This window comes from Tachypleus tridentatus, chromosome 13 (assembly GCF_004210375.1).
Source record: "Tachypleus tridentatus isolate NWPU-2018 chromosome 13, ASM421037v1, whole genome shotgun sequence".
Classification (NCBI taxonomy): Eukaryota; Metazoa; Arthropoda; class Merostomata; order Xiphosura; family Limulidae; genus Tachypleus; species Tachypleus tridentatus.
The window spans coordinates 142,862,306-143,336,850 of NC_134837.1; the positions used below are offsets into that span (position 1 = coordinate 142,862,306).

At 32.3% G+C, this 474,545-nt stretch overlaps 6 protein-coding genes and 1 pseudogene across 25 annotated transcripts; 1 reads left to right on the top strand and 6 right to left on the bottom strand.

The window, feature by feature from the left end:
- Window positions 1–2,877: 2,877 nt before the first annotated feature.
- Window positions 2,878–42,869, bottom strand: Alg12 (Alg12 alpha-1,6-mannosyltransferase). 2 transcript variants are annotated; one of them, XM_076474432.1, is made up of 10 exons: window positions 42,761–42,869; window positions 40,190–40,320; window positions 35,544–35,676; window positions 26,927–27,100; window positions 26,374–26,568; window positions 16,191–16,294; window positions 12,745–12,971; window positions 10,169–10,338; window positions 7,668–7,743; window positions 2,878–3,615 (listed from the first exon to the last, which is right to left on the bottom strand). In XM_076474432.1, exons 2-10 carry the CDS (start codon window positions 40,313–40,315, stop codon window positions 3,300–3,302), a joined length of 1,521 nt encoding a protein of 506 aa, XP_076330547.1. In that variant the 5' UTR covers window positions 40,316–40,320; window positions 42,761–42,869; the 3' UTR covers window positions 2,878–3,299. The 2 variants fall into 2 exon arrangements, with proteins under 2 accessions (XP_076330547.1, XP_076330546.1); XM_076474431.1 differs by having other exon boundaries at window positions 42,688–42,802.
- A 10,347-nt stretch (window positions 42,870–53,216) lies between these two features.
- LOC143240563 (reelin-like) lies at window positions 53,217–214,338 on the bottom strand. The gene is made up of 62 exons (XM_076483209.1): window positions 214,205–214,338; window positions 213,164–213,456; window positions 204,996–205,242; window positions 203,577–203,647; window positions 202,711–202,913; window positions 200,433–200,484; window positions 198,126–198,222; window positions 197,505–197,745; window positions 196,785–196,939; window positions 195,439–195,593; window positions 194,608–194,729; window positions 193,506–193,714; window positions 184,203–184,331; window positions 182,246–182,355; window positions 181,350–181,413; window positions 173,689–173,803; window positions 162,103–162,221; window positions 160,493–160,654; window positions 159,326–159,565; window positions 158,609–158,744; window positions 158,187–158,356; window positions 157,538–157,675; window positions 153,897–154,083; window positions 153,329–153,537; window positions 152,179–152,320; window positions 151,709–151,873; window positions 148,997–149,211; window positions 147,189–147,346; window positions 144,404–144,608; window positions 143,301–143,551; window positions 142,678–142,860; window positions 140,383–140,653; window positions 136,665–136,805; window positions 135,955–136,132; window positions 133,340–133,510; window positions 127,552–127,663; window positions 119,906–120,056; window positions 115,098–115,200; window positions 113,194–113,417; window positions 111,897–112,117; window positions 107,645–107,795; window positions 102,259–102,508; window positions 97,769–97,910; window positions 96,835–96,942; window positions 95,198–95,366; window positions 94,280–94,420; window positions 93,589–93,763; window positions 92,207–92,400; window positions 82,248–82,578; window positions 78,895–79,109; window positions 76,078–76,273; window positions 72,856–73,031; window positions 72,232–72,338; window positions 68,803–69,098; window positions 65,552–65,677; window positions 63,961–64,045; window positions 62,852–63,008; window positions 60,804–60,955; window positions 59,726–59,957; window positions 59,262–59,430; window positions 58,072–58,199; window positions 53,217–53,519 (listed from the first exon to the last, which is right to left on the bottom strand). The coding sequence occupies exons 2-62, from the start codon at window positions 213,393–213,395 to the stop codon at window positions 53,501–53,503; spliced, it is 10,173 nt and encodes a 3,390-aa protein (XP_076339324.1). The 5' UTR covers window positions 213,396–213,456; window positions 214,205–214,338; the 3' UTR covers window positions 53,217–53,500.
- Window positions 174,320–175,190, bottom strand: LOC143240564 (uncharacterized; annotated as a pseudogene).
- Window positions 214,339–223,957: 9,619 nt separating the features above from the next.
- On the bottom strand, window positions 223,958–258,781 carry mRpL42 (mitochondrial ribosomal protein L42). Of its 8 annotated transcripts, none has more exons than XM_076478147.1 (7): window positions 258,602–258,781; window positions 243,204–243,279; window positions 238,229–238,313; window positions 236,319–236,381; window positions 232,619–232,651; window positions 225,524–225,645; window positions 223,958–224,096 (listed from the first exon to the last, which is right to left on the bottom strand). In XM_076478147.1, exons 2-7 carry the CDS (start codon window positions 243,251–243,253, stop codon window positions 224,042–224,044), a joined length of 408 nt encoding a protein of 135 aa, XP_076334262.1. In that variant the 5' UTR covers window positions 243,254–243,279; window positions 258,602–258,781; the 3' UTR covers window positions 223,958–224,041. The 8 variants fall into 8 exon arrangements, with proteins under 8 accessions (XP_076334262.1, XP_076334261.1, XP_076334263.1 ...); XM_076478146.1 differs by having other exon boundaries at window positions 258,589–258,781; XM_076478148.1 differs by lacking the exon at window positions 258,602–258,781 and adding an exon at window positions 258,408–258,486.
- A 911-nt stretch (window positions 258,782–259,692) lies between these two features.
- LOC143240565 (acylamino-acid-releasing enzyme-like) lies at window positions 259,693–328,856 on the top strand. Of its 6 annotated transcripts, none has more exons than XR_013021818.1 (24): window positions 259,693–259,987; window positions 265,912–266,144; window positions 272,318–272,408; window positions 275,037–275,112; window positions 279,320–279,459; window positions 285,307–285,444; window positions 288,093–288,184; window positions 291,098–291,138; window positions 291,435–291,556; window positions 292,171–292,228; window positions 297,109–297,209; window positions 297,461–297,512; window positions 298,566–298,654; window positions 303,539–303,680; window positions 304,172–304,261; window positions 316,708–316,788; window positions 316,869–316,957; window positions 317,551–317,661; window positions 318,761–318,809; window positions 319,545–319,575; window positions 319,806–319,914; window positions 323,725–323,831; window positions 327,952–328,067; window positions 328,431–328,856. XR_013021818.1 is itself a non-coding variant. In XM_076483210.1 (23 exons), exons 1-23 carry the CDS (start codon window positions 259,976–259,978, stop codon window positions 328,546–328,548), a joined length of 2,172 nt encoding a protein of 723 aa, XP_076339325.1. In that variant the 5' UTR covers window positions 259,693–259,975; the 3' UTR covers window positions 328,549–328,856. The 6 variants fall into 6 exon arrangements, 4 of the variants coding, with proteins under 4 accessions (XP_076339325.1, XP_076339326.1, XP_076339327.1 ...); XR_013021819.1 differs by having other exon boundaries at window positions 327,955–328,067; XM_076483210.1 differs by lacking the exon at window positions 327,952–328,067.
- A 2-nt stretch (window positions 328,857–328,858) lies between these two features.
- LOC143240566 (uncharacterized) lies at window positions 328,859–401,156 on the bottom strand. Of its 3 annotated transcripts, XM_076483215.1 has the most exons (15): window positions 400,952–401,156; window positions 400,086–400,161; window positions 387,851–388,014; window positions 384,307–384,378; window positions 377,721–377,895; window positions 375,822–375,888; window positions 366,364–366,460; window positions 366,043–366,236; window positions 363,559–363,666; window positions 359,585–359,649; window positions 358,983–359,048; window positions 347,916–348,257; window positions 344,141–344,299; window positions 343,524–343,609; window positions 328,859–331,446 (listed from the first exon to the last, which is right to left on the bottom strand). In XM_076483215.1, exons 1-15 carry the CDS (start codon window positions 401,009–401,011, stop codon window positions 331,441–331,443), a joined length of 1,737 nt encoding a protein of 578 aa, XP_076339330.1. In that variant the 5' UTR covers window positions 401,012–401,156; the 3' UTR covers window positions 328,859–331,440. The 3 variants fall into 3 exon arrangements, with proteins under 3 accessions (XP_076339330.1, XP_076339331.1, XP_076339332.1); XM_076483216.1 differs by lacking the exons at window positions 400,086–400,161; window positions 400,952–401,156 and adding an exon at window positions 389,722–389,860; XM_076483217.1 differs by lacking the exons at window positions 400,086–400,161; window positions 400,952–401,156 and adding an exon at window positions 389,646–389,772.
- A 13,708-nt stretch (window positions 401,157–414,864) lies between these two features.
- Window positions 414,865–474,111, bottom strand: LOC143240567 (protein SET-like). 5 transcript variants are annotated; one of them, XM_076483218.1, is made up of 8 exons: window positions 473,695–474,111; window positions 469,047–469,236; window positions 466,335–466,513; window positions 459,910–460,004; window positions 444,186–444,268; window positions 424,874–424,909; window positions 415,793–415,833; window positions 414,865–415,057 (listed from the first exon to the last, which is right to left on the bottom strand). In XM_076483218.1, the coding sequence occupies exons 1-7, from the start codon at window positions 473,959–473,961 to the stop codon at window positions 415,793–415,795; spliced, it is 891 nt and encodes a 296-aa protein (XP_076339333.1). In that variant the 5' UTR covers window positions 473,962–474,111; the 3' UTR covers window positions 414,865–415,057. The 5 variants fall into 5 exon arrangements, 3 of the variants coding, with proteins under 3 accessions (XP_076339333.1, XP_076339334.1, XP_076339335.1); XM_076483219.1 differs by having other exon boundaries at window positions 415,793–415,830; window positions 473,695–474,101; XR_013021821.1 differs by lacking the exon at window positions 444,186–444,268 and having other exon boundaries at window positions 415,793–415,830; window positions 473,695–474,101.
- Between the last annotated feature and the right edge of the window lie 434 nt (window positions 474,112–474,545).

Below are 474,545 nucleotides of genomic sequence, written 5' to 3' on the forward strand. Positions count from 1 at the left end.
CTCCAACTCGTTTATACTGAGATGTACAGTAAAAAACAAGTTCGCTAAATTAATGTTGAAAAATATCATATTAATATCTTACACTTTAGCATCCTAATATATTTATATACTATTTTGATGACGTAACTCACATAAATTGTTGTAGACACGTGAGCATGCGTAGATATCAATAACTCTGGAAAACCGTCCTTAAGCCTAGTTTCTGAAAAAAACTCCAACTCGTTTATACTGAGATGTACAGTAAAAAACATGTTCACTAAATTAATGTTGAAAAATATCATATTAATATCTTACACTTTAGCATCCTAATATATTTATATACTATTTTGATGACGTAACTCACAAATTGTTGTAGACACGTGAGCATGCATAGATATCAACAACACTGGAAAACCATCCTCAAGCCAAGTTTCTGATAAAACCTCTACTCGTTTATATTGAGATGTACTGTAAAAAAAAAGTTCGCTGAATTAATGTAAAAAATATCATATTAATACCTTACACTTTGGCATCCTAATATATTTATATACCATTTTGATGACATAACTCACATAAATTGTTGTAGACACGTGAGCATGCGTAGATATCAATAACTCTGGAAAACCGTCTTTAAGCCTAGTTTCTGAAAAAACTCCAACTCGTTTATACTGAGATGTACAATAAAAAACATGTTCGCTAAATTAATGTTGAAAAATATCATATTAATATCTTACACTTTAGCATCCTAATATATTTATATACTATTTTGATGACGTAACTCACATAAATTGTTGTAGACACGTGAGCATGCGTAGATATCAATAACTCTGGAAAACCATCCTCAAGCCAAGTTTCTGATAAAACCTCTACTCGTTTATATTGAGATGTACTGTAAAAAAAAAGTTCGCTGAATTAATGTAAAAAATATCATATTAATATCTTACACTTTAGCATCCTAATATATTTATATACTATTTTGATGACGTAACTCACATAAATTGTTGTAGACACGTGAGCATGCGTAGATATCAATAACTCTGAAAACCGTCTTTAAGCCTAGTTTCTGAAAACTCCAAAAAACTCCAACAGTAAAAAAAAAGTTCGCTAAATTTGTTGAAAATACATTTAATATCTTACACTTTAGCATCCTAATATATTTATATACTATTTTGATGACGTACTCATCATAAAGTTTGTTTCAGTTAGAAACCTATAATAAAAACCATTAAAGAAGAAATTTGTAGGCAAATCTCTTTGGAAGTTTATATTTTTAGGTTTCAGTTTCGGTTTCAACCGTACTTTTTTTCAATACATTTTTCTGCTAAATTAATGTTGAAAATATCATATTAATATCTTACACTTTAGCATCCTAATATATTTATATACTATTTTGATGCCGTACTTTGTTTCTAGAGATTTCTTTTTGGTTTCAGTTTCGGTTTCAACCGTACTTATGACAACAAATTATAATATAAAAACATGAATGTTTAGTCTAAATAGCTTAAATCTCAACATAACACATATCTTGTTTTTATTATATTAACCTTCTAGTTGCACCAAGCTAACAATACAGAAATTACAATGATGCTGTGCATATGCTCTCATGTTACCTATCCAATAATGCAAAATTGGCCTTTAGTTCTTACAAAGTGGTGTGTCTTAGGTGGGTTGTAGTGAACTATTATTTTGTAAAGTATGGAGTCAAATTTAATTTATTATAGATTACATATGTATATAGGTTATTAATAGTTACAAACAAGTTCTTAAATTTATTTATCTTAAATCAACAAGTAAAGCAAACAATTATCTCTTCTTACAACCTTTGTAATTGGTTTATGCTTGTTCTAGTTTGCTAAGCCTTAAGACATTTTGCATGTGGGAAATATAAAACAAATATTTTTTTTGGATTTTTATATTTATATATACATATATATACACACACACATTTGAATAACCAAAAAAATCATATATTACTGTATTGATACTACAGAATTCCATTATATTTTTATCAAATTCAGTAACTAAGTTGTGTTGTGGTCTAAAAAAATATGAAATTTTGAGCAGAATACAGAGATAACCTCTTGAAATCTTGTTTTGAAGGACAAAATTGCATCCTAACACGTGAAAATGGCTGAGAAACCACAAGAATGACATACTAAGATTTCAATTGGTCATTCCCATGTCCAATATACAAGTAAGTATTTATAAGGGTATGTTTCACTGTGTTTGATTCAGCACATGAGCAATATCTCAGGAAATAGAAAAGACAGGAGTTTGTTATTTTATATTCTAGCTTGCTAATGTTAATTTGAGTCCCTAATTCCTACAAAACTTGTAGATTTTGTATTTGGAATCACAAACATCTAATTTGAACCAATGCTGCATTTAACATAGCACGTGACACACAAAAATTGATGTTTAAGTTTTTTTTATATTTAATTTTAAATTTAAAAAATTGAATAATGTATAATACTGAAAATTGAATTATAATCTAGTTTGATACCAATCTTGTTGACATAAATTCAAATAATTGTAGTTCAATAAAATTTTGAATGCAAGTTAATAAACACAAATGGCATGGCCTTTGACCTATGACCTGTAAAGAGATGGTTGAAACCTTTTTTCAGAACCAGAAGAAACTCGTAAGTCTTGTACTTTTAATGGCTTTGAAAGTTTTAAACTTATAACAACATGTAAATATAAAATTGACATTTCTGAAAAGAAAAAAAAAGATATTTATCATTTTTATGTTCATAAATTTGAATAATTATATTTTCAGATAACACTAAGTACATAAACACCGAAGTTCATTTTTCTTAATTGCTGACTACTGAATTAGATTGAGCACATCCTTTAAATAGGATTGACAAAGTAAAAAAAGATTAAACATTCGTACAGTTTGTAAGAGCACATCTTTTTCTTTATTCTACAAGTAAGCATTTTAATATATAATACAAGGCAAGTGAGAATATTAGTGAAAAGTGGGAGAAAAAAATGTTACACAACTAATTAACAAAATATATACATTTGTTCTGATCATGTGTTTTTTTTTAACAAGGTTCATGAAAACTCCCTAAAATGCACGCATGAGCATTATATGATGTGTAAAAAATAAATACTCAATATACCACTTCACACTTTGATCATCTGTTTGTTGTTATCTTGTGAACACAGTCAATTTTTCATCACTAAACTAACTGTATCACTAAATATTGGTGTTAACTCTGACATTATCCAACATTTGCAAAATTTAAAAGATCACTACATAAAACAAAATCAATACTTTATTATATTAATTCCTAGATAATCACTTTCAACAATCATCTAGCAAAACTTGACTTGATCTGACTATACTCCTTACTAATGTCCTCTAGTTTTTTTGTCTCAATAATAACTTTAGTTGGAGTAGTTCGATGATGCAAAAGTAAAATGCGAGGTTTGGTTCGAACCTTGATGGGGGGAAAAGTAGTGTAATCAACCTTAAAATATGCATAAGCAGGAATAGAATCCACAATGTCATGACTATCCTGATATGAAACCACAGAACTACTAAAAGCTGATCGACCTTCTATCAACAAGTAAGTGTAAGACATCATCTCCGAACCCCCTGGTGTCATGTTTTCAGTCTTATCATACCTGAGGAAATAAAACGTATTTGTATTGTACAAGATAAATTGATTACAATGAATGAATTTTAAACATACAAAAAATAATATTTGTAGTTCATCTCCTTTCCATCTTCCACTATTAATACGAATTGAATGATTGCTTTATAAAAACTATCAAGGAGAAAAATGAGTTCTAATGGAGGAATGGCAAGATCAGTAACCACAAGTCACTACCACAGTTTAAACTCAAGTAATAGCTCATTGAAATAAATAGATAGATAAAACATATTTACACCAATCTGAGTTCAAGGGGTTAACATAGATAAAAAGGCAAATGTTTATGTCTTGCTTGGAGAGCATGCTGTTATTTTAAATATTTTTGAATATGCAAATAAGATTATTATAAAGGTAATTTTTGTACATTTCACCACTTCAATTATAAGATAATTGTCTATTAGTTATAACTCTACTTCAAATTTTGATTTATTTAGAATATTATTTTTGAGAAAAAAGTTTGGTTTAAATGCACTTTTCAGAAAAGCAGTAGGAATTTCCTCGTCATTCATGATAATGCTAAATCCATGGTTGTAATGTTCCAAATAGGTTTTAACAGAAAAACATTTTCATACAGTACTTCATGCTGTATAGAAACACCTATGTAATACAAACTCAGAATGTTTACAAAGAGAGGAGTCAAATGTAATGGATGATAGGAGATAAAATTAAATTTATTTTTAAAGTAAACAAAGTAAATATATAAATATCTTTCATACTTGAATATGTGACATGGAAATAAAGTAAAACCATGAAACTAAATCAGGTGGTATTTTCACCACATAAGCTGGCATAAATCAAGAAAATATGTCAAAGTTGAAAATTGCCATGGATATGAAAGGAATTGTAAAATTTAAAAAACAAAACAAAAAAAACTGCAGTGCCCCATAAGGTGGTGTTCAGCAAATTCTTAGAACTACAAATGTTATAAAAAAATCCAGGATCTATATTTAAAACATAACATAAAAAATTTGTATACTATTGTTAGGTGGGAGTTAAAAATTTTCAATAGAAACTGGTAATGTGTGACCACTTTTTTCTTTGAAATTATGTTAGTGTTAAATGTACTTCTGTCCAGAAAACAGTTATATTAAAAAGAAAAAAGGATACTGTGATAAACAATAATACCTGGATTTTCTTGCTATATCATTATCTTTCTGGTATTTTTACATTAAGCTGATTTTTGCAATGACTATCAAGTATCGATTTTATAATTGGAAAACCAGAAGGCTAAATCACAAAGTAATACTGAATTTAAATAAACTGAATAATTTTAAGTTAAAAATTAACTATATACAGGACTCGTGAATTAATTCACTGATTTTCTTCAATCAAGATGTCTTTCCATCAACCAACTCACTTCAGATCCTGCATAGTACCTGTTTAACTCTAATGTTTCTCATTTAATGGGAAATGTCAGGTTTACCTTAAGCAGTTGACTTGTTATTTTTATTTAACATGAGAGAGGCAAAAAAACTCTAGGTATCATCTAGCCCACCACTGAAGGGCAATGCAGCATTATATGAGAAGAACAAGTTGTATCTGTACCAAACAACAAATAAACAAAACCAGTAAGAATGACATCAGCCTAACAATTTTCTGGGCCATTTAAAGTATGGAACAGAAAGCTGATATAAAGTTGTGTTTAGTTTCTGAACCTTTAAACTATTAAGGAAAAATACTTTAATTTTAGATTTCCTTGTTATTCTTGGATACTCTCATTCACTTTATATTCATAACTTTAGTCTGAAAAAAATTAATTTTGCATTTTAATTCCAAGGCATAACAAACCATTAATTGTTTTTACTTATTTCAATTATATTAGTAATTATTTACAATAACAATTATAAACAGATAGATTTTTAAAGCTTAATCAGAACATTTAAAATTTATGGTATCTAAATCCTCTTGAAAATAAAGTACAGTAGATAGTAGTTTTCAATAAACAAGACAGGTTCAATAACTATCAGTAGTGGTTTAGTTCTTAATAATTAGCATTTTTTATTTGTTCAGTGTAGGATAAAGCAACTGATGTTGAATATATAAAAAACTACTGTAAGTACAAAATTCTGATTTAATATCACAATGACACTGTTAAGAATCACCCATAACAAATACTAACCAAATAACACTTGTTTGAAGCTCTGCTGTATCCCTAAAGTATTACCATTTTTATGAATGCTGGGGTCAAAGTGCATATTATAACCTTCTTGCAATGTTACATTTAAATTTTAATTAAACAACTTTATTATGCATACACTCTAATAAACCTGGCATCAAAACAGTTTATAATTAAAATTGTAATTAGTCTGGAACAAAGTACACAATTACACTATATTGCTAAGTCATAATCTAAACGTATAGTCTCTAATTGTAACAAGTTTGGAACAAATTACACAATTACAGTATACTGCTGAGTCATAATATGAACTTATAGTCTCTAATCTTCTTGTTTTACTGAAATATAAACCTAAATATTCAAATACACATGTCACACCAACCTCCTCCCTCACCCTGTATTTCAAAAGATGTAAAAACTTCTTTTTGACATTTGCTATTGGTATTTACAATCAAATAGCAAGAAAATATTTTAATTTACTTGTTTGTCTATAGCACTAGTTCATTCTGAAGGACAATATTTATATTCAGTGTAAGATTCTCTGTTTGTTATCACCAGAACACTTTAACCAGCAAACAGAATTATTTTAACTAAGTTGCATATTTAAAACATAAAAAATCACTATTTTTAAGCAAACAAGCCTACATAAAGAATGGTTCAGTTTTGCTGAAACTTCAAGAAAAAGACCCCACACTTAATTACTATGTTTCTTGTTTTTTTATGTACATTTTTTATTGTTATGAAAGTAATTCGTAATAGCACATACACATTGCCAGGTGATGTGGAATGCATAATAGTAATTTGACCAGCTATGCTGGTACTTTAATTCCATGTTTACATAAAACTGCCCCACTAATGAAAAATTGCTTCATTGATACTCTAAACACAACTGTAAAACAACAAATATAATTGACTCCAGGTTTGAAAAGTATCAGCTTTAGCAGTAAATATGAATAGTATGTATCTGTTATAATAGATGTCCTAGAAAAAAAAAGTAATGAGTAATTTAGACTTCATACTTTAACATTTCACTCTACCTTACTGATTTTGCGAAAGTAGAGAAAATAAGAGATAAAATGTAATGTTTTATTAAAAGAACTTTTGAATTTAATTTAGCAGGGTTTACAGGTTATGTAAATGAGATCTGTGGATGAAAAGTATTTTTATCCTTAACATAAAAATCATTTATACTCAAAATAGTTATATACTGAAACAGAATGACTCGTTAAATTCGGACAAATATATCATAGAAAGATTTTATTTTAAAAAACTGATTTGTGGTCCACACCATAATTGTAATGTCTGCTAAAATCATACTAAATTTTGTGAAAATAGTATTAGTAAATTTGCAATTACAGAATAAAAAATGCTATTTGCAACTTCAGAGAAATCAATGCCAGTCACACAGTATTAAATTTCAGTAAATTTTCCTTGAAATTTAAATGCTACTTTCACCAGATATAATCAGTAATTTCAAAACCATTTCTTGCTGCAAACTCTTATTCCTACTCCAAAATCATCATGCATGTTGAAAATTAGTAAAATGCAGGTCAAAATTAAAACCTGATAACAATCAATTACTTATCCATGATGATGAGAAAACTCACTTGTAGAAAAAATTATATATTTAAAAATGGCTGGTATGGGGAGAGAAGGCACTAGAGAATGACCAAAGAAGGTCGAAATGTTGTTCGCTCCTCTATTGCCTTCTGTACCAATACCAACCATTTTTAAATATATAATCAAATATTTAACAAATTTCTAGGTTGTAAAGCAAAATATTCAGTAGAACACAAAAACTTGTCATTAGTGCACAAATGAAAGTCCATGATATAAAACAAAAACTACAGCTACTAATATACAAGAGATATGTTACTGAACATTCGAGTATTTGTTATTACACTTACTTCCAAAAAGGGTTGACTTGGGCAAATCGAGACACACCAGTCTGAGCAGTAAAAACATCTAAATGAACTGAGACATCTAGATAAAAAGAGTAAAGAACAAATTTTATATGCCAGATGTGAATACCTGTTTACTTTCCTTTGTTGTGAATTAAAGCATATGTTTTGTAAACAAGCTTAAAAGTTTGAGTTGTTAAAAACTGTGCTTACTAGCAACATTTAGCTGAAATGTGGCATGTGATTGGACTCAAGTTCAAATCTAAGGAAACAATATATCCAAAGTGAGTTAAAAAAGGTGTACAACTGTAAAGTGACTTTTGCCTCACCATATATACATACACATCTGAGAATAAACATCATAGAATTTCTGTTTATTATGGCAGAAAAACAAAAATTATGCATTGTCTGACAAACATAAATTATTCAATCGTATTTAAAATAAACAGCTTAAAACAAAAGCAATTAAAAAAATATAATTAGTGCATCTCCACCATCAACATCAATTGAATACTTACTGTATGAAATAAGAATAAGCTTATTTTTATACTTTAAAATTATGTAATAACTACCTGAAATGCTGCTCAACCTCTACAACAAAATTTACAAATAGTTAAGTCTTAACTATGAGCAATAGGAAACAATCTAAAAGAACCTTGTATTGCCACTCTGCCATAAGTCATCAGATGGGTACTTTTGTTGCTAACAGACACAACATGCAAAAAGTAAGAAACAAAGTCAAGAATTGTAAATGTGACAATAGTGGCTTGACTTTAATATTAAAGTCAAGAAAAATCATCCTTTGATTATGCACATGGCCATGTAAGTGCACTGAACATAGGGCCTTGATACTAAAACCTGTAATAAATGTGCAAGTAAAGACAGCTTAAGCAATAATATCCTTCATAATATGTTGGATTTCATTTTACTAACATGGCTATACATAAAGAATTATTACATACAGAAAAACATAAGTGAAGAGATAAAAGTACTATTATTTTTATGCACTTTGCTAAATGTTCTTTGATGGTGATATTTGTTTATCCGTATATATTTTCAGTTAGTCCTGGTATGTTTCTAAATAATAATGTTTTAAGTTCAGACAAAATATTCTATTTAGTTAACACTCTTCTATTTCTTCTCATCCTTTAATACAATACTGAAGGAATTTTCTATGCCATAATTATATTTTTCAATATGCCCAATCTATGTATATAAAAAATTTTCAGTTTGGCTTATCAATTATCCTGATGATGCCTTAAAACCTCAGAAATGGTCATTTAATAATTCAATAATGGATCTATAGTTATAAACATTATTATTAAACTACATTTTAGACCAATGTATACTTGAATAATGTTCTAAACTTTTAGTGATGAATAAATAAACTTTCATGCAATGTCTTCACCAGAATATGGAACATTCATCAATAAAACTTTGAAACACAGTTCCTAATTTAGGAACTCCCTGAATGCATGTAATAACAATATTTGATTAGTTGGATTTTGCCTGCTATTGTACACTTGTATGCTACAAAAGCAAGAAATATAGATCATAGGTACACAAATATGACATTTTCATTTTTTACTGAATGATAATATACTATAGCAAAAACTGTTTTTGATTACAGACTTACCATATTGCATTAGATTGGCTCAAACAGTTTTGGAAAATAATGTTCCTTGAAAATTAATAAAAAAATGTTAATCATACCCTTGTTTAACTTAAACTTAGCATTTACTATTCCTGTATTTGTACAATTAAAGAAATTCCTTACCCTGATCAAATGAAACAATAACCTCACTTAAAGCATTTTTTGCTGCAAAAGTAATTAAGTCTTGGTATTGGTCAAAAACTAATGTTCACACATTATATTTGCAATTTATTAAAAGTAAAGGATTTTAACATATGCTAAGAAGTTATTAACTGATGGCAGGAAAAGCCATAATACTAATCCACTCATGCCACAAATGGAAATAAGAGCTATAATCTATAATCAAACAACAAACACTATCACGTGAGCATGAAAGCACATTATATTACAATAATATAAAGTCAGCAAACAATGATTCACGAACATAATGAAGTGATTTATTTTTGAAGAAGACAGATCAATGTTCTGTTAAAATATGTAATATGTTCCCCCAACATGAGTCATTTCATTATATTTATACATCACTGTTTGCAAACTTGTTAACAAACATTATTATAAAGCTTCTTAGATTTTTACTTTCTGCCAGAAATGAGATGAAAAATATAAATGCAAGAAGAGTATGTAACATTTGTTTCTTAAATACAGAAAAATGACCAAACCTTAAAAAACAAAATCAACCACTCACTTGTACAACTATTTACTTTAATTATTTGTATGTATTTAAAATGAGTAGAAGAAATTATTATATTAAACATAAACAATGGAAGACAACACCCCTAAAGAATGGCCAATAATAATGAGATCTGTTTGTGAAAATGTCATATTCATATTCCTCATTATAACAACCACTCACCTGTTCTGTCGCCCTCTAGCTGATGTAACCTTGCCAAAGCAAATCCTCCAGGATAATTGTGATAAGATATATACAGCAGGAGCCCAGAAGTAACAAGATTAAAAACTAAGTGGAAGCAAACACAGAGGACTAGCAGCACTCGAAACAATGATTTCAGGCGAGTGTTCCATCTACCAAGTTATTTGTACAAATACATATTTATAAAGATAATCAAAAATATTTTACATTACCATAAGTTTCATGCTGTTTTTTAATTGCATAATTACAGTTACATGTTAGAAAAAAGCCCAGTGAATAAATTTTTCACTTATTAATTATAGTAATTTAAAAAAAGTGATTAATAGAGAACATTCTGCCACTAAAAATTTTTAACATGTTATAAGTTGTCATTAAAAGGTGTGTAGCCTCCGACTGGTGTCCATGTGCTATCTATATATAAATTCAGCTTTTAATGAAACAACAGTCAGGTAAGCAATAGATGAAATCAAAAACATTTTGGAAATATTGTAAATTCTAAATAGTGAAATATTAAGCTAAAATACACACAAATACCAACCATTTCAATATTATAAAATCTAACAGAAGAGCACAATAATAAAACTTAAAACTGACAACTTCATTGGTGAAATAAAATGCCAATGTTTGTACCTTATGTTATTCAATAAAACACTCAACATTCGTGTTCTTCATTTCATTTACTATGACAAACTTTAACACTTTCTAGAAAATCAGATTTGTTCATCCAACAATGCCTGCAGTCAGTTGCATCTCTCTCTCTCTCTCTCCAACATGGAACCAGGGTTTGCAATAATACTGATGGTACCAGCTGTACACAAGCATCTCTAATCATGTGACTTCAGAAGTTAGAAACTAAACTTTTCTTCCCAATGTGTTCTCATGAGAAATCTTTTTTTTTTTTTACATCAAACCAAACTGTCAAGTATCTGCAAGCCCACATGAGAAGAAACTATAGCAATGAATCAGTTGAAATTTATGCTTTTATATTGGTTATAAATTTAATAGTAGTTGGCTTCAGAAAAATCTGTTAGCAAACTGTAATCTAGAGCATGTCAGAGGCAGGCATGGAAATTGGTTTCTAGATTTTTCATTGATTGTTCTTTAGCCCCATAACATTGAAGAATATATAGTTTCAGAATATTGATGAGGAAATTACAGAGAATATTTTAAGTTAAATTTTGCAATTTTCTAGGGTGTGGCAAAAAAATCCAGAAGAGGAGATAGCTCAAGAACAAATTATCATCCTAGAGGAATTTGAGGTTGTTTTTAAATATTTCTTTAGAGAATTAAAACTTGTATAATATTAAAACTTGACTTACTATCTATTGTTTGATGTCAAGTTTGTTCTATACCATGATAATTAAATAGTTTAATTAAATTTTGAATGTAACTCACTAAAACATTTTGACGTGCACACTAACCTGCCCATATGCTAAGGGGTAATAATCATGCACACACCTACCTAACATGCAATTAGTCATGAAGGAAAATTCAAGTTCTCTTCCAGCAAATAAGGAGTCACCTGTTTCACACATTTCATGTTACTGTTAATTTTCATGATGAGATTCACTTATCAATTAAAATATGAACTCAAAACTGTGACATCAAGCATTTACTGATACTAACAGTACAGGAAACACCACCCAAAATTAATAATTAATGTTTTATTATATTTTACAAAAAATGCAGTAATAGTTAGAAAACATTCTAATGGTAATATTAATAACTGATCTGTTATAAAAACAAGAGAAAAACTATAAAACAAAGAACCTAATAGCCATGCATTACTGAATGAAGCAAGTTAGTATATTTCCATTTTATTAGTCACATTTTCTAAAAATTCTTTTTTGAGAAACCAAGACACAATGATGTAGGCTGTTGTCAATAAAAAGGTGATGTGGATTAGACCTTCAATGACTTTTCCAGAACCAGTTGATGAAAGTAAAAACACTGATTTTTCAGAATTTAACAGTACTGAAACTTTTGGTTTTTCAAAATTCCTTGATTTTCCAGAATTCATGACCTGACAAGACTTGTCCTTGTTTTCCTGTGTTTCTCAATCTGCTCCTCTTGTAAGTTGTAATTCCAATCAAACATATGTACTATTGGTTGTTTTAAATTATCCTTTGTTAAGTACATTTTATTTATTTAACCTTTATTTTAGTCTACATTACAATACAATAGCCTGCCACTAGTTGATTAACCTTTCTCCTGTTTGGTTTTCAGAAAATAGTTTTATTATTACTTTGAATTGAACACAATATCTTGTTTCTTTCATTCCACAATTAGAATATCACTACATATTTGGTTTTTAAATCTTTAACTTTATTAGAAATCAGGTAACTTAAGCCAAATTACAATCAAAAAACAGTTTAACATTCAAGTATACACACATATAACTATTTCTTATTTTACTTAACATAACTACAGCATGTTAATATTATGCTTTTCTAAGACTCAGGTCCAGTGAACGAAACTTTTAGAATCTACATACACGTAACTCATCTTTGATTCAGTTAGTTAATTAATATTAACAATTACAACAAATCAAAACTTACAAATATGCACATCCTCTGGCTGCTGCTGTATTCAGGAGAGGAAAAGTATACATGATGAATCTTAATTCTTTATGAGGCAGGAAAGAATAACAAGTTACAAAGCCAAGAGCTGGGAAAACCAAAATCCATATTCTTCTGTCGACCATTAAACCAAGTGGAAGAAGAAATAATGAAAAACTCATAGCTCTGGGAATTGCAGAATAAAAATACCACAACCAAGGTGATGTCTTTTAATAAGTCAAGGATTTATGGTCTTACATACATAATATTTTAAATTTTATATATGTATATACAATATAACAGCTGAAATTAGTATCTACTGAATACTGATCAAATTAGGAATTCATTGTTCAAGTGCCAAATTCAAACCCAAACAGAACATTCACATTTTGTGTTCACATTTCTGCTCTTCACACAATGTTATACATTTAAACTCAATACAATTACTTTAAATACTCAGGAATGTTCCACAAAACATTTAACACTAAATAAACATTTCTCTTCATTACAATATTAATGGAATACTGTATTGACCCAATTATAGTGTGATCTCAAATACAAGTTGATCCCCATTTTCAAAAAGAATAGAAAAGTAAAAAACTGTCATAACATTTTTTTTTTCTTAGGCCTTAAAATATTGTAACTGAGCATCCACAGGTGGATTAGTTGCAAGAATTACTGATGACCTTGAGTGAATGTATGGTGTGCATGTTTAGAGGGATACTATTTGGACATCTTGAAATGTGGCAGGCAAGAATAGGAGGAAAGGGCCTGTGGTTGGCTATGATTATAAGGCAACTATGAATTTTATAGCCTAATTATTAATAAAAAATATCACCTCATAATTGGGCCAATACAATAATTAATTTTATACACAATACTGCATCAATGCAATTCAATTATCTACATATAAAACTTTTCCTTCCAAATTATAATTATACTGTATGGACCCTATGAAATTTTGCTCTTTTCTATTAATACATGGATCTTTTATATTTATAAACATACCTGCTTCACAAGTAATGATGAATGAAATCTTTCATGATTATACCTTCTCACAATAGTTTTCCTTAACTATATACATTATTTGTTGAAAAATAATTTTTCAACAGGGGGTAAAATAAAAGCAAAAACGTCAACTTGAACAAACAAATTCCATAAGTTTGGGACTGTAAACATGTGGAATATATCAAATGAAATTAAAAAATGCACTCTATACTGATTCTACAATGATTCAGTTCTTAGAAAGTGACAGTAATAACATTAAAAAGTTTAATATAAATGGTTCTTAAACAACAATAGCGGCTATAAACAATGAATTATAATAAATTTCTGTAAAAAAATATACACATTATCAAAACTGTCTGTCAGAGCATTTATCTGACTCCTGTTTATGGTGACCTCTACCTGCACTGCATTTGAAAAGCTGCAGCATAGATAAATCTCAACATTCACTTTTGAAATGACAGGAGAACAGGAATGAATAATGTTGATGCCAAATTTTATTTACTGTATGTTACTGTTGAGTAGCTCTTAGCATAACTGAAGTGCTAAACAATTACTTTTTGTAATAGGTAGTATAAGTAGCTCTAAGCTTTGGCTTAGAAACCAAGAGAACACAATTAACCTTTTAAAAGTTAATGAAATAATTTAAATTGATAGATTAACTTCATCAAAAAGAGGTAAAACTGAATTTTAAATGGTTGTTGTATATTGAATATTACAATCAAAACATTTATCATGAACACTAAAACTAGTTTACAATCTGTAACTTCCTGTTTAAAAATATACATGTGATAGCCATTAACACATGCAAACCTGCATGTTAATTAGAAATGTTTTGTGTCAGTTAGTTCTGAAGTAGTTCTAGAAACATTTCTAAATTTATTAACAAATCTGACATGGTGATATGTAGAACCAAAACAGTATTGCATTATGATCAAAACATCAAAATGTGTTACCTGTTAGTTAAATTATATCAATTTCAAACAAAACAACTTCATGTGATCTTCTGAGCACACTAATGAATCTATATTATTATAAATTAGTTATAAGCAATCTCCTTATCAGCACCATCCTAGTTCTGATTATTTGATTAAGGTACAGCTTGAATACAAATTACTACAAAACAGTAACATGAGCATAGCATCCCACTACTCCAGCAAATAGTCACACCAGCCACATATTACATGGCATACTGATGCTGTGCAACTGGACAGCTATAACAAAGACTTTCAAAGATTCACAAAATCAAGAATTCAACAGGGTATAGTTCTGAAACCAACAGGGAAGGCAGCTAGTCATCACCAACCACTGCCAACTGTTGGGCTACTCTTTTACCAATGAACAGTCGGATTGACCATCCCCTTATAATGCACCTGCTGCTGAGAGGATGAACATGTTTGGTGAGACAAGGATTTGAAACCTCAATCCTCATAATTATAAGTCAAGCTCCTTAACAATCTGGCCATGCCAGGCCTTTCTGTAATGCAGTTGGCTATTGTAGACAGAATATTTGGTAGAATTCATGAAACAGTTATATGGGAGAAAAATAATCTAGATTCTGTGCTGTTGATACATTCTAAGTTCCATATGAAAAGAAAAATCTAAATTTTTTATCACCCTGGTTCTAAACCAAAATTATTTACAATGACAACTGGTTTTCTATGTATATTTTTAAATGTTTCTAAAATACACTTTCTAAACACAAACTGTACAGTTATCAAAAACAAACAAGCATTTATTTATTAAAAACAAAGATTGCAGTTAATTCTAAATACATGAAAATCCATAATCGCAAAAATTTAGCAATGAGGTTAAAAACAACAAAATCACCAAAAATTTAAAAAGATAAAATTAATATTTTGAATTAGACAACTGACGATAAAAGGTTCAAATTTTATATTTTTCTTAAAATTATAGGAAGAAAGTTTATTTTACTGTAAACTAATTACAGAATATCAAGATGGAGTCACTTTATTTAGAAAGTATATAACCCAACTGATGTTTAAAGAATAGTCTAACACTTTCATAGGTGACTTTCAAATTATCTCTTACAGAGAAATTTGCAGTCATTTCTTTTAAAACTAAAATTAATGATAACACTAGTTTATTCCTTATTATGAAAGTTTCTAAAAGTATATCTTACACAAGTCTCTAGATACACAATCCTTATCCTTACTTCGATGTTATCATATCAATTCTCACGACCAAGTTCTTACAGAAATTGGCCTATAATAATTTTCTATTGGTATTTTTTTCATGATACCATCTAGCAGTAAGTTTGAGGTCCTATGACTCTAAAATTTGGGTTTCAATACCTATGGTGGGCAGAGCATAGATATCCCATTATGTTGCTTTGCTCTCAACAACAAACAAAAATTGTTTATATTGTGATGCTTGACAAATTAAGGACAAAAGGTTTATATGTGCAAAACAAAGGATACACCCCATTCAGAGCTCTTATTTAGTACAATGTTATACCACAAAACTTCTCCTTCAGGCCATACCCATCGTTGCCAAAAGTATGAATCAACTGATACAGTCAATGCTACATAAAAATATTAATACATGTATAGTAACACTTTCTTCACCATTAAGGTACAGGAATGAATGTTATATAAATACAATTTTCCACAATAAATACAAAATTTAAATCAGATTTAACATATTCAATACATAACATTAACTATGTAAACAACTTGGCAACTTTTTTACCACTATCAGATAAGATCTGACACCTTAGACAATACAAATATTTAAATATATATAAACTGATACAATCTACTTGTGTGATTTATCAGTAAAATATTTAAGTCAAACTGAAAAATTTATTTTTAGCTCCTTAAATTTAGAGTTGGGCAATTTAATTGTTGAGTGAAAATTGTTTTATTACAATTAACTGAGATTATACTTAAGTAAAGCATCATAATCAACTACTCAACACTTGGATTGTAAATTTATTACAATCAAACTTCCTCACACTACATCTGTTATCGAAAAGTTACTATGGCTATCTGTCACTGTCACTATGAGAGATCCTGATAAGAAAGAACACTAGTCGGCCACACCTCTCATTGAAATTATCATTTTTTTAATATCATTAAACTACTAATTATAGGGATGGCAACTGTCTGGAAACACCTGCTGCCAATCTTTTTCTTTATTTGTAGGTACCACTGTTTAAGGAGCACAGTACTGACTGATTGTAGGGACTCTCAATTAATCAGTTAGCAAATACCACTAACTACCCAGATGGTCAATTTATCCAGCTATATTAATCTATGTCAATATATCAACCAGTGATACTCAAATAATAACATTAATATTTCACAAGCTGTGTGATTTTCTTACCACACTACAGACGATGGGTGGGCAACTTCATGGCCAGTGGATAGCACAATTGTGGCCAGCTCCAGTTTATGAAACAACATTTTCCATCATTTACTTTTATCACAAATTTGGTTATCAGCAACTGCATTGCCTCACATCATTGCTAGTGTTGCATGCTTCATCACTGCCACAGACACCACCCATTTTGTAACATCAGTCAGGTTTAAATGTTTGTTATCAAGCTTGTGTTGTTTTGCATGCACTTGCAAACATTTTTCATTGTGCAAATTTCAATGGTTTAAATACATTTTGTTTTTAATCCCACAATATGGATAAGCAGATAATTTAAAAATGAAAGAATCCAGATGATGGTGAACACTTTGAAAATAAAGACGATTTAATTGATTCTGGCATTACTGCCAAAAAGAAAATGGCACGTGACTTGAAAAACATGAAACTAGAATTTAATGTAAGTTGGGAGTTTAAATTTGCAGTGATTGAAACAAATAATAAGCCAGTGTGTTTTTTGTGTTACAAAGTTTTTAAAAATAATAAAATATACAACCAAAAGCAACACTTTAACAATTTTCACGATGAACTTGATGTAAAATTTCCAGTTGATAACAAAAATCGTGCGAATGAAATTAACTGTCTAAAAGCACAACTTTATGAACAAAAGAGAGGCCTAAAAATATTTTTATCATCAATAGAACTAGTTACATTAGCTATCTCTAAAGTAGCTTGGATTCTAGCCCAAAAAAATAAATTATTTTCTGATGCTGAACTAGTAAAAGAAATATTGATTGTGGTCATTGAAACTATTTTTGAATCATAATTCTCCAACAATAGATAATATACTTTAAAAGGTAAATAATTTATAATTAAGTTGAAGAACGATTGTTCACAGAATGCTTGAGTTAGCAAAAGACAGAAAATCAGTTGCTTGAACAACTAAGAGAGTGTTTGTATTTTTCTTTAGCACTAAATGAGTCAACAGATGTTAGTGACACTGCACAGTTGATATTTTGGGTTCAATACATAACTTTAGATCAGTGTTCTTAACTTTGTTGGAGGTCCTGAACCCGGAAGTTTCATACTTGCATTCACTGAACCCTTTGTAATTGGAAAAATAAAATATGATTTTTTCAAATTCAAAACATAAGTAGATATTTTATTAGTGCACAAAATGAACCATACATCAGTTGCACACAATATCACTGTGTTCAAAGAACAAAACAAGCAAAACATGAATTTCACACAAAAACAAAAACAAAACTCAATGAATATTTACTGCAAATCAATGTGACTTTTGCTGTTGCCTTTCAGAGACAAGTTCAGAAATGCACAGCTTCACCTTGGCAAGTGACATTCTCATATCATTTTTGCAACAAAGTCTGTTCCTTTTCTTCGTTTTATGTCTACCATCCTCGAAAAGGATTGCTCTCAAAGAAACGTTGTAACAAACGTTATGAGTATCTCAAGGGCTTTCTTAGCAATAAGAGGGTACATTACGATTTGGTGACACCAAAACATTGAAAGCATTGTTGTTCTGAAAAGTTGTTGTTGAACCTGGCTCTGCTGAAGTTCAATGATTTAGTCGAGGTATTTCTGTCCCAACACTAAACGTGAACGGCTGTCTCACCCATGCTGAATATGACTCTCTGGTGGGGAAGTATCTGTTGAGAGACTTGGCGAGCTCATCTAAGTGCATGGCAATTGCTTGCTTCAGTTCCCTGGGTACAGAAATGTCTCCGTTTCAGACACATCTTTGATCTTACTTACACAGTCGTCCAGCAGGGGAAAGTTTGCGAAGTTATCATTCTCTGTTCATCGTTTCCATAACGGAAGTGTTTTTTTGAAAAGCCTTCAGGTTTTCTTCCGCTTCAATGATGTTGACTCCACTGCCCTGCATCTATTGATTGAGAGCATTGAAGATATCGGCCATGTACGCCAAAATGAGAATGAACTCAGATTTTTCAAAGCAATCTGCATGACAATGTTGGTGCTCTCACAAAAACAGGACTAATTCCACACACATGGCAAAAACATGATTCAACACCTTTCCCCGGTATAACCACCGAACGTTAGAATGGTACAGAAGTACCTCAAATTCAAAGCCCATTTCATTACACAGCTCTTTGAAGATGCAGTGCTTCAAGGCACTATTTTGCATAAAGTTCACACATTCCACTACCATTTTTAATACTTCTGCCAGTTTTGAAGGCAAGGTTTTTGTTGCCAATGCATGCCTGTGCAGAACACAATGCATTAGAATGATGTGTGGTGCATCAGATTTCACCAGCACACCAAAACCAGTTTCGTTCCAGCATGACTGGAGCTCCATCCGAACAAATTGCAGAAACCATATTCCACGAAAAATCCTTGTCTCTGAAGAAGTCATCCACAAGTTTCTTCACGTCAGCTGCCTTAGTTGTTTTTGTAAGAGGCTTACGAAATAAAAAAATCTTCTTTAATCTCGTCATTCTTCACATAGTGCATGAATACAACAAGCTGTCTTAGACTGGAAACGTCGGTGGTCTTGTCAAGTTGAAGGCTGAATTTTGCTGAGCTTGAAATCAGATCTGCAACTACTTGAGCCAAGATGTCATCATTTATGTCATCTATTCTGCTGCTGATGGTGTCATTTGAAAGAGGATTTTGGGATAACTTATTTTCAGCAGCTTTTCCCAGCATGATTTCACCATCTTCAACGCAGCTGGTTTTATGAGTGCTTCACCAATGATGTGTGGTTTGCCCTGCTTTGCGATCAAGTACGCAACTTCATACGATGCTGTAAGGATCGGTTTGTCAATGGGTACAAAGCCGAAAACAGGCAAAGTAGCCTTTCCATCAAACCTGGCTCTCTTTCCCTTGAATTCAGCAAGCATTGTGTTCTTGTATTTCGCATCTCCATGCAGTTTTAGTGAGTGTTCTCTTAGTTTTGCCAGTGTTAGACTAGAATTGCTCAACTTGGCATTGCAAATCATGCATTGAGGACGCTGACTCCCATCATGTTCCATTATACACGTGAATCCATATTGTATGTATTCGTCCAACCACTTTCTGTTTTTGCTCGACATAGTTAGTATGAAGGGATTAAAATATTAGAGAAAAAAATCACAAATGATGCACGATTACTACAGTCACAAGTCGACTGCTAAGCGTACAAAGTTCCCTGCAGCACAGATATTAAGGTGAAGTGATGTGATGTGATCAGCCGCAGCCAAGGAAGGCCAAGTAGAGCATGACATCACGAATCATACGAGTGTGGTGAATGGAACGGACACACTGTGTCTTTAATTTCTGCCAAACTCCTGAGACTGACTCACCGAACCCCTGGGGTTCAATTGAACCCAGGTTAAGAACCACTGCTTTAGATCTTCAAGTGAGGGAAGAAGTGGATTACAATATCAAACATGTGGAAAAAACATCTTTGAAAAATTTCTTGAAATGTCAAAAAATTCAATCTGAATTCTGAAAAACTGATTTCTGTCACAACAGACTGTGCTCCTGCCATGACTGGGGCAAAATTAGGATTTGTTTCTTTCTTTGAAGTAGCATTTAATTGAAAATAATGTGAAGTCTATGCTGCCATCTTTCCATTGCATTTTGCATCACGATAATTTATGTGCTCAGATGTCAAAAAGTGATGAATCGAAAAATTTGATAGACATTGTTGTAAAAATTGTGAATTAATTAGAAGTGGAAGCTCTCTCATCCATCAGAAGTTTGTTGAGTCTTTGAAGAAAAGCAGTGACCATATTTTTGATGAATCACATTTTTGATGAACAATCACAAAAGAATGATTTGACATATTTTGCAAAGTTGAATAGTTTTCTAGAAAGTAATAAGGGCTGTAATTTTTTTGATGCTAAAGATGATCTCTATGTAAACTGGATCAAAAATTTGAAATTGATATTTGAATTTTTGCATGATCCATTTCAATTTGACTTTGGATAAGTGTGGATTTGAAGATGAGATGCTTACCCTGCAAAATATAGAATACATAAAAGGTAAACAAAAATTTTCCATCAGAGAGATGTGGCTCACTATTCTGATGAGTCTTCCAACATTAAAGATAGCAATTTCAAAATTATTTTCCACATTTGGATCCACATGGGTGTGTCAATCAACACTTTCTATGCTAGATTTTCTGAAGTCCAGATACAGATCTTGCCTTACTGACATAAATTTAGTAGAAGCAGAGCTAAGATGCTTGTTGAGCACAGATATTAAGCCAAATTTCACGAAACTTGTTGATTAAAACCCCTATCAATTTTTACATTGAATCTTAGTTGAAATGAAATTATTTTGATTAAACTAATATCTTTCTTTTTTTTTTTAATAGTGTGGCCAACGTTGTTTTCATCAGCTACAGTTGTGGCCACTATGAAAAATAAGTTGCCCACCCCCACTGTAAACTATTAATAAACAGTCTTACTTCAAAATACATTGTCAGTAATTACTGGAAAAAAGATTACTCTGTAATCAAACTGCAGCTCTTAAAAGGCAAAATCCCTTATATAAATAGCTTTACTTCTCTATACATCAAATATTTGATTTAAAGACTGGTGAAAGACTAACAATATACAAACTACTGACAAAATATAAAATAAATGAACTATGATCCTAACATAACAGCAACTATTTCTACCCTAAACATGCTAGGTTGAAAATTATTATTGCTATATCCTTTAAGCACTGTTAGATCTTTTATGCTTCAAGTTGTTGCATGCAGTGGCTAGAACTGGGTGATATATATAGTTACCCACAAGCAGCAATTACACTGATTTGTGTTATGCAATTTCATCAGTTAATAAATATTATGATTAATGTCACAAAAATAATCAACCCAATGAAAATTAGTGTTTCTGATTATTACTGTTTTTAATTATGTTAAAGTATAATTAAATCAACTGATCAAAATATAGCCATTATGTTTGTGGTCAGTACAAACCTACATAATGGGTTATCTGTGCTTTAGTTACTGTAGGCATCAAAACCTGATTTTACCAATTCAAGGTTTCATTTCAAATTTGTTCAGCTAGGTGTTTCAGGGAAGAGAGAGTCTAGTGATTTAAGGATCTCAGGTTCAATCTGCATTGCCATCAAATTTACTCACCCTGTCTTTGTTATGGCAGAGGTTTGATTGTTTGTTTTTGGAATTTCACACAAAGCTACATGAGGGTTATTTGCACTAGTGATCCCTAATTTAGCAATGTAAGACTAAAGGAAAGGCAGCTTGTAACCACCACCTACTGCCAACCCTTGGACTACTCTTTTACCAATGAATAGTGGAATTTATCTCCACATGGCTGAAAGGGCGAGTGTGTTTGGTGCAACAGGGATTCGAACCTGCAACCCTCAGATTACGAGTTGAATGCCTTAAGCCACATGGCCATGCCAAGTTTATATGGCAAAGTAACTAAGGCTATCTGTTACTGTCACCAACTTGAAACTGCAGATTAGGGAAGAGACAGCTGGTTGGAAACATGTCATACCATATGTAAAACTACTAACCACCCAGCTCTAGTGATGACTAAACTACTTAAGTATGAGGAAAACATCTGTTAATCATTAGCATCAGAATCAGAGTTGATTCTCAAGAATGTACCACTTTTTTTTCTCTAAATTCTACAATGATAATATGATTCATTATGAGAATACAGTAATCATGGTCTGGACAAGATGATATACTACATGCTTTTCATAGAAAGATATTTTGAAATATATGACCAATATTTTTGAAAGTAGTCAAGCATATAAACACAGGTAACTCTGTTTCATCAATATCATTAGACCATTCCTAATTCACCTCATGAATAAAAACGACAAAGGTCACCTGCATTATAAAATTACTAGGATTACTGATCTCTGGAATTGTGGCCAAATCAGCATGGAGTTATTAATGCTTAAGACATGTACTCAAAGTTTGATTGGAATGAAAAGAAGAATACACAAATTGTGATAAAAGAATGTTAATATTTTACAATGTAGACTTCATGGAATCACTAGCAAGTTTCATTGTTTATATTTACATATATGACAATTATTTTTGAACACATTATGGCAAATGACTTCTGTCCATGCTGGTCATATTAGGTTCAGCTAAAAGCAAAATTGTTAGAGTTGCTGAAACAAACCACTTCCAGTCAATACCAGGAAAATATTTAACAAAATACTAAGGGAAAATGACAATAGATGTACAAGTTAGTTATTTTATTTAGAACTTTAGAACAGCTAACTATGGTAATCTTTCCATTCAATTACAGAGTGAAAACCATCAAGTTAGTTATGTTTTGAGATATGAAATCAGCTATGGTATGCAATTAGCATAAAAAGCCACTAATTTGGTGTCAGAATGTTTAACAGATCAAGGTGAACTCACATCGCATTAAAATTCCAGTGTATAACTTACACAAGAGACAAAAAAAATGCACACATTCCAACTCTAATGAAAGTTTTTTATAAAAATGTAACCAGTTAATGCAATAATTTTTGTCTTGCATAACCCAAATGTTATGTACTTTTAGAAACAAATTTAAATTTTGATTGTTCTTCCTACTATTTATAGTAAAATCATCATTATTTAATGTAGTTATCTATACTAAGAATTAGAAAAGTTTGCAGATAATATGATTTTCATTTTGAGCATAAAAACACTATAAATTATCTTATAGTTTTCAAATTTTACTTGCATAATCTCCAGAGCCTCCTAAATGAATACCAATTTTTTTTTAAATAAATTTTTATATTTTATTTTCTATTTTCTATGTTATATCATTAACTCTTGATATTATCATCAATGTATAGTACAATGAAATAATTAATACCTTTAAACATTTATAGTTTGTTCTATAATCTTTTTTTCTCATATGTATATCACATCTTTATCTTTTCACTAAATTTATCTTTAATTTTCCTTTCTGTCTTTTATTTTTGATGCAGGTATGCCATACTGTTCCTTCCAATGTGACCTGTGATTGTAACAATTATTACAGAACAAAGGTCTACCACAAACACTTTCACTAATGCTTGCACATGCAAATGACACCTTCTTGCTTAGATATTTCCACAAATCAAATTAAATGTATACAACTATAAAATTTTCAAATGTGCATTTATAACCACAAATAATATATAAATAATTAAAATATAAACATAAAACCTAAATGCAATCTAACTGGTTAGCAAATTAATATATAAAAGGCAAGAAACACTTGCCAAATGCTAGATACACTTCAAGAGAACAACAGACCATGCTTTTCTATTTCATGCTAAAGCACATTCAACAAAAGAACTTTTTTAGGCTGTAGAAGAACAGTGGCAAATCTCTTCGTTTTGTTAGTAGAAGTATGTCATTCAACTTCAAACACAGTTTTGACTTTGTAAGTGGGTGTGGCTAACTTTAAGCTTATAAATATTAGAATGTAAAACCCCCATCTTGACATTCTTGGAGAACTATCAGATGCTGAAGAAAGACAAGTGTAACCTCAATTTGACCAACCATTCATTCATTCGTGTGTGCAATCATGTGTGCTGACAGTCTTTATTCTGTTCTCACAGTACTATATAATAGACTTGTGACCACAAGCAAATCACGAGAGCAAAACCCGCAGTTTTCAATCATTCCTTTTGAAATAAGGGAAGGAAACTTAGATAATATAAAACTTTAAAGTTAAAATGTACTTGTAATTTCATCAAAATACTTTAATAATAAAGTGATTTTATTAAATTTTTAATGTAACTCAGTAAATATGTAAATAATAGGTTTAAAAATGACACTGACATAGGGTTAACTGGTGAGACAAAGTCCACCAGATTTGTGTATAAAACAAAGATCCAATTGAAAAATAAAAGTGATCACAGGAAGTTATCAGAAAAAAAATTAACAATGCAAAATTATACACTGCAAGCTGGATTTTTTTTAATAATGGAAAAAAAAAATTAGTGGGATTTTTAACACAAGCAACAATGACTTATATTTAATATATATTTTCATTGCTTATAATAAATATTTTATGTATCTGTTTTAAGTCTTTTTGGTTGAAAGCCTATGAGAAAACAATAAAATTTCTCTGTAAGTACATTTCAGACAAAAGTAAATCTTCATCCAACTAATGTACCTTTTCCATTTATGTTTTGTGAACCTAACTTGGAAAACCAAAACATAAGTAAAACTATCATATAAATTTTACCTGAAGCATATCACATCTACAGAAATAGTTTAACATTATTTTTACATCTGTATGTGCAATTACTTGTCAGTGGTATTTTACTCATTTGTCCAGATGATTTGTCAGTACTTTTATGTGTATGTATACATATATATTTGTGTGCATCTCTTTGTGAGTATTCTTAGGTTTTTGAAATGTGCAGATAGTTGATCAGTAATCTTACAGATTATGTGCACATTGTTAGCTAGCAATTTTGTACCCGAACGTAGATGTGTTTAATGAATATATCTGAATGTCCAGATTGTTACTTCATTACTCTTATTTATGTTTATGTTGTTAATGTTTTTTTTATTATCATTATTTAGGAAAGAAATTGCAAGATGGGTAGCTACTCAATTAAGTTCACATCATAATAATTATACTGTGAAACAATTTTAATGAATTCAGCAACCTTATGAAATTTATGATAAAATAATAAAATTTACTTATCTGTAAGAAAGGTGCCTTATGTTTATCTCATCAAAGCATAATATCAATAGATACTACAGTTAAATAAGTCAATATGGGAAAATATCCACCATCACATTTCTACAGTATTTAGGTAACAAGCACATAACATTACAAAAAACATTTCTGATTATACATGCATAATAAAAATGAAGAAATATTATCTATTACGATATTTTAATAACCCTCAAATTTTAAAAGCAACACTTGCTCATGCTCCATGATAAAATTGTAGACAGTATGTAACTAGTCTATAGTTAATTTTGTGTGTATTCTAATGTACCTCGATACTTACATGTACTCATAACAGTTCTATATCCAAAAATGTTTACTTCTGCGAGACATTTTATCATTAATAATTATTTGCATGTTACACAAGTCTGTATAATTAATTATAGAGTTTGTAAATACCTTTTATTATACATAATTTGAAAAATAACTTTTTAAAGTCTCAGTTGCAGTATGTTCAAAATATATTCTTATCCACAATTTGACCATCAATCTAATACATTATTTTAATAGCATCTATTGAACTGCAAGTACTAGTAATAAAAATACTAAAAAAATTTAAAATTGGGAAGAAGCCTAGAAAAGAATAATAATAAACCAATACCTAACATTACCAATCCAGATGATATTCCATATTTCAACAAATCTTTAATTTTTAACCTCCTGGCAGTCAGCTCAGCCAATAAAATAAATCCCAGCAAGATGGCCACTTCTCCTCGAAATATTATAACTGCAGCAGCAGTAGTAACAATCAGATGAAAATGTTTTTGTCTAATCCAATAACCATAGGCTAGTAATGCTAACATAAAAAAAATATACATGTTAATAAGGTTTTAAATACATTTTTATATCAAAAATTATCAAAGTTACTGCTAAATTACATGGAGCATAATGTCTAAATGAAAAGCAATGTTCAGTTAAAAAAGAAATGTTTAAACTCATGACCATACTATGTACTTTATATAGATAATAAAGTGTCTTGCATAATTCTATACATAGACTAGCACACAAAAAGTATGTTTGGAAATGCCTTACATAATTATATACACAAATTAGCATTTAAAAAATATATTTGTACAAACATCAAAACTAATGATAATATTTCACTAAAAATACAAGACTACTTTATTATTACTTAACAAAACATGACAGCTTACTTAGTATAAGAGCAAAGGTGTTAGGCAAGGGTCTTGACAAGTAATACATGAAGTGAAACTGTGATGCTGTGATTAAAATCAGCCAGGTGGTCATAACTTTCCCAAATTCCTTTTCTATTGCCAGACGATAAGTTTGGAAGGCAAATATAACAGTTGTTCCCAGTACAGCTCGAACTATGAAGAAATTACAAAGTTGAAAAGAAGATGCCACAAAATAGAAAATATCCATTTTCAATTTAAACACAGTTAAACCTCAAATCACTGATTTGTTCTTATACTGTTCACTGTTAGCAAGTTCATATATTGCATCAGATTGAGTAATTTTATTTTCTGCACATTACAACACTCAGAATAAATAATGAACAAAAGAAAATATGGGTGAAATAACTCATCTGTTTTGCATATATATATATATATATATTACTGTTCACTGTTAGCAAGTTCATATATTGCATCAGATTAAGTAATTTTATTTTCTGCACATTATAACACTCAGAATAAATAATGAACAAAAGAAAATATGGGTGAAATAACTCATTATCTGTTTTGCATATATATATATGTAGTTGCAATAGCAGCTATTAACATTAATACAATACTGCAGGTATTTCTGCTTAAACTTTTTTTATTGACTTACATATTATTAGGGGCACAAACAGTTTAGAAATATAAATTTCAAAAACAAGGAAGTAATTCTGGGGTTATAATTTTATAATGTATTTTTTATGTTCTGATAAAAAATAAAAGCAAAGACTTGAAAGAAAATCACATATTAAACAGGGTATTTTTTTTAAATTAAACATTTTTTTTATTAATTTTTCAACTAAAACATAACAAATATCCATCAACTTGCATCCCATTACACTGGCTCTGAATACAAGTGAGGACTGATCCTGGTGTCAAGGAAGTTTCCACATGTTAATTAACTCCATTAATTATGAAAATAAATATACACCTGAAAGAAGCATGTATATGTTTAAATTTGATTATTGTTGCTACCCAGGGATGTCCAACTATGTGATATTGGTGGATCCCATAATGTTTCAAGTCTGTTTCATGGGTAATAGCGATCAATGGAAAACAAACCATTGCTTGTAAACATTTGGAAGTATTATGTGCCAGAGTAATTAGTATAACAATAGGTAACACACATTAAGCAAATAACCTCAAGGTCAAACGCATTAAATCAAGCTTTATTTTTTGGTCCATAGTTTATTTATTAATTTTTCATTTTTGCAGGTGGTTAGTAGGTTGGCCAGAATTATCTCACAGGTCACAAAACAAATACAAACTTACTATTACCTCAGTAAAATCAGAAATATTTTGTAAGATAACCTCTAGAATGATTAAAAAATAAATAAAGAGATAAGCTCTAAATGATATTATGTTGGAAAACATAAATGTCTGTGTCTGAAAGTAGTTCCACATTGACAGACCCATGTCTAACATTCATTAGTGTTATGCAATTAGTGGTTTTTGCTAATTGATTAATCAATAGCACCATTAATTATTTACATTCATTTAACTGGTTTATACAGTGTTCTTTGAGCCATAAAACATAGTATATACAAACAAAAGAAAATATTGGTGGGACATGGATTGAGCAAAGACTAAGAACAGAAACAGAAAGGCAAGGTTGAGAAAGATGAGAAACTAAAGGAAATTCTAAAGAAATAGTCAAGAATACTACCAAACAAAGAAGGCTGACTAAGTGTGATTAGTTGGGCATCACAATCCAACAAGTCCCAAGAACAGATGAACTATGAAAAAGGTATAGAGCAAAAATATGGGCTAAAGAATGTGTGTGTTTTCTTACAGCAAAGCCACATTGGGCTATCTGCTGAGCTCACCGAGGGGAAGCAAACCCCTCATTTTAGCGTTGTAAATCCGTAAACATACCGCTTCACTCTTCCTCCTGCAGGTAAAAGAGATTCCAATGACTAAAAACTAAGAAATAGAAATTAAGAATGGATATAAACCAGGACAAACAGTCAAATGCAAAGGATAAGGCATGTGAGTATGAGTGTGCAATTGTTCAAGAAATAAGTCCAATGTAATATCAAGCAAAGGAAAGAAGACAAAATAATCTTGAGTATGGGTTTCATGTAACAAGGAACAGGAGGAATCACATGAAACTGGGGAAAGAAAATAACATATCTGTAAATTACAATCATGTCAGGAAAAATTAAAAAGGTGAGGATATTTAATCCATAGATAATGAAGTACCTAGAAAAAAACCCTGCTGAGGGAGATGGATGGTCAAATTTGTCATAACCTCTTCATGTTCAAATTAAGAAGGAACATCAGCTGACTGGATAAAGAAGTTACAGGATGAATGAAAAACCCATAGTTCCTTGATCAATTGCCATCATATCATTCAGAGACAACAAGCCTCCCATAGCTACAGGTGTCATGTTAATAACATCGTCACCATCACAGAACAAAGTTGACTTTAGTGTGGCTTAATAATCTATAATGGGAATTATCACTTGTTTTTCAGTAGTTAAAGAAACAAGTTGAACTTGAATGAAATTTAAGTTTTGTAAACAATCACAACTCTGACATATTTGATTATTAATTTAAAAAATATGGCCAGCTGAAACAATGATGTTGAAAATAATGAAGTTATTTCAAGCACAAGTACTTAAGGGAAGTTACTGTTCAAAGAAGATGTATTGCTCTGTTATTAGTGGAGGACTATCATCATGCTCTAGCACAGTTCATGTAAGACACATGATTTTTAGGTGAGAGTTAGCTCAAGACTAGTGGCAACTGAGTAGGGGATCAAATTAGTGTGTGTGAAAAAGTATCATTTCAGAATTGCCCAGCTCTTATGGTTATAAATAATACAAAATATTAAGTATGAGTTCTCCATGTTCCATTAGAAATAAACATGGGTGAGAAATAAATATAAGGAAGAACACTGCAGAGTGTGTGTGTAATTAGGTATGGGTATCCAATGAAAAACAATGCAATGAGTTACGACAATAAAAGACAACAAGAATAAGTCAGATGGAAGGGCAGGATTACAGCTAGTACTGTAATGATTTTGTAAAAGTTGCAGAAATGGCCAGGTCAAGTATACAGACACTGTTGAAGAAGTCTTACAGAAAACCTCATAACAGTGGTAAGGACTGGGCAGAGGCAGATGGATTTTACACATTTCATAATCCCAACTTAATGTAGATTTTGTGACAAAGAATTTTTGAGATTAGTGACAGAGTTGGAAATTAAAGTTAAAAGATAAAACATATACAACAGAACCTCTGGGTAGACTGGAGAATGAATAAACCAGGACAAAAGAGACAATTACACAAAAAGGATGAGGCATGTGAGTATAGATGTCCAACTGTTCAAGATCAGTAATACAGCTGGAAGCTACAGTACAATTACAATCAAGATGAGAGACAACTCTGAGGTCATAAAATAGAAGGATGAGAAGAAAAAATTCAGAAAAATGTCAATAGCTCAAAATTACACTGGAGAAAGAAAAAATACTTGCAAAATCATTTGAAGAAGGAAAGTATGGTAAGCCTTGAATTGAGACAACAATATATATGAGACAGGCACGGCCTTGACAGCACCAAACAAGTCAAACTTAGATGCAGTATCAGCAAGCTCAATCCCATGAATGTCATCATGACTAAGTATCCAGAGAAAATTACTTGAAACAGAAAACAGACGAAAATTAACCAGTCTTTGTTCATTATCAACGAGAACAAGGTGAAAACTAACAAACAGTCCAAAATGGAGCTCTGGATTAGGGTGTAAACCTTGTTAGTGGCAAAATGCACATAAAAGGTTCCAGTAAGTGAAATGGTCAAATGATTTGCTGTGGTCCACTTCAACAAATGTCTGAGGGCAGACTGAAGCTGCCACTCGTTAAACCTCATGTTTGACGACTGACATGAGATAAAGAAGTCATCAACATAGAGGCTATTTACAACTGTAGAAGGAAATTATTGAGTAACAGCATTGATTTGCACACTGAAAAGCACAACACTCAATACAAAGTCAGGAGGGACTGTAATTACCTGTGTACAAGAATGAAAAAAGGTTGGTCCCACATGCATTTGAAATTGCTTATCATGTACAAACTTGTGAATAAAAATGGAAAAATGGTAAAACAACCCTTGTGAATGGAGGTCCTGCAAAATTCTGTACCTCCAAGTACTGTCATAAGACATTCTCTCACAAGAAAGATTTCCCTGATCAGGGTTTCAAGTTGAATCAGGTGGTACATGGTGAAGTGTGGTTCACAGAATTCACATCTGGTGTGCAAGAGGTTGTTTGATTCAAAGAATCAAAAAAGATAAGCATTAACAATCCTCTCTAAGACAGCTAGTCAAAACAACTGTACAATAAAGGTAGGACAATAGCCTTGTACAAACCATAAAAAAAAGTTCTCCTTCCATATCCAGTTAAAAACAACCAGATAAAGAGCAACAGAGGCAGGAGAGAGATGGCAAAACATCTTATGGTGAATAAAATCAGGTCCAACCAATGTACTGTTAAATCAATGAAGAATGAACTGAAGTTTCATCAGTAAAAAAAAAGGCAATTATCATAGAGAAAACCAGCTGAAAAGAAAGAGGTGATTATTCTGCCTGAAACTTGATGGCCAAGACAGTAGAGAAAGAAATGGAAGTGCTGTAAAGATAAGCAAAGTACTTCCCACAAGTACCAGCAATGCTCTGTACACCAGCAACTTCCTGGACATCAAAGAGAAAGACAGAAAGAGCATGGGAATTATTTCTGCCATTGACCAACCAATTCTTGTCCCATATGACAATGAAGTTGGTGGGAGAAGAAATGATGGCTTTAAACTAAATTCAAAATTCCTTTTAGCTTTGACATCAGACATGCTGAGCATGGACACAAACCCACTGGAGAGTACTAATGAGGTTGGATACCTATAAAAGGTACCCTGGGCCCATTTTTGAGCCTTACATGCCTGCTAACAGGTGAGGATACTATGGGAAACTAGTTGAAGTTTCAAGCAAAGTATGAATAGCTGCTTGAATGACACAATCAGTTACTGCCTCCATGCAATCGTTAATAGGTAGAAGACTAATGACAGCAGAAAAGAGTTCTGAGAAAGAGGTTAAGGAGAGCTAGTCATCCTGGTCCAACTTTTACCATAGCACTTGAAACAAATGGCATGGACTACAGCCAATCTCCATCAAAATGACAGGAAAATAATTACTGTCCCATGGGTCACCACCAATCCTTTCAGAAAAATTTTAAAAAAATGAAGGGAAAAAGACAGAGATCAGTAACAGCAAAAGACCAACATGGAGCAAGTGAAAGAACCATTACTGGAGAGAAACAGGTTGTGATCTGAGAGCGTAAGTTTCACAGAACAAACCCTCCCATCAATGTCAGCACCACCCCAAAGGGAATTGTGTTCTTATCTTAAAGATGAAAAAGGGAGATGGCAACAGTTCTATAAGAGTATTCAGGTTTAATTGATAATAAATCTCACTAAGAGACAGGTAGAGCAAACAAACAGTGATGGTATGACACAAGGGGATGTGGAAGGTTACAGCCTCCAAGGGTGTATCACATGGCACAGATAAGGTGGGTACATACTGGTCAATCAGCAATGCCATACTACCTTAAACTTATCCATCACATGACCTGCCATTCTGATGTAAAGAAAAATGCAGAAAGATGATAGTATCAACAGATTTCAGGATTGTTTCTTGTGATGAGGGACATACAGGATGATAAGAATCAATCAAGGTTTTACAGTCATCCAAATAATATTGAAAACCTCAACATTTCCATTTTATTGAAGTGTCCATTATTATTTAGGTGGAGGAGAAATGGGTGGAGAGTCTTTATGCTTGTCACCACACCATTTTCTTTGAAATTTGCCATGGATCAACTGGGTAGATCTGTCAGGACAAGCAGATTCTAAAAAGTGAAGACATTAAATAATAATTATTCTGCATCTTGGGGCCAAAAAAAAATGAACCCAAGCTTTCACTAGAAACCAGAACCTAGAGATATGTACTCAAACAGACACAGAATGCAACAGGGGAGAAAGACAGGATAGACATTGACTTGTCTAGTCTTTTATCCACAAAGGTCAACAGACTCTTGGCATGTTGTGAGAAAGACTCTGCTAGAAGCATAGAAGGATCTTGCTGCAGTCTCACAGTAGTAGAATGTAGTGCAGCAGCATATGTTTGAGATGGAGTGAAGGAGAACAACTTCCAATCCTCTGGATGGGAAATATTGTTTATAATATGTTCATGTTGTACCTCTTTCTCCTCCACCAACTTAGGACAAAATTAAAAATAAAAGGGATGGGAACAATCACAAGTAACATAGTAAGGATCCAGTTGACACTCATAGGCATCATGGTCTTTGCCACCACAATGAGCACACAACAAAGAACCACAACAAGATACCTTTGAATGTCTACTGACTTTAGAAGCATTTGAGAGGGTGAGAAATATGTAGTCTCACCTTAGAGTTAAGATATCCTCACTTGACAGAGGCAGGTGGATATAGTAATGTAAAAATCAAAATCAGAACACTAGTCAGCAGCATAATTCCATCCTTGTGAGTGAAGATGCATCGAACAGCAGAAACTCCGTGGCTGGTGAAACCAGTGAAGATCTCTGATTCAGGTGTGTTCTTTAAATCCCTCTTTATGATAACTCCTCATGAGGAGTTCAAAGTAACATGAGTACCTCAATAGGTATGACTCCAAGAGGAGTTTACTGTGGTATTGTGTAGATGTTTCTATCAGGATGTCTCCAACAGGAATGTAAAATTATAAAATGAGGTACAGAAATATACTTTGATGGTGACCGTGGAACACTCCCTTACATGGTTGCCTACCAATTAACTGTTGTTTTACAAGTTTATTTTTATTTACAGTTGGAGATCCATAAGAAAAAAGTTCAGTGCTCATTAACCCTATCCACTATGAAGTTCTAAGATGGGATGCATTACAATGCCAAACAAGGACACTGTATTAAAGCCATGGCTTTATAAGCACTATACCCAAACACCAGAATCAGACACAACACCCACTGAGAATACTTCATACTGGTACTCAGTTGATCCTAGCCCAACCCGTTCATGCACATCAAACATGTGCGAGTGGATGTTCATATCCAAAATGAAGTAAACTGAAAATGCATAACCTTCCCTGGGAAGTCCCTCCCCTCACCAAGTACAGAAATCCACAACATTTATAATACCTTTCTGCTAATTCAAATTTAGCAGTTGTCACATGTCAGATGTTTGCTCTAATAAGCAAGATAAAGGGATTACAACTGAATGTCAGCTGACTCAGTTGGAAATAAATGTTTTAAAAAGAATGTTTAAGCCTTTAGTTTTTTTTTATTTATGCATTATTTGTTGTAGCATAAAAAAATAGGTGACTAGAGGAAACGAAGTGAATGCAGATAGACAGAACAAAAGTAATGTTGCACAAATGAAAAAATGAAGTTGATCAATGTAATCAGTAATTTAAAATATACAAAAAAAAAGTTTGAACATAAGCAATGCCCCAAAAACAACCTATAAATAAGTGGATTACTGCAGGGCTACAGCATTATGACAATTATGCAATAAGTTAGTACATAATTAATTCACGTAGACAAATGTGTGTGGGGGGGGGGAGAAACAGTGTTCAGGCTTGTGGCACACAATGTACAACTCTTATTGCATGGTAGTAACTTTCATTTATGGGGAGTTCTTCCACTTATATCAACATATTTTATGCTTTAACTAAAGTAGAATACACCTTTAATCAGGCATATCCATGTGATTTTTTTCTAAGTTGTAATGCAAGTGTTCAGCATATACTTATGGTATCTTTATAAACCACACACATTAAAGTTATAAACTTATGCTAAACCTTTTGCTTAAGTAAAGGTTACAAAATTACAAATACTGTTCCATGGAAGATTATATCAGCTTTGACCTATTTCTGTGTTTGAACTCTTGTTAAGTCCATTTCAAGGATGATTCAGATATCATCCAGTTAATATGAGATTAAAGTTTTCTCCATATATATGTTTATTTGGAATTACTGTTGAAGCAGGTAATGTACAGGATTATGGGATACCACACTAGTAGCTTGGTCCAGCTTACAAGTGTGGCATTTCATTATTCTTGACCTGTGAGAAATAATACAGTAAATACAGAGACCAGTTAGTTCAGTCAAAGACATGTTCAGGCTTTGCTGTATGAATAAGAATAGTTGTTTTATTTGTACCTTTGTGTACTTGTGTTTCCTTTACTGTTTGACTTTATTGCAACAACTCTGTAAACATTATTTCTATAAACACATCTATTTACAGATTTTTTCTTTTTTCATTCTTTACTGTAAATATATCATGCTCTTCAAATATATTTTTTTATGTAAAAAAGACAAAAACGTTCTTACATGTACATATAATAACTATACCAAAAATAAAACATGTAATTCCTATGCATAAATGAAACTGAAGCAAAGACCCATACTTTAAAATGGCTAGTTAGACTGAGAGTTCATAAATGTCAGAATACTCAACCTAATTACTAGCCTCCAGAACACCACCAATGTTCAATTAATCAATTCATTTAATATATTTAGAAACTCTGAACTCACCAACATACTGTGATAGAAATTTGCTTGCTCCAAAAACACTGTTGATAACTACGAATGGTGCTGATAAAACTGTTACAAATATAGGTCCCAAGAATGTTCGAGGAACAACCCCTGGAAATTCTAGGTGATCATACTAATTGTGGGTAGAGAAAAAATATACTTATCAGACATGCAACTTTTTTAAAATTTCTAATGACATACATACTTTAGGAAAAAGCTCTCTTTTTTTCAACATTTTGTAAAAGAAACAAACTAATAACAGAAAAATGGTTTAAAATGCATGCTACATGATTAAAACTGCATTGAAATGCAAATATGGAAACAGTTCAATGCAACTATAAAATGACATTTATTTTTTCCAAACAAAAATATGCATAAGTATAATTACTTGCACCTCACTCATTACTTGCCATGTTAGCATTGACATTTTCCTCACCTGAAAATGTATTTCAAATAGATACTCACCTCTCAACAGAACAAATAGCTAATACCTTGCACCATTTCATAAATGTGTTTTGCACATCCACTAAGCCACTGAATGAAACTTCCACCTCTACACGTGATAATGTGTATTGCACAACTCTTTGCAGCATTTAACATTAACTACAACCCTCCATCAACAGGATATCAACACATCTTTTGTGCATATTACTGCATGTGAGGAAAGTGTTAACTTCGGAAATAATACTCATTTTTCCTCATAACAGAGATAAAGAGAAAAACATAGCTAAAGAAATTAAAATGGTGAGTTCCTTTCTGAGATTAAAGCAATGAAAAGTAAAAATTCCTTGAGTATGTTATACTTTATGGTTGGGGTGCCTAAGTGGAGCATTATTTGGTGGGTTTCCTGCAAAGTGAGTTTGTAAGTGGACAGAGTGTAAGAGCCAAGTTCCTACAGGGCCAAAGCTAAGTTCAAGAAACAACTGATTACCAAATACATGACAGCTGGCCTATTTGGAAGGAGTATCCCAAGAAGGGGCCACAATGAGGTACTCTCCGAAAAACTACAGCATGAATAAAAGATCCGAAATAAAATTCCCCAATATAATACTGGAGGAGTTTAACTTCAGAAAATAACAAATCCTCACAAAGTAAAATCCTGAAACAAAGAAGAAAATGAACAGAGCAATAGGTTAAAAAAAAAAGGGGGAAAGCTTGAAGAACAGGTTATTGCAACGTTCCACAATAAAGCTATCAAGTAGCAATGCAAAACCTCAGAAGTCTAAAGAGAACAGCATGCTGGTGAGATGAGCAAGTAAAATAAAACAACTGAAGGTAAAAAAAAAAAGGTAAAATAGGAGAAAAAGAAAATCTTTAACCCTTCCATGATGGGCTTGGTATAATATAGAAGTTTAGTATTTATACTATAATGTTTGATGCAGTAAGTATACCTTCACAAAATTTGGTACACTTTCAGTAAAGAATGTGCACAAAAAATTTGATTTTTTTACTAAGTATTTATTCTAAAGATTTGCTTGTGAAAAGAATGTCTGTTTCATTTCTAATTTGAATCTAAAGTAATTTTCATGTTATGATTAAAAACTACTATTTGTCCCTAAATTCTCAAATATTATCTGTGTAATCTCTTAAAACATCAAATACATTTTAAGTGTTTGTTTTCAGTAAAATTGTATATATTGTTAGGACTATATCCTAACAAGATGGAGTCATTAATTTGACTGGCTTCATAACCACCTTAAAAAAATTGGGAAATAAATATAAATTATACTTTTTACATTCTAGAATTACTACAAATTATAACAAGAAAACAAGTGTCTAGTATAAATAGTTTAAATGTTATAACGTAATACATTAAAATATATTTATTACTGTTACAATACCTTCAATCGCACCTGGCTAACATTGCAAAAGTTGTATTGATGCAGTGCACATGCACTAATGTTATTATATCCAATAATATGAAATTAACCTTTAGTCTTTACAAAGTGACCTGTCTTGGCTGCATTTTAGTGGAATAACATTTTGTACAATACAGTTATATTTCAATTATTATAAATTGTATATGTATATAGAATATTACTTTTTGCAAACAAGTTCTCAAACTTATTGTTCTTGAATCATTGAAGAGTAAATAAACAAACAAAGCAAGCAATTCCCTCTAGTTAAAACTTTTGTACTCAACTGCTGCTTGTTGTAGCTCATTAAACCTTAAGAAATTTCATATGGAAAAGATGTGAAACCAATTAAAATTTATAGTTTTTAAATTTATATTTGAAATAAACAAAAATAATAAATGACTATATTAATACCATAGAATTCCACTATAATTTACTAATAGTAACCAAAATATATTTTTTCTAAAAGATATGTAATTTTGAAAAGATTAAAAGGCACAACCTACCTGCTTAAAATATTGGCTCAAAAGAACAAGATGGCTTTCTAGCACATTAAAATGGCTTAGACAACCACTAAGTGGACATTCTAATATTTTTATTGGTTATTCACATAACATATACTGAAGTATAAGGAACTGTTTCCACAAATGGAAAAAGGCAAATGGGGTCCACTTTGTTTGATTCAGTACATCTCAGCAAATAGAAAAGATACGAGGTTCTTATTTCATATTCTAGCTTTTCAATATTGGTAATTCGAATTCCTAATTCATTCCAAACTATGAACTTTGTACTTGGACGTCAAGTAAACATATAATTTGAACCAATGCTCCATTAAACATATAACATAAATAAATCTATATCTAGGTATATTCTTTTAATATTTACTTTCAAATTAAGAAAATAACTAACATATAATACTAAAACTTGAATTATAATCTACAATTTTATACCAAACTTACTGAAACAATTTCATAAATAGTTCAATAAAATTTTGTATATAAGTCAACAACTGTGATGACATTGGATTTGCTCCATTGTGACAGAGTTAGAGAAGTTCAACAGGCAAGAAAACTGGAAAATCTGAAGACTTCCAAACACAGAACTGCAGAAAAAGTCTTAAGTGTAAAAACTTGACAATTTAGAGAATCAAGATAAAGTAAAGACAGAATTTACAACAATGAAACAGCTAGGTGAAGAAATAGAGGGTGGGACCAAGTAAGTCATGCACATAAAAAATGCACCTGAGAATCAGCAAGAAACAACTGGAGTAAGAGAACAAATGACACATGCCTGAGTTATCAGAGTAGCAACAAACAAAAGTGAATGTTACATTTTATTAGATATAGAAGAACCAGAAACAAAGACAGTTTGTGAGAAGACCTAGTTAGAGTTACCAAAATATAACAGTCTCAAACTTTACAGAAAGCAGAGGCTTATGCTTGAGATGAAGACAGAAGAAAAGCAACTACCATATGATGTACAATGACAAGAACATTGCTTACCAACAGAAAAAATCTAGTACACATTGAAGAAAAATAATTCCTATACAACAGAGGCTGAACCTCAGGAAGTTTCGAAAACATAAATATGAGAAGGTGGATTTAACAAGATCCATGAAACTAAATTCACATAAAATATTATTATTCATTTTAATTTATGAATTTTTTGGATTTTTTGTCAATAGACCTGGTATGGCAATGATACTTACTTCATTTTTGTATAGATAAAACAGAGACTAATTATCAGCTTCTCTTGATACCCTAATACTGGTCAAATGACAATGGAGTATATTCCTGCAAAACAAACCACATCACAAACTCTGGAACGTGTTCTGAAGTCTCACAGTATGATTAAGAAATGAAATCAAAGTAATATAAAGAAATACAATAATTTGTATTGGAAGTTCTGACTTGTATAAATTTTAAGATTTGCATCTTCCATCCTCAAAATCAAGAAAACGTTAACTGTTAATAAAAAGTTGAAAATAATAAAACACAATAATTCACACTTTTAATATATAAAAAAAAAATAACTGAACACTGCAGTGCCAAAGAAAATGAGTTTTTGATGTGCACAAAGAGCTCAAAAGACCACTATGCATGGAGAAGTAGTGTCACCATCCTACTGGTGGACTTTTTCTAACACTAATTAGATAATAGACAGTAATATTAAACATTGTGACAAGGTGAGGTGCAAATTTTGTTCAAAGGCTTGGTACAGTCTCAAGAGAATTTCTGACAGTGGCACAAGTTATTAGCTATTTGTTCCATAGAAAGGTGAGTAGTGTTTCTGAAATTAAATTTCTTTTAAAAATAATTCCTTTTTATATTTTATAGACCTTTATGTTTTCAGATTGTAAAATGAATTATGTAAAATAACTATTTATGCATTTATTCTCAACATTTGCAAATGAACATGTAACATTATGTTTTTTTTAATTAATTTTAAAATTGCTGATACTATTGTATACCTACTTTTAAGAAAATTTCCTTAGTAACATTTTGGTTATACAATGTATCCTATATATGTACTTGTGGCAGTGAAAGAGATAAAAACAAACTAAATAAAAGTTAAGTTGCTGAAAATTCTTTTTAATTTAGATTTTACATTGTTTAGTGCATATTTACCTATGCATGCATGTATGTATACATAAATGAAATAAGCGAATTAAGATAGCAGGAAAAAAACCAATGAAATTAGCACAGCTGTATTCTTAACCCCACAATTATAGATACATTTAGCCAAACTGCAAAAGAGAAACTTAAACCACAAATAATAAACTACACTTACTTGAGATATGTTAAACCTATGGTAGAGGAGATCATGCATTGCTTGCAAATTAAAACTTTCTTCTACTTTAGTAAATGGACATACCACCAGGTGAATAGAAGCTATTATCACCAAGATCCACTCCATGATGTCTTGGTAGTTAGGAAAAAAAATGCAGTTTTCGATTAGTCACATCAATAACTGATCTATTTATGATGGAGTGTTCTTACTTGACACAAACTTATTTTCAATTAATTGATGATTAACACAGTCTCTATTTTCTAAGAGCACAATTTCTTTAACCTAGTTTCACACTAACAGTATATATCATGTTTTGTTTGCTTATGTTTTTCGTATAATACACTAAGCTTGTAAACAAAGTGCATATACATATATAGTTTTGTAGAAGCTCTGAGTAAAATTTGAAAGCAGATTTTGCAAACATATTTAGACTAACACCTTTGATAATTTCTTTAATGTGAAAAACTGAAATCTTAAATTATTTGTATAATGTGATAGAAGTACCCAACTGAATGAATATTTTTTAAGCCTTATTAAAAGACATAAATTTTTGCCTCTAAAACAGTTACCAGTCTGGTGATCACGATGTTTTACTCCGAGTTTCCAACTCGTTCTTCGTGCATGTGTTTATAGTTGCCCAAGTAGATGATTTATATCAGAGCTACCTAACTTCAAACTAGTAAGAACTGGATTGTTAATTGATAATCTAGGATAAAACATCCTATATTCATAGTTGAATGTTAAAACGCCTAATACCTGTCCACCATTCACAAGCTGTCACTTGTTTCGACAGATAGGAAGATATTCAAGTAACATTAAAACACTTTAAAACAAGAAATAAGTGATACTTTACAAATTTATGTTCTAACAGTTTCTTACAATACTTGCAGGCCAGATGCAGCCCTCCAGCCAAATTTATATTATAAATTCAAACTCCATAATTTACTGATCATTACATATACAAAATTATTGGTGCATCATCATGCAATTGGTTATTACAAGAAAATAAATATTTACTCAAATACTTGAGCATGAAAGTGAGACAAGTGGTTATTTTTAAAGTTTGTGGATGTGTAACCTCGATGGACTAAAAGATCCTTTGTTATCCTTAAATTATAATATGTATAATGTCCTCTAACCCTAAACACATTCTTTTGTCTTCAATGATACAATTAGCATTTGGTCCTGCACTTGTTTCTCTGTTATTGTTTTATAAGTTTTCCATTTTCTAAATTAATACTTATTAATTATTATTACTGCCATTTTCATAAAATCACACTCTAACCAAAGGATAACATTTTAGCTTGTTGATACAAATTACATGTGAATATTAAAAAGAAGAAAAGATAGAGTGAGATATTTGTTAAACTTTGTAACTTCTAATATTTTAAAATAAATGTTTGAATATTATGGTATGAAATGCTACAAATAGTAGATCTTATGGTTATATCCAAAAAAATCAGTAAAAAAAAAAAGATATTGGAACCTTGAAAATATTTAAATGTAATGTAATATTACTATTAATATTTTAACAAGTCTACAGAATTTTTTCCAGGGGTTCAAAACCAATGAACAATGACCCCTCCTTCAAAGTTCTGGTATTACAATCAAAAGAATAGGCAAGCTCTAACAGTTAGATTTGATGAGTTTAATAAGATTTGAATTTAAGTAATACTGCAAATTTGTGACAATATATACCCCATAATTGCAAATTTTTATTGGTCGTGAACACACTGTCTCATTAAATATCTGCAAGCTGCATCAGTCTCTTTGATAATCTGCTGCAGGTATTACCAACAGGTGGCAACCAGTTGATCCCAATGACACTGTTTCTGGGTGCAGATGTCAGCAAGACCTTGTTGGTATCTTTGATAACCTGAGAGAGAACTGCCATGTCCAATATAAAAGAAGCCGCCACGGTAGCGACGATTTTTTTAAATTATTTAATTACAGGGTAGATATCTAGAGATTTTAAGCAAAATTGATGACTGACCTGGTAACTTTTATTAGAATTGAAAAATAATTGTAATAAGTAGTGTAAAATAAATAAAACACTTGTAAATTTATATACAAATATTGAATTAATAAAAACAAGATTGTTTTTCATTTTACCCTGCTAACGAATATGAATATAATTAGTAACAATTGTGTAGTTACATTGCGACTTTATCAAACAATTAAAAAGCATCTTTCATCTTATTTTGGATACACTTTCATAGTTTATAGAATGGAATGTTTTACAGTAAGTGTCAATAACAAACACTTATAATATACTAAATCTAGAATTAAATAATGCTTTATTATCACTGTTTATATTGATTACAATTTACACAGATAAATACTATATTACGACTAATACTAATAATAGTATCAACATCCATTTCGCTTTTCTAATCAGTACCAGTATTAGTAGGATTTCAAAACTAGTGTCTGTTTACTGTCAATATTACAAAAGTGGATGTTAAGATTAACAAACACATTGAAAATGAAATACTTACACGTTAAATACCAATACTGGGTTCCAATATAACCCCCACAGCTTACAATAATTACATCCCAAACTACACTTACCACAACAAATCTTAAGCTTCCGATTTTGTTTCACTATAAAGGTTGCCGTTAGAGAGCACTTTGGTAAATATATATTTATTTATTAAAATTTTCAAGTATTCGTCTATGAAAATATATTTATTTGTTTGCAATTAAGCACAAAGCTTTGTTTGTTTGGGAATTTCGCACAAAGCTACTCGAGGGCTATCTGTGCTAGCCGTCCCTAATTTAGCAGTGTAAGGCTAGAGGGAAGGCAGCTAGTCATCACCACCCACTGCCAACTCTTGGGCTACTCTTTTACCAACGAAATAGTGGGATTGACTGTCACATTATACACCCCCACGGCTGGGAGGGCGAGCATGTTTTAGCGCGACGCGGGCGCGAACCCGCGACCCTCGGATTACGAGTCGCACGCCTTACGCGCTTGGCCATGCCAGGCAGCAAAAAGCTACATAATGACTTATATGTTCTCCTCCCACTACTGCTATCGAAACCCTGATACTACTATGGAGTAAAATAATACAAATAACTGTTTACACATAGAAATAAAAGATACACAATTAAATAAAAACTTATTAGTATCACAGCTTGTCAAACAATTTATTTTTAATCGAAAATATCTCTCTCTATCCGCCATGGCCAAGCGTGTTAAGGCGTTCGACTCGTAATCCGAGGGTCGCGGGTTCAAATTTCGGTCGCACCAAAAACATGCTCGCCCCTTTCAGCCGTGGGGACGTTATAATGTGACGGTCAATCCCACTATTCGTTGGTAAAAGAGTAGCTCAAGAGTTGGCGGTGGGTGGTGATGACTAGCTGCCTTCCCTCTAGTCTTACACTGCTAAATTAGGGACGGCTAGCGTAGATAGCCCTCGAGTAGCTTTGCGCGAAATTCAAAACAAACAAACTCTTTCTATCCATCTATCTGTACTGTTGTAAATAGTAAGGTACACTACATGGCCAAAAATATGTGAACACCCGACCATCACACCCATATGTGCTTGTTGAACATCTCATTCCAAACCCATGGGCATTAATATGGAGTTGGTCTCCACTCTGTTGCTATAACACCCTCCGCTCTTCTGGGAAGGCTATTCACTAGATTTTGGAATATGGCTGCGGGAGTCGCTCCTATTCAGCCACAAAAGCATTAGTGAGGGCAGGCACTGATGTCGGGCGAGAAGGCCTGACTCGCAGTCGGCGTTCCAATTCATCCCAAAGGTGTTCGATGGGGTTCAGGTTAGGACTCTGTGCAGGCCAGTCAAGTTCTTCCACACCAACCTCGACGACCATGTCTTTATGGACCTCGCTTTGTGCACATGGGTATTTTCATGCTGAAACAAAAAAGGGCCTTCCCCAAACTGTTGCCACAAAATTGGAAGCACACAATTCTCTAGAATATCACTCTATGCTGTAGCATTAAGATTTCCTTTCACTGGAACTAAAAAGCCTAGCTCAAACCATGAAAAACAACCCAGACCATTATTCCTCCTCCACAAAACTTTACAGTTGGCACCATGCATTCAGGCATGTAGCCTTGTCATCCACCAAACCCAGATTTGTCTGTCAAACTGCCAGATAGTGAAGCCTGATTCATTACACCAGAGAATGCATTTCCACTGCTTCAGAGTCCAATAGCGGTGTACTTTACAATGGTAATTGGCATTGTGCATGGTGATCTTAGACTTGTGTGCGGCTGCTAGGCCATGAAAATCCATTTCATGAAGCTCACGATGAGCAGTTCTTGTGCTGACGTTGCTTCTAGAGGCAGTTTGGAATTCAGTAGTGAGAGTTGCAACTGTGGACAGACAATTTTTATGCACTACGCGTTCCACCACTCGGCGGTCCCATTCTGTGAGCTTGTGTGGTCAAACGCTTCATGGCTGAGCTGTTGTAGCTCCTAAACGTTTCCACTTTACAATAACAGCACTTATAGTTGACCGTAGCAGCTCTAGCAGGACAGAAATTTGACGAACTGACTTGTTGGAAAGGTGGCATCCTATAACAGTGCCACCTTGAAAGTCACTAAGCTCTTCACTGCCAATGGCTGTATGCTTAATTGTATGCACCTATTAGCAATAGGTGTAGCTGAACTAGTCGAACCCACTAATTAGAAGGTGTGTCCACATACTTTTGACCATGTAGTGTACATCACGATGACGAGAAACTCACTTGAAATAAATATGTATTCTAAAAACAGCTGGTATGGGTATTAAAACTTTAATTAAACTAAAGTACAAAACAACATTTTGACCTTCTTAGGTCATTTTCAGTTCAGTAAATTCTCTTTGTTAACCTGAGGATGATTTAAGAAGATCGAAACATTGTTCTGTACTTTATTTTAGTTAAAGTTTTAATACCCATACCAGCCATCTGGAGAATACAATAAGATATCTCGAGAAAACATCAGTTAAATTAACAACTTAATGCCATAATCTTTGAGTTTATTGCAAGCAAGAAGTTTCATTAGGTTGACCTGATATCTACTGATAATTGTTATAATTTATCAGGTTGACCTGAGATCTTCAGATGATTAATACGATTACTTTACGCCAATCACCTATTAACTAACAAAATCAACAAACAAATGCCACAACGGAACTGCAAGACATTGTGTTTTATACGTTTTTCTACCTTTTTATTTCAATATAGTGTTTTTTGGTAATTTTTCTGTCATTCTGATTTGTGAAATTCTCACACATCCCATTGTTTAAAAAGTTGTTAAATTACTTTCATTGTAATTGCTTTTGTTCTTTGTAATTCTATTGAAATAACTCTTGGTCTATCCATAGCAGATGTGGTTGTAAAGCTGCACGTGGGTAGTACTATTCACTTTGAGTAAGTCCGGCATTATAGAGTTATTTAAGTAATATTATATTTGTTTTCTCTGGTATATGATATCGACTGACATTGTTTGGAAAAAACAGTTTACAATCCAGTGAGGTTGACTGTTTATCATACCAAGCACGTATTCATATATATTGTACTTGCGTTATAAAATAAAGTTTGTTCATCCTGGCTTACATTATTTCTAGTGTCTTTATTTCATATTCAACAACTCAAGTCCCCCGCTAGTACATCAGTAAATCTACGGGTTTACAACGCTAAAATCAGGGGTTCGGTAGAATCAGCAGATAGCCCGATGTCGCTTTGCTATAAGAAAGCACACATGCGCACACTGCCACACACTTGACAACTCCAGAAATGTCAGGAGAATTCAGAACTACTCTGTTATAAATAATTGTAGAATATCCTCTTATTCACATTATCTATGTTGTCATTCTTAAGTGGCCAGGCATGGCCAGCTGGTTAAGGCGCTCGACTCGTAATCTGAGGGTCGCGGGTTCGAATCTCCATCATACCCAACATGCTCGCCTCCTCAGCCGTGAGGGCGTTATAAGTGACGGTCACACCCACTATTCGTTGGTAAAAAAGTAGCCCAAGAGTCGACGGTGGGTGGTGATGACTAGCTGCCTTCCCTCTAGTCTTACACTGCTAAATTAGGGACGGCGAGCGCAGATAGCCCTCGTGTAGCTTTGCGCGAATATCAAAATAAACAAACAAACACACAGTTGAAAAGATATTTAACCTACTAATGTTAACTATTCCTGATAATAAATGTTACCTATTGAAGCAATGAACATACTAAACCATATGTATGCATTCTGACGCTTCCTTTCATATGTAACACTGAAGTATTAACTTTAAAAAATGGGCGCCATTTATAATGTTTTCCCATGTATCATTCATTAATCTAAAGCGTGGAAACTCAATTTTAAAATCACGTGTTTTGTAGAATGGTCCAAAATGAACTTTCCTATTTGAAAACTTAATAATTCAGTAACTAAAGAAATGCAGCTATGGAGGTTCTCAGCACGTCTAATCGACAATTTAGTTCATGTTCGCTGCACGTATATATCCACTAATACAGTGTTGCTGACATCCGCTATCCTTTTCTTTATCTCCGCAGTATTTGCTATAGTGTACAATATACGATGTCCTTAACACACTCTCCACTTATTCTCGTTATTACGCTGCATCACATTCATTGACTTTGTTTATACAGGTGAAACGACGCATAGTTGTCATTTTACAGAGTAAGTACTCTTGAAATTTTAATGTGTATATGTAACATAAAACTGTTGCTATGTAAAAACTTCAAAACTGAATTCAAATATTGTGAATACACTATTGACAGAGCTTGTTTAAACTATATAGAAATGCAATTTTCAAGGGATTGGCATTATCACAGCTGTTTACTTACCACCTATCACCTAACAGTGTTAATTTAAATTTTTACTATAGAGTTATCATTTCAAAATTTTATTATTAGGCTACAGGTTGCACAGGTTATGCAAAAATATCTTGATTTACACTTCACTAGAGTCATTACATCAAATATTACAATCACTTTACTCTTACACTGCTAAATTAGGGACGGGTACCGCAGATAGCCCACCATTAGCTTTACGCGAAATTCAAAACATACAAACACAATAACAAAGATATTTAAGTACATGGTATTCGAAAATTGTATCAACAAAATTGTGTTTCATACCTTCACAAATGTTAATAAATTTGTCAATATAATTTCAAAATATATTTACAAGAAAAATAAATAAATAAACCCGATGTCTTGGCTTTCGCCTTTCTCGAGGTTTTATGACGCTATAACTATTGAGAAAGGCTGAAGTGGAGACGATATGTTTGAACAAAATTTTGCTATTGTTATTTTTCTGAAGATATTTTTTTTTCGGTAAACGTGGTTTCAGTCTTCCACTTTACTTTGATTTCAAAACATCCTGTATCGCAACACCATGACAAAATTGTGTATTCTTACACAAAACAGGGAAACTTTGAAAAGTATTTCCACATCAGTTTTCTGTCTACTGGATACTGTTGGTTGGTTGGTTTTGAAATTTCGCACAAAGCTACTTGAGGGCTATCTGCACTAGCCGTCACTAATTTAGCTTTGTTTTGTTTGTTTGTTTTGGAACTTTGCACAAAGCTACTCGAGGGCTATCTATGCTAGCCGTCCCTAATGTAGCAGTGTAAGACTAGAGGGAAGGCAGCTAGTCATCACCACCCACCGCCAACTCTTGGGCTACTCTTTTACCAACGAATAGTGGGATTGACCGTCACATTATACGCCCCCACGGCTGGGAGGGCGAGCATGTTTAGCGCGACGCGGGCGCGAACCCGCGACACTCGGATTACAAAGCGCACGCCTTAACGCGCTAGGCCATGCCAGGCCCCACTAATTTAGCAGTGTAAGACAAGAGAGAAGGCAGCTAGTCATCACCACCCACTGCCAACTTTTGGGCTACTCTTTTATCAATGAATAGTGGAATTGACCGTCATATTATAACGCCCTCACGCCTTAACACGCTTGGCCATGCGGGGCCACTGGATACTGAGACGTGCGTTTACCAATAAATTCAACGTTGCAGTCACGCTGGTGTTCATCTGAGTTGAGAGATTTCACTCAAGGATGTAAACGGTAATTTACCGTTTCCGAAGTCCAGCGTAAATATACACGGGGGAACATTCCATATTACATTCATGGCGTGGAGTTCCGTGTGAAATTCCAGCACAAAAGTAGTTCTAAGAAAATCCGAGCAGCACATTTTTTCACGTTCTAAAAATAGACATGAAATTAAAAAAAACTAGTACAACTTATAGGTATCAAAGCTAATGGGGATCCAGTACTACCTGCACTTGCCATTCATGACAGAGTAGAGGAAAGAGAACTTGTCAACACCATCTGTCGCCAGCTCTTTTGCTACTCCTTAATAATGAATAGCAGAATCGAATCCCTGTTACACCAATCATGCTCGCCCTTTCAGCCGTGGGGCGTTATTACCTGCAGTGAATCCCACTATTCATTGGTAAAAAAGTAATCCAAGAGTTGGCGGTGGGTGGTGATTACTAGCTGCCTTCCCTCTAGTCTTACACTGCTAAATTAGGGACGGCTAGCGTAGATAGCCCTCGAGTAGCTTTGCGCGAAATTCAAAACATACAAAACAAAACAAACTATATAATCACAATATATATATATATGTGTGTGTGTGTATTAAACAATAAAAAAAAATGCCACCAACAAACTTGACATTCTGCTGATAGAATAAAATAATCACTGTATACCAGCCACAATACATGGACATTGCCCTGAAAAGGATCAAAATAATATTCAGTTCTACAGTAATAAATACCAATCCGTCAAGAACATAAGTACGGGGAGAAGGAAGAGGTACAGAGAACCTGACCCTCCAAGGTATGAACTTTCTTACCCAAACACCGACAGACATTCGAACATATATAATCACAAACAAACAATTATTATTATAATCAGTTTTCTGAGAATTTTCAAAATATTAGAAAGCTTGGGTTACGGATAACAATAATATAAACCTCTGGAATGATAAAAAATATACATCAAAATGTTATCCACTTATTTTCCTAATATAACATTATACACATATAATATTTATATAACATCTTGAACGAACATTTTTCTGAACAAGGGGACTTCAAAAGTAATAAATAAATCACAATATGAATTATATATTTTTGCTGAAGAATGTGTGTTATTACTATGTTGATGTAGATGTTCTATTTGTTACAAGGAATTTTGGCACGATAAAATTGACTAGCGCACGCCTTAATGTCTAACTTTATAGACATTAAGTATAATGTCTGAAAGTTTCCTCAGTCCTAAAACTGGTATGACGTGATGAAAACATGTCGTCTGTAATTTTTGAGAACTTAGTGAGGAGATTATTGGATAGCTAGCTAGCAAGAAATTCAGGCAGTGAGCCCTTTATATACGAGTTAGTCAGTCAGTAACCTGAAGAGAATAAACCAGAGAATTAATCAAGCAATGACTGAGTTAGCATAGTCATTTCTGTGCATTACTAATCACCTGACTGTTAAGTTTTATTTGTGAATTCGGGGCCTGGCATGGCCAAGCGCGTAAGGCGTGCGACTCGTAATCCGAGGGTCGCGGGTTCGCGCCCGCGTCGCGCTAAATATGCTCGCCCTCCCAGCCGTGGGGGTGTATAATGTGACGGTCAATCCCACTATTCGTTGGTAAAAGAGTAGCCCAAGAGTTGGTGGTGATGACTAGCTGCCTTCCCTGCTAAATTAGGGACGGCTAGCACAGATAGCCCTCGAGTAGCTTTGTGCGAAATTCCAAAAAACAAACAATATTTGTGAATTCACACCATCAAGGAACGTAACCTCTAAAACTTTTAGATTAGAAATGAAGAAATAAATAACTTATCTAAAAATACTTGGTGAATGTATAGTTTAGTGTATTGTTTCTATTTTCGTGTACTATAATGGTTCAAAAGATTTTACAATTTAGAAAATGCAGAGTTAAAAGATATATTTTAATATTTTCATTGATGCTTGCTAGAGAAAGCTAAAGGCAATGATAATGTAAAAATCTAGCAATTTTATAGATTATAAAACAAGTAAGGATACATGACAACTACAAAATTCAGTGAAGGCAAAAGCATTTAATGAAGTCATTCTGTGTTAAGTGAGTCTTTTACTTAAGTATTAGTCAAATTGCTCAGTGTCAGAAGTGTAGCTCAGTGTTTGTAGTGAGAGTTAACATGACTATTCTGCTGTTAAGTTTCACAATTGATTAGCTATAGAATTTTCAAATAAGTTATGCTTATAGTAATTTTTGAGGTTGTGTAAATCAAATGAGGTCTACTAATGAACATAGCTATACCAAACTTTATTTAAAAAATTAATTAAATTGTTATTCTTACACAGGTAGATATGGCAATATTTTTTTTAACCAAAGAACCCGTACAATGATAAAACACTTTAATGCTGTAATTTGTTTGTTAAAGCGAGATACTGGTCATAATGACATAAAAATCCAGAAACGTATTTAGCTAGACAGACTAGTTTGGCATTATTTTTACCGAATAATGTAAAAGAGCCCATAAAACAACATAGTAAGCTATATTTTTAATGAGATTCTATACAGCTCTAAGTATCAGGCTGTTGAATATGAAATGTTGGATTTTTAAATGAAAATGTTTAAGTTATTTAATCAAAATAAGCTCTTTTAGACTCAATAAGCTTCTGCTAATGGTTATAAGTTTATAAATGCCATCTTTAAAAATTGGATGTCCTTTAATTCAGTGAAGTCTTCAAAGGTGCTTTCACTTGACTTTCGGTTTGCAAATGTTTTTTTCATTTAATAAAATGTTCAAATGTTGAAGAAAGTGATAATCTGTAAAAGAAAAATCTGGTGAATATAGTAGATGAGGTAAAGCTTCATACTGGAGTTAATTTAGTTTTTGGACAGTAAGAAGTTGAACATGAGGTTGAGCATTGTCGTGAAGTAGTATGGGTCCACTGCAATTGATTGTTGTTGGATGTTTTCATGACAATTTTTGATGCACAATTTAAAGTTCACAACATTTCTATGCTGTGATTGTTTCTCATGGTTTAAAAATGAAAAATGGATCATATCTGGTGATGACCACCAAACACTGAGCATGAGCTTCTCAGGATAAAGAGTTGGTTTTGGTGCTTCTTCATACTCTAGTCACTGTTTTGATCATTATCATCTATGGAGAAATGGGTCATTTTTGTTGCAAGTAAGGAGTAAGGAACAAATATAAACTTGTCTTGTTCGATGGTTTTCAATCAAATCATGATGTTACCACTTATCAAGCTTTTTATCCTTAGCAATTGCTTCAAGATTTCAGGAAATTGTTGAATAATGAACATTAAGTTTGCCAGCAAGTTCTCTTATGGTTTGGTGGTTATTTGATTTTCAGTTCTTTCTCATTAATGGCTATTTGAGGTTGGCCCTGAGACTCATTTTCAAGGCTTGTGTCACTAGAGCAAAATCTCCCAATAGCAGTCACATTAGCTGCACCATCACCAAATGCATGATTGATGTTATGAACTGTTGTTGTTGCATTGTGACCAAGTTTGAACTCGTACAAGGAAATTAAAGTGATATCAGTTTTATTCATGGTAACAAAAATTAATATAAATATGATTTAGTTTTTGAAGTAAGAAAGTAAAATGAGCTTGAAATGAACCAGACAATATACTACATTATTCTGACAAATTTATGACAGTGCTTCTCCTTCAGCCACTAAAAATCAAGATTCAAATTTGCATATGAAATGTTGTATTTCATATATACATATATGATACATATATACATTTTGTCATCTAGATGTCCATTGATATATAGTGGTTGAGTGCTTTTTCTGCAGTTAAGCAGCAACTTCTCAAGTATCATGAGAAACATCATGTGGTACTTATTCCCCACACTTTAAGCTGTGATTGCACAATAAGAGTGGCACACAATCCTTTAGCATAGTAGGTAGTGGTTTCCTGTTGTATGATTGCCTTCCCTGTAGTCAGTAATCCAAAATTAGAGGTAGTGGCACATAAAATTAGAAGCTTTGTCATATGTATGAAATATGAAACAGAAAATACTTATGTCTCACAAACTATAACTGTTTGAAACATGTGCATAAACAGTTTATGACATATATATAAAAAGGTAATTGCCATTCTGTATTTTCTTACATAATTAAATAAATATATGAAGCCGGATGTTTTCAAACTGTGAAATATGATCACTTGGTGGTGATGAAAGAGTTGAGATGTAACAAATTTCTTTGTTGTTGTTTTTTAACTTTATTTCATACAATAAAATAATATAGAACAATGTAGATCAAATACAAATATATTAGGATAAAGTTGTTGCTTCTAAGTGATATTTTTACTACTAAATATCTACAAATTTCTGAGCAAGCATTTAATCTGAAATGCATTATGAAGGTTGTGATTGTGGTAATCAACAGCACAGTTGTTCCAGACTGAAATAGAATTATCTCATTTCATTATAATTAACAAAAATCTGTACATTAACTAATATTTGACTGAGTGACTTATCATCACATTAAAACCATTTTTAATTATTCATTATAAATTTTACTGAAATTAGTAAATTGTAAAATATTCTGAAGAAAGGTTATTGTAAGTGATAATACTCCTCAGAATATTTTTTGTTTCTAACTTGGGAAATAAGAGAACTTCATCAAAATATATCTTTATTACAACTATCCCAGTCATTATCGTCAATTGATTAGTTAACTGTAAAATTCAAATGACAATATTATCTCTGAAATTATGATGTAAATTTTTTGTATACAGCTTACTAATATTTTATATAGTTCTCAGTTTAAATTTATCCTGAAAAGTTTTAGTGAAAAAAGTATTTTAAAGAAAAGGTAACATGATCCTAGACTTTTAATTTTAATATTATGAGATAATAACTTGAATGAGCCGATCGTTGTTAGATAATGTTTTATCTAGATGGTATCAGTACATTTTCCTTGTCTTCTGACTTAAAGTTAATTTGTAACCAAGTACTTTGTTATTGCACAAATGTAAGGTAGTGGCTCATAACATATCAAAAATCTTGCTCTTATGGTAAAAAATTTTATTGAGTTTTTACTTTCATAAAATATCATCAGATACATAAAATAAAAACACACTAAAGGACACTAATTTTAATATCATACTTTTAGCTACATTGCAGATGTGTGCCTTACATTTTCTTTATACATATTCAGGGTTTACTTCAAGGAATTGTTAATCTTCAATTTTAGGATGACTGCAAGAAAAATCATCATACTTATATTCTAAATGTTAACATTGGTTTTTAAATCGGGATCCCACATTATGTCTCTGCTGTAGAAGATGATATTGTCAATCATTTGGTGAAGCTCTGTGGCAAAAAGAAACAGAAAATGATATAATTCAAGAAAAAGCTACAGAACAACTTGTTTTTTTTTCCAATATACATTGTTTAACCCTTACTAATTCACATTCAAAATTTGGAAAATGATAAAAGAGTAACTAAAATCTTGAAATGTGAATGATGACACTATGTAACAAAATTTTTACTTTTTCTTGTTCCTGGGCAGAAAGTGTTATTTCCCAATTGCTTACGCCTAAAGTAAATGGAAAAGACCTATTTTTTCTCTTTAAACTTTGCTTTTGTGATCTGGGAGTATATAATGAAAATATGATGGGAAACTATATTTAGGAGTTACTGAGTAGGAGTCACTTTACTACGTTAAAGTGATTTACATTACAGTCACAAATCCTGAAAAACTGCTCACTTCTAAACATTTATCTTCATTTTTGTATAACTTTAGTATAAATACATGTAAATCTTGATTCATATGTTGTTTTATTCAGGCCTTATGTAAATGAAAATGTGCAAATTTGCCCATTTTTACATAGAAAATAGGTTAATTTCTAAATTTAATTATCCAGGTCACAAAAGCAAAGTTTGAAGGGAATAGTGGACATTATCTCTTCTTTTACAACATAAGCAATTGAGAAATAACACATACAATCCAGGAACAAAATTTGTGTTACATAGTGTAATTAGATCTAATAACAATTTGATAGAAACAATAAAAAAGGGCTAACAACTGATCTGAATGTTCAAGTGCTCTTTATGTTATTCAGCTAAAGTCCAGTAAATTTGTTTCATATTTCTAGCACAAACTGTTACTTATTTAATAAAAAATATTATATTGTTTTTCTGAAAACATTAACAGAAGCAACTACCAGTATAAGCAGTCTTCAAAATAAATTTTATAAAAACAATTACTACAAATTAACCTCTGCAGTTTTGAAATATGTGCTAAATAAATAAAAGCTTACCAAAACATATTGAAGAATACAAATGAAAGTACTATCCAATTTTAGAGCATATTACTTTAAAATTTGTTTCTTTTTTACATTCTCAATACCATATAGTTAAAGTAATAATGTAATAGATGCACAATTCACTTTTCCATATATTTCATATAAAAAAAAAAAAGTGAATCTATTCAACTTGCTCATTCAACCCTGAGTTTTGAAAGAAGTCAAGGATGATGTGTAAGCTACTTGCCACAATATCTTACAAGTCCTTAAATAGTGGACAAGTGCCAACAGACTAGAAATTGGTTATATCCCAGTAATTATAGGCCTATTAGTCTTACATCAGTTGTTGGAAAAGTTTTGGCAAGTCTGATATTAGATACTTTGCAAAGTTATTTAAAAAAATTTAGAATTTTATTGGATAGTCAACATGCTTTGAAAATGTTACTGCACAGGTAGATGAGAGTAAGGGTGTAGATTTGGTGAATCTAGATTTTCAGAAAGCATTTGACAAAGTGTAAAGTGTAAAAACAATTATTGCTATAGGTGTGGGGGGATAAGTTAACTATCCAGATAAAAGAGTGACTTGATGGAAGAAAGCAGAGGGTTGTTATAAATGGAGTTCAGTCAAACTGGAGTAATGTTGCAAGTGATGTATCTCAGGGCTCAGTCTTAGGATTACTTCTCTTTTTTATTTAAATTAATGACACCGATGAAGGAATAGTCAACAAATTACTTAAATTTGCCAGTAATATCAAGTCTTGGATGTTGTTGGCTGTAAAGCATGCTGCTGCTGCTTTACAAAAGATTTAGATCATTTAGTGAGTTTGGCAAATAAATGACAGATGGGTTTTAATTATAATAAATGCAAGATATTGTACATGAGTTATTATAATTTTACTTATAAGTACAATTTGGATGGGAATAACTTTAAGAGTAAAAGAAAAGGATCTTGGTGTAATGGTTAATCAGTCTCTTAAGCCATCCCAGCAGTATGTTGTTGCTAGTGGCAGGGGCAAATAGGATTTTAGGTTATATCTACAAAAATATAGAATACAAGTCTAAGTATGTAATAATTTCATTGTTTAGGTCACTGGTTAGACCATATTTGGAGTCTTGGGGCCCTTACCCTAGGAAATACATTGAATTGTTGGTAAGAGTTCAGAGGAGGGATACTAGAATGGTTCGTGGGATGGAGAGGTTGTCATATGAGAGGTTAAGATCCTTAAAATTATTTTATATTGAAAAAAGAAGAGTTAGAGGGGATCCAACTGAAGTATTTGAGATTGTAAAAGGAATTGATAATGTTTATGCATCAACATTTTTCATACTTAACAGCAATAATTATGGAACTAGGGGACACAAACATAGATTTAGACAAGGTAGAAGCCATCTTCAGATAAGACAATTCGAGGCAGTAAATTTTAGTAAGTTTAAATGACAATTTGATAGATATATGAATGATAAAGACTGGCTTTAAATTTTTTAACAGTTTTAGTTTGGCTTAGAGAATGGGACAGCCGAGATGGATGAACAGGCCTCTTGTTGTCCCTAAATATTATGTTATATATCAGGATTTGTTCAAAGAATCTATTTCATAGAATAACTGTATTAGTTATTCTGGATTCTGCATTGAAACATAGTTATAACCATGACAACAAATTATTAAATATGGTAAAAACTCTGCTGTGAATGAATATTGAATACACATAAGGAAAGCTGAAAGAAGATCATGAAATAACCCAGATCTATCTTGGGCACTAGGAAGAAGCACTGTACCATTGCCACAACCTGTGATGCAGTTAAAAGTTGCAAGACTGCTGACATTCTCTAAACATTACACAACACATGGTTATCTGAGGACATCAGATAATTTCTCACACAGTGGATAACCTGCAGAGACAGATTTACTGGCTACATGCCCAGAAGATGTAGAATGTTGGTGTAAAAACTGCATTTTCTGTGTAACTGAGAGAAAGAAAAGTCTGTGTCAGGGTAAACTACCTCATTTTGTTGGTTTTCTATTCCACAAATAATCTCCAATATCATGAGACTTGCATTATAAAATCAAACACAACACTTGTTAGAATTATTGCACTATGAGGGCTGAAGCATATTCACTGACAGATACATTGAATCAAACAGTTACTAACAAATACACTGACCAGTGAGTATATGGCTTCAGAGCACTAAAATAGATACTTAATAGTCAACAATCAAACTTTATGCCATTTGTTTACTGAGTAGTGTAAGGTGTGGCAAAGATTTGAATTCCACATTACATTCTCATTATTAGAGTTTGACTTAAGTGGAACATTCACACCGTGAACAATATAATAAGTTTAGGTCAAATTGACTTGAATTATCACCTGTCATATGTTAATAAGGTAAATTTCGTTATTTTTAATGTTGCTTTCATTAACAGTATTGATTACAATGTTCAATATATCTACTTTTATTAATGTTTTACTATTATACTTTTGTCATAGAGATTATTCAACTGATAAAACAATGCATTATAATCATTACGAGTAAGAATTTAAGAGCAGGTGCATTTTTATTTTTCACCTAAGTAGGTAGCTTACTGTGGGTGAAAGTAAAGAGTAGTGACTGAGTATCATGTAACATTGCAGCATTATACCAGCTGTTCTCAAAACTTGTTGATGTTTGGAAGAGAAATAATGGTCCTAGTAGATTTTGTGTATGAAACCCCACCTGCCACAGAGTTGCAAGAATGTCTTTGTTTTGTTGTTTAGTTTTTAAAATTTTGCACAAAGCTATGCTAGAGCTATTTGCACTAGTCATTCCTAATTTAGAAGTGTAAGACTAGAGGGAAGGGAGCTAGTCATCACCACTCACTGCCAACTCTTGGGCTACTCTTTTGCCAGCAAATAGTGGGATTGACCATCACATTATAATGCCCCCACAGCTGAAAGGATGAGCCTGTTTGGTGCGATGGAGATTCGAACCCGTGACCCTCAGATTAACAGTTGAATGTCTTAATTCACCTGGCCATGCCAGGCCCACAAGAATATCTACTCTAATACTTGGAGCAGAAAAAATTTACATTCATTGACACACACAAGTTTGCACATCAAAAAATACAATAGTGAAGAGAAAGAAAAGGTGATACAATGCTGATAGAAAATCAATTTCAGTAAGGAGATTTAGGTATGGCACTGATATACATGAATGATACATAAACCAATCAAATCTGGTTGAACTGGATCTTATCATGAGCTCAAGCAACTCAAAATTCAGGGGTTGTTTAGCATGCCAAAGCACAAATAACACACTGATAAACTTTCTCATCTCATGTTGGCTGACTGTTTTAATTATGTGTTGTATGTATGCTTCTTATATTTTTGAATTTTGCATTCAAAGGGTCATATTATTACACAATTATGAAAATCTCTTTTCATATGTATACATACTTATACGTACATGTTTGATTTGAGGTATTTTTTATAATACAATAATTAAGTTGCAACAACCCTTCTGTTTTTCAAAATGTTTAAGAAAAAGTTTTAGCACTAAACTTACAAACTTATTGTCTTACATCACAATCTTTGCATAATTTCTGAGTTAAAGAACAAACTTATCTATAAAATACAACTCACTGAACAATCTCTATGTTATCAAGAACCCATTGATCTGTTCCTGGCCCATCATGTACAGGCTGCCACCAGCGAATTTTAGTTCCATACACTCGAGCTTCTTCTGGAATGGTGTATACAAGACGTCTTGGCTGTTTGGAAGATGTAGTTATTGATTTGTTTTGGTTATGGTTTTTCACAAATCTGATAACAGTTTTATAAAATATCCATAAATATTCTGTATTTTTGCCATTTCTGAATAAATAAGGTTAATGTTTGTTTTAAACTTTTGGAAATTGTACAATTTTTGGTCATTTTGTCTTAAGATTCATATATCTTGCTTTATATGCACACAAAGTATCAAGCAAAAGCTACAAGTAAATATTTGCACGGAAAGTTCTTTGTTCAGCTTAGTTTGAGCCCAGTCTTTCTACCTGTATGTATTTAAACAAATTTTCAAGTGTTTTGAATAAATATGGAATTATACCTGAAAGGATAATTTATTAAAACAAAAAATAAGTTTTGATAAAAGGAAGTTAAGTTTTAAGATATATGCAAAAAACAAACAAAAAATATTATATTCCAAGAATAAGAAATATATATATAAGATGGATCATATAAAACCTTTAGGGTATAAGGAGCCAGTTTTGTTACAATATTACAGCCTTCAAAAATTATAATGTTATCTTGGTGTGGATTTGAATTCTATAATTGGTACATACTTCAAATTTAGTACAAGATAAATAGAAAAGTTACCTGTAGCATAATTTTTAATAACCATTTACCATTGTATTATTGAAGAACAACAAATAACTTTAGATCACTTGAAAGTAGTAATACTTTGTTTTTCTTTTAGCTAATTTGGATATTTCTACAGATGGGTCAAAGCTGGTTTAAAATAGACCATATTTAATATGTACTATTAACAAATAATTAAAATATTTTTATTAATTTGTAGGAAAGAAATGAACAGAGATCTTCACATAGTGCTGATTACATGTCTAGGATGTGGTGTTTAAGGTTTCAATGACACAAGAAATGAAACTGATGATACATTCTTCTTGGACAGAATGCAAGTACAGTAATCTTTTGTGACAGCTGGATTGACTGAGGCAGTTGCAATAAAATGTTTTAATACAATCATGTGATGCATCAACAAGTGAACTGAAAGTAAAAAAACAAAACAAAAATAAAAACATGTTGAAAATGAATACCTGAAGAAAATCAGGAGGAAGATGATATGCAATAACCTGCCAGTTGACCCCATTGTCTACACTATATTGTAGAAGTACTCCTTTGTCTGTTGCAGTGTGAGATTTAAGGTTAATGTGACATGATGATGTTTCTTCAGCGCTCCCAATACGTAACACAAACATGATCTTACTGAGTAAAAAAGCAAGTTCATATCAATAAGATTTTAATCAAACTTTCCACTTGAATACTAAATTTGTAAACTTTCTAAAATAAATACAAAACCAGTTTTTTTCTATGAATAAATATATATTACAATACAATAGTTTATTATGTTCATTTATATAAGTGGTTCATTTACATTAGTAGTTTTAGATAAGTAAGACACTCAAACACTTCTGTTTGACCTTTTGGATTTGATTTATACCTGGTTTAATATTAAAAAATAATTTTAGGCATGTCTAATTTCTCAGAATTTTATTTTTACCTAGTTGAAGCTGTGTCAAGTTCTCGAGTCACAGCCTGACGTATTCCACACCCATCAAAGTACAAGTGATGGCCATGGCCATGAGGAGCTAGAGGACCACATTCTTTTCCTAGTCTTCCCCCATCAATGTAAAGCCAAACATCTAATTTCAAACCTTCCTCAAAGTCATCCATGAGAGAAGATGGAAACCCATGAGCTCCAAAGGCAGCTTTGATTGGCTGACAATCTTCACCTGCAAAAAAACCCAGTAATGTCAACAAATCAACATGAATTCACACATACATTTACTGTTTAACAGCTGTCTTAAATATGTAAGCATTTTTTTATAAATTCAAAATGCTCTCAGGAAACATAACTTCATCACAACAAATTTGAATATGTGTTAAAAAGTAAAAATTTAAAGAATAGACTTCATTCACAGATCATTCAGAAATTTTAAAGTAGGAATGTGTGGTAATTTTAAGGTGTATTCTTACTAATTAATAAAATAAGCAGAGATAACAAAAAATTAACCTTCTTCAAAAGGTTTTCTTTATTACACCAAGTTTTCTAACAATGTAATTATTGTCTAACAGTTTTTTTTATTAAAAATATATCATATGTTTTTATAGTTATTATTATTTGAATCTTGGTAATTTTTTAGTATTTTCTTCAATGTAAATAATGTTTTGCACTGAGTAACAATGAAGCAGCTCAAAGCTGGAATGTTTCACTTTTCTATCTTTGATTATTTGGTTATCTATTTTTTTGCATCTATAGCAAACTAGGACTTCCACCATGTTAGGAAAATGCTTTATCAACTGAGCTAAGGAATTAACCTTTTACTGAGGCATTTTTTAACAATTCACACTATTATAAAACCCAGAAAATATTTAAAGAAATAACAATAAAGCAATAATAAAGAACAGTATTATCAAGAATGTTTTAAAGTTAGACAAATATCATCAAATTATGTAATTACTAGATGTATACAAACAGTGATTACAAAACAGCAGATAACAAGGATAATATTAAAGTTTTTCATTACTAAATAAAAAGGATATAAAGATTAAAAAATGGTTAGTGATTATCCAGTTACCTGAAAACCCATCATCACATACACAGCTACCGTCTACACAAGATCCACGACCATTACACAAATTTGGACACTTTTCACCAATATACACGTCATCAATGGCCCACTCAGGTGATGGCCGGCTTGCGGATAAAATCCAACGGAACTGTGTAGAGCTAAAGAAGATGAAAGATACTGCATTTATGATGTATAATACACTGGATTATCATAAAAACTAGCATTATGCAAGAATAAAAATATATTTGATTCTTGATAAATTAATCTACAGCTTATCACATCTTTTATACAGTAGCTTTCAAAGTTATCATTATCCTTTTAAGAGAGAATTACTAATAAACCGTCAACACTGCTTATATCTTTTAAGTAAGACTAATAGATGATCTTTTCACCTTACAAAAATCTTGAATTTTAATACATTAAGTATAATCATGAGTGCACATTTAAACTGGTCACGATGGTGTGCATTTTCAAATCATAAGAAGAAAATAATTTTACATCAGTATCTATAAATTCATTTGGTGACTAATTATTCAATATACATGTAACATTAAAATCCACTAAAATTACATGAAATATATGTAGTAGATAATCTTCTCTAATATATATTATTCAACACAAATTTATAAATAAATGATTAATGTGAAAAGTAACAGAACATAAACTTGGAATATTCATAAATGATAAATAATTGTAACAAGATTGGAAATTATTTGTGATAATAATCTTAATTTGTGAGGTCTTCTTGGTATTCATGCAAAGATAGAACATGTGGGTTTTCAAATGACCAACTTTTGCAGAAAGGAAATGATAAAATGAGTGAATCTTGATCACTGATTTTTGAAATGAGTTTTAACTTTACTAAGAACTGCAACTGAATCAATTATGGGAATAAATAAGCACTAAATAATGTACCTTTTGATTACTGATATTAAGGTTATACTTATCTTAATTGATGCATAAACCTTCACATTAATAATTAAATTCATAATATGTGTATAATAAGTAATAAGTGTACTTCTTTCATAATTTCAATTGCACTGATGAGCTTCTTGTATCCATAAATTATTAAACAGCCTCTTAAATGTTATTTGCAGTATGTTGATAATTATGTCTTTCATAATATAATGAAGATAAAATCTATGCAAAGCACATCTTAAAATGCTTGTGATAGAGGCAATTCCTCAAACATTTATTAAACTTAGGCAAGTTAAGGGTGAAGTACTTCTAGATTTTTCTAGTCTTACTATAACATTTTGTGGCATATGATTACAGAGACAATAAGCAGTATATTTTATCTGATTAATCAGTGTCTCCATTACTCAATTATATTTGATTAGTTGATTAGTCTAGTGTTCCTTAAACCATGTACATACAAGTAAGCAAGTAAAAAAAGAAAAATATCTGACAATAGGTAGTGCCAGCCAGTTGCCTTCCCTCTTAGTCATCACTTCAGAACTAGTGACAGTAGCAAATAGGTTTGCCATAACAAAGCAGATTTGGTGACAATGAAAATTAACCCAAAATCTTCAAACCATAAGGCCCCTCCCCAATCACCAAGGCTAAACAAACTTGAAGTAAAAAAAAAGCTTCAGGAGGAAAACTGTGCAAAGAATAGAAAGCACATTATAGGCTTTATGCTTAATAACAAAGAAACAGAATAACAGTGCTTCAATTACTTAGGTAGTTGAAATGCTCAAAAATATTATTAATCAGAAACCCTAACTTAGGTCAGTTGATCACTATAATCAGATTGAAAATTAATCCATTGTTGGAATAATTGAAACAGTAACAAGTGGAAAGTTCTTTTAATTAACTTATTTAATCATAATTTCAGTCACTCAGTTCGTCTAAAGGACACTGATAAATGTAATCACTGCTCATAGGTAATAGATTAAATTACCCAGCTCAACACTCAGCACTCTAAAATAGATAATATTTTACCAGCCTAAACCTTATATACTCTTGCATATCCTTTACTAATCATAACAAACTATGGGTAGGAAAACAAAATATGATAATAATTTATTACTTGGTTGATTACAGTACTTTACCTAGAGAAAGTTTTATCAGGCAGCAGAAGACTGACTCTTGTCCATTTACTATGGGTATTAGCAGAGTATTGACTAGCACTGTGATAAGAATATGGCAGACATTCTGGGTCTAAGGAATTACTTGGCAGGCATACTTTATTAATCAAATCCCAAGAACCTGCAATAAAATGGTCAGTTCCTAAGTTGTCATTCTCAGAATAATTCAATTAAATATATGTATGTATATATATATATATAATTTTGTAAAAACTAACATTCAAACAAATCACTCAGTTTTAGTGAATGTCATAATCTGCAAATTAGCACAGTGCTTAACAATGTCAATGTGTAACAGTGAAAAAAGTACACTTCAAGTTTTCATCTTGATATCTTGGCTACTAACAGTGAGTCTTTACTAAACTTTAATTGTTTTTGAGAAGCTATGGTATGAAATGTACAACATTTATACTAACAGTCTGAATGAAAATATTGATAGTTGAAGATATTTCCCTTTATCATAAAGTAAGTAAAATAACAAGTTCATGATTCCTAGTTAAGACATCTTGACTGATAACCCAGTTCCTCAAAAGTACTTCTAGTTATTAAACAGAACTATCAGAAATCATTTCAAAAGAATTATAGTGATATACACTATCTTCTTAATATTGTTACCACCAGAAAACAACAGGAATATCATATTTTATAAAGTTTTTTTTTTATTTTGCACATTAAAATATATTATTATTATTTTGGTTTAATAAATTTAGAAAACAAACGACAGTGAAATGGCTAACAAGAATAAGAATATATAATGTTTTGTAATAAATTATGTGGAAGCAAGTTAGTTTAGTTAGAATTTTGTTAGACTATAACTACTCAAAATGAAATACAGTAGTCAAAGATAATTATAATTTGGAATATGCTTCATTATGTTCAAAAGTCTTAATATCTATACATATTAACTGCTTAAGTCTTGTATGTTCAGCATAACTTTGTAGCAGTGTTCATCTTGAGGTTCTGTGTTGTCATCAATAGAAAAATTACAAAATACATTACCACAGTATTATATTTAACTAGTTCAAAAGATAACCATTGTTTTGTATTGTTAAAAAATAAACAAATAAATTTACCAAAACCAATATCTTTCCTGTATTCCAGCCTTACTGTCTGGTTCACACTACATGTAAACTGAGGTTGTGTACAGCCTACAATTATCTGGAATATGATATAAAACTTATCAGATTTAATATAACAGTAAAACATAGAAGTCATTGTTAAAATTAGTATAAATTTATTGCTGACAAAGTTAAAAGGTTGAGTTAATTCTGTAGCTTGTAACTAAATGTAAAATAAAATAAAAGAGCTTTCAAACATCTTTGTAACCAACATTTACCTTGAAAGTAGCACAACTTTATTTGGATATACATATGTTAATGCCCCTCTAGAACTGACAGTTATCTGAAATGTAGCATAAACTATGAGGTATGATGCAACTAACGGTTATGTTAAGCTTATAACTGGATTAAGATATTTCTTTTTATACAGACTACAACAAAATAATAAAATATATAATGAATGTCATAAAATTAATAGCTTACAATTACAATGCATTACTTTTAAAGTGAGTACATAAACATAAATCTAGCTTTGTTTTACCAAATTAAATAAAATAAGGCTTTGGATCTTCTTACAGGTTGCACTCATTAAACATTCAAAACAAAACTACACATTTTAGATAAATGCACAATTTACATTCACATGAAATGTGACAGAAAATATCTATATAGTTTTTGGCTTAGAGGGTTGAGTATGCTATATTAAACAATTCTGAATATGAAAGTCAGCTAGGCATGCAACAACCACAACCAACATATAGTTGTGGTGAAATTGCAGATATCAGAACTGTTTTAACACTGTTTGGTATTTCGTAGGTAGCATAATGCCACTGATATTTTTACAATTTTTGGAAGAGTAAGCAAAAGCTCTTATCCAAATAAAATATTTATATAGTCAGCTCACAAAAACACATTCAGATCATGGATTTAGAATATCTATAGAACAGAACTTAATGGCATTGAAAAAGATAATTATATGAATCAACTTGTGTCACAAAAACCATACAGAAAGAAACCTACAGCAAGTTGGACCCCAAAAGTGATAAGCAAAGTATAGGATTTTGTAACAACTGAGAATCCATGAACACAAAGGTTACTGCAAAAGTTGTCCATGTGACCTAGGCTACAAGATGCAGCCTAATGAAGAACAATATCTGTCTGAAAAAGTTATGCAAGTCACATATTCATAAATTGTCAGATGTAATGCTTATGAATTTCTATATACCTAGACTGTTGAAATAAGCTCTTCAAGACCATTGTTCTCACACACTACATGAAATACGGAAAACCTAAGGAAGATGTGGTGTGTTTTGGACATGACAGTCTTTCAACAGTGAAAACTACATAGCAGAACTACTGTAAAAAATGCACAGTCATCAAACAGAGTATGGCTAAACATAATAACATAAACTATAATAATATTCTGAGTCTCCAAAATTATTTTAATATGACATACTCAACTTATGTATTGCTATTTTAAGTTTAACACAAAACATGTCAGATCCAGAAAACTTTTATCCTAAAAAAGGCCGAGTAAAATCATTAGTAACTAGACATAACACAATAAAAATTAATTCCATGAATAAAATACATTTTTAGAGCAAACCTTAAACTGTATCATGTATCCTTCTCCAACAATGAGTTCACATGTGGTTAGACTTCTTTCTCCTTCACCAGTATTATTCATCCAAACTAAAGATAAGCTGTTGTGTCTACAATAGTTTTTCTTGATCTATAAAGAGAAGGTGAAAATAATGAGTAACCTAACATCTTTCAAGTATTTTGTTTAAGAAAAGATGTAAACAGAAAAAGAATGGACTGTCAGCTGAAGTAAACTCAACCTGACTGAGAGTTCTCTAACGTGTCATTTTGTTTATCTATAGTTCGAAATTTGAAGCATTTGAAAAACCTTCCTGAAGAGGTATTCTTAATTGAGACAAATGGTTTTTATGAAATAAGTAGGCCATATTAATAAAACAACAAGATTCTTCAATTGTTTTGTTTTTAATTCTGATCAAATCAACAAAAAATCTCAAAGTATTTTGTACTTTGTCCAAAACTTTGTATAAAATTTACAATTAATTATATATTTATCCTAAAATAAATGCAATTACAACCAGCCGTTCATGCTGCACCATATAAACACATCTTAGTTAGGCTTCTATACCTTTGGGTTACTCAAACATGCTAGTTGTATATAAAACCTTATGTCTGTAAAGTTATGTAATATATTTAAATTGTTCCATGAAATTGATTATGATAATATAAACTGGATAGAAGAAAAAAAATGTAATTTATATAAACAAAAGATCCAATAAAGCAAAATAATGGAAAACTTCTTGTTCTAGTAAATGACAAAATGTTTTATTTAACCTTTTCACTACTGATTGAAGGCTACATCATTGTGTTTGCTGACTTGTGTTCACATTTTTATTGAACAACTATTTTAGGAATTTATTCAAATAAGTTTGGAATCAAATTATATATTATAATTCAAACTTTAATATTATATATGAGTTAATTTCTTAATTTAAAAGTAAATATTATAAGAACACATCTAAATGTAGATAATTTAGACTCACTAAAATCTACATTTAGATGTGTTCTTATAATATTATACACAAGTTAATTTCTTAATTTAAAAGTAAATATTATAAGAACACATCTAAATGTAGATTTTAGTGAGTCACATGGAATGTTGAATACAGCACTGTTTAAATTTAGATGTTTGTGATGTCAAAATACTAAGTTTACAATTTTGTACAAACAAGGAACTCAACTTGCTAATATTATCAAGCTAGAATATAAAATAAGAACCTCATATATTTTTATTTTGCTGAGATATGACTTGTGTACAGAAACATTTACAGTGACCCCATCCACCTCTTTCCATTTTTGAAAACAGTCGCTCATATACACTTACTTTAATATATGACATGTGAACCACCAATAAACAGTGTAGAATGTCACCAAAGTGGGTTTCTCAGCCATTTTAATCTGTGAAAAGGCTTCAACGTTTGTTCAATCCATAATTTCAAGCAGGTAAGTTGTATCTACAGTGTGTTCAAAGTTTCATATTTTTTAAAATCTAAATACATTTTAGTTACTAAAAAAATATAGTGGAAGTCTATGGTATCAGTATAGTTATTTATGATTTTTTTGTTATTCAACTGTGTATGTAAAACCTAAAAAAAAAATTGATATCCTCCATGTGCGAAATTTTAAAAGGCTTAACAGCCGATGTTCAGCAACAACCAAGTACAAAGGTCATAGCAAGAAGAGATAATTGTTTTCTTTACTTCTTGATTTATTGTTCCATGTTTTAAAAAAAATAAGATTAATAATTTATTTCTAAACAGTAATTTATATACATATATATAATATATAATAACGAAAATGTGACTATATATCACAAAATACTAGTCCACTAAAACACAACTAAGACAGGGAAGACTAAAGGTTAGTTTATATTACTGGATATATGAGTGCATGTGCACCATGTCAATGCAAGTTATGTAATGTTAAATAGGCATGACTGGAAGGTCATTATTATATAAAATAGTAAATGTGTGTAAATATATAGCATTATGAGACTTAAGATACTTAAAATAAGCATTTGTATTTTCATTTTATAATATGTTGTCATTCTAGCATGAAAAAAAAAAATTAATATTTATTTCCTAATTTTTTTATGATGGTTGTGATGTTAGTCAAGTGACAGATCCCACATAGTTAGAGTATTGAAAATAACAAAATATAAAGTCTTACTGAAAACAAAAATTTCTAGGAAGTTCTAGATATTATGCAAATAATATTTGAGATTTTTTTGGACAAAGAATAGTTTTTTAATCATAAAATGAAATTCCTTTGCACTCAGACTAGTAACAAAAAATACTCTATTCTCACAAACAATTAGTAAAAATAATCTTAAATTAAAAAATCTGATTACAAAATAATTGTAATCTTTACTAAAAATCTACCAAATTTTATGAAGATGCACATGCTGTATTAAAAGTTATAGTGCAAATACTTAACATGTGCAAACATGTAGATGAACTCATGTATATTACACTAACCCCGAAGTGAAAGGATTAGACAGAGCAGCATCGAACTTCAACTATCACAACAGAAAGCTATTTAAAAATATAACTTTAATTATTTACTGTTTCAAAACCACATACTATCCAGGCACCTTAAAAAGTACTATTAACTAGTCATAAGAGATATTAATTTCCTTTAGAAGTTGTACAACTTTCTTAGGTGAGAACGTTAAAATACTACAGGTCAAAGACCCTATCTGAAAAGTCTTTAGAAATTGAAGCACAAGTTGATTACAAAAACCATTCCTGACTAAAGTGAGTTGCAGGTGTTATCGTCAGACAGACATAATAGGCACCACTGGCAAAGCACTTAAGGCAAGAGGCATATGAAAAGAGTAACATAAATAAATACTATGAGTTATTGCACAAAACACTTTAAATGACAGTCATCAAAAAGTAATATAAACTGAGATGAGTCAGTGAAGATATGACTCTTCTGCACTTTAATAGGTTAGATAATATGGTGGTTTAAAGAATAGCTATCAACTTCTAATATCCAATAATTTTGCTAAGGAATATTATGTAGCAATAAATTTATAATAAAGTAGCATTTCTTGTGGACAATCAGTTATTTCTTTACATTGGGTGATTTCACATTTTAAAATAATGCTGTCTGTAACAATATTTTTTAAATCATGTGGTGTTTAAAATCTTAGTTTATAATAATTTTATATTATGTATATAAATCATTTTAACTTAGATTAAAATCCAGTTAATGAAAATACCAATAATAATGTACATAAAAAATTTACTTTACCTGCCCACTGGGATAAAACCACCAATTTATTGGTTGAGGACTGTGTTTCTTTTCAAAGTCTTCCTGTAACACAGAAGGGTTGATTTGAGACCCTCCAATATAAACATCATCAAGTGCCCAGCTTGGACCCAAAAAGTGATTAGAAGACCCTTCTGCTAAAGTGGACATATCAACAGCTTGCCACCAACGAAAACGTGTACTAGTAGTTCTTGCTTCAGGTGGAAGAAGAAGGTAATCATAAAGCGGATGTGAATAGAGGGCATAGTGTAACTCATGAAGTAGTGACCATTTGATACCTGGGAATATACACAATTATGTGTTAAAAACTAAGTTCATTATGAAGTGAACATGAACTGAAACAGATTCCTTCCCCAATGTGTGGACATCAGTAAAAAGAATGACAGCTGTACTTCAACAGCTGAAAACATACTTGCGTAACAGTATTTTTGTGTGTGTTTGTGCAGTCTTTTCACACAACTCTTATCTTTATATAGAGATAAAAAAAATAATCTTTATGTAAATATTTTTCTATGTAATCACAAACAATGTGCACGTTTCTGTGTGACATACAACAATGATAATTATTATCTTAAAGTTGTGAATGGAAATAACAGTAAATATACCAGAAATAAAGTTTTTTATATGTGTTAGTACCAAGTTATTAATTACTTTATATACAGTAAACCCTCACCTGTTCGCGGTTCCCCATTCGCGGCCCCGCATATTCGCAGGTTAGGCTCTTAACCCTATCGCATCGTATGCCGGTATACCGGGCTAGCGTCATAACGTCATAAAAACGAATGCTTGGTAAACCAGGTTTTTGTAGGTCATAGAGACTAAAAGCGCTTTTCGAGGGTATGTCTGTATTTACTCTCTCAAGCAGTTTTATCGATTGACGTCTTTATCGAACAATTATTACTGAATTGTACTGTACTGTATTATTATTACCTGAACTGTGCGTACTGTATTTATCTAAGTTTGCCTTTAAATTTGTTCCACTTTCTGTCAATTCTAATACATGTGTTGTACGCATAGAAAATGACTTTACGGTACAGTAATACAGTATGGGTAACTATACTATGCGGTGTTACTGTCCTCCTGTACTTACGTTTCTTTTTGATTAAAATATTGTTGCAGTACAAAATTAAAATGTGTTTACATTATCATTACTACATTAGTGAAATACATGACTGCATGCAATATTACTACATTATTACTGTATTAATGAGTAAGAGTGTCTTTAGAAAGTGCCTGGGAAGCATTTAGTACCGTATATAATCTCATACATAGAAGTTTTAAAACTGCATCCAATATTCGCGGTTTTTCACTATTCGCGGGGAGTAAAGAACGTAACCCCCGCGAATAGCAAGGGAATACTGTATATACTTGCATATAGTTTTAAATATTCATTAAATAATTGATTGTGCATCAGAGATTTATGAGTCACCACTCACAAAACTGACAAAACAGAGAGGCACGGAGACTGGATAATCTCTTGTAGTCGATGTTTTACAGAAAATATTTATCAAAAATGATGTAATGATAATACCCGTATCAAATATTAATACTGATAATTACTTTGGTATTGCTAGTGTCTCTTCAGCTGACAATATTATGCAAATAAGAATAATTAAACAATTTTGAAGAGCATAATCCCTTAAAGTATGAACACCCACTTTTACATATGCATCTCATTTTATTAAGCCCTAATCACACAGTAATTAAAGTATTACATAGTAGCAAAGCCCAGCTTTCTTTTATTTTACTCTCAACAAAGAAAATACACATTTATCTATAGATTTACAAATACTTATTTTACCAACCTTCTTTATATCTCTTACCACATATTTTAATTATTCTAGTACTTACATGTCATCATTACTGGAGAAATGAGCATGCATGAATAGTTATGTGGTAATGTTCACCCAGTATCAATACACTGGAAACTAACCTCCTCCATAACATTCAATCTTGTTATATTTTAAGAATTAGTATATTTTATATTTTATGCTGTAGGTAGGATTTACCCATGGAAACAGGATAGATCCAGGTTGTGTCCAATACACCTGTACCATTAGCTAAAGACAAGGGTTTGAGGCCATTAGCAAATAAACTTATGTGAAAAATATTTTTCATATTTCTCTAATAAAATAACTTTACGTTATGATGTTAAATGCATAAGGTGATGAATAAAATAATGTGATAACTGTTTACTTTTTTTTATAATTCTTATATAGGTTGGGTCTCTCCTGTCTCGTCTGCTCTGTACATGCTTTAATATGTTGTGATATTAAGCTTAGGTTACTTTACTAAGTTAGTTTAAGTTTTCCAATGATTATTTGTATATTGGAAAACACAGACACAACCAATGTGATATATCAATACACAATGCATTTCTAAGTTATTGTAATATTTACTCTAAATTTATCATTTATTCTGCATATTTACAGGTTTTACATAACACATGGCCAAGAAAATTAATTTAATTTTAGCTGCTTTTGTACCTGAGGCTAGGCAGGTATTATTTAAAAAAAAAACTGTTCTGCCTGATGGAAAAACTGCTCAATACTGCATCTTGTGCAAAAATGTTGACTGCAGTGTTTTTAGCAGTAGTTCAAGTGATATATATTACAGCCTTCATCTACATTGGAATAGCACTAACCAGTCCATTGGTAGTACTAGTCACTCTGGTTGTGAAGTAAGGAATGTTAGATTTAAACAATTTATCACAGGATTTTGTAAAGTAAGACACTAAGAGTATTTGTCAAATTCTAAACCAGGCACACAAATACACTGCATTTGTGTTTTGTGTTAAATAAAATTTGTGCATTTTGTATTTCATTTTGTTTTTCACCTAATTATTCCATTTTACATTTCATCATAAACACCTTGATCTAATCTCTGTTATCAAGCAAACTTTTATGACATAGCTTGACAGTTAATTCAGTTTCATGTGAATAGTCCACACTATTTACATTAAAGACTCTTCTCATTAGTCTTATACAAAGAGCTATAAAACAAGTATGTAAAAAGCATTAGTAAGTTATAACATAACTTTGATACTAATCACTCAGTAAGAAACTAATTAACTGTAAAATAGGCATTATTCATTCTTGAAATAAGTGCAAGTTTCACTTTAAATCTGTAGTTGTTGTAGCTGTTAGAGTACTAATAAATATGATAAAGAAATAATACATTTATAATTATGTCTACAAAATATAACATTTAAAACAGTTTTGCACATGGACTGCAATTTTGTTGTTTTTTTAAACAAAAACACATTCATTTAAGGCAGTTTGAAAATCTGAGATGTTACATATATTAAGATTTGCATTATATAAATTTGTATAACCAAGAAAAACAATGATTATTAAACCTGCATTTAATGACAATTGGAGCATACATTTTAATATTTTCATCACTTCTTACCTCCATCAACAGAATATTGTAAAAAAATGCTTTGATTTCGATGTGTTGCTGAAAAACACATGAAGCTTTCTCTTTCACCACCAATTAGAGCTGTATATTGGATAAACCTGGAAATATACCAAAAAAATTTTTTTATGAAAAAACTCGACCATCATAACACAAATCACATACAAAAATGTATTTCAAAATTAATTATTTAGCCATATCTCTGCCCTGTTCATCATGTGATTCACAGGGCATAATACTGTAGTCTCCATATCATATATGATATGCAGCTAATGCTTGTGAACATGACAATAGGAACTGGTTGTTTTAGTTCAATGTGCAGGATTAAAAGAGAGTTTCATATAAACATCACATGTGGTAATCAAAGGGTCAATTAATGATGATAGATCAAGTTACTTTCACTTAAGATAAAACATACACCTATAGTAATTATAATTTTTTTTTTTACTTCTTTATATTTTCATTCAATAACATTAGAAGGATATGATTCACTCAAACCTACTCAAAGGGTAGGTTGTCAATTATGAATATCCATAAATACCATTAAATGACCTGAAATGGGGAAAGGTTTAAAATACTGTTTTTTTCATGGAATCTAACAGTTAAATTATAACCAACCTAGAGTCTAGCAAATCAAGATCAACTGTCTCCAAAGTTTTCAGTGTCCAGCCATTGAATACTACAGCAAAGCCCTCTACTAATGGCTTACAAGGTGTATCAAGCTTTCCTCCATGTATGTACATCCAAAAGGCAGTATTGATATTGTAATCTGTGAAGGTATCTTTCAGGTAAGGCTAAAGAAAAATCAGAACATTTATAATTAATGATGAAAGTGTAGTAATGAAAAACAGTTGTACAGGTTTTAGCCATTTATTGTAAATTATAGTTTTACAGTCATTTTAAACAAATGTGATTTTGATGTCTTTTACATCTCTGTTTTCTTATTATTGCCTATAATTAAATTCAATGAGAAATGCTATACATTTGCTGTTAAAATAAGTTTTTAACACATTATTGTATACAGTGCATTGCAAAAGTATTCACTCCTCTGCAAAGTTTCCACACTTTGTTATTGTCTGAGCTTGCAATTATGAAATTTTAAAATGAGACTTTATATTCAGAATCTATGCAATTTACTCTGCACTGAGAAAGCTAAAAAACACTGATGTTATGTAAGTAAGTTGGATTTTCAAAGAAAGTTAGAATACTCTCAAATGCATAATTTGTCAACCCTTTTGGTACAGCAAAACTAAATCAGTTCAGATGCAAAGATTAGTTTGAAATATCACAAAATCAGTGTAATGGTCTCTGTCTTTGTGTAATCAAAGTGGTTTAACTTAACTTCAGAGTGGGTAAATCTGTTCAAGTCACAACTCACATACTGATATGAAAAACCAATCACGAAGACCAAGGAGCTTTCCAAACAAGTCAAGGATAAGAAGGTAGAGAAGCACATATTAGGAGAAGGTTACAATAAAATTTCAAAGCCACTGATTGATTATCCTTTAGAGTATGGTGAATTCTATCCTTAAGAAGTGGAATGTTTTTCTCCATACCATCAAGTCACTACCCACATCAGGTTACCTTTCCAAACCAAGCAGGAAACTGGTTATGGATGCTAATGTGAAGCCAACAATGACTTTGAAAGATTTACAAAGTTTTATGTCTGAGATGATATTCAATTTTCATATATCTACAACATCTCACTTCCTACACAAAGATGGCCTGTATGTGTGAGTGGAAAGAATGAAGCCATTACTGAAGAAGAATCATCTTAAATCTCAAGTAAAGTTTGTGACAAAGCATGTAAATGATACTGCAGACATGTTGCAGAAGGTTTTGTAGTCAAACGAGACAAATATTGAGTTTTTATCTAAATTTAAAGCATTACAACTAGCACAAGCCCAACACTGCACATCACCCAATCAACACGATCTCAACTGTCAAACATGGCAGCATCATGTTATGAGGATGCTTCTCATAAGCAGGATTGGGATGCTTGTTAGGACTAAGGGAAAAAATGGATGGTGCAACGTATAGGTAAATCCTACAGGAAAACCTGCTTGAGTCAGCCAAGAATCTAAATTTGGGTAAAAAAAAATCACATTTCATCAGGACAATGACTGAAAACACAAGGCCAAAGCAACTTTGGAGTGGTTTCAAAAAAAGAAAGTGAATGCCCTGGAATGTCCCAGTCAAAGTCCTAAACTAAATCCAATTGAAAATGTATGGTGAGATGTGAAAATTGCAATCCATAAATGATCTCCAACAAAATTATCAAAATTGGAGTAATTTTGCAAGGAAGAATGGGCAAAAATTACAGCATCCCATTGGGCAAAGCTGGTAGAAACCCAATCCAAAAAAACTCACAGCAGTAACTGCTTCCACCAAGTACTGATTCAGGGGACTGAATACTTATGTAATTAGCACATTTCAATTTATATGTTTTCTTTGCATGTTTTGCTGACATTAAACCCCCTTCACTGAACCACAGTTTACAACTAGTGACAGCAAGGGGTCCATAGAGCTCTAAGCCAGGAAATTTTTAAGAATGGATTCCACCAAGGTGTTACAGGCATTTTTGTTACTGTGCTATGGCAGTTTTACTGGCCACAATCAAGTCAAGACATTAAGTGGTGGTGTTAACACACTGTCTGTTACTATTAAGAAAACCTGGTAATCTCAAGCAGAGAATAGTTTGTTCTCATTCACAAAGAATAACCATGGGGACCAAAGATGATAAATAGTATATACTAATTGTTATCAATTACTTTAAGTGGGATGAAGCTTATTCATTAGTTGCTATTTCAGTACAGTCCGTTGCTGTTGTGTTTATTGAACACTAGATAACTAAATTAAACATATCTGAAAATATTCTCATGGATCAAGAAGCTAATTTCAATAACTGACTACATATAAGTTGTCTAAACTGTCATTGTGGTGACAGTTTGGAAGAGTGGCTAATAGAAACTATGAACAGGCTTGTTGTGAAGTGTTTAACTTACAGAGCTAACTGGGATGCATGTTTGCCATATCTCACGGTGGCCTATCATGCAAAAGAACAAAGACTGGATGGTTGTTCACCAAAAATGTTCGTGTTTAGTTGGAAGATACTGCTCCCTGTGGATGTGAAGTATGGCCCACCCCTACCATAGATGTGGCATGTTTCCACAACCATTTAGAGTACTTAAGGACTGCACTAATCAATGTGCACAATTTTACATGCCAACAGCTTGGAAAAATTATGTATGGCAAAAGAACTGTTACAAAAAACAATGAAAAAATGAAAGTTCAGTACAAAGACCAAGTAAAGCCTTGAAACAGTTCAGCTATGCATGGACAGGTCCTTATTTAGAACTTCAACAGACCATCATCTTATCACTGGAACTTTGTCAGGGCTAAAGTACAATAACTTTAGTACTAGCCCTGATGAGGTTGTAATGGTGAAATGCAGGCTGCAATAAAAGATTTTTTCAATAATTATCTGGAAAATTAGATGTGTTTTTTCTAACTTTATTGTCAAAATGTCTAAACCCGTCCAGTATGCACTACAAATCTTGAAAAAGAACAAAATTTTTAATATGATATTTTTAACCACTTTAGCTATCTTGTTCAAAAATATCCAATGTGTAATTTTCTTTGTTGTTGCTAAACCATAAAGGAGAGTGAGTATACAGAACATTAGTTGTCAGGAAACTTTCTAGATGTCTCCAACAACTCTACTGTTCCTAAGACTCCCAAACCTAATTTGATGTTTAAATAGAAGTTCAAGTAAATTATAATATTACCCGTGAGAAATATTCTAAGACAATAACATTGAAACTGATAATATACACTGACCAAGTTTCCATGAGATTTTTCACAAAATTTGCCACTGTAACCTTTGTCACATTTACAGTGCTGGCCTTTGTGACATGACCCATGACCATGGCAGTTATGGGGGCAAGCAGCTCCTATATATACATTACTAACAGCCCAAAGCTGTGAAACTGATGTTTCTCCTAAGGTTTTTTGCCTCCAACGAAAACGAGTCCATCTAAAAGCATAAAATAACAAAACAATCTTCAACTAAAAATTTCTATTTCTTTCACACAATTCACATGTACTCAAACTAAAACTGATAATTCTAAACCATCATAAGAAGATTACACAAATCAAATATAGTTAATTGATTAACCAAACAACTCTTGATAATTCCTCACAATTTCAATCATTCAATATTTGAATAGATTGATGTTTTGCTTCAGTTAGATATTAATGTGTTTTATAGCAATGTGATAATAGGAAAAGTTTATTAAAGTCCTAACAACTATGTGAATGACACACTTGTGCATTAAATACTCTCTAACTCTATCACTATGGGCTAAAACAAATTGACCGAGTTTGTGACCTAAAATTAACCTTTATAGATTCCATACTATAACTTCTGGCACGTTTTGTGTATCTTCACAAAATTTCATTCATAAACTTTCAGTAATCATTAAGACTCACTTGCAGACCCCCCCCAAAAAAACAGAATTTTTATTGCAGCATTTTTACAAAGTATTTCTCTATTAATACATGGAGTCAAAGTGTTGACTGCTCCAAATGCAAAGTGATTTTCATGTTAAGATTAAAAATACTTTTCTTCATCTAAAAAATCTCACATTTTGTTTGTGTGATCTCTAAAACCTCCTAAATAAATTCAATTTTTTTTTCAGTGAAACTTTATATTTTATATTTTATTCTCTCTACCCTAACACTACATTAAGTTGGTAAATTTGACCAAATTTATAACCACCAAGAAAAAAACAAATTTGAAAAATTTAAATTGCCTTTTTTCTTTCTAGAAAGATTTTAAATTGTAAACTAGATTTGTTTGTCCTAAATAGTTTTAAACTTGTAACAGTATGCAACTGCTTATACTTAAATTTTATTGCCCTTTGAACCATAACTAACTGTTATTTCAACAACAAAATTTGTAAATCACTTGGCAAATGAACAGTTTATATTACTCTATCAAATTGCATATGGCACAAGCTACTCATCAGCATACTTTGATATTTAACCCTAATGTTTTTATACTAATAGTATCACCATGCTAAATATTTTTTTTATTTAATTAAATAATGCATTAAAGAAAACAGAACAATCACATGCAAAAGCAATGTCCCATAATTGTCCCAAATTTTCTGGCTTACTTACTGTACAACAAGAGCTATTAGAACTATTTTGCTTCCACTTTCAAATTTTATTCCTACAGGAAACAAATCAAAGAGCTCAACTGAATTTTTTAATGGCTCTTGAAAACAATGTAATATAATACATCATTTAATATATTAAAACCTTGACTTTCTATTAGTAATAAATAGTGTGGTATTAAACATTACAGAAAACTATTGACAATTTTGGAAAGAGAGGATGTGACAAAAGGACTTTAATTTTCTATTTTATGTCTTTGTAACTAAATGACAAAGAAGAATTTAAATATTATGCTTTAAGTGATGACAACATTATAACCAGTAATTAACATTAAATTTTGCACTTCTTGGAGGGGCAGTAACTAAATTAGAGAAGAGAGGACATTCAGGATTTTCTGATATTGCCATATAAAATTTAAAACTTATATACTATTTTGTATGCAAAATTTATTCATATATGATGATGATAAATTAGTTTCATTAGATTTTGAATGCAACTCACTAAAACCGCATGACATGAAAAGAAAAAGATGCTCATACAAAAAGTGTTTACAAATTAACAGCAATTTTAATTTACACTGTCTAAATGACTTACCACTGAGTCAGGTATACTAGAAATCATTCAGTGTGCCTTAAACCTACATATGAGGCAGACATGAAGATTAAGTGAACTGAATAATTGCAGTTCCTCATGATCTTGAATTTAATTCTAGGTTTTCTTTCAAAGCTCATAGGAATCTATAATTTACATTCTGTGGGTAATATTCTACAGCATATTTAGTAGTGCAGTCCTTCTATGTAACTAATTTAATTTTTTAACCACCAAACTCTTTGTTGAGAGAAATTTCCCACAAACCAAGAAAAAAAGAGAAACCACAGAAATTGCTAGCAAAAATTCCACTGTGAGAAAATAAAAATAACCATAAGATGATGAAAAATATTTTTAATGTCAACCAGAAGTCCAATATAAACGTTGGTGTTCTTGTAGTGTTTAATTGTAAAAACAATTATGAACATCATTTTTGAACTGCATAACAAGAATATTTTTCAACACATAACATATACATTTCAAAATATGTGATTTTGAATAATTAATTTTTGTGTTTTTTGTGCCAAAAAATAATGTGTGTCTGGTACATTACAAGGGTTACAAATGAAATAAAGATGTTATGTCAGTATCATTTGATCTACAGTTCATGGGAAGTCATGTGGTTTTTATCTTGGTACATAACAATACAAACTTTTTTGACAACAATGATGGGTCAACTACTCTACAAGTTCCTTACATAGATAATAACATCATTGATCAGAGTGCTGAACATGTGAATGAAGAACACACAGCAACTTATTATTGAGCATCAACATTTAAAAAAAGAAATAAATTAAAGTATTAAGCATCAGAATCACTGCTAATAATAAATATGCCATTAACAAAACTAGCTGATGAAATGTTCTGAAAATCCACTTAACTGGCTACCTTGAGAATACAATAGTGTCCAGAGGAATAACAACTCGTTTCCATGGTTCAGGTGCATAGAAGACTGTTGCTTGACGTGCTTCTCCTGAACATCCAGGGGTTGAAGGTAAACACTGCTCTACTAGGTGACCCCAGGTTTGGCCATAGTCTGTTGAAAACTCCAGATGTAAAGGAGCCACCAAGTCATTCCAGGAAACATTACAACTAATAGCAAACTACAAATAAGTAAAGACAGTAAATAATAAGATTCTTTCTTAGCTTGAAAACTGCTTTTTTTTAGAGGTTAATATATTTTTAAGTTAATATATATATATATACATATGTACTTAAAAATATATTACCGTATATATATGCACAGTAAAATTACATCCAAATGAAGCTAAACAAACAAAATCATGAGGAAGGACTGCATTAAAAACAGCAAATCTCAGCCTCTGATTAATTATATTATAACCATACTTTTTTAAACTTAAAAAAATTTATGGTCACAATATATATATAGCCAAAACACAAATAAGATTCATGTGTTGACATGAATAACAAAACACTAAAATATCAGACCATTATATTTTTTATATCCTTTATTAATCACTTTGATTTTTTATAAGCTCCTTGAATTATACATAATACACTCCTTGAATAAATTAAACATACCAAAAATGTTCAAAAATAAATAAAATCAGTTAAAGTTTATCTAATATATTTTCCAGTAGCTCAGCAATAAGTAAGAGAGTTATTAACATAAAAAAATGGGTTTTGATACCTGTGGTGATAACTCAGCATAGATATTGCTTTGTGTAGTTTTGCTTATTGTTAAACATATCTTTATTTTTTCATTTTTCTTGGTTTGAATTTAAAATATTTATTTTAGATAGAATTTAATATATAACATTTTTATCACTGACTAACATTTTTATTTTCATCCACATAAGCTTTATGTCTCACATATGTGAGACACATTTATTAAAAGTGTGTACATTTACTTAAAGTGCTATTCTTAGGATGGCATCAATCATATGTTGTATTTTGAATGTCTGATTAACTTGTTTTGTTTAACTAATGTGATATTCAGAAACATTGTATCTCACTCTCTTATGCACGTGCAAATACAGTTAACAAAAGCTCCATATTTCTGGAGTTCTAGATTAGAAGTTACTAAATTTGGGCTAGCTCATGTACTAACTCAGTCCTAGGTCACTGTAGTATGAGCCAGTCAAAGATGTTATTTGCTGTTTCATGGGATATTTGTAATGTACTAAATGACATGTAACAAGTAAGGTTACTTAGTGGAAATACTTATGGAATTTATCAATCAAAGTTTGTGACTGATTAGTTAGAGAGAGGATATAAAATGTGAAATTAGTTTTATGCCTTTAACTAGGTATCATTTCAACTTCAAAAGAGTCAAGATGAGTTGTGAATTCTTGTTTGTGTATTTCCTAAAGACTGTTTCAGCTCCTGATAATGTATGTTCTATCTCTCTCTATATTACTTGAACCTGTACTTTCAAATTCAGATTATCTATTTTACTTTTATTTAAATACAGTTCTTCTAGCTATTCAGTTTTAACCAACTATGAGTATAGTAGGCTACTCCCACTGATTAATTTTCTTTCTCAAACCATCATTCCATTTTTATTAATAAAGTATTTGTTTTGTCTATCTTCATACTGAGTACTGTCTTGTTCGTTCAACTACACTTATTCCACACCAGAAGTAGATAAATGGGTTGAACAATGAACAGTTATATATACAGTAAAATAGTTTGAAAACTATGGTTTTTGAAAGCCAAAGGTTTGGAAAGCATCAGAAACAAACTGTGATAACAATCTCATAAATTTCAAATGTTGTTTTTTTCCACATTCCTTGCAATTTGTTCATTTTGGATTCAAAATTAGAGGTATGTAAAAAACTAGCATTTCATATATAATTTTTATCCCCCATAAATCATTTTACAAGAAGCCTTTCATCCAGTACCTGAACTCAGGTAAGATGAATGATAAGAGACAAATGTTTTTCTTAAATGCTATATACACAAACACACACATGCATACATATATATATGTACGGCTCATGGAGAATTTGCAAACATTCAATAGTGCAATTACAACAGAGGTAGGTTTGCTTGAGAAATGTGAAATATACTTTTTCAGGAAGAATATTCACAGAGTGAGATTTTTAAATTACTTATAATCAAATGGCATAACATTTCAGAAAAAGTAGCCTTTAAACTCTTACATAGGATAAAAGACAACAACAAAAAACTCATTCATAAGAGTATCTACAACAGTAAGTTTCTCTGCACCAAACTGCAAACCAAACTGAAGCAACACCATCATCTGCAAAATCAGGATGTAGCTATGAAGAAAAATTCACAGGCTCCAAAAGCCATTGCAGTGAAGCTGAGCATAATTATTTGTAGTACTAACAAAAACTGAAATATAGATCAGAAGTTAATGAATGTTCATAACCAAGTGTTCACTAGAATTTTAGATGAAAAAATTGCAATTACATCAATCCTATTTTACCAAATGTACATGTCAAGTTTCCTGATGAAGCTGTACTGGACTTTTGTTTCTCTGATCAGCTAACAGTTTTGGAAGTCAGCACTTATATACAATGGTCAGTTGGTGGAAAGTGTATGTATGATTTCTCTAGCAGACTTTTCCATCCATCATAGAAACTTGTTGCAAAGGAAATTACAGTACTGACCAAATATGTTTAACCATGAGCATAAAACAGAATGACTGATGAGAAAGAATTTAATTCCAAGCAAAACATGGGGCTTGGAATATTGTTCTTACAAAATGTGATCAAGCTCAGTAAGCCTGTAAAATTTGATCCCAGTGTGCAAAAGAATAGTCTTGGTGACTTGGTTCCTTCATGAAAAGCATGATTTTGTGGAATACATAACTGAAAACCTATATTGTGTAATCTTTATAAAATCATACTGTTATTATCATACATGTTTGGAGTTTGTGAAAAGAGAGACGTACTTCAGTTTTTTTACTCTCTTAAACTGTTAAAATATCTAGTTGATGGTCCTGTGAAAGATCTTTTATAGTTACAACAAACTACAGTTATGACTACAAACATTTGAACTGCAGGACTTTTAAAATGAGTATAACACAACAAGATATGAAGCTATCTTATGACATACAGGTCAGATCATTGTTTAATAAGAGACAATTTTGCAGTTAAGCTTGGATTTTAAAATATTTATAACAGTAAAGAGTTACTTTTACTGGTTAGCTGTTACATCAAGTCACAATTATAAAACTAACCAAACTAAAATTGTGATACATTGTTTAAAAATAGAATACAAACATATGAAAACAGCATGCTGGTACTTACTTTAAACTCCAAAATATGACCAGGTTCAACATGAAGATCAATAGTTTCCAATATAGCACTTTCTGTGGTTGTGGATTTACCAACAATAACTTGCTGGTTGCTCCCACAGTAGTGACCAGGAGTGAGATTATTATAAGTCAGCCAGTGGTGCTCAGATAAAAAAGCCCCATCCCCCAAATCAGTAAATACAGATGGTGCATTCACTTCACCTCCAATATAAACACTGTCAATAGCCCAATCATTGTGGGCTCGTCCCTGATGAGTGGGTTGCCACCAGCGAATACGAACACTGTTCTTCTGCATCTCAGCAGGAACAGAAATAGCTATGTAACTAAAAAATAAATATTTTATATAAATTGATAATGATATTGGAGAGATAAAAATAATAAGAAAATTATAAAACTAAATACTGAATATAATATAAAATGAAAAAGTACTCAGTTATATGAGAACATCATACAATAAAATATTTTAACAATCTAATCTTTCTTGTTGTAGAATGGAAAAATAACATTTTATTTTTTGTTATTACAAAAATGTTATCAGAGAAACAAATAAATCAATCACAAGTTAAATATTAAATGCAACTACAACATACATTTACATGAAGGGAGAATGATTGTAATTTTTAGCAAATGAGGAGCTCTTTATATGAAATAATAAAACAAAACAATAAGTGTATGGTGAATTAAAAGGAGGAGGGCCTAGTCGTCCAAAATGTATGTTAGATGTGCAAAACTGTTCACTTTAAGTTTAATACAAGCATGTTATTTAGTTTATACAGTGTAAATGTTAAAGTAAGTTATTTTTAGAAGCAATAAGTTATTGTAATTTTGCTCACATAACTGTTTATGAATTATTTGTTATACAGTTCAATTGTTGTGAACTGATGTCATGTTACTCAAACCTGAATTTTTCTCTTTGCTTTAAGTGAGTATTGTTAAATCATGACGTCTTATAGTTTGTAGAAAGTTCAAGGCCTCGTTTGCATTAACCTGATTGCCTATATATACACATAGGCAATCAGGTTAACACAAACTAGTTTGTGGAAGTGAAAGTGATAAAAAAGTGAAGTTGGACTGTGTGATTGTGAGTTTAACCATAAACAGTATATAATGTAAATTTCTAAAGTGAATGTAACACAACTTGTACTGTAATAACAGGAACAGAGGAGAATAACTTGTGTTGTCAAAGGGTGTTCCAAAGTGATTAAACCCAACTATTGGCTTTGACAAAAAGAAGACAACTGTTTAAAGCTCTAAGTACAATTGTGATAATTAACAGTTATAGTGGTGATTTTAAAGTGAGTAACACAACCTTGTATTATAATAATAAAGAACAGGAAAATAATTTGCCTTGTCAAAGAGTGCTCTAAAGTAAAGTGATCCTGTCTGTGTAGACTTTGATGAAAAAAGACAATTATTTAAAGTTCTGGATATGGCTATAATAACCAATAGTGTAATGAATATGTGTACATATGTTTAACTTGTTTTGAATAATTTACACAATAAATCAATAAAAATCTTGTATAGATTAAAAATCTACAGTTCCTTCCATTATTTAAGTCTTGTAGACTATTTATTAATGTAATTAGTGAAAATGTGTTTAACTTCATTTTCTGTTATTAAAATTAATCACAACTGTTAAAGAAAATATTACAAATTATGCCAGCCATAAAACATGCTAATATAAATCATGCAGTGTCTTTTGGTAGGCATTCTCAAAGCAATTAGCAAATGTAAAATCAGGTCTAATGTGCAGGCCCTTTGCTAAACACTTCAATAGCAGCTTAAGATATGAATCTAAGAAAATTGTAATTTTTGGTGCATATGTCTACTTTGAAGTTTTATATCCATTGTAAACTATTATTCAGATACAATGCATAACTTTTATTTTGTATGGAGAAGCCTCTTCATTATTTCTTTATTTATACTATAAGATCTATAAAAGTGTTAAGATATCTATAAAAGTTTTAGATGATTTATTTGTGCAATCTTAATTTACAAGTTAAGCTTATTAGATCTGTTTTTTCTGGCTTATTACCTATTCATATGCAGTTTTCAACTTATTCAAAGCACATCTTAAAGATCTATTATTTATTTGAATTTTAATGTAACTGTTTCCTGGAACTTGTTTATTTTCAAGCAACTTTTATGTTTGATGGGCTTCCAACCTGGTAATAATTACTGCAGTCAAAAATGTCGACACTCTAATATATAACTAATAAAATATAGAGAATCTGTATCTAGACTGAAAGCATATTTGTATAATTTGTCAGTAGATAACTTAGCACATATACTTTATTTCTATTGATAATGTATGCCAATCTATATTAACTCAATTTTAATATATACACATATATGAATTATAGGTGGCATAAGCCTATAAATAATTGATAATATGTAACTGTGTATGTGTAATATCTAAAATTTTCTTCATATGTCACCTACAAGCTTGGAAGTGGAAAATAATTGCATAATAATTCATTGGTATCTTGTTTTTCAGAAGCAGTACTCAACTGGTGAAAGTGGCTGCTCATTAGCCTCATCCAAAGATTATGCAAACAAAATAGCTCTAAATCCAGTTCCAAATAATATATGTAATAGGATTCCTCACAGTGACTTTGGATATACAGTTAGTCTCTTAAAACCTGGAGGGATGTTAAGAGAAGACAATGTAAGATATTTCTTCAAGAACACTGAAGAAACCATCATATAAACCACGAAGGAGTTTGGCGTGCTGTATCTGTATTATTTAAAATGCTGGACACTACAGGCAGACAGAGAAGACTGTAGACATAAAATTGGTCACTTTGTTATGATCCCTTAAAGGATTATTCAGATTTAAATGGGAAATGTTGTGACTTCCTCAGACATAGTCAAACTCAGTTTCATCTAAATTGTGCACAAATCATTTTAAAATATCTTAAAATTCCATATGAAAATATTTATAAGAAAGTTAGCATTAAAAGAATGGAACAAGTACAAAAAATTGTTCCCTTCTTTCATCTCCTATTGAAATGTTAAAACTATGCATTGTACAAACATTCCATTACAAGGTCACTGGGATGAAGACAAAGTTGTGTTTGAAAATGAAACCATTATTAACTTTCTCAACACAGGATCAGTCAATTTGACCCACCACATGACCTCTTTGTACTCATTTAAAGTCTTAAATAGATTTAATACTTGTAACTTTCAGTATACTGTGTATATCTTCACAAAATGTGGCTGTCTTACATTTAACATTATAAACCTTTAATATACAAAACAAAAACATATCTTTAGTGAAGTATTTTTAATAAACTAAAACAAAGATTTGTCTATGAATATATAATTTGTTTTGAGCAGTCATTGTGAAAAGTAATTTTCATGTTAAGATTAAAAATACATTTTCTCATCTCAAAAATCTCAAATTTTCTTTATGTAATGCATGAAACCTCCTAATTACACTACAAATGTGTTTTTCAGTAAAACTTTACATTTTATGTGTTATTTTCCCTACCCTGTCTTAATATGAAATGAGTCAATTTGATTAACCTCACATCCACCAAAAAATTTCTAAATAAATCAAAATTACTCTTTGTTTTTAGAAAAAATTCAAATTGGTACATGAAATTACATTTGTTCATCCTTAGTAGTTTTAAGCTTGTAACAGTATACATCTACTTACAACTAAATTTTATTGTTTTACTGCCCTTCTGATTGTCTTTTGAACTATGTATAACCAATATCTACACCATTATAACTTGTAAACCACCTGGAGAAAGTGCATCTCATGTTACCTTGTCAAATTACATTACCCATGTACAACTATCAGTTGGTCACATGTATGCTTCATGAAACATTTTTATTATATTATTGTTTATTTTAACTAATCTAATCTTAACCAGCAGAAATAAACCCACATTTTTAGATTTAATTACTTGTATAATAATAAATGTTTGTTTGTTTTTTGTGTTTTGTGCAAAGCTAATAATAAATAAAGAACAAACATGAAAAACAACAAACAAAGTACTTACCCTCACTTTTTTTTCTTTCTGTCAACTGTCAGGAAAGTTTAACCCTACTTTCATTTATACTAATGGTAGTAATACACTAAATAATTTTTATTTAATTAAATAATGCACAAAAGAACAGAGACTAATAGCATGCAAAAAAGTAGACAATTTTCCCTAACTCTCGCTTTGTTTTTGGCTTCCTAAATGTGCAACAAGAACTGTTACAACTTCATCCAACTTAGTTATTAACTTTCTCACAGGAATGAAGCTTGCACTCTGAGTGAAATTAATGTTTGTTTGTTCAAAACACAACATTATACAATGCATCATTTGATGGATGAAAACCTTTACTTCCTACTAGTTATAGGTAATGCATAATTAAACATAATAGTGAACTATTAATAAAGGTAATTTGATAAAATTTTGAATGTAAGACACTAAAATCCATAAAATATTTTGTTCAAGGCTTGGTTCATGCAATGAAATTTATAAATGACACAACAATTATCCTTGAGAATATGAAACATGTCAGTCAGAGATATTTCAACAAACTATTTACAAGAGTTTCTGAATTATCTGAGACTGAACTTATTCACACCCACTCAGATATGGTAAGCTACTACAAAATGGGGATCCTTTTACACTGGCAGTTGCAAAATGTTCTGTTTTTTTCTCACTTGGCTCAGAACAATAATGTGAAGTGGAAATGTTTACTTGGAAACAACACTGGAACAGCTCTACTGATGAAAAACCAGAAACTGCCATTGCTGCTCTAAATGCTTGTAAGGAAACTATAATTCCTAATACACTGATGCTACTAACTATACTCACAACACTAGTAGCATCAGTATGCAAGCCTGAATAAAAATCTCCCATCCTGAATTGAACCCCAACTGCAAATGAAGTGGCATAACAGAACAAAAATTAGAAACATATTTTCTCATAGGCTTACCATAATGAGTTCCTAACTCATATAATATTATCAGCAATTTTCCAACTCTTCACCAGAAAAAAATGAAATTCATTTTGCAGTTGTTGTTTTGATAGTCTTAATCTTTAATAAAATATATTCTTCTTCAGCTTCCTTGTTTCTTAAGGTTTTTTTTCAGTGGGACCAATGTATTTTAAAGTGTTAGTAAATCCACTCCTAAGTCAATATTTTAGTTTGATCAGGTATTTATGTTTTGAGCATCCTCAAGTGCATGGCCAACATGTTAACTGTGGGTTCACCCCTTGAATCAGTGACAACTTGCTTTAAAGCAATAGCTCCTTTAGGGTTTTATCATTAATAAATTGGGATAACATAAAATTCCTTCATATTGCATTCAAAATAATTTTTGAACATAAATACAATTTCTAGAGACTTTATTATGTTTTTAATGTCAGTACTTATTACTGCATACTACATTTACTGGAAAAAATTTAAACTGATTTTTTATTCAAGTTCATGGTTATAAGAAAATGCCTATATATACACACTCCTTCACAATTAACTACTTCATATAAAAATAATAAAAACTATTCAGGGGCTTAAGAACTTTATTCATTTCTTAAACATGTGTATAATAGGGGCTAGGAAAGTGACTGTGACCACACACACAAAAAATAAATCATTTTTATACCATTGTTGTTTAAAAACTTTATATATTAATTTAAATATATAACCTGATTATATCATTTATGAAAACCAATGAATATGTAACATCAACACATATAATTTTAAAAAATTGTGATATTTGATCCCTCAAGAAAAAAATGGATTGTGTTATTGTCCCAAAAGCATCTTTATGAATTGCTTCTCAAAGTTCTAGAAAATATAAAATCAAAATATCATACTAACATAAACGTCCTTGAACATATAACATAGAATGGTTGGTTGGTTGATTGTTCAGCATTTATTAGTGCAAAGTAACTAGGTTATCCACACCAAACATGTTTACCAGTAAAAAATTACAAATAAAAGTAGAATTATTAAAATATGTAAAAAGGAATCATGTTAAAAGTAAACAAATTTCAATTTTCAAAATAAAAACTTACATAGAGTTAAAAAAGACCCATGACTTTTAAAAATTTAAAACCACAACTGAGGTGAACAGTGTCACCATTGCCAATGACACTGTCCAACATCAAGGGTGAACCCACAGTAAAAATACATCTAAAATTTTGTCATCACTGATGGTTGTATCAATCACACAACAGTAAAACATGCTGGTGCATAAAAGAACATGATGAGTTAAAAAACTGTGACCAACGTGTAGCCTAGCCACAACAACTTCCTCCTTCTGATCCTTATGGAAGCAAGATGGCCAAAGAGCAACAGAAGGTTTGACCTAAAAAAGCTTGTTATCACATTGCTCACTCCAAGTTAACTGCCAACTGGTGTGGAGCTGAGTTTTGAATACAGGACCATGTATGGGACAAGGATGGCTGTGATAGCACCAGAGCCAACATACTTAGCTGTTGTCTCAATTAACTCATTCCTGCAAACACCAATGTGGCCTGGCATCCAGAAGAAATGGATGATAAAGAGAAATGGGCCAGTTGGTTTTGAATATCAATGAGAACAGGGTGAGAACTTATGTGAAGCAATTCCAGGGCCAGTATAGAACTAAGTGAATTGATATAAATAGTACAGTTCATGTATTGCATAGTTTCTATGTGATCCAGGGCAAGAGAAATGGCATACATTTCAACAGTGAACAGTGGGATGATCCTATGTGTAACCATCAAACCACAACAAAACATGGCAGTGCCCACAGAGTCACCTGCTTTTGAACCAACTGTATAAATGGGAATGGAAGGATGATTCGAAAGATGTTTGGCAAATAGAAGACAGTACTTCCAAATGGGTATATCCACCTTATTCAGATGACTCAAAGAAAGGTAACATTTGGGGATGGTAATAAGCCATAGTGGGATGGGCTGACCAGTGGAGACAGCAATGTCATCCAAGGACAGACCCAATTCAGTCGAATGTGCCTAGATACAAAGGTCAAAAGGAACAATGGCAGACTGTCTAATCTCAAAAAGCACAGCCCACCAAAAACACAACTCCAGGTGGGATGTTGTGCTAAGGATCAAAGTTTCGAAGCATACAGTAAAGACAATTGCAAATGGCAGAGGTATAGAGGAGGTTCATGAGACTCAGTGTACAAACTATGGATTGGAGAAGTGCAGAAAGACCCCGATGGTGTACAGAGTTCAACAACTTCAAGACAGGTCCTGTCAGAGCCATAGACCAGTTTTGATTGAATAAGGGCATTAAAGATTTTTAGCGTAGAACATCAATCCACTCCCCATGAGGTGGAAGAGAGGACATAGAGGACGTTCAGTGCCCTTGTACATTTGACACATAGCTGCTTGATGTGTAGAATAAAGGTTAGCTTACTGTCAAAGAAAAACCACATGAACTTTACCTGAGGAACCATGGCAAGCACAACTTCTCTGAGACAGAGCTCGAGATCAGAGTGAATACCCCATAGGCAACAGAAGTGCATGCAGACAGTTATAGAGAAAGAAAAAGTAAAACTGTTTCCTGTGGTACACTTGACTAAATTACCAGGCCCAGAATGTAGCTGCTGCTTAATATAACTAATGCTCAATGACTGACATGAGATGTGAAAGTCATAGACATAGAGACTGTTTGCAAATGTAGGTGAGGTTATCTACTGATGACATTAATCTTAATAATGAAAAGTGTGACACTAAAGGCACAGCCCCGAGGGTCTCCAAGTTCCTGTGGGAAAAAAAACGAGAAAGTGTCAAATCCACATGGGCTTGGAATCACCAGTCCATTAAAAAATGTTTAATAAAAAGGGCCACGCAATCCATATGAGTGGAGGTCTCACAGAATATCATACCTCCATGTAGTATCATCATAAGCCTTCTCAAGGTAAAAAAAAATACAGAAGAAGGATATTGTAATTTGAGAAAGGCTTCCATGATTGATGTTTCAAGTCAAATCAGGTGGTCCACAGTGGAGTGCTGTCATTGGAACCCACACTGGGTGAGCAAAAGAAGGTGGTTTGATTTGAGGAACCAAAAAAGATGAGCATTAACCATTCTTTCTTAGATCTTCCAGAGACTGCTTGTCAAAGCAATTGGATAGTAGTTTGAAGGAATCTTGGAATCCTTCATAGGCTTGGAAAAACAGAGGACAATAGTATGGTGCCAAACATCAGGAAAAATACTCTCCTGCCACATCCAGTTAAAAACAAGAAGAGGAATAGCCAGAGAGGCAGGAGAGAAATGGCACAGCATCTTGTAGTGAATATCATCAGGTCTGACTGATGCACTGCCAGAACAACGAAGATCAAGCTTGAGTTCCACCACTGTAAAGTCAGAGAGATGATCAGCTTGAAAGGAAAGAAGCAATAGCTCTGCCCGAGTCTTGATGGATAAGAAGGTGGGGGATGAGTTGGAAGTGCTAGAGGCACGACAAAAACTTTCACTGAGAGTACCAATGATGCTCTAGGCATCAGCAACATTGGAGAGCAAGATTAAAATGGAGGCAGAAGTATACTGCCCATTGATCTTCCAAATCTTGTCCCATATGACTTTGGAACTGATGGTACAAGAGATGCTAGTTGTGAATTTAATTCAAGATTCCTTCTGGCTTTGACATTTTACTTGCTGAGCATATGCATGGGTCCACTGGAAAACAATGTGGTTTTAAAGTGTGGGATACATATGAAAAGTATCCCAGGTCCCTTTTTGTGTTTCCCATGCCATGGAAAATGTACAAGGTTTTAGGAATAGATTGAGAAACTTAGACAATACAATCAGTTACTGCTGCCACACATTCATCTATCAATAACTTACAGATGATGGCAGGATCAAGCTCCAAAAGAGCAGTGAAAGAGGACCAGTTGGTCTGGTCCAGCTTCCACCACAGAATGTGAGTCAGAGGGCATCAACCATGGCCAGTTCCCTAAAAAATTTATAAGAAAATGATCACTGCCCCATGGGTCACTATCAAACCCACAAGAGAAATGAAAGAAAAGTGAAGGATAGCAGACAGAGAGACCAATAGCAATAAAAAATGACTAGGTGCATGAAAATAGGTATAAGTACCACTATTGAAGAGAGAAAGGGTTATCATCTGAGAGCATATGCTCTACAGAATGACCCCTCCCCTCAATATTAGCACTGCCCTAGAGGGAATTATGTCCATTAAAGTCCCCTAAGATTAAAAAGGGAGACAGCAACTGTTCAGTAAAAGTATCAAGTACCCACTAACCTCACACACCATGAAGCCCTACAAAGGGATACACTACACTACTAAACAAGGACACTGCAGTGACATCATGGCTTCCTGAGCATTATACCCAAACACCAGCATCAATCACAATGTCCAGAACACCTATTGAGAACTTCCAACACGTACTCAGTTGACCCTAGCCCAAGTAGACCAGCTGATTGACACTGGGAGGGCCACTAATTTAATGTCTAAATGTCTAAACTAATGTCTAAATAGACAGAATAGACTGTCTATTTACAGAAATTCAAGGCTAAAGTGGTGTGTTAGGGTTGGACCTCTCAACCACCAGGATCCTTTCCTCCTTTCACGGGTCACCATGCACAGAACAGAACCTTCTCTGGAAGGTCTCCTAACCATGATCCACACCAAGGGATAGTAGAGAAAGAGTTTGAAAGACAGACATAAATAATACAGTTAAAGTTTTCTAGGCTTATTACCAGTTAAAGTTGATAATAAGGTTGATAATATAGATGAAAACACTAAATCGCTGCTAATACAAGATTAATGGAAGGGGACAAAGTTAGATTTTGGTTATAAAAGTTTTACCTTTTGCAGATTTGTGTTTATTTCTGCTTGATTTTAGATGCACAATTAGAAACATAAAAAAATTACAATTTTGATACAAAATAGGAATCAATATAATGGTAACTTAAATTACAAATATAATATTTTAAGCAGGAAGTAACTCATAAAGCTTACTTTGGTGTCATGTGATACTCATAAAAAATCTCCTTCAGCATAACCCATGTAACTCCACCATTTGTGGAATACTGGAGAAAAACACTCTGATCTCGACTCTTTGGTGAAGTAATACAACCGTAACGGAAATAAAATTGAACAACTACAGCTTTGCGAAGGTCAAGATCTTTAGTGATTAACTGTCTTGTGCAGTGCTATAATCAAAAAACACTTATTATTATTCATCTTTCTTTTGATCTGTTCACAAATATTACATGTCAAAAAAATGTCTTAAGAGTGAATATTATTTTCATGTCAATAACAAAAACATTCACTGTGTATAACATTAATTATTTCTTTTATCACATGTAGACATATAATGTACTACTGAATTTTGAGGAAAATATAAATACATTTTGGTGAAAAATCATTTTAAGTTTATTTTTTATTAATATATGACTACATGCAATAGAAGAAGTATATTTTCAGTTTATAGGCAAAATAAAACATTCAAGAGCTCATTTTGTTTTGATGTTTTTTGATATTACTAGTAGACTATTTCCAGGTTCTTTTGTAACATTATCCAACAATTTTATTGCATTACATTTTTAAAACACTCATACACCCTTAAAATGTGCTATGGAATTTTGAACAGTTGGTTTTTATAGGGTAAACTACATGTATGCATAAATCTTTACACTACATTCGTATATAAATAACTCTAACAGAGGTTTTGGTTCACTGAAATATTAAAATTATGTATTTTATTTTGTGAATAACATTATCTTCATTGAATTCTTTTAGACTCATTCTTATCTTTTTAATCATAAAATAAATTGTACAAAATAAACATCCTAAAAACTCATCATGTAAGTTGTAAGTAGATGTAATTCAACAATCAAAAAGTTTCTTGTTTCATGTGCTGGACATTAAGTATTTAGCCATTTTTGGCATAAAAGACTATAAAAGTATAAGAGGTTCTTACATTTCAATCTGAGATAATGTTAAAGTATTTAATCTTGTCTAGCACAGTATTCATGAAAACTTCAAGCAATAATATTGACCTACATCGTCAAAATATTATATGTTAAATTTATTTCCTGAAATATAACTATGGTTGATGATAAACAGAGATCTATCATAAGTTCTATATTTTTACTAGAAATTACAATATAATTAAAAAAAACATGGAAAAATAAATTCATTGACTTTGAGCATTAAATGTTAATTGAATTTTTAATATTGTTCTGATTCACAAACAAACCTCATGCAAAATTATTAAAAGTTAAATACAATATCTCAGTAAACAATCACTTAGGCTTGGTTTAAAAATACAATTAGTTTGTTTATTGTAAATCAAAATTTATTTCAGCAAGCTGGTTCAATATACATTCAACACTTACTCCATAAAAATGCAATGCCATCCCAGAACCCACAGGACCACACAAGTCTGACACTACACTTCCACTAACCCTGAACCAGTTGGAAGATGGATTAAGTGTAAATGTGTCACGTAGTTCAGTAGGAAGAGGGGACTTTGGAAAATTACAGATATTACCTGACCAACCATCATCACACCTAGTGTAAAGAAGAAGGGAAAATTATCTTGGTAAATTAGCAATCTATTAAAAATATCAAGTGAATTATTTATGATATTTTTATAAGAAAATGTCTGAACAATAATTTAAAGAATAAATAAAATTAGATTTATATCCCAGACTTAAAATCCTTTAGAGCTGTTTAGAGAAAACTTGTACATTTAAAATGTTACATATCATTATTCAAATATATATATCATAAACATGACACAGGTAGTAAAAAATAAAACAAAAACAAACCATGTAATTATCTATTCAACAGAATATCATACTTTATTGAGAATAATTTCCTGGTAGAAGAAGTAACACATTATTTTATATAGAAAACTCCATAAAAGTTAAGTACAATGAACATCTTGTACAAGTTTTTCATTGGGAAGTCAGGTTCATCAAGTCTGTAAAATTACGTTGAATTAACAAATTACATTATTAAAGAAATACTTCACAGAAGCATATGGCCTTGAATTTTCATGTTTATAAAATATGGTAAACTTACTTGCAAGCCCCAAATGTACATTTTCCATGTCCTGAACACATGTTGCCACATTCATCTCCTATATAAACCTGGCCCACTGCCCATGATTCAGAACTCTTAAATGGTGTATGTTGAATCCAGCGAAATCGTGTGTTGTGTGATCTACAATCAAATTATTTTACCAATAAAATTACATTTCAAAAAGTAAAAAAAAATTATATTAAAGCAGTTAGTAGTAAGAAGTATACATAACCACAGAGTTCAGGATTTTGAATATTAATCTCCTGTATGAAACTGAAACTTACACAACTGCATAAAAAATAATGAAAACAATTTTTTAATAACCTAGTGAGTTTATAAAAACATGGAAGAGCATATATACATATATCCACTGTTGTGGAACACACACATCCAAATACAGATGTTTCTTGACAATTTTAGGAATAACCATGACTGTAATAAAAATATCTTTCTAACTATGTAATTACATGAAATATGAAAAAGCAAAGTTTTAAACTGTAAAAAACATTAACATTTTGTACATTTAACTTATATGTGGCTGACAAAGACAAATATTTGACCCTTTACCTCTAAATTAAAGAAATTTTTTGTAAGTTACAATTTTTCTTCATAAATTAACATGGATGAGAATACTAATGTAACAGTGTTAATTTTTTGCTTTATGCTAACACAGTCTTTCTCACAACAATCACCCCAAAAATACTAGTTTCTAATGCATAGAAAAAAGAGAGGACAAAAAAAAAACTAACAAAGAGTAATAATAAATTAAAAACTCAAAAGTGTAGGAAAACCATTACAGAAAACAGTTAAGTTGGGAAAGCTGATTGAAAATTTTACAGTGTATCTATTTAGAGTTTGACCTTTAAGTTACACAGTTTAAAAGAAACATAAGTATATTATACCATTGCACTTTTATACCTTGTATAGTATGGAAGAAGAATTGTTATTCTTTCTAAGGCATAATAAAAATCAGCAGTAAAAACACTTCCTTCATAGTAATCAGGACAGTTTCCACTAGATGGCAAGCAAGGTTTCAGCACAAGTGCCCAATTTTTTCCCATGTCAGTGCTATATTCTAAGGCTACCTCTGAAATCAATGATATACAGTTGAACTGAATTAACAAAATATATTTCTTTATATAAGTTCAAACTAATATAAGATGTCCTTGATTCAGATGGCATGTTTTTTATTATTATTTTAAAGCATTTGCAAAAAGTATATTACTTAGGGAGGAAATTGTAAAAAAATCATTTCACATAATTTTTGAAATTTACTGAGCTGCAGGCATGAATCATTTGAAAATACAAAAACTTGAAAATATCTAAATACACGAAGTGCTCTTTTATTTATCAGAACACAAAATCTCTAAACACATTAAAGAATAACACTTGAGAAATATACTTAACAACAAAAGTAATTAAATACATACTCTGACTTTGGTTCAACTGAAATTGGCCTTATTGAAGAATGATTTAGTACACTGGCATCACATTAAACATATTGCCATACAGTTTGTTTAAATTTAACATAAAACCTCTTTAATATTTCCTGTCATGTACTGCTGATTAAATAAAATATTTAGTTAGAGAAACAATATTTTAAACAGAAAATTGTGATCTTCATCATAATAATGTTATTTATGATAATGGCATTCCTCATACTACACTGCAAAACATGTAAGCTTGAAACATACCCAAAACAAATAAATTGAATTACAACATTTTTTATATCACAACATATACCTATACTTATAATTTCACAGGTTACTGAAATGTCTTTGTAGAGCACAATGTATGTATGAAGTAAACTGTTTAAAATGACTATCTTTGCAATGTGGTACATAATCATGCAGTCTCATTAGTAAGAGTATTTAATAATGTAAATACACTAGAAAACAATTTTGGGGTGCAAGCACTCTGTTTTTCCAGCTCTATTTTCAAAATAAAACTTTTTTAAACTTCTAAAAAGACTCTTGAAAGTTTTAAACACAGTTAACTTTAATCACTCTGTCAATATTGTATATTTGGTGATACATAACAAATTAAATATTTATTTTAATTATATGAAGCTCCATAACTTATCATAATACCCTATTTGGGGAGTTTTATAAAAAAAAAAAAAAAGTGCCCTCTGAGTTTTATACTACAAAAATTTAAATTATAATGTATTCTATCAGAAGGATAGTAATACATTTATTAGACTTTAACACTTTTTTCAGTAATTTTAGATAGAACACAATGATATATGAACACCACTGAAATTCTTTCCATAATCTTTCTGCAGTGAAGAAGAGGCCAACAACAAAAATGCAGTGTTAACAGGTACTCACTCTTCAGTGAAAAAGAAACAGTTAATATTAGCTATAAAACAATAAATCAAATGTACTTGTAATTCTGAAAAGCAGGTTTTGGTTTTGTGTTTTTTGCATATTAAACTTGAAATACCAACTAGTAAAAAAACCTGAGCACAGAAAAAGACAACTTTTATTTTAATAAAATGTGTAAAAAAGATTTAAAAAACAACAACAACATCTAACATTGAAGTTAATCCCTACCATAACAAGACGTGGTCTCTTTGCACCCCATTGCCAGTTCAAACTGTATATAGCTAGATTCTGTGACCAGAAGATCTGTTGTAATTGCAAACCGCTTGTCATCAGGACCTAAGTTTTAAAACTAGTTAAAGATCTAAACCTTATGGGACAAATAAATAAACATGCTTAAATACTAAAACTATTTCCTATATGTTATTTATATTTAAAAAATGAATACATAGAACTGCTTTAGAGCAAATAAAACTTTTTCAATATTAAATTGTGCAACAACATAAAACTTACATTGATGATTATTATTGCTAATAAAAAAATAAACATGGAAGAAAGTAAAATAGTGTGCAAAATTACAATAATGTGAGTATTAAAATTCTCCCACATACTTGTATGTTCTAAGCTGTTCCTTAACTTTAATATTTTGTCAATAATATTATATTCATTCACAGAATAGAGGCTACTGCTGTCTTTCAATACAAATTTTATGGGAGCATGTCATGGGTGTGTGAAAGACTTTTTAATAAAAAATATTTATATTTGAAAAAGGTTGTTTGATTCTAAAATAGATTCTACATGAAAAATAAAAATAATTAAATCCTCAACATTTTCAAAGTTTCTCCACAAGTCAATCAAATTCATTTTACAATAAAAAAATAAATACAGGTTAATTAAAAAAAGACTCTCTAGTAGCTAATTTTCTTTTGTATTTTGTCATGTAGCAACACACTAACAAAAATATGATTTCTCTAGTTGTTTTGTGTAACATTTACTAAAACTATAACCACAATGAAAAGACAATATACAGCTTAAAAACACTTTTTAAATATAATCTGTTTTCCTTCTTTTTCCTGAAAATTTCTTTAAATCGCTTTTTTGTTTAGCACAGAAAAATGTTTTGCATTCAAAATATTTTTTAGTTCTTAAGAAAAAGAATTGTCACCATCAAAATGAAGAGCATTGTCAAGACGTCCACAAACAGGTTCTAGTTTGGCCCCAGGAGTTAATATCCAGTTTGCCTCATGAGTTGCAGTGAAGTCATCATTTAGTGTTGGAAGGCCATTTACATCACCCCCAATATAGATCTCAAAATATTGGAATGAAACATTTAGTAGTTTCTTGACATTATCATGTTTCTTAAATCTAGTATGTCTACAATAAACCCAATAAAATTTTTACACAAAATATGTTAGCAATTAAGTTATTACATTCCAAAAATGTTAATAAACAATGATTTTCCTTGAAACAAAAACAGTGTTTTTATTTTATATCATTTTATTACTAAAATTTATTCTGCCATTAAAATTCAAAACAATTCATATTGAAAACCACTATGTTGACTAAACCAAAGAAAACTAACAGTCCTGCCAAATTTAATCAAATGTATACAACAATCTGTAAAAAGTTTTAACATCTGATGATATAATACAGAAGTAACAATATTTTCTGTTATTTTTAGAAAGTTATGCTGGAAATTTTACTTCTATTAACCATATTTCCTCATCCAGGAAATTGTTAATTAAAACACTTGGATACAAAATATCACAACTAATTTAACAAAAGAAGTAGTTTATCATCATCAGCCATCACAAGATTTGTAATCATTGTTTAAACCACACAACTGCTGATGGCCAATTAGACTGTATAACAGATTGTGATATTGTAGCAGTGAACTTTAGGATATACATTTGACTTTTATATTTACTAGTCAATAACTGAGACTAAAAACCATCCTGTTCAAAATCCACTAGAGATTCTAGTCATGTTGGAGAGAAAAAAAGTTCCTTCATCAATTAATGAAAGGTGTTACTATTTTTCCAAAAAGAACTTATGATGATATTACTTTTTAAAAATGATGTTTGATTTATGAAAATAAATGTCTATAATTCAAGCATCATTAACAAATAGCTTTTAATAATGTAACTTTGTCAAAAAGAAGTACAGAATTTGTCAAACTATGAAGACCACTTATGTCAAAATATGTAAAAATTTATGAACAATAGCTCTTTTCCAATCATAAGATTAAAGGGTAGAAAAATTTAGGTAATAATGTTTTAACAATTTTTCATTGTTAAAATTTAGCAAAGAAAATTAGCAAGTTAATAGATAAAAGTGAAATTACCAACAATATCTGCAATATTCATGCTTACATGACAGAATAAGCTGGGTTTTGTTAAAAACAAACTATTCTCTAAATTAGCACAGATAAAAAAATGTTAATTTACACCAAGTTAATGTTAAGAATATTGAGATAAGTGCTGGTACCTGTAGTTAGGTTATTTTTTTTTTATACAAGTGTAGTCAATGAATAAACACAAACCAACAGGTTATGGGCCCAGGAATGCTCTAATAGAGCTTAAACAGATGAAACTCTTTTAAAATTGTTAGTACAAGTAATCCAGGAGATACTGAGGATTACTGTGGAACAGTTTTGGATGACAATTTTTGTTGGATGTCACAAGATTTACATGGATAATTTATCATAAGCGCTGTGTGATTCATTTCCTTTGTCTGGAAGCCATTGTGAAATACGAAGATAAACTGTAAGAAAAATATTGATTGACACTCTATTTTCTCAAGTCATATAAAGGGAGAAATAGATCTAAATCAAAGAAAGGAATATTACAGTTGTGGTAGAAATAGTTTGACAATGGAATATAAAATATCAATTGGTAAGTTGGGAGAAAATAATTAGACTACGTAAAAATTTCAAATGGAACATTTATTGAGAGGAAAAGGCCTATGAGACAATGTGACTGAAACAGAGGTATTGGCAGAGACAGCCAATGATCAAACAAGGGCAGCTTTCAACAGGAAAAGGGAAAGAACATTTTCAACAATTGTTCTGAATATTCAAGGTGCACAACTCTATCTTGTCACCTCATGCACAACTCCTAAGGAAGCATGGAATGTACTGCATGCTCACTTTGATAGGAACACACCAGCCAATAAACTATTCCTGAAAAATAAGTATTTTCGATGTAAGATGAAAGAAAGCATGACAGTCCAGGAATATTTGAAACAAATGAAGGAATTAACAGATCAGCTTGCTGTGGTTGGGGCAAATTCTGGTGCATCTAGGCATATGACACACCAGAGGAACATACTATCACAAGTTTAGCACACCTCAGTAAGTTAGGATTGGTGATGGAAGAACTGTTGAAGCTCTTGGAGTTGAAAACTGTAAACTAGAAATGACATTTAAAGTCAGTAATTCAAAGCATGTCACAATGCAGAGTGTCCTTCATATACCAAAATTAGCTAGCAATCTATTTTCATTAGGAGCTGCTACTGAAAAAGGAAATATTGTGCAGTTTGGAGTAAATCGCTGTTACATCAGGACAACTCCATGGCATGGGTACAAGAAAGAATGATGGTCTATACCAACTGGACTATAAGACCAATGTTATTGAGAATGCCTCAGTAGCTTCAAACAGCAGCATGAATGGCTTGGATACATGGCATCAACGACTAGGGCATGTCAGTGTTTCACAGTTACAGAAGCTTGTCAGGAGTGGAATCAAATTCCAGAAGTCTGATGAAGCCAGTTTCTGTGAGGGATGCACTGAAGGTAAAATGCAAAGGAAGCCATTTAAGTCAGTGGAAGAAATCAGATCAAAGGGAAGACTACAACTGGTACACAGTGATGTCTGTTGTCCTATGCAAACTCCATCTATTGGAGATAGCAAGTACTTTGTTACATTTATTGATGATTACTCAAGATGCTGCACAGTGTATTTCTTGAAACAGAAGTCAGAAGTCTTTGAGAAATTCACGGAATTTGAGAAGTTGTTCTCAAATGAATCTGGAGAGTGCATTAAAACCCTGTGCACAGATAATGGCAGAAAATATATGTGAAATGAGTTCCAGCAATATTTGAAGTCAAGAGGCATTCATCATGAAGTGTCAGTAGCATATTGTCCAGAGCAAAATGGTGTTGCTGAGAGAAGAAACAGAACTCTTGTGGAATCAGCAAGAAGCATGCTGTCACATGCTAAGTTACCAAGAATGTACTGGGCAGAAGCTGTAGCTACTGCAGCGTATGTGGGTAACAGAGTATCCACATTGGCAATAAAAGATGGTAGTACACCATATGAGAGATGGTATGGGAAGAAACCAGATGTAGAACACATGAAAGTGTTCGGATGTCTTGCATATGCACATGTGCCAGATGCGTCAAGACAGAAATTAAACATGAAATCTGTGAAGGTACGTTTCATTGGATATGATAACTGCACCAAGGGATATCGACTGTATGATGAAAAATCCAGGAAGATTTTCATACGGCGAGATGTTATCTTTAATGAAACATAATTTGCTCAAGAGCCTGTGACAAATGAGTATATTTCATCATGTGGACCAAGAAACAGAAGTTAAAGCTAAAGCTGAATGACCAACAAGAAACAGGAAACCCCATCTGCTATGGATATGACGAGTATGCTGATATGGCAGCAGCAAATGAATCAGTGTGTCACACTGCAAACCTATGCAGTATGTTAGAGCCAAGCATATTAAGTGAAGCAATGTCAAGTGACAATGCAAAGGAGTGGAAGTCAGCTACAGATCTGGAATTTGAGTCTTTACAAGAAAATGACATCTGGGAACTGGTGGAGTTACCAGTTGGAAGAAAACCTGTAGGTTCTAAGTGGGTATTCAATGTTAAGTATGGAAATACTGAAATTTAAGAGAGGTTCAAGAGTAGACTGGTGGTCAAAGGTTACTCGCAGAATTATGGTCTGGATTATGAGGAAACCTTCTCCCCAGTGGTGTGCCAAGCATCAATTCGCTCCTTGATTGCATTTGCTGTGCAGAACAACTTGAAAATTCACCAGATGGATGTCATAACTGCATTTCTGAATGGAAATCTGGATGAAGATATAAACATGGAACAATCGGAAGGCTACGCTGTTCCAGGGAAGGAAAACCTTGTGTGAAAACTGAAAAAAATCACTGTATAAATTACAACAGTTACCATGCTGTTGGAACAAATCATTTCATGAACAGATGATGGAACTGGAATTTGTTTAGAGTTCAGCAGATCCATGTGTTTACATAAGGAAGGGTGAAAAGATTATTGACAGTAATTGTAAGTTTGTGTAAAACTTAAAATTAAGTGGGAGTGTTAAGAATATTGAGATAAGTGCTGCCACCTGTACTTAGGTGTGTTTTTTGTACATGTGTACTCAATGAATAAACACATATCAACAGTTAACTTTTTCTGTCACATCATTATAATATTCCTTTATTGATTGGTAATATGTAATAACTAAAACTCAAGCAAATTTCTTAGAGCATACTTTTCAGTGACTGACAGCTGTGAAGGTTATAAAGTATTTTCCATTAATTCACCATGAAAATGAAACAGACTAAATCAGCTGGAACCCCCTTAAATCTATACATTAGTAAGTATTTATATTCATAATAGCAACTCACTTGATCAATAGCCCAATCTTCAAGAAATATTCCATTAATTGAAGGTTGCCACCAACGTAATCTTGTTGTGTTGGTACGAGCATGAGGAGGTAATTCAAGAGCTACATAATGTTCCTTATTTCCAAAACTAAACTCCTCAAGCAGCCACCAATTCACACCTCCATCCACAGAAAACTGTAAGAGTACTGGTTGAGCAGTAGGTGAAGGAGGTACAGATTCACAGCCCAGTTTTATATAGAACTGAACAGAACTAAAGATCAGAAAATATGTTAGGTATCTAATTATTATAATGTTAAATCTAAATACACTTAAGGTTACATCTAGAAAAAGTTTATTCTCTACAGTAATAATTTTCAAACAAAACTGAAAACTTTAAGACAAATATTTAAAATAGGTATTCTTTTTTACAAAAAAACAAGAACCTATCTGGCCTAAAACATATTTAATTGCACAAAACATAAATGACAGTCCCACCAGTAGGAGGAGAACACAATCACCTTGCACAATAGCTCCCCCTAAGTGCTTGTACTTGAAATAACGTCATTTTCAGATGAAGCAAAAAGAGCATCTGTCATAAATACATTGTCAGCCAAGAAATATTTAAGCTTCTAAGATGGCACCTTACCTTTCACACAGAATAACTAGCACCCCAAAGTGGTCAAGGGGCTGGTGCAAACATTAAACCTAGATGAGATCCTTTAGAAGGCACCTGAAGAGAAAGCTCATGGAGTGTAATACCTAATGGCAGGAGCTCCTGAAAGGTACACCTGTGAAAGACAACATCTTCTTTCAACCAAGATATACTCTTCACCCAGAAGGAAAGAAAGGGAAAGGCAAAAGAACCCCAAGTGTCACAGGGATGGACAGAATTGTTTGGATGGATAGAAGAGCATTGGCACATAAGTGGTTGGCATGCCAAGGAATTTCGTGAGTGCCTGACTTTGAGTCAAATGAACAGGGGTGATGAACTCATTCTACTGCAGGAAGAAGGCATACTAGTTGTTTGAGGAGTGAGTCACATTACACAGACAATGCCACCACCATCCTACTTCCCACCATATTATACTGTACACAATCAGTGAGAAACTCTATGAGATACATCACCCTAATTGCTTGGAACTGGTAAGTGGCTAAGGTATCTCATGCTCCACTTGAAGAAGGGAAAGGAGAATTTGTGTTGGCGAGATGAGAAAAGTGCTCAGAATTCCATTTGAGTGACTGCAAAACACTATTTTGAAAAGTTCGCAAACATGAGCTAAAGAAGTTAGCATTAACTTTATTGTTGGAATGGTACTATCTAGATTAGAAATTTGAATAATACCACAAGGATATATGTCTAGCAGTCTTGTGGAACACCCAACCTTGACAGTGGGCACCAGTAGAGCCAGAGCAAACGGCATGAGCTCTTTTCATTATTCCTGGCCCAATGCAATTTTGGAGAATAAGCATACTTTGGGTGTCATCACCAATCCCCTTACAAATGCTGTAAAAGGGAAAAGGGTAATATAAAAGAAATGTACTTACCCCTCTCAAAAACAGTGTGTAGTTTTAATGAAGAGCAGCAACTGGAGTGAGTTAAAATTCTGCAGGAGATGAAACAGCCAAATGAAGAATATAATGGGAGTTGAACATGTGTTGATTCATCCACCTCCCAATCAAAAGGATTTTGTACAAGGGCTGTAAATGAGATGCAAGAGTTAAACAGTTGAGGAATATGATTTGATAAAATGTGAAATAATGAACACCCACCTGAGCACCCAAAGTTTTAGGAAGAAAGGTCACGTTTTGGTAGAGGATGAAGTAAGTATGGTGAAAGAGAATGTGGGAAACATTATAGTACACATATATGATCAATGTAGATCACAAGTGAAAAGAAAATATGTCTTCAGATAGAGATTGTATAAGGAACATGAAGTCAACAGATCAAAAGCAGCACTTGTGAGAGAGTGTAAAACCATCAAGGCATAGGAGTAAAACAAACGGGTTGGTGAAAAAAGAAGGATTGGATTAAACAGAACAGAAGAATAGAGAAAAACAGAAAGGAATAGAAAAGGCAAAATGTAATGTATAAAGGCATCTGATAACCAGCAATAGTGGAAACCTACACTTTATGGTGGATCAATTATGTAAAAAAAGAATGAAAAATGGATCACAAAATGGTCTGCAGGAATAGAGTATATAATGGACCAGTACTGTAAAACTTGCTACTTCTATTGACATACAAACAGAGCTGAAAGATGATAAGAAAAGGGTTACACAGTCAGAAAGTTTAGTCTTATGGTCAATAGACCAAACAATTTCAATACATGAAGATAATGGAACTGTAATTGAAGCAAGAGAGAAGGGGAATAGGAGAGGTTAAATAAGCTGACCTGGATGTTAAATGATGAAGTAGAGAAAATCAAGGTCGTGCCAGCCAAAGAGATGTCACCAAGAGGATCCGACCAGGAGCACTGCACATCAAAGGAAGGGCACTAGGGAGAAGATGAAGAGGACAGACATAAAGGAAAAGGTGAGATCATCCTGGCTAAGAGCATCAACCACCAGGACCAAAGAATGATGAACTGGAGACTGGAAGAGGGGAAGTTTGGTGTTGAGAGGAATGACAAAGACATTAATGAGATACATGTCCAACTGAAAGTAAACCCAATGAAAAGTCTACAGATGGAAAGACCACTTCATGGGTAGAACCCTAAGTTCAGTTATGTGAAGCGATCTGCAAAACAAAGAAACATTTAGAGGACAGGGTAATAGGAATGTGCAAAAGAATGTCTGAAATGTTGACCTTAACAGTCTAAATGGGTAGAACCCTACGTTCAGTTAAGTGAAGCAATCTGCAAAACAAAGAAACATTTAGAGGACAGGGTAATAGGAATGTGCAAAAGAATGTCTGAAATGTTGACCTTAACAGTCTAAATGGAAAGAATAATTTGAGAGAAAAGAAACCTTCCATGTGGAAGCAAGGAATAATATGAAACTTGTAGCAAAATAACAGGTTCATGACCTAATGTCAATCCTCAGTTTTCTTGGAGACCACAAAGAAACTAAAATAATAATCCGGTATATGGTTAAACATCCTCTTAATGATATTCTTGGCCAAGGGATCTGAGACCACATATTCAAGATATAAAAGATAAAGGAGAAAACAGAAGGAAGGAAAAGGAGGAGAAAGTGAAGAGATAGGCTGTGGATAAGAACCTGAAAACCCTTACACAAAGCAATAACACTTACACCAGGAAGTAGGAGGAGTGGAAATAGAAGAAGGCCAGGAAACTGGAATGGGTAGAAGTGGATTCAGTAGAACTAGGAACACGAACAGAAAGGCAAGGTACAAAAAAATTAGAAATAATAATATATAATGAGAATTGATGCCAAGCTGACCTAACTGGGGTCTCCCAGGAGTCAGAAACACTCCAAAGAACTTTGGGCAAAAAAATAGAGCACAAGGAAAATAAGCATAAGGAAAGTATACCTTAACTAATAACATCCTGTCCCAACAAGTCCCAACAGCAGAAGGATAAAATACAGAGAGATAGAGTAGAAGATTTGGGAGCCAATGAGGTAACAAGGAAGAGAAAAATACTCTTCAGAAAACTCATCTGGAGCACAATGAAATGCCACAGACTTAAGATGAATTGATAAGAAGTAACTGAATCAAGATGGAAGAAGAAGATGAAAAAATGACACTAGAAAAAGAATCAGAAGTTAAGGGGTACATCTTTAAATCAGATAAAATAAATACAAAAGACTGCAAATTGAGGAATGGAAACAATGAATGGCAGTAAACCAGGACAAAAGAGCCAAGAAGATGAGAAGGACAGGGCACTTTAGTACAGATGTACAATTGTTCAAAAAATTATTCTGCATGGACCCAAATATGTCAGGTGAAGGAGTGAAAACGAAGTGTTCTTAAGTGTGAGTTTCATGTTGTAAAACACAGGAGAAGTCAAATGATAAAGAAGAAAAAAAAAGAATATACTTGCAAAATCATGTCAATGAAATGATTAGAACTGTAAGGATTGTCCTCCACATGAAAAACTGTACCTACATGGAAATAGCCAGGCAAATTATCATTCTGATCATGTTCAAATAGGGGAGAAGGAATCTCAGCCAATTGGACTAGAAATGGAAGCTAAGTGGGTATGAAGGAACCCACAACACACTGAACAATAGTTGTCGTATGCTTAACAGACAATGAACCCCCAGTAGCCAAAATAAACACAGGTCCCACATTAAGAACACTGTCACTATCACAGGATGAAACATAGGTTACCATCACTTGAAAACTGATGTGGGTAAGCAAGGAAATTCTTTTTTCTCTGTATAGGGAAAATGAAAAAAATAGGTTAAACTCCAATAAAATGTAGTTTTGTAAACTATGGCGCATCTCACATAATTCATTAATGAGTGTAAAAACACATTTGTTTCAGACAATGCTGAGGAAAAAAATGAAGTTATTTTGATTGCAAGTACTTGGGAGGAGAGGTTACTATGCAAGAAGTTTGTGTTGCCTTTCTGTGTGGAGGCCTATCATCACATGATTATGTCATCACAGATGATATAGAAGGATCATGCTACTCTGTGTGAAGAAGTGAGGTACCAGCTGAGAATTAATAATGTTTCTGAGCAGTTTGTATCATCTATCCATGATCAATTTCACTGCAAAAAACAAAACAAACCAGTCTTCAATGCTTTATCAATTACATACCTAATGGATGATATCATTTCAATAATAATCAACAATTAATGTTTGCATTTCTAAACAAATACTTTTAACTTTACACAAAAGAAAGTTCTATAGCATTACTCAATTTCGTATCTGATTATTTGCAAAAAAAATTATGGGTTTAACAACAATGAAAACATTGGTTTGGGAAAAACTGGCATTCTGAACAAACTATTCTTTTGATAAGCATTAACATACAACCAGCCTTTGCAACTACAAAATTATTATTTTTTGTATCACCCTTTACCCTAAAATTGCTCGTGAAGTCTGAATTCGCAAGTTTCTAAACAGGATCCCTGATGAATTAAGTTAAAAAAGAAATATAAACAAATATACTATCTACACTGCAATTAATGTAACTAGTTACTGTTGAGGTCAACTCATGTACCTTACAAAAAATGAGTGATTTTGAACTAATTTTTTTGAGGTTAGTTCTTTACATTTAGTGTTGTAACACTAAAAACATAAAACTACTACTTATGATGCAACACATAGACACAGTCAGGAATGTAAAATATAAAAACAAGTTGGTTTGGGAGTTAATACAGTTAGGCCCTGGAACAGATTTTAATCCAGAAAGTTTTCTACATAGAGGTAGAATCAATTTCATCTAACTTTTTAGCACATTTTTTTTCATAGTATTTCAAATTGGTTCTATACCTGACAACAGACAAGTCCAGATCCAGAGTTACCAACATCCTCTCTCCTTGTTGTGAGAAGTAAAGACTTGAACCTGTGATAAGGACACCACATCCAGAAGACACTTCTGCACCACTCCATCTTTCCCATAGTTTTGGATCAACTGAATCACCTGTAGAAATTAAACATACAATCTAACAATATTATAATCAAAGATACAGCATAGCATCCATAAACATTTCTAAGCATAAGTATTTTTGCCAAAATAAAAACTGGTTTTTCTTCCTCAGTCATAAAATATTCCTGTCTACAAATGCAAAAATAACTTATAAGTAACTTTACTAAATAAAATAATCAAAATATTGTTATTCAAGTATAAATGTCAAGTTTTTGATCCTTTAGTTCACCTGTTAGAATACAATTACAAATCTGAATAAATATTAATTACACAGAGTTACTGAAGCAGGCATTTGATTTGCATTAATCAATATTCAAAGTTTGGAATTAACTAAATCAACTGTAATTAATTAAATTTTAACAAATGAAACGTAAAAATATACAGTGTTTGAATGAAATCCAACAAATAGACAGTTTCATTAAAAAAACCTTAATAGTTTTAAAAACCAACATGCTGCATTACATTCAAATGAATGAGAATCAGCACTGTAACCCTGAACATTTTGTAAAAAGCAGCAATCAAATGGATCCACACCTAACAAACAGTGGGCTGACAGGACCAGATTTACCTGTGATGCAGCCCTGGGGCACTTAACTTGTAGGAAATTCATTATTACAGTGAGTTTAATTTTTTTTTTAATGTCTGTATCTAGGTTGATTTTTTTTAGAATTACTACAAAATTCTGTTAAGATAACTATATTAGAAACTGTTAATTAAGGTACCAATAAACTTCAGTAACAGAACTTCTATATTTTGAAACTGAGAACATTATATCCTTGCAGATTAAACCAAGAAATTAATAACTCTTCTGTCATGAAATTGAGTAATAGTTACTGTGTCATTAAGTTTTCTATATATATACCTTTTTTCATAAAACAAACTAAAATAGATTGATGTTTTAGAATTTTGCAGTAATTTAGCTATTTTAGTGTTAATGAATATAAACTATATTTTTAAAAGATTTATCAGCTTAAACTTCCTAAAATAAGAGTATTAATTAATATAATTAAAGTTTGGTTTTCCAAATAATCATGCAAAACATTTACTCATAGACATTATAAAATAGATTAAAAGTTAATGATTCATGAAAGACTGAAAAAGAAAAACTGCAAATAGACTTCATATTTAATAATTAATTTTAAACAAAGTATTCAATGACTTGTAGGTTTCTAAAATTATTCATCAATCCATAAGAAATATATTTCCTTGTAAAAACTTAAAGCCTTCCATTAGTCACAAACACATTGGTCCATTATTATAAGTTTTTAACTAATTTAAATGTAGATGAAGTTAATAATTTATCTTGTATGTGTGAAAATAGTTTATTTATTGATACTTTTCAAAAACATATTATTGGTAACTTGGAAATTATAAAAGATAAATTATTGTGTGAATTACTTAAAAACAATCTAAACTTGCCAAAAAATTTAAAAAAAGCATTGTAAAATCTATTGAAAACAGTATTGATGAATACATTTTGAAACTTTATTATATCTTATTCAACTAAGTGGTTTTCAGAATGGAAAATTTATGTACTTAGAAAAATAAGATTTAAATTATCCAGCATAAAAATTAAAGAATTAACGTACAGATTTATCATTTCATCAGCTGAAAAATAAGATTCAAGAATTACGAGAAAAATATTGTATAGTTCCCAATGATAAATCTAGTTCTAATTTTGGATTCATTTGTAAAAGGTTTTAATAATTATGATAAACAAAATCAATAGCACACAAAATTTAAACTTATTAAACAAAGATACAATAATTAATAATTTTATTGAAGCTTATAAATACACTTTATTATAAACCCAATTCTTCTGTAGATTTATCTTTTCTATATGCTATTTCTAAAATCCATAAATCTGCAATTAAATTTGATAAAATTAGAAATGTAGATATTAAGTAAGAAGTTTTGGAAAATAAAAAATAATCAACCTATTTTGTTTTATAAATTTCTTAATATGAGACTATCAAATGGAGATTAAGACAAATAGATAATGTATCCCCACTGTAATATGGGTCCTATTTCCACAGACACCCTCAAAAAATTTCTTAATATGAGACTATCAAATGGAGATTAAGACAAATAGATAATGTATCACCACTGTAATATGGGTCCTACTTCCACAGACACCCTTAAAACTCAGGGCACAACCTATAGACTGTGTCCTGGGATCCTTTTAATTTATGGAGTATTTTTAATTTAATTTTTGTTTGGGCTTAATGCATGTATATATATATGAGCACCCATATCTCACTCTCCTAATTTATATTTTTTTTCCTTTTCTTATTTCATTTTATTTCATTGTTCAATTATTTTTTATATGATATTCGTGAATGGAGGTTAAATATGATAAATGACGTATCCCCACCATAACATGGGTCCTGCTTCCACAGTCACCTCTAAAACCAAGGGTACATTTTATATCCCACATTATAGTCTGTACCATAGGAATCTTTTCTATTGATGGAGCATTTTTTATTTGTGTTTCAGCTTGTTTTGTTTATAGCAATCTTCTTCTTCTTCTTTACTTTGCAGAGTAGTCACCTTCCCACAACTGTCTGCAGGCAGTAAAGAGTGATATAGTTATGGGACAATGTGGGCTTGAGCACTTCACTCTCCTAACTTCTATTTCTATTCTTTTGCTCATTTTATTTTAATTCATCATTTAATTATTCTTTATAAGAAACTGTTTAATTATTCTTTATAAGAAACTGGTGAACAGAGATTAAGATTAATAGATGGTATATCCCCACTGAAATATGTGTCCTACTTCTGCAATCATCTCTAAAACCTAGGGTACATTTTATATTCCACATTATAGCTTATACCCTGTGGGTATTTTCATTTTTGTTTCAGTTTATTTTTGTTTATAACACAGTTCTTCCTTTTAACTTTGTTTTATTTTACTTAACTTTTCAATATTAATATTATCTATCTATGTATATAATAAGGAAGCCTGTCTTGATGGCTTCTAAAAGGTAGATCTGTGTGTGTTAGTCGACCAACTGACCATTTATAAAATGATGCATGCACACGTTTAAAGAATGAAGATGATGAGAAGAAGCTTGTGCCATTCTGTAGAAGACAAATACTAAGCCAAAAGGCAGAGCCCTGAAGTGTAGAACCTGACCTTTGTACACAAAATGCAGAAATAAGTGGGATAACTCCACTATGAGAATGTAGAGATATGCATCAGTAACAATGAACTTGATCATCCATGGACCTTGTGAAAAATGCCATCATAGGCTAAGAAAGGACTCCATAATAAACCAACAAGGAACTAAGAACTGGTTAAGGCAAGTAAGACTGATGATTAGACACTAATCTTCTGTCTTCTTGGGTCCAACAAATAAATGGGAATATTATCTCAAAAGAAGGGGGTGAACTCCCTCTACTGCCCCCTTGGCTAACAATTCCCTCCTAGCCTGGGAACAAAGATCCATTCTCTGTGTACCTCTGTGTGCCATACATGGCTCAGGTTTTGAAGAATAATGAAGGTAGAGATGTAAACTGAATGGCCAAACCTGACACCAGAACCTAGAGATGTCATGAAACTGTGGTGAAGGAAGTTTAGAAAATAATGTAATTGTGCTCTTACATTTCCCACCAGCACAGTAGAGATGTAAACTGAATGGCCAAACCTGACACCAGAACCTAGAGATGTCATGAAACTGTGGTGAAGGAAGTTTAGAAAATAATGTAATTGTGCTCTTACATTTCCCACCATCACAGTACAGTCACTAGTGGCATTGGTGCCAGTCTACCTGAACAGAAGAGCCTCAAGAATAAGTAGAGAATCTATTGTGAAAACCAACAGATCAGAGAATTGAAGTCAATAGTTAGCTCAACCCTAACTAACATATTATATAAGCAATGAAAGACTAATGGGTAATGCTGAGAACTAATTCTATGCTATAAAATATAAAGTATATAAATATTTATGTTAAAAGTAAAGTTAAATTTCACAAATGCTTCCTAATTCATACCAAGTTTATAAAAAACATAACTAATGTATAATTTAGATTTACAAGCATATCATTTGCTACTTATAAGAAAAAAAGATTTATTTATCAAAATAAATATCAATACCTGCAAATACTTCCTTCAGAAAGCTGGGGTTTGGTTTGGAAGCATGACAGAAATCTCCATCATAGTTGTCATCGCAGATACACATAATGCCATTAAGACAGGAGCCATGGCCAAGGCAATGTAGGGGACAGGCTGGTCCAATGTAAACATTATCTACAGACCAATATGGAGGTGCTTCTCTAAGAGAGTAATATCCTTGATACCAGCGGAAACGTACTATGCTAAAAAAGTGGGACATATTTATCATTTTAGGCATTAAATTTAACTGCAACAAGACAATCACCTTGAACTTGATGTTTCATCAATATTCTTATCTGGTTAATATCATTATCCTACATGATAAAGTGACAGCATGAACACAGCATACCCTTAAATTCCCATCTTTTGTCATGAACTTAACCTCCACCATAACAACCCACTGTAAATCTTTCATCTTGTCCCACTAGTGAGCTTTCTTCTTTCAACAATTTAGATCCTTGAAATCATATATTATATCATTGATATATGTTAATTCTCATACTGATACTAATTTCTACAAGTGTTAAAGGTGAAAGTGGAATTTCAAGTCTTTTTCTCACCTATAGGATAAAAGTGAATAATCTTGCTAGATTACCACCAACCCAAAACATGCAGTTTCCTCTGTCATCTGAGAAGTAACAATACTACTGTCCTACTGGTTGTGAATGATTTTGGTTAGATCTCTACTTACCTTTCTATATGTCATGAAGAATTAAGAAATTAATCAAAAATTACAACTTACTGAATCATAAAGACATAAAATATTCTTCATAAGGTTCATCAGTATTATAAAGAAAAAATAATTAAACTATAATTACAGTAATACTAAATGAACAAATTTAGTTGTCAAATAGCTGTATATGCAAAATTATTTCTTTTCACATAGAATAGAATCTATTGTAAGGATTATAACCTATCTCAAATGATCACAGTTATAATAAATTAGCAGTTAATTTTTAGACAATCTGGAAACTATGTTTACATGCAGAGTCTTCAAGAGCATTATAGTACACTGAATAATCATTAAATTATGCCTGATGAAAATTATTTTTAAAAAATTATTAGTCATTTATTATTTTTCACTCACAAGTTTGACCATTTATCTTTATTTTTTTAATTTTTATAATGCTATAACTATGTTTACTTTTTATGCTTTATCCATAAACAACATTTTCTATCCTTCAGGAAGATATTAACCCAGTTCCAATCACCATACATACATGTTCAAAAAATAGACGATAGTCATGAAAAATGCAACTTATGCCAGCACTGTACTTACCCACATATCTGTAAACCTTTCAGGGGGATAATGACTCGTTGCCAACCAGGATGAGGGTTACTATAATATATAGTTGGAGTCTCTACTTGGTGAAGACAGTCAGAACTGTAACTGTAAGGAACACAAGGGCTTTTTACAAGTTCCCAAGTCCGGCCACGAGTCACAGAATATTCAAGTTGAACAGGATAATCTGCTAATGAAATGGTGCCGCAACCAACTTTTATCTATACAATTAAAGAGAGTAATTTGAATTTATTTTAAGTATTAACATATATAATTTGTGAACATTCATTTTTTAAGATATTTAACAAGCTATAATGCAAAAAATAATAATTAATGAAAATAAAATTTGGTTCAAAATGAGATATTTGCATCTAGTCAACCACTACATCATCACAGAACATAATTAGACACCCATAGAAACCTGTGTGAAAGGACATTACTTTAGTATCTATTAAAATTTGTTGAATCTAATAATGACAATATATGATGCACAAAATCATGCTCTACATTTTTTTAAGGAAAACTAATAAAAATAAGCATATGACAAGTTGTGCACAAGTTTCTAAATAGTTTCTCCCTGATGAATGTTAAAATGACTAAAATATGACAAAAAGTTATACAGCAAATAAATACATGTATCTAACAAACTTTATAATACACTTACCCCATGAAACAGTAGACAATGACCATGTTTAGTAACACCTAAGACTAAATTTGGGCCTGGCATGGCCAAGTGCGTAAGGCATGTGACTCATAATCCAAGGGTCATGGGTTCATGCCCGCGTCGCGCCAAACATGCTCACCTCCCAGCTGTGGGAGCGTTATAATGTGACGGTCAATCCCACTATTCGTTGGAAAAAAGTAGCCCAAGAGCTGGCGGTGGGTGGTGATGACTAGCTGCCTTCCCTCTAGTCTTACACTGCTAAATTAGGGACGGCTCGGTGCAGTGGGCTAACAACCTACTCACTTAAATACTTGTTGAAGAATCCGCAAGTGATTGCGGCTCTATGTTCCTAAATGGAATCTAATGGTGATAACTAACTAATTAACTGAGACTAAATTTAGCACCATACTTATTCCAGATTTTGTGTATTCAAATTAAAACTTTAGAAAAATTAAAATAAATTGTGTATGTGAAATATATACTATAGAAGACTGAGATACATATAGTATTAATATACCACATACCTGCAGTTTGGCTTTAATACAAAACTTAAAAGTGCAATGCTATTTCACGTTCATAAGTGCATAAATTAGTAATTAAGAAATAAGAAAAAAAAGTAGTTTTATACATTTAAATACATTTAGTTCATTGTGATTTGACGTATTTTTGCAACAATAACATCATACTGTAAGAAATATCAATCTTTCTTAGACCATCACATTACCAAATAGTTATTATGTAACACAATACTTAAATTTCGTATTCTATAACTGTCAACATTTGTTCCTTAATTTCTATTATAACAAAATAATTAAAAATTGTAAACTTCAAAAGGGGAATAGGAACATTAAAAAATATATAGAAACAAGTTCAATCAAAATGCAAAGATTATATTTTCAAGCCTACAGCTAGGGACTAAAAAAAGTAAGCAAACTACACTATAAATAGTGTCAACACTATATTTTCAAGTTACACTTATCAATTTTAGCCAAAACAGAGATTTATAACTTAAGAAAATAATGTAGATACTACTGCCACCCGAGTTTGTTTACTTCTTTTAGTTCGTTTGTGCATTCCTTCTTTGTTTAATCTCTTTACCTGCTTTCTAATAAACAAAGAGAAAAAAAATTATTCATATCATGATGCTTCATTATCTAGCTATCTAAACACTCATCACTTTCAACACATTTCTTCCTAAAGATTTATAATCTATACATTAATTATTTAACTCACTTACATCAAACTGTATCACTGTGTCTTGTGTGACTTCCATGTCTCTACTGTACAATGCCTGTTCTCCTTCATTTGATCCAAACACCAGAGATTTTCGTTGTTCTTTCCTGAGGAAATAGAATTTGGAATTAATTAAAGCAAAACTTATTGAAATGTTAGAGGTCTGACTAAAATATGACAAAAATAAGAAACCCTATGGTCTAAATGTTTTCAGAAGATAGACCGTTCTTCATCAAAACAAACTGGAAATACGTAAATTAAGTATAGTCTGAGAACAGGTGCAGCGACGTCATGGTTACACAAAGTAGCCATTAAAAAAAACCTACAACTGTTCTGATTAGCTTTCAAAAACGTTGTAACAGGTATGACTAATTTCTGTTGTACATTAGAGGAATAAATTGGAATATGAAAATATTAGAGAGAAGTTTCCTTAAAAACTGAGCTTAAAAAGAAAATTATAATGGATATTGGTAAAGTAAATAAAGATATGTAAATTAATTTTCAAGTCATTTGGGTCAGTATTACATACCTGTGATTGTAATTTTTACACTATACAAAGTAAGTGGCATTGTGTGTTGTGAAAATAATTTCTTTAGTAATTCCAAAATATTTTTAGTCATATTGTTCATGTAATAGTGAATTAAAAACCATCAAAGAATGGGTGTCACCCATATATTAAAACCTGTGAATCTAGGGAAATTACCAAACAATTTTCTTATTTCTATGGATTCACAGGTTTCAATATATGAGTGACACATTCTGTGATGGGTTTTAATTCACTTTTACATGAATAAAGATAAGTTTAAGATTTCTGCTCTTTCAGAAAGAGAGAACAAAAATGTAAGGGAATGTCTGTCTCAGGAAATCATTCAGGTTCAATAGCTGGAAATGTTTTTCAGAATAGGTGAAACATTTCTGAGTTTAAAGTGAATAGGCAATAACAACAAAAATTCGGTTTCCTTTTTTAATATTACACTATTTAAGGTTTGTTTTTCAATAAGTGCTGTTAGCTTTTTCAATCTGTGTGTTAATTTTGTTATCCTTATAAACTCTTTTAATATGATTTGCCTCAGATTCTTAGTGTTTCTTCTATACCAGGTTTCAAAACTAAAACTGAAAGAGGAATGAGAGAAGTTTTTTGGATTACTGTTTTTAATACCATTCATCCTTGTGGAATAAACCAAAGCCCTTCAATCAATGATCTTTGCTCTTAATCAGTTCTTTGTTTGATTGGACAGATACACTTTATAAACATATTTTTATAGCATATTTTTATTTTATCTATAACCATTATAGTTTCTCTTTTAACTTGACTTTTTTGTAAACAAAAGCTAACCTCTTTATATCAAACATCCTCATTTCTTTATTTGTTCTTGTTGTATTATGAAAACAGAAATTACACCTACAATAATCCTTTAGAAGCTAATTAAAACAAGACAAAATTGGGCTGTCATGGTTAGCTACTTTGCATAATTATGATTTCATTCCACCTTTTACTTAAGTTAGTCCTTTCCAGTTTGCTCATAAAGAAAAATATTGATTTCAAATTTTTTCAAATTCTTCCAATTTTGAATAAAGTTAATGAAATAATTACATTTGTACTGCTATGATAAAACCTCAAGACACTCAGTTTCTAATTTAAACTATCTTTCCCTGTGTCCTATAATGTTTATTCTATCATTATCTTAAATTCAAATATTAAGAAACTGATCCCATAATTTTGAAATAAGTACATTATTGGGATCTGAAATATTGACTACAACAGAGACACAATACTTAATAAATTAAAACAAAATTATATATGTATAAAATAATTTAAAACTATTAAACAGATACAGGAATATTTTGCAACTTGACTAAAGATGTATGTTTTTCATTAAAGTACAAGATATAAATCTGTGCAATTGTTAGGAATCTGTAGAATACCTATTATGATGTAGTTTATCATTATCCATATACTCCCATATCTGGAGTGACTTTTAAATAATCCTTTATTTTAAATGCATAGTGTTTTTAATGGACTTTTATTCACAAATGTGAATTTAAATGTATATAGGATTTGAATAATAAGTATCATTAATACCAATAATTTATTATTTTAAATTATTAAAATAATCTGTTTAAAATACTAAAAATATATATGAAGCCTAATCTATCATGTGATTCACCATTTGTCATTGAGTTATACTGAGTTTAGAGAACTTGAAATAAAATTCTTCAAAATCTTTGTTTTTCTTTTAAGAATTCTAAGCTGTTCCAGTTTAAAGTTTTTAAAGGCACTTAAATCTTGCTTTGTCAGAAACCTACTTTTTTCAAGACAACAAACTGCATAAACTGTGTACATACAGGCACCTGTAAATGTGCAACAATTTATGGGCTACCTTAATACTTTTATTTACATGTGCAATGAAGTGTATTAAGGAGATATTATTACATTGTTCACTTCTAAAACATTAATGCATGCCCACAGATATCAGGAGACTTGTGTTTGTCATCATTCTTTATAAATTCTTGATGATGAGAAACCCACTTGAAGTAAAAATGAATCTCAGAATGGCTGGTATGGTTATTAACACTTTTATTGATAAGGAGAGAACAATGTTTTGATCTTCCTAGGTCATCTTCAGGTAAAGAAAGAGAGAGTTTGCAAGTGACTGTAGCCAGGCACATGTCTTAGGGACAAGAACATAAATGGGTATGGGATTATAGAATGTGTTGCAGTTGGATGTTACATTATTAATTAGTATAGGTATAAAGGTATTCCTTTATATTGGTTTAATTTGGTTTTAGTTGCTGTGTATGTAGGGCTTCTTTAACTTTGTGTTTGTATATATTTGTTTCCCTACTCAGTATCTGGGTGTTTTCTATGGTTATTTTGTGTTTATTTGATTTGCAGCGTTCAAAAACATGTGGTGTTTTTTTTGCATTCTTTGAATCTATTTTCCATTTTTCTGCTTGTTTTTCCAAAATAGAAGTCATGGCAGTTGTTGCATTGTATATTTTATAAATCATGTTGGTGTTGTGTTTGTCAGTGTAGTTTTTACATAATATGGACTTTAGTTTTGTACCTGGTTTTTGAATAAAATTTAGTGTCTACTGGAATGTTGTGTTTTGTTACAAGTTTTTTCCAAATGTTGGTTATTTTTTTGCTGATTTCGGGAACATATGGTATGCAGCAGTATAAAATTTTGTAGTTTGTTGTATCTTGGAATTTACTGTAGTTTTTTTTGTTGGTCTAGGTTTGTGTGTATAATTTTTTCCACAGTTTGTTGAGGAAATTTGTTGATGTTGATGAAGTGTTGTTTTATTTTGTTGATTTCACTGTTAATTTTATCGGGTGAGCATAGTTTTGTGGCTGTGTTTATTTAGTTTCTCAATATATTGAGTTTTTTGTTGTTTTTTTTCATGTGCTGGGGAATGTGTAATCCAATGTGGATGATTTTTCTGTAGATTTCTGTTTTGAATTGTGTATCAGTCCTAGTGATCTTGAGGTTGAGAAATGCTATTTGGTTAGTTTTTCCCTGTTCACAAGTGAACTTAATGTTGGGGTGTACCAAGTTCACGTGATTGAAAAAAACTAAGTGTGTGTTCTGTAGATGTGAATCCTGCAATTGTATCATCAACATACCTGTACCAGTATAGTAGTGGGTGTAAGGCTGAATTGATCACTTAAGATTCAATCTGTGTCATAAAAATGTTGGCTAAAATTAGTGACATGGGATTCCCCATTTATTTGAAGGTAGTTTTGGTTACTGAACATAAAGTTAGTTTTGGTGGTAGTGAATTTTATAAGGATTGATAATTGGTTACTGGGGATGTGTATCAATAAGTTGGGGTCTTGGATATAAAGTTCTAAGGCAATCTTGTAGGCTTCAGTTGTGAGGACTTCTGTGAATAGGAAGATTACATCAAACCTGGCCATTAAGGCTTTATGGTTTAGTTGATTAAGAATATATTTAAAGTTAAAAGAGTCTTTGAAAAAGCAGCCAGCTAATGATGTCACATATTTAGAAAATGCCATAACTATATATTTACCGAGGTTGTATTTAAACATTTATACTCTCATCCTTAAGACATGTCCGGCAATGGACAGTTGCAAACTCGCTCTTTCTTAACCTGAAGATGACCTCGGAAAGTCGAAATGTTGTTCTCTCCTTATCAATAAAAGTGTTAATACCCATACCAGCTGTTCTGAGATAAATTCTTCATAAATGTTGTTCTAACACAATACTATATATTAATTTTTAGTTACAAATATTTATACAATGATAAATTTGTCCTTTGGATTTAAGTTTTTTGTTCATTACTTCTTTGGTTTATTTGCACAAATGTAGTACAATTATTTACACAACAATAAATTTAGAAATATATTTACATGTATGTGTATGTAAAAGCTTTAGTTCTGGTAAAGCAAAAGTAATAAATAAAGACAATTGAATTTTAAATTTTGACTTCAAATGGGTTTTAAATAGTTATTCCTCCTTTTGGTTTTTTCAAATTTTTTTCATGCATTCATTAAACTGTATTAAAATGTAGTTTTACCTTTGGTTTTTTTCTTACTCTTTAAAGTGAACACAATTTTTTACGTAAATTTATATGTAGATATTTATTCTCAGACTTATATCTTATGTTGTCTAACAAAACTTGAAAAGTATATGTTTAATTACACACTAAAAGTAAGCAATAAAGTTTACCTAGTTTGCAATTTAATGGTACTTTTTTAAACAAAGAATGAAGTTGAGCTATAATTTTTGTCTAATTTTGTTTGTGTTTTTCAACACTTTTCAAACGTTTATGCAAAATATGGATTACTCTGAACAGAAAGAGTCTATTCTGCCTCCAGGCCATGTTAACCAGGCATCATGCTGTGGCTCGATATCAAGAGGGTCATACAAAATGTTTGGATTGATAGTCATGCCTCCAATAATGAAATCATCAATAACCCATTCTGACTTTCCAAAACCTGATAAAAAAAACAAATATTCATTGATAATGCTATAAAATTTAATATTCTACATAAAAACAGTATACTTTAAATTATTTAATCTAAATTTTTATCCCAGATTACAAGAGGAATGCAAACAGTATTTTTAACCTAAAATTACTTATGGACATCACCTGTTCTACAACTACCTTTTTCCTGAACCTTTTTATGCACCAAATTATTTGTGGGCCCATCAATTCATCGGTTACAAGGTCCATAAAAACATAAATCAAACAAACAAAAAATATCATCATTATCAAAATCAATTACACTAAGATATCTGGTGTTTCTTACATACAAAATGGTAGATTTTTACAAAATGTTCTGGTCTGTTCTTTACAGTAAGTATTGTAATAAGCAAAAACATAAATTTACTCAATATATTACAGTAAATGTTTACAAATGGAAACATAATAAAAAAAAAGAAACAGTCTTGAGCTTCTTAGCATGCAACAGCTTCTTAGGGACAAAAATAGAAAAAAAAAGGGGGAGAAACAGAGAATAGTGTACATGTAAATATCACATGGCAAATTAAAGAATGCATGACCCAGATACTGTTGGCTTCCAAAAACTAAATAAAGCATAATTTCTATCTCCTGCAACAAGTGTTTTTCAGATACAATCAAGAGTTTAAATTACATTTTGAACAAAATCACTGACCTTTTTTTATTTTTTAATGTGATATTACAAGAATAAACTGAATCTGAATGGAACCTTATGTATAGTTGGGCTAAGATTCGAGTACAGCTTTTCCCGATTTTGTGCCACTAATCAGAAGGAGAGAAGACAGCAGAAACTGAAATCACAAGGGCCTTGTTAAATCAAATGATGTGACTTTAACTTTTATAATGCACCCACAGATTAAAACATGTCTAGTAACATCACATCTTGAACTTTGGACCTCTTAATCCACAGTAAACACCAGGTCAATCTATGCCCCAACAGTGACAGAACAAGCACACTATTTTCTGATCTTTGCAGCAATGAAAGGTTATGAGCTTAGTTCTTAGAAAGACATTTGTAGTAATTTGTTACAAGTAATTTTGGTTTGGTTTGTTTTGAATTTCGCACAAAGCTACTTGACGGCTATCTGCACTAGCCGTCACTAATTTAGCAGTGTAAGACAAGAGAGAAGGCGGCTAGTCATCACCACCCACTGCCAACTTTTGGGCTACTCTTTTACCAATGAATAGTGGGATTGACTGTCACATTATAATGCACCATGGCTGAAAAGGCGAGCATGTTTGGTGTGATGGGGATTCAAACCCAGACCCTCAGATTATGAGTTGAGTGCCTTAACTACCTGGCCATACATGGCTAATTGCAACTAGAATGAAAAAGAAAGATTGTATGTGAAGACGAAGGAAAAACAAGTTTTATTGGCAACTGAAACAGAGGAATGAGTTATACGATGGTTGACTGTTAAATACCAATACTGCATTATGATGACCTAAAGAAGAATGAGCTACAGGCAAATAAAAGAAACTGTATTTAAACAAAAAATACAAGTAAACTATACTTAAAAGTCAACTAAACAAAAGTTACAATTTTCCTATACTGAAAATATATTTCGAATATGTACTCTATCAATCTGAGAATTGTCATTCTGCACAAAAAAAGATAGAATAAACTCATGTCAGGACTTGTATTGATTGGTTCACTCAATTTCCAAACCTCAAAACTGAGAACCAATGTCCAAGAGAAAGTAACATGAGGGCTCATAATAAAAAGAGTGAAAACTACATGTGTGATGGCTCAATTCCAGTGTGAACTGAATATGAAACAGGAGGCCTCATCACCAAGCAAGGTAATGGATCATCTGTACTATTTGTGTAAAATAATAATAGAAGACCACATTAACCTGTCTAGTAATGAATCAATTCCATTGTGTTGTAAATGGTATAAAGAGGCCATGTCATTGTGGACAGTGATGGATCAACACTAGCAGCTGTAGAAATTATAATAGAAGACCATGCTTTCAAGGAAGGTGAAAGATATACTCCATTAGTTGTGAAAAATAATAGTAGGAGACCATGTAAACCTGTCAGAGAATGGATCAATTCCATGGCAGTATAAATAGTACATGGAGGTTACATCATCTTATAAAATGACAAATAAACTCCAGTGGTTGTGTAAGTAATATTGAAAGGGTAGATCATCCTGTAAAGAGATGGATCAACTTCACGTATTGTGATCAGGAGGTCACGTCCACCAGCAGGGGGATGAATCAACTTCTATGGAGGCCTCATTGCATCTACATTAGTAGAACACCACAATCCTGGTTTCAGCTGAATGATATAGCCAACTTTTTCATGGAACTTATAAGGAGGGTGTTGGAGCAGGCCAAGTGGACCAAAAGGTAGACACAATTCACAATGGTGGAAGGGAAAAGATCACGAATAAGAGAAATTATTGGTCATACTCATGATGGTAGATGTACATACAATATTACAATATAGAGTTCTGGAAAGACAGAAAGGTCTATTGGGGTATGGATGAGGGTAAAGTTGGAGATAAAAGAATTCAAATAGGTGAAAAGGAGGAAAAAAAAACTCTCAAGCCAGCATAGTCTTAAAAAGAAAGGAACAATCATGACAAAAGAGAAAATAAGTAGGGTGATAATGGATACCTGAAATGAAAACAGCAAACATATCAGACTAGCAATATCTGCAGGCCATAAGAAGAATGAAATGGGTTGTAATAGACAGATAAAACAAGGAGCACAAGGAAAGTGATTCAAATGGAGGTAAAGTTAGGTCACGAAGGACCACATCAAGAAGAGCAGGATACCTGGGAATCATCTGAATCTTGTAAAAATGCATGAGCACAGTGAGAAGAGGGAAAGTAAAATCCATACATTATATAGAAAAGTGAAAAATATGGGAAAGGGCCACCTGCTGTCTGAAAATCAATGAGACTAAAGACCCACAATCAAAGAGTTAGATGAGAAATTCTACCACCCGAGCTACTGCTTGCTTGCCAATGGACTAACAGAAGAAGAGTTTTCAGTTAGGCTGGTACACTTCTATGGAAATAGCCAACAAGGAGGCAACTCTGTGTGAAGCTGGATCTTCTCACCAAGGACTGGACAAAAGTCAGACATGAAGTTACAGGATGGGGAGATTCAGATACAGAATGGAGGATCAAAAGTAATGATGAAAGGAGGAAAACAGTGGAAGAGGGGCAGGTGGTGAAAGGAGCTGACACTGTAAATTTGGAAACTAAGGTTGTGCTGACTAACAGGGTGGAATCAGGAGGACTGACAAGGAATAGAATGTAACAGAGCAGTCAGATGGGAAGGTATATAAAAAGGTATTTATGATATCAATCCTGGTTGAAGGTATCAACAACCAGAGCCTGTGACTGCAGTACAGGTGACCAAAAGATGGGCAACTTGGTATTGAAGGCACATGTATCCAATTGAGGAAAATCCCACAGAAGGCAAAGGTCCCTGAAATGAGTGAATCTAATAATGACTCCATGGGATAGATTCAGTGTGAATGTGAAATATGATCCACAATTAGAGTGAAACTACCCACCACAAGACATGCAATAAGATGAATGTAACATACATGGGCACAGTAGAGAAGATCCAATGTTAAAAAAAAAAGAAGATATTTTTGGGCCTAGTTATCCCCCTTGGTGACTGATAAGAGCCACTACCATAGAACTGTATGAATGAACCATGAACAGACAGTAACAAGTGAGAGAAAGGAATGATGTAATGCCTGAAGAACTGCTTGAAGTTTAAGAACACTAATGGTTTTATCTGCAGACCAATGGCCAGAAGTTTTGTGCTGATTAATACAAGTGCCAAATCATTGAAAAGAAGCATACCCAGACATAGGGAAATAAGTGGCATGTCCACTGACATATAGGCTTTGTCTAGACACTACTGCAAATCATCTCTCAGGAAAGGAGAAAGGGAAATGTTGTGGAAAGAGGATTTCATGCAAAGTTCCATCATCCATGAAATGTTCACTGCAGGAATCTCACATGGGCACAACCAAGAGGGACAAATGCAGTCATGAAGGATCACATTCCCAAAAGCAACAGAAATTTATGAGAACCAAATGACTAAGTTGAGGGAGAACAGTGAACTAAAATTAAATGGAATGTAGACATAAAGGAGAAGGTATAGCACAACTGATGCTGGTGTCAAAAATACTTGCCCAAATGCACTAGATATTGGATGGGTTGAAGGGTTGTCTTCTCCACTATGATCAACTAGCCCACTTAAGCTGCCACACAGAAAAGATAATGAGTGTGAGGGGTTGACTCCAGCTTAAAGTGAACAAGAAAGAGCCAGTTATCTAATTAATGATGAAATTACATTTCCAGAGTATTAAAATGATGTGTAAAAGCCTGAACAATGCAACAAAACATGTATGGAACTGAGGAAAGTCTGGAGGGGAGTGTCCAAAATTGGTAAACTACCCAAAGATGAATGAACTGAAATAAAGTCAAGGTTAAAGTGCAATCAGGATGTGGAGATAGGCCATGGAAATATCCATTTTTGTCCACAGTCCTGGGAAAAACAGCCATTTCAGGATGAGATAGGGCTCCATTGTGAACTTGGAGAGTGCAACGAAAAAGTTAAGATGTGATAAATAAATTACTAACCTCCAATCCCTGGTTTTATTGGGAATCATACAAAATGTGAATAAAAAACCTAGTAGAATTGCAAACAAGTTCGATATCCCATTACAAAGATAAATCTTGAACAGATGCTTGTATGTCAATGGATCTTGAGAAGGAGAAAAGGGAACAGGGTGAGAAGAAAGGGAGGTTTGGAAAAAAAACTTGATAGCAAAACTCTCTGAAAGAACCTGTGTCACCCATTGATTTTTGACAAAAAGAAGCTAGCTAGGAAGAAAATACAACAGTTGAGTTCATACTGGACCTGAACCAACCAGGTTGTCACATGTACTGTTGGCAATGGGTGGTACATTATCACTGACCTCTATGAGAAGAAGTACCTGGATTTGAAGTAAAAAAAGTAATGGGTGTGAGAATGAAGGACAGGATACAGGAAAAGGTAATGTGGAAAGCTCTGATAAAGACAAATGAGCCACTAAATTTGTGAAGGTGGACTGCTGGCAGGCTGAGGTTACCTGTAGCTTGATATTGTCAGGGACAGTAATAAAGGCATAATGATTAGAAAAAAGAAGCAAGATGTAAGATCCTGAGATAAGTGGAGGGTAAATTGACACAAAACAAAAATGAATCCCTACCTATAAGGCCCTAACAATAAAGAAACCACAAAAGTAATGCTACAGTTGAGGATGATATATGAACTAATGTGCAGGAGAGAAGGTGAAGGATATCAGTAGAAAATCCCTCAAGGATTTTGTAGAGAGCCTCTGAGAACAGATGTATGAAAGAAAGACATCTGAGAAGGGTGGTAAGGGTCAGACAAAAGGGAAAATATCTTGCAGTGTTAGATTAACAACAGATTAAAGAGCCACCCCTCAAAGAAGTAATAAGGAACCCAACAATTGTTGATCCAAAAATGGATAGTCCACCCAAGTTAAAAAATGGGGCATTGAATAAAGGCTCCTATGGAGCACAGCATGCTGATTTATTTGTTTAATGAGGAAAAAAAGTGGTCTACGTGTTCTCAAATATCAGAAGAGGGAAAAATTCCAGAAATGGTTAAGAATAAGATCATATAGAAGGAAGAACAAGGGGAGTAAGAAACAGGAAAAAAGAGACAAAACACCCCAAACCTGAAATACAAAACCCATGAAGGCTGAAATGAATCTTCGGGCTGGAATTGGGAAGGAATAGCAAACTCAGGAGAAGGAAAAAGATTTCAAAATCCTTGTCAGTCTGAATAATGTCAGCAAAAATTAAATTATGCATTATGTGAGAAAAACTAAGCAGAAAATCAAACATCTGTACTCACAAACTGCTAAGTTGCCAAGCTGGTAGAGAAGTGTAGAGGGAATAAAATATGTCACATAAGCATGCTATGCTATTACTGGTTAAATAGATGCATGATAATTTGCATGAGACATATGTTGGAATATACTAATTCAAACAAGGGGGAGGTGCAAGCATAAATAAAATGTTTACATATAAAAGGTAGCATTAAACAAGAATAGTTAACCTTTTGAGAAGAGGTAAGTACCATATCAGAAATGGTTCAGCTGTTTAACTAAAGGATGAACATTATTACAAGAGTAATCTAAAAATACTACAGGCAAGACTTCACTGTAATTTGGATCACAAGCATCTGGAGCTATCTCTGATCCATATGAAAATCATAAAATCATACCATATACAAAAGATAAAGGAGTATATGATACAACTAATTAATGAAAGAATACACACATTCTTGGACCAAATCCAGCTACAGAAACAGCTGCATTAGGAAGAAAATGACATTCCAAGTTACAACTCTGTACTTGCAATAGGAAGGTGAAATATATGGTATTACGTGAATAAAACAAAAATATGAAACAGTGAAAACTTTAGTTTCAATGAAAGAACACAAAAAGTCTGTACTATAACCTGTAACAATTATTTCAGAAGTTCAACAAATCTGGCCAATAACATAAGCTAAATGTTATGCATGATAAACTGAAAACTTTACATTTTCTATATCTCTGCTTTAGATTCGTCGGATGTGAATTCCAGTTTAATTTTAGATAAAAATACCACAGCTATAGAAACAAACATTTCTTCAATCAAACAATTCAAAATTTGTAAATTCCAATATCATAAACTGTATTTATATAAAAGTAAATATTCTTGGTTTCAATAATCTAATTTAGAAATTACTATGGTTAAAAGAAAATTAGTAAATACACAGTTAGTTGCTCAATGACCACTAGGAGATAAGCAGCCAAGACTTTGAAGAATGAGGTTTGTTTAAAAGTGCCAAAACTGCTCTAACAAGACATATTCTTACTACAACTGATCAGTCACAAAAAATGACTTATTAAACTTTTAATTCAAGTGACAGTTATTAATTACAGTGATAACTAGGATTAACACTGGCTTTGAACAACATGCTGTAATAAATTTTTATTTATAAAACAAAAAATGAAATTCACTGTGAAATCTTGCTCCTAGTCTATATAGAAATTATTAGGTCCTATATTGCTCATTGTGTGAAGACAGCAATTAGAAAGTTTAGGTGAATGGTCATTTTAAATGCAACATATAATGTCAAACTAGTATATTATGGCTATTCAGTTCTTGGTCCTCATAAGAACACTTCACTTAAATAAATGATGTTAACATGCATGTTGACTCATAATATTGCACCTGCAATTTAACAAACCAGTACAATAAAGTACACAGAATGATGCTGTAACATCATACTAAATACAAACTATACTGAAATGTGATATCTATTGCCTAAATCCTAAACCATTTATGTACATTTAGGTTGTAATATGATATGGTTTGTAAATAGAATTTAAACTGGCATTTCTTTCCTTATGTAAATAAATTATACATTAACCTTCATGTCGAGGCTGCCACAATCTCAGTCTTGTGGAATTAGTGTGCACACCAGGATCTTCCAGAGGGATAACAAAGAAAGTTGGTCCAGTTTCAGTAATAAAATGAATTTCCTACATGAGAAAAAAAAACCAAAATATTAAAGCATGAAATAACAACATTTTATGCCATTATTTATAAACTAAATCATAATGCATATATTTAGTGATGTACTTGTCAGTTTACAAAAAATAATGTTACAAGTTTATTTCCCTTTACACTAACTGATACACAAACCTGATAAGAACTACAGAGGATTGCACATGTTACATTAAAATGATTTTGAATGTGCAAATTGACAAATCACACAACAGTCAGAGCAAATATAAAATTACAATGGAATGGAATGCATGAAAGTTACATTTTAGTACTTGTTTAGCATTACATAGGCTGTGTGGCACCACCTTAAATTTGATAACTTTTGGGAATGTTATGTAGCAGCTCATTTTTGACATAATGTACTCATACACTCAGATCATAAAGATGCGAGTAGATTAAAAATTTAGAATTTCAAAAACAGAGATATCCTTTGTACTTAATAAGATTAGGAAACAAAGGAATATGGACCAACTTGAGGCACCAGAGCATCCAGAAAGAGATCTACACCATGTGGGAATATTATTTAGATGATACTGTGTGAGTATTAAAGTAAATTATTTTATAAATACAGTTACTGCAAGTATGCTTACATAACAGTATATGAATTAGTTTTTATGTAGTTCAACTGTTTTGAATTAACGTCATGTTACTCACACCTTCTGAATTTTTCTTGTTGCTTTAAGTGAGTCTTGTTACATCATAATGTCTCATAATTTGTAGAAAGTCCGAGGCCTCAGTCACACAATATACATATAAGCAACCAAGTTAGTGTATGTAAGTTGATAAAAGTTGGTTGGTTAGTTGTTTTGGTGTTTTATGGTACAAAGCAACTGGGCTATCTGTGCCAAACATCTGGTAAAAAGTTAAAATTAAAGTAAAATTATTAAAATTCATAAAAGGAAATTAAGGTAAAACAAAGTTTAATTTTTAATTAAAAACATAAATATCATTAAATGCAATTTTTACGTCTAGTCTACAGCAGTAAGAGAAAAACTACAGTAACACAAGTTGTAAAGGACTTTCTGTAGTATAACTGCAACTATCATAACTCACCAGGATAACTAATGGGTAAGTTCAAAAATCAGCATTAATCACCTGAAGTTGGCCTTTCTGGTCATGGTTTTGAGTTATTTGATGTTATGGCCATTTTCTAATTTCAAATTGAACTAGATGTACTTTGATTCTTAAAAGGGAATCACATTTAAAGAAAGGTCTAATGTATAAATTTAAAAAAATTTAAAGAGCATTAAAAAGATTAATGGCCTTTAAAAAACTAAAAACATTTCTAAGGTGGACAGTCACTACTGCCAATAACACTGCCTAACATTACAGATAAAACTTGGGAAAAAACATGTTTAAAATGGTGCCATCATTGAGAGTCATAACGACGGCAAGACATTAAAATCTGGCTTATTCTGACCTGAGTGTTATACAGACAACATATTGGTGCATCAGTCCCAGATAAAAGAAAGAGATGAGTTAAAAAACTGTGACCAATGCATAGTATAATTAAAACAACTTCCTCTTTCTAATCCTTACCAAAGCAAGAAGGCAATTTCCAATAGAGGGTTTTATTTTGAAAAGCTTGTTTTCATGTTGCTCACTCCAAGTGGACTACCAATTGGCATGGAGCTGAGCCTTGAATATAGTCTACATATGGAACAGGCAGAGCAGTGACAGTGCCAGAGTGGACATATTTAGCTATGGTGTCAGCGAGCCCGTTTCCACAAATACCAATGTGATCTGCTATCCAGAAAAACTGGATAGAAGTATATGTTAAAGAGAAATGGGCCAGTCAGTTTTGAATATTTGCAAGAACAAGGTAAGAATTAACGTGAAGTGATTCCAGGGCCATTAGAGAACTAAACGAGTCAGCATAAATAGTGCAATTTGAGTACTGCTTAGCTTCTATGTGATCTAGGGCAATAGAAATGGCATACAGTTTGGCAGTGAACACAGAAGCTGTAGAAGGGATTCTGCATGCAACCACCAATCCACAATAAACCATGGCAGACTCACCTGAACCAAGTGGATAGCAGTTTGAAGGATCTTGGGATCCTTCCCAGGCTTAGAGAAAGGTAAGACAATAGCCTGGTGCCAGGCATCAGGAAAAAATTCTCCTGCCAGATCCAGTTAAAAACAATCAGAATAATAACAAGAGAAGCAAGAGATAGATGGCACAGCATTTTGTAGTGTACATCATCAGGTCTGACTAATGTACTGCCAGACCAATGAAGGGCCAGTTTAAGTTCCACCAGTGTAAAGAGATAATTATAGTCATAGAGACAATCAGCTTGAAAGGAAAGAGGTGATCAGTCTGCCCGAGTCTTGATGGCAAAGAAGGTGGAGGATGACGCAGAAGTGCCAGATACCCGGAAAAAAGCTTTCACATAGAGTATCAGCAATGCTCTGGGTATCAGCTACTTCCTGGCCATCAGAGAAAAAGATTGCCCACTGATCTTATGAATGTTGTTTCATATGACTTTGGAACTGGTGATAGAAGATATGCTGATTGTGAACTAGATCCAAGATTCCTTCTGGCTGAGCATGTGTACGGGCCTGCTGGAAAGTGATGTGGTCCGAGAGTGTGGGATACCTACAAAAAGTATCCCAGGCCTGTTTTTGAGCCTACCATGCCATGTGGCAGGTACAATTCCACCATGAATGAGGATATTGTGGAAAACATGTGTCGAGGTTTTAGGAATACACTGAGCAGCTGCCTGTATAATACAGTCAGTCACTGCTGCCACAAAGTCATTTATTGATGGCCTACAGATGATGGCAGGATCAACTTCTGCAAGAGCAGTGAAAGAGGACCACTTTGCTTGAGCCAGCTTCCACCGGGGCACATGGGTTTGGCATTGACCACGGCCAGTCTCTCTCAAAATTAGAGGAAAATGATCACTGCCTCGTGGATTATTGTCAGCCCTCCATGAAAAATGGGAGAATAATGAAGGGGAGCAAACTGAGAGATCAATAGCAATAAAGGACTTACTAGGTGCATAAAACTAAGTAGAAGAACCTGTATTGAAAAGAGAAAAGTTGTGATCAGAGAGTATACGCTCTACAGAGTGACCCCTCCAATCAATATCAGCACTTCCCCAGATGGGATGATGTCCATTAAAGTCCCCCATAATTAAACAGGGAGACAGCAACTGTTCAATGAAAGCATCAAGGTATGATTGATCATAGGTTTCTCCATGCAACAGGTAGAGTAAACAAACAGTGATGGTACGACCCAAGGAAACATGGATGGTTATGGCCTCCAAGGGTGTGTCGAGTGGCAAAGACAGGGTGGGCACATGCTGGTCAACCTACAATGTCACCCTTCCATGCATTCATCCATCATACAGTCTGTCATTTCTGTACAAAGCAAACTGCTGAAATATTACTGTATCAGCAGGTTTCAGAAATGTTTCTTCTACAAAAAGACATACAGGATGGTAGGAAGCAATCAGTGCTTTGATGTCATCCTGATTAGAATGTAAAACTCAATAGTTCCATTGTATCAGGTGGCCATTTATATTTATGTGAAGGCAAATTGAGTGGAGTGCCCTTCTGTTTATAACCATGTCTTTTTTCTTTACTGTCTTTATTCAAGGGATGTCAACCTCCACGAATCCTGCCCTGGGTTTATTGGGCAGGTCTTTGTTGTTGGAAGAGGATTTCAGCAACTGAGGACATGAACAAGTGATAGTTTTGCATCTTGGGGTGGGAGAAGAAGATGTACCCGTGGAAAAGTCCGTACCTGGAACAAAAGGAAGTGGATCTTGGGGTTTGTTGGAATGAATGTCAGGGGCAGAGATGGGTGTTGACATTGATTCATCAACTTTTTAACTATAGAGGTCAAAAGACTTTTTGTATGGTTTGAGAATGATTCTTTTGGAGCCACAGAGAGATCTGTCTGCACTTCCACTATAGTAATGAAATGAAGTGCAGCAGCATACATCCAAGATGAAGTGGTAGACAGCAACTTTCGAGCCTCAGAGTAATTAATGTTTTGAATCATCTTCAAACGTTGCACCTCCTTTTTCTTCCAACCATTTAGGGCAAGAATGAAAGTAGCACAGGTGAAAGCCATTGCAATTGATGCAATAATGGTCTGTTTCACACTCATAAACATTGTAGTCCTTGCCACTGCAACTAGCAAGGAACCATGACATGATGTCTTCAAGTGACTGAACCACTGACACTGGAAACATCTGAGAGGGTTTGAAATGTATGGTCATATCCTGCAATTAAGATAACCTGCCTTGATGGTGGCAGCTGGAAGCAGCAGTGTAAATGTTAGAATGAGGACATTGGTCAGTATCATAATTCCATCTTTGAGAGTGGAGATATGCCTCACTGCAGAAACTCCTTGGGTGGAGAAACCAGCAAGAATCTATGACATGTGGATGTTTCCACCAATATGTCACCAGATCGAAGCTTCTTTACTGACTTTGGAGAGCCAGCAAGTCCCTCTAGTCCCTTCTGAATGAAAAGGGAGATATTTGCCCTAAAGGTGTGTCTAAAAGAGAGCATAGTATAAGAAAATGAGGTACAACAGGTGTTAGAGATGTTGAAGATTGCTGCTCAGAATCCTTAAGATGTGATCGTTTACCTATGGACTATTTTTTTCACTATTTAAGTTTTTATTTGGAGGATCCATCATAAAAAAAGGAATATTTTGGTGCCCACTGACCCCACCCACCATGGAGCACTACAGGGGATGCACTACAGTGTCAAACAAGGACACTGCAGCAATGCCAGTGTTTTGTGAACATTATATACCCAAACACCAGCATCAGATACAATGTCCACAAAACCTGCTGAGAACATCCAACAGTGATTGACCCAAGGGGGGCCACCCAAGGCTACCCATCTACAGGAATTCAAAGCCAAAATGGTGTGTTAGGGTTGGATGCCTCAAACACGTAGGTGGATGTTTAGATCCCAGAGAAGGTAAACTTAAAGAACAGAACATTCCCTGGGAGGTCCCCTCACTACATACAAGAATCCACACCAAGGGATTGAGAAAATTAAAAGTGAAAGTGAAGTTAGACTGCATGTGAGTTTAGCTGTAAGGAGTGATTTTTAAAGTGCATTTCACAGCTTGTATTGTACTGACAGAGATATATGAGAATAATCTGTCTTATCAAAGTATTCTGCAGTTATTAAACCCACCAGTGGGGATTTTAGTAAAAAAAGAGACAATTATTTAAAGATCTGGATACAACTGTGATAATCAATGGTGTAATGAATTTTGTTTACATATGTTTGACTCATTTTTAATATATTTTAAAACATGGAGATTGTGTGTTGTTCATTCATTGTTAAAACTTATTGCCAACAAGTTACAGACCTCTAATAAAACCTGACATGTGGCTATCAAACAAAGTATGACCTGATGTGGCAACATGGACTGTAAAAACATGATAAGACTCTAAATCATCCTAATATATTTAACCTCTGTATAGCAACTACAAATATTATTTTTCAGAGAAATAAAATAAAAAGGAAAATAAATAACTGAACTTAATGTGAAGGATATCTAATTAAATAACATATGTAGTTGATGATAAACAAAACATATGAGATGTAAGGGTAGATTTCTGTGGTCTTTACAAGTTAATATTAGTTCTCAAAAAAAGCAAGTTCAGTATACTAACCTTCAGCAAATGCCATGTAATTCCTCCATTGTTAGAGTACTGTAGAAGAAGACCATGAGCTCTAGTAATTTCAGAAGGAAGAGCACCACGACAACCAAACCTCACAGTGAACTGAACAAACTGTACTGTTGTTAGATCCAGGTCAGATGTAACAATCATTCTTAAGCTGTCCTGTATACATAACAATATTAACTGGTCACAGACTAAACAACTCACTAGAGTCTTATTGTTACAAAATATGTAAAATCAATTTATTATTTACAAAATATAATTTACAAATGTACAAACCTAGAAGTGTTTGTAAACACCAATTCTAATCAATAGTAAAAAAATATTCCTTTTATGTGATGCATTACAAAGATAATTCAAGCACACAGTTACTTGATCTTTGCAATAACTGACATTAAATATTTATGGTATGAAATATAAGACAAGGGATGGGGTAAGTGAAATAAAAACAACTGAGTGAATACAAACAAAACAATGATTACTAGGCAGGACTATTATAAAACTACCAAAATGAGATTAAAGTTGAAAAAGTAATCTGTATTCAAAAAAAATTGGATGAAGAAAAACTGTCTTTAAATATCATATAAAATCAAATCATACTTTGTTTGAAATTTAATAAAAAGTAAACATGCATGATCAGCAGTTATTAAGGTGAGTAACCATAAAATAAGGACAACACTTCACAGACAAGTACTGGTTCTTCCAAATCAGAAACATATTTGTTTGAAATGGTAAAACTGCATTTAGAGTTCATATACTCTCTCTCTCTCTCTCTGTACTGACCAATCAGAAAATTAGATCACAAATATGTGGAAGTACTCTCTCTCTGTACTGACTAATCAGTAAATTAGATCACAAATATGTGGAAGTACTCTCTCTCTGTACTGACCAATCAGAAAATTAGATCACAAATATGTGAAAGTACTCTCTACTTTATGTTATACTCATACAGAAATCCTACTTGCACAACAAAATGTATAACACAGTACAACCATTCTGTAAAACAGCATATAATTTCCATCTTAAGACGCTGCTACAAAAGGTCAGATCTAAGATTAAATTTAGCACATTATCTTGATCACATTTAATACATTTTGAGTAACAGTCTTAAAACATTCTATAAGTCTATAAATAGGAAATATACATTACAAGAGAGTGAAATATACATTAGTAGCACATCATATATGCAAAAGGTATTTCTGTTACAGAACTTTCGTGATATTAAAAAAATCTATAGAATTAAAACAAAAAAGAATTCTTAATAGCTGTGGCACTTCAAATTCTTTCAGGCAGGATTAGAGTAAATTAATCTATGAGACCTTTGATTCACTTTTTATTAGCTATATATATATATTTTTGCCAGAAATACCAAGTGTGAGGCACATGTATACATAATAAAATTTGGTACATATCAGGATCTCTATCAGCTTACCCTCAAATTTTAAGCAGGATTAGAATAAATTTAATCTGTGAGGGTTTGACCTCCAGAGACAAAAACTGTAATTAGATCTCAAATCAGTCAAAAGATGACAAAGCTATGAGATAAAAGTTTGTACTTGAAAAAACACACAAAATACAATAAAAAAACTCTGAGCTGTTATATGAACCATTGATCCACAGCTACAAAGGAATGAACACAACAATCATGATATGTTAAGCACATTCAGAAGATATACATTCTACAAGTTCTCAGGTTGTTAAATTGAATGTGCCATGTTATATCACCTAAAAGTCACTTGTATATGACCAATTACACACAAATTTTAGTTGTTATTCAACAACACCAATACAGCTATTACTTCAGTGATATGTTACAATAAAAAAGTGGTAAAATAATGGAAATTCTCAGACCAAAACCTAATTTTAAGAAGAGTGTCCTGCCATTAATTCCAAGTAGCTAACTGCTAATCCTGTACCATGTAAATAAGCACTTGTCTAAGAAAAAGCATCACATAGAGTAAAGTGAACAATCATATTTAATAAAAACTGTGTGGATTAAGAAAAAAGCAAACCTTATAAAATCTCTTTCTCTCTCTCTCTTTTTTTGATTTAACTAATAAAAATACTCAATAAAACATCAGTTATATATCCTGGGTTAACAAAATATATCCTATAAAAATCGGTTTTTTATAATTAATAAATCAAATAATAAGTAACTTACAGAATATTCAAACATATATCACTGGCCAGTAACATATACCCTACAGTTAGCTCTGCATCATTGAGTAACCAAGCATACTATATTAAATGCAGTTATAAATCAATGATTAATCAAACATGTTCTAGGAAGAGTCACTAACCAAACTGATATTTCTATAAAAAAGTCAGCTTGATATTACAGACTAACTAATTGTACCCAACAAAAATGTCAATTTTGTTAGTAAATTAAATGTCCCTATAAGAAAGTCAATTAAATATTGAAGTTCAACTAAATATACCTTATAAAATGTCAGTTATACATCACTGACCAAATAAACATACCCTACAAAAAAGTCAGTTCTGTAAAACTAATAAAAAATCTAATTAAAATGTCAGTTTTATATCACTGAACAATCACAAAATGGCATTTAAAAAATCATTTCTATATAATTAACCAACCCAATTACCTTATAGAATGCCAGGGCTGTACCACTGACCACAACACCACATCTGGTGCTAATTTCTGCTCCATACATTTCAGGCCAAAGTGTTGAGTTAAGTAATGGATAATCAAAGGTATCTTTCAGATCACATTGTCTTGGATAACTTGGAACACAGTATGGAATTTTAAATCCTGGATCACAGCTGAAATTGAGAAAAAAATCCACAAAAAACAGTTCTTACTGTATATTAATACTTGATGTCAAGTGTGTATAATAAATAAAGTCTTCAAACTAATAATAAAGTTTCAAATCTAAACATTCTATAAATTTTAAATAAAGCTATGAAAGATAATTAATGCTTCAGTGAAAATTAATTACTAAACATATTCCATTATCATTTAAAAATCTAATTGCTTGAATAAAATGTTTAATATTTTTAATGAACAAAAATTAAATAATTATTTTATACACTCTAAAGACAGAAAATAAATTACTGTTCAAAAGTTAAATATTGATATATTTGATCTATCTATAACAACAAAAAAATTAAAGAAGTAAAGTTAAAAAAGAAGTGTACTTTGTTACCAGAACCTATCAGAATAAGAAATATGTCATGAACCAATTATATGAAGAGGGTTCCAACAACAAAAAATAAAAATTCATTTCTTTTTACAAAATGTATAGAAAAGTAATAAATCTGTACTAAGGGCATTTTAAACACAAATAATGCTTACACACAATGTCCATGATTACAATACCCATGACCAGAACACATCCAAGGACAGCCATCACCCAAGTAAACATTATCAATAGCCCATTTTTGCCCAGTGGGTTTGTCAGAGGCTTCTTTCCAACGAAATCTAGTGGTAGGTGATCTATGAAAGGACAAAACTGAGAAGTATTTACTTCACATTCAAAGCAAACACAAATAATAATTACTTACAAGATTAACATATTCATGATCTAGATTCTAAAGGAGCATTTCAAAGAAAAAATTGAAAACTAGCCATATTTCTTCATACATGTTGACATATTTTAAATGCTTCAGTTTCACTAACATTTTACAGCCAAGAAACATATACAATGAAGTGAATCAATATCACAGTTCTATCAATCAAACTAATGAATAACATGCAAAACAATGTAGAAATGACAAGAAAGTTTACAAGTATCTTCTATTCAAATTTTGCATTGTGTGCATGCAATCATTTTACTGAAATATAGTATTGTATGTCTACAGTCTTAATAGTGTAAACTTTTTTATGTGAGAGCAGCATATTACTATGCACATTTTATAGAATTAATAAAAAGTATATTTCACAAAATTTAATGAAAATTATCAAAAAGAAACTTTACTCTACAGTGTGTTTTTCTTCATTCTTCCTCAAGACCATGTCTGCAGGGCATAGGGGTAAACGTGTCACTTGACCCCCACTTTGGTGAAAACCATATGCCCTTGGAGGAAGATTGAAGAAAAAAGGAAAAGAAAAAAAGAAAAAGGGAAGGAAAAAAAAGGAAAAAATGGGAGGAAAAGGGAAGAAATATGGATCAGACAGAGAGACAGAAAAATCACTGTAAGAATATTAAGATTAAGATTTGACTTTTGTTTCTTCTTCACTCATTTCCTTACCATCAGAGCATGAGCATATGCATGTCAGTAAACAATTAAACAGTGGATCAAGTGAGATAATGCAATGACCAATGTAATTCTGTATCCATTTTTTTTCTTTTTTGTCTCATTATGGTTGAATAATGAATAAATAGTATAATTTGTTTCTGTTTTTCTAATTAATATTTATAAGATATATATATATAAAATATGTGAACATAATAAAATTTTCTGTTTTTATAATTAATATTTATCTTGTGATAGTTTTTTAGAATAAAAAGAATTTTTTCTTAATTTTTGTATTTTAATTTGATAACAAAAAATAATTTTTAATGGTAGTATTAAATGTTTATTTTGATTTAAAATGTATTTATATTTTGTGAATAATTAAATTATATTTATGACATTACATTTTGGTCATTTTTTTGCATATTTTAGCCTGACCAGGGCATGTGGCCATTTTAATAATCAGGGTACTACTGTTTACATTTTTTTATTCTTAATAACAAAGATATGATATTACGTTTTTGAAAGGGTCAGGGTACTGACCTCACAGTAGGGAAACCTGCACTGTAGGCCTGCTCAAGACAATGCATGTTGCTACACATTTTTTGGCCATTTGTTTAAAAAATCAAAATAACAGTATCTATACTATCCTACTTATACATGACTCAAAAACTTTAATGTAGCAAACATACTAGTAAAGTATGGTATATGTTATATATCACATAGTCATATCTGCCTGCTACTATACCCATAAATCAAATATTTAAATTAAAAGTCTAAAAAATGAAAAATTTAGATACACATTGGATCAGTAATGATGATTATTTCAAGTTTTCTATATGTAGTTTGTTTTGTGATAATAATAATTTCTACTGAATAAACAGAGTAAATAGCAGATCTGAATCTTGATGGATATAGTAGTAATGGTCACTAGACTTAAAAATAGAGAAAGCAGAATTCAGAACATCATAAACTTTTCACTAATTAATCCTTTCATTTACAGACTTCTCTTCTCTGAATAGGCTTAAATATGGCTGTTCCCAGTCTCTGGCACAAAAACATTATTTTTCTTAAATCAGTATCACTTTACAATTAACATTGAGTTTTCTGAGCTGCTTAAGGTGGTTTATCAGCTAAATTCCTAATGTTTTGAGTTACAACAATAATAATTAAAAAAATTGTTATCTATGTTATCTTTGGATGCTTTAACTATTGAACTGTTAAAAGGATACATGAAGTCAATTAGCTTTTTACAATGTTTAAACACCAAATTACTTTGTTGGTTACATGATAACTGCAAATAAATATACCATAAACACTACAATTAATCCCACTAATTACTGCTGAGATCTTCTATATATTCTACAGAGGAAATGACTGGCTTCATCCACTATTTTTTGGTTTGTTCTTTACATTGAATGTTGTAACAAAGTTACTTAATAAATGCACATGGACCCTACTGGTGGTGAACAGTATCAAAAACCTAATTTGACAGTTAAGCTGTATAGATATGTTGTTCTAAAAATGTTTCTTATATGCACATTCATAGAACAAATAAAATTTCTGTGTATTGTTATTACAATGGCTATTTTCCTTTAACACATTCAGCTAGCTAACCTAGTGAATTGATTTAATGACATGGAGATGATCTGATTTAAGTGTAGTTAGCACTATGTATTCTGTTTATTTTCCTAATATTCATATATATAGATGCTATCAGATGCTGAGATGGAAGTATAAAACATTTAGCAATTCAGACAATGTCAAAAAATATCAAAATAAACACTATATTAACACAGTATTGAGAATCAATATTATCTTAATGTACTGCATGTGAAATTTATTACTTATTCATTGTATGTGAAGAATACGAGGTCTGTTCAAAAAATACGCAGACTGACGTCATAAAACAAAATGTACTTTATTTAGAAGTTACAGGTCTGGGACCCCTTCAAAGTACTCTCCTCCCCAACGCACACACGTATCCCAACGGTGTTTCCACTTGTTGAAACAGTCCTGGTACGCTTCTTTTGTAATGTCCTCCAGCTCCTTCGTCGCATTTGCCTTAATCTCGGGAATTGTCTCAAATCTTCTTCCTTTCAAGGGTCTTTGAGTTTGGGGAACAAGAAAAGATCGCAAGGAGCAAGATCAGGTGAGTAGGGGTGGTGGGGAAGAACAGTGATCGAGTGTTTGGCCCAAAACTCACAAGTTCTGAGGGCCAAATTTCGCAGCAACGCGGTGCATCTTCAATTGTTCGGTCAAAATCTCGTAACAAGATCCAACTGATATCCCACACTCTTCAGCAAGCTCCCTGACAGTCAGACGTCGATTTGCCCACACCAGGGTGTTGATTTTGTCGACGTGTGGGTTGTCTGTTGACGTGGAAGGACGTCCAGGACGCTCATCATCTTCAATGGACTGTCGACCATCCTTAAAACGTTCATGCCACTTGAAACATGCTGTACGTTTCATAGCAACATCGCCATAAGCCGTGTTAAGCATAGCAAAAGTTTCAGTTGCAGATTTTCCAAGTTTAACACAAAATTTCACAGCAAGTCGTTGCTCCTTCAGGTCATTCATTCTGAAATCCGCCAAACGAAAAAATCGCACTTCACTTAAAACCACGTAGCTAATACACAAATGAAGATATCTGCAATTGGGAAATGGCATCGTAATCAGCTGATCTGTGCGAACCTAGCGACATCAAGCGGATTCCCCTGGAACCAACTGGAGCCGCGCAATTGAAACAGTCCGCATATTTTTTGAACAGCCCTCGTAGTACAGTTATTGATACATATGAAAGACAACATAATTTCTGAAACTAACGCATAACATACATAGCTCGGTGAGGGAGGTGAACAGTCAGTCTTGTCCAGTTTCCATACTGCTCTGAGAGCAGTGTACTACTTTGATGGTAGCTGCTACATCCTACATCAGATGGAACACATTCCTCTGCTACTAGTGACCATGTACGTCCTCTGTCTAATGAATATTCTAAGGCAACTGCATAAGGTGATGAATAACGATTACATGCCAAAGCCAAATCAAACTGGAGGAATGTGGCAGGAGTTATGTCAAAATCCCAGGTTTCAGCATAACGATTGTCAACTGTTAAAATATAAAAAATAAATATATATTTCGCAGCTTATACTATTGTACAAATATGTGTAAAAATTAATAAATTCAACATGCATTAAATAAATGTTGTACACACCCCACACACACTCATAAAGAGGTTTGAGTAGTTATATTAAAAGTATTTTAAATATGCAAATCAACAAGTCATGTAACAACTTTAGTTATATAATGTCATGTATCAGACCTAAATTTTGTCACAGTATTTTGTTGCCACCAAAACTGATGCATTTAGGTTGTTGATTTAGAATTTACATGACAGGGATATCCCTAATCCATAAAGGAATTGAAAAACAAAAGAATATAGATCAACTTAGGGTCCCAGGACCATCCAGAAAGCAACCTACAATAACTTCTATCCCAAATGCAGTAAGCAAAGTGTGATGTCTCTTAACAGGTAAGGAACCACAAATGCAAACATCAATAACAAAACCCATACATTTTTTCCAAACAATAGTACTTAACATATTGAAGAAAGATATTCATTTGTAAAAGAGGACACTCCTCCTGCACAACCACTATATACATGAAGCAGCTAGAGAATGAAATAGGAATTCATGCTGAGATTAAGAAAACACTTGTATTCATTTTCACACAGATGTATTAAAAAATAAAGCCAATATTTAATAGAAGATCATCCCCAGTCTAAATATACAACAAAAGTAGTTTTACTTAATAACTTTATTATTCAAAAATAAAATAAAATACTGTAAGACTAGGAACAGTGTTAAACATTTAACACATTTTGATGTCTTACTAATGATGCAGGTGAATATGATGTGATGAAAGATGTCCAAGATACTGTTAAGAACATCATACATTTTCTGAATCATATGCTTGTTACACAATTAAATTAGTCATTAAAAATCTGTTTCATAATAAATAAATATATTAAAATACAAATATTTTAATCTGCAAGATACTCATAATGCTATAACACCAGTGCTTTTAAAAGGTGGACCTTTCTTTTCCTGAGTTAAACTGGTAGAATAAATCATTGCTCTTCTTATAAAGCAGATCCAAATGCAAAGAACTTTTGAGTTTATTCTTTTCTGTTTCTCAATTTTTAAAAAGCAGTTTAAACCATTTTAGCTCCAAGACATGAGCCAGCCAAAATATATATGCTATTTTCTCAAACCAGTACTGGGTATAACATAAATCTATGAAATGGTATATTATCATGGGTGAAAAAATATAACTTAAATGGCTTTAATAGTGTTCATAATTCTTGAAAAGATAAAAAAGCTTATGAATCTGATGACTATATGTCATAATAGTCATTAATTACTTGTATAACTGACAATGTTTTTGAATAATTGGCAATGTTTGTAGGTTACTCTTATGAAAATCTTACAATGTTTACTAACACCAACTCTGGGAAAATAAACCATGACAATGACTTCTAATAATTGAAACAATGTGACATATTGTACAAACAATGGAATAGTATGAAACCACAATAACACAGCATAGCAGAATATATTATTTAAGAGAAGTATATTCTCTTTATTATTTTATTCAAAAATTGAATTCTCCTTCTATGTCTTAATCCCATATCAGGAGATACTATAACCAATTTCATCTTTTTCTCCACAATGATATAATACTTAATCCTTAATCCCAACTAATTTGTGGTCAACCAATGATCTTGTAAGCCAAAAACTCTTACGCACAGCCCATACAACAACCATGTAGGTTGAGAATGTTCAGTAATGGGGATTTGAACTCACAACCTTCAGATTAAGAGTTGAGTGCCCTATCCACTTTGCCATGACAGGCTCTAAGTATTATAACCAGTTATACAAATTAAATGCTAGAATCTTCAGACATATTTCTGATAATTTAATCAGTTGAAAAACGTTTTTGAATAATGGTGATTATAATTATTTCATGAAGAAACACAATCATTCTATATGGTCATCAATAGATGATCAATCATCTCTTTAATATCTCATAAAATTTTACAATGAAGCTTAATTCACAGAGGAAACACTTACTGAAGTCACTTGAAAAAATGAGAGCAGTATCTTTAGCTTCACAGGCAGAGTCAGGAACTCCATGCTTTGTGACAAACCAGCTGTCTTTCTGCATGGGTGAGAAACCATCCTGAAATCCTGTTTTACGACTTTGGTGTGCATGAATGAGAACATTATCTACAGCCCATTCTGCTTGAGGTTTACCTGAAAAAAATAAACTAAAGTGTAAGCTATATGTTGTTTTTTAAGGAAAAACAACCACACATTTGAAAAGTAAATCCAAAATAGATCACAATTATAAGACAGCACATTTTAACCTGTTTAAGAACATAAAAACCATTATTTAGTATAAGCCAATTTTATTAATGTTCAATATGAAGGATACATAAATGATTATCACTTCTTTAAATGTATAAAAAACAATCAATGCAGAGATAGAGAAAAAGAGTAAACTATCTTCTATGTATATAAGTTTATTGTTTTGCTAAAAATACATCAGTATAAATATTTTTCTCTTAAGAAAAATACCAAGTCTAAATGTTATTTTTTTATACTGGATTTTACTTGCTCTATGGATAATGTTATAACTTTAGAAATATTAAAACTGCAATCAATCATTCAAACAAGTAAAAGAAGTAACTAACTTCCTTGTGTGTTTCTTAATGGTTGATGCCATCTGAAACTTGTTGCAGGGAACTTAGCAGCCTCAGGTAAGTCTACTACTACTGTAGAACTTGTGTGACTAAACACCTGATGATCAAGTTCTCGAAGCAAATGCCAAGACAGACCATGGTTCACAGAATATTCAAGATATACATTTTCTCTACGATGATGAGGAGCTCGGCAGCTAGGTAGATTTTTGTCACTTCCAATTTGAATAACAAAATGCACAGTGCTATACAGAAAGTTAAAATATAAAAAATTATTTCAGTTTATTCTTACACTATTGAATAAATTATAACATGAAGTAAAAGATAAGCTAAACCTGCCTTATGTAACCAAACTTATTTTTGTTTGAGAGGCTTAACACAACAAGCCACACAGAGTAAACAGTAAGTTTTCATAAGGAAAATACTACAAAACTGTCAATATGACACCTTATTAAAACTTGTCCAACCAAAACTACATAATAGTTACTTTTCTTTTTGATTTCAAAAATGTTGGCCATTCAACTTCTTTAAATTACTTTTTTCCCTTAAAAAATACATGACAAGGTATTGGTTTTATTTATTTATTTCAAGATTATCTAGCTAAGTAAACAATTGTTACATCTATGAAAATACAAGCACCATGTGTTGTTAAAGCTACATTCTGCACATGCAGTAAATTTAATGATGTTCAAGATTCACAAATGAAGAAGAATAATGGTAAAATACTAGATATTATGTTCTAAACCATGTGCTGTTAAAGCTACATTCTATATAGGTATTAGGTTTATTGTTATTCAGAATTCACATACAAGGTAAAATACTCATAATTATGTATAAACAGGAGTACCTTATAACCAGTGATGCCTAGAAAACCCACTTGTAGAGAAAAATATATATGTAAAAATGGCTCATTCAGGTTGAGAAAATATTTTATGCAGAGGAGCAAACAACGTTTCGACCTTCTTCGATATTTTGTGTAGAGGAGCGAACAATGTTTCGACCTTCTTTGATGACTGAAAAGGTCAAAACGTTGTTTGCTCCTCTACGTAAAATATTTTCTAAACCCAAACGAGCCGTTTTTACATATACAGGAGTACCTTATACTTCGTGTGTCTAAGTCTATTGTTCTTGCTTCTCTTGCTACATTTCCACTAAAGTACAATGACTGATCCAGAGATAGAGTTCCACATCCTGTGCCCAACTTTCCACCATGAATTTCTTCCCAGGCTTTACTAAATCCACCAGAATCAAACCTATCTGATATTCCTGGCTCATTTTGATTAGCAGCAGTGCAGTTGATACCTAAATGATTGAAAAACTGCATTTTTTTGGCAAGAAAATACTAATTTCTCCATTCTCTTTGGACAGGAAATCCTTTGAATGAGAAAATACCTTTGTACTATTGATAATACTGTTTCAAATTATACCTAGTATCTTGGAATAACATAACTGTAGTCTAATAGATGATTGAGTTAACTCTCTCAACACCAGCTTGTACGATTTGACTGACCACATGACCTCAATGTACTCATTTAAAGTTTTTATAGAAATGATATTTCTAATATTCAATATTTGGCAATTTTTCAAGTAATATTATATGTCTTTCACACATAAAAAAATCATACCTTTAGTGAATTATTTTTAATAAACTAAAATAAAGATTTATCCATAAATATATTGAATATTTGTTTTGAATAAGTCTGTGTGCAAAGTAAGTTTCACGTTAAGGTTACAAACACTTTTACTGATCTCAAATTTCTTTTATGTAATCAACAGAACTTCTTAAATACATTTCAAACATATTTTTCCAGTAAAACTTTATATTTTACATGTTATTTTATCTGCCCTCTCTCAAAATGGGATCAGTCAATTTGACTGACCTTGTAACCACTAAAAACATTGAAATAAATTTAAATTACCCTTTTTTTTTTCTAAAGTTACTTCAAATTGTAATTTAAAACTATCATACATTCGTTTATCCTAAGTAGTTTTAAAATCATAACACTATACATTTATTTATATTTAAATTGCATTATTGCCCTATGAACAGTGTTTAACTATTATCCTTGTCAATATTAGTCATAATTTGCTTGGGTCATGTTATGTTATGCTATCAAATTACATTACCCATGAGAAACTATAAGCTGCTTGCATGCATGCCTCATGAAACATTTATATCATATTATTATTATTAATTTTGCTTAATCTAATTAAGATTAGGGATCTTTTTACACTTGAGTTGCTTTTATAAAAAAAAAAAAAAACATGAAAAGAAAGAAATAAAATACTTACCCAAACTTCTGTTTTACCTGCTGTTGATTATTGATGAAATCTAAGTCTATTTTGATATACTAATGGTAGTAATGCAGTAAACAGGTAGTTTCCTCCAACAATCACAGTTTTTCTGGCTTTCTAACTATGAGACAAGAGTTGTTACAAATTCACCAAAGCTAGCCACTGTGATTCCAGTGAGAACCAATGTTGTATTATAAGTGAAATTGGCACTTATTTGGTAACAGAGCTATCAAATAGAAAATCAAACACTACTGCCACACCCACCTGTTTCATCCTCTTTTTTAGATTTGTTAATAGTTCTCTTAAGTTTAATTACACATTCCTAATCTATAATTAACAGAAAGTCAAGGTTTTCATCCATCAATTGACATTTTGTTCTGAATAGATGAAAACCTTGACTTTCTATTAATTATAGATAATGAATGTATAATTAAATTTAAGAGAGAACTATTAACAAATTCTAAAAAAGAGGATGTAACAGATGGGTGTGGCAGTATGGTTTTGATTTTCTATTTGATAGCTCTGTTACCAAAAACAATGAAAGCTATAAAACATATGGTTGGTTTGAGCAAGGACAATTTTATAGTGAGTAATTTACCTTCACTTTTGTATTTTTCCAAGAGGTGGTAAATAAAATAAAGGAGTCAAGATGCCTCAAAAAAATGTCACACCAGGGGAGATTTGGGATTTTTTAATACTGCCTTGTAGAATTGAGAAGTTAAAACTTACGTACTATTAAAATTTGGATTATTAGTTAACATAGTAATTGATGTAACATACACAAAAACAAGTGAAATAAAACTGCAAATGTAAGACACTAAAAGTTTATTTCACGTACAGAAAAGGATACTCAGAGTGAAAGAGGGTTAAAATTACTATATGATGGGTATAGATGGCATAATGGGTAAAATACACTTGGTACTAAAACATTACGATGACAACTGAAACCAGTGTAATTATTGTCTGTTTCATGGTAACATTTCAAAATTAAACTATATCCTAAATTAAATAACTGTATAATTACTTTTGCTTAACCCTGTACAAAATCCTTACTAACTTTTGCAATGTGGACTCCTAAGTATAGCATTTTCACAAATTCAAGATGCCTTGATAAGGTCATACTCTTATTTAAAATTAAATTTCAAATGCACAAATCTAATGCAATATCATATCTCATTACAAAAAATTCATTAATACATATTTTTAATAACACTTTGAACATCACAACTTGTAAAATATTTGTTTATAAAGTTCTTTTTTAAAACAGTGTCTCAAAAGCAGATACATTTTTAATGTATTACAATCAAAACAATTATAAATATTTTACATTTTAATGGAGTAAAGCTAATTATATAATTTCATTTAGACAATTTTTTGATAAAGAAATATTTATGTTGAACTACTTAAATAAAAAATCCAGCAGATATATACCTGTCCAACAATGTAGAGACTCAAACAGTTCACTTGTCTAAGTTAGGCACTTGAGATATTAAAATACTGTACACTTTTGATTAGATTCTTTTATTTTGACTTATTCTAGAAATTTACAGCTTTTTTTTGTATTTGAGATAATAAAAATTGCAGTACCTTTATAGTGTGTATCACATATGCATTTTCCATTATTGCAGTGTCCATGACCTAGGCAGTGACTAGGACATGGTGAGCCCACATAAATTTCATCAAGAGCAAACACTGGTGGATTTTTTATCCCATCTAACAGTTGGATCCATCTCAGCAAGGTTTGGCTGTAAGTAAAATGATATAGATTACCTCAAGAAAAGATATCTGAAAACTATATACTTTTCAAGAATAACTATCATATGCAACATAGTAATCTGGTTATCATCATTATTCTATGAACCACATTGAAAGCATGAAAAACAGTAAATCCATTTCTTTAAAATCAAAAATATTCTTACTGGCAAATTTCACAATACATTATATGATTGGGAATTTAGTCAATGAAACATATTTTTAAGTAGCACAATAAGTTTGTTAAATACTGTAAACAAAACGTTTGTATATTCTATCACACGTTGAAATTCAAAAGGAAATTATTGCTGGTCAGTCCTCTCACTGCACGTGTGAGATGGTCTAAGAACATAAAGAAAAACTAATTAATATTTCCAAAAATTAAAATAACACTATGAAAAATGTGTTAATTTTTTTGTGAATATGCAGTAATTTGCTACTTTCCAACAGACTATTTCAATGTACAGACACAATGTGAAACTTCCAAACTCATATCTTTGGAGATACTTAATGAAAGTCAAAATATATGCCTGATCAAAAAATTCATGAAGACCTGTACTCTTCATTTATAATTTCAAAATACACGAGATATTAAATAGAAGACAAGCCATGCCTAAAAGTAGAGAGCAAAGGAAATCATTCTACATGTAAATAAATACTACAGTTGCAATAAAGTTGAAATAATAAGGTACAGTTGCTAAGTAAGTCCATCTCAGTTGATGACAATTAAACCTTCAAGCTGGCCAAGATACTGTGAAAAATAAATGAAAAAAATTATTGAAAAACTCAAAATTAATATATATTATGGTTAAGAAATACATTTTAAGTTATCAAATCATGTTTTGTATTTTTAAATAATGGAAAATTCAGAATATTTTTATCTTTAAAAAAATGTTGAGCCTTTGAACTTAATAGAGTGATTCTGAAAAACAATTTTAGTGACATAGTTTTCCATTGCCTTTATCACTCACACTTAAATATGATGAATTTGTACATGGAACTATGTGCTTAAGCCAGATACAATTCTGGATAGCTTTAACAGTTCTCTTTGGAATGAAGTGTTTGTTTGTTGCTAAGCACAAAACTACACAATGGGCAATGTGTGTTGTGCCCACAATGTGTACTGAAACCCAACTTCCAGCATCAAAAGTCCTTACTTACTGCTGAGCCACTGCAGTTTTGTTTGGAAACAAACTAGACTAATTTTCTCATTAAGTGATATATAGCTACATAAAGTAACATCTCATATTACTTATAACTGGGATTATTAGAGTAAGATTGCTATAAAATTGCAGTGTCTGTAAAATCATATCAAAAGATTTACTTGCCTAAAGTGAGCTATTACCTTTATCACTATGGTATGTATTCCTAGCACTAGTAGTATTCTACAAAGTATAAAAATCAAAACGTATTTCAAAGATATGATGATATTATAGGTTTTTTTTCTTTTGTTTTTTTTTCCTGAAGTGAACTAACATCTTTATCACTATGATAAGTCTTCACTAACATTCCTGGCACCAGATGGGTGCTGTGAACTACATGGATAAAAATTTGTTTTTGATAAACATTTAATGAAACTGCAACAGATATCCAGATGAAGTACAATTACTACATTTGTAATACCTATCATCATTCAGACTTACTTGGTGCTCATCTTGTAAGACACAGGAACAACCACACGAGTCCAATGACCATGAAGACCACTGTAGTAGATACTAGCATCATGGAATGGACCACTACAGCCAATATCAGGAAAGCAAGAATCCTGAGCAAGGTTCCAAGTGACTCCAGAGTCATGGGAATATTGTAATTGAACAGAACCAACCCATCTAAATTCTTTCAAACATCCAACACTTATCTAATAATGAAAATATAGTGTTGACAGTTGCTGACAAAGACTTTCATTAAATTCAGAGTAAAAAGATATGATTACCATGGTCACAAATAACAACACTCCCTAGTAAAACACTTCTTTTATAAGAAAATTTATATTCCATTTACACCATTGGATATACCCTGCTGGCCAAAATCTTAAAGGCCAATGAACATAAAGAAAAAATATGCATTTTGCATTGTTAAACTCAACCACTTATTTGAGTAGAGCTTTGCAAGATGAAAATAAGAAAAGGGAAAATAAAAATAAAGAACTTTTTCAGCATTCAATATGGAAAATCTGAACACTATGAAATTAGCCTAGAAGCTAGCTGGTCAAAAGTTTAAGACCATACTGAAACAAAACGTTAATCGATAAACACATAACAAAATTTAGTCATTTGTGTTCAAGCGTTAGCATCGTCAACATCTCCCACTGACATCTCCTGGGATACATTGGGTAAAAACATGGCAAAGGCTAAAAAGTTGACGGAGTTTTAACGTGGCAGAATTGTCGAGCTCCAAAAGCAAGGTCTCTCTCAACGTGCCATTGCTGGTGAGATTGGGCATAGTAAAACTGCTGTTGCAAATTTCTTAAAAGACCCTGAGTGACATGGAATGAGAATTTCAAGTGGTCAGCCTAAGAAAATTTTGCCAGCATTGAGAAGGAGGATTCGATAAGTTGTCCAGCAAGACACTAGCCAATCATCAAACCAGAATGAGGGCCTTCATGTCACAGAATGCAGCTCAAGAACAATAAGATGGCATCTACGAGAGAAAGGCTTTAAAAAATCATAAACGTCTTCAAAGGCCACACCTCTTTCCACACCATGAAACAACTCGGTTAAACTTTGCTGAGAAACATCAAACATGAGACGTAGAAAAATGGATGAAAGTTTTGTTCTCTAATGAGAAAAAATTTAACCTGAATGGTCCAGATGGCTTCCAATGTTACTGGCACGATAAGGATATTCCACCAAAGACATTTTCTACACGACACAGTGGAGGTGGTTCCATTATGATCTGGGGTGCTTTCTCCTTCCATGGAACATTGGAGCTTCAGGTTATACAGGGGCATCAAACAGCAGCTGGCTACACTGGAATGTTGGAGAGAGCATCCTTATTGACTGAAGGCCCTCGCTTGTGTGGAAATGACTGGATCTTTCAGCAGGACAATGCTGCAATCCACAATGCCCACAGGACAAAGAACATTTTCATGGTGAGTAACGTGATTCTTTTGGACCATCCAGCGTGTTCATCTGAACTGAACCCCATCGAAAATGTTTGGGGGTGGATGGCAAAAGAAGTCAATAGAAATGGACGTCAATTCCAAACAGTGCATGATCTTTGTGAATTTATCTTCACCACTTGAAATAACATTCCAGCCAGCCTTCTGCAAATGCTTATACTGACCATACCAAAGTGAATGTTTGAAGTTGTTTGCAATGACAGCTGTGCAACTCACTACTCAGACCTCTTGTCGGGCATTTCCTACCCTGTTTAGGACTTTTTTTTGGTATGGTCTTAAACTTTTGACCAACTAGTATTTAGGATAATTTTGTAGTGTTCACATTTTCCCTATTAAATGCTAAAAAGTTTTTTATTTTTATTTTCTCTTTTCTTATTTTCATCTTTTGAAGCTCTACTCAAATAAGTGGTCGAGTCTAACAATGCAAAATGCACACTTTTCTTTATGTTCATTGGCCTTAAGATTTTGGCCAGCAGTGTACATGAACTTCAACATAAAAGTAATAAAGTTGAACTTCAAGTAAACAATTTAAATTAAATAGTTTTGTTGAATAAAGACAGGATTAATCATTCAAACATTAATAAGGATACACAGGTGTAATACATAATTAAATGCATAAAGATTTTAGTTAATAAAATTTTAATAAATAAAAATAGAATGGACACAGACTATAAAACTAGTGATTAAAATATATATCTATCAAAAGAACACAATAAAACTATAAAAAAGTCTCTAAATGCTTTTGAAGGATGAGTTCTTCTCTTGACAATCCAAAAACATTAAACATTTACAAAACCAAAATACTGCAGATAAAAAATAAACAAAAGTAAAAATATCATAATAATGTCAAAAATTTAAACTTGATTTTATATCTGAACTTTTACTGAAATCTCAAGAATTATAACAAACGTAAAAAAAAACCTGTTCCAAATGACACATACAAAATTATTCCAACTGTATAAAATACAATTGTAGAGGATTACATTTCAAAAGTCTCCAATCTTTTGTCTTTAGACTTTCAAAACAGTGTTCTCTACATTTGTGTTTTTTACACCAGGCTGTTGTCATCCATTCCAGTTTACTCACCATGAATATTCTGCCTAAGTAATCTGTCAAATAATACAAAAAATACTTTAAACATTTTATTGTTCAGCTGTGTTCTTTTTTAATAAAGACCTTCTGATTTATTAAAACTTTCCTTTAAACCTGATGCTTGCAGAACAAAGAAACATACTTTAAACTGTATAACATCAGATTCTAGAAGGTTTAAAGGTCGGCTGACAGCAAAACGGTGGTTTTCTTTTCCATCAAAAACCCAAACACTCTTTGTAGAGTTACAAAATGGTTTTTCAGAATACTCAGTTAATGCTGACCACTGGCCTTCACTTTTAGAAGAATCCTGAAATGCCCAAAATTAGTATAATTAGAATTAGTATCATAAGCTTAGCTTTATTACATTTTTTACAATAAACATTCTACAAATGAATGAGAAATATATTCAAATTTTAGTTATTCCAAATTTTTTCCAAAAGCAATATTTTTTGAATTAATATGCATTTTATTTATCATTCAAAGACAAAAATTTGCTATTTTTAAACTCCTAATCACATGATAAAAACATTATGGAAGATAATAATAATACAAAGTACAAAGTAATGTACTTTTATTCCCTAACCATCAAAAACTGATTTTACCTACACTGACCTGATATTTGACCTTGTCATTGTTCAAATACAGATCATCCAATGCCCATTGATCCTGACCATCACCAGAGTGTTGGGGTTGCCACCATCGTAGTCTTGTGCTGTGTGTCTTTGCCTTCAATGGAAGAGAAATATGCTCCATTCTAATTTAAAATGATATAATAATGTTGGTTAGAATGTATAACTCATAAAAATAGAGAGAAAATGATTTTGATAGAAGTATCAATGACAATAACATACACTTAATTACTATTTCATATTAATATAAAACTCAACACTAAATGAATAACTTTTAATGCATGATATTTTGAATATGAATGTATTTTACGTAACACACAAGATAAATGGCCAGGTCAAAGACCTTAACATTCAAGAACAGCTGTCCCTAACTTAGAACTACTGATCAGAGGATGGGCAATCAGAGAAAAGCACCCTTTACCTACATGGATACCTCATATTTTCAGCACTCAGATTATAGGGTACTGTCTTTTTGTGTTAACTTATTTCTTGAACCTATGTTTTCACATTGCATTGCTTATAGATATTTTTATGCAAATACTTTTGTATTCAGAGATAATACTTGTATTAATACATGTAGTGTATGAAATACCAGGGAATAAAATTACATGAAAGTTGAACTGAAACAAAATTTTATTAAATGTTAGAAATCAATTTATTTTTAAGCAATAATAAGTTATTGAATATCTGTTGTTTTTTTTTCTAATGAACTGCATCTTTAAAAATTATATTGGTCATATTTGATCTTAATGACATCTATTTCTTGGACATAAAACGTTTTTTTCTATACATTCAAAAATGACACACACAACAGTATATAGAATGTATAAAACTTTAATAAACTTTAATTTAAACATCAGTAAAATTGTTATAATTATAAACCTTTCTAATCGGTAATAGACTACTGAATTTTTTCTACTTAACTGTACCTTTGAAAGATCAAAGTAAAATTTTTGCATTTTTCATCACATCCTGTATTTTACTCCTTTCTACAGTTATTTTTTAGAGGTAAATTATATTCTAAATGAAACAAAATCATAATCATAGAAATGTTAAAGGAATTTTCCAATATTCAAAACTGAACACTCTGAAATTCGTTTAACTGAGAAAAACATTTTATAAAAAAAAATTACTTTGCAGATCTATAGTTTTCAGAGTAGAGTTCTCGTAGAATATCCCAGGTTATTCCTGCATCATTGGAAAATTGAAGAAGGACACTCTCATTTCTGCCAGTAGCATTGTTACAAAAAACAGGATCACCCCCACCAACTCGAATAAAAAACTGGATGAAATTCATGTCTTCTGTATCCATGTCAGCAGTTATCAATTGGCGTACCCCATCCTGATAAAAACAAACTTCAGTTCTAGACAACTAACTTTACAAAATTTCAAACATAAAAGTGTTATTATTTACTTCAATGTTTATTTGAAAAAATTAAAATACAAATGAACGAAAATTAGAAGAATATTTTTAAAAAAGTTGCAAATATGGCATATTTTAATTAAACCAATGTTTATGGGGGATGTAAAATCCTTGATGTTACTTCACACAAAAAATATATTTTAGCATTTTTACTGCCTATTATTAAAGAGAAGTATATACAAGTTCTTACTTTTAATTAATTTTCATGTTTTATATATATATATCTGGCATAACTTGAAAGTAGATTCAAGATACAAAGTTATCAAACAAATACCCACTTGATAAAAATACAGAGATGAACCAGAAGTGATAATGCCACATCCTTCATCACCCCAAGATACGGTTCCACCACTTATTTCAAAACCTTCTTCCTCTAATTTTTCAACAGATTCAAAGTCTTTCTTTTGAACAGCTTTTAGTTTTTCTTTAGGCAAACAGTTTGGACCATAAAAACCCTTATCACATCTGAGCAATAAAAACACAGTTTTTCCAATTAAAGAAGTGTTTCATAAAATTATAAAATAAACGACACATTTTAAGGAAACTCTCATATTAATAAATTTAGAATATATCTGACAGAATTATTCTTTAAAAAATGAAACACTGTCTTATAAAATATCTTTTTTTTATATAATATATTTCTACATCTTCATAAAAACACCTGCTCTGTGAAACTGAGCTTCTACTTAAGATGAGGATAACCTATTTTCTTCAATTAGATACATTATGAACATAATTTATCACTTGAAAACCCAGATTTACAGAACTTTAAATACATATAAATGTTAAAAAGGGTTAACCTTGAACTATCATACACTGTAATGTGTGAATTTCATTCTTTATAATTGGTGTCAGTACACTCTCTGAATAGTAACAAGAATTAGTCTTTAATTACTTTGCATCTTACAAAATTTAAAATGTTTCAGCATATTGGAAACCTGAAGATACCATAAAACCCAACAGAAAACTTTATTCAGGTTCTCTAAACCATATCAGAAAGTTCTTATGGTCTCATCATTGGTACCAAATCACCCATTTCATTTTTGCAGCCATTCAGGCACATCCAAGCTTCATGCAAGGATTTTTTTTTTCTCACCAATTTTCTCTCTTTCAGTAATGGACATAACAAGCAGCTTATGCATTTGCTTCTTCTCAAAAGTGAGACCTTTTTTAATTATTTTGTGAACAGTTGACTGAGATATATGCAACTTGTTAGCAGTCACTTTCTGGATTAGGGAGGTTTCCTCATCAACTAGTCTGTGAACTTTTGCATGAAATTAAGCTTTAATTTTGAACTATGTGGATTTATTCAGATGGTATACACCATATTACCAACTGCATAGCTAATGCACAAGTGAATGACTGTGCTGAAATGTTAGTCAATGGATAAACTTAAGCTCATCTAGAGATGTAACTGATAATGAACAGTGCGCACCAATAAACCTTACCAGTTTCTCAGAGAAAACCACATAAAACATCATTATTACCTACAATGGATAGATTACAACTTTCTACCTGAATTTGCTCAGCATAACTGACTTTATCTCTGAACACTATACAATGTTTACCCTACCTCTGAGATGTCATGATTGCAGCCATACAAACTTCTTCCACAGTTTAAACAAAGAGAAGAAAACGTCCTAGTGTTTTCAGTCTTTGCATAATCCAAAGCATGGATAATCTCTTGTCTCATAGACCTCAGAATAACTAACTGCATCAGGCTCCATGCTCAACTGCTATGCAAGTGCCAGATTATTTACATCTGCCTGTATTCATTTATTTGTGAAAGATATACATCACCTTACTCTACAGCAAGCTGTCCTCAAATGAGAACCGAGTCTTTCAATTGCTCTTCCTGAAACTTCCAGTTTATCACTTGTGGTGTTTATTCCTTAATGTATGGCTTAATATCACTGCAGAAACAATGATTCTGATTACTATGCTGTATCAATGATCAGCACATTCCATAAACATATTCTTCACTCTTTCAAGAGACAAGCTGTCTGCATTACACTACTGCTGATCTGAATGATGTTGTACAACAAACTTCTACTGTAAAACTTTTGAAATCTAGCATGCAGTCATACCTTATAGGAATTTTAAAGTTCATATGCTGCTTCAGTAACACATATGCTCCACACTAATAGTGACTTTTCTACAATAAGGGTAATGGTGATAATGCTTGACAAATACTAAAACTGCAAGCAATTCATGAAAACAAGAAACCCACTTGAAGTAAAAATGAATTCTAAAGATTTCTGGTATAAGTATTAAAACTTTAATTAAAATATAGTACAAAACAATTTTTTACCTTCCTAGGTCATCTTTTGAAAGATATTAATTCTATAAACAACCTAAAACAAGACAATGACAACAAAATTCTGAAAGAAGATGAAGGCTATGCAATAGTTATGATGAATGCAAATGTGTACATCCACAAAATAAATAACTTATTATCAAATACAAACAAATTTAAGCCAATACACACAAATTCAACAAAAAAACACACAAACCAACTAAACAAAATGTGACTACAAATTAAAAAAAACCAACACAATATCAGAAAACCTTTAATCCCACCTGTACAAGAACAACTCACACACACCACAACTATACGGCATTCCCAAACCTCACATACCCAACTGTCCACAATGACCCATAATGTCGACCTACAAATCATTCAACTACAACCTTGGTAAATACACAGCATGAGAATTTTCTAAATATGTAACATCAGCAAGCTCCTTTTTCAACGACTCCTTTAACTTTAAATCTATTCTTGGTCAACTAATGGCCAGCTTTGATGTAATCTCCCTCTTCACAAGAAGCCCCAACTATCAAAGCCTGTAAAATAGCTTTAGAACTTTATATCCAAGACCCCAGCCCATTAATACAAATCCCAGCAATAAATTAGCAATCTTTGTAGAATTAATTACCATCAAAACTAACTTTATGGTATGGGCAATCCTGTGTTATTTTTAACCAATATTTCCGTGAGGCAGACTCAATCTCAAGTGATCAATTCAGCCTTATACCCACTAGTATAATGATACAGGTATGTTGATGATACAATTGCTAGATTCATATCTAAAGAATACATACTTAGTTTTCTTTAATCACATTAACTCCATACATCCCAACATTAAGTTTACCTGTGAACATGAGAAAATTAACTAAATAGCATTTATCAACCTCAAGATCACAAGAAACGACACACAATTCAAAACAGAAATCCACAGAAAAATCACCCATGCTGAATTGTACGTTCACTGGGACTCAGCATATGAAACAAAACAAAAACTCAACATATTAAGAAACCAAATAAACACAGCCACAAAACTATGTTCACCTGATAAAATTTAATGATGAAATCAATAAAATAAATCAACACTTCATCAATATCAACAACTTCCCCTTCAAAAACCACTGAAAAAATTATACACTCATACACACACCTATCCAACAGCACAGTCAACAAAAAACAAAACAAACAATAATAAATTCATATTCAGAGAAACAACAAGCTATAAAACCTTACACTGCTGGATACCACATATTCCCAATATTAGTGAAAAAAATAACATTTAATTTTTTGCTCTTTGAAGGGATGGTGAAAAAAGTAGAGAAGACACGATAGCAAGAGAAAGTATATCGTGTGTCATATTAGGGGAAATTCAGAATTTTTTAAATATTTCCTTGGAGAATTAGGAGCTTAAAACTTATATGCTATTAAAATATGGATTATTAGCTTAAATATTATGCTATACTAACTGGTATAAGTAAAAACTTGTTTAAAAAAAAATTTAAATGTAAAACACTAAAACTTTATGTCATGCATAATAAAGGATACATGGAATAAAAAGGTTAACAAACATCCTGTAAATTCATATCACATCTCCCATTATTGTCTCATACTTACTGACAGACTCCCTGCATACATCTTCCATGTCCACTACACATATCTGGGCATTGAGGACCTATATATAAGTTATCTACTGCCCAGGAGTCTTGATCATCAAATTCTGACTGACGTAACTGAAACCTTGTTGCACTGGACCTAAATTGAATATTAAAAATTAATTTAAGTTTTAAAATAAAAATAAATGGAAGAAATTTCAAACTTATAAGTTTAAGTTTATAACTTCTAAAAAAACTTAATTTTCCAAAATTCTTGGATAACAATAATAAAATTAAATAAATATAACTGTACAGAAAACAAAACGTATGGGTAAACTTCTGAGATGATCATATATTGTATTTTAATAATTTTTCAAAATTTAGGTGGAATATACTATTTCCATATGTACAAACATTGATATTACTTAATATGCTTTACTCTAAACAGTCTTCACATTCTTTTCTATTTATTATTATGAAGAAACAGCTTTTCTGAAAAAAAAACTCATTTTTGGATAAAATTCACATATTTGAATGTGATATAAGTTTGAAAAATAATAAGAATATAAAACAAATGGTCAGAAAGTCTTTATATAAATAAATAGCTTCTATGTTTATATAAAGTTAATATAAGGATTGTTTGTTTACTTCAAGATTAAATATTCACTTGCCAGGTTAAAGAAGGAAGGCTGATTGTTACACGTTTCCACTTTTTATACTCAGAAGCATCATAAACAGTCCCTTGAGTGTAAATACCATTACATCTACCAGTGGAAGGAAGACAAGGCTTGTATACAGGGTGCCATGTCATTCCATGATTGGTGGAATGTTCCAAATAAACCTAGAACACAAGATTTAAACTATTAAAATTTTGAACTTCATTTCAATATAACATTAAAGTCTTTGATTAATCCAAGTTAACTATAGCAGAACAATATAAGTGTAATTTATTTTTACTCTAAAAATATCAAGATATTTTATAAATTGAGTATTGTAAGCAGTGTAAAATACAAATTTCATAAACTTAAAAGGTAGTTTTAATTATCTTTCAGTAAAGACTGCCACTTTATAATGTCTTAGAATACTCCTATACCTTATTATCTTTTCCAAGGCTATAAGCGTCTCCACATCCTAACACCAAATCAAATTGAAGCATATAGGCAGGGCCAATGTGCAGAGACTTTGTTTCCAAAGTGCGAGTAGAACCAAAGGGGACTTCTGCAGTAAAACTAGGTTAACAAAAAATTAACACATTTGAACTTCCTGATTGTTCAATGAAACTGTAATCCTAATACATATAACCATAACCTAATTATCTATGTAACATCACACAGGTTTGCTTGAACCTTTCATTACTACTGTTATGAATTTCTTACAATTAATAATTATATTTATAACACAATGTTGTATGGCTTTAAAAATATGTAAATATGTATGTACTATATAAAATGAGATGTAATAACAAAGTAAAACATAAATAATTTAAATATCATATTTTATCACAGTTCTGCAAATGTATTTTAAATAATGATTAAGTTGCAAATAATTACTTACTTCAGAAATTTCATTTTAACAACTTATTAAAACAACTTAAGCAATTTTATTAGCATCAGATGATGGCCAGTGGTCAAGACTACTTTAAGTTAATCAACTATGCTGGAAGAATTAAAAACTGTATGATAAACTCAAAGTTTTAGAGAGCAACTGTTTTCCAGCAAAACTTAAAACAATAAAGATTAAATAGTATGAATCAAATTATGAGATGTTCTCATTAATACAAATAAAAGAATGTTTTTCTTTAAAAATTAACCTAAGTGCATCTCCATCTGGTCTGCAATAGCGATCTATGTTTCCATAGTTGTAGCGGATTGAATCGTTAATGGCGTGGAAATCACTGAAATTAAGACTAATTGTGTTAGACATCTGAGCTGACACTGACAGATCATCAACAGCCCACATGTCCTGCAATTCTCCTGAGTGGTAAGGTTGCCATAGCCGGAATTGGCAATTTTGATGTAGAGCTTTATCTGGCAGAGGAATGGACAGGTGTCTGATAAAAAACAAAACAAAAAACATATATACAATATACATATTTTCTGTTTCATGTGTACATATGTATTTTGTATACATAGAGCAAAGAAAGTGCAATAATAAAATAAAAAGGCACAAGCTCCAGATTGAGTGTTTATTTCAATAATGATATTGCTTTCACAACACAAGTTTCTTCTTAACTAAAAATAGATAAGCATACTAGGGACAGTTTGTTACCTGAAATGATGTCTGGATACAAAGGACTAATCAAGGTTAATCAAATGCTATCTCTGAAATTACCAGTATCACATAAAATCTGTCAATACAGTGGTGTAGTGCACAACAACATTGCTCCAGAAACATTGTTTTCCTTATAGTTTCATCTAACTTTTAAAACTGAAAACATCGTGCTTTAATACACACTCTGTCATACAATTATGCAAATTTATGCACAAGAATGTTCTTGATTTGACCTTTATATCATAACAAATATCTAAACAATGTATGTGAGCAGATTTTTGACACCTCACACTTACTTTTGATTCACCTTGTATATATATATATAAAATCATAAAATTTTAGGGAATAAAGTACCTACTATTTCCAAAATATAGTTTAATCTCAAGATACAAGTAAATTTTTTATTTAGATTTTACTGAAAAATGGTAAGTTAACTTTTTTACATAGCTAATCAATATCAATTTCCCATCAAAGCACACAATACACACAGACCTGAACAAAAAAAAGCAATCCAGCAACAAATAGTCAATTTCAACTGAGTGGACCCTGCTTAGCAAAGCATCAGTTAGTGAAACTGATATAATATAATACATTACAGTTCTGAGCCCCTGTGGATGGTCAGAATTAATTAATTTAAGAGGTTATTATTGAGTCTATAATTATTATTTTAACCATTTACAAATGCTAGATAACAAGGACCACTAACTTAGGCTCCTGGAACTTTATATGCTTCAATATCTTTAGCACATGCCAAGAAAGGGAACCGTCACATGAATAATGTACATAGACAGCTTCAGATAGGTGATTAGGACTGGGACAGGCACTTGCATGAGACTGACTTCCAACTCTGATGGTAAACTGAATAAACCTAAAAATAAAAGTGTAAAAACAGACTCTACTATAAATTATGACAATGTTTATTTTATACTTTGACAGTTACATTGTATTAAAATGAAACATGTTTAACACACTGAAGGTAAAATCTTTTCAGACTGAAACTATTTTGAACAAGCAGAAAACAGAATTCAGAATAACTGCCATTAATTCACAATTAATTAACTCTAATTAACAACATATGAACAGTATTTTATGTACGAGTATCTAACTGGCACTTCATCCTTCTTCAATATAACTTTTTCAATAAATTATGGAATTCACGTTTAAAATTCTTTTCATTTATATTTTACACACAGCATTAATTTTAATTATTTATTATACAAAACAATTCAGTTAACTTACTAAATTTAAATATCTTATTCAAATAATCAATTTAGAAACCAGCTTATACACGAAGATGAGGCAAAAAACATATTGCTGTAAGTTTTACTTTCAGAAATGTATTTGTTGTGTATTTGGGAGAATAATGTTTCTAACTACCATTTCAACCTTTACTACTAAGCTTTTAAAGATTTCTTAAGCATTTAAATTGTACTAGTTCTAAATGGCAACCTATAAAGATATTGTCCATAAATCACTTTTATTTAAAATCTGTGATGTTAGTTTGCTCTCACTTTTATCTGAAACATTCAGAACCAAAACAAAATACAATTGTTGTGTAGTCTTAAACACACACAGTTTATTGAATATGTAACAAGTGAGTTTAAAGATATATTTTCAACTAAAATCACTTGTAGCCTACTATTCTTTCAAAAATATGACCATAAAATTTAATGTATGACTAAAGTTTCTGTCATAATAAAACTTCAATAGCTAAATAACATAATGTATGTTATGAAACAAAGAAACATTTTAGGTCTTGCTGTAATTTAACTTAACAATAAAGGAACTCTCTTAAATCCCTTATTTATTGCTTGTAAGTCACAAAAACAGTTCAAGGATAAAATAAGATAGTTAGTTAGTAAAAACTGTCCAAAGATAAGATAAACTAATCCTGGAATGACTTTTCAGAAAATGGTTAGCAATAATCATACTTGCAATCATTTATAATAATATAAGAAAAAAAATGAGTAAACTGAAAGTGTAATGAAACTTCACAAAAAAATTGTATCTAATTTACAATAATTCAATCCCAATGAGTCAAAAACATATTTTGTGTAAAAAGTGCAATATAATGGAATACAGCTTGCATTTTGTTTAATGTAGAAAATCTCAGCAGAGCAGTTATCATAAAACAAATTTTATCTGCAAAATATGCACCTTCTATATGGTTATTTATCGAAAGCAGTATATGTAAATAAGATATTCTGATAATGAAGCTAGTAGTCAACTTTTAATCTTGTTTCTGTTATGCTTCTATTTTTAAATAAATTAAAACCATCTGTAGTCATTTTGCTGTTCTGAACATTAACAACACACCTGCTACCTGTGGTGTTTAGTTCACGTGTTAGCAATCCCCGTGCTCCATCCTGGTTGAATACAACAGCTTTTCCTCCACCTAAAGCTCCACATTGGAATCCCAGTTCAGCTCCATGAATCTGCAAAGATAATGTAAAGTTGTTACATTTGCTTGAAAGTTTTATGGTAGAAATCCACATAAGCTACTTCTGCCAAATTAAACTTTTTTATATACTGTTAATTTAAAAATAAAAAATAAATGTATCAGATATTTTTTGTTAAAAAGTTAATAAATTATATAGTTAAAAAAGGCCTATGGCATGTATAGAAATTAAAAACATGACCAGAATAGACAGCATCATCATTACCAATGACACTGTATATTGTTAAAGAGACAACAAGAGTAAAACATATCTTAAATGGTCACTGATGTATGTCATGATGATTGCACGACTGTGCAATTTAACTTGTGTGTCATACTACTTAGATAATGAGGAATCATTCCTTTGCATAAGATAAATTATGACTAATAAAACTGCACCTAGATTAGGGCCTTGCAAGGAGGACCTCCTTCTTTGAAACTGTTTCTGCACAAACTAGATTGTCAAAGACAGGTGAGCAGGTCTCATGTAGAAAAACTTATTAATACATTACTCATCCCAATAACAGCTTGCTAATTTTAATGAAGCCTTGCCTTGATAACAGGCTGGTAATCTATATAAAGTATAAAACAAACCATTTACATTGCCACTGAAGTCTGATTTGACCACAGTTTTAGTGAACTCTTTCCTCTGGATACTGGCATGGCCAGGAATCTAGAAAACTGGACAAAAAGCAAACAGTAGAGAGAAATGGGCCATTTTTTCTAAATAACCTAGAAATACAGTGAGAAATGTTATGAAACAATTCCAAGACCTTAAAAGTGCTGAGTCATTTGAGACAGATAGTTCAGTTACCGTATTTCTTAGGTTCTTTACAATCTTGAGTAAGTAAGATTGCATACAACTCATTGTTGAACACAGTATCTATAGAGGAGGATCCTATGGGTAACCACAGAACTGCAGCAAATGATGGCAGAGTTCAAAGAAACATCTTATTTTAAGCATTTCATAAAAATTGGAATGGATGCTTCAAAAAGTGTTCATTAAATCTATAATGATGATGCTATTTTTAAAATCCTTTCTGCACATGTTGTTGAGTTAAATTAAAAATTTAATAAAACCACTTAACAATCAATGAATTTTAATGAAATTATTTTTAGGAAGTATTATTAATTCAAATTTTTATATCATCTCAGTGTTTACACTTTTATTTTGAAACAAACCTCCAAAACAATAATTGAACCTACATTTTTTTGTACTGGTATCATCATGGTAGCAATTATCTACTTTCACAACTGGTATAGAAGAAACTGCTAATCATGTAATTTAGATATATTAATCAATTAGCCAGTGTAACTACAACTTATTCAGTTTGTTTATGAACAACTCAAACACATTTAAATAACTTTTATCCTGAAGCAAACTATTGTAAAAATTTCTCAGGTTAAGATAAGCCATGCTCACTTTCAAATTAGAAGCTGTGTTACTAAGCAACAGTTTTAAAATGAATGACATACTTATAGCAAATAGAAATAGTAGATTTTGCATAATATTTCATGAAAACTATTTTCTACCAAACATAATTTCAATGTAGAGTACAAAGGCATACAATTCCTAAGTATATTGTTGGATATTGTTGTTCCCAGCACTTGCCTGTTTTACTTTCCTTATACATGTATATATATATATATATATATTCATTTGATATACAATTAAAATGCATTTAGGATTTACTTTTATACTTTAGTTAATCAGGTATAAAATTTGTTTTAAGTTCATATTCAAAAGAATTTATAACTTTTTAAATTTATTCAATGCTTTGCTTCACTCAACCAGCTTTCATAATGCTAGTGAATGTAACCATCATTTTGTCGGTGGTTCAACTGTCTCTGCCAGTTATAATATTATATCATCCATAAGCACCTGTTGGTGCATGCCAACATAAGTAATCACAGATTAAGAAAATGAAAGGAAAATAAAACATTAAAAATAAACAGTAAGACAAAATGTGAAAGTATGCATATGACCCAAAGAAGAAAATTTAAGATTATTTAATGAAAAGATAAAAGTTTGAAGATATTTTAATTTCTTAATTTTTAACATTTCATAGCACTCAACATTGATAATAACAGTTAGAGTTAATGATGTTGTTGAGAAAACAGAAAATAAAATATAAACAGCTTTAAAAATTTTGTTATTCATTTTGGAAGTTCTGGCAATTATGCAAGTGAAATGTGAAAACTGCAAAATATTAAATAGTATTTTTATACTTAACATGAAAATCTCGTAGCATGTGAATTACTCAGGATCACGCAAGCTACATCATATAATAAATTTTTGGAAGACATATTGTACAGAGTTAATCTGTGATGATTAGAAAACCCACTTGTAAAGAAAAATATATATGTAAAAACGGCTGTTTTGGGTTGAGAAAATTTTTATGTAGAGGAGAGAACAACATTTCGACCTTCTTCGATCATTGTCAGGTTCACAAAGAAAGAAAGAGGTAACTGACCGATAGCTGACCACATGTTTGAAGGCAGTTGTGTAACTGAGTGTAGGAATGTAGAGGGCATGCTTAAATGTTTTAATATAGGTATAAAGGTGTTCTTTTGTGTTGGTTTATTTGGGGCTTGAGTTGTTGTATAAGTAAGGCTTCTTTCGTTTTGCATTTATGTTTGTTTCTTCATTTAGTATTTGGGTGTTTTCTATGGTTATGTTGTTTATTTGATTTGCAGTGTTTGCAAACGTGTGAAGGTGACTTTTTGTGTTCTTTGATTCTGGTTTCCATTTTTCTACTTGTTTCTCCAATGTAGAAGTCGTGGCAGTTATTACATTGTATTTTTATAAATAATGTTGGTGTGATGTTTGCCAGTGTAGTTTTTACACAGTATAGACCTTAGTTTGTGCCTGGTTTTTGAATAAATTTGGTTATTTTTCTGCTGATGTCGGGAATATATGGTATGCAGCAGTATATGGTTTTGTGATTTTTTAATTTATGGGATATATTTACTTTTGTTAGTTGATTTTGCTTTTTGGCTAGGTGTGTGCGTATAATGTTTTCTATGGTTTGTGGAGGAAACTTATTGATGTTGATGAAGTGTTGTTTTATTTTGTCTAATTCTTTGTTAATTTTATCTGTGTTTATTTGGTTTATTAGTATGTTGAATTTTTATTTTGTTTTATGTGCAGTGTTCCAAGGAATGTATAGTCCAGTATGGGTGATTTTTCAGTGAATTTCTGTTTTAAATTGTGTATCGGTTCTTGTAATTTTGAGGTTAAGAAATGATATGTGATTGCTTTCTTCCTGTTAATGTTGGGATGTATAGAGTTAATGTAATTGAAAAAATTAAGTGTGTGTTCTGTAGATGTGATGTAAACGACACGATTGTGGGATTTTTTCAATCACATTAACTCAATACATCCCAACATTAACTTCACATGTGAACAGGAAGAAAGCAAAAAAGAGGGTAAAACACAATGGAAAGTCTGGAGGAACAACAATACTTGAGACAGTGCAATGAGTGACTGTGAAATCCTATTTTGAAAAGCAAACCATATGGATTTATTCAATACAAGATATGGCAGAATTGGGCAGCTGCCCCCTCATGTTTTACCCACACAGTCCACAGAGATGCCAACTATTTCAAATGACTGAGTGTAATGATTGTAGACAGAGCCCTTTATCATTTGTGGCTACTAGGCCTGACCAATGTCTCTAAGCTGTTTATTATTATATTATTATTATAACTATTATTATTTATTACTGCTATAGATTGCTCATTTACGACTGTGTTTTGTGTATTTAATAAATAAATTTTAAAAAATTCTTTTGAAGTTGTCTTATTTAGTTCAGAGTAACAAACATACTGTTAAAACAACATTGAACATGCACAAACAGTAAGCAGAAAAAGCCTTTGGGTAAGGACTAGTTTATATCATGTTTATGACACTTATTGTAATAGTTTTGCAGCTGTTGCAGCCTTTGCTTTCATGAGAATGTCTCTGGATGGTTGGGAGTTATAACAACATTGTCCATTTGACTGCATATACATCTTGTGTGTTATAATACAGTTCAAAACTGACTGAAGTTTCTTTTGTTTTTAGTCACTAAACTAAATATCCTTTCACTGTCAGCATTGAAATGGAAGATTTTAAGAATTCCAAGCATAATCCTACAGAGAATGTCATACTTCTGGTTGCCATTTCCATCCTTAACTGTAGACAGCTGAACCCAAAACTTGTCAACATTCAACTAAAGGACAGTTTCTGAAAAAGTATCAATTTGATAGTTCAAATATTGTCCTTCCAACTTGTCAATAGTGTCGTGCTCATGTGTATTGACAAGGACAGGATACCTGTCTGTGAAGAAGCGTAGAGAAGAGAAATCTTTGCTGACTTTCAGTTTTGGATCAGCAACCTCTGCGTGAATCACAAGTTCATCATTTAGAGGGAAATGTTGCATCATGTAATTTGTAGCTGCAATACGAGGTCTGTTCAAAAAATACACAAACTGTTTGAATTGCACGGCTCCAGTTGGTTCCAGGAGAATCCTCTTGGTGTCGCTAGGTTTGCACAGATCAGCTGATTACGACGCCATTTCCCGATTGCAGATATCTTCATTTGTGTATTAGCTACGTGGTTTTAAGTGAAGTGCGATTTTTTCGTTTGGCGGATTTCAGAATGAATGACCTGAAGGAGCAACGACTTACTGTGAAATTTTGTGTTAAACTTGGAAAATCTGCGACTGAAACTTTTGCTATGCTTAACACGGCTTACGGCGATGTTGCTATGAAGCATACGGCATGTTTCAAGTGGCATGAACGTTTTACGGATGGTCAACAGTCCATTGAAGATGATGAGCATCCTGGACGTCCTTCCACGTGAACAGACGACCCACACGTTGACAAAATCAACACCCTGGTGCGGGCAAATCGACGTATGACTGTCAGGGGCTTGCTGAAGACTGTGGGATATCAGTTGGATCTTGTTACGAGATTTTGACCGAAAAATTGAAGATGCACCACGTTGCTGCGAAATTTGTGCCTCAGAACTCGTGAGTTTATGGCCAAACACTCAATCACTGTTCTTCCCCACCCCCCCTACTCATCTGATCTTGCTCCTTGCGATTTTTCTTGTACCCCAAACTCAAGAGACCTTTGAAAGGAAGAAGATTTGAGACGATTCCCGAGATTAAGGCAAATGCGACGAAGGAGCTGGAGGACATTACAAAAGAAGCGTACCAGGACTGTTTCAACAAGTGGAAACACCGTTGGGATACGTGTGTTCGTTGGGGAGGAGAGTACTTTGAAGGGGTCCCAGACCTGTAACTTCTAAATAAAGTACATTTTGTTTTATGACGTCAGTCCGCGTATTTTTTGAACAGCCCTCGTATAGTATTTCTTGACACTGGTGTAGAATCTGATCAGGTCCAGGTCCTTTTCATATTTAACAATGTATTCCTTGGCTGCATTTCCAACAGAAACTGCCTCATCAGATTTGTGTAAGGATTCATTGTTATAGTCAAGTTCAGTGATGTTGCCTTCAAGATATTCTGGCTTGATGTATCTGATGTATGTATTTTTAACTTGTGTAATCAGAGTTTTATGCATAATGTGCATGCAAGGTTCTTCTCTTTGCAACATCAAATTGGCTTGCTCAAATAGAGGAATTGCAGACTGAAGAAAAAGACAAAATAACAAGTTCATTTTGTTGTCCAAGAAAACTGTTAACTTATCTAACTTGCTCTGCTCATCACTTCTCTTGGTTACTTCCTTGCTAGCTTTTGTTTTCTTCTCTTTTTTCATTTATTGTCTCTTATTTAGTTCAATGTCAGACTGCCTAAACATATATTGAGTTATATCAAATGTTTCTTTGTCTGCTTTTGGATACTGTTGTTTTGTGTCCCTGTGTGGTTGGGAGGGTGTCTTGATTGTGTCCCTGTGTGGCTGAGAGAATATCCTGATTGTTAAGTCTTGCTGCCTCACTGATCTGCACTTTTGGATCCTTTTGAATCTAGTTTTTCCTTTTCACAGTGAAAATACTTCTTCAATGGCTTCCACATGTCCAATATTCTGTTGAGGCACAACCCAAATGATAGCCATCTTGTGTTAACAAATTGTAGAATTTTTCTTGTTTCTTTGTCATACAATCCTTGAAACTCTTTGAAATGTTGTTTTCTGCTAGTACTTTTGTCCAGAAAATATATCAATATATCAGTAACTGGGCAGGGTAGTTCTCTGGAAGCTTTCTGGGCAGCAATATTCATGAGGTGACAGGCACAGCCCACGAAGTAAATGCTAGGCTGTCGTCTTGAGATGTGTCCCATCACACCTTTACCTATACCAGACATAACCGAGGCACTGTCTGAAGAAATACTAAGACAGTTTTCCCATGGAATTTTCCTCTTTGTCAGTTTGTGGTCCAAAAGCTTGAAAATATTCTCTCCCGTTGAAGCTTCTTTCCATTCCACCATTGTCAAAAGAGAACAAACAATTTTTCCAAGCAAAGGGTCAAGACATCGTACAACCACTGGATACAGTTTGAGTCATCCATGTCTGTGGATCCATCTGTGACTAAACTGTAAACACTGTTAGTGAGTATGCTTGAAATCATTTTGTCATCTCCACAACCCAACATTTGTACAATGGCTGTAGTTTTGGTTCTGGCACAGCCATATTTTTTCGCTATATGAGAGTCTGGGAACATTTTTTTGAATAGATGTCCTGCATGATCGGCTACAGCTAGGGGTAAATTCTGAGCAATGACGAATTGTGTGAACATCACTTCTGAATTTATGGTTTCATATTTTGAATTCTTACTCATAAATGTCGTTATCTGCATTGTTTTTGTCTTCACTTCAGCCTTTTGTTGGTGAGATGCCAATTTTGTATGTCTGGTACAATTGTTTATCATGCCATGTACCACAGAAAAATTGATGTCACAAACTGCACAAAATGCATGACTGTCACTGACTTTTGATGCAATGACCAGATATTTTGCACTATACTCTTTCCTAAATTTTTTATTCACAGTTTTAGTCCATTTAGATTTGCCAGAAACAAGACAATCTGGTGAACGAGGCCTCTTTTTTTCCATCTTGTGAACGATCGCATTGGTGTTTCTATGCTGCTTAGAAAACAAGAAATACCCATCTATGTGAGCGCAGATTGGCTGACAAGCACTGGTGACATAACTATGAATTCCCCCATGTACCCAGTATGGAGAAACACTGCACTCAAACTAGACGTCAGAGATACAAATATTTTTTTATTATTTCAAGCACAAACATGATTATCGCAAGTAGCTATTTGGACTATGTCTTTTATTTATTATCAAAATTCATTTGTATCTCACTAGAAATTTCCTTTTAACCCCTTTCGAGCCCTAGGGGAAAAATTTATCACTTTATTATATAGGCCTATATAATACATAATAATTTGGGAGTTGCAACAAGTCGTAATATTTGTCTGTATGAGCATATAGTCGTAATGTATACACTAAAATCATAATGATCATGCTCAAATCTTAATGGTTGGCATCTCTGAGTCGCATGGGGGAGTACAATCTGGGACAGGCAAACTTATGAAACAATTCTATCATAAGGACAAACTTAAAAGTGATCTTGTGGAACACTCCATCTCTGTACTGTGCACTGTGTGGTTACGGAATTATAACATACAAGTCAACACGGCTTGACAGTGTGGATTTGAACAGTTAAAGAAATACCTTGTCAAGCACCACTGACCACAGAGTGGGATTCAAACAAAGAGCATTAATAAAAGGGAAGATGGCCCCTGAAAAGGAAAAATAAGAAAAAATAACATACCCAGTCAAAGCCTCTTTGAATTCTGATATTCTATAATTGCTGGAGGCAGAAGACAATAACCAAAAGAAGAAGGATACAGCATATTGATGCAAATAGTGAGAGATGAACATCTCATGGGTAGTCCACATGCCTCCAAAGGACAATAAAGATGAAATGCTAATGAAAATTTAAGGTGTTAAATTGGGTGAGAAGACACTTTGAACAAAGTACAGGAGGAAGATGATAAAGAGAAAGAAGGCAATCAAATGAAGAATAGAAACCAACTGACAAAAGGGGGAGGAGAAAGAACACAGAAACAGAGAACAGTTGCCAAGGAACAAAGAGAAGGAAACAAATACCACATAAAAAAGTAATGCAGACATATAACAGAGAAGAGCACATACAATGCATAGAATCATATTCAGAAATGGGAATATCAAATGGAAGAAAGGGAAAGAGGCTAAACAGAGGAGTTACCATCATAGATAACCCAACTGTTAGGGAGGAAAAACGACTCATAGAACTGAACAAGGAGTGTCAAGAATGAAAAAATTTACCAAGAAAAAAAGGAAAATTTGAGGACAGATAAATATGTAGATTCAGTTCTGGCTTAAAAACTGGTAGCCAGAGCAAGAATATGAGGAACTGGAAACCAAAGCCAAGGCAATTTTTGGTTTACAGATGTAGCAAAAGCTTCAATGTGAGGAATACCCCACTGAAATCAAGACCACTGGAAGAGGAAAGGATAGACATAATTCTGTCACATAAATGGACAAGAATCTAATCCATGACAAAAGCAAAAGCACCTGGAACATGACGTGCAGTGATAGGAATATCAAGCATATAAGCCCAAAAAGAAGATCCAACAGACGAATACAGAAGGATAGAGAATAAATGCTGCCCTGGTGAATGAGATAAGTAACTACTGAAGAAAAGTTGGAATGAATCATTACCAGACAATTTCTGGCTTAGTGGAGGAAATGAATCAAAAAACAACCTACAGTGAGAATTTCCAGGATGTTGATAGGAGAAGACCTCTTGGGTACAAACCAAAAATCCCACATATTCCAGTTGATCAAGCCTGGTCCACCATTCCCAAATGGATTCATCCATGAGATGTGAAAAACTAGATGAGAAGGAGGAAGCAAGACACCCACCAATGTGTAAGTCATATCTAACCACCAATGCTGATTGAAGAGAAGGGAAGGAGGAAAGATAATAAGAATTGACAAAGAATCCCTGCAAAATTCAAACAAAGTTGAAGAGGATAAGGGAAGGCCTGATTGAAATGTGTGTAAAAAAGAAAAACACTCAAATGGACAAGATACTGAAGTGATCACAGTAAGAACTTCTAAAATTTAAGTGTGGACCAAAGAAAGAGGAATGCATAAACTGAAACCATATCAGTGATAGAAGAATGCTTTGAATGCCAATCAAAACATACAGGGTCAAAGCAAGTCTATAGTGCAGTGAGCTAAAGAAAGAAATCACCTCATGAAGAATAAACTGAAGAGAGTGTCATGAGTGATGAAATATCAAGATATTCAAATAAGCACTTGTGACAATCCTATTTGCCATTGATAAACCTAGAGATAAAGCATTCCTAATAGATGAAAAACGACTCCAAAGTGAGGTTGGGCAGGTTGAAAATTAGAATGATGCAGGATAAACCTAGTACAGGTTGCCAGTCTCTTTTTGCATGAGGATAACAAGCATACTGGAATAAAAACCTGGAGAAAGATTAAGAATAGATACAATAACCAGCAGAGAAAGAACCTCTTGCATTGCCTTAGATAAAACCCCAAGCAACAGGGAAGGAAAAGAGTGCTAGAGACAAAGGAGGTGAGGAAAGACAAATCCCTCTGATAAAATTCAATGAGCTCATGAAACTGTTACGAAAGATTGCCAAAGGTAATAAAATAATATCGACAAGTTCTCACTAGACCAGAATCTTCTCATTAGCTGATGATACTGTTGGGGACATGCAAATAAATGCTTAATAAAATAATGAGATGAAGAATCCCACAAAGAGGAACAGGGACAGGAAAAGAATAAGGGTGTGTCATGGCTCCAACCCCGACAAACATGCAACTAAAAATAGAAAGGGTCTGGTGTTGAGTCACAGATAACAGATGAGATTCCAGTCTCAGATACATGATTGAAAACATATTACCAAAGAAAATACAGAAATTTTGAAAGGAAAGAAGAGGCAAAATTACCAGAACAAGATTGCACTGTGACCCCCCCCCCCAAAAAAAAAATGCAATTTCAGTAAAACCATGTGTGTAAAGTGAGGGGCTAAAATGACAAACAAGCTAACATGGATGTAATATGGAATCACAAAATTGGATAAAACATGTCTGAGAAATCATATTAACAAATGTCATACTAGGTCTAATTGATTTTGCTGGACATGTAGGAAAAAACATGGCAAATTTAGTGATGTAAAAATACTATCAAAACCTTAATTGGCCTGAAAAGGTTGGTTCATTCAGGATGATTAGTGAGGTAATTCAGGAGAAGAAGATTGGCCCGTATGATGAACAATTTTGTAATGAAATGATAACAGAAGAAATCTAACAGCCTGTGAAAATAGTACTAAAGGTATAACACCCAAAATTGGAACATTAACCACAGAATTCATTCTAGAAACACATAAATCAAGCAACACAAATATGAAAATGTGAGAAAAAAAATTAAAGGCTGAGAAATTAAGTTAAATTACTTCTTCAAATGTAAAGAAAAAAGTAATGAAAAAATCACATTTCTGAAACTAAACTATTAAAATGATGATTCACAAGAATAACACCAAAAGAACATAAGTAACTGTGGGAACATAAGTAATGCCAAATTAGAAGCAATTGTTTGGAAGGAATTAAAGTGGAAATTGAATTCATCATGACAGTATATCACACTCTTATTGGTGAAGGGTTGAAGCATGATGATTTACATGAGAGACACATTGGAATTAGTTAATTCCAAATGAGGGAAGATAGCTTGTGGTATGCTTACAAAAATGTTTTTGCACATGGAGTGAAGCACTAAATGATTAGAACTGTTTATGGGAGAGGAGGTAATAAATTGTATTGGAATGATGATTTGTTAACTTTTCAATGTACATTTGTTAATTTTATATAAATAAGCCATGCAATTATTTAAGCTATATTTCATATCAAATTGTTTCCAGTTTTATATGTACCCAGTTTTACACAATTTTTTTTTGGCAGAAGCACACCTCCAGACTTCCATAGCATTAGTATAATTTGTATAATGTGTTGGTTTTTGTTCTCAAAAATTAGAACCCCCTTTTAAACATCCTGTGGATAAACTTGAAACTAACTCTAGGTTTTGAAAAATAAAATTGTTAATTTACAAATTTCAAAAACATATCCAAATAGTCAATATTGTGTAAGAAATTCTGTAATAACAATAAAACAGATCTCACATCTGTGTAAAGATTTGATAGAAGTTGTCTTATTTAGAACTAGTTAAGATCAAGAAATAAACTGTTCTTTTAAATAATCTTTGAAAGATTATTCACAAGGTATAGAAAATACTGAAATAAAAATATATTTTATTTTTCTTGAAGTATATACGTACCTCTCTATCCATGAATGATCAGAAAATACAGTTACATAGCACTTCACTGATTAAAAAAACTTCTTGTACTGTAATATAAGTACATATTTTTTTAAATACCTTTATTACATTCACTGTAGGTTTTAAGGTTGGAGTAGAAAATGTCTCAGAAAATTCAGTGGGATATTGTACTGCTGGAATTTCACAATTACTTCCAGAAAATCCAAAGTCACACCTGAAAAGGTTGCCAAATAACGTTACAAAGCTAATTTATGTAAGATATCCATAATTAATAAATAAAAGGTAAATCACAAAAGGAAAACCAAACATTTTGTTCATATATTCTATAAACTTCAATACCTCCACTTCAAAATTTAGACAACACTTGAAGCAAGCATCTTTCTGAAGAAACGTTTTATTTTGGGTCACCAATACAACTGAATCTACATATACAGTTTATTAGGAATCCATGGATCCTTTGACTTTTGATCAAACAGTGCATTCTAATCATTATAGGTGGAAGTATAAAAGAAGTAAATTTAGTTATCTGCTAGCTTGATTTTCAGTTTCATTCTTAACATATACCTTGCTCTCACTGGAATGCTACATTGTAAAACACAAGCTTTACGATAAGGAAGGAAATTACACTTATCACTGTTGATATGTGTTTATTCATTAACTACACATGTACAAAAAAAAACACCTAACTACAGGTGGCAGCACTTATTTCAATATTCTTAACACTCCCACTTAATTTTAAGTTTTACACAAAATTACAATTACTGTCAATAATCTTAGAGTTATTCTAAATGTTTTCCAATTACTTTCAATTTATCATTATAATCGTCACTTTATCTGGTTCATTTATCCATTGGTGCCAGCTCAACAATATCTCTGAACCCTTCAAATGCATTTCTTGCAAGTGATTTTGTAAGAATGTCAGCAGTCATACTGTTTGTGGGACAATATTCCAGTTTTACTGATCCATTCTGCACATATTCATGAATGAGGTGGTAACGAATATCAATATGTTTTGTTCTTGCATGACCTACTGGATTCTGTGCCATTGCGATTGTTCCTTGGTTATCTTCCATGATACGAACAGGGTCATCAACTTCGGAACCTATTTCTTGCAGTAGTCTTCTTAACCATACTGTTTCCTGTGTTGCAAGACTCAAGGCTATATACTCTGCCTCTGAGGTGGACAAGGCCACCATGGACTGCTTTTTGCTAATCCAACTTACAGCTGCTCCTGCTTGAATGAAGATATTTCCTGATGTGGACTTCCTATCATCCAGGTCTCCAGCAAAATCTGCATCTGAGTAACCAGTAATGACGTCTTCTGGTGCTTTTTCAAACTTGAGACTAAGATCAACTGTTCCTTTCAAGTAACGTAGAATTCTCTTTGCTGCTATCAAAGGTGCTGTGTTGGGCTGAGCACAATATTTCGATATTGCTCCCACTGCATATGCAATATCTGGTCTTGTTCCCATTGCAGCATACAGAAGGCTGCCTACCAACGACTGGTACAAACTGCAGTCAACCTGAGTGCTAACACCATCATCCTTTTGCAGTTTCACATTTACATCCGATGGAGTTACAACTGCCTTACACTCAGTCATTCAAAATTTCACCAGCATAGTTTAGATATACTGTCTTTGATTTAACCATACACAGCCATTCTTTTCATCCTGAACAATACTGAGTCCAAGGATGTAATGGAGCTTTCCAAGGTCTTTCATGCAGAATTTTTTATTCAGTGCTTCCTTTATAGTGATTATTTCGTCATCACTATCAGTAACCATAATAATATCATCCACATATGCTGCAACTATTGTTAGATTTTCACCCTTCCGTATGTAAACACATGGATCTGATGAACTCTGAACAAATTCCAGTTCCATCATCTGTTCATGAAATGATTTGTTCCAACAGCGTGATGACTGTTTTAATCCATACAGTGATTTTTTCAGTTTGCACACAAGGTTTTCCTTCCATGGAACAGCATAGTCTTCTGGTTCTTCCATGTATATATCTTCATCAAGATTTCCATTCAGAAATGCAGTTATAACATCCATCTGGTGATTTTTCAAGTTGTTCTGCACAGCAAATGCAATCAAGGAGCGAATTGATGCATAGCGCACCACTGGGGAGAAGGTTTCCTCGTAATCCAGACCATAATTCTGCGAGTAACCTTTGGCCACCAGTCTACTCTTGAACCTCTCTTCATTTCCAGTATTTCCATACTTAACATTGAATACCCACTTACAACCTATAGGTTTTCTTTCAACTGGTAATTCCACCAGATCCCAGGTGCCATTTTCTTGTAAAGACTCAAATTCCAGATCTGTGGCTGACTTCCACTCCTTTGCATTGTCACTTGACATTGCTTCACTTAATGTGCTTGGCTCTAACATACTGCATAAGTTTGCAGTGTGACACTCTGATTCATTTGCTGCTGCCATATCAGCATACTCATCATATCCATAGAAGATGGGGGTTTCCCGTTTCTTGCTGGTCATTCAGCTTTATGGTCATGCAGCTTGGTCCACTTGATGAAATATACTCATTTGTCACAGGCTCTTGACCAAATTCTGTTTCATTAAAGATAGCATCTCGCCGTATGAAAATCTTCCTGGATTTTTCATCATACAGTCGATATTCCTACGTGCAGTTATCATATCCAATGAAACGTACCTTCATAGACTTCATGTCTAATTTCTGTCTTGGCGCATCTGGCACATGTGCATATGTAAGACATCCGAACACTTTCATGTGTTCTACATCTGGTTTCTTCCCATACCATCTCTCATATGGCATACTATCATCTTTTACTGCTGATGTGGATACTCTGTTACCCACATATGCTGCAGTAGCTACAGCTTCCACCCAGTACATTCTTGGTGACTTTTGTAAGATATCCATCTTTAATGAATAAAAGGTAAATCACAAAAGGGAAACCAAACATTTTGTTCATATATTCTATAAACTTCAATACCTCCATTTCAAAATTTAGACCACACTTGAAGTAAGCATCTTTCTGAAGAAACTTTTTATTTTGGGTCACCAAACAACTGAATCTACATATACAGTTTATTAGGAATCCATGGATCCTTTGATTTTTGTTCAAACAGAGCATTCTAATCATTATAAGTGGAAGTATAAAAGAAGTAAATTTAGTTATCTGCTAGCTTGATTTTCAGTTTCATTCTTAACACATACCTTGCTGTCACTGAAATGCTGCATTATAAAACACAAGAATTACGATAAGGTAACTTAGCATGTGACAGCATGCTTCTTGCTGATTCCACAATAGTTCTGTTCCTTCTCTTAGCAACACCATTTTGTTCTGGACAATAAGCTACTGACATCTCATGATGAATGCCTCTTGACTTCAAATATTGCTGGAACTCATTTGACATATATTCTCCGCCATTATCTGTGCGCAGGGTTTTTATGCACTCTCAAGATTCATTTGAGAACAACTTGTCAAATTCTATGAATTTCTCAAAGACTTCTGTTTCAAGAAATACACTGTACAGCATCTTGAGTAATCATCAATAAATGTAACAAAGTACTTGCTATCTCCAATAGATGGAGCTTGCATAAGACAACAGACATCACTGTGTACCAGTTGTAGTCTTCCCTTTGATCTGATTTCTCCCACTGACTTAAATGGCTTCCTTTGCATTTTACCTTCAGTGCATCCCTCACAGAAACTGGCTTCATCAGACTTCTGGAATTTGATTTCACTCCTGACAAGCTTCTGTAACTGTAAAACACTGACATGCCCTAGTCGTTGATGCCATATATCCAAGCCATTCATGCTGCTGTTTGAGGCCACTGAGGCATTCTCAATAACATTGGTCTTATAGTCCAGTTGGTATAGACCATCATTCTTTCTTGTACCCATGCCATGGAGTTGTCCTGATGTAACAGCGATTAACTCCAAACTGCACAATATTTCCTTTTTCAGTAGCAGCTCCTAATGAAAATAGATTGCTAGCTAATTTTGGTATATGAAGGACACTCTGCATTGTGACATGCTTTGAATTACTGACTTTAAATGTCATTTCTAGTTTACAGTTTCCAACTCCAAGAGCTTCAACAGTTCTTCCATCACCAATCCTAACTTGCTGAGGTGTGCTAAACTTGTGATAATTTGATAATATGTATCTCTGGTGTGTCATATGCCTAGATGCACCAGAATCCACCAACCATTCCACATTTCCTATTCCTTTATCCTGGTTTGTTACAAAGGCAACACCATTGTTTCCATCAGTATAATCTTCTGCCACATTTATATCCACATTCTTAGCTTTGTGGACCATTTCCTTCAGTGTTGGACAATTGCATTTTATATGTCTCTCTCTGCCACACTTTTAACACTTGAAGCTGTTACCCCTTTTCTTTATTTCTTGTGTTCCATGTTGTTTGAAGTTGCTGCAAGTGGCTAATGCAGTTGATGATGTTTCATTCAATGTGGTCTTTTTCTTCTTTTGTTTTTCATTAATCAGTGCCTGTTGCACAAATTCTAATAAGATATCATCAATTTTGGTTTCCAGGACTGTTATAATTGTATCATAGCTAGCTGGCAAACTACCAAGTAAGGTAAGAATCTCATCTTCTTCTGCTATTTCCACTCCAACCGCAGCAAGCTGATCCGTTAATTCCTTCATTTGTTTCAAATGTTCCTGGACCATCATGCTTTCTTTCATCTCACATTGAAAATACTTCTTTTTCAGGAATAGTTTATTGGCTAGTGTGTTCCTATCAATGTGAGCATGCAGTACATTCCATGTTTCCTTAGGAGTTGTGTATGAGGTGACAAGATAGAGCTGTGCACCTTGAATATTCAGAACAATTGTTGACATCTGCCCTTGTTTGATCATTGGCTGTCTCTGCTAATACCTCTGTTTCAGTCACATGGTCCCATAGGCCTTTTCCTCTCAATAAATGTTCCATTTGAAATTTCTAAGTGGCCAAATTATTTTCTCCCAACTTATCAACTGATATTTCACTTCCATTGTCAAACTATTTCAACCACAACTGTGATATTCCTCTCTTTGATTTAGATCTATTTCTCCCTTTGTATGACTTGAGAAAATAGAGTGTCAATCAATATTTTACTGACAGTTTATCTTGGTTTTTCACAATGGCTTCCAAACAAAGGAAACGAATGACCCAGCACTTGTGATAAAGTATCCATATAAATCCTGTGCCATCCAACAAAAACTGTCATCCAAAACTGTTCTACAGTAATCCTCAGTATCTCCTGGATTACTTGTACTAACAATTTTAAAACAGTTTCATCTGTTTAAGCACTATTAGAGCATTCCCGGGCACATAACCTGTTGATATGTTTATTCATTGACTACACAAGTACAAAAAAAACAAGAAACCTAACTACAGGTGGGAGCACTTATCTCAATATTCTTAACAATCACTGCAAACAAAAAAAGCATGATCAGTAATATAAAAAGGAAAGTTAGAAGATTATTATGGAAGCAATATGAAAACACAATGATGGAAGAGAAAAACAGTACTGATGATATGAAAGTTCCATTGTCTTCAGAAGACATAGCTTGTTAAACTGAGATTAATATATTTTTCGCTTTATAAATATTCACTGGTTAAGATGACCAACTATAAAAAGACAGAAATCATACCACAGGCTGACTGATGATGGATCAATAGCTACTAATGTTTGATTCATTGATTCTTCCATAGGAAGTTTTTCTTTATAACTTGTTGAGAGTTGTAGCAAAAGAGTGCCTCTTGAAACAAATTCATGAAGAAACAACACTGTGTGTTAAGTTGGCTTGATTTAGTGCAGAGTTACATAATGGGCTAACTGGGTTAAGTATGCTATATTAAAACAGTTCTAAATGAGTAAGTCATGTGACAAATAGAACCAATATATAGTCATAATTGAATGGTTTTACATTATTTGACATTTTGTAGGTTGTGTGATATAATAGAAAACTGATCACTTTTGAGAAGGATATGTAATAGCCTTCTTGGATGGAAAACATTCATACACTCAGGTCATAAAGATGTGTTCAGATCAGGGAATTAAAACTTCAAAGATAGTGTTACTCCTTGTTCATAATAGCATTGGTAACAAAGGAATATTGATCAGCTTGGGATACCAGATCTTCCAGAAAAAAATCTGCACCAAGATGTACTCCAACCACAGTACATAAGGTCAAAGTTTTATAGCAAATGATAATCCAAGAACATGAAGGTTAGTGCAGTAGCTATTCATATGACATAGGTAACAGTATGCAATATGACTAAGAAGGATCTCCATCTGAAAACAAGGCCAACAGATAAGACTTCTAGACATACGTTCAATTCAACTTCTATCAGCAGTGGAATAAAATCCGTATTCAAGCTATTCCACATAAAGGCTTACCAATTATAGTTTCTCTGGATTTCTGTGAAATCAGACTGTTGTAACAGACATTGGGAAACCACAGTCCTGATATATTAGATGGGTTATGCAAGACCTGCATGAAGGAGTGGTGTGCATAAATGACAGCTTCGCATAGGTATCTTTTATAATGAAAACTATGTTAAATTGTTATCGTCAAGATGCAAAGTTATCAAACAAAGCATGACTTAATGGAGTGACATGGGCTTTAAAAACACAGTGATGATCTTGAATAATTTCAATTTTATATATTAAAACTTCTTGAACAAGGAAATACTAAATCTGGTAAAGGGAGACTGCAAACTGAGACAGGTTTTGTAAACTTGAAAAGAAGTAAAAATAATGTGAAAGTTATTAATGTGACAGACCGTATGGTAAGATAAAAGGCAATGTAAACTATCAAAGGAAATAACAAGTAAAAGTTTCATCCACTAATGAAATAAAGTCTATAAAATGAAGAGAGTACAGACTCATTATGTGTAAATCTAAGTCTCAAAATGATGCATCCTTCTTATTATTTACAGGTTTTGTAAAAACCAACAAGATTTTAGTAGGAACCAACCTAAGATTTACTTTATGCTAAATATGAGGAAATCTCTTCCAATGGATAAAGTGGCTTGGAAAAAAAAAAAACACACTAGATATTTGGTACTAGTCACCAAATGTTGTAGCTTATACAACATGAAATTTAGAAATAAGCATAAGAAAATATATAAATGATGAGGAATAAAAATACACTGTACCCATAAAGGAGAATGACATCACAGAAACTGTTCACATTCTTGACACCTTATTCATTTCCATACAACTTTAAAAATCATACATGAAAAGTGGATACTTGCAAAAAGAGACATTAAAAAAATGTAGAAAACATAGAATGGATATTAGCAGAAAGAGGTCTATGAAATAAATGTGAAAAGACGTCAACTAGAGTATGTCATGCATTCTTGACAGTTTTCGTTTAATCAAGCAATGCTCCTACAAATGTTGAAACATCAGCAAAATATTTCCAAACTAGATTACCATGTTTTGTCTACTTTGATAAAATGATAGCCCATGTAAAAACATTTAATGATGACTAGAAGGTTCCTACCAAACTAGAAACATAAATCTTAAAACTTAAACCAAAGACATGCAAACAGTCTTATGAGCAAGTGTACTTTCTGTGGTAGTGGGAAAATGATGGTTACAGATCTAATAGTGTTATTGAGTACAGAACCTTGTAATGTTAAGAACTCAGATTCATTAAATTCACAAAGCGTCTTCATATGTAACTGTACTGTATTTTCTGAAGGCATAACAAGCTTCTAGTTTGATAATTGCAACCAAAAGATATATTACTTACATACAGCCAGTCTTGGAACATTTTCCATGCCCTAGACATCCATTTGGACAGTAACCTATGAACACTGTAAAAAATAATAGTGTGTAACAACTGTGTTTACTTTATGTTGGTGTATTTTGTAAACTTGTGAATGAAAGCAAAAGAAAATATATTACATCAACTGTGCTAAATCTTCTGTCTTTAGTGTTTATGAAACCTTTTGCATAACACCAGCACCCATCAGGCCATCTATCATATAAAAGACATAGTAGAGGCCTAGGTGCTATTCGCATATGAATATTGGTTTTCGTGAAAACCAATTAATTTACAAATCAGATTTTCATGGAAGAATTAATAACACATTGTTTATTTTATCTGAGTATTTTCTTACACTGAGTATTTTTATTATTTTAATTGAACTAACTTTACTGTCATTTTCAAGAACTGGAAAACTAATTAGAAGTAGGTCAACTACCTACAGCATCAACAAAAGAAAACTGCATAAATAATTTTAAGAAACCAAGAGTGACATTAAAGAAAAATTTAAGATGTCAACCACACTACAGCTACCACTACCAGTGCCAGTGAAGCCTTTTGATTAACATCACATTTGTAACAACACACAAGAACACCGATCAATGTTTCAAGAAAATTTCCTTTTAGTGTATTCACTCTGAATTTCTAGTAATTTAAAACAGTGAACTTTCCACTTAAGTAAATATTAACAATTAACATTGTGTTTTTACACAATATTTTCATAATTTTTCAATTTTCAGATCACATTTTATGATCTGATAATAAGAAGATTTTCAATGCTTCAAAGATAAACAAAATCATATTTACAATACAATGACAGCTTTTCTTCACTTTAAACAAGTAAAGCATTTTAAAGATATAACTGTAAGAACAATACTAACCATTATCGACTGCCCAGTTTGAATTTTCAAATTTTCCCATTTGACGAACACAAAATCTTACTGTATTTCCTAAAGCAGGATAAGGCAGTGGAAAGGTGACACGAGTCCAGCTGAATAAAAGAAACAACAATTTCTTGAATAACACAAGCAGTAAAATATGCATTATTGGTTATTTTAAAAATAAAATGGTTGTCAATAACTTTCAATATCAACAATACATATGATAAAATAAAATTATCCAGTTACAATGAGAAAATATAATAATGACTCTTGAAACTAATAATAAAGACTTGACACATTTTGATAGCTACCTAAATAACGTATTGTCCTTACTGTGGTTTAGGTATGTGTGTGTATGACAGTTACCAGATAAATAAGGCAATAAAACCCTTCAGTTGTATGTGGAATGTCAACAAAATAATTTTTAATACAACAAGCTTCATTAATTTTGGAAAAAATTATATACATTTGTACATGTTATGTACACACAACTGTTTCATTTAAATTTAATACAAGAATACTGTTTAATTTATATCATGTGAGTGCTATAGTAACTTTTACTTAAGTAACTTTTTATGAATAATTTATTGTATAGTTCAATTATTATGATTTGATTTAATATTACTCAAACGAATGAATTTTTCTCATTGCTTTAAATAATTTGTTCATAGTACGTAGAAGGTTCTAGGTCTCTGTCAGGCAATATATAGCCAACCAAGTAAGTGATAGTAAGGAAGTTAGTGAAAGTAAAGTTAAACTGCATGTGAGTTTCGCCATAACAGGCAATTTCTAAAGTGAGCTTCACAGCTTATATTGTAATAACAGTGACAGAGGAGAATAATTTGTCTTGTTAAAGGGTTATTTTAAAATTACTGAACCCACCTGTGTGGACTTTGATGAAAAATAGACAATTATTTAGAGCTCTGGATACAACTGTTATAGTGGAGATTTTGAAGTGAGTATCACAGTCTTCTACTGTAATAATAGAAAAAGAGGAAAATAATTTGTCTTTTCAAAGAATGTTCTAAAGTAATTGAACCCACCTGTGAGGACTTTGATGAAAAAGAGACAATTATTTCAAGTATTGGATACAACTGTGATAATCAAGAGTGTAACGAAATTCTGTATACATGTTTCACTTGTATGTCTATATTATTTTAAAAGAAGTGGATTGTGTGCTGTTTGTTTTTTGTTGAAATTTACTGCCAACAAGTCAGGCACCTATGTAACGAATCTGGCCCTGTACAAAATCTGACAGTACAAAACTTTTGAAGGTATACCTACTTCATTAACAAAGGTGGTGTGTTTATGTTCTAAATAACATTTTTTCTAATATCCTTCTGACTCCCAGCTATAAGTGTGATTGAAATTTCCAAAAAAAAAACAATTTTATCATCAAGATTTTCTTACTATTTAAAGAAATGTTTAATATAATGCACTTTATTTTCATCAAATATCTGTTATTAACTTCTAGAGATGCTTTCATGTGTAACTGAATGATTAAATTCACAGATATGTCAAATTATTCTTATGAATATTACTTTTACTTAAAGTATTGTTTAATTAGAAACATATGAAAGTCAATTCAGTGAATAGCATATTAAATTTCTAAACTAAAAAAGAATTTAAGAGGGAAATTAAATATACTTTGTTTTTCTTTGTCAAATAGATTATAAACACAGTTCATATATAGTGTCTTATCTTAATCATATACAGTAACCAGCTCCTGAGTTTGTACAACTATAATTATACAAACTTAGATGTCTTTCTCCAAAAATATATGTACCCACTTCCATTGATAACACATGTACGTTTTGAAAATTATTGCACAGGCCCCTGTTAACTATCTTTTCTTGGCCAAAGATTTAGGATCTGCTATCTCCTTTTAACTCCAGTGTATCAAAAGTAAACACTAATTCAACACAAATGACTAATCTGAAAGAAACACACAACTTACCCCAACAGTTCAGAAGTTATAAAATGAGATTTGATGGCAGAATGGGCTCCAGTACAGCTTGGCTGAAGACAATATTCATGGACTGGGTACCATAAATGTCCATGGTCATTTGTAAATTCAACCGAAACACTTGAAATACAAATATATTCACAAATTAGGTAAATTCCGTCACGCAAAATGAAAAATTTATTGTGTATACGTGTGCACACACACACACACGTGTATATACATTCTGAGGCCTTTCTTCACCTTAAAAAATGCACAAGAAAATAATTTTATTATTACACATTAAATAAGCAGAATTATACTTGTGAAAACTGGAAAGTGTAAATTAGTACAAGATGGTTGATGCATGCAGATAATAATATTAACTCTGATGGAAAAGAATTAGTATATTTAATTGTTAAATGCAGCCAGTTTGTTTGACTAACAACATATCTTCACGTGTATTTCAATAACTTAATTCTTGCAAGAACTGCTATTTTTGTTTGCCTGTTTTTGTTATTTTATCTGATTTAAATATAATACTATACTGTGCAGTTTCTATAGTATCTAAGCTTTCTTCTCCACTTAATCAGTTTATGAAAAAAGAATAAACATTGTGGTCAAAACAAATATATCTACATTTATTTATCACTGTACTATTATCAAGTATGACATAAGTATGAACTGGATTGTTTTTCATAAATCATACTCCCTGTTATGTTATTATTTTGAAACACAAAATTTAGTTTTAAATTAAAGGTGTTTTAAAATATATACAATTCACAAAAAGTATGTATTTATAAGTTGTGGTTTATACGATGAAAACTTCAAACAACGAGCATCTTGATTCTTAGAGAAAAGTTAGTTCAGAAACAAATATAATTCTTTAAAATCAGAAAAATATACTCTACACTTTGAAAAGTATGTCTCACTGCAATGACATAATTTTATATATTTTATATTAATTTCTTTTCTGATGCTGCAACTGGTCTTGTAATCAGCATAAAGTAAGTTTCATGCATGGTGACTTTTGTGGTGCCTATGTGATAATATAGTATTAACCCAATTTAATCTCCTTCCTTCTACAAGTGAATAAATTTATTTGGCAAATATTCTGTAATTTCAGTGGTGGATTCACTTGATTTGGAAAGGCTTAACTCTTTTCATGTCAATTCTTGTATTTGAAGAGTTCATCCCTGAACAAGTGAATTTGCCTGACAGCTAAAAGAAAACATGTATAACTCAGGTTACTGTAAATGTGTTTACACAGGTATATTCATTTTGTAATTTATTACTCATGGGTAAATAAAACACGTTTGATTATTAAGAAGTAAAACTTATCATTTGGTAAAACTTAATTTCAGTACAATTCCATTCTTTTTTCTTGTGCATTTCCTTCTTCATAAAGCAAAAAAATATATATCTTTAATCAACTCTTTCAGCATAGGCTTAGTCCCTGGGACTGATCTTGGAACCATTTCATGCTTGATATACTTTTCACATTACAATTTTTAAATTAGTAAGTGTATGTTCACAAAAATGGCAGATTACCAGTAAACATTACAATACTTTCATACACAAAACATTAGACTGTTTTTTTATTAAGTCTTAAGGTTTGTTGAGCAATGTTTTTCTTGTGCCTTTTTTTTATTGCCTATTGCCTATTCAACATGTGAAGTAATTTTCATTTAATGATTAAAGTATATACTTTGAATACACAAGAATATTTTCCAATTTCACATTCAAAATTTGTATACCATACAGACAGTCAACAAATGTTCCTTAAGAAATACTTTATATTTTATTTGTTATTTTTACTAATTAATCTCTGTAAGGATTTGGTCAAGTTAACCAATCTTGTCACTGCAATCTTAAGAAATAAATATAAATTATGCCTTTTTCAACTTAGAATGCCTAAAATTTTAACATGAAAACATAAATATTTATAATAAATTGTTAAAATCTCATAATATTATACATTTTCACATATTTTCCATTTTTTTTACATTGATATTCCAGTCATGCCTGGCTAACATCACACAAGTTATTATGATATAGTGCATGTGCACTCACATCACTGCATCCAATAATATGAAAGTGACCTCTAGTTTTTATGAAGGAACCTATCTTGGCTGTGTTTTAGTAGATTAGTATTTTGTAACATACAATAACATTTTAATTATTACACATTACATGTGTGTATAGATTATTACTATTTACAAATAAATTATTAAGCTTATTTTTCTTAAAATATAAAACAGTAAATAAAGAAGTAAACAAACAATTATATTTTCTTGTTACAATCTTTGTACCTGGTTGCTGCTTGTCATGTGTTGCTAAGCCTTTTAAAATTTCACACACGAAGAATAAGAAACAAAGTAATACAGCTGAGTAACTACAAAAATCATAAATTACTATATCAATACCACAAAATTCAATTATAATTTATCAAGCTTAGTAACTAAAATGTATTTTGATATAAACAAATATGAAATTTTAAGTAGACAAAAGACTCCACAAACCTCCTTAAAATCTTGTTTCAAAGAACAAAATGATGTTGTAACACTTGTAAATAGCTGAGCTTTTGATTAGTTATTCACTTTATCTTCAGAAGTGCTTATAACATAACATAATGTTTAATGACAACAAGGGACCTTTTGGTCCATTCTGGCTATTTCATCCTATAAGACAAATTAAAACCATTAAATAAAAACAAAATTAAGGCCAACCCTTATCATTTATATATCTAACAAGCTTTCTTTTCAACTCCCTCAAATTTACTGCCTTCACAACATCTGAATACAGCCTATTCCATTGGCCAACCACCACACTATTTGAAAATATAAAATTTCTTAGGTGAAGAAGGTTTCTACCTTGCTTAAATCTGTGGTTTTGTCCCCTATTTTTATAATTTTCACTGTTAAGTATGAAAAATGTTGGTCCATCAACATTATCAACTCCTTTAACAATCTTAAACACTTTAGTTATATCCCTCTCTAACTCTTCTTTTTTTTTCCAAAAGTTATTTTTGTTTGTTGAATTTTGCACAAAACTACACCAGGAATATCTGTGCTAGCTGTCCATAATTTAGCAGTATGAGACTAGAGGGAAAGTAGCTAGTCATTACCACCCACTGCCAATTCTTGGGCAACTCTTTCATCAACAGATAGTGGGACTGACCATCGCTTATAATGCCCCCATGGCTGAAAGGATGAGCATGTTTGGTGAGATTGGGATTCGAAATTCTGACCCTCAGATTGCAGGTCATGTTCCCTAAACCAACTGGCCATGCTGGGCCACTTTTCAAGAAAAAACAATTTAAAAGATTTTAATCTCTCCTCATATGACAACCACTCCATCTCAGGTACCATTTTGGTAACCCTCCTCTAAACTCTTTTCAACAATTCAATGTGTCCAAACTCTTATAAACTCTTTAGACCTGTATTTAATACTATTTCTGTAGATAAAACTAAATTCCTCTTTGCCCTAACTCTAGCAACAGCTTAAAGGACTGATCAACCATTACACCAAGATCCATTTCTTTCATGACATACTTAACCTCCAAATCAGACTTATAATTAGAATTATGATAACCTACATGGAATATCATGCATTTATCATAATAAAAAAAACCATCTGCTGTTTCTTTCTCTAACTTAATAAATGATCTATAAATCCTTTTGTGAAGCAACATCCACTTCAAAGCCAGCAACATTTAAGTAGTTTATTGATCACTCCTTCACATATGTCATTAACGTAAATCAAAAAAATAACAGCCCTAAGAGTGAACTCAGAGTCACTTGCAACAGGGACAGCAGAGAGCTAAGTGAGTTGGTAAAAATAACACATTTCACATACTGCACAGCTTCTATGTAATCCAGGGCAAGAGAAATACAGTACAATTGAGCAGTGAAAAGAGAAGAGAGGATCCTGTGTACAGCCACTGAATCACAACAAACCATGACAGAGCCCAAAGAGTCTCCTGTTTTCAAACCATCTGAATAAATGGGAATGGAAGGATGGTTCAAAATATGTTCTGCAAATAGAAGATGGTACTTCCAATCAGAAGTATCTGCCTTCTTCAGATGACTCAAAGAAGGTTGTATTTGGGAACCATGATGAGATGGGCTGACCTGTGAAGACAGCAATGTCATTCAAGGATAGACCCAATTCAACCAGCTGCTCCTGGATACGAAGGCAAAAAGGAATAATGGCAGACCGTCTATTTTAAAAAAGCATGGCCTACTGAGGAAGAAAGACTCAACACCAGGTGGGATGATGTGGTAAGAATCAAAGTTTAGAAGCTCACAATAAAGAAAGTTACAACTCACAATAAAGAAAGTTACAAACAGCAGAGGTATAGAAGAGGTTTGTGAGACTCAGAGTACAAACTATGTGCTAGAGAAGTGTGGAAAACCCCCAGATGGTGAATGGGGTGCAACATCTTCAAGGCTGAGGTCCTGACAGAACCATAAACCACAGGCCCATAGTCCAGTTTTGATTGAATGAGGTCACAATAGATCTTTAGCATAAAACATAAAATCTGATCCCCAAGAGGCAGAAGAGAGAACAAAGAGGATGCCCTTGTTCACTTGATGCATAGCTGTCTGATGTGTGGAACGAAAGTCAGCTTATGGTCAAAGATAAGCCCAAAGAACTTTGCCTCAAGGACAACAGGAAGCACAAATTCTCTGACACAGAGTTCAGGATCAGGGCAAATGCCCAAATTGACAACAGAGGTGCACGTAAAGAGAGTGAAAAGGTAAAACTGTTTGTTACAGTTAACTTCAGTAAATGACTGACAGCAGTCTGAAGCTGCCACTCAATAAACTTCATGCTCAACAACTGACACAAGTTGTGAAATTCATCAACATAGAGCCCATTTGCAACAGCAGAAGGGAGTTGTCCAACAATGGCATTAATCTTCACACAGAAATGTGTGACACTAAAGACACAGCCCTGAGGGACTCCAAGTTCCTGTGGAAAAATGTTTGAAAGTATCAAATCCATAATGATTTAGAATCACTAGTCCTTTAAAAAGTTTCTAATAAAAATAGGTGAATAGCTACGACTCTGTTGGAGGCACTCATACTGTCACAGAGGAAGAGAGTGCAGCAGCACATATCCAAGATGAAGTGGGAGACAATAACGTTCAAACCTCTGGGTAGGAGATATTGTTCAGTCTTTAAATGTTGCATCTCTTTCTACTCCAACCATTCAGGGCAAAATCGAAAGTACAAAGGGTATGAACCACTATAGTTAACACAATATGTTTCCAATTTGCACTCATATGTACCATGGTCTTTGCCACCACAGTGAGCACATGTTAAAGATCCACAACAAGATGTCTTCAAGTGCCTGAACCACTGACACTGGAACTATCTGAGGGGATTTAGAATATATGTCATACCTTACTTTTCAGATAACTTGTCTTGACAGTGGAAGATGGGCATGGTGATGTAAACATCATAATCAGAACATTTGTAGGCAGCATAATTCTGTCTTTGCAAGTGGAGATTCGCTACACCACAGAAATGCCTTAATTGGAAAAATCAGTGAAGATCTCCAAATCAGGATTGTTCTTTAGGTCCTTCTCAACTATAACTTTTCTTGAGAAATTCAAAATAGCATGGGGAGTAATCTCAATGAGTATATCCCCCATGTCCTTCAATTTCAAGAAGAGTTTTGTGTGTTGTGGCAAAAATGTTTCCACTAAAATGTCTATGAGTGCAACTTCCTTACTGATTTGGGGAGCCAACAAACCACTCTAATCCATTTAGAATGAATAAGGGAGACATCTGCCCTAAGGATTTCTCAGATAATGAATGCATAATAGGAAATCAAAACATGGAATCAAACTGTGTGAAAGAGTTGTCCATGCATAGTCATTTTCTGATAAAATGTTGTTTTTTTCAGTTTTTCACTTTTGTTTTACATGTCCATAATTAATAGAATACATTTTAGTGCTCATTGTCCCCACCTACCATGGAACACACTGCAATGCTAAGCAAGGACACCGCAGCAATGCCAGGGTTTCGTAAACACTATACCCAAACACCAACATCAGACATAATGTCAACAACAACACATACTGAGTACATCCAACACTGATACTCAGTTGACCCTAGCCCAAAGTCCTCCCATCTACAGAAATTCAAGGCCAAATTAATGTGTTATGGTTGGACCCCTCAAACATCAGGATCCTCTCCCCCCTTCATGAGTCGCCACACATGGCAAACATGTAGGTGGATGTTCAGATCTCAGAGGAGGTTAACTGAAAGTAAAGATCTCTGGGAGGTCCCCTCAACACATACAGGAATCCACCTTGAGTGGGGATGAATGAAAGGAGTTAACAGGGAGGTGATTCCATGTGTGAAGCCAGATCTTATTGCCAAATTCCAGATCAAAAACCAGATGTAATGATAAAGGAAGGAGAGACTTGAATGTAAAAAGGGGGATCGAGTTTGATGCAAAAGAGAGGGAAATAGAAGGAATAGGTCAAGTGGTAAGAGGAGTAGACATTGGAGTTTCAGAAATCAAGGTTGTATGGCAAATAGAGTGCAATCAGGCAGACCTGACAAGGAGTGGAGTGTAACATAGAAATCACCCAATGAAGCAATCAGATGGGAGGGTACCCAGAAAAGTATGTCTGAGACAAATTCTGGCAGAAGACATCAGCAACCAGAGCCTATAGGTGAGGTACAAGTAACCAAAAGAAAGACAACGATGTATTGCAGCTCATAAAAAATGCATCCAATCAGAAAGAACTCCCTCAAAAGGCAAAAGTCCTTGAAAATGAGTGGATCAAATGATCACTCTGTGGAAGATATTTTGTCCAAGTGTGAAAAATGATCTGCAATTGGATTGAAAGCACCTGGCACATAACATGGAATAAGACAAATTTGATATGCAAGGGCCTAGTATACAAGATCTCAAGTCCAAAAACAGGTATTTCTGGTGACCAAACAAGAGGGCATGATGTACTGAAAGGTTCATTTAATGTAGACATAAAGGAGAAAGTAGAGTGTGAATGATGTTGGTGTCAAATAAGACTCCCAAAAGTGGTGGTTCAAAGTAAGGATTTTTCTAGTGCTGCTACAGAAAGGAGACAGGGAGTGAATGTCAGTAGTTACCTACTATTTGAAATGAGATAAAAGAAACCATACATTCAATGCAAAAAATACCTAAGTCAAGGCAAATCCAAAGGGCATAGCCAAACATGATAAACCACCCTGAGATTGACAAACTAAAGAGAAGGTTAAAACTGAATAGCTAAAATGATGTGGAGATAGGTAATAGAAACATCCACCACATGCGAACTTCCATCTCTAGGTGAAAAAAAAAAAGACTCCATGATGAACTTGGGGAATGCAAAGAAGCAGATGAGGTGAGAAATTGATGACCAGCTGTCAATTACCAGTTATCTTTGGGACAACAACAAAACAAAAACTGGATAATGAAACATTATAGGAAAACCCTTAACATCTATTACCTGTCAATGAAGAGAAGCAAGTGAAGTATAAACACCAACTGTCAAGCTACCACAGGGCCTAAATTCCAAGTACTCCATCGAGGAAACTGATGAAAGAAAGTACCCAAGATTTTTTAATAGGGAAGGATTGGAAGGAATGAGTAACATATGAGGTTCCAACAGAGACAAATGAGCTACAGAATTTGAAAAGGTAGACTGCTATCAGACTGACATCTCTTATGGCTTGATATTTTTAAGGGCTAAAGCAAAGAGATGAAGCCCCAGAAATGGAGAAAGACGTAAAACCCTGAGATTTATGAAGGATAAAATGATCAAACTAATACTGAATTCCTAATGAAAAGGTCCCAACAACAAAGAAAACACCTTTGCAAGGTCACATTTGAGGATGAGATATGAGTTAAAGTGGAGGATAGATTATGAAGGGTATTGGTAAAATTCCTCAGGATATCTACAAACATATCCTGAAAGCTGATGCAAAGCAAAAATATACTGGAGAATGATATGTGTAAAGCTAACAGTAGATTCAGAATCTGCTCCCTAAAGAGGTGAAAAAATAAAAATAAAAAAATTACTGATCAAAACATGTATAACCTGCTAAATGGTAAGAAAGGGCAAACTGATCAAAAGTACTTGGAGGAAGCAAAAATCTAATCTCCTAGCAGAAATACGAGGTTAACAGAACAGCAATAACCCCAATATCAGTGGAGGAAGGAAAACTAAAGGTGGAAAACAGTACATGTATAATGGAGGATGAGATAAAAAAGAAAGTGGTGATAGGATTAAAACAGCCTGACTGAAATTATGAAAAGACTGAATTAGGCCTAGGAGTATCCCTAGGTTAGAAACAGAAATGATTGGCAAACTCTAGAGGCAGAAGAATGCAGACAAAAACCTCACTAGCCAGCAAAGGCTCATCAGTGTCATTAAGAGTCATGGAAAAGTCTGGATTGCATAACAATCAAGCTTCAAAAGCATAACAGTATATAAATCCATTGTTGGGTCACCTGCATTTGAAGCCAATGAAAAACATTAGTGATAATGTGAACTTCTGAATGCATTACAAAGAAATGTTTTACAAAACTCAAGTGCAGAAATAAAGTGACATTAATTAATTAATAATTATGAAAAAATAGGTTAGTTGAACAAATCAAATGAAGTTTAAATTAGCCACTTCATGAGGAAAACAAAGCCAAACATACAGCAATAAATAAAAATGCACATTCACACTCAAACACTGCCAAACAAGAAGTGAAGATTCACAGAGAAGTGTAGGGGTGTTACATGCACCACATTAAGATATTATGCAACTATCTGTTGATGGATGAAGCACGATGATTTGTATGAGAGACATATTGGAATATTCTAATTCCAAAAAGAGGGGAGCGCAAAGTTGTGGCATAAGTAAAGAAAACGTTTATACATAAAGGTCAGCATTGAGGAAGAATAGCTAATCTTGGATACGGCATCTATGGATTCCTGTGTGATCAGACTAATGAAGTAAGCATGAAGGAACAAGAATCCTAGTATACTGGATCAATTATGGAAAGCTATATAGAGAAGGGGAATCCTCTGAGCATGTTAGCGTTACAGCACAGATACTTCCAATAGAAAATATGCTGTAGGGCTATTGTGAAGATGCACAGTCATCAGATGGAACAGGATCAGGGCTGGTGATTGGCTGTAAGGTAATGCTAAGACTCCAAAATCATTTTAATATAATGAACACAATCTCTGTATAGCAACAAATTCAATACAAAATGTTAAAATTAAGTAGCATAAAATAAATTATCATAATAATGTAACATTAAATATTTTAGTTATCTAACCTGTTATCAGAAAAATTCTTTCCACACTGAAGATTCATTTTCATTTGAAAAACATGAGTAGTGTTGGATGGTAGCCATGGTAACAGTAGAACAGAGTCAATAGCCCAGACCTCATGAATCTTTTTCCTTTGACCTTTCTGGGCCCAACAAAAACGAATTTTTTCTGACTGAGCCTCCGTAGGAATAACCAAAGATACTAGTATTGGGAGCTGTATCAAAATATTCATATAATTTGTTGAAGATCAGTGAATATGATGTGATAACTTCAACTTTGTTTACAATAAAAGATTATTTGTTCAATTTGAAAATATCTGTTGTAACAAAAACTTATAAAAATTTATCATATAAATATTTTCATACTCTATAAATTCCTAGTAAAACTATGTTAGCAATGAATTAGAAAATTATGTTAATGTCAACATGTAATAAAACTGTGGAAGAATTTGTACAAGAAACATAAATAGGCTGTATTAGAGAAAAAATGAGTCTTTAGTTAGATTGATTTCAATATGAAGACAACTTTGAATACTTAACATGAAAATTCCATTAATGCAGTGTGGTGGTTATAATTACTTAATACTGGATCCTCATAAAATATATGAGAAGAAAATTGCACCCACCAAAAGTCTATAGATTGAATAGCTAGATTTAAAGCTTCAAACTACCATTATTTTGTAAATAATTTACAAAAGAATAATTCAATAATAATATGTATTACATAATCCAAAATATGATATCTGAGTGTGCTAAGATTGCTTTATATTTTAAAAAACCAGTAATGTAAAGATCATTTCAAATCTTTTATGCACTAACATTAACAGAATGATTAATTTACTACAAAATTTCATACAAATTTAATTACATAAATGTGGCCTGTGCCATCTCGTGGAAGTAATTTACATAATTCATGAATAATGAAATCTTCTTGCTCAATACTAAGTAGAAAAATTTTCTAACACTCACTCCATATAATTTTAAAAGCAACTTTGTTGTTATTGTTTTTTCACTAAAACAATGCTCTGCTCTAGAAAACATAATACAGTAACTTTTAACACTATGCTTTTTCAGCTTAATATAAAAATCAAACATCAATAGCTCTAACCTCTCCAGAAACATGAATAGCATCAGTAAGAGGAAAAGAATTTCCATCAGTATTCTCTGCAAATACAATGACTGGAGCATGGTGAGCTACTGCTCCAGAAATGGGTTTACAATTTTTACCTCCTGAAAGATGAAAAAGAATTATTCATTAGTATTTTAGGAGATTTTCTTCTAGTAAAATGACCTTTTCAAGGAAAAGTTCAAAAAATATAAGGAATTTATCCATCTTATTGATTTAAATAACAGGTTTCACTTTTACAATTGTAAAGTACCCACAGATGAATGCATAATATCCTAAAAATCATGAAGTCTCAAATCTTGTGATCCACAGCCTAATATCCTGATCGTTATACCACATCCAGCATGGAAAAAGTACAAATTGTTTATCACTCATATCAAAGATATAAAATTTTTATCAGTATACCAGTCTATATAATTTTTAATAAATAGAAAAATATCTCTTCATATTCATTCATTTTTATATGGATTTTAACAGCCACTTCCGGAAAACAGAAGTTCATAATGTTTTCATATATACTATTTAGTGTACCAAATATTTTACAATGCACATAGACAGTATAATCAAAGTTGTTCAGAAAATACAATTTAAAACTTTCTTGAAATACTAATTTTTTTCACTGTAACCCTCCAAAAGCTAAAATAATCTTTTCTGTACTTTTGTTAATTTTTTTCTTATTTTGGTTTTTACATTTTCTTTACAATGATAATAGACTAATATTCATTAACACCTTTTTTGATACAATTTTAATAAATTATTTAACATAGTAACTTTACTTTAATGCAACAATAGCATGTATTAAGCTGTAATTACCATGAAAAAAATAGAATCTTAAATTTCCAACCAATGATGTGTCTAAGTATGGTGTACATGCTTTTGCATGGCCTTTGGTACCATAGAACACCAAGGCTTTTTTGTGATGTATAACACCACAGTGTTGACTGACCTCACTGTTGATGAGTTCCCACCTGGTCAAAGAAGGGATTCAAAAAGTTAAATTCCGATATCTTATAAGAACATTAAAACAGGTGTAATGTAATACAAAAAACAGGTGTAAACAAATTAACTGAACACTTATTTCAATATATTATTATTAATACTCAACCCACACATTTTCAAATTATCTGATTTTCAATACTTGTTCTAACATACTTTAGAATAAGTTGGATGTCCAGTGGAAACTAATATTAAAGAAAACTATAACATGAATTAATAGAGGCAACAACCTGTTAATAAACTCTGAGAATCATAACTTGAAATTTATAAAAGGATTTGTTTTTGTTGTTTTTTTTACTTTCAGGCAAAGCTGTACAAGGGCTATCTGCTCTAGCTGTCTATAATTTTGCAGTGTAAGACTAGAGAGAAGGCAGTTAGTCATCACCACCTACTGCCAACTCTTGGACTACTTTTACCAATGCATAGTGGGATTGACTGTCACATTATAATGCCCCCATGCCTGAAAGGGTGAGTATGTTTGGTGTGACAGGGATTCAAACCCACAGCCCTCAGATTATGAGTCGAGTGCCTTAACCACCTGGCCATGCTGGGCCTGCTATAAAAGGAAATTACAGACAATAGTCACTACCATACTTTAGTATTAGTTCTATAAAACAGTTATTATTAAAACATATATCTGCTGACTTTCAAGATCTCAATTCATAAATACAATTCATTATCACGCAACTCCAGAGCAGTCAGTGTTTATATGATGTATTTTTTCATTCAGTATTTATACATGTAAATGGTCTTTTTTTTGCAAGTGATACACCAGAAAGGCTGAAGTCTAATATAAGGATTATTATTTCTCTCTTTCTATTTATTTTGTTCACAGGGGAGTTGAGATGTTATTTTTGGACTACTTGTATATCTCTTTAATTTTAGTACCATATCATGCAGATATATTTTTTAACAAGCTTACATATTTAAACTTCACAAAAAACACAGTACTGCACAGATTCTGTTATTTCTACATTACTCTTTGATAAATTAAGAATATCAACTGCTAAAGGAAAAATACATAATACCATAAACTAAAGCTTCAAAAGATAATTAGAAATAAACAAATCAATAGCAATAAATCTTGGCATTTAGTTATACCATAGTGAACATATAGAACTTAAAAAGTTAAAAATATCTTCTATTTTATCATTTAAACATACTTTTTATTTAGATGATCACCATCAAAATTTTCTGACATGATTATATCTTCTTTCATAATTTCAAAATCTAATGCTAAATCTTGACTTGTGATATATCGATGCTTGTGCTTATGCCCATGAAACACAACAGCATTTCCATCTGATTGGCATTTTCTCTGTAAAATAAATTTCCAACTAATATGCGATTGAAAAAGATTAGATTTACAAAATAAATCCCTTATACAATCAATTGCTTGTGTAAGAATTGCGAGTTATATTTTTGATTAAAAAATAAATACATAATCAACTAAAACCTACAAACATTTATGTAATTTTGCTCAGCTTCCTTAAATTACTGTAATGCTAATTGTGCAAAATTGAAGTTTTCTCGATATACTTAAAACAACTAAAGTGTTACCAAAACTGATACTTAATCATTGCACACTCATTTTCTTTATTCTATGGCATTAAACCATTAGTATAATAGCAAAAAAATTATTTACACTACAGCTGATTCCTCAATAATGAAAAGTCTTTGTATATACTGCAGGAATATTCATTATTTGGAGCATAGTATTATCAACTTATCATCCAGGCTTTTATATTTCCCTAAAATTTGATGTGGTTGTGTTGTTTACAAATATTTTGCACAAAAATTAAGCATACAAAATAAAAGCAATAAATTAAACAATGACTTTTTCAAATGAACACACACTACAGCTATAAATTTCAAAAACATACCTGTACATGCCCTCCTGGAAAAAATAGCCAGTGTCCTGGATCTATAGGATCAAAATCTTCTTCTAAGTATTTTGGTCTATCTGCTGCATTACTGATGACCAGATTATCAACAGCCCAACACCCCTGTACATTACTGCCAGGTAATGCTGAAAGTTGTTGCCAGCGGAAACATACATCATTTGTCCTGGCTTCTGATGGTAAACAGATAATATTGACAGTTGTTTTTCTCTGACTGGTTGGGCTAGATAAAAAAAAAAAAAAATCGAAATTAATTTCGTCAAAATATAAACACTATGTAAATATTACACAAATCTTTTCCAAATAGGCTAAATATATGTTTCACAGATATAGCTATATAAAACCTGTTTTTTTCTTTAAAGATGTTCAGTTGAAACAAACACAAATTAGTACTTTTACAATATAATCATTTATGATTCTAACTCATTATAAAACTATTGAAAAGTTCAAATTACACAACAAAAATGAACTTCTCTAATGTTTTCAAATTTTCAAATATTTTGAAATTATTATCAACATTATTTTCTTGTTGTTTCATATCTTTTAAGCAAATAAATGAACTTATGAAAAAAAAGCACAAACTGTTAGTTTCTTCAAACCTACTGGATAGTCTCTAAAGTCCTCCAATCAGAACATCCATTTAAACCATATGATACAACAATAGGGGGATCTTTGTCAGAGGTGCTACAGTTACCTGAACCTGTAAGAAAATATTAATAAAGATATAGTTTTAATTACCATTAAAAATTTAGAATTCTTACATTTTATATAGAATTAAAAATAATATATCAATTTGTAATTATTCTTCAGATGTGTTATATTCACTTACAAATCTGGTTATGCAAACTGCAAGCTACTAGTCATCATTTTTCAACAGTGAAATTATATTTTCCCAGACCAAACATATAATAGTTTCAGTAAATATATTTGAAAGACAAAACTTATAAAACTATCAGTATTCACATATAAAGAACTAAAAAGTCAGATAAAAATTATTATAATATCTTAACAAAGCATTTATGTAAATTTTTTTCTCTTAATAAACTAAATGATTCTAAATTTTAAATATTAATTTGCACACAATTAATGTTCAAAAATATGGCAATACAAAATTTACTAAAATTTTTCATTCATTTCTTAACTCTTCGTGTGGATAACATCAAACAGTTAGATGCTATATAGAAATAAATCTAATGGCACATAACTAGAATATTTAATAACACAATCATTTCTCCTTAATTAATATGTTTTATCAGTTATGGATGAATGTAATGGATTCATGTGAAGAAAAAAGTGAATGTGCAGTTAATTAAATAAAGTTCCTAACATTTGTAAGTTTTTGGTTGAGAGTTTTATTTTCTGTACTGGTAACAATATTAATAAATTAGGCTACTTTTTACATACCACTTACAAAAATTAATTATAAAAATACATAGTTAGACGGTTCAGTTTCACTGCTTGGCAACAGTAAAATTCCATTATTAAAACTAAAAGCATAGTCTTAAAGCATAACTTTTTCAGAGCTTAAGTTAAGCAACGTTAGCTTGAAATTAACTATTCATCTGTGTGTTTTATGTTGCTGTTAAGCACAAATCTACACAATGGATTAGCTGTGCTGTGTACTGAAAACTAGTTTTTCACATCAAATCCTTCAGACTTAACACTAAATCACTGGAATGTATGTTTTCCTAATTCCTTTAAGGTTGCTTATTTTGGTTCATTTAAGTAAATACAAATATAAAATAGGTCTATACAGTAGTCAATGTAATTAAAATGGAAGATATTTCAAAACATTCCAATATTAGAATTATTTTTACATTTAAATGATTTTACACTAATAGCAAGAAAAAAAGATGGCCAAAAAGAAAATAAGATATTTACCATCTTTATTATTAATTTTAAATAACCAACTATCAATACAGTAAGTTCCTATAAGTACAATACCAATCCAACACTAATTGTACATGTGTTACACGTACAAAGTAACCATTCATGATGTCACTGTACAGATATGCATGCATGCAGGATGGGTTCAAGGAGGTTCAGCCAAATCCCCCTATTTCTGTAATGTAAGCAAACTACACTAATTTAGTTATAGCACAGCTGCTTATGGTACTTAAAGTTTCTACATAGTCAACATTTTTCTGATGAAGCATAAGCATTTTTTGGCTTAAATTACTCAAATGCTCCCACAGCCCCATAGTATTAACATGCTTTGCATGCTGATTGTGTTGGCTTTTAATCTCATAAATTAGAATCCCTTTTCAAAGATTCTGCATACAAGCCTAACAGACTTTCAAATTTGTCTCATACTCTTGCTACATGTGAAGTATGCTATACTAGTCTGAAGAAGTTGAGACAAGGACAGCTCAACTTTAATTATGTAGCCCTTCCTCTGTTGGTATCAAGCAGAAAAATTCATTGCACAATTACCTGTTTTTTACTATCTTTAAGAAATTTAGTTTTTTCAAGAGTAATCAAGCTAAGGATTAATAGCATTAAAAGAACATCAAATTTTACTGTAGAAATGTTTTCTCATCAAATTTTTTTACTTATTTATTCATATATTATTGTTATTATTCTCGACTATTGGATGATATGTTAATAGTTTTCATTAAAATTTATAAACAAAATTGAAGTTAATTTACCTAAAAAACACTTGCTCTTATCTAATGAATCTAAAAGCACCCATAGTATAGTAAGCTTTACCTAATATTACATAAAAATAAGTTATTTCCTCTCTACTGCAAATGAAATCTTAAAATATCAAGAAAGGTTTTGACTTTTCATCCTTTCCCACACACACTCTTAGATGTGTAACATTTCATCAAATTATTTCAGTACTTTTGAACAGCAAGAGCAGAGATTATCATAAAGAAGCTTCAAGTATTCATGACACACTTTACATACCTAGTGAAAATTGCAGAGTTGTTGCAGTAGTTGTGTTTAGTCCAACAGTGACCTGTACATAAAAATATATATACATACAAAAGCTGACATTTAAAAATGCTCTCTAAGGTAATTAATTACACTTTCCAAACAACATAACTGAAACAAATCAGCTGTCTATATGATAAAATAAAACAAAATGAGTCCTTGTTTCTCAAGATCCTGATTGGTAAATTAACAGCCTGTCATAATAAAAAATATATTAAATTCTACTGATTAACCTCCATCAGTACATCTGAGGTCCCCAATAATAAATATTTTTTAATATTTTTTCATTGATCAGTTATATTTTTATTTATTTTTATGTAACTGTCACATTACAATACTCTGATGCAAAAATAGTAAAACTTTTGATATTTTGTAGTCGAAAAATTTTTGTGAATAAAAAGTTGCATGGGGTCCTTGTGGACCTCAAATAATAAACAGATTTGGAACTCTGTATCTTCATTAGGAATTGTGTGTATGGATTCACAGAGGTTATCCATTGTGATAAACAGTGATTATGTATTTAGATCTCTCCTGAAGTTAAGTAATGCACATAACCTACTTCAGAGGTGTCTCCAGAATCCCTGTGAAATGCAGAAAGACATCAAATCTACCTTTGAAGATCTAGGATTACTTGACACAAGACAGCATGTTGGTCAAAGTAATCCAACAACAAAAATCCAAGTACAATTTGGTGTTTTTTATTATATATTTGAAAAATCTGTTTTTTAATTAAGTATTTTACTAGTTTTAATTGTGAGATGTCCATTAGAAAAGAGGTTGCCCGATATTATTGAAATATATGTCAATTATGACAATTTTTATCTAAATATGAGAAAATGCATACAAGTAAATTTCACATCTTGTAATAATAAATCACATATTATATACTTATTGCACTCAGTCTTGCTTACAGTTTATCTGCACAATGCTATGAGAAGCCAGTATGCTAACTTTTCAACTTTTCTAAATTATAGCTTCAACATTATGATAATTAAATATACGAGGGCTGTTCAAAAAATGCGCGGACTGACGTCATAAAACAAAATGTACTTTATTTAGAAGTTAAAGGTCTGGGACTCCTTCAAAGTACTCTCCTCCCCAACGCACACACTTATCCCAACGGTGTTTCCACTTGTTGAAACAGTCCTGGTACGCTTCTTTTGTAATGTCCTCCAGCTCCGTCGCATTTGCCTTAATCTCGGGAATCGTCTCAAATCTTCTTCCTTTCAAGGGTCTTTTGAGTTTGGAGAACAAGAAACAATTGCAAGGAGCAAGGTCAGGTGAGTAGGGGGGGTGGGGAAGAACAGTGATCGAGTGTTTGACCAAAAACTCACAAGTTCTGAGGGCTGAATTTTGCAGCAACGTGGTGCGTCTTCAATTTTTCGGTCAAAATCTCGTAACAAGATCCAACTGATATCCCACTCTTCAGCAAGCTCCCTGACAGTCAGACATCGAATTGCCCGCACAAGGGTGTTGATTTTGTCGACGTGTGGGTCATCAGTTGACGTGAAAGGACGTCCAGGACGCTCATCATCTTCAATGGACTGTCAACCATCCTTAAAACGTTCATGCTACTTGAAACATGCCGTACGCTTCATAGCAATATCACCGTAAGCCGTGTTAAGCATAGCAAAAGTTTCAGTTGCAGATTTTCCAAGTTTAACACAAAATTTCACAGTAAGTCGTTGCTCCTTCAGGTCATTCATTCTGAAATCCGCCAAACGAAAAAATCGCACTTCACTTAAAACCGCGTAGCTAATACACAAATGAAGATATCTGCAATCGGGAAATGGCGTCATAATCAGTTGATCTGTGCATACCTAGCGACACCAAGCGGATTCCCCTGGAACTAACTGGAGCTGCGCAATTCAAACAGTCCGTGTATTTTTTGAACAGACCTCGTATACAGGGTCTGTAAGTACCTCAGGTGTACTGAAAGGTGGAAATTTGAACATGTACTGATGAAGGTTAAGAAGTAAAAATACAGTTTAAAAGTAATTTTTTCCCTCTTTCTTTTAAAAACCTAAATGCTACCTCATTTTCACTAAATATAAAGGTATGCACATTGTACTTTTCATATGGTAAATGTCAGTTAGTATCTTACATATACAATAAACCAAGTAAAATTGTGAAAGCTGCTTAGCTATGCTAGTTCTTTAATAACACTCATGAATATTTGGAAAATTTCATTCAAAGAAACTACAGACATTCAATTCTTAAAAAAAGAATTCTGTGTACATAAAACACACACCATTTTTCTCTCTTTGCTTGATTGACAGAATGTTGCTGCTTTTCCATGTAATATTGTACCGCAGTGTTCACCAACCTCTACACTGGACACATCTGACCAGTGATTAGGATTTAAATCAATGTCTGTAGATTCAAAATCTTCTCTTAACACAATGCCTGGTTTATGTAGAGCAGCCAGTTTTCGAGGTTGTATCTTGTCACCCTCTAACATTATAAATGATACAATCACTAGAAGTAATAGAAATTGACCAACAGATATATTTATGATATCCAACAAGGAGACTGAAGACCCAATGGTCCACTAAAATGCAAACATTTCTTAAATAAATAGGTAAATATATATATTTATATCTTAATAAACAGACAAACAGAAATACAGACTGACAGATATGTAGTGAAGCATATGTTAACAAATGCTGAGTAGAGAAATATATAAAATATTTAATTCAGTGGTACAGTCCTCAGTTTAAGAATTAAAAAAAGATTAACCATACTTACACAAAAATCAACTCTACACATTAAAATTACATAAATCAGAATAACTTCATACACACCAGAATGCCTAAATTAGCAAATCACTCAGTGTCTTTCATAAAGAACCTGTGTAAATTATCATTTTCTAACTTACTAACTATATGCTCCATTATAAAAGAAATTGACTTACAAAATGAAAACACATTCTCTTAAAAACATGCAGAAAATATTTTTTTTTCTTTTTAAATAAAGAATTATAGGTCATTAGAAATCTATTCTGACAATAATTAAGCAAGGTCAAAAAGATGCATAATACAGAAATATACTGTATGCTTCATAAGTTGTGCTGTGAACCTTTAATTTATTACAGTTAATTAATATCATTATTCTTACCTCCTTTTTCACATATCTGCAAGGCTAATATGTCTTTAAACATAACATTCTGCCCTAAAGTAGCTGTTGCCCTAGAAAAAAGAATATATGTAAAATTAAAAACATCTTTCACAAACAATCAATTATGAAAAAATTTGGAAAAATCACATGTTACTCACAATATTTTTTCATAGTTTTACAAAACTGCTTTGATACTTTTGTAGCTGCTTGTAATATCACATTAATTTAAGATGAATGCTCCAATAAAAACATAAAATCATCCTTTTACAAAAAATGTACAACATAATTTTCATAGTTTTTATCACAATTACCTAAACTAAATTTTCCTTGCATAACTGTTAAAATTATGATATTGGTATTACTTCCATTAGAAATTTTCATTTAAATAAAATTATTGTCCATTTGAAACTTAGAGAGCTGGTAATATTTAATTTTTGAATTGATTAAATTTTCAAATTTTCACAGATATATATATATTTTTATATTGTTGTTGTTATTATTGATGCAAAGCTACATAATTTGTTCTGTTCACTGAGAGGAATCAAACCCACAATTTTTGTTTTGTAAGTCCAAAAATTTAGTGATCATCCACTGGAGGACATCATTTTATATCAAAATACACTAAAATAAGGAGATAATTATTTTTTTAGGTTCATAAGAATAAGAAAACAAAGACATGGTTTCCTATTCTTTCAGGTTCTTAAAATAGTAAAACATCCAATAATTTATTGACAAAATATTTACTATGTATTCCCTTCAATGAACAAGTCAGAATCTACAGTTAGCTTACCTCACTCGTAACAACTACAAATAACTTTAAGAAATTCTGACAGTTTAAAATTGCACATACAGTAAATTAGAAAGAATATGTTATCAAAAACTTTGTTTTATAGATAAATTTTAAAACAATATAAGAAAAGGCTCAATAAACCAACAATGTTAATTCAGTAAAATATGTATGTTTCTGGCACAAAGTAAAAGTAAAGCAATAAAAGTTTGACCTGTAGAACACTGTTTACTATACTAACAAAAAAAATCTCACCAATACCTGCACACTATATTCTGAGAAACAACAAATAAAAATTCGGCATTTTTGATAAATCTAAAACAATTATAAATATATTTGTAATATAAAAATACAGCATATATTAAAACATACTAATTACATAGATGTTGACCATACATTTAGACTTTAAAAATACTTTTCCTTTGACTAAATTTTCAGATAACAATATTCTTTGGGGTGGGGTAGGGTCTAATAATTATGTTATTCTCAAAGGTTAACAACCCTGATTGTGTGTTTTCCTGTTGATTTTTCACTGATAAATTACCATTACTATTAACAGACAATCTGTTTAAGACTTCTTATTTTCAATGTAATTAAACACTGCAGGCAATTACTTTCAGTGCATTACATACATAAAGTTAACACAGCCTGTTCCAGTTGGTGGTGCCATCCAGTGAAAGGTAAGAGACTTAGATGGCCGGTGAGATAAATGGGAGTGAACAACAGAACATATCATGCTTTCTCCTACTGCATGTGGGAACTGAGGGCCCATTCCCATGGTCTTAAGAAGTGGAGAAGTTTTTTTGGCAGCTTCTTCAGGAAGGGTGTAGATACCAGTCATCAAAAATCCATCAAAGTTTGCACTGGATGAAACAGTCACTAAATGAAACAGTAAAAAAGTGTTGTTACATATGTAGGGTTCACCAAATAACCCAATACATGATATGCTCAACAAAATACACAAAACAAGAATAATCTGACACTTACCATGTAGATTAAACTCTAAATTTAATAAACTAGAGAACAACACTAAAACAAAAAAATAAATCAGCCTCTACAGCATTAATCAAACGTGCCATCCAATTCATTAATATTCTACACAAAATATGTACAATGAATTAAATTTAGTAAACAACACACTAAACATGTCTGTAATATCTTGCAACAAATTGTTAAAACAGTATTACTTATGAAGTAAAAGAAAATGTGAACAAAATTATGAATTTAAAAATGTGACATTGGAAGAAAACTGCAAATATAAAAAACCTTCCTTATAAAACAAAATTTTACAGACACAATGTGCAGTAATTTTGAAGAACATTAATTCACACAAAAAAACTATTTTAAATGCAACAGTACAGGACATGTTTTGAAAAAAAAGTGTCATATTATAAAACAGTACCAAATTAAGAGTTTGATCTAATTATGTTAATCAGTAAAATAAAAATTTATAAAAAATATTACTTTTTACAATTGTCTAATAAAAAATAAAATTGGAAATTGCAAACAAAATTCTAAATGATGTAATATAAGTAAGTTATATTTATTTAAGATACAGAAAGTAAATTAAAACATATTCTAATACAGTTGGTAAAAAATGAAAAATATATACTAATATATTACAAATGGAAAAAAAAAACTCACAAAAATTAATAAGTCAATTTAAGTGTTTGAACATAAAATAAATACCTTTAAAGAAACATAAAAATACATTAAGTCCACTATACAGGATGTCCCAAAATAACGTTTACACTCTTTGTCTGTGTATAGCTAAACCGTTTCTTTTGTTTCAGATTTGACTTGTGTCCAAGGATGGCGGATAATCAGCTTACAATCGAGCACAAAATATTCATTCTCAAAACTTTTTAAAAAGTCAAAAACAAAGCTGAAGTGCAAAGACGTTTTACTAGAAAGTTCCATATGGATGCGCCATCTCGCCCCAGCATTTCACGCATCATTGCCAAGTTTGATTAACATGGAACTCTCCACCATATGAGAAAGGGTCGCTCCAGTCAAAAAAGATCATCAACAAGCCCAACAAGAGAGCAAGAGGTCATTAATACAGTTCTGAATTCTCTAAAAAAGTCAGTGCGCCAACTGTCTCGTGAAACAGGTATCCCTAAATCCAGCGTTCATAGCATTGTGAAGCATTCCCAATTCAAAAGTTTCATCCCATCGCTTGTTCACGCTCTGAATGAAGATGATCCTGATCGAAGAGTTGAGTTTTGTGAATGGTATCTTGCTAGAAGTGCAGGCGATGATGAATTTTCACTCAAAATTGTTTGGAGTGATGAAGCAACGTTTAAGCTGAATGGCTCAATAAATCGACACAACTGCACCTACTGAGCAACAGAAAATCGACATGTTACAGAGGAACATCACTTGAATTTGCCTGGAGTGACTGTGTGGTGTGGTCTGTCTGCTAGGGGACTCATCGGACCATTCTTTTTCCATGACACCGTAACAGGATTGAATTATCTCAACATGCTACAAGAGTTTGCCATGCCACGCACCCAAGAACAATTTGGAAAAGAAGATTGTTTCTTCCAGCAGGATGACGCTCCTCCCCACTTCCATTGCGACGTGAGAGCTTTACTGGATGCATCTATGCCAGACAGATGGATTGGACGAAGAGGAGATGTAGAATTTCCTGCTAGATCACCAGATTTGACACCCATGGATTTCTTTTTGTGGGGGTTTATGAAAGACAAAGTTTACAGCACAAAAAGGGCAACAATTGACGAATTGAGAGTTGCAATTGAAGAACAATTTGCTTTAATACCAGATGAGATGGTGTTTGATGTGTGCACTTCCATTTCTTCCCGTTATGAGATGTGTCTGGAGCAGAATGGATTTCAGTTTGAACACCTGAAGTGAAGCAAGCAAATTGTGACATTTTACAAATTCAAACAAGGAGAGTTTTCCTTGGGAAGAATTTTATTTGTTATTTTTTCTCTTGATTTCAGGATTAAATCTTTAAATAAATCCTTTGGCAATCATATGTATCTTGTTTCATTGTTAAAATCAATAAACAAGGCAAGTTATAATGATCCAAAGAGTGTAAACGTTATTTTGGGACACCCTGTATATTTTCAAGCTCAAAATTCCTAATCAAGAAGATTTAAGTTAAGAGTTATGTACTGGAACTTGTCAACAAAGTGAAATATATTTATCTGTGAAGTCAATAAATAGATATCTTCTGACAAATACAACTTAAATTAACTTTAAAATGTGGGGGATGTAGGTTAAGTCCTTAAAATAAATGAAGAATGTCCTTCTAAACAGGCTTTGGTTTAAGTCACAGCCTTTGGTAAACTTATAAGTCAGATCACTTGTTTCATTTTCAGAAGTGAATTTCTGTAGTTGTAACCCTTTCACTGTAGCTGGTATGTGTATTTCCCAGAACACTGGGAAATATATGTACCTATCGCAGTGAATGTGTTGAATGAATTATCTTTACTTATTCTGTTGTTCATTTTTTTTTTTACATTTTAGACAAAAGTTTTACATAATTTTGACCATTTGCTAAGAATGGTATTCTGTATTATACACATTGTATGTATAGCAAAAATGCTGTTACACTTATATATGTCAGGTTACAGGCACAAGTAACTTGGTACTTTTTTGTTTACGTGTTGATAGTACTTGCAAAGCAACTTTGTAAGGAAAAATAGTACACAGTAATCTTTACTAAATTATATCACATATAGTGGTTTTTAAATCATCTGTGTATTGTCATAGAAAAGTTATTTTTTCATGCTGCATCTTATTTTTATTTAGAAATGAAAGGAGAGTCTTATAATATTTTAACTTCTAATTTAGGTCCTTGATTTAACTGATGGGACAATGTTCATGAGTGTTTGCTAAAGGGTATTACTCATGCTATCTGCATGTCCTTGAAATAAAATTTAAGAAGAATATAGTTTAATGCTTTCAATTTTTACTCCAAAATGTTTACCTTTTTTCTACCCATTCAACTCTTAAATGAGTTTAGAAACATTGTTCTTTACCTTTTGCTAGGTTACAAGCATTTTAATTATTTATTTAGGCCAAAGGAATGTGGCAAGGGATTTCTTATTCTGCCTTCATTTCTAACAGAATCGACAAACACAAGTAACAAAAATAAATCCATGAGCATTTCCTCTTGAAAGTGTGTAGAACATATATTCTAAGTTAAAGTAACTGGAACAAAGATGTGAATTCACTGATCCTTTAATGAAATGAAAATAATGATGTTATTTTACAAAGTTTTGTACATTCTGCTTGTTTTTCAAATATAGCTCTGATGATAGCTTGAAAAGGAACATTGGTAGCAAGGAAAATTAAACCAAAGTGGCAAACACCTCAGAATAAATTACCTAAGATAGGGAAGAAACATCCATGGGTTCACCATTAGTCTGAACAAAAGCATTACAAGAAACAATCCTGGACCAATCACTTTGGATTCACTTTGTAAACATGCACATTTGTAATTAACTGTAAGGTGGAAAACACTTTTCTGGGTCATTCCATGTCAAATCATCCAGATTTTGGAACATTTTCCAGGTGACCCCTCAGAATGCCTTAAAAAATTCACATGTGCTCATCTACCTATATAATGAAAAATTGCCAAAGATTAGATCAATATCTCTAATAGTTTCTGATTTACAGCCCTGTAAACTTTAATTCATATTTTGTCATTTGTGGTGAATTCAATTTTGGGCAACTTTGGCTGCTTAAAGCTGCAAAAGTTATGGTGGTAGAAGGCTGAAATTTGTTACACTGACTTAATTAATTTCACAGAATTCAGAAATGGTCTCAAATCAAGTTTACTCCTCTTAGGATTTGCATAGTGAGGCTGTAAAATCACCTGAAAACCCAAAATCATAAAAACATTGGTTTATTTAACAAGCCATAGCTCTAAGACTTAATATGATACAAAGCTGAATTTTGTTTTCAAATTTCCTATAACATATCAGTTGATATATCAGCAATTGTTGTAATTAAACGTCTATTAGATCTCCTGTAAAAAAATTTACTTGGTGCAACTTTCTTTGATTTAGCTAAAAATAGCCCTACTTCAGGCCAGTTTGACCATGTCACCAGTTATTCAGCCTTTTCAGATTTTTAGCATATATTTTTACATCTCTGAATATGATCTACAAAAAAAACTAGGATGGTGTTCAACTTACTTTTTGAGTTATAAGTTTTTATGTATCCTCTGACCATATGTTGTTTACTTGAAAAAAAACTTCAATTCAGATGTGTTACTGTGTGCAAATATATCCACACAATTGTGAAATAATTGATGAATCCCATTGAAATATTCTCATCAGCCTTTATCATATATTCTTACATCTCTGAACGTGATGTTCAAAAAATCTAGGTTGTGAAAAATAATAAATTTTCAAATTTTAAGTGTCTCTGATATGTACCATTCGGCAAAGGACCACATTCAGGGCATTCAGCACTTTCTTGCCAAACAGGAATCAGTCCTGCAGAATTGTGTAAAGTGTGTTCCACTTGAGCGCTATGAAAAATGCAAAACCGTGGCAGGTATTAGGTCACATCATAGCTTTATTCCCCACTCTACCAACAAATTGTATATGAGAAGGCTATCAGATGATGATGTGTACACAGTTGTAACTGTTGGTAGTAACAGTGAAAGTGATGCTGCAGCAGCTGAAATAGGGTCTAATGATAGCAATGACAATTATCAGCCAGGGAAATATGTGGCATGCATATACGTATGTGGGAAACATAAAAGAGAGATCAGATGAACATTCTGAGAACAAACTGTTCTCATGACCTGCAAGGTCATGTAAAGATGAAAGCTAGATTCCTCTCCAACATATTCTTTGTCTGATAAGTGTACCTACCGTGCAAGGCAGTAGTGCTTGCCACTATGTTCTAAGTCAAAGTGATATCAACATAATCAAACTCAAATTTCAGAAGTTTATTCCTGATGTCTGAACAAAGCAATGTTTATTTGATGTTGTTAGGGCTAATTTATTGCCAAAGCAGTTTTTGAAACATTTCATTGTCACGATTATTGCAGTTTGGTGTGACTATAATCTTTCTCAGTTATCCTCTGTTGTAGCACTGTGCTTTTTGTGTCTGATTTACCTTTGTATTTATTATATTATGAATCTTAAACTCAGCCATATCTGCATGACTGTAATGCATACACAATATATTTGCATTGCCATGTGATGTAACTAGTTAAGAAAATAAACTTGTTCAGAAATGAATTAATTCTTTCTTGTTTCTTACAACTTCATTACTTAACATTGTGAAAGGCTGGTTAGATAATTTCAGTGGGATTCATAAAATTCCTACTGGTATTTTTCAAAATTGTATGGATATATTTGCACACAATAACACACCTAAACTGAAGTTTTTAAAATAAAAAAAGTATGGTCAGAGGATACTTTAAAAAATTATAACAGAAAAGGTAGGTTGAACACCATCCTGATTTTTTTTGTAGATCATATTCAGAGATGTAAAAATATATGCTAAAAATCTGAAAAGGCTGAATAACTGGTGACATGGTCAAACGATGGCCTGAAGTAGGGCTATTTTTAGCTAAATCATAAAATGATTGCTGATTTATCAACTGATATGTTATAGGAAATTTGAAAACAAAATTCAGCTTTGTATCATATGAAGTCATAGAGCTATGGCTTATTAAATAAACCAATGTTTTTATGATTTTGGGTTTTCAGGTGAATTTACAGCCTCACTATGCAAATCCTAAGAGGGGTAAACTTAGTTTGAGACAATTTTTGAATTCTGTGAAATTAATTCAGTCAGTGTAACATATTTCAGCCTTCTATCACCATTACTCTTGCAGCTTTAAGCAGCCAAAGTTGCCCGAAAATGAATTCACCACAAATGACAAAATATTAATTAAAGTTTACAGGGCTGTAAATCAGAAACTATTAGAGATAATGATCTAATCTTTGGTGATGTTTCAATATATGGGTAGATGAGCACATATGAATTTTTTCAAGGCATTCTGTGGGGGTCAAATGCAGCCACCCTGGATGATTTAACATGGAATGACTCTTCTGTGTCCCTCTGTAAGCTGAATAAAAATATTAAAGTATTTCTCTTGCAATTAAAACTCAAAGCAATGGAGTTGTAATTGGTAAAATTCAAGCAACAGCTGGTTAACTTAGATAACTGAAACTCTTAATTTGCAAAGATCATGTTCAAAACTAGTTATTATGATATCAGAGAACCAATCATAAATCCTAATTTCATCCCTCATTTATCTAATATTATGTGAAAAGAATTCAAAATAATAGTTATGAAACATCTATTTGACTAATTTTAAATCTCTTTCATAAATGTGAATCTATATGTATTCAAAAACCTGATAGATATACAAACATGTTTTTTTCTTGATGTATCATGATACACACACACACACGTGTGTTAGTATATATATCTATTTCCATTTTTTATTTTCAGTATTTCAGAATTACTACACTCAAATTAAGCATTGCATTAAAATATGGCACCATGTTGTCTGCAGTATCTGAAAAACGCCATTATCACCCTTCCAACAGTTCCGTTTGGGGTTCTGTCTCCTTGTTGTCTGACAGGAAATGCTCAATGCAATGGAAAAGGCTAATTTCCTGAAGCCTTAATTTCTTTTTATTACATTCAAAGTCTATTTTAGTAGTAAGTACATAGTTCATTCAGTAAAAATCCCTTCAATGCAAACTGTTAATAAAATAACTGACACTGCAAAAAACACATTTCTACACTATATAAAGACTTTTAGACACAAAAAGATTCTTTCTATGAAATTAATTAAAATATCACTTTTCAATATCAGTTTTCTACTTTTTAATAAAACTAATGTTACAAACAAATTAAGAATAATTATGAGAAATATTTTACACTGATTTTTTATGTGTTGCCAATGATAAGAATCATTGAAAAGATAACACTATCATTTTTGTTGCATTTTTTGTGTTCATAAAGAACACTTAAAGTAATAATTCACCATATATTTGTGCAGCTGAAACTATTTACTGCATCAGCTATTGAATGCCAATACTTGGGAATCTATATTTATTTTCTCACTTAATATACCATATGGCCATTACCAAGAATCAGAACTGTGATCATTCTGATCTTAGTACTTCATTCTTGGGTTTAAGCATTTAGTTCAAGCTTGTTAACAGTGAAATTTTCTTTAAAACTTGTCTTTCTTTGATTAACGATTTAAACATCCTTGTGTATTGTGCTTGATCATCAAACATTATGCACTACTGTGTTAACCACTTTAAACATTTTGCATGAAGTTTGAATGTTTGGAAATCATTGACCATATACATTTGCTTACCCTTCACAACAAATAATAAAAAAAATGGCTCATTATGTGATGACCCATGTCAATCCAGATTATAATCTGTCTTGATTTCATTGACTTCACTGTCAGATCTCTACACTTCTATTTAAATATGGACAGTTTAGTTATCACGGCTACAAAATGTATTAATGTTGATCACCATACCATGTTTTTAAGGTCAATAAACCATTGTATTTAACTTTATGCACTGAAACTCAAACAGAAAGTATTGTAAAATGATAAGATAAAATAAGTATTAAACATTATTAGCTGATTTACTCAGATACTTCACCACACAGTTAAGTCTTAACAGTATTTCAGTATCTGATATATTACAGTATATTTAAAGCAAAAATACAGAGAAGCACTCCAAATAAGAAACTGAAATTATTTTCATTCATGTTTGAAATTTTTATAACATTACATTTAAATCAAATATTCAATTTACATTCTCACCTTCATATACTTTACTGGGTTCATAAAATTCTGGATTCCCTGATATTTTGACAGAAAGAGCTACATCACCCTCAGCTATTCCTGACTGATCTGTATTTCCATGGTATTGACACATAAAAAAAAATGGAGAAGACATGGGTAGAAATCCAAAACTAGCCAAAGTCCAGTTGGCAAGAAATGCAACTAAAATCATCCACAGAAACAAGAAGCACTGAATCCATCTTAATGCCATCTGTTGGTCACGTGTAAGAACCAAGCTCCTACAAAACTGGTTCACTGACTTAACAGATTTGCTGAAAAATATTTTACAAATATAAACAACTTTATTATTACTGAGGTATATTTAATCAAAGTAAAAGACTCCAGACTTTTTTTTGATGAACTATTAAAATAGTTTTTACAGATGTGTATGTTTATTAGTATATGTATAAATACAAATTTTTTTTAGTATTAAATTAATGATCTCAGATATTTTAAAGAAACAGTCTAAAAAAGCACATTTATCCTGATCTGTCTGTGTATTCAGTGTTAAACTTTTCTCTTGAATAGTTTTATTCAAATTATAAAAAAGTACTGTAGAAATAAGACAAAGTGTGAAAAACAATCATGAATGTAACAACATGAAAAGTATATAGTCTATATGTTTTAACATGGAAATGAACAGCTTCAAGTAAACAATAACCATCATATTGAGTAATCAGTACATTACAATGACAAAGAATAGAACAAGATAATTTTAGAAAGGCAATGGTATATCACAGACAAAAGAGAATAATATTTAAACATTAGACTAATAGCTATGACAAACCTGAGAAAGTTAATGTAGTTTCACTTCGTTTTTCCATTCCTTCAAAATAATACTAAGTGGGTTTATCTAGTAACTTACATTTGTTTCAATAACCCTAGTTAGGAATGTGTAGACAACACTTATATAATTGAATTGTGGGAGGGAACTTGTTAAATCTAAACAATAAGTAAGCATAATCTTTTTCTTTCATTTATACAAACAGAAAAAGAAAATACACATAAAATACTACATACCGTTTACAAAGTACTCAATCGTATTCTTGAAGTTAGATTGTTTATGTTTCTGAGTTGGTTTTCTTTACTTTCATACATTAAACTAAGAGCTGGAAGTTAACTGTCTTTGTCAATTCCCTTCTGTTACAAACAGGAAACAATCAGAAGTGAAACAGGAAGGGGAGGCATGCTGATTGATTAATATCCAAGTACATGTTTCTTACTAATAATCAGATATCAACTTTAATGATTTTTGGGCTGTGTCTTTGTAAGAGAGACAGTTTCAGTGTGTGTGTGTGTGTGTGTGTGTGTGTGTGTGTGAAAGAGAGAGAGTGAATGTTGGAAAGAAAGCTCAACTTGTGCCAAAAATACAAAGTTTTCATACAAAATGGAGAAATGATAAAAATATATATTTTAAATTTGCATAAATTATACAGCATTATAAAAAGATTTTCTGAACTTTTTCTTTACTAATTTGCATGTGACTAGAATTCATTATATTTTTAGTGAAAAATGTGTATTTTACATTACTATTTACACATTATGAAATTTCAACATAGAAAATAAACTCTAACAAAACTATGTCAATGACACTTTTTAATAATAAACCTAACTTATTACAAAAATATAATACTAGGTTTTCAAAATTATTCTTTTCACTGACAGTATCTAAATACTGTGATATTCTGCTTTCCTCAAACAACATAGCCACAGCAGTGTAAAATCTTATAGCATATAAAAATACAATTAATTTTCTACATCCTTATATTAATAAAGAATTTTTAAAATTACCAGTTATCCTGGTATGTGCAATTTTCACATAACACATGGTAAACAATCATTGTGTGTATTTTGTTCTACCTGCTTTCATTCCTATGTCATTCTCCTAAGGTAACACCTCATCTGTCCAAGGGATTTTGGCTCTAACACTGTATGTTGTGCAAGAATGTGAACAGCAGTGTCCTTTAATAGGTCTTGTGATATATTAAAATCAAAATCTCCCTTACCTATGAATGAGAACACCATTAGCTCTGATTACTCTGGGTAAATCTGATGTTATCTGTTAAGTAAGAAAGAGTAAATTTAAACAGTCTGGTATAAGGTCTTGATCAACACAGTTTTAAAGAGAAAACAACTTACCATCCAGCAAAAGCAATCATCTTTCAGCCAAGAAGATACATAATCTATATTTATGTTATAATTCTGTTCATTTGTCTTTTACAATATATACAGCCTTTTTGTTTCATTCTTATAAACTCAGTTATTCAGAACAACTTAGAGCTACTGCAAAACAAACATTTTGCTGAATTTCCCATTATTCAGCAGATCTACTTCATCACCCAAACTAAGAAATCAATAAGCTAATATTTTGTTCCAAATATAAGTTGCCACATGCTTACTTGATTTAAAAGAATAGCATATTATGATATTTATTTCCATTAAAATCCACATCAGGAAAAAATAATAACATTATGGTATTTCCCAAGAAAAGAATAAATACTAATAAATTAACATCATGATAAGTTTTATTAAATGTTTATAGACTAACCAAAGGACTTAAATTTTACACTGAATGTGAAACTGTTGTAAATGTGTGTGTGTCTGTGTACATGTTAGCTTTACAGAGAACATTACATTTCCTTGGTTGTATTTTTTTCTTAATAATTGAACTCTTAAAGTTTGTAAGAAAGAATGTCTCACAAATCATATTCCTTCAGGCTGATAAAATTGAAAGCTCATTGAGAAACAGACACACAATGCTGGAGACATTACACTATGTAACACAAATTTTGTTCCTGAACAGTATGTGTTATTTCATAATTGCGTATGTTGTAAAAGTACAGAAAATGGCCATTATTCCCTTCAAACTTTGCTTTTGTGGTCCAGATAATGAAATTTAGAAATTAATCTATTTTCTATGTAAAAATGGGCAAGTTTGCACATTTTCATTTACATAAGGTCTGAATAAAACAACATATAAATCAAAATGTACATGTATTTATACAAAAGTTATAAAAAAATGAATAAAAATGTTTATAAGTAAGTAGTTTTCGAGATTTGCGACTGTAATGTAAATCACTTTCACATATCAGCCCCCAAATATAGTTTTGGCATTCAACTTTTTTAGACCAAAATCTCTGATCAAGTCATTGAGGTCTCTTTGGTTGGGGTAGTATGGGTTTCTCTCACCAGCTGCACCTCTGAAATTGTAATTTGGATCTTCAACATTTGCTGATTTGCTGTTCTCTTCTGAGGATGGCCACACGGAGCTCAGGGAAGTGTGGCATTGGGGTGATGGATGATGGAAGGTCAGGATACATGATAGCAAATGCATTCTTGCCAGCCTGATGTTTGGAAGGGTCCACCTTGCAGAAGTAGCAATTGCTTGAGTGGTCAGTGGGTTCATGCCAAATTCTTGGAATAATGAACTTTATAGCTCTTTTCTCCTCTGTACCATCCTGCAAAAGAACAAAATAAAATTGTCATTATGAAGAATAAATTTATTTTATCCACAACTAATGTGTAAGAGGTTCATGCAAAATATTTTATATGTTATATTTTTTCTATACTGTTGGAAATTAAAAAATAAAATAAAAAATATTAAAATTTAAAAGGTCTAAAATTTGTACAGTATAAAATCTTACTATTCAAGCATGCAAAAATTGACCATCTTACCTTCTAGAATTTGTTTGCAATGCTCACAGGTAAAATGAGGTGCCCAGGGTTTGCCTTGATCTCCAATAGGCAAGCCAAAATATATCTTGTAGGCTTCACACATTTTAGCAGATGCTCTTGTCTTGATAAATTGGCCACATACATAGAAGGATGCATCTGGAGAATGCTTGCAGCTTCTTGATGCCATCTCTGATAAAATCAGATAGGTCTATATGTTCACTTAGGCAGCTAGAACTAAACTGAAGTGGTGAGCCCCTGTATATATATATTACTTTGGAAAGTTCTACAACATTCTAGAAAGTTCTTGAATTTTTGTGTAAGTTTGAGAAAATTCTCTACCAGCTACTCAACACTGAATCTACCTGAAATGTTCTGGAAAAATAGTAAATTTGAAAATTTCATTACCCAGGTCACAAAAGCAAAGTTTGAAGAGAAAAATTGGTCTTTTTCATTTACTTTAGGTATAAGCAATTGGGAAATAACACTTTCTGCCCAGGAACAAGAAATAGTAAAAATTTTGTTACATAATGTTATTTATGTGCAATTTAAAAAAAGAAAACAAAATTTTTTTGACAGTAGAAATAAATGCAAAGTTTTTCTCATTTCTACAATCAAACAAAAAGATCTTCAAAGATAATTTCACACAGCTGTTTGAAAAGGTATGGTTATGAGCAACCTTCATACTATGAAACAGACAAAAATGTTACATGACTGTTACACATTATTTCCAATGAACAACCAAAGTAGTAAATAATAAGCAAATCTACATTTTAGAAATAATGTTAAAAACAATACCAAAAATATGGGTCAGTCTGGAGGAAAATGTGGTTATTAAAATTTCTTTGTTACATGTGCACTCTGTGGTATTCTTAAAGTTTCACTGTACAAGTATGCCAAATGAGAGTTTTGAACAAAATATTATCACAGAAAAATACTGATTAAATATCAGCTGATATTAAGCTAGGAAACAATAAGCATTGGTGGGGTCTGAACAAGGTATCTCTTTTTGGAATATGACACATAAAGAAAGGTAACTTGAAACAAGATTAACTTAACAGTTTCCTTGACCCCTTTTCATGTACAAAACTGGCACATATTCATGTCTAAGAATGAATTTATAATAATTAATAACACTAAAGAAAAGAAGGGCCCTAAGATATTTCCCTATATTACACAAGTACAGAATAAAATGGTTCTGTTAAAAGAGACATCCTAAAACACACTTGCAATTTTATGCATTGTTTACAAAACAACCTATTCAGATTCTCACATTACAAAACATAAGATCTTGAGACTAAGCACCATAAAGAAAGTGTCTGAAGTAGATACAATACACTGTGGATACCAACATCAGAGGATTTAGTAAATAATCAGCAACACTTATAACTCTTAAATTAAATATTTGTACAAACTATAAAATATTATATTGCACAGAATCAACCATATCTAATTGTGTGTGTGTATATAATCCCTAGGCAATTTTATTCAAATCTGGAAGTAAGGCATATTGGTTGAAATAATGTTGCTTTTGTTTTGAATCAGGAAATGTTCTGAATGAATGAATATTTACTACCTCTCACAAAATCCTGGCATGCTAAGTCAATAGCAAAATTTCTTAGACTCTAGTTTCAGTGAAGAATAACATAATAATCTTGACAGAACTTCTATGAGAGAGTTCTACAACCATTTCTAAAAATTAAAATGAGATCAAAAGGCCAAGCCTCATTTTGATCAGAATCACTACATTCAAATTAACCTTCAGATTTAAAATTAACAAAGTTAACTGCACTAACAGCAAGTGTAATGTTGCTAGAAATAATAGTCTGTCATCACCTTCACTTTATACCTTTCAACAAAACAAACATTTTAGACAAGACTTAGTAGAGCAATAAGAAAAACTGTTGATACCTCTACCTACAGTATTTGGATCCCCTTGCAAAATGGAAGAAGCATTTCTTACAAACCATTGATTTCACACTGCCAAATGTCACCAAGAAAAGCATGAGATTTTCCATTAATGTCCTTCACAAAAAACTTATGCACAATATTAGATACAGCTTTACAATCATGACAGTAAGTTCATTTCATCTGCTAGGAAGATACTGTTTCAAACAAGACAACCTTAAAACATCTATCACAAAACTTTAGTCAAGAAATTTAATCAATTTACAAATATTACTTTTTCTTCATCTAATCAGACCAATATAACACCCAAACACCAGAAACAGGTATTATAGATTTTGCAAAAAAAGTGTTACTACCATTAATTCATATGAATTTATTGTTACAATGGGTTAGTACAGTGGCATATTTAGGTAGGGACTAGAGGAGGCTCAGCCCAGGGTCCATTGATAATTTTATTCTTTGTAAAATTACATGGGATGTAGAATCCACAAAATCTTAAATCTACCACTGGGCAAGTATTCAACAAATAGTTGTTTTTTTATTCAGAAACAAAATCTATGATTTGTTGTACTTTTCAAGCTGTTCAAACTCAATACAAAAATATTTGTTTTCATTTTCAAAAGTAAAATGTTTAAAAAATCTTCTGACACTTTAATTTGGTACTTTAATGCACCAAATAACTATATTACAGTAAGCTTGAAGCTTATTTCAAGAAAAAAACTATATGCTTATTTTAAATAAAATTGCGAAGGTGTAACAGTTATATGTTGGAGTTTCTGAGAGAAGTTTTGAGGATAACCAAGTTTATATTTATTATACACTATGTACAATATCTCAAAGAAAAATTCTTATCTTACACAAAAATTTACTGTTCTCTGCTTTACCAACCAAGAAATAGGTAAAATACATCTTAAACAAAAGTTTACCAATTTAAAATAACAGGCTGTGTTGCATTGTTGAAATTTAACACACACTACTTTCCAAGTGTTAATACATTATCTAAATTTTCTTGTTTACACTATCTTTCCAGGTATACAAATATTTTGATAAACTACAATTATATACTGTTACAGATAAATACTAAAGGTCAAAAATAAGTTATTTTTCTTTCCTTAATACAACAAGCCAAGTTTTTATTTAAAAAAAATCTAAAATATTTACATCTTACAAATTATAGGAATTTAAATAATTATAGCTGGTTGTACAAGAAGCTCTTGCTTTAAAGTAAGTGTCAAACTTTCCTAACTCTTCCCCTTCTCCCACATTGAGGCATTTCTTACTAACAGTGACCACCTTTAGTATCACATCATACATTACTGGTCTAGAAATACATCCAGTCTCAGTAAAGTAAGGTGACAAATGGTTCATCAGGAAGTTAGACAAACTTTTGTATTCACATCAATTTCATCTGTGTGTGTGTGTGTACATATACACATACTGTACATTTCTCGTTCCATGCAATAAACTAAGAAACGTAGGTAATAAATTTACTTTTATTTTTGACTGCCAGTTCTCCTTAAATATAAAATTATTATTTTCAGAGAAGTCTTTCAATGATGTTGCAATGCAATTAAAAATGATAAATGTGTGAAGGACAATGAGAACAATCATGGTTTAATTTTAACAGTTTTCTAAAATGAAAGAGGGTGACTAGTAAAAGTAAGTGTTGACTGCACAGCATTCCATTCCTCTAATTTCATGTAACTCACTTGGGAGCAAAATCTTTCATGACTTCATTCTATACATACAATTTTTCTTTCACTTTAAATTAATTTTACTTTGTCTACTGTGGACTTCAAATCAAAGCTGTGTAAAAATGATGTTTCAGGTCTCTATTTTGTCTCTCACAAGTCACTGCTTAGGAGACCTTTTATTCAAAATCTCTTCTTTAAAAATCTGTAATGGGCAAATGACATGTCAAAACAATCATCTGTAACCGAAGTAATTTCATCACAAATATTACAGCTACTGAATTCCACTGTTCCACCATTAAAACCATTGCTTTTAATTTCAAATGCTGTTTTTTGTTAAGCATAAAGCTATCAGTGCTCACTTTCTAGTATCATCAGTTTGGAAACATACCACTGTGCTACTGAGGGGAAGTATACTGCAAATATACATAACATTTGTCTCTCATCACCCAACCAAGCTGAGGAGTCTTGGAACAGAACAAATGATCTCCTGAGCAGTAATTTGTAGGAGACAAAAGATTTCAAATGCAGTATGAATGAGAAAAACAAAATCTACAGTCTAAGAGATTTTTGTCACAATTAATAGGTATACTGAATTCTAATAGTTCACTATCTTTCAGCATTTAAGTGATAACATTCAAATATAAATAACATTTCAATATGTGATTTTTTATAAGAACATAAATACCTTATATATCTAATAATTTTCAGTAATAAATCATATTATTATTGTCTAGTACTTCATCCTTAAATGTTTATTTTAATGTTGATTAAAAAAAATTGTAGTTACGTGTGCAAATACTGCTCGAAATTTGCTAGGAATCAACTTTTTAAAGCGTGAAAATATCAAATCACATGACTATTAAACACTTTATTTTTTAATATTTTCTCAAACATGAATCAAGACTGAACATACTTTTTTCTTTTTTTTTCAGTGTCTTTAGATATCTGGAGATGGAAGACCATACACTTCAAAATAGAACATCTTAAATACATAAGCAATTTAAAATTGGTAAAAGTGAAATAAGCCAATGTCCTTCTTAAAGCACTCACAACTTCCTGGTACTGTCCTTACACTTTTCTGATCAAACTCTGGATAGAGAACTGTAGCAAGAAGTCTTCCTACACAAGCATACTTCTAAGTTCACAGAGAATTTCATGCTAAACAAAACAGCAAGCTGGAAGGAATTCCAGGCATGCTCAATTGCATTTAGGTTTGAAGAATGAGTAGTCCAGTCCAAATAAGGTAATATCCCTCTGAATGAATTCTCCATGACAAAAGGACAATGTGGACAGCAATGTATTCCACTAGAATCAAGCACTATCAATGATGGCAATGTACAGATTCATATAAATGTTTATGATCTCAACCCAGTACTGCCCAGTTATTTAAGAACTGTTCTGGAGTATATGAATATTTTTTTTTTCATTTAAACTGATGTCATTCTAGACTATGATGAATCTGTATCAACTGGACAGTCCAAAATAGGTAGGCTTAAGCCCAAACTTTGTGTGTAAATATAATCCTAGAGCAGGTTTTCTGTGACCAATAATAAAAGTATTCCACTATATTATAGACAATTGAGATCAATATGATAATTCCAAATGTATTCTGAAGATTAAAACAGAGTTTCTCTAGGTATGTAATAGGCCTTAGAAAATATGTTCAAGATGCAATCTTGTCCTGGGTCTATCTATCTTTTCACTACCTCCACACCATTTCTTTACATTTCTATTGGTTCTGCCCTTTCCAAGCAAACAAAAACAACTATGAATCATATCTAAAGTAGCATCAACAAAGTTTTGGGGTACTCAGCTTGCAGCACAACAAGGTCAAGTTATAATTCTGGCAAACTTAAGTCTTCTGAAACAGGCTTGAACCATACTGGTGCAAAATGTGAGTGTTAAAAAAAGTATTAAAGAAAGAAAAAAAAAGATGCTAAAATGACCACATGGTTTAGTGCATTCCATCTGGTAAAAATCCCTTTACTGGAAGAGTCTGTAGCTCATGAGTGATAGCAAACAATAAATGATCATGAATGAAAATATTCATTCACTGAGTTGTAACTAATTTACTCAAAGCTGATTTTAAAAAAAAGTTTGTTTGTAATTTTGTGCAAAGTTATACAAGGGCTATCTTTTTTAGCCATCCCCAATTCAGCAGTGTAAGACTACAGGGAAGGCAGTTATTCATCACCACCCATCACCAACTCTTGGACTACTCTTTTTACCAACAAATAATGGAATTGACCAACACATAATAATGCCCCACAGCTGAAAAGGCAAGCATGTTTGGTGTGATGAAGAAAAAAGAGAAGTCTAGCCAAACAGAAGATTTTAAATATGAGTAACTTTTATATACACTAACATTAACCTTTCACGGTTACAAACCTATATTTATTGGTGAACTTCTACATTTGCAAGAAAAATATGTTCCCAAGAGAATTTAGTGACTGGAAAAATTTTACAATCTGCTTGTGTATAGAATTTCCATAATTTAATGTTATAATTGGTGATAGTACTTAAATGACACCTGTTAGACAAAGTAACTAAAATCAACAATGGCCTATCCTAGAAGAACTAATGTTTCACAAAGTATTTAATTTTTTAAGAGGTTTTATGTCTTATAAGCAAGATATGATACCAAACATATCTTCATATCTCATTCAAACAAGATAAAAACAAAATAGCTTTTTAACTATTTACTTGAAATTGCATTATTGAAGTATATTTGAGCTGCAATTACATCTCACAAAATTTCAAATATTTTGAATAAAGTATTTAAAGTTATGGAATGAAGAAAATTATTATTAATAGCAACCTTAAAGTGTAGTATACTGTTGGATATATATGAGTTGGGTATAATAATTTGTCTTGTCAAAGGGAGTTCTAAAGTAACTGAACCCACTTGTACGAACTTTGATGAAAAGGAAACAATTATTTAAAGTTTGAAAAACAATTGTAGTAAATAACAGGGTATAGTAAGTGAATTATTCACTGATACCATTGCAATAAGATTAGATTAAAATAATTCATCTTGCCAATTGAATTCTAAATTAATTGAATCAGCCTGGGTGGACTTTTGATAAAAAGAGAAAATTATTTAAAGTTTCAGATAAAAACTGTGATATCTTACAGTGTAAAGAATTTTTGTACATAAGTATTACTTGTTTCAATACATTATTTTAAAACAAGTGTGCTGCCTGTTTACTGTTGACATTTATTGCCAACAAGTCACAAACACTTGCTATAAAAAAATCCTTGGTCTACTAATATTTAAAACACTGACATATGGCATATGAAAATACTTCCATATCATATTTGTAATGAAAAAACTGAACCTTAAAACTCCATGTGCAATATTTTGAAAAAATCAGTAAAGCATTAAATACAGTTTCAAGTGTAACATAACATTTTCCTTAAAAGTTTGGTTTTATGTATACATAAATAAATTATTTGATTTTTTCTTTCATTTCTGAAACTTCTAATTAATCAAGCCAACTAAACTTCTACTAACTTTTATTTTTATTATGCAAGATACATCACTATTAAATTTCTGGCACCTACATATACAAACTACTTTCAACTAAATTCCTTCTCGATCACATGGAGGATTGGGTTTTCTATACTTCTTTTCAGGCCTGTAAGTAAATAACAAGATGTAAAACATTAGTATTTCCAAACCAAAGATAAGGTCTTTCTATACTATAAGGTCTTTACTATCTGTGATTCAATCAAATCATTCATGCCTAATAATTATATCTGCAACATAAAAAATAAAAAAATTAATGCTCATGAAACTACAGCTTTATTGATTTTGTGAAAATATTTTTTTGGTTTAACTTCTGCGTCTTTTAATGTACTTTGGAATAGCGATTTTAGCTAAAGATCACTAAAGTGCTTTGAATCTGAGCTAAATTAATTCTGATGCTGTGAAACACTTGACACAACTAGTTAGTTTTTGTGAATCATCAAATATATATTAATATCAATTAACATCGAATTTACAGAGCAGAGTAAGGTCATAACAGAACTATGAAAAGGGGGATACTGAGTGTATGGAATATTAACACATTTGTCTGCATATCACAAATTCAATCACTATCTATGGTCTTATTTACTCAGCTTCATGATTAACTTAGGTAAGAACCTTTAGTGCCATTACCATGATAATGATGTAACTAGTGATGTTTGAAGAAGTAATTACATGAAAGTAATTAAGAACCTTTAAAAGTGCCAACTTTATTTACAGTTATATTTCTGTAGCTTTAAGTAATAAGTTGGAGACAGAAGACAAAATGTTAGATGTAATATCGAAACAGCATAACCACATGGCTGTACACACTTGACATGTGTTGGTGTGGCATAATGGATACTCATTCTCAAAAGGTTGTGTCCTCATGAGTAAGCAAATCAACACCCTTTGCACTTTACTTTCAGAGTACAAGACAGTAAGACTAAGAATGAATTCCATGTTCAATTCATTTTTATGGTCTTCATCTGACCTAGCTTCAGATTTTTTGAACGTATTATTGTCTTTACTAGTGTATTTTTCACATCTTTATTGATTATGTGTTTATCTTCTCTATGATTTAAGAATAACTACACATTATTTCAGAAAAATTATAAGAAACATGGCTATGCTAACTATCTAACAACAATCCAACAAAAATGTGAGTATTAATGAGGGCAGTGTATCTTTACAAATTAAGTTTATTTCATATCCATGGCTCAAGAGTATTGACATGTCCATGTAGTAAAATTCTGACAGAGACCTGCATAGATTAACTGAAAGCAACACAAAGCAAACCTCTATACTAGACTGACTAGAAATGACAATTATTTATCCTCTAGTGATCCAACACGAAAGTGAAAACAAAAATGGTTTCACAACCACATATGCATTTTCACACTGAGTATTTTAATGTCCCTAATAGCATTTCTACTGAAAACTATCTACTGGAGGAAAACTAACACTGCTTAAACAGTTTCTACCCCAGATTGATACTACCTTAAGTGATAACCTTTTAACAAGTCTTTGATACGTTAAAATATTTTAAACTCTTACGTTTTTGACCAACGGTGTTTTGTTGTGTACGTTAATTTCTGGAGTTCCTTATCTGTTGGCCCATCAGGTTGAAAACGGTTCTTTTCTTCAAGTTGATATTGTATTTTCAATACAGAATCTCCCTGAAAAGAAAACAATAAACTTTATAAAAATATCAGGCAGTAGATAGTCCTTTGTAAGGATACAGGGTTCTCAAAAACTGGTGTTTTTCATTTCCTAGAAATTAACCACCAGTTACCCAAAACAATAAAGAAATGCTTCTGCTTTTCATTGTCCACAATAACATTCTAGTTGTATTTTCAGCTCTTCAAAACAATTAGTAGTTTAAAGCTAAGTCTACTAACTTACTTATTTTAACTTGTTTTACAAGGGCTTTACTGCTATCTTAAAATATGTGTAAATATACAAACCCTGTCAGAAAACAATGTCGAAATCGACTGTTATGTGCAAATACCACATATATTTCTTTTCTGAATCTTCCATGGTATGTATTTCACATTCACAAAATTTAACTTTTTCTAAAGCTCAGTTTAGAACCTATCTACTGTAGTCAAGGTGTCTCTTCCTGCAGAAGGGTTTAGTTTTAAAGGTGTTCAGAAAGTCACTGTGCAGTTTTATAATAATATATTATTATATCTCAGATTTTGATCCCAATATGGTTTTAACAACTGAAGAACATATATGGCTCTTTGAACATGTATTCCGAGTAGGTGGAAGATACACAGATGTGGTGCGACAGCGATTTTTTGAAAAATTCCCAGGTACACCTGTTTCACATCGCAATGCAGTTAGTAACCTTGTTGATAAGTTTTGGGAAATAGAATCAGTGGCCAGCAAAGCTATTGGAGGAGAAACTGATGGATATTTCTGACAGTGTGATGCAGAGTCCATCAAAATCATTATGAAAGTTAGCTCAGCAGCATGATATTGGTCATGGAACTGCTCATAAGACCATCAGAAAGAAATTAAAGATCTTCCCATACAAAATAATGGCAGTACAAGAACTGGAAGCAACTGATAATGAAAACTGAATATGCTATTGCAGATGGTTTAACCGATTTATCAAAAATAAATACAGCTAATGTGTTGGATGTGACCTTTTTCATCAACGAAGCATGGTTCCATCTCTCGGGTTACATTAATTCACAAAATTCAAGATTGTGGTCATCCGATAATCCTCATAGTTTGCACGAAACACCCCTACATAATTTCAAGGTTGGTGTGTGGGTTGCAATTTCCAGACATAGAATTGTTGGCCCTATTTTCTTTATAAACACAATAAACAGCGAACGCTATTGTTCTGAGATTTTTCACACCTTCATCAGTCAGATGGCAAGTGATGAAATCAATTACTCATGGTTTCAACAGGATGGTGCTACTGCCCACACATCTCACAGATCTATGCGGTTATTAAAGGAATGTTTTGGAGACCACATTATTTCCAAAGAAGTGTGGCCCCCACACTCACCAGATATTATTCCACCAGACTTTTATATATGGGGAGCAGCAGCGTATTGAGATCACTCACACACGCTGGACGACGTGAAAGCAGCAATAACAGCATTCATTTGGTCTATTTCAAGCCAGCAACTGACAGCGGTGTTTAGACAAAAAATAAGAAGGATCCAAGCCTGTATTGATGCCAACAGGGATCACTTTCAACATTGTTTATAAGTGTCATTCATATTTACCTCCTGTATTCTATATTGAAACATGTCTGTTAATAAATATATAAGTGCACAGTGACTTTCTGAATACCCTGTAGAAACCACTTACTGTTATATGGAGAGCTGTAGTTATACCCTGTATTAAATTGTGCATATGGAATGCTCAAAAGAGATGTCTTTGGGTACTTGAGATCCAATGTTTGACTGAATACATAAAGACTGTGAAATGAGAGGGCAATTTTATCACTTTCAACCAAATTCACTTTTAACTTTAAAGAATTTAGATTTGTTGTGGAAGTCCCAACTTTGCATTTCCTGGCAATCATTCTCTTTAAATGTCTTTTTATCTTAGTTTACCAATGCCAGATATTAAAGTTATGTTTGACAATAGTATAAATAAATACTGTGTTGCTGGACTTGGAATTCTTCTACAATAGGTATCTGGAACTTTTTGGCAGTATATAAATGAACAGCATGCTCTCCACTTGTTTTTAGAACAATATATATCTTTTTAAAATTAGTTAAACACATGCACAACAAATTCTTTACACTATAGAGAACACACTGATATCATAAACACTATATGATTCTCTTCTTGTCAAAGGTCCACTTTGGCTTATTCAATTACTTTAGAATTTCAGTGGACAAACTAAACTACATTTCCATATTTCTATTGTATCAGTATTCTACGTATACATCACTCACAATTGTGATGTGAATTACCACAGTCATGCACTGTTCTTTCAGTAACTGTTTCGTCATCTTTCTTCAAAACATCCACTGTTCCTTTTGTCAAAAGTGCACCCAAGCTGACTCAATTACTTTAGAACCAGTTTTTGATGGAATATATTATTATTATCTCCTTTTCTACTGTTGATCTTACTTTAATATATTAATTGTTAGGTTTATCAATTATACTGAAGTTACTTTCACACTTAATTTTTTATTTAATTGTAACATTACTCTCTTCTGTTATTGTCTTTATGTCTTATGTTTCCCACTCATCTCATACTATTTATACATTTATTGCTAAATTGTCTGCTGGATATATTCTCAACATCAATGAATTACAAACACAACTTCCAATAATCATCTGCCTTTAACTCTCTTATAATTAAAAGAAAAACTAAACTTAAAATATTCATTCACAAAATAAACTAATTATCAATATCTTCACTATACAGTCTTTCACATCATGACAGTCAATCAATTTGAGCTTAATTTTAAGTAAAGGTTATTTTCATTTTCTTTTGTTTAAAGTGTTGTACCATTTATTTTTTTGTGTCTTAATACAGTTTATGTAACATTTTCAATATCAACCACATCATAATGCAACAGTTATTAATAATATGATCATTCCTTTTTTGAGTGCAGCAAGTAAAAGTTTATTTGTGTTTAACTTCATACTGTCTTAACTATTTAATTCAACTGCAATGACTCACTACAACTGCCCTTTTATGAATCTATCATTTTTGTAAAGATAAGGTAACTGTGTGGTTGACTAATCCATAGAATACCAAACTGCTAAGCCACATCACAAATTATAGCATCAATTACTCAATGCTTCTTTACTATATTTAGGCTTACAGTACTGTAATTCAAGGAGCAATTTTAACTATACATATACCCTAGAATCATTATTCTTTTTTGTTCAATTTATTTTGTTGTTCACATTTCTCCAAAGGATAGACATGTCAATATAAAGATTTTGAAAGGAGTACATTCAATATTCTACTGGATTAAATATCAAGTCTGCAAAAGAGGGCTGCAAAACATGCAACTTGCTTTACCTAAAGAAAGCACTCAAGCCAGAACAGAACAAATAATTATGATACCATAGATCTGAAGCAGTGCATAACTCTATTGCAATGGGCTTATATATTTTGCATGATCTTATAACTATAGTAGTACACACATTACAACAATGAAATTACCAATGTATCTTGACAATATTTTGCAAACTTTCAATAAACACTAAAAGTCTTTTATAAATATAAAATTATAATTTTTAGTTAAGTATTTCTACAAAAACATTGTTAGTAATTATATGGTTTTAGAATGTTGACTGTTCTAAGTGTAAAGATTTTTTTCATGTTAAGGTTGAAAATACTTTTCTTTACCTTAAAATCTTTTAATTTCATTTCTTCAATTCTTAAAACTTCCTCAATAATTATCAAATATTTTTCAATAAAAACTTTATATTTTATCTGTTGTTTTCTATATCTAAACTTTAGAGTCTAGACAGAGTTGGTCGATTTGACTTGCATTGCAATTATGAAATAATTCTAAGTTACCCTTTTTTTATTTCTGGAATGACTGTAAATTGTAACAAGAATCCAAAACTGTTTATCCTAAACAACTTAAAGCTTTTAATAGTATACATTCATTTCTACTTATTGTTTTATTGCCCTATGAACCATGTCTAACTCACACCATACATCTTATAAAATCACTCGGTAAACATGTAGTTCACATTTTCCTGTCAAATTATGCAACACATGAGCTACTTGAAAGCATACATCATGAATTTATATATATATAAAATATCATTTTCGGTTTCCCCATTTTTCCTTATCTAATAAGTTTATATATTTTTTTACATTTCAATTGTTTTTATAATAATAAATAAAGAATGCACATGAAAATAATGAAATTAAGCACTTAACTTGGTTTTTCTTTGCTGTTGATTGCCTATGAAACTTAAGCCTACATTTTTCTATACTAATGGTATTAACACACTAAATTTTTATTTAATCAAATACTGCACCTAAGCACACAGAATAATAGCACATAAAAAGTAGCTAATGTCCTATGACTATCATAAATTTTCTGGCTTAGTAACAATGTGATAAGAGGAATTAAAAATTTAAGCTCTTTGATGCATTTCCAGTTGAAATAAAGTTTGAACTGGAAGCAACATAAACAGTTCTCTATATTGAAACCAATGTAATACAATACATCATTTGATAAATTAAAACTTTGGCTTTCTAACTTTTACAAATAATATAGTATTAAACATCAGAGAAAATATTTGACAATTTCTGAAAGAGAGGATGTGACAGGTGGGTGTGGTGAAAGGGGTCTGATTTACTAGTTTTTGATTCTGTAACAGAATAAAACTGAATGCTATGAAATTATGTTTTGCCTAAGTAATAATTATACTATAATGAGTAATTTACATAAAATTCTGTACTTCTCAAAAGGGTGGTAAATAAATTAGAGAAGGAAAAAAACCTACAGGGCACATGTCATAATTTTCATACTAAGGGAGATTGAGATTTTTAAAAATATTTCTTTATAAATTAAATTCACATAATATTAAAAGTAGCTTCATTAGCTACATTTTTTATGCTAAGTTTAATCACACACACTGATAATAAAGTAGTTTAATTAAATTTTGAATGTAACTCCATAAATAGTTATGACGTGCACAATGATCTACCTGATGCAAAAGGGTTAAAAAGTGTATACATAGCTATTCTTTGATAGATTGTTTAGGTAGAGTATTCAAGATGAAACTGTAAAATAGACAGCAACTGCCTGTTGTGGAGACACAAGTGTAGAGGATGATGTTTCAAAAGTCTTCTGCCTTTCGCCTTCAAGTCCACTATATTTGTCTTGGTCTACTATCATAATCAATTAACCAAAATGCATGAGGTTAGTCCAATGGACTGACCTTATATTTGAAAAGAAATGTTTATTATACTTTTGAATTTACAATGTACATCTACATAAAGTGTGACAAGTTTTGAGTCAAATGTACAAAGAACCTCCCAGCATGCATTTGTATATTGTTTCAGTATCCTTGTATGATGTATTTGGTATTCACTCTCCACTACTCTGAAGTTTCACTAAATCAGTAACGTGGAGTAAAATGAATACTTAATAACTCTGACATCAAATACATAATGTCTTGTTGAATGGCACTCTGTAAAAGGCTGTCATGTACAATTTAAGGACACACTCTTTCTGGATCAGCATGGAGCCAACATCCTCTATTCTTTTTGTTGGTACACTTAAAATTTTTTATCAAATTGCATGAAATTTGGAACACACTTTCAACATATCTAATACGTGCATGAAAAAGGTATATAACTTGACTCATTATTTTAGTTAATTTTTGGAAATTCTATTTTGAAATGCTATTTTAAACAATATAAAATATACTTCCTTTTGTCTTATTTTTGTCATGTATTAAAATCTTGTACAGACATCCAATAGCATTACTTATTTAAAAAAAATATGCTGGTTCTAGTAACAGCACATTTTCTCCTCTGTCCATACATTCAACAAAAGTAGTTATTGGATAATATGAAAGAAAGGAAGAAAACTATAATTTTAATTTTTTAATAATACTGATCAAAAAACTTGTGTATCTAGTGGGTTCTAACCTGTTTAATATTTAATCAGTTATCTGTACTTGTTATCTACCTTAAACATTGAAGCACTTAAGTAGCCACAAAATATAATGTAAAACACTGACAAATAGTCATCTATCCTTTCTCATAATTTCCTAATTTATATACGTAAGTCATGTTTGACTAGGAGATAGAGAAAACTAGTGTAGTACAAGTCAAATATAGTCTGAAGATTGAATAAACCAAGTCACAAAACAGAAGATGAAATTATTTTATTCCAAATAAATAGCATACAAAATGCCTTCTTCAACTTCAATTTCTGTAATACAATACAATACTTCTGTGTTATTACAGTAACAGTTAAATAAATGTGAACACTAAAGCAGTAATTTACAAACTACTCATGAATAAAGGCTCTTTTGGTTCATTAAAACATTCTTTACATCTAAAATGTGAACATTAAAGCAGTAACTTACAAACTACTCATGGATAAAGACTCTTTTGATTTATTAAAACATCCTTTACATCTCCCTGAATTATCCTCTTTTATTATTTTTTTCCACAATTTTATGAGACATTCACTTAATTTCTCTAATGTCTGAAAAAAATCATTGTTTGGTCAAGTAAAACAATTAGAACATTCTAACTATTAACCAAATTTTCAAGAAATATTTACAAAACATAAAAATTAAATGCTTAATTCACAAAATACCAAATTATGATTTAAGAAACTATAAATAAAATAAAAGCTACAAATGCTATTTTGTAATAGTAAGTGTGCATATTATGAAAATGAACACGCAACATAATAATAACAAAATTTTTGAATATATACAGGAAAATATTGTAAGACAACTTATTATTTGTGTTAATAATAAAGTGAAAACCTATATAAAGTAGAAGAATACAAGAGTCAATTGAAATTAAATTTAAAAACCTTGTACTATTGAGTTTCACTGCAAGATGGTGAGAGCATCTATAGGTAATTTTTTAACTCTAAATTTACTGAATTGTATATCACATTACAATAAAAATGTACATATATATATATATATATATATACAACTCACCTCTTTTAGTTCTTGCTTTAATTGTGGTAGTGGCTAAAATATAAGAAAAAAAATTATTGTCCATCCTCATTATACAAAACAAACATCATTAACACATATTTATTTAAATAAATAAAAAAACAACAGGTTTTTAAACACTACAAGTTGAACAGATATAAAAACCATTGGTTCTTGTTTATTATGTATTTTGGAGACCTTTTAATCTTTTCATCTAAGCAACCCTAATATAAATGAACCATTGTAGGATGATGGCAACACACCAACAAACTTTTGAATAATTTAATTTTTTCACTTAATTTTATGAGTATTAAAAACTCCATTTGCACTCACTGAACAAAACTTTCCATTTTTTAAAACCTGGTACATTCAATTTGTGTTAAGTTATACTTCAAATAGGCATATAATTTTATTGTAATTAAAAAACCAAAACATTGCAGTTTGCATGTCATGTCTTAGAGCCTACGAAATATTTTTAAAATGGCTAATTTTGTATGCAACATGGTTCCTGCAGCTGTCAACTGACCATTTAAAATTAATCCTCAGGAAACTTAAGATACATTTTCTCAAAAAAGTAGACAAAAATAACCCCTAAAAGTTATGTATTTCTCATATAACAACACGGAATGGTACTTTTTGTTATTCTGGTACATATATATATATATATGTTTACTGAGAGCTTGAAAATTTTGTTTTGGCCTGTGACTGTACACAGACTTCTTAAACCTTTCATTGCAAGCTTTCACCCCCATAAGATACCGCAACACACTGAGTATTTGTTGAAAGTGATAAAACACAAAACTTAAAAACAAACAAAAAACACCCTGTGTATTTTCAATCCTTAATTATAATTCATTGTAATATTTACACTCATGTCACTATTTAGTAGTTTTTCAATATTTTTGAAACAATTTTAAAAATGAAGCCACACCACATTCTGGTACCAGAACCTTGCTTCTCTTTACTTATGTTTTTTTTTCACTGTATTTAAACAAACATAAGACACTCTTTGTGGGTTCTTTATGTTTGCTGTTGGTGACAACTTCTTACAAAAATGTCTTTCTTTAAGTCCAAATATGGTTCACCATGACACATTTTTTTGTGCAAGTTCCTTGAAACGTACTTTTCCATGATCTGTCACACTACTAAAAATATTGTTTTTCACAATGCATTTTTTGCCACATTTCACTAAGTTCAATTTGTAGGCAATCAGTAAAATGATGTACAAAATATGAAAGAAAATTTTCTTTTATCATTTCATGAATTTTTTATGCACTTAACACAAACAATCTTTACATCAGCTATGTCAATAAAACACACGCTTTCACTGGTTTCATTATTTTCTGCTAACGTTTCCTGTCCTTTTTTCCACTGACATCCATTCATCCTTCATGCATAGTTGACAACAGGCACACGACTCGCTTGTTATACCACTTTATCACCAGTATATTGTTTAAGTTTATAAAATACATTCATTTGACTTCATTTCAGAAGAAAGAACTGTCATATGTTCTCTATTTTGCCTCACTGTCCCACATGAATCAGTTTCATTTGCTTAACAAATATTTGTACAGATCAGGTGTTACATACCATTTATTGGTATACAGTGTACAACCTTGGCCAATATTTTTTGTTTCATCAGTTTTATTACCATATGCTGGATAAATCTAGTTGGAAATTCTTTGATATGTCTAATGATTTTCCTGTATACCCTATCATATCCAAAATACACCGAGTTGTAATCACACAACACAAAAAGTATCATTCCAAAATGATATACTTTAGATGAAATATACTGACAAAATCATAAGAGACTTTTGAACCAAAAATTCATCAGTTACCAGTTTCTAAAATGACTTGAACACTACTGTATATTTGTCTTTCAGATATGAAAGAACATTCTTTATCTTCAATAATTTGTACTTTTCATCTTAATTTTTACTGTCTGCAATATAAAAAAACTGCATAAACAACTGAACGCAGTTTCTCCTTTTGTACTGGCCAAATATTTCTGGATGAAGTACTGGATCCAACAATCAATATTCTTTCAGTAAAAGAAAAAAACATAGTTCACTGAGATCTGCATCATTCCATTTATACATTCTTAAAGCAGAGGACATAGCAATTTTTTTCAGCTCAATTGACTCTTCACTCCACTGTCCTGTTGTATTCCAAAACTTGAAGCATCAAAAACAGGTAAATGAGATAAATGTATCAACTGAGCATACATAGCAAGGGAGAGGAAGCCATGAGGAAGTGTCTTTACTAGTACTGTGGGATATAAAAGGCTGTTTAGTGTGGGTAGTATCATTAATTAATTCATTTTTTGTTTGTAATTCATTGATGTCAAAGATTTCGAATATTGTAGTTGTTATCCATTAATTTTGAGGCCATGGAGAGTTCTAGAAGGATTAGGTCATAAACAAATAAATAGCTGTGACTAGATGAGCAGAAACAGAGTAAAAGTAAAGTCACATGAAAAAGAAGTTGGAACAGTGAAAAGTTAGGAAATTTAACTTTAACCATCATGGAAATAAAGAGCTTATCATTTGATATGTTAGAGTGAGATTCACAGTTTGAAAGAGAGAAGGAGAATAATCTGTCTGATCCAAGAGTGTTCTAAACTAATTAAACCTGTCTGTGTGGACTTTGGCAAAAGGCAGGTAATTATTGGAAGTTCAGGATACAATTGCAGTAACTCACACAACGGTGTACATGAATTATAGGCCAAATTATCCATTGCTGAAGTTAAATAGTTTGTAATGGTCCCAACTGATAAGCATTATATCAATCACAGTTATAGCTTCCAAGGTTTATAGCACAACAAAACCAACCACTAACATATACTGTCTCTTGGCATGTTGCACTGGTTATATTTATAGAATTGAGGAGAGTTCCTCAAACCTGCAGCTTATGCAACAATATAAATGACACATTAGTGTTTACACACACACATTGTTGATTCTTACACTCAAGAATCTTCTACAATTATAGTGCATGGACAGGAGTTTTGCAATACAGATTTAACAGTAAAAGTTTCATAGATTTCTAAGAATGTTTCTAACAAACATTGGTATTAAAAGAGATATATGATAGTAAATTTGTCACACTATATGTATGAATGTAAGTATGTATTGTTTAGAAATCAAGTGAAGTGCATGCTGTTTGTTTATTGTCAAATTTATCAAAATCACATCACAAACACCAAATGCAGAATAATCCTTAGGCCAAAACACCCACACTCTTACATTACCATATAAACTACTAAAAAGGTGAATTATATGAAAACTAGCTACCATGCCAAAGCACCAATATAATTTCAAAGAGTGGTGAGAAAAATAAACATATATATTACATGGTGATAGCATTTTCACTGGCTGCTATATCTTGTATACTGATAGCACTGAAATGGTTAAGAGCTTCAGTAACATTTCAAAGCCTCAATATAAAAACATTTTAATACTTATAAGGCTCCACAGGAATCCCATGAATAAGAACCTTTTAAACATAATATTATTTGCTTAGAAATGAAGATATATCATATAGTATAAGTAGTACAGATAAGTAAATTTAAACTTAAAGTGACATGTAAAGCAATGAAGTCTCAGAAATATTGATTTGTTTTAAAAATTAAATTTCTATCTCAGGACGGCTAGCATAAGTATTAACACTTTTACAAATAAACAGAAAACAATGTTTCTACCTTCTTAACAGCCATCCTGAGATACATTTTTACTTCAAGTGGGTTTCTCATCATCACGAAAAACTAAATTTATAGTATAAAAGATTGGTTAGCATCAAACATGTGAAATGGTTGTGTATTACAACTACTGAAATTTATAATGTACCATCTCTTTACTATAAACAATTCACTTTACTCTCAAAAACTATTCATCAGATGAGGAGACCTATATATAACAAATTGACTACATCCTGACGACAAATATCTTTCAGTTCAACATAAACAAAGCTAAGTCCTACTCCTCTTTGAAACAGAAGTGGAAAGTGATCACAACTGAATATCATAATGATTATGAAACTGAAACATGAAATATGATGAAAAGAATTTAACCCCCCCAAAAAGACACAACCTCTATAAACTTCAAAATCCTAATTCTGGAAACAAGTTCCATGCCAAAAACAGATGAGCTTTTGGTAGATTGCATGATAACAAGCACAAGAAGTTTCTTTCACATGACATTACACTCTTTGCCAGCAATATGGACATTCATTAGTCTGGTAAAACTCTAAGAACAGGTAAAATGTGCAATAATTTTCAAAAATGCCCAACACCTGTCCAATTTTTATGTCCTAACAGGGTAGACAGAAAAATAATTACATTTTTACAGAATATCACAACGACAGAAAAACTAACAAAATGACTAAAAAAAAGAAATGTGCTTGAAATCTATCAGCAGGCACCTATTCTTGCCAAAACCATATATGGAGCAATTAAATTACTTTTGAAACTTAGGAGACAAAATATATAAAACCAGAACCCAATAAAACACGTATAAACTATTTTCTGGTATGATGTTTATTTATACTCTACAGCACAGGTTATATACCATATCATATTTCTACAATATTATACCTTCTGGTATATATCTGATTTTAAAATCTAAGATTGCTATTTTTATTAAATTTAACCTACATTTCTAGTTTGTTTACAAGAAATTTCTGCTTTAAGTTTTAACTGTAATGTTATTAAGTTATTATGTGAACTCAAGTTACACAGTTTTTCTGTAACTTTTACATCTTATTCACTGTATATAGTCTAGAGATGGTGGCTACCTAATCTATGAATGAGACCCTGCCAGAGGGCAAGCCAAATCTTCCAATGTAAATAAAACTAGTGAAACTTGTTCTTAGACTAGCATTTACCATACAAGTCTGAAAGGCATTGGCTTGATAGTCGAATAAAATTTTTGGAAATAACTAACTAATGCAATATCAGGCAAGTATGGATCTACCCCCATCTAAAAGTAATGGTCTGGCCTGGTACATTAGAAAAGTAGATTGCTCTAAACCCATCACATACTTAGTTACTTGCTTGTAACTAATACTCATTTTCCAACTAACATATTGGACATGGCCACGTTTGCCCTGCAACTAAAAACTGTAAGCTATAAATGCTTGAACTGCACATGTATAACATTATTAGAAAAAAACCTGCTGACACTCAGCCTCACAAGCAAACATCAATTTACAGAACCCATTCAAAATATAACCATGAAAAGACATACAAAAATAAATTTTAACATAAATACTGAGATTCTTTTTTATCATATATAATTCCAATTGAAACTGCTTATAAAATTTTTAATTTATCTCCTCTTGAAATAGATAAAATTTCAATGTTTATGTTTAAGTTCTTATCATCTTCTGTTACAAAACCTCATACAAATATCAAAAAAGAAATTCGGATGTAATTAGCTTTATTACTGGTGAGCTGTACACCAAATAATATTTTGTGAATTCCTATTAAAATTATTACTAAGAATCAGCTACTTAATCTAAATATTTTCACATATATTATATTTAGGAATTAAATGCAGAAAGGAAACAATGCAATTATCTACCATTTCTAAATATTTAATTTCTTCATCTTACCCTGGTATACTCATAAGGAAATTCTCGTTCTGGATGCCACCCAATAAAGGTAGACTTGTCATCTGTTAACACAACCCAGGAGTCACTACAAAAGAACATGAATAAATATTAAATTTTTAGCTTAGTTTCAGTCCTACAGAAAAGGTCTGAAAAATGTACTCTTAAAAAAAAATGATTATTGGACAGTTTATTGAGATCAACTAATACAGTTTTGCAAAGAACAACATGGAACTTTAAGTTTTAGGAAATTATGTGAATACTAATGAAAGAAAAAGAAATATTTTGATATAGATAACTCTGTACATTTGACACTTAAACACAAATTAATATCTTTATTTCAAAATGCAGTTCAAATATATCTTTTTTTACACTATAACTAATACCTATATTACTGGTTACTTGCCACGATACAAACAGATTTTTCCTAGTTGAGCTTCCTACATTTGCTCTCTATTTAATGGTCAACATTTGTATGGTTTGAAATGCACAAGGAAAGCTGAAATGATTAGTCATATATTTTAAGTCCATTACAGAAAAAAAATCCTTGTACAATTAACAGCAGTGAGTGGTATTTCTCTCTTTCAAGTCTTTATTGAACCTGATAAAACTTATTAGATTAATTTATTTTAATATTTCTGGTGTGAAAAGAAAAGCACACACTTTATGTCAGAAAAATAATTTTAAGATAAAAACATCCATTTCTAATAGTTTTACCATAAATATCAAAAATAGCTCATTTCTGCAAGAAATAGTGACAAGCAATGGTCATATGAAATGAAACATGAACAAGTATTGGACGTATCAAAGTATCAGGGCTTGCCAAACAAAATCAGAATGTGTGTAATGAAGATGGCTTCTGTCTGGATATTCTGTATGGTATGTTCTTATTACAACATTCGTCTCAAGAAATGATGTTATTAAATCAATAAAGTTCTACAAATCAGTTTTCCCTTGTTAATGTTTTTACTTCATATTTGTAGATACCTAGAAATTGAAATATAACATATATAACAAAATTAGCATTATCTCAGTGACAGTGACAAATAGCTTGAACAAACAAACGTTTGTATTTCACCACATTACTAAAAATACTTCAATTCAGAATACTAAAATTAAGATTTGGAAGAAGTTGAATTCAATATTAGTCATATTGCATTGTGATGGTAAACTTTTCATTGTATAGTGCCAAATTCTCCAATCAATAGCAGCCCCTAATACTGATATCACAGCACCAGAATAAGCCTTGAAGAAATGAGTGAACATAAAATACAAATATTAAATGTGATCATACAACAGGCCTCAACAAACCCTGGATGTCAGGTTGCCATGGTTACTAAAATTTTCTTTGTGGCACCTAGTATTTTCTCCCATTTTGTTTGTGCATAGGGCTATGTAAATAGAATTTGAATCTAGAGAATTGTTGGACTATTGGATGACTGGAATTATTGTTGCATTCTTTGAGTTCAAAATCAAATTTTGTGTCTAGGATTTTAGTGGTGAATTCAGAATTTCTGCAGGTTTTATAAGGAATGAAGTGCTGTGGTTGCATAACATGTTACTAATTTTGAGCCATTTTATTTTACTTCTTTCTCTCAATTAAACCAATAAATGTATGTGTATAGACTTACAAGAACCAAAGGCAATTTGTTCAGGCAATACTATCAAACGTTTGTTGATGTCATGTGATTGTTAGCATGCACTGGTTGCTGTGAAAGTAAATAAATATACACCAGTGCCTCAATTTATCTGTGGTGGTCTGGGGAAAAGCAAAAAATGACAGATAACAGAAACAACAAATAATCAATGCACTACTGTATCTCACTAGTTAACCCAATGTTTTATCTAGGAACAATATTTCAATATATTTAAGTTCCTTGTTTCAGATTATAACCTTCCTTGCTGTTATTCAACCACATTATCATGAAAGATAATAAAACTCATCACAATCATAAAGGCCAAATGTCCATCACACTGTTAGTTGGTTATGCTCAATTTCTACAAATTTCATGGGTTTCACAATTACAATCCCACATTTTCTCCCACAATATTTTTTCTTCTGATTGCCCATTCACATTTTAATTAAATTTAATTCCTGATATAACTCCTAAATTTCAGTACTTTTCCTCTTATAGACACCCTATCAATACCTGTAAAAATTAGATAAAAAACTACTGTTATTCCATGCTAGGGAATTATTACTAAAAGACCTTCGTTAAAACAAATTGAAAATACCAATTATCTGTAGGGATGAGCAAGTAACTGGGCAACATCCCAACACATCTTGAACATACATCTATAGTTAAAGGACACTCATTGTGCAGCATAGAACAGCAGAAAACAAGTGAAGTTGAGTGAAATCTTTAATTAATCTTAATGTGTAATTTATGTGTTTTTGTATACATTTTTAATTATTAATGAAATAAAGTTAACCAAGCTACAACTGCTTTGTATTCCTGTCTTACCAGCTACAAACAAAAGAGGCAAAGCTAGACTTGAACCAGCAAACTTACAATTTGATACATGTCAGATCCTGCACTAGAAAACTCCAGATATTATGTAACACCTGAACTTTTACAACTAGAGTTTATTTCTGAGTGACTATTTCTCCAAAACATAATTTACTGTCTAAGATAATCTAGGGAAAGAAAAACATCATTGCTAATAAAAAAATTGTGGATAACGGAGGCACTAGTGTAGCCCCAGTTCCTAGTACAAACAGTTTTGAAGTTTGATTATGCAAACTTGGCTCTTTAGTTTTGGGCTAGCTCCTAGATCCGAAAATATTTGCCAAGGCCTGTCATACAAGGTAAAAAAAAAATTATCAGGTTCAGGAAAACTACACTTTAGAAAAATTATAAACCTGAAAAAATTTTTTGTCTCATCTCAGGAAACAGTTCAGTCTAAAATCTCTTTAACAACAGTAACAACACTGTAAAAAAATCAAAGAATATTATATCTTCAGCTTATTCCACCATGCAGATTTTGTAAAGTTAGAAGAAGATACATTTAGACATCAAATAATTGTGGTACTATGCAACAAAAGATGGCTGACCAAGAGACTGTCAATAAAATGGAGATGTAAATTTGTGCATAATATTCTCACACAGAAAGATTTTTGTATAAGATTACACACTGGAAACATACAGCAATAAATAAAAGATGTCTAATTCTAAACAAAATTAAAAAAAAAGAAATACTAATTAATCTTGTTCAAAACATTATAAGCAGTTTTCTCCACAAAAAGACTCATTCTCACCCATGAAAAGTAGAAGCCCTGTCAAATAATCTAACAAATCATTGAGGCAAAAGTCCCTCCTCCTTAATTAAACCATACTGAAAATCATGACTTATAATACCACCTTTCCAAATTATTTGCTAAATGAGCCTTGCCAATAATAGCTCACAAGAGTAGCCACACAAACAGGTTTGAAATATCTGAATCCTTCTCTTAAAAAATGGAAATCATGAGAAAATTCCCCAATGTCACGACACTTTTAAAAAATAACAAGTAACTAATATCTTTTTTTTTTACATTTTTCTCAAGGTTTATGATAAATATCATTAAGATCAGGAAACTTGGGCTTATGAAAAAGTAAAAATTCTGTCCCACCTTAAAAAATCATTCAGCAAGGAATCTCTTCTACATCAGTAATAACATTGTACAAAGTTTTACAAGTTAGGCTTAACTAGTGATTTTGTATAGAAACAACTACTTTTTGACTTATAATATATATCTATCAACTTTATTACTAGTTTCAAAGCATTACCATAACAGTTTGAGTAATTTATCCACCACTATACCGAGGTTTACACTCAATTTAAATATTTTCTTAGCAAAGCTGGATAAATCACTGTAGAGTTCAGAAAAAGGACACAAAAGAGCAGTACATCAACTTGTATTTTTGTAATAATTATAATAATAAAAACTGTGCTTTGTATTTATCAAGAAAGGTTAATGAAAAGGACTATCTTATAAATGAAATCACTCTCCCTTGGACATTTTTACCAATCAAGAAATAACCACCTAAACATGAAACTATGCATATTATAGCTTATAATGCAATTAATATATTTTCACTACATTTGGCAAGTGTTTAGTTAACATTAGATATCTATTGCACACAAGAAATATTTTTTTTAAAAAGCATTTTATGTATATGAATATATGAAGACTCTGTCTAGACTAAATTCAATGAGGTTTTCTAGTTATGATCAGAAAAACATTTTGTTTATCTTGCAGTTTTTCAGATTTAATTTATCAAATATCTCCAATGAATATTAAGATTAAGCATAACTATATTTTATATTCTTTAACACTATATTAGCTCAGTCCATTTTCTAAGCCTTGCAACCACTACACAACTGCTAAAATTAATGGAAAATGTAGTTTATCTTTGAAAAATACTGAATACCTGAACTTACAAAACTGAATTGTCAATAAGCTAGCTATAAGTAATAACATGTGAATAAAAAAATAATTCAAATAATTTTCATTGAAAACTAGCATAAATAAAAGACAACTTGTAGTTCTTTCATTCTTTTACATGACAAGAAAAGCATAATAAACATATTCATGCTAATAAGAATCATCACACAAGAGCTATTTTGAAAATTGTTTACTTTTACAAGTTTTAAATTTCTGAGTTGTTCTTGCAATAAATATATTTCTTTATTATTATTTATAATTATGTAAAACATATTTGCTCAATAGGCTTCATGAGTCAAACAATTGACACTGCCAAACTTGTAGAAAGCAAAAACAAGAGAGAATTTGAAAAGTTCATCTGTGTGTGTGTGTGTGTCTGACAGAATCACTTAGAACAACTGAAAGAGAGTATGTTACTTAAAAGTAAAAAAATGAAGTCATTAAATAGATTACTTTTCTTAATATCTAAATTTGCTTTATTTAAACTTAAAAGAGTTCAGCTTTTTCCAAAGAGATTTAGTTACAATCTGTTCAACATATGTAACTTACACATTTGATAAAACTGATGAACTTGAGTGTCGATAATGATGATTACACATACTCCAGAAGTGACAGCTTGAAAAATCTGTAAAACAAATATTATAAATAAAAAGCCTACATTAGCATGTAGTTAGTACATAAATATTTAAAATGCACATACATCAACAGGAATTTTCAAGCCTTAGTTTTTCTACGTGCATTTTTCTCTGGCATGATCCATATAACTAACAGTCAAGTCCAACATTTTATAACATATTTGAAACAATCAACTACAGCATATATTCTCAAATATAAAGATGATAATAATAATTAATTCTTAATTTTTATTACTCAGTTGAAAATTATGAGCCATAATATTATTTACAAGACACCAATTCAAATCAAACATCTATACACGGAAGCACAAAATTTACACTACCAAATACATCAATTACCCTACCAAAATCAATAGCAGTTATGCAATAACACACAATCATATGACACTCAGTTGTATTAATTTTGTCCTGTGGCTTTTGTAATATATGCCTGCCTAGTGAATTATTCTGAAGACCCAATTATACATATTATGGTCTGAGCACATTTAAATTTAAAAAGAACAAAATAATGGGTGGCACACATTGCAAGAAACTAACATTTTTATTTTTCTTAATTTAGCACCAATATCTGATTACATAATTCATATGTAGTTGAAATAGATTTCTTCAAAAGAACCTTTGTTGGTTCACTTTGTTGATTCCTGATCTACCATTTGGTTCTCTATGGCCATCAAACCTCAAGCATTAATTTTGAGATTTCTCCAAAAATTCTTATTTTATTTGTTCTTTGCAATGATACATGAAGAGATCAGTCAAACAGTAGCCACGTCAGTTCCTCTAAAGTGCTGTCTAAAAAAATAAAAATACAGAAGCCTCACCTTCATAGCTGAAAATTTACTAAATATTTGAAGCAATTGTATTTTAAGTAAGCATTTACCTCTTCCATTACAGTTCTTTGTATTTGTATTATGTCAAATTTCCATATCTTAATAAAAGTGAACACATTCCAAGAAAGGTTTGGCATATCCTGTAAATTATCTGTATTGAAATGATTTCACATCACAACAGACACAAATATACATCAATATTATTTATAAAATACAATGGAACAACTGCCACCACTTCTATATCAGAAAAACAAAGAGAAAAACTACAACCAGACTTAAAGAACACAAGAAAACACCTCTGCATGTTTTTGAACACTGCAAATTGAATAAGCACAACATAATCACAGGAAACACCAATACACTAAAGTAGGGAAATAAATACAAAGACAAAATCAAAGAAGCCCTATTTATACAACAACTCAAAACAAAACTGAACCAATACAAAGGAATACCTTTATATCTATATTAATTAATAACATTTAACTGCAACACTTATAATCCAGTACCCATTTTTTTCCTTAAGACCTGTGCCCAGCAATGGTCAGTTGCAAACTCTCTTTGTTAATCTGAAGATGACCCAAGAAGGTTGAAACTTTGTTCTATACTTTGTTTTAATTAAAGATTTAAAACCAATATCTGCTGTCTTTAGAATACATTGATTTCACATCCTTTGATTCAAGCAGTAGCTATGCACCCTTATGATTCCCTTTTATACAGTAATGGAAATGGTGAATAAAACTGTTATAAAATGCTAATATTACAGGATTGTTCCCCCCTTTACTGTATTAACACCAACTGCATCAGAGTATAGTCACATCTTGATATTTTACAATGTGAGTGGCTAACTTTCAACCTGATAATACCACACCAACCAAATGTACCTAAAAATAGAAGCAGCCAAGTTATTCCAAGTGGTAATATATTGAATGCACTTGTAACTCCCAGGACAGAAATGCCTCATAACAAACATGTAACCTCAAAGTTTTGGTATGAAGAGGCTACTCCATGTGTTTCAGTAAAAGGTGTATGGAATCTTTGAAGATAGAATTTGATCAAGATATATATATTGCAGGCCCAAATTCTTCAAAAGTGACTCAAGATAAGTTATTTACATCAATGATTTTAACCTTTTTGATACCAGAGAAATAAAAGCCTTTTGAGGGTAACTCACAATAATGTCATTTTCAAGAATTAAAGTATAACCATGTCCTGCTTTTATTTTGAGCTTAAAAGTACATTAGATTAAGAAAGAGTGTGATGTACATAAAATACAAATCAATATTACATTTTACCAGTGAATAATATTTTGTTTACTGAAAGCTACAGTATTAATATTTAAGCAAATTACTATTTAAACAATAATTTATTAATATTTAAAGAAATGATTCTAATCCTACTTGTTGATAGATGAGGTATGTGAAAGATAGTTTTCCATCTGTGCTAGGCAGGTTCTGCCATATAGAGGGCCTTTTATAAGAGAAATCATCAGATAATGCTGCAAAATTTTGATATTTCTGACTTCTACAGGTTTCTACCCTATGCAGTTTCCAGCTTAGACAGGTTTTACTGTATTATGATAAAATAATACTACAAAGGAAAAGGAAGCAGAAGGAACACTTGCAACTGTGGCTTGGCCTGTGCAAAATCATAATAAGTATTATTAAAGCTAAATGGGCTCATATGTAGACTAGGAAAGTAAAAGAGCAACTAAACAACTTTGCTAAGTTGACATTTGAAACAGTATGTCACAATTATACATTAGTAAATTTACAGTAACAAAAACAAAATATGCTGCTCTGTTTAAAGCAAGTACAAAATAATGCATCCTAAATCTTCAATTTTATTTTACATTTTAAGTAATAATGTATTGAGATGATAAATTATTCAATTAATTATAATTACTCATTATTTCTGCCTTTTACATGAGTATTATTTGCATATTTCCAAAATATTTTGATACCAACACTCTACAACAAATGAGTCCACCATCCAGGTGATGGTGTGGGGAGAAATGAGGAACTGATGTAAAAGTTATAATTTTCCCAGATGAAAATGTATATTTCCAATAGGTACTTCCTTCCTCTCACAATATAAGCTTTTCTTGTTTTGTGTTATACTGTAAACTTTCTTAATGTGTGCCACAATCCTCCACTATCCCTCTGTTAGAATCCAAAAGATCCAACATGTCTTTTGCACAAATCATCACATATCACCTTTCCACTAATAGGAGAGCACTCTATCGTGACGCACATGACACCCTCTATGCACCACTACTGAACTATCACTTTGAAGTTTGGTAGAGCACTTAAACATTGGAAATGTGTGGGGAGTAATGGTGGAAAGTGTGAGAAGAAATAAATTTTCATTTTGGCAAATCATAACTTCCAATACAGTAATCTCTTTTTTTTCTCACAAGTTCAGCTTGGATCCCAAACTGATCTGGAGGAAAAATCAATACAAGAGAAGCACAGGAACATCCCCTAAAAGCATCCAAAGGACACACCCTAAAAGATAGGAACAGATCAGATGATATGAGCAGGAGCACTGCACTACGTATGAGCCAGGTATTTCTTCCCTGTGAAAAGGGAAGTAGTCAGAACCATCAGACATGGCAAAACATATAAGGAACACAAACACATGGGAGAGTATGATGCAACAAAGAGACAGTAAAATGTAAAATCATGCAATCCCATCAAGAAAAGTGATAAACAGATGATGTGATCCATGGTGTAGAGTGGACAGGGCATAACAAACCACACTTAGTAAGTCTGGGAAAGTCACCCATCTGGAAGATCTTGTAACTTCCTCTATCACAGAAGACCACTACTGCCCTACTTTGAACTTAATGGTTATAGCTATCATATGGAACTCATCCATCAGGTTGCCTTCATGGTCAATAATCCCAATGGCTTGGAACTGGTGAATAGTAAGGATTGCCATACTCCATTGGAATAAATGGAGAAATATGCATTAAGTACTCTTAAGGGACAACAACACAGGCAGTTTTAAAAGCAGACCACACTGATTTATTAAATTGAGGCATGGCATGGATGAACAACAATCCACTTGTGCTTTATCCATGCCGTCCATCGGAGATATGATTCAGGATGGGGATATTTCTAGGGTGAATGTACATAGTTATGGGAAATGTATAAGAATCAACCTTACAGTATGTATTTGATAGCAAGATCTCTGTAAATGGTTATAACTATACAAGTGGAACCCATTCAGAGTACAAATAGAATACCTGGTCAGGCACTACTTGCCACAGAATAGGATCTAAAGTGAAACTGAATCAAGGGTTTTTGAAAGAAAGTTGAGCTTTATTGAATAATTACATTGGGTCACAGCCTTGTTGAAGTCTGTAGAAGAACTGAGGGTAGCGGGAGATACCCTTAGAAAGCAGAAACAGCAATGTGGTGTAAGCAGAGGGAGATGAATGTGTGCAGTCATCCACATGCCCAGTCTTATAATTTCTCTTAATGGCCATCAAAGATGAGGGGCAAGAGATAAGATAAGGGATATGGTGTGTGAAAATGTGAAAGAGATTACATTGAAAAGGAGACAAGGTGGAAGAAACCAACTGGATCAAATGTTAAACCAACTGATGAGAATAACCAGGGAAAGATTACAGGAAGAGAAAGGTTGCCAGGGATAAAGAGACAGGAACAAATGCACCAGGAGGAAGTTGTGCAAGCAATATAATAAAGGAAGGCACAAACAAGACAGAGGAGGAGTCCATTCGGATAAGGATAAGAGTAGAGATGAGAAAGGAGGACTGACCTTCTCAATCAACAGAAATTGTAAGAAGAAAAGCATAATTAGGATGAATGGTACAAAGTCCTGATAATGTTAAGAGCAACAATTTCCAAACTATGACATTTGCAAGCCAGGAGAAGGAAGAAATATGTGTTCAAAGAGAGGTGAAACAAGGAACACACATAGAAAAAAAAGAGCAACATGGAAAGGACAGAAAAAGCAAAGAACCTGTAGAAATGGGAAAAACAGAAAGTATTAAATAATGTCATCCAAAACCTTGAAACAGAGGATACTGAAGAACCAATTTCAAAAACCAGAACTCAGAAAGATATGCAATTGTAGTGTAAGAAACCTAGAAGCCCTGATTCAAAATCAAGGAGTAAAAAATGCTGCACTTCCTCAGGTATACAGCCAAAGAAGGACAAATGGAATGGGCTAAGCGAGAAGCTACTCTGCAAGAGAACCTGGAACTCCTTGCCAATGATTGGACACAAACCAGGCATGAATGCAGTGGACAGAAATTTCAGGATGTAGAAATGGCAATTGGAATTGATATAACTGGTTTGTAAGAAAGGGAAGAGGGTTAGGAGGAGTCATCAGGAACTGAAGCAACTGAAGAAACCATGAGTAAGTGGGCCAATAAGAAGCAATCAGAAAGACTCTGTATGGAGTGGCAAGGATAAGAGATACCATCCAATAAAGTAATGAAACAGAAAGAAACAGGTAAGACTAATTCCTGCTGAGAGCATTTAATGTAATAAAAAATAGGATGGGGAACCAGGGACCAAAACTGAGGTAACTTGTGAGTGAAGGCAGTGGCAAGTGCAATAATATGGAGAGAACAATAGAGCCACCAAAATCAGCAGGATGTAGGAATCATTATATGGGATTAACCCAGTCTGGTTGGGAAAGATGATCCACCACCATATTGAATGTGCTCAGAATATGAAACACCATCAAATTAGTGTGATGGTAGTGGGCCACAACAGATAAGATTCAATATGCAAAACATAGGGATTTTGAATTGGTGACACCACTCTAGAAATTTCAGAATGGATCATAAGAAAAAACAGCTATTGACAGAAAAAAACCTAAAAATCCAATGCATAACAGACAGCCACAAGTTCCAGAATGTTGATATGGTGAGAACATTTTTCCACAGACCATCAACCTGAACCCCACTGGTAGTCAACCCATGCCCCCAACCTCAAAGAGATGCATCTGCGAACAGATGTAATTGTGCCCTCAGAGGAGAAAGTGAGACACCAGCTGATATATGGGCCTCATCCAACCACCAATGATGGCTGTCCATCAAGAAGATAAAGAGAATAGGATCACTCAAGGGATCTCATGCAGGGTTTCACATGTCATGAGGGGTCCATTGAACATCAGAGTAAAAAAAACTGTTCTGATGAACAAATATTACCAGACAAAATAAAACTAATCCCAAACTCATCAAGCAGTCACTTGAACCATTGCATACATGCCACATACTGCCAAGAAAAAGAGTGAACGTAAGTCCAGCAGGAAGCTGGGACAGGTAGAACTATGAAAGGTAAGGTTGGGAGACATGACACAGAGCCATGCCCAGCTCCAGCAGGGACAAATGGAATATCCAATGGAAAAGGTGGATCACTGTTGGACAGAAGCCACCTGCAACTCTCAGGTCACAATAACTGTGTTACCCTCAAAATGTCATAAAAATGGCACTATAAAAAGATCTTGTATATACAGAGACCTGCAATGAATCTGCAAGAATGCAATGTTGTAAACAAAAATGTCTTAAAAAATAACTACACCACATGTAGGGCCAGAGCCAAATATCACACATAGTATACAGTGCAAGGGAAGAGGGAGAGCATGTCCTCATAAAACCTCAAAAGGTTTCTGTGAAAAGCCTCAAACAGGAGGAGGATTGGGATGAGGTACAACAAAGACTGTCAGAGGAAGGCCATAGTGGGAAGATGAACTATAAGTGGAATGAAAACCAAAACTGGGACCTTTCCTGCCAAGCAAGTAAAAACTGAACCCACAACTGATGTTCCATAATTTAGGAGCATACCATTAAAGTTACAAGGGTAGACTGACCCAAAACCCACAGGGGAATGGTCATACCAATTCTGTCGCCCAACACTGTGAAAAAAGCACAGTGTAGTTGGTTGATTTAGTATTTTATGGAACAAAGCAGCAAGGCTATCTTTGCAAACATCTGGTAGAAAGGTAAAATTAAAAGAAATTTAGTAAATTTCATAAAAGGAAATTAAGGTAAAACAAAACAGTTAACACTCCTATGAAAAGACGTTTCTAGTCCTGATTTCTCCAAGCCCGTTCCCCTGGCTGTGGTTTCGCTAGATAGTAGATAGGGACAGTGGGAATCTCGTTAATCCATTCATTAATGGATTTAAATTGCAACTTCATTTAAATACAAAATTATTAGCCTAATATTAATAACTTTTCAAGTTGCTCTGGGGCCTATTAGGCCCCACTTTTCATAGGAGTGTTAAAAAAAAATAACATAAATAGCATAAAACCAATGTTTACATCTAGTCTACAACGTTAAGAGAAAAACTACAGTAACAGAAGTGATAAAGGACTTTCTGTAGCATAATTGTAATTATCATAACCCACCAGGAAGACCAACATGTAAGTACAAAAACCACTGTCAATCACCTGAAGTTGGCCTTAGTTCTGGTGTCGAGTTATTTAATGTTATGGCCATTTTCTAATTTTAAATCAAACTAGAGAGACTGATTCTTAAAAGGGAACCACATTAAAAAGGGTTTAATGGATAAATTTAAAAACTTAAATGGCATTAAAAATATTAATGGCCTTTAAAAAACTAAAAACTTTACCAAGGTGGACAGTGTCACCATCACCAATAACACTGTCTAACATTATGGACAAACCTTGGGACAGAACATGTTTAAAATGGTGCCATTGTAGAGAGTTGTAACGACAGCAAGAAAGTAAAATGTTGCTTATTGTGATCTAAGTGTTACACAGATTACAAACTGGTGCATGAGTTCCAGACAAAAAAAAATGATGAGTTAAAAAACTGTGACCAATTCATAGTCTAGTTAGAACAACTTTCTTTTTCTGATCCTTACAGAAGCAAGATGGCCAAAGTCCAATATAGTGTTGTATTTGGAAAACCTTGTTTTTGCATTGCTCACTCCAAGTTGACTACCAGCTGGCACGAAACCAAGCCTTGAATACAGGATCATAGTCCATGTATGAAACAGGCACAGCTGTGATAGCACTAAAGCAGATAGATTTAGCTGCTGTGTCTGCTAGTTCATTCCTGCAAATACCAATGTGGCCCAGTATCCAGAAAAACTGGATAGAAGTAGATGTTAAAGAGAAATGGCAAACAGTTCAGCAGTGAACACAGAAGCTGTAAAGGGGATTCTGCGTGCAACCACTGAACTGCAACAAACCATGGCAGAGTCCACAGATTCACCTGATTTTGAACCATCTGTATAAATAGGAATGGAAAGATTATTCAAAACATGTTCAGTAAATATAAGACAGTACTTCCAATTGGGAGTACCTGTTTTTCTCAGATGACTTAAAGAAAGGTCACATTTTGGGACTGTAATAAGCCATGGTGGGATGGGCTGACCAGTGGATATAACAATGTTATCCAAGAACAAACCCAATTCACCCACCTTGCACCTGGATACAAAGACCAAAAGGAGCAATGGCAGACCATTTGTTCTGAAAAAGTACAGCCCACCTAGAAAAATAAACACAACCCCAAGTGGGATGTTTGGTAAGGAACAAAGTTTCGAAGCATATAGTAAAGACAGTTGCAAATGGCGGAGGTGCAAAGAAGATTCATGAGACTCTATGTATAAGCTCTGAACCGGGGAAGTGCGGAAAGCTCTCGTGCAGAGCCAAAGTCCTTGATGATGAATTGGGTTCAGCATCTTTAAGGCTGAGTGTCTGGCACAGCCACTGACCAGTGATCCATAGTCGAGTTTCGATCATATAAGAGCACAATATATCTTCAGCTTAGAACATCGATCTGCTCCCCAAGTGGTAGTAGAAAGGTTACAGAGGATGTTCAGTGTTCTTGTACATTTGACCCATAGCTGCTTGATGTGTGGAATAAAAGTCAGCTTATGGTCAAAAATAAGCCCCAAGAACATTGTCTCAGGGACCAAAGGCAGCACAACTTCACTGATATGGAGTTCAGGATCAGGGTGAATACCCCATTGGTGACAAAAGTGCATGAACTGTTTTAGAGAGAGAGAGAAAGTAAAACCGTTTGCTGTGGTCCACTTCAATAAACAACTGAGGGCAGTCTGTAGCTTCCACTCAATAAACCTCATGTTCGACAACTGATATGAGATGTAAAAGTCTTTGACAGAGAGCCCGTTTGAAATAGTGAGAGAGAGTTGTTCAGTGATGGCATTAATTTTCATACTGAAAAGTGTGACATTCAAAACACAGCCCTGAGGCACTACAAGTTCCTGTAGAAAAGAACTGAAAAGTGTCAAACTCACTCAAACTTGTAATCTCCTGTTCAATAGAAAATTTTTAATCAAAATGGGCAAATGCCATACCTCCACGTTGTATCATGTATCATGACCAATGAATCTTGTCCCATTTGACTTTGGAACTAACTGGTGGTAGAAGATATGCCTGTTGTGAACTTAATTCCTCTGGCTTTACCCACCAATCATGTGCACGGGCCCACTGGAAAGTGATGTGGTTTGAGAGTGTGGGATATCTATGAAATGTACCCCAGGCCCGTTTTTGAGCCTTTGGTACAATGTGGCAGAGAGGATTCCACCATGCACGATGATATAGTGGAAAATATGTCGAGGTTTTAGGAATATATTGAGCAACTGCTGGTATAATACAGTCAGTTACAGCTGCCACACAGCTATCTATTGATGGTTTACAGATGATGGTAGGATAAAGTTCTGTGAGAGCAGTGAAAGAGGGCCAGTTTGCCTGATCCAGCTTCCACTGGGGCACGGGGGTTGGGTAGCACTGACCATGGCCAGTCTCTCTCAAAATTATAGGAAAAAGATCACTGCCTTGTGGATTATCGTCAACCCTCCATGAAAAATGAAAGAATAATGTAGGGGAGCAAACTGAGAAATCAATAGTAGTAAAGAACTGACTAGGTGCATGAAACCAAGTAAAAAAACCGGTATTAAAAGAGAAAGGTTGTGATCAGAGAGTATATGCTCTACTGAGCAATCCCTCCAATCAATATCAGCAATTCTCCATTAAACAGGGAGACAGCAACTGTTCAATGAGAGCATCAAGATCTGATTGACCATAGGTCTCTCCAGGCTCCAGGTAGAGAGAACAAACAGTGATAGTATGATCAAAGGAAACACAGATGGCTAGGGCCTCCAAGGGTGTGTTGAGTGGCAAAGACAAGGTGGGCACATGCTGATCAACAAACAGTAGCACCCCTCCATGCACTCGTCCATCACACAGCCTGTCATTTCTGTACATAGAAAACTGTCAAAAAATGACTGTATCAGCAGGTTTTAGAAATATTTCCTGTTAGGAAAGACATACAGGATGGTAGGTCGTAATCAGTGTTTTGATGTCATCCAGATTAGAATGTAAACCTCGACAGTTCCATTGTATCAAGGTGGCCATTTTTAATTACGTGTAGGCGAATGGGGTAGAGAACTCTTCTGTTTATGACCCCATCTTTATTCCTTACTGTCCTTGTTCGAGTGAGGTACATCGACCTACATGTATCCTGCCCTGGGACGACTGGGCAGATCTATGTTGTTGGAAGGTAATTCCAGTGATTATGGGAGGCACGAATGATTGTTTTGCATCTTGGGGTGGAAGATGATGTATCTGAGGAAATTCCTGTGCCTGGAACCAAAGGATTTGGATCTTGGGGTTTGTCAGAATGTATATAAGGGACAGAGATGGGTGTAAAAGTTGTTATATGAACTTTTTTAACCATGGAGGTCAAATGTCTTTTCATTTGTTTTGAGAATGAATCTCTTGGAGGCACAGTAGTTGTGGAACAAAGAGCAGCAACACATGTCCAACATGAAGCAGTGGACAGTAACTTTTGAGCATCAAGATAAGTAATGTTATGAATCGTTTTCAAATGCTGCACCTCTTTTTCTACAAACCATTTATGGCAAAAATAAAAGTAGGATGGGTGACAGCCATTGCCCTTGACGCAATGAGGGTCTGTTGCACAATCACAGGCACCTTGGTCCTTGCCCCCAAAAAAAGTACACGTCGGGGAACAATGACATGACGTCTTTTAGTGACCAAACCTATGACACTGGAAACATCAGAGAGGGTTCAGAATATATGGCCATGCAATTAAGATAACATGCCTTGATGTTGGCAGGAAGACGTGATATAAATGTCAGAACGAGGATACTGGTCGGCACTGTAACTTCATCTTTGCATGTGGAGATGCGCCTTACCACAGAAACTCCTTGAGTGGAAAAACCAGCAAGAATCTTTAACTCAAAAATTTTCTTCAAATCCCTCTAAATTTGAAGATATTAACTCCTTGTGACGAATTCAAAGTAGCATGAGGTGTAACCTCAATAGGTATATCCCCAATTGCCTTTGAATTCAAGAGGAGTTCACTGTGTTGAGATGTGGATGTTTCCACCAATATGTCACCAGATTGAAGCTTCTTTATGACTTTGGAGAACCAGCAAGTCCTTCCAGTCCCTTTTGAAAAAAAAGGGGACATTTGCCCTAAAGGTTTGTCTGAAAGAAAATGTAGGACAAGAAAATGAGGTACAACAGGTGTTACAGATGTTGAAGATTGCTGCTCAGAAACTTCAAGATGTGTTCATTTAACTATGAACTATTTTTTCACTGTTTTATTTAAATTTTATTTGAAGGATCCATAATAAAAAAAAAAGGAAATTTTGATGCCCGCTGACCCCACCCACCATGAGGCCCTGCGAGGGGACGCACTACAATGTCAAGCAAGGACACGCAGCAATGCCAGGGTTTCGTGAGCAGTATATCCAAACACCAGCATTAGATACAATGTCCACAACAACTGTTGAGAACTTCCAACACTGGTACTTGGTTAACCCTAGCTCAAGTGGACCAGCCAATTGACCCAAGGGGGGCCACTCCAAGGCCACCTGTCAGGAGGAATTCAAGGCCAAAATGGTGTGTTAGGGTTGGACCCCTCAACCACCAGGAACCTCTCCTCCCCTTCACAGGTCACCATGCACGGCAATCACATGGGTGGATGTTTAGATCCCAGAGGAGGTAAATTGAAGGAGCAGAACCTTCCCTGGGAGGTCTCCTCACCAAAAACAGGAATCCACTCTGAGGGGAAAGTACAGTGTAAAAAGCTTTAAAAGTAGAAAATGAAGAGGGGCATGAAAAGGGAACATCTGTGCCATAGACTGCTCTACTCCCTGTGATCAAAGACCATGAAATTCCCTGATGATTCACCCTTACATGTGGCCAAAAGTCATTAACAGATAAGTGATACGCACCCAAAGTGCTAACAGGAACTTCGGAATACAAGTGACATACCAAGCCCAAAAAAAGGCACAGTAAACAAGGGTAAATAAAACACATGCAAAAAAAATTAAATTAAATTAAATTGAGGTAAATAAAGTTAAACCTCATCTTCCAACATGGGGATGATGAAGGCTTATGACATGAGTTCAATAAAGTTTGCAAATAGAGTGCAGCACAAAGGAGAAAAACTTTTCTCATTAGAAGAGGGAGTGTATTGTATCAGAAAGGAATATTTTTTGGGTTTACTTCAAAAATGTAGCATCTAAATACAGACTTGTATATCGCAATGTTCTAGAAATGTCGCAATGAAGAAAAATAGAAAATAGAATAAATGAATCAAATATGCAACAATCAATGACATGCATATTACCTGAAAGTACAGTGTAAGTGGCAAATGCATTCCACACCCTCTGGAAGAGAACATCAAGAATCATTTTGAACAAAACAGAAGTCATGAAACACCAACCAAAAACACCTGAAGGATATACAATACTAACTAACTTCGCACTAGAAGGATAAAAATAAAGTTGTTAGAACTTCTCTATTATTATGGAATGTACCATTATCTGCATGAAGCTCCAAACCCAGTCTTCACAATTCTGTCCAGTTAAAAAACAGATCCATAAAAAGAAGAGAAACAACTTACAATAAATTTATATAGCAGGAATGTAAGAGGAGTCCAGTGAAATCCCAATCAACTGTGTGGAGACAGACACAAAAAGGAGAGCAATCAAATAAAGTACGGGAAAAATCTAAGACTGAAGCAAAGTGAAAGTGTAGTAACAATGTACAAAAAGTAGAAAGTGATGAGATGAAGATAACATTAGCTGTCATGCACCAAGAAAGACATAAATAGAACCAAATAAGCATTCCAGTGAAACTAGCTCAAGCTAAAGAGAAAAAAACTAACAATTTTGGCATAAGCAACAGGATGTCACACATGTGCAACACAGGATAACCCTGAAATGTATACTTTTATGAGTTTGGAATGAAAAATAAAATGTTGCCTGAATCCTTAACCTTCATCAAAAGACCACAGGGGCTGACAGTGAGAATTCATAAAAGGAAGGATGCAAATTCAAGGTTTTAGATACAAACACATAAACATGTGTAATATGAATAAACACACTTCATAAAATGAAAGAGCAATGTGAAAATAACTTGCCAAAAAATGTAATAAAAATGTATGTATAGAGTTTATTCCATATTATCAACTTTTTGCCAATCTTGAAATTGGATCTACAATTACTCCCTTCTAAGTCTTCAGGTTGTTATTGAGCACAACTTGAACTCATTGACAATTATTCAGTCCTATAATTAATGATTTTCATGGGATAGTAAGGGACCATTTTACCCATGTATATTATCCCAATTTTTTACTAATGTCATCCTCCAAATTACATACAAAAATTACTTTTCACATATTCAACCATGATCCCAAAAACTACTCATCCAATCTTTTTTGGTAATCTTTTAACATTGCAGCTTCTACCACATCTTGAGATAAATTTCCATAGGTCAACCACTGTATAAGTAACATTGCCTTAACTGGAATCAAAATTTTCCTTATCTCAAACTTGAGTCAAATTAATCAATAGTCTGCAGAATATTTTTTATTAAAACATCACCAAGATTTACCAATTCCACACCTTTCATAACCTTAAAAACCTCAACAGTGTCCTGCAGAACACTACTCCTGTATAATGAAAATATGTCAAGAGACTTTAACCTATCCCTAAGTAATAACCTAATAAGTTTCTCATTTAGCATTTTACAAAAATTTTTCAGTCAAAGTTTAATAAATCCACTACGTTACCATGATGAATTAAACAATTACATGTTTTCTTATGTCTTATGTTGAATTGCATTTGACTGCTATATATCAAAATGTTGGCATCTTATACAATTTGGATAAAACACAAAAATATGTGGCATTTTGCATAGCAATTAATTGCAGTCTCATCTCACACAGCAGTCAGTTTGCATTTGTTAAGCAATCTGACTGATTGAGATCAGTTGTAATATAAACTTAGTTGTGCCATCATGTTCTAGAGTTTGCATTACAAGAACCCTACTTTTTGAAACCTACAACAGGTTAAAAGCTAAATTGTATCATAAAACCAATCATTTATTTTTTTTAAATCAAAAGTGGACCAACATGGCTGTGTAATAACAGGTGGCCCTTAAAAATCAGTTGTCATATTATGTAATATAAAGTTGCTTCAAGGCTCCCAAAGTATGAACATAGTAATCTTGAAGAAATGCATACCTAACTGGTAGAAACAGGGTTCCTATACAAGTGGAATGTGTTTTGTTATGATGCAGTCAACCAGACTATAGCCTGTGCATTTGTTTTTAGTCTCATGTTGTAGCCTTCCATTGTCACTCTGAATTATGTTAAAATCCCTAAAAATTATTTAGAAACACTGAAATATCACACTTTAAGATTCTGAATAAACTGTGAAGCTTAGTGTAAGTATCATGTTTTTCAAAATTTTGCAATTTTGTTAAAGTAACCTTCTGATACTAGTTGTACTTTATATTTATTAATACAAATTACATGACTTATCTACAAGCTAACATAACTTATAATTTCTAAACTATATGTACATCAACTTAATGGCATTGACAGATTATTGATATTATTGCTTATAGTTATTAAGTATTAAACAAAAATTTCATTACACGTTACGATCAACGGTAATTGCATATTTAATACTAGTCATGGACTCATGAGATAATTCAAATAAAATAATTTAAAAATTAACACAAATTTTTATGTTTAACTAAGCCAATCAAATATAAATTTTAATACTTTTAAATTTTCTTCTTGATTTACTAAAATTGGTGCGAATCCTTTGTAGTTATGATAATACTTTCGTAATTATTTCTAGATGTAAAGTGGATTCTCGCTAATTTAACAGAAAGCTCCGTACCTTTAAAACTATTAACAAAACTTAAACCAGTACTCCAAGCACGTGAACAAAATAACAGCCTAAGAACCACCATTTTGTTAATTATCATACCTTCAGTAAACCCAAAACGAGATTTACAGGTTTGAACGAAATTTAAACTCCTATACTTCAGTTATAAATTTTCAAACGTTTCCAAAGCTAAATTTAGCAATAAAATATTAAAACACAGTTTTTCTCATATTTACACGGAAAAATTTCAATGATAATAATAAAAAAGTAAACAACTGCGTACAGTTACAAATTACCACAATCTCCCTATTCCAGATACCAATTTGTCACGCAGAATGTCCTCCACTACGAGCGTTATAATGTTACAATCAATCCCACTATTCGTTGGTAAAAGAGTAGTCCAAGAATTGGCGGTGGGTGGTGATGACTAGCTGCCTTCCCTCTAGCCTTACACTGCAAAATTAGGGACAGCTAGCAAAGACAGACTTCGTGTAGCTGTGCGCGAAATTCAAAACAAACCAACCAAACAAACAAACAACTTTACAAAGTTAGATAAACATTTCTTAAATTTACATATTTCATTGCACTGTACATTGATAATAATAGCTAGAATTAGTGATAATTGGAAAACAAAATATAAACATTTACGTTAAAAACTTTTGATATTCATTTAGAGATTCTTGCGATTATGCAAATTAAATGCGAAAATTGTAAGATAATAAACAGTATTTTTTAAACTCAGTATGAAAATCTTTTATTCCCCTGGTGGGCTCAGCAGATAGCCCGATGTAGCTTTGCTATAAGAAAACACACACACATTATGAAAATCACCTTACATATGAGCTATTCAGAGTCCCAGTCGGCCCGAAGCGGCCAGGTGGTTAAGGTGCTCTACTCGTAATCTGAGGATTGGAGGTTCGAATCCTCGTCGCACTAAACGTGTACGCCCTTTCAGCCGTGGGGGCGTTATATTGTTACGGTCAATCCCACTATTCGTTGGTAAAAGAGTAGCCCTAGAGTTGGCGGTGGGTGGTGATGATTAGGTTCCTTCCCTCTAGTCTTACACTGCAAAATTAGAGACGGCTAGCGCGGTTAGCTCTCATGTAGCTTTACACGAAATTCAAAAACAAACAAAGAACAGTTAGCTCAATTGTTAGTAAGCCTTACAGCTTATAATTCTAAAATTCAGGTTTCGATACCCGAGGTGAACAGAGCACAAATAATGCTTTATGTACCTTTGTGTTTAATAACAACCAAAGTAAAATTTAAACACAATTTTTAGTATTACTTATCATTTCAGCTACAAAGAAAAAGAAGAAAAATATAATTGTGCTTAGGATTTGTTTCTTCACCGTTAAATTAGTAAATTAATAACTGCTTTCTTGATGTACTAGCGGGGAGAAAAAAAATTACTCAGATATAACGGAAGAGGCGGGGATTACCATTTACTTTGTGTGTTTATTATATAGTAAACAAATAGCTAGTAGTAAGTAGATTTCACGAAAGGGGACGAAGAGGAATATCATTGTTCCTGAGCACCCCAGTTGGAGAGAGAATTTTTCTGATATTTCTATCTCTAAATTAAACCCCTGCCACGTTAGTTTGTGTAGTAAGTAGAACACGAGTTTGAAGATTGAGATCGTATTGTAAGCTATTACTAGTGGATTATTATGGATTTACAGGTGTGTGTCACTAAAGTACAGTTAAAGTAAGCCAATAACTTGATATAATGGCACATTTTCATACTAACGTTTTAGTGATTTATAGGCATAAGAAACCTGTCTTTTTTTATTATTCATATATATAATTTAAAAACTAAAGCTTTCTTCTATTCATTAGTGCTTTTTTAAACCTTTTTCCAATATTTCAGGTTCTTACAAATAACGAAGTAAAAAAAATTAACATCATTTTTTTTGCATGAGTTCAAATTGTGTAATAGCACAAGCAGCTCGTTATATCAACCAAGCATGGGGCGAAGAAACCATTTCCGAAGGTACAATACAACGATGGCTCCAAAAGTTTCGTAATGGGAATGTGAGCCTTGTATATAAGGAGGGCAGAGGACATCCTTCTGCTGTTGAAAATAACCAACTGAGAGCATTAGTGGAAAAAGCCCACACCATACTGTTTGAGAAATTGCACAAGGACATTTTGACACTTCTACAATTTTAGACCATCTGGTGCAAATGGGAAAAGTGAAAGAACTTGATGAATGCGTTCTGCATGAACTTGGTGAAAATCAGAAAAACTGCCATTTTGAACTTGTGCAACAGAAATGACCAATTTCTTTATTGAACTGTCATTGCAATGAAAAGTGGATCATTTATGAAAACAGAAAGTGACTTGCACAATGATTCCACCATGATAATGCTCCAAAACACTTCCCAAAGTCAAAGTTATACCAAGAGAAGACTATAGTTACCTTATGGTGGTCTGTGGCCAATATCATCCATTACAGCTTGCTCAGCCAGGGCCAGAATATGACTGTAGAGGTTTACTGTCAAGAATTTGAAGAATTTCATAGAAATTTGCATGAAATATTGCCAAAATTAGTCGGTTGAAGAGGACCAATCTTGCTTTATGATAATGCTCGGCCACATGTTGCTCAAATGATACTGCAGAAGCATAACGAAATGGGCTATGAAACATTGTTTTGTTCTCCTCACACCCCAGACCTGTTGTCCACTGAATACCACTTTTTCAAGCATTTAGACAATGTTTTACAAAACAAAAGATTCAACAAAAGAGAATGGCTTTAAAGAATTTTTGAGTTCTAGGACTTCAGAGTTTCATCGTCATGGCATAAATGATCTTGTTTCTCATTGGCAAAAGTGTATAGATTCACAAGGTTCTCATTTTGATTTGTAAAGTTGCTTTTGATTTTTTTTTAAATCTGCCATTATTTTTCAAACTAATGTAGTGTAAGTATTCTGTATAAATATAATGAGGAATAAGAAAGAAGATGTGTAGGTTTGTTATTTACAGACAAAAGGTTACTGTGAACTGGTATGCAAGTTCTAAGTACAACTAATTTAAGATCAAAACATTTTTTTTTTCTTAGGGAAGGATTATTATATGCTTACCACCTACTATTGTAATCTTGATGCTGCAATTCACAGCTCCCAAAAATGCTTATTGGGATTATACTGCAATTGTGAAATCTTTGAATAACATATTACTAAGATTTCTGTTATGAAGAAGTTGCATTGTCAATGATTGTATCCTTGTGACATAAGATCAGGATTTTTGTTGTTGTTTTTTAAGTTGTAGTGCTAATTTTTAAAAATAAAGATTGGACTTAAAGTTTAAATGTTTTGGGGTATTGATGGCAAGCTCATTCAATAACCATCAACATCTTGACTCAAGAGATTAAAAAGTAATAAAACAAAGCTTACATAATATGTATCCATATTTCTAAAGGAATATTTGCAATGGAAATTATAGTAACTTAAACTAACTTTCGTACTTTAACATACTTTAACTAAATTTAGTTATTTTTTTTATTCTGTATTACTTACTGTCATAATGTATATAGTACTTTCAAAGTTCGAGGTGAGTTTATGAGAAGATGTATGTGTGTGGCACATAAATACATGAATTCATTATAGATCATGAATCATTTGAAAATTCAAAATAAAGGTTTTTAATTTTTTTGTCAGTGGTGTTAAGCTTGATTTTTTATATTAATGTTCACACCACCCGAAGACCTAATGTCAAACTGGTGTAAATCATTAGCCCAAGGCAGTAAATCTTGGTATTGTTAAGGACTTCACCCACTTTTTATGATCTACACAAGAATGGAAAGTGTTACTCGAGGCTTTTGAAGACCCATACTGTAGTTAAATTGTATTGGTGGGTGGCAAATTTGTAGATTTGTTTGTTTGTTTTGAATTTCATGCAAAGCTACTCTTGAGCTATCTGCGCTAGCTATCCTTAATTTAGCAGTGTAAGACTAGAGGGAAGGCAGCTAGTCATTACCACCCACCACCAACTCTTGGGCTACTCTTTTACGAACAAATAGTGGGATTGACCATCACGTTATAACATCCCCATGCATGAAAGGGGGAGCATATTTGGTGTGATGGGAATTCAAACCTGCAACCCTCAGATTATGAGTCAAGTACCTTAACCACCTGGCCATGCTGGACCACAAATTTGTAAATCCTTGAAAGCTTGTCAGAATGCCAGAATACTAGGCATCAAACAGTGTTCTTCTCCACATCAATCAGGGATCCTTTGATCTTACTCTGATATGATCGTAATGATGCTCATTTCCTTTATGTTTTACCAAAGTTCAGAGACATCTTTTATTGCTATCTTTCAAAAAGTTTGAGAGATAGACATATGTGGAGAAATAAACACAAAAAATCTCGTAATTCTATAGTGACTAGATGTGTATATTTTTCAACCACATTGGTAGAGTAGGGTAAAAAACATGCTATTTTATGACCAGCTACAAGTCAAACTCCAGAATAAAACTAGAAAGGTAAACAGCCTGTTATTGGAGGCAGTAGTCTTATACTTTGATGCAGATAGAGCATAAGAATATTTTTTGGAACCATAAATAAGTCGTACATATTTAGCTTATGTTTATTTTATTAAATTTCTAGGCAGTTTATTGTCCCACTGGTAATAAAACATTCCAGCAAGTTACAGAGCATGTCACAAAAACTCTTAAGGTATTTGTACTGATTGGTGAATTAAGCATGTGGAGTGTTTGATTAAAATGTCAAGTTCTGATACTACATTTGTCTTAGGATGAGCAGTGAATTGTTGGAAAGGGTTAAGAGGAGGGCTTACCAATATAATATCTGAGATGTTTGTGAAGACAGCTTAATATCTCTGAACTTGTTCTCATGCAAAAAGAATAATTAGGGGGAATACTATTGAAGTGTTTTTGATACAGTATTTCCCTCTGTTCATCACAAGATTAGCTGTTCTTGTTCATTGCTGCCCCCTTTTTCTTTAGTCATCCGACAAGCTTTCCACTCCCCTCTTTTGGAATTAAGTGATTTTAGTGTGTGTCTCGTAAATCGTGTGTCACATTCACACAAATAGGAACATAGTACATTCATGTGACACATACGGCTCTTTCTATGTGCCTTTGTGGAACTATGACTTGTATAAAGTTTCTTTACCAAATGGTTATACTTAATAAACTACCCAGTTTTCTTTAGAATTACCTTAATTCCACTTTGTTATGATTGCCTTTTCTGAACTTTTGAAACCTCAATTTTGAAATCACCACATTGGGTGCCCCAACTTAACGTATGCTTTATCTCGGACCTCAGGTGTGGTTGACCTAACAAGAGATATATCGACGTTTATTTGCAGAGAGATTGAACATTACATGGGGCAATCTCTATTTCCATACAGAGTATAAAGAATTATAACTTAAGAATGTTAAAGGCATTTATAGTGCTTATGCATTATTTTTTTCATACTTAAGAATGGTAGGACTAGAAGATATAGGTATACAGTTTGGTAGGGTTGGGATCAGCTAAGAAAGTTTAATTTTTCTTTGAAGAAAACATTTTAAATGTTTAGTTTTAATGGATAGGAAATATGATAACATTAGAATTACATTAATCATTGATTTCTAAAATTTTTTGGCATTTAAACATTTACTTTTGAATTGTTGTAATGAAAAATGGCCTAAACATTTGCATTGATTGAGACTTTAAAGTAAGGCTGTTGGTACCTTCAGAGTTTTGAAATGAATATTCTTTGCTGAGATAATAGGCTCAGATTCCAAAGCAAATAACTTGCATTCATACCATTGCATTATTGAGTAGTTTATTGTCAAACCTGCTATGACTGTGAAACCTTACCTTCAAGCTTATTTAAATAATGTGTGTCAAAATTTTCTGTTTTAATTTAATACTGACATTAGTAATTGTTAGTTTGTTTGATTGTACAGTGAATTAGACACATATACTCTATTTGTTTTCAAAAAAAATTTGTACTTGCTGGTATGGACAGGTTAGAGAGAGAGAAAGAGAAGATGAGAGAAGACTATAATCCTTACTGTATGTTTTAAAAGAAATTTTGAGTTTGATCTACAGTGTTTTGTCATAATAGTTCTTAGCTCCTATTTCTTAGGTCGTACTTTCCTTGTGTTCCCTGCTGGGACAGTGGTAAGTCTTCAGATTTACAATGCTAAAATCAGGGATTTGATTCCCCTCGGTGGACTCGGCAGATAGCCAGATGTGGCTTTGTTATAAGAAAAACACACAATACTTTCCTTGTTAGATAACTTTAATAATTTTAGAGCAAATAAGTTTTTTGTTTTCTTAGGCAACCAACATGTCACAACTTTTGTTAATGAGGGACACAAGATTTAAAATTTTGAAGGAGTCACCTCTAAATGAAACGTTTTTTGTAAGGTGGTCAGTATTTGGAACAGATTACTTTCATATATCGTAGACATCACAGGATTTTGGGGCAAAAAAGAAAGAAGAAGAAGAAAGATTCAAGCTACTTGTGTAAAATGTCGGTTGAAAGATACATTCTACATTTGCATTTCATACTTTAATTGCTCATTATGGAAGTACTTTAATCAGAATTAGTGAGAGTTCCTGAGAGTATTTGATGAGTATTCAGGAGACTTGGGTCTTGGATATAGATGGAGAGATAACAGTTTCTATTTTATTTTCAGCTATGGTTTTGTTTATTGTTTATACACTATAAGAAAATTAATAATTTTAGAAATGTGTAACATACCATAAGAGAGTGAGATATGGTGGTATTTAGATATCATATATATTACCTGTTTGTATTAAAGGCTGAAACTGTGATGGCTTAGGCATTATGCACCTTGACTTTTATCATATGTTTAACATTTTGAGTTTTTTTTTTAGGAGTATAGTGTCAAAAGCAGCATATGATTTAGGTTTTTACAGAGGTTTAGAAATGCAACTTTACTACTTGATAGCTTTATTTATCACAGGCAACTTGTGTTTAGATATGAATCTAATACTACTTAGTCTATTTGAGTTGGGTTAATTTTTTTGCTAAACTGTTTTTAGGAGTTTAGAAAACATAGTTGTATATTTATACTTCAGAAAACAACGTCTGTTATTCCTAAGGTAACATTTTTGACATGCTATTGTCATTTTATTTATGATTTATTTTATTTTTTAACCTTGTCTACAGTTTTAAGAAATCTAATGATTAAAATTGCACAAATGTAGTGGCATTATAAGTTTCGGTAAATTATGCCATTTACATGTCGATTCCAGTGTACCCTATTTTCTATGACTTTTTGGAAAATTGTTTTCATTTTTGGATAATGAGTAGCACTTGCACTGACAAGTTTTTATTCATTGTTCCTTTTTAAATTTAAACATTTATGTACTTTCATTACAGATCTGTATAAAATCCTTATTTATGATGTGCATGAAACATTATCTTAATTTAGAAGGTGATTAGATATATTAAGTCTTTTGATATAATGTATAGATTTTGATGTTTGGACAAGCGATGTGTGTGTGTGTGTGTGTTTTAAAACTAATATTAGAAACTGTGTAAAGTGTATGTGATGTTGCATCAATTGCTTGAAGAAGAAAATAAACTTTGTTAAAGTTTTAAATTTCTAAATTTAAAGGTTGAGGAAATTATTCATCAGTACAGAGAGTTTTCCAAAGTTCCAACTCCTACCAAGGCAAATTTAATTTTTGGACCCAAATGTAACTCTGTATCTATTCGTTCTGAATGGAGTGTACGAGACTTGGAGCGCTCTGAAAGAGTTCAATTTGTTGTACATCATGTTGGCCACAGTATTGGAGAGGACCAGTTTCAGGTTTCAACTGTAGGACCAGCTACTGTGATGCCTAATTTGTAAGAATTTTTTTCACAGTTATGCAGTAGTACTAACAATTTGTTTATTTGAAATATTTGTAAGAGAAGCAGGCATATATATATTCATAACTTCTATTTCAAACACACACTTGAATATTTAGCTTATCAGTTAATGATACTTAAATTTGGGTATATTTGCCTATCAATTATAAATGCACTTTTTTTTTTTCACTGTCAGTATATTTTTAATAGTTTTCTGTCACTTTTGTTGCAAAAAAAATCTAATTTGCCTAGTTTTTTGTTTTTGTGGATACTGGATTTATTTGTGAAAACACTATAAAGTACACTTCTATGTTACTCATATCACTGTCTTCAACTTACCATGTCTTTGGTAACATTTAACTCGGTGATATATCCAGGTAAAGCTCGATTAATTTAGAGCGATGGCATTGATTAAAAGGAAGCATGTTCAAGATGCTGATTACAAAGTAAATGTATATTCCTGAACACCTCAGTTGCAAGAACCTGCCAATACAGTCACCTTTTTGGCAGTTTTCTATGTACAGAAATGACAGACTGTGTAATGGATGAGTGCAGGAGGGATGTCACTGTAAGTTGATCAGCATGTACCCACCCTGTCTTTGCCACTTGACACACCCTTGAAGGCTGTAGCCATCCGTGTTCCCTTGGGTCATACCATCACTATTTGTTCTCTCTACCTGTTACCTGGAGACACATATGATCAATCAAATCTTGATGCTCTCATTGATCAGTTGCTGTCTCCCTTTTTAATCCCCTCTGTGGAAGTGGTGATATTGATAGGAGGGGTAGCTCTGTAGAGCGTGTGCTCTCTGATCACAACCTTTCTCTTTTCAATACTGGTTCTTTCAGTTACTTTCATGCACCTAGTCAGTATTTTACTGCTATTGATCTCTCAATTTGCTCCCCTTCCCTATTTTCCCATTTTTCATGGAGGGTTGACAATAATCCATGAGTCAGTGATAATTTTCCTATACTTTTGAGAGAGACTGGCCGTGGTCAATGCCACCCGATCAGCGTGCCTTGGTGGAAGCTGGATCACGCAAACTGGTCCTCTTTCACTGTTCTTGCAGAACTTGCTCATGCCATCGTCTGTAAGCTATCGGTAGACAACTGTGGGGCAGCAGTAACTGACTGTATTATACAAGCAGCTGCTCAACGTGTTCCTAAAACTTCGTAGGTATCTCACACTCTCGCATTGCATTGATTTCCAGCAGGTCCTTGCACATGCTTGGTGGGTAATACGTCAAAGCCAGAAGGAATCTTGGATTAAGTTCACAACAAGTATATTTTCTACCACCATTTCTAAAGTCATATGGGACAAGATTCAAAAGGTCAGTGGGCAATGTAATTCTGTCCCCCTCTTGATCTTGCTATCTGATGGCCAGGAAGTAGCTGATACCCCGAGCATTGCTGATACTCCAGGTGAAAGCTTTTGCGGGTATCTAGCACTTTTGCTTCTTCCTCCACCTTCTTAGCCATCAAGACTTGGGCAGAGCAATCACCACTTTCCCTTTGAACTGATTGTCTTTATGACTATAATAGTCCCTTTACACTGGTGGGACTCATACTGGCTCTTCATCGGTCTGGCAGTACACCGGTTGGACCTGATGATGTACATTATGAAATGCTGCACCATCTATTTCCTGCTTCTCTTGCCATTCTTCTGATTTTTTTTAACTAGATCTGGCAAGATAATGTTCTTCCTGATGCCTAGTATCAGGCTATTGTCATACCTTTCTTTAAGCCTCGGAAAGATCCCAAAGTTCCTTCAAACTACTGTCCAATTGCTTTGATGAGCTGTCTCAATCAGAAAAGCCTTTCTCAAATGACAACATCTTGTGTCAATATTCTTTGGCATTGAGAAGGCTTATGATACAGATGGAGGTATGGAATTTTGAGAGACTGCCATATGTATGGGTTACGTGGCCATTTGCCCATTTTTATTAAAAACTTTCTCATGGACAGGAGATTCTAAGTTTGTGTCGCACTTTTCAGTATAGAGATTAATGCCATCAGTGAACAACTCCCTCTTACTGTTGCAAATGGGCTCTATGTTGACGACCTTCACATCTCATATCAGCTACAGGCTTCCCTCAATCGTTTACTGAAGTGGACCACAGCAAATGGCTTTACTTTCTCTCTCTCTCTAAAACTGTTCATGCACTTTTATCATTAATGGGGTAATAGCCCTGATCCTGAACTCCATATCGGTGAAGTTGTACTGCTGCTGCCTGTGGTCCCTGAGACAAAGTTCTTGGAGACTTACCTTTGACAGTAAGCTAACCTTTATTCCATACATCAAACAGCTCCTTGTCAAGTGTACAAGAGCACTGAACATTCTCCATGTTGTCTCTTCCACCTCTTGGGGTGACTCTGTGGGCTCTGTCATTGTTTGTTGTGGTTCGTGGTTGTGTGCAGAATGCCCTCTACAGTTTCTGTGTTTACTGCTGAACTGTATGTTATTTCTCTTACCCTGGATCACACAGAAGCTAAGCAGTACTCAAATTGCACTATTTATATTGACTTGCTTAGTTCTCTCCTGGCCCTGGAATCGCTTCATGTTAGTTCACACCTTGTTCCATTTCCTTGAGCTATCTCCTGTCACGTTAACTGGTTGAGTTTGTAAACTTGTTAGGCAAGCATATTTAGACTTTTCATCATCTTTGTCATGTCATTGCATCTTTCACTTTTTGCCTTTGATGTCCATCTCAGGACAGCATCCAGGCTGGAATATGGACTACTACCATTACCTTCATTGCTCATGATATGGCTGGTTCTTTCTCTCCTTCTCATTTTAGTTTTTACCCAAATCTGTTCACCTTTGACTGGAGTAGGTTAGTCTTATCACTTCTGTTTATTTTATTTTATTTTCAGCAGCCCTAGTTTTGACCATTAACAATAGGATCCCATTCTGTTGCAGGTGTTGCCTGGTTAGATATGCTCTACCTCAAACCAACACTATTTATTGATTGCACGAAAATATCCACTCTAGAAATGGAACGTTTTTGCAAGACCAGTGGTGTGTGTTTGTAGTTATAATAATTTTCAGTCAATGGTGAACTGCCACTCATGAACTTCATGAATAAAGGGGGAGTGGATTTCTGCCAATCCCTTCCAAACAAGCATTACACATTTTACAGTGTGGTTTTTCAGGCTTCCTCCCAGATAAGTTTAGAATTTACTTTACCATGCCTACTCATGATTATAAACTTGGTGAAAAGAGGGCAAGACTAGTTTTCCTCCTATCATTTTCCTTGAGTCCTTTTTCCCCTATGGCCTCTTTTGTCATTCATTCCTGTTGCAGGCAGTTCTTTCTTTGCTTCTGTTGTTGAGTTTGGAAGATTTTATCTGCCTTGTAATACCAGCAACAGGATGTACATGTATTGTTCCCACAGTTGAGCAAATGTTTCATGTTTTCTTTATAGTTCAGGATGCAGAATATCTGTTGTAATTAGTGTTGAATGGGTTAGAATTTTGCTCATAATACTGATTAGAGATATTAGCCTGTTTTTGTGATTGAGTTGAGGCAACACCACAATCCCATAATGCCAAGTTTGGTACGTCATGCTTTTATGGTTATTTTAGGAGGTTCTCCAGTTTCAGCCTAAAGCTTGCTTCGTCTTAATCAATCTGGTTGCTTAACAAATGAAACGGTTTACTTGTGGTTAGAGATGATTGATATGTATATAGAACACAGTCCATGTGCAATGTATGATTTTAGCTTTTGTGGCCAGATCATATCTGAAGTTAACATTTATTGTTACACTGCAAATGTATTTCCAATAGATGCTCACCACTTCTCACACACTTCCCACTTCCTTTGCACTGTTGATGTTCTTCTTTTGGAACCTTGGAATAGCAGAGGAAGCTATCTGTGCCGAAATAAATAGCACAGTACTACTGGTGGATAAGAGTTGGATGATATGTTCATGTTCTTAAATGGCACAAAATTGATGGTTTTTATAAACTAGTATGCTGATGACTAAAATGTTTCAGCAATGTTTAGAGGGCAGAAGAAGACAGATAACTTTGCATATAAGTACGTAAGTACCTGTTGGAAATACATTTTAAGTTTAAGAAAAATGTTAATGTTCAGTTCAAATATGTAATACACGATAAATGCATTTAAATATAACAAAAACAGCAAAGTGTCTATTAGTGTGCCCATCTCTTTCATTATGCTTTCTGCAAAGGTTCAGGTTGAGTACGTGATAGAAATTTCAAATGCTTGTGGAAAAATGTATTTCTATGAATACTTTCCAGCAAATGTAATTTGTTTATGTTATGCAAATAAAGTATTTCTTTTACACATTGATAACTTAGGTTGAGAAATTGTGTACAATTGTTTACTTCATAATTAATGAATGAAATAAAAAATTAATGATATGAGTTAATTACTAGTGATTTCTGTTCATTGATTTAGTAGCTTGAGGAAGAAAATCTAAGTGTACATTTGGTCATTTTAATTGTTTCACTAGTTTGAGAAGTATGCATAGTTCTTGTAGTAAGTCTGTGGTAGAGCTTAAACTCGGCCAATAAATTATTCTGACATAAGAGCTGTATAGTTATAATCAAATAATAGTAATCATAAGTGAAAACATTGATGTTGATTAACTGATTATATTTGTGAATTGTAACATTAATCAGTTTAACCCTTTTGCCCTGGGTATCCTTTACTGTATATGACATAAAGTTTGTCTTAGATTCCAACTTTTATTAAACTACTATTTTGTTTATGTTATACCAATTATTATAGCATAAAATATCAACAAATAATTCATATTTTAATAGTATAGAAGTTTAAAGTTTTTAATTGTAGAAGACAATATTTAAAACAATCCTGAATTTCCCATAGTGTGACATATTTTCTCCAGCCATCTTCTCTGTTTTATCTGTCATCCCTTAAAAAAGTATAAAATTAGACATAAATTACTCACTATAAAATTGTCATTGATAAAAAAGAAACAAAAAAAACTAATTTTTGTAGCCTTCAATTTTGTTTGGTTACAGAGCTATTGAATAGAAAATAAAACTTCTTCTGCCACATCTACCTGTTACATACTCTCACTTTAGGAGTTGTTAATAGTTCTCTTATGTTTAATTACGTTTTATGTATAGCCAATAGAAAATCAAGATTTTCATCTATTAAATGACATTGTATATCATTGTGATCTGAATAGATAAACATTAATTTAGCTTTGAATACAACCTTCATTCTCATGAGAAACTTAATGGCTAGGTTGGATGAATTTGTAATGGCTTTTATTGTATAGTTAAAAAGCCATAAAAAATTTTGTGAATTAGTTAATTGTCTACTTTTTGCATATTATTAGTCTGATCTTTGGTGCATTATTTGATTCAGTAGAACTTATTTACTAAATTACTATCATTAGTAGTTTGCAGTAATTTAGTTTAGTTGAATTTGAATAACTTATGAACATAGTTTAAGCTATATGTATGCTTTATAAGAAAGAAATGTTAGTTAAATGTTGATGTTTTAATCATGTTGAGGTGTGTGTGTGTATGTTATTTTTGCTAATGCACTAAACTTGTATGCTGGTGTTTTCTAATACAAGTGAAAACTTATGAAAGTTTATTTCCCATAATTTTAGATTAAATGCTGTTGTGCTTTTATGTAACAAACTTATAAAATAGATGACATACATTTTTTATACCCGAGAAAAACGTATGTACTTATGAAAACAAAGTCAAAAATTTTATTATTGTTTTATGTTTAGTTTATTTTATGAACACTTTATTACTTAAATTTACTTTTAGTTGATTTACCAATAGTTTTAGTTTCTTTTAGGATAAAAATGTCATTGCTAGTATTAGCCCACATGCCAAAAGCTGTAAGAAGGCATACATAAGAATTGTAAGGTCCAGTATAGTTAATTGAAGATATTTGGATTTTGTGGTGGAAAAACATTATTATTGCTTTTATTAATCGAGTCAATGTCATTTGTGAGTTAAACAAACATTTTTGTTCATTAAGTATACCTACATTTGTTTTTCTTTAAAATTTAAAAACTTTGAAATATGTTAGTTATACATTACTAAACTTTGAGATTAAATTTACTTATAATTATCAAAAATACACGTTTTTTTATTATAGAAAAGCAATTTTAGTTAACTTAAAAGTTATCTAAGTAGTTTTGATTTTACTTTAGGAAGATATCTGGTGTTTCTTCATCAGGAAGGTTTCTAGCCATTCTTAGTGAAGCACCAAACAAGAAAGGGGAAAAACAGCAATATTTGGAAGTAAGGCATAGTGTTCATTCTACTTTTTAGTTTCAGGCTTAGGCACTTGTCTTGTATTACTTGCAAGTACTAAGTGTTTATCTCTTACAAAAAAAAAATTAAGTAAAAAAAAGGACAAATTATGTTTTAACCATTTCAGTTATGGATATATTAATCTAGATTTAACTTAAGCCATATTGACATCAGATTTATAAGCCCTGTTAGTTGAAGTTATTCTAAAATAACATGTTCAGCATTCATCATTCAAGAACATTATTAATTTGTAATATCATTAGTAAGCACTATGATGTAATAGTTCAAAATTGGAATGCTTAAGACTGTAAGACTTCAAAATCAGTAAACATGTTAAAAGAAGAGATGAATTACTGTAACTATTCATGCTTTTGTATTTTGTGATGATATATTAAGTTCATTTTAATTTCTATGATTTTGGTAGGATTTTTTTGTTCTTTTATCATATTTTATGCATTTTTATTGTGAAAGTGTTTAATATTTCAATTTAGATTTGTCCTTTTTTATTTTTTATTCACTAGTCTGCTGACTATTATATAAAGTATAATTTGAATTAAATTTCATAACTGTTTGTTTCAAAAAGGGGTAAAGTTACTGAAATCTGTGAGCCAGTTGATACATCTAAGATGTTAAACTGCTAATTTTATGTATTGTATAACATTATTTTGACTTTCATCATTCACCAAAAGTTACTGGCACATAGATGATACTACTCATAACATATTTTAATATTCACTAGTTGTATACTAAAATACCTACTTACCAAAAATATAACTGAGCAAATTTATACTGAAACATTTTTGCCATGTCTTGCATGTTTAGAAATATACAAGTAATGTACAAATACCAACAGTGGTCATCATTCATTAACATAAGGCTACTGGATTTTAGATCTGGTTAATCAGTTGTTACCAAACAATTCAAATGTATTACCGTGTGCTGTGTGTGTATAATTTACTTATGTCAGAAACTTTGTTGGCAGTTGTCACAAGTGCAATAATGATTCTTATTTATATTTCTTTATCACTCACTCACACACAAACACACGTGCACGCATGTAAAATATATAACAAGAACATAAGTGTTTTTGTCTCCCTGATGAAGGTATATTAGGCACAACAGAAGTCTTGAAAATACATGTGCAGTATCTACGTGCAGTGTATTTCTTTGCCAATTACTGTGTGTGTAAAATAAAACTATTTCTCACAATGTGATAAAATTCAAGGCTTTAGTTTGGATTAGCACTTTTTTTTTACAGTTACAAAAAATCTGAATTTGTATCAAACATTGTGAGCAACCTATTGTCAAAAAATTGTAAATATAAAATCATGACTGAATGAAATGTTTAATTATTTGGTAGAGTTGATACAATTTAATGTTTATGATAATACATCTGAAAGCCCTGTATAAATTGTAGCAATTGTCTGTTTGTACTAAAAAGTAAACAGGTACCAATAAATACAGGTAAATATATATATATAAATATCTTTTCATGGGTTGTTTCAAGATTAAAAGATTGACTATAAATGAATATATTTGAATTATTGAATAAAATATAACAATTACAGAAAATAATAGTGATACCTTTGAGTGTAATTTTCTCATTTATTAGTAACACTCAATTTCTTAGAAAATCTTTACAATTCTGATCTATACCTAGGCTAGTCAAGGAGACAAATGCAGAGTTAAGTATATTCATTATTATTTACTAATAATATATGGCACAGATTTTCTTAGTTTTGACTAATAGTCTGGTTTATTCATTCACTGATTTGCCTCCCAGCATCTCAACAGTAAATCTGAAGGCTAGTAATGCCAAAAAGTCAGGTTTCAATATGCATGGGAAGCACAGCACATATAGCTCATTGAGAAGCTTTGCATTTGACAGCAGACAAACATTTACTAATTTAAATGGAATGCAGAATTCATTCCTGAAGCTTGCTTTCACAATTTAGTATTTTTAATAATTGTACCCAGTAAAGAGAGTAACAACTGTAGAAATAGTATAAAATATTATTGGCTGTGAAATAAAACTTATGACACCTAAATATTTTTATGAAAATTAGAATTAATCACTACTTTTTTACAAACTCATTAAAGTAATAATAATTTGACATTCTACTACATAGCAGTGTAATACAAAATCTATTACCATAATTTTGTAAACATACCAAAATTCATAAAAAATTTTAAGGTGGTTTAATGTTTGCAATAAAATTACTTATTAGGTCTTGATAACATCGTTTCTTGCTGCTGTGCATATTTTTACATATACTGTGTTTACTACTGTAGTCAAAGGTTGTTTAGCAAAAATTGAAAATTGAAGAGTTGATGCATGATTGTTTCCATCAAATTTTTCATTTTTGTTATTTACAGTTTTAATGAACATGTGACAAGATTTTTGTTTATTTTTTTTTCAATGTTATAAAATGTGGCTTGTGAGACACTTTATCGTGTTCATCAATAATATGGAAGAGGCATTATTTATTCCTTAAATATGAAGTGATTGAAAAACAAAATTACATATGCTTCTGTCATTCCATATTCAAGCCTTATAAATTGTTAAAGAAATAAACAATAACCTTGTTTAGTTTTATATAAATATTGTTTTTCCAGGTTTGGACTAGCAAATGGAAAATTCTTAATGTCAACCTTCAAAATTTAGAAGCTCATGGGAGAGTTTGTGATGACAGTAAGTATTGAGAAGATGTTTGTAACATAATCAGTTGAGAAAAAGTTAGTGTAAAAATCACTTGAAGATCACATACTGTATTTCACAAACCTTTAGTGTTTTTGATTTGCAAAGATTCTATAGCATTTTTGTTTCTACATGAGGATTAAAAAAAACAAAAATATTATTGGTATAATGTTTTAAGTGGTTTCATACCAATAAAACTAACATAAACGTACAATGAGGATTCCTTCTTCAAGAATGTATTGTTTTATGATAAAATATAAATTTAAACAAAGCAAGACTGCCCATATCTCACCCCTTGTGGCTTATTGGCAAGTACAAGAACTTAAAAACCTGTATCCTCCTAATGAATATTTTATGGCTGCTTTTGATGTAATTTCTCTTTATTTGAAAGTATTCTATTTATTGAGATTATAGTGATTTTTTTTAAGTACTTTCAAAAGGATCCTTTTATTTATGGTTTAGCTAAGGAACAGCTTAGATTGTTATTTACTAACTTTGTAAAAAACAAGCATTTTATATTTAATGTAAAACTAGTTGACTAAATTGATGATGTGATTAAGAGTTTCCCCACTAGAACCAGTCCTGGCTAGCACATTTTTATAGTTACAACAAACAATTTCAGTTGAAGAACTTCTCAGACAACTTCAAATCAGTTTTTAAAAAACTATTTCAATAATCATTTCATCTTTTTGGTCAAAATATTTAGTTTAACATTGTTTTTTGGTACTTAATCTTGTACAGGGTGTTTGGAAAGTCACTGTGCACTTATATATTTATTAACAGACATGTTTCAATATAGAATACAGGAGGTAAATATGAATGACAATTATGAACAATGTTGAAAGTGATCCCTGTTGGCATCAATACAGGCGTGGATCCTTCTTGTTTTGTTTCTAAACACTGCTATCAGTTGCTGGCTTGAAATAGACTGAATAAAATATGATTACAAAACTGCACAGTGACTTTCCAAACACCCTGTAGAATTTATCTATAAAGTTTACCTGTGAAAATGATAAACAAAATATCTTACCTATTATAGAGTGTGCTAATTGCTGAAAATGGTCAAGGTGTTTTAATCTATCGAGACAAAATGTTCACAGGCCAGCTCACCCAATTTGATAATTTTATTCCTGTAAAATATAGGATGAAACTAGAAACATACTTTCTGACTTGAGCTTTTAAAATTTCTTCCACTTGTTTGATTTTACTTTTTTTTTCTTGTTCTTCTTGATCAAATGTTGTATAATAGATATTTTAACAAAATGATTGAAGGCTTAACCAAGTTATTTATGAACAAAATATTTAAAATTTCAATGAAAATGTTCACAATTGATAAATTCCAAACTTCTTTGACAATCTCCTATGTAGGACAACAAAATATCATACTTTTTGAACTATTTACGGTTTTCAATGAGAAAGTATACCCAAAGATCAAAATTAGCATTATTTTCAAACCATTCTTTGATTTAAATGTCTCTTCAAATGAAAGATTTTCTTTATATATCTTTTTTAACTCATATTATTTATACTTTTATGAGGGGTGAGTTAGATTTTTTGTCTACATTTAAGAGCACAAGAAAATATTATTCAGGCCAGGTAACATCCTTTGTATGTTCCTTCAATTCAGTTATCAGAAATCGTAGATATAAAAGTAAACATCCAACAACTAAGTCGGGATTCACTGTTATCTGTTATGATGATTCTACCTTGAACTTTTAGTTGAGAAAAAAAAATCCCTAAAGCAAATCTTCCCCAGCTTCAAATGCAGTGCAAGCTTCTTATACACTTAACACTTTTCAAGCAAATTATCCTCTAATAAAGAACTTTATAAACAAAATATTTATTTGAATAATTAAATTCTTTGAATTTTTATTTCCCAGTGATACTATTTATAGATATCCAGTAATATTTTTGGTTAATTTTAATGTTGTCCTTAAATCATTATTTTCGTTTTTATTTTCTTATGCCTGATAATAAGCTTTGTAAAGAATCAAATGTTGCATGACCACATTTTTACATGCATTTATATGTAATAAACATCTCTCAAGTGAGAAAAAGAATCATTCAAATGGAATTCAGTCTCATAGCTTGTTGCCACTGTTAATATGTTTATAATTATTTGAATTCCATTAGTTATCCCAATTTTTATAACTAGATTTTTTATTTTATCACATAGAATGTGTTTTTTATTGTAATATTTCTAGATTTATTATAAGCAGTAATTCTGAAAGTATTGTATTTTTTATGTCTGTAATTTTACTTGTGCTTGTGTTTTGGAATATTAATGTATTTCATTGATAATGTTGCTGATATGTTATTTGTCACTGAAGTGATGATAGAGAACAGTCATTTATAATATTTACATTGCTAATTTTATGAACTTTATATCTTTTCAGTATTTAAAAACCAAAACAAGTCATTTTCAACAAATGTTTTACTATCACCTTGTTTTTTGTTTTAGCTTACATGAATCACTTTTGAATGTTTTTGGCAATTTTTGTAGCACCTTTATTTACAAAATCAAATCTTTCTTGATACTGGTGTGATGTGACACTGCTTTGTTTTATGCATTAGCGTAAAGTCATCATTGTAAAATTCTTGTTTGAAATTACTTTTTAAGGTGAGAATGATATGACTTGAGTTTTGTTATTATATTACAAAAACAAACTTAATACACAGTTACCTGATTTTTGGAAGAAGTATAGATTTAAGGATAGTGTTTAGTGACTTGTTTCAAATGGAAATTAAGAGAAAATGCACAATGTCAAGTTGAACAAAAAATTTATTGACAGGTAAAAAATAGAATGGGAGATTTTCTTGCAGATGGACTATAGAAGTGTGTTTAACTTAAAGGATAATTTGATAAATTACCTGTGTTAATTTATTATATAAATAAAATTGAAATAATCTCTACTTTGAAGATAAATCACAAACTCTTTGGCTTACAAACTTAAACAAAAAGATGTACACATTAAGCTGTAGAAGTTGTACAAAAACATTATAAGACAGGGACATAAAAGTCATAAACAAGTCTTGACTCTTTTCAGTCAGTAATGAACTGTTTAAAAATGCTAAAACGGCATTTAGTAGTTGACTAGTCAGAAAATTGGATCACATGAACCAAGTGACATTCTTACATTATGTGATAGTCCTAGAGTAGCCGTGCATTCCAGACTACAACTATTTCATGAAATAGGAGTTAGTTTCTGTGATTGAACTCTGATACAAAAAGCCTAAGGCTAAATCAACACAACTTTGGCTGGGATTGTATGTTCTGAAGTAGAACTTTAGAAGAATCAGAAAACTTTGTAGCTGTGAAATGTATACTGTAATATACTGTAAACACATTATCACAAGAAATTAAAGAATTTATAGAATTACATTTTTTTTTATTGAAGGAAATGGTAAAAATAGATGTGCTGGAAGGCAACATGTCTTTTAAATACTTTTGGAGTTATATGTTTTTTTTTAGAACTGCAATACAAAGATCTGTATGTCGGTGAATGCCCTTGTTAATGTTCATTGTATACATTGCTAAAAGTCTTACCGATATTAAATCTTATTTGAAATATTTGATATTTTGTGTATCCCCTTTCTATTTAGTTAATATGATGTAAATTTTTTTTTATTTAACCATCAAATTATTAAGTTGTTTTATTCTGTCCTTTACCATTGAAGTTCACATATTGTTTAATTTTATTGTGACCAATAAAATCATGGACTTGCAAATAACTTGATTCATAAATATTTAGCAACATTTGTTTAAAAAGCTAATGGTTTGTATTGGTAATTCCACGATTAATAATTTTAAATGATTAAAGCGTATGCTGAAAAATGAACTTAGGCAAGCACAAACAGAATAGAAAATTTTTCTATTTTTAAAGCTCATAAGGTCTTGATTAATTGATTGACTGGCAATGACTTTATGTTAATACCTTCAAGTACAATTATCACTTCAAACTTAATAACACAAGTAATAGAGCAGAAAATATTTTCATTTGCAGTAAATTTTGGGATTTTATAACTTTGTTTTTTTGAAAGAAGGTTTATTAAAATAGTGTCCAGTTGAAAAATTTTAGCCATAAGAGTGGCAATCACTTTACACTAGGTTAGGATTAGTTATCTTTTGAAGTTAATTATTATATAATTGTCTGTTAAGTACTTAAATCATACAAGAAAAACTGAATTTTATTAATTCTAGAAGAATTTGGTTGTCTTGAATGGTCTAATGATGAAAGCCACTTGCTGTATATTGCTGAAAAGAAGAAACCTCAAGGAGAATCATTCTTCAAAGAAAGTAATAAGCATAGTAATAGCTTAAAGAAAGAAGAGATGAGAAAGGTATGCATGCATGCATGTGTGTGTATATATTTTATGATTTCATAAAGCAAAAATAATTCAGTATATTTTAAAGCATGTTTAGAATACATATATAGTACGAATTAATTTGTATAGAAGAAATTAAACACGTAGGAAACCACACAGTATTTAACAGTATACAGCACTTCCATTAAGTGGTTTTGATTTCATTAGGCACTATATGTACAGAGTTATTTGACAGGTGTTTCACATCAGCATTGAAACAGGGCATGTTAATGTAACTATCTTATAAAATAAACATCAAAGCATCTAAAAGATATTTTAACAGACAAAAAGAGGCTTGGCTCATCACCTTGTGTATGTGTGGGAACTTGGTAGTTTGAATATTTTCATTAGTATTAAACTTTACAGTAACCTGGCACGGCCAGGTGGTTAAGGTGCTTGACTTGCAGTTTTAGGTTTTGTGGGTTTGAATCACTGTCACAGCAAACATGCTTGCCTCTTCAGCTTTGAGAATGTTATGTGATGGTCCATCCCACTGTTCATTGGTAAAAGAGAAGCCTCAAAGTTAGTGGTGGATGGTGATGATTAGCAGCCTTCCCTGTAGTCTTAAACTGCTAAATTAGGGATGGCTAGCACAGATAGCCTTAGTGTAGCTTTGCATGAAATTGAAAAAACAAAAAACAAATCAACTATACAGTAAATAATTTGTCATTTTGTGTGTATTGCTATAACATTTTTATTTGCACATATTAAAAAATAGTCATACTCTTGTTTATTAGTACTTATATGTAATCATTCATGCATCTAACCCTCAATTGTAAACATGAAGCTTATACCTTATGAGAATCATTATGTTTACACGTGATAAGTAACAACTCACAGTTTTACTCTGTGTTGTTTTTTTTAATTGTTTGTACTGTGCAGTAAAGTCACTGTAGAACTTATATTTACGTGTTGGGGTGGGAGTATAGCACAATTATTAGTATTATTACTTCAAGTTGAAAGTGTTTGATGTTGCCTTATAGCACAAAATTTAATATAAATTCAAGACTTTATGATCTTATTATTCTTAATTCTAGAACATACATATCTTTTTTTACACTCCAGTTATTACTCAACTGCTAGGGTTTCTTTCTTTGCCAGTCTAAGCATGGGTTTAATATTTTGCTAGCTCCAGATAGCAGATTAAAATGGCTTGAAAAACCACTAGGGGCAAATTCTAGGCTGACAATTGGTTATTCACATGTCATATATTGAAGAAAGTATACATAAGTGACAGTTTCCAAAAATGAAAAGAAGTTAAAGGGGCCATTGTGTTTGATTCAGTACATAAGCCATATCTCAGCAAAATAAACAAAAAGCACAAGGTTCTTATTTTATATATTTTTTGTTAGTGTTAGTAATTTGAGTTCCTAATTTGTACAAAACTATAGATTTATTATTTTGACATTGCAAACATCTAATTTTAACCAGTGCTACATTCAGTATACAATGTGATTTACTGCAATCTATATTTAGGTGTGTTCTTTTAATATTTACTGTTAAATTAAGAAGTTAACTCATATACAGCATTAAATTTTGAATTATACTATAAAATTCGATTCCTGAAGGGACTCGTGGTTCTGCCCTTGTTTGAGTGTTCCAACCACCAAATCAACTCCTCAGTCTATTGGGACCCAGAATAAATTTTGTCCATGTCCACCATGTTCTCCCTCTTTGTCAAAATGCTGACAGCAGTGGCAGTTACATTTCTATGCCTTTTGAGATCTGTTGGAACTCAGCTCAAAATATTTCTGGATGTGTGGAAAAGCTTTGCCATGGATCCATGGGTACTACAGGTCCTTAAACCAAGATTTTCCATTATCCACCTGACTTGTCATGTTTTCCCTCCTGTAAATACTTGAATTTTGGAACATCATTCTAGGGCTTTCAGAGTGTTGTTGGTCTAGGGACAGGGTTTCAGTCCCATGTGCTTGTTATGCCCAAGAAAACAGGAGATTGGCATATGGTCATTGATCTCTCTCATCTGCACCCATTCCTAGGTCCTCAAAGTTTCACAATGAAATTATTCCTCACTCTGTGTTGGCATTTTTTACCAAGATGGTAAATGTTCAGTTTTACTCTTGCTGACTCCTGTCTGCATGTTTCATAACAGTGGCATACTTCTACTATCTGTTTTAGGCACAAGTATTGGATGCTCAAGTTAAGGGCTCTGCCCTTCAGACTGACATTGACACCAGATAGGTTCTGCTAAACCATACAAGTTTTTCTTCATGACCTTTCCTTTGGTCTGTGCACATACTATTCTCTAGATGACTGGTTACTGCTGGCATCATCTCAATTGGCAAAATATCACACACAGATTCTAGTTTTAGAAGCAACCAAGGCAGATTTCATTATCAGAGCTGAGAAATATATTCTCCCTCCAGCACAATGTATCATCCATCTTGTATGTTTCTAAATACATATCTCAGTCAGGCTCAATTGACTCCAATTCTGCTCCACACTATGGAATAGGAAGTCAGACTCTCACCTCTTTTCTCTTTTGCGGATATGGGAGTCACTTGAATTCCCCCCATTCCTTTGGAACAGATATATGTTAAATCCCTTTAGTGGTTTTTATGTGACCAATGGATTATGAAAAGTGATTTGCTGGATTCAGGATTATCATCTTCAATCTTGATCAGAACAGTACAATAATTGTTCCTCTACTTTCACCTCATCCAGAGATCTATTTCTTCACAAATGCTTTGCTTAATGATTAGGGTACGTATCTCAATTATCAGGAATTTTGAGGCCTATGGATAGATGATGAGGTTTCCTACATAATGTTTTAGAATTTCTTGCTGTTCAAAGGGAGATGTCTCACAATCTGAACTTATTAATGGGAAAAATCATTAGACTTCACTTCAACAGTTCTATGGTAATGTCTTCCATTTCCCATCAAGGTGACATTTAGTCCAGGTATCTCTGTTTTCGAATATTGAGTCTTCTTTCTTGAGCCAACTTCTATCATATTACCATACTAGCTTGCTGTGTTCTGGGTGTGGTGAATTTGGTGGTGTGTCAATTCTCTCGATTCAAATGGATTCTCTCAATAGGATGTATGCTGCACCACAAGGATTTTTTGTTGGATTTGCTTTCAGTTTGGAACACTGATTGATGCATTGGCAACAGCTGCATTCAATTACAACTGGATGGAATTACAACTGTAGGATTTCCCACTGAGTCATATATTGCCTGAGGTACCAGCATGACTCATTCTAATCCCTTATTGGGTCTTGTTGATAGCACTGGATTGGAAGCTAAATCCTGATTTCTACTCTTTGGTACTTTCAGGAGTTACCACCACTTTCTCTTTGGCCATCTCTGTTGAGGCAAGCAAAATCTGACATTATAAATCCAGCTGTCCTGAAGCTCTAGTTTCATATATTGATGGTATGCAGTACTCCATATTGCATTGGGATTTAACTTCTAAGTGTACCATGTATCTGTCTCAAACTTTGCATAGTCTCATAATGGAAATGGCAAACATATTAACAAAGAATTGCTAATCATAACTTGTTTTTTTTTACTTGGCTCTCTGACACATTGGCACATTATATAAGGTAGCTTTATTTGCTACTTTTAGGTACTCAAGCCAAAAATTCTATGAATCACCTGTGCTCTCTGGACTTTTCAAATTGTTTTTTTTTTTTTCTTTATCCTGAATTCAGTTACTTAATTGGTGTATTTATGTGGTACTTCATGCTCTTTTTCTACATTCATTTGAGACTTTAACCTCATGTGCCATGTGTAACCTTTCATTGAAAGTTTTAATTTCTTTTGCTGCTGTCCTGTAGACATTGCCAGTCAGAGTCGTTTGCTTTGATTGTGCACAGTATGCTTTATCATTTTATCTATGTTTTCTTATACTCAAACGAATTCTGTACTAAGACGCTGGCAGGCAAGGAAGAGGATAAATCCTTTTCACCGATTCATCTAACCACTATTTCTCACTTCTATTATCGATCAGTTGTCTGTTATGTTCAGTGAGGGTCTTGAAGTGTTATGTTTTCTGCATCACCTTTAGAGCTACTAAACAATGACTTTTTTATTAATTGAGATCCTTTAATTTTTTTGTACTTATCTTCAGTTTTTTTGTTTTTTAAGTAAGTATGAAATTGAACCATATAGTTTATTCTGGGCTCTCTTTGGAGGTGTGGAGTCTTTTAAAAATCACATCTTTTCTGATTGATTGCATTTTTATGTCCTTCATAGCCTTGTTTAATTGCTCATTGGAGGATATTGTGCAGGGTGGTATGCAGACCTTTTCCAGCTTTTGTTTTGTGATTTTTAGGTGATTTGGCATTATCTTTCTCTGAAGTTTTTAAACTGTCTTCAATAACTCTTAACCACATTCGTCAGATTAAAAAGAGATGTGAATATTTGCATTACTAATATTGTATTTTCTTCATGTTTACAGGGTCCATTACATTTTTGTTTCACAGTAGAATGGGATTTTCCCCATCCCTACTGATTATATAATCATTGGATTGAATAAATTGAAGTTTGTTTGTTTTTAGGAATATTGGGAACTTGGATCACCTATTGCACTGTCTCCACAGCATTATTCCTCAGGGCTCTCCAATATGTACCTCCTCATTTCATACAATTGGATCACCTCCTACTTGTGTCTGTGGATGTTTTTTTTCAGATCTTTGCAAGAGAGTCACCAACCTACACAGGAATATACTTGTAATATTAGTTCATATTTGATGCTCAGCTATCTGGATGAATTGAACATGACCATTCTTTTTTATCAATATTGGTTCACTGTGTTGCTCAGTGGAAGAGGATCCATTGTCATCTTGTAATTTTGAATGCATGTGAGCCCTGTTTGTTCAGCATGTTTCCCATAATTCCAGGGGCAAGTGGAATTTGCTTTACCCAGATGGTTGGAGAGTGAAAATGAATGTTTATAATTCTGTACTAGATGAATTCTATTTTCTCAAGTTGATTATGGCATGTAGGATCCTGTTATTCCAAGTTTGTAGTGTTGCCTTTTGGACTTCTTTAGGCTGAGAAGAGGGTTTGTCCACGTCATTGTTGCTTACTTTCTGATCATGAGTTTTTTTGTGTTTTTTTAAATACAAGTTTCATCAACCCTGTTGATGAGAAAGCTAGCATCATTGTAATTTTAGTCAACTATGCCAATTAATGGAGAATTTACAATCCTGATTGTGAAAATCGTTAAGATATCCACACAGTTTTGTATTATATTTAATAATCTGTATTTTTAAGGTGCCAAGTGAAATCTGTCATACCTTTTACACCACATCCTAAAACTTGAACAAGAGCTTTAAAATTAAGTGAAACTGAATTTGATTTCCTGATTTTAATAATAACTTGGTTTTATTTTGTTTGGCTTCAAGAAGGAAAGAACGAATGAACATAGTGCAAATATAGTACAGAATAAAAAGCATGATAATTTGTAAAGTTAAGAAGGACAAATTATTGAAACTTAGTTGGGTTGGTTGGTGTTGAAGAACCATTTTAATAAAATGGGAATGGTTTTAATGCATGTTCTGTTATTGTATATTTTAGTATTTCAAGGACTAACGAAGTAGCTGAGTGCTTTAGTGTAAGCTTAAGGAGTTTCTAGAAAATTTAGTGTATCTAAGGCACCACCTGTAGTTAAAAATGCTGATTACTGCTAATGCTTTGTGCTAGAGATGTTTCAGTTTATTAATTTTGTAGGTACACATTTCTTGTTTTCATGAATTTTCATTTTCACGACAGTGAGTAAGTCTATTTTTGTGTTAATTATTTCTGAGAGAGAAAAAAATAAATATATGTTATACATTTTAAACTTTTGTTCTGTAGGGGACTGAGTTTATGTACAAAGGTAACTGGGGAGAGCAACTTGAAGAAAGACACCACACAGTGGTTTGTGTGATGAAGATAAACACAGGATCAGTTACAATAGTTGACCATCTTCCTCCTAGTGTTTCTTCTGCTCAGGTGAGTTTTTTTACTATTTAGAATGCAGTGTGCATGTGCTTTCAAGAAAATTTATATTTTTATGCTCCTGACTTGATGGTTTTCAACATTCCCCCCTCTCCTTAAAAAGATAATCATGTGTCTATGTGTGTTCTACAGGTTTAGTAATGGCTGTATACAGCATTTTGCACAAGTGAAATGAGAGATTATTTGATAAGTAATATTTAGTTTTATCTGCTAAAGTTGGTGCTTGTATTACATCACTGACAGCAACAGTTTAAATACACATTTTACTGTTTGTGTAGAAAATGTGAATAACTTCTCATAGTTACTGTTGAAAGCAAGTTGTATCTCTTGGCCATGACAAGGACAGTATTGTTCTCCTTTGGTTCTATGTGTAAGAAAGTTATGAATGAATAAATAAAAATTATTGGAAGATCGAAAGAATATGTATTGTACTGTGAAGCTTATTAAATTAAAGTTGCAAATTGAAGTATATTATACCTTACCCGGTTCATTCAGTTTTAAAACTGAATTACTGTGTACATCATTGTAAAACTAATTTAAACATGTTCTTATTTAAATATAATATACAATTGTAGAGGAGAAAACAATGACATACTAGTTTAACCATGGTTTGTCCTGGACCTTAAAAGTTCACACATGTATTACTTATCTGGTAGTAAATTTATTTTTATCTCTGTGCATACCCTATCAGTATAAAATGGATATTGAGATGTGCCAGCTTAAAATTATTATTCTGATTTGCTCTGAAAAATTTATCTACAAAAGCATCTGGCTGAGAACAGTTTGATTTCAAAACATAATTCCTTTAGTTTTAAAAACAAACTGACTAATTCAGAGCATAATATATTAACTTTGTGAGAATATACATTAAGAATATACCTGCACAAGGATAGATATCCATGAACATTGTCAGTTTGTTTTATATTAAATAAGAAGAAGGTTATAAGTACAATCTAATAATTTAGGGTTTTTTGACAAAAAACGATGCACTAATGAGAGAAAAGAATATTTGATGAAATGAGAGGAATGATAGTATTGACATGTATGCCCATTTAAGTATTGGTCTGATTTTTGTTATTTGCTCCAGTCTTGTATTAGTCAATTATCCTTAGCAATATCTGTGTCTTGACACTTCATTTATGTCAGTACACCATTTATCCTGGTACTTAACCACATCTGCTAGATTATAAGGTGTATCTTCATTACTTGTATTGTCTGTTCTTTATTTTCCAGTGTCCTTTACCTATTTTTTACAGGATCTTGCACTGTGGTGAGTATTGCCCAACCAAGTGTGCTTTTATTAAACCAAATTCACATTAGTGGTCATTAATACAATATGCTTTATTTAGGTTTCAATAGGCTCTGTAGAAATTAAGTGTTTCATAAGACCACCTAGAGGTAAGCTGAGTGGTATTTTACTCATGGACTATAAATAGTAAAGTATAAAGGGATCCTCCTATGACTGGACTGAATAAATTAGGGTCAGTTTAGGGAACTTGGTTCACCTATTGCACTGCTTCCAGAATTGTTCCTCAGGATTCCCCAACATGCCTTTTTTTTATTATTAGATGTCATTTTTATACTTTAATTATTTTTATTTAATTACCTTTGTGGTTAATATAACCATGGTACTTCTATTCAAATATATTAATTCAGTTACAGAAATTTCTACAGCTTAAATCTCAACTTTTTCACTATTTACAGTTTTCTCTAATTTGTGAAGATACATGAGAGCAATCCCTAACCATGATCAATTCTATATGGGGGAAACAACATTGACTGGTTTACACTTATTACACTTACTGAATTAAATAAAAAATGATTTGTGTGTTGTTTTCATGAATATTTGACTTGTACTCCAATTTGTTGTTCTTAACTCAAGGCCCAACATGGCCAGGTGGTTAGTATCTTTAGCTTTCAGTTCCTGTCCCATGAAACAGGCTCATCCATTCAGTCATAGGGCATTAAAACGTGATGGTTATTCCCACTATTCATTAGTAAAAGAATAGTGCTAGAATTGGCAGTGGGTGGTGATGGTTAGCTGCCTTTCATCTAGTGTTTCACTGCTAAACTAGGACTAGCTAGCTCGGATAGCCTTCCCATAGCTTTGCACAAAATTCAAAACAAACCAACCTTCACTCAAAATTACTAACTACAAGATTTTTGTGCACATGCAAACCTTCTTGTTTACTGTCTAGTGTGAGAGTTCAGTTTTACTTACAAATATGAAATACAAACACAAATTTCATAAATCAGTAATAAACATGTTAACAGAAATTTACATGTTTCTTTTTTATTGTCTTCTTCTGGAACAGTGGTGAGGTTATGGAATTAAAACATTAAATTTATGGGCTCAGTTTCCTGTGATGGATGCTGCAGATAGCTCATTTTGGCCATACTCTAAAACAAAGCAGACAAACAATCCTTTTTATTCAATTTAAACATCATGTTACAAATATATTGATAAATGATAATTAATATATCAAATTTTAACAAAATATAAGCATGTGTATTTATTTTTACAAAAGAAAGAAAAACAAGTTGTTGGTCTCAGATATGACAAATCATTTGAATCAAGTACTTGTAGTTTCTATTTCTTTAGTCCACTCTTATGTAAAATCATTTTAATTTTTTGTTGCCAGGCTGTTTGGAGTCCTAATGATGCTGGTGTAGTGTGTGTGGGATGGGATGAAAAACCATACCACCTGGGTCTGGTTTTTTGCAAAAATAGAAGGTATCAATCTCTCATATTTCCTTTATTTTAATAACTTAATAATATAATTTTGAAAAAAAAATTAATGGTTTTTTAAATATATAATATAAGCTTTTTTCAACTATTGCTTAATACTTTATAATTTTTTAAGACTAAATATCACAGAATGCTAACCTACAGTAACAATTACTTAGTTCATTATATACCAAAAAATTGATTAATTTAGTGATACTTGCACTATAGTGCATTAATATTTGTTCATCTACCAGTTTATAATCAAGGATAAATCTACCAACAGTTATCTAATGTTATCTAACAACTAGAGGTTTGAGTATTTAGTCTGCTAAAACTCTTGTAGTGATTTGTTGTTTTGGAATGAAAAAGAAGCTAATGTGTTGAAGCTAAAAATGAAAACAAAGGAAAGAGAAAATATTTGATGATCTATTAGGCTGTTGCTTTGTGATGGGATGTCATTTAAGATGAAAAAATGCATATAAATTGTATTTAACTGAGGTTAAAACAAGGATAAGACTTAGTAGCATGTCTCAATACCTTCAAAAAAGAAAGCAAATATATCTGAAATGTCAAAATATTCTCTATATGTAGTCCACTATACAAAAGAAAAGTAGGATACTACATAATTTACCTGTAAAGTAGTAGATAGCTTACATAAACAAATCTTTCTAAAAGTATTACATGTAATGTTATGTTTAGCACATGGCCTTAACTGGATTAGTGTGTTCTAAATCAAAACTTGGTAAAATTTAAAAAATTTGGTGAATATGAAGTGTCTACTATAGGACAATGAGATAGGTGTATTTAAGACAAATTCATAATACTCAGTGATGTAACAGATATTCTCATTTAACACAAAAAGCACTAACTGAGCTTACAAATTTACAAGGTAAAGTATTTTCAAAAAAACATAGCAAAATAAGCTTTTGAAGATATATGACAAGTGGTAGAGAAAGAAACTATTGATTTAAATGCATATGTACAGTATTGGATATAATTATAGAAACATATAAACGGTTCACCTAAAGGAGCCACACACAATGATTAATGGTAGCTTGATGGTGGACTATCATTGGTATAAAGTGTTATCACAAGGTATAAAGAAAAGCAGACACTCTACGATAATGTAGTATTTTTTGTATTAACTATATGCTTTGCAAAGAATTGTACACCTTGCTTTTGCCCTCCAGTAGTTCATTGGTTCATCTGCAGACTTACAATGCTAGAACTGGGTTTTCAGTACCCATGGCAGGCAGAGCACAGATATCCCTATTGTGTAACTTTGTGCTTAACTTCAACAAACACTTTAGTTTTCATGCTAACATCAAGACGCATGGTTTTTTGCTGTGTGGCCTAAACATAACAACAACAAAAAATCACGGGACACCCAGCATGTTATAATGGGAATGAAATTTTGAGTCTTTCTAACATCTGTATAACTTTCTATTAATCAAAACTGTTTGTTTTTTTTGTGTGGTAGGTCTCCTTATCTTAAATATCAGATTTCAAAGAAATCACTTTAACATTTATTGTTTTACAGCAGACCAAAAATATCCTAAATTTTTTATTTTCTTCTTCTTCTTTGCATTAGTGTAAAAAAAAAAAACAAATTTCCCATTAATCAATTTCACTTATTTTTTTACACAGCTGGCATTATACTCCCCTAAATAGACAGCAAATTTGATTGTTGTAGTTAAAGTATTTTCAAAGATATGGTTTAAAACAAGCAAATGTTGTGCTAAAATCTTGTAAACTTTTGCATTTGCCCAAATACAGATTGCGTAATTAACTGTGCTGAAATTTATCGCACACATTAGGGTGTTCTTATAAGTAGACTGTTTTTAATTTTATAAAAATTGGACATGAATATCAAAAGTTATAAGACAAAATGACCATTTTGTAAAACTATTCAAACAATTTTTGCATACTACTTTGCATCAGCTTTGAATCAAAATTATATAAATGTTTCACAGCATATAATTGGCTTCATTTCTGGCATACAGCTAACATGTTTTATAATATTAATTTATCCACTTATAAAATTATACAAAGAACATGACATTTGTTGAAAGACAACTTGGCTGAAAAAGGTATGGACAAAAGATATGAAGTTAAAGTTATTAAGTATTGAAGAAACTTGCATACAATTATGATGTTTCCAAATTTAATAGCTGCTTGATGGTGATTATTGTGGTTATTTTTTTAATTAATGTACAGCAGAAATGGTGATATCTCATCAAAAATAGCATAGTTGTTAAAAACAAGTTGACAGAAGGATGTGAAATAAAAGTTTTTGACCAAATTAAGAAAATATTCACAAGTAAAATTTTATATAAACTGTTGTGACTGAGCATTTTAAATTTTACAAGATTTGTAGAGTATGCATATCTTCTAAAATAAATTACATGGTGCTTCAAGCTACTACTACAACTTTATATAAACAGTGTGTTAGTGTGAGTTAAGAGTGTCTTAATTACCTTTTGTGATTTCTCAACTCTGATGGCTTTAAGGAGTAAATTTTGAGCTCTATCACTTTATTTTCTCAATCTCTAAAATTAACACTGAATTTCTCACATTCTTGATAGTTTGTATATTACTTGCTTATTTGCCTTTTATTTAATCCAGTGTGTTACTGTAGTTGTATGAAAAACAATTAGACAATCAGTTACATGGTAGATGTTGAGTGTGTGCAAAACTGTGTACAAAAAAACTGAGTATAAAAGTAATATTTTTTTTAAATGAGGATTGGGTATGCTTTTCTATTTAACCTGTACCAACACTCTTGTCTGTGGATTTGAAAGATTACTTAATCTGTTACATGGTTGTAATCATCAGGTATACTGTAGAGATTAAATTACAATATTAGAAATGCTTCAATATATAACAATGAAATATTATTCATTCTTTCTCTTTCTAAAGGAGCCATATATTTTACCAGGAGATTGAAACTAATTCTTGTGGTAAGAATTTAATGAATTTTGAATTCTTAAACATAATATTACTTCATATATGTTTGAAATCTTAAATTATTTTGTGAAGTTGAGATTAGATTGAAACAATAGAATTAGTTTTAGAAAAATAACAATTAAGGTGTTTGGTGGCTAGGACTGTGGTCATATCTGTAATAAAATCAGAAAGAATTGTGTTTTTGACATTTTCTTGAATATGTTTTCAAATTAGGTAAACTAAAGTTCAGATATTTTTACAATCATTGTTTAAGAATAAGTTAGAATTTTCATTTAATTTTTCTGTTCAGTGGTGATCAGCAACGAAGAGAAATGTGTGTTTTCTCCACGATTTAGTCCCAATAAACATTATCTTGCATTTCTTGAAAATCAGGTTGGAAGTCCTCATCATTGTGGAAGTCGACTAATAAAAGTAACATATCAAATATTTCATTTCTGCTTTATTAATGAGTTAGAATGATGATGTGATTTAGCAGATTGCACTAAAAATCACTGAAATATTAAATAAAATAATTTAACTTTTTTTTTTTAGCTGAGCATAATCTAGCTATTAGCATATTTAACTCAAAATGCAAGGATTCGTGGTTTACGTACTTTTGTTGCATAAATGTAACTTGAAATTTGAGGGTGTATGTGCAATAAAATTAATTTTAGTAATCAGTTAAACATGTGAACCTTAGTGTTTGTAGGTGCTTTGACTAGCAGCCTTCCTTTTAGGCTGTCAGTTCTAAATTGTGGATGATTGGTTATTCACTGATAATCTTTCTGTAGCTTCCTTGTAAAAAGAAATTGCAAACAAACAGTTGCAGTTTTTTATATCTTTATTAAAATTAATCATAGTAAGTTGTATGTGAATTTATCTTGAAATTATAATGTTTTAGAGAACTTTCTTTAACACTTATGTTTATTAAACCATTATATAAATGTTTGAATTTAATTTTTATCTGTAAAGTTGTTTTACATATTACCACTTTTTTATTAACTTAAGTAGAGATTAATAAGCAAATTGTATTGTGATATTTACAGTATGACTGGAGATCAAAGGAATCAACAGTGGTTGTGGATCTAGTATATGATTGTCTAGGTAAAATTGATATTATATTTCATTTGTAGTGAAAGAAGCAGTGTCAAGCTAACTGTTAAATTTATAGAATCCCTAGTTTTATTTTGCATTTCTCTACAAGTTACTGCATTTTATTCTTTTGTTAATATGATCTACACTTATGGAACTATTCCACCATCCATCATTTAAAATCTAGTCTCATTGCTAACTAAACTTCATTTTTAACTGAATGCTCTATAATTAGTAAATAAATTGGAGATTAAGAATTACAGGTCTTAATTTGAATCTGATTTGTGTGTGGATGTTTGTGTTTGTAAAACTGTATTATAATATTAAATATCCATATGACTTAACACAGCTAGTGTGGTGACTGAATAACAGCAAAAGATTGGGTATTTATATTTAGCCACACACACATGAGGCTAAGAGCAAACAAATGTATTTATGATTATATCTGTCCAAAACAAAACAAAAAAAAAGGTAGTTGTAATTGAGAGAAGAAGGAATGAGTTGAAAGTTTAAAAAGCATTTTCTCATAAGGTGAATCATTTTAATACTGTATGTTACATCAATTTTATATAGATGATCAAATCAGCACTACATAAAAATAATGTCTATTATAAGAATTTAACCTAAAGTAAGAAACATTTGTCCATTGTCAGTTCATGTTACTGTTTTATTAACTCGTAATGAGAAGTGTTTCTTGGTTATAGCACCCTAAAATATTGGGAATATTCCATCTTTCAGACATGATCCAAATACCAATGTCAAACTAGACAACCACTATAAAATAACCAATTATGGAGTAGGAGTTGAGTGCTTTGAGTCGTATCAACTCCTGCTCTCTTTTGTTGTTTACATCCAGTTGTGGAAAATGCAGTCACCACCTAATATTTTGACATGAAAGTTTTTAGAATAATCTTATCATAAGTAAAAATAAACTATCCCATATTTCAATATTTGTGTTACTATGAACTGCCACCCTTTAAATAATTATTACAAAACAATGGTAATTGGAACTATAAACCTTTACCTTGATAGTTCAGTAATAATTAATTAAACATTCATCATTCTTTTTTAGACATTCTAGTATAATCTGGGAGAGCTGAAACAACCCTAACTACTTGATAGTTGATCTTTCTGCTCCAGTTTACAGAACAACTCACTGAATAGTATTTTATATATAATTACAGTGGAGCCCCTCACTAACGACCCCCTTACTAACGACTTCCCCTGTCATACGACTGGAAAATTTTTGACGGTACCCTCTTTGCATTAAATTGACCCCTCGTGGACGACTTCCCCTCAAACGCGACTAATGACCTACCAAATTGAACAATTTTGATTATTTTACCTCTCACTAACGACTAAGTGACATTATTATGTGGCATATTCTGTGAAGTTACATAGCGGTCTGCCTTCTCATTTATGGCATATTACAAATGAGTTTAATTATTCCGTAGTTAAACAGTATTACGTAATCTACTTCAACAATAAATCTATTTCCAGTGCGTCGAATCGAAAAGAAGATTAATTTTCATTGGTAAATTAATCTCATTTTCAATGCGCTCAGTGCGCTTATTCTATAGTACATAATGAATTAGGAACACTAAATCGGATTATTTAACAGACAGGATTAGTGTGCATAATATGAAGATTCCTCATAACACAGACTCATTTTTCACCAGAATGTCGAAGAGAAAGTTGCTTAACTTAGAAGAGAGAGTTTCCGTCATTAAACGACACGACAAAGGGGAAACTGCAATTAAAATCGCCATGGATCTTGGAGTTGGTAAAACCCAAATTCAGACAATCATTAAAGAGAAAGAAAAAATTTTGAAAAAGTGGGAAACAGGCGAAAATCCAGAAAAAAGAGCAGAACAACAGAAGATGCCTATACGACGAGTTGGATGAGAAAGTGTGGCAGTGGTTTGTGAATACAAGATCCAGGAATCTACCAATTACCGGGAAACTAATTCAAGAAAAAGCATTAATATTGGCATCTCAGCTTGGCAATGAAGGCTTCTCTGCTAGCAATGGATGGTTAGATAGATTCGTAAAAAGGCATAATATCAAAGCAGCTATTCTCTGTGGCGAAAGTGCTGAAGTTTCTCAAGAAGCAGTTGAAGATTGGACTAATCGTCTCCCATCCATCTGTGAAGGCTATTTCCCTAATGACATATTTAACGCTGATGAGACTGGGATACAATACAGATCACTTCCAATGAAATCAATGGTCAAGAAGGGAGAAACGACATCCGGTGTAAAAGTTTTGAAAGAAAGAGTTACTGTAATGCTTTGCTGTAGCATGTCGGGAGAGAAAGTTCGGCCACTTGTTATTGGTCATAGTGCTAAGCCGCGTTGCTTTCGTAATTCTGATACGAATTCATTGGGTGTAGATTATTATCACAACCGAAAAGCTTGGATGACAATTCCCATATTTACCAAATGGGCAAAAAAATTTAACAACAAAATGAAACTTCAGAAACGCAATGTTCTGCTTTTTATCGACAACTGCACTGCCCATGTTGCAATCCCTCTATCTAATGTAAAAATCGTTTTACTTCCTCCTAATGCAACTTCTAAGCTTCAGCCTTGTGATGCCGGAGTTATACAGACCGTCAAACTGCTGTATCGCAAAACATTCTTGAGACAACTTTTGTTTTACATGGATAATGACCAGACGGCTACAGGTCCCGAGTTGTGCAAAAAAAATCACTCTTCTGAATGCAATTGTGTGGTTCTGGCGTTGGCTTCCGAAGTTAAGACTTCCACAATTCAAAAGTGTTTCTTGAAATGATGCTTTAACTTCTGTTTAGGCGAAGTATCAAACGAAAGTGAAGACAATGTTTCAGAAAACCAATCTGACCCCGACTTCAGTTTCTGACAATATTATCGCGTGTCCTGAAGAAATCGAGAGTGATGATGGTGAAGAATGTGACGACACAACTGTAGAGTCTTTCGAGCCAATTGACTGTGCCACTGCAATGTCATATGCAGAAAAACTTTTACAGTTTGGTCTCAAACACAGCAAAATGGACATTGTAGATTGCATGGTAGCAGTGAGCAAAGACATTGAAACTGTACAATTTTCGAAGAAAAAAACAAACAAAAATTAGTGATTTCTTTAAGAAAATGTAGTTTCTTATCGTATTTTAAGTCTGTATTTGATCATTTTTATGTGTGTAGCATTTCTTCTACAGTGATTTCTTTATAAAAATGTATTTTATCATCGCATTTTAAGTCTGCATGAGCATTAGTGATTTAAGAAAATGTCTTTTATGATCGTATTTTAAGTCTGCATGAACATTAGTGATTTCTTTAGTTTACGATTGTATATCCAGTCAGTATTTGAACACTTTGCCTATTATAAAAACGTACATAATTTAAATCTTTGCAACGAATTGGGTATCCACCCCTCACTAACGACTCCCCCTCATTAACGACCTTTTTGTCAAGGCATTTTTGAAGTCGTTGGTGAGGGGCTCCACTGTATTTGTGAACTCTGGTGGACTTTGAACAACTAGTGACTGCTTTATGACCTCAATAAGTTAATCTTTTCATTTATGAAAATATGCTATTTAATGTGATGTAAGATTTAATGTAAACAACATCTAATGTTTTTTTTTTATTTCCCAATCTTGTATATCCATTATTTTTTATCTATTTGCCAGCAATTGAAGATTATCTGTAAAAGAAATAATGTTGTTACAAATAGTCAAATCTTTTTCTTTTTAATTGTGAGATAACTGTTCCCTCCAATAGGATATACAGAACTACACTACTTGGGATAGGTTGATCAAAAATGGAACAACTAAATAGAACATTTTCTGTTGGGTTAATAAGTGGTGTATGTGCAATAAGTGCAATAATTGTGCAAGTTGGCCAGAGTTAGCTTCTTGAACTAGCAGGAACTGCTGACTAATTGCTTTCCCTCTGCTCCACAATTTAAAATAAGAGATGGATACATCTGAATCATATGTGTCTTTGACCTGGTCATTTTATGCAGTATGTGCATTAGGTGTCATTCACTTGAACAAGCAATCTCCAATATCACTTAGAATGTCTCTTTCTTTAGTTCATTTTGGTGAATTATTATTTTTTCTGTAAACCTATATTTTTTTTCTTTTTTAACTTTGCAACAAAATCCAGCTGGTTAACTGTTGTGGGGTATTTTTCTTCATGTGTGGTTAGTATATTAGCTTTTCTTAATTTGATCTGTGTTCATGATGAACAATTTTGATTAAAGGTTGTGAGTCTTCATGAACATATTTGGCATGGTTATCACATGGTTATAACTTTCACTTTCGATTGGATATAAAACTGAATGAGTGACTCTACTATCACTGTCAAAAATTTCCCAGAAAATGTTTGGGCCAAATAGATACTTCAGATATGTTTTCCCTTTTCACAATGAATTTGAGTGACATCAGCCATAGAAATTAACTGTACTTATTCTTGGGATATTCTATATATTTAGAGTGAAAGTATAGAAGAATGTGTAACAATATATCAATCACATTATATTCTGCTTTATCTGTTTGTAATGAGGTCTTTCACCTAATGCCAGAGCTCATCAAACTAGTACTTGTTGAGATAACATTTATATCATCAAATTACAGAAAGAGCAAGTGTTATAGTATGAACTGAATTAAGTTGGTGAAGTGTAATTTTTGTCAAATTTATATGAGCCACTTACAACTTAGAATTAAGGTATGGATTAATAACAAAATATTGTTTACTTATTTTATCACCAGTTATATTTTTTTATTATTTGTTTTACTGGGATTAACTTTATTCATTATACGGAAGAACTGTTAAAGAATATTAGATTGGCTTTGAAATGTAATTGTGTGTTTTTATACTGTTTATAAAATAAGTGTCTCTGTATATATTACCAGGGGGAGAATTTCCAGGAATCTATGTAAATGACCTACCATTCAGATGTTGGACAGAAGACAGCAATTGTCTTGTATTTAACACTTTTTGGAAAAGCAAACAGGTTGGAAATTTTTTCTAAAAACTTGTTATAATTTAAATGCTTATGTTTGGAAATTTATAACCCACTATAACTATGAAAGAACCTAAATAGATTTTACAGGCATGGAGGTTTAGTTTTTAAGTCCTTGAAAGAATAAATTAAAATATTTGTAATAACAGATAATATTGTATGTTTAGCATTTATGCCCACTTATTTTACTTATTTTTCCACAGTAAAAGCTATTGCTTCTAATTTTTGTGTTCTCTCATAAGGAATTAGTTTGTGTGGATGTTCATAATGGGGAAGTAGAGCGGCTGACTAATGGTGAGTTCTGTAATAAAACATTACAAATAGTTAAATATTAGTGTACATCTTTACAGCAATAAAGTTGATATTCTGTTTGTGTTAAAATTAAAGTTATAACAATAACATATTAAACATGCAACATTATCTTCAATATTCTGTTTTTCCATTCTTATCATTTTAAGTAATATTTTAGAACAGTTAGTAATTTCCTGTAGAGAGCTATAATTATTTTTAATAAAATATTTTCAATACTTGATGCATAAATTGACATTTATGAGTGTTTTATTCCTGTGTGAGCATTTTTTGTCATTTGTTAAAACAGTAGTTTCAGTAAATACAATAAATGCTTGATAAATGAAACAGTTAAAACTTAGATTTCAGCAAGTACAATTACTAACACATTAGGCTTGTTAGAATGTTGGAAACACAGAAGTATTTCTTTCTTTCCAGCATAATTTATCATAAAAGTTAAAATTTATATTAGATACCCAGGAACTTTCAAACATTTAAGTACTTTCAGTGTACTGAGTATCAATCTCTTAATTATTAGCATATAACAATAAACACAGTTATAAATTGTTTTATTGAAATGGTATAACAAAGAATTACTTTTGTGTAAAATTTAAAATGTTCTTACAAAACTTGCAAGACACATCATACTATTAATTTTTGTAATAATATCTTGCACATCAGCAATTTCAAACATTTTTTCAATATTTACCTTGCAGGGTCTCCATATTGCATAGTAAAAAGACTTAAAGTAAAATGCATGTAAATAGTTTTTTTGTCTTAGAAGTTTGAGGTACGATCTCAGACACAGTGTAAAACTAAGTGTCAACTGGAGCTCAACTGTATGTTTCTGGCTTTGAAAATAATTATATGTTAAAACTTAGTAAATGATACTTTCATACTTGTGTTTGTACTTTTTAAAATTTATTTCAACCACACATTGAAAACTATAAATATTACATATTAACAGATTTAACTGTTCAAAGAATTTATAACCTAAACAAGATTTATTTTAACTACATTGATTATATTTATAGTAAGTTATATTTTTATTGTAACTAGATGAAGAAATAGGTTCCTGGAAGTTGTTAGACATGAGAGAAAATATAATTGTTGCATCACGGTCATCATTTAATGTTTACCCACATCTAGTAAGTATTATGTAGAAGGACTCTCAGTTTAGTTAATGTCACAGTAATGGCATATTTGAGTTTAAGGAAGTTTTGCTTTAACATTTGTAGTCTTTTAAAATAGACAAACTATCCATTAGGCCTTAAACTTTTCATGAATTATAACAAACAAATAATCTATCATCCATAGAAAATATTTTTTTCTTTTTTAAACTTTTATTATAATGTTTTAGAAGTTAATGTAACAAAGTGCAGAAGCATCAGAACTTACCTGTTTTATATGTAAACTTCTACCATATAATGATAAATTCAAAAATTTGGTTGGATGGAAATTTAATATAACCAATCAGAAAACGTGCATCAAAATGCTTAGGTATTACTGCTTTTTGTGACAGTTTGCAAGGTTCATGGTTTATTGCTGCAAAATTTTGCTCTCAACTTTGAGTCTTTAGGCTTAGAATAATGTTTAGTTAGAGAAGAGCAACTCAAGATTTGGATATGAGTACAGTTAACTGTCTGCTATTTCTCTATCAATTCAAAATTATGGATGGCTCTTTGCAAATATACTTGTGTAGGTTTCAGCAAAAGTATTTCAAACAAAGAAAAAATCATTCTTTTATAGTATGTATTTCATATAATACAAAATGTTCAAGTTCTTTTAGAGTTTCAGTCCAAAACATAATAAATCTGATTAGGGTCGTGTGTTAATTCAGTCAATTCTTGTAGCAGAGTCTAATCAAGATTACCTGATTTCTTCATGAGATGGTTACATTATATTATGCATCACTCTGTGGTTTGTAGGCTACTTTACAGTTTTCACATGGAACACAAATATCCCCAGATATTTGGAGTCCAGTGTTACGATTGGCTTGTAGCTGTAGCTGAAAGAATTAAGACAAGTAGTAAAGTTGTAGCTTTGTCTTCCCATTTGCTTTGCAATAATTAACCATTGAAACTGCTTAATATTTTTTTATTGATACAAACTTATTACTTTTCTTCCAACAAAAATTGGTAATTTTTCTTAGTGTGTATGTGTGTGTGTGTGTGTTTTCTTTTAGCAAAGCCACATCAGGCTATCTGTTGAGTCCACTGAGGGGAATTGAACCCCTGGTTTTAGTGTTATAAATCCCTAGACTTACCACTGTACCAGCAGGGGACTTTTTCTTATAGAATCAGCATCTTTTGTAGCTATACTATGCTTACTTTGCAAATAAAAAAACATGGCAAAATACCAGCTGGTTATTGTTTTACATTCCCATAAATAATGGATTAAATTTTGATTAGCTTTAAGTAAATTGTGTTGTAGTGTGACACTGGCAAGTCAATGGACTTACAGCTTTCGAATCCGAGGTCTATTCTTTGTGATGGGCAAAGCATAGATAGCTTATTGTGTAGTTTTGCACAAAAAAACCTAACAAAACACATCAATAGGTTAATTATTTGTTGTTTTTAATTTTAAATGATTTTTGATAAACAGTGTTTTTCAGTGATGTTGAGAAAACCCACTTGTAGAGAAATATATATGCAAAAATGGCTCGTTTGGGTTCAGAAAATATTTTACGTAGAAGAGCGAACAACGTTTCGACCTTTTTCGGTCATAGTCAGGTTCACAAAGAACCTGTTTTTCGAAAATTGCAAGTCAAATAAACACAACATAACCATAGAAAACACTCAAATACTAAATAAAGAAACAAACATAAACACACGCAAAATTCAAGAAGCCTTACTTATACAACAACTTAAACCCAAAATAAACCAATATAAAGGAATGCCTTTATACCTATATTAAAATAAAATTATACATATTCAAACATCTAATACCGCCCTCTACATTTTGACACTCAGTTACACAACCCCTTCCAAACATGTGGTCAGCTTCCAGTCAGTTACCTCTTTCTTTCTTTGTGAACCTGACGATGACCGAAGAAGGTCGAAACGTTGTTTGCTCTTCTACGTAAAATATTTTCTCAACCCAAACGAGCCGTTTTTGCATATATATTTCTCAACAAGTGGGTTTCTCGACATCACTGATTATTATTTCATCACTGCGATTGTACGAGAAGTGTAAGTTTTTGTGTTTTTTTCTCAGTGTATTTGTACTTTCCTGTTACCATTATGTCTGAACTAGCATACCGCACACCACTATTAACAGTACACGCTCACACGATCGTTAAGAAACTAAGAAATTTAAACCAACGAATTATCAATAGAAGAAATGACATTTATTTCATTCAACAATGTAGAAAGGAACAACTAACCCCTAATTTTGTAAAGGTAAAACTTCCAAAAATTTTAATAAATACACAAACATTATCCAAAATTTACAGAAAAAACTACTTAAAGCCATGTTGAACACAATATACAAAGAACTACATGACTTACAAAAACAAAAAATGAACCTAGACCATCAACTGGCATGCTGCATTAAACCAGAGATTTACAGACTTATACAACGAAACATAAACCAAATCAATACTAAGAACGACAGAGACAAAAAGATCTGCCACAACAAAAAACTAGAAAAACTAAGATGCAAACAACAGAAAAGACACCAAAACGACAAACCGTTGACTAACCTCATAATTAACAGATCCGACTGACAATTAAACACAGACGAGATACATTTACTTAACAAAAGACAACTTCGCAATAGCACCTAGGTACATTCCAACCATAGAAATCAAAACATGTTAAGAAGATCTAGCCAGGAGACTTGTGATACTTTCTACAGAAAACAAAAACAAGAAAACAACCAACAGTAAGAAGACAACTTTGATAATTTTAGTGACATCCAACAGCCAAACTTCCCAGGTAAAATTACAAATTTATATTTTCCAGAAACACCTAAAAACAACATCTTAAACAATTTTTTCAAAGAATTTTCTCACAAAAACATCAACATAATTTCACAAAACAGAAAACTAAAAAGCAACCTTACAAAAAGAGACATTAATTCCATTAAAAACCTAAAACAAGACAAAAACATAAAAATTCTAAAAGCAGATAAAGGTAACGCTATAGTCATAATGAACACGAATGAATACATCCAAAAAATGAATAACATCCCATCAGACACGAACAAATTTAAACCAATACACACAAATCCAACAAAGACACATGAGACGCAACTGAACAAATTGCTACTACAAATGAAAAAAGCCAACACAATTTCACAAACACTTTATTCCTACCTACGTAAAACCGACTCGCGCACACCGCAAATATACGGCATCCCCAAACTTCATAAACCAGATTGTCCATTACGACCAATAATGTCCACATATGAATCGTTTAATTACAATCTTGGTAAATACATAGCATGGGCATTCTCCAAGTATGTAACATCAGCCAGCTCATTCATCAAAGACCCTTTTAATTTCAAGTCTAATCTAAATCAACTTAATCATAAAGCCTTAATGGCCAGTTTCGATGTTATATCCCTCTTTACAGAAGTTCCAACCACTGAAGCCTGCAAGATAGCCTTATAACTCTATATCCGAGGCCCTAACCCAACCATAGACATTCCCAGCAACCAATTAGCAACCCTCATAGAATTCACCACGATAAAGACAAACTTCATGTTCAACAACCAAAACTATATACAAACAAATGGCCTAAGCATGGGCAACCCAGTATCACCAGTTCTAGCTAATATTTTTATGACACAAGTTGAAACACAAGCAATTAACACAGCATTACATCCACCACTATACTGGTACAGATATGTAGATGACACGGTTGAGGGATTCAAATCTACAGAACACATACTTAATTTTTTCAATCACATTAACTCTATACATCCCAACATTAACTTCACATGTGAACAGGAAGAAAGCAATCAAATATCATTTCTTAACCTCAAAATTACAAGAACCGACACACAATTCAAAACAGAAATCCACCGAAAAATCACCCATACTGGACTATACATTCCTTGGTACTCAGCACATGAAACAAAACAAAAACTCAACATACTAAGAAACCAAATAAACACAGCCATAAAACTATGCTCACCAGATAAAATTAACAACAAATTAGACAAAATGAAATAATACTTCATCAACATCAATAAGTTTCCCCCACAAACCGTAGAAAACATTACACGAACACACCTAGACAAAAAGCAAAATCAACTAACAAAAGTAAATATACCCCATGATTAAAAAAAATCACAAAACCATATACCATATATTACCGACATCAGCAGAAAAATAACCAACATTTGGCAAAAACTAGTAACAAAATATGACATTCCAGTTACAACTAAATTTATTCAAAAACCAGGTACAAAACTGAGGTCTATACTATGTAAAAATTACACTGACAAACACCACACCAACATTATTTATAAAATACAATGTGATAACTGCCACGACTTCTATATTGGAGAAACAAGTAGAAAATGGAAACCAGATTCAAAGAACATAAAAAGTCACCTTCACACGTTTTCGAACACTGCAAGTCAAATAAACACAACATAACCATAGAAAACACTCAAATACTAAATAAAGAAACAAACATAAACAAATGCAAAATTAAAGAAGCCTTACTTATACAACAACTTAAGCCCAAAATAAACCAATACAAAGGAACACCTTTATATCTATATTAAAAAATAATATAATAATAATAATAAAATAAATAATATAAAATTATATATTCAAACATCTAACACCGCCCTCTACATTCAGACACTCAGATACACAACCCCTTTGGAACACGTGGTCAGCTTCCGGTCAGTTACCTCTTTCTTACTTAGTGAACCTGACGATGACCGAAGAAGGTCGAAACGTTGTTCGCTCTTCTACGTAAAATATTTTCTCAACCCAAACGAGCCATTTTTGCATAAACACTGTTTTTATTTTCAACTCTCCACATATTCTAATGATTTTTTTTCATTTGTAGATTCTTGGAAAACTGCAGCGCAATGACCAGAAAACAGACATTAAGTGGACAGAACTGGATAATACAAGTCATCAGATACCAGATATTGATTGGACTATCATCCCTTTAAAGCCAACAAAGGAAACTGAAAATTCTGAGTTCTGTAAGTGTATTAAATTTTTAATTGTGGTGTTTCCTTGTTGTGGGAAAATAACCATAACAATTGTTTAACTGCTAGAAATCGTATCTAAACACATTTAATTTATGTTAAGTAATAAAATTTTAAGTTAATGGAAGGAATTCCAGTGGATTCCAGGTTCACTTGTAGCTGAGCTAATTTGTTTTTGTATAAAAGTAGCTGCAACAATAAGTATTTAGGATAGTTTTGAATCTTAATAATACTTAACACCACAGTATAAAATTTAATTAACTGAAAGTACTTTTTACTCAAACATAAAATTTTTATATCTTTAAATTTTTCAATAATATTAAATTTTATTGAAAAAGTATTTTACTGTTAATTGGTTTTATAAGGAAGTTTTCCAAATAATTTTGACGTGTTTTGTTCAAAAAAGTTTTATTTATACAAAAAGTAGTGATTTTTAGTTTAGGTATTAAAACTTGTTTTTTTTTGTGTGTGTGTATTCATTACAGTGGGAATAGAATATGAAGCTATTTTAGTAAAGCCAAAAAAACATGGAGATGAAATATTACATTCTGTTCCACTGATTGTGTGGCCACATGGTGTGTATCTTTCTATAACATGTTGAAAATATAGTAATTATTGTGTTGTATAAAAATTACTGTGATAACATTTTTGAATTATCATACTGCTTGCTCTTCATCTTTGCTTTGTCAAGTATTTACAATAATTGTAATACACAGTTGCTTTCATTATTAACATACTAATGTAGTCTTGTCTTGTTGGTGCTGTAAGCAAAAGACGCCATTTTTATTGGATTTAATATACCTTTCTTATAGTTGATGTATTAAACATTTTTTTTACATTCCCTTTTGAAGTTTTTAGTGTTACCAATGTAATCCTCTCTTGTTGCTGTTTATGTTATGTGATATTTTTAGGTAAACTGATTTCTCTAGAGAATAATTCAAACAGTGCATACCTCCACTCATAAAATTAGCTGTTTCATTCAGTGCTGCCCTCTGTGAACTTATACAAATCCTACAAGTCTTCTGCTCCCTCCTATTGAAATTGAAAGATTTCAACTTGTTTATCTTGCAGATCATCATGCATCACTTCACTACCAATAAGAGCATGACGTTCACATGATGCATGATACATGCTGTATTACCCTACCAGACCATCACTTCTCATTTGGTAGTGCTTGTATTCAGATATACCTCATGTTCTGTTGTTGGGATCTTCTAAGTTGAGATCTCGACTTGGGTCCATCTACAATCGACTTATTTTTGGAGATTTGCATATTGCCCAGTTTCTGGGGTGATATGTTTGTTTACACAAACTCGGAAATATTAAAGCCATGGGTAACATTGGCTCATCAGCAATTTACCCTTAACAATATTGTTGCATGTTTGTCTCAGTTGGAGCCATACATGGCACCTATTACTGTTTCTCATCCATTCCTTTCTCAACCCTCATCTTTCTTCTTTTCATCATTTTATTTTACGGTGCATCTCGTCATCAACAGTGCTGGTGACTACTGAGTAGGAGCTCGTTTTTGCAGATTTTTCTTATTGCTGGCATTTTCTTGTTGAGGATCAATGGGTTCTTCAGGTTTTATCAGAAGAATTTGTGATCCTCTTTTTTTCCCCATCTCCTCCATTTTTTTTCCACAGAATCCCATGACTAGTCATCATTTGTTGGAAGCAGTTTGGGAAGATTTATCTCAGCAGGCTATCAAACTTTTTTCCATTTTTTAACAAGTTTTTTTTCTTGACTTGTTGTTCCCAAGAAAACCTGGCACTGGAGGTTAATCATAGATTTATCTCACTTCAACTACTTCATTTACCTACCTAATTTATCTTGGAGTTTTTCTCACCTTGAGATGGAGGTTTTCTCCAGGTTTTTGGATGACCAAAATGGATGTTGCTAATGCTTATCTCCATGTACCTATATCAACTTGGTTTTGTCATTATCTTTGGTTTGTCCATCTTGGGGTGGCTTATAAATTTTGAGCCCTACCATCTGGGCTTGCTTTGGCTCCTTGTGTTTTCTATCAGGTCATCTGTGCATTTGCTCAACATCTTCATATTCTCGGGTTAAGTTTTCACTATTACATGGATGACTGATTCATTCTGAACTGAAATTAGGCCATCAGTGATGACGAGAAACCCACTTATTGAGAAATTTATATGCAAAAAACGGCTCGTTTGGGCTGAGAAAACACTTTACATAGAATAGAAGTTCTTTGTGAACCTGACGATGACCGAAGAAGGTCGAAACGTTGTTCGCTCTTCTATGTAAAGTGTTTTCTCAGCCCAAACGAGCCGTTTTTTGCATATGAAATTAGGCCAGCTATACTTGGCAGCTCCTTTCAATGGCTGCTTAAGCAGGCAAGGTTAAGAAAACTGAAGAAGTCCTTTGTCAGATCTACTCTCCATATCTTGTCCATATGGGGGTCCTTTTTGACACTCAAATTAAATGGGCCCAGCTTTATACTTTAAGACTTTGTTTTATGGAATTGATAGTTTGCCATGCCCTCTCAGTTCCATCACTTACTGCTTGTGAGGTTAGATCACTTTTGAAGTGTGGTCTTCATTGACATCACCGGTCCCTCTCGATCATGCCAGTGTGACATCCCACAAGTGAGCTCTTCACATTCAGTGGAACCTTATGCAGGATCCTCTTTCTACTCCCTTTATCAATCTTTTTACAATGTGAGGTGATCTACTTTGGTGGTTGGACAAGGCGTGTACATCAGCAGGTGTGCCACATACTCCCCTATCTCGTTCATGGATGCATCCATGCAGTGTTGGGGTGCATGGGCCAACCATCAGGGAGGTTTGGGCAGTTGGTCCGTGAATGAAAGCTCTTTGCATATCAACATTCACAAACTTATTAACTGCATATTTGACATTGAATCACTTCCTCCTTCTTGCCTGAAATTGTCTGGTGATGGTTCATTTTGACGATTTTACAATAGTAGAATGTATTAATAACCAAGGAGGCATCCATTTCAGAACTGTTTTCTAACATTGGATCTCTTATATTTGGCTCACATGCAAAACATTCTTTTCATTGCATGTTAGATGACATTTGTTTTCAATCTTGTTGTAGATCATCTTTCTTGTCCCAAACAAATATGCCTGACAGAGTATTCCCTAGATCCCCTTGTTTTCAGGGAGCATTGCAGTCAGTGGTGTTCTTATAATGTAAATGCATTTGCTATGAGCTTCAATTGCAAGTTACCTCTCTTTTTGTCACCAGTTCCTCATTCTAAGGATCTGGCAGTTGATGCCTTCAACCAAGATTGGTTCCACGTGTATCTTTGTTCATCTTGCAATCTGATAACTTCATCAGGTTATCTCTCTAATTCATACCACTCCTTGTCAGGCACTTCTGATTGCTGCTCTTTGGCCAGCTCAGCCTTGTTTTCTTTGGTTACGGCCCCTACTATTCTCTTTTCTCTATGTCATCTGTTGTCTCCCTCCCTTCTTTGTCAACTATGGTAGCTGGTCCTTCATCCTACATCTTCATGTCTTGCTCTTATTTATCTCTTGGTGAGGAGGGTACGATTTCTCCTGTTGAAGCATGTCAGTGCAAATAGAAGGTGTTTTGCATTTGGTCTTCATTCAATTGACCAGCTTTATGTGGCTTGGGTGGTGGAATTTCTCACTTAGCTTCTTGATAAGGGATTGATCTCTTCAATCATGGGTTATCAGCCAGCTTTATTCCATACTTTTTACCAATACCATAGGGTCTTTACTTTAGCTGTCCTTACTGTGCTCATGAGTTCCTTCCAAGGCAACCTAACCTTCTAGATTGGGATGTTAATGTGGTACCCCATTCCCTCACTTTATCTCTCTTTGAACCATTTTCCTTGTGTTTCATGTTTCACCTTCCCCTTAAAACATATTTTATTTTCCTTTCACTCTCTGGACATTGATGGTCAAATTTGTTTGCCATTGACATTTCATGTCCACTTTGTAATCATACCTTTATCTGGATTGTTCCTTACCTTACCCCAAGTACTTTGACAGCTCAGGAGAGTATCTTTTCCTTTATTTATCTATTTCTCTCCCCTCCATTTCTCATCTTTACCCTCAACCAGATCTGAATGGGTTTCTGTGTCTTGTCAGGGTTTTGTTGTTATGTTGTCCATATGGCTTCCTTCTTTAGTACCCCCATTCCCAATTCTTTATCCCCTGGCAGTTTCTTTCCCTTTGTGTTCCTTTTCCTTCAACCTTTACTAAGTGGGTTGATATTTTTACCCAACTGGCTTATTTCTCCTTCTCTTCTTCCTCTGGGAATTTGTTTTAGGTGTTTCCTCATCAGATTAGGCAATCTTTTCCTTCACTTCTCATTTTCATTGTTCATTAGAGGAAACTAAAATCAGGGATGTGGACTGTACTCAATATATTAATCTCTCATTATCTAAATCAGTGGTTCTTAACCTGGGGGTCATTTGAAGTTTCTCGAGGGGGTCACGGAAGGCTTGGGAATTATTGGGGAAATCACAGAACAATTTGTAGTTTTTGTGGCAAGTGTCTGTAACTGCCCACCAATGAGAAACACATTGAAGTGCAGCAGTTGAACTGCTTCAAGATGCTTATTGTGCAACCACCTGTCTAATTTTGAGTAAACATTTTCATATATTACAATGTTTTGAATTGCCTAAATTTTTTTAACTATATAATATAAATACATCAAACTTAAAAATTTAAATATCAGTTTCCATCGTATTTAGTATATTTTCTCGTGTACACACACACACACACACACACACACACTATATGTAGCATTTCTCAAGGTCATTTATTTGTAACATTTTCAATAAATTAGGATCTTCATATAGTTTTGTTTTATTCTACCTTTACTCAAAGTTCACCATTACAAAACTTATTATAGGGGTAATAGTAATACCCTGGAGAGTCTCAGGGGGTAAGATGATGAAAAAGGTTAAGAACCACTGATCTAAATCATATCATGATTTCTTCTTCATCAGATTTTTGTCTTCTACCTGTGGTCATTCTTCAGACTTTGGTTTGACTCTTTTCATACTTTATTTTTCTTTACCTTCATTCATTATTAAATGGATTCCACTTTGTGATAAATGGTGCCTGGCTGGTATTTTGTAACTTTGAATCTACACTGTACAACCATGTTGATTTATGGTTTATATTCCTTGCCTTCTAAATGGTGAGCATTGAGAAGGTGTTCCACAATATCTCTTTTTAGGTGAATAACCACGATATTTTGCTTCATAAACATGCACATTTCTGACTATACCACCCATGGAATGCATGGATAAAATAGGAGGGGATAGCAGCCCATCTTTGCCATGCCTAAGTGAATAGCTCAGTATGGTCTGCTTTTCAAAATAGGATTTCATGATCACCCATTGTGTTCTCTCGGATGATGATGTTCCTCTGGTCTCTCTACTGTCTTTTCACTTTCATTTTATCCAATGAAGTATGGGAATTCTTACCACTTTTCAGTTCAAAGCTGCTGGGGTGATCAACCATGGAGGCACCCTCCTGAAAGGGTTTCACGCAAAGATAGCTGTAACCTATCAGTGCAGAGAAGTACAGGGGCATTCTGCAGTTGGTGATGACGTAATGTCCTCCTCTTTGTAGTATACAACATGCAACATACAAACAGCAAAACAACTAAAATTAATATAGTTCACTCCTTCATTTGGAAGCCCTTATCCTACTCCTGCATGGATGTTGGTACCCTGTTGGTACCAGTCAACATAAGTCCTCATATATTTTGAATTGTCTCTCTTCTTCTCTTGATATCCTCAGTCTGTGTTGTGGATCACTGAAGTTATATGTGGGATTATTATGGTTCCCTTGTTCTCTTTTAATATAGGAATGTTATTGCCCTTTTGAATGGTTTCATGTCAGTTTCCAGTTTGGGGAGCTGATTGAATGTGATAGACATGCTTTTGATACTGATCTGAGTCCCTGGATTGATAACTAGGTGCTTATATTTGTGGCAGACCTGCAGGACAAAATGATTCTCAACATCCCAGCCTCTTGTGTTTGAGGTGAGAATAGTAAGATCCTTATCCTATTTCTGCGTGGATGTTGATTTCCAGCAGCATGGGTTTCAGGTCTAGCTTGCTTACCGATTATGATCTGTCATGCCATAGCCACTCTACACCTGAGGGCACATCCATTGTTTTACTCACTTTTCTATTCATATAGTTGAGTTATATTTATTTCATGTGATTTGTAACTTGATCCTAACAATTTTCTCTCACAGTTAGATATGTTTTTCATCTTCTCCACATTTTACCATCAGGTGAAAAGTATACCTGGTTCATAAGTGGTGCAGTTCCCCTATTATAGAGTATCTATATTCGCAAAGATGGAATTATGATGCTGACCAATCTCCTTATTCTGACATTTACATCACCATGTCCACCTGCCACCATCAAGACAGGCTATATTAATTGCAGGGTACGGCTATACGTTCCAAACCTTCTCCGATGTTTCCACTGTCAGTGGTTCAGTCACTCAAAGACGTCATGTTATGATTCCTTGACATGTACTCGTGGTAGCGAGGACCATGATGCCTGCGAGTGTGAACCAGACCCTCATTGTGTCAATTGCAATGGCTCTCACCTGTCCTACTTTTGTTCTTGCCCTAAATAGTTGGAAGAAAAAGAGGTGCAGCATTTGAAAACAATTCATAACATTACTTATCATGAGGCTAGAAAGTTGTGTCCACCGCTTTATCTCGGATGTATGCTGTTGCACTTTGTTCCACTACTACAGTGGGAGTGCAGATGGATCTCCCTGTGCCTCCAAAAGAATCGTTCCCAAACCAAATGAAAAGCCTTTTGACCTCCATGGTTAAAAAAGTTGATAATCAACTTCAACACCCATCTCTGTCCCTTACATACATTCCAACAGATTCCAAGATCCACTTACTTTGGTTCTGGGTACAAGCATTTCCTTGGGTAAATTTTCTTCTCCCACCCCAAGATGCAAATCGATCATTTGTTCATGTCCTCGGTCACTGGGAATCCTCTTCCCAGTGGGCAAACACCTGCCCAATTGACTCGAGGAAGGATCCATAGAGGTCGATAGACCTCTCTTGATTAAAGACGGGAAAGAAAAAAGATGTGGTCGTAAATAAAAGGGTTCTCCACCCAATTCACCTACACATAAATAAAAATGGCCACCTTGATACTATAGAACTGTCGAGGTTTATGTTCTAATCTGGATGACATCAAAACACTGATTGCTTCCTATCATCCTGGATGTCTCTCCTTACAGGAAACATTTCTGAAACCTGCTGATACAGTCACATTTCTGCAGTTTTCTTTGTACAGAAATGACAGGCTGTGTGTTGAGCAAGTGCATGGAGGTGTGACACTGTTGGTTGATCAACATGTGCCCACCTTGTCTTTGCCACTCGACACATCCTCTAAGGTCATAGCCATCTGTGTTTCCTTGGGTTGTACCATTACTGTTTGTTCTCTCTACCTGTTGCTTGGAGAGACCTATGATCAATCAGATTTTGATTGCCATCTCCCCTTTTAATCCTGGGGTACTTTAATGGACGTCATCCCCTCTGGGAGAGAGCTGATATTGACAGGAGGGGTTGCTCTGTAGAGCATGTGCTCTCTGATCACAACCTTTCTCTTTTCAATACTGGTTCTTCTCCTTATTTTCATGCACCTAGTCAGTCCTTTATTGCTACTAATCTCTCAGTTTGCTCCCCTTCACTATGAGAGACTGGCCATGGTGGATGCCACCTGACCTACGTGCCCAGATGGAAGGTGGATCACACAAACTGGCCCTCTTTCACTGCTCTCACCGAAATTGATCCTGCCATCAATAGATGAGTGTGTGGCAGCTGTAACTGGCTGTATTATACAATCAGCTGCTCAATGTATTCCTAAAAGCTTGAGATGTTTTCCACAATCTCCTAGACCCCATTCATCATCAAGGATTTCAACTCTGCACTGGGCTTTTCCATACTTCCACAGTTCAGAGCTTATACATAGTCTCATGGATCTTCTTTGAGCCTACGCTGTTTGCAACTGTCTTTACTATATGCTTTGAAACTTTGTTCCGTACCAAAGCATTGCACTTGGAGTCGTGTTTTCCTTCCTCGGTGGGCCATACTTTTTCAGAACAGATGATCTGCCATTGCTCCTTTTTACCTTTGTATCTAGGCACAGTTGGATGAAGTGGGTCTGTCCTTGGATAATGTTGTATCTATTGGTCAGCCAATCCCACTATGGCTTCTTACAGTCCCCAAATGTGACCTTTCTTTAAGCCATCTGAGAAAAGCAGATACTCCCAATTGGAAGTAGTGTCTTTTATTTACTGAACATCATTCGAACGATCCTTTCATTTCTATTTACACAGATGGTTCAAATCAGGTAACTGTGTGGGTTCTTGCATGGTTGGTTGTGGTTCAGCGGTTGCGTGCAGAATCCCATCTACAGCTTCTGTGTTCACTGCATAACTGTGTACCATTTCTCTTGCTCAGGATCACATAGAAGCTAAGCAGTACTCAAATTGTACTATTTACAATGACTCGCTTAGCTCTCTACTGGCCCTGGAATCAGTTTACATTAGTTCATACCCTGTTCTCACTGATATTCAAAACCAACTGGCCCATTTCTTTTTAATATCTACTTCTATCCAGTTTTTCTGGATACTGGCTATGTTGGTATTCGAGGGAATTAGCTCACTTTCTATAGGCCATTAATCTTTTTAATGCAATTTAAGTTTTTTAATTTATAATCAGGCCTTTTTCTTATGTAATTCCTTTTTAAGAATCAAAGTACATCTAGTTCAATTTGAAATTAGAAAATGGCCATAACATCAAATAACTCGAAACCAGGACTAGAAAGGCCAACTTCAGATGACTGACGGTGTTTTTGTACTTACCTGTTAGTCTTCCTGGCGAGTTATGATAACTATAGGTATGCTACAGAAAGTCCTTTACAACTTGTATTGCTGCAGTTTTTCTCTTAACGTTGTAGACTAGGTGTAAACATTGGCTTTATGCTATTTATGTTTTCTTTTAATTTTGTTTTGTTTTACCTTAATTTCCTTTTATGATTTTACTAAATTTACTTTAATTCCAACTTTTTACTGAATGTTTGGTGCAGATAGCCTAGCTGCTTTGTGCCATAAAACACCAAATCAACCAACCAACCAATCACACACTACCACAATGAGCATGCCCTGTCTGTACTGGAACTGTGAATTGATCAGGTTTGGTCTTCAAGATTTATTTCTAGGCTGACTGACTCACTGAAGATGGTGTTCAAGGCTATCTAATTCTCACATTATATAGTTAATTCCACTGTGTCAATCTTATTCATAACAACCAGGCCTACCCACATTGACTGATTATTTTCATTCTGAGATTAGTAAATCTGCATCCTTGGACCATTGAAGGTTGGTGCTGTCCACATCATTGCAAAACATATACAGCATTACAGTCATTTTCATCCTGGGTAGAACAATTGTGATTACAATAGAATGACAAAGGAACAAAGTCAGCTAGAATGAAATCACCGTAGCACTCTTGATCTCATATATGTATAAACTGCACATTGCCTGGAATAAATTAAAAATTTTACATTAAGATGAGAAAATAAAAAAAGATATACCTACATACCACAGATATTTGACTTTCTCTAGAAACAAGAGAACTAGTTTGTTCATTTGTCAGTCATTCTACATGATTAATAAATAAGTTATTGACTTGCATGTTTTTAAAGTTAATAATAAATGACAGTCAGCAAAAAATCTGACAATGAAACCACTTACAATTATTGTATATTACCAATTTTTAAAAGATCTTATGCCTTACTTGTATGGAAAAAAAAAAAACTTAATATATTTCAGGTAGCTGTTTTTAAAAAATTTCAGTTTAGCATGGTAACTAAGGAATTTTATTTGTAACCTTTTTCTTTGTGAATTGAATATGAGTTATAGTTACTGTAGTTATTTCTGTTCATACATTATGCTCAATTCTCAGGTTTGACTTCCTCATTCTATTCTTGTACCCATCCAATGGTTAATGCTCCTCCATTCTTGACTTGTAGTATTTTAAGCCTCTACCAAGTGCTTTACAAGGTTTAGAAAGAAACTTGATAGCTTTATTTTTATTTCTTCAGTCTCAGTCAATAGATAACACAATGTTATTAAACCATTCAAATATCACACATTTTATCTGGAAGGTGTATTAGAGCCTAACAATAGTAATGATTTAGGACATAATTTATTAATTTATACTAATTTATTTTTTGAATGTGAATTTAAAAGTCTTAAATTTTTTGTGAAATGAAAAATTGTAAGTAACTTGTTATTGTTAATCCTTTCATGGAAGATTCATGAAATTTGTGGAAATTGAGTTACAAATTTCACTTGTACAACAATACATGCATTAACTGTGAGGTTTCTTAATGTATCCTTTCAAAAATTGGTAAGATTTTGTCAAAGATTCATGTGTTGTACACAAAAAATAATGGTTTTATAATTGTTTTTACTAAAAATATACTATTGTTCTATTGTAGTTAGTTTTAAATTGAGTGAAAAGTGATTTTTGTTTTAATTATGAAAATACTTTTATACGCCTATAGCTTTATATATATCTAGAACCTCATAAAATGCCATTAAAAGTTTATAAGATACATTTTTTTTAAATATTGTTTCATTTTTCCAGCTGTTTTTTATATTAAATTGAAATATTTAATATTAAGAAATACAAAAAAATATATATATACCTTATAATTTTGTGTAGAATATCTTTTTAAAGACTTTCCCTTGTTAAAAATCATAATTTCTGCTCTTTTTCTTTTCACATGTAATTGATTTTTAATGTTTTATTTTTCCTTTGTTGCCTTTTAAACCTTATTATTCATCCTGTCATAAGTCAAAGTATGTTAGTTTCTTTGGGAGGCAAGCTCAACTGTTTGGCAAAATTTTTGTTCAGTGCATAATATCATAAGCCCTAAAAATGGAGGTGAAGTATGATGTTATATTTAAAAAATGTTTAAACCTTTTAATTATGCATTTAAAACATAACTAATACATAATTCACCAAGATATAGTAATAAGGTCTATATATATGTAAAAACTGCTCATTTGGGTTGAGAAAATTTTTTTATGTAGAGAAGTGAACAACGTTTTGATCTTCTTCGGTCATCGTCAGGTTCACAAAGAAAGAGAGAGGTAACTGACCGTAAGCTGACCACATGTTTGAAAGGGGTTGTGTAACTGAGTGTCTGAATGTAGAGGGTGGGCTTAGATGTTTGAAATAATAATTTTATATTATTTATTTTATTATTATTATTATTATTATATTATTTTTTAATATAGATATAAAGGTGTTCCTTTGTATTGGTTTATTTTGGGCTTAAGTTGTTGTATAAGTAAGGCTTCTTTAATTTTGCATTTGTTTATGTTTGTTTCTTTATTTCAAAAATGTGTGAAGATGACTTTTTATGTTCTTTAAATCTGGTTTCCATTTTTCTACTTGTTTCTCCAATATAGAAGTTGTGGCAGTTATTACATTGTATTTTATAAACACTGCAAGTCAAATAAACACAACATAACCATAGAAAACACTCAAATACTAAATAAAGAAACAAACATAATCAAATGCAAAATTAAAGAAGCCTTACTTGTATAAAATTATATATTCAAATATCTAAGCCTGCCCTCTACATTCCGATACTCAGTTACACAACCCTTTTCAAACACGTGGTCAGCTTCCGATCAGTTACCTCTTTCTTTCTTTGTGAACCTAACAATGATCAAAGAAGGTTGAAACGTTGTTCACTCCTCTACGTTAAAATTTTTTTAAATTCTCAACCCAAATGAGCCGTTGTTACATGTATATTTCTCCACAAGTGGGTTTTCTTGACATCACTGAAGGTCTCAATATAGTTTACACTGTATTTCTAACTATAAGATATTTTGGTATGAAACAATCATAAGTGCTATGGTCAGTCAAGCAACCACAATTACTGTAATCAGTTTCATATACTCTCTGACAAGAACTTGATGTAAATTTCAAAATAACTGTTGATAGTTTATACAGTAATATAGCACTTTCTAATTGTTATATACATGTGTATACATTGGCAACATGGAAGGGATAAAACTGAAACAAACCTGTTGAAGGTAGGCTTGATAGCTGTCAGAGGTTAAAAGTTTACTACTTGTTTTGACTGTATCATTCTCAGTACTGTGAAAGAAGTGAGCCAAAATGTATGTAAAGATCTTAGTGGTCAGATGTACCTCTTTTCTATTTTCATTGTATTATTGAAGATACAGAGAACCAAAGTAGTGTTTTCACAATATGTTGGTTACTTGACAATACATCTGAAGTTTTAAGTATTTTTTAAAGATTTATTTGTAATAAGGGACTTAAAACTTGGATAAAACAAAACTTCGAATCATAACGCGTATTAAGATTTTAAGTTCATTTATGTACATTGATATTAAAGGTGGGTAATTAAGTCTTGAATGTAATACAGTTATTTGGGCAGGAAAACATAAAGGGGCTCTTGTTGTGAAACGGTTAATGGGGAATATACTTTACATTGGTGTGTGCCAGGTAGACAAATTACAATACATTGAGTATTAAGTGAGTTTTGTTTAAAACTAATTATTTTGACAGATATACACAAAATTTCTTAAATTTTTTCAAACTTTTTGTATTGTAGGTTATACTAGCTTTTTTTTTCAGCTGTAAATGATAATAAATATAGTAGGTGCCAGTATTTTCATGTTTTTATTTTATTTTTAACTCTACTGAAGTAAAAGATTGATGTTTTAAAGTACCATGGTTTTACCATAGCAATTTGAAACTAGTGTCATCTGAATACTTTAGTTTTGTCCAAAATAGATATTTAGTACTGGAGTATTTACAATAACCTTATAAGGTAATAGTTTAATTTTTTTGAGTTTTTACATGAGCCAGATTAATTATTATGTATTTACATAATTTTCACAATGTTATAAAAGCTGACTGACATCTGTATTTTTTCACTTCTTTCAAGGTGGCCCTCATTCTTTAATCATACCAGAATATGCTCTTTATCCAATAGTTTTTGCAAAACTTGGATTTGCTTCACTATTAGGTAAGTTTATGTTTTTAAGTCAAAGTAACAGTTCTCATTTTATACATGGATATAACAGTACTTCTTTCTTTCTCTTTTAGTGAATTTTCGTGGTTCATTAGGTTTTGGTGAACATAGCATCAACTCATTGCTCGGTAACATTGGAAACCAGGATGTTAAGGATGTTCAAGTATGTGATTGCTCTGCAGATTAGTAATGTTTTGTTGCCTAATGGTATAAGTTTGTTTATTTTTCTTTTTTATAAATATTCAAGAAATAACATTATATATGATTTGTGTATTAGACTTGCCTCAAGAGAAGTAATAGGTAATAATAATAAGTACTCACCACTACACTTTTGGCATTCAGTTCCATACAATTCACATTTTATTTGAAACAATTCTGTTTTCAAATTATAATGTATGTACACAGATGTATTTATGTGATTTTTTTTAATTAAATATTTATTATATAGTTAAATTAGCATTATAAATGAACATTTTGTTATTGAAGACTGTAGAATTTGGAAGAAAGATATTTGTTGTATTAATGATCTTTGTTCAAGCTAAACAGTTTTAAGATGTGTTATTGCAATTTCTTATTTTCTTTACTACTGTTTCTAAGAAACTCTAAATCTATTAGTTGTGTGTATCTCTGAGTCAGTTTCCTTATAAATAGCAAATATTTTTCTTTTATTCCCAATAAGATTTCTCAAGATTTAAAAAAAAAAAAGTTTTCTCTCTGACAATATGAAAACTCAATATATATACTTATTCTTTACAGCTTGCTGTGGAAAATGTGTTGACAAGAGAAGATATAAATAGGGCTCAACTTTTACTGTTTGGTGGATCACATGGGGGTTTTCTTGTTATTCATATTGCAGGCCAGTATCCAGTATGTATTATTTATTTTGTTTTATTATTCACATTAACCTGTCAAGTTCATTAACACACAACTTGATCACATCTTATGAGAATATTTTGCATCTGCTGTTACAATAATGTGTCACCACAGGTGCAAGTTACAGTGCCATGGATTGTATGCTTAACAACTATAAATGTTTACTTCATAGTGAATTTTAGACCATTTAATATGCATTGCTACCATGGGCAGACTTTTTGCTAGAGGAGTATGACAAATATGAACAATGAGTTTACTAATTGCTAATGAGCATCAAGTCAAAGGAAACAACTTTTCAAAAATAGTGTAATAATATTCATCTTGCAGAGCAGTGCATTTAAGACAGCATCAAATTATGAATCCACATCATATGCTCTACATCCTCATCTAAAAACTGAAGGCTATAGTTACAAAAAATATCCTTTAACTCAGAAAAACAATTTGAGTACACACAACCGTTAAGTTTTTCATTGCAGCTTTTGGTTTGTTAAGTATGGTCTTAGAAACAAGCATCCACATGTAGTGGTCTGTGGAAACTTTTGTCAAGATTTGTGGACTGAGACTGACCTTGCCATCCCCTGTATAAATTGGTTATACAAAGGGAGTTATGATGTCAGGCTATAATACATATCCATAATCATCAAACTGACTTTACCATCCTTTACAGAAGTTAATTATAATGAGAATAGTGCATCATTGTGACCATCAGATTGATCAAAGTTGGAAGTAGTTGTTTCATAAGTAACACAACAAGAGCTGTTTTATCCTCAGTTTTAACATATATTTAATAAAATTAACACCTCTCCAAATATCTCTGATTTATGTATTGCTAGTTAACCTTTTTGAAGTTTCCCAGTTGTATGAAGGTTTTGTAGACATCTTTATTTTATGCTTTAGTAGCATATGTTTTCATTTATTCTCTCACTCTTGTAGGTTTTGAGCTCTGAATATTTTTCAGCAGTAATTGCAAAATTCATTTAGTTTTTAATGGTTGTTATTAGCATTACTTGTAGGGAATGAAATATTAGTTTAAACAGTTTATTTGTGACGTTGTAGTTGAGTATAACTGCTTTTAATTTTTTTTATTCTTTAGGATCAATACAAAGCATGTGCTTGCAGGAATCCTTTAGTACATATACCAGGTAAATGCAAAATGTACTCTTTTTTTCTTTTAAGTTTTTTCTGATGTTGGTGTCATTAAACATTAATTACAGTTCAGTTTTTGCTTATGATTTTTCTTTAAATATCTAAGCTGTGTTCTCGTCTAAGACAAAAAATATTATAATCCAAGTACTTTTGAAAAGTGAACATTTCTTCTCCAGGAACATCAGGTTACTTTTTACAATTGGAAGCATTATGCATAAACAACAAAAACCTTTACTATTAGCATTATTATTCATATAATGATAAAAGCTTTACATAAAGCTTTGAAATTATGATTTAATTAGGACAAATGTGTAAAAACTTGTTACAAGTTAAAATATGATGATCATATATAATGATGTTACTTTTATGTCATACTTGATGTACAAAAACCCAATATTTGTCCATTGTGTTTATAAATTGTATTCTCATAGAATAAGGTGAAAGAAACACACACATAAAACTCTGATGTGAATAACAATCAGGAATGGTGAAAGTTATCTGTAGAAGTAGGACTTGTAAAGGAAGAGGTATACCATGTATCAGACTTAATTTCTGTTCTCTTCTTTGTATTATTATTTTTAATTACACATTTAATTATATTTCATTAACTACATGCACACAGGAATAAATAAATTGTGTAATTTGTATTAATGAATCTTTATTAAGTTCATATGAATTTTACACCAGGTATTGTTAATGATATTACAAATTTTGATGATTATTTTTTATAGCTTTCCAAAGTAATTCGGACATTCCTGACTGGTGAGTTTGTCATTTTTGTAGAGAGGTACATATATTCGTTAAATTTAATATTTTACTGTTTCAAAACAAAAATTAAATAGGTAAATAAATACTATAATTAAGAAAATATAAACTGCTCAGATTTTGAGTTTTAACTAATAATATATCCCATCATTAGTTATTTTAATGTTATATTTAGACCCAGCCTGCCTGAAGTCTGTTGTAGGTTTTATTTTTTTTACATTTTGTAGGAGTTTCACAGAGACAGGTCTAGGAAAACAGTTTAGCTTTCAAGAGCCAACTACTTCAGAAGTACTAACCACCATGTGGAACTGTTCACCAATCAGGCATGCAAATAATGTAGGTTCTTTTGTCTTGTTTCCAAGTTTAAAAAAAAAATAAAAAAATCAGTCTATTTTGAATATATTATTAAAAACGGAAAATTAATAGCAGTAGGTAGTGGTACAATACACTACTTTAATAATTATTAATTTATACTTGTGTTACAGTAATAAATAAAAAAAATCTTAAAACTTAAATCAACATTTTTCTCTTACTTGTAGTCTTTTTCTTTGGATGAATCTTGGATTCAGCATGCAGTAGCTGACATAATTTAAACAGGACAATGAAACTGTTATATAATAATAGTGTAGTAATAAAGTTTACTAAAATACCTTTGATTACAAATCGGTTAAACTTGATAGCCCTTCCAAACTTGTAAGTGGTTTTGTTAGTGTTAAATATATTTGGAATCCTAGTTTATAATTATCTTAAATTAAGAACATAATACATAAAAAAAAGCTATAATTTTCCTTATTTTATAATAAGTTTTCTTTTTCAGCAACCAATAATCCAGGGTCAAAAACACAGGCTAAATAAAAACAGTACTTCAGAAATTTTATGTCAAAGCAACGGTTTTATTGCAACTTTTAAACTATCTGTCGTATCGGGCATGACTTTATTTAATTCTTCTATTAATGTCTCATAATTATTTAGGAAAATGATGTATAGATCATTTACATATTGTATTGTGGTCATAAATCCAGTGCACAGTTATTTGATCTATGTAGAAATTAGAGGTTCTTGGATATATCTGGAAGGAAAGATGTAGTGAAATTAATGAGACAAGATGTAGTGTGGAGTTGAAATAAATATGAAATAGTATTACGAGAGGAAAACAAAGAAAGTGTTATGGAAGAACTATTGCAGGGTATTAAACTTCAAATACAAAATAGATAATAGGCTTAAACTTTGAATAGAGAAATTAATAAAGATTGGTTTGGTTTGAATTTCATGCAAAGATACTTACGGACTATCTGCGCTAGCTGTCTTTAATTTAGCAGTGTAAGACTAGAGGGAAGGCAGCTAGTCATCACCACCTACCTCCAAATCTTGGGCTACTCTTTCATCAAGGAATAGTGGGATTGACCTTCACATTATAATGACCCCATGGCTGAAAGAGTGAGCACGTTTGGTGTGCAGGAATCAAACCTAGAACCCTCAGATTATCAGTCGAGTGCCATAACCACCTAGCCATGCTGGGCCAATTAATGAAGAAATGAATGTATTTAAAAGAAATAAAAGGGAAAAATGAAAATAGGCCTTACTGGCACTAGAGTTAAACAACAAGATCAGCAGGAACTAGCAGATTAAACAGCAGCATTACAATGAAATGAGTTCTAACTCTCTTGAATTAGAAAAATAAACAGTTATCCTCAAAATTTGGGAATAGTCTTATATGAAAGTACCAAAACAGATTATTTATGTAGAAGACTAATAACAAACATAAAAGAGTTACTAGAATGCTGAAAATGTGCTATATGCGACAGTTGCAACATATCCCTCATAAACAAGATAGGATAGCACACAGTGCAACTACCCAGTGATGCAGTAAATGAATGCCTTAACTGTTTAATCTAAGAAAAAAGTAACATTTCAGGCCAAATATAACTTGTGACCTCAACCAGATTTAGGACATTCTTAATTAGGACTTGATGAGTAAGATATATGTATTACTTTAATCCCAAGGACTTGATTTAAGTTTATGAAATGTTGAAGGACATAAAACTTTAAGATTTGTTTTACTTACTAAATTATCTGTAACAATTGTAAAAACTAAATTTGAAAGGTCACCTATCATCACTTCTACATGAAAGGGGGGAAAAGTTATCATTAATGTATATTTAGACATTCATTTTATGAAGTATTATGCAAATGTTCAGTAAGTTCAGTGAATTGACACAAACTGTCTAGATGTTATGATTCACACTTTTAAGTGTGATACTTAAAGCAGAACTATTAAGGACTAACTGGGTTTAGTGAAAGCAACATTTTTTTATAAAACAATTTGGAATGAAATTTGGAATATTTGCATTTTATTGGATTACAGGAAAGGATTTGATACAACTTTAGTATATATTATACAAAAATCTTCACATTTAATTTGCCCTTGATGTTTTGTTAAAACATTTTATATAATGATGTACAAGTTGATATTTTCCATATCTATATTCTGAGGATAACTGTGATTGAGACACAACATATACAGTAAAACCTGCACAAGCCAAAAATATCAAAATTTTGAAACATTATCTTAAAATTTCTCTTATAAAAAAAAAAAAAAAGATATGGTGGAACCTGCATAACTTGGACAAAAATAAAACAAACTAAAAGGCCCTCTATATGGCGAAAACCTGTGTAACGCGGACGGAAAACTATCTTTCACCTACCTCACACCTATCAACAAGTAGGATTAGAACCCGAGGAAGATGGAAAAAATGTTTTTGATTAAATATTACTTTCTTATTTAGTTAATAAATTCTTGGACATTTTGTTATAGTAAGTATTGGTTTAATATATTCTGTTCTTTTTTCTCCCATCATTATTCCGGAGGTTGCTATTCGAAAGAACGATTGACTGTACTTTTGGTTGCATTTGCTGATGGGAAAACTAAAGAAACTATGAGTAATATGTAAAAGTGAAAATCTGCACTGTTTCAAAAATTTAAGGAAGAATCAACTTCCTGTAGAACAAAAAGCAAATAATAAAATATGGGTGATAAGTGCTATATTTGAGGAATTTTTGAACAAATTAAACAAAAGAATGGAACAAGAAAATAGAAATATTCTACTTTTCCTAGATAATGCAACTTGTCACCCAAAAGTTTAACTGTCAAATGTTCATTTAGTCTTTCAACCTCCATGTACAACATTAGTTCTACAGCCACTAGATAATGGAGTTACACAGTGTACAAAATTGAAATACAGAAAATTTACGACTGTAAGAGAGCATCTGAAATGACCATGAAAACTGACGTGTTAAATGCAATTACATTTTTAACTCATTCAATCAAATGTGTAATAAATTGCTTTCAAAACTGCAGATTTATTCTTGATAATGGCAAAAGTTGTGGAGAAATTGTTTGTTATGACGATTCTAGTGAAATCCAAACTCTGATCAAGAAGATTGATGCAGGTGATTCTGCAAATGTTGACAAGAATGTGTTAAGAGAAACTGAGTTAAAATCTATAATAGAATTGCAAGATGGTAACAGTGAGAGATATTCCAAAAATGAACAAAATGGAAAAGATAGTGATGAAATAAAAATTCCTACTTCATCGCGAGTGTTCAGTTATATTAATGCTATCAAATTGTATGCAAAAATGAAAGGGGAAAAATGAACTTCATGAAGTGGCTGTCAAATTGGCATTCCCTTTTCCACTGCATGAGAATGCTCCTTAAAAAAACAGAACAGTTAAAACTGGACATTTCAAATAACTAAGATTTTGTGTACTTTTGTATATTTTGAATGTTTTCTTTTTGTTTTTATTCTGATAAATATAGCGTAAACAGTATTATAACTTTATTCACAAACATCTCGCATCACTTGAGTCAAGCAAGTGTAATGTTCTGCTAAAAAATTATATATAATTAAGGAAATGCACGTTCACTGTCTGAGCCAGAAATTTTATGCCTCAACCAGCTTTTACTGTAGTTTGTTTCATACCAAAAAAGAACATTTCAAGGAAAGTTGTATGGCTTTGCACTCCTACAATGAGTCGAAGGCATTTATTTAAAGGTGTTACTTCAACAATTGCGTGGTATGGCTGTTATGAACCATTATAATAAAAAAAAGTTTAGTAACTTATATGTTTTAAAACTAATTTTCAGATTAAAATCCCAGTCCTGTTCCTTCTCGGTAAAAATGATCTCAGAGTACCATCAAGTCAAGGGCTATACCTGTTTAAATTGTTGAAAGGAAATGGAAGAGCTGTGAGGTATGTAAACAAACAAAGATAAGATATAGTAAAAAAACAAAACAATAAATGTTGATATGAAACTTGCTTGTTCAAATGTAATTATAAACTTTCAGATAGGTATGACTTCTGCATGACTTTAATGTATTGAGATATCAGTAAGTTAACTGAACAACAAACAAAAGGGCTACTCATAAACCAGCAACATTGTCAAAGTTCGACAGATATTAAGACAGTACAGAAGTACAGCCTTCATTAACAATTTGTGGTTAAAAGGGTAGCAGTCCAAACTGTTTTATCTGGTATATCTGTGTATGTGTTTCACATCTTGACTTCTGATTCACTGCAATAGGGTACAGTCTACTTCTGGCAGTTGAATACAAGTGTGCCATTATTCAATATACATCTATGAAAAATTCATGCTCATTTCGAGCACCTGCAGCTGATGGATTAAAAATGTATCTCACAACAACTGGTATGGGTATTTTTTACTAATAAAGGAGAGAACAATGTTTCGACCTTCCTAGGTCATCTTCAGGTTAACAAAGAGAGAGTTGCAAGTGGGCATGGCTCAGGGATGGGATTGTAGGGGGCATTGCAGCTAGATGTTAGGTTATTAATTAGTATAGGTATAAAGGTAGTGGTTTTAGTTTTTGTAGAAGTAGGACTTCTTTGATTTTGTGTTTATTTATATTTGGTTCCCTACTTCGTATATGGATGTTTTCTATGGTTGTGTTGTATTTATTTGATTTGCAGTGTTCAAAAATGGGTGAAGGTGTTTTTTTGTGTTCTTTGAATCTGGTTTCCATTTTTCTGCTTGTTTTTCCAATATAGAAGTCATGGCAGGTGTTACATTGTATTTGATATATTATGCTGGTGTTGTGTTTTACAGTGTAGTTTTTACATAGCATGGACTTTCGTTCTGTACCTGGATTCACATCTACAGAACATACACTTAGCTTTTTTCAATCACGTTAATTCTATACACCCCAACATAAATTTACCTGTAAACAGGAAAAACTAACCAAATAGCATTTCTCAAGCTCAAGATCACAAGAACTGATACACAATTTGAAAGATATCCACAGAAAAATCACCCATATTGGAATATACAGTTCCTAGGACTAAGCACAGGAAACAAAACAAACACACCTACAAAACTATGCTCAACTAATGAAACTACTGATGAAATCAACAAAGTAAAACTTCATCGACAAATTTCCTTCAAAAACTGTGGAAAAAAAAGTACGCACACACCTAGACCAACAATAAACTATGAAACCTTATACTGCTCCAAACCACATGTTCCCAACATTTGGAAAAAAATTATAACTAAACACATCATTCAACCAAGCATCAAATTTATCCAATAACCACGTGCATAACTAAAGTTCATAATGCATAAAAACTATACTGACAAACACACCAACAGCCATGATTTCTGTATTGGAGAAACAAACAAAAATTGAAATAAGAATGAAGGAACACAAAATAAAAACCAGGAAAATGTGTCTTCAACTAATACGAAGTGAAATATCATATCACTTTATGTACAAAAGAACTTGTTGAACACAATACAGTTGAACATTATTAAACTAGTAGTATCACATATATGGTCACTTATTGAAGCAAATATCTATATTTCACTATCTACATCCACCAAATACACATTATCATGAAACCATTTTTAAATAAACAAATGTGAACTCACTCTGTCATTCAGTTTGCTATTTGGCACAGTTATATTAATTCTTGAGAATTCCAACCCTTATCACTAACCAGACTAATACAAGTAAGTACAGTAGTCCCTCATTTAAGGACTGCTTCCCATAATGAGATTTTAATATTTTATCTTCTGCAAGATATTTCAATTCATTTAAAGTGTACTGTACATGATCACACCTTCACTTCAATTTACTGTTTACATGATTTGGAATTTTTTACACTTTTTTTTAGCCAATCACTCTGTCCTGAGAAGATTTTGCTGTAAAAACTTTTTCTGTGGCTCTGGTGGATGCTGTATTTGTGTGTGTTACCAATAGAGAAAAGTAACATTACTTATAATACATAAAATTGGCTTTAAACTGTACTGACTGGCTCACCAATAACTATCTCAGATGATTGTTAAATAAATAGTCCAAGAGTAAGGGGTATGTATATATGTTGCCTTTATTGTTGCAACCTATGAATGAATACTCAACTGTTGTGTGGTTACATGCAGTATTCAATGCTGATAGTGCAAAATAATTGTTGCTCATGCTGGAGCCAGTTAGTCTTACTGCCAAGGTTCCTTGGCTTTTTCTCACTTTTTGTAATTTACAATAAGTGTTAAACACAAGGTGATCATGGCTACAAAACCTCAAACAAAGAGAACTCAACCATTATAATTCAGCAAAAGCTGAAAATTATTAAGAAACATAGAGGTGTCAGAACAAATATTATTTGTGCTAATATGGGCTTCCTTTCTCGACTGAAGGCAGTATAGGTTAGTGATAACTCAACTAGGGTGTTAAAGAGCAGGTCAGTGATAGTTGGAGTGGAGAAACTTTTCTAAATTTGGATCACAGAGAAGCAAATAAATGGTGAATCTATAAGGCCTGAGAGATTTATGAACATTTGAAGAGAAACTTGCTCGGTAGTTCAGACAATGAAATTGATTATTTTAAGGCAACTTAAAATAAGAGCTGAAATTGCAAGTGTAGTAAGACATGGTGAAGCTGGAAACTGCTGACAAAGCAGCAGCTGATAAATTTAAAATTGAATTTTGTAACAAATTTTGTTGATGAAAGTTTTTCTGGAGGAAAATCCCTCAAGAATTCTTTTGCCCTACTAGGCAAAGTATTTAATAACAAACAAATTGCCTTGAAATCCATGGTCCTCATCGACCATGACCCTGAACTTGCAAGTTGTTGAAGACCTAATTTAACTTTGTTAAAGTGATGTTTTTGCCTCCCAACACAACTCTGATCTTGCAGCCAATGGATCAAAATGTGATCTGCAGCTTCAAGAAACATGAAAAATGATGTTTAGGAAATGTCACCAAGCAACTTTAACACATTTTTAATTTGAGTCTTGCAACATTCTGGAAGACAAAGTACAACATCTTAAAACCTGTAAGATTGATTGTGGCTGCATGGCAAGATGTTTCAACTTGCTGTGTGAATTTACTATGCAGGCCGGAGGCAGTCCATAATGTTGAGAGTTTTCAATATGAGGAGGCAACAGGAAGAGTAGATAAGGAGACTGTTTCAATAGGTCGTTCAACAGAACTGGAAGTAGCTGTGGAAGATGTTGAAGAGCTGGTGCAGTTCCATGAGATGGAACTTTCACCTCAGGATCTGCAGCACTTAAGGGAGATGATTGAACAAGACAGCAGAGAAGAATGATTACACCAGACATAAAAGACATTATCTACTGCTGGGAGAAGTTCAGGCAGCTGGCTGCAAGACATCCTAACATTGAAAGAACTGAACTTATGTTGAGATTGAGGGACAAGGAGTTATTCACAAATATCTTTTTTTAAAACAACATACAACCAAATTAAGCTTTCCTCACTTTGTTCCAGTTTCTGTAAAAATTTCCTTTTAGCTCAGCCATTTTGAAAACAACAAAAAAAGCTTTCACAAGTACTTCTATTGCTAACCTACCATGAGAGTAATCCGTGATGACAAGAAAACCCACTTGTAAAAACGGCTGGTATGAATAGAGAAGGCACTATGTAGAGGAGCGAACAACGTTTGACTTTTTTCGGTGACCAGCCGTTTTTACATAATTTTCTCTACTATGACAGTGACTGGCTGAAGATTGATTAAACTACATTTGTATTTACATTACAAAATTTAATTAATGCTGTTTTTGGTCAAAACTCTGACTTTCTACGAAGAGGCTACAAGTTCTATGTTATGCTCAGCAATCATTTGAAAATGTCAATGACAAATTTCTTATGTAATTATCATTTTATACTAGTTTAGAAATCTCCACATTAAAACTAACTCCATTAAGGACAGACTTGTAAAAACTGTTCCAAGCATATGATGTTAAATTCCTAAATTTGAAACTAGTGTTTAAAATATAAAAAGTTTTTATTCGAACATTTTGTTTGTCGGGTAAGTAGATTTGTAATTTTCTTTTTGTTTTATAGCAGAATGATTAGAACTAATTGACAACACAGTGGAATTTTGAATTTTTGGACATCCTTTATACCAATTTAAAAACTTAGTATGGAATAGATTGTGGTTAAAATGGCTATATGGGAAGGTAAGAAACAAACAAATTACAGTATCAGGTAAAACATAGAAGCAATTATTGATGCTAAAAGTGCATATTTATTAGATACCAATTTTACTTATAATGTAGAAAGGTCCATGTTTTGAAAACACTAGTATGTATGATTTTATTTTTCCCTGTAAGCATTTTCCTAATGTTATGAATTGATCAAAGCTTTAGACTATTTGGTGAAAAATTATGAAGTTATCACAATGACCATAATCTAGTTTGAGTAGTATTTTAATAAGGAAAATCAATTCTTACTTTAGAGTACTCAGATGTTATTATACTTCTGCACATCCCCAACGAAAGTTGATATTTTCTCTAAACTTTGTACATATCTTTTGCTATCAGGTGTCACATGTATGAAGATAACCATTCCCTTTTGAAAGTGGAAGTCGAAGCTGATGCCTTTGTAAATACAGTACTCTGGTTTGTTGAACACCTTGTACCAAAAGAGGATAAACTGTAGAATAAAGCACTTCCAAGGCTTTAGCAGTGGTATGATACATTTATCATACTAAGTACAGCTTATAAACAGCTGTGTCACAGAATTGATAATTTTGATATCACTGCAATACAACAAGAGTACAAGATTTGATGAAACAAGCCAGTATCTATTGTTAGCTTATACGTATCACACGCATACAACTGAGGTATTGTGGACAACATCACGGCTTTAGAAATGTTTATATGCCAAGACACTCTACACCTAAAGTTGTTTTTTGCAAGTTAATAAAATAAAAGCTTTTGCAGTAAAGAAATGTAGACAAACATCAATGTTTGGTGTTTTTAGTTTATTAGTCACCACTTCCAACAGTAAAGTAGAACTATACAGTAATGGAAATTACAACTCTGACAGAAATTTGAGAAAAATAGTAAAAGAACATGATTTGCATCCCATTACATAATTACCATTAAAATACAAAATTAAATGTACTTTTGTCAGTGGAAGTCTAACCGAAATTAACAGGTCAACGTTGAGGAAGTAATTGTTTTTGAGTTGTTTTTTCATTTCAGAAAACTAGTATTATAAACATAATTGTTATATACGAATGACATTAAAATGGTAATCCCTTCACTTCCAAGCAGAGGAAAAAGAAGCAACTGTTGTAACGTATTGTCTGCTGCAATGTACAAAAACTTAAGTACTATTTAACTGTTTATTAAAGGTATTTATTTTATTGGCTGTATTCACATATGATAAAGTGTAAGCTTTAGCCCATGTTTTTTACATACATCACACTTGAATCTAATTTCTCTCGCACCAATCCTTTACTATTTTGAGTACTTCAGCAGGAGCTTTACCTTTTAATATTTTTCTTCACAAAGCTTTGGATATCAGATTAGGTTTATTTTATAAACTTAATCTGAATCTTCTGGTGATTGGAAAGTGTATTTTCTTTCAGTAATTAATCAATATCAGAAATGCATTTTTGGTGTATATTGTCTTATTCCCTTCCATCTTTCTTTAAAAAATAGCATACTGCAGTTTTTGTAAAAAAAAATAATAAATTTTTTTACAGAATTAGGATGCAGTACCTTCATAGGTAAAAAATACTGGAAGAACTACAAGGTATAAACTGATTGTCATCTGACACGTCAGTTCGTTCAGAGCATAAAATTATCCAAATATACTTGTATAATTTTCTGCTCAATTTTAATGTTTCACTGAAAATGTTCCAGAAGATTTAGTAACAATTCATAACAGCATGTCATTTAACTGTGTGGTTTATAATCATGGAAGGATTGCTTATGTAAAAATGGACTCTGTTGAATAAAAAAACTACACAATTTCACCTCAAACGGTGAAAGAGAAAAATAAAATGTCTTGCCAAGTAGATACGTCAAAATAATATCACAAACTATCATAAAACCCTAATAAAAGAACTTGACCAATTGATATCTTAAATCTGAATCACCTTTTCTGTTATATAAAACATAGCTGCTGTTTTTGGTATATTAAGATCCATGGATTTAGCGCTTCTTAATTTTAATAAAAGATTTTTTTCTCCAAAAACATACAAATGAAACCATGTTTAAAATAAATTCCTATTTAACAATCAGTATATATATATATTATGAAAAGAATGAAACTGCACTTATTTTTCACTAAAATGTAAATATCTCTTACGTGCGTGGGTGTGGTTTTGTATATATACATTCATACTCAGTAAAAGTTTGATTAATGTGTGTTTGAGAAGACTGAAAGTGAAGCATGAAGGACTTGGACAGTAACAAATTCTATTTTCAAAACTCAAATATGCTGCAATCATAGTTTTTTGGTTTTTTTTGCAATGATTCTTAATAATAGCTCTACAGTCTATGCAGTACACTTACTGTTCAAATTATTTAACAAGATTAAAAAAGTTGCAATTTTGGGCCAAAAACAATTTACTAAATGTTGAGATTGGCTGGGACCAGAGTCAGCAACCTTTCATAGTGTAAGAGCATCTAGGATGAGGGTAGCTAGTTATGTTTGAAAAACCACAGTAATGACATACAAAGAAAGTCTATCACAGCAGATTATACACAAAACTTTTTTCACAAAGTTTAAAATAATATGTTTTGTATACAACATTGAGTTCACATTAAAGCATACAGGAACCAAATGGGTGTAGGCAAAGAACTGCACAGTTGCCAACCCCTGGACTATAATAGTGCTTAGTATTATAGGACTAGTTTATTATTAGGCCAGCCTATTTTTCAAATAACTTGCTATCAAGTGAAGGCAAATTTAAATCCCTAAGACTAACTAGCAAAATATTATTGAAAGAAGTTTAAATTTTGAAAAATTTATTAAACCATATATAAATTTGTCAGGTGAGCTGTAAATTACTTAGGATTATTAATTTGTAACATGAAGATAAATTCCATTTCATGCAGTTAATTTCATTTACATAGTCACTTTTCTTTGACTGATACTAAGAATAACAAATATCACAGAAAAATAAAAAGCCACCTCTGGAGATACGTGTAAATACTGTGCATGCAAACATAACCCCAGCATTACTAACATATAATGTGATAGGAACTTGCACTTAACATTAGCTAATGTGGATAATACTTTAAAGTACAAAAATTGGTCATAAATATTAACACGTAGTAAATCACAAAATAACTGATATGGTATGACACTGCAAATATAAAGCCTTGGCAATGTAAGGACATTAAAAACAACATCCTTAAGAATTAGAAATAAATGTAAAAATTTAGGAGGAAGAGATGAAAAGGACAAGTTATGTGATACAAGTTCTCGTTTCAGAAATGTATTTCCTACAAGGTGCGTGGTCTACATCATTCAAAGTAAGTTGTTGCTACTGGGAGTTAATCTTCGACCTGAAGGAAGGGAGTTCTAGGAGGTTTAAACCTGTTACACAAATAAAACTCATTATAGTATGGCACATATTTAAATTTTCATATGTTAGCTTCATTTTGCACTTACTCTACCATAGATCTGGGTTTCCTATAAAAATCAAAACTATAGTATTTGGTTTAGTGCTTTCAAATTTCATATATGAATTGTTAGAGGATGTAGAAAAATAACCAAAAATGTATGCAACTAATAACTTCAAAGTATATTTCAATAAATAATCATATTTGTTAAGCTGTTAAATTGGGATTACTCAATCACTTCTAATTTCAGTGATCTATCTGTTGGAGCATAAATTTGTAATCGGAAAACTGGTGTAATATTAATGAACAAAGCAGTAGAACCTACAAAGTGATGGTGCTGCAAAATAATTTGTGACTACATAGATTTATAAAATTTCAAATCACACAAGTGTATAAAAAGGAACAAAACTAGTGTTTACTGCCAAAAGTAATTTTTGTACTATGGGATAAGAGAATCACATACTGTACCTGTACTAGTGTGTGTAATTAGATACACTTAAACTGAATAAAACATAGTAAAAACTTGCTAAATATTACCTAATATTAGTTTTAAAAAGTTACATAATTTGAACTTTGAATGATTTTATTGCCAGACATTGCTTTTCTGAAGTTTTTTTATTTTATAATTTCAATTTGTGTTTTTTAACAGAAAGTTTCATTTTTATATAAAGTTAATTGCAATTTGGATATTTTATTATGGCAATTGCAATAGTCACCACTTTCTGCTATATACAGTGAAAGACATGGCAAAAACTGACAAATATTTATTTATAACTTGGCCTGTCATGAGGCATCCATGTCAAGCTAGGTAATAGTTTTGTGCTAAAATTATACACAAGTAAATGTCTTTGTAAAAGTCTGATTGCATTGTCGTTTACTGTTTATAGCAGAAAGTGGTGACTACTGCAACTGACTATATATAAAAATGGACCTTTCTGTTAAAAAACAAAAAATGACAACACTATAATGAAAGCCATATATAAACCAACACTTTTAAAAAGTGCTGTCAACCTGAAACCCTCAAAATTTTTACACAATATACATTCAGAGAATGAAAATAAACTACAAGAAAAACGGGCATACAAATCTATTATGACAACTCCTACATTAAGATGTTTATGAAACAAATTGAGAAGTGAATCTTTAAATTTTAAAGAACAGATCTTAGACTTATATAAATCCACTATCCCTCCATTTAAGGCCAACACCCAAGGAACTTCAGCTTCCAATATTTCACAAATCATGAAACTATTAAAGTTGTAACAATTCCTAGTGACTTGACACTCTCACCAAATGACAGAAGTATCCTCAATAAAACAAGTTTGTCCCTATCAATAGTAATGTTGATGCCTTTTGCACAATGGAAAATATTAAACTTTTTTTTTTCAGATTTAGACTGAAAGCCCATTTTTCCAAAATCTCAGAAATTCATTCTTCTAAATTTACTTCTAGTTGTTATCCCTTCTCTAAAGGTTTTTTTCAAAACCCTCTTCATCGACTCCACCGTCTACTCTTGATTACTTCATTTGTAAGTGTAGGAAAAAATAAATGTTTTATTAGGTTGTTCAATAAATAATGGTGAATTTAGTTGGTTGGTTGATTTAATGTTTTATGGCACAAAGCAGCTAGGCTATCTGTGCCAAACGTCCAGTAAAAAGGAAATTCATAAAAGAAAATTAAGGTAAAACAAAATGTTAAAAAATAAATAAATAGCATAAAACCAATGTTTACATCTGATCTACAACATCAAGAGAAACACTACAGTAATTCAAGTTGTAAAGGACTTTCTGTAGCTGGACTATGATAATCATAGCTTGCCAGAAGAATAACAGGTAAGTACAAAAACCACCGTCAGTCACCTGAAGTTGGTCTTTCCAGTCCTGGTTTCAAGTTACTTAATGTTACAGTCATTTTCTAATTTCAAATTGAACTAGATGAACTATGATTTTTAAAAGGGAGCCACATTAAAAGGTGTAAAGTATATATTAAAAATTTTAAATGGCATTAAAAAAAATTAATGGCCTTTAAAAAACTAAAAACACTACCAAGGTGGACAGTGTCACCATCACCAATAACAGAACATGCTCACAACGGTGCCATTGTGAATCATAAGGATGACAAGAAAGTAAAATATGGCTCATTGTTATAAGAGTTTTACACAAACTACACGCTGGTGCATCAGTTCCAGATAAAAGAAAATGATGAGTTAAAAAACTGACCAATGCATAGTCCAGTTAGAACAACTTCCTCTTTCCTATCTTTACGGGGAATAAGACTGCCAAAGTCCAATATAGGGTTTTATTTGGAAAAGCTTGTTTTCGCGTTGCTCACTCCAAGTCGACTGCCAGCTGGCACGGAGCCAAGCCTTGAATACAGGACCGTAAGTCCATATATGGGACAGGCACAGCGACGATAGTGCCAGAGCAGATATTTAGCTAAAGTGTGTGCGAGCTCATTCCTGCGAATACCAACATGGCCCAAAAAGAGCAATGACAGATTGTATGAAAAAGTATGGCCCACTGAGGAAGGAAAACACAACCCCATGTGGGATGCTTTGGTAAGAAACAAAGTTTCGAAGCATATAGTAAGGACAGTTGCAAACAGCAGAGCTGCAAAGAAGGTTCATGAGACTCTATGGTAAGTGTGGAAAGCCCCAGTGCAGATCCGAAGTCCTTGATGATGAATAGGGTCTAACATCTTTAAGGCTGATGGTCTGGCAGAGCCATAGACGAGTTTCAATCGAATAAGAGCACAATACATTTTTTAGCATAGAATGTCGATCCATTATCCAACTGGTGGTAGAGAGGACACGGAGGATGTTCAGTGCTCTTGTACATTTGACCCGTAGCTGCATGATGTGTGGTGTAAAGTTTAGCTTACAGTCAAAGATAAGCCCAAGAACTTAGTCTCAGAGAACACAGGAAGCACAACTTCACCAATATGGAGTTCAGGATCAGGATGAATACCCCATTGGCAGCAAAAGTGCATGCAAACGGTTTTAGAGAGAGAGAAGGTAAAGCCGTTTACTGTGGTCCACTTCAGTAAACAATTGAGGGCAGTCTGTAGCTGCCACTCAATATACTTAATGTTCGACAACTGACATGAGATGTGAAGTCGTTGACATAGAGCCTGTTTCCAACAGTGAGAGGGAGTTGTTCAGTGATGGCATTAATTTTTATACTGAAAAGTGTGACACTCAGAACACAGCCCTGAGGGACTCCAAGTTCCTGTAGAAAAGAACAGGAAAGTGTCGAACCCACACGAACTCGGAATCTCCTGTCCATTAAAAAAATTTTAATAAAATGGGCAAATGGCCACGTAACCCATATATATTGAAGTCTTGCAAAATGCCATACCTCCATCTTGTATCATAAGCCTTCTCACTGTCAAAGGATATTGATACAAGATGTTGTCGTTTGAGAAAAACTTCTGTGATTGATGTTTCACGTCGATTCAGGTGGTCCATGATGGAGCACTGTTGTCGGAACCCACACTGGGTGGGCGAGAGGAGGTTGTTTGATTCGAGGAACCAAACAAGATGAGCATTAAGCATCCTCTCTAAGGTCTTACAGAGACAGCTCATCAAAGCAACTGGATGGTAGTTTGAAGGAATCTTGGGATCCTTCCCAGACTTGGAGTAAGGCAGGAAAATGTCCTGGCATCAGGAAAAACATTCTCCTGCCAGATCCAGTTAAAAGCAACCAGAGGATAGCAAGAGAATCAGGAGATAGATGGTGCAGCATCTCATAGTGTATGTCATCAGGTCCAACTGATGCACTGCCAGACCAATGAAGTGCCAGTTTGAGTCCCACCAGTGTAAAGGGACGATTGTAGTCAGAGAGACAATCAGCTCAAAAGAAAAGAGGTAATTGCTCTGCCCAAGTCGATGGCTACGAAAGTGGAAGAAGAGGCAGAAGTGCTGATTACCCAGCAAAAGCTTTCACCTAGAATATCGGCAATACTCCAGGTATCAGTTACTTCCTGACTATCAGAGAGCAAGATCGAGAGGGGGACAGAGTGATATTGCCCATTGACCTTTTGAATCTTATCCCAAATGACTTTGGAACTGGTAGAAGATATGCTGGTTGTGAACTTAATCCAAGATTCCTTCTGGCTTTGACATCTTACACATCAAGCATATTCATGGGCCCACTGGAAAGCGATGAGGTTCATGAGTGTGGGATATCTACGGAAAGTATCCCAGGCTCGTTTTTGAGCATTCTGTGCCATGTGGCAGGCAGGATTCCACCATGGACAAGGATATATGGGAAAATGTGTCGAGGTTTTAGGAATACATTGAGCAGCTGCTTGTATAATACAGACAGTTACTGCTGCCACACAGTCATCTATAGATGGCTTACAGACAATGAGAAGATCAAGTTCTGCGAGAGCAGTGAAAGAGGGGCAGTTTGCCTGATCCAACTTTCACCGGGGCACGCAGGTCGGGTGGCTTCGAGCATGGCCAGTCTCTCTCAATTATAAGAAAATGATCACTGCCTCATAGATTATTGTCAACCCTCCATGAAAAATGGGAAAATAATGAAGGGGAGCAAACTAAGAGATCAATAGCAGTAAAGGACTGACTAGGCACATGGAAATAAGTAGAAGAACCAGTATTGAAAAGAGAAAGGTTGTAATCAGAGAGCATACACTATAGAGCGACCCCTTCTATCAATACCAGCACTACCGCAGAGGGGATGATATCCATTAAAGTCCCCCAGGATGAAAAAGGGAGACGGCAATTGTTCAATGAGATCATTAAGGTCTGATTGATCATATGTCTCTCCACCTTCCACCTGGGCACGAGGGTCAGGTGGCATCCACCACAGCCAGTCTATCATACTGAAGGGGAACAAACTAAGAGATCAGTAGCAATAAAGGATTGACTAGGTGCATGAAAATAAGGAGAAGAACCAGTATTGAAAAGAGAAAGGTTGTGATCAGAGAACACATGCTCCACAGAGCAACCCCTCTTATTACTATCAGCACTCTCCCAGAGGGGATGATGTCCATTAAAGTTCCCCAGGATTAAAAGGGGAGATGGCAAGGGTTCAATGAGAGCATCAAGATCTGATTGATCACAGGTCTCTCCAGGTGACAGGTAGAACAAACATTAATGGTACGACCCAAGGAAACACAGATGACTACAGCCTCCAAGGGTGTGTCGAGTGGCAAAGACAAGGTGGGCACATGCTGATCAACCAACAGTGCCACACCTCCATGCACTTGCCCATCACACAGCCTGTCATTTCTGTACAAAGAAAACTGCAGAAAGGTGACTGTATCAGCAGGTTTCAGAAATATTTCCTGTAAGGAGAGACAAACAGGATGGTAGGAAGCAATCATTGTTTTGATGTCATCCAGATTAGAACGTAAACCTCGACAGTTCCATTGTATCGTGGTGGCCATTTTTATTTACGTGTAGGTGAATTGGGCAAAGGACCCTTCTGTTTATGACCATGTCTTTTTTTTTTACTTTCCTTATTTGAGGGAGGTCTATGGATCCTGCCCTGGGTCGATTGGGCAGGTCTTTGCTGTTGGAAGGAGATTCCAGAGATTGAGGACGTGAATGAATGATTGTTTTGCATCATGGGGTGAGAGAGGAAGATGAATCTGAGAAAATGCCTGTACCTGGAACCAAAGGATGTGGATCTTGGGGTTTGGTGGAATGTATACAAGGGACAGAGATAGGTGTTGAAGTTGATTCATCAACATTTCTAACCATGGAGGTCAAAGGACTTTTCATTTGTTTGGAGAACAATTCTTTAGGAGGTAGAGAGAGATCTGACTGCACTCCCATAGTAGATATGGAACGAAGTACAGCAGCATACGTCCATGATTAGGTGGTGGACAGCAATTTTTGAGCCTCAGGATAGGTAATGTTATGAATCTTTTCAAAAGTTGCACTTCTTTTTCTTCTAACCATTTAGGGCAAGAATGAGAGTAGGATGGGTGAGAACCATTGCAACTGATGCAGTGAGTATCTGTTTCACACTCACAGGCATCGTGGTTCTTGCCACTGCAATGAGCCCACGTCAAAGAGCCATGACTTGACGTCTTCAAGTGACCAAACCGTTGACACTAGAAACATTGGAGAGGGTTTGGAATGCTCTGCAACTAAGATAACCTGCCTTGATTGTGGCAGGCAGACATTGTGATGTAAATGCCAGAATGAGAACATTGGTCAGCACCATAATTCCATCTTTGCGAGTGGAGATATGCCTCACTGAAGAAACTCCTTGAGTGGAGAAACCAGTGAGAGTGTCCAACTCTGGGATGTTCTTCAAATCCCTCTCAACCATAACTCCTTGTGATGAATTCAAAGTAGCATGAGGTGTAACCTCTATAGATATATCTCCAATTGTCTTTGAATGCAACAGGAGTTCACCGTGTTGGGATGTGGATGTTTCCACCAATATATTACCAGATCGAAGCTTTTTTACTAACTTTGGATAGTCAGCAAGTCCCTCTAGTCCCTTCTGAATGAAAAAGGGAGACATTTGACCTAAAGGTTTGTCTGAATGTGAGTGTAATATAAGAAAATACAACAGGTGGTACGGATGGTGAGGAGTGCTACTCAGAATCTTCAAGACGTGGTCGTTTACCTACAGACTGTTTTTTCACAATTTTATTAAGATTTTTAATTGGAGTATTCATAATAAAGAAAGGGAAATTTCAGTGCTCACTGAACCCACCCACCATGGAGCCCTATGTGGGGATGCACCACGATGTCAAACAAGGACACTGCAGCAACTCACCAGGATGACAAACGGGTAGTTCAAACAGCAATGTTGTCACCTGAAGTTGGCCTTTCCAGTCCTGGTTTCGAGTTATTTGACGCTGTGGTCATTTTCTTATTTCAATTCAAACTAGACGTACTTTGATTCTTAAAATGGAATTACATTAAAAAAGGTCTGATGTATAAATTAAAAAAACTTAAATAGCATTAAAAAGATTAATGGCCTTTAGAAAACTAAAAACATTTCCAAGGTGGACAGTGTCACCATCACCAATAACACTGTCTAATGTGATGGATAAACCTTGGAACAGAACGCGTTTAAAATGTTGCCGTTGTTGAGAGTCATAACGACAGAAAAACAGTAAAATGTGGCTTATTGTGACTTGAGTGTTACACAGACAACACATTGTTTCATCAATCCCAGATAAAAGAAACGATGAGTTGAAAAACTGTGACTAACACGTAGTCTAGCTAGAACAACTTCCTCTTTCTGATCCTTAAGGAAGCAAGACAGCCAAAGTCCAATAGAGGGTTTTATTTGGAATAGCTTGTTTTCACATTGCTCACTTTAAGTCAACTGCCAACTGGCATGAAGCCGAGCCTTTAATACAGACAGGATCATAGTCCATGTACGGAACAGGCACAGCAGTGATAGTACCAGAGCAGATAGATTTAGCTTCAGTGTCAGCAAGCTTATTCCTGAGAATACCAACGTGCCCTGGTGTCCAGAAAAACTGGATAGAAGTAGATGTTAAAGAGAAATGGGCTAGTCAGTTTTGAATATCAACAAGAATAGGGTGTGAACTAACATGAAGCATTTCCAGAGCCAGTAGAGAACTAAGTGAGTCAGTATAAATAGTGCAATTTGAGTACTGCTTAGCCTCTATGTGATTCAGGGCAAGAGAAATGGCATACAGTTCAGCAGTGAACACAGAACTTGTAAAGGGGATACTGTGTGCATCCACCTAACCACAACTAACCATGGCAGAGCCCACACGGTCATCTGATTTCGAATCATCTGTATAAATAGGAATGGAAGGATGGTTCGGAAGATGTTCATCAAATAACAGACAGTATTTTGAATTGGGCTGAGCATTATCATAAAGCAAGATTGGTCCTCTTTAACTAATGCTGGCATTTTTTCATGCAACTTTCTGTTGTCATAAAGTTCCACTTTTCATTGCAAGTGACAATTTGATCAAGAAATGGGTTATTTCTGTTGCTCAAAATCAGCATAAAGCACAGTTCAAAACAGCAATTTCTTCTGATTTTCACCAAGTTAGTGTGGAACCAATTTGTCAAGCTTTTTTACATTTTCAATTTTCTTGAGATGTTCCAATATTGCAGAAATGCCAACGCCCAATCCTTGTGCCATTTCATGAACAGTTTGGCACAGGTTTTTTCTAGTAATGCTCACAGTTGTTTGTTTTCAACAGCAAAAGGATGTCCTGTCTCCTTATCTTCAAAACTCACATCTCCACTACTAAACTTTTGGAAGCAACACTGTACTATACATTTGGAAGTGGATCCTTCAACCCATGCTTGGTTGATATTGTGAGCTGTTTGTGATGTGTTATGACCAAGTTTGAATTCATGCAAAAAAATGGCATGCAACTTTTTGTTTTCCATTATTAATTATGAGGGTCTGAAATATTGGAAATAAAGTTTTAGAAAAGCACTAATGAATAGAAGAAAGCTTTAGTTCTTCAGTGGTATATATGAAGTCACGAATAAAAAGACAGGTTTCTTATCCCTATAACTGACTAAAATTTTAATATAAAAATCCAACACAACTTTTCGAACAACCTAATAGATTTAAAACAGAAGACTAAATCTAAAAATCTCTCTCGTGATAAACATTAACTTTAAATAGTCTGAAACAAAGAAACGACATTTTCACAAAACCAGCAAACAAAGGTGGAACCAGTTGTTTCGTACAAGAATTTATATGTAACTGAAACTTTCAGACAACAACAGTACTATCTACACTCCTCTTCAAAACAACCCAATTTCTGACTTGTGAAGGTTTAATTGCATTAAAACCAAGAACCATAGTGGACACTCCAACAAACACACACACACTTTTATGTTTAGATGAACTTATACTGACATTTAGCACCTTTACTTTTAATGATAGCTACTACAAACATATTTGCAGAGTCACGACTGGAACAAAAAATGGATCACACCTTTGCCAACATCTATGTTGTATCCATCAAAAATATTGTATTTAATCAATACAGTGGGATCAGAACCCATGATGTATCATTATTACATTGATGTAATATTAGTCTTAAACAGAAAAAAATATTTTATGAGAAACATTTTCTTAGCATATAGAAACCTTTGTTTTGAAATGAGCAGAAAAACCCATGTACACACTGTTTACAAATGAGCCTCTTCAGAACTGTGCAGAAACACACATTTTAACAGTTTTTAAATAGTTCCTTGGAAATTACACTCAATAAATGTCACAAAATGCAAAATATCAATTCTAAGAGATATTTCAATTATAAATTGTTGAAATAGAATTATAATTTGTATTGAAATTTAATATGCAAATGTCCATCTGACATTTGAAAGATGTCATAACAGGGATTGAAAACAAATAAGATTTTCATATTCAAAATTTAAAAATACTTATGCAAATACATTTTATGTTAAAAATGCTTAAGCTATTATTTTTTTACAAGCATTGACGAATATGCAAATTATAATATCTTTAGGACTTTTCAGACCACTAGAAAATTTCATGAAGTGAAAACTGTTCAAGAGTATTGGAAAATGTCAAAGGTGAATTATAACAGTTCAATAAACATGTAAATAAATATATGTATAAAAGAAATTAGCTGACCATGTACCATAATTTTTTTATTATTTATGCAATTTTAAATGGCAACACAAATCTGCAGTTAAAAAGCACCAATTCTGATTTCCATTGGTCATCACAGATTGATTTGTAACAAAAAAGGTTTGAGACTGGAGATTTGTTGGGTCAAAATAAATATAAGTTGGCACACTTCTTTATTACTAAAAGGAAGACATTTTAAAAACAAATTCAGAGAAAAAGCTAAAAGTCAAACTAAATAAATTAACAATTACTTGCATGACCATTAAGGAAGTTATGGGTCAAATATGCCTTGAATGCTTACTTTTGAGAACTGGATTCTTGAAAGGATCTAAATTTTACAATGTTGGGATTCTAATGAATTTGAAACTTGAATCTAACTCTAAAATACTGATAGCCTTTCATCACAGAGCTTCTTTCTTGCTGTCTACAACCATGTGACAAAAGATCTGAAGGAAACCATAAAAATAAAAATTGTATCTCCCATCCACCCCCAAAAAAAACACAAGAGAGGTATTAGGTGAAGAGATTCAGGGCTAAATGAGGTGAAGAAAGAGAAAATCAATAGCAGTAAACTCTCAAATAAGCCAAAGTTAATTGTGATCAATAGAAGCAGAAGAGAGAAGAAAATTCTCTGAGATAGTTGGTCTAAAATTAAATGTCATTAAGAAAGAATGTTCCACTAGAACTGTCACATGTAAAAGACTGCAAGGAATGGCTGTGAAAGACATTCCTAAAGCAAAAAAAATGTCTTTGGCAATAGGCATCAAAGACAGAATATATTCACAAACCTCCAAATCTTAAAGTGTCACAGGATATTGTGAAGTGTACCTTAAACTGTGCTGGTCCAAATTCCCAGACTAATCAAGTACTGTGTTGGTAAGAAAGGGGATCTATAGTTACAGATACTCTATCAAAGAGATGTAGCCTGCTGTATGGTCAACTGCAAGTAAATGAAAGATGAAATGAACAAAACAGAATAAGATAATTATCCATGTAAAAGTAAAAATCCATACTGAATGAATGGAGAAAACCAGTAAAAAAAAGACTAATAAAGCATGTGGAGCTGAAGCCAACCAAGCCAGAAGGAATGGTAGTGAACTGAGTAAACTATCCCAATGGCAAAAATAAGAAATGATAGATGACTAAGGGATATGAAGATAAGTATCCAATAGTCATGAAGAAGAAGCTTTCAAACGACTTCATGCTTCTGAGTAAGAGACTAATGATTAATATTTAGCTGATTCCTAAAAACATCAATAATAACCAAAAAACCAGGAGAAAGTGAAAAATATAAAGATTAACAAATTTAACTGTAATTATACAATATCACATAGAAACCCTCAGACATAACAGAAAATAGTTCAAGTCTTAAAACAGAGAGTACTTGAAAAAAAAAAAAAAAAAGAACTGAAATCTGATCAGCAATAGCTTCTATAAAATTAGGGCTACACAACAAATCTTGCTATTCACACAAATAAGGTTAATGGGCTTTAAAAGATGTTTTTTCATCATGACAAAAGGGAAAATGCTTTGCTTTTGAGGGTCCACATAAACCTTTAACCTAACATGGATATCAGTAGATAATACATTTATCAATGACAGCTGGAAATAGGATCTATCTGCACAATACAGGCAGCCTATGTGAGTATGATCTACAAAGAAATTGTAAAATGTCCAGTATTGTAAAAACATTTGCAGCAGTATTTAATGATAACTACAGAATTCAAATTGAATAATCAACAGCATGACTGTCAACAATAAAATTTGAATAATGGTGGAAAAGCAGAACTTATGCAAGAGTATTCCTGGCAAATGAAATTAGGGAAAGTGGAGAATTCTGGGTAAGTTGACACATGCTCTGCATTCCACCAAAGATATTTAGAACTTTATATCACATGGTTGTTACAGCAACTCAACAAATAAAAAGGCTATTAGTATTTCAGAAGCAAGTCTACCAATTTAAATTTTTGAATTTTATGTTGAATGTTGAATTTTAGTGTTTTTTTGGATTAAAAAAAGTCATTTTCATTCCCCAAAAGAGATGGCAGACCAAGATATAGTAAAGTAATAAAAATATTGCAATAATAAATTGTTAAAATTCTCAACAAACATCTTTCTAGGCACTAAGATTAAAAACACATTAGGATCAGTTCTAAAATAAATAACTTAGAAGATTTAACATCTAAATACAAACATAAAATAAAACTCAACAACTGATCCACATATCATGTGATATAAACTGAAAACTAAGAAAAGATTTAAACTAAAAAGTTATGTCAGAATTCTGATGGCATTGCCATATTCATGGCTCATATTCAGTGGAATAAAAGATAATATACATTGAGTCAAGTTATAATTCATTAGTAAGTTTACAATTTTAATATTTCTAGAAGAACTACAAGATATCAGTTTATATGTAGAATTCTTTATATTCAAATCTTAAATACCAAGATCTACTTACACCTGATTTGATAAGTTCACCATTTTCAGGGAGTAGTTTTGACTTGGCTAGAAGGTCTGGAGGACATTTCATTCGCTTTATATCAGCTACATAATACAAATAAAGCCATTAAAAATCAAGATGGCTCATGTAACATTAGTATACTTCATCTGTCACAATATCAAAAATCTTCTCTATCATCCTGGTAATCTTTGTTGTATTCCAAACTCTTTATATAGAATTCATCTGTTTGTCTTTCACACTGTCTTTGCTAGATTCATAATATGAAAGTATGTACTTTTTTTTTATCATTATCTGGTTTGAAGCAATTTATACTTTTTTAGTATATTTTTTGAATGCCTGTATTCTAATATTTTAAACCTATTAATAAGACCACACCTTTTGACCTACAAAATAGTTGCAGATAGGACACTTGTATATTATATAGCCATAAATACACTAAATGAAGTGTGGACAATCTTTAAAAATCCACTCCAGCCAATTTACTGACTGCATACACCTACATGCAAATAAAAACAAACTGCCACCTCAAGAACCTACTTAATGATTGAACATACTTATATAACAAAAACAACAGTTTACTGAAACCACTACATCAACTTTCCAACTGACCTTACCTGCAGTATAACAATTGGTCCACTCAAGCTCTTTGTTTCTTTCAAGTGGCACTGTCCAGGTTTCTGGGACTGGTGATTTCACTCCAGTAAGCTCTTCAGGTGACATGACTGTTGTCAAGGGAACAGGCCCAGTGGGTGGTTCAGAAATGGGTAAAGAACCTAGTTAAGTAGAAAAAAAATTTTATTGCTGATTTGACTAATAATCAATGGTTAATGCAAGTTGAAAATTACATTTAGTATCTCTGTACTAACACTAATTAAAGGGAATTACAATACTGAAAAGTATGTCTTGAAAAACCATGGCATTTGTCAAATCTTATTAGATACATAAGCTGTCTACAAGTACTGATGACGAGACAAGGAAAACAGTTTACATAGATGATGACTGCCATTTTTAAAAACCCTTTTAGGGAAATTTAAAATGTAGAGCAAGGTACCTATACAGATTATGTCATGAACTTAGTCTGACTTTTTTCTTAAATAAATTTCAAAGTTTGGCTCCAGTTTATCAAGTCCTTTTCTTTTAAACATAAGAGTAAATTTCATGAATATCTGATATCATTGCTGCAATTTGTACATATACATGGCAAAGTTCTGACACCTTAGTAATTACTATGGTAACATATTCAGAGGAAATAAATAAGGCATTTATATAATTACCTAATGATTACATGAAAATACAAAATATAACTATTGTAAATGTTTAGTATGTTAAACAAAAATGTACATAAAAGGAAAAATGGTTCAGAAATAAGTAGAGGTTTCACATGAATGCAAGTCCAAACAAGATTATTCTAAACCACATACAGTCTCTAGCTATCCAAAAAAGATCAAATGAATTTCATTTTCCCCCACATGGATTGCAGTAGCATAATTATGGATAAGTAGAACCTCAAAAATGAAGAAACAAAAAGATGATGTATATAATAATGTAAAAATGTATTTAGTTGTCCACTTACCAGCCTGCAGGATTATCCTTAAAAGAGCATCACATCAAGTTGACAACAACATTATCAAACATTTTGTTTCAATCCATCAAGTTCAAAATAGAAGATAAAGAAAGGCCTCTTTCACTGCAAGGGAAAAATGGCAGCAAGGCCTTGTTAATAAAATGGACAACAAGATAAGAATCCTGCTTGTAAGGTGAAGAATCAGACAACATTCAACCATGAAGATGTAAATGCTGTACTGTTGAATGAAAAATAAAAGTTTGAGTTGCCAAAGAAGGGCCTATGAGAATCTGTGGAATGTGAAAGATCTTAGAAAGTATTAGAGGACAAGGTAAAGATTAAAAGCTATAAAGGAGCAGGTCATTCCTACTTTGATTCAAAACATCCCTGGCCACATCTGAAGGATCTGGAATGGAGAAACAAAATAAGGAAAGTGAGAAATATCTGAATGGCAAAAATATCAAGCATGAGATATTTGAGATATTAACACCCTGTAAGAGAGAATCCAAAGAAAGTTCATCATGCGAGTGAAGCCACAGTCACAGGAGACAACCATTTAGCACAGACTGTGATAAGCAGTGAATTCCCTGACAATTAATACAAGATACTACTGTGGAATTATATATAATTAATAACACTGATTAGTGACACACAGAAGGCAAAAACTGTTGACATATGTGATGAACTGTCCAGAGTTTGAGAAAGTTGATATGAGATAATGCTTCAAGAAAAGTTCAAGTGCTGGAAATGCACTGATCTCCTAAATTTGTTCCTCAGCCTCATAGAGGTGCACCTGTGAAGAGATATTGTTGGGAATGGAAAGTCTACAGTGACCAATCCCAACTACCGAATATGAATCAGCTGGAATTTGGAGTTGTAGCCAATTGGGTGATGAACAGTGTGTGCGCCTAAAACTTGTACAGATAAAAAAAAAAAGTCCGGTGTTTATGAAAAATGAAATTCTATGCTGAGTGAGTACTAAAGACCTGAGAAGGTGGCCAACTCCCCAACAAAACTCAGATGGTACTGAATCTATGCCAAAAGGGAGTTGCTTGAAATGGCAAAAACACTTACTGAAAATAAAATGAGAAAGTGATGAATGGTGAATGAGGATGCAGAGATAAACATCCACTGGTTTCAACAAAGACATTTATAACAATTTCATGTTTTTCATTATGAAATACGACAATCAAATGAGACCTGTTTCAGGTCTCCATTTCTTTGCCTTCCTTTGAAAAACAAACAAGAGTAAAAAATCTTATAATTCCATAATGTATAATTCCTATTACCCCAATGAAGAGAAAATTGGAAACTTCTTGATCTAGAAGTTACTGACAAACTAACTTTTAAGAATTTTGTCTGTTCTTCATAATTGCTATCTTTCATATGATCAACACCGAAATTGATACATAAATTATCACATACAGGATCTATACTGTATATATCTGAAGGACTATTAAAACACCAGTATGAATAAAGTATTGGAAACTACAATAAAATATTTAGTTTTTGAAAATTCTGTAGAAGTTCTGATTTATAGGTAAATATCTTACGTACTCATTATTAATATGATGAACGTGTATAAATTAGGGCATTTAGACCCAAACTGATGGCAGGAAAATAAATGATTCAAAGATAAAGAATAAGGTTAATAAACTTCTACTGATATACTACCTTTCAAAGTCTATAGAAAGACTTATGAACGTAAATTGTTGCAGCAAAGAAACACATTCAAGTTTAGCTACAATATTAGCAGAGAGGCTAATATGCCCTAAAACAGCAGTATGAGAAATCATGTCAAAAATTCAGCATTCACATCAAATAAATTAAGCTTGTAAAGGTAGCTGACAAATAAAACCTTCAAAAAAAAATTGGGCAACTGAGAATAGCTTATGGCTAATAACGGAGCTAAAAGAACCAGTTTAAAATGAGACTCATTATTCATCAAAATGAGAAAAAGTTGTCAAAACAGATAAAATGTTCACAGGTGCTCCCATCCCAATAAAAATTGGAGGATAATGTCACTGAGAAGTTATATGAATTAAGTAAAAATAGCCAATTAAAATATCCAAAGCTCAATGAAGAGAATAGCTATTAAGTTGATTTCTGAAAAAAATCAGCAATAACTATAATATCAGGGGAAGCAGTAAAAAGAAAGATTCTAATAAGAATCATCTGAAGTAAAATTAGTTCCCTCAGGCTCAAAAATTAATGTATCTCATGACTGAGTGATAAGCTGAATCAAGTCAACAGAACAGTTATAAGAAAAACGGTCAGATGATAAGAACAATAGGTAAAGAAAAGTAGGTAAAAGACCAGACTTGCTCACTAATAAGTAGTTAAGGGTGATGTCCCATGATACTGGCATCAACCTGAATGAGAAACCCCACCAACATACCTGCAGGTGGCTTACTATCATATATGTTAATCCAGCAGCCATGGAATCCTCTCATACCCAAATGTGAAAATATGGCAAAAATTGAAAGAGTAGAAACTACTAAGTTTTTAGTACTATGGTTAGCTATAAAGTCTGAATGCATAATAAGCAGAGTTCATAACATGAACAGCATGACTGTCAACAGAAATTCTGGATTTAAGCTAAAAAGTAGAGCTTCAATAGTCTCCTAATTCATGTACAAGTAAGTGACACAGAAAGCAGAGAGTTAACTATGGGTAGGTATGACACAACTACCACATTATATCAAGAACATTCAAATCTTAAGTTCATGTGGTATAGATAAAGAGTTCTACTCAAACAAAAAGGCCAAAAATGTTTCACTGATAAGTCTATCTGTTCTGAAAGTAAACTTGTTATACATTCTTACTTTTAGATTCAGCATCTCCATTGAATCCATTTGTTTCTTGTAGAGAAATGGGCCGAACTGTATCTTTCTCTTCAGTTTGTGGGGACATTTCATGGTTTCCCTTCTCCTTTGATTCTAATGGTTCTTCCTTTCCATCTCCATCAGAATATTTTTCTAGTTTTTCTCCATTTATCATATCCTTCCTCTTCTCCTGGTCTGCTGTAGTTGGTTTTACCCACAGCTTTGTATCCTCTCCATTTACCATGGAGTATTGTGACTGACAAGGTACAGGACGAGGTTTAATATACGGTGGAGTTGTTGTACCAGTTGATTTAATGGACGGTTCACCACGAGGCACAGATGCTATTAACAAATAATCACAACACTAATGAAACAAGTTATAAAATTTCAGTCAATTTTTTATACATTCTTATTTGTAAGAGTACTTTAAGTATTTAGTCTGTTAAAACCTATAAAGAAAAATTTTCAAAAGTTCAGAGAAGCACCTATATCAGAGATTTCCAAACTTGGAGTATTGAAAGGCTCTGGTGGGGTCATGAATTTAGTGGAAAGAAAATCTTAAGTAGAAACTAAAAAAAGTCAATCCAAGAAAAAACCTTTTAATTAATGTTCTGATTCAGTACTTGCACAGAAACTAACATTCACATATCCAAACAATGTGTTGCTTTATAAAAATTATGAGCTAAAGAACTTGACATGTTCTTACTACCTACAAATTGCCTCAGATATACTGTAGCTGCAAGCAGGATTCAGATGGTTAATTATGCTCTTGTGGTTCTTAGATAACAATTGGAAAAACTCACTACTAATATATTTACAAACTTTACAAAATGCAGCTTAATTATAATTTTTGTAAGGTCAGATTTACAAATATAATTTTCTTTTATTCAATAAATGTTATTAATTTTGATTTTTTACATTTTTGAAAGTAAAGAAAAAATACCAATAATTTAGAAAGAACACAGTAAAGGTAATGTAAAGCTTTCAAGTTTATTCCATTAATTATCAAAACAACGAGAAAATGTAACAACATTAGCATTTAATGTATCTATAAGCACATTATTTCAAGGTTCAGGATGGATCAATTACACATTTTATCCGATTCTCAAAACAGCAAAAAGTTTGTGAATCCAGTACTTCAGAACTCATGTAGTGAGTTGTTGCTGATAAAATGAAAGCAAAATCCTGGGAAAGTTAAATTCCCAGACTTTTCCATGACCATATGATCAATGCATGTAATGTGTCACCACCAAAAAGAAAATTAGAAATTGCATAAAACTATTCACATAATTTTCTTAAAAAAAGACAAAACAGGCCATAAAGTAGCAGTCTCAATTTACTTAAATATCACCTTATCATCACTTGGGCTTTATCAAAATATACACCACAAAGCCAATATGTATATTTGTTTATGATAGCATATACCAATCACACCTTTTAATTTGAGTCACAAAAATGTCATTACCACATACACAACACTGTATATTTTAATATTTGTGACTATTAAGTTTTGATTTTCACTACATAGAACAAATGTAGTTAACAAATTGATATTCTCTATTGTAAAATGAAATATTCTTTAACAAGCATGTTGCTCATATGTCAAATATTTATTAAAGCAATATTTTCTGGTGTGCAGACATGCACAAAACTTTCATTTGCTAACCATACAATGCAGTCAAATCATACGTACAATACCTATGAAACAACTGCACACAGTAACAAAGTTAGCCACTGATCCAGAGCACACTGTATTACTTTCACACATGCTTTGAAACTATGCATATCAAGTTCATCTATGTGAAATGTATTGGTATATTTGAATTAGCATGACCATATATTTGTAGATCAATCAAGTTTTAAAAATATATTCAGTTTCACACAAACTCTTTATGCTTACAAATACCTAGCTTGTAAATTCCAATTAATCATACATAATACTTCATAAGAGGAATCGGACCTACTGATAAAATAATGTAAATGTTTATAGTTGCATTACAATCCTGAACCATCACAACATTCAATTGTACTTGTATAGGTTATAGTAGCTGGCACAGACACTCAGGTTACTGTTTGGAAATGTTTCTCCCTGACAGTGATATTACGTTATAGTATTAAACCACTCAACTAACTAGTTTTTCATTTTGTTCTGATTATTATATTATATAAAACCTGCTACTAAATAAAAATTTCACTTAAAATATTTACATTACTTTTATTCAGGCACAATGAAAAACCCTAACATATCACCTGTACTCAACCATACTAGACTGCACAATTAATAATTAATATCCCAATCTCAAGAGCATACCATGGTCTGAAAGCTCATATTTTTACAAAAAAATCAAAACTATTAGTTAAATTCTGTCAAATTGTGGAGGTCCATCTTAACTGTCAGTCTTTAGTTTTTCCTTCTGACCTGTTTTCTCTGGTAGTAGCATCCATGGTACCAGGTAGGTCGGTAGGTATTTCACGTTTATTGGCACAAAGCTACTAAACTATCTGTGCCAAACAAGATGTAGTATACTATAATGGTATATGGAAATTAAGGTAAAAATACATAAAATAAGTAAAATTAAGACCCACCAAGAAGACTGAAGCAGTAAGTTCAAACTTGCTGCCAGTTACCTGAAGTTTGCCTTTCCAGTCCTATGTTTAGGTCTAAATAAAAAATAAATGTGTAAAATAAATCATACTAAAACAGTGTTTGGTCCAATAAAAACCTTAAATTAAGTTAAAAAGACCAATGGCTCTTAAAAATGTAAAAACATGAGTGAGGTGGGCAGTATCACCTGTGACATTGACTAATGTCAAGGGCAAACCTACTTGAAAAATATGTTTAAAATGGTGGCAGCATTCTTGGTTGAAATGACGGCATGATTATAAAATATGTATGATTGTGACCTGAGTGCCACACAGACTACACATTGGTGTATCAGTACCAGATAAAAGGAATTGGTGAGTTAAAAAACTGTGACCAATGGGTAGCCTAACCAAAACAACTTCCTCCCTTCAATCTTTACAGAAACAAGATGGCCAAAGAGCTAAAGAAGGTTTGATTTGAAAAAGCTCATTATTTCGTTGCTCAATCCAGGTCGACTGCCAACTGGTGTACAGTCGGGTTTTGATAACTGGTCCACAGTCCATGTATGGAACAGGTACAGTGGTGATAGAACCAAAGCAGATGGACTTTGCCACTCTGTCAGCTAGCTCATTCCCACAAATACCAACATGACCTGGTATCCAAAAAGACTGGACAGAGATAGATGATATAGAGAGATGGGCCAGTTTGTTTTGGATATTGATAAGAATAGGGTGGTAACTAGCATGGAATGATTTCAGGGCCAATAGACAGCTGAGTGATTCAATATAGATCGTATAATTTGTATACTGCATAGTTTCAATACAACTCAGGGCAAGAGAAATGGCATACAATTCGGCAGTGAACACAGAAACTGCAGAGGGGATTCTGTGTGCTACAACTGAACTGTAACAAACTATGGCAGAACCTACAGAGTCGCCTAATTTTGAACAATCTGTATATATGGGAATCGATGGATTGTTTCAGAGATGTTCAATAAATAAAGAGCGATATTTCCAATCAGGTTGACTCAAAGATAAGTCACAGTTGGGGATAGTAATTAGCCATGGTGAAATAGGCTGATCTGTGGATACTGCTATGCTATTCAAAGATAAACCCAATGTTTCTGATTTTGCCTGGATATGAAGGCTGAAAGGAACAATGGCAGATTTTCTATTATAAAAAAGTGTGGTCCACTGAGGATGAAAAACACAACCCCAAGTAGGATGCTGTGGTAAAGATTGAAGTTTGGAAGCATACATAAGAGACAATTGCAAATGGCAAATATACAAAAAGGGTTCATGGAACTCTGCGTACAAACTTTGGACTGGAGAAGTAGAAAGGCCCCAGTGCAAAGCCGGAGCCTCTGATGGTGGATAGGATCCAACATTTTTATTGCTGAAGTTCTAGCAGAACTACAAACCACAGATCCATAGTAAAGTTTGGATCAGATAAGTGCACGATAAATTTTAAGCATGGAGTATCGATCCGCTCCCAAAGAGGTGAAGAGAAGACACAGAGGAAGTTCAGTGCTCTTATACATATGACATGAAGTTGATTAATATGTGAAATAAAGTTTAATTTACAGTCAAATATAAGGCCTAAGAACTTTGCCTCAGGGACAACAGGAAGTACAGCATCATCAATACAAAGTTCTGGATGTGGATGAATACCCCATTGGCAGCAGAAATGTACACAAACAGTTTCAGAGAGGGAAAGTTGAAAACCATTTGCTGTAGTCCACTTAAGTATTTGATTGATTGCAGTTTGTAGCTGCCACTCAATAAATCTCATGTTTGATGACTGACACGAGATGTGAAAGTAATCAATGAAAAGATCATTTGCATCTGTAGACAGTAGCTGTTCACTGATGGCATTAATCTTTATAATGAAAAGTGTGACATTCAGAACATAGCTCTGAGGGACTCCAAGTTCCTGTGGGAAAAAACTGGAAAGTGTTGAACCCACAAGAACCTGGAATTGGCAGTTCATTAAAAAATTAAAAGTGGCAAATTGCCATGCAATCTGTATGAGTGAAGGTCTCACAAGATGCCATATCTCCACATTGTATCGTAAGCTTTCTCTGAATAAAAATAAGAAACAAGATGGTATCACTTCAAAAAGGCTTCTCTCAATGATGTTTCAAGGCAAATTAAGTGGTCTATCATGTAGTCTTTGGATTGATGTCAACCTCACAAGAAAAGCAAGTGAAAAGCAAAGGGAAGCAGACAGAAAGATCTATAGCAATAAATGACTGACTGAGTGCATGAAAATAAGTGTAAGAGACAGGTTGTGATTCAAGAGCATATGCTCTTTAGCATGACCTCTCACATCAATACTAGAACCACCCCAGAGAGGATTATGCCCATTAAGATCCCCCAAAATTAAAAATGGGGTTGGATGTTGCTCAATGAGGCATTAAGGTCTGATTGATTATAACTTTTTCCAGGGGTAAGGTACAGAGAGCAAACAGTGATGGTACGACCCAAGGAGACATAAATGGCAACAGCCTCCAAGGACATATTTAATGACGAGGACTGGGTGGGCACATGCTGATGTATTACAGTTAATACAATGCAGTTCTAGTTGGCATTCAAAAGCATCATGGTCTTTATCAGCATAATGGGCACGTGTCAAGGAACCATGACAAGATGTTTACGAATGACCAAATCTTTGACAATAGAAACATCCAACAGGGTTAGAAATATAAGGCTGTACCTTACAATTCAGATACCCTGCTTTGATTGTGGTAGAAGGATGTGATGTTGTAAATGTTAATTTTAGAACATTTGTCGGCTCCATAATCCCATCTTTATAAGTAAAAATTCAGCACGAGGCTGTAACACCTGCAAGGATCTTTGACTCAGAAGTGATCTTTAAACCCCTCTCAAACATAACTCCTCTGGAAGAATTCAAAGTAGAATGAGGAGTAACCTCAATGGATATGTCCCCAATGGTCTTTGATTTCAAAAAGAGTTTGAAATGTTGTGATGAAGTTGTTTCCACTAAAATGTCCCAAAACTGTAATTTCTTACCAATTTAGGAGAGCCAGCAAGCCCTTCCAAACCATTCTGAATAAAAAATGGAGACATCTGCCCTACAGTATTTTCAGTTAAAGAATGTACAGTTAAAAATTGCAAGACAGATTCAAGTTGTGAGTTTGACTGTACAGAGTCATCAATCCGTAGGCATTTGCCAGTAGTCGGATTTTTCTCTATGTTGTCATGTTTGTTTGTTTGTTTTTATTTGACGGGTGTCCATAATAAAAAAAAATATTTTGGTGCCCACTGACCCCACCCATCATGGAGCCCTAGGAGGAGATGCACTAAAGTGCCATATAAGGTCACTGCAGTGATGCCAGGGTTTCGTGAGCATTATACCTGAACACCAGTATCAGACATAATGTCCACAACACTCTATGCTTGTACTCAAGTTCACCCTGGCCCAAATGGACTAGCTGACTGATCTTTGGGAGGCCACCCCAAAACCGTCAGTCTAGAGGAATTCAAGGCCAAAGTGGTGTGTTGGAGTTAAACCCCTCAACACCAGAATCCTCTCCTCCCTTTCACAGGTCACCACACATGGCAAACATGCAAGTGGATGTTTAGATCTCAGAGGAGGTAAATTGGTAAACTTAAAGTACAGAACCTTCTCTGGGAGGTTCTCTTACCACGTACAGGAATCCACATCAAGGGGCCATAGTACCAATCACTCTTTTGTCAATCTTTGTAAGCTCTAACTGCTTTATGTTGAAATTTCTGCTGTTGTTTGCTGGTAATGGACTTGCACTCCTTTCTATCCATTAACCTTCTGTCACTTTTGATATAATCTTACTTATGGTCAGCCATTACTGGTTTTGAATGTATGAAATAGGCACAGCAGTGACAGTGCCAGAGCAGATAGATTTAGCTGCTGTGTCGGCAAGCTCGTTCCTGTGTATGTCACCATGGCCTGGTATCCAGAGAAACTGAATAGAAGTAGGTAAAGAAAATGGGTCAGTCTGTTTTGAATATCAGAGATAACAGGGTTTGAACTAACGACAAGCAATTCCAGGGCCAGTAGAGAACTAAACAAGTCAGTATAAATAGTGCAATTTGAGTACTGCTTAGCTTCTATGTGATCCAGGGCAAGAGAAATGGCATACAGTTCAGTAGTGAACACAGAAGCTGTGGAGTGGGATTCTGCATGCAACCACTGAACCACAACAAACCATGGCAGAGCCCACACAGTCACCTGATTTTGAATCATCTGTATAAGTAGGAATGGAAGGATGGTTCGAAAGATGTTCAACAAATAACAAACAGTTATGTCCAATCGGAAGTGTCTGCTTTACTCAGATAACATAAAGATAGGTCACATTTGGGGACTGTAATAAGCCATGGTGGGATGGGCTGACTAGGGAATACAGCAATGTTATCCAAGGACAGACCCAATTCATCCAACTGCACCTGGATATGAAGGCCAAAAGGAGCAATGACAGATTGTCTGTTCTGAAAAAGTATGGCCGACTGAGGAAGGAAAACACAATCCCAGGTGGGATGCTTTCATAAGAAACGTAGTTTCAAAGCATATAGTAAAGGCAGTTGCAAATGGCAGAGATGCAAAGTAGGTCCATGAGACTATGTATAAGCTATGAACTGGGGAAGTATGGAAAGCCCCAGTGCAAAGCCAAAGTCCTTGATGATGAATGGGGTCCAGAAGCTTTAAAGCCTAGGTCCTGGCAGAGCTACAGACCAGTAATCTACAGTTGAGTTTCAATTGAATAAGAGCACTATATATCTTCAGCACAGAATATTGATCCACTCACCAAGTGGCAGAAGAAAGGACACTGAGGACGTTCAATGCTCTTGCATGTTTAACTTGTAGCTGGTTGATGTGTGGTATAAAGGTCAGATTATGGTAAAAAAATAAGCCAGAAGAACTTTGTCTCAGGGACCACAGGCAGCACAATTTCACCGACATGATGTTCAGGATCAAGTTTTAGAGAAAGAGAGAGAAGTTAAAGCCATTTACTGTGATTTCTGTCAGTAAATGATTGAGGGCAGTCTGTAGTTTGCAACAGTAAGAGGGAGTTGTTCAGTGATGGCATTAATGTTTATACTGAAAAATGTGACACTCAAAACACATCCCTGAGGAACTCCAAGTTCCTGTAGGAAAGAACAGGAAAGTGTTGAACCCACACGAACTTGAAATCTTCTGTCCATTAAAAATTTTTTTAATATAAATGAGCAAATGGTCACATAACCCATATATATGGAGATCTCAAAAAATGCCCTACCTCTCCATGATATATCATAAGCTATATCTCAATGTCAAAGAATACTGATACAAGATGTTGTCACTTGAGAAAGGCGTCTCTGTCGTTTCAAGTCAAATCAGGTGGTCCATGGTGGAGTGCTGTTGTTGAAACCCACAGTGAGTGGGCAAAGGAAGGTTGTTTGATTTGAGGAACCAGTGTAAAGGGACAATTATAGTTATAGAGACAGTCATCTCGAAAGGAAAGAGATGATCGCTCTGCCCGAGTATTAATGGTTAAGAAGATGCAGGAAAAAGCAGAAGTGCTAGATACCTGGCAAAAGCTTTCACTTAAAGTATCAGCAATGCTTCAGGTATCAGCTACTTCCTGGCCAGAGAGGAAGATGGAAAGGAGGACAGAATTAATTGCCCATTGACCTTTCAAATATTGTCCCATATGACATTGTAACTGGTTGTAGAAGATATGCTAGTTGTGAAGTTAATCCAAGATTCCTTCTGGCTTTGATGTCTTACCCACTGAGCATGTGCACATACCTGCTGAAAAGCGGAGGTGCAAGAGTGTGGGATATCTACGAAAATTACCCCAGGTGTGTTTTTGAGACTTCCATGCCATGTGGCAGGCAGGATTCCACCACGGATAAGGATATCGTGGAAAATACATTGAGCAGCTGCCATGCATTGTCTACTGATGACTAAATAGACAATGGCAGGATCAAGTTCTGCAAGAGTAGTGAAAGAGGGCCAGAGTGCTTGATCCAGCTTCCACTGGGGGCTGTGGGTTGGGTGGCATCAACCACTGCCAGTCTGTCTCAAAATTATAGGAAAATGATCACTGCCTTGTGGATTATTGTCAACACTTCAAAGTGGGAGAATAGTGAAGGGGAGAAAATTGAGAGGTCAATAGCAGTAAAAAACTGACTAGGTCCATGAAAATAAGTATAAGAACTGCTATTGAAAAGGGAAAGGTTGTGATCAGAGAGCATAAGCTCTATGGAGCAACCCCTCCCATCATTATCAGCACTTTCCCAGAGGGGATAATGTTCACTAAAGTCCCCAAGGATTAAAAAGGGAGATGGCAACTGTTCAATGAGACCATCAAGGTCTGATTGATCATAGGTCTTTCCAGGTGACAGGTAGAGAGAACAAACAGTGATGGTACGACCCAAAGAAACACAGATGGCTACAGCCTCCAAGGGTGTGTCGGGTGGGTACATGCTGATCAACTAACAGTACCACCCCTCCATACCCTCGTCCATCACACAGCCTGTTATTTCTGTAAAAAGTAACCTGCTGAAAGTTGACTGAATTGGCAGGTTTCAGAAATGTACAGGAACCCACACCAAGGGGCCAGCATATAAGTCACTTATGTAGTCACATAACTTATATTGTAGTCATATTCTGAATTTCCAAAAATCATCTACTTTTTTGTACTTCCAAATAACTGTCTGCCTTTTTGCCAAAGTCCACACAAGCAAGTTCAATTAGTTTAGAACGCCCTTTAATGAAACAAATTACTCTCCTTATCTCTTCCAAACAATTAATTTCACTCTAGTATATCAACTGTTAGGCACTTCCCTCCTGTGACAGTTATCTTTATATTTTATAACTTCTCCCTGACTGAAGTTCTCTTTCTTATGACCCTGTTCTTACTGTGTTTCCACTCAATTGGTCTCAGCTATTTATATATCTATCACTTCGGCTTTTAGAAATTACTATAGCTTCGACATCAAGAGAATGCAGACACAATGTTTGATAACCTCAATATAAAATAAATAAATTAATAATATTGCACTAAACAGTCCTTTATATCCGGCATGAGCATTATTAAAATAATCAAAATGTTCATTTTTGCTGTGACATCTTTCAAATCTTTCTTATACAAGCATGTCAATGATGTAATGTACCCAGGGTTTTACATGTTTCTTCTATGAAACTAAGACTACTGACCTGGAGACTGTTTTATTACTGCACAAGAATTTCAAAGATAAAAATATTTAATAGAAATAGCCTGTCTATAATAATTTAAGGGCTTTTAGTTTTAAAACAATCCTTCATGAGAGTTCTAGAAAGATGAGATGAAGCCTCGGTCAAGAGCCCTTATGCTCCATTTAGGTTAGAACATAACAACAGTTTAAGTAATCTATTAAGGCTACATTCATACTCCATGACAGTAAATGACATTCCAAACCTGTAAAAATGATTCTGCATGCTATTATTTTGGCACTAATGATAATTTACTTTTTCACTATCTATGCCTTAGAAGCATCACTAAGTCATATGAAATTCCCCAATTTTTTTTTCTGTTTTTGTTTGTAATATGAAATTCCCTTATGTTTCCTGGGCCAGGAATGAAAAATATAAAATTCACCAACTACTTTTGATTTCCATGATCTATGGATACATGGAAAGGGAGAAGACAATGTTAAGTGAAACAGCAGTAAATTTTTGTTTTAAAAATAAAGTGAGACAATAACTGTTTGGATGAAAATAAATAGCATTTGTGGTAAAATGAGATGAAATAAAACTGAATAAATATCAAAGTAACTTGTACTTAAATCAAACACAATAAAATAAGGCATGAATATACAGAAACAAAACTTAAAATATAATAAGGAATTGTAGTTAAGCCTACAATAAACATAAAAAAATATGTAAAACCAGCAGGTGTAGAGACACAAAGATGAGATTTCTCCAACAAGTTTTGAATCTTTCATTAACAGAATTGAATTTAACTGAAAAAACAAAACTGCTCTCAAAACACACACCCTCTTTGTAGTTGGTGATCTATTCAATAGACAGCTACCTTTCGTTCATTATATTGAACATATTCTCTAAGATAGTGAGATGTGTGGTTTTTGTGGTTTGGAATGTTTTTTGAGAACCTAAGGAACAAAATAATTTTTGTCATATATAATTAACTTGCTCACCTATTGCTAACATTAAGGACATCTTTGATTAATACTTGTAGTGTAGTTCAACCTGTGCAAAGACATTTATGAGAAAAGTAAAGAAAACATTTCCATTTTTATTCTTCATGTTGGTTTTTGATGAGTGTTTTACTGAACAATTTATACATAAAAATGCATTTATGCTAAATTTAAAGTCCATTACCTGCACAGAGATTTTATCTTAATGTGTGAAAAGACACTTATATCAACCTATTCTAAGTCAAAGTCATAAAGAACAAGTGTTGTGTGTATAACAAAAATAAGCATTTGTACACTACTTACCTGGTCTAACAGGCTTTCTGGTAGATAGTACTTCTCTAAAAGTTCTAGGCTGTCGACCATGAGAGGCTAACACAAAGAAAAACAAATAACATTTAACTTTCATATCATTTCAGAAAACAGATAATATGCCATAATGAGTATCTACCAAAAGATGGAATAATTACACCATTTATAATTATTATTATTTTCATTAACTTTAGTAAGTTTGATTAAACTGCCAATATTCTTTAAACTTCCAAGTGTAAAGTAAAATGAAACAGAAAAAAAGTTCAGTTTCAAAAAATATCCACTTATGTAATCATAAAACAATATGCAAGAAAGTTAGCCCCAATTTAACTAATGTATAGTCTTAAATTTTAAATGTTATTGTTATTATATACAAGTATAAAGAAATATGATGTCTATGATCTTCACACCACATTTATGTATTAAATAAATTAATATTATAAATAAATATAAAAAATATGATTTATATGATCTTCACACCACAATTATGTATTAAATAAATTATTGTTATTATACACAAGTATAAAGAAATATGAGTTCTATGATCTTCACACTACAATTATGTATTTAATAAATTATATATTTTTTAAACTTACTTTCATGCTGCCCTTCAGGAGTTCTCTCTGTCTTTCGCTCTGAACATACAGAACGAGGAAAGGACCTAAAAACACAGCAACTATTAAAACTCTAGCTAAGTATTAGTACTTATACTAAAGGAATGGAAATAAAGGAGTACAACTGTGGTATGATTCAAATACAGCCATGTTGTGATAAATTTCTAGAGAACTTTCACCTTACCACAAAGCACAAAAGTTATTTTAAAATATTTGAACAAAATACTATATACATTTGTAAATTCTAGCTCTGCATGCTTAATTATTGGTTTTATATATATATATATATATATATATATATCACATAGTAAGTTCTCACCCTATGGCTGCACCCTCAGTGCTCTCAATCCTACTTAGTAAAGTTCTTTTTGTTTCCAACTCATTACGCTAACAACTACAGCTGCATCCTTACTTTATTTATAAAATCTAAACAATTTGATCTGATGAAGATCTAATCTAACAATTCAAATGTCATCCAGATATCTTCCAATGCCTTTTAAGTATACTCTCCTCTGTCTTAACATTCTCTCAAGCATGAATCACTCGCACAAAAACTTCATGCATAGAGTAAATGTTGAGGTCAAGTCATCAGTTAACAGATTTAAAAAAGTTGGTAATAAAAGAAGAAATAAAAATAGAAAATAAAACTTGTTATTAATATTTTAGAGTTACAGTCCTTTCAAGAAGCTTTATTTCAGAGTTTAAATTTTTTAAATTGTTATATGCAAAATGAAAAAAGATATTTAAATGCAAAATTTTGTAAAGTTTCATTGGCAAGTTAAAATTTGAATGTTGATTTGTCTTAAATATCTAATTTGTCCTTTTTGCACAAAAAGGCTAGCAGGTTTGCAACAAAGTTGATAATGTTAAGTGCATTATGAAGAAAAAATGGCAAAATATTTACACTTGTTACCTTTAAAACATGTTAAACAATCATAAAAAAATAAAATGTTCATATTTTCACATTAGTGCAGTATTGTGAGAAAAAAGACAACAGAAAATCTTTAAAATGCTATAAGAAAAATTTAAGTTTTCTGCTTTGTGTAAAATGCTTTCCAGTATTATACTTCAATAAACATTTATATTTCTTGTGTATATTTAGTTAATCCATTGTTGTCTTCTACACCTACAGCTCTGTAAACTGTAGTTCCATCTGAGATTTATCCATTTATGAGTTTACTGAAGAACCTTGTGAAAAATAACAGTTGTTCAGAGCTGATATTCCTTCTTCCTTAATCTTCAGTAGCAAGATTCCACATAAAAATTATAAAACTTTGCCTTAATCCCAAGTTTCAAAACATCAACATCTTTTCCTAGGTTTTAGTCAATGTCAATTAGAAATTTTACTCAAGTTTGCCATAATGGCAAAAATCGTTTTTATACACAAGCTTAACAATGACACGATGGTGAATGGTTATCACTTTTGGTGGTAACTTAGTAAAAACTTTTTTTTATTAATCACCACGAGTGTGAGTGGCTAGAAAATTATCCCACAGAATACAAGTCAAACCTTTAAGAAGAATATGTTCACAACATTTCTTCCTAATAATGGACATGTGATCAGCCATTTAGAAGTTTTAAATTCTTGATACTAATTTAATAATAGTGAACTAACACAAGTAACATGTTTATAATAACTAGGTGTTAATATTCAAATGGAATTCAATTAAATACTTACCTCTTCACCAATACATAGTTAACACAACTTCTCTACTGTTCTTGAAATGCATTTTTGACAATTTTCATTAGTAAACTTTCTCATGATTGACTTTCTCTATCAATCAATAGCCTACACATTTTACTATTCTGTTAGAATGTATATTCAGCTGCATAGGTCCTAATCAGGGCAGTGGTATCACTACTTACCAAAACAGATTCAAGACTTGGAACCTAAGAAGCTACTACTAATCAAAATAATTAAAATATAATTACAATGTAATAAATTTTATGTAAGGCTGGTATGGATATAAGCACTTTAATTGAAATAAATTACAGAACAACATTTTGACCTTCTTAAGTCATCTTCAGGTTAACTGACTATCAGTTGCAAACTCTTTGTTAACCCGAAGATTACTTAAAAAGTTCAAAATGTTGTTCTGTAATTTATTTTAAATAAAGTGCTAATATCCATACCAGCCATCTTAGAGAGAGATATAAAGCATCATATATAAGCATTTCAAGAAAATCATTTCCTAATATTATCTGTAGCATATCAGTCCAAAAAATAATACAAAATATTGTAATAGAAACACTCAAATGTCTAGTGGAAACCAAAAGCTCAATAGGAAGCAAAGTAAGAGCATGAATGAGAAACTTCAAGGCCACTGTATATGTAAGAGACAAATAAATTTTGTAAATCAAAAATGAAATACACTGACTAAGATGAAGAAATAGATACAACAGGAATATGTTGTGAATTACATTAAAATAATGAAAAAAATTTCTACTCTGAGTTAAAAGGACTGATAAAATAAGAATGGACAAAAAGCAGGATTAAGAAAAAGACAAACTTATCACAGTGAAAAGAGATTAGCATAGTTACTACAACTACTGCTACTAAAACTTGGTGTATGTATTTTTGAAGGCTACTGTATCTTAAATGTTTTGATATATGAGTTATTTCACTTCCTTGAAAGGCAGTGAAGGCTACCTTGAAAATGTTCTGTCCTATGGCTATATATTCTTCTTCAGAAAGGAATATTTTTACATAAATACACCTGTACAATACTGTATCATTAAATGGTCAGGAGTCTGCTGTAAATCAGGTAATCATATACACACACAGGTTTATTTCCTGCTCTGAATACAACTCACAAAATACACCTAAATTATTCTTACTCAAAGTTTTTACTGTTCAATAAAAAAAATCATTCAGTAAGTATACAAAGTTACAATTTAAAGCCTATTATGTTATATATTTCAATATGCCGTAGGTAATATAAATAATTATAGAAAATAAAAGTCATAGTAAGAGCAACACTTAAGGGTTTTGATGAAAAGCAGTACAAGATCATCCAACACCACAAGCACAGTATTATCAACAACTGTCATACACAGCAGATGGTATTCTTTTATTAAGCTTTCTTAGAATTGTCATCATCTTAAATTGTAAGATCCAGAAGAGAAAATGATCATTCTGCAAGAATATCACCATCCAAAACCTTTAGACACAGAGCAGTTAATGACCACTCAATAAAAACACAGTAAAAGAAGGTCACCATTTAAATCTTTAGATGCATAACAGAAGATGATGATCCTACAAAAGTATAATAACAGAATAGTACCACATTAATTTTCTACATACAGAACAGCAGATCATCATTCTATAAGAGTTTAAGAAAGAAAAAAAACCATAATCTACAAGCTTCAGATTCAGCACAGCAGATAATCACCAAAGCAAGATAAAAGAATACCATCACCTAAAGTGGTGGTGACAAACTATGGACCTTCTATAATATAAATAGAATATAAAAAGACTTATTACAGCACAAATTGTTAGTAAGAATTAATGTTGATGAGAGCAGGTTAAGCCCACGTAAATTAATGCTGGGAAATTAAAACAAACTTTCACTGTTTTTGTATACCATGCTTAAAATCATTGCATAGAATGGAAGTCTTATGCTTTTTGATTGCTGTTAAAAGTTAAATGTATGGCCATTCAAATGTATAATTTACAGTGTTTAACCAGTACATAAAAGGGGGAAGGTTGCAGCTCTTGAGGGAGTTAGAGGAGCACACTTGTGGCTCACAGATACAGAGCAGAATGGGGTGTGTGTTCATTCTACACTACAGTTAAAACAAAGGAAAATCAACATCTAAATGTTTTCAATATCGAGCAAGAAACTATCATTAAGCACATTATTATGCCATAACCACCACCACCAGACAGCTTTAAATGCACACAAGCAGTCATTCACAAGTTGTTTCTGCTGATAAACAGTTTTCACAAAACTTACAAAGATTCTTCTTTCTGTCTGATTTCTCCAGTCTGCAGCACAGCTGGAGGGTGAGCTGAGACTGAACGTTTTCTGGGACTGATTGGCTTTTCCTCACGAAACAATGGCCTAAACATAAAATTTTGTTCATAAGCATGACCTGAGTTTAAAACCTGATATACACAGAATGCAGATAACTTACATTTCAGGTGCATATCAAATTTGTTAAACTACTAATCAATAAAGTTACTGGAAAGTGTTAGATTCTATAACTAACAGGCATTTTTAAAATTCAAAACCTTTTTAAAAATTCATTAAAAATAAATGTAAATAAAACTATATGACACATCTTTACTACAAATACACAAACTGTATTCATAATTCACCACTACAAGTTTCGCATTAAGATGAATCATGAAAGACTTGAACTTTAATAAACATTCAGAAATTGTAGATATACAGTTAAAAAAAGAGTAGAATACTAAAACAATTACACAATAAATAATTTATTAGAACAGGAACTAGCCCTAAAATGACTCTACATGTTTTGGTCTTCTCACAATTACTTTGTTTTAATTCATTATTTATTGTGTAATTAGTTTAGCATCATAATCTTTTTAATTGTATACATTTATATTGCACAAATACCATTTTAAATTACACTTACCTTTAAATTGGTTTGATATTTTATTGAAGACTACCAATTTTATTTTAAACTTACTTTAAGATATATAATAGTGGGTACTTGAATGTAATGTTCTTGCATTAACATAAAAGTTTTTTAAACCCCAAAAATCTGATATTTAGTTAATTTATAGTATTCAATCATATCAACAAAAGGGAATCTCTTAAAATTTAAATTTTGGAAACGTAATTTATAGCATATAATTGGTTGGCATTTACTGGCACAAAACAACTTGGCTATCTCCACCAAACAAGTGGTAAAAAATGCAAAAACATAATTATTATAAAATATAAAAATAAACTATGTTAAAATAAAACAATATGCAAAATTTGGATAAAAGGTTTAGAGTTTAAAAAGTCAATGGCTCACAGAAAGTTAAAAACACAAGAAAGTTGGAGAGTAAAGCAAACAAATAAGCACAAAAGTGAATGAATATTTTCCATAAAAGAAAAAAAACTAGTTACACAAAACTAAGTTCTATCAGACTCATCCCATAATGAGTTTTTTTTGTTGTTGTTGTTCCTTGAGTAAACTATGCAAACAGTTATATTTATTTACTTCTAATTTTTACTTATATTTAGCCATCTAAGTAAATTATAATTTCAGTACTGTTTGAGACTGTTCTCAACTTAGTAACAAAGATCATAAGTTGGTTCCTAAATGTGTATCAAAGTATTACTCTTACTACTAATTATAAATTTTGTTTAGTTTACATGTCAAATATCAGGGTTATGAGTCTCTTGTATAATTATCTCTTATACTTTGTACTTAGAGAAATTTCATGACATTTACCCAGGTAAAAAAAGACAGGTATTTTTTTAAGAATACAATATTAACCATGCTAATTACTTGAATTGAGCACCTGAAAACTAACCTTATTATTACATGCTCTTATCAGTCTATGTCTAAATATCAAATACTTAAATACTGTCCTCATAAACATCATATATTATTTCTTGCTAGATAACCTAGTCTGGTATAGTTTTATTTTTTGTTTGAACCAGTGGATGAAAGAATGGACTACCCATAATATGCAAGAAAACAGATTGTGGTAATTTGAACCAGAATTTTTTAGGTTAGATAGAGATACTCTATCTATTCAGCTAAAGTCTAACTCACAAGATTCATGAGGACTTTGAAATATATTTACTAATACACATAAAGCTTAATTTTGAAGAATGTTTACACTACTTCCTTTATTAAATCTTATAATACTCTTAACTGTTAACATTTTAATAATAACCTAACTCAAGTGTTGATGAGAAAATATTCCTGTACTTCTTTTTCGTGTTTTTTTTTATCATATAGAATATGACGAATGATGTCTGTATCAAAAAAGCTTCCACTTTACTCTTTTGATTTAATACTTATTTCACATTATTAGAGCTGTTTCACTTAAAATTGTTCACACCTTACCAATTTTAATAACTTTGTAAACACATTCATCTTCATTCAATATATATTTATTTTTGAATGTTGTTTAATTTATTTAACAATTCCTACTGATGCATTTTAAGTTTAAACTTAGCACCATCATGTTGCACCAAAAAATAAACTTGCAAATTATTCCAATTTTTAAAATTCCAACACTGGTAAATATGACTTCATAAACATATTAAATTTCTGATCAAATTGAATTTCAATAAAAGACAATTCTTACATTATAGCAGTACAGCTAAAATCTAGCTTTGTCAAAGAAAATTATAGCACTTCTGACTTTACAATTCTACAGATTATCATTCCTGTTTTACAGTAATAGCTACTATAAAAAGATTTATTTTTATATTATTTTGGATAGAAGAAATTAAGTCAACATTCACCTTGACATGGCAATCAGAACATCAGTAGAAAGAGGACTATCCCCCTCCACAGGTTTTCCTTGAATCAAAGGGGACTGCTCTCCATAAAAAGGTGTCCCCTGGGATCTGACACGGTACTCATCAGCCTTTTTTATCCGTTCTACAACTTCAGAATACCATGGGTTTGTTTCATCTAGTGGTTTTCCTTCAGCATTCTTATAAAACAAAATATAAACTGACTATTAGATATTTCAAAACTGATAGTGAAAGAGGAATATTAGGTGCTTTGAAATTCATACTTAAATAAATAAATGTGAAAAAAATCGCAAATAAATATGTTACCCTTAATTTATTGTTTTTTTTCCAATTGCCATCCACATAAACATAAGCTGAAAATGGTTGAAAATTGGACTTGTATTCTGTTCTCTTGTCTCTTTTCCTAAATAGTTAAGATTGAAAAGAATTAATAGTCATTCCACAGTTAAAAAGTTTTAAACATTTAATACGTTATTTTGCTTATTGAGTGGGAAACAATTATTTCAACAATGAAAAAAGCAACTAATATCAAAGTTATGTTTATTTACAAATTAACTTTCACTTCTCAAAAATCAATAAATCAACTCTCCATATACCTCCTGTAATAGTACTTAACAGGGTTTTACAAAAATAGTATTATCTATGACACAAAGAAAAGATTAGTAGAAAGAAAATCCACTAAATTAAGCAGTGATCCTACCTGAATAGACTATTTCAATTAAGCTAAATAAAATTTTAGAAGCAGTAAAAATTATATCTATATATGTCCATTGAGGATGCCGGCATTCATTGAAACAATAGAAGCTCCTTGACTTGTTGAATTATTGCATCCATTAGAAGGAACTAGCAACTCTTAAATATTTCAATGTGTCATAGGAAGCAAGTATCACCATTTCATATGTCAATCAATAATTTAGCTTCTTGAAACCCTTAATAAACAAAGAAAATGTCCACAATGTTCTGGCTTTAGTCTTCAATTATTATTGGACCAAATCCACTGAAATGCATATAAAATTCAAATAATAGAAACCAAGATCATTTGAGCTAATAGGAAGCCTCTTAATGTACCTTTTTTGTTCTTAATCCATGCAAATAAGAATTCTGTACTAATTTTGTATAAAATTTTAAAAAAACAAAAAACAGTTATTACAGCATGACTTGCTCACTTTAGCCTGTAAATATACCATTTTTGTGTTCTATGATTTTTCATGTATCAGATTTAAGGAATAGAAATAGTCTTGCAATCTAAAATAAATTCTCAAGGCATTGAAGCAAAATTTCATTGCTCCAAAACTTACTCTGGAGTTATTCTATGAGCCATGAACATCCAACACAATCTCAGAATACCTTTATTTCTACCTACAGAAGACTGACTCATGTACACCACAACTACATGGTACAGTCAACACCTTAAAACTTCACAAACCAAATTGCCCACTATGACCTATATGTCAACCTATAAATCATTACACTATGGCCTTAGTAAATACATGGGCATTTTCTAAATACGTAACATCAACCGGCTCCTTTTTCAAAGATGCTTTTGATTTTAAATTTATCCTTGATCAACTAAACCATAAAGCCTTAATGGCCAGTTTGATGTAATTTCCCTCTTCACAGAAGTCTCAAATACAGAAGCATGTAAGATAGCTTTAGAACTTTATATCTAAGACCACAACATTGTTATGCTTATTAAATGTGTAACAGCCAAATGTAAAATAAAAATATTTATTACACTTCACAATGCATTACATGAAATCATATATCAAGGGACTTAGTTTCAAATTCTTTCTTACATTTATCTCCCTTACTTTAGTTTTTATGACAGAGATTCTTTGGTGCATTTTATCTCTGGTGCAAATTCTGTAAGTATTTTATGTAACACACTGAACTTCACTAGATACACCACATTTACAGGTCTTATAAAACTAATGCAGTTTAGAAAAATGGTAGCTATAAACTGTCTGGTTTATGCTGAGTAATGCATCAGAAAAGCATGAGAACTAGATAAAGACACATTTTCATAATGTAGAAGGCTGAGTAAAGTCCTAACCAAGTCTCTGTTGATGCAAGTTATGCCAAACAAATACATTAATCCAAAGACTCACTGGGTATAAAATATAGGATACTATGATCTAGTGCTAAACTACTGACAGTAGGAAAGAATGCAGAGAGAAGCAAGTAAGTACAGAGTAACAGAATAAAGTAAAACAGTAACTCGACTCATTTCACATTCCAAGATGGAAAAACAAAATCTACACGAGTAGTAATTGTTTATTTGGTAAATGTATTAGAACATAACAGGGTAAAGACAGACATGTTAAAGTATGAATAAATAAAATGAGCAAAAAGTAAAGAGGTTGATTATATATTTATCCAAACATTTTTTCTTAGTAAATATAACAAATATATTTTTGTGTGTTTCGAGTCTTTTTCTCTTAATTCAAACCCTTACTGTAATCAATATTAAGAGTTGAATAAACCTGTGAAACAGCTCATTCAGTATAAATTAGTGTACTCAACCTGATGACACAATATGGTAGGTCATCTGACAATTACAGTAAAACATTATGCCACAGACATGCCTTGAAATATAGTCACATTCAATATTTTCTATATGGAGAACATAGTTTGGATTAAGAAGTATTTGTCATTAACAGCTATGTGAAAAATTAAATATTTTCAGCATTACTAAACTATATTAAACAATCACTCAAACATTTTTCAGACATATACCTTTGTGTCTCTTCCACAAAGACTAATTTTTAGAATCCAAAACTAACATCCTTTATATTGCCAAATACAGAATCAAACTACTTGGTCACAGAAGCAGTTCTGGTACAAAATAAACTGCAACTTTTGCTTTAAGAATAATTAGACCATTTAATCAAATTATTTAATTGTGCTTGTGAGTACTGTTGTTCTGATTTCACATTATACTGTACTTGTACACATAGACAAACAAAAAACTTTAATTTTTATTAGTATGTTGTTAATTCTTCAATAGTAAATGTATGGAGAAGTTCATTATTCTACATTAACATAAAATGTAATGCCTACTAACCTGAATTCAAGAATAATTTACAATTTTTAGTAAATCATTTTATTTTACTTAAAAGTTTTTATATTTTGTTTTGGAAAACACAAGTCATTTGAAACACACTTTTATAAATGAGAAAATCTGACAATCAAGTTAAAACAGAAAGCATTACATACATCAATATAGTATTCCTTAGGGCCCTTTCTCAAAAAGCACCAGTATATGAATTTTATCAAATTTTAAGTATACTATGCTTAATTGTCTTTGTTACACGATGGAAGTGGTTGAACCATTTAACTTTGCTGGTACTCTTGTGAGTGACATAACTTTTAAGTTGCAAGTTACTCTAAAGTTAACATTTTCCTAATTTGAAAATTATTTCTCTTACATACTCATTTCCACACACAGAATAGTTAACCTTCTTGCATATCTGCCTAAGAGATTTGCATGCCATTGACTTTGAAGCAATTCCCACCTAATTTCACATATTTTTAAGTGAACTGCACTAGCATATAATGATGTGATAGAAGCCCTCCACCAACAGAAAAGCAATACAACCTCCAGGTACAGTAACACTCCATATGCACTTTCACTCATGATCATTTCATTCTTTGGTGAGGCACAAGAAGTACAGAATAAGCTCTAGGTGCAGGACAAGTGTACAAGAGGTAAGTGTTAAGATTCTGAGGGGTGACCAGCACTACACTGACAATGTCACCACTTCCCCACTTCTCAATGTATAGCACTAAACACAACCTGTGAGAACTTCCCATGGTTTACCCCACCCACCCACCCGCCCCCCACACACACAATCCCAGCAACTAAAAAATGGTAAGAGAAAATGGTCTCCTGTACTCCACTTAAAGAAGATAGGGTGAATTTACACTGGAGAGACTAGGGGGAAGTGTCTGGTCCTCTATCCAACCTCCAATTTTTTTTTTACTGGATACATTGCATTAGGTGATCATTAAACCCTATTTTTAAAAGCCAGAAAATGCAAGACAAAGAAGTGGGCAGAACACTTCCTTAATGTTAGCTTTTCCCATGATAGTCTATGGAATAAATGGTCTGAATCAAACTGGGTAAATCTGTATACCACAAGGATACCTCAAGCAGTCTTATAGAATACCCCATCTTGCAGTGGGCACAGGTACAGCCAGAGCAGATAGTAAATGCACTTTCAGTTATTCTGGCTTGATTAAAGTTTTGGGTTAGTACATCTTGGGAGGTAACACCAGCTACTTGGCAGGATCCTAAGAAATGTAAAGGGCAGCTGAAATATGAAAATGTATGAACTCTAAAAGATAACAGGAAATGAAACAAGGATAGCAAAAAGAAACGTTGGGAGTCATCATATGCCTACCTAGAGAATCTCAACTACAGGTCAGTGAAAACTGTGAAACATAAGAATGCTTTAGATGACAAATTGAATGTAAAAAATATGCAATATATCTTAAAACCATCCACATCCAGAAATGAAAATACTAACTGGAAAAGTTAAGAGTCCCATCCAATAAGGATAGACAGGAAAGAGGTCTCACAGTAGGGACAGACAACAGTAGGGACTCTAAAAGGAGGAAGTTAATGATAAGGAACTCCAAAATGACCCTAACAGGATACAGTAGTCAGTCCAAATCTGAACAATCTTATAGGTGAGAGATAGCAGGAAGGGAGTTAGGAAAGTTAGGAAAGAAAGTAGCATTCTCACTAGGGGAAAGAAGGGGAACATGACTGATGAACAACGAAAATAACAAGTACATGTATGCTTATCCTGGATGCAAATACTAGAAGTCATATCCTTGTTCAGATAATGAAAAATTATTGAAGTGACAGATCCAGCTCTAGAGTAGATAAGGGAATGATGAAGTAGAATGAGCATGGTCCAATCATCATAACAATTCCTCTATGAATTCACAAACGAGGGCAATGGAACTCAAAAAGGAACCCTCTTGAATCTGTGAAGTACACTGGAAGAAGCACATGTGTGCACATCCAAAAATAATATCTGGTTTCATGGAAGTTTGCAATCCCAAAAAATGGCAGAACCCCTTGCACAGATGAAAATGAGAAGTGCCAATTCTGATTACTAGTTCATAGATGAAGAGAAGAAAACCAAGCCTGACTAAGACAAGAGATGAAGAAAATGCCCAGAAGTACCAAATGCTTAGCAGGCATAATAAAGGACATAAATCTCATGTCAAGCCACCCAAGCTGAATAGCCTCTTGTAACAGAAGGGAAGAGAGAGAAAAGGATATCATCCTAGAATGGGATAACAGACGTCAATCATCCAAAAAAAAGGAATAACAACCCCATACTATGATTATGGCAAGTGAAAGCCTCTACAACATGAACAAGTACAAAAGGGATCAACACTATATTGATGGGAAGAGCAAAGAATTCGAAGACATGAATCTAATGTGTGGAATGTGAAAATGTATGGAGGATTTGTTGAGAGGGATGTGTAGGAAGATGTCCAACACATGAACCACAATCAACTGCAGGCTGGATGAAAAAGACCATAGAAGGAAAGAGCATATAAAGTAGAAAAAGTGAAACAGAATAAGCTTGCAAAAAGAAGGAAATGACTTTCTACAGAAAACTCCTCTGCAGCACAATGAAGTGCTTCAAATGACAGAGGGAATATGGAAAGGTGATGAGAAAAAATAGCAGGAATAAGAGACAAACGAAGGCAAGAACCCAATCATTAAGAAGACTAAAAAGATACAATGACAGGAAATCTAGAAAGGAAAGGAAGGATGTATGCAAGTCAGGGCAAAAAAGTTATGAATACAAGTGGGATGAGGCATGTGAATGTGAGAGAGGAGTTGTTAGAGAAAGAAAATAGCATAAATCCTAATAACAACTAGAGAGGAGGAAAAAATAGATAAAGCAATTGCAAGAGAAGAATGGCTAATATTTAAGGACACAGGCAAAAGATAAGAAAAGAAACAACTGAAAATGATATTTAGAAAAAGATTGGAAGGTGAAGGTCATTTCTACAATGACAAGGCATTACCCAAAGTAAGCCAGGTTAGACACACAGATTTTACTCATAGATAATTTCTAATTGAGGAAAAAGAACATCAGCTAACAGAATAGGAGTAGGAGGACCATTAAGCATGTGGAAATCCACAACACATTAAATGGTTGGCTGAAATGTCTCCAACAATTAATGAACTTTCAGAAGCCACAGCAGACACAAGGCCTGAGTGTGTAACATCAATACAAGAAAAGAGACAAAAAAGAATTCATCATTACTTAAAAATTCATGATAAAAAAATTAAAGCCCACAAAACAAAAGTTGAAGAAAATGAAAAACAAAATTCTCTTACACACAAATCTAAATATTAACAAACTGAACTCAGACAAGAGGAATGTCTGTTTCATGAAATGCTGAGGACAATAATAAAGTTGCCATGAGTCCAAGTGCACAGGGGGAGTTACTGCACACAGATGTTGTATCAAACAACCTATTGATAGGAAACTTTTGTTATGTGATGATGTCATCATGCACCAATCCATTTAAATTAAAAAAACATGTAATTAGGTGACAGTTACTCCACAAAACAAATAGATTTAAACTTAACAAACATCTTTTCCCAAAAATTAAAATATAGGAGATCTAAACAGTAAACATTAATTTTGGATGTAATTCAACAAATGCTAATGGAAGACTTCTCCTACAATTTATAGATGAACATAACATAGCCTTCCTGAATTACAATACGCCTACGCATACTACGTATGCCACTAATACTAGTGACATATGCTTAAGCTCATATAACATAATCCAAAAGCTAATAAAATTTCAAGTAGGAAAAGATGTAGACAGCAACCATTTACCTATACACTGTGTGTCTTTGATCTCAACCCCCTCATAAAAATACTATACATTAAAAAGAAAAATTTGATTACAAAAAAGCAAATTGGAAAGAATACCAGAAACAATTAGACTATTGATTGCCAAACAAAATTATAACAACAGCTAAAAGTAAAATAGATATTGATAACTACTGTCAAATAATTACAGAATACCTACAAACCACAGCAAATCAGACAATACCAAAACAACAACATGAAACTATAAATAATACATGGAAACCACATAAACAACTGTTAACACTAATCAAGCAAAGATGACAATTAAGAAAACAATACATGGAGACAAAAGACAGTAAATTAAAAACTCAAATAAATAGAATAAGAAACCAAATCAGAGCAAAAGTTAATTATTAAAACAAGAAAAATGGGACGATTTCTGCACCAAACTTGATGAAAAAACAAATCCAAAACAATTTTGGACACACCTTAAAAGACTAACAAATGGAGATACAACAACAAGAAAATACCTGCCACTAGAACACAATAATACCACAGCATAAATAAATAAAGAAAAAGCCAAAATATTCAAACAACAACTTGAAAACACGTTTAAAACAAACGACAACCCAGTCATGAACACATACTTCTATAATAAAGCAAATAATTTTATAATGAATAACAGTGAGCTATTCAAACCACTTTTCCAAGTAGACTTAAATAACTATCAAATCAACAATATGAACACAATGCTTAAAAACACAATTTCAGCACAAGACCTCATAGAAGCAATAACAAACACCAAAAATAAATCACCAGGAAAAGATGGTATACAAACCATTCTTCTTAAAAAAGGCACTTTGAAATTATTTGAACATCTCACAGAAATTTTTAATCTATCATTATATTCTGGTTATATCCCAGTTTCTTGGAAGAAATCAAATGTATTAATGTTCCATAAAGAAGGAAAGCTAGCCAATAACCCAAATAGCTACTGACCAATCAGCCTGACCATTTGTGTAGGCAAAATTCTAGAGAGAATAATCAGTAACAGACTATCCATATTCCTAGAGACAACATCACAATTACCAGAAGAACAAAAATGGTTTGAGAAAATTCAGAAAAACAACAGACCACTTAGTCAGATTAACTGAAGCAATTGTAGATAGTTTTAATAAACGAGAATGCACTGTCGCTTGCTTTCTCAATATTGAGAAGGCATTTGACACAGTATGGCATAACGGTCTCCGGTTCAGAATGCAAGAAATGGGACAACCATGGGGAACTATTAGCTGGCTGTCAAACTTTATGGAAAACAGATCATGTAGAATAAATGTTGAAGAGATCTTCTCTGAGAGTTTCACTCCAGAAGCTGATGTCCCTCAAGGAGGGGTAGTTAGCTCTATCCTATTCATCATGTACATGAATAACATGCCTCTAATGGATACTCACAGTTCACAGACGATGTAGCAATCTGGAAAAGTGCACCAACACCAGCAATAGTAGCCATAAACATACAACCACAATTAAATAGAATAAATGAATATTGCCAAAAATATAGAATCAAAATAAACACAACTAAAACAAAACTAGTAGCATTCACTAAACATAAAAAAGCACAACCACAAATATATATGAATGGAGAGCTACTCCAGTCTGCTGCATCAGCAAAATTGTTAGGACTTACATTTGACTCAAAACTTACATGGGTAAACTACAAACAATATTAGAACAAAAATTTAGCAAAGAACAAACAATGCTAAGAGTCTAACTGGCAAAAACAGTGAAGCTACAGCAGATAAAATAAAAAAATATATAAAACATACATGAGACCCGTCACTGGCTAGGTAGCCCCTGCATGGATAAAAGTAAGCAAAAAACTACTTTAAACAAAACTACAAACAATACAAAATACACTACTCACAACAGCTTATAAAGTACCCAGAACAACATCATCTGAATTCGTGCATAAATACGCACACATGGAAACAATAGCAGATAAACTCCTGCATGGTACAATGAACTATTTTGACAAAAATTTGAGAAAAAATGCACTAGTAAGCAAACTAGATAGGTACTGTTTACATGATGAGGATAGACCTAAGCAGCTTTCCCCAGTGAATATATATTTTCTAAATTAAAAGTAAATAAATAAATAAACAAAAGGCCACCTATAAACTAGACTCCACATTAGATTAGGGATTACCAGACACACAACAAAGACAGCTATTCTCTGTGAAAAGGTGAGTTATCATCTTGCAATAAAGTTTTAGTTGTAGAATCTCAGAGATGGTTATGACCTTAAATACTACCCCATATAATTTCACAAGTACTTATAAGAATATGTACAATAAACATACTCCTGCTATTACCTTGAGATAAATAGTGAACCTTACACATAATCATACTTTGAATTATATTTCACATGAAAAAAGCGGTAATTAAGAAGCCAACATCAGCTTTCAGAATAAAACATAGTTTTCTGAATACTCTGAAAACTTAACTTTTTACAAATTATTGTACACTGTGTGATAATTTATGGAAAAGTAATTTTAATTAATTTATCTACAATAAAGAAATGAGTACACAAGGTCATTCACAACTATTAAGAATGGCTATCTGTCATTTCATTCTTTATCTCCTTTTTTTCCTGTACTTTATATATATTCTCAATCTGATAGCATATATTCTATAAATTTATCTATCAGCAATTATTTTATGGAAATATAGCTTGTCTGAAACTTCAAAATTGTCTTGCTACAGTATCATGCCAGAGTATTGTCTGTTTTGGGCAGCTAAGGTTTTATGAGACTTAGCACATATGGAAATTAATACAAATCAACCTTGTATATGAATTTGGACACTTTGCTAAAGACTTATCATTATAATAAATTATTTTCTGACCTTAAAATTGTCTGCACTTCAACATTCTGCCCTTCTACCAGACCTTCTTGTGAATCAGAACTCCTGTCTAATGAAAATTTACAGACTGACCTGAAGAGAATGACATTAACTAAAAAAACAATCAATGCTTGAAAAAATAATTCAATAACTTAACTTTAATGAGCTATATAGAGAAAAATTAATTAATAAATTCACAAACACTCATGTTTTACTTATAAACGTTTTCACAATATTGTAATAAAAATATAAATTTCTGTGTAAACGTGAAATCTTGAAAGGTGGGCTTTATCAAAACAGACTTTTTGAGGTACAAAAATTGTAAAAAAAATTTAGAAAGTCTTAATAAATATGAATTAGCTGTATATCAGTTATTTGAGGAAATAATTGAGCACTAATTTGAACTAAAGCACAACCAACCAAGATTCAAGCCATTTCATAAAAATGTTCCTACACTATTACACCTTCTTCAATAATTTACTGTTAAAACAACTTAAAAAGAATCAAACGTTTCTTCCCCACATTTGCGCTCTAACATCTGTTGTAAAATGAAACTGAAAGAAGACTCATTAGACAAAACCACTATCCAATGTCCACAGTTTTTCCATGAGCACCAATGAAACTGTGTTCTTCCAATTGCATACAAAACATCTTGATTCTGAAATGGTTGTTGGCTGCCATATGTCATTTTTTGCATTGTACAGTTAAAAATATTCATATCTTAGCCACTACTAAAGGAATCAATCAACTGGCCCATGGTCTAACACCTACTGCCTTCTACAACTAAATCTAATAATTTTCTCTCTTAGTACTTGGCAGCCACAAATGTCATCAGTGACATTAAGTGAAAGAAAGTTTTGTTTTAATAAAAGTGCCTTTTTACAGAAATCAGCTCTTCCATCTCTTTCAATATTTGAAAGATCAACGCTCTATCTCATTGTCTTGTAGACTATATCTCTGCATTTACAGGACTCAATCAATTAACCCACATATTACATGATCACTATCTTGCACGTCCAAATAAATTGGGTAGGTATTTACAAATAAATTCAGTTCCTAATACAGTAACAAGTCAATCAGCCTTTTAAGAGAAATTTACCACATTAAGTAAAATGTTTTACATTCTACCATTATCATTATTTTCCATTTATCTTATCTTATATCATTTCACATATTAATTTTAATATTTGAGAATTACCAAACTTAGCTAAGAATGGAAGAATTAACCAAACTGTACATCATTATCTGTAATGTTAAAAGTCTGTTAACAGTTAAACTAATTATTTTCATAACTCACTGCTGCCAAACATTATTAAAAAAAGAGCTCCTAATACACTAACAAATTTTCACATGATGCTGTTTAATGAATTATATGTCTGACAGATTCAAGATTAGGTAACACATAAGAATTTGTGTTTTAGTTCAAACATTCAATTCGAAAAAGTTAAGTAAAATTCTAGTTTCTAAATACATTAAAATAAAAACGTTACACTCAATCTTTTTCAGCTAAGGCACCACCCAAAAAATACATGATAGTTGGGATCTATATTTCATCTAACTGTAAATTGAATTTTGTTTGGATAAGCACTTATTTTACTACAATACTAAGTAGTTTTTTTGTTTTTTACCTTGAATTATAGTAACTGTTTTTGCTTTTAAATTTTCTTCTGTAACAAGTTCACTTTCAGGTGAGTATTTACAACACTTATGAAAGAATATGACACTAATATGATATGCTGGCATTAAGTACAGTTGAGATAAAATGCCAAAATATGAGTTCCAAAACACTTACTTTTAAATAACAAACACAACAGAGACATTGCTATAGTTTTGTCATTTTAATGTGATTCAGAACACAATCTTAGAAAAACTACTTTCTACAATCCTAATTTATTGTAACACCTTCTGTCATCTTTAATCCTGAGTAAGCTATCCTGCATGCCTCAGTAAGCTCTGGTCCATCTCCAGGCCAAGCAAACTTTGATTGATACTCTGTTGCCTTGGGAACAATTGGTGCATCTCCAGTAAGCGTGGGATTCCTGTGTGGCCGAGAAGGAGGATAGCTCTGAACCATGAGCTGTTGAGGAAAGATAACAAAAATCATGAAGCTCTTGGATACAGAACATTTCACACAATGTAAAATGACAAAATAATATTATAGATCAGGTTTATTTTTGCCACTATTCCAAAAATACAGTAACTAATTAAGTCACTCATTCATGAAAAAAACACAAAATATTTATAATAATTCCTATATTCAAGATTAATGTCCATTAGTACTTAAGCCTTGCAAAAATGGATAAAACCTAGTTGAACACAATTTATACAATACTATGCCAGTGTAATCAGATTTGTATAAGTAAAATTTACAGAACATACCAATGTAAATTATTGTTATTCAAACAAAGATACCACTAACAATGTTACAATAATATTGTTGCTAAAGATATGGTAACTTTAGCTAATTACAGAAAATAATCACTTGAAGTTAACTGCAAATTAAGATGAAATTAATAAAGTAAAATAAACAGTGTAAGGAAGAAAACAGGATGAAAAATTAATCACTTAAAAATGATTTTAGTAAACAAAATTGTGAAAAGTTTAAAAGAAGGCAGTCATTTTCCATCATTAGTTATTATAAACAAGTTTTTTCATTAATTGAAATTATAAAAATTAGACAGCTCTAACTTCATGGAAAATTATTTAACTATCTAATAGAACAATACTCATGGGTACAAATAAATATATCAGCACTTTCTAATGGATATGATCGATCCTCAAGTGCAACATTTACATTTGTAAATTATCCATCAGTGTTGAACACTATTTAGGTAGATGTGTAGTATTCAAAGACTGAGTAGATTAATAACACAGTCGCCTAACCACTTGTAACAAAAAGAGGTACATAGAAAGGTATGTGTGGTGATCTGTTTGCCAAATGAAACTGACAAGAGTTGATTGATGTCAAGACAACAAACGTTTTAGTGATTAAAACAGAAGGCTCCAAAAACAAAAAGGTGATCACCCATATGTTAAGGTTGTATGCTGCAGGTTATGCAAGAACTATTAAAGTAAAATGCTATATTTAATGAGAGGAATGTTGCAATTTGAAACTGAACCTGAAAAATAGTTGAATTGCTTTTAAATCATAAGATTATAAGTAGTACAATGCTAATTGTGAAAACATGTGATTAAAATATAGAAAATACTTTAACAGTAACACTTAGCTCTCTTATAACTAAGTACAATCTCTCTCTCAACGCATGAAAATCACATTCACAGATCATGTTTCCTTGATAAGTAACCAGTCACATGGTATAATTCAATGAATCTGATGGCATTTTCCACTCCATGTAATAGCTATAACATATCTTCACACACACACAGTAATGATGGCTACAATACAACTATATCTTGAAACAGTACCAGGCCTACCAACATGTTGGAGAAGCAGAGAAAATCTCCCTAAGGAAAATGATTAAAAGAAAGAGATCCAGATACAAACCTTTACTTGGTGGCCATAAAAGCTCCTGGCAACCCCAAATAGCACACACTACCTTTGAAGCAGACTAGAGAGTACAGCTTAGGACTAACATACAAAACATCCCAAATACTTTTTTTTTATTTTACAAAGATGAAAATTTTTTGCTTAGGTTTTTTTTCTAAACATTTTGAATTTAAATGCATTGGCATTGCATTAATATATATTATACATATAACTGACTTTGTACTGGTTGACTTTATTCTTGTGTTTGGAATATAATTTTAGGGATCTTTCCTTTTTGGTATTTCAAGATCTCTTCAGAAAAGATGTCATTGCAGATTTTTTTTTTTTTTTCAAACAAATGTGACCAGGTAATATGGTTTACAAGTACACACTGTGAGGTTTAGCGATATTCAAACAAACATATATTGATTGATTCTTTCTACCTTTACCAGGATGGTATTTAAAACTTTCCCTACTTTATAAATGTATAAATATAGCTATCAAATTTATCTGCATTTTGTTTTAATAATAATTAATTTTGTTCTATCAATTAAATTTCACTGTCCAGTATCTTGTCAGAATTTAAAAAAACTTTTAAATACATTTTCTGCAAAGCTTCTTTTCAAACTGGTTAATATTAGTACCTACTGGAAATCAGTGTACTTGAGAATACAACATGGATTGTTTCAGATTCACTTAAAATTTATCAGATTCAATAAATTTTCTCCCAAGCCTGTTGTTAGAATAGGTGCTATTATAGTATATACACAGATTGACTTTTCTACCTTATTACACTGCATAGTATTATACTAAATTTATCAGTTATTCAAAGTACACAATTTTCACATGACATGTGGAAAATAGTCATTAGATTGATTTCATTCCAGCTGCTTTTGTTCCTTTGTTACTCTATTGAGGTCACAGCTGATCTATCTATGGGTGGTAGGCTATAATGCTTCATGTTATGCATGAATGTAGACAGTACTGCCTTTCAGTAGCAGAAAAGATGATGTCTCAAGGTTATGGCCTCCCATGTGATTGCATGAGAATAATCAAATATCATTCACTTATTATTCCTTCTATCATTTAGTTTATTTATATATTTTTAGTTACATTTAAAACACTAATTCACCTTCCAGATAATAACGTTTATTTTGAATACACATCCATGTATTATGAGACTGACATCAGTTTCCCCTAATGGTAATGTTCAGATATTATGCACACAATAATGAAAATTTCAATCACATGACTGTAACCTCAAAATCTAACCCTACATTGAAATACAACAAGCTAGTCCACGAGATACAGTTTAACATTACTGCTGCTGATTATTACTCAATGTTGTGAGTGATTTTGTAGTTTAAATACAGAATATTGTTATTTTAGAATTATTTTTATTTATCTAATTTTTCTGATTTATTTACGTATCTATTGAAATACTTACTGACCTACATTTTTTATATTATATTGTTGATTAACAGTAGTTTTAACTCCTTAGCAGACACATATTTCTTTACACCATTTTGCTAAATTATCAACTTTGTATTTCAACAGTTTGAAAGTCACACTTTAAATTTATGTGGTTGTTAAAGTATAATAAATTTTTGTTTTTTGGTTGGTTGTAGAAGCAAGTTATTTTACATCATTACATGATAATAGCATTGCTGTAGATAAATCTCATATTACTTTAAAAATAAGAAACATGAAAGAAAGAATTTTTTCTTTTTTATTTCAGTGAAAACAGTAACATTTTGATCAGGAGTACTATAATATGTTAATTTTGATCATGAAGCAGCTTCTACCCATGTATGCTTAATTTATTTTATTTTTCTTCAAGGGACAGAGCTGATATCAACATGGTGGACTAAAGTATTGTATATGTAACAAGCAAACATTCTAATACCTAACAAATGGAAGTAAAGTACTAGAAAGTGAAATTTGTATGAGTGAAATTTATTTTCTATTGTCAAATGTAATATTCTCAAGATAAACCAGATAGTAAGATTTCACCATCACTTTTATTCCACACCCATGAACCTTAAGCACAATGTGTGTTTTTGCTGCAAGAGGCCATACAATAACAGAAGTGCTATAGTAAGACAATGAAGAAATGAACATATTAACATGGATACCTTGTGTATCTTTCATGATGTTTGACAAACACCGAGGTTCAAGAATCATACAAATGAAATAAAAACCTTATAACCTGAGCACTTTTGAAGGGTAGACCTTTCTTCTTCAGAGGTAAACTGTGTATCTTTGTTATGTTTCAGAAACATAGAAGCAGCTCCAATATAATTGATATAGATCTTATCTTGCACTCCAATAAGTTGGTCCAGTGGCATATGAGTTACTGCAGTCAGGAGGCATGTGAAAGTACCTAGTCAATGCTGACCATTTGCACCCATGTGTTAGTGTTGTATTAAAGAGTGTTCCTCATATTTCTTTACATTTATGCCTAGTCTCCTTATTTGTTGCAAGCTCAGGGCATTAATCATTTTTTATTTCCTATCCCTTCTATGGTACTTTCATACCAAACTGATTTCTTTTAGAGCTATCAGATAGACCAACAGAATAATAGAGAATCTTGCACTATACAAGTTTAACTGAATTTATGAGAGAAAACAAACTGGACAGATATTTACAGAAATGCAAGGAACAATCTTTATTAAATACAAATATAATATATGTTGTTTCAACACACATAGAAACCACCTTTACTGAATAAATAGGGACTTGTTAGTTTTCCAAGTTGAAGTTGTTGGATATGATTAGCTACTAGAAAAACAAACTCTTCCTCCCATTATAGAGCTTCAAATATATAGCATCATCATACCTTTAAAGAACAAACAGTGACTGGCCAATCACATTTGAAAATAAGGAAGGTTGTATGTAGCCTTGAGACATCACTCAATCTACCATTCTATATACTTTCATACAGAAGGTGCAACATTGCAGCTATTTCCTCTCAAGGGCAGACCAAATGGTTATCTTAAGAGGTATGAGGTAGAACAACCAATTTTTATTAGCATGTATTAAATATTTATTTATACATGTATGGTCATGTTACTGTACCACACATACACAACAGTGACTTGTCTCTATGAACATATTGTTCCATACATGGATGAGTCACCAGTATCAAAATTTAAATGTTCTATATACCTTACTTAAATGATTCATTTGTGCAGATAAGCTCAAATTCTATCTTCTAGCCATAATCCCAAATATATTTTAATTATTGCATCAAAAAATTTTAGTCTGTTCTTTAGGTCATGTCTTATTCCTCAATTTTTTTGCTAGAGTAACAAAAATTCATTATAAAAACACAATGAAAAGCACCACTACTAGCTCTTGGACTACTCTTGTTTAACTAAATAGTAGATTTGGATCATCATCCTTATAATGTACTCACAACTCTAAAGTACAATGAGAATAACAGACATACAGATTAACATTCCAAATTATTTACTTGGACATTTCATCTAAGGAAATAAAACCACTTTAAAATTATATAAAAATTTATTTTAGTATCTTTCTACTATGAGCTCAGTGAAATGATGAACAATTAATTTAAAAAACATTACTTTTAAAACAACCTTTCATTAAGAAGAAAATAAAGAAATAAGCAAGTTTTTGAGTTAACAGTGAACAAATCAGTCACATGAAAACTATACGAGGTCTGTTTAAAAAATACGCGGACTGACGTCATAAAACAAAATGTACTTTATTTAGAAGTTACAGGTCTGGGACCCCTTCAAAGTACTCTCCTCCCCAACGCAGACACTTATCCCAACGATGTTTCCACTTGTTGGAACAGTACTGGTACGCTTCTTTTGTAATGTCCTCCAGCTCCTTCGTCACATTTGCCTTAATCTCGGGAATCGTCTCAAATCTTCTTCCTTTCAAGGGTCTTTTGAGTTTGGGGAACAAGAAAAAATCGCAAGGAGCAAGGTCAGGTGAGTAGGGGGGTGGGGAAGAACAGTGATCAAGTGTTTGGCCAAAAACTCACGAGTTCTGAGGGCTGAATGGGCTAGAGCGTTGTCCTGATGGAAAAAACCAGTTGCCACTCCTCCACATTTCTGGCCTTTTGCGACGGATGGCGTCCCTCAGACGTTTCAGAACTTCAATGTAGTAAGTCTGGTTCACTGTGGAGCCTTCGGGGAGGTACTCGTGGTGAATAACACCCTTAGCATCGAAGAAAACTGTCAGCATCGCCTTGACCTTGGATCGAACTTGGCAAGCTTTTTTGGGTCTGGGGGATGTTTCACCCATCCACTGGGACGATTGGACTTTCGTTTCAATGTCATAACCATAAACCCATGATTCATCACCTGTTATGGTCCTTGACAAGAAGTTTTCATCTTCTTCTGAACGATCAAGCAGTTCCTGACAAACCTGGGCGCGATGGGTTTTTGTTCGTCCGTCATCAGGATTTCGCAGCAACGCAGTGCATCTTCAATGTTTTGGTCAAAATTTCGTAACAAAATCCAACTGATGTCCCACACTCTTCGGCAAGCTCCTTGACAGTCAGACGTTGATTTGCCCGCACCAGGGTGTTGATTTTGTCGACGTGTGGGTCGTCAGTTGACGTGGAAGGACGTCCAGGACGCTCATCATCTTCAATGGACTGTCGACCATCCTTAAAACGTTCATTCCACTTGAAACATGTCATACGCTTCATAGCAACATCACCGTAAGCAGTGATGCACCGTATAGCAAAAGTTTCAGTTGCAGATTTTCCAAGTTTAACACAAAATTTCACAGCAAGTCGTTGCTCCTTCAGGTCATTCATTCTGAAATCCGCCAAACGAAAAAAATCGCACTTCACTTAAAACCGCGTAGCTAATACACAAATAAAGATATCTGCAATCGGGAAATGGTGTCGTAATCAGCTGATTCCCCTGGAACCAACTGGAGCCACACAATTCAAACAGTCCGCATATTTTTTGAACAGACCTCGTATACAAATACAAGATGTAAAAGGAAAATGCTTACTTTGATACGTTGCTCTAGTCCTGGATCAGCTGACTTACTCCGAAATGATCCTCTGGTGATCCTTTCTGTCGGCTGCAACATAAGTTAAAATTGAGAAAATAACACAAGTTAAAACTTACAATACGACAGTATTGCTTACTGCTATTTTTCTTTTAAATTACCATACACTCTGATACATAAATAATGCCAACGTGAGCTATAATCACTTGCAAGATGATAAATACATTTATTAAAGTTCAACTAATGTGTGAAATATCTTGAGAATATAAGTTCTAACTATTACATGATAACATCAATTGTTGTATACCAGACAATGTGGCAAGATATTACACAAATTTATTATTTTTTGAACTAAATGTATGTAGAATATCTAAAACATTAAGACAAATTTTTAGAACACAGAATCAAGTACTACTTATATCAGTGAATAACTGTCAAGTAGGTTTTCTTTACCCTTTCCAAAAGAAAGTGTCATCTAGTAATGCCAGTTGCACTTAAGTTTATTATAGTTTGCAAGTTATTTCTCTAACTGCTAGCAGTGTCCACATGCACCTACATGTACATTACCACTGTCTTACAAAAATTGCTGGGTGGATTATTTTCACAACAAAACCAACTTGCAGAGGAAAGGAGGTTATTTTGATATCTACAAACACATTCCTAACAGAATTGTACAATGGAAATATCAAATACAGTAGCTGTATTTCCAGATAGAAAATTATATGGAAATAAAAAGGATAAGCAATTCCATCAGAAATCTGAAAACAAATTCAGGATTGCACATGAGTAGTTAGAGAAAGAGATCTCTGAGAAAGACAATGACAGTGTAATGAAAAATTATAGAACTGGGTACAAGGTCAATATAGCACACAAGCATTTGTTTGCATTTCCCAGGTTTAATTTATAAGCTATAAAGTATTTGATACTTTTTCAAACTCTGAAACAAGAACTAAAAGATGCACTACATAAAAATAAAAGCATATGACTGAAGTTCAAAAGGTACACATACCAGTATGTAATGTAATTAACAAAGAGAAGAAGCAGGATATACAGTCTGGTATCAGACTAAATATTTATTGTATACCATCAATTATACTTCATATACTTAACAACAACAGCAACAAAAAGGCTAGGAAAATGACAACATGACCAAGATGAAAAGACAACACAAGCAAGACAACAAATACAAATAAAGATACAACATAATAAAAACATTTTAAAGGATTCAAATACTCATCATCATTCCAAAGAAATAAAAGATAGCCAATCATGTGATGAAAGTGGTAGCACTTTTTCTAGCTTTTAAGGCTTATCACAAGAGGAAGAACAGGCAAAAAATGTGAGAGACCCTTAAAGAGTGATATGCACTGACATCATACACATTAAAATACTGGATGACCAAAATCATTTCAGCACAAAATGGCTCACAAGAAAAAGAATCAAAAGTACAAAACAGAATAATCCAGTAACATCATATCACAAGAGAAATTTTAACTTAAATTAATTAAGATAAGCCAAGTAGCAAAGGATCAAAGAATTCAGAATGTGACAATTATAATAACAATACATAAACTCATAATTTAAATACCAAGGACTACTAAGTATGAACCAAAGTAAAAGAACAAGAAAATATTAATTCACAATTTTTGAACACTGAAATGGACAATATTTAATCTAAGACTCCAAAGGTAAACTACACAAGACAAAGGATAGCCTGCAACTTTAGAGCAACAGCAAATATAAGAAAAAAAAAAAAAGAACACTGATGAAAAGTTTAATAAAAATTGTAAAATCTTGGCTGATCACCAAGGAACAAATAACAAAAATGCTATAAAAACTGGTTTATATATCTTCATTAACATTCTGACAAGTTGGATGCTGCAATGTAAAAAGACTTGTTCATAGTTCTCTGGAATACAAAAGCTGGTGTTGCATCAAAAGTCTGCAGTATTATTCCAAAAAAACATCTAAAACAATAAATATGAAGTTAAAATAAGAATTCAGGAAAAAAACAGTCTTGACTAAGAATGTTCACTTCTACTGCTAACAAATCAAGAAATCAGTCAGAAGTAGGACAAGTGACTGAGACATGTTAAATAGCATCAAATATTTTTCAATCCAGGTACTATCAAAGCCTATTGACTAAACCTAAGTGAAGAGTAATATAAACAGACCTAGAAAACAACAGTTAAGATTCTGGTGCTAATAACCCAGTAATAAGCATATTGCATACCACATCATATCTCTAGTTACATTCTCAGTATTACAAGAATACAGTCTCAGGATAGTTACTTTAAATGAAACATTCTGATGAACCTGCATTAACAAAGGGCAACAGATTTCAGACAAGTACAGGAGAAGAAACAGGTGGAAAACTAAAAGCAGTATCAGGCTTATAACTCCATTAAACCATGATTTAAAAAGAGGGTAAAAATAGGGAGCATACAAAGGTAGTCCATTAATTCTTATGTTACAAAATTCCTTGCAGAAACATCAATTAAGGATAGAAAAGGACAAAATAATAAGAGAATGAGCAAGACTGGCTATATGAACAACAACAAAAAAAAACTTGTAAAAACCAATGAATTACACCATCAAAACCTGAAAATAATTCAAACCTTAATTACAAGTTTGTAGAAACATGTCAGATGGAAGACAAAACTGAAGTACATCAATCGACCACAACTTACAATGGATGTGTTTAACAAAATTTGTGACAAAAGTAGAAATCACAGCTAGTGTTTATCCTACTATACAAGTACAGGAGAGACATGATGATTGCCAGTGCAGTTATCTATAAACTACAATAAATTGATTATCATTAACAATTATGAAATGATACAGCTCTCTGCCTGTTTAGTTGCACAGTTTTGTAGTTCAATAATACAATCTAAGTGCACTACGTTATATTCAGAACAGCAAACATAGTTAACAGTATAACAAAAATAATGGAAAAAAACAAACAGTTGCAGTTCTTAAAGAACATAAAGAATAAGTGCTAGACAATTAAAAAATATACATACTAAACAAGATTCAAATAATGTAATGCATTCTTTTATCATAATAATGAATATACAATTATGATTATTCAGTTACAGAAACTTCAATTCATTACATAGCAATATAAAGATTCAATACTAAAAAGAACACAATAAATTGACAGGAATGTACTGTAAAATTAGACTTGTTGGGCCAGAAGAAAGCACACATTGTAGTCTGTTTATTTTGAGCTTGCAAAACACAAAAAACAAACAAACATTTTTATGTGATGCATTTCCATTTCTTTATTACAATAGCATATCATATGCCTAAATCAAAATAAACAGTGCACCAAAATCAAAAATACAGAACTTAAAAAACTGAAAGTCAAGATCAACAGAATATAATGTGCATACCATGACAGTTTAAACTCAACATTTTTACTTCTTATTGACAGAAAGCATTTCACATGGTTAAATGCATCTTGGTGTGCTTACATATCAAAAACAATCAAATGCATGCACAAATTGTTTTAAAGATTTACTCTATAGTATCAATTACTTACCCGAGCTCGAGAGCCCTGTTCAGAACAATCTCCTCCACTACCACTGCCTGTGTCTTGAGAGTCACTAGACTCAACTCCATCACCATTACATAAAATAAATTCATGTTTATAAGCAAGGTCTGGATATTTTTTCTTTCTCGAAATTGCTGATTCCATTGTTCTATCTACAAGCAAGTAAAAAGATATGCAGTTGATAACTAAATATGTAATTGTGGCATGTAAGTCCGTCACCAACTATGACGTATCAAATTTTCAAGACAATCCACAGAAACTGCAAGAGGACTTATCACTGGGATCACTTTTCTTTGTCTGTCTCTACTGTCAGTGAAAACACCAACATTTCTTCTGATGAAAGTGACTCAAATGATCATTAAAATACTGAAGTAAATGCTCATTTTTGTCTTGTTGGTGTGAAATGTGAATATATCAATAACCTTACCCAACTCAATAACATAAAGAGTATTGTTATAAAAATCATTGTATACTGAAGAATGTTTTTTCAATATTTGTTTCCAACACAATACATGCATTGGCTATTTACCAATAAAAAAATCTTCCTTGTATTTGTTTTCATAACTTCATAAATATTTCAACAAAATTTGTATGAAAATTTTAGCAACAGCAATTACACTTCATTTATTCATACTTCTTTAACTTAAAGTATTTAAAAAAATTGCATACATTCTTAAAATCCCTACAAATTCTCAGTAAAATCTTGCATTTCAGTAAATAGATCCAGATCATTTCAGTACTAGCGATCTCTTGTCCCATAACATAACGTATACTGTCATTAGCTTGTTATATGAAGTAACTGTGTAATGAACAATCTAACCTGAATAATGATCTTTAAAATGACCATCAAGCAGTATCATTCACTCAAACTCAATCTAACAATTAAACTTAGTATCAAATGTGATTTATTTTACAAACCTCTCAACTCAGATGACTCTTAAAAGAAAATAGCCACTGAAAGAAGATTGGTGTGCTAGACTTTGTCAGAAAAAACAAACAAACGAAAACTACCATAACCGGGATTTAAATTCACAGTTCATGAATTACTTGATCAGTTACAATCCAACAAAACAAGATGCACAAATTTAAAACTTCAAGCAAATAGTGCATCATTCTTCAATTTTTTTCATAAATAAACCACATAAGCCACACGGACCCACATCCAGTTCTAACTATCCATCTTGGCTGTTACATGGAGAAATATCTTCAACTATCATTATATTCCATGCACTTACCTAAGGTTCATATTGTTTAATAACATTATATAAAATTTAAACTTCAGTAGTCTCTTAACAATACATGACAATAATATACTATGAGCTTCTATACAAATAACAATATTTTAAGTGAAATTGAGCTTGCTAAGAAGTACTGAATGTTATATCAAAAGTTTTCGTATGAGGTTAAAATGTCATCAATTTTCATTCCTTGAGGGATAAAATGGCCTAATTTTATGTGGTAAATCATATCCATATTGATTTCATGCTGGATCCTATAATCCTAAACTTATAGCAGCATGCATTTCAGAGCTAAACAATTTGATGTAATACTATATGACATTAAAAGTTCACTGATAATAAAAATGTAATTTATAAAGTACACATCTAAAATCTAAGTGCATAAACACATACAGTACATAGACCAAAGATGCATCTGTTTCTTGCACTTGATAGAAACATACCACATCAAAAGCTTGTGAACCCTGAAGTAAAGTTAACAATAATGCTAAAGTAAGATATACCAGTAAACTGATGAGTTAGACTTAACAAATATGGCAACTTACCCAGTGTCAAGCTTTCAATAAAATATACCTGATAGGAATCCAATAATCAATATTTCAAACTTTTTTGATAGCATACCTCCAAATTAAAAGTTGTAGAATTTCTTTATTTTCTCTATAGCACATTTATTGTGCTGATGAACTCTGCTTGCTATCAAGCCTTTGTGACAACAGATGAATACCAGTCCTACAACTCAAGTCCACCAGTTAAGTGCCATTAGTTTTTTTGAGAAGTCGTGCAGATCTGTGTTCACTCAAGTATATTGTCATCATTGACAGATAATAACTACTTCCTGTTGCAAGATGTAACTGCTATACCCCATATTTCAAAAGTACCTGTACAGGAAAAGCAGCTTCTATCTACATGTACACAACAGCTTTGTTTATTCAACAATGGCTGCACTTTTAATCAATAATATACTAGTCTTCTCCAATCACTGTTTTAGGGAGTAGTTAACAGCTCGTGCCTGTGATGACTGTTCAAAAAGTAGCTACTTTGACACGCATACAGAAGTTAAGAGAGTGTAAATGTACATCAGTAATGAAGCAGCTTACAAAAACTTGTATTATTATTATTTTTCTCTACTCTGTAAATGAATAGCATCTTTGTCTATATTTTAATACAGAACAATACACTATCTTTAATAACAATATAATAAAGCACCCTTCTAAAGCTCTTGGAATTAGTGCATATTTTTTACACAGCTTATTCACATTTTTATTTAATTAAACCATTTAAACAAGATGAACATTAATAATTTTTCAAATCAAGAACTTTTACAGTTACTTTAATACTCATACTAACCCTTCATCTGTAATAAAAAATTAGAAATAAATATAAAATTAAGAAGTCTTCCAGAACAATCAATACGTGTGTGTGTGTGTGTGTATAAAACATTAGATGATACCCTATAACAATATTTTACTATAAACAAAACTAGTGCACCAGTAAAAATATCTAACATTTGCAAACTAAACTTCTTCTAATCCACAGTAAATCTGGTGTATCTATCTTTACAAAGTATATTACCAGTGATAATTTTAGTTCAGTACTAAACAATCAGGACTGTAGAATAATGTCATTTGCATGAGTATTTTTTTATACAGTAAAGAGACACAGCAAAGAAATGTTAGTCAACTCTGTGGGAGTAAATGTTTTAACCATTATACACTAACCCATATTATTCATAACTAACATAGATTTTCTAGAACCTTAACTAGCATATAACTCATGTCAATATAGAAACTCAATTTTCTTTAAAGGAACTCCAAATACCAGAGTTCTGTAATGTGTCAACAATCTAACTGTTAAAGATGTTAAAACTTTAATTATCTCACAAAGATATAGTTAAAGAAAAAGAGGTCAGTATTATGAAATAATGGCATATATAAAAATACTATTAAAGTCATTCATCTGCAACTTCTTACTGAGGTATCTACATTGATTTACAAATATTTAAATACTATAATTATGAAGACTGTTCTTAGTTTACAGAAATCTTGACTACAGAAATTGTCAGTATACCTTATAACATAATTCACACATATATACAGTACATACTTTGACTATTAAACAAACATAATTAACACGCACACAACTCCCAATATAAAATAAATGCATTTTAACTATGAGAACTATACACAAATATTCTATTGCTGCTAAATTATTTTTCAGTTCTTCCCTAACTACCACATAGAAATGACTATAAGTGAGCATTCATGTAAATTTATGTATACAAACTATGATAATGAACATACACTACATAGACAACACTTACTGCATTCAATTGTCTAGCAACAGATACCTTAAAAAAATAACACAATGTTTGTAGAGGCACCTTGATTATTTTACATCATATGTGGAGTTAATATAACAATTAACCAACTTTACATAAAATTGCCATCACAATAATTATACAAGTGTACCAGTTATACATATGTTATTTCCTACCAAATGTATTTCATAAACAAACCATTGGTTTGTAAAATTAAATAACTACTTATGTATTGACTACCATATAAAATATCCAAATAACTATACACACAAACCTTTATTCATATTATACAAACACACATTAATTTTATAGAAAATTCTTTTATCATGTAAGCATACATCCTGTACACAAATGTGTCAAAGTTAAAGCTTTGAAGTACCCTAATTTTTATTTTGGTGTACAGGTAGATATTAACAATTTATAAGTATAGAACAATAAGCCACATAACCCATAAATGAGTATATACATAGTTTTGTAATAAAAAACATTTTTTACAACATCTGATGAGAAAGATCAAACACACTGCTTACAATATTTGCATTTCTCACAACCCAAGTTTGATCAATTTAATTTTCTGTATTACAAACACACTACATTTCTTTTGTGATTTAAAAAGGCAATTAATCACAATCTTTTTACATAAGGCTTCTTAGCATAAAGTGAAACTAGAATAAATCTTGATATCAAATATTGAAAACACTTCTAATGAACTTCATACTTATGAAGTGATGTTTTAATTCCTGCTTTTTTAAAATTTTTCAATAACTTTGACTCATATCATGTTACAGCAAGTTACTTGTTTCTTTTAAGTTCCTGAATTTGTTTGTTCACTCCCTACAGTCTCTAAGTTTATTTAAACTTTCACATTAAATTTAGTAATAATCTTCTATTAACATTTGTTTATGTATAGTTTTATACAAAAAACTAGAGAGCTCTTAAGTATGTAATATATTTCATTTTGTTCTAAATCATACTCCTAGTCAAACAATATTACTCATAACATCTAGACAAATGTATTGGATATGTACAATACAAATTTGGATAAGTTTCAATATACACAAAAATAGTGCAATATACAGAGGTGATTCACAGCTTCAACTAGCATAACCTCCTTAAATCTAAAGGCAGAGATCAGAAAATCTTCATAAGTACTATTGAGAACATTTTACACGTAAAAATAAATTCAAGATTACATTTCTTTTGTTAATGCTCTATCTACATACATTTTAAATGCATTATATCAGTGAAACTGGATTAAAAACAAGTTATGATAGGTTAGATTACAACATATTTCCACATAGTAAGTGTACTGCAAGAAGTCTTATCTATCAATTTTTATATTTAACCATGCATGCACCTGATGTATATGTACAGGGTAACTTTAGATTAGTACATGCAAACTAAAGAAAAACTTGTTGACCTACTTCTATCACCTATAATGTCAAATGTATATAGTAAAAATAATAATTGTAACAGGTTTGTATAGTTAAGTTAAAAAGAACAAACCTTTTACAATGCTGATTAAACAATCAATAAGTATCCAAACATTCTAAATGGACCAAAGCATTGAAAACAATATTGTGATCAAAACATTAGCATGCAAACAGTACAGATTAATCATAACACACTAGTGCATGAAAAATTATAATCAAAACACTATGACGTGGAAACTACAAAAAGTTCAAAACACAAGCATCATTAGCATTTGGATACTACAAAGTAATTGAAACACTATCATGTAAACACACCAGAAGATGATATAAACACACTACTACGTTAACATTTTAAAACAAGCAAATAGCATGTAAACAGAACAAAATGATCAAATCATGCTGCATGTGAACACAACAAAGTGATCAAAACAGTGAACACAACAAACAAGCTGAATATAAAGCAACAGAGCAAAAAATATTACACTTAAAAAATTAAAACATTCTTTATGGCCACAGAATAATTTTGGAGCAATCCACTGATACAGATGTAGAGTGGAGGCACCAGTAAGTGTACAAGTATTGAAAAATTATCAAATTTCTTTGGATAACACTCAAACGTCTGATATACATTATCATTAATGTTCTGAAGTACCCCTACATGTATCTTGCAAATGTTTAACCTATACATATTATAAGTAAGTTGCTCTGTTACCCATGATAATTAAATTGTATTTTGTTTTTTTATCAAAACTGTTTAAATTTATCAGATATGTATGCTAATACTGAGATCTAAAAGTACGTACCATTATGAGCATATATAATACTATAATATAATATATTATACTATTATGGATTTACACTAAAATTCAGATTATCTATTTTTAAAAATATTCTTGAAGTATTTGATTAAACAATGCCAACTTTACCAGTTTAATATGAAAATAAAATTTCATACTGAATTATTATTTTGTATACAGTTCTATTTCCTGAAAAATGCATTTTGAAAATCACTAAATTATTGTACAATTTGTTCTTGAGTATGGAAGCACATTATAATCTTATAATAGTAAGTTGGCAAACAATTATTTATAAACATAATGAAGTGACTGAATTTCGGGGGAGCATACTACATATAGTATGTTTATTCTCAGATAAACCACTTTATTACCCTTATAAATCATTGTTTTCCAACTTATTATTATACCATAGTAGTAAATAGGAGAAGGCAAATAAGTTAATACTATTAACCTCTGTAGAAAAACAATCATAATCATTTTGGTGTCATTAGAGTGGAATTTCATTATTTAACACTTTTCATCAAGTATATAATAGACTGCAAACAAACTTTCACATGAATATAATAGTTATTAAATAAAGTGTAAGAAAGTTTATTAATGAAGTTGGAGCCTCATAATTTCTGTAACTACTGTGCATTATATCATGTAGTTGGAGCTGAGGAATTTTTGGAGTGCAGTGTTCTAGAATCTGGATCTTGAAGCTGAAGTTATGTAATATTTGTGGGTGCAGTGTTCTAGACCACAAAGTTGGAGCTTTGCAATCTTTATAGCTACTGTGCACAAGTTCATGTTGTTGAAGCTCTAATATTTGTAGGTAGTGTATTTTAGTTAACATATATGGAACTATGCAACCATTGTGGGTGAAGTTTTGCAACCTATGCAACTACAGTTATGTAATCAATGTAGATTAAATAAAAAGACTAAATAGTTACAACTATGTGGTATAGTGATAATAGATAAACAATACATAAAGGAATCACAAAAATGAGATAGTAAAAACTACATGGTGAACTTGTTAATTATCACAGAAAGTACAAAAGAAAGGCAATTACATAATATAATCCCTTTGTAAGTTATATGTATTATGCAGACTATCATACTCTGTTTTCATACAGTTTATCAATGGGCAATTGTGCAATATCGTTTCAAATTTCTTATATCACTCCCCTCAATTTAGCTAAGTTTATTTTTTTTTCATCTCCTTGATCTTTACACTTTTTATACAAATGTATATAACCTCAGGAATGTTCATATTGGTTGCAAACCAAATCATAGTTGTGTGTTCTTTACTATCAAGATAACATTTTGCCACATCTGCTGGATGCTTGAAAGAACTGTCTTACTGGAAAATTAATTCCCACCTGAAGATGTGGGTTTCTGAAGGAATGGTAAAATGGATCAGAACCTCCCTGTACTAACCAGCAGTCAAGGTGCCATCAAATGTGTGTAAATCTGAGATGCAGATCAAAACTTGCACCAATCCTCTACTTGATCACATGTTGTACACTGAATATTTAGTATTAACTTCTGATAAGCAAGATACTAGTTATTAGAAACTAAAAAATTATACCTGTAACGAGTATGGCGAATTAAGTATACTTTTCTTAGCTTCATACTTATAAATATGATAACTGACAAACTCTTTTAGCCACCATTAAACTATAAATACAATAATTCTGAAAGCATTAAGTGTATCTTCACAAAACTTGGTAAGCTGTTAGTAAACATCACAAATCTGTTCTACACAAAAAGTCAGAATTCTAATAAGACATTTTTACCAAAGATTTGTCTGTAAATTTTTGATGCGCTTTTAATTAATCAATTTCACAGTAAGGTATTTTTCATGCAAAAAATAAAAATTCATTTTTCTTCTTTTAGCCTTCATATTTCAATTGCATAACCACTAGAGTCTACTTAATGAATAACAAAAGTTTTTTTTCAGTAAAACTTTATATCTTATCATTTATTTTGTCTACCCTAAAACAAACATTAACAGGGCCCAAGAAGGCTCATAGATGTTGGCTGTAAATTGTATTAAGTGATTATATTCATTATTGTGCAAAAAAAATGGCATTTTTTGCACTTGTTACTCTTAAGGAGACATTTTGCATTTATTTTATCTTCTTTGTACACAGGAACATACTTAAACAAGACTATTTTTTCATACTGCAGTAGATTTCAAATATGCATTTTAGAACATAAAAAATAATATCAAGCAATAGAATAGAATATAAAACTATAATGATTTGTCTGATTTTCTAACTAAATAATGGATAGCTTCAAAAATGCCATTACTGCTTGGACAATCTTAAGAAATACATCAAGCTCTCCTCAAAAACATTGGCTTTGACTACTTAAAGAACACAGACAACTATCTAATCTATGCAATTTAAAATATACTCTTCATATTGGTTATAAATGTCAAACAGGCAATGTCAGAAAATTAAAGACATTCCTTAAAATACAGGATATGAGAGAAGCATGTAATGCAGCTAAACAAGTATAAGTGGTATCTCATTAAAAATAGAAGGGATTAATGTGCAAAGTTTGTTAACATAAATTCATAAAACAGCAGTTTAATTAAATGTTGAATATTATTCCATAAAAATCATCATAATGTGCACTCTAATCCTTTCCTGTTCCCAGAATTAATTAAATTAATGTTAAAGATAGATTAAAGTATATTTTACTGACAAATCACATAAACACTATTTGTTTGCTTCATGTTCTGTCAGATATTCAATGTTCACTGAAGAGCTAAGCATCTGTAAAAGCAAAACTTGAGAATCCTTTCCACACAATGGTCTTTTGACCAATGAAAGCTCATTTAAAAGATCTGATAGTCTAAGATAACAGTTGAGGAATTGTGGATATTGCAAACAGAGGAAAATTACAACAAGATATTTGATGATGCTGAGAAAAAGGTAACTTCCCTAGATCTGGTGCCCACTGAACTACCACACATTTGCAGACCCCCCAGAAGGATCACAGGTGATGGCTCAGCACACCATTCTGCAACAGCTAGAGATTACTAGAGAAGCCAATATTTTGAATTTGTGGACACAGTCATAGAACATCTGACCACTAGATTCAATGCGGACAACAATGACTTGAGGCAATATCTGGTACTTGAGAACATGATCACATCTGGCAAGATTGACAACTCAGTTATAAACTTCTATCCAGAAATCTCTGCACAACAGCTCAAGTTTCAGTTGCCCATGTTCAAAGGAACAACAAAGGCAGTATCTCTGAAAGGTGCAAAGGATGCTTACTGTTTAGATCGTTTTCTAGTTTTATGTTACTAGATTATTCATAGTAAAAGATATGTTCCTATCTTATGGATAAGCAGAATCAAACAATATCAATAAGCATTCTTAATCATTGGTATTCTATATTCCTTGTGGCAACTTATTAGCTTGTTACAACAATATCTGAACCTAACCTGCAAGAACTATACCATAAGTTTTAGTTTTAGGAGTAGTTTTTGATTGGCTAGTAATGGTGTTTGAATGACTTACACACATATTTACTGAAACTGGTATTACTCTTATGTAAATACAAAAATGTATATTTATAACTAAATGTCTTCTTAACTTCAACAGTGGTTGTCAATGCATTAAGATCAGCATACTTCACAAAAAAGTGATTAATGTGTATTTACTGGCAAGTTTTGTTTTTAATACACAAAAGAACTTCTGGTGTACACCACTAAATATATGTAAACAATAATAAGTGATATGGGATGTTTACTGAAGTTTATAAGTTCATTTATTAAATATTTTTATATTTCAAGTACTTTGCTATTTATTTAGCCTAAATATTTTTTTCACACCTTAGATATAAAATAACACCTTGTTACAAGTGAAGTTGAGCCAATGACCCAATGCACTGTAATCAACACGATTTTACAGTATTTTACTTGATTTACATATCTTTACAATATTCTACCAGTGTTAAATCATATCACATAGAGCATTTTACCTAGTTTGCATCATACTTTAATCATACAACACATTAATTTAATAATTAATAATTTATAGCATATTTCAATAGCTTGAGTTCAGCCAATGACTATGGCCAATAGAAATTTGCCATTATCAACAAAATCAATCTCATTAGCCTTAATAAGTTGACTGTAAAAGACAATTATGTGTCCACTGGATGATGGGTGAAATCTATCTATAAGTGAACCTATCTTTAGGCTGTTTACAAGCATGTGTACAGACATATAACTATGTGCATAACTATGCTCCTTGTACATGTACACTGTTATATAAAGATGAAACACAAAATTAGGCATTGTAAGTGTACATGACATATACCACCTGGATACAAAACACTCTGGCTGAGCCAAAAGGCTAAACTGGTTGAGGGACCAGATATATTGTCTGGTAAAAGCTTAATGTTGAAGTGTACATTCAATAGAGCAAAGAATATCAAAAGAAATACTTGCAGTAATCTTTGTGAAATGAAATAAATATTTTTTAAGTACATATTTTTTTCCAATTAGCACAAGAATGCTTAAAGTATTTCTCATGTAAATTTTGGAAAGATAGCATACTTTTAATCTTTTCCATGAATAATTATGATTATTTGATTTCTTTAAGACAAGGAAAAAAAACCTTAAAAAATATGTTACTGTTATGGGAAAATAAATGACGGCTACATCTACTGCAGATTCTTCTGTCTGGTGTTTGTATAGTGTTGTTATATGAAATTTAAAGAACACACAAATACATGTATGTTAGATAAATTTTACATTTTTAACACTCCTACGAAAAGTGGGGCCTTACAGGCCCCAGAGCAACTTAAAAGGTTATTAATATTAGGCTAATAATTTTGTATTTAAATGAAATTGCCATTTAAATCCATTAATGAATGGATTAACGAGATTCCCACTGTCCCTATGTACTATCTAGCAAAACCACAGCCAGGGGAACGGGCTTGAAGAAATCAGGACTAGAAACGTCTTTTCGTAGGAGTGTTAACAGAAAAAAGATTTCCTAGAAGATAAAATGTTAATAGATTAATAGTGAAAAATGGTTCTGCAACAGCACCTGAAAGTTTCATATCTTAGTTAACCCTACATATAATTCATATATTATTTTACAGTATTTCATTCAACCAGTATATGCTTGAAATAAAGTTATTCCAATTTACACATGCTATAAATCACAGAGGAATTAAAAGAAAAAGGTAAACTTGTGCTGCAGGAACATTCATGATTAACCTAAAATAATCTATAGCTATTATACTGCATATATCCTAGATCAATAAACTACAGTTCATAACAGACAATGCAGACTAATGCAACACCTGTACATAAACTACATTTCTTTTCCTACAAGTACATTCTGAATGCCATTTAGTGAAGTTACAGTATCACAAGTAATTTGCAAGGACAAACAAAGAACTTATACAGTAGTTACTAGTACAAACTGCAGTGCATGTTGTAATATAAACACAAATAGTAAAATAATATTTGAGTATACCTACTTCTATTTTAAAAATCTTTATCAATCTGAACTTGTCTTACATCATATTGTTTCAACATATCTAACCATTAGTCAAAAACATTTCTACTTACTGCTTCATTGAATAACAACTAATGTATATCTACAAGGTTATTAACCTTCACAGTCTAATCACTACAGCAACCATGACATTTTAAACTAGCCAAGACTGAACATTGAGAATTTTGAAAATATCAAAAACAGTTATTCAATTTATTTTAAGAGAAATCTTACAGAAATGTAAAATGTGCTCATACCATTTTCAAAAATAAATTAACTAGTTATGTAAAATAAAGTTAAACCTCTTACATATGAACAATGAAATTTTTTGTAATAGATCTTAATTTATTTATTATTCAAAACTCTGCACTATATTATTTAGAAGTAACTTCTTTATTTTGCTTTGTTATAAAATGTTTTTAAACAATTTCCTAAGGTAATGAGCACTGAAACCTTCATTTCAGAAAAAAAATAGAAAGAGCTATGAATTTTCTAAATTTATATTAAGTACTCTATTAAATAACTGAAGCATTATTACAATACTATATTTTTGTAATATAGAAAATGTTCAGCTGAGCATTCCTAAGAAATGTGCTATTTCAAAATCTAAGCATCAAGTATGAAATGAAGGTTAAATTCATCACACTCAAAACCTAAAACATTTCAGCTATTTTCATTTTATTATGATATCTTTCTTCCATCTTTTTAAAAAAAGTAACATACCATAATATTCTTATTCAGCTAAAGACTTGTGCCCAATTTTCTTTAAAGATGTTATAAATATCAATATTTTTTTACAGTAGAATTAGGTTAATTAACCATAACTTAACAATTATTAAAACACGTACAGTATAAAAACATAAAAAAAATGGTGTTATTTTCCATTTCTTTTTCTCTACACCTCAGCTAAAAACAAACTCACCACTCTCTGGAGGTTTTTGGACCACATCATTTGGATTTGAGTGCCACGTGAAACTTCGTTTATATTCTGTATGTAACTATAGAATAAATACAGAATTATTAAAAACTAAGAAAATTTCTTTCCACTTCTTACACCTTACAAACTACTAGAAGCAGATTTTTTTAATTTCAATTTATTTTTTCAAAGAAGTTGCTACTAAATATTTAATAACAAGATACAGATATAAAATTTATTAACCACCTTATTAAAAAGAAATAAAAATAAGGTTTTCTCAGATGAATGGATAGAGACAATACTAAAAAAAAACATCACAAACTCTTTTAAATAGTTCAATGATTATGACATTAATCACAGAATGAAAAAAAAACAAAAATTTCCCAAGTTTAATGAGTAAGTTGGTTTAAAACTAGGGATGGAAAGATCAGAGAAAAATGACTTTTATACAATGTTAGTTACATCTATAAAAAAGCACAAATACATAATGTGTGTATTATTAATATTCATAGAAGCTGAAAGTTTTAATATATTATTAAATTATTGATTATTATTAAAGTTCATACTGATCTGGCTGTTGTTTTTGTTTTAGTGGCTTCTATTGGCTGTATTCAAGTTATTGCAAAAACTAAAATAATATTACTATTAATAATAATTATAAACGAAATAAACCAAGAACAAATGAAATTAATAATCAAGTCTCAATGCCATTTGTAACAGTATCGCAGATATATATTTTAAGCCACATAAAACTACCATGCTTCCAGTACTTAATTTTAGATGTATTGTTGACTGTAGAACTAAAATATAATTAGCAATTCATTTGTAATTATGGTCATTTGCAGTGCACGCTGTCAACTATCAATACTCACTGGTTTTTCATCAATCGGCACAGGACAAGAACGACATAAGTTCCATACAGAATTGAGCATGTGAACGCCTTAGGTTGTTTCAGTGTGTAAAAAGCAAACTGTGAACTTTAAAAATTATGCCAACACAATGTCACCTCGCAACTGCAGTATACAAATACTTGAATTTTGCCGGCTCAACTAACACTCACTTCAACGCAGCAGCTCAAACATCTGCAATATGCCGCGTTAATTCCGAAAACATCAGATAGTTAATGCCATCTATCATTAAGAGATCGAATTAATAAAGAATCTCTCTAGTGCATTCAGACTTCTCATAAACTTGGTAATGAGTCTGTATAATTTTTTTTTATTTAAATAATTAGCAAGGCTCCTTTTTCATATGATTTTTTTAAAAAACTGACGAAAGTAATATAGAGACAAAATTAAGATGGGGTGGTTTGTTTGTTTGTTTGTTTTTTAAATTTTGCGCAAAGCTACACGAGGGCTATCTGCGCTAGCCGTCCCTAATTTAGTAGTGTAAGACAAAAGGGAAAGCAGCGAGTCATCACCACCCACTGTCAACTCTTAGGCTACTCTTTTACTAACTAATAGTTGGATTGACTGTCACATTATAACGTACCCACGGCTAAAAGGGCGAGCATGTTTGGTGTGACGGGGATTCGAAGCCGCGACTTTTAGATTACGGGTCGGGTGCCTAAGATAGTGGTATCCTTACCAAAGTTTGCATTTATGATACCTACTCTTCAAACGTACTTACTTCTCTTCATCAAATTACTTTCAATCTAGCACTTTAGTATGGTTTGGAATATCCGTTTATATGTGAAATATGTTTTGTAAAAGATAAAAAGATGTTGAATTTTAGAAAGCCTAAGAGTTGGCAATGAGTGTTGATTACTTTTTTCCTTCCCTGTTGCCTACCCTAGCTAGCGCAGATAATCCTAATGTAGCTTTACGCGATTCTCAAACAAACAAAAAACAGTTTTAACAAAAATAATTTTTCAATGTGTTTTTATAGTGCATCTCATATATTTCTTTCAAACTCAGTCACAATAAAAAACCTTTCTTTAATTCAGTGATACATAACCTGATGTTCGGCAAGTCCAAGGCTATAAATTCACGTGAGAACACCACAACAGTGCATTTTTACTTGTTTTTTATAATGCAGTATACTGTATGTCTGGAAACGTCATTTCACAAAGTGATTTAACTTATACAAACATAATACAGCAAAGCAATACCAAAATAAATCATATTTCAAAGCCGAACGACAAATAATAGTAAAACAAAATATAAAGCTTTTGTAGTATTCCATGAGTTGGAATAGAAATAATACTCAGTTATTTCATCACCTCTTTAACAAAAAAAAAAACCAAAAAAAACGAGGGCCGAGTATATGGGAGGAAATGTTATATGATTTGTTATCAATGTTGAAGAGACAAACTTTTTGGATTCAGCAATAAACAGACAAGACAAAACAAGAACAAAACAAATATTGTAAACAATATTTAAAATACTTAATAAAAAATTAAATACTAATATTCTTCAAATAGAAACTGAAAAGTGAAGGCAAGGTAAAGCTGTTTTAAACTGAAGTTGAAAGCAAACAGAACCATGTACAGCAGGTAGCAATTTGAAACAAAGAAAAACAGAATATTATGCCACAATGAAATTCTTGCTTATATGTATGATACCAGAAAAATTTTGTTATTACGTGATGGGCAACCTCCAACTTCGCGAAATTTTTATCTTCTGCGCATGTAGATTTGCAATAGAGGTCACGATTTTCCCCTTTCGTCTCCGTTTCTCGTCACGAAGGATTTTATATTTCTATATTCGAATGTACAGAAAAAAACTGGACAGCTAAATTTGCTGCACGTAGTAGAGAAAAACGAAGATGGAGAGGTTACACGTAGATTCGACGTTTACGGAGTTATAAAGCGACGAACATAATCAGAGACATGTTCCATATTATAAGTTTTTTCAAGTCTCTTCCGAGTATTCGAGTGAAAAACTGTCATTAATGGCCAGAAATTGAGAAAAACTTGGGAAAATGTTCTGAAAGCGGTGCTATTTGTTTACAAACACGCAGAGCGTAAATATAACGCCATGAATACGTCACACGATGAAGTAATTCTTTTTTACGAATTACAAAGAAAGAAAAACGATGAATAGCGTCATTATCATTGATTACCACGTTGCCCATGCACGCTACTCACCAACAGCTAAGTAAATGTCTTCTGTCTTTGGCCAAGAAAAAAATTCATTAGAAATTACTATACAAAGTGCAAATCATTCATAACTACCATCCACTGTCATCCCAACCAATTGTTTGCATCTCAATTAAGCACTGGCATTACGAATAATCGGTTAGTACACGTAACTTTACAACCAAGCTTCGTCTATTCCAAGTCAAATCTAAACTTTCTTAAAGAGCTTAAGTTTTTTTTTTTTTCATATATTCACATTGTTTCAAATTGAATTGTAAAAATCTTGGTTGATCTCTTTCTCACATGAAAGTAATTTTGGTTTCAAACACATCATTCCATAAAACATATGATAAAACTCTTGGTTAAATCTTACCATACTGATGTGATACGCTCGTGTAAAACTGACAGAGACAGCAAGTTTGAGAGGAAATGCAAACAAAATTTGATTAAACTAAATTCGATCAAACGAAAAAGAGGTTGACACTTTATTTACAAATGGTCTGTTTTATTGTAACTTCTGAACAGCTTCTCTGTGTTCACTCGAAAACAGCAACTTAGAACTGGATAAGTAAATAATAACTTTATCCTTACAAGTAAAAAGCAATTCTGGCAGGGGAGGCAGCACTGTATGTGTGGGGATGATTAGGATTATTCGTAGGAATTTTAAATATCCTTTCAAAAGATCATCAAATCTTTACAATACTATACGGTATTTCCTTTTATAACAGCATCTGTGTAATGACTGAGTCACAAGTTTTGTGAATGTTTATAAATATCGTTGCAAAAAGTTTAAGTTTTTTGTTCTTTCTTGTTTTTTATTACATGATAAGGCCCTGGCATGGCCAAGCGCGTAAGGAGTGCGACTCGTAATCCGAGGGTCGCGGGTTCGCGCCCGCGTCGCGCTAAACATGCTCGCCCTCCCAGCCGTGGGGGCGTATAATGTGACGGTCAATCCCACTATTCGTTGGTAAAAGAGTAGCCCAAGAGTTGGCGGTGGGTGGTGATGACTAGCTGCCTTCCCTCTAGTCTTACACTGCTAAATTAGGGACGGCTAGCACAGATAGCCCTCGAGTAGCTTTGTGCAAAATTCCAAAACAAACAAACAAACAAACAAAATTACATGATAACTCAAAAACAAAACAAAACAATGACATCAACCAGTTTTTCTGAGGTAACATACTTACAAACGCAATATGTGATTTTATAAGTATTATTAATAACTAGCAGTAATATTTTTATGAAAAAAAATATTATTATGTAAACGTGTTATAATTACACTTGAAGTTAGCTTTCTTACAGAAGTTTGGTGTTCCTTTAAAAAGCTTAAGTACAGGGTGAAACAGGAATTACCAGTCAATAATATATAAATAATGAATATTACAGTTAGAATTCCATTGTATTAGAACTTATTATATGTATAACCTTCCTATGTCTGTTGAAATACCACATTAAAAAAACAACTAAACAAGTAAAGAAAAAAAATATTTCAAAAAAAGGAAGTAAATATAGAAATGGTTAATATCTGCCTTTCCAAAACAATGCAAACAAGACAATAGGATTTGCATTTGTATCATTCTTAAAAACTAGCATAAGTAAGAATTAACGCATAGCAATATGTATAGAACTCTTCAATCACAACTGAATCTATCTTATTTTTGTCTGTTAACATTATACTATACTGTGTGTTTGTGCTTTTATGTAGGGTTGATGCGAATCCCATCTTTACTATCTTGTTTACATTTTTTGAATAACTGATATTAGTCATCCCCACATTTATTTGTTTTTTTCTGTTTTTCTTTACTTTTAATAATTGTATCTATACTTAAGTTCAATTTTTGCTCTGAAAATCTTACTACACATGTCGAAAAACTAGTCTCATTATAAAAAAAAAGGGGGAAGTAAGATTTTCTGGATTTCTATTCAGATAATAATTTGTCCAAGGGTACCGACAATAAACAGAAGTTAACAGTTTTTTCCTTGTTAAACCATAACAAATATACCGTGACATTTAATGTTTTTATTCAGGTGAACGTTATATCTCTAAACATCGTCACGAGAAATACTCCAGTACCACAATAATTCTGAATGTTTGGAGTTCCAAAAAGCCACTCAGCCATATCCTTATTATTTCATTGGTGTGAGAATTAGGGATATATGTTATTGTCTTCGGTTTATTCAACTACATAATCTTGAACGTGACATTGTTTCTGAACAAGATCTTCTGACATAAAAGCAAAAGGTAAATGGCCATTTGCAACTTCTCATTATTTAACTTGCGTTCGCGATAGGCATGTAAATGTAATAATAAATGTTAGATATGTTATGCATTTGATGGTTTAACTGAGCTCTTACACCTTTGAGAAACGTTATAACTTATTAATGTGCATCAAAACAATGTTAGATATAAGGTAGTCTTTGAATCAAATAACCTTAATAAGACGAAACTTTAAAAATCAGAGTAATAATTAAGAAAAGTAATTTTCATGTTTATCTGGCTCTAGAGGTTTTGATAGCTCCAGATATAATTGATACGCAACTGATTTTTAACCCTAACCCTTCTTTTTTTGAAAAATATTAATTAAAGCTGATATAAATATTAAGTACCAGCCTGTATGATGTGTTTTTCACTTTTTGGGTTTAAAGTTAAGATTACTTTTTCTCCCTTATAATCCCCAAAAATAAAACTTTGCATTACTCAAGCAAGTTTCCAGTTTTAAATTTTCCCAGGAATTAATAAGGTTAAGTGCCTTGTTGTCTGATTCTCTTGCAGAAATAACAACGTGATTTTTGTATTAACGTATTGAGATATTTTTGTTGGTATATCAGACAGTGGTTGCAGATGAACACGTCCTCAATCACTGTTTTCTTGTGTACGAATCGTGAGGTTTTATTGTCATGTTTGAAACAGTACTGGAGCCTGATACAAGTAAACCCTTTATGAAGCGCATCTTAGACTAGTAATTTAATATGATAACATGTAATACGTCGTACAGATTATTCACCAACTTACAAGCCCTTCAATACCAAACTATTCGAAAAGTTCCTCACTTACCCAGGTTCACATCATTCCTTTACGTTGAGTACTTAGATATAGCTTCCAAAATTGAAAAGATAATTTTTAAACTCATAGAAAATACTTAAGCTTAGCAGATATTTTAAACACAGTAACGAAGCAATTCCCCACACAATGAGCAACTCCAGTATCATGATGCACCCCTTGTCTCCTTATAACTTATGTAGCATGTACAGTATTCACCATATATGTTCCTTGATTCGTTTTAACATCACAATTCAAACACTATCCAGATAGATTTTTTGACGTTCGGATAGTTAAAATGAGTTTTTCTCTGGGTACTCTCGTTTTCGTCCCACATCAAAGACCCGGCATGGCCAAGTGGTTAAGGCACTCGACGCGTAATCCGAGGGTCGCAGGTTTGAATCCCCGTCACACCAAACATGTTCGCCCTTTCAGCTGTGGAGGCTTTATAATGTGACGGTCTCAATTCCATTATTCGTTGGTTTAAAGAGTAGCCCAAGAGTTGGCGGTGGGCGATGATGACTAGCTGCCTTCCCTCTAGTCTTACACTGCTAAATTAGGGACGGCTAGCGCAGATAGCCCTCGAGTAGCTGTAGTGTAAAATGTTATCCATATAGGTAGTGGTGAAAATTACTCAGGATTTGAATTGCATTTAGTCAGTCTTTTCAAGATATAAAACACCTATTTTTGCAGCATGTTATACATGTTATTGTTCCTACTGCAAAAGTAACTGACATTTTTATCTATTATTAGCGGATCTTCAAGAGTTGGGTATGTTACTATTAGAGAGTTCTTTCATCGGTTTGTTGAATGCCTATTATCATCCAGCAGTCTAGCAAAACTTGAATGTTTTTTCAATGGTTTGTGTAGAGAACAAGCATATCAGAGAATTACTTTAATAAATGTAAATAGTAAGAAGACAATCCAATAACTGTTCTTACTTCCTGAAAATTTTGTGGTGTAGGCCAAATCTGAATATATTCAGTCTTTGTTACATCTATAAATATTCACTCTCCTTTCCGTATGCACACCAGGAAACTAACCTTGGAGTTCAACTTAAAGATATCCTTTCTTCAACTGATCAAATATTTTTCTTGGCCTTCACAAGCATCATTAATGATTTTTCACGAGTGTTCATGTCATCTAAATAAATGACTATAATGTTTTAGGATAGTCCATAAATAACAAGTTTCATTAGTTATTCAAAGGTACCAGGTGCATTATACAAATTAAATGGTAGCACAAATAAATAATAAAAACTGTTTCCTGTTACAAAAATTGCTTTTCTTGACTTTCACTTTGCAGTATCCATTCTTCAGACCCCGAACCTTTGATAGTGGGTAAACATTCTTTTAAGTGACTTCATTCGTGTGTTAGCAATCCACTAAGCTCTCCTTGTGGATCCAGCATTCTTCTTTACAAGTACAATTATTGATGATAGACGATAGATTTTTGTTCGATTCCATTACTCCTTGTCGTCTGGCCAAAATTATAGGGTATACTGGAAAAGGTATCTTTATATTCTATTAGCAACTCGTATAATACATGGTATTGAGCAACTGTAAGGCTTTCGCAGCTCAAATCATACAGCTTCTCTTATTTGAATATTTTATACCAGATTTTCGACATTTTGTTTGGGGAATTTCCACGCACTACTACAGGAATAATGGATGAAAAGTTGTGTATTGATCCCTGCAGTATAGAGTTTGCAGCTAGATGTAGTATTTTTGGAAATTTCTTTGTCAGTCTAGACACATGGTGTGAAACGTGAGACTCAGAAATGAAAAACCATTGTGTGTGTATGTTCGGAAGTTGAATTGAGGCAACACAGCCGTTCAGTTCATAAAAATGACGCATGAATTATCCATTTATATTCTCGCATTGGTTCAACACTGAATTGGTTGTTTGTAGAAAAATCTTGGTCAATACATTTTACAGCATCTGGTTGTCCAACAGAATTTCTGATCATCTCAAATGATTATTAAATTTTTTCCCTAATTATTCATTAATTTCAAGTGAAATTGTGTTGCCATACACGAGTAAATAACCTTCAAGATATAATTATTAAAAAAAGGGGTATTTGTTGGAAATAATTATGTAATTGCTGGCGATAATTATCATGAAAACTTGTTATTAGATGTACATAAACACGTTTGTTTTGGATGTTCGCGCAAAAATACTTAAGCTATACGTGCTAATTTGTTCATAATTTTAAACTTATATAGTATAAATAGACAATATTGCACCTCCAAATAAAGAATACATTTTTGTATCTGCTATTAATATATTTGATATCTTACAACAGTAGCGGAAAGTTAAAGACGTAGAAAATGAAATTATAACGGAGAGTCATCAGAAAACAGTTTTCTGATTTTCGTGCGAATCTACCCGCAACCTTTCTGCGCTATCTATCTATCCCTAATTTTGAACCGATTCTGATTAGAGTGAAAGCAGCGTACCAACAGAACCTAGTCAACTCTTGTGTAATTTGACCATCATCCGCGACCCTCAGATAACGAGTCGAGTGCCTTAAACCGCTGGCCAAGTTATTTAGAGAGTACTGAACATGTATATATTTACTATATACGCATGATAATGGAAGCACATGATTTATAAGAAGGTACTATAGTAATTATACACAAGAAAAATAAGTTTTTCTTTAATAGAAGATCGTAGCGTGCCATGTAAAATTATTTTCCTCCACAAACACATATATAAAAAAAAATAAATTTATACGATAAAAAAAATGAGATTACCTGATGATTATTAGGTTTCTTGTTGTACGATTGTGAATACTTGATCCAAGTGTTGTGAGACACCTATATATATAGAAGTTCCTATAATTCAAGGTATGCAGAAAATTGAATCATTGCTTAAGCACTTTTCCAAATAACGTGTAGGACCAATAAAACCCTTAATCCGGCCTTGGGTGTCACTGTAGTCGGTAATGATGATTACACAGACCCCAGTAATCGGTAGGATACTGAAGTACTAAGGGGAGAACTTGAAACTAGATTTATAAAATCAAAGATGAAATACATGTGGGACAAAGCAACTTGTAAATTCATGTAATATTAAGAGAACCGATTATTATTAGTAAGATTTTAAATAAGTCGCATATTTCGGGTGCCTCATAGCTGACCATATCCTTACATAAATGTCTTATTGTTTTTATTTGTTTCACGGCGAAACAACATTGGGCTATCTGTTAATCGCCGGATACCGAATGTAGGAAGTTAACGCTTCATACATATAAACTCATCGCTATCCCACTGAAAGAATGTTATAAGCCCTAAGACTTACCATTAAACCACCAGAAAACTTAATTTATTAAGATTAAACAACAACAGTTTACTTACAACATCAGAATGTTATATTAATAAAATTCCCGGTATGTCATTTGATTCCAATGCTAAAATTCGACGTTCGATCCCCTTTCAAACCACCTATTATATCGGGTTTTCATAATATTACGTATTAAAATAGGCGAATAAAGAATTTCGATGCAATATTAAACCAAATTTATAAAGTGATAAATGATCTTGTTTTTTGACAGAGTAGATTTTGGCAAGTGAATAAAATAACTTTCTGGAATAGAAAGTTTTAATATATTTGTAACATTAGCATTGGCACTCTATTACACATGAAAAATGTTTTCAAGCGAAACAATAAATTAAATGGGATTCCATTTCCCATGGTGAACATAACAGACAGCTCCCCATGGCTTTGCTCTAAACCAAACTCCTTCGGACTGGGAAAGAAGTGGGAATTATACTTGTTAGAACAAAATTATATGAACATCATTTTTACAAACGTATTAAAATAACCTGATAACCAAAAAACACGATTTCGATTTTTTAACGAATGTTGAAATTGCATTTTTATTTAATTAGTTGTTTCCTTATTCGTTTTATTCTCACACAGATATTAATTACACGTATACGTAAAACATCAAATATATGATTTTTTATTGCACGTAGGGTTTGTTTATTTTTGGTTTTGAAATTCGCACAAAACTACTTGAGGGCTATCTGTGTTAGCCGTCCCTAATTTAGCAAAGACTAGAGGGAAGGCAGCTAGTCATCACCACCCACCGCCAACTCTTGGGCTACTCTTTTACCAACGAATGATGGGATTGACCGTCACATTATAAAGCCCCCACAGCTGAAAGGGCGAACATGTTTGGTGTGACGGGGATTCGAACCCGCGACCCTCGGATTATGCGTCGAGTGCCTTAACCACCTGGCCATGCCGGGCCTTTGATGTGGGACGAAAAACAGAGACAAACTCGTTTTAACTATCCGAAGGTCAAAAAATCTATTTGGATAGTGTTTGAATTGTGATGCTAAAACGAGTCGCACGCCTTAACACGCTTGGCCATGCCGGGCCTGCACGTAGGGTAAGATTGTCTCGAGCGTAATATGGTTTATAATGTGCAAGTACGCATTTTAATTATCGATGAATAAGTAGGCTCAGGATGACCTTGACTTATGAACTACGTCAATAGACATGAGGTAAAGTAGAACCTTAATCAAAGATATTTATCCTGTTGAACTTACAGTGCCGAGCGTTCAGTGAAAATTAGAATGGATAGAATCTTGACCTTTAAAATTTCAGAGGAAAATATACTAAAAACTTGTATGTACTGTATTTTAATTAATTACTTATTTAGTAAAATAGCTAATATGTTGAATAGTTTCCTACGAACTGCTATAGCCTTCTATCTACTTTTGAAGGCAACATTTCGAGTTTTGTTCATCAACACAGGGTCCAAAACGTCACTTCCATAATTATACACAGGACGTGAAAAGTTCAGATAAAATCATTCAACATGCCACCGTACTGCCTTAAGCGTTCTTTAAAAATCTACAACTAAGAATCAGAAAAATATGTCTAATGAACAGAAATACTTCATAGTGAAAGTAAGCATCACAGTTCCGTGATAATTATAATATCGTTATTTTCTGATACATTTAATTGTTTTCTTGGCTGTGGAAGTAAAATTTTACATGCTTTTTTTAGTTGTAAAATCAAGTGAGAGTGAATTAATCTTAAAATGCAGAGAAATAGTCATCGACCATTCTTTAAAAACTTTATTTTTCTTCAATTTTGTCCACTCCTCCTCTGGTTAACACTGTACTATCCTTCTTCAGAATGATTGACATTGATGTAGATTTTACATCATATAATTTGGTCAGTTTCTGCTCACATGCGAGCTGAATGGGACTACTGGCCACTGGATCTCCATTTGATTTATATAGTTGAATGTTCTTTTCTCTGTCATCGCTAAATATGAGAATAACTTTCGAAAGATACTCGCTGCTTCTCGCAGATACCATCAAGAATATGATGTGAACCCTAAACATCATGGACACATCCTGTTTCTGATGAAAAAGTCTATAATTTCTTTTTCTTGAAGGAAATCTTCGGCCTTGATCTGACTTTTATCTCTTCTGACCAGTCTTACTCCTTTGAAATGCTCCATGTATAGCAGTTGGGATAACTGCGTACAAAGTTTCTAGTGGCTTGATGCAGGGTATTGTGAAATGTAATGATTAATGGATTTCTATGTTATCTATCCACTACAAACTTCACAAAATGTTAGAATGGTAAACCTAATATTTGGCTAGTGGAATATGCAATATAACAGTTGGTTACTATGGTAAACTCCAACATGTTGGTTTATTGATTATGAACTGCTGGGGCATTAAATAAGTTTAAGCAGTACTAATTTAACCTTCTAGTATAGTAGACATTTGTAATAATTTAAAAAAAATATATATTTTTCTTTAAATCATAATGTGACCATATACATTACAGTGTTTAGTAAATCATTATTTGTGACGAGAAATATTGGATACCACTCATGTCCTTTGTGTTAACTATAAAAGGCCTAAGAGTTCTAAGAGCGTATTTTAAGTTTAAAAGATGTCACTTTTAAATTAAAGAGTAGAAAAGCAAACAAATAGATGATATTTCTTTGGAAATTGTCATCCTTACTTTTTCAGTATAAATTCTCTCAAATACTGCATCTTTGAACAGCACAATTTTGGTTAATTTACATATTGGTATACTTATGGTTTAGTGATAAGTTTATGAATTTGCAATGCTAAGAGTTCACCAGTCAATTCACTATGATAGACCAAGTGAAAATAGCCAAATGTGTAGCTCTGCACCAAAAAATAAGCATACTTGTCATTCTTGTTTTGTTTCTTTCCTGTAGTCCTGATTATTTTTACATTAAACCTCATTGCAGTCAGATATATATTAAACTGCATATCCTTTCTAATAAAATATAGTTATCTTTTTACAGGCTTTCATTCTTATTGAATGAAGAGGAGTCATCTTTAACGAGTTTCTACTTGTGTATTCTTATCTTTAACTATTTTGTCTCTATTATAGTTAAAGTTTGGGGCTTAGTAATATATATATGTACACACGCACACACATCAGTATGAAATAAAGATGTTCTGTTTCAGTAAAGGGCAAAGAAAAAGAAAGTGCTGATTTTATGCTCAGAATCATAATTTAAAGATACATGTGAACATGCTTTTTGCTTTCATACAAGTAGTTTGTTTATTTGGAAAAACTTGTGGATATCATATTTCTTAATTGTGTTTTATCCAAAGTAATTCGGTAGCATTTTTTTTTTTTTTTTTTTTTGCTAATTGGGTATTTTAGAGAAGCTTACACGAGTGTAGCACAAGCTAATGCTATTACGTAGTATAGTATAGTTTATTGGTTTACTACTGGTATAAAATTTTTATTAGTATATCATCTGTAATTGTGCAAAACCACGAGACCCGGCATGGCCAAGCGCGTAAGGCGTGCGACTCGTAATCCGAGGGTCGCGGGTTCGCGCCTGCATCGCGCTAAACATGCTCGCCCTCCCAGCCGTGGGGGCGTATAATGTGACGGTCAATCCCACTATTCGTTGGTAAAAGAGTAGCCCAAGAGTTGGCGGTGGGTGGTGATGACTAGCTGCCTTCTCTCTAGAATATGGACACTCTGTATAATTAGACTGCTAATCCAACAACATACGAAAGACTTTAAGTCCCCACAAAGTAGACAAACATGTTCTTTGTATTCGACCTTATTAAGAAGTTTGAGATTTTCATACATTTCCTTCAAGTGAACCAAATGAGCAATAAGAACACAGTGTTGTTATCATTTGTGAAAGAGAACAACTTTCAAATTTCTTCTGGAGGAGTCAATGAACAGTTGTCACTAGCTTGGTTCATATACTGTAGCTCTTGGCATTGATATTAATTCAGTAATATTGTTACAATAAGTCAGCAAACATTTTTGCAAATACTATGATATAACCTTTTTTTCATAACTTCTGTATCAGTGAAATTATGTCTCTGGAAAAGGTAAGTTCTCAGCTTGAAATCAGGACCCCAAAATCTCTGAAAAATCATTTAGAAGGCCAAAATCATTACATTCACCTTCTATGAAAAGTTGTGGTTCACCAGACATTTCAGGTTGAAAACAATTTATATCATTACAGTGGAAATCCTCTAAAGCAGCCACCTTTGGGACTGAGATAAACTGGCCTAATTAGAGGGGTTCCACTGTACATAATTAGGGATTATGTAAACAAAAAAGGGACTGTGATTGAATGACCGCTTTCAAGGGGTTCCACTGTATTTCTATTAACATCAGACGAAACTGTACCAAGAATCTCTGGTAGAGTAGGTACAAGTCCATCAGGCCCATAACAGGTCTTATAGCAGATTAAAGGTTTAAATAAGAAATTTCTCATTTATTTCAAGTCTTGCATGCTACATAAACAAAAATAGCTGTTATCTTCATCACTTCTAGGCTCATGCTAAACTACTGGAATTCCAAAAGGCAAAGACTTTTTCTTACCTTTTCAACACAAAATTCAAACTTTGTGCAGAGCCCATGATTTGTCTTGGCCCTCAAATTTTATTTCAAAATATGCATTACATGCTTTTTGATGAATTATATGATGTTTTGCTTTTGTTTCTTTACAACAAATTACCACAAATATAACAGAATGTCTGGGTCATTTACACAGTATGACAAATAAATAATAATGAAAAGAAAAAATAATGTTGAAGTGCACACAGAAACAAATACTATACAGAAATGACATCACATGGCCTATTATAACCATTTATATACTAGTAATGTGTTTCTTGTGGGTTATAAAGTGGTCAATATGTCTCTCATGTTGCAACTGGCCAACAGAAATCTATAGCCAGTGGTTGTAAACATTTTAAGCATAATAAAATATGATTCAATTTCAATGAAAATGATTCACTTATGATGTTTTGTAAAAAATCTATATGTGAAGAAAAATGGATATTCTTCAGATTAAGCTACAGCAATTACTGTAGAACATGTAAAAATTTCAAAACCATCGCTGGCCTGTGTAATCCAACTTCAAGACCATCAAATGTCCCCCTCAAACTGCACAATTGATAATGTGTCTGGCTATATACTATACTCTCAAATATCCAGTGAAAATAATTATGTTTAACGATGGCCAAATCAAATTATACTAATGCTACCAAAAAATTAGGTGTTTAACTGATGTAGAATTTTGATCCCTACTTTCTTATTGATGAGAAAACTTTAATGATCAACTATCCTTTTGAAGTATAAGTAAAGTAAATATTTTATAAAGCACAGAAAACACAAAAGTTTTTGAAAGATTTACTAAGAATTGATCTATCATTACATCATTAATACACAATTAAGATCATACACAACTGACCTTCATGTGAACAGAGATGACCACACATAAAGTGGACAGTGTTTGGTAAAATCATGAAAAATGAAAGCTTCAAAACTTGTACAATATAACACTACCAGCCAACAGTCTTTGCAAACCTGTAAAACATTTGTTAGTTAGTTTCTAACATTTTATAATAAAACACTTTTTATAAATTTCAGTGAAATTACCCATCATAATTTACTTATCTGACTAATAGTTATTTATTAACCAAATACATAACTGAAACAAGTTTTTTATATAACTTATTACAACAATTGTTAAAATGCAATCATTATTTTTCACTTGTAAGTGAAACGACTAAAGTTATAGAAATGGTTTAGAACCTCCAAAATAAGACTTCTGTTTTGGAAAATGACAGGCAAAAATAATTCTTATAAGTTCTATTCTACTGATTTCTCATTTTGTATAGTCTCTTACATATTCAAAACAAAATTTCAAGTCAATATTTGCAACCAATGTAACTTGTTCATCGGTAACTCATGTTGTTTACTAGATAGTTAACTAACATCATTCAGATATATCCTCATTAAATCCATACTTAAAAAATTATTTAAAAGACCATGTTTATTTTTTATTGTAAAATGAATAATACAGCAACATATAAAAATATGTAACTTAACAAAAACATAACACAATCCGAAGTTAAGAAATGTCTGATTATATTAAAGTACTTTGGTAGCCTGTTTAAAGTTCAAATGTTTATTATTATTTTTTAATGTGCTACCAAAACTAAACAGAGGACTCATTACATGCTGTAGAAACCAGAGAAAGTATGTTGGGTTTGTAAGAGTACATTTATTTGTCTTGAATAATTCATAGTTCAAACATACTTATTCATGACTGTCACCTCTTTCCCCTTCAGTATCTTCTGCTAAAAAATAAAATATATATATATATAAAACAGAAAAAAAGTGACTTTTTCTTTAATGTAATTGATAGTAACAAAATTTAATAATACAATTCTTATTTACCTACAGCCAAACGATACTTTGAAGTTCCTATATCTTTAACAATAAATCAGTAATGTGTGTAATATTACACAACATTAATGTTTAACAAATATTTAGTCACTGGCCCTGTATGTGCTTCTAGTGAGATGAATATAACAGCATTTCACATGGATAGTGAAGAAAGGTTTGCCACTTTCTTACCAAAGAACTAAAAACAAACCTAATAATAGGTATAGATAACTAATTATATTTTTCTAATGTTCTTACTTATAAAGATTAGTATCCATTGTTTTATCAGTTGGTACCTACACTGTTAAGAATATTTTCAACTACAAACCCCTACATCAAATGTCATTACTTTTGGGTTGATTAAACATGAAACACCTTTGGATAAATTTAATTATAACAAACAAATCCACTAACGTATGTAAAAATTACGAGTTACTAAAAACTGAATTACTATTAGTAAAAAAGATGAAAGATACAAAGTTTGTTTTAGTTTAAAGCTATACCCTGGACTGCCTGCAGTGTGTTTACTACATGGAATAAAGCTCCAGATTTTAGTAATTTAAGTTACCACTGGCCCACTGGATGGCTAAATACAAAGTAAATAAATTAACACATTTTATTAATAAATCATCTAATAACTAAAGCATCAGAAGACCAATCAATAAAATACTGTCACAAAAAATTCAACATTCAGAATACATATCCTTTCAATGAAGCAAGTAAGCACAGATGATTCAATTTTTTTTCTTTATGCAAATATGTTACGTATTCTTAATTTCAAATTTCATGTTCTCTTCAAACACAGAATAGTTATATAATCTCAGATTTGTCTTTGTGAAAACAGTGTGTTAATCAGTAATTTTATTTTCAGCATTATTTAACTGAGTTCTTAAGTGCCAAGTTTTGATTTCCTTTCAATCCACCATTGGAACCTAAAGGGTTGTTTGTTTGTATTTTTACCTTTTGTATAAATACAGTTATCTACCTACAGTTTTGTAGTTGAGTTATTAAGTGTTTGAAATTTAATACCTTTTATAAACTCCATAAAATATCAACTTTAACTGCCCTTTGTTTTTATTTGCAACTTCCTAAAACCTATAGTAGTAATAATGTTTTTTAATAAGTGGTATCAATTTCAACTGTCTGTCTGCTAAACCCAGCAAAACAAGATATTAAAATATTATTATGTTAATTAAAACCCTACTGTTGCATTTTAATACTTATTAAAAAGCCAGGAAATAATGTTTATTCAAATCTGTATATGTCACACACTGGAGAAATAGTCATGCATTATGGTCAATGCTACCAACCCTGCTTCTGCATCTTCTATATCAGATAATGGCAAATTGACATGTAACAAAAACAAGAAGGATAAAGCTGAATAACCAAGAAATAATACTATTTCTATTCAGTATAATTTACATTTATTAGAAGATGTATCTGTTTAATGTAAATCAACTATTTGACAGAAATAAACTGTTGGATCTACACAGCTTACAAAGATGTATAAAAATGGACGTATACAACCTCCCTAATTTAAAAAAAAACAACAACAAAAATTCCACTAAATAACATTCTCAATTGCTGATTTTTTGCCAAAATTGATAACTCTCCAAACTGATTCCCAGGCTTTTACAATCCAGGTTTTTATCTAGTATGAGATGTTTTATAAAGCAACAGTCTAATTACCTATTAAAAAAATTGTTATTTCAACATATTTGGTGAAAATGTTGATTTAAATATCAAGTTTTATAATTAAGTTTTGTTTAGAAATTTGAATATTCCTTTTGAACATTTTTTAATTACCTGAACTAGACATATTCACCTTTACAGAAATATCATACATATAGATTTGATATTAAATGTGTATTTGATTTTATAAAGTTTAACCAAGATGTAAATTTATTTAATTAAAACTATTTGTGTTCATTTTTTCAATTATGCATTGAGTAATCCATAAACTAAAATTTCATATCTTGCTTAAAATTGTGAACATAATTTCAAATTCAATGAACAAAACAAATCATTAACTGATCTCCACAAGCCTTTACAGTTTTTTCCTCATGCAGCGCCAAATGCTCAAAACTTATCTAGTATATGAATTGCACCAAGATAATTTCCATACACTTCTGATGAATTTTGTTTATCAAAACTTGTGCAGGACTAACACTGTAGAATACAACATTCAAATAATAAGCAACTGACAAAAGGAATATGAAAATTGAAATACAGATGGTACTGTTGACAACTTATCTCAAAATTACTGGCCTAATTTCCTGTTCAAAATTTAACAAAATATATAAATAAATGCTTGGTATGTATCTTATTAAGGTACATCTACTGAGGTATCCTGAAGGTCTAAAGTTCAAAATGTTAATGTAAATCATCAACACTGTTTGAATGTTGTCTGGAAAATCACTTTCACAGAGAATACTCAAACATGTCCAAGGATATTGTCTTTTATTATCACTACGACTGTAAAAACTTAAATATACTATTCTTGTTGGTAATTTTGAGAATACTACATTAACAAAGAAATATTTTAGACTAGCAAACATTAACAACACTACAACAGACTGAATTTTTAAAGCCTTTTTTTTTGTTGTTGTTATACCACCTCAATGCTGATGTTGGAAAAAAAAAAATCATTTGCATTATATCTGAAGCTACCGATGAAGTAACAAAGCATAAGTCACAGACCAAACATTACAATTATAAACTATTGTCATGACCTAGCCTCTCTATTGGTCTCTCCTACTGCATGAATGTTTTAGTGGCACATAGCTTTCTCTAAGATGGATGTACTTTAAAAACATATCAGTGCCTTCTTTCTGGAAGCCTGTAACATGATAATTAAGAGATAATGTCAAAATAATCAACAATAACTATGGTTTTTTTCTATCCAAAACTGATGTTTTGTTTTTCCAAAACCCAAGAAAGAATCAAAAGATAACATTTTCCGAAACTGAAAATTTATTTCCAGTAATACTTATCTCTGCTGACACTATAGCTATTCTTTGACCTCCAGGGTTTCAGCTTTGCCCATCTAAGCACTGGGTTTTTTTCTCACTTGCACAAGTCTTTTATACCTCACTCAAATGCTTTTGGCAATATCCTCTCTACCTACATCAATGTATCCTATATCATGGTACTGTATTCATATAAGAACCTCGTCCTGATAATATTATCACTTTCTTGAAACAGGTACGATCCCATTCGTTAACACCAGCTCTTAACGGGAAGGAGGGGTGGGAAAATGTCAGTGGAGGTAAGAATTATTGGAAATACAATTTAGGAAAATGTTAACTTCCAAAACATACCATCTGTTGATACTATAGCCGGAACTCTACACTGAGAATGAGAAGGGCCAGTGAGAGAATTATTCATACAGAAAGCATCCCTATAGATCAGGGGTGTACTAAGATTGTGATACCAGAGGGAGGAAACAACTCTACATCCAAAACAGGTATGCCCTTCACTTAAGCAAAGTTCTTACATCAAGGGTTAAAATAGTATGAAAGTTTATCACTATAGGCCAGCACCAAACAGACAGTCCAGGTTCTACAACTTGGGAATAGAATTAAAGAATTTTGGTCTCAATATCCCACGTTTGTGGCTACAGCAAATGGACCATAATGTTAGATGTAGATTACGTGTGACTGGATCCCAACCTGTAGCCAGGGACCTGGGTAGAAGGGCTCACAACTTCACCCTCTTCTTCAGAAGTGGATTAAACTCATTTAAACACACTAGAAGAAAATCCTGTCTACCATCACAGTGACTGGAAACTGGGTGTGGTGAGGACTCCAAGTTAAACAAGTAGAACCCTTTTTGGGTGGGGGTGCATTGGGAGTTCTGACGAATAGTGCTCTTGAAACTGCAACAGAGGAGTCAAGTTCCCTAAATTTTTAAAATCAAACTGACACCGACTTATTCAATCAGATGATTGGCAGGGATGGGTAACATTTCCTTTAGTTTTATTCATGATCATTCATAAGTGATGGTCCACCAAAAATAGCTAACACCATCAGGTGAATTCCTAGATGGTCTTATGGAACACCTCATTTCTACAGTGCCTGTTGCAACTGTTAGTAAGTATAGTTAAATCAGTTGCTAGTGCTGATTTGTAGTGATAAAAGCACACCTATATGAACAAAATTTGCCACAGAGTGGGATCTAGTACAAAGAGATCAGGGACTGTGGAAAAAAGAAGAGGAAAAGTACTCACCTTCCTTATAATCTAGCAGATGTGGTCAAAACAACCACAGAGAGTAGTCCAAAACCCTTAGAATACGTTTCCATTGAGACACCATAGGTAATAAGTGTTCCACTTCTGCTGATAAATGGTCATTGTGGGTCTACAAATAAACTGAAATAAATATGAGGCTACTTTAGATGTGAAATCCCAATGTTGCATGAGAGACTGTTTACATTCCATACATGAACTCTGAGTTTGGAAATGCCTGGGTGTAGAATGCCAGATTGAAGTTGTCTCAACAGATGTGCTCAAAGAGGAAGTGGCAGAGGTGGGCACTCTTGAAGATACTATAGAGAAGGAACCCACAAAAGAGATGGCCAAGCTGGGGTTAACAACAGTACCTGACCAGTAGTGGATCGAATCATAAGCTAGAACTATGGGAAAGGCAGAAAGATGTAATCACGTCCAATCCTGATCGAATACACCTACTGCCAAAATCCGAGAGTGAGGTACCAGAGACCAAAATGCCTGTGGTTGAGAGTTCCAATGAGTGGCAAATGTGTCAAACTGAGGGCAAATCCACTGGAAAATCTTGTGGTGTGGCTACCGAGACAGGTGATCTGCCATTACCTTCATCACACCAAGAATATGACATGCTTGGAGGCTAATATGATGGGAGTGAGCCTAGTAGAGAATACTCAAAATTCAAATATAAAATCCTCTCAGAACATGTGCCCCCTTGACAGGAAGTGTGAGAAACCATTGTGGAACTGTTTCAATAAATCATAATGATTTTCTCCTCCAATAGATCACGACCTTTATCCATACCTCATTGGAGAGCAAGAAGTACAAGAATATTAATGTGGAAGGTATATTTGTCTTCCATCCTTGACCCTAAAATTCCTGATTACTGCTTTTTGCACCCCATCCCTAAAGTTAGGCATCTGTGAAGAGATGAATCTCATGACAAGGGGATAGTACAGGAACATAGGTGTTAAGTAGTATTGTTCAGATCCAATCACCAATAGAAATTTGAGATATTATTCCTGATTAGGGAGATTGAATGATATAGTGAATCACAGTTCATGATCTATAAGCTGAACAGCAACCAGTGAAAGGACCATATGCAAGCTCATTTCAAAGGAATCTGATACTCGAGGGATGCCCACATCCTCAAAATCAACAGAACCATCCACGCAGTAGGATAAGGAGACATGAGCAATAGTGTAAATGCCCTTCTCAGAGCCTAGTGCTTAATGGAAGTCAGCTGCATCTAGCTTAAAAAGACACCCAGATACATAATATATTGAGTTGGTAAGAGAATGGACTTCCAACTTTGACAAGAAAACCAGTCTTGGTGGCTTCTGAAAGGAGACACTAGGTGTGTTGTTCTGTCAGCCAATGAAATGGTGCCGTAAGAAGCCAGTGGTCCATATGATGGTGAATGCAGAAGCCCAAATTATGAAGATCATGAGAGAAAGCTCTTAACACTCTGCTGAAGATATATGGTGTAGATGCTTGTACAAACGGGCAGAGTCCTGAACAGCAGAACCTGATCCTTTTGTACAAAATGTGGATATCTTTGAGATTGGCTTCACTGTTGGAATGTGCATCTGCAGATCTGGTGAAAATACCAATGCAGATTGAGAAAAGACCCCATTGTGAACCAGGGAGGATCTAACAATTGGTTGAGACAAGCTAAATTGATGATCAGCTGCCAATCTCCTGTCTTTTGGGGCATAATAAATAATCAGGAATAAGAACAGAATCAACTCTCTCCATATCTCTCTTTCTCCAAAACTCCCTGACTGCCTTGGAAAGAAAATCCATGCTCAATAAATTTGTTGGACATGGAAATACCACAGGATGAAAGCATAATGGAAGAGCTGAAGTGAGCTGAATGACCTGACCTGTTGTCAAATGAATCTGAAAAAATTTATAATCTGTTCTAAGTGATCACAGGGTCCAGTTTGGAACACACATTGTCAAAAAGGGGACCAAGTCTTTGATAATCTAAATGTGTATTTTCATGGATAAATATGAGACAAAAAGACATATCTGTCCCATCCCAGCATGAACACCAGTATCTGGTGAATGAGGAAAAACAAAATATTCATCCTCAGGCCTTTCTGCCATTAAGAAGGCAGTAAGTTCATAGGAACTATAGAAAACCTCAAAATTTGACAAACTCAATGTTCTAACTGAAGAAAAGGAGCAGTACCTGGCTGATCCAAGCTGGACTTGTAAGAAGCCAAATAAGCAAACAAAGGTGCCAGAAAAGAGAGAGTTAAACTGTCCTGGATCATTGACAAAAGCCACCTTAGAACTTCCTACAATAACAAAATACATGTCTCCATTTCATAATGGATAATATCATGGACAGCCTCAACTAAAGCCACTAGATGATGTTACTAGTTGTGACAGCATGCCTGTAGAGAAACCTTTATTATAATGAGGTGCTTATATATCCTACCAGAACAGAGAGCATATTTATGCAGATGAAGAAGATATTGCCAAAGGCATTTGAGTGGGGTATAAAAGATTGGGCAAAACAAAAACCTTGTGTCACTGAACAGTATATGTATGTTTCAAAATTGTACAAATATTCTGAAGTATACTGAAAATAAAACAAAACAATTCTTTTCTTATCAAAAATTACTTGCAGGACTTTTGTGCTCCTGACTAACAAAAAAGAAGGGAGGGGGAACTCATGTATATGACTATCTTTTTCATTAATATCAAATAAACCATTGTTCTTCCTCATATATTTTGAGATTTCAATTTGAAACAAATTCATATCCAATCTCTGAAGATGTTATAAAAGTACTCTACAATGCTATGAAGCAAATTAAACAAACCTACAATATTAATATGGCACAAAATGGTGTTATTGTATCCTTAACTTGGAACCAGAGGTCCAAATGAAAGATTAATCAGTATTTCAGCTAATTTCTGAAAATGTAAATGCATTAAAATAAAAATAATTTTGATTTATACAATTTGATCTTTTTACATTTAAGAACATGAAAAAAATTACACAGCTGTAAAGACTGCAATTATTAAGAATTTTCTGAGTTAAAGTATATTGTATAATAATATTTCAACCAGAATACACACACACACACACACACACACATATATATATATATATATACTCTTCAAAAAAAGAAACGCAAAATGCAAAATTTGAGACAAATTGTTAACAAGTTTATTCCGGTTAGTTCTGTATGACATGTGTAAAACTTTGCACATTCACTGCTGAACATCCAAAGTCTGCAAAGGCGAAGTCCACGCTCACTAGTTGAAGTTTAACGTCACTCAACATCAATAACAAGTATGCCCCCCATGAGCATCAATAACTGCTTGGCATTTCCTGCCCATGGAGGCGATGAGATGACGAATCACATCCTGTGGAATGGCTGTCCACTCAGCCTGCAAAGCTGCTGCAAGCTGAGGTAGAGTCCGCAGTTGAGGTTGTCACCATCGCAGACGTCGATCCAACTCGTCCCAAAGATGTTCGATGGGGTTTAAATCTGGTGATCTGGAGGGCCAGGGAAGAACGTTGATATTGTGGTGTCTCAAGAAGACAGTGGTGAGTCGGGCTGTGTGAGGACGGGTGTTGTCATGTTGAAAAACGTCATTGACGTTCACCATGATGGGTTGCACATGGGGCCTAAGAATCTTGTAGACGGTTGCGTACGGTCTGGTTAGAAATCCTATGCAGCCATGGTATGGTTGAGGCAATAGACATTGAAGTGGTGGTCCTATCCCGAAGGTGACGTAACCGGATGTAGCAATCTTGTGCGGGCGTGGTTATACGAGGTCTGCCAGATCGTGGATGGTCACGAGTTGATCTATGTTGTTGGTGACGATTCCATAGCCTTGTGATGGTGCTTGGATGGACATTCACAGCTCTGGCAACATCTGATCGAGATTCGCCTGCTTCCAAGCGACCAATGGCGTTGTTGTGTTGTGCTTTAGTCAGTGTCGGTGTATTGCGTGTCGGTGGCTTAACACTGAGCTATGGAAACTGAGAACCCGTAGCTTTTATAGGGATTTTGCACATGTTGCACTTGCAGAACATGCAGATCTTTCAAACAAATTTAATGGACACGAACGTGTTTTGGTGAAACATCCGATGTTTTTCCTCCGTTTTCAAAGTGCACAACTTTTATTGTCATTTTGGTCTGACAATCAGTGCCTTAACACGTGTAACATCACAACTCTGAGCTTGTAATGTTATTACATATATTTCTCTTTGAAATAAAAAAAATATCCCTTTTGAGTTTCTTTTTTTGAAGAGTATATATATATAAACTCCAAGGCTCTTCTGGAAGGCTGGAACAAGACAGACAGTAATAGCCAAGATGCTACTTATGTTAGCAAACTATTTGAACAACTGTTAGTTATGTCAAAAGTTGTGGTAAATGTAGATTATAGAATATAAGCAATTAAATGAAAGGTTTGACTGCTTATAACATGTTACAGTAATAAAATGTAATGCTATATGAACACATAAATCACATTAATTTATAAATATGAGGCATTACTTCTGCAAATTCTTAATTTTTAAATTCAATAAATCATGCAAGAGGATTTGTAACACCTAAAAGCTGTTTTACTTGCATATAATCTATACCTCATAGGTTTAAAGTATTACTGGCAACAAATTAGATAAAGGATCAGGAAAAATGAATATTAAGCCCACACACATCACACAGTGGAACGAAAATGTCCAACTGAGATCACAATACCTTTCTTGAAAGAATCTTCCTCATCAACATCCTCCTCTGAAAAGATATAAACCATTTGTTTCAGATGTACAAATAATATCAACATAAGTAAACATATATTATACTGATCTATAACTTTTCTTCAAGTGTTTAAAATCAAAAACAGGGTGAGATATAAAAACTACATATCTCTTTATATTCTTCCTAGCACCATATAATACATTTCAATTTGGTGAAAGAAAATGGAAATATTTGTAAAAAAAAATGTTATGTCCAAGAGGAGGGTATTTGTAAAATATTCCATTTTATAAACAAAAATGGAATTATTTTTTTCATAAAAAGCATGTTTACCTTTCTGGTAAGTACATTCAGACATACTACCAACTAATGCATTGCACAGTGAGATACTTACACTGGAAAATTATTTTGGTTGTTTGGTTTGGTATTTGATGGTACAAAGCAACTAAGCTATCTCCACCAAACATCTGGTTAAAAGTAAAAGTATTCAAAATGTATAAAAAAGGAATCAAGGTAAAACAAAAATTTAATTTTTGAATTAAAAAACTTAGTGTGAAATCCAATATTTATATGTAGTGCACATCAGTAAGAGAAAAATTACAGTAATACAAGTTTGAAAACACTTTCTGTAGTATAATTTTAATTATTATAATTTGCCAGGATGACTAAAGGGTAAGTTCAAACATCAGCATTAATCACCTGAAGTTACCCTTTCCAGTCCTTGTTTAAAGTTATTTGATGGTATGGCCAGTTTCCAATTTTATATCAAACAAATTGTACTTCAAAAAGAACCCACAAAAAATATCTAATTTATGAATTAAAAACGTAAATAGTGTTAAAAATGTCAACAGCATTTGACAGGTGGACAGTGTCACCATTGCCAATAACACTGTCTAATGTTATGAGCAAACCTTGAGACGAAACACGTCTAAAATGGTGCTGTTGTTGAGAGTCCTAATGATGGCAAGACAGTAAAATGTGGCTTATTATAACATAAGTGTCACAGAGACAACACATTGGTACCTCAGTCCCAGATAAAAGAAAACAATAAATTAAAAAACTGTTACCAATGTGTACCCCAGTTAGGACAACTTCCTCTTTCCAATTCTTATTGAAACAAGACGGCTAAAGTTCAACAAAGGGTTTAATTTTAAAATGCCTGTTTTCACGTTGTTCATTCCAAGTCGACTGCCAACTGGCATGGAGCTAAGCCTTGAATACAGGACCAGTGATCGGGCCAGAGCAGACAGGCTTAGCTGCAGTGTCAACGAGCTCTTTCCTGCAAATACCAATATGGCCTAGTATCCAAAAGAAATGGATAAAAGTAGGCATTGAAGAAAGATGGGCCAGTTAGTTTAGAATGCCGGCAAGAATAGGGAGAGAACTGACGTGAAGCAATTCCAGAGCTAACAGAGAGCCAAATAAACTCGTATAAATAGTACTGTTCATGTACTGCACAGCTTCTATATGAACCAGGGCAAGAGAAATGGCATATATTTCAGCAATGAACATAGAAACTGCAGAGGGAATTCTGTGTGCAACAATGGCAGAGCCCACAGAATCATCTGATTTCAAACCATTTGTATAAATGGGAATGGTTCAAAAGATGTTTGGCAAATAGAAGGTGATACTACTAATCAGGAGTATCTGCCTTCTTCAGATAACTCAAAGAAAGGTCACATTTGTGGATAGTAATTAGCCATTGATCAACTCCCCAAGAGGTGGAAGAGAGGACAGGGAGGATGTTAAGTGCTCTTGTATACTTGACATGTAACTAACTGCTTGATGTGTGGAATGAAGGTTATTTTACGGTCAAATAAAAGCCCCAAGAACTTTGCCTCAGGAACCATGGGAAGAACAACTTCACCATTATGGAGTTCAGGATCATGGTGAATACCCTGTTGAGGGCAAAGGTGTATGCAAACAATTTTAGAGAAAGAAAGGCTGAAACTGTTTGCTGTGGTCCTCTTCAATAAATGATTGAGGGCAGTCTGTAGCTGCTGCTCAATATACCTCATATCTGAAGACACACAAGATGCAGAAGTTGTCGACAAAGAGACTGTTTGCAACTGTAGGAGGGCAGTTGTCTGTTGATGCCATTAATCTTTATAATGAAAAGTGTGACTCTCAAGACATAGCCCTGAAGGACTCCAAGTTCTTAAGGGGAAACATGGGAAAATGTTGAATCCACACAAACTTGAAATTGCCTGTCCATTAAAAGTTTTTAAAAATGAGCAAATGACCATGTAACCCATATATATATAGAGGTCTCACAAAATGCCCTACTTCCATGTTGTATCACAAGCTTTCTCAAGGTAAAAAACATATAGAAACAAGATGTCACTTGAGAATGGCTTCCCTGAATAAAGTTTCAAGTTGAATCAAGTGGTCCATGGAGGAGCACTGTCTTTGTAACCCACACTTAGTGGGTGAGAAGAGGTTGTTTGATTCGAGAAACCAAACAAGACTAGCATTAACCATTTTTTCTAAGATCTTACAGCAACAGCTTGTCAAAGCAACTGAATGGTAGTTCAAAGGAATCTTGGGATCCTTCCCAGGTTTAGGAAAAGGGGAGTACAACAACATGGTGCCAAGCATCAGGAAAAACATTCTCCTGCTAGATCTGATTAAAAACAATCAGAAGAATCGCAAGAGAAGCAGGAAAGAGATGGTGCAACCTTTCATAATGAATATCATCAGGTCCGACTGGTGTACTGCCAGACCAATGAAGAGCAAGTTTAAGTTCCACCAGTGTAAGGGGCGATTCTAGTCATAGAGATCATCAGCCCAAAAGGAAATAGGCAACTTTTCTACTCATGTTTTGATAGCGAAGAAAATGGGGATGAAACAGAAGTGCTAGATGCGTGAGAAAAAAGCTTTCGCCGAGAGTACTAGCAATGTTCTGGGTATCAGCAACTTCCTGGCCATCAGAGGAACAAGATTGAAAGGGGGACAAAAGTATACTGGCCATTAACCTTTCGAATTTTGTCCCATATGACTTTGGAACTTGTGGTAGAAAAAATGCTAGATGTGCATTTACTCCAAGATTCCTTCTGGCTTCGACATCTGACCTGCCAAGCACGTGCACAGGTCTGCTGAAATGCAATGGAGTTTAAAAATGAGATACCTATGAAAAGGTATCCCAAGTCTGTTTTTGAGCTGTTCTTGTAATGTGGCAGGCAGGATTCCACCAAGGACGAGGATACTGTGAGAAATGTGTTGAGGGTTTAGGAATACACTGAGCAGCTGCCTGGATAATGCAGTTAGTTACTGCTGCTATACAGTCATCTATCGATGGGTTACACATAATGACAGGATCAAGTTCTGAGAGAGCAGTGAAATAAGGCCAGTTAGCCTGATCCAGCTTCCACTGAAGCCATGACCAGTTTCTCTCATAATGATAGGAAAATGATCATTGCCCCGCACATTACTGTTAACTCTCCAAAAAGGTAAGTGAAAAGTGAAGGGAAGCAGATAGAAAAATCTACAGTAGTAAAAGACTGACTAGGTGCATGAAAATAAGTATAAGAACCAGTACTGAAGAGAGACAGGTTGTGGTCCAAGAGCATATGCTCTATAGCATGACCATTCCCATCAATACCAGCACCACTCCAGAGGGGATTATGTCTATCAAAATCCCCCAATAGTAAAAAGGGGAATGGTACCTCCTCAATAAGGGCATCAAGGTCTGACTGATTATAGATCTCTTCAGGAGGCAGGTAGAGAGAACAAATAGTGATGGTACAACACAAGGAAACACAGATGACTACAGTCTCCAAGGGTGTACTCAAGTGACAAGGGCACGGTGGGCACGTATTGTTCAAACCAGCAATGTCACCCCATCATGCACTTATCCATCAAACAACCTGTTGTTTCTATACAAGGAAAATTGTTAAAGGGTGACTGTATCAGCAGGTTTCAGAAACATTTCCTGTAAAGAGAGGTACACAGGATGGTAAGAATCAATCAAATCATTAATGACATCTAAATTTGATTAAAAACCTTGACATTTCCAGTAGATCATTGTTATTTATGTGGAGAAGAATGTGGTGGGAGATCTTCTGTTTACAACCATGTTTTTTTTTCTATCAACTCCCACGGATCCTGCCCTGGGTTGAGTAGGCAGGCCTCTCTGTCTGTGGACCAGGATTCCATGAACGAATGGTTGATTTACTTCTCGGGGCTGCAGAAGAGGATTGACTCAAGGAAACACTTGAACCTAAAGGAAGTGAAACTGAGAAGTCACTGGAAGGAGCAGTAGGGACAGAGATGGAAGCAGACATTGATGCATAAACCTTTTTAATTACAAAGGGTGCAAGATCCTCAAGATGTTTTGCAAATGACTCTGTTGAAGGCACAGAAAGATCTCTCTGCAATCCCACTGTGGTAGTGGAACAGAGTGCAGCAGCATATGTCCAAGATTGAGTTGGGGACAATAATTTCTGAGCCTCTGGGTAGATGATATTATTAACAGTCTAAGTATTGCACCTTTTTCTCTTCTACCCCTTTAAGGCAAGAAATAAAGTAAGAGGAGTGTGAACCATTACAGTTAACACAGTGTGGTTCTAGGTTGCACTCATATGCATCATAACATTTACCACCACCACATATCAAAGAACCACATGTTTTTGAGTGACCAAACTGCTGACACTGGAAACATCTGAGAGGGTTAGGAATGTAAAGCCATACTTTGCAGTTTAAGTAACCTGCTTTGACTGTGGCAGGATAACATGGTGATGTAAACATTAATATCAGAACATTGGTAGAGTCCATAATTCTGTATATGAGTGAAGATTTGGTGCACCACAGTAATGCCTTGACTGGAGAAATCAGCAAGGATTTCCAACTCGGGAATATTCTTTAAATCCCTCTCAACTATAACTGGTCTGGAAGAATTCAAAGTTGCATGGCTTTTGATTTTAAGAAGAGTTTGGTATGTTGTGGTGAAAATGTTTCCACTGAAATGCCTCCAGAGTGCAACTTCTTTACTGACTTTGGGGAGCCAGCAAGCCCCTCTAATCTCTTATGAATAAAAAATGGAGATATATGCCCCAAAAATTTCTCAGATAAGGAATGGAGAATCAGAAATTGATGTGTTGAATCTGGATTTAATGGTGACTGTACAACAGAGTTGTCCATGTGTGGTCATTTTCCGATATGTTTTTTCAATTCTTTCACTTCTACTTACTTTGTTAGAAAGAGAGGTATCCATAACAAAGAGGCTACATTTTAGTACCCACTGACCCTACCCACTATGAAGCCCTACAAGTGGATGCACTACAGAGCCAAACAAGGACACTCCAGCAATGCAAGGGTTTCATAACCACTATACCCAAACACCAGCATCAGATACAATGTCCACAACACCTGATGAGAACGTCCAACACTGGAACTTGATTGATCCTAGCCCAAGTGAACCAGCCGACTGACCCAAGTGGGGCTACCCCAAGGCCACCCGTCTACAGACATTCTAGGCCAAATTGGTGTGTTACTGACAGACCCTTCAACCACCAAGATCCTCTCCTCCCCTTCATGGGTCACCATGCACGGCAAGCATGTGGGTGGATGTTTAGATCCCAAAGAAGGTAAACTGCTCACTATGTACAGGAATCCACACTGCAGGGAAAAATTATTTTTCTTAAGACATAAACAATATTTTTGAAGGTGCTAGAAATTAACTTAAAATTTAAAAAAAGTTTTGCAATTATCAATACATAATGACCAGAAATTATGAGAATGATTGATATCTGCATGTAAAACTTCAGTATTTTATACACAGTATGTATATCAGAAGTGTTAATAAAAACTTTATTCCCTCCACATACATGTATAAAACAACTTGCACATTATACTACTTATGGGTAATTGGTACTGTTGGCTACACTGTCCCTAATTACATTATTCACAATTAATTTTAACAGTACCAACAGCATTGCAGTTAAATCCCATAATTATTGCTAGAATTTCCTGTCTTAGATTAAAAATCACTGATTTCATCGAAGTTTTTTTTTTTTATTAATTCTTTATGCTGAATCAAAACATGAAAGTACTTGTTATGTGAACCCCAATTACAGTGAAGTCAAAACCAAGTTGACAATTTGATTGTTATCATAATCTGATCAACTGCATTTCTTAACAATAAGTGTTATGTCACACACTGTGTAATGTAGAAAAAATCAGATCTACTAATGATAAAAAAGAATTTTCCAGAATCCTGTTGTAACAGTAGGATATTTTTATGGCTAAAACCAAGTGTATAATTTACTGTTTCTTGAATCTGGTAATACAGAAAATATGCAAAAATTATAAATTTCATCTAAATGAGGTTAAAGAAATTTCCTGCAATTAATCAGACACACCTTCTCTATATAGTACTGTTGTTGCATCTTTCATTATTGGAGATGTTCTTTGTCAATTATTTGGTAAAACAAATAATCCAAAGTCTAATCCACTTAGTAATAATAAAAGTGTTTTATATCTCAGACTAAATTATACAACATGCAACTTTCATATAACTAAAATGTTTAATTTAACATTAGACAAAAAAGCCTCAATACATACTCCACTTAAAATGTAGAGCTCTTAACGGGTTGATTCAATAATCAACTAAAAAATCTTACCTAAATTGCAAATCATATTGTTCAATTCCTTACCTACACTTTCATCATGTGACATTAAAAATACTGTCAAACCTTGTGACGAACCATTGGTAGAACTTGTGGATTTGGATACATATGATATTGAGGCATCAATATCTAGATACATATCAACTATTACAATGAGATATGCACTCCTAATTTTTATGTTGTATATGAATGTTTTTCTGTATTCAACATGTTTTTGCTTTTAGTACAAATTAACCACTAAGCTACTCAACTGTTTTAAGCTAAATACTATGCATGTGTAAATGTGCAACCAGTCAGTGATGACAGCAAGTTTACTTGGGGTTCTTATGACACAGTTTTAATACAGTTCTACTTTCTAAAATACACATGATGAAAGCAAAACAGGAAAATATAACTTTTTATAAGAACAATGCTAACAGTTATGGTGAAGATAAGTCATACTGAAAACTTCAGGAATCATCAGACAGCCTTGTTCTGTGCGAGAAATTACATCCTTTAATTTTAGAAATATTGAAGGAAAAGAAACTGGGATTGCAGCTTCAACCTAACCCTTGGCTAACAAAGCCAATATTCTGTCCAAGAGTACAACAGCCCATCCCCTTCTCCCTTCACCAATAAGGATTTTTAACTGAGTATGTAATTTGATACATTTACATTGTTGTGGTCAGGCAATTAGTGGATTGACCTACTACCACTCAAACAAATGATGAGTCTAACTACACTCATACATTTATCATTAATTACTTCATATTATGAATCAATGAAAGTAAACTTTGTAACAAAACAGTATTACAAGTAAAAAGAAACTCTAGGACTGGGGCTTAAACCTAGGATCTTTGGCTAACACAGCCAACACTGTATTCAACATATACAGTGTATACTTTACATACACACACACATACAGAAATACAACTTTTATCTCACACAAATCTTTGTGTAGATCATTATGTTCTTCATACCAAAGCTATGAAACATTTTCAGTGCTCTAAAAAGACAAAATAAGTAGGAAGGTCTTCTACATAGCCTTTTCATAGCACAAGTGTATAAAGTACTATGCAACAAAATTCATATTTTTAAAATGTGCATGTTTTATTAATAAATTCATAGTATATGCAGCACATAAGTGACAATAAGTTGTCCAGCATACACAAAAAATAGATTTATCACTATCATGTGTATTAATATTAGTAATAAAATCAAATAACTTACTTAAAAAAAACAAACTTGTATCTACCAAGTAGTAAGTATTGTATTATTGAACAGAAAGTTCCCATTGATGAACAACTAATTACTTTATTTTATTAATTAATAAAACACAGTACATTTGAATACACACACACACACTAACTAGCTACAGTAATCCACCATTTGTTCAATCTCTCTCACATTCTATAACTCAATAATATTAATGCTTTTTCATTAATATACACAAAGTACCTTATCAATTAATCACACACACAAAAATCCAAATACTAAATTCTTCCTACAGCATGTACAAAATAAGAAGTGCAATTTATGGGATCATTTCAACATGACAGCATTTCTCAAAACAAACTGTTTTAAATGTTTTCATCTACTAACAGTTTATACCATCATTTCAGTTCCAAAGAGCCTAGAATAAGTTTGTAAGTTTGAATTTAATTGTCTTCTTAAAAAACTAAGTTAAACAAGATTGGAATACGCTCTTTGAGGAATTAACCAGTGTGAAAGTTATCACCTCATATTAGGACTCAAAACCTATTAAGTATTCAAATCTTGTGACATATATGCAGAACTGCTTTGGTTTTTTGTGTAGCGTAAACCTTTGTTTAATGCTTGTTGTTCAAGATTTGTAACCTTTCTGAAATTATTTAATGGAAAAAAAAAGAGATAATACTTGTACATTTTAAGCAAGAAAATTTGTTACATTATGGAATAAAAACCAAACATTTTACAGCATAAAATACATTTATTAATGGTGGGCTACTATAATTATAATAGCAAAAATCATTTTATAAAATAATATCTCATAATGGATCTTTGACAGAATGCAATACGTTACTCTTGATCATTGCTCAATAAAAATATTGTTTTTCTGTTTTTCTTTTTCTTAGTATTATGAGCAAACAATACTATAAAATCCCTTTGTGAGTTTGTCAGGAGTAATTAATTTTCATTGTGGTTTTTAACATGTTGTGAACTTAATATAAACTCAAGTTATAGCACTGACATTCATATGATATTGGCCTGGCATGGCCAAGCATGTTAAGGCGTGGGACTCGTAACCTGAGGGTCGCGTGTTCGCATCCCCGTCGCACCAAACATGCTCGCCCTCCCAGCCGTGGGTGCGTTATAATGTTACGGTCAATCCTACTATTCGTTTGTAAAAGAGTAGCCCAAGAATTGGTAGTGGGTGGTGATGACTAGCTGCCTTCTCTCTAGTCTTACACTGCTAAATTAGGGACGGCTAGCACAGATAGCCCTCGAGTAGCTTTGTGCGAAATTCAAAACAAACAAACAAACATATAATATTACAGTTTCAGGGACACCTAACTGATCCACTCTATGCTTTCAAATGTAATTTATTTTAATACTTTACACTGGGGTGCTTTGTCACTCTGTTTAGCACTCAAGTAATTTCCTTGAATGCAGTTATGGTTTAGCTGTTTCATCTGAGATACAGAATAATTTTAACTCAAGATGGCTCACAACAGTAGCCTTTACCTATGTTAATTTACTCTTCTATACATGATGGTATACTAAATAGCTGTAGGTACCACATCACTGTGATATTTTTACTTTTCAAATAGTTAATAATTGGCATTTGTATTGAAAATAAATCACACATTAATAAATTGTCAAACTATAATACATAACTATATGGAACAAATAAGCTTATTATTCCAAAAAAATGTTGTTCCTCTGATGTTTAGGCTAAAAAAAATCACAAGCCTCATTTACAAAAATGGCCCACCTGTAGTGTTCAATATCTTGAATATTTTCAGTAGTAGCTCACTTTCTGGAGTTTTACAAAAACTGACATTAGTTTCAAAACTCCTTTTTAGATAAATAGCTATTATCTGGTATGAACACTTCACTGCTTTCAGATAATTATTGAAGAATTCTAAAATGAACTTATGACATTAGTCTATCCCTGCCTTGGGTGGTAACAACCTATTATGTCAACATATTTATCCACTTTCTGTATCACTGTGCAATACAAAATTAACCAGAGAAAAATCAGAACCAAAATTTAATATTTAGATTGAGATATAGTAATGTATGCTTACATGGTATCTATATTACTATTACTTTTAGGAAACCGTACTTTCTCCATTTGTTTCATCTCTAATAAAGTTGGCCTTGTCATAAGTCTTTATGAATGTGAGATCAATCTCAAGTAAACTCAGGAAGATATCCAAATTTAACTTTTACTGGGAAAGCATTTAGAAACATTCATTCTAAATAAATAATGAAAAATTTTGCACATATATTTTTACTGCAGTAATTTAAAATCCTAGTGCACCATTAGAAAAAGCTATATTTTAATTGTTTATTTCAATTAGTTAACATATCTATGTATGTTTCACAGTTATCTTACTAGATGTTTATTTTATAAGCATTTTTCTTTATTTTACTTAATAACCAATATGTTAGTATTTCTATCCCTCCATATGAAAAATATTTAAATTGATTATGCAATAAAAGGAGCTCACACAAATGAAACTTCTTTTATAACTGCACTGATCATTTCTGAATTTGCCTTTGGTTAAAGTGTAGTTCTAACAGACATTAATTATCAAGTTCTATCAGTTTGCTTTTTCAAAACAATAAATAATTCATTATAGCACAATATAAAGATCAAACTGTTCAGTTCAAAAATAAATGACTATGATGGAAAAAGGTTAAAATAAATTAGTTATAACAGATTAACTGATATAATACTTATTGAAATAGGCACTTGTCTATATTCATTCCACAAACACTAAAATACACAAATTCTTATTTTTCAATTAAACTAAATACCTTTTAAAAGTGAAATGTCAGCAAAAACAAAGTTACCATTAATACTGCTTTATTTCAAAATTCATATAATATATACTGAACAACTAACTCAAAAGGAATATTTCATGTGTAGTTAAAATACAACAATTAATGAATCATATATTTATAGAATAAAATGGACTGCAAACCTCTGAAATACTGAAACCCTTCCCTTGTTCAAGTTTCAGGTTATGCTGTCAACACTTTGTATATAAAAAATTAAAAATTTCCTTTATGAATTGTAGAATAGACATCATTTATCCACTGTATGTAATAAAAACATTTTGTAAATAATGTAGAGATAGCAGTGCAAATAAAAGCACAAACAAAAATGTAGGATTGAAACAGCTATGCACAGAATATTCTTACATGACTTACATGTTACACTATGAAAGAAAATAAAAAACAGTTATGAGGTTGGTCAAACTGACCAACCTCACAGGAGGCTTGTAATAATCAAGACATGTTTTAGCCCAACTTGAATTTTCTTGTAAATCAATCCTTGGCTCTTAGTTATACTATACTGAACTGATGCACACTCTAACATGACCATGATATTATGATGAAGTGCACATCAGCAGTCAGAAATATGTGACTTCTAAGTGCAGTAATACTGAAATAAAGTATGCATTTTATATTTTAACATTAAATTTTATTATTGTAAATCACATAGGGATGATCAGTGTATAAATATATCAACTTATATTCTTGTTTGCATTATTTTTGGCACTGTCATCCGTACATTGTTTTATATTTACAAACTATTTTTGAATACTTGTTTTGTGATGTTTTTCCACCTGACTGAAAGTTAATATATTCAATGAATTTGTTTGATAGCATTTAATATTATGTGTATAGATTTTTTAAAACTCTTTTACTCCATACTCAGTATTAAGGTTTAGCTACATAAAAACACAGATTCTGTAGTGTACAAAGCATTGAGTATTCCATGTGCAGTCATCTACTACTGATTGATAATTCCCATTTTACCCTGTACTCAAGCTTTTTAAAGGAACACCAGATTTCTGTAAAAAAATATAACTTCAAACAAAAAATAATGATAATATTGTTTATACTAGAATAACTTTTTTTTTTAATTACTATTAGTAATTATGACTAAGTGATGACATTATGAATTTAGGTTTAAAATTTAAACTGTCATTGGTGATAAAGCAGTTGCAGTTATTTTGATTAAAACAAGAAAGATGAACAATTTGATGGATTGGTCACTTTCTGCTTTAATATCTTAGCAATGGTTTCTTACTCATTTTTGAGGCTTCTTGGCAAGAGAAGCAAATGAAAATAAATGGCAATCATATTTTAAAGTAAAATTCTCTGTCAGTGTTGATTTTTTAGTGTACATATTTGTATTATGGCCACTGATTGTGATATTACACTCTCCTACCTTCCACGAGACTTACTGTGCAAGCATTAGGGAATCTTGAACAAACCCCGTTTTTCCTGCTACAATTTAGATTTTATTGAAAAGTTTTAACAGTGATAAACATTTTGGTTATGAGGAGGCAGAAGGGAATGTATTTCAGAGGTGAGTATCTGTTTGAAAACCATTCTGATTCTCAAAGAGTAAAATTTAAATCAGTTACACTTGACTCAAATACCGAAACTTAGAATAACCACACATGAAAAAAAAAAAAAGAGGAAAAATATAAAACTACAAGTTACAGGGCAGGAAATCAATAATACTGACTGTATGAAATATATATCCAAGCAGTTTTTAGTAGAATTCAGAATCAGAAATAACTTATAGAACTAAATTTGAGAGAGAATGAGTGAAGTAGATCAGCCTCCAAAAAAATTGCACCAACAGGACATGAAGATAGAAGGTATTTTTTCATACGAGTACCTCTTTATTCATGCCATTCTTTAAGCAAAGATATCAGTTTTGTGTATTGAACCTGTGAAGCCAACAATGGAAGACAGTTGTATATAAAAAAATATAGGAGGATACATTTTCCTGTTCCTGCAACAGAAGGCTCTCAGGCAAACAAGCCTAGACACATATAATGAAAAGACATATTTCAAAGGCAGTAGCCCTTCTTCATCCATCTAAAATATGGTTTTTAAATCACAAAATCACCCAAATTAATAATAATCAAGTAAAACCAGGAAAAGACTCAAGTATCCTCAAAGATGGGCTCAGCAACATAAGGAAAATGCAGTGAGAACATCAAAACATAAATAGAAACAGATGATCCACATAATAGTAGGAGCTGAGAAATCTAGTGATAATGGTAGTCCTGTTTTAAATACCTTCAATGCTTTGTAAGAATGTGCCTCTACGATGGGAAAATACCTAACAAGGGATCATGAGCCACTAGATGGCACTCTTTCTCCACTTCTAAAGGAGAATTTCATGGAGCTCCATCACAGAAGGTGAAATTTTACACAGTACAAAAATATAGGTATATGAAACAAATGTGAGCAAATTTATATACAGGAAACCTACTAGAATGATACAAGGATTTACAAATCATCATGGGAGGACAATAGGTTAAGATAAAGAACTTCACTGAAATATCTATGATTACTAGGGGAATTGAGTGTTAATGCCCCATATTTTTTGTTAAGTGAGAATGTTAACAACTAAGAGATGCAAATATAAATTTTGATACAAGACATCTTCAGTTAAAATAGCTTCATTGTTTTAATAGTGTGACTGACCTTTAGAACAAGTTGCCTTCAGAAGTAGTAGATGCAATTAATTTACAAAGGTTTAAGGGAAAGCTTAATAAATATTTGAATGTGATGATCTAGCTTTCAGTTTTTAGCTTAATTCAGTAGATAGGAAGGCCTAGATAGATCAAAAGGTGATTTGTTGTCCTTTAATGTTATGTTACACATGCAGCAAAACATCAATACCCTTTGCTGTAAAAAATGTTCAAAACTGCTAAACCAAAAATGGAATAAAGCTGGAAAAGTCTTATTTGTATGATGCATAGAAAACCAAAGTGGAAAAAAAAGAAAAGAAAAAGATGAACCCAAGAAACATGAAGCAAGTGGTTCAGTGAAGTCCTAAAAGTTAAAATGAAGTCACTCAGAAAAAGCCATAAAGCTTTACTTTACTTACACTTAAGCCATGTCACTCAAAAAGTTTAAGTAGATGTAGCAAACATCAAAAAACACAATACAAACACAACTATAGAAAAACTGACAATCTGAAACAAGAGATACTAAAAGCTTAATAAGGTCCTGCTCGTGAGCTATCACTGAGCAGAAAACAAGTTTAAGTGAAATGAGACTAGCAAAGTGAAATCAGGACTAGAATGTTAGCAGTTCAATCCAGCTCTGCAGAAATTTAAGGTGATAAGGCCTAAGCAAAAAAAATCGATCTTCAATTAAAATTTTAAAAAATCTACTGTTATGTAAATAAAGCATGGCTCAGTTGTAACACCTGCCAAAAATAGTGTATAATGGCCTGAATATTCTGAACTATCAAAACTGAAATAGCAGTGACAATTTGCTACACACACTAGCAGCAAATTGCATTAAACCTCCAGTTAAGTATAACAACTCTGACAGTGGCAGAAAGAGTTCAATAAAAAAAAAGTTACAGTAAAGTGAACAGTACAGCTGTCAACAAGAAAATTTCAATTACAATGGGAAGACAGTTTATGTAGGATCCCTTGAAGCATACACAATAATTCACACTTAAGGCTGGACAGTGTACAACTGTGGGTAAATAATACAGGGTGTTCGGAAAGTCCCTGTGCACTTGTATATTTATTAACATACAAAACCGCACAGTGACTTTCTGAACACCCTGTACATATTCTGCAATGTGAAAGGACAATGAGAAATATTTAGTTAGGTTGTATTAATAGAATCAATTCAAATTCAACAATGAAAGGTCTCTAGTATTTCAGAGGTAAATCTACCCAACTTTAATCATTGTTTTTTCTCAAATCTACAAAAATTGTGGTAGTTTAAAACTGTACTGATAGTAATAACACAAACACACAATGAGGAGTAACGCAGGACATACATCAACATTTGATAAGCTAACAAACAATTGCAAAACTATTCAGTCCACTTATTACTATATAGTATATACAGAAAAAAATACTAGTTTCAATCAATCCCAGTGTCCTCCCCAAATTCTGAGGGTTGACAACTATTCTTTCATGCCTGCACCAACAAGCCTAAATCAAGCTTCTCATTTCAAACCCATTTTATAATACCATTTACCAACTGAGTCTTTACCTACTTCATGTTTCTTTTACCTAACAAATTCTGCTAACTTTCCCTTAGATTTAATTGTGTCTAAAAGTTATACAACTTCTGCGTCCTACGGATGTTCAAAATACATAACCCCTCATTAATTTTTCAATGTAAATGAACTTTATCATTCATTTATATTTGAAACAATTCCAGCTGTTGTTTCAGCAAAAAGGCTTTACACTTCCACCCCATACACCTAATGTTTAAGTTATCTCTCATCCAATTTTAACATCTTTCGTGAGCAATTCTTTAATATTTAAGAATGCTATTTTTGCCATTCCTGTCCTTTGTTTTATCTCATTTTTTTCCAGACACCTTACATTCTGCTTTGATGCATATTCTGAGAACTTCGATATAAATTACCTTAATGCAGTTAATTTCAAAATAATATCAGTCAAGTAAGGTAGATTTTAAAGGCCTGAATGAGCAATCTACAAATAGTACCAAATTTTAAACTTTGTCTCATAGATGTCTTTGTAACCCAATCTTTATTGTATTTTAACATGAACAAAAAATGGTGTAACAAGGACTACTTTGAGTCAAGAAACAAAACAAATACTAAGAGTTAATACATCTTAAAAGTTTACTTTGAAGCTGCATGACACAATCATGTGGAATACCTTGATAAACAAACTATATAAAAATGCACTCTTAGAAATACAAGTTTGCTCACGAAAGAATAAAACTTAAGCATTAGTTTATTAATTTGTTGTTGTTAAATGTTCCATCCACCATGGGTATTAAAACTCACTTTAGAGCATCACAAAAATGAAAATGTATGTTGTTAACTTTCATAGAAAGCAACTTAAAGGCTAGTTGTGGTAACAACACATATTTTGGACATGAAAGACAAGAGTGGAAGCAGCTAGTCAACATTCACCACCATTTTGATACTTGGATTGAATAATGGGAATTGACTGTCATTCTTATAATTCACTATGCTCTCAAATTGCAGAGAGAAATTTTTGTTTTTGGTGATAATCGAGCATTAAAAAAGGAAATTCGAATTTACAGTTTGACACACTAACCACTGGGGCTGCAAGGTAAAATAATCACAAACTATGGACTTCTGATCAGATGAATCAACTAGACTTTTACCTTCATAAAGAAGCCTATTCTTCAAGGTATGATCCCAATGATAATAAAATGCAGATATTTTGGATGTAGAATGGGCCATAGTTTCAAAAATATTCCATAACAATCAGAAGGAACTAAGAACTGTAAATTTGAAAGGCCACAGAAGATGATTGCACCTATTCAACTTACAAATCTTGGATCGATTCAATAATGAAGTATGTTTTAAACTCATTATCATACCTTTTGCTCTTACATTCCTAGAAGAATTTGATGCATTTCTTACTGAGAAATGGTATAAAAGTATTGCTGAAACTTCCAAACACCTTGTTATTTCACAGTTAAATCAAACAAATACTGTTCATAAATGGCCAATGCCACATATGATAAAACAAATGACAAATTCTGAACAATACTTTTATTACTTTAGGTAGTCAAAGGAAGAAAACTGAGACTTTTATAAAACTGATCAAAATAACACAGTGTTTTTTTTTTAAACTCAATCAACACAACAATGCCATATTAATGCACGTGTTTTCACTTCATTCTTTCAGCCTTAAAAACAAGTTTAGGTAAAAAGCTTTTACACAGTTTAGTAAGAAATACTTTTAGCAGCTGCTACAGAAGACTAATGATTCTAACATGTAGACATTTTCTAATAATTCTGATTTCACTCAAACTCAAGGCAGTAACTAACAGTAATTTGTGCAAGTGTAAACAAATTGATATTCATTATCCATTTCATAGCCAGATGTGTATAATCATCCCTTTATTGAACATGTGATAACAGAATCTACACAGGGCATAAAAAATAAGACTTAAAAATATATTGCTCTCTTCAATTAAAGAAAATATTTTAATAGATCAACAAACTGTACATTTCTGTTAATAATCTGAACTCTTAAAAAATCCAGTACCACAGCTACATACACCATGACGATTTCAATAAAATCACTAATGTTGCAATTATAAATCATTTGAATATTCATAAATAATTATCAAAATAATACCATAAACTATTGTAAAACATTCCTTTTTAATCTCTTCACATTAATGTTCAATTGTTGATTTTTTGTTTTATTTATAGAATTAATTAATCAAGACAGTTTTATCACTAAATAGCCCCACATACAGCCTTGTTTCTTAGAATAACATTCAAGAACATAACATGAGGTCAACTGTGCTCAACACCAGTCACGTAAAAATGTAAGGGGCAAATGAGCTAAAAAAAAATTTGAACATTTATAGGTATGATTGTTTTTATAAGTTTGCAATAACTGGATAATAAAATCTGTACATGTTAGTTAAGGAAATTACTTTAACCTCATCATGTCATTTTTTCCAAAGTGTGGTTTTGAAATCAAGTGATCTCTAATGCCTTTCACTGCAGCTCTAATTTTGAAGAAGCTTCAAAAGAAAAACTTGTCTTTTAGTTGCAATTCCTTCGTCGTTCCCTTCTTTTTAAAAATTAATACAGGTTCCCAAAGTGTTACAAACTTAGTCAAGACTTTCACATATAAGTGAATATAGGAAATGAAAAACAAACAAATCACAAACTTTGAAGATAATGTACTAAAAAGAGTTTAGATGTTGTACTCTATGTGATGAGTTTCTTTGTTACCTCATACAGGAAAATTTTAAAATTCACATTAAGGAAAAAATTTTGCCCTAACAATACGTTTAATTACCAGTATTTGTATATAAAGGGCTATATCAGAAATGGTAACCTTAAATTAATTCTTTCAACTACAAGAACCTCAATTTCACATTCTGACAACAAAATCAATAACTGTTCTATACAGTAGTTTTCAAATAATACTGCACACACTAGAAAAACAAATTTCTTTTCCTCCTCTGAAATCTTGACTCAATATGCATCATTACAATTTAATCATTTGACTCATGACATGTTAAATTTACAATTTTATACAGTATTAAGTTTTACCCTTCTCTTTTTTCTAATCAAGTACATTCCACACAGTGATGAATAAATTAATGGTTAGAATTATTAAGTTTTAGAGGAAAAGACAAATTACATGAATGATAACATTCTTAAAGTTTCTTTTTTAAAACATACTAAGAGATTTTATATTTAACATAAAATTAGCTGTTTACTTTTTATATGAATAAATTGTGCTTTTATGAGTGTTACATAAGTAACCTTGGACTCACCAATACATTGATTTGTAAATATAAACCAGGGTTTAAATTTTTTTTGACTCGACATTCTTCAACAGGGTACGTGACCTGGAATTTTTACTAATTCTGCAGAAATTTTATTTGTCCTACAAGGTGATCTGAACAATATAATTTTCAAGGTCATAATAAACACAGTAAAGCTTTAGACACTGATTTTATTCTCAACAGCAGTTTGAACATTTTTGTTTCATCCTCATGAACAATTATTTCCCAGGTGAGCCCAAAAATTGCTTAACAAACAAAGTGGCCTATTAATAATACTGGCTGACTGACCTATGCACCAACCAACGATTGTTTTAACTTTGTATGGTGTACGCAAAGATATGATAAGCATCTTGTGCAGAAAACCTATAATCAATCAATACCTTGACCTCTTGTTCCAAAATAAACAGAGAATCTATAAGAGGTCAGAAAGAGCCATGTACATGGTATGTTCAAAGGTTTGCAGAACTGTTGGAAAGTAACTGCATGTACCCTTCACTGTCAAAAAAAGCTTGAATGCAATGCTAAGGAATATAGTCTTGTACAGATACTCTGTAATGTTGGATGAACTGAGCATAAGTTTTACAAAATGTCCACTAACATGTAACCAAAATTTGAACCTTCTGCCATCATGAACCAGAAAACCAAATAATGGCACTTATTTACTGTGCTACTAGTTATGCATGGTAGCCTCAAAGGAAGTAATGTTGAAATACACAATGTGAAGGCATTTACAGTTTAATGGTAAACATAAAGAAAAATAGGTATTTAATGAACTCCACTTGTTTATTTTTAGCAGCACAATTACTCTACAAGTAACTTTAAGAAGCTGACAGGACAACTGTATGGAAAAAGTCATTTAGCCCTTATTTATACACTACTCACATGAGCAAATGAAATGAAATTTTTGATGACTGCTGGCTTATTTTCCTACTACATTTTAACTGTTTGATTGGTCTTCTCTGTAAGTTCTTTAAGACATAGAAAGAAAGACCTACATTACAATTATTCTTGGGTGTTGCCAATATAACTGGTTACTTCATAAACAACATGGTTATTCAAACTTTTGTTGTTTACTATAGCCTGGCATTGATAACTTATTTTGGTAGCCATTCCAAACTTGTATATATGGTTCTTCACAACATTCAACTTAAATAGTATGACACACCTACCTCCTCCTTCTTCTGCTTCTGCATCTTCTTCATCGTCATCTTCTTCTTCAACAACTACTGAGTCATCAACCTCCTCCTCTTCACTAATATGAAAGAATGGACTTCTAACCATTCTATTTTTATTCATAATGATATAACACTACCCTCCCCAATTTTATGATCCCATGTAAACATTAAAATATTAGCTTAAAATGCATTATCTCTTTTCTTTAAATTGATTTATGCTTCATTAGTACAAGAGGTAACTAATAATCACAACTTTTGATGACTTTATTGGATTTTGTACCGAATGAATCTTTTAGCCCCTGAAAATTAAATCTTAATATCTAATGTCAATCACTCAGTTCTACTAAAAGGAGTAACATCTACAATAAATAAATCATATTCTGTTTTATTTTAATCCTTTATTATTTAGATATCTACTGTCTGTTTACTGGTGTTGAGCATGGCTGACCTAATGAACAATAGTTCTTACAGTTACGAGTAAAATAACTTTTAAATCAAACCAACATTTATACTTGGTTAAAAAAAAAAAAAGCCTTTATTTTCAGCACTTTTACTCGAGTACTTGCATCTATGCTAGTTGTCAACAGACAAACATAAAAACTGTGTTTGTGCAAATTCAGGGAAAAAACAAACAAACAGAGGCATTATCCTAAAATGTCAGTTATATACATGTTTGCTATCAATTCAATAATATTTTTCAATTTCTTTCTACAGATAGCATTCCACACATAATAAGATTGAAATTTAGTGAGGTTCTTGATATTCATAACACTGAATAATACTTTGGTTCAGCTATAATATTGCATGTTCCAATTCTGTTGAAACTGTTTTGTACAATTTATTATTACTATTTATGCAGAAAAGATTGAGTTAAGAGTTGTTCAGAAGCCTATATAAAAGTTAATTCTAGGATAAGCTTAGAACTGGGCTTCAAACTAGTTCCACAAATCTTAAAAATGTTGCTCCCATATTACACAGAAAATTAATGTATAAGTGTAGTTAACAGCAGTCAGAGCAAAAATAACAGAAAATTTTGCTGGTTCTAGTGAAGTAAACTGTCATGAAGTAGTACTTTAAAGTTACTAAACCTGAAAGTGTCTATGATTGTTCCAGAACTGACAATTTTTGTATAAAAAAGTGTGCAAAAACTGGTCTGCCTGACAAAATTTGATGTTTGTTCAAATACTATCATTCTAAAATGAATTCATTGTCAATACACAAACTTCCTCAAAAGCAAGAACATATATTTAAAATAGCAGGTTGTAAAAAAGTACATAATTAAGATTATGGTAATGAACATGGTACTTATGTAAAACAATGTTCGATTATTAAGGATTTGTGTGAAGTGAAAAATTAAGAGTAATTTTATTTTGTGAAATTCATATTTCTAGATGTTTTATTATTTACAATTATAAACGAAAAGTCAAGTAATAACACAATATAAGATTCTGAAGATTTATTTTAAAAACTACTAAACTGAGCACCTAACAATTATTTCAAATATAAAACTTATAAAAATTTGTTTCTTATTCAGTTTCTAAAATATTTATAAACTTTAAGTTAATATTTTCCTAAAGTGAAAATGTATTCCAAATAATTCTTACCTCCTCTTACACTATAGATATTCTTTCACATTGCCTTTGCCTATCTAATGATTGATTTCCAGTCCCACTTAAATGCCCTTGGATATATTTAATTTACATCTCTCCACCCATGCCAATGCACCTTCTATCCTGGCAAGTACTGTAATATAAGCACCTCATTTGGATTATGTGATCACTTTTTTGAGACTTGCATCATCTCATTTACTAATAGTGGTTCTTAGTTGGGAGGAAGGGGGGCAGAGTGCCAGTGAAAGTGAGTGTTACTGGAAATGCATTTTCAGCTTAGGACAATGTTAACTTCCACAATATACTATAAGCTGACCCTATAGCTAGATTCCTACACTGAGAAGGTAGAAAGGCTGGTGCAAGATTTATACTCTTAACCCAGAAGCTAGTTCCTGTATCAACAATGGAATAGATGAGTAGTCATTATAGGCCAGCCCTAACCAGACAGCCAAGGTTCCACAATTCAAAAATGGAATTAGGGGGTCTTATTTACTACATTCTACATTGGTGGCTGGAGCTATTTGACCACAATGTTAGATACAGATATATTTTAGATTGGATCCAAATCTGTAGCTATAGAGTGATGCATTCCAAACCATTAGAATCACAGTGAAAAAGTGGGCAACACCGAATTGGACAAACTTTCTCTCCAACTGAAGAAGTTCACCCCAGGCTAATAATGAAAACACTGTGTATATCTTACTCAACCACGGGAAGTATAAATATTCATACTCACTACTAAATCAAATGGGAAAGGAATATTCCACTTGCCCCCTGGAATTATGGAGAAGATGTGGAACACTGTGCTCACCAAAAATCTATGATGGGATTACTTCATGTTTGGACTAATGAGAAAATAATGAACCTTCTTCCATGAACAATATATGAAACTGACATTGATCAAAGGAAAGGGCCATGCACACCCCACTAAATAGCATAGTGTCAAATCTGAACCTGTATTACGAATCATCTCCCACAGATGATGGTGCCACTACCAATGAAATCTGAGAAAAGCATTCAGTGATCCATAAGGGAGGGAGCCCAACTTTGCCCTCTTCACCAAGAATGGAAGAAGATACTTGGATATACTGAAGGATAAGCTTTTGTCCACCATTCTAGTGAACGTAAACTGGGTGAAGTACGGATTTCCTACCTCCACTAGTAGAATTTGTTGGAGTAATGCACACTGGGGAGTCTTGATGAAGTGCTCTTGAATCAATGCAGTTTAAGTTCCCTACAATTTTAAAAGCAAACTGATCCCAATTTATTCAATTCAAAGATCAGCAGGGACAGGCAAGATCTCCTTTACCTTTACACATGTTAGTCCATGAGTAGTGTGTCCATGATAATATGGTAATACCATTTGGTAAGCACCTAGATGATCATATGGAACACCTCATTTCTATACAGCCTGTTGTAACTAGGCTAGTGGGGAATTGTACTGACAAAAGCACACATGTATGGACAACTCTTGCCACAGAGTAGGGTCCAACAAAAGCCAGAAGTAATGGACTTTGGTAAAATGGAGACAAGATTGTGATAGATGTACCAACTCCTCCATGTAATCCAGATGTTGTTGTTGTTGTTAAAATGGCCATGGGGAGTAGCAGAAAACTCAAAGAAATTTGCCAGATAATGTAAAAATCATGAGAAAAAACCACTGGGAAGAGTCCAAAATACCAGCTCATAAAATGTCTTCACTAGATTAATAAAAAGGGCAGCAAAAGTCATCATTGAGCTGAATCTAGAGATTTTTACACCTGTAAAGACAAGAATATTCAGCACAGATATCAGTGAATACACTGATATAGAACTGATACAGTTCTAAGGAACTGGGGACAAATCACGGGAAACTGAAAAATCCCAACAAATACAAAATTGAGACCTTTCACCATGAAAGGAGGTAAGGTGAATCACATACCACCTCCAGGCCTGAAAAGCTAAAAAAACTGATCAGATAACAACTAAGTGCAGAGACGAGAAGTATACAGCAAAAGAATTTTAGAGAGGGATGTATCTTCTTTCCCACAAACCCAGAGAGATAGAACCATCCCTGTAAGTAAGAACCCAGTGTCCTATTTCATAGCCTGGAGTTGGACAGGAGGTGGTTGAATCAGGTTTAAAACATTATGAAAATTAATACAACTAAGAGTAGCTCCATGAACTGTAGAACCTAATCCCTGTACACAAAAGGTAGCAAAAAAAAAAAATACTATGAGAATGTAGAGAAATGCCTCAGAAACCTCAAACCTGGACATTCACAGATCTGTTAGAAAAGATACCACTGTGGACCTGGGAGGATTAGAGAATGGGCCGAATAATGATCATCCACCAATCTCCCCTTGTCTCAGGTAAATAAAATAAACAGGAATAACATTCTGGACAAATTGAATTAACTATCATTATTATCCCCATGACATGTAATTCATATAGCCATGAAATGAAAATCCACACTTCACTGTTCAAGTGGGGATGGAAGTATCACAGGTTGGGAGAATAATGGAGGTGGAGAAATGAATGGCAGATCAACTTCAATACCAGAACCTAAAATACCCACAGATCTTCAGTTGGAGGAATACCATATTCTACCATTATCTGATTGAATATTTAGTACCAGAACAGAGGTGCATTCACGTGGGTGGAGAGTTTTGTAAATTAGATAATTCTAAGATAATTTAAATGGGATATAAAAGGCTGGGGCATATGAAATCAATATTTAGATAGGCAAAGTCAAAGTACACCTATAGCATCCAAGGATAATAAATATGTTTTTGAAATTTTTATTTTGTGACTTTCCTATTCTAACAACATTCACATGTACGACTTTCACATTAATTTATATTTTAATAAATACATAAAAAATGCTTTGGATTTTATGTCTGGGATGACTTACAGTGATATAATTCAGCATTTTTTATTATTCTAAATAATTTCAATCTACATTTTCCAAATGTATATAAATACTATCTTACAATTAACGAGAAATATAACCTTTAATGATTTTTATGTGAACACAATCTATCATCAATAAAATAAAGCAGATATCATATTCACTACCATAATCACTATCAGTCACTTTCTGGCAACTACCATTTTAAATGTATATTCTCCCTTAGGAATAAATTGGTTAACCTATGAACCCACTCACAGGATGAGCACCGAACACATTACAAAATGGATTTTAATACTCTGAGCACTGAAGCACATTCAGTAACACATTGAACATTATTTCTCATAACAATGTTCAGTTTAGTAATTTCTTTGTAAAGTTGCTCACTCAAATAAGATTATTTGCATAAATAATTATAACTAGAAGCTTGCATTATTTAAAGCTTAAAGTCAAGAAACTATCACCACTATTTTTCTTTGACAAATGTTTAGAAAATTAAACAACTGGTTCTAAAAGAAAGAAATAACAATCTAACCTATTTTGTTGTCAAAAAGATTTACCAAAAATAATTACCAATATCAATGTATATGTGTATTTAGAATATTGGTCTGTTGTATGTATATTTGTAGAAATTTAACAGAGATAAAGTTAATAATTTGTATAAGTAAATATATCAATATTTTAACAGTTATGTCAAGATAACACTTTTTGTGCTAGTTATAACATTTTCTGGAGTGTTCTTTTTTTACTGCTAAACTTCGTTTTCAACTTAAATATAAATATCAAAGTCAATTTTAACAAACATATATGAATACTTACGATTTACCTATCAAGATTAATACTACGAAATAAAACACATTTAACACACTAAATTTTAGAACTAATGTACCAACTTGTTGAATTGTATATATATTAGAAATATTTAGGAAATAATACTTTACAATATTATATGAAATACAACAAGACTTAATAACCACAAGCACAGAAATGGTAAGGCATACACAAGCTTACAACATATTAAACTGGATTTTATTTTCTCGAATTAAATCTTTCTTACAACCATAAAGATTTAGTAACAAGAACACATTCAGTTTGCACCTGTTCTAGTTTAAGGTGTTCTGAGTTCGTTCAGAATGAAGAAAATAATGTCTTAACATAACTGAGGAAAATGAATAAAAAGCATGGCTAAGCTTGGTGAATACAGAAAATACAGTCAATGCCTTAAATCAAAATACTGTCACCAGTATTCACAAGAGTTGTATGCCCACCAAAACATTAAATGCATTTCTTCCTTAATTCTTTCAACCACTTCAGCCATTTCGTTCTTTCAGATATTATCACACAGTATATTTTTAAACAAAAATGTTAACATCACGAGTACCAATCACAGCGTTAGTATAGGAAAAACGATTTCACACAAAGAGGTCCATATATGAAATCCAACCTTACAGTCAAGACTGTCTCTCCATAATTGTATTAGTTAAATTTACTCAACTGAAATTAATTCTGTTTGCTTACATGCACAATTATTTTTCTAGGAAACCTGCACCACAGTAATATACACATAAGTAACATAATTATGCAGAAAAACAATATCTTCACAAAATTAATTATGATATACTGGTTGTATCTGTTGTGTAGACACTGTTAATTACTGTGTCAGTACTGATATCTCAAACACACTTCAGAACTTAAGATGCCACTATTTAGTGTTTAAACCTTTCTTGTAACTTAGGTGCACCATTCTTTAAACAAAAATTACCACTTTATGGCAGCTCTAGGACTTTCTGTAAGATTTATGTAATTAATTGTTTTTATGCAGCAAATAATCACCCTCTGGGCAGATTTTTGTTTTTAAACAAAATAAATAAATATTAATCACATAATTGCCACAAGAGTTTTACCTAAGCTGTTTGTGAAAAAATACTCACAAACAGCATATGACACAAGATGTTTGTTATAAGATCTTTGGTTGTTCCAATTATTAAATTACCTATAAATATTTTTTTTTAAATCACAGTAATTTTAAAACATAACAGAAAAAAGCAACAATTTTTATGTGATATATATGCAACTATGAAGTGAAGTTAGTGAACACGTAAACATATCCATAAATATTTAATCGTTTAAGTTCAGAGAAGAAAACTTTAAACACATGCTTAAGTATCAATCACTGTGATGTTTGCTCTAATATAAGTAATTTGTATATTTCAGAAAATACATATCTATTATAATGCTAATAAGATTGGACTAATGTAATCACTATCTCCATGAAAATTAGTCATTTTTTTCCCCAACATTTCATGCAAAATTACAGATTTTCCAAACCTGCACACACATGCATGCATATATGCTACACTGATATTTCAACTGCACCTCAAAATTCTACTTAATTTTAACACATTTTCTCATAATCTGGCTAACTAGATGGCATATTTTTCATGCACATACAGGTTCTGAAATAAAATTTTGACTTTTTCCCAGTCCTCTGGCTTCTCCAAGTTTGTGGGTACCTTGTTAATACATGTATTTAAACAAAGTAGCTTTATTTCCTAAAAAAATATTCTTATTTAACTGAAAAAAGCATACTGTATTTATCCACTTTGTATATATCTTTATGTTTCAGGTGTTATCAACATTATACTTAGTTTATCTATAGTAATAAAAATAACTTTAAATATAACCATACTACAGCCTTTAATATATATAACCTCACTCTGAACTAGCACAAATAATCAAGTTCCTGTACTATCTGATAAAATCTTTCTAATCTATAAATTACTAGCACACACAAAAATTAAATTAGATTTGGTTTAATATCAGATAAAAAGTTCATAATATGCAATTTAGTTTTAAAAACTTTGCAACTCCAACTTTAACCTAAAAACTATAAACTTCCTTGCACTTTTCTCTTTTTATAAATAACACCCAATATTATCATATTTGTTTTGCATAGTTGAAAATACACATCTGCAATCAATAGTTAATTTTGTTCAAATAACTATGTACAACTTTAAAGTACTATTATGTAACACAAATTTGTATGAAAAGGGATATACAAATTAAAGTTTCTCAAGAAATGTAATTTTACTGATTTTTACAATCATACTTTAATACAGCAACAACTAAGTACCTCAGTAAGTGTTACAGATTGACATACAAATCTTTACAAGCACATCATAAGAATGAAACATATGATACAGACTATCAGACATGCATATGTGTATAGTTTTATTAAAATCAAAACTCTAGTTTGAGTTTACATGCAAAAGGATGTACAACCTAAAATAATTATTTTTCTTATCAGATAGGTTCTGTGGTTTCACTATGCCAGTCATCATTCAAAGGAAAACACAGATAAAATATTAAGCTATCAAATATTTTGTTGACAGTGATAATTAAGTTGGAAGATCAAACAGAGTGAGCAATGAATGACTAAATACTTTCAAAACAGACTTTAATAAATACAAAGCAGTTATAGCTAAGAAAGGAAATTACAAATTCAAATGAAAACTATTACTGAAGTCTAACTTAACTGGCAGGAACCATAGAGACTAGTGAAACAGATTTTAGAACATTGAGATATTTTTATAAAAAGCTCTGTATAAACTGACAAGAGGCAGACTGAGATATAAAGAATAATGCAAGGAAAAACCCAAGTATAAAATTGTATAATATAGATATTTATGCTTTAGAATAAACAATATTCACTTTTAAGTTATAAATTCAGGCTCAGTAATATGAAAAAACAGAAAATAGAGGTTTTTTTCTTATTTAACGGTATACAAACATGATATAACAAACTGATTGAAAATTATATGGTAAGTAATAATAAACTATTACAGATCAGAAGGAGCACTATCTCTGAGTAGGTGTATGTGGTGTAAAAAAAGTCAGGAACAAATGATATATCACTTAAATTCATAAACCCCTTGTCATACACATACACACACACACACACACACTAAAGCACATCTAAATATGATGGTGTTACACAACTTTTGTTTACAGTAAAAATCAAGTAAAGTCTGACTACCAGCCCGTGATGAATGTTACAGTTACAAAAATAAAAACAAGATAAAATAAAAATATATAAATAAATAAATTGATAAACATTAAAACATACATTTTTAATTCAATTTGCTACCTTAGTTTACGGCTGCATTAATGTAAACAATGAATTCACGAGTACTTTATATGCTGTAAATATGAGGCTATAAAATGCATGAACAAAATTTATATACAATACAATTATGATTAATAATTATCATATACAACTGGCTTATTGATTTCAAACTATAAAAAATGTAACTGAAGATAACATACAGACGTAGCCAACAACACACATCACAAAACATATATTCAGAACTTTATTTCTGCATTATTTATCAATCTTGAAATCTTTTAACACAAAATTAACATTTTGAATAGTTTGATCTGATGGAATATATTTTAAAAATCACTCACACTTCATTAAAAAAAACAAACTGAATTAATAGTGGTATTGTGACTGACTATCTTATTATCACATAAATGGCATGCAATTAATGTTTTGATTCCAAGATTTACTATTTTTCAGTTTTCAATATGTAATACTACTTGATTTCAAAATTTCTGGTTTTTCAAAAATGTTACTTGAATATTCCTGAGTGTAGATGTGTGTGTACATTAATGACCTCTCTCGTGAACAGTCAATATTAAAAACTCAAATCTTTATGCTTCTCACTGTCAAGTAAGTTCATTACGTTTCATGTGTAAAGACCTAAGCAATTTTCAGTTACACAAAGTAACTTATGTAAACACACTCAACCACATGGTTTAAATATTTGCTATTGGAAACCTGTCTTATAAACTCTTTATCTCATGGTATATTCTCTCTGACAAAACAAATTTCCAGTTACACACATACACAAACCTCTATAAACATATTTCATCTATAATGCTACTTGTTGTCACAAACATATTTCTTGTTAAAGCCTGAGAAGACTGTCACATGTTTTTACATATGTAGGTCTAATTTATTTTAACTTTAATAAAATAAGATGTGAATGTTTTCCAAGCAAGGTATCCACTACTTGTTAAAATGAAACGTGCATCTGCAGTATTTTACTTCAGAGATGAAAATATTTATGAAATTCATACATGAAAGGTCACTCATACTAGTTTTAATAGTATGGGTGAAGTTAAGATGCTAAAAGTCTTTTGATTCTCACAGAGACCAAGCTGATACAATTTTTCTCATTAGTATTTTATAACTTTGAAAGCTATATATGGATTCTTTATTTCTTAAGTGTAAATACATGTAATTTTAAGTTATAAATATTACGTGTTCTTAACATTTATTTTCAGTTTCTTTTGTTAGTAAATTTCATATACATTGAATAAATCAAATATTTCACTGTAATTATGAAGCACCTATCCAGAGTTTCAAATATTCTTTTTGTATGACACCAACATAAACTAAAGCTTACTGAAGTACTAAAAACAGATGGGTCATTAGAATTTGCTTATTTATCAAGTACTGAACTCATTAACAGATTATATTCAACTATCAGACTATTCTCACTGGAAGGATAAAACAAAATAACTTATAGTGCTAAAAATCAGGTTTTGATATCTATAGTGAGTACAGCACATAAGCAACAATGTAATTTTGTGATTAACAAATAAACATAATGGCAATACTGCAATTACTTAAACCATTCTAATAAGTGAAAGTAGCAATAAGAAACCCAAACTACAATTAAATGTTTATTTCTGAGTCTTGTGGCATTAATCAAGCTGAGCAAACCTGAATTAATCAAAAATAATAATGAAATATCATAAAAGCATTATTTTGAATTGTTTATTGAATAGCTAAAATAATAAAAAAACAATAAAAAAGAAATAGAAATTTTGAATAGTTGGTTATTTTTGTGACATTCACCTATTTAAACACAATTTTGATTACTAAATGGTTGGAATGACTGAGAACAGTAATAACTGGGAGCAATGGTTGATTACTTTTGTGGTATTAATTTATTTAAACAATTTTTAGATGGTTGGAATAACTGAAAATGGAAATAACTGGAAACACAAGTTGATTACTTTGGCAACATTAAACAACTTGATCACAATTTTGATTAATAAATTATTTTTGTGACACTAATTGATATAAATCAATACTCAAAGGTAATTAATTACTTCATTTAATTGAGTTAATCACCCAGCCCTGGTACTGAATATATTAAAAATCACCAAAGGTTTATATAATTTAACAGAAATGGCTTTTTTTTCATCAAGAACAAAACAGTCACAAAAGGAACAAAATAAGATAAACCAGAAAATTTAAAAGGTAACAAAGAAGATTTCTCACAATCCTATGATTAGCAGATAATGCTTTGTGAACAATTATAACACTCAATTTACATTCATTACTATACATAAATGGTCAACATAAGCTTTTAGAGTGAATCAGACTTTATAGGAAAACTCTTAAAATTCCTCTTGGCCAGTTTTCCTTTCACTGTTTTAGATTAAAAATAAAAAATGTGTGAAAGCTTAAATTATCTTTTGTGATAGCTAACTTCATAGGTTAAAATTTATAGTATTAGAATTCCACACCTAAAGGTTTTGGAAAACAACCTTAATATAAAGCAATGAATACACAGTAAATACACTTGGAAGTTTACCTTTGTATATGTAATTATAGTAAAAACACACACACAACTGGTATAGTTGCCAAAAATTGTCAGAAGTAGAAACCTAAGCATGAAATGTAGCTGAACAGATCAAACTTGTGAAAGCACTATTAGAAAATAAAACAGGATTCAGCCTCTAGAGAAGGAAATATCCAAATTACTAGCAGAAAAGTTGCCCTATGGTTGGTTGTTTATGCTAGTAATTATTAATTATACTATTCTTGCCTTATTGACAAAAATTTAGAAAAAAAATTAACATTTTCTAAAAAAGTTTTTTTCTGGGAAGTATTGCACAGGAAAAGTCTCAGAATTATACTCTTCTAGTTAGTCATGTTACTATTGTGAGGAGAGCAGTTTTACTCAATATTGTGTTCAATTATAAAGAAATGGTTGTTGCATATAAAACAGTAATATTTCTAATCGTCTAAATCTTGAACATTCAAAGAGTGAATTTTGTTTGCAGTGGCACAGGACTTTTGATTACATTGACATTGACAAACATGCTACAGATTGAATTTAATCAAAGTATATCAGACAACTAAACCAAGAAAAAAAGAATCCAGATGTATTGTCACATTACCAACAACTATTTATCTATAAATGTGGTGTTGATTTCATTTTTTTTTTGCAGAATCTATGTTTAGTTTCCAATCAGTTTTCAAAAGTCCTATATTTTTTAACTCATGGCTCAAGCAAGTCAGACTCCCAGAACAAGGTGAAAGTAACACAGGGGCATTTTTGAAAACAGAATTTCAACTTTTGTATCAAGTGTATTTGCAATGCAAAAGCACCATTTAATAAAGGAAATATTGTTCGTTTAGAGATTAATTATTTCCAGTGTGTGTGTGTGTGTGTGTGTGTATGCATGTGCACGCGCATGTGTATGCAGATACACATGCAATCTCAATCATTAAGTTTTGTCAGTTTTTACTTTATTTCCTTTCTTTTTCATTATTTAAATTTATGTTAATTTTAACAGAATTTTTATGTATGAAAATTTTGTCGCATATTTAAAAACTTAGCAATACCAAAATCCCTTAGTATCTTCCACATATCAGTTAGACATTCTGATTCAAAATTTTGTGAAGTTTTTTAAACTTTTCTCTTATTTTTTCATCAACCTTTTACTGCTGGCCAGAAGTAGAGTCAGATTTTTCTAAAGGTTTTTGCATGTAACCAACTTGTTAGCAACATTCTGACAAAGTGAAAAATGTATTTTCAGAGGTAGCAGATGTTTAACTTCATTGCATGCTTAAAATGCAATAATATCTCTAAATTAATGAGTATAAACAATTCCAAATGACACTGATTTATAATAAATATCTTGCATGGTTAACAATTATCTCCCATGACAAAAAATTCATTAAAAAAAATATAGCATTTCCTAAACTGAAACATATACACCACAAATTACACTATGTAACCAAATTTTTACTTTTTCTTGTTCCTGGGCAGAAAGTGTTGTTTCCCAATTGCTTATGCCTAAAGTAAATGGAAAGACCTATTTTTCTCTTAAAACTTTGCTTTTGTGACTTGGGAGCATTAACAAAAACATGATGGGAGACTACATTTGGGGATTGATATGTGAAAGTGATTTACATTACAGTCCCAAATCTAAAAAAAACTACTCACTTCTAAACATTCTTGTTCATTTTTGTGTAACTTTAGTATAAATACATGTAAATCTTGATTCAAATGTTGTTTTATTCAGACCTTATGTAAATGAAAACGTGTAAATTTGCCCATTTTTACATAGAAAATAAGTTAATTTCTAAATTTCATTATCCAGGTCACAAAAGCAAAGTTTAAAGGGAATAAGTGCCATTTTCTGTACTTTTACAACAAGCAATTAAAAAATAACATATACTATCCAGGAACAAAATTTGTGTTACAGCACCCTCCCATTATTTATTAATAGTGATAACAGTTAAGACAATTGTGTATCTTAGATTAGACCTTTTGTGACAGGCTTGAAATAATATATACAAGTATTTATACTATACAGTATGTATACCTTCACAAAAATTGGTTGACTTTTAGTGAAGGTTGCAAATTTGCAATACATAAAAAATCTTATTTTTAATGAAGTATTTTACTAAAAATTTGTTTTCAAAATATCAAGATGGTTTCATTACTAGTTTGAGTGTGAAGTGATTTCAATGTTATGATTAAAAATTTTACCATTCTTCCCAAAAATCTCATGTTCTGTATTCTCTCTAAAACTATAAATACATTTCAAACACGTCTTTAGAAAGACTTCAAATTTTGTCTGTTATTTTCTCTATCGTAATTACACGGGGTTTGTAAAATTGACCAACCTCGTAACAACCATAAAAAAATCAGATAAATAAATTTTGCTTCTTTTGTTCTCAATTACTCCAAATTACAACACACAAATACAAATGTTTAGCCTAAAAGCTTAATTCTTATAACATTATACATATCTATTACTTTTATTTCACTGACTTTCCAGTTGTGCCTTGCTAACATTATAGAACTTGGATTGGCATGATGCATATAAAATTAAGCTATTGTACCTAATAATATAAAACTGACCTTTAGTCCTTACAAAGTGAACTGTCTTGGCTATGCTTTAGTGGACTAGTATTTGGTAAAATACATTCACATTTCAATTATTATACATTATATATGTATATAGATTATTACTATTTACAAACAAGTTCTTAAACTTATTCTTTTTAAAACATATGACAGTAAATAAGTGTAGCAAACAGTTATACCTTCTAATTATGACAATTTCTGAACCCATATGCTGCATGCTGTTGGTTGCCAAGTCTTTTGAAATTTTGTGCGAAGGTGTGAAAAGAAATTTTTAGGTTTTATATTTGAAATAACCAAAAAAATACCATAGAATGCAACTGTAATTTAGTAAGCTTAGTAATTAAGCTGTAAACTTTCTAAACAAAATATGTAATCTTAAGGAGGCTAAAGACACAACCTATTTGCTTGAAATCTTGGTTCGAAAGAATGGAGTTTCCAAGCACTTTAAGATGGTTAAGAAAGTGACTATGAAAACACTAAGTTTTTGACTGCTTGTTTCCATGGCATATATTAAAGAAAGTTTATGTAAAGGTCTCTTTTCAAAATAGAAAAAGGTGAATGGGAACATTGTTTGATTCAGTACATGAGTAATATCTCACCATACATGAAAGATATGAGGTTATTTTATATTCTAACTAGTCAATATTGGTAACTTGAGTTGCTAATTCACATGAAACAACAGACTTGGGTACTTTGACTTCACAAATATCTACTTTGAACTAGTGCTGTATTCATCATAACATGCAACTCACAAAAAAAATCAATATTTTTGTGATTTTTTTCAATATTTACTATTGAATTAAGAAATTAAGTAATGTATAACACTAAAATTTGAATTATAATCTACTATTTGATATCATAAAACAGTAGTTCAATAAAGTTTTGAATACAAAAGTCAACAAATTCAATGACACTTTTATTCTTGACCTGTTGCAACATGATTAGTACACTAAATAGCTAATTTGTTTTCTACTTTGTTTCAACACAAGCTTTCAATGCACAGAACTGGCACTGTAATACTTTGGTAGAGAGACCAGACTGAGTTGACTGACTGGCTTGTGCCTACACTATGCATTCAAAGATAAAGAATAAAAATAAGCATGTGAAATCCCTTCAATTCAATTGGCTCACATTGATAGTTTTGGAAACTTAAGTGTGTGATGACACTACCTTAGACATAACACATGACTGACTGAGCTATTTGAGGAAAAAAGGGGGGAGTTGAATGTTAAAGACACTTTGCCTGGTCATGTGACTCTTGTTAACTATACTTGTAATGTTAGTGAATAGCACAAGAAGTAATAAATCAAGTATTTGTTCTTGATTCTTCGTAACAGTATAATACAATATCAAATTTATCTTAGTGAGAGATGAAAAATAATTAAAGTTAAGACTTAAGACTTCACTATTTCCCTATGTAGCTTAACTGATTAAAAATTATACCCAGTATCAAAAGTTTACATCAAATTGGCAGTAAAAAGGACTCAAACTTGTAATTAAAAAAAAAGAAATACACAATGAAAAAATCTAATCATCTGAAACAATGAGTTTGAAAATATAGGTACTCACTTCACAGTGTAACTGTTTATTCAAAAAAATTATATTACCAATAATTTTAGAATCCAGAATGAAATATTAATCTCATACTTTAGTTAAGCTGCATTTAACTGATTTTATGAAAAACTACTTAAAAACAACCTTAGATCTTGGAATAAATCTAGCCTTCAATTGTATACTGATGACAATTTTAAAATTTTATCCTGTTACAAAATATGGAAAGAATGATTCCTAAAACAGTTTTACTAATACTAAATGTGTTAGTTACAGAATAAACTTTGGTACACAAAGGACAAACAATACACTGTTTTAGATATTTTATCAACAATTTTAAGGATAATATATAAGTAAGAATATAAAAAACTTAATAAATTCAACAATCAACACCTGTTTGTCACATATTAACAGAAAAATTTTACCTTTCATCATCATCTCCTTCCATACCATTTTCCACTTCAATATCTGGAACAAGGTAATATTGAAGTGGGTTGAGCCACATGTCATCCTTGATGACCTAGTTTTTATTAAGAAAAAAGTAATTTTTCAAAATATACCCATTTTATTGAGTCTCCTTGTTTGTCAAATACATAATAATAAATTATTTTGTGTGGTATTAGAAATAAAATGTTGCTTAATTAGAACAAATTACAATCAGATAATTAATTGGCCATTTACCTAATGTTTTCTTACACTAGATGATGTCACTTTGAGAAGCTAGCTGAAGTTTTAATCTTACATTTCTCAACCATTTTTCAACTGAGAACAAGCTACTTTTGATAACAAAATTTCACAGACATCTTCATATAATATCAACTTTTTAAATTACTTTTACATTAAATGGCAGAACAATATACTTCAGCAGTTACATCTGAAAACTTTTTAACTGTCTTGCAAACTGGCAGATGGGAGCCACTGTTTGAATCATGTCCTTTTTAATTAAGTAGTTATCTATGTCATTAAGTACTCAAATTTTACTTCCTGTACTTTCTACAACAACAAAGAATCTTGTGATGCCACCTTTTATAGCTTACAAGATTTATTTTAGCTATTAAAGCCCTCTACCTGTTCAACAAGTGCAGAAGCACACCCAGTATCTTGTGATAAATAACGCTAGAATTCTTAATGATGAGAAACCCACTTGAAATAAAAATGTATCTCAGAATGACTGGTATGGGTATTAACACTTTTATTGATAAGCAGAGAATATGTGCCTGGCAATGGTCAGTTGCAAACTCTCTCTTTGTTTACCTGAAGACGACCTAAAGGTCGAAACGTAGTTCTCTGCTCATCAATAAAAGTGTTAATACCCATGCCAGCTGTTCTGAGATACATTTTTAATGCTATAATTCATTCGATAAAATAGGTGTGAGGATGATGGAGGGGTTATAAATACCTACTACATTTAGCTGAAGTTTATTTCTAAAATGTTAAGGTTATATATTGAACTTAACCTTGATACAAAGTGAATTAAAAGGTACACAATTAGCAATTAAAAACAGATTTGAAAGAAGATAAAATCAACAATTTGAAGAATTTAAAAGAAACACATGATAAGAAGGTATTTCTGACACCTAAAACAAACATTTATGATGTAGTTAATAAATTTAGTAACAAGTGTATAGTAGTTTTAACTGTTTCACTGAAACTTGTAAGACAAATCTTAAGTCCTACTGCCAGTTCTAACAATTAGGAACAGAATTTAAATGATAGTCATGCAATCTATATTCATCCACTGAATAAAATGTGTGTGCAACCAAGAAATCATATCAGTAAAGTCAGACAATAAATAATATTATACATGGAAAAAACAACATGCCAAGAATGTATATTTTAGAATTATCAGGAACAGCACAATAGATAATGATCTAAGATTGAAAAGAACAAAAAGAGTTCCTATGCAAATGTAACAAGTTTGACAAAGCAATTCCAAGATATTGAACAGAAACCTCATAAAGATTAGTAATGTTGCCTCCCACTATAGTAAGAACCATTCACAAAGGTGCAGTATATGAGTATGCAGGTCATGCTCAGAGAAAATAAAAAGCTGTAGCTAGATAAAGAAATCAACTCAACTTTACCGAAAGCTGTTCAAAAGCATCAACTTCTTACAAAATAGAACCCACGATTTAAAGCACAAAACAAGAACACATTTTCAATGGAAAGATCTATATAAATAAAACTTAAAAATATTTTATATGTTATTGATCAGTGAGATAATCACATCTTGTACAGAGTTGAAAACAGATGGATAATAAATATGGAAGGAACAACTAAAATCCCAAAGAAAATTAAAAATAGGCAACAGAGCAACTTAATAACATCATCTACATGAAGAAAAATTCTATCAACAAAGGTGAAAAAAAGATAAAAACTAAATAACTTCAGTAACATCTGGAAGGAACTTCGAAGAAGCCACAAGTCTACAATACTGCATATAAGATAAATACTCAGGCAGGAAAACAAGCACAGTAAAACTGATAAAAATTCGAACAAAAGTCATGCCACACTGCCATAAAGTAACATACAAGGATGAAGCAAGACAAACAACTATGGAGGAAGAGCAAGTCATGAAGCACAAAGCATATGGTAAAGATTTTATAACTTCATGTCTTGAATATGTCATGAATTTAACTTTTTACTTCACTTTCAAATTTTACTTTATGTGGATATGACGGATGGAAACCATCTAGTTGCACCTTTAACCATCTGATCTACAAAGAACCTGCACTTTGAAATCAAAAACATGCTGTAGTGCAATAAATACGTATGCAAAATTTAATGACAATGTGAGATCTGTCCAAGAATATTCGCTGGATTACCACAAGCTGCCATGCCATCTACTTAAATAAATTGCTACCTTCAAAAACTTTATCAGTATTTGATCATAGATTTAATTTATTAAGTTAAAGAATAATAACCTTAAATTTTTGTATTTCACTAACATAACTATGTTTTAGAGAAATGGACAGAATAACAAAAAATGAAATGTTTAATATTTTAAAAAAAATTATGAAGATAAATACTACCACATTTGTATGTACGTGTGTTCTAAAATCTCTATCCAATTACACTATGTAATAATTTTTACTCTTTCTTGTTCCTGGGCAGAAAGTGTTATTTCCAAATTGCTTATGCGTAAAGTAAATGGAAAAGACCTATTTGTCTCTCCAAACTTTGCTTTTGTGAACTGGGTAACGAAATTTTCAAATTTACCCATTTTACAGAACATTTCAGGTATATTCAGTGCTGAGTAGCAGATAGAGAATTTTCTAGAATGTTGTGAGCTTACGAGAATTTTCAAGAAACTTTAAAAATTTTCTAGAACTTTCCATAGTAATATATATATACACACACACACACACAGTTATGAAGTATGATAAGTATGGCTGGGATGTTATCAGAGAATTCAAAATGGTGGCATTCCTGATGGGTCTCCAAGGAGGCTTTACCAAGTTTCCTTGTAATCTTTGGCCACAATAGACCAAGTTCTCTGTGGGGAGGCACAATGTCAAGTGTGAACCACTAGTGGACCTCCAGAAGATGTTCCCACCACTGAACATAAAATTGGGTCTTATGAAACAATTTGTCACAGCTCTTGATGAGGAGTCTGTGGCCTTCAAGTACCTTCAAGACTTCTTCCCTAAGCTGTCTGGGGCAAAGGTCAAAGCTGGTGTCTTCATTGGACCACAAATAAAGAAAAACCTGGAGTGCACAGAATTCCCCAAGAAGCTCAGTAGGAAGGAAAAAAAAGCTTGGGGCAGCTTTGTCGCAGTGGTTCGGGGTTTCTTGGGCAATCACAAGGCCAAAAATTATGTGGAACTGGTTGAGATTCTGGTGAAAAACTATGGCAAAATGGGCTGCAGGATGTCCCTGAAAGTCCATATCCTTGACACTCATCTTGATAAATTCAAGGAGAGCAGAGAAGCAAGTCAAGTACTTCCACCAAAATATACTAGACTTTGAATGCTGCTACCAAGGAGCATATAACAAAAACATGATGGGAGACTATATTTGGAGGCTGATACGTGAAAGTAATTTTCATTAGTCCCAAATCTCGAAAAATTACTCACTTCTGAACATTTTTGTTCATTTCTGTACAACTTTAGTATAAATACATGTAAATCTTGGTTCATATGTTGTTTTATTCAGGCCTTATGTAAATAAAAATGTGCAAATTTACCCATTTTTACACAGAAAATAGGTTAATTTCCAAATTTCATTATCCAGGTCAGAAAAGCAAAGTTTGAAGGGAATAATGGCCATTTTCTGTACTTTTACAACATAAGCAATTAAGAAATAACACATCCTCCAGGAACAAAATTTATGTTACATAGTCAGTGATGTCGAGAAAACCCACTTGTAGAGAAATATATATGCAAAAACGGCTCGTTTGGGTTGAGAAAATATTTTACATAGATGAGCGAACAACGTTTCGACCTTCTTCGGTGAACCTGATGATGACCGAAGAAGGTCGAAACATTGTTCGCTATTCTATGTAAAATATTTTCTCAACCCAAACGAGCCGTTTTTGCATATATATTGTGTTACATAGTGTTATCTATTTTAAAAACAATGGATTTAGAATTGACCTTGTATTACTTATTTAAGTTATTACATGAAAAGCGGTGATGAATGGATAGACATTAAGCTTTTCAAAACATCTTTTTGAACTAACAATATGAACAATTATTGCATAGTATACTATTTCTAATTAAGATATAAAAAATTAATATAATTACAAATAAATTTCTAAATTCATTATAATCAGTTCACTTTCTTGTGAACTCTTATGAGATACTCTTAGAAAAGAAAAACAAGATTTACCATACTGTACATTAGTGCGTCATGGTAATATTTACCATAACGCACATTTTCATTGGCACTACCATAATACAGTGTGTCCAAAAGTCTGGTCCCATACAGAAAAATACATAATGTATTCTTTATTTATTTATTATTGAAATTGCATACCATTAATAGCCATACATATATCAATGTTTTGTTTACTGTATTATCAGGGTATTTTCTTTCCTGAGATATGTAAAAGTGACATTAAAAATGTATTTAAGAATATTATGTCTATTTTCCATATAAGCCAAGACTTCCAAGACCATGTAATTATAGCAGCACACTTGTGTTAAAATTGTGTATTGCAAAAGCATAATGATACATGTGACAGTATAAAATGTTATGCATATATTACTTTTAACTCCAAAATATACTAGAATCAACATGTTTTCATTGTAACTTTAAATTAAAAATTAAATTGTTCTAACTTCCATTTCTGAGCAGTTCCAAGGAGTCTCATCTAAAATCAATAAACTTAGATATGTTTATTTTGGAATTATTTGCTTATTGAAGAATATTCTTAGAAATTATCCCTTGATGATTTGTTTCTTGAGTGACTTCTTTGATAGTGATCGTATTACAAGCTTCATTTTTACTTTTTTTTGATGATGTATCATATGATCTAAAACCTCAACTACTACTAATGAAACACAGCTTCAAAAATAGCAAATGACAATACTTAAATATGATTGAACAAAGCGTATAATAAACTATTTAAGTCAATGTAAACAAAGTGATCTCAACAATAATCTGTTGTTTCATGCAAAAACAAATATTAAAGGAAGATCCTGCAATTGAATAAAGGAATCTAATGGGTAGTTGAGAAAAGACCAAGAAGAAAACTAAAAATCCAAGGTAACTTTTTATAGTCACCTTAGACATTCCTTTTATTCTTGAAAATGTTTTTATCTTAAACTGTATGTTTCAAATACATCAGGTAAGCTTTGTTTTAGCAAATTCACTATTTCATCAAAATAAATTTATGTATTAAGTGTACAAATCTTCCACAACTGCATATTAACCCTTCAATAATAGGTGCCCCTTTAAATACTTTTTTGCATAAGTCAATTTATTAAATACAAAACTTGTTTAAATACCTTTACTATTTATGTATGTGAATGAAATTATCATTATAATGTATGTTATGATTTGAAGTTTTACCTATCTAAGTTTAAGTCCTTTATTTCAAATTAAACATTCTAAAAACTACTTAAAACTTCAGATGAATTATCAGGTGACCAATAAGCTATTAAATATTTTCTATTTCAGCTCTCTGTATCTTCAGTAATACAATGGCTGTTGAGTGGAGGTATATCTTGACAATAAGATGCTTACATAACCTTTTGAATTGCATATTTCAAAGTTTTCTAAATTAATACAGTTAAAACAAATAAACTTTTTCAACTCCTGACAGGTGCAATGCACACCATCAACAGATTTGTTTGAGCTTTATAACCTAACTGTAGATGTTACATTCCAATGTGTACAAGACATAGTTCATTTTAAACTATAATCTAACAATAGTTTTGAAACTGGCAAACAAGTTGCTGTTGAGTACATGAAATTGATTGTATTACTGTTCACTGCTTGACCAAGTACAGTACCTACAGTCATCTGTTACCTAAATATGTTAGTTTTGTTGCAACTCGTAACATTGTGTCATATACTGAACATTCGTAACTGTTTTATACCCTGTATGCTATTATTAATATGCTATTATTATACCATTACATTTTATTTGTAGTTCTGTGAAATAAAGTTATGTCTACATGAGTCTGTTTGTCTCATTGCATAATTTTTTTTAAATAGTCAAGGATTTATCATTCTGCACATAATGTCTACAAGAAAGCATAGCTTAAATGCCATGCATGAAAATCACAGGACAAGGAAAATTCAAACAAAGGACACCTAAGCTACTGCAAATGTTTTGTGAGTCAGAGCTAGTATTTAATAATGTAATATGTTTTTCTACAGACCTTTTTGTTTGAATACTCACCTCAGCTATATCATCAGCAGAAGCATCCCCATGGTCACTGAACCAAGAAAAGAAAGTTCTTGGCAGCTCAAGTCCTCTTTTACGATTATTTTTCATCTGTGCTTGTCGTTCTTTTTGCTTTTTGTTTAAATCCATCCCTTCTTTCCATTTGATGGTAGTTGACTGTGATGCAGGATCCCCTAACAAGAGTACAACCTTATATCACATCTTTCTATTTTCCATATTGTATAAAAATTGCTCAATATTTTTTCATTTACTCAAATTTGTAATTTTGCGACATGTCCTACTGTGTGTCGTATAATTCATTTGATAGTACTTCCCACAGGTTTAATACAACTTATAATTATATAGGTCTCATTATGTACTCTTTATTGTGATTATTAGGCCAATAATATAGGCCTATTTACTAAAGATAATCCTTCAGTTTATGTTTCTTAAAATACATATAATAATTATTGAATCATCTCTTAAGCCACAAGACACTCATTATAAGTTTAGTCATGGTAACTGCTACCACAATGTTACAATTCAATAGCTAAATTCAGTTAAGTCTTCCAACTTCTCTGGAGGACAACTCGTTAATCTAATATAATTATGGTACCTTTTTACATTCTGCAAAATCATGTGCCACATTTAATTAATAAGTCTTCAGGCTGTTAATTTCAATTTACTGTTAATTTATTGCTGTACAAATTGTTTTAGGTACTATAGTAAAACAAGTATATGATTTTCATGTTACCATTTTATTACCTGAATGTTTATTCAAATATTCTCATAACTAATAATATTAAAATCCATACTATAACAGAATGAACCTCAATCTGTTAATTAATGCCCATTTCTACAATTTGTCCACTAAAAGACACATCCTGCTTTGCTTGAATAGTGGGCAGGTACCAAAGAATTGGAAGTTAGCTAAAGTACATCCTCTTTTCAAGGGAGATGATAAAAACTGTTCCAATAATTATAGACCCATCAGGATTAAACCATTTGTGGGGAAACGTTTGGAAAGCCTAAAGAGTTTTGAATTTTATAAAATAATCAATGTAATTTCACTGAGGGAAAATCTTGCCTTAAAAATCTAACATTCTTTTAAAAAGTTACTGCTTAAGTGGATGAAAGTAAGGGTGTAAAATTTGACATATCTGGATTTTTCAAAAAGCATTGACAAGGGACCATATAAAATGGCTTGTAAAAATTATCTCTTTAGGTATGGGAGTTAAGTTAGCAAACTGGACAGAAAAGTTGCTGAATGGAATGAAAAAGAGGGTTGTTACAAATGAAATTCAGTCAAACTGGATTAATATCACAAGTGGGGTACCTCTGGACTCAGCCTTAGAACCTTTGCTCTTCTGGGCGTGCATCAATGACATGGACAAATGAATAGTGAACAAATTACTTAAATTTGCAGATAATATAAAGATCCTGGATGTTGTTAGCTCTGAAGAGGATGCTGCTGATTTATAAAAGGATTTAGATCTAGTGAGTGAGGAGAATATATGGCAGATGGGTTTTAATTATAATACATGCAAGATAATAATGCATGTTGGTTATCATAATTTGAATTATACCATTATAAGTTAGGTGGAACCCATAAAAGAAAGGGATCCTGGTGTAATGGTCAATCAGTCTCTAAAGTCATCTAAGCAGTGTGCTGTTGCTAGTGGTAGGGCAAATAGGATTTTAGGTTGTACTTCGAGAAATGTTGAATACACATCTAAAGAGGTTATAATTTCATTGTACAGGTTGCTGGTTAGGCCACATTTGGAATATTGTGTTCAGTCTTGGGCTCCCTACCTTAGGAAAGGCAATGAATCATTGGAGAAAGTTCAGAGAAGGGTTACAAGAATGGTGCCTAGGATGGAGGGGTTGTCATATGAGGAGGTTGAAGTCTCTCAAATTGCTTTCTCTAGAAAAATGAAGTTATGGTGGGACTTCGAATGAAGTATTTTAAATTGTGAATGGAACTGAGTGTCAATGCATCATTCTTTGTTTTATATTTAACAGTGAAAACAGTAGGACTAGAGGACATAAATGTAAATTTTGGCACAGTAGAAGTCATCTTCAGCTTAAACAGTGTCCTTTTTCTAACAGGGTGGTTCACTTTTAGAATAGGTTGCTTTTCAATGTTGTAAAGGCAGTAAATTTACAAGAGTTTAAGATAAATGTATGAATAATAAAGACTGGTTTTAATTCTTTTTTAATTATTTTAGTTTAGAGGATGGAACAGCCATGATGGATAAACATGTCCCATGTTATTACAAAATGTCATTTTTTAAAATAATGTCAAGAAAAGCAAATAAGTTTCCTGAATAACCTGAGCAAACATGAAAAGTATTCAAAGTGAGCAATTTTTATTTTTATGTTAAAATTAATATTGTGCTAAACAAATATGTCTTGTGTACATTGAAACTAATTATTTCACATAGTTACATTTTGTTTTCATGTTTCAGAATGATAACTTGACATTCACAACTACACAACTTTTATATATGTAAAGAAAATCAACCATGTGGAACATCACTATGGCATTTTACTTGATATGGAATATGCTAAAGTATTATGCACAACCTCCACTCCCTATAAACTTTTCACAGTTGAAAAGATGCCTGACAGAAGGGGTAAATAACGTTATCCAACAAGTATTCTCTCTCATAAATAAAGAAAACCTTAAATATACTAGCACTAGTAAAAACTACAAAAAATTAATACCTGATGATCCCAAATGGAATTCTTTCACAATTACATCATTTTCAAAATATGGATTGTCATCAAAAAAAAACTTAATTCTGTAACCAGACTTGATATCTTCAAATTCCTCCACTTCTAATTTGTTCAGATAATGTAAACATTCTTCTTCCTCTTCATCCAAAACTGCAGAAATTTGTGGGTGGTTAACAAACTAAAGCTGAATCAAGGAAAAATGTGTAATGTCTCATTAACTACATGCAATAAATAACCGTAAAACTAATAGACTCTCATACTTATGTAATGTATATAAATAAATAGGCATACTGTATTTTTATTGGAAATGCAAAGTAATTCCTTTCATAATGTATAACAAAAGTTTGCAGTGGGATTCTAAAAGTTTATTTCACCACTCTGACTGTTAATGTTAGAGTGATGAAAAGGACACTATCAAATCCACCATATGTATTTATAATTGTAGAGTTAATTTTATTATTTCTATGTATACTTGACACAACGATGTAACAAAAATACAGTACATGTTTCTTCTTTCATATTCTAAATTGCACCTCCTAGTTTAATACTCATTAACTACCCCATCTGAATATTTTAGTCAAAAGAAAAATGGTTTGATTTTTATGATTCCCCTAAATATCACTTATTTTTTTACCCACACATAATGAGCCACCATCAGTAGCCTTCCACCACTGGAACAGTTGTTTGTTTTTAAACTGCCATTACAATATTCCGTGCACTCGGATATACTTTAACCCTATTGTGACGAGTCAAAACATTTATTGGCTTGCATTCAAAATATTATTTTATGAATTTATGTCAATAAGCATAAAGATACAATATTAATTAAGGTTTCTATAGTACTTTAAACACAAGCTTATGAATGTGTACAAAATACTAAACTCTCTGGAAAGTGTACACAGTACTGTTGCAATAGTTAGCCAATAAATAAATAAATCTTTGGTTGTTTCTGAATGTTCAGCAATGCACAAGTTTAACATGTACGTTTGAGGTATCCAGTGTTAACATTTTCCTTACCTGAAAGTGTATTTCATACAGGTATTTATTTCTCTGCAGCACTATGAATAATTACTTCCATATGAAATTGCTATGTAATATCTTGTGCATGCTACAAGTCTATGGGTATTGCATCAGCCTGTGATGTAATTATAATAATGCTTTATCTTTCCACTAAGAGGTAGGTGCCATAACCTCCATGTACAATAATCTGCACAAGAACTAGTACATGATCATACTCATTCTTGAAAAGCCAAACATAATGGGCTAGAATTGGGGAGGAAAGCTGTGCAGAGAAGTAAGAACCTATATGAAATGCATTTTCAGATAAGAATACATTAATTTTGCAAAACATTACTTTCCACTCTGCATAATTAAGAGACAGAATTCAACACTGGGCATAGAAAAGATATTGAACAATGAAAATATAAACTCTTTGCTGAAATAGTGACAGAAAGGAAAAGCACACAGAGTACAATTTGCATAAGACCAGCAATTTCATAATGGTTCAGTACCAGGATGTGACATGTTCCTTCTTAAGTAGGCACCATTCACACCCCAGTTTTTGTTTTGTACTGAGATATTATGGAAAATAAAGAAAATCCAATGTTAATAGTTGCACATCACCAAGATAGTTAAAAAAAAAAAAAAGAATCTGTACTATAGCTATGCCTTTACATTGTTCCATCTTGGCCAAACATATACATTAGTTACTAAATGATAGTATCCTTAGACAAATCCAAGTCCCTTTTAGCTTTGCATATCCACTGAGAATTGGTTGGTAGTTATTGTAATGGGGCATTCCATACAACATTTGTAATTATCATCCCAGTATTGCATTGCAAATGAAATGAAGATCCAGTCAGTCTCTTAGATGGAGAAAAGGCCCCTCTCTTAGAGGAAACTTTCTGTATTGACTTCCATAACAGCTTTGGACTGAGAAAGTAAGAATTCTCTTGTACTCTATTAGATAAATATACATAGAGGAAAAACACTGGAGAATATGTGTGAATCAATATCATCATGCATAATCACTTGTAGTTGGGTTCCCATATGGAAACAGTGAACTAGATTATGATGGCCAAAGATATCAAGTGCTAACCAGGTGTAAAGAGAGGATTACACCTGCTACTATTGTTTTTGTTTTGTTTGCAAAAGATGTGGGAATGAGCAGGCCAAACAGGTACATACTATCAAAGCAGTATTGCAGAAAACCCCATCTCAACAGTAGGAACTGAGCATGGGTGGATTAGTTTAACATTGTCAGACTTCCTTGGTTGATGTGGATTTCAAGAAAGAATTTTCTGTGAAGCAATGCTCTAAACTCAGCAATATCCAATGACACAATTAATGTTGCTTTTAATTCCACATATGATGGAGGTGATTGATTTTCCTTCTTCTCTTTTGGTGTGTTTTGCTTCCAACTTTTTTCTTTTCAGAGATACACAAACACATCATTACACACAATGTGGTATCATGAACTGTGATGGGGATATGATAATTGTACAGTATCAAAATAGAACTAGAAATTAAAAAGCAACAGACAGAACTTACTACAAAAAAGCCTCTGAAGAGACTGAAGAATGATTACTGGAAGAAACCAAAATCAACAGGCATATGATACGAAAATGAATATGTTAGGCATATTCTACCTACAAGCTCTCCTCAAATGGTAAATGTTACAGAAAAACACAACAATCTGTGATATGCTAAATATAATACGTGACATTCAAAATAATTTGGACAAACTCACCCACAGAAAATGCCCTAGCTCATGAGCTTCTCCAGTTAAAGTAGAAGGGGATAAGTCCCAAGAAGAGGAGACACGCCATGATAAAGACAGTATCTACAAAAATAGGCAATCCAAGCAAGATAGCAACAGACAGTTTTCACTGGACACAGAAAGCAATCAAAAATAGAATGACTGCATAAAGAGGAAATAGAAGGGAGATAAATAATCAATCATCTGCATAAACAGCTTAAGTCTTCAAAAGAAAGAAGCAATGAAGAAAAAAATCAACTGGACCCCATGCTATGGAAGAAAAGAGGCATTAAAGGCATCAATGTTCAAAGAGTAATGATCACAAAAAAGTAAAAGAAAAAAATGCTTGGCAAGAGGTGTGAAATATACAGTTTCAGTTCAGGTCAATTCCTAATTTTCCTTTGTTTTTCAAATTCTTAAAAAATTAGCTTAGTGTCTTAAATGACTAGATTCCTTAAGATTTCAGTGAAAATCTCCACCATTTCATTCCTCAGCTCCTTTAAATAAATAAAAATGTACAGTTTACATCCACTGTTACTAATATAGGTTTGTAACTATGGGTGTTAAGATCAGTAACTCAAGCTGCATCATGAATCCAGCAATGAACAATGCAGTAGTTGAAAAAGGAGACTTGTGAATGCACATCAATATATTCCTCATTCAATCCTACTGCTGATGTAACAATTCTTTCCACAAACTTGGGCAATTTTTTTTTCTGAATCTAACCCAATTTTCCCAGCTGAGCACTTAAGTTGAAGTCTTAAAGCTCCAGACAGCAAGGTAAGAAAATTTCTAATGTAAGTTTTATATAGGATATTCATATAGAAGTCACCTCTGTGATGAGAATTTCCTCAGAAATATTTACTAATATACAACTTCGTGAAGAGATCCATTTTCTACACGATTCATGCCATTATGTGCGAATTGTTTGATGCTTTATTATTGCTGTCTTTTTTATACTGAACATAGGTAGTGGAAAGTGATGTTTGGTGATAAAAAAATGATTTTGAAACTAATTTTAAAAACTGTACTGTAACTGTTTTTATTGTCAAAAATAAATTACCAAAGAAAGCAATCCATAGGTATTACTTTTAGTCATGGGATAAGGTTTTTGCATCTTTATACTTGCTAAATTACATTTTTACCCTAAATCTGATGGCTAAAAAAACTAAGATTTTGAAAATATCTCTGATTCCACAGCAAACAAAATTGTAGGTTTTTAAAATCCCAACTGCTCTAAGTTTCTTTTATCTACTAACATGTATTTCTACAGAAATATTTGAGGAAATAAAACATATGAAGAGAAACAGCTTTTACAGTACAAATCAACAGAATAATAAAACGTGTATTTAAATGCAAACATAAATGTACAGTTGTATTTTTTATTAAACAATTACTAAAAATATGTAGCTTAATTACAATGCTAAGTTTAAATCATAATATGAACAATTTTTTTGTACAATGCAAGGGAGTAAGGGTTCCCTCTTACAATAAATGGATTTTTTTGTTAGGCACACAAACACACGGTATTATCACGTACTTCAATCTTTCATTACCTTACTATTAATATTCTTGCACGTTACAATTTTTTTCTCTTCTCTTTGTTCTCAAACTACATTAACATTTGTCTCTTTCACAAAATGTTAATAATCCCAACAACTTAAAATGCACAAGCCACTGACAATCAGACGTTACCGATTCATAATCTACCATATCGATGCAACCAACAAAAGTAATAGAAAAATCGTCTCATGGAAATAAGTCTCCATTATTCACATTTAGACACCGGTAGGCCTAACTTTAAGCCTAACGTAACTGTAGTGCATAAACATTGGTTTTTATATGCAAATTACTTTTCAAATAACTTAAAAAGGATACAGCTGTAACCCAAAAGTTTGGAATCTTCTTAATTAGATCGTTCCTTTTCTCAAAGAAAGGCTTTCTTAACTTGTTATATTTCTGTTCAACTTTAAGAATTTCTTCGCTTGCTTTTTCATTCAAAGCATCAATTTCGTTCTGACAGGCGTCGATCTCTTCTAACGATTTTTGAGTTTCCGGATCGAAATCCCTATTTTCATCTGCATCTCCAGAACCAGATCCATCAACCTTCCTGATCTTTTTAGGCGTGGTACCAGTCGTGGCCATCTTAATTTTATCAAAGGTAATCTACTTTTATAAGTTTCAAACAAATAAGAATCGATTAAGACTATGATAAAATCTACAACAACGCTATCATAACCTTAGGCTTAAGAAAACAAAATATACTCTCGAAACAGTTTTAACTCACCAAGCGCTGAAATAAAATTCCTGGAAAATCAACTGATATATTTCAAAACCCCTATTTTAAAAGAAAAACTTAAATTATAAGCTTCAAGTATTTTGTTTTAATACTAGTAAAACCCACTTAATTTTTATCATCAAATGATTTAAAGACTGAAGAAAATTGCAAACAAGCATACACAAAACAATTATTTAAATTCATGATGACGAGAAACCCACTTTTTTTGTTAACTTGAAGATGTTTTATGAAGAAATGTTATTCCGTATTTTATTTTAATTAAAGTTTTAACATCATCCACTTTTAGAATACAGTTATTTGAACTGTGTACAGTACAATTAGTAATTTTTAGCCCTAACTATCAGAATGATCACATGTTACACCAAAAATATTAATCCTGTTACAGTTGTGGTAAGTTAGCGATAAAGCCATAAATTACTGTTGATCACAG

What these genes read in the sequence shown, in the direction of transcription:
- Alg12 (XM_076474432.1), bottom strand. Translation starts at nt 40,315, where the DNA reads ATGGAGTGGATCTTGGTGATAATAGCTTCTATTCACCTGGTGGTATGT. An exon ending in CACCTTTGCTCTTATACTAA is followed by an intron (nt 26,569 to 26,926) that starts GTAAGCTGTCAT and finishes TTTTTATGTTAG; the next exon opens with CATTACTAGCCTATGGTTAT. An exon ending in ATCTGGATTGGTAATGTTAG is followed by an intron (nt 16,295 to 26,373) that starts GTATTGGTTTAT and finishes ATTTTTATGTAG; the next exon opens with CATTGACTGTATCAGTTGAT.
- LOC143240563 (XM_076483209.1), bottom strand. Translation starts at nt 213,395, where the DNA reads ATGGCATTAAGATGGATTCAGTGCTTCTTGTTTCTGTGGATGATTTTA. An exon ending in AACTCTGCAATTTTCACTAG is followed by an intron (nt 198,223 to 200,432) that starts GTATGTAAAGTG and finishes ATTTTCTTACAG; the next exon opens with GTTCAGGTAACTGTAGCACC. An exon ending in ATTAAGAAACACACAAGGAA is followed by an intron (nt 142,861 to 143,300) that starts GTTAGTTACTTC and finishes TATTTTTTTCAG; the next exon opens with GTAAACCTCAAGCAGAATGG.
- mRpL42 (XM_076478142.1), bottom strand. Translation starts at nt 258,405, where the DNA reads ATGATAATTAACAAAATGGTGGTTCTTAGGCTGTTATTTTGTTCACGT. An exon ending in TTTTGTTAATAGTTTTAAAG is followed by an intron (nt 243,280 to 258,317) that starts GTACGGAGCTTT and finishes TTTGTTTTACAG; the next exon opens with ATTTTTCAAGCTGTCACTTC. An exon ending in TAAAGCAAGAACTAAAAGAG is followed by an intron (nt 225,646 to 232,618) that starts GTGAGTTGTATA and finishes TTTTCTTTTCAG; the next exon opens with GGAGATTCTGTATTGAAAAT.
- LOC143240565 (XM_076483210.1), top strand. An exon ending in ATATTGCAGGCCAGTATCCA is followed by an intron (nt 317,662 to 318,760) that starts GTATGTATTATT and finishes TTTATTCTTTAG; the next exon opens with GATCAATACAAAGCATGTGC. An exon ending in GGAAATGGAAGAGCTGTGAG is followed by an intron (nt 323,832 to 328,430) that starts GTATGTAAACAA and finishes TTTTGCTATCAG; the next exon opens with GTGTCACATGTATGAAGATA.
- LOC143240566 (XM_076483215.1), bottom strand. Translation starts at nt 401,011, where the DNA reads ATGCTCAATTCTGTATGGAACTTATGTCGTTCTTGTCCTGTGCCGATT. An exon ending in GACTAGAGCAACGTATCAAA is followed by an intron (nt 377,896 to 384,306) that starts GTAAGCATTTTC and finishes TTTCCTCAACAG; the next exon opens with CTCATGGTTCAGAGCTATCC. An exon ending in AGACAGAAAGAAGAATCTTT is followed by an intron (nt 359,650 to 363,558) that starts GTAAGTTTTGTG and finishes CTGTGTTTTTAG; the next exon opens with GTCCTTTCCTCGTTCTGTAT.
- LOC143240567 (XM_076483218.1), bottom strand. Translation starts at nt 473,961, where the DNA reads ATGGCCACGACTGGTACCACGCCTAAAAAGATCAGGAAGGTTGATGGA. An exon ending in CAAACTTTTGGGTTACAGCT is followed by an intron (nt 469,237 to 473,694) that starts GTATCCTTTTTA and finishes ATTCAGCTTTAG; the next exon opens with TTTGTTAACCACCCACAAAT. An exon ending in GGAAGATTCTTTCAAGAAAG is followed by an intron (nt 415,834 to 424,873) that starts GTATTGTGATCT and finishes TTTATTTTTTAG; the next exon opens with CAGAAGATACTGAAGGGGAA.